The sequence below is a fragment of the Rhineura floridana genome, chromosome 1 (genome assembly GCF_030035675.1).
Source record: "Rhineura floridana isolate rRhiFlo1 chromosome 1, rRhiFlo1.hap2, whole genome shotgun sequence".
NCBI lineage: Eukaryota > Metazoa > Chordata > Lepidosauria > Squamata > Rhineuridae > Rhineura > Rhineura floridana.
This window is the reverse complement of record NC_084480.1, coordinates 261,700,236-262,276,951: the sequence shown is the minus strand read 5'-3', so window position 1 is coordinate 262,276,951 and position 576,716 is coordinate 261,700,236. Positions and strand designations below refer to the sequence as shown.

The 576,716-nt window shown below is 41.3% G+C and overlaps 2 protein-coding genes, 1 non-coding gene and 1 pseudogene across 21 annotated transcripts; 3 read left to right on the top strand and 1 right to left on the bottom strand.

Moving 5' to 3' along the window:
- Nucleotides 1–105,778: 105,778 nt before the first annotated feature.
- TOX (thymocyte selection associated high mobility group box) lies at nt 105,779–454,277 on the top strand. 18 transcript variants are annotated; one of them, XM_061599468.1, is made up of 13 exons: nt 106,826–106,909; nt 107,961–108,033; nt 109,027–109,163; nt 295,808–296,017; nt 300,568–300,633; nt 319,250–319,492; nt 381,727–381,765; nt 387,718–387,996; nt 399,469–399,699; nt 430,704–430,784; nt 440,019–440,405; nt 450,168–450,319; nt 451,447–454,277. In XM_061599468.1, the coding sequence occupies exons 4-13, from the start codon at nt 295,817–295,819 to the stop codon at nt 451,481–451,483; spliced, it is 1,716 nt and encodes a 571-aa protein (XP_061455452.1). In that variant the 5' UTR covers nt 106,826–106,909; nt 107,961–108,033; nt 109,027–109,163; nt 295,808–295,816; the 3' UTR covers nt 451,484–454,277. The 18 variants fall into 18 exon arrangements, 17 of the variants coding, with proteins under 17 accessions (XP_061455514.1, XP_061455505.1, XP_061455496.1 ...); XM_061599476.1 differs by lacking the exon at nt 106,826–106,909 and adding an exon at nt 107,403–107,422; XR_009759373.1 differs by lacking the exon at nt 106,826–106,909 and adding an exon at nt 107,470–107,773 and having other exon boundaries at nt 450,168–450,386.
- LOC133375811 (5S ribosomal RNA) lies at nt 407,777–407,895 on the top strand. Its single transcript, XR_009760323.1, has one exon. It is a non-coding gene; the product is annotated as a 5S ribosomal RNA (ribosomal RNA).
- A 50,620-nt stretch (nt 454,278–504,897) lies between the features above and the next one.
- NSMAF (neutral sphingomyelinase activation associated factor) lies at nt 504,898–570,592 on the top strand. 2 transcript variants are annotated; one of them, XM_061599437.1, is made up of 31 exons: nt 504,898–505,107; nt 527,870–527,959; nt 528,061–528,139; nt 528,230–528,297; nt 528,398–528,434; nt 530,008–530,058; nt 532,716–532,787; nt 534,056–534,103; nt 534,200–534,252; nt 534,902–535,031; nt 540,498–540,569; nt 541,355–541,463; nt 542,622–542,798; nt 546,030–546,109; nt 547,969–548,059; nt 548,147–548,210; nt 548,758–548,809; nt 550,095–550,215; nt 550,787–550,918; nt 551,259–551,301; nt 552,557–552,720; nt 553,492–553,600; nt 554,444–554,508; nt 555,760–555,827; nt 561,916–561,983; nt 562,269–562,392; nt 563,195–563,275; nt 565,353–565,503; nt 567,730–567,832; nt 569,033–569,142; nt 570,258–570,592. In XM_061599437.1, the coding sequence occupies exons 1-31, from the start codon at nt 505,052–505,054 to the stop codon at nt 570,350–570,352; spliced, it is 2,763 nt and encodes a 920-aa protein (XP_061455421.1). In that variant the 5' UTR covers nt 504,898–505,051; the 3' UTR covers nt 570,353–570,592. The 2 variants fall into 2 exon arrangements, with proteins under 2 accessions (XP_061455421.1, XP_061455413.1); XM_061599429.1 differs by lacking the exons at nt 567,730–567,832; nt 569,033–569,142; nt 570,258–570,592 and adding an exon at nt 567,133–567,158 and having other exon boundaries at nt 504,921–505,107.
- Nucleotides 546,775–547,323, bottom strand: LOC133372904 (mitochondrial inner membrane protease ATP23 homolog; annotated as a pseudogene).
- Nucleotides 570,593–576,716: the final 6,124 nt, after the last annotated feature.

The window sequence follows — 576,716 nt, the reverse complement described above, 5'->3', positions numbered from 1 at the left end:
CTCACTATATCAATGCTCTCCTCTAAGACCAAGCACTCCAGTTCTCCCATCTTGGTTCGGAGGCTCCTAGCATTAGCGTACAGGCACTTTTAAGCAGTGTCTCTCTTCAAGTGTCTTTGGCACTTGTGGTTAGGCCTGTGGTAATTTTGCTCTTCTGAATTTATATCCTATGCCACTGCTCTCACAATGCCTACTTCTAGGCCTACCCCTTTTAAAATTTCATCATTTCTTTGGTTTTTATCCCAGGGGGGAGGTTTATTCCGAACCGGACCTTTCTCAGCTCCTGTCGGGTTTCCCCCCTCAGTCAGTTTAAAAGCTGCTCTGCTACCTTTTTAATTTTAAGTGCCAGCAGTCTGGTTCCATTCTGGTTCAAGTGGAGCCCGTCCCTTTTGTACAGGCCCGGCTTGTCCCAAAATGTTCCCCAGTGCCTAACAAATCCAAACCCTTCCACCTGACACCATCGTCTCATCCACGCATTGAGACTGCAAAGCTGGGCCTGTCTGGCTGGTCCTGTGCATGGAACCGGTAGCATTTCAGAGAAAGCCACCTTGGAGGTCCTGGCTTTCAGCATCCTACCTAGCAACCTAAATTTTGCTTCCAGGACCTCACGGCTGCATTTCCGCATGTCGTTGGTGCCAACGTGCACCACGACCACTGACTCCTCCCCAGCACTGTCTACCAAACTATCTAAACGACGGGCGATATCTGCAACCTTCGCACCAGGCAGGCAAAACACCTTGCGGTCTACACGCCCATCACACACCCCACTGTCTATGTTCCTAATGATCGAATCACCCACTACAAGGATCCCTCCACCCCCTGGAGATATATCCTCGGCACGAGAGGATAGCTGCTCATCCCCCAAGGAATGGGTCCCTTCTAAGGGATCGTTTCCTCTTCCTCAGCTGGATGCTGTCCTTCCCCGAGACCATCGTTCTCCGTGATAGCAGGAGAGCTATCATCATTGGAGTGGGACACAGCTATAACGTCCCTGAAGGCCTCCTCCACACACCTCTCTGCCTCTCTCCACTTTTCCAGGTCCGCTACCTTGGCCTCAAGGAAATGAAGTCGTTCCCGGAGACCCAGGAGCTCATTGCACCGAGAACACACCCACGACTTCTGTCCAACAGGCAGATAGTCCTACATGCTGCAGGCGGTGCAAAACACTGGAAAGCCTCCACACCCCTGCTGGCTTCTTACCTGCATAGTTTTGTTTAAGGTTTATTACGTCAATGGGTTGGAGACTGCGGTTTAGTTGAGGTTAGGGAACAGACGGGCAGAGTGGGGGGTCCTGGCCTCCTCACCCTGCTGCCGAACTCACTCTGCTGCTTAACTCGCCTTGATGCTTTGTCAGCTGGGGCCTTGACGCTAGCTCGTGGAGCACACCCTCGACGTGGTTTTTGCTCCAGATGGAGGAAGGGGTGGTCTGGAGATAGGGGGTGGATGTCACCCCATTGTCATGGTCAGATCACTTCCTGGTGAAGTTTAGACTTATGGCTCCGATCCTTCCCTGTAGGGGAGGTGAACAGATTAAGATGGTCCATCCCTGGAGCCTAATGGAATCCACAGGATTCCTGAATGCCCTGGGGAAGTTCCCAGTAGATAGAGCAGGTGACCCTGTTGAAGCCCTTGTCATTGCTGTGAAACAGCGAGGCACATCAGGCTCTTGACACGGTTACCCCCAAGTGCCCTCTCCAGCATTGTGGAGCCTGGTTTGCACCTTGGTACACCAGTGAGCTAAGGGCAATGAAACAGGCTGGACGACAGCTAGAGTGCAAGTGGTGAAAGGTGCTGTGAGGCTGATTGGGCACAAGTAAAACATAACTGTGCCTACTCTGTGGTGGTGAGGGCAGTGAAAAAGGCCCACTTTTCTGCCTCCAGCGCATCCTCAAGTAGCTGTCCAGTGGAACTTTTCCGTATTGTGAGAGGTCTGTTGACATCAACTCCGGGAAATGGAGTCTTAGACACTTTGGAGGCCCGCTGTGAATTGTTTGCAAGGCACTTTGAGAGTAAAGCTGCTTGCCTCCATAGCAGTCTTGATGCCCCCTCCACATCTACTGTAGTCCCCAATGAGGTGTTCAGTGCATCGTCTGCTGCAACGTCTTGGGAACGGTTTCAGTTGATGTGGCCTGATGACGTAGACAAGGTGCTTGTGATGATGCGGCCAGCAATGTGTCTTCTCAACCCTTGCCCTTCTTGGTTTATTAAAGCTTGCTGAGGGGTTCTGACCGAGTGGATCCGGGGTGTGGTCAATGCATCATTGCAGGAGGGAGTGGTTCCAGCCGCCTTGAAAGAGGTGGTGATCCGACCACTCCTGAAAATCCCACCCTGGACCCATTGGTTTGTGACAACTACCAACCAGTTGTACACCGCCCTGAGAGCTTTCTGCTATAGGGCGGTCTAGAAATGTAATTAAATAAAATAAAAATAAAACCAGTTGCAAATACCCCATTTTGTGGGAAGGTGATTGAGAGAGTCATGGCACAGCAGTCGCAAGTACACCTGGATGAAACAAATTATCCTGACCCATCCCAGTCTGGGTTCAGGCCTGGTTATGGGACTGAATCGGCCTTGGTTGCCCTGATGGATGACTTTTATTGGAAGAAGGATAGGAGGATAGGAGGAGTGATTTCTCAGAGGCTTTTCAAAGAATTGACCATGGTATCCTTCTGGGCAGACTTGGTGAGATGGGTATTGGAGGCACTGTTTTACGGTGGTTCCAAGCCTATCTCCAGGGTCCTTCTCAGAGAATAGCATTGGGTGACTGTCTTTCGGCCCTCTGGCAGTTGTGCTGTGGGGTGCTGCAGGGTACCATCTTGTCCCCCATGCTGTTTAACATCTATATGAAGACCTTGGGAGCGGTCACCAGGACCTTTGGGGTGAGGTGTCAGCAGTATGCTGACGATACCCAGCTCTATTTCTCCATAACAGCTGAATTGGGAGAAGCCATGCAAGCCCTGGACCACTGCCTGGACTCAGTGGTGGGCTGGATGAGGGCCAATAAACTGAGTCTGAATCCTAGCAAGGCGGAGGCACTGTGGGTTGGTGGTTCCCGAGTTCAGATAATTGGTCAGTTGCCTGCTTTGGATGGGGTCATACTCCCTCTGAAAGAGCAGGTTCATAGTCTGGGGTGCTCCTGGATCCATCTTTGTCGCTAGAGGGCCAGGTGACCTCAGTGGCTAGGAGTGCCTTTTACCAACTTCGGCAGGTAAGACAGCTGCGGCTGTTTCTGGACTGGGATAGCCTGACCACTGTTGTCCATGCATTGGTAACCTCCAGGCTGGTTACTGTAATGTGCTCTGTGTGTGGCTGCCCTTGAGGTTGGTGTGGAAGCTGCAACTGGTGCAAAATGCTTCAGCGAGACTGCTCACTGGGGCAGGGTATCACCAACATGTCACCCCACTGCTGAAAGAAATGCACTGGCTGCCCATTTGCTATCGAGCCAAGTTTAAGGTTCTAGTTTTGGTGTACAAAGCCCTATACAGCTTGGGACCAGGATACCTGAAAGACCATCTTACCCTTTATATGCCCAGTCGATCTCTGCGCTCTGCAGGTGAGGGCCTCCTCTGCAGGTGAGGGCCTGTTCCGTCCAGAGTTGGAACCACGAAACTGAGACACGGGTGCAATTAAATCTCGTTTTATTAAAGTAACAGAAACATCAAAAGAAGTGCGCTTCATAGAAAACCCTACAGTAACTCACTAGAAATCCCTAACTATTCTCTAGTCATGCTCTGCGACGTAAAAGGAAAGTTGACTCAACACCCCCCACAAACGCAGCAGTCTTAAAAAGGGAAAGTCTTGGAGTGCAATCTCTCACTCCTTTGCACCTCTGCCCGGTACGCTTTTCCCGCCGTTGGGAGCACGGTGAGGGGGGGCGAGCCTCCACGGGCTCATCTGACGAAACAGGGTCCTTATCAACAGACAAGGAAGTAGAGGGCTGGGAAGCATCAGGCGTCTCTAAGTTACTGCGGGTGGAAGGGGTAGTTACTGCTAATTCACGGCTTGGTGAAGGAGGAGTTACTGCTCCCTCGGAATCCTCCCCAACGACTCCGTGGGGGTGCTTGAAGTCTGAGTGTTGTCCCCAAGGGGGGCTGGGCCATCCATGCGAATTGGCAGGGTGACTAAATCGCGCTCTTCCTCTAGGTCTGGAGTAGACACAACAACAGCTGGATCTTCCGTGCCTTTGGGCAGTTGAGGCGCCTGCAACTCATGCCTTCCCCCTCCCTGCCCTTCAAGGGAGAGCTGGGGCTCAACAGGGCCTCCTCCAGATACCATCTTATCAGGAGATCCATTGTGCATAACATAGGAAACGGACCTTTAGTGTGGTGGCACCTACCCTGTGGAATTCCCTCCCCTTAAATATTAGGCAGGCGCCATCTCTGTTATCTTTTTGGCGCCTTTTGAAGACTCTTTCAACAGGCCTTTTAAGTTGAGATCTATCCCAGTCTGTGTCTATGTTGGAATTTCTTTTCAATATTTTTTTTTAAAAAAACAATATGTTTATTAAACCCTTTTTAAAAAATGTTTTTAAAGTTGTTTTGTTTTGTTGTATTTTAAGGTCTGTTTTTATGATGTTTTGATGTGTTTTTAGTGCTTTTGTTTGCTGCCCTGGGCTCCTGCTGGTAGGAAAGGCAGGATATAAATCAAATAATAAATAAATAAATAAAGTCATCTCTATCCAAAAGGAGACGAAGCTGGCAAACCATCAGGAGCTGGAAAAGGCATATGCCCAAGCTGCAGACCTGTACCTTGACTTGACTTGGACATGAGAACTCTGGACACATAACACCTCTGTCTTTTCAGGATTCAGCCTCAGTTTATTGGCCCACATCCAGCCCATCACCACCTCCAAACACCAATTCAACTCCTCAACCACCTCTTCTGATTCAGATGGAATCAAGAGGTAGAGCTGGGTGTCACCTGCATATTGATGTTATCTCCAAATCTCCTGATGACAGCTCCCAGTGCTTTATATCAAAGTTGAATAGCACGGGTGACAAGATGGAACCCTGCAGAACACCACAGGACTGCACCACAGTTGCTGAACATTAGCCTCCCATAGCTATTTTTGGAAGCAGCTCTGGAGGTATGAGCAGAACCACTGAAGCACAGTGTCCCCAGCCCCCACCTCCTTGAGACACTCCAGAAGGATACTGTGGCCAACAGTATCAAAAGATGCTGAGAGCTCAAGGAGAACAAGCAGGGTCACATTTCCCCTATCTGTCTTCCTAGAGATGTCATCAACCAGAGCAACCAAGGTAGTTTCAATGCCATGGCCAAGCCTGAAGCCAGACTGGCACAGATCCAAGTAACAGGTTTCTTCCAAGTATGCTTGAAGCTGGACTGCCACCACCTTCTTGAGCACCTTGCCCAAAAGGGGGATGTTTGCTGCTGGGCAATCATTGTTTTTACACTTTTGCAAACTAACTTTTTCAGGAAGGGATTCGGAGGAACTGAGGCAGATAGTGATTATGAGAGACCAAGTTCAAGGCCTAAAAGACAAACTAAAAACTGACACATTGCTGAATCCAGATGACATCCACCCAAGAGTTCTTAAAGAACTCAAATGTGAGATTGCTTATCTTCTAACAAAAATATTTAACTTTCTCCTAAGATCAGGCTCCACACCTTAGGACTGGAAAGTGGCCAATGTAACACCAATTGTTAAACAGGGATCGAGGGGCAGGGATCCTGGAAATTACAGGCTGGATAGCTTAACATCTGTTCCAAGAAAACTGGCAGAAAGAATTGTGAAAGATAAAATAACCAAGCATATAGAAGAGTGAGCCTTGCTGAAGCAAAACCAGTGTGGCTTCTGCAAGGGTAAGTCCTGTCTCACTAACCTATTAGAGTTCTTTGAGAGCGTCAACAAGCATATAGATAAAGGTGACCCAGCTGACATAGTATACTTGGATTTTCAAAAAGCTTTCAACAAAGTACCTCACCAAACACTCCTGAAGAAATTTAGCAATCGAGAATTCCTCTTATGGATCAGGAACTGGCTAGAAAAAGAAGCAGAAATAAATGTACAAAGCTCTATACAGCTTGGGACCAGGATACCTAAAAGACTGTCTTACCCCTTATATACCCCTTATAGGCAGGCACCATCTCTCCTAACATAGGAAATGGACCATTAGTGTAGCGGCACCTACCCTGTGGAATTCTCTCCCCTTAAATATTAGGCAGGTGTCATCTCTGTTATCTTTTCGGCACCTTTTGAAGACTTTCCTCTTTCAACAAGCCTTTTAGGTTGAGACCTATCCCAGTCTGTATCTGTGTTAGAATTGCTTAATATGTTTTTTAATAATGTTTTAACCCTTTTAAAAAGTTTTTTAAAATGTTTTTAACGCTGTTTTGATTTAATGTATTTTAAGATCTGTTTTTATGATGTTTTAAAGTGTTTTTAGCACTTTGTTTGCCACCCTGGGCTGTCACCCTGGGAAGGGCGGGATACAAATTAAATAATGAATAAATAAATAAATAAATAAGATCACAGCCTAAAGGTGCAATCCAAAAAAGGATTATTTGGAAGTAAATTACCTATTGATACCTATTCATACAGATGGGATTTGTTTCCATGTTTATGTGCTCAGATTCAAAAATATTAGAATGCAAGACCTAAGAGAAAATACTGACTTAGAAATTCTTGGTCTGGAGTAGACTATAAGAGGAATCATTGAGTTGAAAGGTACTTCAAGGGTCATCTAGTCCAGCTTCCCTGCCAATGCAGGAAATCCACTGTTACAGGATCCCTGATTGGTAGCCATCCAGCTTAAAACTTCTAATAGCTGTGACCTCATGAAGACTTCTGTGTGACCTGAAACTCTACACTATCAGGGTTCCAATCATGGGCATGCACAGTTGTCCACACAAAGGCTTCCATACTGCAGAAATTTGCATTGTAGGCATGGACACCAAGAAGCAGGGCAAGCAAGCATGTTGTCCAGGGTGAGGCTAATTGACACAACCTTGTTCACTGGAGTAGCAGTGGTGTATCTCTGGTCCCAGTGTAATACGAATATGGGTTGCTCTGCCTGGGACTTTTCTTTTCACTCTGGGCTCCTCCAGACAACCTGTTTATTGATCTTTCATCCTGATTTGCTTGCACAATGTTTATGTGGCAGTGAGGCTATGCCTAGTCCTTATGGAGCATTTGTTCTGATTTGTTGGAAGTTACAAGACAATGAGCATTCATCCTGATTTGCTCAGGAGGTGTTTATATGCCTTCCCATTAATCATTCATGCATCCCACCCTTTATGGTGCAATTCTCTGTCACTGTCCTAGGAATGCACAAAGTCTGGTGGGTTTGGGGTTTTTTTGAAGTGCTTTTGTTGCGTCGGGGCAACACAGCACCTAAACCCACATTAATTGAGCAAACCTACATTTCCAGTATGCACTTGAATTCCTCCCTGCAAAATGTTGATAGTCTGGAGGTGACTTTTGTGCCCCCACAAATCTTTCTGATTGAGCTGGGCAGGCTGCAGTCAGATTTAATGGACTGCCCTAGTGCCCCTATTTAAAACCTCAGGATGGACAGGGAAAGAGGGACTGTAGGAAGAAAGCTGCAGCATAAGCTGCAGCAGGGACACTCAATAAAGCTCTCTCTTTCTGTTCATCTCTCTCTCTCTTTTAACTTGAATGTTTCCACTTCATTAATTTTGCACATTTAAAAGTTGTTCCTATAGTAATTAAGATAGCTGAGCAAAGGTTCTCGGTGCTTATTCCACTTAAAGGTTTCCATATGAATAAGCTTTTTTCTGATGACAATACTTACTAAGATTTCATTTGTTTTTACAAGGAGAAGAAATGGGTAATAACTATGTCCAGTTTCAGTGTACAACAACATAGCTCTGAGAACCTAAGTATTGACTACTGTAGCATACTATTCAGTATTTTGTAATTAGCCAATGCTCTTACACCATCAAGCCCAGTGGGAAAAAGCTTTATTCAGAGAAGGCTTACTAATTAAATTGTTCACCAACCACAAGCATCAGGAATGCAAGGGAGACAATTTCAGGTCTTCCTGTTAGAAAAGTTCATTTAAGGACCCTTCTTGATGCACACAGCTCTCTTCCATATCATGTGCAGAGGCCCCTGGTATGCAACCTGCACTGTAATAATGATGTTCTGGCCTCCGACTTCTTCCTTTCATAAAAGAATATGTTTTTAGATCATGATGTATTTCTGTGATCACTGTAGATTAAAAGGATCAGAATGTTATATATACACTTCAGAGCAAAAACTCCTTGATAGGATCAATTAGCTGTTTTGCAATGACTCGGGATTTTAAAAGGGTACCAAGATGTAAACAAGGTACCATCTTAAGTAGGTGCATTAAAATTTACCCGATGTTTAGGTATATACTATATCTCAGTGGCGGCACTTAAGAACCTTTGACAGCTCCTTGCAAGTTCAGACTAACACCCAGAGCAGATTCCACTGTCCCACTGACATGGACCCACCAGCCACCACAGCTATATCTTTCCCCCGCTGGATCGTCACCTTGCAGTGGTGAGTGGGCTTGTGTGTTCCAGTGAACCCTGTGAGCAATGCCGTCGGGAGTCATGTACTCCCAGCAGGGTTACCCATGGCGGTAAGATCAAAGGAGAGGAACCAGACAAAGAACGATCCAAGAAAGTCCTCAATGGCAGAACAGGCGGAGGATAACAATGTGTATGTTACAACGGCTGTGAAGGTGGACGAAGGCTGCAGCAGATAAAATACTTCCAATCATTATGGTATCTATGCCATTGGATCAAAGCCTTTTTCTGTCAAGATTGTGCACTGATCTCCACATAAAACAAATTCGTGCACAGGCGTCTTCCACCCAAACCAAACCAAAAATCCCATGGCGATCGGCGAATGGCAATGAGGGCAGGACTGTGAAATCCGGAAGCCCCTAGTCATGGACCCACACATGGGTGATGGATACAGACTCAGTTGTCCTGGCTCAAGGACCGAGGCAGTTGAGTAGTTTGACAGCTGTATCGCCAACTGAGCAGTCCTATTCAGGATCCACTCTGCTCACCCCATATGGGGAGGGGGCTAGAAAAGGTGCCCTAAACATAGTCTGCCTCATCTCTCTCCCTGACTGGATTACTGCATCCAGTGGGGTCACCACTTAGTGGTTGCAAAAGACAAATGAACTTTGGAACGTGGAATATATAGACATTGCTGGACAATACAGATAGTGAATGTCCTGAACGCAGGACTGCCATCATTGCAAGGGAGTTGAGACATTTTAATATTGACATAGCAGCACTCCAAGAAACTCGAAGAGCAGGAGAGGGACAATTGAAGAAAGAAAAAGGAGGTTACACCTTCTTCTGGAAAGGACTGCCTGAACAAGAATGGCGAATACATGGAGTAGGCTTTGCTATTAAAAATGATCTTGTGAAGCTCTTGTCAGAAGTTCCTATTGGCATTAATGAACAACTCTCAACTCTCCGGTTAAAACTCGCCAAAAACCAGCAGGGAACTATTCTAAGTACTTATGCACCAACATTAGATGCTGATGAAGACATCAAGGAAAAATTTTGTACCCAGCTGGACACCATCTTATCAGAGATACCTAAGGAGGATAAAATTATCCTCCTGGGTGATTTCAATGCAAGAGTTGGGCATGATTTTGATTTATGGCCAGAAACCATTGGGAAAGAAGGAGTTGGCAATAGCAACCTTAATGGAATTCTACTTCTGACTAAATGTGAAGAGTATAATCTTGTTATTACAAACAAACTCTTTCGCCAGAAAGATAAATTTAAATCATCATGGAAGCACCCTCGGTCAAAGCACTGGCATCTCCTGAATTACATAATTGTCTGTGCCAGAGATCGCCATGATGTACTTCTCACCAGGGCCATGACGAGTGCTGATGACTGCTGGACAGATCACTGATTAATTTGATCCACTATGGCCATTAATATTGTTCCTCAACATAGGCTCCAAGGAAGAAAACCAAGGCATAAAATGAACATCCACACCCTTCAAGATCCTATTAAGCGAGCTTGCTTTCAAACAGCTCTCAAGAAACATCTACCTATGGAACTCCCTGAAGACGTTGAGGAACACTGGATTAAACTGAAGAGTTCCATTATTGCAGCATATGAACAAACTATTGGATACCAAACTAAGAAACATCAGGACTGGTTTAATGAGAATGATAGTGAGATTGAACATATCATTGACAAGAAAAGGAAAGTCTTCCAGATATGGCAAAAGACATTAACTGTGCTGCTAAGAAAAAAATCCATGCCAGTGCAAAAGCTGAGGTCCAAACAAGAACTAGAGAACTTAAGAATGCCTGGTGGATAAAGAAAGCTCAAGAAATCCAGCATTTTGCAGATGCTCATGATGCACGGGGCTTATTTAATGCCACAAAGGCCATCTACGGACTAACAAATTATGGTACAAATCCCTTATGTTCAGTAGATGGTACCAAACTTCTAAAGGACAAAGAGTCTATTGCACTGCATTGGAAAGAGCATTACCACAACCTCCTTAATCGTTACTCTATTGTGGCCGATGAGGTCTTCTCACAAATCCCGCAACAACAAATTAGAGATGAGCTTGCAATATCCCCTAATTTGGATGAAGTCAGTAAAGCCATTAATCACATGAAGAATAACAAAGCTAGTGGACCTGATGGGATTTCTGCTGAAGTCTTTAAAGAAGATGCGCCTGAATTTACACAACAACTTCATAAGCTCATAGAAAAAATCTGGATGAGGGAGGAGATCCCAGAAGACTTTAGGGATACCATAATTATCACTCTTTTCAAGAAGGGTGATAGAACAGATTGTGGGAACTACCGAGACATCTCTCTTCTAGCTATTGCAGGTAAAATCCTTAAAAGGATCTTCACAAATCGCCTCCTACCTATCTCAGAGTACATCCTCCCTGAATCCCAAAATGGTTTCTGCCCTTCCAGGGGGACAGTGGACATGATCTTCACTGCACGACAACACCAAGAAAAATGCAGGGAGCAAAACCAACCTCTGTATATGGCATTTATTGATCTGACTAAGGCCTTTGATACCGTAAATTGAACTGCTCTCTGGACCATCCTTCTGAAATTTGGATGCCCTGATAAATTTGTGAATATTTTGCGACTCCTCCATGACAACATGACGGCAACAATTTTGGATAACAATGGCTCTCAAAGTGATCTATTCAAAGTGGGATCAGGCGTCAAACAGGGATGTGTCATTGCTCCGACCTCATTTGCTATTTTCATCACCATGATTCTACACCTTGTTGAGGGAAAACTTCTCACTGGCATGGAAATCACATATCGAACAGATGGGAAGCTTTTTAATCTCAGTAGGCTGAAAGCAAAAACTAAGCTAATTACAACCTCCGTCGTAGAACTTCAATATGCCAATGATAATGTAGTCTCCACACATTCAGAGGAAGATCTTCAAACTATCCTAAATGTCTTTGCAGAAGCATATGAATAGCTTGGCCTCTCACTTAACATCAAAAAACCCAAAGTGCTTCATCAGCAAGTGCTTACCAGTCCCTCTGTAGCACCATCAATCCAGCTTAATGGCACGACGCTGGAGAATGTAGATCACTTTTCTTATCTTGGCAGCCATCTCTCTGTAAAAGCTGACATCGACGCTGAAATTCAGCATCGTCTGAGCTCTGCAAGTGCCGCATTCTCCTGTATGAAGCGTAGAGTGTTCGAGGATCGGGATATTCGCAGGGAGACCAAAATGCTTATTTACAAAGCCATTGTACTACTGACCTTACTGTACGCCTGTGCAACATGGACCATCTATAAACGCCACTCCCAACTTCTTGAAAGATTCCACCAACGCTGCCTCCAGAAAATTCTGCAAATTACTTGGGAAGATAGGCAGACTCATGTTAGCGTATTGGAAGAAGCAAAGACCACCAGTGTTGAAACAATGATCCTCCAACATCAACTTCACTGGACCGGCCATGTTGTTCGAATGCCAAATCATCATCTTCCAAAGCAGCTACTTTACTCCCAACTTAAGGGTGGAAAATGGAATATCAGTGGACAGCAAAAGAGGTTTAAAGATGTTCTCAAAGCTAATCTAAAAAAATGTAACATGAGCATCGAGAACTGGGAAGCCTTGGCCCATGAGCGTCCCAATTGGAGGTCGGCCATTATCAAAGGTGCTATGGACTTTGAAGAAGCACGAGTACAGGGCGAAAGGGACAAACGAACTAAGCGGAAGGCACATCCAGCAAATCCTCATTGTGACCATCTTCCATCTGGAAACCTATGTCCTCACTGGGAGGCTGTGTGGATCCAGAATTGGCCTCCACAGTCACTTATGGACCCACTGTTAAAGACCTTACCCTGGAAGACAATCTTACTCGGCCACGAGTGATTGCCAATAAAAAAAATCCTCCCATAGCATTATAGTTCACTAGTAAACACAAGTTTTATTCTTGTAGCATGCATATGTTGTTGACTGTCACTGGAAATCCTAAGCATATGAAAATGGAGAAAGTACATTTCTCGATTTATTTCCATGCATGGCATGTCCCATTTTCCAACTAACATCTCTGCTTACCTATGTGAATCTCTCCCTATAATCTGAGGCTGCTTCAGTTGTGTGAAAAGGAAACTCCCATACCTTTACCTTTCAAATCCATTTCATGTTTGGCTTTGCTTGTTCTTTCTAGGGTGCTAGCCGGTATTATGAGCCTTCTTTTCTCATGTTTTGAGGAAGAGACACAAAAATGTCTCATTTTCAGATATTTCTAGTCTTGGGAGTACATACGTACCAAATCTGAATTGTCATTCTGTTTAAAAATATTCCAGTCTTGATGTTACCCCCATGAAACACAAATTATTTTTTTGATATCATGAATATGAAAACAGCCAGTTTTCAGCAAGCATGTGTACATTCTTTGCAGATTCTGGAAAGCCTACTTTCCCCAAAGCAAAGATGTTCAAGTGTGTTATGGAACAGCTACAACAATATCTATTTGCAGTCCCTTTTCAAACTGTTGTGCTGAAGTGGCATTGCTAACTAGATGCTTTTGAATTGACTTAGAACAGGTGTGGCGAACCTGTGTCCTCCAGACAATTCCTATCAGACCCTGGCCATTGGTTATGCTACCTGGGGCTGATGGGAGTTGGAATCCATCAACATTTGGAGGACAACAAGTTCCCCACCCCTGACAGATGAAAAGTGCAGTGAAACAGTTGTCTAATGGATATGTTGGGTCTATGCCACTGAGGAGATAAGAGGTCAAATCTATAGACCAATATACAGAAAGGAATGGACATTAATTCAACTATTAGGTGATGTCTCATCATTACTTCCATTTACAATATTCAGGCTATGTGCTGTTGCTTATGAAGCCAAAATAGCACCATCCATGAGCAAGAGAAATCTATCAGTAGGCTTGGAGGGAACTCCAAGGTTTACAGAAGTGTAAACATGTGTAGGAGAAGGAAAAAGGCAAAAGAGAGGTGGAAAACCCCAAAAACAGAACTGTACGTTTTCACTACCCCTCAATTGGAGGAAAACTGCAGAGAAAGGGAATGGAGAACCTGCAGTCCTGCCATTATCACTCCACACTGCAACATATTGCTGCTGCAGATCCTCCTTGTTATATCATCATCACCACCACCATCAGACTTGTTCGGTGGTTGTTATCCAAAGGTCTCCAAGCAACTTACAATTACAACAAACAAAACACATTCAAAATATAAATTTATTATACCATAAAAACAGAATAAAACAATCTCATCACAGCCACAGGAAGATTTGCCAGCACACTAATAACAAAACAACATCATCTCAGTCCATCAAATCTTTGGAAATGGAAAAAAGCAAGCAAATAAATCCAACCAAAATAAGATGTAATTAAACCTGGGCATGTATAACTCAAGCAGTTGCACATTCCTCCCTTGTTTGCTTGCCTCCCCTTCCTCTGTTTTTGAATTTTAGATTATAACCCTTTCAGGGCAGGGGCAGGACTTCTCCTCTTGGAGTGTATACAGTGCTATGCATGCTATATAAATAAATAAATAAATACAACACGAGCTGCAACACAGAAATCCTCCAGGCTCTCTTACTGTGTTTAATTCATAAACCAATTCAGACATGTTAGTGTGTGGTACTGGGTGGGAGCAGGCTGAGTTTGAAAGAGAGAACCCCATAACATGGATATGTAGTCAATATGAGAAAAAAGCATCAGCATCGATTGCAATAAGAGTTGTAGCATGTTCCACTTTTTCTGTATACAGTTTGAGCTACGTATAAGACCTAACAGGGATTGAAGCTTATTCCTTTTGACTTCTGAACAATAGGAGTTTTCTTCCATCAGGTCACTGTTACTTCTATCAGCAAAGTTAGACACCCACCCAAATTGTTTCAACAATGATTGGTGAAATATATGTTTCAATTGCTGTTTTAACTGGATCTGTCACTTGAATACACAGTATTCAGAGCACTGGTCCAGAAACTGGTGAAAAAAGATAGGCTTGCATTGTTAAAAAGAAATTTAAAACGAGCCTAAGGATTAGGTCACACAGCTGAGAGACAGTGTGGCATCTATTGAACTGAGCACTAAAGGTTCATATGGGAGAATAAAAATCCAGAACTGCCAAATGGTTCAAATATTATCTGTGAAAATTAAAAGATGTGCCACACACGAATCTGTCTGGGGGGGAAAAGGTCCTGATTAGACTATGTGCACCTAAAATTAGCACTTTTATCTACTATCCTGGTAGGAGTATGCATATTTATATAAATACATTGATATCAACATTTCAAAATGATTATTAATTCATTGTCCTGATTCCATTTCCAAGTGCTTTTCTCCTTATTGACAGACGGTTCATGACCACTGTACAATTTGACACATGTACCATGATCATATTGCCCAGTTTGTTAGATTTGTCTGTAATTTTCATGTGGTCTTGATTATGAATCAATGCAATGTTATGAATAGGGTTATTCAATTCATTGCTAATGCTTTCAACATGTAGCAAGTAAAAATTCTGTTATTTAAAACATGGTCATATCCACAGGCACTTCATTCTGGATGACCTCTCTTCTGTGACTATCCCAGCATATGTATTTTACATAAATCTATTGGTCAAGGAAATGATGCATTTTCATGGAATTTAAGTTTGCAAATTTGAATGTTCAGGCTAGAGAAGTGTAAACCTCATGGGATTGTTTATGACTGACACAATATTTTATCTGCATACAGAAACAACACACTTATCAAATGAAACAGAAGAAGAAAAATGACTGGCGATTTGATCTCCGTTACAGCTCTTAATAGTAAAATACGCGGTGTGATTAATGAACCTGCCAGCTCTAATGGGAAGAATATGTAACAACTAACTGTGCATCGCTTGTTTGTGATTTTTATCTTATATAAACTCAGCCAAGTGTAATATGATAAGATTAACTCTTTACACATTTAAGGTAACACTGAAATTATCTCTTTTTTTCCTGCATCCCTCTTCTTCCTTCTAGTTCTATTAACATTGAGACTTCAAGAACACATTTCCTTAAATCAGCCACTATTTAGCATATTTGAAGTCAGGCCTCCTTACTATATATTAAGGCATGAGAGAAGAAAAATGTGCTGCAATCTCTAATGTGTGCTGCAGCTAGTTTGTTCCTTGTGGTCTATTTTCTACTGCTCAATGCCTTTTTAAATAAGATATGGAGTACACCCTCACAAGGACTTTGCTGGGATAATGCTGCTTGTGAAAATGGGTGAAAAGGAATTGGTTCTTTGATTTCCTAGGTGAACTTCCTTTTTGAACCTCATCTCCAATTCCTCCCCATAGCCCCAATAAAGACTGGGCATTTGGAGCTTCTCTCTCTCTCTCTCTCTCACACACACACACACACACACACACAGAGAGAGACAGAGAGAGAGAGAGAGAGAGAGAGAGCTGGACCTCCTCTAGACCTAAGGAATATCATTAGAGCAACTCTGCATTGGCCCCTTCACCAGTGTGTGAGCCACTTCCATGTGGTGCAGTGAATCACACCTTGAGGAACTTGCATGCTTATAATGCAAGCATAAGGTCAATCACATGTGTCTTCCCCATATAATCAGCATTCCATTGGGAGGAAATGTACTAATGGAGTGAGATAAAACCATATATGATCAGCGTCATACATATACTTGTATTGTTTCAGTGTGCATATGTGCTGCATGGGACACACCACATGGAAGCCGCACCTATCCTACAGGGACACATGTGAAGGGGCCACCAAACCACCATATTGGACTGATTTTTAAAGTCACTCCTTTAGATGCTATTTTGCTAATGGTATGGCCACTCAGGCTGTGTGCAATATATATATTGCAAATGATAAAGGTTGCAAGACAGGAGTGCAGCCCAGATTAGGACTGCTGGACTGCTTTAAGTGGCCTAACTACCTCTATCTTCCTCCCCATCACAGTGCTGGGCTAGGAGGAGCAGTTCCCATCCTCTCAGCACAATCCTGTGATGGTGAGGAAATAATGAAGGACAGAGATAGTTATTGTCTCCCCCCCCCCATCACAGTGCTGAGCTTGGTGGAGAGGTTTAAACATCTCCACCAAGCCCAGCACTGTGATGGAGAAGAATGTGATATGTGCCCGCATGTGTGTGAGTGTGTATTGGTATTTGAAAGAGAGAGTGCATGTATGGTGTCTACCTGTATACATGTGTGAGTGACAAAGTGTGCTATAGGCCTGTCTGTGTTGTCTGCTGTATATGTGTATAGTCTCTATGCGTGTGTTGAACATGCCGTGAGTCTGGTGTGCTGTGTGTGAGAGTAAGTGGTCAGCAGCAACACTTTGGGCCATAACCACTCCTGGCATGCAGCCCTTGGAGAGCTGGCCAACCTTAAATGCTGCCCTTAGAGAGAAAAGGTTAGCCACCTTCATGTGAAGTTCGTGTTGCTCATGGCTACATGTGTTCATTTATACCCCTTTTGCTCTCTGGTCAAAAGTTTTCAAAAGTTTTTGTAGTGCTTCAAAAATCCTGCCAGGTCTGTTTTACCACAGACTTCAGGGGCACAGAAATATATGGATGTGGATACCCTAAGGCAATGATAGTTCTATCATACCTCTTTCAAATGTCTGAAAACGCATAGGTGGTACTATACAGACTACCTTAGTCTCTACAGTTTACTGCCATGAGTTGCTTCAGGAGCCATAGCTCATAACTTATAGCCTGTGCTGTAGTTATGACTCGCGCACAGTACACAGGCTCCTTCTCATAATGAAGCTGTCTGATCTGTACATAGCAACTGTCATTCATGCCTATCTAACCTTGAGACTAGACTCTTTCCTTGTGGGCCTGCCTTAGGGCAAAACTAGAGGTTACATGCAGTAATGGTCCTTTGGGGAAAAAAAGCTGCTTCTGGAGAGGAAATCAAGATAAGAGAACAGATTTGGTATAGTGTTTAACCATTTCTGCACTCACATGCAGTTTCTAGTACAAGTTTGCTCATATCCGGTGGTGAATTTTAGATGCTGGAATGAGTGAGATTATGACCCGCCTCCCTTGAGTTGTATTACTTCACTTCCTTCAAAATGTCTTAAGATAACCCTGCAACATTTGAGGGTCCCTTTTGCTCATTCTGCTGGACAGGGCCCTTGACTTTTGTTCTAAAATCCTGCCTTGGTAGCACCACTGCCCATGTTTGAAGCCCCACAGGAGGAAAAGCTGCAGGAGAAAACAATCTGAAGTGGAGAAATCACAAGCAGGCAGGAAAAAGTCTGGCCACCCCTTCTGCCCCCTTCTTCTATTTCTATTGCTTCTCACCCAGAGCATGAAATTCACTCCCACAAGATGCAGTGAAGACCACCTATAAAAGGATTTCACAAATTCATGGAGGATAAGGCTATCGATGGCTGCTAGCCATAATGGCTATGTTCTACCTCCACTGTCAGGTAGTATTGCCTCTAAATGCCAGGTTCTGAGAGATGCAAATGGGGAGAGTGCTACTGTACTCAGGTCCTGCTTGTGAGCAACCCATAAACATCTGAGTGGCCACTTTGAGAACAAGGAGCTGGACAAGATGGGCCTTTGGTGTGATCTAGCAGGGCCCTTCTTATGTTCTCTAAAGAGAGAGAGAACCACACAGATTGTATTGCAACAATGTTCCATCATCTGCAATGCAATGTCCTCTGAGCACAATTCATGGTGATGTTTTACCTAGGGAGACCTTAACAGCTCAGGCCTTGTGTGCCTTAGACACTTCTATGTCTTCATCAATAAAAAGGCAAAGATTAGAAGAACATAAACTGAGTCCTATGGCAGGGTAGGCTTGTGCAGATGTTTTTTAAGCTAAACACAGAGGCAGAGCTTGGAAGTAACTCGTTATTTTTAACGAGTTACTTGTAATTAGTTACAATTTTAAATAACGAGTGGGTAATTCCATTACATTTGGCAAGTAACAGAACAACTAGTAATTTCCCTACTTTTCAGCTGCAACTTTAACGTTTCCACGTTAGGTTGGACGTTACTTGGGGGTGGGAACAAGGGGAAGTCAGCTCCTGGCTGTGATTGGTTAACACAAGACATGTGCCTCACACTGATTGGACCTCTGCGCAGACTCTCTCTTCCCTCGTGATCTGTGTTAGGAGGCACGAGGGAAGAGGTGAATAGGCAGGGCCTGCTAGCGTCTGAGAGGAAAAAATGGACGCCGGAGGAAAAAGCCAGGGCAAGAACAACGGAGGAGAAGGCAGCAGCAGAATGGTGAAGAGCTGTGGAGGTGAGTTACGATGATTTGTGTGTGTGTGTGTGTGCCCCCCCGCTGCCCCTTCCGCCCCCCCTGTAGCATTTTTGCACCCCCCCGTGGCCCCTTCTGCCCCTCCCACTGCCTCTCCTTGCCTTGCTGCCGCCCCCCCATCAATCACAAGGCACTTCTGAAACTTCGGCCTACTCAGAGCTTGGAAAAGTTACTTTTTTGAACTACAACTCCCATCAGCCCTAGGCAACATGGCCACTGGATTAGGCTGATGGGAGCTGTAGTTCAAAAAAGTAACTTTTCCAAGCTCTGGCCCCTACTTCTCTTCCTTCCCCCCCTTTTTGAACTCTCCCCCTTGTTCCCATGCATACCTGTGTGCTGTATTTATCCAGACAGAGCACTCCTGCCTTTTAAAATGCCGGCTAGCTTTTTATTGTATATTTATTTGAACTCCATCTTTCTTTTTATTTGTATTTTTGTCCTGTTTAATCACAAGACTGAATTGTATGTGGGACAAAAACTGTCTCAGTAATAATAATAATAAAAATAAAAAATCATTAGGCGTATAATAAATGGCTTAAGGCTGATTTTTTTGTTCTTGGCAGAGATGAGGTGAGAAGTAGGGTCCTTGCAGCTCCTCCTCTCAGTCCCCCAGCTCTCAAAGTCATGTTCTGTGAGAAAGAGAGAGATTCCCAGTCCCAGAGAGAGATAGACTGTTGACAATCTCTGCTAATATCTATACAAATGTACATAACATGCATCACCTGAACTCACATGATCTAGAGTTACCTTAGATCTTGCAAGATTTGCAAATGAGAAGCAATAGGGTTTTATATTAGTTCTGATTGTCTATTGGGCTATCATAGGTTATATGTTTTTTTCATTTTCTATGGCAAAAACTCCAACTTCAGTGGAATTTATGTGATGTGTTCTAATCATTTGAATTTGGCTAATGAATGCTTTATTCTTTCATCAGAACTTTAGCAGTAGTACTAAAATATTAATAAAAAAAGAAAAGGGAAAGAAAAAATACTTTACATACATCATTCAGCTGTATTGCTAATTATAGATATAGATATAAAAGATAAACGGCATTTTGTCAAAAGTATTTTGGTCTACATTTTATACCTCATCCTTGGTTTTCCAAGCTTGGCATGGAATGCTTCTCATACAGAATTAATTTGAAATGCTGCATATTTATTATCATAATCATCATATTCAAAATAAAAAATATATGTACCGCCTTCAAGTTGATTCCAACTTATGGTGACCCTATGAATAGGGTTTTCATGAGGCTGAGAGGCAGTGACTGGCCCAAGGTCACCCAGTGAGCTTCATGGCTATGTGGGGATTTGAACCCTAGTCTCATTTGGTTCTCACAACAACCCTGTGAGATAGTAGGTTAGACTGGCCCAGGCAGGGTTATTCAGTGAGCAAAAATGATACAAATAGGATCTCTTTTAATTGTGCTATCGACCTGCTTACTTCCACTCTGACTGGGGCATCTTGCAGCATGGGGAAGAGATGGGGGCACATCACAGCTGAAGTTCACCCATATAGGAGCATTATCTCTTGTTTATTACAGAGACGCCTGTTGCAGGTTTTGCTGCTGAGAGCAGCAGTCAGTTAGTGCGGCCACGTGGGTCACAGCTTGTTGATCCTGAGGAGGCAAAACTAGAAAGTGAGGTTCAGAAAGGAGGCCCTGTGCACGAGGAGGAGGAGGGCATGAAGCAGTGCCAGTTGCCCACAGCCACATCTGCAGAACAGCAAGTAGCATGGTTTGGCTTTGAGAAAGCTTGTACATTTGTGAGCCAGAGTGGGAAAAATGTTGTTGTACGACGCAATTACTGCCTTCCAAGGATCAAAAATCTGAGATCAGCTGTTTCCTCCTCATCCAAGGTGAAGAAACATTTTGAGGTAAGCCTTTGTCATGCTGGTCCTCAAAGAGTGTCCTTTGTCTATTTATGTTTAAATTGTGAAGTTCCTCTTCCATTTTTTCTTGGATTCATGCTTTGTTCTTCTTCCTCAGAGGGCACACCCTGAGAAGCTGAGAGCAATTGAAGAAGCAATAAAGGCAAGGAGACGTGGCCTTCCTGAACCAATGCATGACACCCCTCCTCCCCAAATGCTGAAGCAGCATCAGACAACCCTTGAGAGGTGGGGATCTGGCAGGGAGCCTGTCACCCAGAGCAATCTCGACAGGAGAATCATTGATTTCATTGTAGAGGAGACATTACCACTTCAGACTGTGGACAAACCATCATTCATTAATCTGGTTCGCATTGGACTCCCCAAAGATCTCACCATCATATGTGCCAAGACTCTGAGAGACAGAATTGAGAAGAGAGCATGCCACATGAGAGAAACTCTTGCAAACCGAATGGGTGCTGTGGCATATATAGCAACCACTGCAGATTGTTGGACCAATGGCAAGAAGAGTTACTTTGGGGTAACAGCCCACTGGATCAACCTAACTACCCTGAAACGTGAGGTCGGGGCCTTGGCTTGTAAGCGTCTGAAGGGGCGCCATACATACGATGTCCTTTCCAAAGCACTGCATGATGTACATGTGCAGTACAGGATCCACAACAAAGTTATGTGCACTACTACAGACAATGGCTCCAACTTTGTGAAAGCGTTCAGAGTTTTCATGGCCAAAGAACCAGTGGAAGCTGCAGGCACCAGTGACGATGATGGTGATAACCAGGAGGAGGAGGAGGCGGAGGTGGAGTTTGTGCCTATCTGTGAGATCCTGGACACAGGACCTGAGGCAGAGGAAGAAGCTGCAGACTTAGGAGAGGATTTTGTTTTACCACCACAACAGAGATGTGCTAGCCACACCCTCAACCTTGTGGCAACACAAGACATAGAGGCCATGCTTTCTGGCTCCTCCAAAAGTAGTCTTCTTGGTCCTTTCAAGAAACAGTTTCGTTCCTTGATGGGAAAGTGCAGCAAGTTGTGGTCCAAGCAGAACCAGTCAGCCCAGATTGCTGAGTATATCTGTGCGCAATGTAGTGTGTATCTGAAGGTACCGAATAAGACCAGGTGGAATTCCACCTTTGATGTGTTGAAGCAACTACATGAGCTCCTGTCAACTGTGCCACTAAAAATGCATGCCATAATGGACCGCTGCTCCTTGTCCAGGATCACAGCTGCTGAGATTGAAGTGGTACAGGAATACACAGAGATTATGGAGCCACTAGCCCAGTCCCTAGATATCCTGCAACGGGAGAACGGCATGTTCATGGGGTATTTGCTACCAACGCTCTGCAATCTGGACCGCAAGTTAGAAGGACTGGAAAACAAACCTGAGAGGTACACATACTGTTTTCAGCTGCTGAGAGGTGTGCGCGAAGCCTTAAGAAAGCGGTTTGCAGCTATCTGGGAGGACAAGAGGCTTCTTCTGGCAGCCTGCCTACACCCTCGCTTCAAACTAGATTGGCTGGAATCGTGTCAGGCCGCCACCCATACCAACAAGTAAGAACATTAGGGAAGCCCTTTGGGTGGATTACTCCAAGGGAAATGTTGTCTCAAGGGAGGCATCAGAGGGCTTAAGGTGGTAGGCAGGGGCTGGTCCTTTTCTTCCTGGGGCTCCTCATCACAACCTTGGGTTGCTGCAGGTAATCCTTAAGGGTCTGCTGTGCTGCCCCATGAGTGTGGTGACTTGGTCACCTTCCTACCTTCCATGTCATCATCCACAGGCTCAGGCTGGACCCTAAACCAGGGGACATGACAAGCATCAGGAAATGAAGAGCAGATGATGGTTTCCTAACATATATGTGTTAACATATCCTCTCTCTTTCTTAGATACACAATGGAAGCCTTGTTGAAAGCTGAAATAAAGATGGGTGTACTTAATGAGGACAGTGATAAGTCTTCAGATAAAGACCAGGAAGGAGATGACTTAGAAGATGACTTCTTTAACTTTCTGCCCCAGGGCAAGAAGTCAGCAGTGGACACTGCTGAGGAGGAACTGGTGAGGTACCTGAGGTCTCCCAGCAGGGAAGTGTCATCACTCCATGGCTTTCCACGTGTGCTGCGGTGTTTTTTGCAGCACAACACAGGCATGCCTTCAAGCGCCGCAGTAGAACGCCTGTTCAGTACTGGTGGCAACGTAATGACTGTAAAAAGACATTCCTTGTCTGACATGCTCTTTGAGCATCTTGTTCTTTTGAGACATAACAGAAACATATTATAAAAGCATTTCAAGTGTAAAATTTGATTTCAAGAGTTGGGGTATCTTCATTGTTTGGGGGGATGTGAGATTCTGTTATGCCATTATGTTAATCTTATGGATAATTTTTTTTATTCTACTACCCCCTGTGTGTGTGTGTGTTTATTTTTAATATTGTTTTAGGCTTTTTAGATGTGCAGCAGCCAAGGCCAGCAGCTTGTAGGAGTTTTTTTTAAAAAGTAACTGAAATGTAATTGTAGTGATTACTTTTGAGAAAAAGTAAAGTAATCAGTTACTTTCAGAGCAATTGTAACGGTAATTACTACTTTTTTTGGTCAAGTAATTGTAACTGTAATTTATTACTTTTTAAAAGTAATCTTCCAAGCTCTGCACAGAGGACAATGTCTAATATGTAAAGAAGACACTGATTTCTACAATATAGCAGCTGCTGGCCTGTTATTCTAAATGCCCCTTCTCTCTTGACCATCAGACAGATATCATAAGGGACAATGCTTCTGCAGCAGATATCAAAGAATGGACAGGAATGCATGGGTAGGCTGGTCCCAAGTTGCTTAGGGCTTTTTGCCCAAACAGTCACACCATGATTTTAGACCAACCACAAGTGTTTTTGTGTTACCCATCTTCTTAGTTTGAACTGCAAGGAAATTCTCACTGGCGGCTCCATAGATGAGGAACTGTCTTTCCCAGAGGTGCATCAAAGTCCAGGCTTCAATATCTCCCACATATGGTTCAACTTTCATGTTTGAGCTGGTTGCCACCAAGAGGTCTTCTGTATCTTTAAAAGTTGTTCAGGGGTAAGGGAGAATTCCATCTTGTGGTTTTTCCCATTACAGTGTTGCAAGAAAACCTGCACTTGGCTGAATTTTCTCTTCTCTTAAAGATACAGAATCATTCTCAGGCCCTGAGCCTGGCAACCGTAGTTGGTAATTCTAATTTCAACACAACGAAACATATTTCAACATATATGTTGCACTCAAAATCACATGAGATAGTCCCAGGGTTTTCATGTAGGTAACTAAGTCCTGAGAAAGTCACTTTGAAAGCTCTATGATCAAGCTGTGCTAGGATTGTACCTCATTAAAGGATGAGAAGTTGACAACTGCTACCCAGTACTTTTCAATAGAGATAATTTTCATTCTCTGAGTTTATTTTTATTTATTTATTTATTATTTAATTTATATCCCCCTTCCTCCCAGCAGGAGCCCAGTTTACGTATGCTGCTTTTTATGAGTTATGACTTTGTTGTAAATTCAGTGGCACTGGGGTAGAAGCAATCCACTTAACGATTTTTGCTCAATGTTGTGCAAAAAAGAGGGTGGCCTGAGCAGATATGAAGAACATTTTCTGGATTGAAGATTTAGTTGCTACCTTCTAATTAAAATTTCTCCTTATTTTCTTCTTATCTGCCTCAGCTTAGCATAGCTAGCCAGTAGTGCATCATAGCAAAATGATTCATTAAAAATAGTTCAAAATCCACAGTGAGGAAATACCTTTATTAGGACTAACCACAAAGTTGCAAACAGTGAGCAAGCTTTTTGAGTTATCAGTGGATGTTAAACAAAGAAGGGGAGAACACATACCATACATTTAAAGTACGTGTCCTGGGAACTGTAGTTGTTAAGGGTGCTGGGAATTGTAGCTCTGTGAAGGGTACATTACAGTTCCCAGGATTCTTTGGGGGAAGCAATATGCTTTAAATGTATGGTGCATGGTGCTATGCAGGTTTCAGGTTGCATCTAGGACTGCTGGTACAAAGAAACACACAATGGTGGATCTCCTGTATTTGAAAATATCAAGTCCAGCTATTATCTAGATCTGTCTCCATCCTTAGACAAAATACACAGGCTCCTCAGGCTCCTTGGTAGATGGAAAGCAGAAGTAAAGAGAATTTAGACAGATTTTATATTAACAAAGCTGAAGATTAATTTTAGGTAGTGTTCTAAGTTTTTTTAAAAAGTCAGCACAAACCAAACTGGGTAGCTGTATCTAGTGGCTGTTGAAAATGTAGCTGTCAAAAGAAGTCTCATTTATTTAAACAATTTCTAGACTGCTTTTCAGTAGAAACTCATAACCAGAGTGGTGCCCTACAGCTGTTGTTGGGCTACAACTCCCATCAGCCCCAGACAACAAGACCGGCGGCCAGAGATTATGGGATTGGTAGTCCTCCATCTAAAGGGCATCATGTGGATACTAGCAGGAAGCAGAAGCAGAAATATAGTATATCTCACAGCATTTCCCTCACACACATATACACCCATCCCGTTTTTGTTCTCTTCCTCAAACTTGGCAGGTACACATCACAGTCTATTAAATACCTATTTTAAAAGGTGCAAAAATGAAGGAGGCAGGAAAATAATTTCACTGACTGATTTCACTTGTTTATGAAAGGCCATTGCCTCTGTCATGTCTCTGGTAAGTACAGTAGCTGCAATTAGAGTCAGCATTTTTTTTAAAAAAAACCATTCTAGAAAAATAATGTTTGCATTTATACTATGATTAAACTCAAATAGTCACAAGGTCTTTGCTTTTATGCATGTTTCAAAAAAACTAACAGATGATTAAGCACTTCAGAGAGAGAGAATAAGGCATGAACAAGGTTTGTCTTCAGCTTTGGCAGGAAATGCCTTCTCTGGCTTGTTTTCTTATTATTTCCACATGAGAAGTCAGTTAATATGTTGACACATTTGGCATGCCAAAAGAAAAATCCTTAAACCACGCCCACTGACATTAATGATAGACTTTGTAAAAATTGTTAATTATCTACATTCATATTTTACTGCCAGATGCCAAGAAAAGCACTCAGCTTCACACCATTAAGGAGGGAGAAATTCTTAGGAAGGATATTTTGGAGTAACTATTATCATTACATTTCATTTGCATTCATGTCAGACAATGAGAATTTAATATTTCACATTTTAATTCATTATTTACAAGGGTACTGTATGATAGAAGGGGCATTAAGCAGCCCACTGAGCTGGGGGCTCCGATGGTGGCTGGTGGCCATTGGAACTGGTAGGGTAGAAAACAGGAAGACCAACATCAGATGGAATCAGAGTCAATTATAGGCTGAGCCAACTAACTGTCCCTAGTTTTGGTCCCATCCTCCTCCTTGCTGAGTTCTGCAAGGGCAACACTGAGACTAAGGATGAGGAAGCTGATTAGCAGTGACAGTGACAGTCCCTGGATTGGTTGTAAGTAGAAAGGTGGGCTGGTGGGGGCTGTCTGAAGCTGGATCAGGATTGGTAGGGCAACCCTCCATATGCCCCGATGGAGCAACCTCTGCCAGGGGACTTCAAGGAGTGCAGCCTTCTTCCTCTCTTATCCCACATTCTTTTGGATGTCACAGTTACCAGCAAGTTTTGGGAGCAGGCCTACCTCTCTGGACTTGCTCTGCCTCTTGCTTTATTAGAGGAGGACGTTCAAACAAACCCCTCTACATGTTGAAAGAGCATGTGAAGGAAGTCATGGAGCCTTGTGGGCTAGCCCCACTCGCTGCTCTACCCCACCACCAAGCTCCCCTGACATCCTCACATTCAGCTGGCATAGGAAGAAATTCAACCTGCATTCAGATGTGCAGGCACAGAGCTCTTCTGTGGAAGGAAAGGACCTGGTCAGACGTGACTGTAAGGCAGCCAGGTCTCTGGTTTTCGCCTGGAGATTCCATTTTTGGGGGGTACTCATTGGGTTTCTCTGTGAATCTTCAGAATATTAGCTGTCTTTCTTTTTTAAAAAAAAATTAAGCTTCTAGTTGGTTTAGTTCAAGAGTTTATTTATTTCTTATTTATTTAATTAATTTGTATCCCGCCCTTCCTCCCATCAGGAGACCAGGGCGGCAAACAAAGCACTAAAACACTTTAAAACATCATAAAAACAGATCTTAAAATACATTAACAGCATTAAAAACATTTTTAAAAAAACAACTTTAAAAAAGGGTTAAAAACATTGTTAAAAAACATATTAAACAATTCTGACACGGATGCAGACTGGGATAGGTCTCAACTTAAAAGGCTTATGAAAAGAGGAAAGTCTTCAAAAGGCGCCAAAAAGATAACAGAGATGGCGCCCGCCTAATATTCAAAGGGAGGGAATTCCACGGGGTAGGTGCCACCACGCTAAAGGTCCATTTCCTATATTGTGCAGAACAAACCTCCTGTTAAGATGGTATCTGCAGGAGGCCCTCACCTGCAGAGCACAGTGATCAACTGGGTATATAAGGGGTAAGACGGTCTTTCAGGTATCCTGGTCCCAAGCTATATAGGGCTTTGTATGCCAAAACTAGAACATTGAATTTGGCCCAGTAGCAAATGGGCAGCCAGTGCAATTCTTTCAGCAGCAGGGTGACATGCTGGCGATACCCTGCTCCAGTGAGCAGTCTCGCCACCACATTTTGCACCAGCTGCAGCTTCCGGACCAACCTCAAGGGCAGCCCCACATAGAGCGCATTACGGTAATCCAGCCTAGAGGTTACCAGTGGTCAGGCTATCCCGGTCCAGAAACAGCCGCAGCTGTCTCACCGGCCAAAGCTCATGGGCATGCCCAGTAATCAATTTCAGTTATGATTATAATAAAAGTGTACATGCAGGGTTTTTTTAATTACTTGCAAAAATAACATATTATACATTTTATCTTTCAAATAATTTTTGAACAGGATTTTTAAAAAGTGTATATGCATCTTATGATGCCACTACAATATGTTATACTGTTCAAATTATAAGGAATCAAACAAGTTTAAATTTTCCTGGGCTGTTGAAGAGGGCAGTTTATTTGTCTAATTCATAGCCTGTTTTGAAAACCTTCCGAATATGAAGCTTTAATCCCATATTCAATTTTCTGGGAGTAAAACTGCAATGCCAATCCCATATACCTGGGAGTAAACCCCACCGAATTCAATAGGACTTACGTTTGAGTAGACATGTTTAGGATTGTGCTGTACAGTGAGACTTTGGAGTGAATATAGCAAAGGATTATGTTATAAATCTTTCCCCCTCCAATCTTATTTTTTTAAGCAATTAGGCAGGGCTTACTTAGGTGTCACTGCTTTTATTTGGTTTTATTTTAATCAACTATTAATGATTTTTTTAAAAAATGTTCTGCAATGACCAACTGGTTTTGACAATAAACTATTATATGGGGTGTGTGTATTTTTATTTCTCCAATATGTGTGTATATAAAGTCTTTCCAACAACCATATGAGGTAGGGTCACTGATTAGAAACCAAAGCAGAAAATCCAATAGCCACAAAAAAGTTGCAAAACAGCTTAAAGTGACTTGATTCAGAATTTTTGGTTGGGTGAGTGAAGTTCCTTATCACTTGAACTTGCACTCCTATGCACACTTCCCTGTTTGAGTAAGCCCCACTTAATACATTGGGACTTGCTTCTGAGCAAACATGCATAGGATTGCACTGTAAATATCTTTACAGGTTGTGTAAATAATAAGCATCTTTGACAGTCATGCTTATATAAATATTTCTTCATACTATGTCTCGATATGTAACTGATTTCACATTATGGTTGCACATTATTATTTCTTCTGCATTGAAGTTGTGTCCTTCTTTGGATTCATGGTCCCCCTCTGTTGTTTTCATCCTGAGGAGAAGATTAGGTTGAGAGGTGGTGAATAGCCAGCCCATGGTCACCCAGTAAACTTTGTACCAGATTTACATTTTTTAAAAATTAATTAAAATGATTCATATGCAGGCAAAGCTTATGAAGTAATGCAGATCCACACAATACATTTAAAGCACATCGAACTCGCATTTAAAGTATATGACTTCCTGCAAAGAATCCTGGGAAGTGTAGTTTCCCACTTACAGTTATAGTTCCCACCACCCTTAACAAACTACAGTTCCCATGATTCTGTGGTGGGATTCATGTCCTTCAAATGTGTGTTGAGTGTGCTTTAAATGCATGGTGTGGCTCTACCCTAAGCATGCTGTGCATTCATTAGTGAATTGAAAAGAACAATTTTAAAAGATACTTTTTTTAAACAGGCTGAGAGATGGTGTGCGGGCATGGTCTCCAAGTAAACTTTGTAGCTGATTTCCATTTAAAAAATTAATTAAAATGATTTATATGCAGACAAAGTTTACGAAGTAATGCAGATCCACATAATACATTTAAAGCACATCCATCACCCTTAACAAATTACAGGTTCCATGATTCTGTGGGATTCATGCACTTCAAGTGTATTTTGAATGTGCTTTAAATGCATGGTGTGGATCTGCCCTAGGTATGCTGTGCATTCAATAGTGAATTGAAAAGAACAATTTTAAAATATACTTTTTAAAATAGGGCATGCAAAGGTCCAAAATTCTACCTCTGGAAAAGACTATTGCCTTGAAGCGTGGAGAGCCAATGCTAGTCCATGTCATCAGCACTGAGCTAGATGGTATTAAATGGTCTGAGTCAGTATAAGGCAGATTCCTTTGTTCCTAAAAGAGGAAAGAGACCCAAGGGCCACAGTGACTCTAAAATTTATTTATGTATTTTACTTACAATATTTATATACCACTTTTACCATAAAGCAGTAAACTCAAAGCAGTTTACAGAAGGAATTAAAACAATAAAATTATTGGCAAAAACATTTAAAAACAGCTATTCAAAAACATTCAAAATAATAAAACCAACAATGTTAAAAACAGATGAAAAGCATAATAGCTTCTACATGCCTGGGTAGGCTTGCCTAAACAAAAAAATTACCTCTGACCTCAGTCCTTTACATCCATAGAAGCAACAAAAGTGTTTCCATGCCCCAGCTCAACCCCCTTAAACCCACTGATGATGCATCTTGCTGGTTGCATGACTCTTTGTTTCTTGCCCAATAGTGGTAAACAAGAATTCATATACTGGGAAGTACGGCTTCAATTGCTGTTGTTCCCAAGCTACTGCCTGTGAAGGTAGACCAAACCATGTGCGTTTTCTCTCCGTCAATTATTACTTACTGGAATTGGGTTGACTGTCAAAGTGAGTTTATAGCAGCCCACAGGGTAGGCAGGAAAGGGTGGAGAATCTTCTTACTCATTTCTCAAAACCCTTTCTGCAGAGAAGGTTCCAGTCTGTAAAGAAGTTTGGAGCAGCAACGTTAAAAAGCAGGGGCAGGGCATTCCAGGCAGGGGGTTGCCAACCCTGCTTTGATTTGGATATATTTGCAGAGGATTCCTAGTTAAGCCTTACCAACAGCACAATCCTTTTTTTTTACAATAATTTTTATTCAAATTTTCATAAAACATACAAAACAAAATCATAAAACATTCAAAGACAAAAAACAAAACAAAACAAAAATGATTAAACAAAAAAATAAAATGTTGACTTCCCATTTGTCGCAGATCAAATCAGTTATAGGTCTACAATATATAACAATCCTGTCTCTTAAATTATATTATAAAATCACTTTCCTCCAGTAGTTATCTTAATTAATCATCAAATCTCATAAACATTACTTTATTCTTTCCACAAAAAGTCAAAGAGAGGTTTCAATTCTTTAAGAAATATATCTATCAATTTTTCTCCAAATAAACATGTCGATTAATCCATCTCGTTAATAATAATAATAATCTTATTGTCATAACCATAGTCCAAATAAACATATCGATTAATCCATCTCATCAAAATCTGTTAGGTCCAATAATTTCAATAGCCATTATTCCATTATCCCTATTAATTCCATCTTCCATCTTCAATAGTCCTGTTAAGTCCAGTAATTTCAGTGTCCAATCTTCCATTATCAGTATTCCATAATAATCTTGCTGTCATAGCCATAGTCATATAATAAGAGTCTGATGGGAATTTCCTCTATCCCAAATATTTTCTTGCCATCAATTCTGAATAAGTTGCTGAAATATTGTTGTAAAGTCATATCTCTGTTCTTCTTTTTTACAAAATGCACTGGCTCATCTCTTGAGAGTTTTTCCATTGTCACATGGCTGCAGTTAATTCCATGGATTTTCTCTATATCAAGCTCCATCACGTCATTCCAGTCCAGAAGATTATCCAAGCCATTGATAACTTTATCTCTAATATCTTCATTAATTTCTTCAGAGATAACGTTAAATTCCAAACAGTAGATTTTATTTCTAATATCCATAAACTCCAGATCTTTTTCCAATTCCACATTTGTTCCAATCTCCAGGGCTTGTATCTTCCCTTTATTTTTTTTTCTCATCTCTGATCTCATTCTCCTCTCTCACTGGATCCCCTATTTCTTTAAGCTCCTGCGTCATTTTGCTCAGTTCAATTTTCAGCTCCTCACTGCCCTGTCGCAGGTTTTGTTTCGTTATCTCAATCTCATCCATTATTTTCTGAAACATAATTACTTCCAGATTCTCAGCCACTTTCTTGATTGCCATTTTTAAAACCACGAAAACAAAACAAAACAAAAATAAAGAAGAACCACTTCTTATTTCAGCAACAATTGGGTTAATATTCCAGGCTTAATGACATCACAGTATAAACAGAGCAGCCTGCCTTATCTCTCTATGTTCAAGAATACAAAACAAATTTAGTTCCCAGCATCAAAACAGTTAGTGGCGTCGTGAAGAAGCAGATTCGTCAAAATAAAATAGACCAAAAAGAGAATAGTCCCAGACAATATAATGTTCCTCGGAATAGAAATCCCTCTTCTGTTTATATCTTTAGAATGCACTTCCAGGACAGCTTTTTGCAATAGAAACAGAGATAAGCTGTTAATTTCGTGAATAACAGAGAAGAGTTATAGCTCACCCAGAAGTTCTTTAAAGCTGATTCATTTGACAAATCTCTTTTTGCTGCAACAATTTAAACCAAGTAAAAAAAAGAATAGAAAGAAGGGTGCTTGCCTGTTAGTCCGTTTTCTCTTTGAAGAAAAGATAAACGTATCGCATTAATCAGATAGAGCTTGTTCGGAAGTCCGTCCGGCATTGCTGGCTGGACCTTTTCTCATAAATTAATGAAATCCAGTCCTCCCAACAAAAACAGGCTTTTGAGGTTGATCTCTACGTTTCTCCCTGCCCGGGAGAAATTTCATCAGTCAAAAAAAAAAATGTTCTGACTGTTTTATATCTGAATAAGCTTCTTTTGAGGCGGGAGCCCATTTCAAAAGCAGGCACAAGCGAAGTCACCCTTCCCGGAAGTCACCAACAGCACAATCCTAATCATGTCAACTCAGAAGTAAGTCCTGTTGAGTTCTATGTGTCTTAGTTCCTTAGTAAGTGTGTTTAGAATTGCCGCCTTCAGGGGCATCCATCTTTATTCCTGAGTGCTCCTATGTAACACCTTCACAATACTAGGCTCCCTTCTTCCTACAAAGGCCTTCTGGTGACTAGCCTGGCCTGGCCTGAGGGCACTTAAACCTTTTTTGCCACAAGCAAGTAGGCTAGATTAAATATTCCCTACCTAGGGTCCCTAAGCAGGTGAGAAGAAATGATCCCATCACTTCAGGTGGACCTGGAAACGCCATCTTTTCTCTAAGATTCCTCTTAATTTCCAATCAGAGAATTTTGTTTTGTTTGAATGGGATTGTCCAAGCAACTCTGGTTGATGGTTAATGTGTTATGCTTAATGACATCACTAGGCCCCACCACTGTGACATCATTATGGCCGCCCCATGACATCACTAAGGCCCAGACCTGAAATCTCAGAGTTTGGGATGCTTCTGACCTGGCAAACCTAGCTGTATAAGGAAGTCAGCTGGTGGATGAGAAACAGAGAAAAAAGGAGGGAGGGATGAGAAAGGAGAGGGGGAATGACACCTGCTGGGATGCTACCAGTCAAGGATGGCCTACTGGACAAATAGTCTCTGTGTGTGAAGGGGAGGTTGGTCATGAGTGTTGCAAGTGGGGGGGGGGAGAGCAAAAGGGCTGGGTGGCCAATACAGAGATCAGTCTGATGGTCCTTAAAGCACACCTCTTGATTGACTCAGAGATGCTGAGTGTGGGGACACCTCCCCCCGAATTTCTTAGTGTGAAGTTATAGCCTGTATCCCAGGGTCCCATGGCACCACCACCCCCCGCATGGTAAGACATTCCACCTACAGTCCCTGTGTTCCTGCTGTCCTTGGATCTATGGCTGAGGGTGAAGGAAAGAAAAAATATGCCATGATGTTTTTGATTCCTGGCTGTTGCTGTGGCTGAGTGGTTAGGGAGCAGCCCTGCAGCATGGAATTGTCTTGGGAGCTCCTTCTGTTTTGGCCAGTTCTGCAAAAGGTGCCACCCTGGGTTCCTGCTGGGAGGAAGGGTGTGTCCCGTCCAGAGCTGGAACCACAAAACGGAGATGCGGGTGCAATTAAATCTTGCTTTATTAAAGTAATGGATACATCAAAGACATTGTGCTTCATATAGAAACCTGCCTTACTCACTAGAAATCCCTATCTGCACTCTAGACATGCTCTGCAGCGTGTAAAGGAAGTTGACTCAGCGACTACCCTCTGTGAGCTGCCAGCTTAAGTAGGGAACGTTTTCAATCGTAAATTCCGACTCCTTCGCAAGTCCTGACTCTGCCCTGTCCGTTTCTCGCGGCGGCGGGCACAAGGCAAAGGGGGCCGTGTTTCCAACGGCTCATCGGAAGACACCTGCTCTTGGGCTGCAGGCTCAAGGTCAGGAGGGGGCATCACGCTGGAAGCGTCCTGGGAACTGCTTGGCAAGGGAGGAGTTGGCAGGATCTCTGGGGTGTCCCTGACAGGTCCCCGGGAACAACTGGAAGCGGCGCACTCTTCTCTTCGGAGCTTGCGCCACCCGTGGGAACTGGCTGGAGTTCAGGCTCACTGCCCCTCCCCAAGGTGCCAAGCAGACAACAACTCCAGGGCCTTCCGCACCTTCTGGCAGCTGAGGCGCCTGAAACTCATGCCTCTCCCTTCCCTGCTCCTTCAGGGAGAGCCGAGGCTCAACAGGGTGGAATATAAATCAAATAATAAATAAATAAGAGATGAGTGGGACCCTGTTTCTCCCATCCCTCCTGGTGAGGCTCAGGCTCTTGCCTCCTACATCCCAGTCCGTCCTATCCAGAGAGCCCCAGGATGTTGCTGCTGTCACAGTGGGGCTGTGGCTGTCCCTTGTTGCATGTCCTCCCCTGCTTGACAAAAGAGCCTCTTCCTTCCCCCATGGCTCTCAGCTCGCTCTCCAGGAAGTTGCGAACATTCTCTGCGAGTGTTCTGCTGGAGAGCTGTGTGAATGTTGTGTTGTATGGTATTTTTCTCCTTTCTTTTCTTTGTTTTGCTCCAAACACACTTGGGAAGAGCATAAAGGGATTTGAATCCCTGCCTGGAGGCATGCCTGGAGGAATACCACAGTCCTTGTTCCTAGTGCTACTGGGACTAATGACCCAGAGGTGCTGTGGTGTTGTTTCGCACGTCAAGTGTGCCTTGATGCAGGGAGGTGTGCTGGGAGCGTGTCCTTGGTGAGCTCACTATGTGTGCGATGGTGGTGGCAGCACTGGTGCAGTTCCCAAATGGTGGGATTTGACAGTGTTTCCAGAGACACTGAGAACATATCTACTATTTTTACACCATTTTGGGATTTTCTGGGTAATAATTTGTACTCCTCCCACCCTCCAACCAACTGAATGGGTAGAAAATTCAGCAGTCATTCCACTGGTACATCAGCAGCCTCTCCCAAGTTCAGCCCAGTTTAATTGGGGTATAGGATGGCCCTGCACATTTAGAATCTATTGGAATATCACCCAGCCAACCTACACACGGAGCATTACTATTAACCATTTTTCCTTGATCTGCATTTCCCTAATTATCATCTACATTTATAGAATCATAGAATAGTAGAGTTGGAAGGGGCCTATAAGGCCATCAAGTCCAACCCCCTGCTCAATGCAGGAATCCAAATCAAAGCATTCCCGACAGATGGCTGTCCAGCTGCCTCTTCAATGTCTCCAGTGTTGGAGAGCCCACTACCTCTCTAGGTAATTGGTTCCATTGTCATATAGCTCTTAGGAAGTTTCTCCTGATGTTCAGTCAAAATCTGGCTTCCTGCAACTTGAGCCCGTTATTCCGTGTCCTGCACTGTGGGACGATCGAGAAGAGATCCCGGCCCTCCTCTGTGTGACAACCTTTCATGTACTTGAAGAGTGCTATCATATCTCCCCTCAGTCTTCTCTTCTCCAGGCTAAACATGCCCAGTTCTTTCAGTCTCTCCTCACAGGGCTTTGTTTCCAGTCCCCTGATCATCCTTGTTGTCCTCCCGTCAGAGGACTCCTCAGATGAGGACAACTCGGGAGTAACAGCAGCAGACCCAGGAGCAGCAGGAGACACGGAGGAGCCTCCTGAGAATCCAGCTCCTTCTGCCCCTCAGCTGCAGAGCACCCCAGGGACAGCAGAGGCCCTGCAGCCAGACACAGACAGTGAACAGGATACTCCCCTCTCACCTGCAGAACGTAGACAGCAGAAGGTCAGGCAGAAGAGAGGCAGGCCTGTCTCCTTAAGGCCCAAACGCTGAGGGCTCACACCTGCTGTCCATCCTGCTCTTTATAAGGCACACCTTGGCTGCAGCTTGTTGCTGACTGCAACGTCAGGCGTGGCTTTGTGTAGACCTAGTTTCCCTGCAGCATCTCTTTGACTGACCTCCTTGGCAATTGATCCCGGACCTCCACTGACCTCGCTTCTGGACTTCTGACTCGGCAAGTACGCTTCGGATAGGCCTGGCAGATTTACAACCCGACTGCTGGCTAAGGACTTTCCTTCCCTGCCAAAGACCCAGGAATTTCCAGCCCCCCCTGACACTGCTGATGCAGTGTAGAGCTGACACTTGTTGCCCTCCTCTGAACCTGTTCTAGTTTGTCTGCATCCTTCTTGAAGTGCGGAGACCAGAACTGGATGCAGTACTTAAGATGAGGCCTAACCAGTGCTGAATAGAGGGGAACTAATACTTCATGCGATTGGGAAACTATACTTCTGTTAATGCAGCCTAATATACCATTTGCCTTTTTTGCAGCCACATCACACTGTTGGCTCATATTCAGCTTGTGATCAACAAAAATTCCAAGATCCTTCTCACATGTCGTATTGCTGAGCCAAGTATCCTCCATCTTACAACTGTGCATTTGGTTTCTTTTTCCTAAGTGTAGAACTTTGCATTTATCCCTGTTGAATTTCATTCTGTTGTTTTGAGCCCAATGCTCCAGCCTATCAAGGTCCCTTTGAATTTTGTTTCTATCTTCCATGGTATTAGCTGTGCCCCCCAATTTTGTAGCATCTGCAAATTTGATAAGTATGCTCTGTACCTCCTCATCCAAGTCATTAATAAAAATGTTGAAGAGCACGGGGCCCAGGACCAAGCCCTGTGGTACCCCACTCGTTACTTCCACCCCGTTTGAGAAGGAACCATTGATAAGCACTCTTTGAGTATGATTCTGGAGCCAACTGTGGATCCACCTGATAGTTGCTCCATCCAGCCCACATTTAGTTAGCTTGCTAATCTGAATATCACGGGGCACTCCGTCAAAAGCTTTGCTGAAGTCGAGATATATATGTCCACAGCATTCCCACAGTCTAGAAGGGAGGTTACCATATCAAAAAACAAGATAAGATTAGTTTGGCAGGATTTGTTCTTCATAAATCCATGTTGGGTCCTAGTAATCACTGCATTACTTTCAAGGTGCTTACAGATTGACTGCTTTATAATCTGCTCCAGAGTTTTTCCAGGCTGACTGGTCTGTAGTTCCCCGGTTCCTCCTTTTTCCCTTTTTGAAGACAGGGACAACATTAGCTCTCCTCCAGTCATTCGGCACTTCACCAGTCCTCCATGATTTCACAAAGATAATAGACAGCAGTTCTGGGAGTTCTTCAGCCAATTCCTTCAATTCTCTAGGATGGAGTTTATCGGGTCCTGCCGATTTGAACTCATTCAAAGTGATTAGGTATTCCTTGACCGTTTGTCTATCAGTCTGAAGCTCCAATCCTGCCCCTTCTACTTCATGTTTCCCGGGAGGGTCATGGACCCTTTTTTGGGAGAAGACTGAGCCAAAATAGGAATTGAGCACTTCTGCCTTTTCTTTGTCATCTGTTATTATTTTGCCATCCTCATTGAGTAGCTGTGCCACCATTTCTTTTCTCTGTCTTTCACTATGGACGTACTTGAAGAAAGCTTTTTTGTTGCTTTTAGCAACAAATTTACTTCCAGTGACCTCTGAGTTTAATTACGTTGAAAGCTTTTGCTTTGATGGAATGTTTCTGTAAGGTATATATATATATATTACAAGCATGAATGGGCATTAGTCATCAAGACATCATGAATAATATGATGAATGCCTAGTCAAGACACTGAAAAGATTTTGTGGCTGTCATCATCCACTGGATAACTTTATCTGCCACAGAATATGTTATGTGTATCCTGTAATATGTTGTAAGGATTGCACAGTATGACTGGAGCATCTTAAATGCTTTCAGATTCACAGCCACTTGCAATGAGATTTTTGGATGACATTATAAGAGGAAAGGAAATGAAGGAAAAATAAAGATGGATTGGACATGCTGAGTCTTGGGATTGTCTGTATAACCAGATCTGGAGCTGGATAATAGTTCTGTGTTGTATTTTATCTGAAATTTTAATGTAATTCCACAAGGTTGACCCGTTTGGTGGCTTTCTTGCCCTGAACTATACAAACTTTTCAGGTTGTAAAAACAAACAAACCCACCTTGAATAAATCATCCCATCAGTGCCTTACTCTGCCCTTCAGCACAAATTTCAGCTTCCATTTACAGCACAAATGTAAATGCATAGCAGAAACACAGAATGAAAATGCCTTGTAATTTCATGTAGGGAACACTTAAGCCATGACAGAGTTTGGCTGGGCTCCTCATACGGGCATTACAGGCTTATCCATTGATCACTGCTAGCATTACATAAATTGCCTGCAGAGGACTGAGAAAAATTCCAAAAGGAGCCCTGACAAGATTTGAACTGGGGGCATGTAACCCTCGATTGCAGGCCCTAACAGGATTCATGTTCATGGGTGTCCTTGCACCTCGTTTAGTTACACCTCCCTTGGCTGAATTCCCAACAAATCTTCCCTGCCCAGTCCCGTTGCAGGGCTCTAGCACTCCGTCTGCCTTCACCAGGCTTGGGTCTGCCCAAATTAACCTCCATTATTCAGTGCTTGTTACAGATTAGATCCCATCACATGCCCTTGTTGCTGCCTGCCCTGTGGCAAAATTCCTCATCATATGAAACGGCCTCATCCCCTGCCTGGCTATGAGGCTTGTATACAGAGCTCATATGATTGCAGAGGTGCCAGACTCACTCAGGATAGGCTGCCTGCACCACTCCCATGAAGACCAGGTACCCTTGGGCCCAATTGTCAAAAGTCCTTTTGACATGTCTCCTATGTCCTCTCTTTGGCTTTGAGCCAGGCCAGCCCTTCTTCCCCTTGGATCTTAGGAGGCAGAACACATCCACATAGCAGCCATCTAAAAAATTTGGGGAGCCCTGCGGGATAGGTGCTGGCCTGGGGGGCCATCACTGTCCTTGATGTGGGGACACTGAACCCTCTGTGCTGGAGTGTCTAAGTTCCCCCCCCAAAAAAAAACAACAACCTGGGAGTCCAGGGATGGAGTCCTTGAAGAAGCAGTAAGTTAGCTCCAAATAAATAATAAGCATAATAAAACAATAAGAATCCCCCCCCCCAAACAGAAGCCAGGCATTCATGCCTATGGAATGTCCCCATAGCCTGAGCTGCTGGGGCCACGTGTCTTTCCTAAAAAAAGAAGGGGGGAAGGTTCTGAGCATGAAGCCCCTGGCATGCCACTAGTGAATGGGAAAGTCCCATCTCACCCCCAAAATACTACCTTGACTGGCAACAGCTCTTCCAGGTTCTATTGTAGGGTAGTGTTAGGGGTAGCAGTCGATAGTGAGGGAGGCCAACACACGGTTCTGTGCCAAAATGGAGACAAGGCCATCTGATACTCATTCTGTGACTGGAGAAGGGTAAGACAGGCCTAGGATGGAGCTACAACACAACAATATTTGTTTTTAATGTTTTTAATTGTTGTAAACCGCCCCGAGAGCTTCAGCTATGGGCCGGTACACAAATGCAATAAATAAATAAATAAATAGCAGCGTACAGTTGGCCTCAGCCTTGCTGCCATGAGGCCTGATTGTCCACCAGACTAGAAGAGGATGCTGCTTGGGCAGATCCTCCAACCGCATGCCCCACAAAGGTTAGCCGTGGAAGAAAAGGCCCTCCATGGGCAAGGGGCAGAGACAGCTTCACCATAGTGAGGCATCCCCAAGCTGGGGGAGGGGTATCAATTGGGGATAATGACTGCCTATGACCCAACCCCCCAAGATTCCTGCCATAAAAACAGGGGTTGGCACAATGGAAAGAAGTGTTCCCATGCTGGGAGCCAGGTGGGCCATGGGAGGCGAGCCCAAACCAATAGAGAAGCAATAGAGGAAAGGGCAGGTCCCAGCCTTCCAGGAGGGTGCCACTGAGCAGGTGATGGTGAACCGGGGCCTAATACTGACCTCTTTGTTGACCTCATGGTTCTACTGACAGGCTGCTCATGTCCTCCTTGGAAAGCCAGCAAGAAGAAAGAGGCCGACAATGGGAAGCCTGAGGCATCTTATAGGCCTGGGGCTGTGTCTGCCCCTCCTAGAGCTACAGTGCAAGCAGAAGGATGAATCCCCCCCTTGTTACCACATGGGGCTGCATACCACTCCACAACAGTGCCCTGTGTTCAGGTTGCTAGGCTAGATTTCTCTGAGAAAGAGGGACTGGTGCTCTCTGCTGAGGTGCATCTTGAGGCTCACGGTGGTGTAAGCTGATAGAAAAAGAGAAATGTTTCTTCTTCCTTCATAATGCTAGAACCAGTGGTCATCCAGTGAAGCTGAATGCTGAGAAATTCAAGCAAAATAAAAGGAAGTACTTTTTTACACAGCACATAGGTTGTGTACATATACCCATTTGTAGCACAAAAATGTAGTTTTTCTCAGTACAGAATTGTTCAAGCTCATCTTCAACATGCTGCTTTAAATCTAGATTGACTGTAGGTCCTGCCGTCCAGATGGGTGGATGTGGTTACTTAATATGTATTTGAAATCCTTCTGCTTTATTAGATTATGCCTTTGAAAACCCTCCCCTTTCGATCTTGTTATGTGCCCACCCACCAATCATTGGGCAGGTGTCAATACACCCCCTAATGCTGGGATTGCCCACATCTGTTTTCAAATGGACAGACTGTGGTGTAATGCAGAATCAATCTGCAATGACCTTTTATTTATGGAATGAAACCAGTTTGTCAAGAAGCACTTTTCAGGGGCAAAAAAAATGTAGTACGTAAGATTGTGTGTGGACTAGATAGAAAAAACAAGAACTCAGTCTCTATTGATTCTAAACTAAAATGTCATGTGTTCAGAGCCATAGTTCAGCTATGAGTTTAAGGCTATCAGTGAATACTAGTCATGATATTAGAAACAGTATTAGAAGCAGTATAATTCTAAAGACCACGTTCTGGGGATCACAAATGAAAGAATGCTATTGTGCTCATATCCTGCTTCTGGGCTTCTCATAGGTGTCTGGCCACTGTGAGATACTGGACTAGATAGAGACCTTTAGTCAGATCCAACCCAGTTCTTATTTTCTTATATTCTTACAGGAGACACATGATGTTAAAGCAGATCCCCAGGTCTCTGATGTTCCTGACCGTGAGTATGCTCTTCTTGTGGGGATTGTGGTCAGCCCAAGGAAAACATTCTTCCCCAGTAGAAAATATAGTTCCAGGCAACACTGGGTGTAATCATTATTAGAGATGTGTGATGTCTCATGAATACCAGCACCTTGCTCAACTCTTGAGGGTGAGATATCTAACAGACCAACTAACTGGGGACAAGATGATAAATTCTCTTATCAGTTTTTGGGTGTTCCTGATGCACTTTACATGACTAGCAGGTCACAGGGAATTTGCTAGAAAAAGATACTACCCAATAACTATCCATGGCTTTGGATAACTATATTCTACAAAATACTTACTAGCATTATGGAATCACTTTAATGAAGGGGAGGGGAAATGTCATTTTCTAAGCCATATTTGCATTTTGTGATCTGGGAAATGAGATGTCCAAGAAGCAGAACTGATTCCTTTGGGGAAGATATCTGTATAAACATAACAAATGACAAATTACTATGAAATCATTGTTTAAAAAAAACCTGAAATGACCCAACAAAAAGATTTTGCAAACCACAGTACATACATTGTTTATATTTGAATTTAATTTAATTTAATTTAATTTATTGCTTTTATATACCGCCCCATAGCCAAAGCTCTCTGGGCAGTTTACAACAATTAAAACATTAAAAACAAATATACAAATTTTAAAAAACACATTTTTAAAAGCAATTTAAAAACACATGCTAAAATGCCTGGGAGAAGAGGAAAGTCTTGACCTGGCACCGAAAGGATAACATTGTTGGCACCAGGCGCACCTTGTCAGGAAGATCATTCCATGATTTGGGGGCCACCACTGAGAAGGCCCTCTCCCTTGTTGCCAGACTCCCAGCTTCCCTGCCAGTAGGCACCTAGAGGAAGGCCTTGGATGTTGACCGTAGTGTACGAGTGGGTTTGTGTCAGGAGAGGCGTTCCATCAGGTATTGTGGTCCTAAGCCGTGTAAGGCTTTATAGGTTAAAACCAGCACCTTGAATCGAGCTCGGAAACATACAGGCAGCCAATGCAAGCAGGCCAGAATCGGTTTTATATATTCAAACTGTTTGGTCCCTGTTACCAACCTGGCCGCTGCATTTTGCACATTCTGCAGTTTCTGAACCATCTTCAAAGGCAGCCCCACATAGAGCACATTGCAGTAATCTAACTTGGAGGTTACCAGAGCATGGACAACTGAAGCCAGGTTATCCCTGTCCAGATAGGGGCATAGCTGGGCCACCAACCGGAGTTGGTAGAAGGCACTCCGTGCCACCAAGGCTACCTGGGCCTCAAGTGACAGAGATGGTTCTAGGAGAACCCCCAAGCTATTAACCTGCTCCTTCAAGGGGAGTGCAACCCCATCCAGGACAGGTTGGACATTGCCATCTGGTCAGAAGAACCACCCACTAACAGCATCTCAGTCTTGTCTGGATTGAGCCTCAGTTTATTAGCCCTCAAAATACTGGTAACTCCTTTGTGCAATTCAAGTTACATTATAAATGCACTGTGTAGTGTGTTTTTTTCTTTTGCATTACTCTGACGTGTGTCTGTATTCTTTGTGTAAGAATGTCTTGTTATGTAATTTCATAATGTTCTGGAGCAAAGTTATAATACCATTTCAAAAAGCACACACCAAGTGCATCTGTCTGCCTAATAGGACTATGTTAACTTTCCATACATCTTTGCAGCCATGACAATCCATTTCAACATTCAAAGATTTGCTCACAGCTGATAAAATGAATGTACTTATACCCTTGATGATGAGCAGCACTAGGAATGAAATTGGAAGATGAGTGAATGCTGCCTTATTTTAATTATTTTATTGCTTTCGTTGGACTAAGATTTGTGCCTGCCTGTTACTTTTAATCCTTCCTGCTTAAAAGGGGGGCAGGATTATGGTGCAAACACTATAGGTCACACATGACAACTTATGTGCATACAAGCTCTATGCCCAACTGTGCATAGGAGATGCTCATTTTGCTGAGGATATTAAGCAGCCCATTCACATGTTTCAAGGTTTACAAACTCAAAGCAGAATTGGAAGCTAAGAAGCAGAGGTCATATTGTTTGAGACAAGATCCATGAGCATCAAAAGAGTGAAAGAAATATTATCAGCTATGTAAAACCATTAAGTAGAAAACATTTTTCATACTCCATATGTATTGAAACACAAAAATGTTAACTTCCGGTAAGTTACCTATTTGTGATATTTTTAATGAAGTTTGTTTTCTTCTTGTGCATAAACTCTTATTCAGACATAGTGGATGGATAATATTTTATATTTTAATGCCACAGTATATAATAAACCACCAAATTGTTTCCAGTTCTTGAAGGGTAAGATTTTCTCAGTATGTGATTCACACTAACAGCATTAATGAAATACAAAGAATATGGTAAGATCTACACTGTTCATAATGTAGATGTTGTCTTTTGAAAGAAGGGCTGATTGTATTCTGAATAGGTCAGTCTGTGGGTCTGACATTTCTCTTCAGTTTTCCTATGACCTTTTAATAAGTGCCTTGTTCTTCCACTGAAGAAAATGGAACTGCCTGTTTTAAATCAGTAAATATGAGAAGCAGTATGAACACCAGATTTATTGTATTGCATTATTATAACTACATTAACCTAATAAAGAAAAACTTGCATATGGATACATTGAGCAATAAACAGTGTATCAGTATTAAGGAGATGTACAGAAGGATGATCGGAAATAATAAGCTAACAGTGCAATCCTTTACATTGTCCAATAGGACTTACTCGCAGGTAAACTATACAGCAATCCTGCAGGGTTGTGGGTGGGAGTGAAATGCAAAGGCAGTTCTACCACCATGTCCAACATCCCACCAGGTTCGAGCTACCAGGGCAGAAGTGGGATGGACCAACAATTTTGTGTTTCTCTGCCTGTTTTCCACTTTAATATTCTCTTTTTTTTCCTTCTACATTTTCCCTATGAGAGATTTAGTCATGTCCAGCTGTGTGACTAAATTTCTCCCCAGCCTGGGGTTATTTCGAGGACTAGAACAGCTTTGGACTTCAGCTGCTGCCCAGAATACATCCAGAGCCCCTGACACACACCCTTTTTGGTGACTAAAGTCAAAGCTCCAGTGTTGGTTGGGCTAGGGCTTTGGGGGGATCTGGCAGGTAGGGAGTTTCTGACATTGTACCCTCCCTCTCTAAAGTTGGAACTCTGTCTCTGACATCAGTGGAATAGATCCAATCTATCCTATGGCACCTGGGCTGCTCTTCCAAGGACCACACCATTGCACCCTAAATGCTATTAAGTCTAAACCAGGGGTGGGAACCTGTGGTCCTCCCAATGTTGTTGTACTCCAGCTCCTATCAATCCCAGTTACCATAGCCAATGGCCAGGGATGATGATAGCTGTAGTCCAACAACATCTGGAGGGCCACAAGTTCCTCATATTGTCTACGCTATTGTTCAACAGTACAGCCATTTCAGCTGTTGATCAATGTTGTACAGCTGTGTTTAATGCTGAAATTAATTATGTAAAGCAATGTATATCTTGGATATGAAATAGTAGTAAAATATTTTAAATATACCATTTATGTATTATTTTATCCCATACTTCAGGGATCAAACATTAAGGGGAAAAAAGTCAGCTCTGAAATATAGAAAGATCTCGAGAGTTTCACATGAAAAACATTTCACTTCGCTATGGATAAAATAGTGTACATCATAACATGTATCCCTAATTCCAATTGTCTATTTATCAGCAGATATTATCATATATTCTTATGCAGATGCCTTTGTGCTTGCACAGTAAAAATCAGTAATGCCTTTGTTTAATATATCTGTTTGTGGAATGGCCCTGTGAAGAATTAGCGATAAAAATGTTCCCTGGCTATGTAAGAGAATTTAAAAATTAGAAGCTTTGATCTAATTTCTGATCTTTCATAATGTTTCACAATAATGGATGATTACAATTATCTTTTATTAGATTTCTACTGAAAAGGAACATCAGTTGGATCTTAAGTGTAATAAGAAATAGCAATATTGGTTCCAGTGTGCTTTGTCAGAAGCCCCCAGATACCCAAATAATAGGAACTCACAACTACTTTGTAAAATAGAAGAAGAACATGCTGGCTTATGAGTTTTTCTTGTCATCAAAACCTAAAACGTAGCATAACATTTTGGTAAATTTAACTTAATATTTAAAAAATAGCAGAATTTGCTAATTTAAGATTGTAATCCACCTGTATTCAAATTTCCATGAGCACAAATCACAATAAATATGTATAAGGTTGTGGATTGCATTTAGGCTTTGCAGATAATGTCTTTATGCAATCAGCTATGCCAGCCTTCCCCAACATGTTGACCTCCAGATGTTTTGGACTACAACTGCCATCATCCCTGACTATTGGCCATTTTGGCTTAGGCTGACAGCTGATGGACATCTGGTACCATGCTGGGGAACACGGACTTATGCTATACAGAAGAGTGGTTTGTACATGAAAGACTTGATGTTATGTAAAAGTCACATGAAACAAAATAGGTCTAATATGGATGAGGGCTCCTTCGTAAAATACATAGATACATAATAGAAGGATTGTTTCTTTGTGCAAGTGGTTCACATGTTCATCTGCTCCCCAACTATTTTATGTGAAATGAAATCTGAACTGAACTATTTTATGAGCAGCAGACCTCCATAATCTGTCCTGAATTTCTTGTACAAGAATGGAGCTAGAAGTACCCCAAAGATAAAACCTCAAGTAACTAAAGAATCCATTCTATCACCAAAGCAAAATCAGTTCTAAAGAACAACAGCATGGCAATTTCAGTAGGAACAATTCACAGGAGCATATTCCCAAAATGAAACTGCTCAGCACGATCAAGCAGGTGAATTAATATCTGCTATTTATTTAGGTCTACAACAACAACAAAACGTGTGTTTTGTCTAAGGGCTCAACAAGTTGAGTAGGTCCCTGGTTCCCTGGCATCTCCAGGAAGAGCTGAGGAGACCCCAGTCTGAAACCCTGGAAAGCTGCTGCCAGTCACTGTAAATTATACTGAACTAGATGGACCAAAAGTCTGACTCATAATCAGGCACCAGAGCTCCTAGTCAAAAAAGCATCTGAACCTTATGGAAATTGATTACTGGGTACACAGTGTGACCAAGAGAACTTCAGAGCTCAGCCAAGCACCTCCGGGGAGCAAACTGGCCTGTATTCACAGCAAGTTGGTTGTGCCCTACTGTTCTTGCAATGCAAAGCTGAACTAATCAGATGTGAATCATTTGATGCATAGAAAGATTAACCAGCATCATGAGTCAGTAGATGGCACAGGAGGAAACCTGGCACTACAGACAAATAGACAGTTAATAGGAAATGTCAAAAACACTGGGATAATATGATTACAGTTCTCCTGAAGCTTGGCAGTGGGCCTTATTTGTGTGATAATAAATTATTATTCTTGTTGTGTTTCTTGTTCTTCCAGGTTTTCTCTTTACTTTAGCATCTGTTACCATTACAAATCCAGAGGAGACTATTTCAAGGATTTTGGGGAGAAAGAAAAGTGATTATCAGACAGGTCATATGTAAACAGCTGGCTATAATCCAAACACTCCTAAAATCATCTTTATCGGGATAATCCTCTGTGTAGAGAAAACTCAGCGCTGATGATTTATTAATTTTTTGACATAGTTGCACTGCAAAATTATACTAGGAGGTCTCAGTCTTCTTTTGGATGCCCTGGGGTTTGTGTGTATTGAAAATCTGCTGAACAAGTACAGGCAAAATCCACCCAATGGAGGCTAACAGTGAAATTAAATCAATGGGGTCTATTTAAGTAGAGCCAAATTCTGTGGTCCAGCAAATGGAAGTAAAGATTTGTGAGAGTTCTGCAGTAGGTGAGAGAGCAGGCAAAGGAGACTACGATGGGGGGGGGAATGGTTAGGAAGTTGAAGACAGGGCTTTTAAGTCACTACCACCCCCAAACAGAATTTTGTCATGACCCTGGGATAGAGATGGAAAGTCTTGTCAATTTCAGTTATCTCCGTTTCTCATTATTGCAACTTTAAATTCAGTTCTCCCCATTTCTGTAGCAACTTGTGGGTTTTTAAAAACAAATATCCTCATGAAAATCTCCAGCATTTTAGTGTGAATTTCTCTTAATAAACACAATTTTTGAGGCATTGATGGCTTGTAGACATTCGTGCAAGCCATTTCTTGGGATATAACACATTTTTGTATGTTATTTTCACTCATATATTCATGTTCATGCACACTTTCACCTCACATATGCATTTTTGTAAACATAGGTTGGTGAACTGCATTGCCAATTTTGAAGGATGGCTGTGTTTCAATTCTCATATTGTTTCAGACACTGCGGGTTTCATTAATTGGGCTTCAAGTACAAACCGTATTGAATGGTCAGAATTAAAAGTAGGTTTGGATTCTATGCAGCAGGGGTTCCTAAACTTTGGTCCACAGACCACAAGTGGTCCATGAACTTCATTCAGATGGTCCACAGCATGCCTGTGGATTCATGGGAGACATCACATCAACCACATCAAATATATTTATTTTTAATGCTATATAATGCTGTATGGTTTTAAATTGTATTTTTATTGCATCTTTTATTTCTTATGTTGTATTTTACTGCTTTACAATTTGAATTGCTTGTCTGCTGCAAGCTGACAAATCTTGCTGTTTGTCACCCTGAGAACCCTTCCTTTTTCTTCTTAATAAGCCCAGCTTCTAGATCATGGAAATAAAGTGGCAAAAGTAGCATCACTTAAAAGCTTAAGCTAGCCCATGTAACTTTGACCTGCCAAGCCAAACACAGAGCTCCAGCTGTTTATGGTGGCCTATTGGAGGGGGCAACATGGATGATCAGGAGACTGGAAACAAATCCCTATGAGGAGAGACTGAAATAACTGGATATGTTTAGCCTGGAGAAGAGAAGACTGATGGGAGATATTTATTTATTTATTTATTTATATCCCACCCTTCCTCCCAGTAGGAGCCCACGTCAGCAAGTGATATATGACAGTGCTCTTCAAGTACTTGAAAGGTTGTCACACAGACAACGTCTTCTCGATCATCCTAGAGTGCAGGAAACAGAATAATGGGCTCAAGTTACAGCAAAGGCAGATTTCAGCTGAACATGAGAAAAAAATTCCTAACTGTTAGAGCAATATAGCAATGGAACCAATGACTTAGGGAAGTGGTGGGCTCTCCAACACTGCAGGCATTAAAGAAGCAGATGGACAGCCACCTGCTGGGTATGCTTTAAGCAGGATTCCTGCATTGAGCAGGGGTTGGACTCAATGGCTTTATAGGCTCAACGATTCTATGATTCTATAATTCTATGGAATTAAAATTTTAATGCAATAAAATACAATATATAAGAAATGTAAGAAGCAATAAAATATAATTAAAAATCATACAGCATCTAGCACAGCACATTGTTACAATTGTTACAACACACAGGCAGAAAAATACTTAAGTGGTCTGCCAAGACCCTCAGCAATTTTCAGTGGTCTGTGGGGAAAAAACATTTGGGAACTTTAGCATTGATCTTTACCACAATGTTTTGTCTTTCATGGCTACCTATCTTTGGTTCATTTAGCACAGTTTGTAAGCATATGGATGAAGTCACTAAAAAACAAAATGTGTGTTTGTTTTCATCACAGCCTCTTTTATATGGTCCCAGCAAGGCTAGTTCTGGTCTTACCCAGCTTATCAGAGACATAGGCTTCCAAATGTTCTTTCAGTAGCCAATAAGACCTGCTCATCTTTATCATTCATTTTGTATCATGGAAAATCATCTGAATATTACAACTTTTTCTTCTCTGATATAATGATAATGATAATAATAATATTATAGAAACTGTATCTAAATTTGTGTTGAGAGCCAGGAAGACATGAGCTAAAATCTTATCCACATGAATGTAAGCACATTTCTCTACCATTCAAATAGTTTTTTAAAATCTTGTATCTTGTTTTGTATGTTGACAGATGTATATTAGTCTTGTTGTGAGTACTGTTGACTGGTTCAATAAACTAACAATACTAAAATAATCATTAGTAGCAGCGAGAGTTTCGGACTCTCCATTGTTTAACAACAACAACAAAGCTTTCTAGGGGAAAACTGGAAGTGAATTTTTGTGCGAAAGAACTGTGACTTCCCTGAGCCACTATTTTGTTCCTGGCTTTAAGTTGGTGAACCTTGTACTTCTAGGTGGCGTGAGGGGGGCAAAGTACATCCTGCAAGTCTGAAGTCATCCCACTCTTGATATTTGAATTTAGGTAGTGGTGATGATCCATTAACTCATCATCATAGGGACCAAAATACTCTACTCTAGGGATGAGAAACTGTGGCCCCCTATATGTTGTTGGACTTCAACACCCATTAGCAGAAGTGGCCAGCATGGTGAAGTCCCCTATCCCTTTGGCAGAATGAAATAGAACTTGTTCATGAAATTTCTATGTGGCAAATTGAAAAGATTTAAAAGAAGAGAGTGGCCATGACCAAAGTTAATTTTTCCTTCTAAATAAAGCAATGTTCCTCAAACAGTGGGCTGGAACACACCAGTGGGCCTTTGGGTCACTTTCAGGTGGGCCTCAGTCCCAGAGCCTGTCCAGTGCCTCCTCACTTGCCTAATTCACTCCTTAGCCATGCCATAACCTTTTGGTTGCACCAGTGCCAGCACCAATACCAGCCACTCTTTGCATGCAGAGTAAAGCTGAGTGGGAGATGTTCAGTGGGGGAGGTAGGAAAAAAGGTCATCCTCATCTGATGGGAAAGGGGCAGATAAGGTGTTGAAGTAAATTAGGAAGTGAAATAGGTTAATAGTTACTACTAATCAACGGGCAATAGAAAAAATGGGATAAAAGAGGAAAGCAGTTATAGGAGAAAAGCGAATATAAAAAATCACCTGCTATCTGATCCTTTAACTGGCAATGATTGGGATTGAATCTGGAGCCTTCTGCATGCAATGGACCACTCCCCCAGTAACAGTACATGGCATAGTTAAACGAGACTTTAATTTATAAGTGAGGACATTATTTAGAAATATTTAGGTAACTACTGTGTAGAAATGGAAGTATAATAATAGCCTGAGACTGTAACCCTATACACACTTACTTGGGTGTAAGGCCCACTGAACTTCATGGGACATGCTTCTGAGGAAACATGCATAGCATTGTGCTGTAATTCTGAAAGCCACCTTGCTGTGAACTTTTAGATCTTAGAAGCAGAGTGTCATTTCAGAAGTGACAAAGGTTTCAGGGAAAAATGGACATAGGGCATTTCAATGCTAGGACAATCAACAATGTAACATCATCATGAAAAAAAGAAAATAATAGATTCAGATGGGTGGGGAACCTATAGCAATCTGGATATTTTTGGACTCCCTCTCATCAGCCACATAGTCAGGGCTGATGGGAGTCACTATCAAAAATATCTGGAGGGCCACAGGTTCCCCACAACTTGCTTAAGAGATCAGTAAAGAAAGCAACATTATGGTTCTTTCAGCTAGGTGGCAGACATGGACTCACCCCTCAAAAAATTATTTTTTACCAGTGAAATATAAATATTGCAACACATTTAGAGATTTAACATGATCACATATGAAAGGGAAGCATACAAAAAAGAGTGACATGCTAGTATGTGATTGTTTAAAAAAATCTTCACCCCTGGGACACTTTGGAACTGTTGTACCATTGTATTATCATTGTTGTTCAATGAAACAAGCCTAAGCCGTTCATTGATTTACACACTCCCCCATTTTTCTTTTACTTGCATTCTGTCTTTCTCTCTGTCTCGCCTTGTTAATAGTTCCCCAGAAATTCTATCACTTTGCTGGAGGATTGATGTAAGTCTCCATCAATTAACATAATTACAAGCCTGATTATATTCTAATTGCATTATGAGTATTTGGTTATTCACTACACAAATTAGGGAAAATTAAAGAGGAGCAAAATCCTGTGGTGTGGGCGGCATGGTTTTGAAAACTGTTTATGAGCATTCAAATGCTACAAAATAACAAGACAGTGAAAATATGCACTGTATTTATTTCAATTCGATGTTGTTACTGACATTGTATAGTGTTGGATGGCACTCTGTTTTTCATATTTATAGCAAAGGTGCCAGGTGCTAACAGCATCATATTTGAGGTTAGTCTCTAATTTTTAACATAGGCTATAGAGAAGAGCTTTAGAAATACTAAAAGCACCTATAATTCTGGAATATGATTGCTGGATAGCATTCAAGATGGTAAATAACATGCAGCAGAAAATAAATGTGTGGATACGTATGTTGCCTCCAACAAGATTTTTTTTAAAAAAACGTTGTTTCTTATGGAATGGCACTTAAACAAGAAAGAGTGACAGGGAATTTTGGGATTCGTTGAACAGGGAGTCCTTAAGGAAATTGAAGACATAGGCTTGCAGCAAAGTTAGGCCTTTATTGGTGACGAGAATACGCACGGTCACTCTCCCTCTGAGTGAGCAGAGAGCTGCAATATGGCACTGTTTGCCTGGGTTTTTTATACATTCCAGGACAAAGACTTTAGTATACACCAATCAGGAGGTTACACATCAGCATTACATAGACATTACACAGAGGGTTTACTGCCTACATTATTTTCTTAGCTAATTTGATAATGTTCAGCACTTCACATACCGGTACATTTTCCTATGAGCTAAGTACTCCAGCTAATGAGCTAATGCATATCAGCTACTACAATCCTTCCTATGTCTTGGAGATACTGAGATGTTCAGTACTAGTCTTTTGTTCCTTTTATCTTATCTTAGGGAGTTGAAGCTGTGCCAAGCTTTTCATGCATTCCAGCTTAGTATACAGAAGAGACAGCACCAAGGAAAGGATTTGTAGCTGGTCTGCTACACTATTAGAAATACTATAACCTTATAATTCCCAAAGTATATAATTTGTTTATTGTTTGAATATAAGAATTCCCCATTAAGAACATCTGCATTTTCTTTTTCTTCCTGGAATCAGGTACTCAATTTGACAAGACACATGCAACTGCAGACAGGTTTACTGGTCTCTTACCAGTCTGCATGGTGTGCTTGTTAAGAACTGTTGCGGTATTGTGCAGAGTGCTGATGCTGGACTGGAAGACCTGGATTCAACAATGAACTCAGCATAAAGCTCACTGAATAATACCTTTAGGCTACTCAATATATTTCAGCCTTATCTACATCACAAGCCTGTTACAATGCTAACATGGAAGGAGGGGGTTCCATCATATAGTGAACCCATGACTTTCCAGATGTTGTGGTAATGCAGTTACCATCATCCCTGACTATTGGCCACACTGGCTGGGGATGATGAAAGTTGAAATCCAACAGCAAGGCTGGGAGTTTATCAGTTCTGGATGAGGTTGCACTTCCTCTGAAGGAACAGGTACGTAGTTTAAGGGTGCTCCTAGATTCATCTGTCATTGGAGGTCTAAGTACCTTCATGGCAAGGAGTTCCTATTATTAACTTAGGTTGGTACACCCTTTCTTGATCATAGAAAGCTTGGCCACTGTGATTCATGCATGGACTGCTGTAAAATGCTTCTCTTGAAACTGGTCCAGAAGCACTAGCTTGGTGCAGAATACTGTGGCCAGATTGTCGAGAGAATCATAGAATCATAGAATAGTAGAGATGGAAGGGACCTACAAGGCCATCAAGTCCAACCCCCTGCTCATTGCAGGAATCCAAATCAGAGCATTCCCAACAGATGGCTGTCCAGCTGCCTCTTGAACATCTGAACATGCACATATTACACCTGTGCTAAAGGAATTGTGCTGCTTGCTTGTTAGATACACATCATGCCAAAGGTCTTTTTACTAACATATAAAGCCCTGAACAAATCAGAACCAGGGGTTATACCCAAGTAAGTTCTACTCAGAGTAGTAAAATTAATGAACTGAAGTCGGTCATGTCCATTAACTGCAGTGGGTCTGCTTTGAGTAAGCCTACCACTGTGTGTTACCTGAAGCAACACAACACTATGTGTTGCCTACCCCCGTATAGACCTGTAAGATCACTTAGATCAGAAATGGGGAACCTTTTTCAGCCCAAGGGCTACATTTCCTCATGGTAAACCTTTGAGGAGGGGACATGCCAGTGGGGTGGGGCCAGAGCTAGCATGCAAAAGTCAGAGGTTTACACACATGCACAAATACTCCTTTCCATCTTTCATCTGTGAAGCAAGAGGCATTATCACAATTCAAGGGCATATTCCAGCCAAACAAAAGAAACTGAGGAGAGTGCAGAGTAGGGCCAGTGAGGGGCATGGTCTTGGGAGGGACATAACATAGGGAGAATCTCAAGACCCTGGTAGAGAGGCCTTAGAGAGCTGCATTCATTCCCTGGGCCTAAAGGTCCCCACCCCTTAGGGTTGCCAGGTTCATGGCCTGAGACTGATACTGTATCTTTAGGAGAAGAGAAAGTCAGCCAAATGCAGGTGATCTTGCAACATTGTAATGAGAAAAACCTCAAGGTGGAATTATCCCTTCCCCCTGCACACCTTTTAAAGATACAGAAGACCTCTTGGTTGCCAGGCACGGCCTCCAAGAGGTCTTCTGTATCTTTAAAAGGTGTGCAGGGGGAAGGGATAATTCCACCTTGAGGTTTTTCTCATTACAGTGTTGCAAGAACACCTGCACTTGGGTGACTTTCTCTTCTCCTAAAGATTCAGGATCAGTCTCAGGACATGAACCTGGCAACCTTGCCACCCCTTATCAGCTGAAGAAATAGGACCTGGTCCTGGAATATTATAAAGAGGTGCCCCAAAGAAAGGCATTTCCTGCTGTTTCCCCTACACTTTGAAATGCCCTTGCCTCTGCCATACATGGGGGGTGGGGAACACATAATCAATTATTGGCTTTGGACATTTTGTAAAGACATATCGCTTTTCACAGGCTTTCCCTGGTTTAGAAAAACTGAGCCTGTTCTACTGGAATTCCTTTTTTTATATCTGTTTTAGTGTTGTTGGTGATGTGTACTGTTTGTACACCACTTATTTTTTTAAGGAATCTGTTTAGAACTATTTTAAAATAAAATAAACAAATAACCATCTGGAGGCTCACATGCTGCTTACCCCTGCCTTAGAGGAAGAGCAGAACACAAATGCGATGGACAGATTAGACCCAAGGTGCAATGTTTGTATTGGTGCTGAAACCAAGTCTTGAATCTGTGACTTGGTGTTAAACCAAACAACCATCGGTGATGGAAGTTTAAGTGCAAACATGCCCTTAAAGTGAACAGTACTGAGATAAAGGACCAGCTTGCCCATTAGGCAAAGTGAGACACTGGCCTCAGGTGGCAAATCAGGAACAATGCAGGAGGATGGAGGAAGGAGCATTCACTCCCACCTTAGTTGCTGGCTACCCTACCTCCAATCGAAACTCAGCTGTTTGTTTTTCTCTTCCCTCCTCTGCCTGCTCTACCTCTGATGTGGATTTTGCTATGGTAGTTTTCTTTCCCATTCTTCTCCTCTAGCCAGTTCATGTTGCCTGTTTCAGAAAGCAGTATTGCCCAGAACGATGGCTTGGCTTCAAGGCATTTTTAAAATAATAATTGTGTGTCCAAATGGTCATACAATCCTAGTTTTTGGACACTCGGTGGACACAAATGGACACATAACATTTAATAAGTGAACCAAGAACACAAATTCAGATTGGAAGCCACTGAAACACTGACCAGAGGTATGAACTTTTTGTGAAATTGAATAGAAACAGTAGAACATAAGGGCACATTGCACAATAATTTTATGGTTTTTACAAATTACCTGTCTTTCTGAAAAATGTCTCAACAAAACCTCTCTTCACTCTACATGGTGATGTCTGGTTCCATGTATCTTCATTCTTTTTTATACATACTCTGCTACAGCAGGGAGTGGATTATAAGCAACAGTTTTTAATTTCAAGTTGCTTTTTAATTCATGAGTTTATTGATGAGTGGGCAGGCTAGTACAAATTTTGCTAGGCAAGCGACTTGTGTCAATGCATTTGAATGGCTGCATTCACTTCCTTTTTATTTTTATTTTTATTTTGAACCACTTTTGCCTCAGTCCAAATGTCAGGGCTTGCACATGGTAGAGAGAATTCCACATGCAAGCCATTTGAATGAAAAAATGGGCACCCAGTAACAATTTCTTTAAAAAATGCCTTGCTTTGCTTTGTCCCTCCCGTTCTAATGCAGCAGCAGCTTCTCCTCCTCATCATCACTGTCCACTTCCAAGAAGAATAGGATGAAGGAAAGGGGATGAATAAGCATGTTGCATGAAGGAGGAAGAGCAAAGGCTGATGGCGATATTTTAAAATGCATTTGAACATTGCCACTCCTCTCTTGCACTCCTTCCTTGCACTAGTTGCTTCCTTGTTTTTCACTCCTGATCCCTCCCCAAAGCCCAGGCCAGTAGGGGTTGTACTCTCATAAAAGCCTCTGCTCTCGGGCATCTGCCCTCGGGCATGCTCTTCAGAGCACACAGAAAGGCTCTAGCTAGATGCTGGACTGTTTGTAATAGCAGCTAGCTGCATATAAGACTGGTGCTTGCATCCTTTTTTCATTTGTTCAGGATGAGAGTAGGTAGGTTAATTACGTTGATAACGCTAGCCACTGGGACAAAGAGCGGAGAGGGCATTCCATGTAACTGTGGCTGCCCACTCTGACTAGTCTGTTTCTTCAGAAGTTCAGAGAGCAGCTAAGGACAGATTTCCACATGCACATAGACCTTGTATCACAATTAAAAATAAGTTTAAGTCAATACAATTATCTCTTGTCTCCTTACAAAGAGGTGCAAACTTCAGCAGAAAAAGAACTACACACCAAGTTGGGATGCATGACATTAGGAACCAGATAAAATGCTCACTTTCTCTGTAAAATAAGAAATAACCAATTATTACAAAAAAACTTATTGTACCTACTCCTGCACCTGGAGAACTGCAGCCTGTTGAGGAGGCAGGAGGTTGAGCCAGCTATCCCACCTTGCAGAGCAACTATACGAACTTTGTCACAGCAATAGCTGCTTCCAGGGAAAAGCTCATGGTGTGGACTATTGTTTGAAGATGGCAGCTGTGTTTGTGGTGAGCGCACAAATGCAAGTCATGAATGTATAAAGTGTGATCTATAGTGTGCCTGGGTTTTTGTTACTTCATTTGTTACTTTATTTATTGTATTAGACTTTTGAATCTGTATTTACTGAAATTTTATTCTGTATTATTCCATTCACTACTTTTGGGCCCTTGGCCAAAAAGGTGGTGATTTAAACTTTAGACTGCCATTTATCCAGTAGGATCCTAGGGCAGTGTGCAAATAGGATATTTGCTTCACAGAATGGAAGTGTGAAAATGGAAAATGTTGACTTGGACTCTCCATTTGACAAGAAGAAATCTGATGTTGAGAAATTAGCTTCTTTAAAAAGAAAATGGTGGTGGTTGGATGCTGAATTCTTCATTTGCTAGTCTCCCCCCTTTGGAAAGAAAGGAATTACTTTAGTTTTGTTCTGTGGTTTGTAACAACAGCTCTTATGTAAATCATTTATACATGACCTGTTTTTATATTCTTGCAATGGAATGATATGCCAACCAACTTTTGAAAGGTACTTCAGTCTCTGCAATGCTTCTGCACATCTACCCTGAGAGCTCAGAGGCACATGTTACCAAGCTACACAGGAAGTGGATTGGACTGTGAAAGACAAACCCAAATTGTGTTTGCATTTTGACAAATTTGTAGGGCAGTACAATATCTCAGAGAGGAGGTCAGGTCTCCTGCTCCCCTGGTGCATTCGCTATAGCTGCCCAATCTCCCTGTTTTTTAAAGTTTGATAGAAATATCTGTTGGCTATAGGTACGTTCTTAAACCACAAGGGTTTTTTTGCCTAGTAGTGAATTATATATAGATATAATATTGTTATCTGCTCTGATAAGCTTATAGCAAAATAAAATACATTACCCACTTAGGCTGCAATCCAGTACACACTTACCTGGGAGTAAGTCCCATTGAACCCAATGGAGCTAACTTCTGAGTAGACATGTATTGGATTGCAGCCTAACTCTTGAAAATCAAATACTTCTCCCTTCCAAGAGAGTGTAGGATTTGCCAAATAGATTATGGGAATTTTTTATGAAAGTGGTAGTGAAAGCAGGAAAAAACCCTGTAGCATTCTTTCATCCTTTAAGTCTAGGAGCCCCCATATGAATATAAGATTTTGAATGTTAGCTATTTTTAGATAAAATATATGTTTCAAGTGTATGTTGTAATCTAGAAAGTGAAGTGACGTGTTTTAAATAATTTAAATAATATATCCAACTGTGTTTTGAGTTATGCAGGTGCTGTGAAAAAAAGAGGTATCATTTGTGTGTGCATGTGAGAGAAGGTGTGTGACTGTGTGTGAGAGAAACTTGGGGGCAGCACCATTTCCTGCTCTGCCTCAGGACACAGTTGCATTATGCATTTAAAACACTATATCACTTTAACAGCCAAGCCTTCCCCCAAAGAATCCTGGGAACTTCAGTTTGTTAAGGGTGCTGAGAGACAGGGCAGGCTCTAAAGGGCAGTGAGGTTGGGCCCTGGCTGAGGGCCCCTCTTCAGGGTGGGGGAGTAGCGTTCCCCTTCCGTGATCCGTGGCAGAATCACTGCCACAGATAGCACCCCCCACCCATTCCCTTGCTCTGCCTACCTTTCCTGTGTTTTGCAGCTGCAAGCACAGCACTGCCCTTAACCAAGATGGCCACTGAGGTTTTCCTAAGAGGCTGAAACGTCTGCTGCCATCTTGGTTGATGGCAGCCCTGTGTGTCCATAGTACGCATGCATGCCATCAACCAAAATGGTGGTGGAGGCTTCAGCCCCTTAGGGAAACCTCAGCCACCATCTTGGTTAAGGGCAGCACTGCGCATGTAGCCACAAAACACAGGACAGAAAGATAGGTGGAGTGAAGAAACAGGTGGGTGGTGCGATCCATGGCAGTGTGCGCCGGGGCCTGGGGCAGGCTGGAGCCCAAGGGCCCCGGCATGCCTGGAGCCAGCCCTGCTGAGAGACTCCTATTTCCCTCACAAAGCTACAGTTCTCAGAGTGGTTTAACAATCAAGCCCTCTTCCCAGGGAACTCTGGGAATTGTAGCTCTGTGAAAGGAATAGAATAGGGTTGCCAGGTCAGAAGCATCCCAAAACCTGAGATTTTAGGGGAGGGCCCAAGTGATGTCATGGGGCGGGCCCAAGTGATGTCATTAAGTATGACACATTAAGCATTAATCACAGCTGCTTGGAGCGTACAATTAAAAAAATATCTGACTGGAGATTAAGCTAGACATCTTAGCTAAAAGATGGAGCCTGGGTAGGGAACATTTAATCTAGCCTACTTGCTTTCGGCAAGAAGGGTTTAAGTGCCTTCAGGCCAGGCCATTCACCAGAAGGCCACTGTAGGAAGAAAGGAACCTAGTGTTGTGGAGATGTTAGATGGGAGCATTCGGAAGTAAAGATGGATGCCCCTGAAGGCTGCAATTCTAAACACACATACTAAGGGACTAAGCCCCCATAGAACTCAACAGGACTTACTTCTGAGTAGTTTGGATTGTACTGTTGGTAAAGCTTGACTAGGCTAGGGATCCTCTGCAAAGACATCCATATCCAAGCAGGGTTGGCAACCCCCTGCCTGGAATGCCCTGCCCTTATCTTTTAATGTGGCTGCTCCAAACTTCTTTACAGATTTGACCCGTCACTTCAGAAAGAGGTCTCAGAAATGAGTAAGAGTAAAAAGATTCTCTGCCCTTTCTGTCTGCATAGATGCCCTCATCCTTCCCCTGCGCCCAGCAGAAGCTCTGGGCCAGGCGGGACGCAGTGGCATCTCATAGAGGACACCCTCCTCTTTCATGGGGTGTATGATTTGTCCTGGCCCAGAGCAGATTTGGGGGTGGGCACCCCCAATTACTTATTTTCCCTGTATGTCTTTTTCTGCTTTGATTTTGTATAGATGCTCCATTCTGTGCCCTGCGCCCAGCAGAAGCTCTGGGCCAGGTGGGACGCAGTGGCATCTCATAGAGGACACACTCCCCTTTCCTGGGGTATATGATTTGTGCTGTCCTAAAGCAGATTTTGGGGTGGGTACCCCCAGTTACTTATTTTTTCTATGTGTTTTTGTCCATTTTGATTTTGCATTGATGCACCCATGTGTGCCCGGTGCCCAGCATAAGCTCTGGGCCGGATGGGATACAATGGCATCTCGTAAAGGCCACCCTCCCCTTTCCCGGGGTATATGATTTGTCCTGTCCCAGAGCAGAGTTTGGGGTGGGCACCCCCAGTTACTTATTTTTTATGATTTTATGGTATCATTATGTATTTATGATAATATCAGATGCCTGATGATTTTGATTGCATAAATGTGTTGTTATTCTTGACGGGGAGAGTCCCCCGATCACAGTGATATATCATACAGGGTACCCCAACATATATTTTCGGGTTCAGAGACATGTTAAGTTTGGTTTGAAGTTGCTGTAGTTGTCCTCTTCTTTTTTAGTGTTTTGAACTTTCAAGCAAATAAGAAACTGGGAACTAGGAACCAACTTCAGTGTCGTATCAGTTAAATAGATTAAACAGTCGCTGGGGCGGGGACTGATGTTTTGGTGTATATCTTGGGAACCAGACCACGTAGAAACTTTTTTTTTTAATTGAAGCTGAGCATCCGGAGATTAAGGGGTGCTAGCCGGAGGGCCCCCAAAAACCAGAGACTGCGGCCGAAAACCAGAGACCTGGGAACTCTAGAACAGAAGTCTTCTAACAATTCTCATAATTTTGTTTTTTTTAAAAGTCCTCACAAAAAAAATTGTCAGCATTTTAGTGCATATTTCTTCTAATGTACTACCCTGGGATCCTCTTGAGAGGAAGGGCAGGATATAAATTTAAGAAATAAACAAACAATAATAAAAATATGCCACCTTGAGCTCTTTGGAGAAAGAGTGGGATATACATTCAATAAATAAATAAAATACACATTTTTGTAGGCATTTTTCCCTAACACATTTATGCAAGCAATTTCCTCTATTATGCATTTTGGTTGGTTAATTTTACTAAATTTATGTATTTTTATAAAACATTTTATTCTACTATATGCATTTTTGTACACATTTTTTGGTTGGAGAACTGTGTCATAAAACCTGAAGTGCAAATTTCAGATAGTAGTTGTATTTCAGTTCATGCATTATTTTGAGAAATGACAATTAGGTAGGTGCACATTAAAATGTGAACCAAATCAATATAACTTAAAATCGACTGCATTTGTTGTTGAACATACACTGAGTATGGCCTTCATTCAACCTGTTCTAAGAAAGATTAGTTAGGGAGCTGTAATAAAGACAACAGAAACCCACAATGTTTCATTGAGGAACTTGAAACTATCCTCTTGCATTTGGTCTTATAATTTCCTCCTCCTGAATTAGAAGTGAACAGCAAAATCCAAGTATTGTTTCACTTCTTATTACTTCTGTAACATGACGACGTTCTTAGTTAGCAGGAAAAATAATTTATTTCACTTTCACCTTATTTGTTCACCTGCTGCAAGGTAAATAAGAGTGGGTAGTCACTATTTGTTTAGCATCTGAGAGACACTCACAGTGACAAAATGAGCATAATCTATGAAGTACAGCAGGCCTGTTTTACAGACCACAGCAAATGTGTGAAATAATGCCTTGTATAGCACATATAATAAAGTTGTCCGGTAGACGTTAATAGTTTCACAATGTTTCAGTCTCTGATTTAGAAAATAATCTATCCAAGCTGTTCCTGCTTGTCTCCTTAAGTTCAAGATTTCTTTTGACAACAGGAGAAAAATTATAAAATGTTGTTGATTTCTCTGCTCTGAAATTAAAGTTTCAGGGCCTTTGCAGGATGAAATCACTGAATCAGCCAGGTAACTGCAAGGGAGAACAAGGAAGAAAAAGAAGAGAATGTTAAGGGAGCAATCCTAACTATGTGATTTAAGTTAAGCTGGTGTAAAACATACCAAATCCAAACCTGGCAGAGGAAAAACAAGCTTTTTTTTTTACACTACCCTTTTTGCCAGTGTAAGTTCCATCAGGTTTCTAGGTCACGTCACTGAGTTGAATGGAGTTAGGATCCAAAGTAAATTAGGGTCCTGCTGAGCTGGGATGAGGATTTACTCTGGCATATCTCCTGCTGAGCAAGGGTTGAGGACTTATGCTGGCATTGCCCCAGCTGAGTCAGAGATCCTAACTCGCTCATCCCAGCAGATCTCAGGTTAGGATTGTTCCCTTAGTGGGGAAAATGGTTTCCATACATATATTCCTAGAATCCGTCTAGCAGCTTAATCACTTGGGCATGTTCCTCCTTGACACAAAAGAGGGAGTTCACCACCACTTCCCTTCTCCATATGGTGGCACCAGTGTTGTGGAATGTCCTCCTTGCTGAAATATGGAAAGCCCATCAGCAGAGCTTGGAAGATTACTTTTAAAAAGTAATAAATTACAGTTACAGTTACATGGCCCAAAAAGTAGCAATTACTGTTACAATTACAATTGCTCTGAAAGTAACTGATTACTTTACTTTTTCTCAAAACTAATCACTACAATTACATTTCATTAAAAAAACCTCCTACAATGTACTGGCCTTGGCTGCTGCACATCTAGGTCTCTCTGCTGGTAAGGGAGGTAGGAAGGGAGGCAGAGGCCACTACTCAGATCTTTGTATGTCAAACCAAGTGCAACCCCCCCTACTTGGCCAGCAAGCATAATATCTCTCACTTAACCACCTTCCAGACCAACTAAGGGACACTCACCCAAGCAAACATTTTCCTCTGAGATGCAAAAAAATTAAAATACTGTAAATGCAGCACAGTAGCTAGATAGGGTGGTGGCTACTTTGTGTGCCAAGTGCAAACGCAGTATTCTCTCTCTCTCTCTCTCTCTCTCTCTCTCTCACACACACACACACACACACACACACACACACAGAGTCATCTTTCACCTTCACAGTTCTTTATCTCCATTCTACTGCTGCCTTCTTCTCCTCCTTTATCCATGTTCCTGCCCTCCGGCTCCTTTTTCCCTCCACTCCATTCTTCAACACCATCAATTTTTTTAAACAATTGTTTTCTCCACTCCATCCCGTCTCACTGTCCACCTCCTCTCTCGTCGCCTCCTACCCACCCACAGAGCATGAGGGAAGAGTGACGTTGCACAGAAGCCCAGATTGAGGCACTTGATTTTCATCCACAAATCAGAGGAGCAGAAGATTTCCCCTGGTGCCTCCCCCCCAAGTAATGCCCAAACGAAATCCTGGAAACACTACAATTACTCCACAAAAGTAATAAAATTACTCCTAGCTCTATTATAATCAAAATGTAAAGGAATTAGCCACTCGTTCCTCAAAAAAGTAATGAATTACAAGTAAATAAATAAATAAATCATTACTTGTAACTAATTACTTCCAAGCTCTGCCCATCAGTATTGACATTCTGCCGGCTCTTGAAGACAAACCTGTTGACTTGAACTTCCTGATCTAATTGTTTTAATTGCTTTTAACTGTTTTAATTTTATGCTTTTTTAACTGGCTTTTTTAATTTAAATATGGGTGTTTTATTGCATATTTTAATTATGTATGTATTTTAGAACCGATTTTATACTTGCAATTGGCTTAGAAGCCATTTGGGCATGTAAGCAGTATATAATTTAATTATTAAAGACGTTATTGTGCCAAAGCCCACCACCCCAACTGTACCCTTTGTGAAAAAGATGCTGCCCTCTACTCTCACAAGGGTTTTTCATAGGTTTTGGAGACCTACCTATATCCCACCCTTCCTCCCAAAAGGAGCCCAACTAAGTGTTTCTGGAGCTGGGCCGAGTTACAATCTCACCTGCATGCCAGCTAGCAGAAACATTTGAGCAGGGGGAGACCTCATTATGTTGAAGGCTCAAATGTGTACAGAGTTGTCTGAAGGGGGAGGGGCAAATCTCCTTTGCCTGCTTTTGAGCTATGTAAATGGATTGTGGCGGCTGAGAAGGATATTACCAGGAAGCAGGGATGGGCAACCTTTTTTCTTTCAACGGCCCAATTTCTTCAGAGGTAATCTGTCTGTGGGTGGGGCCAGAGCCAAATATGGGCAGAGCCACTCTCTTCTCTCACTCTCTCTTTCTTACTCACCAACCAACAGGCTGCCAGGGAGGGACAGATCACTCTTGCCAGACATTTGAACTCATCACTTGCAGAGAGTTTTTGAAATTAGTTCAAGGCAACATGAAGTTAGTCCAAGAGCCACATATGGTCCTGGGACCACAGGTTGCCCACCACTACCTTAAGGGATTGTAGATTCTATGTGCTTTCTCCATATATTACTCACATGGAAAAAAATCATATGCAGAAGTAAGAGGAGAGCTGCACCATTCTTCACATTCCTAACACCCACAGCATACTGGTAAAACAATTAAGACACACAACTTCCACCACCACCACCCAAAAAATCCTGGGAACTGTAGTTTAGCCTTCATAGAGCTACAGTGAGAACATAAGAAGAGCCTGCTAGATCAGGCCAGTGGCCCACCTAGTCCAGCATCTTGTTCTCACAGTGGCCAACCAGATGCCCATGGGAAGCCTGAAAGCAGGACCTGAGTGAAAGAGCCTCTCCCCTCCTGAAGCTACAATGGCCAGCACTCTTAATAAACTATGGTTCCTAGGGTTCTTTGGTGGGAAGCCGTGTGCTTTAAATGTATTTGGGGATGTGACCCATGTTGCCAGACTAGCTACACCCCTTTTTTTCATTGAGCAAGGACACCTGAAGAGGAAAGCCTGTGCATAGGTCAAAGAAAGCTTACAGCAGAATCCAAACTCAAGAACCGCCCAGGATAAGCTAGTCTGGAATAGGTGGATCCTGAGCTGTCCCAGTTCAGCAAAGGCTATGCCAGTGTAACTCCCTCAACTTGGCTGAGCCCAGGCTGTACTGTGGTAAGTCCCCGAAAAGGTGTGTGCTGATGATGGGAACAGGACAGGGTGAGGAGATATTTATTACACCTATTCCAAACTTCTTTCAGCTCAGTCGCATAACCTGGTAATCTAGCAGAACTTACACTGTCAAAAAGGCTGGTGTAAGTCAAACTTTAAAGGCTTGTTTTCCCTCTGCCAGGCTTGGGTCAGCTCAGCTGGCAGTAGCCCTGCTTGTAAACAGAGTTTGGAATAGGGGAAAATTACACCAGTGTAACTTCATGATTGCTCTGCCCATCTCTCATCAGAATCAATGAAGTGTCCCTGCTTCCTTTCTTGCCCTCTGGTGTATCCTAATAGACTGGTTGCTGCCATGGGACAGCTAAGGGAGGCAGGAGCCTAATGGAGCTGGTCTGTCATCAGAGCTGAGCTAATGCCTCACATCTCTCCCTGTACTGCAGCCTAAATATTTTTCAGATATATACCGTAGGGCCCCACTTCCTGGCGCTTCGCTTCCCGGCGTTCTGCTAATGCGGCGGCTTTCATTCCCCATTTTAAAGCAGATTTTGCTGCTTTTGCGGCATTTTCGCGCGACGTGCCCCATTATACTCAGTGGGGTTCCACTTTACAGCAATTTCTGCTTTACGGCGGGGCTCCGGAACAGAACCTGCCATATAAGCGGGGCCCGCCTGTATCCCCAAACAATGATAGTGCCGTCTACTATGCATTTTCTTCTTATGAGTACTGTTTTTGTCTTATTATATAGAAAAGATTCTATGGTTCGGCATAAAAACTCCTACAGGCATCATCGTGTTGACTGGACATTTCTTCTACAGTCTCAGTGCGGTGTGATGCTAACAACTGATGTAAAATGTCACATAAACTTTATTTTAAGACTCACAGTAACTGAATAGTTACAGGAACGGCATACTCTCTTCTGTAATTTTCCTGAGAAATGAAAGCTGTTGTGAATTATTGCTCAGAATGAGAGCGTAAAGTATGACTCAGGCAACAGCTTGCTTGCTTCTGCCTACTACACTTTGACCGTAAATAATTGCAGGGCAGAACTTACTGTGTAAAAAGAGTTGGTGGAGCAAGTGAAATGGGCTATCTCAATCAGCTGAGTAAAAAATCACCCAGTGATTGAAAGAGAAGTTTTGACTAATTAATTAAATTCTTCTTTATATAAAAAATGGTCTTTATTAATTTTCAAATTACATGCACCAACAATAGTATCATCAGGACCAACAAAATTTGTTCCCATGAGATTGTACAATAATGTGTTCATTTCTCACAAATTTCACAACTACAGAGAGAAGCTGGGTACACATAACCTTCCAGAAACATTGTCTAAGTCCTTGCAGAAGGCCTGCATATCAGGTGGCCTATAAGAGGGGAGCTCCTGTTCATAAAATTAAAAAAGGCAATAAAGTTACAATAAAGTCATCTTTTTGGTGACCCCCTCCCTCTTCTGCCAAGCAGCCTGCTGTGGTGTGTTAGTCAGATAAAGTTGTTAGTTGTTCAGATAAAGCCAGTTTCCAACCGCATTTAATCCACTCACTGATTGTAGTGCCTGATTGGGATTTCCAGTGTTGCATAATTGCCACTCTAACCATAACAGGAAAAAAATTCCTACTGTTGTGGATTTGCCCTTGCACATTGTCAGTATGTGACAAGAGAGTCAGCAACTTGTCTGTACAGTTATTATCTTCCTAGTTTTCAAAATTATCTGTGCACACGTAAGTATGCTCTTGGGCATGACTGAGATCATTTTTGATCCAATCAACCACTACAAGCAAAATTTCTGGCATGTTTTGAGATGATGATGATGACACACATACTATCAACACAGTGACATAGGTAGAGGTAAGAGCGGTAAACGATAAGGATGGATTAGCTACATAACCAGTAGACTCATGTATCTGTTGCTGGCAGTGGAGGCTGGTCCATTCGGGTAAATGGAGTACTGCCCCACCAAGATCAGTCTGCCTTAAAACCAGTCTAGGAGGTGGCATTGGCTGTCAGCTTCCTCGTCCTCCTTAGTCTCAGTGTTGCCTTTATGGAACTCAACAGGGAAGAGGTAGGGGACAAAAACGGAATTAGTTGGCTCCGCCAGCCATTTGGTCTTGCATGCACCTACTGTTGCCCTCCCTGCCTTCCACCCTAGCAGTCTTAATGAGCAGCAGCCTCCACTGGTAGCTGGACTGTACCATTTCAGACTGAGCCTAGGAGACTTAAATGTTTGAATGCTGTCTCATATAAAAACCTCCCAGCTGAATCTTTACTAGATTTTTATCGTGAAAATATTCAAGTTATTATTGGTTGCTGTGCCTACAGAATGCAGAAACCACACCTCATTTTAATTCAGGTTTCCCTATTTCTCCCTCCCCAATAGAATTATTAAATGGGTTCCTTTACCAGGTGTTATCAATATTTATTTATTTTAAATATTTCTGTATCCATTTCCACTCTAAATGGTGGCTTACATCAACAATAAATGAATAAAGAATATGCATACACTACTACAGCTGACAAAACTAGGATTGGCTGAAGTTTTCCCAGCAACAAGACATAGATTTTATCCTGGATCACCAAGTCCAGGCACATAACGTTGTTTCTGTCAGACATTTTGTAATGTGCAATGAAAAAATGTAATTTATTTTCATTTCTTGCTTCCAGTATTAAACCAGAAGACAGGTGGTTAAAACCATAAATGAAGCCCCTACTAGCTGCTATACTAGCACTTTGGTATTTTTTGTTTGCATTCCAACACAAGCTGGTGGATGGGGAAACTGCTTATTTGCATACTTTATATACTTTTCCCATTTTTATTCTGGAAAAGAAATCCCCTGAATATTTAGTGCATCTGTTATTGATAATTATGTAAGGAAGTGACTCAGTTCATATCATATCCTGAAATCTGTCATTCCTTAGTGCTCTGCTTCCTGTTTTATTGATGTGAAAGCTTGAAGCTCAATAAGCTGGTATGAACCTTCTAGTGATTGATCTGAACAGACGTTGCAACCAATTCTTTAACATGGACAGTATTTCCATTTATTTCTATCTTGTTTAAAGAACGATAATCAAACCAAGGCACAATATAAAATAAAACTCGTATTAAAACAATAAAATACATGCATAAAACTAACAATACTCATAATTCACAGTAAAAACAATATTACTAAGACCACCATAAAATAATTTAGAACAGCAGAATTTTAAAATCACACATAAGGCAGGGAGCTTGTCAGATGAATCTCAACAGAGATGGAATTCCATACTTGTGGAACCACAACGTGGAAGGCCCTTTCCCTGATACATATCGTTGAACATCTACTAGTTACAGGCCAGAGACTAGGACCTCAAAGCCAGTCTTAGCACATGGTTTAGGGTGAAGTGGATCCTTACAATACTGTAGTCCAAGACTATTTAGAACTTTAAAGGTTAATAGAAGCATAAACTGAGCCTGAAGATGAATCGGTAACCAATCTAGGTAAGACCACTGAAATTAATATGTTCAGAACTGTCCTTCCCTTTAGCAATTATTTATTTATTACATTTATACCCCACCTTTTTTTCATGATAGAACTCAAGGCGGCTTCCATATGGATACCAGAAGGTCTCCTATCCAGGCTCTGACCAGACCTTCAGACCATAGCCTGGGACCAGTGTCTTCATTTTGTACCAGTTATAGCAATGAACATCATGCAGTCCCCCAAGATTTTCCCACCTGCATGGCACATTCCAGTTCATAAATATCTCAATCCAGAGTGAGATCAGTGCATAGTACTCTGCTCATAATATGTGTGCATGACTGATTTAGCAAAAGGCTGAAAATTTCCATGTGTACCCGATAACAGCTGGTATAGCACAGTGGGGAGGAGAGCCTGGCTGGGAGTCCAGAGTCTATGAGTTCAAATCCCTGCTCGTGTCTCCTGGGTGTCAAGGGCCAGCTAAAGATCACCCCTACAGTGAGTGGCTCAGGGGTTACATGTCCTGCCATCTGTGCAGCTGTGGGCAAGCTGCATAGTCTCAAGGAGCCCAGTTGCCCCCCAGCTGGCAGTTGCGGACAAGGAAGGGGCTGGCTTGTACAGCTGTGGCAAGCTGAGCAGGCCCTAGTCAGCTGGGGAGGACTAGCCTCAGAGGGAGGCAATGGTAAACCCCCTCTGAATACCGCTTACCATGAAAACCCTATTCATAGGGTAACCATAAGTCGGGATCGACTTGAAGGCAATCCATTTCCATTTTCATTTTCACCACACACCCAGACAGTTGCTTCTGAAGACCACTCTGGAGCAAAAGGTGTGTCAGCAGCAGTGTGTCAACTTTTTTTTACTCATTCTGATTTCTAGTTCTCATTTCAATGTGTGATTAAAAATGAAGCGTTTGTTTTCTTTTAATGGCAGTTCCTTTCCTCCAAAGTAAATAACTTATTTAATTTCATCTTGATAGTGTGCTGTAGCACAGCAGATAATTATTTTCTGATTAATTTTTATTGATAGGTCTGTCACTTGTGCTGACAAATCGGGATGTATTGTCATGTTTAAGCCTAAATGATAGGTGTAAAGTTCTCACTGCTGCTGTTATTGTCCTTAGACAGCACTTCATAATATATACATTTGTCTTTGCAAGAAGACAATTGTGTGACTGGCTTTTGCTTTTGTTGTTGCTGTTGTTACTGTTATATTGCTGGGATTTCAGAAAATGACAGATGACAGTGGGTTAGATGATTGAAAAGAAAATGTAATGAATTCTTTGCTTCCAGAGAGAGTTTCTTTATTCCAGATGTGCATTACATGGCAAACAAAATTAATGCCCATGTAGGTGTCTTGATATATGACTGGACTAGGCAAAGTATTTGATCATAATGCTTGATGTTGAGTATCTTTTCCATTATTGGTTGACCAGTAACTTTGTCTACATATAGTTTAATTTCGGTATATATCCAGTCAAAGATCTCAATATGTTGTGCATTGTTTCCCCCCCTCACTACCCTCATTTTATGCTCACAACAACCCCATGAGGTAGATTAGACTGAGAGAGAGAGATTTATTATTCATATTTATAGGCTGCCCTATAAGAGAATTTCCAGGTCAGATTATTCATGGAATATAACAGATTATGGGTTGTGTTCTAAATAGCGCTAATGCAAACCTTTTGTCAATGCAAACATTTTTCCTTGTGCAAGGAAACACTCTTACCCTGCTGTCCCCCCCCCAGTTCTGGGGTTTCCCCCAACACTTCAGAGCAGATTTGGGAATGGTGCACGGCATATGCAGGGGGAGGGGAGCAAGACCCATTGCACTACCACTACTCCTTGACTAGGGCAGTTATTGTGTTGAATACCACCCTAAAATTCAAAAACAAAATCATAGGCAAATATTATAGATTTCACAGTGAGCTACATGGCTGAGTAGGGATTTGAATACAAGTCTCCTCAGTCTTTGTCCAGCAATTTAACCACTACACCACACCGGACACACACTATGAAATAGCTGCACAAGGTGGATCATTTTTAAAATATTATATTATTATCCCAAGATAAATTGTTTCTGTGCCTGATGTGTTTACTCAACTATGCATCTGTGGCCAGTACAATTCCTCATTTATCCACGTATATGCATTAGGTCCAGTTTATATCTGGATTAACTGGAGATGGCTAAGATCTTTCTCAAGGCATCCCCAAATCAAGGCTATTGTGTCTTCTTCAAAACAGATTGTATGTGTCATATTCTCTGGCCTCAATCTCTTCTCATGTGTGGACAAAGCCAAAAACAGGGAGGACATGCCTTTCAGGGAACCCTGATGTCCCAGGCCAGAAAATGTTGCTTTGCTGGCTTCTCTAAGACACACTAAGAACATAAGAAGAACCTGCTGGATCAGGCCAATAGCCCATCTAGTCCAGCATCCTGTTCTCACAGTAGCCAACCAGTTGCCCATGGGAAACCCACAAGCAGGCCCTGAGTGCAAAGAGCATTGTCTCTTCCTGTGGTTTCTAGCCACTGGTATTCGGAAGCATACTGCCTCTGCCTATAGAGGCAGAGCCTAGCCATCATGACTAGGAGCCATTGATAGCCTTTTTCTCCGTGAATTTCTCTAATCCTCTTTTAAATCTATCCAAGTTGGGTGAACTGAGATTGCCTCCCAGTGCAGCCTCCATCACCCCCATGTCAAAGGAGCTAACAGCTGCAGAACTAAGCAATGGCACTTTTAGAGTACAGACAGCTCCCCAGAGGAGGCAGGTCTAATAGCAGGATCAGACAGCCATACTCCCAGAAGGATCCTGCATCTGCTTAGGCAACATCATTCCTTGTATCAGGAAAATGCACTAGACAGCATCATCAAGTGTGCTCTTTCCAAGGTCCTGACAACCTTTGACTTACGTTATGTGACTGGATGTGACTCTGTCATGCTTAAAATGGCTATGCTATACCAGTAAATGTTTGTGTAGGAGTCAGCTACCCTTGTGAGCCTTGAGCCATGATGGAGTACCGCAGTATTGAGAAAAATGCATGTTTAGAGCCCTATTGCACAGAACACCCTGTGAGCAGTACCTGATTAAATTTCCATAATGAGTCAGGAACTGAGCAGGGCTTCCAGCATTCATGGCTGCTGAGCCCTGCAGAGGTCATCTTCTCTAACCATGGCATGCTGTCCCCAATTCCTCTCTACCATTCTAGAGTTTGTGAAGAGAATAATCCAAATTCTGTAATACCTGATTCTTAGGAGCAGAGTACATTATGCAAATAAGGATATAAATGCTGATTCAACTTGAAGAACATAGCTGGGAGCTAAATATGGATTCTCTTCACATATTATTTGGATTTTTTTAAAAAATGGCTCATCTGTGTCCCTCCACAGCTAGCTTATAAACATGACTATTAGTTATATAGAACCTCAATCTTCAGTTGCTGGGGACCAACAGTGCAGGAAAAAAGCATTTTTAATGTCTTCACATCTTTTAGGAGTTGGTCAAATTGAATGTCTTTTTTTTTATTGATAACATTCTACAACATTTTCACATCTCAGTCCATCTTTGAACTTTTGTTATCCTGGCTTTCGTGTTTCTAACAAGAACACATTTAGTCGTTTTAATCAAGTTTTAGATTACTAATGGCCATTTTATCTTCCCAATATTATCTCCATATTAACAGAATCTGACCTGACTCTTTCTCTCTCCTCAGGACAATGTGAATCACTAGTAATGTCACACTCATAATGCCCAAAAAATAAAATAAAATGTACAGGGTACATATGCTTGCTTCAGTGAAAAATTAGAATATTTCCTTTTGACTGAATAGCTCCGTCATTTTGTCTACATTAATTCATTACTTCTTCTCACACTAACAAAACCATCCCTATCAACTTTCATCAGAAGTTATCAACATGTATAACAGTCATTTTATCAACCTCCAAAATACCCACCTGCCTCTTTGATGTGACAAACTACGCTATTCTGACATTGTTGCTAAAATGTGATTCTCTGAGGAGCCACTCACAAGCAACCAATTATTGCTTCAGATGCTGAAAGAATTCATTGTTCATCAGAGAACTGCTTTTGATACATGCTCAGAACCAGCCTTTTTCTCCAGTTACTCTCTTTTCATGTGTCTACTTGTACGCAGTTTACCCAATTTACTACTTGATCCCATAAAATCACAGCGGCCCTCAGTGTTCCATTTGTTTGTTTTCATGCGAAGTTAGTTATCCATACCATGCCACATAAAATAAAAGTTTTATGCAAAACTAAAGTGCATAGAAGGGGAGGGAGGGATGAGGGAGGGATGCCCAAAAACCTTATAACAGAATTGAAATCAGCCCCAGTTATTTCATCTGTCTGCCACAAGGCAGAACCATCCACCATAACCATCCCCTGTGACCATGGAGATACACAGCCAAAGGATGTCTGAAAAGTAAGTACTTCCAGATGACTGAAACAAAGTCATATAGCAGAAGGGGGGGTGAAAACAAACATCAAACAAACCTTACTGGAAATATATTAGATAATACATCACCAAAATGAGTTCTCCAATGGGACATCTGAGGGACATCATCAAAGTGAGTCCTCCAATGGGAATATGTGAGGCAAGGAGGGTTATCCAAACTCCCGTTCATCTGATCTCAAAGACATTTTCAAACCCAACCCATATTCCAATGATTCCAATCTAAGCCATGTGGTTGGACTGAAGTTACCATGGCATCTTCCAGTTCATGGAAGTTAGGCAGGTTTGTCTTCTTATACGCAGTACTTTTCCTTTGTTGTTTTGTTACTGCCCACTTGTGGACTTTGCTTTTGTGGTGTGCTCTAGAACACTGTGCAGATGACTCACTCTGGATACCACACTGTAAGAAGGATGCAGACAAACTGGAACAGGTTCAGAGAAGGGCAACAAGGGGACTTGAAACAAAGCCATATAAGGAGAGAACTGGGCATGTTAAGCCTTAAGAAGAGAAAACTGGGAGGAGATATGATAGCACTCTTCAAGTACTTGAAAGGTTGCCACACAAAGGAGGTCCAGGATCTCTTGTCAATTATCCCAGAGTGCAGGACACGGAATAATGGGCTCAAGTTACAGGAAACCAGATTTCAGCTGAACATCAGGAAAAACTTCCTAACTGTTAGAGCGGTATGAAAATGAAACCAATGACCTAGGGAGGTTGTGGGCTCTCCAATAGTGGAGGCATTCTAGAGGCAGCTGGACAGCCACCTGTTGGGTACGCTTTATTTTGTACATTTTATTTTGTACGTTGCCCAGAGTGGCTGGATAACCAGCCAGATGGGCGACTAATAAATTTAATAATAATAATAATAATAATAATTCCTGCATTGAACATGGGGTTGGACTTTATAGGCCCTTTCCAACTCTACTATGCTACGATTCTGTGTATATTAAAATTGTCCTCATTCTCCAAATTCCCTCTACCATCTGAATTCAAGCAAGTGGTATCAGGGTAAAGTTTTTTTTCCCCTGTTGTGGCATCCCAGCTGCTTGTGAAACACCCTGCCCAGAGATGTTCACCTGACACCAACCCTACTGTTTTTTTGGCATCAGATGAAAAACTTTTCACTTGCTCCAGTCTTTTAGTGTCATTTTAAAGGTTTTTCCCCCTGGAGTTGTTTGTGTATTTACTTGATTTTGCTGATGCTTTCAAATATTTTCTGTATTATATTTTATATTTTATTTTTAGAACTCTTTTTAAATTATAGGCTAATGAGAAGCTTTGAATGAATAGAATGGTATATACCTAACTGAAATAAATTAAAGTCCATATGATTCTGAGAATTTGATTTCTTTCCTTCCCTTTGTTCCCCCCTCCTCCTCTCTAGATTAATTAAAGTGTAAAATATATGTCAAGGGTGGATTCCAATGTGAATGAGCAGATTTCTACCTGCACATCAGGACTTCATATTCCTCCTCTTCTCCTGCAGTTCCTACATGCACCGTCAAATGGTTTTGTAGGGTTTAGGGACCCCCAGAGCAGATTTGGGGGACATGTAGGGGGCTATGGGGGTGGAAGAAGTAAGGTGAAGTGCCATTGCATGAGCAGCAGCCCAACATGGACATTGTTGACCCCGACAAATAAGTAAGCCAAGCCAAGTTGTGAGAGAAGACCAAAAGAATCCTCAGTATTAATCTCATTGGTATGGATTTATTATATATTTATTTATTATTTGATTTATATCCCGCCCTTCCTCCCAGCAGGAGCCCAGGGCAGCAAACAGAAATGCTAAAAACACTTTAAAACATCATAAAAACACCTCAAAATACATTAAAACAAATCAACGCTAAAAACATTTTTAAAAAAGCTTTAAAAACATCTTTTTTTAAAAGGGGGTTAAAAACATATTATTAAAGAAAACATATTAAAAGCAATCCTAACACAGACGAAGTCCAGGACAGGTCTCAACTTAAAAGGCCTGTTGAAAGAGGAAAGTCTTCAAAAGGCACTGAAAAGATAACAGAGATGGCGCCTGCCTAATATTCAAAGGGAGGGAATTCCACAGGGTAGGTGCCGCCACACTAAAGGTCCGTTTCCTATATTGTGCTGAACGAACCTCCTGATAAGATGGTATCTGCAGGAGGCCCTCACCTGCAGAGCACAGTGATTGACTGGGTATATAAGGAGTAAGACGGTCTTTCAGGTATTCTGGGCCCGAGCTGTATAGGGCTTTGTACACCAAAACTAGAACCTTGAACTTGGCTCGGTAACAAATGGGCAGCCAGTGCAATTCTTTCAGCAGCGGGGTGACATGTTGGCGATACCCTGCCCCAGTGAGCAGTCTCGACGCTGCATTTTGCACCAGCTGCAGCTTCCAGACCAACCTCACGGGCAGCCCCACATAGAGCGCATTACAGTAATCCAGCCTGGAGGTTACCAGTGCATGGACAACAGTGGTCAGGCTATCCCGGTCCAGAAACGGCTGCAGCTGTCTTATCACCCAAAGCTGGTAAAAGGCACTCCTAGCCACAGAGGTCACCTGGGCCACTAGTGACAAAGATGGATCCAGGAGCATCCCCAAACTACAGACCTGCTCTTTCAGAGGGAGTAGAACCCCATCCAAAGCAGGCAACTGACTAATTATCCAAATTCGGGAACCACCAACACATAGCACCTTCGTCTTGCTAGGATTCAGACTCAGTTTATTGGGCCTCATCCAGCCAATAAATGGATAATTCTTTTTTGTATCAAGAGACAAATTATACTTATGTACTATGTGCTGTGCCATAGACTGTAAAAGAAATTTCTCAGAGGAAATTATACAGCCATGAGAGTGGCTGTATACTATAGCCAGTGTGAATTTTTCACATTCCGCAATGTTAAATTGAAAATACCCCCCATGCCATTCTGATGCTTCCCATAAGCTCATTTCAAAACAAAACCTTACAAACCTTATAGTTCTGAACTCAGAAAGGCTTGCTTAACAACCCTCTAAATTTTCATGGCGATACACAAAACAGAGTGAATAGAGAGTTCAAAGTCTAAAAGGAGAGGGGGGGGAAACCCAGAGCCCTTTTGGAGTTTTTTCTTTCAGAGTTCTCATAATCTGTGGAAATTAATTACGGTACCTGTAATCCTATTACTGACCTTGCCCCATACTCTGACGTTCATCTTCTGGAGTTTAAAAGTTTTTAAAAATGCCTGGCTGATTTTTAATTAATTTAAGAAATTTTGGCTTGAACTCAATGATAGTGTTAGGCATGCTCAGTAAGAACCAACTGTCAGTGTTCTAAAAGCCAGACTCACAGCTGCTGGGCCACACCCATACCACACTTTGTTTTCACATGAGACAGTCATGGCTTCCCCCAAAGAATCCTGGGAAGTGGAGTTTGTGAAGGGTGCTGAGAAGAGACTCCTATTCCACTGACAGAGCTCCAGTGGCCAGACTGGTTTAACAGTCAGCCACTCTGATTGAAGGTCTGTGAGGGGAACAGGGCGTCTTCTAGCAGCTCTAGCACCCTTTTCTAACTACACTTTCCAGGATTCTCTGGGAGAAGCCATGACTGTCCAAAGTGAAATAAAGGCCTGGTGTGGATGTGGCCAGGGACAGCTTTGGTTTAAATTTGGGTGGGAGGCTACGTGTGCCTGTTGTAGAATAAAAAGGTGGGGGAAATGCTGAAAAGCAATGATACTATTCACAATGTTTTCCTTTTGGAAAGGAAAGAGGCTTCCCCTCTGCCCAGTGCCCACCCACCCAATCTCCTCCCTGCCCCTCCTCCTCCCCACCCCACCCCTCCACCAGCTCAGCATTGGACTGGGAGACCAGGGTTCAAATCCCCACACAGCCATGAAGCTGACTGGGTGACCTTGGGCCAGTCACTGCCTCTCAGCCTCAGAGGAAGGCAATGGTAAAAACCACCTCTGAATACCATTTACCATGAAAACCCTATTCAAAGGGTCGCCATAAGTTGGGATCGACTTGAAGGCAGTCCATTTCCATTTTCAAACATGATTGCACATAAATAAATTCCATTGAACTAAAAAAGTATGCAAATGATCAAACCCACCCTCCCTTCTCCTCCCTCCTTCCCCCTCCCTATCCCCTTCCAATCCCCTCCTTCCCCTCCCCCCTCCTCCCCCTCCTCCCCCTCCCCTTACTCCTCCCCATGGTCAGTTTTACCTATCTTAAGCATGATTGCATGGGAGTAAATCCCATTGAACTCTATAAGCATGCAAATGATCAAACCTACCTTCCTCTCCCCCTTCATTTGGCCCCCTCCAATCCACTCCTTCTCCACCCTCCTTCCCCATGGTCAGTTTTACCTATCCTACCCATGATTGCATAGGAGTAAATCCCATTGAACTCAATAACCATGCAAATGATCAGACCTGGCTTTCCCCTCCCTCCCCTCTCCTCTCCCTTCCTTCTCCCCACTCCTCTTCCTTCTCCCCTGCCCACTCCAGCCCTCCCTCTCTCCCCGTCAGTTTTACCTATCCTAACCATGATTGCAGGAGAGTAAATCCCACTGAACTCAATAAGCATGCAAATGATCAATCCATTCTCAGCAAACTTGCACAGGATCCCATTTCTTACCTCCCAGATTAAAAAGCAGAGAAATTCACTAATAGGTAAAAAACCTTGCGGTTTAAGAACGTACCTATAGCTCACAGATATTTCTATCAAACGTTAAAAAGCAGGGAAATTGGGCAGCTATAATGAATGCACCAGGGGAGCAGGAGACCTGACCTCCTCTCTGAGATATTGTACTGCCCTACAAATCTGTAAAAATGCAAACACAATTTGGGTTGGTCTTTCACAGTCCAATCCACTTGCTGTGTAGCTTGGAAGAATTTGGTAGCATTCACTTATACCCCCTTACATGGGGAAACATGAAGAGATGTTTTGAGGAACACCAGCAAGTCTAGTGGCTTCACCTGCTCCTTATCGCTGGTGGCCATCAAGCTCATGCTTATCTTCATAGAACCACCCCTTCATTTGCATAAGCTCATTATAAGTTCTGTTTCGTCAGACTCAAGTGAATAGTGACAGAGAGTTTCAAATTATTTCGTATTGGGTATTATTATTTATTTGATACATTTAGATACTGCTTTTCCACCTTTGCACTCAAGAGTGTTCATGGTTTAAATTAATGGCTTACAGTTGTTTAGTCAGGCTTTCCCTGACTAACAGCACTATACCCTTCTGCCCTCTTACCTGTCAATTGGTTTCTCTGTTTCATATTGTCATAATACAAATATTTGCTGTTGTAAATCACTTTGAGATTTCTTTTAATGCAAGTGGTATAGAGATATTATTAAATAAAAATAAGATAAATAATATTGCATGCCAGAACTATGAGTAACTTTCCTGTCAGTCATTCCTATTTTTATCTATTTTGTACCTGTAACACGGCTCACTTTCCGTTTTGTAAAATCCAGATGTTTGGCCAAAAGAACTGTAATCCTAAAGAATTCTGGCATTTCTTTTTACCAACATTTCTTCTCCGGCAGAGTTGTCTTCCCCACAAGGGAATTTCTGCTTTTGCATGGGAGTCTGCAACAGTTGTACTCAATTTCAGGAGGCTGATGTATAAGCTGTTATTCCTAAATTGCTCATCCTTCCCCACAATCAAATAGACTACAAATTGGATAAAGTAACTGGTCTTGCCCAACTATGAGGAAGAATTTTCACGCTTACTGAGTTTTGCAACTTTTCAAGCCATTCAGCCATGAAGACTGGTATGGCTTTACTAAGCTGTATATTCTGAGCCACATGTTTTATACATTGTAAAATGGCATGCACACTATGTCTGGGGCAGCCACTCTTCCTTAAATGTACTAATTCAGTCATACTTAATAAAAAAACTAGGCCATATGCTTTCCTCTCAGGACTTCTAATTCAAAAATAATTATACGCAGCAAAAGCACAAAATCCCTAGATTTCAATACATGTAACATAACCATACATTGACATTGCCCATTTTGTTTCTTTTTGCTCTTTCTGTAAAAGTGTATCAATGCCACAAACCCCTTAGTGCTGCCATTGACAGAAGACATAAAATTTAGTATTTTGTGCAGTAGCAGCCCATGTGGTGAAGTGGAGCTGCCCTCCTGAAACTTGCAAAGCTGCAGTTTACTTTGATGGGGCTGGAGTGAGGCAGGGCAGTGATGAAGTCACGGCTGTGTCGATGCTCCAGTAGGAGTGCCAGAATGGCTCCACTGGTGCTTCCACACAGATTTGAACTCACCGCTGCTGCCCAGCACTGTTCAAATAAGCTGGAGCAACACCAGTGTCGGGAGGATGGCTCCGCTCCACCACATGGGATGCAACTTATTTTTATGTATTTCACACTACATGTCCCTTATGAAAACACACAACACACAAACCATAGAACAATAAATATCTGAGCTCCAGCCAACCATCTACTTACACCAATCACTTCTATCTTCACCAAAGACCTGCTGCACAATCCTGAACATCAGAATTCAATACGTTGCTTAGGATCACAGTACCAAATAAACAGGTTGTTCCTTATTCATTGTGGGAGAGATGCATGTTATATGCCTCTTGAAGCTGTCAAGAAGCAGTCTGTGTTCACAGATTGATCCTGATCTTGCTGAAAGATTGCAGGAGGGTGAGAGGCATGCGTGGGAAAAGATAGTGGGAAAAGAAGAGCAATTACCTTCCTATATGTTGTTGTTGTTATGTGCCTCCAAGTCAACTACGACTTATGGCGACCCTATGAATCAGTGACCTCCAAGAGCATCTGTCATGAACCACCCTGTTCAGATCTTGTAAGTTCAGGTCTGTGGCTTCCTTTATGGAATCAATCCATCTCTTGTTTGGCCTTCCTCTTTTTCTACTCCCTTCTGTTTTTCCCAGCATTATTATCTTTTCTAATGAATAATGTCTTCTCATGATGTGTCCAAAGTATGATAACCTCAGTTTCATCATTTTAGCTTCTAATGATAGTTCTGGTTTAATTTGTTCTAACACCCAATTATTGGTGTTTTTTGCAGTCCATGGTATGCGCAAAGCTCTCCTCCAACACCACATTTCAAATGAGTTGATTTTTCTCTTATCTGCTTTTTTCAATGTCCAACCTTCACTTCCATACATAGAGATAGGAAAAACCATGGTCTGAATGATCCCAACTTTAGTGTTCAGTGATACATCTTTGCATTTGAGGACCTTTTTCTAGTTCTCTCACAGCTGCCTTCCCCAGTCCCAGCCTTCTGATTTCTTGACTATTGTCTCCATTTTGGTTAATGACTGTGCCAAGGTATTGATAATCCTTAACAAGTTCAATGTCCTCATTGTCAACTTTAAAGTTACATAGTTTTTTGTTGTCATTACTTTAGTCCTTTTGATGTTCAGCTTTTGTGCTTTCCTCTTGACCTTTCATCAGCATTCATTTTAAATCATTACTGGTTTCTGCTAGTAGTATGGTATTGTCTACATATCTTAAATTATTGATATTTCTCCCTCCAATTTTCACACCTCCTTCATCTTGGTCCAATCCCACTTTCCGTATGATATGTTCTGCATATAGATTAAATAAATAGGGTGATAAAATACACCCCTGTCTCACACCCTTTCTGATGGGGAACCAATCGGTTTCTCCATATTCTGTCCTTACAGTAGCCTCTTGTCCACAGTATAGGTTGCACATCAGGACAATCAGATGCTGTGGCACCGCATTTCTTTTAAAGCATTCCATAGTTTTCATGATCTACACAGTCAAAGGCTTTGCTGTAATCTATAAAGCACAGGGTGATTTTCTTCTGAAATTCCTTGCTCCGTTCCATTATGCAACCTATGTTTGAGATACGATCTCTGGTGCCTCTTCCCTTTCTAAATCCAGCTTGGACGTCTGGCATTTCTCGCTCCATATATGGTAAGAGCCTTTGTTGTAGAATCTTGAGCATTACTTTACTTGCATGGGATCTTAAGGCAATAGTTTGCTAATTACTGCATTCCCTGGGATCCCCTTTCTTTGGAATTGGGATGTATATGGAACGCGTCCAGTCTGTGGGCCATTGTTTAGTTTTCCATATTTCTTGACATATTTTACTCAAAATTTGGACAGATTCAGTCTCAGTAGCTTGTAGCAACTCTATTGGTATGCCATCGATTCCTGGTGATTTGTTTCTTCCAAGTATTTTAAGAGCAGATTTCACCTCGCTTTCTAAAATTTCTGGTCCGTCATCATACGGTTCCTCCATGAATGAATCTGTCATCCTGGCATCTCTTTTATAGAGTTCTTCAGTGTATTGCTTCCATCTTCCTTTTATTTCATCTCGGTCAGTCAGTGTGTTCCCCTGTTGATTATTCAACATCCCTACTCTTGGTTTAAATTTCCCTTTCATTTCTCTAATCTTTTGGAACAGGGCTACTGTTCTACCCTTTTTGTTGTCCTCTTCTACTTCTATACAGTAACTATTGTAATAGTTCTCTTTGTCCCTACATGCTAGTCGTTGTATTGTTGCATTTAGGGTTTTGACTGTTTCTGTCTCCTTTTGCTTTTGCTTTCCTTCTCTCTTTAACCATTTTAAGAGTTTCTTCAGTCATCCATTGAGGTCTTTCGCTCTTTTTAACTAGAGGTATTGTCTTTTTGCATTCTTCCCTGGTAACGTCTCTGACTTCATTCCATAGTTCTTCTGGTTCTCTATCAACTAAGTTTAAAGCCTCAAACCTGTTCCTTATTTGTTCTTTATATGCTTCTGGGATGTTATTTAAATTGTATTTTGGCATTATGAGTGCTTTGTTGTTCTTATTTAGCTTTACTCTGATTTTTGATACGAGCAGTTCATGATCTGTACCACAGTCTGCTCCTGGTCTTGTTTTCGCAGAAAGTATGGAACTTCTCCATCTTCTTTTTCCAATTATATAATCAATTGGATTCCTATATTCACCATTTGGTGATGTCCACATGTACAGTCGTCTTTTCCGTTGCTCAAAAAACGTGTTTGCAAGAAACAAATTACTGGCTTCACAGAATTCAATAAGTCTTTCTCCTGCTTCATTTGTGTCTCCTAGGCCCCAATTCCCCACAATTCCTAATTCTTCTCTGTTCCCTAATTTGCATTCCAGTCTCCCATGATTATCAGAGTATCTTGTTTAGGTGTGTGATCAATTTCTTCCTGTACTTCTGCGTAAAATCTCTCCAAGTTCTCTTCTTCTGTGTTTGCCGTCGGAGCATAGACTTGGATGATGGTTATGTTGATAGGTTTACCATTTAATCTCATTGATGTCACTCGTTCAGACCTTGCATTGTAGCTCCTAATTGCTCTTGCTACATCACTTCTCACTATTAAAGCAACCCCATTTCTTCTTAATTTCTCATTTCCTGCATATAGTATTTTGTAGTTGCCTGATTGAAAATGTCCCATTCCCGTCCATTTTAGTTTGCTTACACCAAGTATTGTAATGTTGATGCACTCCATTTCTTGCTTGACAATTTCTAACTTTCCCTGGTTCATATAGGAAACCTTCCTATATGGCATCTTCCTATGAGTGACACTTGATTCTGCTGGGAAGATGAAGATTTTCCAATTCTAAGGATACAATGGCACACACTTCTATGTCCTATGGTTTATGATGTTGTGTGTTTTCATAAGAAGGGACTTGTGATTTTCAATATCTGGGCAGCATATCCTGTTGAAGCTGAACATTGATCTGACATGGAATTGGATTTGTGACCACAACATTCAGTCACAGTCGGAGAGGCAAAAACATGCCAATGAAGTATAAAATGATATTGCTGCACTTTCTTGTGATTAGCATCTGGTGAAAGTATAGCATGTGCTGAGAAAAGAGGGCATTCACATAGTGTCCTCTTTTTAAATAAAAATGATACCATGTAGGGCTGCTGCTAAGTAGGTAGTAGTCGTATGAATACAGAATTCAGAGGAGAAAGTAATCTGAGTATACAGAGGAATGAATATACAGAGGACAACAACAGATGTGTTCCTGTTCAAACTCTAGCTGGACTGTCTCCTCTGCCCTTCTGTTTAAATAGACTGCACAGGTGAAGGAAACGTTTTTTGCATTTTTTTGTCAGAAGGATAAGGAACCATTTGGTAACCATTACCAAAGGGGCTTGCTAATGTCATTGACTATGCTGGACAAATGTGATCTGCAACAAACGTTGCAGTGTATTCCCAAGCCTCTAAGAGGACCATTCCAATTCAGGGTTCCAGCTATCCTATAACAGGAGTTTTATGGTGCTCATGGGAGGAGGAGATGCAAAGTTTCAAGCCAAGCCTATCTCACAGAACATAGTTCTTTGTGTTTTTTACACTGCTTTTCAACTGAGGCTGCATACATACCATAATTTAAAGCACATTGAAAGCATGCCCTTTGGGAAGTGCAGTTTGGATAAGGGTGCTAGGAACTGTATCTCTATCAGGCGTAAACTACAGAACTTAGGATTCTTTGGGGTCGGTGGGTGGGGTGCAGAATGTGTTTTTGATGTGCATTAAATGTGTGCTGTGTATGCAGCCTGGAAGTCCTTAAGTCACTCACAACATATACTGTATAAACTCCAATGAATACATTGCAAACCATTAATTTCAAACAATACAAAATCCATCCCAGCTGGAACAGGGGCAGGTACATGATGTTATTTTCTGCCTTCTTCTCTTTCTTGGAAACCTTTCTTGGTGGGTGGCAGATGGCCCTGTGATAGCAGAGGAGATAGTCCAGCTAGAGTTTGAGCAGGAACAGGCAACTGTTGTCCTCACCTGCCTCCTTCTCCATCTTGTTTCTTCCCACAGACAGTGGGTCTTAGATGGCTGTATGCTTAGGCATCTGATATTAGCAAGTAAAATTTAATTTTGGTTACAGACTAGTACATACGCATCACAAATAAATATGATACTGTCTTTGCCTGCTTAGTCCCCACCCACTTCTCTCTGGGTTCCTTTCCACGTCCAGCTAGACAAGGTAGAAACATCCAGCTAGACAAGGAGGTGGCATCTAATGTCGTCTTTGCATGCCTTACTTAACTTTAAGTTCAGAATTGTGGTGAGGATATCCGATATAACCCTCACATATGTTTTCCTGAGCTCCATGAAGCATGGGTGGTATTCAAATTGATAGAGATGCATTTAAAATTGGGGATGTCACATTTTCTAACTCTGTTTTTAATATTTCCAAACATAAATGCAAAAGTTTGAAACAAAATAGTTTACAAAGAAACATGAACCACCAAGTTTTCCCTGGTCCTTCTCCCTGCCCTTCCCTTCCCCCCATTACAGTACAGCATCCCAGGGATTAAAACCTCACAAAACTAAGGCATACTTTTTAGGGTAAAAGAAAAAGAAATATGAAGCTGCTTGGTCCATGGTCAAGATGACCTGGAAAAAATCCAGCTCACTAACAGATGAGCGGAACAATTATGTTTAACCACTTTATGGAAAAACTAGTTTATAGAAAGGTATTTATGGTATTGCCACTGCCTCTCTAGATTCGCTCCTACATATAATTCTTTTTTCAGTCTTGCCATAAGAAAATCAATTATTTCATATTCTGTTTCAGTTCTGCTTTTCCTTGCCTCAGTTCTTCCACCCTCAAACTGTAAGCTCCCTCCCCCTTTTTTTCTTTCTTTCATATCATCTCACAGCTTTCGGGGTGAAAGCTGTCTTTCTGTATGCTATGTTCTTAGGCTTAAGCAATTTTCCATTTCACTTCTTCCTTGTTATACTCTTTTCCATTTAATATTTTGGGAGAAAATTTGTTCTTTTGAAGGTGAACAGGATACTGTCAAAATGATTCACGCCAGGAATGCTTAAGTAGAAAGTTTAGTTTATGCCCAGTTTCCTTTTAATTCCCTTTAACACTTTTTTTAGGTAGAAAGCTCCAGCAGAAGACATTCATACAACTTCGGGGCTTTTGCATGCACAGTATCTTGCCAGTGGCTTCTAAGAATGTCCACTTGCAACTCTGAAGTCAGTACCTGACTCACTTAGGATAGCTGAGGAGGTGAATGGAGTAGGTTTTTTCTGCCAGGAGGGTTGCCAAATAGCAGAACAGTCCACCTTCCAGCATCCCTGTTGCCTTAACGGTCATGCTTATTCCTTCAGACATTTCCATTTAGAAGGGCTTGATCTTCTAAGAAGCAGGATTTGAGTCAGAACAAAGAAGCTAGAAGCACAATCCATAGATTTTCTCTATCTCCATATTGGCTCATCTGGATTCTTACTTTGGGAGAAAGGTGAACAGGTGAGTACTTTGAAGGTGAGCAGGATAGTGTCAATATGATTCAAGACAAGAATGTTTAAGTAGAAAGTTTAGTTTAGGCCCAGTTTCCTTTTAATTCTCTTCAACACTTTTTTTTTAAAGTAGAAAGCTCCAACAGACCTTTCTGTGAGGACCTCCTGCTTTGCTTCAGTGCTCACCTTCACAGGGGCCTTGGCTTGGACCTTGATCTTGAAGCAATATTCAGAAAGCCAGAGTGTCAGTTCTCCCATTGACTTGCACTGGGAAAACAAAACAACCATAACTTCTTGGCAGAGGGGTTCCACATAAGTATATGAAACCTGCCAACATAGTAGCCCCCCCAAGAGGGGATTAACCCTGCCAAATTTCAAACAGGTAGATCCAGAGTTTTTTCTCCTCTCCCCCACAAAACAGTGATGGCTAGTAAAATATTATGGCCAAAATGGGGTGGGGAAGAGAAGAAAGTGTCACTGCCTATGAAACTAAGAACTGAAAACTAATAAGAAACTATTAAGACAAGAGACAACACACTATACATATATTGAAAAAAGGATTCTTTTGGATTGGGAAGGATGCAAAAGGATAGAAAAACAAACAGGTAAGCTAAAGAAGGATACAGATGTCAATAAAGTGCTTCCTCTTCCCAATCTGGCATTTCCTTTATATGTTGTTTACATTTCCCCCTTATTAGTTTGGAGACTGGCTGTCTGGCTGATATTGTGGTTTATTAAAACTCCGAATAGCTTGGGGGGTCCTATTTCCTTTGGATCACTTCAGAGAAGGAGCTTACCTTCAATCAGAATATGCCCACCTCACCTTAATATTTGGGATTTGGATGAAGCGCTTGCACAGCTCTAGTTCTTACAGTTCTAGTGTATCATTCAGGATGGAACAATTGTATGCTAATATGTCTACCTGCCACTGAGTCTTTCTTGAATAGATTGATAGGGAACTGTCTAGAAGGTTCACATATCCATTTTTTCCATTTAATTTCCACGTACATGGGGCCTCAATATGTGATGTTGCATGGTACACTTATGAAAAATAGTTGACTATTTCAATGGGTATCCAAATTTCTTTGACATAAACTTGAAATAGGTTTGTGACATATTGTGGTTTTCAATTACAGTTACAGTTTTTCTTGTCTCACACTTTCACTTGAAATGGTGGGAGATCTGTTCAGAGCAACTTGTGTGAATCTGAAGCTATGTGTACAGGACAAGACTTTCTATATTTTGCATTTGGACTCTGTAATCTGATTTGAACAAGATTTGGGAAAGTGGGTTAAAAACAAACAGGAGAGGGGCCTTTTTCATTATTAAAGCTGGACACTCTATAAATGGGATACCATTTTTTCAAAGAGGGTACTTGTAAAGTTCATAAACATACCAATCAAAATAGACCTATATTTAAGACCCATTTATTATCACCATTGTTAACTTGTAAAAACTTGCTAACCTGCATAACTGAATATTCAAGAGCTGGCAACCTCTAAGCCAGGGGATGGGGAACCTGTGGCCTTCCTAATGTTGCTGGACTATAGTTCCCATAATCTCTGATGCTAGCCATGCTGCCTGGGGCTGATGGGAGTTGGAGTCCAATAACATCTGGAAAGCCACAGTTTCCCTGTTATTGTGTAAGCCCAACAAGCCTCCTATAAAGAGGCCCTCATCTGCTATTTGGGAATCACTAAAATTTAAAAATGGCAGGATTCATCTCCACTTGGAGAGACTTGTCTCCAGTTATGTAAAGCAACAAAGGGAGATCATGGTAGGGAGGATTTGTTATTGTTATTTTATAATTTTTAATATGATAATTAAATCAACCATGTGATTCTACCACCTTAACTTTGATGTGGTTTCAGGAAGGTTGAAACCTTACTTAATCTCTTTATTTGCAGTTCTGTATAAAAATACTAAGCATAATATCAAGGTTTAACATTTTTCATAGAAACAGTAATGGAAAGATCATGCATCACTGACACATGACTATATGTCTTTGCCTAATACTTCATAGTGAAAATGTTCAAGTACAGTTCAATTCTGTTAAAATTTATTTCCTCATTGCTGTCAAGGTTGTTGAGATACTCCATAAATGCTGATTCAGGAAATCACAATTTTCAAGGTCATCCTTTACACACTTAAAAAATATAGACAAACCTCTCAGTTAAATTGTTCAAGCTTTGAACAGTTACCCAAACATTCTAGATAAGATTTATGACCGAGAATGCCACATTCCATTAGAGACAGATGCACCAAATAAAAGAGAAATGAAACTAATTCTTAAATGTAGTTGTGTAAGTTCTAAAAGACCCTGTGGGTAGTATCCAACTAAGTCATACTCAGAGCAGACTCACTGAAAGCAATGCTTCGTAGGTAGTCATGACTGATTCAAGTGCATTGCTTTCATGGGTCTATAACAGTCAGATACCACTCCAGCTCTGTAGCCAGCCTTCCTTGTTAGGTGGGGCAGCCACATTTCTAGGTGGGGCAGCCACATTTCCAGATGGGGCATTTGGGGGGGGGAGGTGCATAGTGCCAGCCAATTCCCTCCCTTCACAGGTGGAGAGGATAAGAGGGTCAGGCTAGGGGATGAGAAAGTCGGTGACCATCCCTGTCACTCCTCTTCCAACTAGAGAGTGTATTAACTTACATGAATGAAATTTAATCTGCTGATTTTTCTCACCCTTTTTTGAGAGGTTCCCAGGAATACCAGACTCAAAAGCTTGACTTTGCCTATAGCTAGAGTCTGCTTTCACCTTTGGTCTGTCCCTGTATTCTGATTCTTTATGAACTTAACTACTTTAGTAGGAAGGGCGGGATATAAATCAAATAATAAATAAAATAAATAAATAAAGACAGTGAACTCCTGAGCTTGGCTTTGATGCTGCATTAAGTATCTCAGTTTTAGATTCCATCTGAAAAGCAAACTTTATACTATAAAGTATAAAGGGAAGGGCAGAGAAAATAAATCTATAGAGCAGGATTGGGTGCTTGCCCTCTTCGAGAGTCCCTCCTTCTAATGTTGTTCCTGACCTTTAGATTTTCCTTCCTGTTGGACAGTCAAGGGGAAACTTTTTAAGTGGCTGCTATATGAAGGATGAACTAAACAATTAGAAACTAATTGTGGAATAATTAGAAGCAACTGGATTTTTTTTTACTGAGTCAAGTATCCCCATCTTTTTTTACTGATTGCTAGGTTGATTTTTCTGTCCAGAAACCCTGAAAAGGCCTCATGATGAGCTGCACATATTGGGAAAATCAGAAATTAGACCTGAGTTACTGCCTAGGTGGTCAGTCGGCCTGCCAGCTAGCCAACTGTAGCATACACAGCAATATTTCTATTCTTCTTGGGCTATATTCATCCTTTGCCATCAAGTAATCAAGAAAAAGAAGAGAAAAAAATAGCCACTATGATTGTGAGTATAGTGAGTGCTTTAAAAGAGTTAAGGGTGGTCATTTTTTCAGATCACTTTAAGTTATCTCTTTATCTCACCCTTTAGCAATAAGCACCAAATCCTGCTCTACTCATAATAATAACTACAGAATAAATAAGCTCTTACGTCTTATTACAGGCAAGCAAACATGTTTCTTTATTGCTGGCTGGGTAGAGAAACAACTGAAAATGAAAATGAAAAGCAGAGCAAAGGAAAGTCCAAAGGGTGGAGTCTAACTCTAGCCCATTATACAAAGCTAATATTTAACTCTTCAAGGGTCGTGTTATTATATAGGCTTTGTTTTTCAAGATAACTTAAATAATTATAGGGTGATTGCGATCATGAACAATCCACCCTCAATCAGGGAAAGTCCTGAGTAAGCAAACTTTTGGGGGCTCTTTCAGATGAGGCAATTGTGCACTCACCCTGCCTTAGCCACTTATTTTTTCAGAGGGTCCTATTCTTACATTGCTCTTAAAACAAGCTATCATTCTTTAAATGGAGGTTTCCATTTTCTGTGATGTCACAAATTAAAAAGACAATTTTCCCCAAAAAATCCTAGGGATGGCGAAGCAATGCTCGGGACTGGGAGGATTTGCCCTGCCTGGCTATAGACTTGTACCACCCTCAGTATTTTGTTAAAGATAGTAGAATTTATTTAGCACAAGAGATGGCCACATGAACATATGTTGGCAATTCACAATGCTGTTTATTCACAATGTTCTTTATTCTGTGTATGGAGAACACCAAACCACATTTTAAGCTGGGGTGGTGGTGGGGTGGTACAGTAAGCTGTTTTTTTGTACTCTCTTAAGATGGTGCTTGAATCAGTTTGTGCACATGCAGGATGGCTCAAATAGTTCCAAAGCTTGTTCTCATTTGACAATTTACACGAAAAAGGACCAGCATAGGCACCTGTACTCTTGAGTCAAAAACTAGTGGAGGAAGAGGGGGTGAAAGAGGCGTGAAGATTGTTGACTGGGCCTCGGCTACCTGGACCTGCTCATTAATGTAAATGTTCTGCCTTTGTTCAGTCACTTGTGTGTCTACTGTTTCCCGCTTGCCATCACCTTTCCTTCATCTGTCTGTGATGATTAGGAGGCAGAGGGCCAGGACTGAGCAATGACAAAGCTTAACACTTGGCGGCCCAAGGAGCTCTCCTTCTACACCCAAGAGTCACTTTAGCCTCAACTTTGTCACTTGTCTTCCCTGGCATCATTTTCATCGCAGGAATAGAATCAGCCTCCTGCCTTGTCCAAGTCTCTTTTTCATGGGACTCCTTTGAGATCTTGCTGTTTGTGGCTTGTTTTTAAAAAATTATTTGCCAGAATATACATTGTAAAATGATAATAAACAGTAGTTTATGATACAATGATTTACCAATGTCAACAATTTTTATTGTATTACACAGCATGACCACTAATGGTGTAAAAATAAATTATAATGATTCTAAATTTAAAAAATCGGCATACATGGGTTTATTAATCCACATGAGTAGATTTAGGTCAGTTGTTTGAAAAGGGGCTCCACCCTCCTTCCCTAATCATGTTGGGTTTGGGGAGGTTTTTAAAAAAAAAAATTGGAGCATTGTTTTGAGGATCATCTGTGTTATTTTGTGTGTGTGCAATGGACATATATATGCTAGTACATGTATGGGGAGAGGGATCTTCCCCTTTCCTCCACCTCTTTCTGTCACTCCATGTCCTTTTGTCCTTTATAGTCCACTGTTATTTATTTCATTTCACAAAATGTATAAATTGCTTCAATGGCCTTAGATGGCCTGAAGCCATCTAAGTGGTATACAAAAGTATAAAAATGAGATAAAATACTAAAAACTCTAAAAACAATAAAACAATGTCTACAAACTCTAAAAACAGTAAAACTATTTCTACAGATGTACAATTAATTTTCCATAAATGACTGGATCACACTTCAGGGAAAGCCTTCTTAAACAAACTTTAGGGAAAGCTTTCTTAAAACAAAATGTCTTCAGCAGGCACCTAAATCTTTATGACATCAAGTGCATGTCTAATTTCAGCTGGTAATTGATTCCAGAGGATGGCGATTGCAACACTAAAAGCACAGTTTCTAGAACAATCTAAATGCACCTCTCAGGCATGCAGTACTTTCGGCAGTGCCCCATCTGAGGAGTGTAGTTGCCAAGCATGGATTTATGGGGCAAGGCCTTTAGGAAACCTGATCCCAAGTTGTTGAGAGCTTTAAATGCTAAAAGCAAAAGCTTGATCTATGCCCAGTAGGGTAGAAGCAGCCAGTGCAGCTCCCTCAGCAGAGGTGTTGTATGGTGTTGAAGGGATATCCCAGTCAACAACTTAGATGCTGCATTCTGCACCAGCTGCAGCTTATGGGTTAATTCCAAGGGAAGCCCCATATAGAGTCCATTGCAGTAATCTAGTCTTGAGATTTCTAATGCCAAAAACAACTTGGTCTAGGAATGGCTATAGCTGTCTTACCAACCAAAGCTGATAAAGGGCACTTCTAGCCACTCCTAGCCATCTTACTCAACCCATGATGAAGGCAAGTCTTCTTTTGCTAGCTGTTGGCAGGCAACAGCTTTTCCTACTGGGAGGAAGAGTGGGATATAAATCTAATAAATAAAATAAATAATGTTCTTGGAGGCAAGGAATTGAACAGCTGGATTGCACTCAACCCATGATAGAGCCAAGTCTTCACTAACTGGCAGTGCCAGGCAGTTGGGATCAGAAAGCCACCGTGACAGATTTGTTGACAATGCTAAGTCAGCACAAACAAAATTTTGTCACCAAGAATCTATTTTTTAAAAATAGGTTGTCATTATCTTTTTAAATTTTTTAATTTACAGATAGAAATGATCTAATTAAAGTGATAACTTTTTGCCAATAAACCTCAGCCTGTACAGCCAGCATGAATACAGATGTGAACCTGCATTGCAGAAAGGGGTAGGGCAGGGTTACAAATGACTGTGGTTGCTCTCGGGTAAAATCAGTGAGTTTAGTTTGTGCTTAAGTTGGGGAGACAACAGTGAAAGTATTGACGATACCTATAAATATCAGTGGTGGCTGGTGCCCATTGGAACTAGTAGGGTGGAAGACAGGGAGACCAACATTAGGTAGAGCCAGAGCTAATGATGAAGCCAAATGATTCTAATTCTGCTCCCATCCTCCTTTCTGTTCAGTTCTATACTGGCAAAACAGACTAAGGAGGAGGAAACTAACAAGACAGTGCCAACCCATGGACTAAGGGTTGTAAGCAGAAAAGCAGGCAGGTGGGGGCTGCTGATAACAGACTGGTTGGTGGGGGCAGTGCCTCATTTGCCTGAATAGACCACCCTCAACTGATAAATACATGATTATATAATTGATAGGTAGGGTTGGTTGACTCTGTTGTGTCTCTGTATCTTGGATCTACTACTAGTTTTTATAGTCCCCATATGTTAGCTGTTTTAGTTTATATTGATGCTATGAGAGGGTATATTATCTGATTGTTGTGTGCTGCTTTAGAATGTGGATATTTAATTATATTTCTTGTATTTGTGATATTTTTTGTAAACTGCTCAGAGACTGCTTTGAAATATAGAGTGGCATATAAATTACCTAAAAAATAATGTTCATTCAGACCTATGGAACTAGTACCATGCAACGTTTATTATGGCTGAGGACATGCATACCCATCCAGATAATGAGTTAAGGGCATGCTCTCTCTCGTGTGTGTGTGTAGATTTCAGTACTCTCATGCTGTCAGACTCTTTGGGGTTTTTTTTGCTTCGGTTTAAAATGTGTTTACCCATGGTTAGACACATCTCCCTTCTCTGTTACTGACCTCAGATCTTTTAGGATCACCCACAGCAAAGCATTGGGCCAGTTAGTGTCTCTGCCCAATCTACAGCAAAGTGTTTTCATTGGACACACAACTGAGTGACAAGAAGTTGATCTACAAAAGTTTTGATTTCTGTGTGAAGCTGATTTGATGGAGAAACACACTGGAGCAGCATTTCCCCAGTTTCTGGAGTAAAAAGGGGCAGAGTTTGGCTAGTGTAATGTGTTTCCGATTTCAGAAACAGAGCTGGAGATGCATGGAAGCTGGCAAACCTACAAGTGTGTCTCCATCCTCACTTTCTCATTTTTCCATTCTTAAATTCAGTTCTCCACATTTCTGCAGCAATTTGCGATTTTTTTAAAAAAAATCCTCATGGAAATTCTCCAGCATTTTAGAGAAATTTCTCCTAATAAACACATTTTTATAAGCAGTTTTGACTAATGTACAGATTTTTGCAAGCCATTTCTTGCTGCCCTGGGCTCCTACTGGGAGGATGGGCGGGGTATAAATTAAACAATAAATAAATAATTTCTTGTCATATAATGCATTTCTGCATGTTATCTTCACTCATATATTTATTTTTATGTACACTTTCCCCTAATATATACATTTTTGTAAACATTGGCTGGCAAATTGCATTGCAAAATTTTAATAACCGGATTTCTAAAGATGACAGTGTTTCAGTTCTCATATTGTTTCAGAAAGTGCAAATTTGATAGATTTGGCATCAGATGTGACCTGAATCAAATTCTCACCCATTCCTAGTAATGTCAGCTATTTAGAGGAAAGAATCCTTCCTCTCCCACGTATGTTTTGTTTGCAACTTTTTGGTGTCTTCTACTTCTCTTTTTCATACAGCATAAGCCTGAATGAGAAAAGTTTGAATTTTCTTTCTTTGGAGGGACAGAAGGGTTAACTGAGAACAAATTCTCACAGGCCCTTGTGGGAGATTCAATGAATTAATATTGTATTTGAGCTGTTGCTGCTGCTGGATTAGAACATTTTGTAGTATTCTTCTGTATCTTTGCTATGTTGACAAGCTTTATTTTTAGCTGTTGATCTGTTGTTGGCTGTTTTTCCATTTTAAAGTTTTATTTTGTACTAAGGCTGCATACACACTAACCTGTTTGTAGCACAAACATATTTTTTTTCTCAGCTCAGAATAGTTTATGCTCATTCCTAATATGCTGCTTTCAATCTAGATTGATTCTAGATCAGGAGTTCCACACTGTGATCTGTGGACCACCAGTGGTTTGCTAGCTTTGTTCAGGTGTTCCCAGCATGTCCACATTAAATATTCATATTGATTTTTAACTGTAATTTTATTGCTTCTTTTATTGTATATTATTGTATTACAGTTTGAATCCTATGTAATGCTAGTTGTAATACAGCAAAATACAATGTAAGAAATAAAAGAAGCAATAAAAATACAATTAAAAATCATATAGCAACTAGGGCAGCACATTACAATTGCTACAACAGGCAGAAAAACAATAATTATGTGCTCTGCCAAGATCATCAGCAATTTTCGAGTGGTTCTTGGGGGGGGGAAGTTTGGGAACTACTGTTCTGGATCATGGTGTCCACAAGGGTGGATGTGGTTACTTGATGCGTGTTTGAAAACCCTCCTCTTGATTAGGTTATCTCTGCCTTTTCCTCTGCATGTGCTCCAGTTGAATGAAGAAGGAAGTGGTTGTTGTGATGTTTGTATATACCCACCTACAACGTCATTGGACAGATTTGGATACACCGTCTCATGTGATTGCCCACATCTGTTTCATCTGGTTTCAAATGGACACACTGTGGGGTAAACAGAATCAATCTGCAATGCACTTTTATTTTCAGAACAAAACCAGTTTCTCATCAAGTGCTCTTCAGGGGCAAAAAATATGCAGTGGATCTAGAGTGTGTGTGGACTACATAGGGAAAAATATTCAGGGCCTGTTGATTCTAGAATAAAATGTCATGTGTACGCAGCATAAGATCTGTGTATAAAGAGGGATATATAAGTTCAACAAAATAAATATTTTGGAGAAAAATGGGAGCAATCTGATGGGAAAGTAATTTTTGGAAAGGGAAATGATATGTGGAGTTCAATGTTTGGAGCTGGATACGTCAAAGGAAGACAATAGCTCAGTGGTAGACAGGGTTTCCACGTGTTCGATTTTCACCTGGAGACTCCAGATTTTTGGGTGCTGTCTGGGTGAGTCACCTTAATCTCTGGACTCTCAGCTTTCATTTTTTAAAAAATTAAATTTCTAGGTGGTTTGGTTCCTGATATATATACCAAAATGTCAGATCCTCCCTCAACTTCAGTTAAATGAGCTCGTAGCTGGCTGCTCTAATGCTGCCCTTTCAGGTTTATAGCCAATAAGTGAAGTCAGGGTTGTGATTGATAAGGCAGCAACTAGAGCCCTTTGCAAGTCAAAAAACTTGTTTTTTTCCTGCTTTTCTGAAAATCTCATCAATTGAGTATGTATATAGCGTTCAGTCTTTTTCTCTCTTGTGTGCAGAAAAGAAACAAGTTTAAATTTTCCTTGGCTGTTGAAGAGGGCACTGTTTTGAAAACCTTCCCAATATAAAGCTTTAATGCACTACTTGCTTTTCTGGGAGTAAAGCTGCAATGCTAATCCCACATACCCAGAGTAAACCCCATTGGATTCAATAGGACTTACTTTTGAGTAGACATGGTTAGGATTGTGCTGTAAATTGATGGGACTTTTGAGTGAACATAGCAAAGAATTGTGTTTGTGTTGTAAATCTTTCTCTCTCCCTGCAATCCTATTTTTAAAGCAATTAGGAAGGTCTTACATAGGTACCACTGCTTTTATTATGTAGGAAACTAATACTGATTTTATTTTTTTTTAAATGTTCTACAATGACCAGCTGGTTTTGATAATAAACTATTATATGGGGTGTATGTAGTTTTACATCTCCAGTGTGTATGTGTCTTCCCAACAAACCTGTGAGATAGGATTGCAGACTGGAAACCAAGGCAGCTCACAATAAGAAATAAATCCCTTTAAAATCCAATAACCATAAAAGCAAGTACAAACAGTTGCAAAACAGCTTAAAGTGGCATGATTCTGAATTTTGGGTTGAGTGAATTGTCCTCATTGCTTGAGGTTGCAGTTCTCTGCATGCTTCACTGTTTTTGTAAGCTCCACTGAATACATTGGGACTTGCTTCTGAGTAAACAAATGTAGGATTGCACTATAAATATCTTTACAGGTTGTGTAAATAATAAACATATTTGATAGTCATGCTTATATAAATATTTCTTCATACTATGTCCTGATAAGTATCTGATTTCACGCTATGGTTGTACAGTATTATTTCTTCTACATTTTCAGTGTGCTCTTCTTCCTTGGGGTGTTCATGGTTCCCCTCTGTTGTTTTTATCCTGAGGGGCAGATTAGGCTGAGAGATGGTGAATAGCCCATTCAGCAGAATAAGGCCACATTCACACCATACATTTATTCCACTTTAAACAGTCATGGCTTCCTCAAAGTATCCTGGGAACTGTAGTTTGTGAAGGGTACTGAGAGGCGTCTATTCCCCTCAGAGAGCTACAATTCCTTGAATGGTTTAACTATCAATCCCTTTTCCTAGAGAACTCTGGGAACTGCATGTCTGTGAGAGGAATTTATTAGGGTTTCTCCTAACAACTCTCAGCACCCTTCACAAACTGCACTTCCCAGGATTCTTTGGGGAAAGCAATGAGTGTTTAAAGTGGAATAATAGTGGAATAAATATACAGTGTGAATGCAGTACTATGTGGCACCCGTAACATGGAAAGCACACCTTGAACTTGGCCTGGTAGCAAATCAGCAACCAGTATAGATTTCAGAGCAGAGATATTATATGTTGATAGGGTCTCACTCATGTCAGCAATCATATCACAGCATTCTGCACTAACTGCAGCCCCTGGGTGAGGTTGTGCTGCATGTGGATTTCTGTGACCTTGGCTAACTAGCTGCCAGGATTTTTTTTAGTCTTTGTCATTTGGTTAGGAATCATGACTGGTTGTGGGATGCTGAGTTTTCTGCCTTATAGGAATCTTGCTGTGCTTCGTATGGTATTGCATTTAGGAAAGCATCACTGTCTTCTGTTTTTCTTTTTCTGTTTGCATTTCATTTATCTTTATCCTCACTCCCTTTCTTCCATAGAAGCAACATTAGTTCCATGTGCTCCACTCAACCCCCTTAAACCCACTGATGATACACCTTGTTGTTTGCATGACAGTTTGTTTCTTGCCCAATAGTGGTAATAGAAAATTCACATACTGGGCAGAGTGGCTGCAATTGTTGTTCCCAAGCTGCTGCTTATGATGGTAGACCAAACCATGTATGTTTTCTCTCTGTCAATTATTATTCACTGGAATTGGGTTGGCTGTCAAAGTGAGTTTATAGCAGCCCACAGGGGAGACAGAAAAGAGTAGCGTATCTTCTTACTCTTACTCATTTCTCAGACCTCTTTCTGAGGTAAAGGGTCAAATCTGTAAAGAGATTTGGAGCAGCCATGTTAAAATGTAGGAACAGGGCATTCCAGGCAGTGGGTTGCCAACCCTACTTGGATATGGATATCTTTGCAGAGGATCCCTGGTCAAGCTTTACCAACAACATAATCCAAACCATATCTACTGAGAAGTAAGTGAGTTCTACGGGGCTTAGTCCCTTAATAAGTGTGTTTAGAATTTCAGCCTTCTGGGGCATCATTGTTACTCCTGAGTGCTCCCATCTAACATCTCCACAAACTAGTCTCCTTTCATCCTGCAATGGCCTTCTGATGACTGGCCTGGTCTGGCCTGAGGGCACTTAAACCCTTTTTGCCAGAAGCAAGTTGGCTAGATTAAATGTTCCATACCTAGGCTCCATCTTTTAGCTAAGATTTCTATCTTAATTTCCAATCAGAGAAATGTTTTTGTTTGAATTGTATGCACCAAGCAACTGTGGTTGATGCTTAATGTATCATGCTTAATGACATCACTCAGGCCCACCCCATGACATCACTTGGGCTCTTCCCATGACATCACTCAGGTATACCCCTATGACATCACTAGGGCCCACCCCAAAACCTCAGGGTTTGGGATGCTTCTGACCTGGCAATTGTAGTGTTAAAACATCTGCCTTGCATGCAGAAAGTCCCAGGTTCAGTCCCTGGAATTTCCAGGTAGGGCTATCAGCGAACCCTGCCTGAAATCATGGAAGACCAATGTCCGTCATTGTAAATAATACTGAGCTAGATGGACCAATGGTCTGATTCAGTACAAGGCAGCTTCCTATGTTCCTGTTTGCCTCCAACTAGTCCAGTATTTTGTTTCCCTGTTGTTTGTCCCCAGAACTTGGCATTCACAGATAAACTGCTTCTGATGTGGAGCCTCTGTTTAGCTACCAATAGTGCTCCTTTTGGTGTAGTATGGGTGAGTGGGTAGGTGTAATGGCTTGGCAGGATGAGTGGGACTTGTAGAATCCTCACTGGTTGGAGCCACCAGCTGTCCCGATGTACATATCTCATTTGAGTTGATAGAATAGACAACTAGAATTGAAATGTTGAAGAAACAAATGACAGTGTCAATCTACTGTTAGTTAATTTCTTGTGTGTGTTAAAGCTGTGCTTTGCCCTCTGTGTGGCTCAATTTTGTTAACTGTTTTGCTGGTTATTGTTTTGAAGCTCTACAAACTTCCTGCTTAATTTCAATTCCCCTGCTTTTCTATGCTGCCGTTACTGGTGACAAACAGTAATCATCTTGGTAGGTTGTCAATAAGAAAACCTGCTAAGTTAATTTAGGGTTTCCAGATTTCCTTTTTCAATTTAACCACCTCTATCTGTTCTTGACAACTTGACCTTGAGCTTTCTATTTCAAGAGAGATAGCATGTGCAAAGAGCCAGTATGGAGCCAGACTTTGCCTCAAAGGTGATTCAAAATGGGTGGGTTGTTTGATTAAGAAGATATGATATGTGCATAATAGAGTTAAAGTTTCTGAAATGCCACAGCTTCTGCTGTTTTAAAGAAAGCATTTGGAGCAAAGCCAGCCTTAAGCCTAAGCACACTTACTTAGAAGTAAATTTAATTTCTATTTAAATCAATGAGACTTACTTTCATGTAAATATGTCTGAGGTCAGGAAGCCACCTTGACAGAGTCGTACACAATGCTAACAGTCAGTGCAAACGAAATTTAGTTATCAAGAGTGTTTCTTAAAAATAGGATTTCATTTTTTTTAGATAGAAATGGTTTCAATTAAAGCTGTTGCTTCTTTGCCAACATGCTCCCATCCTGATCAGAGACACCTAGCATGGAATTCTGTGTGTTCAAACGTAAATGCATATATGAATTTGTGTTTCCATACTCACTCAGACCAACTGAACTTGTAGGATGCCTCTTTTGTTATGAATGAGGATACACAATCCATCCCATCCAGAAACAGCCAGTTTTTGCACAAAGCTAGTTACATGCAACTAGTTCTGGCTTGTGGCCAAGATCCATAAGGGCCTTGTGAAATATTGAAAATACTGTCTCAAAACAGATTTATTAAAATGGATTCAATTCTTTTTTCCTGTTTGGAAAAACTGTCATGTTAAAGACCAAAATTAGTAACCTTTTGTTCTATAAATATTGCTGATTATATTTTGATAAAGCAGGGTCCCTGATTGTATGGGGCATTTTACTCACAATCAAGTGAACATGAGTACAAGCCCCCTACAGACCTTCCCTGCTCAACATGGGTAGAGTTGGGGACTGACGGGGAATGTTATGAGTAATTCACTACCTTTTTGTGAATAGTAAAATTACTAATGTTGTAGTAGTGCTAATCCAGAAACATTGGTTTGTAACATTGTGCTGGTGTACTATGCCCTTTGCCATTATTGGGGGGGGGGGAGGAGAATAGGCTTGGGTTATAAAACCCAAGGTGGGGGAATCAAATAAATGAGTTGGATCTAAGCCATGATTTGAGCAATGACCAACTTTGCCCATTGATTTCCATAGGGCCTAAATGTTACTAATTTATCTGGGTCGAACCCCTTGATTTTAAATGTATCTTTGTTTAGAAAGGAATACTGTTCTCCTAGGATTGTACAGTGTATTTATCCCAAGAGTCTTGCATTAAGAATAATTAAGATTTGTTCCAGGTTTCACATGCCAATATCTAATAAGTTCAGGGGTCATCTGGCATTGCCTATAGGACAGACCATCTAACATTCAGTCCTAAACATCTCGAGTTAGAAAGGTTTCGAAGAGAGTCAGTCCTGCCTAAGACTTTAGAGAGCTACTGCCAGTCAAGTGGCAACAATATTGGACAAAATCAGGATGTTAGATCTGTGGCCTTCTGGATGCTGATGAACTACAATGCCCATCCTTCCTGACCATTGACTTTGCTGGCTGGTGCTGATGGGAATTAGAGTCCAAAACATCTGGAGGGCCAGTTTCCACATTCCTGGGCAAGACAGACCAACAGTCTAACTCAGTGTAAGACAGCTTCATATGTACATAACTTTTAATGCTTTTTTCTATGCTTCTGCATTGGTTAGTCTTTATAGGCATAATCCTGTAAATGGCATGTGCCTGTAATATCGCTGCATTCTCCTCGTTTCCTTGAGTGCAGAACATTATCAATTAGTCCAGAACTTCTAAGAGCGGTGTCACTTTTCCAGAGCATCCTGTGTGTTGTATCCAACTAAATTATTGTGCACATGGAATGACTTTCCCTCCTTCTCCTCCCTCCACATGCCCCCAATCTGCTCTGGGTTTCCCCCCAGTCCTCTGAGAGTGATATAGGGGTGCGCAGGGAGAGGAGAGGGAGTGTGGAGGAAGTTGTTCCACATGCACAATGATTTGGTTGGACACAACTCCATATGTTCAAGCCCTAGCAATAAACTTTTCAAGTAATTTGCTAATGCATGCAAACAAAATAATATTAAATGTAGTATTTTCACTCATTCTATATATGAGCAGTTCAGAGATGAATAAATTGAAAATTATCATATAATACAGTCCTTCCTGGATTTACTACTTCAGATTGCTGGTGGAAGATTGAATTTTGAATGCTGTACCATGTCATTCATTCCTTGTCTGTAAGGCATCTTAGCACATTAGGAAAAAATCTAATTTTAGCCTTTTCTCTAGCCATGAAGCGCACTGGATGACCTTGGGCCAGTCACTGCCTCTCAACCTCAGAGGAAGGCAATGGTAAAACCACCTCTGAATACCACTTACCATGAAAACCCTATTCATAGGGTCGCCATAAGTCAGAATTGACTTGAAGGCAGTCCATTTCCATTTTAGGCATATTCAGGCATTTGCCTGTAGTATCGGTGGATGGCGGCAGCAGCATACACACAAGCCCATCCCCTACATCCCTGTGTTCGTCACTCTGTGTCCCCAGTCCCTGGGTTGAGTGGGGAACCTCTTCAGGGGTATCCTCCCATTTGCTTGACTGCAAGCAGAACCCTCCACACAGCTGGGCACCTTGATAAGGCGGGGTCTCTGATCGTATGGGGCATTTTACTCACAGTCAAGTGAACATGAGTATAAGCCCCCTACAGACATTCCCCACTCAACACAGGACTAGTTGAGGACTGAGGGGGGATGTGATGAGTACTAGATCATTGGGGGTGAGGATTTGTGGGTGTGCTACACTGTGAACATTCAAGCAAATACCTAAACATGCTTTCTCTTGGTCCAATTTTTGATATGTAGAGATTGGAGGTATGGGGAAGAACTCAAAACATGGATTTTCCTGACATCTAAGATGATAAGCCCAGGACTCTTCTATGTGACAGTTCTGCACATGCTGTACTTATTTTCCTATCTAGAGTACATTCAAAGTAAAACTTCAATTATCATTTTTAAAGGCAGTAATATATATATACACACACTAAAACAAACAAATTATGGATCAGTTAAGCAGGATAATGATCATCACATCCTATGACTTTATGCACATTCAGTTGTTGTTCTTTGTCTAACCTTTTAGGAATTTTGAGTAGACATGATATGAACCAGATACTTGTACTGAACTTTAAATCAAACAAACCTAACTTGGCAAATGTTCATTGCACAATGGTCTCAATAAATATGTAGGCTTGATGCTCTGTAGAATGGTTCCCACTTTTTTATTTGTGAATTCATAGTTTGCTATTAGATTCCTATTCCACAACCTGCAAAGTTTCTCAATCTGAAGCCTCACACACATTATCCAAATCAGAACCAAAATTTCAGCTCAGTAACAGAGTATGTTAATAGGGCAATAAAGAAAGCTACCCTAAATGTTAGTAATACAAGACAACTTGAGTGATTGTACAAGAACTTTTAAATAAATAAATAATATTCCTTTTCTGCACATCATGGATAGCATTAATTGGTTTTGTCTGGTCTATTTCATACAGGTTGTCATTATGTCATTCCTATTTCCACTTATTTTTCTTTTTAGTGTGATTAGATTATACTCCCCGTGGAAGGAGACTACAACTTTTGTACATTTTACAGGACAGAGGGTTATTTGGAATATAGTGTGTTTGGAGTCCTAAAGCTGTAACATAGTTCTATAGCTTTTCACTAGTGTCCTGCATGGGAAAAGTGCATTTTATTAGGGTTAGATCCAGTTGGTTTTATTATAAACCCATTCATTTCACTTGTTAGCATCTGCTTAAGAGCGTGTAGAAACTTAGCCTTTGAAACACATGTGGGTCATTTTCCCCTATAGTGCTTTCATACATAGTGCTTTGCAGTTTTACACTTTCCTGTCATAAAGTTTGTTCAGAGCTTGGAAGTAACAAATTACTTGTAACAAATTACTTGTGATCCATTACTTTTTTGAGGGAAGAGTGGGTAAATCTTTTACATTTTGATTGTAATAGAACTAGGAGTAATTTTATTACTTCTGTGGAGTAATTGTAATGTTTCCAGCATTACTTTTGGGCATTACTGGGGGGGTGAAGCAGGGGAAGTCTTCTGCTTCTCTGATTTGTTGCCTCAACCTGGGCTTCTGTGCAGCATCGCTCTTCCCTCATGCTCTGTGGGTGGGGAAGAGGCGATGAGGGAGAAGGTGGAGAGTGAGATGGAGTGGAGTGGAGAAAACAATTGTTTAAAAAAATGGATGGTGGTGATGAAGAATGGAGTGGAGGAAAAAAGGAGCCGGAGGGCAACAACATGGATAAAGGAGAAGGAGGCAGCAGCAGAATGGAGATAAAGAACTGTGGAGGTGAAAGATGCCAACGTGTGTGTGTTTGCACTTGGCACACAAAGTGGCCTCCACCACCCTCTCTGGCTACTGTGCTGCATTTGCAGTATTTTAACATATTTGCATCTCAGGGGAAAATGTTTGCTTGGGTGAGTGTCCCTTAGTTGGGGGCAGGGCAGGGTCTGGGAGGTGGCTATGTGAAAGAGACTACGCTTGCTGGCTGGGGGGGGCGTTGCACTTGGTTTGACATGTAAAGATCTGGGTAGTGGCCTCTGCCTCCCTTCCCACCTCCCTTACCAGCAGAGAGACCACCATTGCTATCTTATGGATAAAAAGAATTATTCTACTACCTCTGTATGTGAGTGTTTATTTCTAATGTTGTTTTAGGCTACTTAGATGTGCAGCAGCCAAGGCCAGCACCTTGTAGGCGTTTTTTTAAAAAAGCAACTGAAATGTAATAGTAGTGATTACTTTTGAGAAGAAGTAAATACTTTCAGTGCAATTGTAATTGTAACAGTAATTACTACTTTTTAAAAGTAATCTTCCAAGCTCTGTGTTTGTTAAAGCAGCAGCTGCAGTCCATGTCATGCGTACACACTGCTGGGTCAGTTTACCAACTAGAGCACATTAGTTTTCTCTACTCCCCTCAATTAGTGTTTCCATGCCCCCTGAGTGCTACCAGAAGTGACATAATGCCCTGCTGCAACTGCACACATCCAGTTCCACCAGACTTTTATTTTAATTTATTTTTTGCAGGTCTTTCAAATGACAGGATATCCAGAAAGAGGACTGGAAACTGGTATATTGATATACTGATATACAGTTTGTTCCTTGCTTGTCCATCTCTCAAACAATATGCTTGAATGTACCTTAATTGTGGTGGCTGCTTCTGAACTGCTCTTGAATCTTTCCTCCCTCTCCAAATGTCAAGAACATCAAGGATTCCTTGTGTTTCCTGTGAAATGCCTCTTCCTTTCCTATTTATAGATGCACCATTGCCCTCCATTGCAAAAGTAGCAGCCCTCAGCTGTACTGGAAGAGGAGGAGAAAAGGTAACTACCAGATGAATGGGCATGGAAATGAGGGGGAGCGGCACAGTCCTGTGACATCAGAAGGTCCGGCCCAATAGGAGGTCACCTTAGGGAGCATTCTCTGTGTACACATTCAAACAGCAAGCACTTGAGAGGTGCATTCTTGGGTCAAAATGGATTATAGCCATTCCAGGAAAAAGCCCTTTAGATCAATGAATAATGTAAGGCAGGGATGACATGGGAATGATGTCATGTGTACAGCACCCCAAAAGTGCACGGGCACCCTGCGCTGAATGCACATTAACACAGAGGGCACACGCAGCCTAAGTTTATGAAACTTTAAGGTATCTTTCTACTGTATCTTCCATACTTTGTCCTATAGAAATTAACTTGAACTCCTAGGTATTCAAAAGGCAACTCGCTACAATTTATTCCTAGTTTCCCATAAACCAAGCTGGCCAGACTACACCACACATTTAAGGCACATGGCTTCCCCCAAAGAATCCTGGAACTGTAGTTTATCCCTCACAGGGCTACAGTTCCCAGGATTCAGTGGAGAAATCATGTGCCTTAAATGTGTGGCAGATGGTGAGAGGAATGGTGACTAGTGAGGTAGGAGTAGCCTCAAGACATGGTAGGACTTGAATGATCATATTGCCCTCTTCTCCCTGACCAACCTAATTAAGCATTTCCTCCCAGCCTCCTGAAGTGCGAGAATGGGGGTGGTTCGTTCCACACCACCACCAACAGGTTGTTATAATCACTACATATACACAGATTTGACCCTTGAGATTGGGCCCCCTGGGCCCCCAGGCCCTATTCTGCCTACTGCATAGGGGAAGAAAAAGAACTGGCAGGCAGAAATGGTGTCTGCTCCTGCAAAGAACAGCCTCTGTATCTTCTTTTTCATTTTCCTGTCTGACCTCTATTTGGGTGGTATGGGGTTCACATTGGATACAGTGGGCAAAAGGGAGAATGAGTGAGCAGGCACAGGCAGCACCTAGTCGTACAAAGAGAAGCCATGCCATGATGCATGCACTCTCTCTCTCTAGAACAGAACGGCCAGGATTGGACTCAGGAGGCCCATCCTCATCCGCTGAGAAGGGATGACAGCAATCAAGAGGGGGAGGCTACTCCATGCCACTGTCTCTCATTTGTTTCTTCAGCAACGAAGAGCAGTCTCCTCTGCTCATCTGTCTTCTTCTCCCTCTGGGCAATGGAGCTGGACCCAATCACGACTGCGGCTGTCCCTGCGTAGATGGCAGGTGAGCCGCTGGAGTTGTCTTCTTCTTGTCTGCTTTGGCAGGCGGGAAAAAGACCTGTGTGATACCACCTGTCTGATGAGTCTGGGTAGAAGATGCAAGAGGAGGAACAGGAGACAACACATCAGGGAGCAGAGGGCCACCCACCAGGGGAGTTCGTCCCTCCCAGGGGGCTTTCTGCAAGGGGGTGGCTGCTGCTGCTGCTCTTCAGTGTCAGCTATTTCAGGTTGGATGGTGGGTGTAGAATCATACTGGTAGGCTATCCTGGTGAGGCACATCCAAGCGAGACTGGACTCCTGTGCCACATTGATGTTTCTGTGACACCCATACACAAATCTTGAATCCTGAGAGTTGCACCTTCCTGATATGCCATCAAAACTGGTCCTCATCCTCATCCTCTTCTTATTTATTTATTTATTTATTTATTAAATTTATATCCCACCTTTCTTCCCAGAAGGAGCCCAGGTCGGCAAACAAAAGCAGTAAAAGCACTCTAAAACATCTTAAAATCAGACTTTAAAATATATTAAAACAAAATATTTTTAAAAACATCTTTTTTCTAAAAAAGCTGTAAAAACATCCAAAAAAGCAATTCCAACACAGATGCAGACTAGGATAAGATCTCTGCTTAAAAAGCTTGTTGAAAAAGGAAGGTCTTCAGTAGGTACCGAAAAGACAATAGAGATGGTGCCTGTCTAAAATTTAAGGGGAGGAAATTCCAAAGGGTAGGTGCCACAACGCTAAAGGTCCACTTCCTATGTTGTGTGGAACAGACCTCTTGATAAGATGGTATCTGCAGGAGGCCCTCATCTGCAGAGTGCAGTGATCAACTTGGTATAAAAGGGATAAGATGATCTTTCAGGTCAGCTGTTGCTGCTGGCTTTAAGACATTCCATCCCTTTTAAAATATGTTTGTTCTTTCAGTTCTCTGGGGTATTCCTAGCCCCATGCTCACTACATTTATCTATTTATAAATATATTTTACACGGCTATTTCATTTTTAAAAACATCAAAGCAGTTTACAACAAAACAAAACAAAAGCTTTGCTTTACTTTCTTATGCCACTTTTCATTTTAATTGTCTTTAACAAGTACAACGATAAGGGTTTATCTGCAAGATGCATATGCCATCTATTTATTTGTTTATTAAATTTATATCCCACCCTTCCTCCCAGAAGGAGCCCAGGTCAACAAACAAAACACTAAAAACACTCTAAAACATCTTAAAAACAGACTTATAACATCTAAAACATTTTAAAAACAGACTTAAAATATATTAAAACAAATAATCTATATGGCACATTCTACAGTTGTGCCACCACCACTGCATCCGGGTGGCTAATAATAAATGGAGTCACTATTCCCATTTTATGTGCTGGGAAACTGAGGCCCAGGAAAGACATATGGGCTTTTCAAATGGCTGAGGGAAGAATAGATGCCATGTTCCCTAGGAGTTGGGAAGTTCTCAGTATGGTCTTACTGTTCTGTGCATGTTTAAAATTACTTTGTGGTGTGTAACAGCCCATTCTAGTGAAGCTCAGAAGTGCTTCTCTCACCCTCCATTTTGGCCATTGCTTAATTTCAAAATCACATGGCTTGGAGCAGCAGTTTTGCATTCTACCCATAGGAAGCTTCCTCATACAATGTCAGACCATTGGCCCACCTAGCCCATTTCTGTCTGTTGGCAATGGCTATTTGGGATCAGAGGCTACGTGCACATTACAGGCTTAAAATGCAGCAAGGCTGTGTTTCAATTTGATTCTGCAAATCCTGGCATCTCCAGGTGCCTGTACCTGGTTTCCCCACTCTTCCAGCCACCCCAACTCCTATTGGTGGAGTGTTCATTCATCCAACTCCACCCCCCTGGAAATCATCTTCTTGTTGTTTATCCTGGTGTTGGTACTTTGAATAATAAACATGAGTGATGGGATATAGATCCCCCCTTCTTGTTTAAGAAACTGATGGGCAGATATAGGCAAGGATCTCCCCCCCCTCTCCATTTTAAAACAAAGATGTCTTGCAATCCTAACCCACTTACCAGGGAGTAAACCCCCTACAATTCAGTATGACTTCCTTCTGAGTAGACATCAGTAGGTTGCAGTTGGTGGTTGGGAAATGGGATGTTTCTCTCTCTTGCTCTCACTCTCTTTCTTTCTGGGATTTGCCACTCAAAAACAGTTTTAAAGTTGGAGTGAAGCTGGTTTAGAGGATACCACATCAAAACGTAGTATTTCAGAAGAAGCAAGTGGATTGTGGGTAAGGTCATGTGTACCCAGATTCAAAAAACAGGGATGACTGTGCTTAAGCCAGAAATGTGTCCCTACTCAGATTTTTACAACATCTGCTACCTGATCTATTTAAAGTGGAAAGGCAAGGCACCTAACTTATAGCCTACTGCAAACAAAATGGTATCTTTGACTAAGCTGCATGTTGGCACTCTCCTGGTATTTCAACTTTGCACATGCTCAGAGGCCCTTCCCCATTTTTTATATTTCTTGAAATGGTCCAAGGGCTGAGCCAAGTAGCTGAGGGCAGGTAATGGGGGTTCAGCCTAGCTCAAACTATGCCCTATGCCTTCATTCTCTTCCCTTTTAATTCTCTCCTGCCTCCTCCCCCCCCTCCGCGCCTCCTTTCCCTTCCCTTCCTTATTCCTACAAAAGCGCTGTGATGAGATACCATAGTAACTAGCAGGGGGTAAGGGTGGAAGAGAAGAAGGAGGAGAGTGGAAAGGGAAGCCTGGCTGGCGGATGCCACAGCGCCCCCTGTCTGTGCTTCCCTCGCGCGCTCCTCGGAAAGCAGCAAATGGCTCTGGATTTGCGAGCTCCTTTGTGTGAAGCACACTCCGAGCAAAGTGGCAGAGGCGCACGCCGAGTCCCTCCTTTCCACCCTGCAGCCAGCGTCGTGGGGCAGCCGTTTCACAGCCGGATCCCTGCCTCACTTCTAACCCCAACATCTCGACGGTAGTTTTTATGGGGTTTTTTACCTCCCTTTTCTATACTCCTTAAGACATCAGAAAAAAAAAATCCACTAACAAGAAAGCAGAGCGAGCGAGAGAACAGGCTGGGAGGGAGGGAGCGAGAGAGGAAAAGAAGAGCCAACTCTCCAAAGACAGAGCGAGATCCACGTCCTGGGCTGTGGCAAGTAGTGGGTGTGGGGAAAACGGAACTCCTTGAAGTTACCTGCCCTGCTGTAAAGATTAAGGAGGGGGCTTTTGCCGTGCCTCTAGTAGCCAACTGCAGACAAGACCGGTGCTTTTTGAAAGAGTTTGTCTCCCAGCCAGCCCCCTTCTTCCCTTTTACAAGCCGCGAACGGATGCGAGGCAGAGAAGGTGGCTTTCTTTTTTTCTTTTTCTTCTTCTCCTCCTCCCCAACTAAGGCACCTCAATCTTCTGGGTTTTTTTTCCAGTGTTTTGTTTTGTTTGAACGTAAACACAAAGAGGGAAGGCGAGGAGTTTGCTTGATGTTTTAGTGCAATGGACGTAAGATTTTATTCGCCGCCGCCGCCGCCTCCTCCTCCACCACCATCCCAGACTGCAGCCGCTCCTGATACTCCTTGCCTGGGACCTTCGCCTTGCTTGGACCCCTACTACTGCAACAAGGTGATTTTGCATTTTGCTTCCTTCCCCCCCCCCATTTATTTTTCCTCGAAAGGGGCTGAATTGATTTGCAGATGGCTGTAGCTTGAATGAAAGACTTCAGGCTTGGCAGGTTGTAGCTTTAAAAAGGCATCCGCGCCGTGTGTGTGTTTAAAAGGGGGTGGAGAAAAGAGGTTGCTTTCCTTGTTGTTTAGTGTTATGTTGTGGGCGACCGAGGGGGGAATTGGCAACTGACAAGGCAAGTGACCGCTTTTGCAAGTCCCTCTCCGCATGTTGTATACGATAGTCTGGGTGCCATTAAAATAAAACCCAGGAATTGTCATGGGATGGAGAGGGTCGCGGGGGAGGGAACGTCTTCTCCCAGGCGCAATCCTTACTCTTGAGTAACCTCCATGAAATCACCCCCATAAGGAAATGCGCCTTAGGACCAAAGTAATGTCTAAGCTGAACGTCTCTTCTAAAGTACTGTGTCTGCACGCTTTGGATGCTTATGCGGGAGATTTAAACTCGCCCCTGGTAAGCTTTTGTTGGTGTTGCTTTCGGCGAGCGATATTCGAACGACAACCGCGGTGCCTTTACACGCCGGTTCGTTGCGTCAGCTCGCAGCGAAAGCCCACGCCTGGACGGTTTTGTGGTTCTGGGCGTGTGGGAGTTTCATCAAAAAGCACAAGTGCGATAACTTTTATATTGAAGAGCCGGAGGATGTAGGCCAGAATTAAACTACACTGATTCCCTTATAACTTGCTTCAGCAACGTACAAATGTAGTTAAGGGCCGCCAAAACAAGTTTTCTCCGTAAGCGCGAGACAAGAGGCCGATTGGGAAAATCACTGCCGGGACAGAAAGAGAGGGAGAGTAACGCTCAGAAGTAAGTCCCACAGAGTTGTAACGGGACTTTTTCCCAAGTGAGTGAGTGGATAGAATTGAAGCCCAGGCCGTGTGCTTCTGCCTGGTTTGGTGCATTAATCCTTAGCACTTAATACTTCAACCCAAACCTAAGAGCCACTTATTATTTATTTTCTGCATATATTCTTTTTCTTTGTGGTTTGACCCAGCACCTAAGGCTGCAGTCCAGTACGTGTCTACTCATAAGTAAGCTCCATTAGGTTCAATGGGACTTACTCCCAGGTAAGTGTGGTTTGGATTACAGCGTAACACTATGAATGATGTACAACTCCCTTCATCCCTGCCCTTGTAGAATGGGCAGTGCTGGCCATAGGAAATAATCAGGAAGTGCAAGCTTTCCAAAACACACCCCCAGGAGCAGAGAGGGAACAGAGCTGTGAGCAAGCATTGGTAGTAAGATTTGTTTAAACCTGGATGCCTGCTAAGCTTTTGTTTGAGAGGTTGGTCTGGAAGGGTGATGCTTTTACAGGCAGCACTAGATGTTTTTTGTGCCATATAAACTCCCCATCTACGTAATCAGCACTTGGCTATTTATTGCTTTCAAATGATTCTGTGCTTGGTTATTGCTTTGCAACAGAAAAGGAGCTATAGATGCCCTGTTACAGAATGGAAGTGGGTTTGCTTTATATTTGGAAGTGAAGGGAAAAACCCATAGTGTTTTGGTCTATTGTCAAGGGTGTGTTTGTGTTTAGGAGCTATGTCAAGTGCTCCTGAGCAAAATGCACCCAGATATAGTGTTCTAAGTAGTCTTCTGTTTTGCTCCTTATTCTAAGAACACAAACTGCTGCACTGTGATAAAGACCCCTTTGCTTTTCAGGAAATATTTCCAGCATGATTCATTATTTGAATGAGGACTATTCCTGATGAGGACAAGTGTGACAAGGGACTTATAGTGCCCTCCTAACTTCTTAAATGTGAAACTTGATGGCAGAAATCCATTATGTAGATTTGTGTACAGTGATCATCTGGATTGTAGCACTTGGCCCTTTAATGGTCACAATCAAGTAAAAACCTTCCTCTGGAAAAAAATCTTCTTTTATAAGGGGAGATAGGGAAAGACTGAAGTTTGGCTAGAAGGAATGGGTCCTTATGTGCTAGGCTGTTCAAGTGCTAAGGCTTTTTAAGTACTGAGGAATGAGTATTCTAGAACTACTTTCACTCTGTGACTAACCACTACAAATATAATCTTGATTATCTTTTATTGTGAATTGTAAGCCTGACACGCTGAAAAGTAAAGAAGCATTGGATAGAATTAATGACATAAGCACCAAAGTGCCTGAAGAACTATTTGGCAATGAAAACTGGACGAACGGTTATTAAATCTATCAGTGATTTAAAGCTTCAAAAAGAAGGTAATGACTTGAATACACATTTTGCTCATCATACTCAAGATGGTGGGCTAGATTTAATTTAAAAGTTAAATGCTTTGGAAAATTAGGAATTGCGTTAATATATTAAATCATTTTCCAATTAAGTGCTTTAAATCATTTTGGGTGGCTATCATTTCTGATTGAATAAATTAATTTAGAAGCCTCTCCATCACTCTCATTGCCCTCTGCTCCTAGTCAGTTTTTTTGTTTTGTTTTATAACTGATTAAGTCCAGCCATAAAGAAGAAAACTTTTACTCTATGTAAATGAAGTCCTTTATTTTACTTAGCCAGAGAACTGATAATGGATTTCAGAAATGCTCAGTTGTAAGACTTGCTCTTTTTCTTGTTTCTTTTTCTTTTTTTAAAGCTTAGGAATGACATACCAGGAATGTTTCTTGTAAGACAACATTCTTCAAGCAATGCATATCTCTGTCAAGCAGCTCTGCCAATGACCATTGATTATAGTAAATGGACTTAAGAGTAGCTGTGCTGGCTGGGCCCCTATGAGGCATGTGTTGACTGAACATCTTATTTTCCTCCATTCCCCCTGCTCCATCTATCCAGGCTGATTAACATGGTTATGAAGCCTTAACTTTATGTGTGCTTTTGTTCTTGGCTGCAAAGATACGCCTCACTAATTTTTATGAACTGCTCTAGGAGAACTTTTTTCTCAATGCTGCATCATCTTCAACACATTTGATGGTACAGATGCAATGGGCAGCCCTATATTCCAGAATGCTGATAACATGCCAGACAAAAATTATTCGCTTGAAATCAGTGGAAGTTTGGTAGAATAATAGCTTCTGTGTTCAGTTTCCTCTGAACTTTCAAGGAGATTAGAAATTGCAAGGCTAACTTTAGTCTGACTTATTTGCTTTGTATAGAAACAACTGTAAAATAAGCTGCATTTACTTCAGAGTGTTCCCATTTAAGTCAGGAGTGTGGATCATGGCCTTACACTTGTTCGAAATGATTGGCAATAAATTAATGTTTTATTAGTGATCCTAGGATGAATGTCTTCTGACATATGCCATAGTTCACATGTAGTATAAGAGTTGGCAGAATCCAGACTTGTGTCAGTGGTACCAGTTATAATGAATCACCCTAAATCATGTTTTAAATAATGTACAATAGCACAGATTTTTCTGCTCAGCTTCTTTTCCATTGACTGTCTTTATTTCAAAAGATGACTGAGGTCTTTTCTTGATAAACTTAAAATCATGTTCTGAAACATTTTAGTTGGCCATTGCCATGTTTTCCCTTGCTGTGTAGTGTGCTTTGTACGTATTGCGTCGGATCATGTTTCTTTCCCATCTAAACCTCAGAGGGAGAAAAGTGAAACAATGCAAACAATGTTGGTTATGGCAACTGTGTGAGGTATCTCTTATACAAACAGAGAGAATGGATGGTATGCTGCTGTATATAGGTCAGCCTTTGAAATAACATAGTGAAACTCATAGGCTGGACAGGCAGATTTAGATTTGAGGTAATATCATTTACCTCTAAAACTGATAGGAGAGCTGTTTAGGGGTGGCAACTTAGATCCATATAACTTCAATTTCCCTTGAAACAATTCTGTTGTATATGCAGAGTGTCAGCACAGTAGTAAAAGAATATCCCAGTCTTTTGCTGTTCGCAGCTGTTGTACCTTCCATTTAAAGATGCATCCCTAAAGATCAGTACACTTTACAGACGCTAAAGTACTGTGAGTAGATGATCACTTGTAATTTTTGTAAGTTGCCATTATTTTGAACACTGCTGAACTGTTAAGTACTTGCTTTAATATTATTTTGTTTTGACACTGGTAATAACAGAGATGCTGAGTTATGTCAAGAGCAGGAGGGGTGTAATGGCCTTTATGGCTCCCAGTAGCTAGCCTTACAAAATTATGTACAGACACCCCCCCCTCCGAGATTTGCTGGTAAATATATAGAAGCCTATGGCTCATGTGCTATTTACTTCTTTATACTTGTCAATGCAGTGGAAAAATACAAGCTGATTAGAGAGAGAGAAAACTAGACTAAACAAAATGGGGATGGGGAACAATGCAACAGAAGGAAGGAATACACAGTATTTTAAAACTTCTTTGTGACCTGTGTTAGAAAACCATAGTATTTGCAACAAAGATTCTTGTTAGTCTTTAATGAGCTAGAAGACTTTTTTATTTCCTTGCTGCAGTCTACAACAGACTACTAAACAACTTCCTTTTGGAAAGTATTTGTTATTTTAATATTGTCTCTCTATCACACCAAACCAAAACTTAGATTTAGCTCTTTACAAAATGTCCCAGAAGTATATCTCTTCCATAAGCATGCTTTGTTTCTGATGCCTGATAGGCACCCCTCCCCCCCAAGTTTTAGGAGACTCCCTCAAGAAAACTCTAAAGTGCTTATGTAGCTAATTTTTTGGAGAAATTTCAACTTTGTGTGGAATCTAATGAGTGCTGAATTAATTTTGTTCTTCATTGTTTTCCTGAAAGGATGGTACAGGGTGTTTATAATATATTTTTATTCCATATTTGTGGGTTCCTCTTCAAGAAAGAGAAACTTTACTTGTATTAATGAATTGTTATGTTGGTGTTTTTAATAAACCTTGATACCTTTTTATGATACTAGTTTGTACCCACTTCTTGTGGTCAAATTAGATCAAAGTAGCCAATATGGTACCCTCCAGAAGTTGTTGGACAACAACTCCCCATCAGCCTCAGCCAGTGTGGCTAGCAGTCCGGGACAATGGGAGTTGTACCACATAGGCTACTCCTGAGTTGCATCCACTAATTTGAATGCAATATTGAGTGGTTCAGACCATCAATTTATCTGCAAGTAGTGACTTTTGTCAGTCCTCTCCTGGAAAAAATTGCATGAAACATATTCTCATGAAAGGATTCAGCATGATTCCTTTTTACTACAAATCTTATGAAGCTGAAATATTTGCCTTGTTGACTGTGTTGATGTAGGGCAAGGATGGGGAGCTTGTGGCCCTTCAGATGTTGACGGACTCCAGCTCCAATTAGCCCCAGCCAGCATGGACAATGGTCAAGACTAATGGGAGTTTCAGCTTCTCCAACCCTGGTATGGGAAAATCACAAAGAATAACTTACCTGTGGATCTTTACTATCATGACTGTTAGAGCCCCTGAATGATGAGAAAATGATTGTGTAGCTTGACCTCAGATGGTGTGAGTTTTTCACCTCTCAGGGACTTGAAAGTCTTGTATCCTTAGATACCAAGCAGTCTTAAGTAGTTCTGTGCTATCTTTGCAGTTTTACTAGTTTTATCTTAAAAAGAGAGAAAACAGCATGGACATTTTGATAATATCCACTCCTTAATGTAATAAAATATATGTAGGCTCCTGACTGAGGATGCATACCTAGTAAATGAAATGCCGTCAGTTCCAATAGACTTTGTTCAGAGGCATGTCTGTTTAGGATTAGGGCCTGAATACTTGCATTTAAGTGAAAGATCAGAATTCCTGAAACTCTATATCTAAAGCTGACATAATAGTTCATGCTGAATAGTCCTAGAAAAAGCTTATCCATTTTGATCAGGGTTTCACCACTTTTAATAGAAAGTAGGCTTGCATTCTCTTCCATTGTTCCTGTCTCTGGCAGTTTCTGACACTGAAGATTGTGCTTGCCCTGTGTAGATGGTTTGCTCAAGGAGGAGTTTTTCATTAAGAAACCTGTTGTAAACTGATCAGTAAATGTGGTTCTTAATGCAACTGCCAACAGACAGTTAATTATAGGCAGCAAGACATGGAATTTGCTTAACCTGAATGAGATATTTCTGGTTGTAACATTTTTCCCTACAGCGTTAGGCTTGAAAATGGCAATCTTGTAATATACTCTGTAATGAAAACTACATTCCAGTTTGGCAGTAGATTAGAGAAAAAAAACCTGTTCAAATTTGTTGTCTAAGCTACTGTGTTCATTTATAAGAGTTATGTATTGTAAAGATGTGGGCCGGAAAAGAATCTTTCTACTTGGATTTTACACATCTGCTTGTTTTTAGCTTTTGCTGTTCTTTTGTAACAATTGTTTTGTGTTCATTTCTTCAACTTTGTTTTAGTATGTAAACAAAGTTGTCGTATAATTGCTTCACCCCAACCCCTTGTCCATCTGATTTTGTTAGGTCATCAATAGTCCATATTTGTTAATTAAACATGTTGGGCTACTTTTACACTAGAGACAAGCAGCCAATTTTGTTTAAATTAATAAATAGATAATATATTTGCTATCTATCAGCTGCATAGAATACATCTCACCAGTCTTCAGGCAACTGCATTGTCTTCTGGTCTGCTTCCAAGTATAGTTTGTTCTTGGCGTTAAACAAACAACTTGGGACCAGGGTACTGAAAGGTTACTTTTTCTTCATGGAATTGCCCAAATGTTTAAATCCTCCTTGGAGGTCCTTTGCTTACAGAACTGGCCCTGCCATTAGGCAGAATGACATTAAGCTGCCTGAGGCATGTCATGAAAGGGTAGCAAATGGTCAGTTGTTTAATTGATTACTATATCATTTTTACAACCAGGAAAGGGTGGAGGTACTTGCCAAAATAACTTGAGACTGCCCATGGGTATTTTGCACCTTGTTTTCGAGTGGTGCATGCCAATACCAGATGGAACGCCTCTCCCGATACGAACCCACCCGTATACAATGCTCAACATCTAAGGTTCTCCTCTGGGTGCCTACTCCGAGGGAAGCTGGGAGGGTGGCAACAAGGGAGAGGGCCTTCTCAGTGGTGGCCTGCAAATTATGGAATGATCTTCCTGACGAGGTGTGCCTGGCGCCATCACTGTTATCTTTTCGGCGCCAGGTCAAGATTTTCCTCTTCTCCCAGGCATTTTAGCATGTGTTTTTAAATTGTTTTAAATTTTTTAAATGGTGTTTTAAGTTGTTTTTAAAAGATGTGTTTTAAATTTGTATATTTGTTTTTAATGTTTTTAGTTACTGTAAACCACCCAGAGAGCTTCGGCTATGGGGCGGTATACAAATACAATAAATAAATAAATAATAAATAAAATAATTTCCTGCTCTGCTTCAGGCAGCAAAATATTTGGGACCAGTCCTGTTCTCTGAGCTCCCCAGCCTTTGAAGGTAAGGTGGATGGTCAGGACTTTTCTGTTGCAAGGCCTTCTCTGTGGTGGTGCCCCAGTGATGGAAGAGTCTCCCCAGGCAGCTTGCTTGCTGCTGCGATTAATGTTTTTGTTTTTAGCACTGGGTGAAGACAGTTTTATTTGTGCAAGCCTTGTGGATATGATGGTTATGTTAAGGTAGCTGTGGTGCTGCTGGCTGTTGTTCATTTTGTATTAATTTTATTGTGAGTTGTTTACCTAGTGTAAGCTGCTCTGGAAGCCTTTTGACTGAAGAGCAGGATAGGTAGTCTTTGGAATATATTTATTTATTTATCAGTCATTCCTGCCCCATCACTTCTGTGGCTGTGTGACTTGTCCCACAGTCCATAGTGTCTGTAATGACAACAGCAACTTGAAACTCTGTCAGGTTTTTACCAATGCTTGCCTCCTTGTCTCATCAATACAGTAATTCTTCAGTTAACAAATCCTCCAAGCAAGAAACTCCTTTTAACAAAGTCTTTTTTTGTTTTGGGGAGGGGCATGTGCACACTCTGACATAGTCAGAATGTGGCTTCTTGTCTACTGGATTGCAACTGCTGCAGGCAGCTCTCTCACACATGGCTGGAATGGTGCTCCTTACCAGTTGGTGCAGGCACTTCCACAGTAAATAATTCTTCGGTTGCCCTAAAAGCACTGTTTACTGCAGAGGCATCTACTCGAGTATAGTGGAGGATGGCAGAGAGAGAGAGACCAAGTACAAGGTGGTGGTGGCGGCTGCCCCTTTCCTGCCTGCTCAAGTGTATAGAGAGGACAACTGTGCTTAAAGATTTAGTTTGTTCTAGCAAGATGCTACATGATAAAAGAAAAAAGGCAAGGTGGGCATCCCTGGATGCATTTTGGAAGAAGCCTTCAAGTGGTCTGGATGCAAGGCTTACCTGACCTGGTTGTTTCATTTCAGACATGCATATTGTTAATTTTGAATAAAAAGTTTGCTGAAATATGTTGAACTGCTCTTCTTTTTTGTGGTGCGGGAACCTATCCCTACTCTTTCCGTGTTTTTCCTACCTCTGGTATGAAAGTTTCTGTTAAAGAAGTCATGTCTGGGTACACCTCTACTTCTTTAACTGAGGTATTACTGTACATAGACCTTCCTCAGGTCTTTACCTCTTTCACCCATCATACTTTGCTTGTCAGTTCATTGTGTTTCCCTTTGGGTTTTTTTCCTGCAATCTGACTCTAAACCTGCTTCCTAGCCCTCTGCCTTGCCATTGACTAGCACTTCTCTTTTTCCTTTCTACTATTTTTCCTGAAAACTGCATAAGCCAGGGAATGGGCAACCTGTGGCCCTCCACGTGCCATTGGACTCAATCTCCCATCAGCCCCAGGGAGGATGGCTAATGGTCATGGATGAAGGGAGTTGTTGTCCAACAGTATCTGGAGGCCCACAGGCTGCCTACCCTGGCATTAGCCTTTCCTGCCCCAAGCCTAGTGTGAATGTTTTAGTGGTGGGAGATAGAAAGTTTTCCATTGGAAATTTTCTGTTTCATAAGTTCATTAGTAACAATGAATGGATGCTAACTGTAAATACCCTATTAGGCAAGCTTGGCGATTTTACCTTTTTTAGTGTTAGTTGCTAAATACAAGTAAAATAAACATGCTAAGTTATATTACTCAGAAGGTTATAAGAAAAAAATATTATTCATACTGAACGCTTTCTTGATGCACTGGAAAAAATCAGAAATTCAAAGTTTTCCAAAAAACCGTGAAAAGAACTGGAAGATTTCTCCAGTTTCCTTTTCTTATCCTATCTGTAAGCTGTGTGTTTCCTCAACTAAGCTGACCTTTCCTTCCAAGAAATTGTATCCTTCCACTCACACGCCAAACATGTAATGATGTTGGTATGGTGTAGCTAGGGCTTAGCTGGTAAACAGGAGGAGTGATAGGTAAAACTAAAAACTGGCTGCTATTTGTATGCTCAATTTGCATTTATATACCACTTTTCCTCCATGAAGCTCAAATTGGGGTACATGGTTCTCCTCTCTCTGTTTTATCCTCACAACAACCCTGTGAGTTATATTGGGCTGAGAGACAGTGACTAGCCCAAGGTCACCCATGGCTGAGTGCGGATTTGAACCCTGGTCTCCCAGGTCATAGTCCAACACTCTAACCATTACACAGGGTTTTCAAAGCTATGTAAGGTAACTGGCAATATATTCAGGGATTTATATAATACATGTGTTCAGGTGGGTGAGAGCATATATCAGTTCATGTGGTGGACTTTACAACATTTGAAGGAAATGCCTTCATTGTGCTTGTGATGGGCAAATGGTGAACCAGGGCTGTGGAGTCGGTACGCCAAACCTTCGACTCCGACTCCTCTATTTTTGTGCTGTCTGACTCCGACTCCACCCAAAATTGCTTCCAACTCCAGTCCTGGAAAGGGCTGTAAATGTCTTTTTAAATTGGAAGCTCTCATAGGAGCATTTTTATCACTGCCTGAATATGCGCTGATCTTGGCATCACAGCATTTGTCTTCATCTGGGTCCTCTGTCATACACTGACACACAAAATGTTTTCCATCTTGAGTTATGGTGAAATGCTCAACTACAACTGACTTCATGGGAAGCTTCTTTCACATTTTGAATTTATATTTAAAAAAATTTGTCAATCAAAATTTATTTGGAAGCCGGAGTCGGAGTTGGTACATTTCTACCGATTCCAACTCCACCCAAAATTGCTTCCGATTCCACGACTCCAACTCCACAGCCCTGTGGTGAACTCCTTCATCTTTCCACTAATGAAGTTGCTACTATGAGAACAGGAGTGCACTATTTGTGTAGCACAGGATCACCAACCTTTTTGGACTGGGGAGCATTAGTCACAAAATGGTTGTCATGAGGGCATGGCATAAAACAAAATTAGAGAGTAGTGAAGTTTTCTCCATAATTGTATCTCCATACTAAAAAAGGCTTGAACTGTTGAATTTTTGCCTGCTATACAACTGTTGAAGGTACAAGAACCCTGTTTTTCCCCAATGCCAACCCTAAACCAAAGTCTAGGCTGTCATCCTGTACCCACTTACCCTTTTAAGCCCCGATAAGCGCCATTAAACACAGAGTCTTACTTCTGAGTAGGCATGTATAACACTGCACTGTAAGTTAATTATACAGTGAATTTTTAATGAGTCCCTAGTCTTTAGCTCCAGTAAAGCAGGAGATATGCCTAAGTCTCTTTGCACATTTTGCACTTCGCAGTTTTCACATTTGCATTTTGGAAGGGGATTCTTTAACATTCATCCATACTTTTTGGTAGCATTTGCAGAAAACAACTTCTAGTCACAACTGATCTCAGGCAAATCCAGAGCAGGAAAGATGCATCCTGGTTGTTAGGGGAAAAGGTGTGGCAAACTATGGAAATTCAAAGGACTAGAAAAAAAGACAGAAGCAGGAAAAGTACACTAAAAGGGACAGCAAAACAGCAGCTCTTCAGGATCCCAGGGATTCCTATTGTCTGGTGTCTAAACAACTCACTTATCGGGCTGGCTCATTTCATGGACATAACTTAGAGGGCACATTTTGCTCCATAACTTTCACCAGAGGCATATTTTTCATTCATTCATTCATCACCACCTCCCACCACCCACCACCCATCACCATCTCAGATTCTGGACTACCCGTTGGAGGCATGGTACCTGTAGGCAATGGGTTAGTGACCCCGTTGTACAAACAGCAGCAGTAGGGTGTATCCTGAATATGGTGGCTTTGCCTGTGCTAAGGATTGAGGGCTTTCTCTACACATTCTCATTCTGACTTCCTCCTAACAATGGTGAAAAGGCTTGTAGCGCCTTGAAATACTGCAGGGAGCTTTCTGTCTTGCACTAGTTGGAAGAAATATGTTTGGTGCTGTGCTCATCTTCTCATGGCTGCCCCCAATAAGTAGACATAGGACACTATCCATATCTAGCATATGCCCACTAAATTATTTGGGCTGGTAGGCTGCCTGCTGTGCCTCAAAGAAAGTTGTGGTGACGTCCCTGTCATTAGACAGAAGGGAATTACAGCTTAGACCACAGAAAAGGGATTCTTGTGAGGATAGGTGTGTGTTTTTTTTTCTGTTTGGAGCAGTGTAGAGATAATCAATTCATGGGTCATCCAGGGCAGGGATGATCAAAAAGATATATTGGGATCTACTGGCAGATCTCTGGATGATTTGCAATAGATCAGCAAGGATTTCTGACTCCTAATTTTTTAACAATAGCAACAACAAAATCCTCCTCCTTTAAATTAGGTTGCTCAAATGAAGAAAGTTTGGGATTACTAGGAATGGATATTATGTGGGAGTATGGTGAACACAGATCATTTCTGAGCACGGTGTGCTCAGCAGCTTCTCCAAGTGAGGAACCCTGTTCTTGGTTGTAACTTTGGAGCAGGTTATCTATCTCCTGCCCTCCACACAGTGGAGGACCACTTTGTCCTAATCCATAAAGAATTTGGTTTATATATTTAACTTTATTTTACCTTCCAGGGAGAACAACATACATAAACAGAGAAACGTACTATCCTTTTACATGTATTTATATTGTACATTGGGATAGTCTGGTTTATATATTTTGTGTGTTCTCATTCATCTGTTAGAATACCTTCTGATTTACCAGTATGTTTCACTTTGTAAGTTTCAAACGTGCATACTGAGGGTCTCTTAACTGTTAAGAGATAGTTAATCTATGTCGGGGTAGCCAAAATGATGTCCTACAGATATTGTTGGATTCCAGCTCCCATCAGCTCCAGCCAATATGGCCAATGATCAGAGGTGATAGGAGATCAGAGGTGATAGGAGTATTACAGCAGCATCTTGAGGGCATCATGTTGGCTACTCCTGATCTGTGTTGAGTTGATCCTGAAAAAGCACTCTGGGCTAAGAACATAAATAGTGCTTAACTAGCCCAATATGCTTTGAAAGAATTTCACCAACAGACGTTGTTGTTGTTGTTGTTTATTTCTACCCCACCTTTCGGCCAAAAGTCCCTCAAGGCGGCTTACAAGAAAACACAAATATAAAAATACATCAATAAAATATATCAATACATCAAAATACATAAATAAAACAATACAATTTACAATTTACAGTAGCCAATACATAAATAAATAAATGTGGGTGAGAAGAAAGATGAGCACAGGAGAAGTCCAAAGAAATGGATCTTGAGGGAAAGACCTGGAGGAGACATCCTTTCTCCATGGTGACTGAGATGATGGGTTAGCAACGCCATGCTACTCAGAGTGGATTTTAGTCCAGCCACCACCGACTGCCCCAACCCAGATTATCAAATGGCACCAGTCTCTTCACTCCGGGCTTGCTCCTCGGCGGCGGCGGCAGCATCGGCGTCTTCCCCAGCTCAATTGTGAGCTTCCCAGAAGCATCTAGTTTGTGTCATTCCTCCATCGGATGAGTCCTTAGACGAGGGCAAGGAGGAGTTGAGTGCCACAGCAGATCCAGGAGAGGGAACAAGCAGAATCTCCCAAGATGCACCTCCAGATCTTCCGCCACTGGAAAATGTTCAGGATACCACTGGAATCCCTGTCAGACTCAGAGAGTGAACAGGAGGCCCCTCTGCCGCCTGCAGAGTGAAGACGCCAGACATGCACTAGTATGCCTCCAGAAATTGGCATAGAGATCGGGAATACCATGGTCTGAATGATCCTGACTTTGGTGTTCAGTGATACGTCATTGCATTTGAGGACCTTTTCTAGTTGTCTCACAGCTACCCTCCCCAGTCCTAGCCTTCTTCTGATTTCTTGACTATTGTCTCCATTTTGGTTAATGACTGTGCCGAGGTATTGATGATCTTTGACAAGTTCAATGTCCTCATTGTCAACTGTAAAGTTACATAAATTTTATGTTGTCATTACTTTAGTCTTTTTGACGTTCAGCTGTAGTCCTGCTTTTGTGCTTTCCTCGTTAACTTTCATCAGCATTCGTTTCAAATCATTACTGGTTTCTGCTAAGAGTATGTTACCATCTGCATATCTTAAATTATTGATGTTTCTCCCTCCAATTTTCACACCTCCTTCATCTTGGTCCAATCCCGCTTTCCGTATGATATGTTCTGTGTACAGATTAAACAAATAGGGTGATAAAATACACCCCTGTCTCACACCATTTCTGATGGGGAACCAATTGGTTTCTCCATATTCTGTCCTTACAGTAGCCTCTTGTCCAGAGTATAGGTTGCACATCAGGACAATCAGATGCTGTGGCACCCCCATTTCTTTAAAGCATTCCATAGTTTATCATGCTCTACACAGTCAAAGGCTTTGCTGTAGTCTGTAAAGCACAGTAATTTTCTTATGAAATTCCTTGCTCCGTTCCATTATCCAATGTATGTTGGTGATATGATCTCTGGTGCCTCTTCCCTTTCTAAATCTAGCTTGGACATCTGGCATTTCTCATTCCATATATGGTAAGAGCCTTTGTTGTAGAATCTTGAGCATTACTTTACTTGCATGGGATATTAAGGCAATAGTTCGATTCTCTGGGATCCTCTTTCTTTGGAAGTGGGATATATATTGAACGCTTCCAGTCTGTGGGCCATTGTTTTATTTCCATATTTCTTGACAGATTTTTGTCAAAATTTGGACAGATTCAGTCTCAGTAGGTGGTAGCAACTCTATTGGTATGCCATCTATTCCTGGTGATTTGTTTCTTCAAAGAATTTTAAGAGCAGCTTTTACCTCACATTCTAAAATTTCTGGTTCTTCATCATATGGTTCCTCCATGAATGAATCTGTCGTCCTGTCATTTCTTTTGTAGAGTTCTTCATTGTATTGCTTCCATCTTCCTTTTATTTCATCTTGGTCAGTCAGTGTGTTCTCCTGTTGATTATTCAACATCCCTACTCGTGGCTTAAATTTCCCTTTCATTTCTCTAATCTTTTGGAATAGGGCTCTTGTTCTTCCCTTTTTGTTGTCCTTTTCTATTTCTATACAATAACTATTGTAATAGTTTTCTTTGTCCCTACGTACTAGTCGTTGTATAGTTACATTTAGGGTTCTGACCATGTTTCTGTCTCCTTTTGCTTTTGCTTTCCTTCTCTCTTTAACCATTTTAAGAGTTTCTTCAGTCATCCATTGAGGTCTTTCTCTCGTTTTAACTAGAGGTATTGTCTTTTTGCATTCTTCCCTGATAATGTCTCTGACTTCACTCCATAGTTCTTCTGGTTCTCTGTCAACTAAGTTTAAAACCTCAAATCTGTTCCTTATTTGATCTTTATATTCTTCTGGGATGTTATTTAAATTGTATTTTGGCATTATGAGTGCTTTGTTGTTCTTATTTAGCTTTACTCTGATTTTCTTTACAATCAGTTCATGATCTGTACTGCAGTCTGCTCCTGGTCTTGTTTTTGCAGAAAGTATGGAACTTCTCCATCTTCTGTTTCCAATTATATAGTCAATTTGATTCCTATATTGACCATCTGGTGATGTCCACGTGTACAGTCGTCTTTTTGGTTGCTCAAAAAATGTGTTTGCAAGAAACAAATTACTGGCTTCCCAGAATTCAATAAGTCTTTCTCTTGCTTCATTTCTGTCTCCTAAGCCCCATTTCCCCACAATTCCTAGTTCATCTCTGTTCCCTAATTTGCATTCCAGTCCCCCATGATTATCATCATATCATGTTTTGGTGTGTGATCAATTTCCTCCTGTACTTGTGTGTAAAATCTCTCAAATTCTTCTTCTGGTTTGACGTTGGAGCGTAGACTTGGATGATGGTTATGTTGATAGGTTTCCCATTTAATCTCATTGATACCACTTGCTCAGACCTTGCATTGTAGCTCCTAATTGCTTTTGCTACATCACTTCTCACTATTAAAGCAACCCCGTTTCTTCTTGATTTCTCATTTCCTGCATAAAATATTTTGTAGTTGCCCGATTGAAAATGTCCCATTTCAATCCATTTTAATTCACTCACGCTAAGTATTGTAATGTTGATATGCTCCATTTCTTGCTTGACAATTTCTAACTTTCCCTGGTTCATGCTTCTCACATTCCATGTTCCTATTGTGTGCGTTGTACAACTCCGGACTCTCCTTTTGCATCTGTGCAATCAAACCTTTTGAATGGGCTATAATTTGGGCAAGGTCATTTTTATAACTGACAATAGAATTTGAATGTGGTATATTTTGCCACATAAACATATTTATGTTGTAAATCTTGTCAATTTATTTTTGGATCAGTCCAGAAACCATTTGTGTTGTTTACAAGACTTGCTTTCCATGGAAAAGGCTTCCAATGTTAGAAAGTACCTTTGGAGAAGAATAAAATTCAGCTGATACACATTGTACATATCAGCCTCAAGTAGCAAGGATTAAAAAAAGGAAAGTAATTCAAAAATGTCAAGAAAAACTTTCAACCAAAGGTACATTTTACATTTGGTAAATGCAGTAATTAAAATTTGTCATAGAAACCTACAGATAGTAGACCCTAGCATCATAGTTAATGATTTATTTTATGTTAATGACTTTCTGCTGTGGCATAAAAGACTGCTCATAATGGACTCTCAATGCTCTATTCAGTTGCTTAGGATAATGGGATAATGTTTCCCAAAATTAAGCTTTTTTTGAAGTAAATTATGCTGTTATTTTTCAAGTTAACTCTTCAAAATTTATTGCAGCACTAATCTTTCAAGACCTACTTGTATCCTTAATGGAAATGTGTTTTAGAAACATCAGGTTCCTTGCTCGTTAACCAGGTCAGTTAATTATGTTGGAAATGTTTCATTTTATGTGTAGTTTTATTTTCTGGATATTAATATTCATGAAGTTGAGTTCTTAAATGCGGTGTTAGATTCTGTGCTGGAGCTGTAGATGTTCTAGCAGATTGCTTTAGTGAAGAGAGATGGGGGGGGGGGAGAACGGAACAGCAAGCTTTTTAGAAATTTCCTACTCATAACTAACTGACCAGTAGTAAAACCTTTTAATTTTGGACTGAGTTGTTTGCTTTTTTTAAAAAAAGTTGATAATTAGTTATAACCAACATTATATGTCAATAACAGATAATTTGCCTACTGAAGTTTGCATAATGTGCTAATCATGTCTAGTGGTTAATAAAGGCCTCCTCTCTCACTCCCCTGATGGCTATAAAAGGCTATTATGTTTGTGGCCACAGTTCAGGTACAGCTGCTGTGTGTTAATAATGCATCATTGTCCCACTAATAAACACAGCAAAGGTCATCACCCCGAGCACCTAAAATACCTATTTTCTGTCCAAAATATTTATTAACACCTTAAAAGCATATCTGTTCATTTTAGTTAACTGTATGTGAGTTAATGGCACTCATAGTTTCTTGTGTATCAAAGCTTTTTATTCCTCTGTTGTTCTGTGGACATATGTTAATGTCATAGATAATCTTTTATTGCTATGTCCCCCCCCCCCAAATTTTAGCAAGCTGTGCATTATGTGAAGATTGACCTGGTTATTGTACTACTAACTTGATATGCTGCTTAATGGGAATGCTTTAGGAGGGTTGTTGAAAATCATAGCACAAAAGTTGGTATGACAGACAAGGCCTTTTCTGTGGTTGCCCCACAGCTATGGAGCTCCCCCAAGATACACAATCAGCCCCCTCCTTGGTAGTATTTAGATGGGCTCTAAGAACATTTTTGTTCAGGATTGCTTTTAGTGAGGGGTTTAATACACAGTGGACCCTATTGTTTTTAGTCTTATACCGGTATGGGTGACTGTTGTCTGTTGAGAGAAATCAAATTATCTAGATTCTGAAGTGTTTTTTTTTCTGTTGCTGTTTTCATGATTATGCTTATAATTTATACAATTTTAAATGTTATAAGCTGTCAGGGGAAATACTGTGTGTTGAATGGCACCTAATAAAATTATTAAATAAATACAAATAAATTAATGCTCAGTTTTGAAGGCTGACTATTATAATGGCTAAATGTAGAGGCATTAATTTGTGTGACTGTGTGGTCATGCACACATTGGTAGCATGTTGGGAGTTGCTTGTACAGTAGGCGGCTTTCAGTTAGAGTAAGGCCCCACTCATATGGCACTTGTTCTGCTTTTACAGCGTTTTTCAGGCATTGGGCACCATTTTATTGACGGAGTTCCGCTTTTCGACGCGTTTCGCTTTTAGGCTGGGGTCTGGAACGTAACCCGTTGTATGAGTGGGGCCCTACTGTATTAGCTTGTGCACTACACTTATTTAGGTTTTAACTGAGTGTTCTGTGCTATATGCTAGTAACCTATTTATTACTCACATGTTCCCTTTTGGCAGGGACTGCTGTATTCATAAAGGCTTTATAAAATATATTTTCTCCAGACAAAGAGGATTCACATGGGATTTCCATTTTGCCAAGGAAACATGCAAATCAATAGGCCAGCACTTATCTGCATTGAAATTAGGTATACTGTAATTTATGGGCACAGCAATATTTTTCCTCCCCGTTCCATAGCCTAACAGTCTTTAAGGTAACCCTGGTTATGTCTCCTTGGAGAGAAACAACTAAACAAATCTCATTTTCATATCATGTGATACTGTCTCATGTTTTCTGTTACTCATTTTGATAACCTTGCATTTTCCCGTTTTGATTTGGAAACAAATGTTCACAGAGAGCACAGTGATTCAACTATGTTTCTATCATCAAGAGAAATGAGAAAAGCCTGACTAACTGAAGGAGTTTTATTTGTGCCATATATAGCACACAACAGTCCATTTGTCATGCTTTAAATATATAATACAGACAATAAAATATGTGCAGGCATAGTTGTGATATATGTAGTGTCTGGCCCCGTTGCTATTGTTTGTGGTCTCTACGGTTGTCACACATTGTTCTTTGCACATCATCCCCTTACAGCAGAATTTGACACAATTTCTAGCTTTCAGTGCTGCAGCATTTTCATTGCACAATATACATGAGTTTGACAGGGTGTGTTGAGGATAACTCTGGCAAGCAATTGATATTTTGAAGTGGCAAGCGTTTCAGCAGCTGCTTGCTTGTGAAAAAAGGAATGATAAGATATACTGTATTGTTAGTTTCAGGCAAAGCATTAAGGTTTAAGCTCTGTAAAACCGTACACATTATTCGTCAGTGTTGAAGCAAGCCTTTTATGTTTTTTAGAGCTTAGCTCCCTGGCTGATGTGAACTAGAATGACATTGGTTTAATGGTCAGTAAATGAATAGGAGTACTTTGAATTTGAACTGCTGCCAATTTTGCACCAACAAAGAAACTGACAAAAGAGAGATTTTATGTGCAATGCAGAGCACAAGAAATGTTTTGGAGGGAGAGGAGTAGCAAAACTCCAAAAGAAATATTCTGTAAGTCAGAGCATAATTTAAATGATATCAAAATGGTTACATTATATCCATTTCATATGGCTCAACAGTTTTGGATATAAACTGTTACATTTAATGTCTTACAGAACTTGTGTGTATGCCCAGTCTTTTAGAATTATATTTGTGTGGAATTTGCAGTGTGTTTTTCTAAGTACCGCACTGTGCCCTGAAGGCCTCTTGGAAGAACATTAGAGTTGTCCACTGCTGGGGTTCCCAGTATCTCTCGCTATCTGGCAGTGAGAAATTGTAGTTTAATCAGTTGTGGCATTTCCAGTGTGTAACATTCATTAGCAAGGCAATTTGTCAAGACTGTTAATAGTCAGAATGCATCTGTTCTCCTCCTCAGTCACTGAGCATGATAGGTATGAAGGCAAATATTTCCATTTCTGAAGTTAACTTCTGCAAAATTGTAATCCATGGTTAACTGCTTCAAGATGCATTGCACTAGCAGCAGATTAACAAGACAATGTTTCCTGGACTCTGCTTTTTATAGATTTATTTCCATAAAGAATATTAAAGGCATTAAAGTGTAAGCATTCTTTGATTAGCTGTTAAACAGGAACTGTAAGTTATGAGTGTAGTGTTATCTATATTCTGAACATAAAACTATTTAGAGAGCATCATAAATTAAAATGCACGCGTATCTATTTTTAAATAATAACAGCAATAACATAATCTACCTGTGTTTATTCATTTGAATTGGAGCACCCCACTGATTTTATATTCACTTACTATGTTAGAGCCAAAAACTTTATTTTTTAATTTTAAAAATTCTTCTAGAACATAACAATGTGATCAACAGCTAATTAGAAAAGGCTTTCTATCTGTTTAAATTTTATACTGTTTAAATTTTTTAATTGTGTTTTAAATTGTTTTTATAAGATCTGTTTTAAATTGTATTTGTTTTAATGTTTTTAGTTACTGTAAACTGCCCAGACAGCTTCGGCTATGGGGCGGTATACAAGTATAATAAGATAAATAAATAAATAAATAAATACCTTCCCCTACCGATGCAAACTCTCTTGTAATCATTGTTCTAAAAGTGAGATGTTAACTTATTTCTGTTACACTTTTTTTACCTATAGATAATACTTTTGTGCAACACACACGCTTTCTGACACATTCTTAATTTTTAATAAAAAGTCCCATATATTTGATACATTTTAAAAAGAATCTGAACACAATCTTGATAAAATCTCTTCCTGCTGATAACAAAACTGTTACTGTTTAAGTTCTCATTTGGCAGTTAGCTGGTATGCTTCAGTGAATGTTGTCAAAAAGGCTTTTCTCTTGAGTGACAGCCTTGTAGGAATGTGAATGGAGATTTTAATTGTATATCATGTGTGCATATCAGAGAGAGTGGATTCACTAACTCTGTTTAGCTCTATCTTTATGGGTTGCCATACCAAAAACACTTCCTTTAAAAAAAAACTAAAAAAGGAGATGTTTTGCTTTAAAATGTTCCTAGCCACCAAATTGCTTACAATATATTTTCAGCTCACATATTTTTGTGTTAAAACAGTCCAAATATATTAAGGACTGTTTTGATTATGTATCTTCTTTTTCATTGTAAAGTGGCCAGAGAATGCCAGAACTTAACTTTTTTTTGGTCTTTTCTCTGAAAAAATTATGGCCGCCACACTACTTACAAAATTAGCTGTATTTTTCTAAGCTAGTGAAAACTTTAATTTAGGCCACCTGCCCTTGTGATTTTTACAGTTTGATCCGCAAATCAGAAAATAGGAGGGCAGGTACTTGAATAGCATCTGACTTGTCTGACTCTAAGGTTGAAATCTTATGCACAGTAACCTGGGATCAAACAGTGTGAATGACTTTGAATAAAAATGCATGGAGCTCTAGAATGGATCCAGATATTAAATGCATCACACACAAGTAGTTCATGCTTCAAAATGTGCACATGTACCTCCAGCTGAGATGTCTCCAAGTGTGAAGATAGCACAAGCCTCTTGCATGGAAGGAAATGTGGAAGTTCTGCTTTGGATGTTGTAAATAAGCATGAGAAATGGTCACTCTCATTTTCTGTTTTCCCCTGAGGTTTGCAACAGCCAAAGTTACTCCTTCTGTGATGATTTAATGCCAGAAGGCTACTAAACATTATACTTCATGAAAAGTGACATTCTAACCAGAGGCCATGAAATCTGCAGGTCAGACTACAGATTACATGAGAGATTAGTAAATTGGTTTTCTGAAGATTATTTTAAAATTGAAATGGAGCAATGTGAAGTGTTGTGGGGGCTGCTTTTTTTAAAATGGTGGTGATAGAATTACCCTCCATCCCTCAATTGCTTTTACCAAAACTGCCCACCCCAAGCTGCTGTTTGCCCCATGAGGGGCATACCCCACAGGGCAAACAGTAGCTTGTAGTAGGTAGGTAGTATTTGAAAAGTGGCAGAGGAAAAAGGGAAACTTGCCTCCCGCTCAAAAAAAAATTGGCAGCCTCCAACAGCTGCAGCTCAGTTTGGGGAAAAAAGTCAGTTGCAATTTTTGTGTGTAATATGTAGTTTGGCCCAGAGTATACTAGACTGGATAGAAGTCAAAGGAATCTGTGACATCTCTTTAGCCTTTGGAGGCTTTACTCCACTTCTTATCCTAGCACTCTAGGAACTCACCAGATAAGCCAAGTAAAATTAGTTTCTTGATGGTGTCCTGGATTTGCTCCTGTGACTAGATCCTCCCTAAAATATCCAAGGATAGATGTCACCACCTCCTGAGAGCACTAAGTTCTTGCATATTATGAGATAGCAATCTACGTGGGATACTTAGTTACCTGTCCTCAAGCTTCATTCTAGCCACACTGTCTCTGAAACTTGGTCAGGAGGAATAGTATCAGTATGGGACTGAGAAAAGGCAATCCCAACAACACACCTGTTTACATGAACTGTAAAGGTAGCTTTAGTAAATGCACAGAACATTGAACTGTGGTCAGTAGATACATGGCGGCGATGATGTTTCTACTTGCCTTGGACGTTAAATCAGACAGGTAGGCCAACCATTTTTTTTGTTTCAGCACAAGGTTAAGACCTGCTCATTTTTCTCAGGTATGTAGGGACTTCCGCATAGTTTGAAGTTTTTAGTTACTCTAGTATTTTTAAGACTGTTGGCTTTATGGGCTTTATCTGTTCTGTTTTATTTTGACATTGTGTTTTATATGGAATTTTTATATTCACTTGAAGACTCTTAAACCAACACCTGATTGTATCTGTATAGGACCCTGCCTGAGAAATTGGTTCAAAAGCAAAACATGAAAACCCAATGCAGCATTCTGATAATTTCATTCAGGTCATTGTAGGCCTGCTAGCAATACATTTGGCAAGTTAATACTTATAAACTGTTTACACTTCAAGTGTATATAGTTGGATATACTGTTGTAAATGGGTAATGGAAACTACAGAATAGAAAAAAACACCTTCCAAAAGAAAGTATGTAGAAATATATTCCATGTGAAGCCTTTTGAGTCATGTTTTTCCGTTGCCACTCATACCTGCTGCAGCTTGAGGCAACAGCCCTTTTCTTTCTTTGGAGCAATTCAAAAATGTGATTTTAATGTGAGAATCAAATGTTCAACTAAATAAACATAATAGCCTTCTTTAAATGTTCCCTCCATGCATACACTAAATGGTCCTACTCATGATATTGCATGCCCCATTGGCCTTGTTCCCCCTTTGCAGTCATTCTGGTCAAACCATGACTAGTAGGATATATGATGCTGCAGGTGGGCTAACGTCCATAGTTTCACCTGTTCCAAGTGTTTAGTGTACATGTGGAGGAAACATCTGAAAAGAATTAACGCTGCACTTGAAAAGGCAAACAGTCCTTCTGAAGCAAAGTGGAGAGTGAGAGAAGCAAATGAACAAAATAATAGGATCACTTAGTTCAGTTAGCTAAGTACTGTCCTCTCTTTTTTTAATGCATCTGTATACACACCCTTTTGAAACTTTTTCTTATTTTTTATTTACTTCCCCCAGGGACAGATTCCATCCTTGCTGTGTGTAAGACTCAGAGGCATAGATTTATTTTGGGGCACACATACATATTTAGTGTGTGACTGTATATGTATAAATCTATTGAGTAAACACATGTTCATGACTTAAAAAAAATAGCACCATTGTTGATGGGGGGAAATATTTGAGTCGGAGGCAGCTGGTGCCTCCAAAAATGAGGGTGGTCCACATCCAACCACCCCACCAGGTTGCTCCCAACATATCTACCATTGACTCCATCCACCCAAAGCTTTTCCTAAGTACTCCATCTCAGCTCTGCCTATGAAAGCCTCTTCTATAATCCATGATAGCTGAATACCATCTTCTTGTTCAGAGACAGTTCCTTGTGTACTAATAGTGAACTCAATTCTTCAAGTATGTATCCTTTTGTACCAAACCATGGGCAAGAGGAAAGTATCAACAGACTTGTGGGAATTCCAACTTCTGTAGAAGTACAACCCCCTGCTTCTTTAAAAAAATCCTAAAGGGGGGAAACCCTAAACAGCTCAGTGAAAACTCAGCATGCTCAGTGGTCATGAAATGCTGGCTGACTGCTGGAAGAATGTGAAGGAAGACAAACTGGTGGGGAGAGGAATGAAATGAAGTGTCCTGGAAGAGGGCATGGCTGGCTGGAACACTGCATAAGAGCACTCTGCACTATAACATTTTGTTGCAGGCCCCACTTCTGAATATCAAATTCCAGAGGAAAAAACTCAGGAATGCTGTTGTTCTCTGTCCCCAGAGGCATTTCACGAGCCGGTGTTGGAAACAGCATGCTAGGATAGATTGAGATGTCCCTTGCCCAAAACATGGCAGATGGGTGTCTCACTCCTAACCCCCCAATCATTTTCTCCTTCCAAAAGCTGCAACTTATGTCTCAAAACGAGTGCCATTCCATGGTATGCTGTGATCTGTATTGCTTCTCCTCCTGCCTCTTGACTATTTCACCAACCAATCTTGAAAGCCTGATGTAATCGGGCCCTGTGCCAACATTTGTAGGGCAAAGCCACTGAATAAGAAGAGAGACATTCTTTATTGTGAGATGCCATACTGTGATCTTTCCAAGAATTCCAAGAGTAAATACCCATGAAATGGCTGCTGCAACAGCATGTAGATATCCCTCTGGGACAAAATCCTTTTAGTCATCCTAGTGTTATTGTGCCAGGAGAGGCATCCACAAATGGAGAAGGGGAAGTGATTTTTGTCAATTACCAGTCCCCCACTGCCCCGAAAATCTGTTCTGGAAGGTTCCCCAACCTACCAGAACAGATTTTCTCGGAGCGCTGGGTACCACAGGGGGAATAAGCAAAAATCCCCCCTTTCTCCACTGAATCAAAAGCCATTTCCCAACTATCTACAGCCCAACGTTTAAATTTATTATAAATCATAGATGGGGTATTGGTTTCAAAGTATATTTTTATTTCATCTACAGATTATATCATTTATGAAATAAGTCATGATGATTTTTTTAACCATGTATTTTTTAGAAGAAGCTGTGTTCATAGTAGCATGGCTAATTTTGTAGTAGTTTGTCTTGATTTCAAAAGATGAAGTCCACTTAAAAAACAATTACCTGACAAAACATATTTGCAAGTAATTATGGCCAACCTTGCTTACAATAGTTCAATAAACCCTATATTTTCTTAACATAGTATGCAATTAGATTATGATTATACCTTCACAATGCTTTATTGTAAGAATGGAAATATACTCCTGGAGCTCTTATTACATTTTAAACACTCTGCTTGCTTGGGACCACTGAAGGCTGTCAGTTGCTCTTTCTCAATACAATCTCATCTCTTAGTTTTTATCTTCATGAATTTTAAATTCAGTGCAGTGCCAATAAAATGCTTTCTTCTTTTTGTTTTTCAATTTTTAATGTTCCAGCTCTTATTTAGAGTTATTATGTCACAATATAAGCCACAATTTGGTATGTGTGTTTTTAGAATTGTTAGATCAATAAAGAAATGAAACTCATTTTTTCATGTCAAAAGGAAGGGGGAAGGAAGAGTTCAGTACAGTATGTACCCTTTTCATGTCTTTAATCTTCATCTCTGAATTAAGTATCACCACTTTAACATTTTTCTTACTGCACTGCTTTAAAATTGCTTTTCATATGAAGGGTAATGTTTGAATGAGTCATTCTAAGATGATGGTGGTGGTGATGACGGTGTTTGTTCCTCCCTCGTAATTGCATTTAGTGTAAAATTCTGTGTTTGGATTATGTCCACTTAGTTGCTTAGATCAGGAGTTCCCAAACTGTGGTCCATGGACCACCAGTGGTCCGTGAGCTTCACTCAGGGGCTCTGTGGTGTGTCTGAATTTGTAGTTGAAGATGGGAGATGGCACATCCATTGCACTGAATATTCATACTGATTTTAATAATATTTTTAGTGTTTGATTTATTTCTTATATTGTATTTTATTTATTGCAATTTGAATTCTATAGAATATCAATTGCTACAACAGGCAGAAAAATCCTTAAGTGGTCCACCAAGACCCTCAGCAATTTTCAAGTGGTGCATGGGGGGAAAAGTATGGGAATCACTGGTTTAGATGAAATAGTGTGTGTTACTGAGATGGACAGATTGCCATATTGAAACATGTTTAAATGCAACAACATTGTAGAGAATATATACTTCATTTTTTTTATAATAACCATTTCCTTGTTTTCATCATGTCCTTGGGATTTTAGAAAATGTACCACTAATAGTGTTTCTTCATATCCCAAGTTTCATCTTGCAGACCTTATTCATAAATGTCAAAGGAAATTATGTCTATAAGCTCATTTATTTGATCAGAATTTGATTTGAGTAATTTCATTTTGGAACAGACACAGTGTTTTACCATTCTGTGTCAGATTAAAGGTAACAAGTAAATCATGTAATAATCCTTTTGCGAAAAATTAAATCACAATATTTTAAAAATATAACTTGAGACTGTGACCAATGTGCTATTGGCAAAGAGATGTATTATTGGAACCAACAGAGAATTTGTAGCTCTCTCCTAGGGCAGCCTTTCCCAACTAGTGGGCCACCAGATGTTGTTGGACCACAATTCCCATCTTTCCTTACCATTGCCACTGCTGGCTGAGGCTGATGGGAGATGTGGTCCAGCAACACCTGGTGGCCCACTAGTTGGGAAAGGCTGTCCTAGGAGATGTATGGCCTGTTTTGTGTTTTTCTTTAAAATGTTGCAGAATTACCATGTCTGTAATGCAGATGTTGGTATTGTTGGGCACCTAGTTTGTCATGTAACTGTAAAATGAACTTAAACCACATGGGTTTAACCACAGTTTATTTTCCATAGTCAACTAGCACCAAGCCCATAAAGCCAGTAAAGCTTATTGATACTTGTCTGATGTTAAAAGCATGGAGAACAGGAGACAGAGTTATTGGTGACTACTGCTAATGCGAGATGGTGTAATTCTGATGGTCAGAAGCTGGTGATAGGCAATGTGTGATATACGACTAAGTCATACTTAGAGTAGAAATCAGTTGACTTGATCATGACTTATTTACGTCCATTGACTTTAGTGAATCTACTCTGGGCATTATTTAGTCAGATACCACCCATCATTTGTTTATCTACAACATCCACCTCAGTCTGGATTGTCATTGTTAGGTTGACATAATAGTCTTAGAAGATAGATGTATTTGTATAATCAACTAAACAATCTGAGTCTGACTTGTATTTGCAGCATACAATTGAAGGCCTTCTCATTAATTTATGGTTTCTTCATATCTCTTTGAAGGCATTAGGCATTCCTTGAAGTTGGCAGAAAAGCTTTAGAAAGGAACTTCTGCTTTGTGTAGTGGTTTTGATATCGAAGTACTGTGTGTGTATGTACAAGAAATGAATAATGTACCAAACCTTATATGCTGGGCTGGCTGGTGATCAACTAATCCCACTGTCGGGCCCAAGGCAGATTCCTCTAAAGACTTGTATTCATCAAAATATCTGTCCAGAACCATGAGAAAAGCGAAATGATGAGTCAATGATAATGGGATTTTAGATGGGAGTTCAGCAAGCCTTCAAAAGTCACTCATGATAAACTACAAACTCATGTTGTATTTGTTAAAGATGTGCATATTGCTCTAGAAAGATAAACTTTTTGTTTTAATGAGAATTAAATTAGAATTGACAAATTAACAAATTTGCAACCCTGGGCTCCTACTGGGAGAAAGGGTGGGATATAAATCTAATAAATAAGAATTAAAATAATATTAATTTTTAAAACTTAAAATTCTTATCATTTACATAAAAGATATATAAACAAGCAGATAAGGTCTTGTAAATTCCAGAAAATATCAGAAAAATTCTAAACATTAAAATAAACCTACCACAATTTTTCAACTTTCTTGATTATATCATAATTCTTTGACAATTAATAGAATAAAGAATTAATGCAGGGATGAGACTGTGCTGGGACCATCAAGGGGCAAGCATTTCCACCTGCCTTGCCCCACCCCTCTGCCTGGGCCTTATCAGAAGGAGCTGCAGGCTGAGTCGTGCTGCTGCAGGGATGAGACTGTGCTGGGACCATCAAGGGGCAAGCATTTCCACCTGCCTTGCCCCACCCCTCTGCCTGGGCCTTATCAGGAGGAGCTGCAGGCTGAGTCGTGCTGCTGCAGGGATGAGACTGTGCTGGGACCATCAAGGGGCAAGCATTTCCACCTGCCTTGCCCCCCACCCCTGCTCTTAGTGACATTTGTTTGGGGATTGTCCTTTACCAGGAAGATGAATGTTTTTGGTTTGCTGTTCCTGTTTTTTTAGCTTTTCCGTTATTGTTAGTTTTTATTGTTAGTCTCATAATGTTTTGATGTTTGCATGTTCTGCTTTGTACGTCGCTTAGAGTGGCTGACAATTCAGCCAGATAAGCGACTAATAAGTCAAATAAATAAATAAATAAATAAATAAATAAGAAGAGGAGAAGGAGGGGAAATAGCCAAATTCAATGTATTCTTTCTTTTTAACATAACTCACAGCTGTACTGTATCTTAGGGTAGCATACTGAAAGTATTCTAAAAATGGGCTTCAATTTGTAATAAAATTGTTTTGTCCTTGTCCCATATCCTTGGATCTTAAATTATATGTAAGTACTAGGGGGACAGAGCCCCCCTGCTCACTTTGCTCATCAACCCCTCACCCCCAAGCACACGCCCTAAGCACCCCCAAGCACACACAGACACACGCACTCCCCCTCGCCACTGTCCTCCTGTTCCGCACCGCCCACCCCCAGACACCAATACTCCTAAATTGCTTGCCTGGGCTATTAGGTCTCCCAGGCCTAGGCCGCTGCCTCCCACCTGCTGTAGCCTCTTCTGCTTTTGTTGCAACTGTAGCCAGCACCACCTATGACACCAGGGCCTGCGCTGCATAGCCTGCCCACTCACCGAGCTGTCTTTGTGGCTGTGCCATGCCCCTGCTGTCATGCCACATGACAGTGTGATGGTTTGCATTTTTATTATACAGGAGAGAGAGAGTGTGTGTGTACACAATTTCAAATAGATCAAAAGCCCAAGGCTTGCTTGCTTATTTATTTTATTAAACTTATATCCTGCCCTTCCTCTCAAAGAAGCCCAGGGTGACAAACACAAAAACAGTAAAACATCTACAAACAATTCCAGTACAGAGGCAGACTGGGAAAGATTTACACTTACAAGGCTTGTTGGAAGAGGAAGGTCTACAGGAGGTACTGAAAAGATAACAGAGATGCTGCCTGTTTAATATTTAATATTTAATGGGAGGGAATCCAAAGGATAAGTGCCACAACACTAAAGGCCCGATTCCTATATTGTGCGTTGCCCTCACCTGCAGAATGGAGTGATCCATTGACTATATAAAGGGTGAGGTGATCCTTCAGGTATTCTGGACCCAAGTTGTACAGTGCTTTATACAGTAAAATCAGCACCTGAATTCTACTTGGGACCTTTATGTCTGTATGAGCAACATTCTTATTTATTTTCTTATTTATTTATTTATAAAGGTATTTATATACTGGACTATTGCAAAGCATCAGAGCTGTGTACAGAAACAAAAACATTTATGGCTACTATCATAAGTGAAACTAATTCTGGATGTTCATTCCTTATCAGATGTGTAGATGATGATGATGGCTCAAGTGGTAATTTATATCACAATATATTAGATACTAAATTTAAAGTTTCTACCCAATATTTCAGTGCTATACAGCATTTCCACCACATATAATCTCCTGCACCTCCAACACATTTTTAGATAGTTGTTATTTATTCTGTTGATTAGCACTGGAGTTTAGGTACTATCTTGACATTTCCTTATGCTCATATATAATGAGAATTTAAGGGTATTATTCCAGACTTCTTCCCAGACTCCCATGGAGATGCTGCATCCAACATATTCCCCCATTTAACAATATATTGTTTCACTTGCTCAGGCTTGCCATCATATTAATGTGCTCTACGTAGGGCTGCCCTTGAAGACAGTTCGGAAGCTTCAGCTAGTGCAAAACGCAGCAGCCAGACTGCTGACGAGGACCAGCCGGTCAGCGCATATAACACCTGTTCTGGCCCGTTTGCACTGGCTACCCATTTGTTTCCGAGCTAGATTCAAGGTGCTGGTTTTGACCTATAAAGCCTTACACGGCGTGGGACCGCAATATCTTGTGGAACGCCTCTCCCGCTATGGACCGACCCGGTCACTTCGCTCAGCATCTAAGGCCCTCCTCCGGGTTCCAACTCATCGGGAAGCCCGGAGGACAGTTACTCGATCTAGGGCCTTTTCTGTAGTGGCCCCCGAACTGTGGAACAGCCTCCCTGAAGAAGTACGCCTGGCGCCGATGCTTCTATCTTTTCGGTGCCAGGTTAAGACCTGGCTATGCTCCCAGGCATTTTAAGCGTTTAATGTTATAACTTTAAATCTTTTATTTTTTTTGTTTGCTGCTTATGTTTACTGTTGGTAGGTTGATTTTATTGTGATATTCTGTATTTTAACCTTTTTGTACACCGCCCAGAGAGCTACTCGCTATGGGCGGTTTATAAATGAAACAAACAAATAAATAAATAAATAAATATTTCAGTAGCAATTTGTACGTCCTATATAGTCTGTGTTTTTTAGTGTTTGAAATCACTTTCTCAAATTCTTTTAATCCCCTTAATGAATGATTTGCACTCAGATACTCTCATACAATGGTTACCAAATTGTGGTCCATGGACCACCAGGGGTTCATAAAAATAATTTGGGTGATCTGTGGCATGTCTGTAAAAATAAAGTTACAAATCATACAGCACCTAGCACAGCACATTGCAATTGCTACAATAGGCAGAAAAAAATATTTATTACATTTATATCCTGCCCTTCCTCCCAGAAGTGGGCCTGCAAGACCCTCAACAATTTCAAGTGGTCAATGGGAAAAAAGGTTTGGGGACCTCTGCTTTGGTACTAATGCTCTTATCTGAAAGTACTCAAACAGTGGTAGTTCTCTACATTCATATGTCTTTTTATTTCTATATATGTATGTGTGTGTACATGTATATATAGAGAAGGAGAGAGATTGTATATCTAAATAGGTTGGTTGTTCTCCAGTGTTTACAAATTAGAGTTATAATTGTAAGAGATGACATTGCTTGAAAAAAACCCTTGTTTTGGAGATGGGTGGTACATGTTGATTGCACTTCATAATTTTTTTTAATGAAAAGGTTTCAATCTACAGTAAATTTGGACATCAATGTAAAATCTGAATTAGTTATAGGGACTGGAAGCAGCAAAAAGGACCTTGTTCTTCCTGTGTGATATTTATAGGGTGGCTACTTAACACATTTTTTTTAAAAAAAGGGAACATGCTCTGTAAAAAGAGAATAAAGGATGCCACAGAACTGCATAAAATTTTCATATGTTAATTTATATATATGCAGTAGATGCAAATTTAGAAATGATTACTGTGATTTAAATAGGAAAGCAGTACATCTCACCACGTTGGGTAAGACTGTGATCAGGTGATCTGTGTGCCTGTGTAGTTTGCTGTCCAGGTGCTAAGTCCTGATGAACAACTTTCAAGGCCTGTGCTATACCTTCTTATGACTCTTCAACTTTAAAATGGACTTGGACCAGTCACTCATTCAAATAGAGGACTATCCTCTTTAAAGTGTATCACACGGAATGTTAAATCTTTAAGATCTGAATCCCAAGCTCTTCTCTGGGTCCAGAGATTAGCCTGATGTTGACTGGGAAGAGGGCCTGCTTCAGTGGTGATGCCCCATTTATGGAAAAGGCTTAAACATTTTTGGAGACACCTACTTTAGCATCATTTCAGTGTTAAATCTTTTGTTTACTTGGGTTTTTTTAATGGCTAGCTGTGATATTTTGTGCTTATTTAAAAGAAGTTAATATCTTTGCTTTTATTGGATCATTAATATCTGCTGCTGTTCTTTATGTATTGATGACTGTTCCTATTGTTTATTAACTTCTGATTGAATTTTCTTGGTAGCTTGTGTTTTGTTATGGTTATTTTTTATTTTTGTCTATTTCTTGGCAGCTGCTGTATAGATTAAAAAGTGAAAAAGCAGTATATATAAATGTTAAATAAATAATCTTGTGGTAGGTTGGGGCCCCACTGCAAGTCCAAGATCTCAAAATGGCTGGTATTTTGTGGCTAATGAGATCTGAGCCACATAGGATCTGATTGTAAGTGGTTTTTAAATTTATTTTAAGGATATATTTTAAGTTGTTGTAACCTGCCTTGTGGTGAAGGGCAGGTAATAAATTAAAATAACATTTACATATGTTAATTTATATGTATACATATAATATGGAAGTAAGGGCAGGATATACATTTAATAATAAAATAATTAAATGCATTTATCTATGAAGAAATCTCTATAACTTCCAATTAACAGAGCCTTGTAGTACCTTAAAGACTAACAAAGTTATTATAGCATAAGCTTTGTGGACTGGAAAACATTTAATCTGATTCACCTCTGGCCTATGAAAGCTTATGTCATGCAAAATTGCAGGTCTTTAAAGCGCTATGGGACTCTCTGGCTGCTTCTAGATTGTTGCTATTTTAGGTTGGGATTCACATCACATTGGGCAAATTCAAGTTGTGCAATTATAGTTGATTGGGATGTCTTGCACAACAAACCGACTTACCCCCAAATATTGGACTTTTTGCAGTGAGGAAAATGATGGGAAAATGCACTGGAAAGTGGGATAACACTTGCTTTGACACAACATCATCTTCATAATCTCGTTGTAGACAAGTCAGGATAAATGGTGAATAAACAGGCTATCTAGAAGCATCTTCTGTTTAACACAGCGACACCTCTGCAAGTTTTTAGCATAACAGTCATATTTCACAATATTCATATTATTGTGTGCTCTATGTAGGCTAAGATTCATAAATTTCCTGGTTTTTCAGTCACTAACTATATTTTGGCCCAATAGTATAAGCCTATAAGGAGGCAATGGTAAACCCCCTCTGAATACCGCTTACCATGAAAACTCTATTCATAGGGTCGCCCATAAGTCGGAATTGACTTGAAGGCAGTCCATTTTTTATAGTAGTTCTGCTTGGTTCATTACCTATATCCATGCAGACAAGTTTTAGAGGAGGTGTGATGTGTTTCTCGCTGTATAAAATACATAAAAATGTTCACGTTGATCTCAGTTGACTGTAGATTAAATATAAATACTGACTCCTTTTTTTAAAGGAGAGCACAGTTGTTTAATAGTTTCCATACACTGGCAGTATCAATATTCAGTGCTGCATGAATTAATTACAGTTTTAATGTAAATATATGATATAGCTGTGCTATTTAATTTGGGGTTAATAAATGCTTGCCAGAAAAATGTGCAGTCATGTAGTTGGGCAAATGCACAGAAATGCCATTAACTTGTTTGTATCTCTAGGTAGTGATGTGTGTGACAATGACTCTGAATTGTCTTGCTTTGCATACCTCAGAAACTACCTCATTTGCCAAATTTGGGTGTGATCTTTTGTCTGTATTAATTGAGAATGGCATCCTTATTCATCATGGTACAGTTTTCTTTGTAACCATTAAAATACGTCCCAAAACTGACCGAACTGAGAAAAACCATAGAAATACGTGGCTCTCAGTGATCTGTTGTTGTAAGGTTTCAGTTTTATCCTGCTGAAAAGAATGAGACCACCAGAATGATGATATTTGAGTTGTGGTGCAATTACTACAGAGCAGAGATTTATTTTTTTGGAATATATCAGTAACAGTGTTTTGCTTAAAGCAATTTCATCAGCAATGCATTTTTGTTGCCTCTTTTGACCTTCTGGCAAAAACAAAAGCTCATGAAAAATATATTAAGATAATTTACATTACTTGTCAAAAACTGTGTTTGTTTCTTGGATAATAAAGGTTTCATTCCCTTGATTAAATTTATGTTTATATTTGACATTTTCCTGGGGTACATAAATCCACATGACGGTTAAAGTCTAAGGCACTCCCAGTACTGAGTGCCAGGTTGAGCTGAATTTGGACACATCACATAAATAAAAGTGGTTTTACATTTCACCTTCATCTGGTAGGTAAGCACTCCACCTTTTCTTGTGAAACATAATCACTTTTGACATGGCAAAATTAGATCCTGGCTATTTATTATCTGCTGAAATCAAAAACCATAACTAGAAAAGCATGTGGCAAGTCCATTGGAGCAGCTTGCATGCATTGAAGAAAAGAGAAGTCATTCCAATTTTTTTAGCTCAAGGTGATTTTCCTCTAACACCCAGAGCATTTTAATTAATTATCCTGAAAGATTGAGTAAATTATTATTTGAATACTTTATGGCATTACATGTTAACATTTCAAGGACAAAGTGCTTTACTTGCTTTTCAACAATGCTTCATCTGTCAGAATATATCTTCTGAATTTATGCAGTAGACCACATTGTAAAGAACAGTCAGGTCTTGACTGTTATGAATTATTATTAGGCATCAAATTTGATCTCCTGGAATATAAATGAATATTTATGGATCCTTCGTTTGGGCCTGAAAATTAACAGAAGTGCATATTTTTCTGACTTCTTGCAATTCACACTACCTTTATGTGGTCTGTTGTTGTTGCCCCTCCCTCATTATGTCAGTTCACCATGGAGATTTTATTGTATAGAGTTGTATACTGATGATGTGTAACATTTTCATAAACTTGGTGGAGTAGAATGATACCATTCTATGCCTCCCTCCAGTCTGCCAGACCTATTTTTATTTTAGAACATTTATATCAAACTTTCCTTCTATCATGGAACTCAAGGCAGTGTACCTGGGGTTCCCAAACAGTCTCCCATTGAGGCACTGTCTGAGACTCAAATCTGTTTAGCTTCACCAAGGCAGCTTCATTGCTTGACCTCCAATGATGCCCTGGAATGGTACCGGGGCCTCATGCCAGTTCTAGCCCATGCTGGCTGGGTTGGTTCTTTTCATTATATATTTCTGTTTAACACCATTTGTTGTTGGCTACTTAGGGTGCAATCCAGCTTGTATTTACAGTGGGCTAGGGGGAGTTGGATGTGGTAGACCCCTGGCTGAGCCAGCAGGCCCTTTGTCCCAGCAGAGCCTTGGCACTGCCAGGGAAGCCCAGCCTGGTGGATGGAGAGCTGGTGGAAGCCTGTGGAAGGCCCGAAAACAGGGCGTTTCAGGAGCATGATGGAGAAGGAACCGAGGGGGAGGACTCCCGTGGGTCCCAATCCAGGTAAGATTTCTGCCAGCCTATTGGCCGGCAGAGTAAAATTATTTCCATGTTGGTCAGTGGGAAGTACTTACTCCCCGGTAGGAGTATTTCAGGAGACGGTTTCTGCTTTTCCGATCCCTGTGCATGGCTCCTGACTGAGCCAGCATTTAGCCGGCTTGGAGCTCCCACACTCCTCCTGTGGTGCCCCCCCTTGCTGGCTTCCCATGATTTGGATTGTCTGCCTATGTAAGAGAGCAGGCTCCTACTCTAAGGAGCTCACAGTTTAAAACTTGACACAGAGGAAGGAAAGGGAAGACAGGGATAAAATAGGGAAGCAATATGTAGCTGTCTGAGTTTCAGGTGTTAAGCAAAACTACACATTATGCTAATTATGTCATTAACTTGTGACTGCAATATTTTTCTTGTGGAAATAGCCAGGACAAAGTCCCCAATCCAGATTGGGACCTTGGCATTGGGTTAAGGGGCTTTAGCGCTTTGCTGGGTTCCTTACCTGGTTTGTGCTGTCCTTGTACCTGGAATTGTGTAGGAGGAAAAGCTTCCATTAGGACTGGGATTGCTGTGGAGGGCTAATGCCTTCCACTACCCACATCAAGGCCCCAGTCTGGTTCATATCCCTGCACTGGCTATTTCTGCAAGAAAATTCCTACACTTAAAGGGCATGCTATGAAACTAATGAGAGGAAGGCAATGGTAAATCACCTCTGAATACCACTTCCCATGAAAAACCTATTCATAAGTCAGAATTGACTTGAAGGCAGATCATCATCATCACCATGAAACTAATGTAATGTGTAGTTTGGCCCTTAATTACATTATGGCATATAGCTCTTGCCTGGCTGTTGACAAGTTGCCACATCCTATGAGCTGAGAGAAGATGGAAGTGGGTAGATATACTTTTTTGTGCTGTGCCGTCTTGGTTCCACTAATCATAACAGCCAGAGCACTTGTTGCCAAAACTGGGGGACCAGTTTTCAGCAGGGTCGTTAAGGCTCTTCCTCTCCACATTGGGAATCCAAGATAAAGGTAAAGTATGTGCATTGGCAACTGGGTCTGTGCACTCTGTACACTACTAGTGGGGACAGAATTGTGACCTGTAATTGTAAAGTCATCGTTGCAAACTATCTTCAGTATTACATCTAGATTATGTATTTATTTACCAGGCTTTACAATGATTTTATGTTAAAATCCTTTTTACTGAACTCTGTTTTCTCCAGATTTTGTAATTTTTATGTAATGTGATTAGTAAAAGAAAACAGTTCCTAAGATATAAGGCTGATACTTGCCCAGTGAGCCTACTTAGAGGTAGAAAGCACAGAAAATGTCTTAAGCTGTTAACTGAACATTCTAAATGTTCTAAACATCCTAATCAATAATAACAAGCTGTACTCAACAGATATAATATGTCTTTTGCTGTAAAGGCACCACAACCTTCTTCTGACTTCAGCCACCGATCAGTAGATTAGATTAAATTCCCATTTGCTGCATTGTATTAATATTTTTAAACCAAGAAATAGATGTGTCAGTTTCTATGGCTACACTGTAATGGGCACAACCATAAGAGAGTGCCTTAAGGCCACATAAAATACTTAATGTACAGATTGAATAGGCGTGCATTATTTATTACTAACCTAGGAGCCTCCGAACCAAGATGGGAGAACTGGAGTGCTTGGTCTTAGAGGAGAGCATTGATATAGTGAGCATAACGGAGACCTGGTGGAATGGAGAAAACCAGTGGGATACGGTTATCCCTGGATATAAACTATATCGGAAGGACAGGGAAGGACGTATTGGTGGAGGAGTCGCTCTATACGTGAAAGAAGGCATTGAATCCAGCAAGCTCGAAACCCCAAAAGAGGCGGACTCCTCCACAGAATTGTTGTGGGTGGTGATACCATGCCCCAGGAGGGACTTAATACTGGGAACAATCTATTTTCCCCCTGATCAAAATGCTCAGGGAGACCTTGAGATGAGATATGAAATTGAGGAAGCATCCAAACTAGGAAATGTGGTAGTTATGGGTGACTTCAACTACCCGGACATAGACTGGCCACATATGTGTTCCAGTCATGACAAAGAAGCAAAGTTTCTAGATATTCTAAATGACTATTCCCTAGACCAGTTGGTCATGGAACCGACCAGAGGGACGGCAACCCTGGACTTAATCCTCAGTGGGGACCGGGACCTGGTGCGAGATGTAAGTGTTGTTGAACCAATTGGGAGCAGTGACCACAGTGCTATTAAATTAAACATACATGTAACTGGCCAATTGCCAAGAAAATCCAACACGGTCACATTTGACTTCAAAAGAGGAAACTTCACAAAAATGAGGGGATTGGTAAAAAGAAAGCTGAAAAACAAAGTCCAGGGGTGACATCACTTGAAAATGCTTGGAAGTTGTTTAAAAACACTCTATTAGAAGCTCAACTGGCGTGCATACCGCAGATCAGAAAAGGTACCGCCAGGGCCAAGAAGATGCCAGCATGGTTAACGAGCAAAGTCAAGGAAGCTCTTAGAGGCAAAAAGTCTTCCTTCAGAAAATGGAAATCTTGTCCGAATGAAGAAAATAAAAAAGAACACAAACTCTGGCAAAAGAAATGCAAGAAGACAATAAGGGATGCTAAAAAAGAATTTGAGGAGCACATTGCTAAGAACATAAAAACCAACAACAAAAAATTCTAGAAATACATTCAAAGCAGGAGACCATCTAGGGAGGCGATTGGACCCTTGGATGATAAGGGAGTCAAAGGTGTACTAAAGAACGATAAGGAGATTGCAGAGAAGCTAAATGAATTCTTTGCATCTGTCTTCACAGTGGAAGATATAGGGCAGATTCCTGAACCTGAACTAACATTTGCAGGAAGGGATTCTGAGGAACTGAGACAAATAGTGGTAACGAGAGAGGAAGTTCTAAGCTTAATGGACAATATAAAAACTGACAAATCACCGGGCCCGGATGGCATCCACCCGAGAGTTCTCAAAGAACTCAAATGTGAAATTGCTGATCTGCTAACTAAAATATGTAACTTGTCCCTTGGGTCCTCCTCCGTGCCTGAGGACTGGAAAGTGGCAAATGTAACGCCAATCTTCAAAAAGGGATCCAGAGGGGATCCCGGAAATTACAGGCCAGTTAGCTTAACTTCTGTCCCTGGAAAACTGGTAGAAAGTATTATTAAAGCTAGATTAACTAAGCACATAGAAGAACAAGCCTTGCTGAAAGTCCTGTCTCAGTAACCTATTAGAATTCTTTGAGAGTGTCAACAAGCATATAGATAGAGGTGATCCAGTGGACATAGTGTACTTAGACTTTCAAAAAGCTTTTGACAAGGTACCTCACCAAAGACTTCTGAGGAAGCTTAGCAGTCATGGCATAAGAGGAGAGGTCCTCTTGTGGATAAGGAATTGGTTGAGAAGCAGAAAGCAGAGAGTAGGAATAAACGGACAGTTCTCCCAATGGAGGGCTGTAGAAAGTGGAGTCCCTCAAGGATCGGTATTGGGACCTGTACTTTTCAACTTGTTCATTAATGACCTAGAATTAGGAGTGAGCAGTGAAGTGGCCAAGTTTGCTGACGACACTATATTGTTCAGGGTTGTTAAAACAAAGAAGGATTGCGAAGAGCTCCAAAAAGACCTCTCCAAACTGAGTGAATGGGCGGGAAAATGGCAAATGCAATTCAATATAAATAAGTGTAAAATTATGCATATTGGAGCAAAAAATCTGAATTTCACATATACGCTCATGGGGTCTGAACTGGCGGTGACCGACCAGGAGAGAGACCTCGGGGTTGTAGTGGACAGCACGATGAAAATGTCGACCCAGTGTGCAGCAGATGTGAAAAAGGCAAATTCCATGCTGGCAATAGTTAGGAAAGGTATTGAAAATAAAACAGCCGATATCATAATGCCGTTGTATAAATCTATGGTGCGGCCGCATTTGGAATACTGTGTACAGTTCTGGTCGCCTCATCTCAAAAAGTATATTCTAGAGTTGGAAAAGGTTCAGAAGAGGGCAACCAGAATGATCAAGGGGGTGGAGCGACTCCCTTACGAGGAAAGGTTGCAGCATTTGGGGCTTTTTAGTTTAGAGAAAAGGCGGGTCAGAAGAGACATGATAGAAGTGTATAAAATTATGCATGGCATTGAGAAAGTGGATAGAGAAAAGTTTTTCTCCCTCTCTCATAATACTAGAACTCGTGGACATTCAAAGAAGCTGAATGTTGGAAGATTCAGGACAGACAAAAGGAAGTACTTCTTTACTCAGCGTATAGTTAAACTATGGAATTTGCTCCCACAAGATGCAGTAATGGCCACCAGCTTGGATGGCTTTAAAAGAAGATTAGACAAATTCATGGAGGACAGGGCTATCAATGGCTACTAGCCGTGATGGCTGTGCTCTGCCACCCTAGTCAGAGGCAGCATGCTTCTGAAAACCAGTTGCCGGAAGCCTCAGGAGGGGAGAGTGTTCTTGCACTCGGGTCCTGCTTGCGGGCTTCCCCCAGGCACCTGGTTGGCCACTGTGAGAACAGGATGCTGGACTAGATGGGCCACTGGCCTGATCCAGCAGGCTCTTCTTATGTTCTTATGTTCTTATCAAGCCAAGAATTTAGTGATCTCTCTTTTTTTGTTCTTTGAACCAGGCTAATTTGTTTGGCTGAGGTTATTGACTATTTAAAGATACCATAGATTGTTTTTTAAGTTTTAATGTAAATTTGGTTTAGAGCCTTTTCCTGTTTTCTCTGTAGTATTTTAATAATAATAAAATGCAAAGGTCTTCTTGCAGCCTAAGTGAGTTGACAATAATACATGGTTTGTTCACTGGATGAGTTGTGAAGTTTAATTCTAAAGTTTGTTTTACAAAAAACTGTATAGCAACTTTTAGTAGCCTTCCTGTTGGGTCTGTTTCATATTACTTTATGTATCTGAAAGTATCCTTCCCATATGTTCCATGTATGAGTACTCCCCTTTTCCAAAAACCTGCTGTACATGCGAAGTTAGCATCCTGGCGAAGGTGAAGGTATGTATAGAAATTCAAGTGAAAACTTTCCTCCTCAAAATACTGGAAACGTTGATGGCACCTGTACATGTTTTAAGAATTTGGGGAAATAAAGGTATCTGAGAGGATGCTTATTAGCAGGAGAGAACCTGCTGGATAATTTTATAAATTTCACTGACCACCTTATTGGTTCTGCCGCCATCACGTGCATGTGTGCACGCACACATGAGTATTCCAATATTTGAAAAGAAAATATACCCCTAAATGGAGGTAATATCATGAACTACTAAAGTTCCAAAGCAATCTATATACAGCCTTCCTTGAAATCGGGGTTGCATGTTTGAGTGCTCACCTGTGTCAAATGTGCAGGGAAAGCTAGTACATGAGAGAAGAGGCTAAAAACTGCCCCCATTCCATATATTGTCTTTTCTCTTGATTGGGGAGGAATATTCAAACCTGTGTTCGTTACTTGCAGTCTGAAGTGGTACAGTCCCAGATGAAATGTACCCACTAGTTTTTTGTCTGTTTGCCAAATCAGTGTTTGGCAGGTAAAGGTAGTGTTGGTTACATCTTCTGTTACAAATATACATGCCAGTAGGTAGCACATCCTGTGCATATTAAGAGTGTAGGAAAACCTCATATTCTTGTTTATCTGACCTTTCAGATTTGAGTGTAACAATTTGAGAAGAGTGTTGCAGGGTAAATGTACAGTAGGGCCCCACTCATATGGCGGGTTACGTTCTGGACCCCCCGCTGTAAAGCAAAAACTGCTGTAAAGCAGAACTCATTTAATAGAATGGTTTGCAATGCCTGAAAACCACCATAAAAGCAGAACAAGCGCCGTATGAGTGGGGCTTTAGTCTAATTGCGTCTAATTGAGACCGCTGTATTAGCGAATTGCTGTAAAGTGGGGCCCTACTGTAATACGAACTGGAGTAGGCCATCCACTGTGCTCATGATAATAATATTCAAGTATATTACATGCAAGATGCTGCCACTCTCTGGAACTCCCTCCCGTTCGATCTCCGCCATGCCCCTTCCCTGGATACGTTTCGCCGAGCCTTAAAAACCTGGCTCTTTGGACAGGCCTTCGGGATCCCCGGGGTGGGCTAATTTTTCTATGATTGTTTTAAATTGTTTATTGATTGCCCTACATTGTTCTATACTGCTGCTATTTAAAATGGTTATGGTTGACTGCATTGTATTTTATTCTGTATTTATATTGTATTTTATCAATTTCAATGTGTACGTCGCCTAGAGTGGCTGCGGCCAGATAGGCGACACAAAAATTAAATTTTACTTACTTACTTACCTGCAGCCTTTTGGCTTACATTATATTTCTGATGAGGCTGATGATGTTGAACAACATACTGGCCTTTTGCTTTAGAGTTTGTAGATTTAAATGAAGGCTTTTAAACATGTGTAAGGGCCCCATCTGCACTATACTTTTAAAACATCATCATACCACTTTAAACAGTCATGGCTTTCCCCAAAGAATTCTGGGAACTGTACTTTGTTAAGGGCACAGAGTTATTAGGAGACCCCTATTCCTTTCACAATTCCCAGAGTTCCCTGGAAAGAGGAGCTCATTGTTAAACCAATCTGAGAATTGTAGCTCTGTGAGGGGAGTCTCCTAACAACTAACAGCACCCTTAGCAAACTATAGTTCCCAGGATTCTTTGGAGGAAGTCACGACTGCTTAAAGTGGTATACTTATTATTATTATTATTATTATTAATAATAATAATATTAGTCGCCCATCTGACTGGTTATCCAGCCACTCTGGGCGACATACAAAATAAAAGGTACAAATACATTAAACATTAAAAATCTGAAGTAATAATAGTAAAACCTAGCCCACCCCAAAAGCCTGCCTAAAGAGCCTCTTCAAGGCTCAGCGGAAACTCATTATAAAACGGGCATGCTGGAGATCATTTGGGAGGGCCAAATATTATAATTTTTGCTTTGACTGCCTGTTGAAAGGAGACTTCTGTAACACTTCCACTGCATATGGCTCTCTAAATATGTAAGACAGTGCTCTCTCTCTGTTCTTCATTCTGTCCAGCCTCCACTAAATAGGTTGGGAAGCCAGGGAAATTTTATATGATTTTTGGAGTGGGCAGTCAGAACCACCATCAGTACCTGATGTCCCAGAGGACTTGCTAAGGCTCCAGCAGGGCCCACCATTGATGCCTGCCCTGGGCTACCCTTTAAGGAAAAAATATCCTGTCTGGTACAGTGTTGTTCTGGGGCACTGACAAATTTAAATGGTGGCTAATAGACCCCACCAATTTGTGATGTTTGGGGTGCTGATGTCCATTGTCAGGGCACACCAATAGAGGACAGGACCCCATAAAGGGCACTTTCCTCAAGGCTCTCTCAAACATGTAGGAACGTTGATTAAAAAATGATAGAAACTGGTGTTTGTGTCCTCACAAACAAGTCCTCTAGATCAGTGTTCTTCAACCTTGAGTCCCCAGATGTTGTCAGACTACAACTTCCATCTTTCCCAGCCATCGTACCTAATGGTCAGGGATGATGGGAGTGCAGCAACATCTGGGGACCCAAGGTTGAAGAACACTGCTCTGGTTCATGGTCCATGTCTTATCACTTGTGCCTTTTTCATGAACAGATGGAAGTATGTGGAATGGATTGCAACAATTTTCAACAAATCTAAGTTGTAGCTTATCATAAAAATGTTAACAATTGGGAAGCAATTGTGATTGTATCCTGACTGCAGCCTGTGAATGTACTCTTTCTGAAAGATTTGATGACAGACAAAGCTGATCTTGTAAAATATTATTTTACACTTCCTACGTTGACTGTTACTACACTTGATCTTAGTCTACTAATATAACATTGGTAGGCTGCAGTGCTGCCAAGAACTGACATTTCCAGAATTTCACATGTCAATAAAACTGTTTAAAACATTGTAGGGAGTCTGAGTGAAGACAAGAGAGACTTAGCAGAACATATTATTGGTTTTAACAGAGGCCTCCCAATCTAGTTAAGTCTAAAAATTTATGTTGTGGAAAATCCAGTTTCTAGTAAGTCAAAATAACCTTTGTGACAACTTTTATAAACCTAAAATGCTAAAGAAAAGTGACAGTTATTTACAGAGTATAGCTCATGTAGAGTGTGAACATGAAGTTATAACCTATGAACTGGTTACAAACAGAATAATATGCCTGTGAAGTACTACAGACTTGGGGAAACAGAGTGTAATGTCTTTGCCACCTCATAAGTGACTAACGTTTATAGACCCTTTGTGGGCATTTGCCATTATCAACGCTACAGGAGTCTTTGCTTTTAAGTACTCTTGTGGATTAAATACATCTTGTTAAAACAACTGACTATTAGATTGCAGAGAAACCATAACTTACGCAGTTTTTCTGCTTCTGATGTAAATATGGAAGAAAATGAAACATCTGTAGAGTGTGCAGTTGACTTGGTTATGCTGTGTAAAGAAGTAGTTTCAAGGATAGTGATATTTTACGAAGTTATCAAATTACAATGAGGGAACTTTTTGGATGTTTTCACTTTTATCTGGATCACAGATGACCCTAATCTTTCTACTGACTGAGGTGAAAGGGATAAGCCATCACTTCTCAGCTGGCTTCTACACTAGTGCCTTGTGAGGAAAAATCTCTGTTCAGTAGTGCCAGGGGCATGCATTGCATATAGTCTACTTGGAATATATAATACCACCCTAGGTAAAATGCACTGGAAAGTGTGATATAGCAGTTGCTTGATGTAACATCATACAACATTCCCACAAACAAATTGGAATGATTGCTCAATAAACAGATCATCTGGAAATGACCCTAGACAGCCCTGTCCTGTTGTGAAGGTGTGTCTTTCAATTACAGTTGCAACAGACTGAATCTTGTGAAGCTAGAGAGAAAATAATTTAGACAGAAATCAACCAGTTTTAAGTCTGTAAATTACACCTCAAATTTGCTACTTCAGGGGGCATTTTGCCTTTGTGTTGAACGCACAAATGAGTTGTGGGAGATAAGAAATAGGCAGTTGCCGGTTGTTGACAGAAGCTTTGAATCAAGTGCCTGAATCAAATTTATATTATAGTATTTATTGCATTTATATCCTCCAACGAGCCCAGGGTGGCATACAAGCATGGTCCTCCCCCTCCCAATTTTATTCTCACAACAATCCTTTGAGGTAGGCTAGTCTGAGAGACCGTGACTGGCCCAAGGTCACCCAGTGAGCTTCATGGCCGTGGAGATTTAAACCCTGGTCTCCCAGGTCCTAATCTAATGCTTTAACGCAGGCTTTCCCAACCAGTGTGCTTCCAGATGTTGTTGGACTACAACTCACATCAGCCTCAGCCAGCATTGCCAATGGTCAGGAAAGATGGGAATTGTGGTCCAACAACACCTGGAAGCACACTGTTTGGGAAAGGCTGCTCTAACAACTACACCATGCTGGCTCTCGAATCAAATTTATTTTGTGTTTCCTTTTCTCACACTAAAAGCTGAAGGTTAGCATAGTGTAAGATACAAAGATGTGCCACTTTATTGAATCTCAGAACATTGGCATATATAGTTGAGTGTTTAATCTGACTGGCAGTAGCTCTATGAAGTTTCAGGTGGATGACATTTACCAACTATTTACCATCAGTTTTACTGGAAATTGTTTAAATGATAATGCCAAGCATTGAGCTTACAACATTGTTAAACTAGAATGCACCCATTTGCAAGCGACCAGCAGGATGAAACAAAGTCCTGTGATAATTGGTCAAAAAACTGGGTATGTTTAGCATGCAGAAAAGAAGGCTAAAAGAAGACGTGATAGTTGCTTCAAGTATCTGAAATGTGATATGCATAATTTATTACATTTATTTTATAACATTTTCATTCCACCTTTCCTCCAAGGAGCTCAAGGTTGGGTACATGGTTCTCTCCTCCTCATTTTATCCTCACAACAATCCTGTGAGGTAAGTTAGGCTGAGTGACAATGAGTGGCTCAAGGTCAGCCAGTGAGCTTCATGGCTGTGTGGGGATTCAAACCTTGGTCTCTCAGGTCATAGTCCAGCACCTTAAGCATTTTGCCATACTGTCAGAGGAGACTTCAAACAAGACAGAACAGCCTTGTTCTCTGTTGCTCCACAGGGCAGGACTGGAACCAATGGAATGGAAACTGCAAGTAAGCTGATTTCAGCCTAAAAATTAGGAGAATTTCCTAATGGTATCAGCTGTTTGATACTGGAACATATAGCCCTGGGAAGTGGTGGGCTCTCTTTCATTGGAGTATTAAAATGGAGGCTGGATGACTATCAGGGATGCTGTAGCTGCAATCTGGGTCTTGTGCTGATCTATGATCCTATGAAATAGGGCCCAGTTTGGTAGCTTGGATAGAATATTAGGTTTGGACATCAGACTATTAAATTCTGCACTTGTACACAGATCACAAAATAAGATACAAATATATCATCAAGCCCGGCCTATTTTACATGGTAAACACAATATTAATTATAATATCAATAATACTGTTACAATGATTAGTGATACTATTTATGCATTTTTAGTATTTGTGTCTGTCTTTTTTCTTTTTTGGTAATGGGTTTATCAGTCTGAAATATCTTTAATCAGAGATTATCACAGTTGGTGGTGTTACTACTAGATTAAAGTTAATTGCACATATGTGTCTGTTAGGTGCTCCATCACAGCATTTTCATTTGCTTTTAATGAAATCAGCTGGGATTACAGTACAAGAAGCTAAACTCATGTTTGGATTACATCCTGATGGTTGGGGGTGGAGTAGGAGACTAAGGCTGTGAATATACCAGTTGCCAGAGCAAAGCGTTTCCATTAGCCACACTTGGAGGGCAAACAGGTTGATCTGCCAATCAGTTGTGAAATCTCTTCGAAGCTGAATTTTTTTTAAAAAAAGCACTGAAGCTGCTCCCAGCAGGCTTTATAGTAAAAACGAGTTGGGTTTGACTAGCATCATGTGCCCCCATTTTTAGAAGAGAAAGGAACCGGCAGAACAGGGCTTTCCTAGACCAACTTTTCTTTTCTCTAGGAACATAAACATAAACTATAGGTGACACAGGATCCTGTCTTCTACTGCCTGTGGTCTCCCATCTTGGTTAGATGGGTTGGCGGGACATGTATGTATGTCACTGAGAGTGAATAGTGAGAGTTAAATTCTTGAAATCCACTTTTGAAAAAGAGTTACTAAGGCTTTAGAACAGCCTTTCCCAACCATCTGCCTCCAGATGTTGTTGGACCACAATTTCCATCTTTCCTGACCATTGGCAATGCTGGCTGAGGCTGATGGGAGTTGTGGTCCAACAGCATCTGGAGGCACACTGATTGGGAAAGGCTGCTTTAGAATCTGTGACTGAGAAGCTTTTTCCTGGCCAGCATTTAGAAAATTTACATAAAAGCACAGGCTGGAATCCAGATTTCTCACATGGGAACCATAAGGATGCAATCCTGTACACACTGAAACAGGGAGAAAGACCCATTGGCCTGCATGAGTTTTACTTCTAAGTAGACACACATAGGATTATGCTTTATATGTTATTGACTCAGAAACTATGCTTAGAGTTTGTTTGTTTAGTAGGTTTATATCCTACCCTTCCTCCCAGTAGGAGCCCTGCTGGGCTACCCAGTAGAGTTGTCCCTGCTGTTTCTGAGCAACATCCATAATGAATCAGTTCAGATAGTGCAAAAAGTTGATTGGCCCCAGAAGATTTCCTGTTTTATAATATTCAGTTAAAACAAGGAATTTATGGATCTATATTCTTTGGAAAATACTATTTGGACGGAAGCATTTATGTCTGTGCGACTTCACCTTCACTAGGGTAGATACCCTACAAAGTTTATACCCCATGATTATTTTAAAAATGCATATTTCAGAGCTATAGCAAGGTATTGATCATTCTTAGTTATTTCTGTTAGACTTGAACCTTGCTCATGTCTCTGCTCCTTCAGGGGTATGTTTTTATAAAAGTGCAACCTGATTTGAATGCAGTGATTCAGTCTGGCAAATGCTATTCAGTTGGCACCTAGATTAAAACAGAAGCCTGCAGTTGTACAAGTATTATGTTTTTGGCTTGTTATGGACATAAACAAAGAAATGGAAAATTTGTCTGTTTCATCCATATCTTTGCTAAATCCAGTTTAATCCCTTCGCTCCAAACTCAGTACAGTCTACAATATTAAATGTGGGTCAGCTCATTGGATATCTTGAACTGTACTATGGGAATGGATTTATAACATCTTGTATTAATGTCATTCACTGAAGGCAGGCAGACTACTTATTTTTACTTATTTGACTTTAGAATTTATTTCGTTGTGAAAACAATGCTTACTTCTTAAAGTTCATTTTATTGTTTCCAATGATTGAATACATTTGAAGAAATAATTTTTTTTTAAAAAAAAGGCATTAATAAATGTGAATAAATGGTACAAATAAAAATAAAGCAGTAACTGTGCAATCCTAACCAGGATCTACTCAGAAGTAAATCCTGTTGAATTCAATGGAATTTTCTCTAGGTAAGTGAGATTAGGATTGCAGCCTAAATGAGTAAAGCAGACACATTGATGATCTATATTGGTTCATTTTAGATTTCAGTTTGGTGATTAATAGGAAAGTTACTGTATTGAAAACAGGAAAAAAAGACATGTGGTTGTGTATTATCTTGAAATTATCATTCCATTCAATAGTTTATAAATAAAGATAATTTCTCATGGAACTTACTTTGCCTGTTAGGATCATGATGTATTCTCCACTGCTGGGTTAGCTTTTCCATTAAAGCCACATACCAATCCTGCTGATAGCACTGATCCATGAGATTTGTATCCATGTGTTTCTAGTGGCGATTGATGACAACTCAAGCTGCCACCAAAAAAGTTACAAGTAACTCTTTTGAGAGCAACTTTGAACTATCATCCTAGAAAACTGAAGAAGAGCCACAAGCGGATCTGAAATTATTTGTTGGTCTTTAATGACACTATTCTCATTAAACACTCTTTTCCAAAATAACTGAACTTTCTCACAAGCCCAGCACATGGGCTAGTAGGTTCCAGTGTCCCCACACCTTCACCAACACTGAGGTAAAGTGGTATGAGTGATTCCACTGAGAGTGTGTGAAGTCATGTACCATCTCTGAATGAGTTTGTAAGAGTTTTCCTTTACTTTCGCTGATGTAGATGGCAGGGGGTGTTTTTTTCAGATATTTTCCCATTTTGCAGGGGCAACTTCTTACCTATACCCATTCCCATAAATGCCTAAAACTATCAAAATTGACAGTAGTCACATTAAATAACAATTTATACAATTATGAAAATGATCCCTTATCTGTATAAGTAGCTTGCAGAAGAAGTTTTTCAAACTGAATCATTGGCTTTTACATGCACTACCACACACTGAATCAAGAGAAAATTGTGAACTTGATGAAGCTGAGTCCAACTACAAGGATGCAGTTGCAGTTTGTTTTAGATTTGCTTCAAAGTAGTGGGGAGGAATTCAAAAACAAGTCTTTTATGAGTATATGGCCCCTTAGATTTCCAGTTCTTAAAATCTATCAATTAATCTGTATAACAAAATAACGGGTGATAAAGAAAAGTCTCACGGGTGAGAGATTAAATGGTTTTTCCAGTTCCTCCAGACTCCTATATCTGCTAACAAAAAGGGGGTTATTTGGTAGGCATAGATCTTTTTACAATTCATTATAAAGGAAACAGCTCTGATTTTCAGATCCCAATATGAGGGATATTACATAGTAATCCATGAATGACCTAAATCATTATGTATTATTGGCAGCAGATTTTTTTTCAAATGAGCAGCATCATGATATACTTTCCACACCTTCCTGGGTCACATATTTTACTGTATGACAAAGTCTAGGCTTTTTACCATGATGAATAAATCTGAGGAGCAAAGTTTTCCATTTCCATTATTTCTCTGATGAAATTGCTGTTGGAATAGTTCTGAAAAAGAAAAAGCAACTTCAGCAGAATTGTCATTTTTATTCTCACCACTCATCCCAACCATGTCAAAGGCAAGTACCCCTTTTCTGAAGGGGAACCTGCCCTTTTTGATACTTTAATGCTATTCCTGTCTTGCAAAATTCCTTCATAGTTCTGTATAAAAAGTCCCACTCCACTTTATCAAAGGCTTTTTCTGCATCCAAAAAGGTCACTGATACTTGACTCTGCCTTCAACAACATCCCTCTACACTGTCAATCAATTTGTTGATATTGGTTGCATCTTTTTTGTTTTTCAGTTAAGTCCCTTCAATCCTGGTTAACGTGGGTCAATATTGTTAAGGCTGACAGCAATTATTGTTCATATTTTAAAATCCCGTGTGAATAACAATATTTAAAGGCAAATATGAAATATCAACTTGAAATTCAGTCAGAAGTTCCCATTCAACAAGCTCATGTGACAACGTAAAAATATAATAAATGTCAAAGTCCCTGATTTTTACCAGTTTGTCCCCAGCTTCCAAAGCACTGAAAGCCATGAAAGAAAAGTGTTGGTATTTCAAAGAATTCTGGAGCTATGGCAAGTCTCATGGAGAGAGAGTTTTTCTTTATATAATGAATTAGAAAAGCAAATGTGTTTTATCAAACCATTCACCATTTTAATGACAGTGATGGCCCTTTATATACTTAAAGCTAAGAGATGCCAGCATCTCCAGGTGTTCAAAAAGAACATGTGATGCTCAAACTGGGGAAGAAGAAAGTGTGTGCGTCCAAACATTCCACTCTAACCTTCCATTGTCCTGCAGGAAGGGCTGAAGGGAACTTCTACATGCATTTGACTGAACCTGCTTAGAAGGCTCCTTGTGCTCTGATAATGCAGAATCCCCGATTGCAGAGAGGCCTATAAGCATTCCTGTTTTGGGTAAAAAAAAAAATGAGGCGCCAGTATTCATAACTAGATAAAAGTACTGTGGGTGCAAACACAAAATAGTTTCCATAGGCAGCAAAAAAAGAGAGGTGACAGTACTCTACCAGTGAGTACCGTCACAAAAACCCAATATATATAAGTGAACACACCTAGAGACTTCCTTCAGACCTTCTTGCTCAGCACAAAAACATTGATTGTGGAGTGGCTTTGCTTAGTGTGCACAGGAGTTGGGGTAGACCCCATTCCCCTCCCTAGTTTGAGCCCTCATGCATTCTTTTTTAAAGCCTACAGTTTTCCTTACAGCAACACTGTTATTCATCTGTTATAACTTGTGAAATATTCAGGATAGCATTGAAATGAAATGGACTGCCTTCAAGTCGATCCCGACTTATGGCTACCCTATGAATAGGGTTTTCATGGTAAGCGGTATTCAGAGGGGGTTTACTATTGCCTCCCTCTGAGGCTAGTCCTCCCCAGCTGTCTAGGGCCTGCTCAGCTTGCCACAGCTGCACAAGCCAGACCCTTTGTTTTCCGAAACTGCCAGCTGGGGGGCAACTGGGCTGCTTGGGACTATGCAGCTTGCCCACGGCTGCACAGGTGGCAGGGCATGTAACCCCTGAGCCACTCACTGTGGGGGTGATCTTTAGCTGGCCCTGTGCACCCAGGAAACACGACCGGGGATTTGAACTCGCAGACTCTGGACTCCCCTCTCCTCCCCATTGTGCTATACCATTACAATGAGCAAATAAGACTTTCAAAGCAGCACGTCCCCTCTGTTCTAATAAATAATTTTCTATGCCTAGGTTAAGCACAGAGTTTTACTCTTTGAGTCATCTTTGTGCCTTTCGAAAGATGTTAGCAAAATATGGTTAAATAAGAAAATGTGAATGACATATTCTGCTGCTTTCTTACGAGTGAGCTATTGCTCCTTTCTGCTATAGTCATTAATAATGACAGATGTATGCAGTGCAGAGTTCATCCACATTATTGTCAGTACCAGTGAAAGAGAGAATATTTATTACATGAGGAGGGGAGAGGGAGAAAACATGAAGCTCAACTGGAAGAAAAGAGCAGAGTTGAATGTGTTCCATTCAGATGTTTAACAAAGTGCATTTGTAAGGGTTTGGCGCTCAACAGCCGTAAATATCAATATTTATATAGCATCCGCTCATTATCCAGTGCTGCAGGTGCTTTATAAAACACAACAAAGTGAGTGCAGTGCTTTCCTAAAATAATAATAATCATTTAAAACAGACCAGACATTTTTAAAATGGAAAGCTGGGGGAAAAGAGTTAAGCCAGCAGTAAGGAGGGCCATTTCAGATTTCAGTAGTTGTTGGTGGGGAAAGTGCGTAGAATCACAGCAACTTTCAAAGGCATGTGCTTAGATACATTGAAGATTAAATTGGAAAAAAAGAGAGAAGCTTGTAGGAACATTTGCAGTAGCTGCTTTGTGTACTTTGTAATAACATTGCTGTAGTTATCAGCACAAGCTAAACAGTCCCTCCACACCCATCAAAGGCATTTAGGCCTCTGACATGCGCAGCTAGTATAGAGGCCTATTAGATTCAGTTTTTAAGTGCATTCTAAATGCGAAAATGAAAACAAGGGTCAATATTTGGAAGGAACCAGTTCCATTCTGCAGGATCTACCACAGCAAAGGCATGAGCATCTACTGACTTAAGGTGTGATGGCAAGTGCCTTAAACAGTGGGTGCCTAAACACAGTTCTCCACAATGAGCTGGTCTTCCTATTGGTATGCCCCACTTTCCCCTTTAACTTGGTATGATGTAGTTCTGACATACCAAGATAGCTGTATCAATCAGGCATTCTTCTGGGGTAGATAGACAATTTATTTCCACGAGGGTTTAGAGATGCCTCAATAGTGCTGGATCTTGTATCTAAGGATTTTGGGAATATCCTGGACCTCAACAGAAGGTCAAGGGTAAAGACTCTTAGAACGCATAGAAAGAATAGCCATCTATAAGCAATGGCTACAGTAATTTTCTTGGTTGAGTTGTTGCTTGCTACAGTTGTTTGATTGTCACTGAAATAACAGCAAGATTTAAGAAATCAAATTGAGCAAATGCACACCAATTTTATGAGTAAATGAGAAAATACAGAGCAAGGAAGGGGATGGACAAAATATAAAGCAAATGAGCAGTACACAAATAGTAAGCAATGAAGAATGGTAATTTCAGCAAATTCCTCCTGTTCTGCAAATGTAAGGGCACCTTCTGTTTATTGAAGTGACAGATCTATTTATTAATTATCATTTAATGATTGATTAGATTTATATCCCACCCTTGCTCCCAGTAGATGCCCTCCCAGTAGATTCAATGGAGAATCCCTGCTGGAGGAAGGGGGGGGGCAAGGGTAATTGTAATCAATTTCCCCTTCCTTCTGCAACTCTCAAAGTCATCTCAGTCATGTTCAGGAGGAGCCCCCAATACTTCAGAGCAGGTTTTTGGAGGACATAGTGGGCTGCAGGTGGAAGGAGGAACCAGCTAAAAAAAATAACCTCCCTTCCCCCTTCAATTCTCAGGAGAGTCCAGTTAGTGGAGTTCAATTCCACACAACTCTAGATTCAACCCATAGAATGTCAAGGGGGTCAATTCACAGAAAAAGTTAAGACCAATCTAAGAAAGTTTATGTTCACTAATTGAAATAGAGGAGTGGAATAAGGAGCTCTTAATTTTTATCACACAAATTACCTGCATTATCTGGGTAATACATACATAAAGGCCCAGGTCTTACTGACATGAACATAGAGTTCCTTAGTGAAGTTCACAAAATCCTAATTTGCAGGGCTGGTTTGTAGGGTTTGTAGTTATAGAATTAAGGCTGGATATGCACCTATTCACATGAAGAGATTGTCTGTGATTTCAGGGGCAGTCAGAAGAAGCCTGATCATATGGATGAAGAGATGAGTTGAAAGATTGAAAACTGAGCCAGCGGCAAGAAGTGTCATGCTTCAGGAGTCTGGAAGCAAAAGTTAGAAGGAAAATCAGGCAGAAGGGGGAGAAAGGGTCAATTGGCTTTATATAATATATATTAGAATGCTTTGGTGGGGGACATTCAGGTCAGTATGGGCTTTTTATTTGTGGGGCTACTGTAAGAGGGAAGAAATCTCTCAAACTTGGGTGACAGCATCTTACATAAGTTAATTGAAAAGTTGCATCAGTGTTTGTTATTAGTATAAAGAAGGAGGTGAGGATACAATGCAACATATGATTGCAGGCCCCACTTGTAAATTTCAATGCTGTCAATGTAGCTTTTACCTTGGGTTATAGAAACATACTTTCTTGGTGGCACATGAAAGCACTGCAAGGCCACCAAAACTACTTCTGAAGAGTAAAGAAATATAGGGTTTAACTTTTTTCCAGAGTCAGCAAAAGATCAGTAATGGAAGTTGAGTCATTTAGTCTATGTTCTAACTCATATTTTGATCACAGGAGAGTTTTATGTGTGTAATTATTACAAAAATATTGCAAATCTAATTTGTCTTCTTCTTAATTTAAATATAAACAGAAACTACAAATATAACCTAATTTGTCGAAGCGTGTTGATCCCTTTTCATCTTGATAAAGGTTTAATTACCATTCCAGACACTCTGTTCTAATGTGAAATGTTTGAGCTGGAAAGATTTTTATAGTAGTAAATAACAATATGACTGTTTGATCTACATAGCTATTTGTTTTTAAATGGGTTATAGTACAAGATTGTTTATGTGTGCGCGTATGCATACACACATCTGTTCATATGCTGTCCCCATCTTCAAAAAAGTCAAAAAAGGGGAACCTATCTGTCTGACATCATTCCCTTGGAAAATTCTGGAGCAGATTATAAAGTGGTCAGTCTGTAAGCCCCTCAAAAACAATGCAGTGATTACTAGAAGCCAACATGGATTTGTCAAGAACAAATCCTGCCAGACTACTATTGTCTCATGTTTTGATTGGATAACCTCCCTGAGTAGATTGTGGGAATGCTGTGGACATAATATATCTGAACTTCAGCAAAGCTTTAGACAAAGTGATATTTGACAATATATTCTGATTAGCAAGCTAGCTAAATGTGGGCTGGTTGGAACAACTATCAGGTGGATCCACAGTTGGATACAGAATCGTACTCAGAGAATGCTCATCAATGATTCGTTCTCAAAATGGGCAGAGATAACAAGTGGGATACTGCAGAGCTCAGTCCTGGGCCCAGTGCTCTTCAACATTTTTATTAATGACTTATTTATTTATATCCCACCCCTCCTCCCAGAAGGAGCCCACTTGGATGAGGAGGTGCAGGGAATGCTTATCACATTTGCAGACGATACAAAACTGGGGGGGATAGCTAATACCCTGGAAGACAGAAACAAAAGTAAAAGTGATCTTGATAGACAGGTGTACTGGGCTGAAAACAACAGAATGAAATTTAACAGGAACAAGTGCAAAGTCCTGTACCTATGAAAAAGAAACCAAATGCACAGTTATAAGATGGGGGATACTTGGCTCAGCAATACTACATGCAAAAAGGGTCTTGGAATAATTGTTGATCTCAAGCTGAATATGAGCCAACAGTGCGATGTGACTGCAAAAAAGACAAATGCTTTTTAGGCCGCATTAACAGAAGTATAGTTTCCAAATCGTGTGAAGTACTAGTTCCCCTCTATTCAGCATTGGTTAGGCCTCCTCTTGAGTACTGTGTCCAGTACTGGACACCACACTATAAGAAGGATATAGACAAACTAGAACAGGTTCAGAGAGGGCAACAAGGATGCTCAAGGGACTACACACAAAGCCCTATGAGGAAAGACTGAAAGAACGGGACATGTTTAGCCTGGAGAAGAGAAGGCTCAAGGGAGATATGATAGCACTCTTCAAGTACTTGAAAGGTTGTCACACAGTAGAGGGTCAGGATCTCTTCTTGATCATCAGAGTGCAGGACACTGAATAATAGGCTCAAATTACAGGAAGCCAGATTTCAGCTGAACATCAGGAAAAACCTACTGTTGAAGAAGTATGACAATGGAACCATGACCTAGGGAGGTGGTGGGCTCTCCGATTCTGGAGGCGTTCAAGAGGCAATTGGACATCCATCTGTCTGGTATTTTTTAACATAGATTTCTGAATTGAGTTGGGAACAGGTTTTGTTGACCCATGTGGGGAAAGGGAAGGGCTTTGGTGACACTTGAGGAGAAAGCACAAACTTTGGTGACAGATGGTGGGGTTGGCAAGCGAAGTGACCAGGGGCAGTAGTCCCTAGTAAGTAGAAAATTTTCTTGTTATATCTGGTAATAATTTCCAAACGTTGATATAGTTTGTGTGTATGTTTGGTGTTAGAAACCTTTCTTCCTTTGATTTGAATGTCAGGTGGAGTACAACATACACATTTCCCCCAAATTCTGTAATGAGGACATCAGACAATTATGGATTAAAGCAGAGACAGCCAATATGGTGCTCTCCTGGGATAACTCCCATCTTGCCTGCCTTTTGGCCATGCTGGCTGTGGCTGCTGAGAGTTCTGAGAGTAATGACATCTGGAGAGCATCTGGCTACACTGGACTAAAGGATCACCACTCATATAGAAGGATCAGCAAGATAACTGTTTATTAACTCCTCCATTTGGGCATAACTAACCAGAGGAAAGCTTTGGGGAGATAGGACCCTAACTCCAGTCCCCTGGTCAGCTAAATAACTAATCTTTGCCTTTCATTTGTGACCTGCATATATGCAGGCCAAGGGGGCACCTGGCTCGTTGTCCCACAATTGCTGACCAGTGTTCAAAGGGAAGAAGCCTCTTGGGCCCAAGCGATGCTCCCATTCCATCTCTCTCAAGTCTGCTGGAAATAAAGGATAGGTTGGGAACTTGTCACCGCAGCCAGGAGGAGTCATCTGAGTGTTCACCAATGCCTGTAAAGTCCTTTTTCATGTCTGCGCTCCTGCCAGAAGAGGGAAACAGCTTAGAGAGAACTAGCTAAGCTTGGCCATCCTCACCGCACCTTTCTATTAAGTCTGAGAGGTCCTGCTGCAGATCCTTAAATAAATCATTCACGGAGATGTGAACCCCTGCCATTTGTCTGGAGATATGGCAAGGTGCCAAATCCTATTATGTGGTAGGTATGCCCCCCTCCCCAATTTGTTCTTGTTCCTTAGCTATAAGTCCAGGTTTGGATAATATGCTCAGCCAAACCTTAACTTGGATTAGCATGGCAGTAAAAAGGACCAGAGTGCTTATAAGCCATTGTTTAGCTTACCATGTAGTTCAAACCAGGTTCCTTTCTATGTGTAAGTGGAGCAGACTTCTATTTGCTCTGGAGTAGAATTGGGGTGTGTGGGAAGGACTGTAAGTGGAAGGGGAGGAATGTGAAGTCCCATTGCATGAGCAGAGGTTGGCTTAGGCAACTTTGGATTTCACCTTAAGAATTAAATTCTTCAACTTTGCATTAATTCATAAACATGTGGGGTTTTATTCAAAAAGTTACTTAAATTGAACCCATATTTTCCATAGCCCCTAAATTATGGCAAAGCATGGTGAACACTTTGAGACTTGTAAACTTGGATCTCGGGTGGCTTTCCCCCTTTTCCTAAAGAAGGGATACAGAACCTCTGACCCTCCAGATGTTAGACTACAGCTCCTTGTCATCACTGACCATTGGCCATGCTGTCTGGGTTTGGTGGGGATTGGAATCCCACAACACCTGGAGGGCCACAGGTTCCCCATTCCTGCCCTAAATCTTGTCTTTCCAATGAAAGTGGGGGGGCGAAATACAATAATGTTGATTATAATAGGAATAAGAGATTAGCGTGAAGCAGTAAAAAGACTATAGCCTTGTTAAGGCAAAGCAGGAAACAGTGGTTTTTTACAAGAATGAGTTTCAAACTATTAAGCTTTTTCTTTCATTCCTTCATGTGCAGGAGATAGTAAGCTTTCTCTTTCAATTTTAAGCTAACCATAGCCCCACTATCGCATCCGAACTGCAGAAACTGTGGTTTGTTCTTAGTTTCAAAAAGGCAACACAGCTTTAAACTGGCCCTGTGTGTCCTAAAACATTTTATGTACTTTTACCTAATGAATGAACCCAGGACTTTCTTTGGGCAAATTTATGTTTTTTATATAAAAAAATTAGAAAAGGTAATTATTAATTTGTTTGGAATAGATCAGAGAAACAGCTGTTGCATGAATTTGGGGGCTGTCTTTTATTTTCATAATAAATTGCCTTCTCTAAATACAATCTAAACCTGAACTATAATGCCAAAAACATTTGGGATTATTTTATTTATTTATTTCATTTTTAAACCGCCCATAGCGAATAGCTCTCTGGGCGGTGAACAAAACAAGATTAAAATACAATGTTACAATAAAATTACAATAAAATCAGCAACAAGTTAAACGAAAAAAAAAAATTTAAATGAAACACATTGAACATTAAAATGCCTGGGAGTATAGCCAGGTCTTAACCTGGCGCCTAAAAGAAAGTACCGAAGGCGCCAGGCGTATCTCCACAGGTAGGCTGTTCCACAGTTCGGGGGCCACTACAGAAAAGGCCCTAGATCTAATAACAATCCTCCGGGCATCCTGATGAGTGATTATCATAATCACCACACTATTTCTTTATATCGATAGATATTTTGCAGTTACGTTTTGAAAATAAGTGTAGAAACTTTAACTTCCTAAATTTTTACCTCCCTTTCTGAACAAAAAAAAGAGAGTTTATTTGCAAAGTAATGATAGAAATAGTACAGACAGGTGCTCTATTACTAAACAAATAAATGTGTATTAAAAAAAAGCCTGGTAAAAGTGGGCAGAGGTGTTATTTTTTCAAATGTTTTCCCACCCTCTTATATTTCCATACACTATTTGTATTCTTGGATATTAATACAGAACTGTATTGCCTTTGCAGTGGTGTTGCTGAAGCAAGTTAACAAATAATAGTCAAGAACTCGTGTTGGGTCCATGTTAGGTGTTTAGGAGGAGTCTTAGTACAGATGAACATGGATGATGCCACCCCAATTTCAGTGATCATGGGTAGAGGGAAATATAGCCATGGGGATGTGGTGAATTACCATAGAAGGCGAAGGCAAGGCTATCTGCGCCTTGTTCCTTGCTGCCACTCCTCTCATGGATGGGTTCCTCATTGCTCATCTGCTGTGCCCACTGGCCTGTGTGTGTTGTTGTTTAACGCCAGATTGGTACACAATAAGACCACTCTCATCCAGGATTTGATCATGGATGAAGGTGCCGATTTGGTGTGCATTACTGAGACCTGGGTGGGTGAGCTGGGAGGAGTTGATCTGACCCAGCTTTGCTCATCTGCATGTTCCTCATCTAGTGTTCTGGCTCGGGACTTTATCACCTCCATAACGACCATAGGGCTGTTTCAAGTAGTCACTGGCCCAACACATAGGGCAGGGCACACCCTCAACTTGGTTTTTGCTCCAGATGGAAGGGATGGTCTGGAGATGGGGGGCTGTATATCACCCCATTGTCATAGTCAGATCACTTCTTGGTGAAGTTTAGACTTAAGGCTCCGATCGTTCCCTGAAGGGGTGATGGACAGATTAAGAAGGTCCGCCCCCAGAGACTAATGGAATCCACTGGATTCCTGAATGCCCTGGAGGAGTTCCCAATAGATAGAGAAGGTGCCCTGTTGAAGCCCTTGTCACACTGTGGAACAGTGAGGTGCGTTGGGCTCTTGACACTGTTGCCCCCGAGTGCCCTCTCCAGCATTGTGGAGCCCCATTTGCACCTTGGTACACCAGTGAGCTAAGGGCAATGAAACAGGCTGGATGACGGCTAGAGCACAAGTGTTGTAAGATGTGCTGTTAGGTTGATCGGGCACAAGTAAGACATCATAACTGTGCCTACTGTGTGGCGGCAAGGGTGGCAAAGAAGGCCCACTTCTCTGCCTCCATCACATCCTCAAGTAGCCGTCCAGTGGAGCTTTTTTGTATTGTCAGGGGTCTGTTGACATCAACTCCAGGAAATGGAGTTTTAGACCCTTCGGAGGCCCACTGTGAATTGTTTGCTAGTTACTTTGAGGGTAAAGTTGCTTGCCTCCGTAGCAGTCTTGATGCCCCATCCACATCTACTGTGGTCTCCAATTAGGTGTCCAGTGCAACGTGTGCTGCAACGTCTTGGGAACTGTTTCAGTTGATGTGGCCTGATGACGTAGACAAGGTGCTTGCAACGATGCAGCCATCAACGTGTCCTCTTGACCCTTGCCCTTCTTGGCTTATTAAAGCTTGCCGAGGGAATTTGACTGAGTGGATCCGGGGTGTGGTCAATGCATCATTGTAGGAGAGAGTGATTCCAGGCACCTTGAAAGAGACGGTGATCCGACCACTCCTGAAAAAACCCACCCTGGACCCATTGGTTTGTGACAACTACCGACCAGTTGCAAATACCCCCTTTTTAGGGAAGGTGATTGAAAGGGTTGCAGTGCAGCAGTTGCAAGTACTCTTGGATGAAACAGATTATCTTGACCCATCCCAGTCTGAGTTCAGGCCTGGTTGTGGGACTGGATCGGCCTTGGTTGCCCTGATGGTTGACCTTTATCGGGAAAAAGAAAGGGGAGTGCGACCCTGTTATTCTTACTTGATCTCTCAGCGGCTTTTGATACTATTGACCATGGTATCCTTCTGGACCAACTTGGTGAGCTGGGTATTGGAGGCACTGTTTTACAGTGGTTCCGATCCTATCTCCTGGGTCGCTCTCAGAGAATAGCATTGGGTGACTGTCTTTTGGCCCCCTGGCAGTTCTGCTGTGGGGTGCTGCAGGGTACTCTCTTGTCCTCCATGCTGTTTAACATCTATGTGAAGCACTTGGGAGCGGTCATCAGGAGCTTTGGCTTGATGAGGGCCAATAAACTGAGTCTGAATCCTAGCAAGACGGAGGCACTGTGGGTTGGTGGTTCCCGAGTTCGGATAATTGGTCAGTTGCTTGCTTTGGATGGGGTTGTACTCCCTCTGAAAGAGCAGTTCCGTAGCCTGGGGGTGCTCCAGGATCCATCTTTGTCACTAGAGGCCCAGGTGACCTCCCTGGCTAGGAGTGCCTTTTACCAGCTTTGGGGAGATAAGACAGTTGCAGCCGTTTCTGGACTGGGATAGCCTGACCACTGTTGTCCACGCACTGGTAACCTTTAGTCTGGATTACTGTAATGCGCTCTATGTGGGGCTGCCCTTGAGGTTGGTCTGGAAGCTGCAACTGGTGCAAAATGCGGCGGCGAGACTGCTCACTGGGGCAGGGTATCTCCAACATGTCACTCTGCTACTGAAAGAATTGCACTGGCTGCCCATTTTTTACCGGGCCAAGTTCAAGGTTCTAGTTTTGGTTTACAAAGCCCTATACAGCTTGGGACCAGGATACCTGAAAGACCGTCTTACCCATTATATACCCAGTTGATCACTGTGTTCTGCAGGTGAGGGCCTCCTGCAGATACCATCTTATCAGGAGGTTTGTTCAGCACAATATAGGAAGCGGACCTTTAGTGTGGCGGCACCTACCCTGTGGAATCCCCTCCCCTTAAATATTAGGTAGGTGCCATCTTTTCAGGGCCTGTTGAAGACTTTCCTCTTTCAACAAGCCTTTTAAGTTGAGACCTATCCCAGTCTGCGTCTGTGCTGGAATTGCTTTTTAATGTGCTTTTTAAAAACAATTTTTTAAAAGATGTTTTAGAAGCTGTTTTAAAAACGTTTTAGCACTGTTTTGTTTTGGTGTATTTTAAGGTCTATTTTATGATGCTTTGATGTGTTTTTAGCGCTTCTGTTTGCCGCTCTGGTCTCCTGCTGGGAGGAAGGGCGGGATATAAATCAAATAATAAACAAACAAACAAACAAACTTGGTTTTCATTTTACTTTTTTTGGTACCTATTGAGATTGTTTACATTTAGTCAGTGTATCTGATGCCACAGAAAATATTATAAAGGCCAGCAGTCACTGGCAAGATTTGGGTGCCTGAAATTGCACCCCGTGAGCGTAGCTTCACAAGCTTTTACTTTGCATAAATTAGCTACCTATGCAGTGACTTTAATCACATCCATGCAATCAAAGTTGCTTTGTTACAAACAACATGGCCAACTGCTGACACACATAGGTCCCTGGCTATAGTCTGAAGGCACTTGAGGCCACCACCCTGCTGAACCTAAGCAGGGTCAGCTCTGGTCAGTGCCTGGATGGGAGATCACTTGGGAACCATATGTAAGCCGACTTGGGTTTCTATCATGAAAAGAAAGGTGGGATATAAATGTAATAAATAAATAAATAATTTATCACATGCTCCTACTGTCCCTGTTTACTGGGATTGGTCCTTATTTTCTAGTACTTGTCTTTGGCAAAATCATTGTTCTATTTTGTCCTTCTCTTTGCTGTTGAGGGCAATATCTTTGCTTATTAAAAATTGTGTTAGTATGAGCTGTTAGAGTTGTCTTTCTTCAGGTTTCATCCCCTGGGAGCCGGATGTACTTTGTTGATTTTTGTACACATATAAAAAGCACTTAATTTAGTACCTCCCTCCATACTAGGGGAAAAAAAACAATAGTCCACCATAGGTTATCAACAGTACTACATAAAGCTCATGCTACAGCCACTGAGGTTTTCTGAGGGTTGTACTGGTGATAAGCTGTGGTAGGACAATTATGTACCCCCCTCCCGGAATATATTTAAACATCAGAGCAAAAGCCTTCTTGTTTTGGAGTACAGGCTATTGTATACATTAAAGAAAATGCTGTAAAGGAATACAGCATTCAAGAGGTTAACTAGAGCAACAGTTCTCAAACTTTTTTTGAAAATGTGTGAAAATTGCTGGGGTGTTTTGGCCCCTTAGAAAACTCCCCTCCCCAGTATAATCCTCAAAATCAGCAGTGCATTTATGTAAATTGGAGACCGTAGGCCAGGCTTCTATGAAGGTCTACTGTTACTGACAAACTTTTAGGGAAGAATTAGTTGTCTTACTAGCATTGTATCCTGAAGTAATGGCCAGGACCTTGTTAACCTGTTATTAACCTGTTTGATAAATCTGGCCCTGGTTAAAGGCTGTGATCCCTATTGTTGGGCCTACAGTTGATTTACAGATATTCTCAGCTGTAGACCCACCTGAATGTTGCTCTTTGACCACCAGTGGTTTGAAAATTATTGGACTACAGCAATGTAGTGATTGATGGAGACCTTGGTATGAGAATAGGGGTATGCGAAGGTATTGTATTGGAGAAATGTTGCAGGGGCATCAGGTTTACTTATGTGGAGCTGGAGACATGGATTTATTTAAAGCAACCTTCAGTTCAAGAGGCTGCTTGTGTGAACAGGGTCTAAGAAGTACTACTATGGTTGCGAATTGCCTATCCTTACCTGTATTTCCCTGTGTTGTAGGTATGTAGTCATCATAGCTGCTTAGTAAAATCTTTTAGGTATATTTAAGGAGGTACAAAAGACAGACAAAACAGAAGAATATTGCACTATTACAATGATACATCTTGGCTCCATTGACATGCGACTCCCCTTCTCCCCATGCACATGAAAAGTTTATTGACTAGGGTTCTGTTGGCATAGAATACCAACATTTCTTACAACTTGAGTCATATTCTGTGTCCCTTTAAATAAGGGCAGGATGTATATATGACGAATGAGTTGCATTCTCAAGTTGCTGTGATTTTCTTTAGGGCACACCATTTTTTACTACTTTTATTAAAATGCTTCTGAAAATGCCATTTATTTCCCATCACAGTTTAAAACACAGTATTATTAAGAGTATGAAAGGGCTTACTATTCGCTCTTTAATTTCCTTACTAATATGTTGGCATGTTTGGTTTGAACCTGAGCTAGTGGAAGTTTATTCTTAACCAAAGCAGTTCCTTTTTCAAGGAAGTAGGTTAAATGTGAGTTGTAGAGCCCCAGGGCTCTTTTTTGTTGAACTTGAAAACTCCTTCAAGTGGGCCTCCTTTTAAAGACCTGGAATCATATGTTTGTGAAGTTGATCCAAATTAACATTAGAATAGATCCTTTCAATGTTTTATATATACAAAGAGTAGTAAAAAAAATTCCATACTAAACTAACAGGGTTTGAAATCCCTCTGAATAAAGATAGTTAATTTTCTTTTTGCTCAACTGGATTTTTAAATGCCTGGAAGAGTGTGTTAAGGTGCTGTAGAGTATAATAAAATGCTATTACTGTCAAAAAAAAAGGTACATAATGAAGGCGTCTGCACAAAAGGCTCGTATTAATGTCAATCACTTCCTTGTGGCTTATACTCTAAGTGCAATATTTGAAGCAGATAATGTTTAATGTTTGGACAACATTTCAGAACCTTCCATTTTCATCAAAATATCAATCTGTCTTTATCGCACCATGGCAGAATAGTTTTGTACATTAAGTGGCGTTATTTAGGAAACAAACCAATATTAAGTAAAAACATTTTTAGTCCACAAATATATATTTGTGTATGTACATGTACCCACAAGCACAAGCACACACATATACACACACATGTCTGCATGTATGTACATGTTGCAGCATATTCAGGTTTCTTGAAGGGAGTGAGTGTCTGTTTCCACAATTTATTCAGTTCCTTTGTTCTTTCTACCTACACTGTTGCCACAATGCACAGTGCAGGTTAACTGGGAAGCAAATATGTGGTCGAATCCTTCATAAGATATAGCTGTGTATTGGTAATGTGCAGTGATTTGACCGGCTCTGAAAATGTGAAAACTGAACATGTTAATTTTTTTCAGGAGCAATGTTCAAAAGAGCATCAAGTCTGATCTGTAATGGAGATATATTCTGAGCCTTTCCTGAAATGTATCTTACTTTAATTTTTTTTATTTAACCTTAAATTTTTAATACTTTGTATTATTTAGATACAGAATTAAAATTTATTGAGTGTATGTAATTTAAAATTAAAATTGATTTTAAAAATTGGTGTGTTCTAATGTGTGTGATCATCTAAAATTGCAGCTGACATCAATGAACTCAGCTTATAGTTTTGCTTTTATAGTACAAATAAACACAGTGTTACAAAACTGGAAAGTAGCATAACATCTATGTCTTCATAGCTTTAAACTTCATACTTGTTTTTATAGTCGGGTTTATTAAAATACATTTAGCTCAAATATATATTCTTTCAAAGAATTTATAAAGGACAAACCATAGACAAGAGCATAGAAAGTACCAGAGAGAACAGTAAGTTCCAAGGATGAAAAAAAGAAATCATATTTATTTTAGTTACAATAGTGCATGGGGACTTGCAGCTTATGCAGAAAGATTGACAATAAAGGTGGGTTTTGAGGAGTTTGAAGGAAGCAAAAGAGGTAGAATCACACAGGTGTGCTAGGAGGCAGTTCCAAGTAGAGGAGGCAGGCAGGAAGAAAGCATTGCTGACTTTTTTTTCACCTACTCTGTGTCAGGTGTCCTTAGCAGGGGGTTGCTATTAAGTAAGTTAATTGGGTATATTGGCAGGTAGGTGCAGGGTTATCGGGTAGTTAAGGTTTGGGAAGCACCCTTAGGCACCTTAAAGGGTGAAGAGTGTAACCCTGCCTTCAGTGCTGTGGGACCTGCTGGCAGTGTAAAGACTTGTGAAAATGATCTTGTTCCAGAGAGCCTTTGGGAGGGACTGAGGGTAGAGCCTGACACTGGCTTTATGCCTTTTATATTAATTTTTACCTCTGTAGTCCCTTCAGTACCACTCCCTATATAAATATGTGTGTGTGCGTGTATTGTATTTTATGTATTTTAATTGCATTTTAAATACATTTTATGTATTTTAATTTATTCTAATGTTTTTGTGATCTTTATTGTGCACAATTTTTATTATGTACATGTTCGATTTTATTGTAAGCCGCCCCGAGTGCCTTCTTATAGGGTAGAAGGGCAGGATAGAAATATTTTAAATAAATAATAAGTAAATAAAGAACACCTTTGAGGCCAGCCTGTGACACCATCTTAGAGTTGTGGGGTCCTGGGAGGGGGTAAAGCAGGAAGGTCTCCCTGCTCACCTGAAAGGGTGGGGCTTAAGGGGTATATGAAATGCTACCCTTGGCTTGCCTGGCTTGCTTTGTGTGGTTAGAATCCTCTACCTTGATTCTCCGCTGCAGATCTCTTGTGTTAAAATGTGGAACAGTTCACCCAACCTTTGTGTCTTGCCTCCTTATATCTCTATGTGATTGCAATGTAGTTTAACCATTTGAGGGAGAACGGAGCACAGAAGTTCCAAGACTTTGGTAAAATAGTGATTTGCATCCAGATTAGCCTATTATGGTGGTTGTGGTGTAAACAATGGATATGTAGGTGTAATAAGTAAATATTTGCAAACATGTGTATTACAGAGTACACTATACAAATTGGATGACAGGCCCAATCTTTCAATGCTTTTTAAAGGAATGATGCTACAGTCTGGGTCCTGATCGCAGAAGGCCTATCTCATGCTTTAAAGTGTTCAGGCACAATACGGTTCACAAGCAGAGCACTTTTTGAGATTCAGTCTTTATGGGGCAGGGCTAGAGAAGTTTTTGAAAGATAAATAAGATGTGGGATATCCTAGATATCCTCCATATTAACTTTTCAGCTGGGCTCTTGTGCGCCTTGCTTTCAGTTGAACGTTTTACAGCCGTGAATCTGAACACACTGACTTCACAAGTTATTCACTAATAGATATAAAACACTTGAGGTTTAAGAATGTACCTATAGCCAACAGATATTTCTATCAAACTTTGAAAAGCAGGGAAATTGGTCGGCTATGGTTAATGCACTGGGGAGCAGGAGACCTGACCTCCTCTTCTAAAAATGCAAACACAATTTGGGTTGGTTCTTCACAGTCCAATCCACTTCCTGTGCAGCTTGGAAGAATTTGGTAACTTGCCTCTGAGCATATGGTGAGTGGTGGCAATACCTGCAATCAGACCAAATAACAGAAACAAGACATGTGCTGTGCTGATCTTGTTTTAGCAGGGAGGAAGCAACAATATTAAGACAGTTGATATAGTTCAGATATTCACTTTAAATGTGTTTGATTTAATTTGCAATTTTAGTGAAGCTTCCTATGGAGGGGGAGGGGAGAAGAGGAGGAAGGGAGGGCAAGTTTGATCATTTGCATGCTTATTGACTTCAGTGGGATGTACTCCTGTGCAATCATGCTTAGGACAGATGAAATTGACATAGGGAGAGAGGGGAGGATTTGGGGGGGTGGGGGGGTGGGTGAGCACTGGGCTGAGGGGAAGCCCCTTTCCTTTCCAAAAGGAAAACATTGTTAACAGTAACATTATTTTTCAGATTTTCACCCACCTTTTTATTCTACAGCAGGTATATGTAGTCTCCCACCCAAATTTAAACCAAAGTTGTCCCAGGCCACATCCACACCAGACCTTTATTTCACTTTAGACACTAATGGATTCCTTCAAAGAATCCTGGGATGTGTAGTTTGTGAAGGGTGCTGAGAGTTGTTAGGAGGCATCCTGTTCCCCTCCCAGAGTTACACTCCCCAGAATTGTCTTGGAAGAGGGGTTGCCTGTTAAACCACTCTAGCCACTGGAGCTCTGTCAGGGGAATAGGAGTCTCCTAACAACTCTCACTACCCTTCGCAAACCACACTTCCCAGGATTCTTTGGGCGAACCCATGACTGTTTAAAGTGAAATCAATATCTGGTGTGGGTGTGGTCCCCAGATTAGCCAAGCCCAGCAGCTGACATTTTGAACATTAAAGTTGGTTCTTACTGGCATGCCTGCGCTATCATAGACTCCAATGTTAGTTTTCTTCAATTAATTAAAAATTTGCCATGCATTTTTATAACTTTTTAATTGCAGAAGATGAAGGTCAGAGTGTGGGGCAAGGTCAGTAATAGGATTACAAGTACTCTGTGAACATGGCTGATTTTTTATTAATTTCAACAAATTATGAGACCACTGACAGAAAAAAGTCCAACAGGCATCTGAATAATTTTACTTTCGTTTTAGACTTTGAACTCTCGATTCTCTCTGAGCCGTTTGCGTATCACAAGCATTTCTGAGTTCAGGACTATAGGTTTTGTAAGATTTTGTTTTGAACTGAATTTATGGGAAGCGGCAGAATGGAATGGGGGTATTTTTCATGGTGGAATGTGAAAAATCCATGCTGGCTATAGTATACAGCCACTCTTGTGGATGTATAAATCCATCCATGTATATGGTTATGTTCCTTTTTTTAATTAAACCCACAGATTGCTTCCTGTCCTCCATAACAAACAAGCAAATGAAATTCTTCTGTAAAGTATGTGATATGTGATTCTTAAAAGAAAATGATGTAACTTGCTTGGAGACCTTTTGTGTAACAAGCAACGAATAAGTTTAATAATAAACATGGTTCAGAACGGCTAATAGTTTTTGTTCTTCCTCAGCAGTGAAGACAGTCAGATTTCTTAGACAAACCTGGTCAGTCTGGAGGTAGAGCAGTGTGAAGCGTTTTTTAAGAATGTGTGCCAACCAATACCAAATGTTCCATTGATCCTTTATTAACTGTAAATTAACTGTAGTGAAAGAACATTTGCAAACACTGCCCTTATTAATGTAGCATATTGAGAAGTGACCAGATTACATTGTGTCAGTGTATGTATCTATAGAGCAGCCTTTCCCAACCAGTGTGCCTCCAGATGTTGGACCACAACTCCCATCAGCCTCAGCCAGCATTGTCAATGGTCAGGAAAGATGGGAATTGTGGTCCAACGACATCTGGAGGCACACCAGTTGGGAAAGGCTGCTGTAGAGGTTGATGTTAGCAACAGGTTTTAACAGTAAAGGCTACATTGTTTTCAAATCACATTCACACGCATTTGGAACTCATCTGATATATATATATTATGATATACATATATTATTTCTTCTTTTGCCTAGAGATTTGTTTGCCCATTATAGAGAAATATCTTGTTGTTTTTTGATGTGTAAGTGTCATGCTTGTATTTTCCAGTTATCTTGGCTGTGTTCCCAGCACAGACAATCTGATGTGACTATGATGTGCACTTTGGGGGGTTATAGGAAAAATACTGATATGAATTGTTGAAGAAACAAACATGATTGCACAGAAAAAGTGGAACATGACAAAAGAAGTGTGTAGGCTTTTTTCTTTTGGGAAACACACATATTTACTCATGTGTAAATATGATTAATTAGAAAAGAATACAGTAGGGCCCCACTCATATAGCGGACCCCCGCCGAAAAGCAAAAATCGCCAGAAAGTGGGACATAGCATGCTATCAGCTGTACAGTACAGCTGATCACTGTCAGCTGTAGCTCCCTGCTCTTCAGCTGATTGTGTGCTTCAGCTGGAGTGTGGGGAGCTCCAGCCGCCACGCTACAGCTGACAGCGCTTGGCCCCTGAAGCTCCCCGCGCTACAGCTGATAACCCCACTGGCGCAATATTAGCGGAATGCGGAAAAGTGGAGCCCTTCTGTATTTATTTAATGTATTACTATTCTACCTTTTTAAGGTAAAATTGTTCAGAAGGCAGCTTACCACAATAAATTTTAAAACGTTTGTTTTTTTTAAAACCTGGTAAAAACTGTCATACACATCTTCCAGGGTAGGGAATTTCAGAGATATAGGGCCATTACTCAAAAGGCCTTGTCCCTGTTACCTGCCAGTCTAATGGTTCTTAGTGAGGGGCCAGAGAGCAGTAGCATAGATCAGGGTCACCTGTTGCCATCTAGGTTTCATTTGGGTACTGGATTGTACTGAAGTTTTTTGTAAAATATGCAAAAGGGATGTTTGTTTTTCTTTGTTTTTCTTTTCTGATACAGGTAAAGGCTTGGATGAAATTGGCTTTGCAAGCACCACTGATAAGTGGTGCCTGAAAAGCCTCTTGTACAGCATTTTTTAGCACTGACTGTCAGCTGATAGTTGGCCCTTGGGAATCACTGTAAAAGGAGCTTTTCCCAGTCCTGGCAGTCAGCTGATTGTTGGCACTGGGGAAGTCCTCTGCACACTTGGTCATCTAACATAATTGTAGCATCAGGTGGGCTCATCCACTTGTCACCTTAGCTTGTGGGTCTGTGTGGAGACAAGGAACTGTCCCACAGGTCACATCCAGTTCTACACCCCTGCCCTAACTACAGCTGGAAATGATAAGGATTGAACCAGGGACCTTTTACATGCAAAGCATGTACCCTACCGCTGAGCTGTGGCCTTTCCCTTGAAAAAAAGCAACTTGGTGCTCAACAATAGCATGAGAGAAAACCACAGAAAGGATTGTGTGGTCCTCTTACTGGGAAAGAAAGTGGCAGAAAAAACAGTCCGCGAGCATTAGAGAAGTTGCCAGGATGATTAGTGTCATTATTAATTATGTTTAGGTTTTTGGTATAATTATTTTATGCCATGCCCCTTCCCTGGATACATTTCACCGAGCCTTAAAAACTTGGCTCTTTGGACAGGCCTTTGGGATTCCCGGGGTGGGCTAATTTCTCTGTGATTGTTTATTATTTCTGTGATAATTGTTTATTGATTGCCCTACATAGTTTTACGGCTGCATTAGCGTTGACTGCATTGTATTTTATTTTGTATTTATATTGTATTTTATTGAATTTTAATATGTACGTCGCCTAGAGTGGCTTCGGCCAGATAGGCGACACAAAAATTAAATTATTATTATTATTATTATTATTTTAAACTGTTTAACATATGTTTTAATTGTATATTGGATGTTTATCTGTTGTGAACCGCCCAGAGAGCTTCGGCTATGGGGTGGTATAGAAATTTAATTAATTAATTAATTATGACAGTCTCTGCTTTTGACCTGGCTGGCCAATCTTCAGTAAAAAATTATTTGAATAACAAAGCAACAAAAGTCAATAAGCTTTTCTTAACAGGGTTTAAGAAGAGATAATTTACAATTTAGGAAGTGCAACATTCAGTTATGTAATTGGCTTCAACTGTTTTGTTGCATTTATATCCTATTTCATAGATGCAGCTGAAAGTAAAGGAGCAAATTACGAAGGCTAATAAGGGAAATTTCGGTTCTTCTGATGCTTTGAATATGTTAGTCTGTTGTGGTCAAAACAATGAAACTGGGCACTAATGCAGTTTACATAAAATACTTGAAGATCAAGATAAGTCTTAAGCACTGTTTATTTACCACCTTTTAGATTGCAATTCTGTACCTACCACCTGGACATATTACTTTTTGAATAGCATTGTGCTGTTCGGGTATGTAATACTTCAGCTACAATACTGGAACCACCAAAAAAATATGTAGATAAATATAAATTGGTATTTTTCTTAAAAAACTTTCAATATTATCTTTCCTTGTATCTGGGAAGAGTTCAGAAGTAGTATGGGAAAGATCTGCAGAAAATATTATGAAGCTAAACTACATCTAGGAATTATTTGGTAACAGACTAAGAATATACTGGAAAAATGTGTGAGAAGGGTTATTTGTCACCTGCTTCTTGAAATGCAGTAGAATTTTTCCTAAACTGTTTCAGACTACTGTTGAAACACTACAGAAATTCTTGTTATCTAAACTAATTTGTAGATTATGGAATCTGATACCCAAGTGAGTTCTCTTCTATTGTGCTGTTACTTCCAGTTAATTTTTGAATTGCCTGGCTCTAAATCTGCTTTTGCTTGGCTATCTTACTCAGGTAAGTTTTTTTCCCCCTTACTCAAAGGACATACCTATAGATGCCTTTATATTTCTTGGAAACCTAAGTATTATCTAGTATGCATTACAAATGCAAAATACTTTTTAAAGCATTTATCTGAAATAGTTTACAGATTTTAGTAAATATGCTGGATTTCCTTCCCCCCATCTTACTTGGGAAATAAATTAGCATTTTTAGACTTTAACAAGGTACTATCACTTATCAGCTGCTTAATTACCATTGATTCTCCATGTGAGTACATAATCTCATGGCACAACTAGAGTAACAGTTGTTAAGAATGATTTAACAGCATACTGTGTGTGTGTGTGTGTAAAATAGAACATCATTTATATTTTCTCCCTACTGGAAGGAAGGGCGGGATATAAATTTAATAAATTATCATAATCATTTTTTACTTCCCTTGTTGGGTGACATGTTCTCTAGACAGCTGGGATTTTTTTTAATAACGTCTATTTTTGGAAAATAGGTGTATTTGCTTCCTTCCTTACAAACATTTATGAAAATCCTCTTAAGAACATAAATGCCCTGAAATTGTGCTTAGGTATCTATGATACATCAAAGTAAAAGGAAGTTTTTGTGTGTAAATTTATAGAGATATATAGATATAGCTATTAAATATAGATAGCATTTTAGTGTTTGGATTTGTTTATGAAACTATGCTAAAAACTGATACCTTAACAATGGCATTTTCATTACATTTATGTCAACAATTCACTTTTTTTGTTCCAGTCTTGCCACAATGTACTTTATGGTGAGATGCGTGGTTATCAACTCAGGGCATTTTCTTGCCAAATCTTTCCTCTTATATTCTAATGTTGACGCCATAGGGTAATGTGTATTTGGGCACAGGCATCTCTGTCAGGCAGGAAAGACCACTTGAATAGCCTCTTGGGACTGCCATTGACTCCTGAGAAACAGGAGATTAAGACTGAAGGTCATTAGAACCTTCAGCTCAAGCTCTTGCTATCAAACAAAGACATATGCAGTTTCAATAGTTTACCCTTGGGTCTGCCACAGTTCATCAGTTTTTCTAACTTTGAAGTCAGTATCTGTTTCAAGGATTTAAGGTATGGAACCTGGGAAATTTTAGGCATCTCTTTTGTGTTAAGGTAAAGTCTGACAAGCTAATATTGATTCCGTATGCATGTATGTACAGGCTCTATCTAGAAACCTAGCTAATGATGAGAGATCATGCTACTCCCAGAAGTACCAGAATTACACAAGGATGTCTGGGGGGCTTTAAAGCACTAGGAGAACAGCACAGGCTGATGGTTGGAATCAGAGATACTGTGGTATGGCTAGGGGAGAGGAGTTGTCTTGCAAAGGAATTTAGTTTGCTGACTTTTCAAAAAACAGGAGTAAGAGGCTTCTTCTGTTCATGATGGCCCTGAACTATGGGTCTGTTTACTAGACAGAGCAATCCATACTCCCATCTGGGAGCAGTTGAGCATAACAGACTGGTAGTTCTACCACAGCATCCCAAGCTCTGCTGCTCACACTGGCCAGTGTGGAAGATGTGGGATTCACACATTTTTTGTTGTTCCAGCTCCAGGCTGGCCCCAGCCATCATCCTCATGGGGTTAGGAATGCACCCTAACAGTGTGGACCATATTGTACTGTTTCTAGTAGAAACATTGCAAAGACAGCAAAATGTATCTTTATTTGCATAGTTTTTTAATAGTAACATATGCTTTGTGGGGGGAAAAAAGAAATGCCAGTACTTTTAAGTTAAATAAATGTTTTTCATTTTTTAAAGCTGACCATTTTAGCTCCTCAACATGATGATTTGACATTGCTATGTTATGAAATGGAGCTCAATATTTTGAAATAGAATTGGCATTCAGGAATCACTCATTTCTTCTTAGAGTATGCATAAGTTTAAGGCAGCTGGTAATTCTGATCCCTCTCATTCACCAGTATTATTTTCTAATATTTTAATGTGCTGTAGAGTTCAAATCCCCGGTCGTGTCTCCTGGGTGTCAAGGGCCAACTAAAGATCACCGCCACAGTGAGTGGCTCAGGGATTACATGCTCTGCCACCTGTGTAGCCATGGGCAAGCTGCATAGTCTCAAGGAGCCCAGTTGCCCCCCGGCTGGCAGTTGCAGACAAGGAAGGGGCTGGCTTGTGCAGCTGTGGCAAGCTGAGCAGGCTCTAGCCAGCTGGGGAGGACTAGCCTCAGAGGGAGGCAATGGTGAACCCCCTCTGAATACCGCTTACCATGAAAACCCTATTCATAGGGCAGCCATAAGTCGGGATCGACTTGAAGGCATTCCATCTCCATTTCAGATGAGCATTTGCAGGTCAGAAAGATCTCTTCTATAGTCTTTACTAGAACGAGTGTTATTCATTTCCATTTATAGCAGACAGCAACAGTAATTTAGTCAGTAATTTAGAGTGAAAACAACCCTCAAAGCTGTAGTAGTATAGTAGTAGTAACAGCAGCAGCAGCAGCAACAATAACAATTCAATAACTTTAAAAGGCCAAGTGCTCTGTCAGAATAGTCCTGCAATAGAAATTGGATAAGGAATTACTTTGGTCTACCTAAGTACTCCACCAACTGCAGTGAGATTTGGCCTTTAAATCCAACACTGCCCACTACACTGGAGCACTATCCATTGCACCAATGGCATTATGAATCTAAATCATAACAATGTGTTTACAGTGTAAATACAGGGAAAATACTTCAAGTGTTCGCCAGTGTGACATGTTTGGCTGAAATGGGATATCACTTATTTCAGTGTGCTTAGAAAAGACCCACCTGCTAAGTTCAATAATTCTTCCTCACCTATATCTGGCTTCTTTGGGTGTCTGCAGGAATTTTCAGGGTGGGGGCAAATTAATACAAAACATGCATAGGTTGCATCAGAGAGCAGCTTTACCATTTCTGGTAGATTTGGTGACTGAACAGTGGTGAGGCCTGGGTAGATCTGCCTCTGAGAACTATGTATTCCAGGTTAGCCCCTCCATTGTTTTTCTGTCTGTCTAGACCTGCTGTCTACTTATGGGTAGATCTTGCAATCTAGACAGTGTCTTTCCCTTTACTGAAACTCTCAGTACTTTCCCTTGCTCCCTTCATGCCCTCCAGCCCTCAATTAATTATACTGCTATTACAATCAACTTCACAGTCCCCCTGCATTTCCCTAAAAAACCCAAACAATATTAAAAAGCCCTGACACACCAGGGTAACACCACTGGATTACACTTCAGGGTTGCCATACACTTTTCTAACTCTTCTCAGCAAAATGGGTATAATGACATTGGGTTACTTTCCAGGGCTCTCAGCCAGAGCTGCAACATTGGTATAATAATGATGGGCTTTACCTTCATTAACAGAGAAATTGTTTAAATGTTTACAAATTCAGGGTGCAAAAGGATATTTTTGGTGTGATATCAATACCTGTGTTAGAAAGATCATGAATTGTTGTTGTAGTGTATTGGCCCTCCAGGGGCTTGCCATACCAGGAACTGCTGAGTCAGCCCCAGGCTGTGGCAGTTTCAGTTCCAGGCCTGCCTTACAAGCAACACCCAAGCAGCACCCTGCTGTGGGCCTTGTTCTCTGTATATAATTAGTTATAGTAAGTTCTTGTTATTGTGAGATCCTCTGTGTGGCCTCTTCCTTCATGATACTTTTCACTGGCGACGAGGATGGGATACTGAGGCACACAGAGTGTTTTCTTCATACATTAGAGGCTTAAAGGTAGAGAACATTGCTCCTTAGACTGGATTAGGACATCCGCTTGGGCCTTGTGGAAACCACTGCGAAGCATTCCAGGTCAGAGTGTATATTGTGGAATATGGCCACCCAAGGGCATCTTGAAGAATTTAATCCTGCAGGTCCCAGCAAGTGGGAATGTTATGCAGCCAGGGTGGAGTTTTATTTGGCAGCAAATGGCATTACAGAGTCAGAAGAAGCGTGCTGTGTTACTCAGTGTCTGTGGGCCAGACACCTTTGACCTAGCCCAGGCCCTCGTAGCAGCAGCAAAACTTGCTAATACATCTTATGAGGATATCCTGAATGCTTTACAAGGACATTTCTCTCCAAACTGTCTGAAATAGCACAACATAATTCTTTCTACAAACAAAATCAGGGCCCAACAGAGAGTATGTCACTGTATGTTGCTGAACTTAGACACATGGCGAAACACTGCAATTTCCTAAACCTTGAGGAGACGCTGCATGATCGCCTGGTCTGTGGGTTGCATGATGAGGGCCTGCAAAAGTGTCTGTTTTTAAAAGGACAGCTCACGTTCAAGACTGCATTAGAGGAAGCTCTGGCTACAGAAGCAGCAGCAGCAAGCGCCCGAGAAGTGCACTTGGCAATAAACTTGCCCTGTTCAGAAACCCAGCTGGCTAAAGATCCAGATCAACAACTTCTAGAGATCCACAGGATGCAGTGCAAATGCTCATCAACCAGAGTAGGTGCTGCAGGACCTCCAAGATCCAGACAAGTTTCTCCAGTGAAATGTAAGAGCTGTGGCGGATCCCATGATGCCATGTGGCCTGCCATTTCAAAGGTGCACAGTGTTGGTATTGTCAAAAAGTTGGGCATATTGAGCAAGTATGCCAAGCCAAAGCGGTAGCAGCCGCCCCCAGAAGTGCAGTGGAAAGGAAAACATCATCAAGGACACAAAGCAGTACCACACACACTGTACAGAAGTTTTCCACATATGACAACACAACACAGAGGAGGTGATTAACCACATCAAGCCAGGGTTGCAGTACTCCGCCAATGTGAGGAAGGTGAAGGTGACAGTCACCATCCAGGGCACCATCCAGGAAGTTGATTCGGCCTCAGGTTATACTATCACCTCACTGGAAACCTACCAGCAAATATTTCCTTGTGGGGCCCACAAATTGTCCCTTTCCACTCCAAACTTACTGATTACCAGGAAAATCAGGTTCCAATAAAGGATGTCTGTGAAGTTGAGGTGCATTACCAAACTTTCCATGGAACTTCACAGTTATTGGTTGCTCAAGGGCATCGCACCAGTCTCCTTGGCTTAGACTGGTTTGAGCCATTGGGCATTGTTCTTACGGGGGTCCACCAGATTGGTGAATCATTATGGGATAGCATCCTAAATGATTTCAAAGCTGTTTTTGATAAAGGTCTTGGTAAATATAAGGGGCCTCCTATTTCGTTGTTCTTGGATCCTACTGTGGCTCCCATCCGTATGAAACCCCATCGTGTTCTGTTTGCACTTAGAGCAAAGATTGATGCTGAACTTGATCTCCTCATAGAGCAAGGCATCTTGGAGCCAGTGACACACCCTGCATGGGAGACACCCATTGTCACTCCATTGAAGGCCAGTGGTGACATCCGCATTTGTGGTAACTACAGGTGCACTGTCAATAAAGCCCTGCATTAGCATCCATATCCAATCCCAGTGGTGAGTCATCTTTTGGCATCACTTTCACAAGGAAAAGTTTTTGCAAAGTTTGATCTGGCCCAGGCCTATCAGCAGCTGTCTGTGGATGCTGCTGCCGCCGATGCTCAGACTATCACCACTCATCGTGGAGCATTCAGAGTAAAACGCCTCCAGTTTGGTGTTTCAGTGGCCCCTGGAATTTTTCAGAGCTTACTGGAGGACATTCTCAAAGGAGTAGCAGGTGCCATACCGTATTTTGATGATGTCTTGGTTGCTGGCAACTCTATTGCTGAACTTGCCCCATGGGTGTAGGATGTACTGCACCATTTTGCTGTTGCTGGTCTCCGGGTCAAGCATGAGAAATGTGTATTTGATGTTTCCCAAATTGAATTCCTTGGCTACAGTATTGATGCCTCTGGCATTCCGCCTACCCCAGAGAATTTAAAGCAATTCATGAAGCTCCGGTGCCCTGTAATAAACAGGAACTCCAAGCCTTCTTGGGACTCTTGAATTTCTATCACACCTTCTTGAAACATAAGGCTACAGTGGCAGAACCATTGCATCACCTTCTTGACAAGCATGCTGCATGACAGTGGACAGCCCGGAATGATAAGGCTTTCCGTGATGTAAAACACCTGTTATCGTCTGATAGTGTCTTGGTGCACTATGATGAACGGAAGCCCTTGATTCTCACATGTGACGCATCTCTATATGGTATTGGAGCTGTCCTGAGCCACCAACTTGAGGACTCTCGTGAGGTGCCTCTCGCTTTCTACTCCAGAACAATGTCTTCAACAGAACGGAATTATGCCCAAATTGATAAGGAAGCCCTGGCTATTGTGGCTAGTGTAAAAAAAAATTCCATGACTATGTCTGTGGTCGACCATTCACTATTGCCACTGACCACAAGCCGTTATTGGAATTGTTTGCCCCTAACCAGCAGATGCCTCAAATATCTCCACACATGTTGCAGTGGGCGATTTTCCTGAATGCGTACAATTACACATTGCAACATCGGCCTGGCAGGAGCATTGCCCATGCTGCCTTCTTCTCTCTCCTGCTGGGGTTGATGAAACCCCTCTGCTGGATGTGCTGTTGTTAGAGTCATTACCGGAACCACCCCTCCATGCTGGGAATATTGCCACTGCGTCGTACAAGTGTTTTTATATTGTTTTAAATGTTTAATTTGTGTTTAAATTGTTTTTAAAAGATGTGTTCTAAATTTGTATATGTGTTTTTAGGTATTGTAAACCGCCCAGAGAGATACAATAAATAAATAAATAAAGGACCCAGTTCTTGCCCATGTTCTCAACTGGGTGTGGAGGGGATGGCCATTAGGGAAGCTTGAGGAGAAATTCAGACCATTTGTATCCAAACAACATGAACTATCAGTGCACAAGGGATGCTTCCTGTGGGGAAATAGAGCTGTCATTCCTACTGTGTTGAGACATCAGGTGTTGGAGGCCCTACATGTCGGACATCCTGGTATAGTGCGAATGAAGGCTCTGGGGCGCAGTTATGTATGGTGGCCCAAGATGGACAGAGAGATTAAAGAATGAGTCAAGAGATGTGAGGTGTCAGGTTTCAAGACCAGCTCCACCACATGCCCCAGTGCACCCATGGGAATTGACAAAAACGCCATGGTCACAGCTTCATATTGACTTTGCAGTCCCTTCCAGGGACAAACTTTCTTGATTGTTGTTGATTCATACTCTAAATGGTTAGAAGTGGTTCCGGTATCATCAGTGACATCTCGTATTGTTATCAAGACCTTACGCAGGCTTTTCACAACACATGGGTTGCCAAACACCATTGTCTCAGACAATGGGGCCCAGTTCACATCTGTGGATTTCCGCACATTCCTGGATAATGGACTGATTCGACATGTCGCTTCAGCCCCTTTTCATCCAGCAACCAATGGCCAGGCCAAGAGGATGGTCAGGACAACAAAGGATGCATTGAAACGGATTGTAGAAGGTGACTGAAGTTTTCTCCTGACACAACACATCATACCTTGTGCCACAACTGGAAGGAGCCCAGCTGAGCTATTAATGAACAGATGACTAATGACTCTGCTTGATCGGTTGCATTCTGACTTGACCAAGGACTGACCAAGGGAGTCCGTTGCAGTTCAAGAACCTGCATGGGTGTTCACCCCAGGTGACCTGGTGTATGTCAGGAACTACGGTGCTGGTGAAATGTGATTCCTGCCAATGTGACCCAAGCCACGGGCCCATTGTCCTACAGGGCTCAAACATCAGATGGCCATGTGTTACGTCGACATGTGGACCAGATGAGAGGACAAAGCCCAGTTCCATCAGTTCTCTCTGAGGGTGCTAGAAATACACAAGTAGAAAGAGAAAATAAGCCAGTGGCTGCTCCTGAAGCCGGACAAGAGCAGTTGCGCCTGGACCCTGAAGTGGACCAGCATGAACCAGAGCCAAATGGGGAACTAGGCGATGCTCCATCAGCTTCAATGCAAAATTGTTGTCGATCGACCCACACCAGTGCTTGTCCCAAGTATCTTCAGGACTATGAGAGCCAGGGGGGAAGGGTGTAGTGTATTGGTCCTCCAGGCTTGCCATACGAGGAACTGCTGAGTCAGTTCCAGGCTGTGGCAGTTTCAGTTCTAGGCCTGCCTTACAAGCAGCACCATGCTGTGGGCCTTGTTCTCTGTATATAATTATAGTAAAGTTCTTGTTATTGTTAGATCCTTTGTGTAGCCTCTTCCTTCATGATACTTTTCAGTTGTCTCTGCTACTACCTTTTATTTTTGGGTTGTTACACTTTCCTCTAATCATAGCTACACTCAAATCCTGGATACCTGAATTGTTTTCTATAGGGCAGCAATCACTTCACCAGGGAAGAACAGCATAAAAGGCTGAAAAACAAAACAAGAAGTTGGTTTGCTAGAGGCTAGACAATGGGTGTTTCACTCTTGTCTTCTCTTTGTCTGATTGGCTAGATCTGCTTTCTTCAGTGTTTGCCATTGTGTGACTTCAGTCAGTGGCTAAATCACTGAAAGGCTAGATAGAGCAGGACAATAATTTCTCACAAGACAAATGAGGAGTATGGTGCTTGCACATTTTACCTTGTATCTTGGATTGCGGCCTATTGCTGAAATAAAACACAAGCACCATTCATTGGGTTAAATCATGGGCCACTTTATTAAACGGAATCAATTATAATAATGAACCTGCAGAGGGGAAATCAAGTGTGGGAGCATTCTGATGATCCAGGCAAAGCCTGCTTGCAGCCATAGGGCAACCAAACCCTTGCCTGAGCCCGGGGCTGCCCTGTGCCAGACTCCAGCTGAGGCCACGCCCTGTAGGGGGTCCAACCCGCATCACCGCCCCCCGAAGCCCTGAAACTCTGAGCGGATGAGGCACGTTGGCCCCAAAGGCAGCCCGTGTTCTGCCCCCGGGCCGTATAGCCCTGAGCTGCAGGCCCCCGGACCGCCAATCACCCCCAAAGGTGCCTAAAGGTGTCACCTAGCTGCCCTTTCCCTTTTAACCTTTCCCCTGCACTTCCTTGCCACAAAAGGGGGACAAGCCTCTGCTTAGTCTCCCTTTACCCCACACCCGATAAGAATCTTGTGCAGACCCCACTGCAGGTCCGTCAAGAAGATGCCATCGTTGCCTCACAAACTGCATGTCCTCACGTGCCTGCCACTGAGGGCCTTGCCCTCCAGCAGATGACCAGAGGCTATCGTAGCCCCAACTGCATGTCCTCACATGCCTGCCACTGAGGGCCTTGCCCTCCATGTCTGACCACGGCAGACAACCAGAGGCTATCATGGCCTCAACCGCATGTCCTCACATGCCTGCCACTGAGGGCCTTGCCCCTGAGTAACCAAGGTCATTCCCACCCAGGGGAATGACCACCACCTGCGGGACCTTCCGCACTCAACCCTGCTGGAACAACATGGGTAGGGACCATCCCAGTGCATACTCTGTTGACCCAGCCACCAATCCATGGCCCACCATCAAAGGCCCAGCTGTGAACCAATGTGCATTTGCGGCCCCAAGGCCAGCCTATAAGATCATGCCATGGCTGCAGAGTAGGCTGCACATCTGCTCCATCCCCATCCAGCAACCTGCCAAAAACAGAAACAATCGTGAACAGTTGGGTCCTGGACCTTCAGACTCGGCCCAGGGGTGAATGCACTCCAGGTGCCCCATAATTCCACCTTCCGACGGCCTACACCTGCATATACCACACCAATTGCCCAGGTAGGCAATTCCCCTGCCGGGTATGCAGCCCCAATTCCATAGGAGCATATCCCCCAAAACCCCATGTGTCTGCTCCCAGGCTCTGCGACGCTAGGCCAAAACTTTATGAGGGAAGATCCCTCCCCCTGAGTATCAGGCAACCGGGCCTGTAGCTACAGGCCAAAAAACACTGTGATGCCCTCACGGGATAAGTTTCCAGTCTCGGGGCAGGATAAAATAATGGTGTGCCTCTTGTGCCCCTGGTCTGCCCGGAAACAAACTTCGGACAACAGGATAGCTCGTAGGGAAGTCTGACCTGGACCCAAACACTCCCGCCCTCCATTCGGAAGGCTCCAAAATTAAGTGTGAGGGCCGCTGCCCGCAACTGCTGTTCACAGGGCACCTCCCTGAACAACAATCCCTGGCGGGTCAGGTGAACACGGAGGATGAGGATAAGGGGTACGGTGGTGTGCATGGGCCAGCACATGAAATATCCCAAGCCATCTGAATGGTCCCAAAGCCCCCCTGCCAGCCTACCTTGCAACACACTGACGGACAGGCGTTACTCCTACCATCTATGATGAATTCCTGCGCGTGATTCATAGGAATAGGCCACACTTTGCATAGCCCCTGCCGGCCCCTAACTCCTGCCCTCTGATAGCTGATGAGCATGCTGGGGCAACAGATAGGCATATGGCCATCTCCCAGTGTGTGGTATGGGACTAGCAGTTCTTCCCCCCAGAGTTGTTCCCTCTTCTAACTAAAAACACCATTGACACACTGTCGGAAAGGGGGGGGCACGCCTCAGGTTGGCGCATAAGGCAGCCAAAAAACAAAAACAAAACAAACCCTGAAGCTGTGGTAAGGCTGTGACATCCCTGTTATAGCACCATAAACCCCACCGTCGAAGGCCCCCAACACCTGAAGGGCAGAAAGCAAACACTTTCCCAGCCCCTGAAAACTCCAGGATCTTGATCTGCAACGGTTCAAGCCCTTTTCTCAGGCAGCCTGCAGCCCTGGGTCCAAGAGACAATCTTAATACCCTGGAAGGTGAACCCTAGGGCAGGATCCTCCATTTTCCCAGCTGCCAAAGGAACCCCCCAGTTCATAGCCACGCCATAAACTTTGCCATCAGGTGCTAACATGCACCCAAAGTCTGCCCTACCCGTGAACTGTAAATCATGAAAGTAGTGCCCCACTGCTTCTGAGCCCTCTCGTCTCCTGACTGTCCCTTCCAAGAAGGAGCTGAAGTGCTCCATACAAGAATACAGCAGCCCATAGGTAATGCTCTGCTGCATAGTCGACCTAAAAGGCAAAACTCAACATCCGGCAATGCAGGCAGATTAGCTGCCACCCTTGCCCATAAGGCACCTCTGCTACAGGCGCGCACCATATTGAATGCAGTGTAGTGCACTGTGCATAGTCTATCTGGTATGAAGCCATTACTGACTGACCGCACTTGTATGACGGATGATGAATCAGGTAGACTCCGCCCACTGCCACATTGGGCACTATGGAGGGGCATTGTGAGAGCAGACGTAGGGGATGATGGGAAGGGGCCAATAACTCTGCCCAACTGTATGTCTTTATCAATCATCCCCTGGACCAGTGCGTCTGTACCTAAGACTGATTTAAGATTGCCGGCCATAAGGGCAAGCTGGGAGCCACTGTATAGGATCCAGAAAAAAAAAGCCTAATAAAGAAAACCACATCATAAATGAGTCTCCCCATAAACTGGGCAGTCTGCCAGCAAGGTCCGTAGCACCTCGAGCTTAGCTGGAAAGGGACACTTTCCTTGAGCAGCCTCTGCTATCCTTCTGGCTTGTTGTTGTGACTTTAATTGCGGGTTCATATTCAGCAGTTATTAGATGGCATGGAGTTGAGCAATGTCATCTTCTATGTCTGCAGATCAAATGACTCTTAAAAGCACAGGACTAGTGGCCTGTAAAAAGGTAGCCATCTTATCTACAGCCAGTTTGCAAACTAGCTAAAGAGAAGATGCAAGCAAATGTGCAGCCTGTACATGATCACTGAAAAGAATTCCATTATGTTTAAATAATTTACTCAGAGAAAAAAGAGTTGGACCAGTTCTATGCATACTTACTTATGAGAAAATCCCACCGAGTGTATTGTTACTTCTTCCCCACGGAAGGGTGCACATGATTGCACCCATACAGCAGAATCCTAAGTATGTTTACTCAGAATATCACAGGTTAAATGGGTCTCTGGACTGAGGTTTATAGGTCTTAACTAATGGAAAGGTTTGTATATTTTTACCTGGGTTTTGAAGAAAGTATTTGGGGAGGGGAAGCTTGACAGTGAAAAGAGGAGGTGAGGTTGCAGCACTAACTGGGATCCCTACTGGCCCCTGCAGCCTCCTTTCTGTCTCCAGCTGCCACCTGCCCTCCCCAAAAAGCCTCTGCTCTTCGTAATCACATTGCATTGTTCCAATCCAAATGGCCTCCAACTGATGGCCACCATATGTCTCTCCCCAAATGCTCTGGGACGAAACAACACCCCCATTATCTTTTAGAATATATCTCAGAATATTGCCACGTTGTAACAGAGCATCTTTCTAAGGTACAGGCAAATTTTGCCCCTCTCATCCTAAGTTCTCCCTAATTGACTAACCCCCTCCAAACTTTCCTGGTTTGCAAAGACAGTGTGGAAGTGGAATGGCCTTTTCAGTACATCCCTTAATAAAAGCATCCCCACACATGGCTGTCCAGCTGCCTCTCTAGGTAATTGGTAAATGAAAAGGAACATTCGGTTTAAACTAAAAATACACTTCAGTATCAAGAAAAGGAGTCTATTCCTATTTCACTTTCTGTAGTGGGCGAGGGGGCCCCCATAGAAGTATCTCCTGGCCCTAACTGGAGGTGCTGAGGGCTGAACCTGAGGACCCTCAGCATGCAAAGCAAGTGTTCTGTTACTGAGCTACAATCCTTCATCTCCAGGGTTCGAGATCCCTGTAAATGGTAGAATAATCCTAGCAATAAAACACATGAAGTGCATTGGCTATGTTTTCCACAGCTGGGGGTGGGCGTCTACCCTCCACCCTGGGGGCCCTTCCCTTCCCTTTCGGCCCACTTCGCCCTTTTTGGGTGGCATCCTGAGATTGAGCGTGTAGCTGGGTCTATTCCCTTCTGCTAATCCCCCCCCAGCCTATGCCCCATTGCAGAAGCAAGGGGCGTGCGTCCTTCAGAAAGGAAAGGTGGTAAGTGTGAGGAAGCACTAAAGGGGGGCCCAGCACCTTCACAGCCCAGCCAGACTGTGCCCTCTCATCATCCTGCACACCCCAGTCACCGACCCACTGGCTCCCTTGTCCAGCCCCAGACAATCCAGGCCTCCTGGGCCACCAAGTGACCAAATAGGGGGTGTGATGGAGCTGGTGCCCAGCACCCAATTCCCCTACTATGTGGTGAGGTGAGGGGCTGATGATTTTTCCCACCCACCCCCACGGGGATCCCCTTGAGGAACCCTCGAGGAAAGAAAGCAGCCAAAGGCTGCCTCGCCTGTGCTCTTGAGCCGCCCGTAATGCCTTGGATCTGCCGCCGCCTCTAGGCCTTGCCACCGCCGTGGGGAGTTGCCGCTGCCACCAGGCCCCACTGGGCCAAGAACCACGAGCCTCGATACCTCCAGAAGGCCTCCCCGGCCAGGAGCCCCACTGCCGCCGCTGCTTCCACTATGGGAGGGCCTCGCCGCCGCCACCAGAAGGCCTCGCCGCCAGAAGGCCTCGCCGCCGCCGCCGCTGTAGGGCCTTCCCAGGCCAAGGGCTCACCGCCTCAACACCGCCCAAGACAAGGCAAGCGAAGCCACGTGCGCCGGAGAGCTCCACGTGCGCTGAATGCGCCACACACGCCCTTAGAAGGCCTCGCTGCCGCCGCCACTGCCATTAGCCCTCCCGTGGCCAGAAGCCCCGCCGCCGTTGTAAGGCCTCTCTCGGCCGAAGCCTCGCCATTGCAGGGCTGCCGAGCTGGAAGCATCGCCGCTGTTGCCGACGCTGCAAGGCCTCACCGCGCCACAGGCCTTGCCGCGCCAAAAGCCTCGCCGCCAAAATTCAAAGGAGGGCGGGAGGCTGGCGGAGCGGCCTTAAATGGCCAGCAGCCCCGCCTCCCATTGCGTGCCACGCAGGTGCGCTAGCGCGCTGCGTGCACACACACATCTTCCACGATGGCGGCCTGGGCTTCGGCTGCGGCCGCAAACTCGCCCCTTTGCCCGGCATGTACCGGGTGCGGAACGGGATTCTACAAGTGCTAGAGACTTACTTTAAAAAAAAGAGTGGCAGAAACCTGAGAATTATGGCTTATATTGGAGAGGAACTGCCCCCCCATTGCTTCCTTCATGAATGCCCATGTCTCAATTGGCTCATAATCAGAAATCATTTGGCAATAACGGGTGGAATCTAATTATGCCCTTCTAGTGCTTGGAAGGGGTTTTGATCCAGCAAATGCCTTCAGTAATGGCAGGGATTTTCTCCAATTTCCCCTTCATCTTAGAAGCCTCCTGTGCCCCCAAAAATCTGTTCCAAAGGGTTGAGGGAGCCTGTAGGAACAGTGTGGAATGTAGAACAGGGGGAACATCATGTGGAAGTTGTCTCCCCTCCTATTTCATTAGTAGAGTTGTTCATGGAACCAGTATCTCTTCCTATGAATGGAAGGACATAATTAGATTCCAACTAACTCTGCAAATATGGCTTACAGTGGCCTACACTGTGAATCTGTAGGGGAATAATATGTAAAAGTGAATATCTAGGGGGATAATATGCAGATTGAGTTCTGGCTTTTGGGAAGTGTTTGAACTACATTCCCTTTTGCTAATGGTTCCATGATGTGAATTTCAATGGGTGTTTCTTGCTGTGTCCTCCTCCATACAAATAAAGAAAGGCAGAATCATTTCAGGGGAGGAGGTGAAGTAAGTTGCAATTATTTGAAACTATTAAAAAAAGAGAAGTTCAGTAATTCTGATCCTAAAATTATTGCTGAGATATTCTTTTAGATATCGCCTTTTAATAATGATTTTTTAAAATTAAAGTTCTAAAATATAGTTACGGAACTAAGGTAAAATAACATATCTTTTTGGAAATGTCTAGCTGTTAAGACATGCAAGATGGTTTCCATCATGTATGTTTCACAGTAAATGACAATAAATGCTACACAAAATGCACTTACAGATTTGGCGAGTCAAAAAACACAGTAAGGCAACCCCTGAATAAAAAGAAACAAAAAGAATTTTCAACAAATAGAATGTATTTCCACATTAACAAAAGAGCTTCCCAAAGGTCATCAGTAGGTCAGCTACCCAGAGACAATAAAGAACAGCATTTTGATAATTATCTCTTTGATCTGCCTCTCACATTTATTATATATTTTAAACAAATTAGTTTTATAATCCAACCTTGAATCTTAATCATTTGTAACAATTTCCCATTTTATTTCACTGGGAATTATCCTTCCCCTCCCCCACATCTCATTCTCATACATTTATGATAAATAGGTTAGCAGCCTGATCCTATAGATTATTTTGTGTTACCTGACGTTGCCCAGTTCGGAATCATTCCTCTTTAAAATGGAGAACTACTGTTAGCTACATAATGAAATAGCTGTGTATGACAATGTTTTCTGTTCCTCACAAAATGCTTAAGGTACATAGGAAGTCCTACATATCTGTTCATTCAAATGGCAGAAGACCATATGAGATATTGTTTTCCTAATGCATGTGTGTGTGGAGGGTATGAATATTAGAAACATTTTTCTGTTGTCTAAGTATCAAGAGTTGCATGGATTGTTGAAACTGACAGGTTTTTGTGAAGGAGAATGTTGTAGATACCAAACAGAAGCTAGACTTCTTGGCTGCCAAATGTGATTGGCATAAACTGCTTATTTCAAAATGTGTTAATTATTCAGTTTCAGCAGAATTGTTTTCTTTCACACATGATTGGTGGCTGTGATGACCATTTTGATGAGCTACTTATAACATTATTAGGATATTTTTGTTATTTGTTTTGGTTTCTGAAGCCTTGCGGGTGGGACAGCTTTCCCATCACAACCAAAGCATTTTTTTGTATATGACAGCTGAAAAATGAAATAAATAACTTACCAGGTCTACCTCCTTCCACTAGATGCTCATAAATATAAGTTATGCAAGCTCATGCATAATGATAGGTTAAGAATGCTCTTTAGGACATTAAAAGTTAGCTACTATGGTCCAGCAAAAAATATTACACAAAAAAAGATTAGTTGGGTAGAAGGGATGTAAGGATAAGAGCATGATATTGTGTTATACCCTGCATGAATCATTTCTGTAGTGGTATATATTTTATGTGTTTTTGATTAAACAAAGGTGAATAACAGTTGTTCCATAACTGCTATTTTTTGTTTGTGCTTAGTCCAACTCTATGTGTTGCTTGCGTATGTACTTTTGCAAATGGTGTAGTGGTAAATTCTGAAGTGCAGACAGACACTATTGATGACACACACACCCAGCCAGCTCCCCCTAGCCACATCATTTCTAAGACTATACAACAAAAAAAAGCATTTGTGACCAGTGCAGACATAATGGCTTTAATAACAAGCCAGCTTTTTTTCTCACCCGCCCCTTTTGTTCATCATCCAGCCTGATGAAGAGCTCTGTTGGGCTCAGTATTCTATGACATTTTGGTTGGTCACAATAAAGAGAGCTTGGACTTTTCCAAAATAAATGTGATTGTTTAACCCTTAGCCTTGCTTGCTAATGTAACCTACCTCTTCCTCTGCTTAGTCTATTTGATTGGCTTCTGATAAAAGCTTATTTATTTGGCATGCTGAGGATTGGCAGAGAGCACTCCCAAGAGATGACATCATCAACCCTGCTGTGAAATAAGTAGTGATGCTTCATTCTTGCCCATCCATACTCCATTATAGTAATGACTTCTGCAATTGTGTTCATTTAGCTAGTATATCAGCTTCAGAAGTTGTACTGGACCTCTTAATTCCAAACAAGCTATTATCTTTTTATGTAGAATATGTTCTGTTGCCATTCATTATTCTGGCAAGATACACGTTTGTGCTTTGGGAGGGGGGGGGATGGCATTGTTCTGGTGATGGGCTCCTACCCGGCTGATCAATCTATTATTGTTACTGTTATTTATTTGTCACTTTCCTTTCGAATGCCACCCAAAATGACTTACAACAATAATAAAACACTGAAACCAATTGTAAGAATTAAATTTAAAAAACCTAAAAACACAACCATACAGATAAAAGACAGGCCTTAAAAAACCTGCCACACTAAAAAAGGCCACCGATATCTGAAGTCCTTCAAATTAAGGTAATATTTTTCTTGCACACCCCAGTATCTCTTTCCATCTGGAGGGCTGTTTGCTGAGAGGGAAGTGGTGGTAGAAGTTACCAGAAGGCAAAAAACACAACTGATCTACTCTTTAGGGCAGAGTAGGAACAGTTGGTCAAGGAAGGGTATAAGCCAGCTCTCCTGAGGCTCTCGCTTCCATCACGTGTCTATGAAATTTACTGATTTCATAGACAATTTGTGTTCAAATAATGCTTGCTACATGTCAGTATTATGATAGGTACTGCACAAGTTCATTACTTTGGATCACCCAGTGCATTCATATATCTATGGGCTGGAGCATTATGGGTAACTTAAAATGGTGACTGGCCACCACAAACACAAGCTGAGCTTGACTTTCATTCAAAATTGGCACTGCCACCTGCACCTGAAAAAATCTAAAAAGCATCCAAAGGCCTGGCGGGAAGGGTGGTGAATGGTGGCACAACTGGGTTGGGCTAGTTAGTGGCCCTTCCAAGTTCCTGGGGCCCTTGACCAGTGCCCAAACTGGTTGATTGTTGGCACAAGGCTAGGCTTGAATTATCAGAAACTGAGGATTCTGTAGTTTTGTGTCAGTACAAACAGAATGGTGGCAGCTTCCTCATCTTTAAGATACATAAAATGGAGGATTTTGCTGGGTTAAGGTTTTTTAAAGGAATTATTTTGATGAATTATTTATTCAAGGCATCTTTCCATTTTTGTTGCAATTTGTCTCTAAATGTTAGAGGCCAATACGTAAGAGTCACAGCTGGTGAGTTCACATGTTATATTATTCACATAAGTGCAGTTCATTTGATAGACTGAACTTGTGCTTCTCCTACCATCAGTTATTTCCCAATCCAGAGGGTATCTGTTGTGCATTTACATACTGTTTGACTTAAATTGACTGAAATTATCCTCTTTGGACCATTTTACATTAGCAAGATTGTTGGAATATATCCTTTACCAGGTGTGCCATCTGCTGCCCATAGCCATACATCCCTCCAGTGGAAAGCTGAGAAACCTAGACATCCCTGCAGCCACATTATTCTTTTATCTGTTTGAAAGATTATGCTCCAGGAACTTGGATAAGGCATGGCAAAAAAAGTTTTTTCCTTTTTTCTTGTTAAACCATTCTACATTCTTTTCTAAAGGCATTTTTCCCCAAAATGTTTTTGTTTCTGCAGCATCACATTAATAGCCTGAGTGCACATTTCAACAAGGTAGGAGAATTTCTACCATGAACTAGATCCATAATTTTATTACTGTATAAATATATATATTTAAGATGGAATTTTCTATGATCTTTTAAATACTTTTCTAAAGAAGATAGTAGAGTTTCCAATCTGTATGCTTTATTCAAGGTGCTTCGTTCTCAGTTTTTCTCCTTTCAGGATGAAGGCAGGGCCTGCTATCTTCGGTTTCATGGATTTTAACTATAGGTTACCTAGGAACACTACACTGATTCTAAACACTAGAATGGTGAACTTTGACCTTCTTCATAGCAGATGGAACATTTAGTGAGCAACTGGTAATGTGTAATGTTAACTTGTTTGCCTTTCTTAGCAACTAACAAAGGGGCAACATATGTCCTGTTCTTCAGCTTTACACAGACTGGAAATAGATGTTATTAAAATCACATTCTCCAAGCACCATGCAGTTGTAACATGAAATATTACGTTCATTAGAATGTGGTAAAATTTCCATGTATTGCCTTTGCAGCAACTGCACAGCATGTTTTAAAAATGAACATTAACAGACATTACACATAGCCACAGTTGTCAGTGTTTAATTAAGGAGGGTGTCTGCAATGTAGAATGTCACTGTTTGTAAATGTGTTATAAAAGGTTCAAATTAAAATGCTGTACAATTAGTTTGCATGACAAAATGACTTTTCAAGACCCCTACAATAGACAATTTAGAGAAATAACTATTCTGTGTTTAAAATACTAAAGGAGCAACAATTTAAGCAGATGGCAGTGGCTTTCCTCTTGATTATAACTTTGAGGCATGCTTTACTAAATGGAATCAGCGGGGTTCATTAAGGTCCCGTTTGATGTATCAGTATTATAAAAATACCATTTTAATTATCCTCAAACGTTGCAAGTTACCTCCATTTTCCTGCAATCAGAAGATGAGAGAAACCCTGTGAAGCAAATTAGTCCTAATTGAAAGAAGACTGATTAATATTTAAATAAGGCATTGTGTGAGGGATTCTGCCATGAGAAAAATAGGCTGAACATCTGAATTAATTGCATAGCAGGTTAAATTAAATTTCATATAACAGGCTAGAAGATGAGTTGGCACTGTGCTTTAGCAAGGAACACAATGGCTGAAATGCCAGGCTTTTCTTTCAGTCTTGGCTGGATTCCACCAAGGTCCTTGTAGCCCTTACCTCTTTGTTGTCTCTCTTTCAGTGCAAAGGTACTAACAGAAAATTGCAACTACATTTAAAAAAAATGTTAATCCCCCCCATTTTTGGAGGGGGAATTGGAGGGAGGGGAGATAACACCTGTCTACATTTTCTCAATTTCTTTTCCATGTTGGCTGCAAAACTAGGAAACATCAGTATCTTTTTTTTCACCCCTCTCTTCCACATTTAAAGAGGATTGATGACATAAAATACTAATGCCTGGAATTCAGTTAGAATTGTGCTATTAGTGGGTTATCGCTGTCTGACATTTTCATGTACAGGAGCATACATGTAGAGCCTGTTTAAAGTGATTGGGTTACTTAAGGGTCCCTGTTAGGGATACTTAATCCAACATAAATTACTTATGCACTTTGTTAGTGTTCAAAGAGAGAGTGTCACGTTGTACATGTTGGCAGTTTTCCAGTCAAGAGCTGTTAATTACTGTACAGCTCATGAATACATTTTGTGGTGATAGAAGGTGGGAAGGGGGCAGAGGAGGAGAAAAACTCTGTATCCATATTCTTAAAATGAATAGGTGAGAGGGCAGGTGGAGAAAATTATTCTGAAGTCATTTTCAATTTAGGAGTTACAATGTGGTTTGTTTTCATGTTAAAAATAAAAACAAATGACAGTACAGTTCCCTTAGGGGGAAAGTGCTTTAGCTTTAAAGAATCCCTGCCAAAAACAAACCATTATCTATTTGTTTAGTGATAAGAAAAAAGGATCTTCTCTAAAGGTTTCTTTCAGAGCCTCATGTCTTTGTGAAGTTCAAGGTTTGCTATGATACTGTTTGCTTATCAAATTGCATACAAGTGATAACTTGGGAAACTGCATAGAATGTATCTATAATTTCATTCAAGCATATGAGTCTATACGTATAGCCCTCTAAGATTGTTGTACTTACATAAGTAAATTAATTTTCTTCCCACAGTACAAGGAGTGGGGGGAATAAGCAAATGTTGGTTGATATCGTTACATGGCTTAACCTTGGCAGTTAACCCTAAGAAATACCGTTGACCAACTAAATATATTTAACGTGCAGTCACGTAGATCATGTTACTCCATTAGTAAGATAAAATAAATTATATTTTTTTAGCAAGCTGTCTGAATACTGTACAGATAAAGAGCCTTTTCTGCCCTTCATTTTTTGTGAAATGAAAATTAGGAGCAGCTAACATTGGTCCTAAAGTAGTATCTTTCTTTCACATAGTTATATAACATTTCTATTACTTACGGAGCTATCAATAGAAATTCCTTGTCAAGAACACATTTCATTTGCTATCTGTATTTTGAAAATAGCTTTGGGCACAAAAATATGCATCATTATGTTTATGCAAAGAAGCTGTTCTTTGCATGTGTCATTTATAAAGCTCAAGAGGGTGAGGGTCAAGGCTTTTTACAGACATCTAGCCCAGGTAAATGCAGATTGTGGGCTGTAGAAAATTTAACAGGCTGTTTAATAAGTTAACATACTCTTGTTATGGGTCATCTTAGCTGTGAAAAGTTATTTTTTCCTTTACTGGAATTTACCAGAATCAGTTTGAAGCCGTCCAAGAAAGTTCAGGTAATGCCTTTTCTCCAGTTGAGAATGACCTTTTTTGTAATCTATTGAAAATGTGAGGAGTAAGAGTGCAAAGCTCCAATAATCCAATATCTATTGGCACCTAAAAACATTGGACCTGGCAACTGAGGAAGAACTGTTTGTTTTTTCATTCCAATGTATGCTGTTTGTTGGATCTGTTATCACCATCATCTTACATTTCATTGAATGTGATCCCCCCTTCTGTTGCTGCACTTTATCTATCCCAATTACTATTTTATTTTTGAGATAATGGCCTGGCTTGTCTGACGTAAGGACCATGTGAATGTGTGGCTCCTGGTGAGGAGCTCCCAGCCACTTTGCTCCTTCCCATTATTTTTAGCACTGTGCTGCTTTGCACTGCGCCAAGCGGAGGTTTGAACTTGGGCTCATGGTTAAGGCCTCTCCTCCCTAACCGCAAACTGTAGCCAAGAACAAACCCTGGCTACAGCTCATGGTTGGTTAGATTGAAATACTGCATTCTCTTTAGATTCTTTTCTGCCTTGGGTTTGTAAGGAGTCTGCATTTTGGCTACAGTGTGTGATCCATGTCTTTCATCTCTCCCACAATGGGGAATAGAGTGAGGGAATAGAGTTTTGTTGATAAAGATGTCCTAAAGCAAAGCTGCTGGGAATGGCCGCTGGTTGTTTTGTTTCAACTGTAAAAAGAGTGTGTAAGAGCATGGGGGTTCCCATGCTTTCTTTCTATCATTGGTCAAAAATACATTGTCAATTTTTTAAAAAAAACAAACATTAAATGTATTAGAACAATAAAAATACTTTTACTAATTATAAAAACAAATGAGCTTACCATTGTGAAACAATCAAATTAAATTGTAGGAGATGGGGCCAAACAGCTCTCTCTCCTGCCCTTATAATGAAATGACCCCATAGAGAAATAATAATAATAAAAAGATAAACTGCCATCAACACAGTTGTATTCTTGGCTTCACATGGATGGTTTACTGGTATTCTTATTATTGGGTTTTATTCTCATTGTAAGTCGCTTCAGGATGATTTATTGTGGCAAGCAATACATAAATTCCATAAACTTTCCTAACGAGAAGGTATAAAGTTGACTGACTGGCTGTGGGCAAATAATAGGCAGCCATTGACTGGCAGTCCAAACCTACTTACTTCACTTCAATCTGTTGGTTGAGGCACTTTTTCTCAGACAGAAAGAAAAGAACCTGGGTCAAGGGACTGAGGGAGATGTAAAGTCCGGGAGCAAGGCAAGAGGCTTCAATCATCCTCACCCAATGTTCATTTTACCAAAGATGTACACTTTGTTTCATATGTGAATGGGACTAACATGTGAATGATGGCCTTCATGTCTAGTCTGGCCCTTGGGCACTAGACCGATTCTACACATATTGATCACTGCGCTCTGCCAGGTGAGGACCTCCTGCAGATACCATCTTATGAGGAGGTTCGTTCTGCACAATATAGGAAACGGACCTTTAGTGTGGGCACCTACCCTGTGGAATTGCCTCCCCTTAAATATTAGGCAGGTGCCATCTCTGCTATCTTTTCAGCACCTTTTGAAGACTTTCCTCTTTCAACAAGCCTTTTAAGTTGAGACCTATCCCAATCTGTGTCTGTGTTAGAATTGCTTGTTAATATGTTTTTAATAATGTTTTTAACCCTTTTTTAAAAGATGTTTTTAAAGCTTTTTAAAAAAAATGTTTTTAATGTTTTGTTTTAATGTATTTTAAGGTCTGTTTTTATGACGTTTTAAGTGTTTTTAGCTCTTCTGTTTGCTGCCCTGGGCTCCTGCTGGGAGGAAGGGTGGGATATAAATCAAATAATAAATAAAATAAATAAAGTCCTATTGCTTTGTCTAAATTGGTTTGGGATCCCTTAAATTTGTAGAACAGAATAAAATCCTGTCCTTTTGCCTTGTCCTAACAGAGTCTGTCCTGTCCTCACTACTGTGTCTTAAACAAACATGTTGGCCTAACATGTATTAAGCTGCTGCCTCCTAGGCCTATAAAGCACAAGTAATATAGCATACATATCCACAGGCTTTAAGTATCTGTGGGATAAGGTATAACAGAAAATACCCAATATTTTTATGCAGGCAAAAAAATAGCAACACAGAAACTCAAAACCACTTTAAAATTCAAAAATACCGACAAGAAACTCCAAAGCAGCAAACCCCCATACTGACAGGCACTCCAACACAATTCACTAAAAGGACCTTTAAAAGGGTCAGTGGTTACAACTTAAGATTCAAGCGCTACTGTGCCTGAATTGGCCTGTGGTTTTTCAGTTGAAAGCCATGGGGGTTAATTATAGTATTACATAATCATATTATAAATAATTAATTTGGGTTTTTTACTAATTATTATTTAGATTTCAACTTACTGATTATTAAGGTTATATCATTTTAGCTATAATATAATAATATGCAGACCAGTGCCTGGGTGCAGTGGTGGGATGGAGGCAAGAAAATAAGCTGAGCTTGAATCCTGGCAAGATGGAGACACTGTGGGTGAGTGTTTCCTATGTCCAAGAAATCGGTCAGTTGCCTGCCCTGGATGTGGTTTCACCTCCCTGAAGGAGCAGATACGCAGTCTGGGGTGCTTCTGGATCCAGCCCTGTCATTGGAGGCCCCAGTAGTCTCAGCTTGATAGACAAATGGTCAAAGAATGCCTCATCACTTTGTACGAGTTCAAATCACCAGGGCTCGATGAACTGCATCCTAAAGTCATGAAGGAATTGGCTGAAGAGCTCTTGGAACTACTGTCAATTACCTTTGCAATATCATGGAGGATGGGTGAAGTGGCGGATGATTGGAGGAGGGCTAAAGTTGTCCCTTTCTTCAGAAAGGGCAAAAAAAGAGGAACCTAGGAACTACAGACCAATCGGCTTGACATCAATCCCTGGGAAATTTTTTGGAGCAGATTATAAAGTGGTCAGTCTGTAAACACGTTGAAAACAATGCAGTGATTACTAGAAACCAATATAGATTTTTCAAGAACAAATCTCTATTATCCCAGAGTAGAGGACATGGAATAATGGGCTCAAATATTAGAGTGGTATGGCAATGGATCCAATTACCCAGGGAGGTGGTGAGTTCTCCAACACTGAAGGTATTCAAGAGGCAGCTGGACAGCTATCTGTTGGGTATGCTTTAAGGTGGATTTCTGCATTGAACTGGGAGTTGGACTCGATGGCCTTATAGGCCCTTTCGAACCCTTATTATTCCATGATTCTATGAATAATTTGGAGCTAGGGTAAAACGCAACTTGAAAAGAAAAGGTAAACTTGTTGATGACTGCAAGCTGAATTACATTTATAGGTGAATTATCATTTAATGTAAGAGTTGATCTGTACAGGCCTATACAGATCTGGACTACTCCAACTCTTGATGATGCGCAGCTGAAAATGGAAGTGGTCTTCCATTAAAAAATATTGTATTTAAAGTAATGTCAGTTCATAAGAAATTTGCCTGTGGCGTTTGATCTCTGGTGGCTGTTTACACATGCAAGCTTTAATTTGATGTTGTACCAACCAAGTAATTAACATGCATATAGAAATCCCCCTAAGAATATGAACTGCAAAGGCACCACTGAGAGTCACTGTGTGAATACTTAAGAAGGGAAAACGGTACAGTCTATCCAGGATTGTACCACCTCATAATGTACATGGGGTGAACATGTAGGAGTGTTCCTTCATGTTAAAATGGTCCCGCCACTTAAAGCTAGAATATCAGCAACAAGGCTGTAGCCTGCCAACACATTTGAATGAATGATTGAGAGTTTTCTCTAACTAAGCATTTCATAGCAGAGTGACTGCCAAAATATGTGCGATTGTCTTTACCTTGTATTTGTCTAATAAGATAGAAGAAATTGAATAAAATAAACATCACAGTGTTCAATGTCTCTATTGAAGGACGGAGATTCACTGTTCTAAACTATGGTTATGAACAGCTGACTGACCGTGAGAAACAATTTTTTCTGTTTTCTTTGTAATGTCTGATTATTTCCTTTTCTCTACATTTGTTGAAAGACATAATTAGAACATTTATATCACTAATGACTTTTAATGCACAATCAATAGTGTCTGTAATTATCCTGAAATGAAACTCTTAATACAAAGAGCTTATTCTTCAAATTAGGGAGTACAGATGCAAAGATGTATAGTTTATTCCAGCCTTTTGTGTGTGTGCTGGAAGGTCTTAATCCATAGGAAATTGTATAATTTGCTAGATTTCTAGTCCTATATGATTTGCCTGAGCAAGAGCTGTTCACAAACCCAGATCCTCTTTTAAAGTTATATATGATAATTTGATCATAGGAATGATCAAGCCCTGATTAGTGAAATTTCTGGAAAACACCATCACAGTGTTTTTAAACCAGTTTAGGTGGCAGCCCCTTTTCCACTTGAATCATAGGAAGCTATGAGAAACCATTCAAATTAATATGTTTATTGTTAACTTCAGGAAATAAAATTGCAACCTGTGACTACAGGTTACCCCTCCCCCCCAACACAGAGACACAAGTGATTTGTTTGGTGGTTTGTTCTTTTATTCACTAATAGGCAAAAAACCTTGCGGTTTAAGAACGTACCTATAGCCCACAGATATTTCTATCAAACTTTAAAAAGCAGGGAAATTGGGCAGCTATAGTAAATGCACCAGGGGAGCAGGAGACCTGACCTCCTGTCTGAGATATTGGACTGCCCTACAAATTTGTCAGAATGCAAACACAACACAATTTGGGTTGGTCTTTCACAGTCCAATCCACTTGCTGTGTAGCTTGGAAGAATTTGGTAACATGTGCCTCTGAGCATATGGTGAGTGGTGGCAACACCTGCAATCAGCCCAAATAATCGAAAGAAGACATGTGCTGTGCTGATCTTGTTTTAGCAGGAAGGAAGCAACATTATTAAGACAGTTGATATAGTTCAGATGGTCAGTTTAAATATTTCTGATTTACTTTGCAATTTTAATGAAGTTTCCTATAGGAAATCATTTTCTTTTGTTTCTATTTCTGTGATTGGCCCAAGGTCACCCAGTGAGCTTCATGGCTGCGTGGGGATTCAAACCCTGGTCTCCCAGGTCGTAGTCCAACACTGACCTGGGGGAGGGGCAGGGAGGGGAGGGGGAGGAGATTGGGTGGGTGGGTACTGGGCAGAAGGGAAGCCCCTTTCATTTATTTATTTATTTATTTATTTATTTAATTTATATCCCTCCCTTTCTCCCAGCAGTAGCCCAGGGCAGTAAACAGAAATGCTAAAAACACTTTAAAACATCAAAAAACATTAAAAGCTTTAAAAACATCTTTTTTTAAAAAAAAACGGTTTAAAAACGTATTATTAAGGAAAACATATTAAAAGCAATTCTAACACAGACACAGACTGGGATAGGTCTCAACTTAAAAGGCTTGTTGAAAGAGGAAAAGTCTTCAAAAGATGCCGAAAAGATAGCAGAGATAGCAAAAGGAAAACATTGTGAACAGTGTCATTGCTTTTCAGCATTTCCCCCCACCCTTTTATTCTACAGCAGGCATATGTAGCCTGTCACCCAAATTTAAACCAAAGCTGTCCCTGGCCACATCCACACCAGGCCTTTATTTCACTTTGGACAGTCATGACTTCTCTCAAAGAATCCTGGGAAGTGTAGTTAGTGAAGGGTGCTGAGAGTTGCTAGGAGATGTCCTGTTCCCCTCACAGACCTTCAATCAGAGTAGCTGACTGTTAAACTAGTCTGGCCACTGGAGCTCTGTCAGGAGTCTCCTCTCAACACCCTTCACAAACTCCACTTCCCAGGATTCTTTGAGGGAAGCCATAACTGTCTCAAGTGAAATCAAAGTCTGGTGTGGGTGTGGCCCCAATTAGCCAAGCCCAGCAGCTGTGAGGCTTTCACTGTGAGCAGTGAAGTGGCCAAGTTTGCTGACGACACTAAATTGTTCAGGGTTGTTAAAACAAAAAGGGGTTGCGAAGAGCTCCAAAAAGACCTCTCCAAACTGAGTGAATGGGCGGAAAAATGGCAAATGCAATTCAATATAAACAAGTGTAAAATTATGCATATTGGAGCAAAAAATCTGAATTACACATATACGCTCATGGGGTCTGAACTGGCGGTGACCGACCAGGAGAGAGACCTCGGGGTTGTAGTGGACAGCACGATGAAAATGTCGACCCAGTGTGCGGCAGCTGTGAAAAAGGCAAATTCCATGCTAGCAATAATTAGGAAAGGTATTGAAAATAAAACAGCCGATATCATAATGCCGTTGTATAAATCTATGGTGCGGCCGCATTTGGAATACTGTGTACAGTTCTGGTCGCCTCATCTCAAAAAGGATATTATAGAGTTGGAAAAGGTTCAGAAGAGGGCAACCAGAATGATCAAGGGGATGGAGCGACTCCCTTACGAGGAAAGGTTGCAGCATTTGGGGCTTTTTAGTTTAGAGAAAAGGCGGGTCAGAGGAGACATGATAGAAGTGTATAAAATTATGCATGGCATTGAGAAAGTGGATAGAGAAAAGTTCTTCTCCCTCTCTCATAATACTAGAACTCGTGGACATTCAAAGAAGCTGAATGTTGGAAGATTCAGGACAGACAAAAGGAAGTACTTCTTTACTCAGCGCATAGTTAAACTATGGAATTTGCTCCCACAAGATGCAGTAATGGCCACCAGCTTGGATGGCTTTAAAAGAAGATTAGACAAATTCATGGAGGACAGGGCTATCAATGGCTACTAGCCATGATGGCTGTGCTCTGCCACCCTAGTCAGAGGCAGCATGCTTCTGAAAACCAGTTGCCGGAAGCCTCAGGAGGGGAGAGTGTTCTTGCACTCGGGTCCTGCTTGCGGGCTTCCCCCAGGCACCTGGTTGGCCACTGTGAGAACAGGATGCTGGACTAGATGGGCCACTGGCCTGATCCAGCAGGCTCTTCTTATGTTCTTATGTTCTTAGAACACTGACAGTTGGTTCTTACTGAGAATGCCCCGCGTTATCATAGGCTTCCAGCCAAAATTTCTTAAATTAATTAAAAATCAGCCAGGTATTTTTTTAACTTTTAAATTGCAGAAGATGATGGTCAGAGTATGGGGCAAGGTCAGTATTAGGATTACAGGTACTCTGTGAACATGGCTGATTTTTAATGAATTTCCACAGATTATGAGAACTCTGAGAGAAAAAAGTCCAAAAGGGCTCTGGGTTTTTTCCCTCTCTTTTTAGACTTTGAACTCTCTATTCTCTCTGAGTGTTTTGTGTATCGCCATGAAAATTGAGAGTGTTGTTAAGCAAGCGTTTCTGAGTTCAGGACTATAAGTTTTGTAAGGTTTTGTTTTGAAATGAGCTTATGGGAAGCATCAGAATGGCATGGGGGTATTTTCAATTAAACATTGCGGAATGTGAAAAATCCATGCTGGCTATAGTATACAGCCACTGTTGTGGCTGTGTAATATAGCAACATGATTTCTGTAATTTATTCCATTCTGACTTTCAGTTTAGATTATTGCAGGGCATTTCAGCTGAAACTATTTTGGAAGATTGCTTGGAAAAGTATATATGGTAAAACAAAATCTCTAATCTTGTTAGGAAACATTAACCATAGGGAACAGTTTATGCCAGTTCTTCAAAAACTTTCCTGACATTGTTACTTCCAGGTCAAATTCATATTATTTGGACTGATCTGTAAAGACACATGTTGGGTATTACCTGTGGGGCCATTTCTTAAGCTTGTTTCCTAAACTCCAAGAAAGGCAGTGTACTCAAACACCCTTTCAGTATTTTTTAAATCCTTGCTTTCAATTGGAAATGAAACTTAACCTGTAAATAAGGGTGTATGGAAAGAATGTGTCAGATTTTGCTCTCAGCTTTAAGATAAACTCTGTTTCTTTACAAAGAAGAAAAAAGGCCTTTTAGGTACCTGAATGTGGACTTTTACAGCTTGTTCGTTGGGTTTGAAAAGAATCAGCAGAGTTAACGATAACAAAGTCTCTATGACAAAGGTATACAAGTTACTTACTATTTTGCAAAAAGCTAGGAGGAAACTAGTATTTATTTATTTAACAAAATTTATATACTACTTACTCGACAGATGTCCTCTAAGCAGTTTACAAAGAGCAATCTAAACTGTTCATTAAAAATACTGGTAAAAATGAATATTTAAAAACAAGTTAACGTTTTTTAAAAAAGAAATATAACCAGTAATTTAAAAATAATTATAAATAATAAATTGTATGTTAGCATTACATATTAAAATTGCATGCCTGGGTAGGCTTGCTGAAACAAATAGGTTTTTAGCAAGTACCAAAAACAATACAGGTAGGTACCTGCCTAATATTAATTGGCAGGGAGTTCTAAAGAGAGGGTGCTGCCACACTGAAGAATCAGTTCTGTGCATTTAGTGGTTAGAGCAGAGATAGGGAACTTGTGGCCTTCCAGATGTTGCAGGACTCCAGCTCCCATCAGCATGAGCCAACATGGCCAAAGGTCAGGAATGTTGGGAGATGTAGTCCAGCAGGATCTGGAGGTCCACAGGTTCTCCATCCCTGAGTTAGCATATTGAACTGGGCCCTAGAAGATCCAAGTCCAAATCCCTATTCAGCCGTGGGTCACTCTCTGCCTAATTTAACTTACAAAAACCAAGATTGTTGTGAGAGGAAAAACAATATGTCACTTGACCATCTTGAAGAAAAGGCATGATGATGATGATGATGATGATGATGATATTAGTTGTTGATTTAATTAGTTGTTTTATTATAGGAATAACTTATAAATACAATCCCAAGAATGAAAATAATTTTGGAAGAACTGGTGGCATGTATTGGGTTTAATTGAAGATATGAAATTCATTTTGAACAGTTTAGCAATACAGTAAGAAATTATGAGGGCAAACAGCTCCAAATAATAAGTAATTATATTGATTAAACATTATTGTTGGGTAATTGGTTAGAAATGGATGAATATTCTTAGTTTACTTTTCACAATGTTGATTTTCAACAGTGAGCAGTGGAGGCTGGTCCATTAGGGCAAATGAGGCAATGCCCCATTAACCTCAGTCTGCCCTCAGCCAGTGCCCATCTGCCTGCCTTCTTACTTACAACCAGTCTAAGAGGTGGCACTGTCTGTCAGCGTCCTCTTCCTTGGTCTCAGTGTTGCTCTTGTAGAACTCAGAAGAGAGAGGGGGATGGGGAGAAAACTAGAATTAGCTGTCTCTGCCTGTCTTTGGCTCTGGCTTCACGTACGTTTGGTCTCCTAGCCTTCCAATGAGCGACAGCCACCACTGAGGGTGAGTCGTATGTTGCTTTGCGGTATTAAGTCACTTCTGTAATGTTTGGTTCCATGTTATACAAGCAGCATATACAATCGAGGACCATGTGCATCAGACAACAAATACGGTTATTCTCTGTCATCACCTCCCACATATCAGATGATGAGTAACATATAAATTGAACCATAGAATGAATATTTTGAGCGGTTAACACCATGGATTTTTAATTCAACACATCTGCTGAAATATCTGGCATTTGGGGAGAAAGTTTACTCTTTTGAATGGACCTTTGACCTTGGTCTGTTGTTGCAGTTGTTGTGTGACCTATCGTGTGTCAGATGCCAGGAGTGGTATTATAAAAGAAGGTCTGATTGCCCTGAAAGCCATGTTAAACTATTGAAATAGCACTCTGTAGATTTTTCTTTTAGTGTGTAGATTGGTTATTCCACATATTTCAAAAATAAACCCAAACATGAAGTTACTCTAACACTATGAGTTTATAGCAACAAACGTAGTAGTATTGTGGGCTTCTCTCTTCAAGGTATCCTTGAAGTTGGCATAGTGGTGTTTGTTTACATTGGGATTTAGATTTGAGTGCTTAGGATCATACCAGTTTGGGTGGATCCCAACACAGTAAAGCATGGGGCGAAAATTATCTTGTAGTGTATGTTGAGAGAGTGTCGTTTTAAAAAGAACTGTATGGATACAGAAGATGTTGGTAAAACCTGCTGCTGCTACGTCCAAACCAGTTGTGATGAGCAGCCTTTGCAGCCATGTAGGGAATGGTTGACTGGGTCTTTGGTTTCAGCGGGTAGATGCACTTGGTATGTGAAGCTATTTAAGCCTGCCCTGCCTTTCCATCAGCCTCTTCAATATTCTCTTCAATACCCACCCTCCCTTTTTATTCGGTACAGGCATTGCTGGTTGCTCTTTGCATCTGAGTAGGATTTTGTTTGCTCTTCAGCTGATTGGTCTTCTTGGTGGATTTGTTTGTTTGTTTGTTTTGGTCTACTCTGTACTGATTTGGTACTGATTTCACTAGCAGGGAGCAGTTGTTAAATAGGTTAATTGGCCACCTTGGCAGGTAGGTGTGGAAAATCAGATAAAGTTCTGTGAGCACACTTAGGGACCTTTATTATTTATTTATTTAGTTAATTAATTTATAGCCCACCCTTCCTCCCAAAGCCCAGGCAGCAACCACAAAAACAACAATAATCCATTTGAAAACAACTCTGATGATAGACTCATCTTGGGAAAGAAGATGTGAAGATGTAGAATTCCCTCCCCTTAAATATTAGCCAGGCGCCATCTCTGTTATCTTTTCGGTGCTTATTGAAGACTTTCCTCTTTCAGCAAGCCTTTTGAGACCTATCCCGGTCTGCGTCTGTGTTGGAATTGCTTTTTAATATGTTTAAAAAAAAAAAAAACTTTCCCCCCTAAACAATGTTTTTTTAAACCCTTTTTATTTAAGATGTTTTTAAAGCTTTTTTAAAAAAATGTTTTTAAAGTTATTTTGTTTTAATGTATTTTAAGGTCCGTTTTTATGATTTGAAGTGTTTTTAGTGTTTTTCTTTGCTGCCCTGGGCTCCTGCTGGGAGGAAGGGCGGGATATAAATCAAATAATAAATAAATAAATAAGATACAATCTTGAGACTTATTGGCAGAGCAGGGAGCATCTTTGGGGCCAACCTGTAACACCCAGCAGGGACGGCTCCAGGAATGCTGGGGCCCTTGGGCATTAGCCTGCCCCGGGCCCCTCTGTTTCCTTTCCGCAATCCCGTGGATCACAAGACGAGCTTCCAAACCGCCCGCCATCCCCAGCGCTTCACCTACCTTTCTCTGCTGTTCGCGCAGGGTTGCCATCAATAAAGATGGCGGCCGAGGTTTCCATAAGGGACTGAAGCCTTTGCCACCATCTTGGTTGATGGCATGTAGTGCGCGCATTGCGATGGCGGGTGGCTTGGAAGCTCGGCTTGCGATCCACGGGATCGCGGAAGGGGAGCGGAGGGCCCCTCAGGGGCCCCCAGAGCTGCGGGGCCCTCGGGCCAGTGCCCAACCTGGCCGTCCTTTGGAACCGGCCCTGACACCCAGCCAGAGTTGTGAAACCCCAGGAAGGATGAAGCAGGAAGGCCTCTCTACTCACCTGTAAGTGTGGGGCTTAAGGGAAGGGGTAGATGAAACACTATCCCTCACCCTTTGGAGGGTTGGCTTGCCCACAGTTTGTTTGGAGCAGTTAGTATCCGGCACCTGGTTCCTTTCTGCAGATTTATTGTGTTAAAATAAATAAATGTGGCCCACTTCACCCACACTTGTTTCTTGCACCCTATTTCCATGAGTGGTCACAAGAATGGAACTAAAATTCTCTTATAGAGAATGTTGAGAGAGTGTATGGTTAAAAACTGTAATGGCTGGTGAGGCAGCACAGGCGGGGCTGCCAGTTACCAAAAGGGGGAGGAGTAAGGCAGCAGGCAGCTCAGTGTGGCACAGGCGCAGGAGCGCAGTAAATCCAATGCTGCTGCACCTACTCCATGCAGAACTCTCTGCTGCCTTTCTCTCCCCACCTCTCAATATCCAGCCCCGCGGTATGCAGCATTGGGAAGCCAGGTTAGCAGTGCAGCCTCACCCATTTTTCCCTGCCGGCTGCTGCTTGTTAAGAAGAGAACTCTGTGGATTCTTGGCTTGACAGAAGATGTCTAAACGTTGTTGCATTTGTAGATGGATGTTTTCAATGTTGTTTTGTGCTTCTTGGGTAGAAGCTGCAGTTGGAGATGCTACCTAGCTTTGTGTGATAAATAAGTAGGTAACGTGTTATAAGTTGCTTTGCAAGGAAATAAAAATGTTGTTGTTGTTGTTGTTATAGGTATTACTGCTTAACCTGCATCTGCATTTTTTTGAGATATTGGTGGATGATACAAGCATGTCATATTAGGGGAGGAGTGTAACTGTATTCTTATCCTTCAGATATCATTATAATAAGCGTGTGTATGTGTGGTAAACATTTCTTCACATTGTGATGATCTTCTGTTGAGGTTTGTATTTATTTATGGTAGATTTGTTTTTGGATGTCAGTGTTTTAGATTCATGGCAGTGCTTCTCAGATGCTAAGAACATAAGAAGAGCCCGTTGGATCAGGCCAGTGGCCCATCTAGTCCAGCATCCTGTTCTCACAGTGGCCAACCAGGTGCCTGGGGGAAGCCCGCAAGCAGGATCCGAGTGCAAGAACACTTTTCCCTCCTGAGGCTTCCGGCAACTGGTTTTCAGAAGCATACTGCCTCTGACTAGGGTGGCAGAGCACAGCCATCATGGCCAGTAGCCATTGATAGCCCTGTCCTCCATAATTTTGTCTAATCTTCTTTTAAAGCCATCCAAGCTGGTGGCCATTACTGCGTCTTGTGGGAGCAAATTCCATAGTTTAACTATGCGCTGAGTAAAGAAGTACTTCCTTTTGTCTGTCCTGAATCTTCCAACATTCAGCTTCTTTGAATGTCCATGAGTTCTAGTATTATGAGAGAGGGAGAAAAACTTTTCTCTATCCACTTTCTCAATGCCATGCATAATTTTATACACTTCTATCATGTCTCCTCTGACCCGCCTTTTCTCTAAACTAAAAAGCCCCAAATGCTGCAACCTTTCCTCATAAGGGAGTCGCTCCATCCCCTTGATCATTCTGGTTGCCCTCTTCTGAACCTTTTCCAACTCTATAATATCCTTTTTGAGATGAGGCGACCAGAACTGTACACAGTATTCCAAATGCGGCCGCACCATAGATTTATACAACGGCATTATGATATCAGCTGTTTTATTTTCAATACCTTTCCTAATTATCGCTAGCATGGAATTTGCCTTTTTCACAGCTGCCACACACTGGGTCAACATTTTCATCATGCTGTCCACTACAACCCCGAGGTCTCTCTCCTGGTCGGTCACCGCCAGTTCAGACCCCATGAGCGTATATGTGAAATTCAGATTTTTTGCTCCAATATGCATAATTTTACACTTGTTTATATTGAATTGGATTTGCCATTTTTCCGCCCATTCACTCAGTTTGGAGAGGTCTTTTTGGAGTTCTTCGCAATCCCTTTTTGTTTTAACAACCCTGAACAATTTAGTATCGTCAGCAAACTTGGCCACTTCACTGCTCACTCCTAATTCTAGGTCATTAATGAACAAATTGAAAAGTACAGGTCCCAATACCGATCCTTGAGGGACTCCACTTTCTACAGCCCTCCCATGGGAGAACTGTCCGTTTATTCCTACTCTCTGCTTTCTGCTTCTTAACCAGTTCCTTATCCACAAGAGGACCTCTCCACTTACTCCGTTACTGCTAAGCTTCCTCAGAAGTCTTTGGTGAGGTACCTTGTCAAACGCTTTTTGAAAGTCTAAGTACACTATGTCCACTGGATCGCCTCTATCTATATGCTTGTTGACACTCTCAAAGAATTCTAATAGGTTACTGAGACAGGACTTTCCCTTGCAGAAGCCATGCTGGCTGTGCTTCAGCAAGGCTTGTTCTTCTATGTGCTTAGTTAATCTAGCTTTAATAATACTTTCTACCAGTTTTCCAGGGACAGAAGTTAAGCTAACTGGCCTGTAATTTCCAGAATCCCACCTGGATCCCTTTTTGAAGATTGGCATTACATTTGCCACTTTCCAGTCCTCAGGCACGGAGGAGGACCCGAGGGACAAGTTACATATTTTAGTTAGCAGATCAGCAATTTCACCTTTGAGTTCTTTGAGAACTCTCGGGTGGATGCCATCTGGGCCTGGTGATTTGTCAGTTTTTATATTGTCTCTTAAGCCTAGAACATCCTCTCTCGTTACCACTATTTGTCTCAGTTCCTCAGAATCCCTTCCTGCAAATGTTAGTTCAGGTTCAGGAATCTGCGCTATATCTTCCACTGTGAAGACAGATGCAAAAAAATCATTTAGCTTCTCCGCAATCTGCTTATTGTTCTTTAGTACACCTTTGACTTCCTTATCATCCAAGGGTCCAATCGCCTCCCTAGATGGTCTTCTGCTTTGAATGTATTGATAGAATTTTTTGTTGTTGGTTTTTATGTTCTTAGCAATGTGCTCCTCAAATTCTTTTTTAGCATCCCTTATTGTCTTCTTGCATTTCTTTTGCCAGAGTTTGTGTTCTTTTTTATTTTCTTCATTTGGACAAGACTTCCATTTTTTGAAGGAAGACTTTTTGCCTCTAAGAGCTTCCTTGACTTTGCTCGTTAACCATGCTGGCATTTTCTTGGCCCTGGCGGTACCTTTTCTGATCTGCGGTATGCGCTCCAGTTGAGCTTCTAATATAGTGTTTTTAAACAACTTCCAAGCATTTTCGAGTGACGTGACCCTGGACTTTGTTTTTCAGCTTTCTTTTTACAAATCCCCTCATTTTTGTGAAGTTTCCTCTTTTGAAGCCAGATGTGACCGTGTTGGATTTTCTTGGCAATTGGCCATTTACATGTATGTTTAATTTAATAGCACTATTGTCATTGCTCCCAATCAGTTCGACAACACTTACATCTCGCACCAGGTCCCGATCCCCACTGAGGATTAAGTCCAGGGTTGCTGTCCCTTTGGTCGGTTCCATGATCAACTGGTCTAGGGCATAGTCATTTAGACTATCTAGAAATTTTGCTTCTTTGTCATGACTGGAACACATATGCAGCCAGTCTATGTCCGGGTAGTTGAAGTCACCCATTACTACCACATTTCCTAGTTTGGATGCTTCCTCAATTTCATATCTCATCTCCAGGTCTCCCTGAGCATTTTGATCAGGGGGACGATAGATCGTTCCCAGTATTAAGTCCCTCCTGGGGCATGGTATCACCACCCACAATGATTCTCTCCTCTAAGACCAAGCACTCCAGTTGTCCCATCTTGTTTCGGAGGCTTCTAGCATTAGCGTACAAGCACTTGTAAGCAGTGTCTCTCTTCAAGTGTCTTTGGCACTTTTGGTTTGGCCTGTGGTAATTTTTCCCTTCTGAATTGGTATCCTGTGCCCCTGCTCTCACAATGCCTTTTAAAATTTCATCATTTCTTTGGTCTTTATCCCAGGGGGGAGGTTTATTCCGAACCAGACCTGTCGGGTTTTCCCCCTCAGTCAGTTTAAAGGCTGCTCTGACACCTTTTTAATTGTAAGTGCCAGCAGTCTGGTTTCATTCTGGTTCAAGTGGCACCCGCCCCTTTTGTACAGGCCCGGCTTGTCCCAAAATGTTCCCCAGTGCCTAACAAATCCAAACCCTTCCTCCCGACACCATCATCTCATGCACACATTGAGACTACAAAGCTGTGCCTGTCTGGCTGGTCCTGCGCGTGGAACCAGTAGCATTTCAGAGAAAGCTACCTTGGAGGTCCTGGCTTTCAGCATCCTACCTAGCAACCTAAATTTTGCTTCCAGGACCTCACGGCTGCATTTCCCCATGTTGTTGGTGCCAACGTGCACCATGACCACTGACTCCTCCCCAGTACTGTCTACCAAACTATCTAAACGACGGGCGATATCTGCAGCCTTCGCACCAGGCAGGCAAATCACCTTGCAGTCTACACACCCATCACACACCCCACTGTCTGTGTTCCTAATGATCGAATCGCTAAAAGGGGCAACTTCAAAATGTAAAATTTAAACATGAAGAAAAATGTTAAGTATTTGAATATAGGGCTAAAGTGACTTGATCTTTCTTTATATGTGTGTTATGATGACAGCACATCTGAGATCTGGACCCAGAGAAGAAGATGCTGCATTGCTTTACACTTCTGTTTATGGACCTATGCTGACATGTACATCACTTCAAAATATGTGGGTTTAATTGAGGTGCAGTCATGTATTCTTGATAGGGAGATAATGGGCTGAACCCCACTAATAACAACAATGGATTGTCTTGGCTAGTGGTGCCTCGTGCACATTAGTGCTAGCAGGGTAAAAGGCAGGGAGACCAGCCCTTCCAGCAGGAGCCCAGAGTGGCAAACAAAAACACGAAAAACACTTTAAAACATCATAAAAGCAGACTTTAAAACATGTTAAAATAAAACATCTTTAAAAACATCTTTTTTAAAAAAGCTTTAAAAACATCTTACAAAGTAATTTCATCACAGATACAGACTGAGATAAAGTCTTTACTCAAAAGGCTTGTTGACAGAGGAAAGTCTTCAGCAGGTGCCAAAAAGATAACAGAGATGGCTGGCGCCTGTCTAATATTTAAGGGGAGGGAATTCCAAAGGGTGGATGTCACTACACTAAAGGTCTACTTCCTATATTCTGCGGAATGGACCTTCTATAAGATGGTATCTGCAGGCAGAGCCGCCCCTAGGCACCAGGAAGCGGGGCAGTTGTCCTGGGCCCTGTGCTTTGCCCCCCCCGCGTTTGGCGATGAGAAGCTGGGCTGCGGCGGGGGGGTTTTCTCTTCAGCCCTGCAGTCTCGCCAGCCGCTTCCTGCTCTTGGGGAATCTCCCGCTCTTCGACTGCATGCCTGAGTTGTTTCTCCCCTCTCCACTCATCAGCTGTGAAGAGGGTGCGTGCAGCGCTTAGCTAGCTAATTTTAGGCGGGAGGTTTGAATCCCCTGCCTGAGTGGCTTTCTTGTGCTGCCTGCTGCCCACTCATCAGCTGTGCAGCGCGTTTACAGGCAGCGCTTGCCGGCTTATTCTGGACAGGAGGTTTGAAAGAGAGAAAGAATGTGTGGGGGGCAACTATGCTTTTGCCCTGGGCCCCGCACATGCTAAGGACAGGCCTGTCTGCAGGAGCCCATCACCTGCAGAGCACTGTGATCAACTGGGTATATAAGGGGTAAGATGATATTTCAGGTATCCTGGTCCCAAGTTGTATAGGGCTTTGTACACAAAAAACAGAACCTTGAACTTAGCTTGGTAGCTAATGGGCAGCCGGTGCAATTCTTTCTCCAGCAGGGAGACATGCTGGTGATACCCTGCCCCGGTGAGCAGTCTCGCTGCCGCATTTTGCACCAGCTGCACCTTCTGAACCAGCCTCAAGGGTAGCCTCACATAACAGTATTACCATAGATGCAGCCAGAGCCTATGACAAATAGAGCCAACCCCTTATTTGTGGGGTCTGGTTGATGGCAGACTGAAGTTGGTAAGGTAGTACCCCATTTGCGTCAATGGACCAGCCTCCATTGGTCTTGGCAACTGGGCAGTTTAGCCTAGATTGTTAGGGGTCCTAAATTTAAACTTCCCTGTAGATGATTTATGTAGATTTATAGAGCACTCCTTCTCAAAGACTTAGGCAGGCAATGAGCAGGGTATATAACAACAGTTTATAATATTGTTGTGAGTTTGGGGGTTGGAATGGATGATTCTTGTGGTTCCCCTTAGAGCCTCTCATTTGGAACCCTGTGCCTTGGGGCTGGCTCTGCTGGCCAGATGAGTTTCTTTTGTTAAGCTAATAGCGTGGCCAGGTTGTTAATGGGTCTGTTAGGTGCCCAGCAACTGGTGAATGGGCCAGGATCCTTTTGTCATTGAAACTATTTAGGAGAGCCTTCCCCCCTCCCCGCAGCTAGCAGAGGTTTGTGCTTTGAGCGTTTTTAGAGTGTCTAGAGAGAAAGGCTGGGAACTGGAGGCAGGCAGAGAGGCTGTCTCTCTGCACCATATGCCTCCTGTAACACCGATGGGAAAGCTGGATATTGGACTGCTGATGCCTTGAACCCCTCCATCCTAAGCTCAGGTTGGAATGTATGCAAATAAATAAACCATATTTCATAAAGACACCACAGTCTCCATTGACCCTCTTCCCAAAGGAAACCAACCCTGGATGAGTGCAGGGACCCCTGAAATCTCACCGCTTGGAGATTGGGGAGGCGTGCAACAATATGTTGTGGGATCTCTCAGGGTAGTTTATACAGACTGATGGTGTGGACAACGTGCTTGCAGCTATCAGATCTATTGGAGAGTTTTGAAGGAAAAAACTGTGAGAGAAGGCAAGGGAGCTTCCTGCTGTAAGCCTCGCATACAGCAGGAGATGATTGTCTCTTCCTGCTGTAAACCTCCATACAGTAAGGCTTTCTCCAGGAAACTCTTGGAAAAGTTTGGAAAACAGCAAGGGAAAGGCTCAGGGCTTATTTGATTTATCTCCTTCCCCTCTTAGCAACATGATCAGATGCTTGGACACTTTAAGCTGAAGTTAATGTCAGTTGGAGAAAGCTGTTGTTGTTGTTGTTATGTGCCTTCAAGTCGATTATGACTTATGGTGACCCTATGAATCAGCAACCTCAAAGACCATCTGTCATGTAAGTTCTTGTAAGAATCTTGTAAGTTCAGGTCTGTGGCTTCCTTTATGGAAATCCATCTCTTGTTTGGCCTTGCTCTTTTTCTACTCCTTTCTGTTTTTCCTAGCATTATTGTCTTTTCTAGTGAATCTGGTCTTCTCATGATCGGCCCAAAGTATGATAACCTCAGTTTCATCATTTTAGTTTCTAGTGACAGTTCTGGTTTAATTTATTCTAAGACCCAGTTATTTGTCTTTTTCACAGTCCATGGTATGCACAAAGCTCTCCTCCAAAACCACATTTCGAATGAGTTGATTTTTCTCTTATCCGCTTTTTTCACTGTCCAACTTTCACATCCATATATAGAGATTGGGAATACCATGGTCTGAATGATCCTGACTTTAGTGTTCAGTGATACATCTTTGCATTTGAGGACCTTTTCTAGTTCTCTCATAGCTGCCCTCCCCAGTCCTAGCCGCCTTCTGATTTCTTGACTATTGTCTCCATTTTGGTTAATGACTGTGCTAAGATATTGATAATCCTTGACAAGTTCAATGTCCTCATTGCCAACTTTAAAATTACATTAATCTTCTGTTGTCATTACTTTAGTCTTTTTGACTTTCAGCTGTAGTCCTGCTTTTATGCTTTCCTCCTTAACTTTCATCAGCATTCATTTCAAATCATTACTGGTTTCTGCTAGTAGTATGGTATCGTCTGCATATCTTAAATTATTGATATTTCTCCTTCCAATTTTCACACCTCCTTCATCTTGGTCCAGTCCTGCTTTTCATATATGTTCTGCGTATAGATTAACAAATACACCCCTGTGAGTGATTGAGAGAAGAAAAAATACACTCTGAATATTTTCTGTCAAACTCTGACCAGTTTTGTGGATGACAAGCAGTGGAATAGCAATGAATACGATGCCTGGAAACAGTGTTAATGTATGGATCCTAATATGCCAATCACATACACAGATAATCAGATCAGGCCTACCTATTGCAAGATAGCACCTCCTTCTGGATTCAGAGATATTCTCTGGTTAAATAGATTCTGTGATCTGAAGCGCTGTTAATTCTAAAATTGTTCAGGTGCAGTTTGTATGTCGGTTCACATTAAAGTGTAGCATGGTTGCCTCTTAAAGTTCCAAACTTTATGGGCAGCATGCCACGGAAAACTGTTTGAAGGTTTCTGTTAATTCAAATTGTATCAGGGAATGTCCTGAAAATGGGGTGGTAGATTAATACATGGTTAAAAGGTGCCAAAATTATTTAAATGTCATTTCTTGTGCATGGCTGAACACACATTTATTTGTTTATTTATTAATAGCATTTGTTAGTCGCTTTTTTCCAAAAATAGGACTCAAACGATGTATAAAAAGGAAAACAAAAACACACTGCATATGAAATAGCTTACAGCAAGTCAAACAATGGCAAAAACAATTTCAAGTGAAATAATGCAACAATAATAGAGAAAAAACAAATGGCAAATATAACAGCAACACAAAAACCATACCAACACTATACATATAACATAACACATTGTAACAATCCTATTACACAAGTAGTCAATATGGCAAAAATAGAGGAGAAGCAACACAATTTCAGCTTTAACTTAGCTTCTAGAACTACCCCACCCATGATGTTATTCACAGTCTCATTCTTCTAGTAACTAAAAGTCCTTTTAAACTCCACCAGTCTCTGCCAACCACCCGCCGTAGCTCTTCCCTGGCAGCCCAATCTCAAGCCGCAGCATCAAGTGACCAACAGCAACTGTCTTGTCCTGCTAATGCATGAACTCCACACAGTACTTCTTTAATGTAATGTAATGTATAACATTCTTGTCTCTTGATCGTAATGATTTTGTAATTTGCAACTTTAGTGTATATAAACCAAGGGTGATTATCCAGTGTTAAGTCATCACACTTAGAGTAGACCTATTGAAATAATGGACGTAAGTAACCCTGAGTATGACTTATTAAGATATTACCCTAATACTATATGTTTTTGAACATTTTTTCTCTTCTCATGAAGTTGCATACATATCATAGATTTAGCAAAATGAAAGAGAGCTCAATAATTTTAGCTAAGCAATCATTTAAAAATGTTAATAGTTTCGACAGTTGCTTTTATGCACAAAGTAAAAGGTAGGATGAATGGCCTACTTCTGTCTGTTTTCATTATTGCATTCTTTCTCTGTGCTGCTCCATCTTTTTTACTCTGTATGCTTAGTGGGATATTAAAGTTTCTGTAATCATTTCAATAAGATCAGAGGTTATAGATTTTTTGTTTCATTTACTTGTTTCCTAATAAAACCTGGTTCTATGCTGAAAGCCTGCAAAGATTTTTTTCCAAAAACTATTACTTTTTAGTGAGATGAATTAGAGCAGCCTTTCCCAACCAGTGTGCCTCCAGGTGTTGTTGGACCACAATTCCGATCTTTCCTGACCATTTGCAATGCTGGCTGAGGCTGATGGGAGTTGTAGTCCAACAACATCTGGAGGCACACTGGTTGGGAAAGGCTGAATTAGAGAATATATTTAAAGGCAGGATGTTATCATGTGTATGTTTCTTATCCTTTTCATATAATAGTCTCATTTGTTCCAAAACCTGGTAACTTGACTGTGATTTTAATGTTTAGAATGATGACTATTAAGGTATTATGTGACAAATTTGAAAATAATTTAACAACCCTTTAAAATGAATAATTTTGGGTCATTTTAATGTTTTTTTTTAAAAGACATGAACCAGCATTAGGTTGGGGTAGCATTAGAAGTTAAATGCAACTCACTGTTGTTTTTTTTACTTTAATAACAAAGCACTTTTATTAACATATTCCCTTAATGTTTACACTGAAGATGGACTAGGACTGGAATGGGCAGCATATGGCCTTCAAAACTACTTTATGCACTCATTTAATACATTTATTTTGGCACTAGCCAGTGGCACCCACGGCTTCTGCAGAAATTGGATCTCTCTTTGCTTTGATGGCAGATTTTGCTTAGCATATATAGATGTCATTGCACTTGCCATGTTATGATAGTGGCTGACTGGAGAACCCTCAAGTAAATTCCGTCTGTCTGCTTAGTCTTGCTCTCCCAGAGATTCATGTACATGATTATATTTGACGAAGTCCTGAAGGTATAAATGATGAGACAACATATACACACTGGATAGCCATGCCCAAACAAAAGTCGACTACAACACATAGATATCAGTCATCTTAATTTAGGCTTTGTAGTCCATCTGTAAACTACAACCTTACAGTAGCAAATGGTGTGGCGGGGTGGTGGCACTGACTTGACCTTTGGTTGACAGCATCACTGCTGCTTACTGGAAGGTAGGAGGTGAGATGGCAGTGTGGTTGTCACAGTGGAAACACATCAGTGAGACTTCCAGATTGTCTCCATTGATAAGTTTATACTATACTGACCTCACTGTCGCCTCACCTTTCCCTCTTTACCTCCCAGTCAGCAGCAGTAAGGTGGCTGACTGCCCCTGCTCCACTATGTCTTCTGTAATTGCAACTTTCACTGTGGAACCTTTACAGTCATAGAGGACATGCACTGTAAAATAACTAAATAAATCCCTGTTACTGCTTCATGGCAGTTGGTAGATCTTCTATCTGAGAATATTTTAAATGCACAGATTGGGGATTGATTTGGGGGGCATGTAGTATATGTGTTAAACTACTGAGCTATCCTGTCCCTCTTCTATTGTCCCATGGCAATTCAAAGCGACTCTTACAACATAGGTTCTACTTTGGATTTGGAGTGCATGATGTTTAAAGATTTTTATCACCTCAGATTTACATTATTTTGGGCAGTACTTGGGCACTGTAATAGATGAATATAATTCACTTTGACATTTACAAAGCATAGTTTATATAGATCCTGCTAAACAATACTGTAGCTTTGCTATTTTTCTTGGAAGCAAACTGATGCCTGGATAAAAAAGCCAAATTACTTTTTGATCAAGGCTTAAATGTTTACATTTTGGGTGTTTTAAATAACGTACCCAGACATAGTTTTAAGACTAACTGTGGAATTGTGCTACCTCTGATTGGAGTGCAAAAGCAGTTGAGCTTGAAAACTGAGTAAAGCTACAGAAGCTAATTTCACTCTTTGTCTCTATTTTTTGATAGGCATTGAAAGCCTACTTAGTTTTCAGAAGAGATTTAAAACAATATCTCAAAATCTTCGAGATGACATGGGAAGCAAGCCTGTCCCTCTCCACATTGTTTATATATAGGCCACAGAAAATGGTCCCCTCCAGATGTTGTTGGACTTCAACTCCCATCAGCCCCTCCCAGCATTCCCCAAGGTCAGGGGTGATGGGAGTCATAGTTCAGCAACATCTAAAGCGTGGTCACCAAACTTTTTTTCCAGCAGACTACTTGAAAACTGATAAGGGTCTTTGTGGACCACTTAATGCTTTTTCTGCCTGTTGTAGCAATTGCGGTGTGCTGTGCTAGATGCTGTATGGTTTTAATTGTATTTTTATTGCTTATTTTATTATGTTTTGTTCCACTCTTTTCAAGTCACCTCCTCTTTCTTCCTATCACTCTTCTTTTGCACTGCTAATGTTCTCCACTCCTCCCCAGATACTACAAGATAAATTTCAATCACAATGGAACAAGATGATTATTAACAAAGTGATGCATCTGGGTTTTTTAATCTCTGAAGTTCTAAACATGGGATATATAAAAGCTAAGGAGAATCTCCAACTAAGGATTAAAGATATAGATCTCCAACATCATTGGATGCTCGTTAAGAAACACATCTACAATATCAATTCCCAGATAGCCATGCCATATCTAACTAATCTATTTTTACCAAAACATCGCAAGGCATTTACCATGGCAAGATTTAACTGCCTACCATCTGCCATCCTGGAAGGCAGATTCAATAAAACACCCTATTCTACCAGAAAGTGCCCTTGTGGTAATAATATGTTAGAGACACTTAACCACTTTTTTTCCATTGTCCATACTATTGTGAACCCAGACAACAATTAATTAAACCTTTAATCTCGCAATTTCCTGGAAGAAGCGAAACCTTTTATATAAACTACCTATTTGCTGATCAGTTTTCAGATATAACTGAAAAGGTCGCCAAATATTGTGCCACTGCTATAAATTTAAGAAAATTACGAATTTTAGATAATTATATTGTCTGATAAACTTTTAAAAAATTATATCTTTTGTATATATTGATGTATTTTATATATCTATTTTTTGGTCGATGACCGTAATAAAGACTGACTGACTGAATGTTCTCCAGTCCTTTCAAGTGCCTCCTTCACTCATCACTTCTGCTCCATCTCATTCACCTTCTAGCAGACCAGACCACCAGGGTCTAAGAATGATGGAGCAGCCACTGCACCTGCCATTTACAGCTGCTGCTCCAGCCATTCTTTACAGATATGCTGCAGCCCACCACTGGAATCAATTTGTAGACCAATGGTGGTCTGTGGACCACAGTTTGAGAACCCCTGCTCTAGGGGGTACCATGTTGGTTACCCTTAATCTAGACTCTTGTTTTGCTTGAATGGATCTGTTGGATAACTACTTTCTTACTTTTAAAGTTCTTTGCAACCTTGCCTCCCATCCTTCTGTCTTTATATACTAATATAGTCCTGCTATATCCTTGCTTCTACAACTCTATCAACCTCAGCAACCCAAAGGTCTCTTTCATTAAAAAGCTCTTATTTGTTCTCCTCAGGGATTGTTATACCAAGCAGCAAGTTAGGGATGGGTTGTGGTTAATATCTGATCATGTGTTGGACTTTGAAGCACTTGGAAACAGTGAGATTTGTCAGTGCTTCGTAGTAGCCCCCAAACCCAGCTTTGCTTCAGGGATGAAACTTTGTCCTTGTCCAAGGGCAAGGAAGATGTCTTCCTGCAATTTCTTAATTTTTTATTTTTAAAATGTTATACCCCCATCTTATTTACAAAAGGATATGAAGGCATTTAACAAATCAATAAAAGATTTTAAAAAGCCATTGTAAAACCAATGTTATGGGACTGAGGGTTGAGATGGATGATTTCTATGAATCCCCTTTCTAGTTTCTGATTTGGGATCTGCAGGGGATGAAACCTGCTCCACTGATCAGACTAGTTTCCTTTATTAAGCTAGCCTGTGAACTAATGGATTTGTCAAGCGGCTACCAAGAACATAGCACAGAGAGATTATTTTGCTATTCAAACTCTTTCTGGAGAAAGGCCCTCCTCTCTGCCCTCATCCTGGAACTAAAGAGAGGCTTATGTTTTTAGTCTGGTCTGAGAGGAGCTGGGAATTAGGAAGACACACAGAAAGGCCTGCTCTCTGCACCAAGACCTTGGGGTGCCTCCCTACAAACCTGATGGAAAAGCAAAATCTATTGAACTGTAAATGCTGAGGACCACTCCATCTTATGCTCATGTGAATATATGTAAATAAAAAACCTTATATCCTATAGTAGTAGTATAGTATATCCTATAAGACACCACACCCTGGGTGAGCGCAGGAACCCCTGGAAATCTCACACTATTGGAGTGGCATGCAACAATAACCATAATAACCATAACCATAATAGTACAATATGATTGACAATGAACAATACCTAGGGATAGAGAACAAATTTTAAAAAACCTTTAAAATTAAACGGGAAAACATTCAGGCAAAGGACTCTTTGAAGTTTTTACAGGCCACCTAAAACACTAAAGAGACAAGGCCTAGAGAGCATCAACTGGCAGAGCATTCCATATGGTAGGCACCACTACATGCTTTGCCTCTGGAAGCTGCCAACCTCTAAGAATCTCAGGTAAAGTCTTTGATGATGAAGGGAGCATGGAGAGGGAAATTTATGAAAGAAGGTGTCCTTAAGGACTCAGGTTCCAAGTTATACTTCAGGGCTCTTAAATGTTAACACCAACAACTTGAATTGAACCCAGAAACAAGCTGGCAACCAGTGCAGATCAAATGAGACAGGACTTCAGGTACTGTTCCAAATCAGCAACCTCTGAAGACCTTCAAAGCTTGTTGCAGGGACAAGTCTCTGCTTCACTCTAGCCTGGAGAAAGACCTGCTGCTTCTAAGTGCCTTCAACACCTAGTGTGTGATCTCCTTGCCCTTGCTCTGAAACTATAAGAAGGGGGGCAAGATTGTTCCTCCAGTTGCACTGAACTTCAGAGGCACCAGGAAACGTCTCCAAAGTATAGCTCAACTGGAAAGTGCTGTTGCACTCAGAATTCTGCTTGTGGGCTTCCCCTGGGCATCTGGTTGGCCATAGTGAGAACAGAGTGGTGGATTAGACGGGCATTTGGCCTGATTCAGCAAGGCTTATTTTCTTAACTGCAGGAAGAGCCTCAGGAGTGTGACATCAGTGATGGAGAAATCGAGAGGGAGAAGGGGTTGGCATTGACTATATTTTAGCTGGCATCAAGGTATTTTCTGGATTTGCTAGTTGAACTTCTCATCCCCAGCTGAAAGTACACACTTCTTCTTTTACCCGTTGTTGCTCTTGTCTCTTCCCTCCTATCCATCTGTTGTCACAGGAGCTTTGCCAGGAAAAAGAAGCTGGAAACCTTAGCAGTCTGTAATTGTTAAGTGGAATAAAGAATACAGAGCAGTAAGATTGTGCACTTAACAGTAACAGTAATTTGAGGTGAAAATAGGTTGCTTTGTACTATTCAGCTATTGAAGTTTTCTGCAAAATTGTGAGGGCTGGAGTGTGCATTGTTATGGGACAAAATTCAAATTGGGTGAATGTGTCAATTTAAACTAGGTGTGGATGCTGCCTCTCTTTAGGCAAAGCTCTAATCAAAAGAGCAAGCATTTTAGCAAAATAAAACAGATAGGTCAAAACACCAGTACAGTATATACCTGTGAATCCTTTAGTACAAGGGTGTGCATGTGGACAGAAAAAAAATGTGACTTGAGGTAAAAAACAGGTTTAATTAGAAATGTTAGTAACATGGCACCTAAAGTATGAAAACAAAACATCTTTTTCTGTTTGCTTCTTCATTTTTTGGTGGTCATAATGAAAATAAAAATAAAATAAAGTTATCAAGCTGAGGTGGAAGGAAACCAAATGTTTTTCCATTCACCTTATTCTTGAGCTGTGGTTGCATGAACTTCCTTTTTCTGTTATCAAATCTTCTCAGCTAAATGTCAGTTAAATATGCTAAATAACCAAACTGCTACAGAGGAAAAGAAATGACTTAAAAGTATCAGTGTTTGACTGATTATGGAAGGCCAAAATTATACATGTAAAGTGTTGTGGCTGGTGCACTTTACATTGCCCTGTTAGGTAATAAAATAGATGTAACTTCTGTTTAAAACAATATTTAAAAAAGCCTGTTTTTTTTAAAAAAAGTGCACTATTAGGTAAAACTGAATTACTATGTTGCATTATTATAAAAGTATCATGGGAAAGTACAGTCCAGGAGATTAAAGTTGTAATCCTGTACCAACTGGCCTGGGAGTAAGTGCCTTTGAACTGAATTGCTTTTGCACTGACATGTATAGTATTTCAGGCATGTCAATTCAGAAGAGGCTTAGATATTTTATTACAATCACTCAGTATATAAATTTTGTTAATATAGCCACACAAACTGTATGGGTGATAGCCAACGTTAGTCATAGTTAGAGCAAATCCACTGAAATCATTGAATCCACTGATTTCAGTGGGTCTGTTTTGAGTATGACCAAATATATCACTCTATAATTACAAGAAAGTAGGAGCAAGCATTACTGCATGATTACAGTAATGCCTCAGATAGAGAAGGAAGACAAGTGCCACAGGCTGGATGAACTTTGCCACTCAAGAAGTGTGATAATTCCCCTGAAATAATTGCCTTAAGGTGCATTGCTGCAGTGACAGAAAAAATCTTCATAATCAGAAAAAGGAATTTGGTGGGAAATGGAGACATTGATCTGATATAACAAATAGACAATCAGAAATTCTGACTTCTACACTTCTAAAGCCACTTCAGAATGTCAGATTGCATTTAATTTGGCTGACTTGGCAGAAATCCTGCTCCAGAACACTGTGTTATTAATAGGCTTCAAATGATTATATTTTTGCTGGTTAAGATCAGTGTGATACCACGACCACCACCACCATCACTGAACTAGTCTAAAATGAGGAACATAAGACTTTAATGGGATTAATCACAACATTTAATTTATCAAACCATATTTTCTTTTTCTAAAATTAGTGCAATATTGTGTCTTTTCGTTAGGGTATTGTAGAAGGTATTATTATTTAGTCAACAAGATGGTACTGCGTTTAGTTGTATCTGGGCAAGTCAGGTGTTTCCTGTTGCTGTTTTGTTCTTGTTGGCAAGAGACAATAAAGTTGTTGTCTGGCTTCCTGACTGCTGTGTCTAAGCCTTCCATGACAGGAACTGTCTTTGTGATAGTCATGAGGTTTTCCCCCCCAAAATGTTATAATTTTTATTTTATTTTATAAAATCTGTCCATGGAGGCTGCTGCTTGCAACGGGAGCCCACTGGTGGTTTTTATGCTGAAAATAACCTATCCGAATAAGCTTTTTTCCCTCTGGAATAATAGACAGTAGTACTAATTTGGGATATGATTTTTTTCTGGGAAAATCTGATGAAGAGGATAGGATTAAGGCCCCTATGTGGCTACACTGGGCACACTGTTTCCTCTTGGCATAGATTTTATATTAGGATGACCAAGACAGTCTTTATACCCATAAAAATAGCCTGAAACTTAACTGAGCATCATATGTAATGCCTTTAATTGCTATAATTATTTTGTTTTGGTTAGAATGAAAGGAGATGGGAAGAAGGTAGTCTTATATTTGGCCTTTGACACCTGAGAGGTATATTTTTAGAACCCACCCTATTTTTGTGATTGTAAGTTGTTTTAAATTGTGGTTGTAACCTGCCCTGGGACCACAGAATGAAGGGTGGTATGGTCCTACTCTGAATATGGAATCGTTACTATATTTTAAAGTGTGATATTTTTATTACTATATTTTAAAGGGTGATATTAAAGCATCTAACTTTACTATTTAGTATTCTATATTCCTTCATGGGAATAAGTAAAAAGATCCATTGGAAAGTATTTGGCAGACAGGATGGGAAATGTCACATTAGGGTAAGGAAGGAGTTTTGTTGCACCTTAAAAAATGAAATGGACTGCCTTCAAGTCAATTCCAACTTATGGGCGACCCTATGAATAGAGTTTTCATGGTAAGCGGTATTCAGAGGGGGTTTACCGTTGCCTTCCTCTGAGGCTAGTCCTCCCTAGCTGGTTAGGGCCTGCTCAGCTTGCCACAGCTGCACAAGCCAGCCCCTTCCTTGTCCGCAACTGCCAGCTGGGGGGCAACTGGGCTCCTTGGGACTATGCCGCTTGCCCACGGCTGTACAGGTGGCAGGGCATGTAACCCCTGAGCCACTCCCTGTGGGGGTGATCTTTAGTTGGCCCTTTACACCCTGGTGACACAAGCAGGAATTTGAACTCATAGACTCTAGACGCCCGGCGAGGCTTTCCTCCACACTGTGCTATACACAAATACATATATTGTGCCATGCGCTTTCATAAACACAAATCCGTTTCATCAGACAATTGGTCAGTGCGGGCAATCTATCTATAGGGCACTAGCACAGCAGTACTAAACCCTGCACACCGCATTGTTGTGACCCACCCTGTGGCCTTATTATGAAAGGCAGGTAATAAATCTTAGAATAACAACAACAATAATATAGTTTCACTTCACAAATGTGGATGCTACTGGGGCCTTTGCTTTCACAGTGTGCCATCAAATGCCACTTTCTTTTCTTGGGAACTTGCAGCATCCTTGGATATTGAGCAGAAGTATTAAGAAGCATTGGGTTGCTATTATCAGTAGCCCAGTAAGTAGCATATTGTATGTAGACTGCTTATAGCCGGTGAAAATGGCTATCCCCCTTGGACAATTTTTCAGCATTAAAAGTGCTTGCAGCACGGCTGCACGCTTTCACAACCACTCTTTTCCTTTGCACACAAGTCTAACCTCCCATGCCTTATACCTTTTGGTGATGGTAGCAGTGGTCCGGACAGTAAAATGTGGAGAGCAGCCCTCATTTTCAGGATTGTGAACAAACATTGCCATGTACATTGAATGGAGTAGATTACCCCCTTTGTTGTTTTTCCCCACCCCATACAAAGACTAACATGGATACTCTTCTAGAATATATTTTAGTGGAGCTCTTCAATTTTATTTATGATTAAAAAAGAAAATCTTGGAGAGCAAAATAAAAACTGTTTATAAGTTTGTTGTAGCCTTTTCTTCCTTTTTAAAAATCAAATAATTTGTTTTATAATGATAAAATTGTAAATGAAGTCTGGTCTAGAAAGATTAATTTAGTCCTGCTCACAGCTGTGAAGACCATGGAAATAAATATCCCCTGCAATAATGTGTTCTTGACAAAGGGCATAACAAAAGAATGATTTCTATTCAGAGATAGGGGGAATATTTATTTTGCATGCTGGGGGAGGGGCAGTGGTCTGTTGCTGCGACCCTGACCTAGTTTTGTAGCTGCTTATTATTCAGCTATATGTTTCAGTTATTTCTGTAATTTAATTTGGCAACTTCTTCTGCATGTCTGCTCTGAGCTAATACCAAGAGTACCTACTGCTATGCTCCATCTAAAATCATGTTTGTATTTTGTTTTTTAAAAACCTAATACATTCATAACTCAAAAAGAAACCCTTTAATCATTACCAGAGAACTGCCTGATTACAGACTGAATGTCTCGTCCAGGCCCTGCCATAATTAGTAACCACTGTTGACATTTATATTTAAATTGAATTTTCTTCTAATTAAACCCAGAGGGGGTTGATCCTCTCAGATGTACAGGTTAATAAAATTAGGCAGAAACTGTTAAACAGTAAACTGAAATCTCTGAGAGTGCTGTGCAATGTATTGTTAGAAAATCTGTAATTAATAATAAAAGGATTCATTATATTGTAGAGTTGCCTTTTTGTTTTGGGTTGCATGTGATTTTGTTGCATATTTCTTTAATTGGCTGTATTTCCTTTTGATAACTATAGCAATACTAATTTTTATAATACTTCTGAATATGTAATCAGAAGCACTATAGTGCTATTCATCTATGCCTTGCAATATAATGTTTAATAACAGAATTTTCCCCCCCAGACATGCAATGAATGGTAATGAAATACTTATAAAGATAAGACTAGAATGGCTTAAAATTTAAGCAACATTATTCCTATCATCAAACCATGCAGGGCAGGTAATGGCTTCATTCCAATGATGTTTTACAATTTTCGCTCAATTAATAATTTGAACCAAGTCTAATAAGTCTAATATTTATTTCTAATTTCTTTGTCCAAATATTGTCAATTGAGTTGTGATTTATTTTATTTTTTGCCTGGCTGGCAATCTGTTGTTCTGCTTTCTAATCCTACTTAGAGGAAGAAAAACAATTAGGAATGTGATAATAATGGGAAAGCTTAGATGCCAAGATAATACGAAAACAACGTTTATGCAGGTTTGGAACATGATATTTACTACGATAGCCTAAGTAAAACAACAACAATGGGGAAACCTATTTTTTTTATCCAAGATCCAGACATTAACATATTTCTCAGTTATTATCTGCTATTACAAATGTTTCATTACATGGAAAATGAAAGTGGGGCTACTGATAAGTTTTTGCTTCATTTTTAAATTGGACTTCTATCAAAGACAAAAGACTTGCTGAGCAATCCTAACTTGGTTGGGGAGGAGTGATGATGTGAGAGATGGTGGTAGATCCCAAGCGGTGCTGACTCAGCAGCCAGGGCAGAAGATGGGGGGCATTTTTTTCTTTTTGTTATACCAAGTCAGGACTGGCATAGCTGAGGGGCCCAAGTATCAGGTCCCTTGAGGGATGCAGAGGATCCAATGCTGCTGTTGTGTCACCCCAAAATGCCCCATTTCAGGGCTTAATCTTTGCTATTGCTGGTGGGAAAACTGCTGGTGATAGCTTTCAGTCTTCTGGGGTGCAGTTTGGTTATTTACTGCGATGTAATTGTTAAAAAATAATTTTCATGCTTCTTTTTGGATACGAGAGACTGGAGTGTTAGTCCCGTCTCTACTATGGACTTTCAATGTACCCTTGTTTCTTACCTTCAGTTCTCCATCTGCGAAATGGTAATAATCTGCCCACTTTATGATAAAGTGTGAAATGTGCATTACCATTACCATGAAATGATAATAATCTGACCACTTTCCTCTGTTGCAATAACAAACAGAATCAAGAAACCTACGTTGTAATCCTTTGTGTTCTTAACTGATCTCAGTGGTACTTACTTCCAAGTAAATATTCACAGAACTGGAGTTTTGGTACTTTTAATTTGAAATATAAATAATTTATAACAATGCTTAGCTTTCAAAATACCCCCTCCCCAAAAAAATATCCAGTCTTATAGTTAAAATTATATATTATGATGTCTAATGGATAACATCTTGCAATTTGTAAGCCACCTTGTAAGAAGCTATCCTTAAAAGCATAGTAGTGGCTAGTAGTAGTAAGTATGCTCCTAGACCAAAAAACATGTTCTTATGACCACCTGGATAGATTACTATAACATGCTGTACATGGGGCTACCTTTGAAGACAGTGCAGAAGCTGCAGTTGATGCAGAATGTTTCAGTTCAATTGCCTTGGGGAGCAACAAGGAGAGATCACACCATTCCAATTCTTAAAGCACTGCCTATGAGGTACTCAGCCCCATTCAAGGAATTGGAAAGTGGAAGAACAACAGCATGTGGTAGCAGAGGAGGAGACTGCTTTGGAGAGGAACAACAAAGTCGAGGAAACTCAGTGGGAAAGGGTGACAGGAGCAGAAGAGCTAGGAGACACCCTTCACCAGTGGAATTATGGAACTGCTTTCATCCACTCGAGGATGAGACTGGAGAACAGCCTGTGGTGGAAGAATTACAGGAGACCCTGTGCAACAACGAGCAAGAGGCTGAAGCTCAATCAAGCAGGGGCAATGAAACCATGCCCCACAACAAGAAGAGTACTAGTAGTGGGAGACATCCTACTGCTTGGGATCGAAACCTAAGTATGCAGAGAAGATCCGTGGACTCGCCAGGTATGCTGTCTACCAGGAGGATGGATTAGAGATGTGACGGAAGGGTTGCCATCACTCATCAAGCCCACCGACAGATATCCCTTTCTCCTCATCCATGTGGGAACAAATGATACAGCCAAACGGAGCTATGAAGAAATCACATCAGACTTTGAAGCTCCGGGAAGGAAACTCAATTACTTTAGGGCCCAGATAGTTTTTTCATCATCCTTCCAGTACTTAGAAGAGGAGTAGAAAGGGAAAGAAAAATACTCTGTGTGAATGAATGTCTACAAAGGTGGTGCAGACGTGAGAGATTTGGCTTCTGGGACCACAGGCTACACTTCCTGGAAGATGGACTGCTGGCAAGTGATGGGTTGCATCTCACAGGGACTGGGAAGAACGTTTTTGGCCACAGCATGGAAAAGTTCATCAGGAGGGCTGTAAACTGAATCCTAAGGGGGAGGGAGACATAAACTTGGTGGTAACGACTGATGAAGGCTTGTGCACAGTAATGGCCACAGAGAGATCGGCTGTAATAGGGACCAGTAACAGTCCTCAGAAAAATGTAGTAAGGAAGCCAAGCTATAAATCACATGGTCTTCAATTCTGTATACTAATGCACAGAGCATAAGAAACAAGCAGGATGAACTTGAACTCTTAATACAGGAGGGCAATTACGACTTGATAGGTATAACTGAAATTTGATGGGTTGACTCCCATGACTAGAATACAGCAATTGAAGGATATAACTTGTTCAAAAAGAACAGAAGGAATAAAAAGGGAGTTGGAGTCATGCTCTATGTTAAAAATATATATCCCTGCGCAGAAATACAGGAAGATGAGCTTGGTAGCTCCACCGAGAGTATCTGGATTAAAATTAATGGGGAAAGTAATAAAAGGAATATGGTGTTTGGAGTCTACTACCAACCACCCAATCAAGGAGAAGAGAATTATTATTTATTATTATTTATTATTTTATTCAATTTCTATACCGCCCACAGCCAACGGCTCTCTGGGCGGTGTACAACATAAATATAAAAATACAGTAATATAATAAAATCACATAGTAAATATAAACATACCACAAAAATTCCCCAGAGCTAAAAACATATTACACAATTTAAATTTAGAATACCAGAATGTGCTAAATATGCTAAAATATGCTAAAATATGTTAAAATGCCTGGGAAAAGAGGAAGGTTTTAACCTGGCGCCGAAAGGATAACAAAGTTGGCGCCAGGCGCACCTCGTCGGAGAGACTATTCCATAGTTCGGGGGCCACCACTGAGAAGGCCCTAGTTCTTGTTGTCATCCTCCAGGCCTCTTTATGAGTCGGTACCCGGAGGAGGGCCTTCGATGTTGCACGTAGTGTACAGGTAGATTCATATCGGGAGAGGCGTTCCACCAGGTATTGCGGACCCGCACCATGTAAGGCTTTATAGGTCAAAACCAACACTTTGAATCTTGCCCGGAAACGTATAGGCAACCAGTGCAAACAGGCCAGAACAGGTGTTATATGTTCTGATCGTTTGGTCCTTGTCAACAGTCGAGCCGCTGCATTTTGCACTAGTTGCAGTTTCTGAACAGTCTTCAAAGGCAGCCCCACGTAAAGCGCATTGCAGTAGTCCAATCTTGAGATTACCAGAGCATGGATAACTGAGGCGAGGTTGTCACTGCCCAGATAGGGACGTAGCTGGGCTACCAACCGAAGTTGGTAGAACGCACTTCGTACCACCGAGGCTACCTGGGCCTCAAGTGACAACGAAGGATCTAAAAGAACTCCCAGACTACGAACCTGCTCCTTCAGGGGGAGTGTAACCCCGTCCAGAACAGGTTGAGTATCCACCATCTGATCAGAGAAGCCACTCACTAACAGCATCTCAGTCTTGTCAGGATTGAGTCTCAGTTTATTAGCTCTCATCCAGTCCATTATCGCGGCCAGGCAACGGTTTAGTACATTGACAGCCTCACCTGAAGAAGATGAAAAGGAGAAGTAGAGCTGCGTGTCATCAGCATACTGATGACTACGCGCTCCAAAACTCCTGATGACCGCCCCCAGCGGCTTCATGTAGATGTTAAAATTCATGGGGGACAGAACTGACCCCTGCAGGACCCCATACTGGAGAACCCATGGAATCGAGCAATGCTCCCCAAGCACTACCTTCTGGAGCCGACCCACCAAGTAGGAGCGAAGCCACTGCCAAGCGGTACCTCCAACTCCCAACTCCATAAGTCTCTCCAGAAGGATACCATGGTCAATGGTATCAAAAGCCGCTGAGAGATCAAGGAGAATCAACAGAGTTACACTCCCCCCGTCCCTCTCCCGACATAGGTCATCATACAGGGCGACCAAGGCTGTCTCTGTACCAAAACCGGGCCTGAAACCAGATTGAAATGGATCTAGATAATCGGTTTCATCCAAGAGTGTTTGGAGCTGGCTAGCAACCACTCGCTCTAAGACCTTGCCCAGGAATGGAACATTCGCTACCGGCCTATAGTTATTCAAGTTGTCTGGGTCCAAGGAAGACTTCTTCAGAAGTGGTCTCACCGCCGCCTCTTTTAGGCAGCTGGGGACCACTCCCTCTCATAAAGAGGCATTTATCACTTCCCTGGCCCAGCCGGCTGTTCCATTCCTGCTAGCTTTTACCAGCCAAGAGGGGCAAGGATCCAGTACAGAAGTGGTCGCACACACCAGTCCAAGCACCTTGTCAACTTCCTCAAGCTGTACCAACTGAAACTCATCCAATAAATGAGGACAGGACTGTGCTCTGGATGCCTCATTAGGTTCATCTGCTACAAGTCCAAGTCCTGGCGGATGCATAAAATCTTGTCCTGGAAGTACCTAGCAAACTCATTACAGCGGATTTCCGATGGCTCTATAGTGTCCCGAGGACCAGGATGTAATAGCCCTCGGACAACTTTTAAAAGCTCTGCCGGACGGCAGAGGGATGACTTGATAGTAGCAGCAAAATAATGCTTCTTAGCTGCTCTCACTGCTTCTGAGTACCGCTTAGTAAAGGCAGTTACCAGTGCATGATTGCATCTGTCAGGAGTTCGCCTCCATCTGCACTCAAGCCGCCTCCTCTCTTGTTTCATCACTCTTAGCTCCGGGGTATACCACGGAGCTGTATGAGCTCTACATAGGAGGGGGCGTGCAGGGGCGATCGTGTCAGCAGCCCGGGTCATTTCTGTGTTCCACAGGTCGATCAGGGCTTCGACAGGAGCACCAGTCTTATCAGCCAGAAAACCCCCCAGAGCCCTTTGAAAACCCTCAGGATTCATCAGTCTCCGGGGGCGGACCAACTTAATGGGTCCCCCACCCTTGCAGAGGGGAAAGGCCGCTGTGAGTCTAAACTTCAGCAAGCGGTGATCTGTCCATGACAAAGGAATAGATGAAAAATTCCCCACCTCCAGATCACCATCCCCATGTCCAGTGGCAAAAATCAGATCAAGAGTATGTCCCAACACATGTGTTGGGCCAATAGCAAATTGGGACAGCCCCATGGTTGTCATGGAGGCCATGAAGTCCTGAGCCGCCCCTGATAAAGCAGCCTCGGCATGGATATTGACATCCCCCAGTACCAATAGTCTGGGGGATTTCAACAATACCTCTGAGACCAGTTCTGTCAGCTCAGTTAGGGAAGCTGTTGGGCAGCAGGGTGGGCGGTACACCAACAAGATTCCCAGTCTGTCCCTCTGGCCCAAGACAAGGTACAGGCATTCCAGACCAGTAGTCACATGGACAGGGTGCTTGACGAGAGAGAAAGAGCTCTTATAGACCACAGCAACCCCACCTCCCCGACCCTCGGATCTACCATAGTGCTGAACCATATACCCAGGTGGGCAGAGCTATGTACCTTTGAAAAGCAAATTGCCAATGTTTCAAGGAGGCATGATGTAGTAGTAATGGGGGACTTCAGTTATCCCAATATCTATTGGGAGACAAATTCTGCCAAACACGGCCCCTCCAAGAAATTTCTCACTTGTGTTGCAGATAACTTCCTCCTACAGAAAGTGGAGGAAGCAACCAGAGGATCAGGTATCCTGGACTTGATCCTAACCAATAGAGATGATTTGGTGGATGAAGTGGCAGTTACGGGAACTCTGGGGAAAGTGACCACACCATACTTGAATTCTTGATTTTAACAGAAGCAAAAGCTGAGAGTAGCCATATGCGCACCCTGGACTTCAGGAAAGCTGATTTTAATAAACTCAGAACACTTGTAAGTATGGTTCCATGGCAAGTGACGCTAATGAGAAAAGGAGTCCAAGATGGGTGGGAGTTACTAAAAAAGGAAATTCTAAAAGAGCAATGGCAAGCAATTCCAACAAGGAAAAAAGGAGGAAAACAGCAGAAGAAGCCAGTGTGACTTCACAAAAAGCTTAGAGATGACCTGAAAACAAAAAAGGATACATACAGGAAGTGGAAAGAAGGAAGGCTACAAAGGAAGAGTACTGGCAGGTATCATAGACTTGCAGGGATGGCGTCAGGAAGGCTAAAGCTGAGAATGAGCTGAGGTTAGCGAGAGATGCTAAAAGCAACAAAAAAGCATTCTTCAGGTACGTCCATAGTAAAAGATGGAGAAAAGAAATGGTGCCACAGCTACTCCATGAGGATGGCAAAATGATAACAGATGACAAAAGTCAGAAGTCCTCAATTCCTACTTTGGCTCAGTCTTCTCCCCAAAAACGGTCTGTGACCTTCCCGGGAAACATGAAGTGGAAGGGGCAGGATTGGAGTTTGAGATTGAAAGACAAACGGACAAGGAATACCTAATCACTTTGAACAAGTTCAGATCGGCAGGGCCTGATAAACTGCATCCTAGAGTATTGAAGGAACTGGCTGAAGAACTCTTTGTGAAATCATGGAGGACTGGTGAAGTGCCGGATGACTGGAGGAGAGCTAATGTTGTCCCTGTCTTCAAAAAGGGAAAAAGGAGGAAGCGGGGAACTACAGACCAGTCAGCATTAGGCGTATCCATGAATCCCTGGAAAAACTCTGGAGCAGATTATAAAGCAGTCAGTCTGTAAGCACCTTGAAAACAATGCAGTGATTACTAGAAGCCAATATGGATTTATGAAGAACAAATCCTGCCAAACTAATCTTATCTCATTTTTTGATTGGGTAATCTGCCTTGTAGACTGTGGGAATGCTGTGGACATAATATCAACTTGAGGAAAACCTTTGACAAAGTGCCCCATGATATTCTGATTAGCAAGCTAGCTAAATGTGGGCTGGATGGAACATCTATCAGGTGGGTCTACAGTTGGCTCCAGAATCGTACTCAAAGAGTGCTTATCAATGGTTCCTTCTCAAACTGGGTGGAAGTAACGAGTGGGGTACCACAGGGCTCAGTCCTGGGCCCCGTGCTCTTCAATATTTTTATTAATGACTTGATGAGGAGGTACAGAACATGCTTATCAAATTTTCAAATGATACAAAATTGGTGGGGTACAGCTAATACCGTGGAAGACAGAAACAAAATTCAAAGGGACCTTGATAGGCTGGAACATTGGGCTGACAACAACAGAATGAAATTCAACAGGGATAAATGCAAAGTCCTACACCTAGGAAAAAGAAAACAAATGCACAGTTATAAGGTGGGGTGGGTATATTGGCTCAGCAATACGACATGTAAGCAGGATCTTGGAATTGTTGCTGATCACAAGCTGAATATGAGCCAACAGTGTGATGCGGCTGCAAAAAAGGCAAATGCTATATTAGGCTGCATTACAAGAAGTATAGTTTCTAAATCGCGTGAAGTATTAGTTTCCCTCTATTCAGCACTGGGTAGGCCTCATCTTGAGTACCACGTCCAATTCTGCTCTCCACACTTCAAGAAGGATATAGACAAACTGGTACAGGTTCAGAGGAGGGCAGCAAGGATAAACAGGGTACTGGAAACAAAGCCCTGTGAGGAGAGACTGAAAGAACTGGGCATGTTTAGCCTGGAGAAGAGAAGACTGAGGGGAGATATGACAGCACTCTTCAAGTACCTGAAGGTTGTCACACAGAGGAGGGCCAGGATCTATTCTCTATCGTCCCAGAGTGCAGGACACGGAATAATGGGCTCAAGTTGCAGGAAGCCAGTTTTCGATTGAATATCAGGAAAAACTTCCTAATGTTAGAGCCATACGACAATGGAATCAATTACCTAGAGTGGTAGTGGGCTCTCCAACACTGGAGGCATTCAAGAGGCAGCTGGACAGCCATCTGTTGGGAATGCTCTGACTTGGATTCCTGCATTGAGCAGAGGGTTGGACTCAATGGCCTTATAGACCCCTTTCAGCTCTACTATTTTATGATTCTATGACTTACTTACCTGAAGGAGTGCCTTCCCCATTACGCCAGTATTTCCAGTCTGTATATTGCGATAGGCAGGAGAGACCCTGCTCACAATCCTGTTAGCTTGAGTGGTAAGTAGGATAATGACATGGTACAGGGCTTTCTCAGTGGTAATGCCCTGCTTATGGAACTCCCTCCAAGGGGATATTCATTTAATTCCCAAAATAGAATTCTTTAGTCACGATTTAAATGCTCTTTTATTGTTCAGTCTTTTGGGTCTGAAGAATGCATTTTTAGAATTGTGCTGCCGATAGTCACTCTTGTTTATGTAGTTTATTGTAATTTTGTGGTTTTAACTGATGTGGTTTTATTTTGTATTGTAAATTTTTTTAATGCAGTTTTATCTTATTAGTTACCTGGGCCCATTGTGGAGGAAGGGTAAATTCTAATCTTAAAGCATGGATCAAACTGAAGAGGGCCAAGCTGGCAGAAGGGGCAGGGGAAGAAACAAATAAGTCACTAAGAAAAATGTACAACCAGTACATAAATTAAATAATGAACCTGGTAATTAAATTGTAGAGTTTAATGCCAACAACTTCCCGAGCCAGGAGCTCCCCCCACGGCAGCCGCCGCCACAGACAAAAGATCTAGGAACCAGCCTCGCAAAAATGGCGCTTCCCCTTTCCAGAGAGTTAGAAAGAACTACAGGCTCCGGGCCATACTGGCCCCCAGCCCGTACATCATCGCCGCCCACCACTAACACCATTACCGATTCTAACTCTGTCGTCGCCGGGCAAGAGTAAGGAGGCTCTGGACAAGGACAGAATTAGGTTCTATTTTATTGTTTAGATTTTAATGTCCTGATGTGTTTGTATGTTCTGTTATGTACGTCGCCCAGAGTGGCTGGACAACCAGCCAGATGGGCGACTAATAAATCTAATAAATAAATAAATAAATAAATAATATGGCAATTTTAAATGGTAACTGCAGTTGCAGGTACAGAGATTTTCTTTCAAGGTGAATGGGACTTTCCTTTAAATGTCTTTGGTTCTTCCTTCTTGCTTGCTCTGCACTCAAATATGTCTGTAAACGAAACTAGTTAAACAAAAACAACCTGGGGAAACTGACTGCTGTGAAGTAATATTTAAATACAATCAATTTAAAATAGGATAATTAAACTTAAAATGTACTGATGAAGTATACTCAGGCTCTTAAACTTCATACATTTGCAGTGTTAAAGCAAAGTCTGCTGCTGAACCACAACTGGAGGTCAGTCCACTGACACATTTTGGCTGTTCTTTATTTATGGAAATTATAGCTAAAGAGAAAATTACTAAATTGCAAGTGTGAACAGCAAGGTCCCATTAACATTTTAAAAAGCTCACATACCTAATATATTCCATAATGAATTTTTAGTTTAAATGCATTCTAATTGCTTATGTTCTGAAATGCTATCTAAGTATTATGCTACAGTTCATCATTTTAAGGATATTCTTGTTCAACCCAGTGCATTCGTACAGTTTGGTTCACATCACCCCTGTTGCCTCTGTTCAGTTCACCATTCTTATATTTTTGACCTAAATAGGCTATTTTCCTATGGGAAATTTAAATAAACATTGGGTTCATGCTATTTGCTTAAAATCAGTAATTACCACAAAGTAAACAAACAGACCAGAAAGCTATTGCCTGAAGTCTTCACAAAATGTGAAATGGTTAAAAAGCAAAGCTGAGTTGGCCTCTTTATGCACATCTTCATGTAGACTATTAAGTGAAAGATTGCTTTTGCTCAGGTTGTTTATATTCAGTCTGTAACAACTATTTGTAGATAACTTGTGCATTTTTATTACAAGTGACCTTTATGGTATTAAGTATTATCTGTACAGTAGCATCAATAAGAGTCGGGGATGCATTCTAGTTTCTGGGGAATTAGTGAGTCAGCCATGTTGTGGAAAAAACTAAACGTCTAGGTGAATAGAAAAACCTTTGTTGCTTGCATGCTGTCACTTGCTAACTGTAAAGAGCGCAAGTGGGCACTGAGGAGATAACTATGTGAGAAGATGGAATTTAAGGGGAAAGTTTTCAGTTCAGTTTCCTTACAATCTTTAAAACAAATTAAGGAAACTCCTCATGTAATAGCTTTCAAGGTATTTCTGTTAAACTAAGATTTATCAGTACAGTATTCTTGTTGAAACCAGAGCTTGGAAAAGTTACTTTTTTAAACTACAACTCCCATCAGCCCCAGCCAGCATGGCCACTGGATTGGGCTGATGGGAGCTGTAGTTCAAAAAAGTAACTTTTCCAAGCTCTGGTTGAAACCATATAAAGTATGTCTGCATATGGGTTTTGTAGTAACTTATATATTCAGACCTAATGGAGTTGATCATGTACTAAGGTTTCACGAAAGTGGCTTGAAGGTTAAGTTCCAGCGTTGGCCCCATGCATTAAGAGCTTCCATGCTGCCATCTACAGACTGCACACAATAGTACCTATTTATTTGCATATTTTGTTCCTTGAAGCATTTAACAATGCTAGTAGACTGAGACAGCCCAAAGTGTATCATCCTGTGCTAACAGCGGGATTTATCTTGCCCTGAATACTCCAGACAACATATCTGGGTATGCACTGCCGCTCATACTGCACAGTTTTATGGGCGTATTTCCAGCACTGCTGTTGAAGTGAATAATCAATGAATATGTTTCTGTCAGTTCACATCTGTGGTTGCCTGACATGTAAATATTCTGTATGGCAGTGTTTGGATGACTTCCTTGTTCTTGTATAGAAGTTATGTACTCTTGTGATGTGATTAAGCAAAGGAGCGGTGTTTATGTTTAGAAAAAGCACTTGCTGTGGTGTGCTAGAGAACCTATGGCTAGAACGGGAAAGGTTGCTGTTTCATGTCCACCCCCCTCGAAGCCTGACTGAAGTGAATGGAATACCCACAAGTATCTTACAAAATGTGGGCCTTATGCATATGCTTCTGTTCTCTACATTTCGATCATCTGCATAGTTAATCACTAAAGCAAACATGAGCATTACAAATTATACAGCCATGAGAGTGGCTATATACTATAGTCAGCATGGATTTTTTGCATTCCGCAATGTTAAATTAAAAATAGCCTCCATGCCAATCTGATGCTTCCCATAAACTCATTTCAAAACAAAACCTATAGCCCTGAACTCAGAAACGCTTGCTTAACAACCCTCTAAATTTCCGTGGGAATACACAAAACTGTCATAACAACATAAGAACATAAGAAGAGCCTGCTGGATCAGGCCAGTGGCCCATCTAGTCCAGCATCCTGTTCTCACAGTGGCCAACCAGGTGCCTGGGGCAAGCCTGCAAGCAGGACCCGAGTGCAAGAACACTCTCCCCTCCTGAGGCTTCCGGCAACTGGTTTTCAGAAGCATGCTGCCTCTGACTAGGGTGGCAGAGCACAGCCATCATGGCTAGTAGCCATTGATAGCCCTGTCCTCCATGAATTTGTCTAATCTTCTTTTAAAGCCATCCAAGCTGGTGGCCATTACTGCATCCTGTGGGAGCAAATTCCATAGTTTAACTATGCGCTGAGTAAAGAAGTACTTCCTTTTGTCTGTCCTGAATCTTCCAACATTCAGCTTCTTTGAATGTCCACGAGTTCTAGTATTATGAGAGAGGGAGAAGAACTTTTCTCTATCCACTTTCTCAATGCCATGCATAATTTTATACACTTCTATCATGTCTCCTCTGACCTGCCTTTTCTCTAAACTAAAAAGCCCCAAATGCTGCAACCTTTCCTCGTAAGGGAGTCGCTCCATCCCCTTGATCATTCTGGTTGCCCTCTTCTGAACCTTTTCCAACTCTAGAATATCCTTTTTGAGATGAGGCGACCAGAACTGTACACAGTATTCCAAATGCGGCCGCACCATAGATTTATACAACGGCATTATGATATTGGCTGTTTTATTTTCAATACCTTTCCTAATTATCGCTAGCATGGAATTTGCCTTTTTCACAGCTGCCGCACACTGGGTCGACATTTTCATCGTGCTGTCCACTACAACCCCGAGGTCTCTCTCCTGGTCGGTCACCGCCAGTTCAGACCCCATGAGCGTATATGTGAAATTAAGATTTTTTGCTCCAATATGCATAATTTTACACTTGTTTATATTGAATTGCATTTGCCATTTTTCCGCCCATTCACTCAGTTTGGAGAGGTCTTTTTGGAGCTCTTCGCAATCCCTTTTTGTTGTAACAACCCTGAACAATTTAGTGTCATCAGCAAACTTGGCTACTTCACTGCTCACTCCTAATTCTAGGTCATTAATGAACAAGTTGAAAAGTACAGGTCCCAATACCGATCCTTGAGGGACTCCACTTTCTACAGCCCTCCCTTGGGAGAACTGTCCGTTTATTCCTACTCTCTGCTTTCTGCTTCTTAACCAATTTCTTATCCACAAGAGGACCTCTCCTCTTATGCCATGACTGCTAAGCTTCCTCAGAAGCCTTTGGTGAGGTACCTTGTCAAACGCTTTTTGAAAGTCTAAGTACACTATGTCCACTGGATCACCTCTATCTATATGCTTGTTGACACTCTCAAAGAATTCTAATAGGTTACTGAGACAGGACTTTCCCTTGCAGAAGCCATGCTGGCTCTGCTTCAGCAAGGCTTGTTCTTCTATGTGCTTAGTTAATCTAGCTTTAATAATACTTTCTACCAGTTTTCCAGGGACAGAAGTTAAGCTAACTGGCCTGTAATTTCCGGGATCCCCTCTGGATCCCTTTTTGAAGATTGGCGTTACATTTGCCACTTTCCAGTCCCCAGGCACGGAGGAGGACCCGAGGGACAAGTTACATATTTTAGTTAGCAGATCAGCAATTTCACCTTTGAGTTCTTTGAGAACTCTCGGGTGGATGCCATCCGGGCCCGGTGATTTGTCAGTTTTTATATTGTCCATTAAGCTTAGAACTTCCTCTCTCGTTACCACTATTTGTCTCAGTTCCTCAGAATCCCTTCCTGCAAATGTTAGTTCAGGTTCAGGGATCTGCCCTATATCTTCCACTGTGAAGACAGATGCAAAGAATTCATTTAGCTTCTCTGCAATCTCCTTATCGTTCTTTAGTACACCTTTGACTCCCTTATCATCCAAGGGTCCAATTGTCTCCCTAGATGGTCTCCTGCTTTGAATGTATTTCTAGAATTTTTTGTTGTTGGTTTTTATGTTCTTAGCAATGTGCTCCTCAAATTCTTTTTTAGCATTCCTTATTGTCTTCTTGCATTTCTTTTGCCAGAGTTTGTGTTCTTTTTTATTTTCTTCATTTGGACAAGACTTCCATTTTTTGAAGGAAGACGTTTTGCCTCTAAGAGCTTCCTTGACTTTGCTCGTTAACCATGCTGGCATCTTCTTGGCCCTGGCGGTACCTTTTCTGATCTGCGGTATGCACTCCATTGAGCTTCTAATATAGTGTTTTTAAACAACTTCCAAGCATTTTCGAGTGATGTGACCCTCTGGACTTTGTTTTTCAGCTTTCTTTTTACCAATCCCCTCATTTTTGTGAAGTTTCCTCTTTTGAAGTCAAATGTGACCGTGTTGGATTTTCTTGGCAATTGGCCAGTTACATGTATGTTTAATTTAATAGCACTGTGGTCACTGCTCCCAATCGGTTCAACAACACTTACATCTCGCACCAGGTCCCGGTCCCCACTGAGGATTAAGTCCAGGGTTGCCGTCCCTCTGGTCGGTTCCATGATCAACTGGTCTAGGGAATAGTCATTTAGAATATCTAGAAACTTTGCTTCTTTGTCATGACTGGAACACATATGCAGCCAGTCTATGTCCGGGTAGTTGAAGTCACCCATTACTACCACATTTCCTAGTTTGGATGCTTCCTCAATTTCATATCTCATCTCAAGGTCTCCCTGAGCATTTTGATCAGGGGGATGATAGATCGTTCCCAGTATTAAGTCCCTCCTGGGGCATGGTATCACCACCCACAACGATTCTGTGGAGGAGTCTGCCTCTTTTGGGGTTTCGAGCTTGCTGGATTCAATGCCTTCTTTCACGTATAGAGCGACTCCTCCACCAATACGTCCTTCCCTGTCCTTCCGATATAGTTTATATCCAGGGATAACCGTATCCCACTGGTTGAATCCAGAGTTCAAAGTCTAAAACAAAAGTAAAATTATTCAGATCCCTGTTGGACTTTTCTGTCAGTGGTCTCACAATTTGTTGAAATTAATTAAAAATCAGTCATATTCACAGAGTACCTGTAATCCTATTACTGACCTTGCCCCATACTCTGACCTTCATCTTCTGCTTTAAAAGTTTAAAAGTTAAAAATATCTGGCTGATTTTTAATTAATTTAAGAAATGTAGCATTAAAGTCAATAAGGGCTGGCATGCACAGCAATAACCAACTCTCAGTGTTCTAAAAGCCAGACTCACAGCTGCTTGGCTTGCCTAATGGGGCCACACCCATGCCAGACCTTTATTTCACTCCAGACAACTATGGCTTTCCCCAAAGAATCCTGAGATGTTTAGTTTGTGAAGGGTGCTGAGAGGATACTCTTATTCCCCAGACAGAGCTCCTGTGTCCAGAGTGGTTTAATACAGGCATACCCTGCTTAACGTTGCTTCACTTAATGTTGCCTCGCTATAACGTACATGCTCCATACGTCCCCATACCCCGCTTAATGTTTGCGCGCTTCGCAATAACGTACATTTTGTTGGCATGACGCCGCTGCTATCTAGTGGTGTTTGCATGCAGTACAAGTGAAGACTATTGCTTCACTTAAAGTAGATTTTCACTTAAAGTATACTCTCCAGTCCCATTGCGAACGTTAAAGCGGGGCATGCCTGTACTTAGCTGCTCTGATTGAAGCTCTGGGAGGGGAACAGGGCGTCTCCTAGTAACTCTCAGCACCCTTCACTAACTATACTTCCCGGGATTCTTTGGGAGAAGCCATGACTGTCTAAAGTGAAAAAAGGCCTGGTGTGGATGTGGCCAGGGACAGCTTTGGTTTAAATTTGGGTGGGAGGCTACATGTGCCTGCTGTAGAATAAAAAGGTGGGGGAAACCCTGAAAAAAATGATACTGTTCACAGTGTTTTCCTTTTGGAACTTAAAGGGGCTTCCCCTTTGGCCAGTGCCCATCCATCCAATCTCCTCCTCTCTCTTGCCCTTCCTCCTCCTCCCCTCCCTGTCTCTTTCCCGGTCAGTTTCTCCTATCCTAAGCATGATTGCAGAGGAGTAAATCCCACTGAACTCAAAAGGCATGCACATGATCAAACCTGCCCTCCCCTCCTCCTCCCTCCTATCCTCTCCGTCTTGCCTCTTCCCTCCTATCCCCTCCGTCTTGCCTTTTCCCTCCACCATCCCCTTCCAATCCCCTCCTCTCCCTCCCCCATGGTCAGTTTTACCTATCCTAAGTATGATTACATGGGAGTAAATCCCATTGAACTTAAGCATGCAAATGATCAAACCTGCCCTCCCCTCCTCCCTCCCATCATCTCCCTTTTGCCCCTTTCCTCCCCCTTCCAATCCCCTCCTTCCCCTTCCCCCTCCTTTCCCCCTCCCTCTACTCTCCCCTCCACCTCCTCCTCCTCCCCCATGGTCAGTTTTACCTAACCTAGCCATGATTGCACGGGAGTAAATCCCACTGAACCCAATAAGCATGCAAATTATTATATCTGCCTTTCCCCTCCTTCCCCTCTCCTCTCCCTTCCTCCTTCTTCCCCCCTTTCTCTTTTCCTTTTTCCTCCTCCAGGCCTCCCTCCCCATGGTCAGTTTTAGCTATCTGAAGCATGATTGCATGGAGTAAAACCCACTGAACTAAAAAAATATGCAAATGATCAAACCTGCCCTCTTCTTTCCCCTCTCCCTCCTGCCTGCTCCCCTCCCCCCCTCCTTCCCCTCTCCTCTCCCTTCCTCCTTCTTCCCCCCTTTCTCTTTTCCTTTTTCCTCCTCCAGGCCTCCCTCCCCATGGTCAGTTTTAGCTATCTGAAGCATGATTGCATGGAGTAAAACCCACTGAACTAAAAAAATATGCAAATGATCAAACCTGCCCTCTTCTTTCCCCTCTCCCTCCTGCCTGCTCCCCTCCCCTCCCCATCCCCTGTGATCAGTTTCACCTATCCTAAGCATGATTGCAGGGGAGTAAATCCCACTGAACTAAATAAGCATGTAAATGATCGATCCATATGCTCAGAGACACATGTTACCAAATTCTTCCAAGCTACACAGGAAGTGGATTGGACTGTGAAAGACCAACCCAAATTGTGTTTGCATTTTGACAATTTTGCACGGCAGTACAATATCTCAGATAGGAGGTCAGGTCTCCTGCTCCCCTATAACTATAGCTGCCCAATTTCCCTGGTTTTTAAATTTGATAAAAAATATCTGTTGGCTATAGGTACATTCTTAAACTGCAAGGTTTTTTGCCTATTAGTGAATAAGATTCTTTAACACAGGAGTCTTCCTGTGTATTTACAAATGCAGTTTGGAGTTTAAGATGCTATCAGTACCGTAAACTGATTTGTGTAATAGTGATCTATTTTCTATTTTACATAATCAATTCTTAGTAAATTTTTAAATGTTTTTTTTTTGTCAGCTAAGTAAAGTTTAGTTTATGTGTTCCTCCTCACATGTTGCAATCTCCTTCTTCCATTCTGGTTTTTAGCAAACCATAGCTTGCCATTACATTTGAAGCAGCAGTCTATATTAACCAGGTTTGGTAAAGCAGTTTTTGATGCTCTACCAACTAGTGTTTCAAAGCCAGTGGAAGCCATTGTTTGCCACTTCAGTTCTACAATAAACCATGGTTTGCTACAAACAAAGAAGGAAATCAGAGCATACGAGGGGGAAGGGAGTGCATTAAATCAGACTTATTTATGAAGAGTGAGCCCATAATTTGTCTGTGTCTGAACCAAGCCATGGCACACTAATTATGGCCAGTTAAGTTTAACAAAAATGCTTGAAGTCTTTATTTCCTTTATTTATTCATTATAGATATTTCTATACCATCCTTTATTAAAAGTTGCCAAGAGAGGGAAAGCATCAAGACTTAAAATCCAGATAAAAACCACTATAGGGGTACAATTAAGTTTAAAAACCTGGGAAATAGAAAGGACAGTTGCTGAAGGGATAAAAGAGTAGATACCAGGTAGATGTCTTTGGAGAGAGAATTCCATAATTGGTTTTCCGCCACTGAAAAGGCCTTATATCTAGTAAATACTTGCTTCCAACCGTGGGAACATTAGTAGTATGCCTTCCACTGATTATCTTAATTTACAGGTGAGCACTTATGGAGGAAGGCAGTCCTTTAAGTATCCTGGTTACAAGCTATCAAGACCTATAAAAGTCTGATTAGGCCTTTAAATGGACTGGGAGCCAGTTGAACTGATGTAGTTTCAGTGTGATATGATCATAATGGCAGTCCCAGGCAGTAATGTAGCTGCATTCTGAACTAATTGCAGTTTTTGCACCATCTTGAAAGGCAGCCCCATGGAGAGTGTATCACAATACTGTATTATTCTGGAGTTTACCAGGGCATAGATCACTAAGGCCAGACTATCTCTGTGCAAGTACAATTGCAACTGGTAGTAAAGCTTTAAAACGGATTATGTTGGCTCTTGTTGAGTCTATATCAGGTGTTTAGGAGAAATCTTAGTAAGCAGGGACATGGGTGATGTCACCCCAATTTCAGTGATCATGGGTAGAGGGAGGTATAGCCATGGGAAGGTGGCGAGCTACTATAGAAGTCAAAGGCAAGGCTATATATGCATTGTTCCTTGCTCCCACTCCTCTTATGAATGGAAGGAGAAGGAGAAGAAGAGAAGAAAAGCAGCAGCAGCAGCAGCAGTAGTAGTAGTAGTAGTTCACTTGACAGCAACTCCTACCATCAGGGACAAAAAGAGGTGTTGTGGATTGTGACGTCCTTCCCCAGCACCACCAGTGAAGCTCTCACTTGTGGCTGCCAGCAGACAGGAACGTCAGGTTTTCTTCTTACCCTTTACAGCTCTAGCACAGATTTCAACAAATCCCCCTGCTAGGCCTTACTACCCCACACTCTGTATCCCTTTTAGCCAATAGACTGTGCCTTAGTCTCTGCCAGGCTATCTCGATACCTTGTGTCTATGGGTATAGGTAATTCACACACACACCCCTGCAGCCTCTTGTCTCTGAAGCATACAGCCCTGGGTTTCTCTGTGGGACTAGATACACTTTCCTCCGATCCGCTGCTGCCACCATTCGATACAACTGTTCAGCCTTGGTTACTTTGCTATTCCCCCTGGTATGTGTTCCCAGCTGAAGGAATCAGGCTTATGTTTAACCAAGAAAGTATTTATTTAATATTAGAAATAACAAGATCACTGAAGGAATGTTTCACAAGCGTATGGTTTCATCTATATTCTGTTAGGTACTTGACTTCTTACTAATTGCCTCAGAACCGCGACTCACTCTCAACAACAACACCGACTACCATCCACCTCCTCAATTCACCACTTCCAAACACCTTCTAAACACCACCACCTCCTCAACCTCCTAGATTCAACTGTCATTCTTCCATTTATACTCCCAGCCATTCAAACGCTCAGCCAATCATCCAGCATTCTACTGCTCATGTACTCCCCCCTCCTCTTTCACTCCACTTACCATATGTCTTCTATATAAACATTACTTACCATATTTACAATATAAGCAGGAACATCACATGGAGCTCTCCCAACTCTTAACCTGATCTTTCAGGGGAGTTCATAGTTCTCCATGGTAGACTAGGCAAGCCACCCACGCACCATACTTCTGTCTTTAGAATGAGCTTACATGTATTGACCATTAGCGGTGCCAGACACCTATATTTTTTCCTTGCTGTGATAAAAATTAAACTGAGGAATGAACAAAAAAAAGACTTTCCTTTAAATGAAAGCAATACTACTAGCTCCTGTACTGCTTGCTTGTGTGAACATTTCAGCAGGAAAATTATAATTTTTTTTAAAGAACTTTATTGGCTCTTTTAAAGTTCAGAAACTGCACAAACAAAATGACAAGTAATAGGTTTAATTTTGGCATACAAAAGGAAGGAGGAATTAAAACAAACCTATTATGTATTGTTTTTATGAAAAATCTTAAATGCTACTAGAAGGGAAAAAAGTGGAGACTTCTTTTAAAGGCCACAACAGAGAAAATGGCTTCTTCAATTGAAGAAAGCAGGGTCAAAAGGCCTGAAATAATCACATCAGTAAATATTATCTATCTTGGGGTGAAGACTATATTTTGTGCTTCTATATCTCACATTTATGTGAACAGTATGGAAGGAAGCAATGCCACCCTGAATAACCCACACAGAAGTGCCCAATATGGTTTACTCTTTTTTATTCTCTTTGTCATTTGGTCATTTATTTTTAGTGTTTATCCTTATGTGGGTGGGATGTTCATGTTGTTGGGCTATTTCTGTATACGAGAGGTGGAAAACCTTTTTCAGCCCAAGGGACACATTCCATTCTGGGCAACGTTCTGAGGGCCACATCCAGTGGTGGGTGGGGCCAGAGGCAGAAGTGGGCAGAACAATAAATGTTACCTCTGTACAGTAGGCTAGTTTCTACACACACTCACACACCCCTCTCTATCTTCCATCCAGACAAGCAAGAGGCAATATCAGAAATACTCTGGCCTGTAAGGGGTGTGGTTTGGGGAGAATCCCGAGAGGCCTGGAGGCCTGCATTTGGCCTCTGGGCCTGAGGTTCCCCACCCCTGCTGTAGATGAATGTTTTTAGTATATTGGTTTAATTTTAATGGATTGTTATTCTATATTTTGTATATTGTCCCTGTGAAGCACTTTGGGGCTCTTTTTGGTAGTGTGAAGAGTTGAATAAAAGTTGAACAAATTGAAGTGAGTTGAAATTGCATATGTTTATATGGATGCTGCCCAGGAGATGCTGCTTTTTGGGGTTTCCCCCCCCCAAAGTTAGTACATAAATGTTTGTTGAGAAGTGAGGCATCTTCCCTCCCTTCAAAGTGAAGTTTTAAAAAACATCCTGTGGTTTGAATTCTACTGGTCCATTAAGATTTATAAATGACCCTCGTAATAACACCTATTTTTTTTCCCAGCCTATTGTTAAAAAAGTTTTGGATTCAGATCTTTAGATCCTTCCAGGAAGCGGCTGCACTTGAAAGGGTGTGTTTTGGAATGCTGGTAATGTTAGTGCTGTTAAAGGGGGGGGGGAGAGAGAGAGAGAGAGAGAGATAACACACACTGGAGAAAATTGCTGTTGACTGGAATCAAACTACACTTGTTGCTTACAATTGATTGTATGTTCTTCAACCAAACTGATAAATTAGAACACAGAAATACTGCAATAGAAAAGTGGTCTAGATGTCAGCAACAGTATGACTATTTTTATCTTTCTGTTGTAAACCATAGCTTACAGTGACTGAAATGGCATTGAACTGTTTTTCTCTTTTGATGATTTACAGCTTGTAGAGTGCATTGAAAGGAACAGATGTCATGTTTTATGAATTTGAAAGTATCAACAAACTGATGAGTTATGTTTGAAGATTTTGAGCTTGAGTCAATATAATGTAGTGATTTCAGTTTCTTAGAGACACCCCCGCCTCCAAAAGCACACACAATAAAACACACAGGGAATTCTATCACTATAATAAACTTTCATTCTTCACCCCCGTTTTATTAATAACAATCAAACGTACAAAACTAGATTTTTATTTTGTGATATATATTCTTCTCCATGCTAGGAATCAAGGATGAAATCTCATTTTTGCTTTTGCTTAATATTAGGAACATTAATTAAATATACCTTTACAGAGGTGAGTGATAAAATGAGAAACAAATTGAGCAAAGCAATATATTAAAGATATGTTAAAAGTAGAAAGTGCAAGCCTAAACATGTTTACTCAAAAGTAAGGTCCTTTGATTTTAATGAGACTTACTCCCATGGAAAGCTGGTATAGCACAGTGGGGAAGTAAGTGTGTATAGGATTGCAAGCTAAGGCTAAATACTAAAAACACTTATCATGGTGTAAGCCCCATTGAACACAGTGGGACTTGTGTTCAAGTATAAACATGCATAGGATTGCACTTTAAATAATGTACACAGAATTATTTCTTCTGGTTCCCTCCCCTCTTTCAAGTTACTGACAATACCTTTAAAAACACATGACCACACATACGAGCGAGCGTGCATGCACAAACACACACACACACCAAATTTGCATTTAAATGGAAATTGCTTTGAGCCTGAAACTGGTGAGGGAGGGAGGGAGGGAGGGAGAGAGAGAGAGAGAGAGAGAGAGAGAGAGAGAGAGATTAGGGGGCCATAAGGAGCATAGGCTCATACCACCTATGCATGTATTTTGAAAATAATTTCCTAACACTACTTCCACACATATAACTGTACTTACTACTATTGAAGGAATTGTAGATGAACAGTGACCACAACTGAATTCCTACTGAAGCCATATATATATATTTGAATTACTGGAACAGATGCAATAGGTAACAGTGATTTCCCTTTAGTGGGGGCATTGACTTACATGCTATGCTATGCAGACTGCTACTGGGTTAGGCTAAGGGGGCAGCCATAGCCTGTTTCAAAAGGTGCTGACGGTAACTTGTCTTTCTCATTTCCTCTCCTTCACTGGATCTCTGTGGATACTTGAAAGAAAACCACTGATCACGTACAAATTACTTTTAATTTCTAGCTTATGATTTAGTTATGGACTGTAATCTTAAGCATGCTTATTTGAAAGTTAACCCTGTCAAACAGAAAATATGCTTTAGATAGAAGCATTAAAGAGAAAAATGTCATTATTTCTCTTTCAGAAATCTAACATGTGGGACCCAATTTATCTTCCAGGAAATTCACTTTTATCCTTTGTACTCTCCTCAACATTTTTCTCTGGTGCCAACATAACTTGTTTCCATTGTGTGGAAGAAAAGCAGGTCTTTGGTGCTCCTTCTGAATCATCAAACAATTGCTATCTCCAGCTGAAGTTTTTAATAGTTAATGGGTGCAAACCAGATGAAGTTAGTTATTCCAGTAATATTTTCCTCAGGCTTCAGATGGTGTACCAAATGTGTCCATTTCTGATATTGTTAGACATGACCACAGTCTTGCATGCATTGGTTACATCATAACTGAATTATTGTAACATGTTCTATGTAGGGCTGTCGTTAGAAACCACTCAGAAACATTAATTGCTATACAATGCTTCCACTAAAATCTTGATTGTAAAGTGCTGGGATCATGTGACTCTTATTGTATTTCCATGGGAAATACCAGTTGCTGGGAATCAGAGTTGAGAGAGCGCTGTTGCACTCAGGTTCTGGTTGACCACTGTGAGAACAGGATGCTGGATTAGATGGACTTTGGGCCTGATCTAACAAGCTCTTCTTAAGAACAGATGCATTGATAGCCCATTCATTTCCAAGTGAAATTCAAAGTGCTGACAGGATAGGACCTGGCTACTTAAAGGACTGTCTCCTCTTATGTGAGTCAGCCTTCCTTTAACATCAGCTATTGCAGCCCTCTTGGATATTCCAGTGCCTTCTGAGGCTTTCTGTGTGGCAGGTTATATTTTTTTGTAATCGTATTTTGCTGACAACTGTTGGTACAGCTTGAGGATGTTGACAAGGTGCTTGGACAGGTTCATGCAACTACTTCTGTGCTGGATCTTGCCCTTCTTGGCTAATAAAGGCTAGGAGGGACGGAACAGCCGGCTGGGCCAGGGAAGTGATTAATGCGTCTCTGCAAGAGGGAGTGGTCCCTGGCCTCCTGAAAGAGGTAGTAGTGATACCACTCCTGAAGATCCTCCTTGGACCCAGGCAATTTTAATAACTATAGGCCAGTGGCAAATGGTTCATTCCTGGGCAAGATCCTTGAACAACTGGTTGCAGGCCAGCTCCAAACCCTCTTGGATGAGACCAGTTATCTGGATCCATTTCAGTTGGGTTTCATGCCTGGTTTTGTCACAGAAACAGCTTTGGTCGCCCTGTATGATGACCTTTGTCGGGAGAGAGACAGGGGGAGTGTGACTCTGTTGATTCTCCTTGATCTCTCAGCGGCTTTCGATACCATCGACCATGGTATCCTTCTGGGAAGACTGGCTGAGTTGGGAGTGGGAGGGACTGCATGGCTGTGGTTCCGCTCCTACTTGGCGGGTCAGTTCCAGAAGTGCTTGTGGAACATTGCTTGGCATCCTGGTTTTCCAGTATGGGGTTCCACAGGGATCAGTTCTGTCTCCCATGCTGTTCAACATCTACATGAAACCATTGGGTTCGGTCATCTGGAGCTTTGGAGTGTGTTGCCATCAGTATGCTGATGACACACAGCTCTATTTCTCCTTTTCATCTTCTTCAGGTGAGGCTGTCAATGTGCTGAACCGGTGCCTGGCTGCGACAATGGACTGGATGAGGGCTAATAAACTGAGGCTCAATCCAGACAAGACTGGAATGCTGCTAGTGGGTGGTTCTTCTGACCAGATGGCGGATGTCCAACTTGTCCTGGATGGGTTGCACTCCCCCTGAAGAAGCAGGTTCATAGCTTGGGGGTTCTCCTAGAACCATCTCTGTCACTTGAGGCTCAGGTAGCCTCCGTGGCATGGAGTACCTTCTACCAACTTTGGTTGGTGGCCCAGCTACACCTCTAACTGGACAGGGATAACCTGGCTTCAGTTGTCCATGCTCTGGTAACCTCCAAGTTAGATTACTGCAAATTGTTCTACATGGGGCTGCCTTTGAAGACAGTTCAGAAATTGTAGCTTGTGCAAAATGCAGCGGCCAGATTGGTAACAGGAACCAGACGGTTCAAACATATAAAGCTGATTCTGGCCTGCTTGCATTGGCTGCCTGTATGTTTCTGAGCTCAAAGAAGGTCCCAGGTAAGGGGAACGCGGTACAGGCACCTAATGACTGTGCCTTGTTCTGGTCCTCCCCACACCCGCAGGTTTGTTGGTTGCCCTATCAGCCAGCTCTCAGGCCTCCGGATGCTGCTGCTAAATGCCAGATCGGTGCATAATAAGATCTTCCTCATTCACAATTTAATAGTGGATGAGGCAGCCGATCTGGCATGTATAACCGAGACCTGGGTAGGTGAGCAGGGTGGAGTCAGCCTCTTCCAGCTATGCCCGCCAGGGTACATGGTTCAGCATCAGGGTAGAACTGAGGGCCTAGCTGAGCTGACGAAGGTGGTTTCGGGTGTACTGTTGAGATCCCCCACACCGTTGGTTCTGGGGGATGTCAACATCCATGCCGAGGCCACCTTATCCGGGGCGGCTCAGGATTTCATGGTCTCCATGACAACCATGGGACTGTCCCAATATGCCATTGGCCCAACACATGTAGCAGGGCATACTCTAGATTTGGTTTTTGCAACGGGGCATGGAGTAGGGATCTGAATGTGGGGGGCCTTACATCAGTCCCTCTGTCATGGACACATCACTGCTTGCTGAAGTTTAGACTTACAGCAGCTTTTCCCCTCTGCAAGGGTGGGGGACCTATTAAGTTGGTTCGTGCCCAGAGACTAATGGATCCGGATGGTTTCCAAAGGGCTCTGGGGAGTTTTCCGGCTGATAGGACTGGCACTCCTGTCGAAACCCTGGTTGAACTGTGGAATACAAAAATGACCCGGGCAGTTGACATGATTGCTCCTGAGCACCCTCTCCTGTGTAGAGCTTGTACGGCTCCATGGTATACCCCAGAGCTGAGAGCAATGAAACAATATAGGAGACGGCTTGAGTGTATATGGAGATGAACTCCTAGTGGATGCAATTATACACTGGTAAGTGCCTATGGTAAGCTGTATTTAGGGGCAGTGAGGGCAGCAAAAAACCAGTATTTTGCTGCCACTATCAAATCGTCAATCTTCCGCCCAGCAGAGCTCTTCAGAATTGTCCGGGGGTTATTACACTCTGGCCCCAGGGACATGGTAGAACCATCTGTGGCCCGTTGTAATGAATTTGCTAGGCACTTCCAGGACAAAATTTTTAGCATCCACCAGGACTTAGACCCCAGTGTTATAGCAGGTGAATCAAGCGAGGTATCCAGAGCACAGCCTTGTCCCGATTTCTTGGATGAGTTTCAGTTGGTACAGCCTGAGGACGTTGACAAGGTGCTTGGACAGGTTCGTGCATCCACTTCTGTGCTGGAACCTTGCTCTTCTTGGCTAATAAAAGCTAGCAGGGATGAAACAGCCGGCTGGGCCAGGGAAGTGATTAATGCCTCTCTGCGACAAGGGGTGGTCCCTGGCTGCTTGAAAGAGGCAATAGTGAGACCATTCCTGAAGAGACCCTCCTTGGACCCAGAAAATCTTAATAACTATCGGCCGGTAGCAAATGTTCCATTCCTGGGCAAGGTCCTTGAACAAGTGGTTGCGGGCCAGCAACAATGAACTGGATGAGGGCTAATAAACTGAGGCTCAATCCAGACAAGACTGAGATGCTGCTAGTGGGTGGTTCTTCTGACCAGATGGCGGATGTCCAACCTGTCCTGGATGGGGTTGCACTCCCCCTGAAGTAGCAGGTTTGTAGCTTGGGGGTTCTCCTAGAACCATCTCTGTCACGTGAGGCTCAGGTAGCCTCGGTGGCACGGAGTGCCTTCTACCAACTTCGGTTGGTGGCCCAGCTATGCCTCTATCTGGACAGGGATAACCTGGCTTCAGTTGTCCATGCTCTGGTAACCTCCAAGTTAGATTACTGCAATGCACTCTATGTGGGGCTGCCTTTGAAGACGGTTTGGAAACTGCAACTTGTGCAAAATGCAGCAGCCAGATTGGTAACAGGGACCAGACGGTCCAAACATATAAAACCGATTCTGGCCTGCTTGCATTGGCTACCTGTATGGTTCCGAGCTTGATTCAAGGTGCTAGGTTTAACCTATAAAGCCTTACACGGCTTGGGACCACAATACCTGATGGAACACCTCTCCCCATACAAACCCACCGGTACACTACACTCAACATTTAAGGCCCTCCTCCGGGTGCCTACTCCAAGGAAAGCTCAGAGGGTGGCAGCAAGGGATAGGGCCTTCTCAGTGGTGGCCCCCAAATTATGGAACGATCTTTCCGACTAGGTACACCTGGCGCCATCGCTGTTATCTTTTCGGTACCAGGTCAAGACTTTCCTCTTCTCCCAGGCATTTTAACATTTTTTTTAATTGTTTTAAATTTTTAAAGTGTGTTTTAGATTGTTTTTAAAAGATGTGTTTTAAACTTGTATATTTATTTTTAATGTTTTTAAACCGTCCAGAGAGCTTCGGCTATGGGGCGGTGTACAAATACAATAAATAAATAAATAAATTCAAGGTGCTGGTTTTAACCTATAAAGCTTACACGGCTTGGGACCACAATAACTGATGGAATGTCTCTCCCGACATGAACCTACCCATACAACCTCCAAGGCCCTCCTCTGGGTGCCTACTCCAAAGAAAGCAGGGAGGGTAGCAACACGGGAGAAGGCCTTCTCAGTGGTGGCCCTCAAATTATGGAATGATCTCCGTGATGAGATGCTCCTGGCGCCAACACTGTTATCTTTTCAGCACCAGGTCAAGACTTTTCTCCTTTTTAGCATGTGTTTTTAAATTTTTTAAAATGTGTTTTTTAAAAATTTGTATATTGTTTTTAATGTTTTTATTGTTGTAAACCACCCATAGAGGTTTGGCTATGGGGTGGTATATAAATTAAATAAATAAATAAAATAAACTGAAGAATATTTTTTTTAAAAAAAGCCTTGGATTCTGTTCTTGCTTAATTTGACTTAAATGTTCCTTTTTGTTCTTTTGGGGTTTTTTATGCTGCTTTTAGTTTTGTGATTTTAATGATGGTTTATTGTTTTTGTTTGTGTTTTTATTTTGTTGGCTGCCTTGAGTGATCGCTGGGGGAAAGCAGTATTTTTTTGTATGAACAATATTTTGTATAAATATGAATTGAAATTAGTTGAGCACAGCATTAAGCACACAATGATATGCCCAATTTCAATGGATGCAAGTGTGACTAACATTCTCTAGGTTTTATATTTGATGCAAAATACTCTCATAAGTCATGGCATTTCATCATGGGAATGTTTAATGATTTGCTGTTGCTGTGTCCAAGCAATACATTTTAAGACTTCACATCTGTCAGCAGGTATGCTGTTGAAAGTATTTTAGCCCTGTAGAACTGGTATAAAGCGAGAATAATAAAGGCTGGCCTCCAGAAGGCTCCCATAATTTTCACCAACCTTTGTATACATTTCTCAGTAACCTCTATTACTTTGGACTCAATCCTTTTGTTCTGCCCAGTTTAAGGCTATAACAAATGCCAAGAGGGGCCTTCATAAAACAGTATCCTATGTGCATAGTCAGAACTGCTGGATTCGCCCGATTTCCAGTGGAGAGCCCACATCATGTTTCAGAAACAGGCAAGCGCTTTCCAGAGCTACTCACGCCAAAGAATTAGATGAATACAAAGAACAGAACAAGCTTCTTCCTATGCTGCTTTTCTTCTCTTATTTTAAATGTCTTACAGACATATAAGGGTTTTCCCTGTGTGTACATCTCAGATGTGCCCATGTCTCAGGATATAGAAACTTCAATTTTGTGTGTGTGTGGGGGGGAGGAATGAGGAATGACCAGTGTACAACTTGCTGTGTCCCCGTGCATCTGTTCTCCAAATGTAAAAATGTTCCCCATCCATAGAAGAACAAGAGCTCTAGACCATGCAAACATGGATTCCATTGCCAGCTAGGAAAATGTGCCCTTCCCTGGGATTACATGAATAGTAGTGATTTATATATGGGGAAGGAACATAGTTTAGCAGTAGAACACCTGCTTTGCGTGCAGAAAGCCCCAGATTCAATCTCTGGCAGCTCTAGTTAAAGATAATGTGAAAGATGCCTGCCAGAGACTCTTGAGAGCAGCTACCAGTCAGAGTAGGGTATGCTGGGCAAGATGTACAAACAATCTGACCTGGAAGGAGGGTTCTTATGGAATGTATATTATTGACAAAGCATTGTGGGTGTACAGCCTGAAATGAGGCCATAAGCAAAACCAGTCTTACCAATTCACACCAGTTTTTCTCCTAGTTATGGTCCAGAATTGATTGACTAATTCTGGTTATGAGTAAGCAGTAATAGAATATTGCTGTTCTTCTGGGAGTCTGACGTTTTAAAAGGCTGATGTACTAAAATTGGATAGACCTATTTTTTCTCTTAAGTCTAGTCATTTTAGAAACAAGCTACATTGCTTGCCATTATCGCATCCCCATCATCTTGTTTAATAGATAAGGTCTCTTGAAGGCAGCACATTTATTTCTGAAGAGCTAAAAATAGTTCTCTTGGATTTTGTGTGGTTAGCCCAACTTTTGTCACTGAATGTGTTTGATCTAGGAGGTTTTCTTCTGCATTGCCACCCAAACCTGTGAAGAGAGTTAGCTCTGCTATCAACCACATGATCTTGTAACAGGTTTCCCTTCTCCTGACTGCTCTGGATAACTGTCAGAGGCTTTATCCATTTGAAGGGAAGGTACTACCTCCTTTCATCCCGTTCTGTATTAAGATGTTTTCAGACGTATTTTGTTACAATAACCCAATAAAAATAATAACCTGCTACTATTCCAGGTATTACTTTAGCAATGTTGACAGTGCTGTGCAGTAAGAGTAAGTTATGTTCCAGATGTGGCAGGATTTCAACCAGGTTATAAACAAACATTAAAATAAAATGGAATAGAAAAAGAATATAAGTAGAAGAGGGTTGTATTTACTGAGCCCTGCACTCGAAATGTCAAGATGGGCAGGGCTGTATATTCTTGGGAAACTATCATTCACAGACGTATATCTATCTCCACTGATGTATTTTGCAAGGTTTACACATAGCAATCCTCCAGGGCACACCTGTCCTGTCCTTGCATGGTTTGGGGGGCGAGGTGGAGTCAATGTAGTATTTGGATGGGTTGCAAAAAGGTGAAGAAAAAGTTCACGGTGACTGAGCCTTAAAATTGCATTAGGTATTTCTGTTGTAGCAGCTAGCTTGAACACAAGGGAGACCATTCATTTACTTCTCTGCAAAAGTTAAGTTGGAGTACTAAAATCCAAGATATGCTAGTTGTGGCTAGGGCTGCATGCTTGAGTTCCTATCTTTTAAAACATTGAAAGTACTTCTGAGGAAAAAAGTAACATTTGTTTTCAAATCAAGTCAGTGTGTAGTGGTTTCATTTTTTTCAGCAGCTGTGGTAACTTTATCGTTGTAAATAAATAATGGATGTTTACACATTCTTGTCAGGTTTACCGTTTTCAGTTGCAGTGAGCTTTTCTGGTTAATTTATATACTGCAGATCAAAAAGATGTGGAGAAACTTTGATCAAACCATTAATGGCTTCCAATTTAGTGATGAAAATTGACAGTCGGGCAAATGAATGTGCATGTTTGTCATAAAGGGAAATTGAAAATCATCTGTATTTGTATGGGAATATTCAATTCTATTACTATTTACAATTCAAACCCATAGTTAAATCATCTATTCTTCACTCTTGTCTTTTCTCCTTCAATCTTTATTTTCCAAACTTCTTCAGAATCATCTATCGACGCACAAGCACAAAACATGAGTGTTAATTACTAGTTAATTGTTCTTGTAATAGTCAATACTATCACATTTGAGATATCAAATGAGTTAATATACAGGTTTCTATGTGGTATAGTGGTTAAGGTGTTGGACTACGATCTGGGAGACCAGGGTTCGAATCCCCACATAGCCATGAAGCTCACTGGGTGGCCTTGGGCCAGTCACTGCCTCTCAGCCTCATGGAAACCCTCTTCATAGGGTCGCCATAAGTCGGAATCGACTTGAAGGCAGTACATTTACATTTTTTTTTAAGGGAGCAATCCAGCTCACCTTTCTGCCTGGCTGGGATGAGTTGGATGCCTCAGAGCACTGGCTGCGCCAGGAGTCTGCCACCACCGCTGCCAGGCTACCAGGGATGGCCAGCCCGGCAGACAGAAGGCCAGCTGCAGCCCCAAAAGTGTAGTGTTCTGGAGGCACGTTGTGGTGGAGCTGTGGGGGGAACTTTTGAGAGACCCTTCTTGTATTCAGACCCTTCCCCTGAGTTCTGATCCCCTTTGAAACTCCCCTTAAAAAAATTAAAATTCCCATTCAGGCCTACAGGGAGTGCTTACTCCCTGGGAGGCCTATTTGCTGGAACTGGTGCTTCCTGTCTGGCTCGTGTGCGCACCTCCTAATGGAGCCCATGTTGAGCTGGACCCAAAGCTCCTGAACAGAAGGAAGATCCTATGGAGCGTTCCGCCGGCTCCTCCTACTCTGTCTTCCCAGTAGTTGGATTGCTCTGTAATTTTCATCATTCTCCTGTATTGTAGATTTAGAGGTTTCTGACCTCTGGCAGAGATTATTTAATTATATATATTTTTCAACATGAGAATTACCTTTCCAGACACCTACATATTATGTTACTGCATGAAAACTTGAAAGTCAGTCTGACCTGATCTAGATTCATAGTGTAGCTGCTGTAAAAATAATAAGGTGGGAAATTTCATTCTAATGGTTAGCATGCAGCGAAAACTAGTTTTAAATTAAACTTGAGTGAAACTTGCTTATAAATCACATTGGTACAATTTTGATCTGACCCTAATCTCTACTGGAGCTTAACTCAACAGGTAGAGACTAGTTGAGCAAATTAAAAGCAGCAGATTTGGGTGGCTTAATTGTTTTACATTTACAATAGCTTGTGCAAGTTACATTTTTTTTTTTTTGGTCTTCTGAAATAAAATTCTATGGAAGCTTTTGTTGCTTTGGTTTTATTAGCATTCTTCTTTGTTTTTACAAATGCTTCCAGAAATCCCTTTTCCATACTGCTTTATGCATTGCGTAAAATAGAGCTTATGCCTCTCTTTTTCACTAGAAGGTGCCGTTGTGGTAAGTTCACTGACCAATGGAAGAGACCTCTTTAGAATGCTTTCCTGTCTATAAATAATGGAGTGGGAGGTGGCCCTATTATCTTTCTGAGAAATCAGTTCTTTAAGGATGTACTGTTATCAGGAATGAGGAAGCTTTGCAGGACTTGTCAGTTTTAATTCAGGAGCTGCTTTTCTTTCTGTCAAGAAAGTAGATCATTTGCTCCAAGCCAGTCATAACTATTGTGGGGATATTTAAGTGTTGAGCTAAACAATTAAAAGCCATTGCAAGGCTTTTTTTGACAGTTGACCATTATGCCTTAATCATTTGTAGCGTGATCACTTGTTGCCACAGAATATGACTGACACAAAAGTGGTAAATTTCTAGGTGCTGATTTATTACCCCTGAATTTAATTGACTAATAGGTGAAATTGACCGTGAGAAATGAAGAGGAAAAATAGATTGGACTGTAGATCTCTTACTCAGCTGAAGCAGATAGTAGACCACTGAAATACTAATAACCTATAACTACTGAAAGACAAAAACATGGGCATCAATGTAGAGAAGAATAAACCTGTTGGCTCAGATTATGAGCTGTTGCCCCATTTTTTAACTTTGTTTTGCTAAATATGTTTTGCTTACTAAGTTTTTGTTTAAAATTTTGTAAAAAAAATAACTTGATAACTTTGTTTTTATTCACTTAGGGTGAGAATATGGGAATGTATTATATCCTATATTTTACTGTCCCATTTCCTACATATTTTTATATTTATAGTGCCCCTGAAGAAGGATTTGCTCTGAAACACAGTGGACTTTGAGTAAGTCTTATTTCAAGCATCTGGAGTTTCTTCCTCTCTTTTTACCTTCAGATAACCTTCAGATAAATAGGTTTTCAGAGATGCTATGAGCATGTATCAACTGACATTACTTGTTCCTATTGGTGTTTGGAAAACAAACTATGAGTCTGAGTTTGGACAACTTGACAAGCCAAGGTTTATGGTGTGTTGCTGCTGACATGACATGGCCAGGAGCAGAAAATGAATGAAGCAGGGACTTTTGAACAGCGTGCACAAGCATGTTGCTTGTTTGCATTAAACCATTGCTAAATATTAACTATATTTTATCCATAGTTAATGATTAGCTATGGTTTCACATGACACCTGTGAACACAACCAGAGAATATTTCCTTAACATTTTTGGACATCTAGCAATATATTTGTGAAACAAAACAGCACTGGAACGTTGCTAGAATGCTGTGGTAGTAATACATTAGATTGTTCAGAGTTTATACACTGAATGAAATTAAATTATGGCTTTCCTAGATTTATTAAACTTCCTTCATGTTTGAGGCTATAATTCTGTACACTTTTACCTGGGAATAAGTTCTACTGAATTTAATTAGACTTCTGAGGAGACATACCTGTGATTGTGCAGTTCCAATGTTATACCTTCACAATAACCCTATAAAGTAGATTAGGTTGAGAGATAATAGTTTTTGAAGCTCATTCACTGTGCTTCATAACCAAGTGAAAGTTTTGAACCTAGGTGTGTCATATCCAACAACAGTCTAGCTTTTGTACTACTTACCACATGAAAGAGAAAACAATGAATGTGCCTTTTCTTGTACAAGGTCAGCGCAACGTATTTATTTATTGCATTTATATGTCAGCTTTTCTCCAAGGAGCTCAAGTTGGCATATGTGGTTCTTCCCCTCCTCATTTAATCCCCACAACAAGCTTGTGAGGTAAATTAGGTTGAGAGGCAGTGTCTGGTCCAAGGACATGAGTGAGCTTCATGATTGAGTGGGGATTCATACCTTGCCTCCCAGGTCCTAGTCCAATACACTAATCACAATACCATATTGACTTCTGCTCTAAAATGCTATGATGATATATAATACATACTTTTCTTTAAAGATTTTGTGAGATCATTGTGATTTAGAGATGGGCATGAGAAATTTAAACTTATTAGTGGCTTTATACACTGCACATCACAAGATCCCTCTACTGTGGATGTTAAGAATTGGGATACTACTTTGCCATCATTGTTCTTTTCCTTCTTCATATAATGGATTTAGAAAGTGGTTGTTTGGGTGATAGTTTATTCTATGAAGGACCACTTTTTGTCATTATTATTTAATGTGTACATGAAGGTCCTGGGAGAGATTTTCTGCTTGAAATTTGGATGGGCTTAGGCCCTCTCCAGGAACAGATGGCATACCAATAGAGTTGCTACAAGCTACTGAGACTGAATCTGTACAGATTTTGACAAAAAATGTCAACAAATATGGAAAACTAAACAATGGCCCACAAACTGGAAGTGTTCAATATACATCCCAGTTCCAAAGAAAGGGGATCCCAGAGATTACAGTAATTATCAAACTGTTGCCCTAATATCCCATGTAAGTAAAATAATGCTCAAGTTTCTATGACAAAGTATCTTACCATATATGGAGTGAGAAATACCAGATGTCCAAGCTGGATTTAGAAAGGGAAGAGGTACCAGACATAATATCGCAAACGTATTTTGGATAATGGAACGGACCAAGGAATTTCAGAAGGAAATCACCCTGTGCTTTATAGAGTACAACAAAGCCTTTGACTGTGTAGATCATGAAAAACTATGGAATGCTTTAAAAGAAATGGGGGTGCCACAGCATCTGATTGTCCTGATGCGCAACCTATACTCTGGACGAGAGGCTACTGTAAGGTCAGAATATGGAGAAACCGATTGCTTCCCATTAGGAAAGGGTGTGAGACAGGGGTGTATTTTATCACCCTACTTGTTTAATCTATACACAGAAGATATCATACAGAAAGCGGGATTGAACCAAGATGAAGGAGGTGTGAAAATTGGAGGAAGAAATATCAATATTTTAAGATAGGCAGACGATACCATACTACTAGCAGAAACCAGTAATGATCTGAAATGAATGCTGATGAAAGTTAAGGAGGAAAGCACAAAAGCAGGACTACAGCTGAATGTCAAGAAGACTAAAGTAATGACAACAGAAGATTTATGTAACTTTAAAGTTGACAATGAGGACATTGAACTTGTCAAGGTTTATCAATACCTTGGCACAGTCATTAACCAAAATGGAGACAATAGTCAAGAAATCAGAAGGCCAGGACTGGGGAGGGCAGCTATGAGAGAACTAGAAAAGATCCTCAAATGCAAAGATGTATCACTGAACACTAAAGTCAGGATCATTCAGACCATGGTATTCCCGATCCCTATGTATGGATGTGAAAGTTAGACAGCAAAAAAAGTGGATAAGAGAAAAATCAACTCGTTTGAAATGTGATGTTGGAGGAGAGCTTTGCACATACCACGGACTGCGAAAAAGACAAATAATTGAGTGTTAGAACAAATTAAACCAGAACTATCACTAGAAGCTAAAATGATGAAACTGAGGTTATCATACTTTGGACACATAATGAGAAGACATGATTTACTAGAAAAGAAAATAATGCTGGGAAAAACAGAAGAGAGTAGAAAAAGAGGAAGACCAACAAGAGATGGACTGATTTCATAAAGGAAGCCACAGACCTGATCTTACAAGATCTGAACAGGGTGGTTCGTGACAGATGCTATTGGAGGTCGCTGATTCATAGGGTCGCCATAACTCGTAATTGAGTTGAAGGCACATAACAGCAACAAAGGCTCTCAGTCAGTAAAGCATGTGTGTCAAAACAAATAAAGGCAAATGTTGTGGCAAGGAAAACCAGATACAATAATGCAGGTACAATTAAATCTTATTGTTGGTATGTTCAGACTAGCACAATTTAGCAATGATGATCTTATCTCTCAGAACTTACTGTCTGGAACAGCCTTTCCCAACTAGTGGGCCACCATTGCCAATGGTCAGGAAAGATGGAAATTGTGGTCCAACAACATCTAGTGGCCCACTAGTTGGGAAACGCTGGTCTAGAAGCTTTCTTACGATAAAATGTATCTCCTTTTTTTTACCAGCCTTCCATGGCAATTTATTCAAGACTTCACTTACTGGAGCACGAGCAAGTTGTGTCCTACTGCTTGGAGAAGGCTATTTGATACTGCAAACACTTCCATGAGAGGAAAATGTGTGTGTGGGGGGGAGTAATTTTCAGTGATTTCCCCTTCCTTCTGCATTCCCCTGAACCCTTCCACAATTTGCTCCAGAGGACTGGAGGACCCTTTGGAATAGCATGAGAGGTGATGGAGGGGCACAGGATAAAATGGAAACTTGTGGGAAAACCTCTCCCTCCTTCTCTTCGTGGAAGCCTCTGCTGGATTGAAGAGCTTTCTGTCAGTGAAGTGATTCAACCTAGCTACAACCCAATAAGTTTTAATACCATTTCTGTACTAGTGACTTATAGTAATTTATGCTGCAAGAAACAGATGTGAACAGCACCGGCTCCAGGTTTCTGGGGGCCCTTGGGCACAGAGTATCAGTGAGTGCTAGTCTTCTCCCTTTCCTTCTCAAACCACATTCCTCCTCCTTTGTGGCCCCACCCCTTCCAAAGAAAACACATAGTTTTCAATATTGCATCCCCCTCATATAAAATAAAAATACAAAATTTTGATTTATTTTAATTTGTTGGGGTAAATTTACCTATTTTGTAGACCTCGGCTCCTAAGAATTTATTCAGGTTTACCATGTTAATTATAGGCAGATTATATGAATAGTATCAGAGCCTGGGATCTTCCACAGTGTACTGAGAAATAATTATATTTTTTCACTGTTTCTGTTGGCTTCTCTACTTTAGTGTTTTCACAGGCAAAAAAAGTGTATGTGTGTGTGGGGGTTGAATCAACCCTTTCCTGTCATTTGCAAAGATCTTTGAAAAAAGCACTTCAAATAAACATTTCAATTCTCCACCAGGATTTTCTACTCATATAGGAAGCTGCCTTATACTGAGTCAGATCATTGGTCCATCTATCCCAGTACTGTCTACACTGACTGGCAGCAGCTCTCAAGAGTTTCAGGCAGGAATCTCTCCCAGAAGGTCTCTCAGGTTCATTCCCTGATGGTATCTCTCCTAGCTGGAGAAGCCATTAGGGACTGAACCTAAGGGACTTTCTGCATGTAAGGCAGATGCTGCAATGGCCCTTTCCCTGCACTCACAACTTACTCAGCTATACTGAGATATTAGGCATTCTAGAATTAATCTTAAAACCCATTATTGCGATATGGCACTGTTATATCAGAGCATCAGGGCAAGCCAAGGACAGAACAGTAGATTAAAGGCTGTCCTTTTAAGCAAATACTTTTTTTCCACTGAAAAACTCCATTTTTCAGAAAAAGGCATCTTGCTGGGAGGAAGGGCGGAAAATAAATAAATAAATAAATAAATAATTCAGCTACAATTCACCTGTATGTTAAGAGGTGTGTATACGGTACAAAAATGACACCAAAAGCTACCTCCACATCACAGGGCTTACATGAAGAGAAACCTTCAGATACCGTAGACAAATATAAACTCAGATGCAACACAATACCTCTAGCATGCCTCAGTCCATCAGAAACCTTCATAAAAATGTCTAATAAGAGGAATCACCTTTGATATCTAGTGCATAAACACACAGCACTGGTGGAGATTTAATGCTCTTAGTACTACTAATATAGCACTTTGTATGAAAGATTGAATAAAGGGCCTTTCTAGAAACAAACTATTAGTCTCTGAACGTGCTGTGTACCACCAGGCACCATAAATGTACAAGTTTTCAAGTTGACGAGACACATGATAACTAGGACCTCTTGCCAGACCTGGTTGCAATCCCTACTCAGCCATGAAGGTCACTTGGTGACCTTCGGCCAGTAACTGTCTCTCAATCTAACTTGCCTCACAGGGGTGTTGAGAGGATAATATGGGGAGGGGAAAAAACCATCTCTGAGCTTCTTATAGAAAAAGCAAGATATAAATGAAAGTAATACTAGGAATTTCCCAGCTACAATGGGTCGGGGGGAGAGGAGGGGGAGGGGAGAGAATTCATATACAAACACCCAAGTACAATGAACAGTCCTGAACAATGGAAGCTTCCCTGTAAAAGAAGAGGGAAGCTCTTAACACACACACACTATCAGATCAGTGGGGCAAAGGAAACAAGGGGGTGGGGAGGTAATAATCATTATGTAATTAAGGCTGCAATCCAATGGGAGTAAGCTCCATTGAATCCAGTGGAGCTTACATCTGAGTAGACATTATTGGATTGCAACCTAAGTAAACCAGGAAAGCCTTCTTACCTTCCTTCCAAGCTCTACATTCCATTCTTAGGCTGCTATTCTAACTACATTTACCTGGGAGGAACCCCTTCTGACTTGAAAGGGCTTACTTCTGAGTAGACATTAGAATAGCCATAGGTAGGCTCTTTTTCAGCTCCTTCCTGCCCTTAGCATTGCCTCGCTTCTGCTGCTACAGGCCAGTACACTCTGCCCTTCATCCCATGACTGAAACTCAGGACAGATCGGGCAGCTCCTTAGCAACTGGTCTGCTGCTTCTCTTCCCCAGCAGCAGTGCAGCTGAGCAGGACAGACTCTGTTGCTGTCGAGGTGGCTGGGGCTTGCCTGTGCCGCCACCTGCTGATTCCCTCCTCAACTGCTGGCCTACACTTATCCCGGGAGGGCCCCCTGGGGACCTGTGTGTGATCCTGGGCCCTCAGGCCAGTGCCCCACCTGGCCATGTGCTAGCGCTGGGCCTGGATGTGAAGTATATTTGCTGCTTTTCATGTGGAAGATGATCATGTTCTAAATATCATGTGATCTCAGTTTTGTAAAAAAATAAAATAAAAAATACATGGCTTATGATTATGATATGGAATGCAGCCTGGCATTTTTTTATTATTGTGAAATGGTAGTTCATATTACTATTATGCGTGATGCCTCAATTAGATGCCATAAAAATTACAATATATGAGAAATATACTTCACATCTGTTTCTTATAAAGTGAGTCGCTTTAACTGAAATGGTATTAAAAACCCGTTGACAACTATATTCAAACTTATTGTGGCAACATCAATATGCAACTTTAGTACTGAGAATTCTGATGGGAATTGTACTGTCCTGTCTTAAATGTTATAGTCCTTTGGATCCACCTTTTTCAGAAGTTTACACTGTAAAAATTAGCTGTAATTTATGGTTTACAGATGTAATACTAGATTCGTAGGGTATACATTTTAACCATTTTTGATGATGATGTTCTTATAAACTTTAATTTCATCAGCGTTGACTTCTATTTCCAGAAGTTTTTTCCATGTTTCCAATAACAATTTTTATTTTAACTTCTTCCACTTTTGTGCCTGTCATATTTCAGCCTTTTATGTTCTATCTGAAAACAGCTCTTTCTAAATAAGCTACAAGTCAGTTTTTGAGCAGTCCAGACAGATAGCTTGAGGTTGTCCTGAGAGTTTTCATTTTATCATTGTTCAGACACAGGAAGGCCTGCCAGGTACAACTAGTGTAACAAGCTCTCCGGCACCTCCATCATGCAGTAAGCTGCTTCCAGCAAAGCACTCCTATACAGTGAAACCCTGGTTAAATTTGGTGAAGAGCATAGATTCTGCAAATCATGTTCCATTCATTGATTACAATCTCAAAGTGCATTAACCCTCCTTAAGGCTCCAGGGCATCACTTTAGTAAATGCTAATGATGTGTACAGCTACACAGATTTTTGAAAATGTAATTGTTGATGAAAGATAAACACACATTCAGAAATGCACAGATACACATACCTGACTACAGGATGCAAATATGTATCAGATGTATTGATTACTTTCCCATGTGTGTATTTACATCTAGTAAAAAGAAAAGAAAATTGTTTTAATTTACATATACAGTAGGGGAATTTTAAATCAGCTTTCAAACATTCCATATTAAAATAACAAACCCATGTCTCTGTATAGAGTAGAGCAGCATTTCCCAAGTTGGTGCCCTCCAGTTGTTTTAGACTACAACTCCCATCCTAGCCAGCATGGTCAATGGTCAAGAATGATGAGAGCTGTAGGCCAAAACATCTGGAGGATACTAGGTTGCAGAAAGCTGGAATATGGAAAGAAGAGCAGGTTATGTAGAAGTTTCAAATAAAACACACCACATATCATGCAATTAAGTAATCGGGTTTTTTTCAGCAATGTGAAGTGCAATTTAGCATTCAAGCTTTCCATAGGTTAGATTATTTTTGTTTTGTTTTGTTTTTAAGTGCATTTCCTGTTTTCACTTTTTTACTTCCCTGCCAGTATTTGAAGGCATTAAAATTTATGTGAGTTATTCAGAAAAAATAGACTTCCTTTCTGCTTGAGGAACTAAGTGATTTACTCTGTTTTTGAGCTTTAGGGCCAATGCTTAATTTTCTTTTTATCACATTCTTAGTTCTGTATGAAGCATTTACTTTAGCTTCACTGCACAGAAATGCTTTGCGTTTATGCTATTTACATTCTGCATTGGTTTTAGCATAGAATTTGGGTTCTGTTATAGTGGACCCAATTTTACTTAATTATATAGAGAAAATGATAGTGAAATGAAGAGTTTAGAAACTGCAAACCCCCAAGTTATTTATTTATTTGAATATTTCCACCTTTACAACTCACAATGAGCTGTTCCAGGTGGCTACTGACAACATAATTTAAGAACAATTGGATAATAAACAGCAAAACAGGCAATTGACAGCATAATATTTAGCAGCAAGATTTAAGAGCCAGCCAATCCATAAACTTATCAGAATAAAAAAAATTGGACTGGCATCTAAAGACTATGTAGAAAAGGTCCAAATCTGATATCTCAGGGTCAGGAATATCACTCCCAAGGCACTACAACACAGAACTGTACCTCTACGGAATATGGAGGAAAGCATTCTTCAAAGATCTGAATGCACAGCAGCAGCATGCACAGTACAAGCTTCAGCAAACAAATCAATTCCATCATTCTAGAAAAATGAGAGATTTGTGTTTTCACAAAATTCTATCCCATCTTTATGAATGGAAGGAAAAGGAAAAGTTAAGTGAACAAAAAGTAGTATGGGAGATTTAGGAGCCTAGGTTTTCTAGAAAAAGTTTAAGGATTTGTCTTTGTCTTATATAGAGAGTCTTACTGGTAGGACTCTCTATATAAAACAAAGACAAATCCTTAAACTTTTGCTAGGAAACCTAGGGTCCTAAATCTCCCATACTACTTTTTGTTCACTTAACTTTTTCTTTTCCTTCCATTCATAAAGATGGGATAGAATTTTGTGAAAACACAAATCTCTCTTGTTTTAGGAGTGAGCTGGTATAGCACAGTGGGGAGGAGAGCCTGGCTGGGAGTCCAGAGTCTGAGTTCAAATCCCCACTTTGTCTCCTGGGTGTCAAGGGCCAGCTAAAAGATCACCCCTCACACACAGTGAGTGGCTCAGTGGTTATGTGCCCTGCCACCTGTGCAGCCGTGGGCAAGCTGCATAGTCCCAAGGAGCCCAGTTGCCCCTCAGCTGGCAGTTGTGGACAAGGAAGGGGCTGGCTTGTGCAGCTGTGGCAAGCTGAGCAGGCCCTAGCCAGCTGGGGAGGACTAGCCTCAGAGGGAGGCAATGGTAAACCCCCTCTGAATACCGCTTACCATGAAAACTCTATTCATAGGGTAACCTTAAGTCGGGATCGACTTGAAGGCAGTCCATTTTCATTTCCACTGGTAGGAACCCACTAGAAAATGTTGCAGTTTTCCCAGTTTGAATGCTGTAGAACTAAAGGGCGTATGTTTGGGGTTCACTGCACAATGTAGTATTATATTTCAATGGTGCTATAGCATGATAATATTCTTGTTGCTGTTTCTTCCCACAGAGTTTTGAAGAGGAGCACTGTAGCTATAGTATTCAGATTCAGAGCTGGCAGCAAATCTGACCTCTGCCGTATTCCTGTACAGGGTTCATTAGAGAAAACTGTCACTTTTCCTCCCCTTGCTCACCATCATGGGTAATGCCCAGGGACTATGGAAGTTGTAGTCCAACAATATCTGAAGGACCAGAAGTTCTCCACTGCTGTTCAGTTAGTTTCAGGGGACCAGGGTGTGAGAGTATGTGTGCTCTCAAGAAATTACAGGCCTGTCAGTTTAGCATCTCTTCCAGGTAAATTGATGGGAAATGTTTTTGAAGTAAATATTGTCAAACATGTAGAAGGACAAGTCATCATGAATAAGAATCAATGTGGCTTCTGCAAACATAAGCCCTGCCTCAGTAATCATTTAGAAAATTTTGTGAAAGTCAGCAAGCATGTGTATATGGGTAATCCAGTAGAACTGTGTACTTGGACTATCAAAAGTTTTTGACAGAGTTGCTCACCAAAGGCTCCTGAACAAATTTAGCAATCATGGGGTAAGAGAACAAATCCTCTTATGCACTGGTAATGGGTTAAATAGCAGGAAGCAGAGAGTTTGAATTAAATGGACAGTTGTTACAATGGAGGAATGTAAAAAGTGGGTACCCTCAAGATTCTGTATTGGGACTTGTGCCTTTTAACTTGTTCATAAATGATCTAGAGCAGGTGTGGCTAACCTTTGGCCACATCAACTTCCATCAGTCCTAGTTCATGATCATGCTGGCTGGGACTGATGGAGTTTCCTCTCAGATTTCCATGGTTTCAGAATCTGATTCCCATTTTACAAATTGCAATGTAACTGTAGAAACTACCTCTATATCTTTTTGAAACACTGTACATCTAATCAATTTGATATAAACCAGTGGTTCCCAACCTTTATTAGGGGACCCCCTTTGTAAGCTCAAAATTTTTTGTGACCCCCCCCACCATGCTAATTGTAATGTTAGTCTCTATTAATTGAAAAAATGGTGCGTGGCAAAATCATATCTTCAAATATAACTTTCCATTAAAAGCTCCCTGCAGACAGGGAGGTGTTGCTTTCTTTTCTTAATGCAAAGGTCCAGTCAAATTGGTATCCCCTTCCCCCCTGTCTAAAGATGTACAGTCCTGTCTCCCAACACCAGTGGGTTACAGTGTTGGACTAAGAACCAGGTTCAGATCCCCACCCATCCATGAAGCCCACTGGGTGACCTTGGACCAAACACAGTCTCTCAGCCTGACCTATCCCACAGGGTTGGCGTAAGGATAAAATGGAAAGGGGGGAACCATGTGCACCACCTTGAGCAACTTGGAGGAAAGGTGGGATATAAATGCAATAATAATTGGATAAATAAATACATTTATGCTGCAATATCAGGATCCTAGCCTCATCCAACCTGCTGAGCTTTTCTTTCTTTTTTAAATAATAATCAAGAAATAGCAATGTGTTGGTGATGGGGATGCTAGACTGTGTATTGCAGACAACAAGGTGCACAGATTGAGGAGAGGGGTTAGTACTTTTAGGCCTTGGGACTATCATCAGAACTGATGACTTGGTTAGCATGCACTTGGAGAATAAGAGCAGAGCAGAAGACAGATCAGCGTATGCATACACATGCAAACACACCTGCCCCTCCTGCAAGCATCTGGATGCATGTATGTATTCGGGCACATGGAAGGGGGGAAGCCCTCAACTGCTGCAGCACCTTGGAGAGAGAGATTGGGGGGCTGAGTGTGAGTGAAAGAAAGGAGGGACGCTGGCATACACACTTAGCCTCAGAAATGGAGGTGAGTAAGTCCTGTACTTCTTCGCTGCTTCTTGGCTCTGTCTGGGCTGAAGGCAAGATCTGGGCGGCCTCACAAATAATAATTTTTAAAAGGAGGTGGCAGTGAAGCAAGAGCCAAGAAAGGCAGGCAGGCTGGCTGCCAGGAAGGAAGGGGGAAAACAGCCTTTCCTTGTGGCCTTGCTTCTTTTTGCTTCATGAAAAGCCCTCTCCTCTTGTTCTGAGCAAGGGCATTGTCAGCAGTGGCAGTGTGAGGAGTTGGGAGTAGGTGATAGTGATCCTCTCTTCTTCCTGGTAGCTCCACCCTTTGGCTTCTGTCAGCATCTGCCATGTGTTTTATAGGCAGACACCTGTCCTCGGCATACCTGAAAGACACTCTGTGCTTCAGCAAAAGTCCTCCCATCTGGTTTGGAGCAAGGGGGTGGTGTCTGCAGTGGCAGTGGGGAGCAGACAGCATCCAGGGAGGGAAGACTTTTTTTAAAAAAGAAATAATTCATTTCTTTACTGTTTGCACCCCCCGTGGCCCCCCTGGGAGTCACAGCCCCCAGGTTGGGAACCACTGATCTAAACTGTAACCTGCTGTGGTGAGGTTGCATGGTTGTGACTGTGTGCTTGTGAAAGTTTTACTACCTGTAAGTTTTGTGTGTAATTGTATAGTTGTGTGTGCAATTCTATTGTATAGTTGTGTGTGTGATTCTGCGGTTGTGGTGTGTGTGGTAGCCATGACAGTTTCTGGAGTTTCTAAAAAATATAGTGACCCTCCTTATCTCATCACTGAACCATACTGTTACATTGCATAGTTAAATAGGCTTTACATATGGCATCCACTAGGTGGCTTCCTCTGCAAATATTGTCATTCTGGCAAAATCGTAGCTTCAGAAATCACCTATGCAGGCCCTGTCTACCTTTTTTTTGCAAACCGTTGCTTCCACAGACTTTTAATGGGGCAGGAAAACCTTAATAACTTTTGAACATCTGCTCAGATCTTCACCAAACCAATGAAGAATTGCCTTACTTGACAAGAAAGAAAATACATCAGTAATTTTAACTAAAATTCAAAATAAATATTATATATTCCCTTTGGAGTAAAAGGGATCAATGACAATTTTAAGCAATATTTAACTTGTTCTAGCTGTATTAATTTTTACTGAATAGGTTTGAAATTTTGCACATTTATGGTCCCCATCAGGCAGATTATGTCTGTAAAGTTTTAAGGTAGCTCAACAGGTGCTATTTAAGAACTATAGAATTTTGAAGCATATATTGGCACGTCTTTGTTTCTTGTTTTGTGTCAGTCTCTGCCAGCTGCACCAAGGTACTGTAAAACAATTAGCCAGCAGCTGCCTAAGCAGGGGCTTGGTTGTAAAGCAAATAAGCAAGGGAGAGGGTCAAGGGGTCTTAATGCACGGACCAGGTCATCTTCCAAAAGGCAAAAGCAGTTAACAAAGCAAAATTCAATGTTCTCACAAGGTAATCCAGGCTTCAAGGCATGGCTGGTGAGGGTCTGATGCTGGCGTCTTGACGTTGCTTCGGGCAAAGGGCATCTCAGTGCCTTTTAAGCTCCCCTCCCTTTTCTGGTGCTAGCAATCAGCCCTTTGACTCCCAGGAGCTTGTAGACTTAAATGGCCAGGACGCCTGCGTTGCTCTGTTACTCGCAGGCGTCTTCGCTCTGCAGGGACTGGAGGGGCCCCCTGTTCACTCCCTGAGTGTGACTGAGGGGCTCCAGATGTGTCCTGAACATCTTCCAGCCGTGGGAGGTCTGGAGCTGCTTCTGGGGTGGGTCTGCTTGTTTTCTCTCCTGGGTCTGCTGTGCCAATCCCCTGCTCCTCATCCGCCTCTGAGGACTCATCCCCCTCTGAGGACTCATCTGATGGAGGCCTGACATTTTGCTACTCATGCTTAGTACTGTGCCCCTTTAATGTTCAACAAGTCTTAAAATGTCCTGTTCCCCCCAGGGTCCTGACAGGGCAATACACTTCCCAGCAATAACACAAATGAGGGCACACCAAGACAGTATACAGGGCCAGTCCAAAGAAACTTAGAAACCAAGCAGAGTCCACAACAGCCTAGCACTGTGGTTTTGAGCTGGTGCTGTTGGAACCACACACCAAACCTCAGCTGACCCCTATCAACCACCTTCAGCCATACCTTTACTCCTGAGGAGTCTTGGTCCGCATTCGGGCACTCCTTCAGATGGGCTGGGTCTCCAACTGGACTTTTGAGGCAATTCCTATCCCTTGGACTTGGGACCCATCCAGCTTCTTGTCAGAGGTCAAACTCAGATAGCCTTTCCAAAGCCTCATTGCAGGACCCTGGTTCCTCACTCCCAAATGGAGCTTGATCCAGGTCTGGGCCCAAGACTGTAGGCTCCTGATATTCTTCTGATGAGGAGTCTCCTAATGAGGACTCCTCCAGCTGAGACCTGACATAAAGAGTGTATTATTCCTACTATTAGTGAGGGAATTCCCACTGTTCCCCATTATTAGTGAGGGAATGGCTTAAGCGAATCTGAAACTAGGTAACATTCTCTTTTCTTTTTTTGAATGTCTGACACTGACTTTGGATTTCAGTAATACTAAGCTGATAAGAATTTTCCCTGTAAATTTGAAACAAATACTTTTATTCTATTTTTAAAAAACTGTACTAGTCATTTATCTGCTCATATTGTCCTTCTGGATTGCTAATAACTAAGTTTTGTAAAGACCGGCTTCAGTCAAAAGAAAAGAATATGGGAATAAAAGCTGTTAGTCATCCCTGCCCCCCCACGTCTGTAACTGAATATTTTACTATATAATAAAAGTTAAGACTTATGCCGTCACACTGTCATGACATCAAACAGTGTGATGTTGGGGGCAGGATATGTTTGTGTGTGTGTTTGGGAGCCCCAGGATATGTATATGTGTGTTGGTGGGAGACCCTGGCTCTGTGTGTGTGTGTTTGGGAGTCTGTGTATGTGCATGTTTGGGTGTCTGTGAGTGTGTGTGTGCTTGTCAGTCTGTGTGTATGCACGTGTTTGGGAGTCCCTGGTTATGTGGGGTTGGTGTGCAAAGCATGCAGGGGCGAAGCCCCTAGTAACCCTATAGCTTTAACTCCGCTTGTTTAAACTTCTGGGTGAAAGTAGGGAACATATATACATATATGCACCCATCATCCACGTATAAATTTTGTGCAGGGAGTAAAATGCTATCATTCTTGACACTACAATCAAATGCGATCTGGGGCTCCCACTCAGGTAGGATGACACCACACTGAAGAGTCCTCTTGCAAGGATATTGAATCTCAGTTTGTCAGGTGTTTGCTAGGAGTCTGGGATTTTTCATCATGCTCCCAAATGTCCTAAGAGAATGGGAAGTTTCCTCCTAATTGACTCTCACCTAACTGACTGGCAAACTAGTTCTACAGTTGTCTCAAGGAAAACATCTTCATGGCTGCCTCTCTGATGATGAGACTCTTTCTTGTGGACTTCCTTCTGTCTTTGCTTATGTCTCTTCATATTCAGAGCTCTGTGTGAACCATTTATTGGTTAATAAGTTGTCTGACAAGATAGCCACTTTGTACCTAATTGCTCAGTTTATTTATGTATTATTGATGAGCTCAGTCTTGAACTCCATTTTCCTTGGAGGCTGCTTGATAAATCTGTCAGCTAATCCTTTGTAAAACACAGAATTTCTTGCTGTAGCATAATACATGGCATTGCTTTTACTTTGTATTCCTAAAAGAAACCTGGTTGTGCATTTTCAGTGGGCTGTGTCTGGCAGCATGAAATATAATCAGATACATAATTCACACTGCTTTCTACATTACCAAGAGTTCCACTGTGATGCCCTGTAATGTGCTGGATATCTGTTTAGCTTTTAAATCAGTGTTCCAACTGTTCTGGCTTGTAAATGGTCACCCCACTGAAAGCTATTTGAAAAGTCTGGAGCACATCATATGAATGAGGTGTTTTTAGCTTGGGGAAAAAAGAAGGCAGTTTTCAGTATCTAGAGAGCTCTTATGGAAAAAGGTGACAGTTTATCAGAGTACCTGAGGTAATGAAGATTAGAGGGTTCAATGTGTAACAAAACAAGTTTAGGTTACCTATCAAAATATGAATAATGGCTGTTAGAATAGAAGAAGTTGTCAAAAAAGTAGGAGAGGCTTAAATAGGGAACCCATCTTGCTGTGGTGGATTGTGAAAAGACTGCTGGTTTATTTATTTATTGCATTTGTATACCACCCCATAGCCGAAGCTCTCTAGGTGGTTTACAACAATTAAAATCATTAAAAACAAATATACAAATTAAAAACACATTTTAAAAAGCAATTTAAAATTTAAAAAGTTTATTTTTTATTTATTTATTTATTAAATTTATATCCTGCCCTTCCTCCCAGTAGGAGCCACTCTAAAACATTATAAAACAGACTTTAAAATATATTTAAACAAAACATCTTTAAAAACATCTTTTTAAAAAAGAACTTTAAAAAAATCTTAAAAAGCAATTCCAACACAGACACAGACTGTGATAAGGTCTCCACTTAAAAGGCTTGTTGGAAGAGCAAGATCTTGAGTAGGCACTGAAAAGACAACAGAGGTGGAGCCTGTGTAATGTTTAAGGGAAGGGAATTCCAAAGGTGCCGCAACAGTCTGCTTCCTATGTTGTGCGGAATGTGCTTCCTGATAAGATGGTATCTGCAGGAGGCCTTCCTCTGCAGAGCGTAGTGATCGACTGGGTATATAAGGGCTAAGACGATCTTTCAGGTATCCTGGTCCCAAGCTGTATAGGGCTTTGTAGACCAAAACCAGAACCTTGAACTTCTGGTTTGGTAGCTAATTGGCAGCCAGTGCAGTTCTTTCAGCAGCAGGGTGACATGTTGCCCTAGTGAGCAGTTGTGCCACCTCATTTTGCACCATCTGCAGCTTCTGGGCCAACCTCAAGGGAGTCCCACATAGAGTGCATTACAGTAATCCAACCTGGAGGTTACCAGTACAAGAACAACAAAATTATATATCTTTTCCCAGTTTTATTATGACTAGAAACTGAAGACACATTGCCAAATGTGAGTCCCATTTAATTAATTGGAAACAGAATTAGCACATAATGGGTTTTGTCCTTGGTTATCTGTAAAAAAAAATTCCCTCTCACCTTGATGGGTGTGATAATGGAAACTACACCTTACTGGAAATATATAGCTGCTGCTGGTAACCACAGCCTCTTGTCTTCTCCAGTAACGTAGTAAAAAAGAGTGTGTGACATATTGTCTGCTAATGAAGTGTAATGGAAAGGGGGACTTGAAGTACCATGATCAGAGGTGTATTCTTCCAGAGATTTGGGAGATCTTAGGCTCCTTACTTTTTGGGGAGCCAGATTCCAGCAGGGTCTCTGTCTCCAGCATCCTATGAGCTAATCAGCCTGAAAGGGGAGTGTGTTAGCCACTGAGAAGAGTCCCACTGCGTGTCAATTGCAAGCAAGCCTTTATTAGTTCCTACTTCAAAAAGCCAAGACAAGTTGTGGAGAGTGAGAATTCTGTAACTGCAGCAGAGGAGACAGCATCCCATCTACATCATCATGCAGTTTGGTAGCAGTAGGAGATAAACATGTAGACCCTGAATTCAGTAATTCTCTGATAGTAAGAAAGAACAGTGACAAGAGAAGCAGAAAGCAGTATTCATCAACCCAAGCCAGATTATTCTATAATATTAGATTGCATAATTTTAGAAGGGGACATGGCTGTGACTATCATGAAGATACCTTACACTTCTAAATTTGCCACTATACTACTGACCATGATGTTACATCATGTCTTCTCTTCATAACTGGAAAAGAAAGAGATCCTTTGAAATCTTCAGAAGAGACTCTGCTTGAGATTCCCTTATAGAACACTGTAAGATTTATGAAGGTATATACTAGAGCTTTTTTGGTGATGGGTCTGATGTTGTACATCTGTCTTCTACAGAAAATTCACCCCTAAGCCTATGGATGGTTAGTGAAGCCTACGGATATTTAGTAAATGTGGAACCATTTTTGTTGACTCAGACCTTTAGTGATATTTAAGTTAAGACATATTTCATTGAGATTTGCTGGTGCTGTTAACACTATAATTTTATTTTTATAGCTTTTAAACTTGTTAAAATGCTGTGTTTTCTTGATGTTTATGAGTACATCAGAGACCAATTTAATGACTTTTTAAAAGAAAATATCTTTTTATATAGCTTTTTTTAAGAAAAAAAACCAGATACTACAAACAAAGTTAGATACGTTTTTGAAAATGTAATCACTCTTGTAAGAAACATAAAGAAATGGAGTTGATGCCTAACTAGCTTTTTTTACTAAGTCAAGTGCTAATCTGAGAATCTCTTCTAAGAGAGCAAAATTCTGACAATAAAATAGATCAGAGGTTTCCAGATGGGTAATTTTCATGGCCATGTTTTTAGGTGGTCTACTAGCACTGCCCCTCTATACACCCCCAACAATTCTCCTGAACTCTCTAGGAGGAAGGGCAGGATATAAATAAATAAATAATAAACTAAGTTAATGTTTAAATATTCAGCAAAGTTGTGGCTGTTTTTGTAAGAATCAAATTCAATTTAAATGATAAAAGTAGATGAGTTGCCTCTGACATTAGATGCGGAGAAGATCAGATATCACATACCAAGTACCTTAATCAGGGCTTCCACTCAAATTCCACTTATGCCTGCCTCTTCTTCCTAACATCATTTAGGCTACACTCTTGCATTTTAAAAACATTGAGACAAAAAAGGAACAGGGAAACTGAACTGTCACATATTTGTCATGCGAACAATCTTTGCAAAGCTGTGTCCATGTGAATGTTAGTCTATTGTTTTCTTTTTAGAACAATGCAGTTCTATAGTTTTAATTGCTTATTTTTTCTACTGAGTGCATTGTTTTCAGAAATATATTTACCTCTTTTTCCCTGCCAGGAAAGTTATACTGAATTAAGTCACAGGACAATGCCAGAGAACAGTCTTATTTTTCCAGAGCAGAAATAGTTCTCTCTCTGGGAAAATAGTGATAGGGACTTGGCATCACTCTCAGTTTAAGACTAAGGACTGGAAACACTCTCCCAAGAGAAGAAGCAAAAATATGAACTTTTATTGATATGGCTAGCTGTGCTGTTAGCCTAAGTATGGCCCAGTCTGCAAGAAATCTTCATTGTGGCTAACTCAAGTGTCAGGAAAAGGAAAACCCAAAGTTAGGAAACTAGATATATGTATGCGAGTACATTTTAATTAATGAGATGGATTCTGTGTTATCAACTATCAATATAGATAACAGGTAAAGCAGCTCATATGAACAGTATCCTTCCTCGTCCTTTTCTCACATCTCATCCTCTAGCAAAAACAAACTGCCCTGCACAGTGGGTCAATTAAAGATATTACAGGAAAACCAAATGAAAAATTTTACAAGGAAACTAGCAGAGTGCCCTCTTCAGCAATGTCAAGCGGATTTTACCTGTGTCCTAGCCTCACACTGTTGTGTATTTCCCTGCCCCTATCCATGTTGGCTGCTGCTAGTGGGAATGGTTACATTTATTTTGTTGGTTAGGCTGCAATCCAATACACACTTTCCTGGGAGTGAGTTCCATTGAACACAGTGGAGCTTACTTCTGAGTAGACATGTATTGGATTGCAGCCTTAGTTATTAAACTTCTGTCGGGCTCTTCCTCCCAGAAGGAGCCCAGGGTGGCAAACAAAGGGCAAAACACTAAAACAAAACTTAAAACATCTCAAAAACAAAACTTCCCAATTTTTTTAAAAAATAAAACATCTTAAAAACATGTAAAAATAAAACATCTTAAAACATTAGAAAAACAGATTTTAAAATATATTAAAACAAAACATCTTTTCAAAAAAAAAAAGCTTTAAAAACATTTTAAAAAGCAATTCTAACACAGATGCAGACTTGGATAAGGTCTCTACCTAAAAGGCTTGTTGAAAGAGGAAGGTCTTCAGTCAGCACTGAAAAGATAACAGACTGCGCCTGTCTAATATTTAAGGGGTGGAAATTCCAAAGGGAGGAAAGTTGCAATAAACATGAAGGGGAGAATTAGGCTAAAGTCTTGTGCCCGCTTACCTGGAAGCTAGCCCTGTTGAACACACGGAGATCTGCATCTGAGTAAAAATCCATAGGGTTGTATTGATACATGGCTGCCAGTTAATACATCGGCTACATTTAATATTGTAGTGACTGTTTTTGGCTTGAACCAGAAAAAGCTTGCTCATGGTGGAATAAAAACTAGGTGCCTCTACATTGCAATGATTTCTGTATCATGTCATTGTTTCAGGAAGGTTATCTACAACAAATGGTGCCCTTTCTTCAGGACGGAAAAATTGTGAGGGCTTCAGTATTTTATCCTGGCATAATTTTCATTTCTAGTTGATTCTGTTTGTTTAATCAGAGTTGCTTAGAAAAGTTGCATCCATGGGGCTACAGCCTTGGGGTGGAATACCTTTGTCCCACTGCCTCTCACCTTTTCTAGTCAATTGGAAAGCAATCAAGATTGACTTCAGATTTTTGAGGACCATGTGCAAAAGATTCCCAGGGGCCTCCTTTAAAACCACTGCCTGTTGTTGACATCTGCCTCTGCTCTATTATCTAGATGCTGCATGCCAGCAAATCTTGCTCTTTGGTTAACCTATTCAGACATGTCTGGATAACTTCTATAGCAGTGCTGATCACACCTTGCGGTTGTCAAATCTACTTTGCTTTTGTTACTATAACTCCAAGATCTGCAAAACACATATAGTCAGAATTAAAGAAGAGGGTGCCTCTGCACATTCTGAGTGTAGGGATCTGTTTTATTTATTTATTTATTGCACTTGTATACTGCCCCATAGCTGAAGCTCTCTGGGCGGTTTACAGCAACCAAAAACATTAAAACAAATCTAAAATTTAAAACACATATTTTAAAAACAATTTAAAACACAATTTTAAAATTTAAAACAGAATAAAAACAATTTAAAACACATGCTAAAATGCCTGGGAGAAGATTGAAGTCTTGTCCTGGCGCTGAAAAGATAACAGTGTTGGTGCCAGGTGCACCTCGTCAATAAGTTCATTCCATAATTTGGGGGCCACCACTGAGAAGGCCCTCTCCCTTGTTGCCACCCTCCGAGCTTCCCTTGGAGTAGGCACCCGGAGGAGGACCTTTCATCTTGAACGTAGTGTATGGGTGGGTTTGTATGGGGAGAGGCATTCCATCAGGTATTGTGGTCCCAAGCCGTGTAAGGCTTTATAGGTCAAAACCAGCACATTGAATCGAGCTGGGAAACATACAGGCAGCCAATGCAAGCGGGCCAGAATCAGTTTTATATGTTCGGACCGTCTGGTCCCTGTTACCAGTTTCTGAACCGTCTTCAAAGGCAGCCCCATGTAGAGTGCATTTCAGTAATCTAATTTGGAGGTTACCAGAGCATGGACAACTGAAGCCAGGTTATCCCTGTCCAAATAGGGACGTAGTTGGGCCACCAACCGAAGTTGGTAGAAGGCACTCCATGCCACCAAGGCTACCTGAGCCTCAAGTGACAGAGATGGTTCTAGGAGAACCCCCAAGCTGCAAACCTGCTCCTCCAAGGGGAGTGCAACCCCATCCAGGACAGGTTGGACATCCGCCATCTGGTCAGAAGAACCACCCACTAGCATCATCTCAGTCTTGTCTGGATTGAGCCTCAGTTTATTAGCCCTCATCCAGTCCATTGTCGCAGCCAGGCACCGGTTCAGCACATTGACAGCCTCACCTGAAGAAGATGAAAAGGAGAAATAGAGCTGTGTGTCATCAGCATACTGATGGCAGTGCACTCCAAAGCTCCGGATGACCGCACCCAACGGTTTCATGTAGATGTTGAACAGCATGGGGTACAGAACTGACCCCTGTGGAACTCCATACTGGAGAGTCCAGGGTGCTGAGTAATGTTCCCCAAGAACCACCTTCTGGAGCCGACCTGCCAAGTACGAGTGGAACCACCGCAATGCAGTACCTCCCACTCCCAACTCAGCTAGTCTCCCCAGAAGGATACCATGGTCGATGGTATCAAAAGCCGGTGAGGTATCAAGGAGAATCAACAGAGTCACACTCTCCCAGTCTCTCTCCCGACAAAGGTCATCATGCAGGGCGACCAAGGCTGTTTCCGTGCCAAAACCCAGGCCTGAAACTCGACTGAAATGGATCCAGATAATCGGTCTCATCCAAGAGAACATAAGAACATAAGAACATAAGAAGAGCCTGCTGGATCAGGCCAGTGGCCCATCTAGTCCAGCATCCTGTTCTCACAGTGGCCAACCAGGTGCCTGGGGGAAGCCCGCAAGCAGGACCCTAGTGCAAGAACACTCTCCCCTGCTGAGGCTTCCGGCAACTGGTTTTCAGAAGCATGTTGCCTCTGACTAGGGTGGCACAGCACAGCCATCATGGCTAGTAGCCATTGATAGCCCTGTCCTCCATGAATTTGTCTAATCTTCTTTTAAAGCCATCCAAGCTGGTGGCCATTACTGCATCTTGTGGGAGCAAATTCCATAGTTAAACTATGCGCTGAGTAAAGAAGTACTTCCTTTTGTCTGTCCTGAATCTTCCAACATTCAGCTTCTTTGAATGTCCACGAGTTCTAGTATTATGAGAGAGGGAGAAGAACTTTTCTCTATCCACTTTCTCAATGCCATGCATAATTTTATACACTTCTATCATGTCTCCTCTGACCCGCCTTTTCTCTAAACTAAAAAGCCCCAAATGCTGCAACCTTTCCTCGTAAGGGAGTCGCTCCATCCCCTTGATCATTCTGGTTGCCCTCTTCTGAACCTTTTCCAACTCTAGAATATCCTTTTTGAGATGAGGCGACCAGAACTGTACACAGTATTCCAAATGCGGCCGCACCATAGATTTATACAACGGCATTATGATATCGGCTGTTTTATTTTCAATACCTTTCCTAATTATTGCTAGCATGGAATTTGCCTTTTTCACAGCTGCCGCACACTGGGTCGACATTTTCATCGTGCTGTCCACTACAACCCCGAGGTCTCTCTCCTGGTCGGTCACCACCAGTTCAGACCCCATGAGCGTATATGTGAAATTAAGATTTTTTGCTCCAATATGCATAATTTTACACTTGTTTATATTGAATTGCATTTGCCATTTTTCCGCCCATTCACTCAGTTTGGAGAGGTCTTTTTGGAGCTCTTCACAATCCCTTTTTGTTTTAACAACCCTGAACAATTTAGTGTCGTCAGCAAACTTGGCCACTTCACTGCTCACTCCTAATTCTAGGTCATTAATGAACAAGTTGAAAAGTACAGGTCCCAATACCGATCCTTGAGGGACTCTACTTTCTACAGCCCTCCATTGGGAGAACTGTCCATTTATTCCTACTCTCTGCTTTCTGCTTCTTAACCAATTCCTTATCCACAAGAGGACCTCTCCTCTTATTCCATGACTGCTAAGCTTCCTCAGAAGCCTTTGGTGAGGTACCTTGTCAAACGCTTTTTGAAAGTCTAAGTACACTATGTCCACTGGATCACCTCTATCTATATGCTTGTTGACACTCTCAAAGAATTCTAATAGGTTACTGAGACAGGACTTTCCCTTGCAGAAGCCATGCTGGCTCTGTTTCAGCAAGGCTTGTTCTTCTATGTGCTTAGTTAATCTAGCTTTAATAATACTTTCTACCAGTTTTCCAGGGACAGAAGTTAAGCTAACTGGCCTGTAATTTCTGGGATCCCCTCTGGATCCCTTTTTGAAGATTGGCGTTACATTTGCCACTTTCCAGTCCTCAGGCATGGAGGAGGACCCGAGGGACAAGTTACATATTTTAGTTAGCAGATCAGCAATTTCACCTTTGAGTTCTTTGAGAACTCTCGGGTGGATGCCATCCGGGCCCGGTGATTTGTCAGTTTTTATATTGTCCATTAAGCTTAGAACTTCCTCTCTCGTTACCACTATTTGTCTCAGTTCCTCAGAATCCCTTCCTGCAAATGTTAGTTCAGGTTCAGGGATCTGCCCTATATCTTCCACTGTGAAGACAGATGCAAAGAATTTATTTAGCTTCTCTGCAATCTCCTTATCGTTCTTTAGTACACCTTTGACTCCCTTATCATCCAAGGGTCCAATTGTCTCCCTAGATGGTCTCCTGCTTTGAATGTATTTCTAGAATTTTTTGTTGTTGGTTTTTATGTTCTTAGCAATGTGCTCCTCAAATTCTTTTTTAGCATCCCTTATTGTCTTCTTGCATTTCTTTTGCCAGAGTTTGTGTTCTTTTTTATTTTCTTCATTCGGACAAGACTTCCATTTTCTGAAGGAAGACTTTTTTTGCCTCTAAGAGCTTCCTTGACTTTGCTCATTAACCATGCTGGCATCTTCTTGGCCCTGGCGGTACCTTTTCTGATCTGCGGTATGCACTCCAGTTGAGCTTCTAATAGAGTGTTTTTAAACAACTTCCAAGCATTTTCGAGTGATGTGACCCTCTGGTGTCTGGAGTGTGTGGAGCTGGCCCGCAACCACTCGTTCAAGGACCTTGCCCAGCAATGGAACATTTGCTACCAGCCGATAGTTATTAAGATTTTCTGGGTCCAGGGAGGGCCACTTCAGGAGTGGTCTCACTACTGCCTCTTTCAGGCAGCCTGGGACCACCCCCTCTTGCAAAGAGGCATTAATCACTTCCCTGGCCCAGTCAGCTGTTCCATCCCTGCTAGCTTTTATTAGCCAAGAAGGGCAAGGATCCAGTGCAGAAGTGGTTGCACGAACCTGTCCAAGCACCTTGTCAACGTCCTCAAGCTGTACCATCTGAAACTCATCCAAGAAATCGGGACAAGGCTGTGCTCTGGATACCTCGCTTGATTCACCTGCTATAAGACTGGAGTCTAAGTCGTGGCAGATGCTAAAGATTTTATCCTGGAAGTGCCTAGCAAATTCATTACAGCGGGCCTCAGATGGTTGTACCATGTCCCTGGGGCCAGAGTGTAATAGCCCCTGGACAATTCTGAAGAGCTCTGCTAGGCGGAAGATTGATGATTTGATAGTGGCAGCAAAATATTGTTTTTTTGCTGCCCTCATTGCCCCTAAATACAGCTTACCATAGGCACCAGTGTATAATTGCATCCAGTAGGAGTTCGTCTCCATCTGCACTCAAGCCGTCTCCTATATTGTTTCGTTGCTCTCAGCTCTGGGGTATACCATGGAGCCATACGAGCTCTACACAGGAGAGGGCGCTCAGGAGCAATCATGTCAACCGCCCGGGTCATTTCTGTATTCCACAGTTCAACTAGGGTTTTGACAGGAGCGCCAGCCCTATCAGCTGGAAAACTCCCCAGAGCCCTTTGGAAACCATCCAGATCCATTAGTCTCTGGGGGCGGACCGACTTAATAGGTCCCCTACCCTTGCAGAGGGGAAAAGCTGCTGTAAGTCTAAACTTCAGCAAGCAGTGATCTGTCCATGACAGAGGGACTGATGTAAGGCCCCCCACATTCAGATCATCAACTCCATGTCCAGTTGCAAAAAAACAAATCTAGAGTATGCCCTGCTACATGTGTTGGGCCAATGGCATATTGGGACAGTCCCATGGTTGTCATGGAGACCATGAAATCCTGAGCCGCCCCGGATAAGGTGGCTTCGGCATGGATGTTGACATCCCCCAGAACCAACAGTCTGGGGGATCTCAACAGTACACCTGAGACCACCTCTGTCAGCTCAGCTAGGGAGTCTGTTGGGCAGCGGGGTGGTCGGTACACCAACAGAATCCCCAGTCTGTCCCGCTGACCCAACATAAGGTGCAAACACTCCAGACCAGTAGTCACATGGACAGGGTGCTTGCAGAGGGAGATGGAGCTCCTATAGACCACAGCAAACCCCCCTCCCCAACCCTCAGGTCTACCCTGATGCTGGACCAGGTACCCTGGTGGGCATAGTTGGGAGAGACTGACTCCCCCCTGCTCACCCACCCAGGTCTCGGTTATACATGCCAGATCGGCTGCCTCATCCACTATTAAATCATGAATGAGGGAGATCTTATTATGCACCGATCTGGCATTTAGCAGCAGCATCCGGAGGCCTGAGAGCTGGCTGATAGGGCAACCAACAAACCTGCGGGTGTGGGGAGGACCGGAACAAGGCACAGCCATTAACTTCCTGGGCCATATTCCCCTTACCTGGCAAGTCCTCCTCACAAGGCCATATCTCCCTCTACCCGTCACTACACTAATTGGGGCCCCCTCAGTTCTCCCCACTTGGCTCTGAGTCCTCTCTCCCAGGCACATAACTGAAGACCCAGGAAAAGGCAGACAAAGCAGGAGCCACCTCAGCCAGCCGGCTTATGTATCTCCTCCAGAGAAGGGACAGGTGGAAAAAATCAGCCACAGCTGGCTGAGTACCTGGGGCCTGGTCCTGCAAAGTGTGACCCCCGCAGAGCAGAAGTCCAACCAGGAAAGGGTGGTGGTGGTGGTAGCCGAGCAGCCGCAGCAAGCAGGCAGGCAGGCAGGCAGGCAGCAGCAAACGGCTCTCTTTCCCTGGAAGGGATGGTGGTGTTCCTCTTCCATTACAGAAGCACCACTGGCTGGTATCCTTGCTTGCAAGCTAGTGCAGTGGGAAAGCTGATGGCTGCTTCCCCTGTAATGCTAATTGGCTTGCAAGGAGGCTTTCTTAGCAATGATGCTTATAATGGTTCTCTGCTATCAGATAAGCCTGCTAGGGGAGGGAGGCTGGTGGCTGCCACGCTCTCTTCCTATAATGCTTGCAAACAAACTTGCTTCCTTGGTGGCAATGACCCACTACAGAGCTACAGCTGGGTGTGCTATCTGTCTCCTTTTGTGTGCTTGTATGCAAGGAAACTTACACAGCAGCAGTGCTGTAATGGGTCACCACTGTCAAGTAAGTCAGTGGCAAACAAGAGGGAGATGTTGGCCACCAGAGCCCAAGTGGTGGAGGGCACTGGGGATGGGGCCACAGAAGGTGTCAACCCTTTGGGTCCTGCTGCTGGGGTCGGTGGGCCCCAGCAAATGCACCATAGGCTGGGAGCTGACACCAGCCTTGACTTAACTGCTTGTCTATGACAGCCTGATGAGGACCCTCCATTTCCCTACACCCTGCTTTTTTTGTCTGACGTTGCTACAGTGCAACAGAAACAGAACATGGAGAACTTGCTGTTGTACACCCTTGAAAAAGTATCTGTAATCTATATTATCCAAGAACTTCTTTGGATATAACATTAAAGCTCTTTACCTTATTTTCACCACATTTGTGTTTGTGTTTATAACTGTTTTTCCCCCTGCTTTATTTCCCCAAGGAAATATCTCTCTACTCTTCCCCCACCCCTGCACAAAATCAGAGAGAGATGATTTTCCTGATGGCATAAAGACTAGTCTATAAAAACAAGAAAGGATAGCAATTGGCCAAAAAGTAGAAAGTGACATTTGCTCTAAAAAGGAAACAGCTAAATAATTCCTCTTTCCTTTTGCTGAGCAGTTAAACACCCCCCACCTACACCCCCACTGTCTTCCATAAGACCCACAATCCTCAAATGTGACAAGTACCCACATTTTACTTTTCAGTCAGGTGATTGGCCCCATCAAAGTGGTTGAAATAAAATAATAGCAGTTGGCCGTGGTAACACATTATGTACATAATTTAATTAATTGCTGGCTCTCTTTATATTATTTCTGATTTTAAACACGCAGCCCCTTTTCTCATGATGTGTTCAAAATGGCTCAGAACAATAAGGAAAAAAATTAAAACTAGAATCACCATCAATTTTAAAAAGCAAGATAAACCAAATAACTAAAGCATGAGCCTATCAAAACCATGCCTCGAAAAGAAAATCAGAAATGCCTGATGGGATGGGCAGAGCTTTCATAGCCCTTCCAGAATGCAAACAAAGAAAAACGGTTGCTCAATTCCAAGAAGAGTTTGTTCCACAGTGAAAAAGGTCCTGCCTCTAGCAGCAGATGGTCATAGGAACATAGGAAGCTGCCTTATACTGAGTCAGACCATTGGCCCATCTGCACTGTCTGGCAGTGGCTCTGCAGGGTTTCAGGCAGGAGTCTCTCCCAGCTCTACCTGGAGAGGTCAGGGAATGAACCTGGGAGCTTCTGTGTGCAAGGCAGATGCTCTGCCACTGAGCTATGGCTGCCACTCATTACAGACATGGATGGTACCACTGAAGCAGGGCCTAGTTTTACAAGCAAAGATGGAGGAACAGACAATTTATTTTTCATAACATTTTCAGTCATCTTAACATTTGTTTTCAGAATTTACTGGCATTGAAGAGTTGTGTGCTTAAAATGCAGTAGGTTCTCCTCCCATGAATTCTGTTTTTAAATGAACAATGATAATTATTGCTGTTAGTTGTTCACAACCAGGTGCTTAGGGATTCAACAAAGCTGTTTTATTCTTGAAAGATTGAGCACATCTGCCAAGATTGGGAGGTAGCTTCAATGTTGCCTGTCCTCTTCAAACGTGCGTGTCTGATAGCTTTTGTCTCTATAATCAATAAACAGCTTATCCAGTGTTTCAGGATTCCAGTGATCTTTTAAAAAATGCATTTAACCCTCAAGGTCAAAGGAAGATGAAATCCCGTGGAGAGAGTGCATAGTTCACCTCTGCATGGCCACAGCCTCACACTAAACAATACATATATTCACTGTGTTTCTGTCTGGACTCTCCTTGTCCTCCACTTAGTCTGATTCTACTTTTGCTAGCCTGCTGTGCTTAGTGCTGCATCTTCATTCAGCCAGTACACTGCACAAAGAGATAATAATAATTTTGAGACTCAGCCAGGCACTGACACATGGAGCTCAAGACAGAAAGCTAAACAGACTTACAGCCTCACTTAAAGTGTTGCATTAACTTCTATCAGAGATACAAGCAGTGAATGAAATGCAGTGCAGTCGTGGAGGCTTGACCTCTGTTGTATGGCTTCAAATTTCATTCCACTTGCATTACACATTTGACCAAACATTCAGCTCCTCTGGATTTCCATAGATTGAATAAGAACCAATTAATTTGAGAAGCAAACACCTGAAGGAAGGCCACTAAATTTTAATATCTATCTTAAGGATTGTTTTCATCACCAGTGTTCCAATGTGAACTCTGTGGTTGACTAAAAGCACCTTCAAAGGTGTTCTCCATGTGATTGGTACCAATGGTAAAATATCAAGGTTACCACTTTCCTTCCATGGAATTATCCTTTTTTTCTTTTTGTGCTATGTATAAAAATGTGATTAAATCACAAGGCAAAAAGGAATGTTGATGTGATTATAATACTGAATCAAGATTCCTTTTTCTGGTTGTTTTTAATAAATGTACACATGAGATTGTGCATAGTAATAATCTGTACAGAAAAAGATGTAAATTTTATTATTGGAATATGGCCCTGCATATGCTCAGAAGTCTAGATCTTTGTTTTTTTGTTTTGTTTTTAAAAACCCAATGATAATAAAAATGGAAGTATAGTGGATCAATAGTCATCAGGTCATTCAGAACTGGAGAATTTTATAAGCATCACTACAATTTACTTACTGATGGGTGTGTGTGTTAGCTAATTTAAAATTATTAAATCTAAAAATTTAATTTTAAATTTTAAAATAATGTAAAATAATAAATCCACTTTAAAATAATTCTCTTGCTTGCTCACTTACACACTCACTCTCACACACATCTACATACTCTTCCTATTAGGGCTGCCAGGTCAGAAGCATCCCAAACCCTGAGATTTCAGGGGTGGTTTCTAGTGATGTCACAGGGGTGGGCCCTAGTGATGTCATTAACCATGATACATTAAGCATCAACCACAGTTGCTTGAAGCATACAATTCAAACAAAAAACATTTATCTGATTGGAGATTAAGATAGAAATCTTAGCTAAAAGATGACACCTGGTTAGGGAACATTTAATCTAGCCTACTTGCTTCTAGCAAGAAGGGGTTAAGTGCTGTCAGGCCAGGCCAGTCACCAGAAGGCCATTGTAGGGATTTATTTCTTGTTGTCAGCTGCCTTGGTTTCCAATTGGCAATCCTATTTCACAGGGTTGTTGTGAAGACTCCATATACACATACACACTGGAGATGTAAAACTACATACGCCCCATATAATAGTTTACTGTCAAAACCAGTTGGCCATTGCAGAACATTTTTTAAAGAATCAAATCAGTATTAGTTTCCTACATAATATAAACAGTGATACCCATGTAAGCCCTGCCTAATTGCTTTAAAAAATAAGATTGGAGGGGGAAAGATTTACAACTCAAGCACAATCCTTTGCTATGTTCACTCAAAAGTTCCATTAATTTGCAGCACAATCCTAACCATGTCTACATAAAAGTAAGTCCTATTGAATTCAATGTGGTTTACTCCAGGTATGTGGGATTAGCATTGCAGCTTTACTCCCAGAAAAGTGAGTATTGGATTAAAGTTTCATATCGGGAACATTTTCAAAACATTGCCGTCTTCAAAAGCCCAGGAAAATTTAATCTTGTTTGACTCCTGCACACAAGAGAAAAAAAGAATTTTGGGACTGCTGAAAGCTATATACTTACTCAATTTATGAGATTTTCAGATAAACAGGAAAAAACAACAGTTTTCTACCTTTGTAGTGGGGTCCAGATACTGCCTGGAAGCCCAGAAATCCCTTGTCAATCACAACCCTGACTTTACTTATTGGCTACAAACCTGAAAGGGCAAGCTTAGAGCAGCCAGCTAAGAAATAATTCCTCTGAATTGCGGGGAGGGGTTGCTGACATTTTAGTGTATATCTCATGAACCAGACCACTTAGAAACTTAATTTTTAAAAAAATGAAAGCTGAGAGTCCAGAGATTAAATGGATTCACCTGGAGATCCAAAGATTACCCCAAAAAGCCAGGGTCTCCAAGTGAAAACTGGACACCTAACAACCCTATTTTCTATATACCCTGAGTTAGCCAGGGTAGGATGACTCAGAAATCAAACCTATATCACCATTATCCTAGTCCCTGAGTGTCAGTAGTGAGTTGTGGGAGGTGAGAGAGGCAGTGAAGAGAACACATAGCATATGCTTCACATGCAGATCTTCAACATTTTCAGTTGTTGAAGACTGAGAATGATTTTTGTCTGAGGCCTTAGAAAACTGTTGCCAGTTGAGTAGGCTATACTTTATTGATCATTCTTACATAAGATAGTGTTTCACCCACTGTGGTGAAGAATGGTTCTGCCACTCTGGTGCAGGTGCAGAGCTGACATCTAGTGCCTCCGCAAGATTATACAGATGCCTGCACCTTACTGTATTCTCTGCTCTATATTCTGCTTCTATGGAACAGCAGAACATGATATTAAGTTATTAATTTGTGAATTATTTTTACAAATATGCTACTGTCAGAGGACACTACTTATTCTTGAGTCATTCTGAACTTTTTATTGTTAAATGCCAAAAGGAAAAATCTTGATCCACATATCTCAATCATAAGAAATGGGAATAATAATAGTCCTGATTTATTTATTACACTTCTATCCCACCTTTCCTTTTAAGGAGCTCAAGGTAGTATAGAGGATTCTGCCCTCCTCATTTTATCCTCATAACAACTCTGTAAGGTAAGGGTATATGGGTGAAGAGCTTTCTACAAGTAGAAGAGGAGTTGGGTCTGCACTCCTGGCCTTGCCCATGGCATGTGGCCTCCCCAAACCTATCCCTATGCCCACATATTGGACATGGACATCTGAACCCTGAATGATCACTGTTCCTTATTGTGTAAAAAGACTATACACATAGAATTATATACATGTAGGTTTTTCTTCTGCTGACCAAGCTCAATGTGTAGACATTGGGAGTGACCTAAGGGAGTAACTGTCTACAATGAAGGTGCTTCCCCTTCTCTCCTTGGAGCTCTCTTCATTCATAAAAAAAATATAAAATCTATTATCTTGTCCTTTTTGTGATTATTCTGACACAGCGACATTCCTGTTTCATACAATGGCACTTCTACTTTAATATGAAACCTGGAATTTTTAAAAAAGAGGTATTACCAGAAACAAGGGCTTATGTGCAGCCTTTCTTTTTTCAACCTTTACTTGGAAATGTCATACTACTGTGTAAATCATATGCAGTTTTGCCAAGTTAGAAGAAGATACTGTTTCAGTTTTATAATGACATATCATTTACAGAGCTGTTCTGTTTTTAGCTATAATGGTTTCTACAACAAGATCAATTTTTCCCCTTTAGCCTAATCAGTAGATGATTTACTTGTGCAATCTATCTTTGCTTTATCCATTTTTTCCATTTCTGACTTGCAGACCCTAGAAATGGCTCATTCTGAATCTGTTTGTGTTTGTTTTTAAAATGATTGCACTCTGAAAGCTTTTTCAGGATTAGTGTTTTACCGATAATATAGGCTAAACACATTAGCAACCCCCCAACACATTAAAATACAGAAAAATCAAGTGATTATGGTTTGTTGTTTTCTCTCGTTCATTTTAAATTTTGTAATGTACTCCATCATAAACTGCACTATAGAGCAAAAGCTTTCTTGTTGTTTAGTCCCCCATTTTTTAAAGATATGTGCAGCTGATAAATTATTGATTTAAATCAATTGTAAATTTGGATGAAATTTACATCATATTGAAAGGATTTTTATTTTGTAGAACTTCATTTTTTATAAGACTTTCCATTTTGTGACCATCATTTGAGGACACAAAATTATACAAAGACTAGGAGCTCTGCCCCTGCTTGCTTCGCTTGCCAACCCCACATGGGTCTCTGGGTTGCCCCTTCCCCACCCCCACCCCTGTGCTCATTGCTGAAGGTTACCCCTTCCCCACACCTACCCCCACACAGGTCACTGAAGCTCCCTTCTCTCCCCATGGGCCAAACATGCCGGCCTGCAGGCCTGGTCTGTTGCTGCTGCATAACTCACTGGCTTGCCCTCTCCCACCATCATGCTGTGACATCATGATGGTGTGAGAGCATATATATATATGAGAGAGAGAGAGAGAGGTTTTAGAGCACTCATGGGGTTTTTGGTTTATGAAAAAAATCACAATGCACATTTACTTTCTGCAGAACCTTTAATTTTAATAACTTAAAACCTTGAAGCCTTTTGAAGAAGAATATTCTGTAAAGAATATAATAAAGGGCAAAGAGAATTGTTCCAGGGAAAAAAAATTATCCGATGTGCTGTACATGTACAGGATTAGCAACTTGGTAGAATGGAAGTTGGTTGCTTTATCCTGGGAAGAAAATGTGATCTTTTAGGAGAAGGTTGTGCACTTGTGGCTATATATCACAAGAACATTAATCACTTGGCTGTGTAGGTGTGATGGAGAGTCAGATCCAACTCTTCTGTTTCTTTAAGGTATTCTCAACTCTGCACAAAGACTCCTTCATGATAGCAAAGCAACTTAAACTCATAGATGTTGAGCTTTGCCTGAATACCCAAGGATATTTTCTTGTTAGTTTGAAAGAGCCTTTCAAAATCTTCCTAAATCTTTCCTACTTCCTGTGAATAGAAAGTGCTCAGCAGCCATCCCTTCATTGTTCAGTCTACAGGCAGGTACCCACACATCCTTTGCTACATTTTGATTTAATGGTTGCTCCCACATCACCTCTTCTGGAATACAACATAAGTTCCATCAGGGTAAGACCCATAGTCTTACTCAGTAGAAGGAGCGGGAGGGCCCCCTCCCAAAAGAAGCAGGTCTGCCTTACCACATTTTGAAGTAAGTGAAGAAATATATATTATCATCTTAATATGAGCCTCTCTATTAAGGTCAAAGTCTAAAATTACCTAATTTTACTATTACAAAATTACGACTACCTTTCTCTCAGAAGTAGTGCCAGCCAAACGAGATGTTCACAGTGAAAATGCATCTAATAAATTACCAGTTTTCTCTTATGGCGATTCCTTCTTGTGGCCCACTTGGATTCCATTTGTTCACTATGTTAGATAGAAGTCCCACTTACATGCCATTCCAGTCTTGTGAGGGTCTGACATTCTTATCTCAGCCCAGATGAATCTCATTAGCACATTCCCATCCTCCTCCTCCTGCTTATATTTTCCATGTCTATACTTCTCATTTTGTCATAGGAAGGATTTAGCTTAGCTTGGCCCCCTTTCTCCCCCCCCCAAAAAATCCATAATCCTTGCCATTAGCATTTGATTCCAATGACTGTGTTATAACACCCTTCCTTAGACAAGTGAAAACCATCACAATTGGTGTTGAATAAAGCTATGTCTAGCAAGGCCAGTTCCAAGGGGCGGCCAGGTGGGGCACTGGCCTGAGAGCCCCTGAGGCTACAGGAGCCCCTGAGGGGCCCCTCTGCTCCCTTTCCACAATTCTCGGCAGGATCACTGCTGCTGATCGCACGGCAAGAGCTTCAGGGCTCCGCTATTCCCTTGCTTAACTTACCTTTGTTTGCGGTTGCTCACGCAGTGGTGCCCTTAATAAAGATGGTGACTGAGGTTTTCCTAAGGGGCTGAAGCCTCTGCCGCCATCTTGGCTGATGGCACACATGCGTGATGCGGGCTGCACGCTCGCATCCCTGCCATGAGGAGCTGTCCAAGATACTTCAGATACCATAAAATGGCCAAAAGCAATAAAAGCATACATAGTACTAAAAGTGTTTATCCATCATCAATCAGTAATAAGGAAATACCACTCCCCACCCAACTGAAAGATCAATAAGGCCAATGTATATACACGTAATAGTGATTAACAAAACAGAGGTTTTTAGTGTAATACCAAAACATTTTGGCTTCCGCCTTCATCAGCTGCTAACATACAAATGCTGTTACCAAGGTGGCAGTTATAGAGCTTTGAGGATGGAATGCTCAGCGGGGCTTCATTTGCAGAAGCTAAGTAGTGGTGGTACTGTCCTCCAGGTTCAGGCCATGTGGTGCCAATGTGTCCAGAGAGTATATCCAAAAGTTCTCCCTTTAAGTCAATGCTTAAGTCAATGGCATCTCTGTAGCTGTTACAGAAAAGTCCAACAGGCTGTGACCCTCAGTGTTGAAATGTTTTGCAACTGGTTGCTCCACTTTTTTTGTTAAGATTGCCGATTTGTGGTTTCTGAAGCATGTGCATAGGTCAGTTGTGGTTTTTCCTACATATTGGATATGACATCCTGGTTTTTTGCATTCGATGACATAAATTATATTGCAAGACCTGCAGGTGGTGTTCTGTTTGATGTAATATGTCCTGCCTGTCCTAGTGCTCGTAAAAGTAGCTGTCTCCCTGAGGTACACACAGGTGATACAGCGTTTTAGTGACAAGGATGAGACCCAGGATTGGTGATAGGTGGCTTAAGCACAGCTCTCACTAACAGTCTGTGCAAATTAGGAGGCTGGCGAAATGCTACAACAGGAGGCCTGCTGATGGCTCTAGCAAGATGTTCAGAGTTTGCCAGCAATGGGTAAGCTCTCCCCGATTGCTCGTGATAGTTAGGAGATGCTGGATGGAAATCTTCCACAAATGGAATCCATTGCTCTCTGCTCTTTGACACCTCAGTATGATGGAAAAGGTTTTCTCTGGACAGAATAGAGGCTCGGTGGATGTTGAAGTTGATAATATGTGGAGGATATCTTCTCAGAAGAAGGTGTTCTTTAAGTTCACTGATCCTTCTCTGGTATTTATCTTCAGTGTTGCAAATAAGTTTAATTCTCAGAGCTAAGTTATACATAATATTTTTCTTTATATGCTTAGGATGGCAGGATTTCCAGTTTAGATAGGTGTACAGCAAACCCACTGATGCTCACACCTATGAAATTGGGAATCCTAAAAATTGCCTGAACTCAGTGAGATATACTTCTAAGCAGACATGTATAGGATTACCTTGTTAATGCATGTTTACTCAGAAGTATATTTCACAGTATTTTACGGCTATTCTACATGCCACATTAATCATGTTGTTTACCTTTGAGTGTATAAAATTATGCATGGCATTGAGAAAGTGGATAGAGAAAAGTTCTTCTCCCTCTCTCATAATACTAGAACTCGTGGACATTCAAAGAAGCTGAATGTTGGAAGATTCAGGACAGACAAAAGGAAGTACTTCTTTACTCAGCGCATAGTTAAACTATGGAATTTGCTCCCACAAGATGCAGTAATGGCCACCAGCTTGGATGGCTTTAAAAGAAGATTAGACAAATTCATGGAGGACAGGGCTATCAATGGCTACTAGCTGTGATGGCTGTGCTCTGCCACCCTAGTCAGAGGCAGCATGCTTCTGAAAACCAGTTGCCGGAAGCCTCAGGAGGGGAGAGTGTTCTTGCACTCGGGTCCTGCTTGTGGGCTTCCCCCAGGCACCTGGTTGGCCACTGTGAGAACAGGATGCTGGACTAGGTGGGCCACTGGCCTGATCCAGCAGGCTCTTCTTATGTTCTTATGTTCTTATGCTGCGGTCCTGATCTGGATTGGGGAAGGGGCTCTATACCCCTACAATTTGGATTGGAAAATACCATTGGAATGAATGGAAGCTTCCCCCCCCCCAATGCCAATTGTAGGCATTAAAGAGGAGCAATCAAAGGAATTATTCAGATTACCAGTAGTGGTGAATGTGGTCAGATAACAACACCTAGGGATATGCTAGAATTCCGCCCAATTTGGATTTGGTACCAAATTTTCCATTAATTGGCTTATTGTCTATTTCTGGAGATTGGATTTTTATGTAGCGATTTTCTGTGGCTATTTTTGAAAATAGATTTTTTTTAAAAAAAAAAACAATTTGCTTCTAAAATATCAATATTAAGAATGATAATTTTATCAATATTTCCTTTTATTTATTTATTTATTTTATATCCCACTTTTTCTCCTAGAAGGAGCCCGTTAATTACATTTCCTTTAAAAATATTGATTTTCATTTAAAAAGACCAACATTAATATCAATATATTTGGGGAGGGAAAAAATTGGATTGCTAAAAGCAGAGAATAGCAGACAAAGAATGATCTCCAATTGATACCATCCTGTTAGGTCTATAGAATGTTTTCGAAGCTGCACCAGCCAATGGATCCCATCCCTACAACCTCCTTCTCAACGCAAGTAGGGCTGGGCAGGACAGGAAAGCAGCTAGATCAGGATCGTGTTGATGTAATGATGAGAATCCCATATTGGCAGCAGTGGTCCTATCTGTGCACTTGGATAGCTGCATCGTCACCACCACCCTGCCCTAGGCTCATCCAGGTAAGCAGAAGCAATACTGCTGTCAGGGAAGCAGCTCTGTGGCTCCATCTCCCACGTGCTGCTACAATAAATAATTCATGCTAGCAATTTATGAACGAAAAGTTTGCACTCAAGGGCAAACTACATGATAAACATCACGTGCATATTGTTCTTTACTCCCAGGTTAGTGTGCATAGGTTCCAGGCTATGGTCTGAAGGCGCATGAGGCCAACACCCTGCTGAAGCTAAGCAGGGTTAGGTCTGGTCAGTGCCTGGATGGGAGACCACCTGAGAACCTTATGTAAGCTGCCTTGGGTTTCTATGATGAAAAGAAAGGCGGGGTATAAATGTAACAAATAAATTAATAATAATAAATAGGATTTCAACCAAAGTTGCAGGTAAAACCACTTACAGCAATTTTAGGGTACAGGGTTGACCTCATACTACTTTTTTTCATTTACAAAGTATATAGAATCCTTGATTTGGTTCAAGTTATACTAGAAATCATGTTTGTTTGTTTATTTATTAAATTTATATCCCATCCCTCCTCCTAGTAGGAGCTCGGGGCAGCATATGTAGAATCCTGTTTCTCCCCCCCCCCGCTTCTTGTTGGTTTCACCCAACTGCACATGAAGTACCAATTTAATGTGAAAAGAAACTTTGTCAGAAGGAATTTATCAAGTATGAAGTATATAAATTTTCATACAAGTCTTCAGAATATCCAACTATAATTAGCATGGCGCTTGGAAGCCCGGATACAAGCTCAGACAAAGTGTCATCGAGCTATAGAAAATATAGTTACCCTATGTAAAATACAAAGTAGTTAGCAAGAGGACTTGGAACATAAGAATTCTTGGATTGGCATCAGTATATCAGATGGGTCAGTTCTATTAAATTAGCAGCACAGCCCTATATTCAACTGCTCAGAACTAGGTCCCATGAAATGATACGGGAATTACTCTTAGGTAAGTAGATACAGAATTACACCCTAGTGGCTTTTGATTGTCACCCACTAGAAATATCTCTGTAGGCAGACTGCTGGCTTGACTGATCTAGTCTGAGGTGGTTTTGTTCACTAGAACACCAAGATCTACCAGCTAGAGCCAGGTGCAAAAGTTGGAAGTAAAGAACTGGGTGCCTTTGAGGACATTCTGTGCCTAGGAGTTGTTCTTATTTTGACCTCACGCTACTTTCATACAAAAGCTCATTCCTGGCTACCCTAAGGTTTCTTCATTTCAACAGTCTAATTTAGATGGGGAAAAGTCATTTTGTTGTTGCTATTGTTGTAAACAGTTGGGAATCAGAAATCCTTGCTGGCCTACTGCAAATCACCCACAAATCCACCAGTGGATCCCAATCCACCTTTTGCCCACCCCTGCTCTGTGGTACTTGCATCTCTGTAGATTCAAATAAATTATCGGCCCAGAGTCAATGGACTTTTTCTGGGCTATGCAGGGCTGTGTTTTGCAGTAGGCGATATGTTATCTGCAGATATAACAGTTTAAAAGGATTTTTCTTTCTCCTATAGCACATAGGGGGGGAAGAAGGGCCTGAAAGCCTGGGAAAGAGCCTAATTTTAACTCCTGACATTTTAATTATTGCCGTTGTTGCTAATGGGGCAAACCTATATATGCCGACTTAGAAGTACGTCCCATTGAGTTCAGTGGGTCTTCCCACGTCAGTGGGCATAAGATTGCAGCCTAAAAAGGCCAGCTTTGCACAAGTCAAATACTGGGTAAAACAAACCAGAGAAGCTTACAAAAAGATAGTTTAATTAAAACTGTAATCCTATCCACATTTACCTGGCATTATGCCCCCTTGAACTCAATGGGGCTTACTGCTAAGTAGACTGCATAGGATTGCACTGTTTAGTATATCTAAAATAACATAATACAGAAAAGTGGCATGGATACAGTTCACAAAAAATGGTTCACCTTCATCAGATTCATCGCAACCAAAGAGCATGATTGGAAACCTCCATCAACACATGCTTTGTTATATGGAGAGACGTACTAGACAGAACATTCAACAACTCACAATATCACAGAACTCAGTCAGCGACTGATTGAACCTGGCCAGAAATGCACACCAACACATAATACATGCCATAACAAACACAACAAACTTACCAGGCAAACTTAGACAAACCCAGTAGAAATGCTCCCTCCTCCTCCACCTCCCCTCTGTCTTTCCTCCTCCCCCCTCCCCATGTGGTCCGTTTCACCTATCCTAAGCATGACTGCGGGGGAGTACATCCCACTGAACTCAATAAGCATGCAAATGATCGATCCATTCACAGCAAACTTGAACAGGATCCATATCTTACCTCCCAGATTAAAAGCAGAGAAACAGGCAAAATAAGCCTTGTGGTTTAAGAAAATATCTGTAGTCAACAGATATTTCTATCAAACTTTAAAAAGCAATTTAACACCACAGTCTCATTTTTATATGAATGGGGTCAAACATGTCAATAAACCAATGCGGCTGCCTCTACCCACCCTCAGTGCCCATCACATTTACTTCACTCTCAGGTCCTGACCCTTGGGTCAGAAGCAAGAATTATGTTTAATGTATAGTCCTGCCGCTACACCTCTGGATTTTCTTTAATTAGAGGTGTGTGCGAGAGGGGTTGTTATCTGGACCTCAGGGAGGGAAGGTTTGTTGCTTTCCTCCCAGCTATGATAGGGACAAAAATTGCTGAATGGCTTAGCGGTTTAGGGTGCAATACAACTGACCTTTCTGCCGGGCTCGAGGGAGTTTATGCCGTGGACCCCTGGCTGCACTGGCAGTCTCCCAGCACTGGTGGCCTCCACTGCCAGCAGCCCTCTGCTGTGGGTGAGCTGCGGCACTGCCGGGAGCCTGCTGGCGCCGTTGAAGACCCGCCAGCCAGGTGGACGAAGGCCAGCAGAAGCCCTGAAAAAGGGGGCATTCCTGGGGTATGGTGGGGCGGAGCCACGGGGGGGACTTTTAGCAAGATCCTTTTGTTTGGAGCCCTCCCTCCTGATCTGCCTGGAAACTATTCCCACCAAAAGGCTGGTGCAGTACAAGCATGTCTATTGTGGCTTACAGGGTCCCCAGGAGGCCTGTTTGTGGGATCCAGCACTTTCTAGCTTGCTTGTACATGCAGCTCCTCATGGAGCTGGTGTTCAGTCAGGCTGGCAGCTCCCAAGCGGGCACCCCTTCTGCCGACTCCCCATCATCTGGATTGCTCTGTTAATTAAAAAAAGGTTTTATTTTTCTTTTTTTTCTTATGTGCACCTGTGCCATGGGGAGCAATTTTTGTTCTTCTTGCAGCTCAGGGCTGTGCTGTGGTGCAGATAATGCTTCAGAGTGTGTGAGATCCTTTAATTAATTAATTAAAGAAACTCTGGAGGTGTAGCTGCATGCTGTGCATTAAGTGTAACATGTAGTTTGGCCCTCAGAAGGCCTAGCAGAATAAAATTCATATTCTGTTGTTTTAAACTGTATATGGAAGGCTGTTATTATTATTAATAGCAGCAGCACAAGTTTAGAAAAAGAGGAGCTGTTTTAGCAGAGCCCTGGAGGAACCCAGGTTACCTCTGAGAGTCCGATGAATATCTTCAGGGGTCCTGATTGCCCTGACCATTATTTAGCAGGAAGGAGCAGATAGCCTTTTCCCTCTATTGTGTGGGTGGAACTGAATGCTAACCTTGAATCTTCTACTAATTCCTAAGCTGTTACTTAGAAAATCCCAGGTGGAGACTGGCTTCATGATATTGTTTGTGATACTAGATAGGCAGAGAAACAAACTCTTGAATTACATTCTGTCTGGAATTTAAATTGCTAATTGCCTTCACACCATTTAATTTTAGTCACAAATCTGTATTTAAGAAAAGGAAAAAAAAGTATAAATTATCAGTTTTGTTGGGATGGCAATTTCAGTTATGGTAACAGAGAATAATTTATTTTTTGAGCTGATGTGATTTTAGGTTGTCTTAATTGTTTTAATGATGTATTTTTAAATGATTGCAACCAGCCCTGAGACCTCTGGGTGAAGGTGGTATTGTTGTTGTTGTTGTTTGTTTCACTCTATTAAATCAATTGTTGTTTGAGCATGTCTTTGTGTACATGTGGTACATAATTTGCCTCAGATTTCTATTTTGTCCTTTATTTTCTGAATAAGTATTTAAGGTGAGATTTAATTTGTTTTTAAATGGTTATTTATCAGGACTGAAGCTTCTATAAAGAGAGTTATTTAATTTTTCCATTATGCCCCTTTTCTTATCAAAAATATTTACTACTTCACTACCACTAATATGTATACATGGCGCACAAAACAGACTGTAGATGAAAGGAAACCATTCATTGCCTGCTGCAATTACTAGACCACTAATTACTCCTAATCACTGACATCCAGGGTCAACAAGGATGGCAACAGGAACATCAAAGACAAGATGTACACTAGCCGTTGCACATCTTTTAACCAAGCTATATATTTTTTTAATGGTGACTATTTGTTACTTGATGCCGGAAGCATTCAGAGTTGCTGATTTTAATATACAGTTATATATATATATTTATATGTATATTTCTTTCTTTTTCATTTGCAGTTTGACGGTGAGAACATGTATATGAGTATGTCAGAGCCGAGCCAGGAGTATGTGCCAGCCAGCCAGGTGGGTTAATTAATCTTCTCTGCCTTGTTTCAAATTGTAATTAAACAAATTCAAAGAGTTGCATTGCAAATGAGTGGCACTATCAGTAACTGCTGCAATCAGAAATAATCATAATTTATAAACAAAGCATTTAAGCCTTGTTTCCAGCTAATGAGATAGCACTGATAAAACACCAGAGTTGGCAGTTGTTGAAGAAACCACCTTGTTTGCTCTCCAGGATGCAAGCAGCTGTTTTGCCAGCATGATCATTCCCAAGCAGTTGTTTTACCTTTAGGAAATACTCTTTACAGGTGCATGCTATTTGTTTATCTGACTACAGACAACTTAATAATTATAAGCCACAGGTGACACAAATTGCTTTACTCATGTTCAGATCTGTTTGGTGTATTCAATGGGGGGGAACGTATTTTTTTAAGTTAATTACGCTCTAACCCACCACATGGCCGGCTTAGGCCTTCAGAGTTACACATAAGAATAAACAAATAAAACAAAATAAAAGCAAACAAAGGGTCTTGCTGGGTCAGGTCTGTTTAGTCCAGGTGCTGTTTTCAGATGTTGACCAGCCAGATGTGGACATTATACCAAAGGAGATGAAGGCAATAGTCCTCTTCCACTCTTGTCCATTAGCAGAACTTGGAAAAGTTACTTTTTTAAACTACAACTCTCATCAGCCCCAGCCAGCATGGCCACTGGATTGGGCTGATGGGAGTTGTAGTTCAAAAAAAGTAACTTTTCCAAGCTCTGTCCATTAGCATCTAGTATTCTGTAGTTTAATGCTTCTGAAAATGGTGAGTCCACTTAGCTGCCATGGCCAATAAACACTGAGAGACCTATTCTCTATGACTTTTCTTATTCCCCTTTAAAATCATCTAAGCCCATAACTGTCGTCGTTATTGTGTGAAGATGTGCTTACTTTGTTTGTCATGATCTTATGGCAAGTCCATTTCTTTGGTTGACCTTAAGTTCTAATATCATTTTCTGGAAGGGGGGGTATTTGTCCATTTTATCCCCACACCATTCATTATTTATTTATTAATATTATTACAAATTCTTCCAAGGTGACTTGCAAGTAACATTAAATTACACTTTTAAAAGCCACAGTTAACAATTAGAAAATATAAAAAGTTATCAGGTCCCACAGGGTGGTTGGTGGTAGAGCCCCTAGTTGCGGGGGGGGGCAGGGAATAATCCAGCTTCAGCAGGTCCTGAGGCCTGTTTTTCTCTCTTATGTTTCATATAGGACAGTTGATGGTCTGTGTGTAGGAGTCCTACTAGACTTTATAACCCCCCATCATGGGATTTTCCAGTTCTGTCAATTTTTTTCAGCCACCATGAGAGTGTAAAAGAGCTAGCTTCAAGCTGAAATGTAGTCCATTAATATGGGTGTGTCCATAAACTGTAGCAATGTTTCCATGATCAAACTGAAGACCAAACTGACTGAATACTCATGCTGCTCTTAAATGTCCTGGTAATTGTCGGTCTACGTAATTTTATTTTACTATTATAGTTTTCATTGGGTCAGATCCCAATTTAATTGTAAATGTTGTTGGGTTTTTTTTACAGTTGCTTTATTGGGTGGGACTCAAGTCATGATTAATGTCCCATTGATTTCATTAGGAAATAAGTTCAGCTAATTTAGGCTGCCATCCTAACCGCACTTACCTGGGAGCAAGCCCCACTGAATTCATTGAGTAGACATGGTTAGGATTGTACTGTTAGTCTGGATCCAACTGGTTGCGTGATAGCCAATATTAGACATGCTTAGAGTAGACCCGTTGAAATCTATATTCTTAAATAACTTGAAGTCAATGGTTCAACCCTGAGGTTGAATAACATTGGTTGTCACCCAATATTTGTTTGTAAGGTGTCTTGATTATATTTTATAAAGGTAGGATAAAGTGTAAATAAGCAGCGTGTCAGGCCACTGGAAATCCAGTAATGGTATTTTTTTTTACCATGCATCTGCAATTAAAAGTATTGTTCTCAAAAAAAAAAAAAACCCTGCAGTGATTATGACTATTTTTGTTTTAATTATCTGTCACACAGGAATGAGCATCCTTGGAAAATGACATTATACTAAGATAGAATATTAATTAAATCATAGCATTTTGCAACTGTCATATAAACTCATATTTGAATTTATAACTTCATTCTGTTTTTTAAAGTTTGTTAACTTTAACATGACTGGCCCATGGTGTTAAAATATTTTTAAAAAACTATGTTTAAAAAGAGAGCGTTCCCAGCAAATTACTTCCCAGTCTGTTGCAGAATTTTTTTAAAAGTGCCGTTTGGAAGAATGAACTTGTATGGTTGAACTTGCTTAGCTAAGAATCCTCTTAAGTTCTGCAGGTAGTTTTGAATAGAACTGTTTGATTAAAAGTTGAGGGTGGGATATTCTTTTTTAACCTTTACATCCAAAAAACTGTCTTGACAAGTTTAGCAGTACTGTTAGATTAAAGTAATGAGGCATCATCTTGTTCATGCCTTAAGGGCTTTGTAGCACAAGGGCTAATTGAATTTGTTTGAAACTGTAGAAGTACAAACCCTCTGAATGATTGCTGTTACAAAGCAGCTGCTACCTTTCAGAGAATCATTATGCCTGTCTTCAATAGTTTTGAACAAAGAATGCATCTCCACATTTTCCAACAGAGCCATTTTCCTTCTGCTGATATGCTCTATACTGTGCATATTTAAACACCAAGTATCACGTCCATGGGATTTTTCAAGGTACAAGAAAAATATGGTTACACATTTTATTTCACAGGACTATCTCAAGGGTTCCCAAAAGGATGTTAAAATGCCTTTTTTTAAAATTGGAGGATCACTCTATATTTTGTAGACATAGAGTTGTATGTATGCTACACTCAGAGTAGACCCATTGAATTTAATGGATTTAGATTAGTTATGTGCATTATTTTCAGTGGGTACACTCTGATTAGGATACTATTACATTGCAAATGCATTATTCAGAATAAATATATTTTAGTAATATTTGTAGCCCCTGCTTCTACTACTCTGTACAATCTAATATGACAATAAATAAAAATTCTGCTGATGAAAAATGTGCATGCTGCTTCTCTTAAATTTATAGTTCAGCATAAGAAATTAGACAAATGTACTAAAAAAGCTGAACTTCAAATTCTTTATGTTCACTAGAATAAGTTGGTGTTCACTGAGGCATCTTTGGGCCTAATTTTAAGGCTGTTAAAATTAATTCATCACATTTATTTATTTATTTATTTATCTATCACATAAATAAAAACTCATCTGTCAGTCAAGAAAAAGTGTAACATCACAAATCTCCATACCTTGGTAATTCAAGACAACTTGCCTCATAGCATTAATTGACAATTATAATTTCTGTTCAGTTTTCAAATCAGTATATGCTTTGGGACTTATGTACTAAGTTGCTAAATAGCAACATATGGCTCACTACAGTTCCTGCGATGTTGCTGCAAGCAAACAGCATAATTCTAGACTTGAAATGATTTACACAAAAAGCCATTCCTGAAAATGAGCCAGAAGTATAACTATACCATAAAAATTAATGATATTCTTTTAGCTTGTCCCCAAAGACTGTTTGATGCTGCTAAGCTTGTGTATATTTTATACATGTAAATATTGTATTCTTGGTGACAAATATCTAATGTAATGTTACGCATCCCAGGCAGCTTTTAAATATTATCACCACTCATATATTCATGATCACACAGTAAAATATGGACTTTTGATTAATAATTTAATTTCAGTGTGATGACATTTAAAATAGCATGGAACTTATCACCCATCAGAGACTCTTCTTACCTTTGCCCCATGGCAGTCTTCCATGGTCATCCATGTGCAGCTCCTGATAGTATCCTCCATATGACAAGTCATATATTTAAGATTGGGAATTAATTTTCACCAGTGCTTCTAAAACAGTAAAGCATGTCTGAAGGGCACCATAGTTACTTGGTAAGATAGAAGTGAATACCTTTTTCATTCTTCCAAATGCACGCAATATAACCATTCTGTACAGGGCAATGTGGTCTTTGTATTTTACTTTCTAATGATTTTGTTTATGAATTGGTCTTGTAGTCCAGAGGTTGCACCCCTTTATTTTTCATCCTTTTTTTTGTGTTGCCTCTTTCCTATAATCTAGTTCAAACAGCTTTTATACTGTATGTCTGGCTTTTTCCATTTATAGTTCAAACTAAGTCTGGATTACAGTTATTTATTATTATTTGTAGAAGGCTATATACCTCATTAAAATGTGTTAATCTAAACACTTATGCTATCTATAAAGTGTTATACAACCCTTATCAGCTGCAGTAGCTAGCTTCTCTTATTAATCAATAAAACAAAAAAACAAAAGCTATTTTATCTTGTGGAAGGCAAACAGAAAATCAATCATCCAATGATACATTCTCAGGAAAGTGCTGGGGTTATTGCTTCCCAGCTCTTAATGCCTACTTTTATTTTCTGCATGAGATAACATACCCTTGGGTGGTTCAGACCCAGTATAAAATGTCCCTTTAAATATATAATTAATGTTCTTTTTTACTCCTTTCTAGGAAACTTTCTCGGGCAATAGCATGGAGATAAATAACCATGGGGAATATTGAATGAACTGCATACATATGATGACCATCTAGGTCTATCGGAGGGCATTAAAGTATTTTTGAACTACTTATTAGGCAAACAACTATGAACCTGTTCCTTGTTGCAAAGTTTCCCTCTGTAAACTCAGCTTTACCTATTGACCCTTGACCCAGTGAAACAATAATGATGGGAGGCTTCAGATTAATCTAGTTAGTCTCACAATGTCTGGCATCTCAACAAGCCCAAACTAGTTACTCAAACCTGTCTTCAGCATAGCATGCAAATGATTACTCTGTGCAATCCCAGAGGTATTCATTACAGACAAAATTGCTCTTGCTGCCTTGCATACAAGCTGAGTTTTCAATGGGAAATGAAAGGCTGCCTGGAAAAATAGGACACCTAATTAAGTTAAACTACTCTAGCATTTGGCTTGACATCTTCATTACTCAAAATTAAAAAGACACTTCACTTGAGCACACAAGTTACTTATTGTTTATGTTGTTGCCTTAAATTGGCGGTTCACACAGCAGTCTGTTTTTCAGAATTATATCTTTTAATAGCTCACATATTTCTTGCAGTTTATAAAAATGTCTGAAGAGATACCAGAGGTACTCATAATAGTCTATATACTATAAGTACAAATGATTGTATATCAGTTCTAAATCTTGGCTGTTTAGATGCCATACTGGGCTGTCACACAAGGCTTACCTGTCGTGCAACTATGTATTTGTTTATTATTATTTTTTAGACTTGGGACAATTTTACAGATTAAATGAAATGTTTCTTCTTCTGATGACTATCCCCAAGCCCAAATTGCATCTCCTTCAAGAGATGCTTAGGGCTGCCCAGCCTCCAAGGGTGTGTTTTTTTAAGTAGCCTTTTCAGCTCCCTTTGATTGGAAGAATTATACAAATTTGTATGAAACACTCAAAATCAGAAAATCGAAGGTTTTTGACAGTAGCAAAACTGAAACTTTTTGATTGCTCACTTTTACTTGTAACACATCTTATGGTTGGATCCAAGATGATCAGAGATCATAGGATTGTAGAGTTGGAAGGGCCGATAAGGACATCAAGTCCAACCGCCTGGTCAATGCAGGAATCCAAATTAACGCAAACCTGACAAGTGGCTGTCCAGCTGCCTCTTGAATGTCTCCAGTGTTGGAGAGCCCGCCATCAGATTACCTTTCCCTAACTGCACCCTCCCCCACAAAAATCTGCTGTAGAAGGTTTCCTGATGCTCAGAAATAGCATAAGAGGTGACATGGGGGATTATGGGGAGAGGAGCCAGAACTGGTGACAATTGCCTTTCCATTTAAAGGCCCTTCTTGCCACAGGAGGACTCCTTCTATGGATGGGGAAGGTCACCTTTGGATTCAACATATGATTTAAAAAATAAAATAAAATTTCTGTCATATTAGAGTGTTGAGCCCCAGTTACTCCAAACACCTCAGAGCGAGTGGGCAAAGGAGGACGAGACTTCTGAGAGCCTTGAGGGAGGGGGGAGTGTTAGCAACCCTTCAACCTCTCTGGACACTCCCCTGGGCGGCCTAGAGCCTGTTCCACCTGATAGCGTCTTGCCACCTGCAAGCTCGTTGCCAGATCTCACGCACGCGCCAACTCCAACCCCCCAGGATGCTCGGCTTGGACTGTCAAAAGTTTCCCTGCCAACTCGCTCCCCACCCGCTGAAGTCGAGCCGGCACCTAGTGAGCCTGTACTGTCCGATGAGCAGGCAGAGGCTCGCCCCACTTCACCCCGCACGAGACGATATGAGACGATGCAAGAAGCGGTTTGGTCAGAGGGAGGGTCTTCGAAGGAGTCAGAGATTATGAGCGAAGACCTTTCCTACTTAAGGTGGTGCCCCTTTGATTGGGGTGCTGAGTCAACTTACTCCATATGCTGCAGAGCATGCATAGTTAGCACCAGTAGTGAGTTAGTCTAGCCAGGCCTATGAGACGCACTGCTTTTGATGTAACGGTGATTCAAATAAAGCAAGAATTATTGCCAGACTCTCCTCCGACTCCTATGTGAAACTCTGGGCAGGACATAGAGGTTGACATAACAGGGAAAGGATGATAAAAACATTTGGCTGTGTTAAAATGTGGTTGTATTGGCCATATCTGGGAGTCACCTGTTCACATATTGGGGATGTGATGGAATTTTCCCCAAATCAGATTAATTCAGCTGGGAAATAACAAGGTCTGTGAAGAGTTGGTATGGGTATTATATTGGATTTGCCTCTAGGAAATCTAAGTTTCCTGGCTTTCTCTGTAAGACAGCTTGTCATGTTTGCACATACATGAAGGGGGACTTGTTTTGTAGTAGGTGAGCTTAGGATTATAGCCATCATAGAAATGAGAACATATGAAAAGCATAGCGTCTTCATTGCCAGTTTAGAGTCAAATATGCTAATGAAGCATCTGACAGGTTAAATGTGGTATATAATATACTCTGTTGTATAGTAGTAATATTAATATTGGGACTTTTTATGCTGCTTTTTATGTTTAGTTGCTCTATTGTTTTTAATAGTGTGGCATTGATTAATGCTGTTTCTTTTCAGTATAACTCTGACATCCTGGTCTTTAAAACAGTACTTGCAAGCAAGTAGCAATGATTCCAATGAAACTTACTTCGAAATACTTATGTTCAGAATGGAGGGATGAAAATTATTATTTCAACATTTATTTTAATATTAAAGCTCTAACATGTAAAAGTAACAAGTGGCAAATCATATAGGTGATCTAAAGAAATAAGAACAGGAGGATCTTAAGGGAAGAATTTAAAATGGTTTTCTTTAATCTTGTTTAGTGTATATAAAACACATTGAGCTTTTTTTTGAAAATAAACATATTTTCCAGCATCTTGGCGTTCCCCCCTTTTTTTCTTAGTCTAGATAAGCCACTTGATAGCTGAAAGGTACAGTTTTCAAAGCAATGGGGAAAAAGGGAACACTCAGAGATTGCAAAAAAAAAAACCCAAACCCTTCAGAATAGAGTGGAACACCACACGTTCCAACAGGCAGCAGTTTGATCTGTTTTAAATCTAGAATAAAAGACTTTTAAAAAATACACAGTCAAGAAGAAGAAGCAAAGAAAAAAGCATGTGTCATATGACAGGACTCAACCATTATTCTTGGATAGCTTTCTAGAGAAACAATCCCTGGTACTATTGTATAATAATAATAACAATAATAATAACAAACCCTGTCCAGGAGCGGCTGGCGGGAAGGGACAATGCCACAGATCTAGCCTTTTGACAGCAGTGTTGCTGCCACATAATGAGCCAGTGAGTGGGCAGGGCAGAGGGGCATTGAGGTCAAACTACCCCAATCTCAATGGCACACTGACCATCCCGGGGTGTGGCAGTGACCCTCCATGCTGCCATGAGGCAGGTCTGCAGCCCCACTGCTCCCCAATGGCCACTCCTACCTTTATCTGCTTAGGCAATACTGTTGCACAACAACACCCACAACATCATTCACCTCTTAATCTTCCATTGTGATATATGCCATCATCTGTCAGCAGTGTCCTTCTCTGCACAAAAGAGTATTCACTAATAGGCACAAAACCTTGCGGTTTAAGAACGTACCTATAGCTCACAGATATTTCTATCAAACTTTAAAAAGCAGGGAAATTGGGCAGCTATAGTGAATGCACCAGGGGAGCAGGAGACCTGACCTCCTCTCTGAGATATTGTACTGCCCTACAAATATGTCAAAATGCAAACACCATTTGGGTTGGTCTTTTACAGTCCAATCTACTTCCTGTGTAGCTTGGAAAAATTTGGTAACGTGCCTATGAGCATATGGTGTGTGGTGGCATCTGTTATAAACCACCCTGTTCAGATCTTGTAAGTTCACATGCGTGCCTTCCTTTATGGAATCAATCCATCTCTTGTTTGGCCTTCCTCTTTTTCTACTCCCTTCTGTTTTTCCCAGCATTATTGTCTTTTCTAGTTAATCATGTCTTCTCATTATGTGTCCAAAGTATGATAACCTCAGTTTCATCATTTCAATGAATTTGCAATGAATCTAGTTGTTAGAAAAAATAAAACTTGGCCTGCCCAAGATGCATGTTTTCAGCCTGCTATGCTTAAAACACTCCACTTAAGGAAAGGTGGGCATGGTCAATTAAAAACATAGAGCACACCTAGAAATTTGCTAGAATATATTTCACCTCCCACTGTTTTATCTTGTGCAAACTGAGATAATCCTCCTGCCCATTGGAAACTATTCTGCAGAACAGTCAGTGCCGTTATTCCCCTATTGTTTTTGGAGTTTTTTTTGTGTTGCAAAGTGGTGTTGTACTTCACACATTCACAGAAACAGAAGCAAAAGAAAATGGTTTACTGTAGGTCTCCTGCTCCCCTGCTGCTTTCACTATAGCTGCCTAATTTCCCTGCTTTTAAAGTTGGATAGAAATATCTGTTGGCTATAGGTATGTTCTTAAACTGCAAGGTTTTTTGCCTATTAGTGAATTTCTCTGCTTTTTAATCCAGTAGGTAAGAAATGGGATCCTGTGCAAGTTTGCTGAGAATGGATTCATCATTTGTATGCTTATTGAGTTCAGTGGTATATAGTCTCATGCAATCATGGTTAGAATAGATAAAACTGACCATGGGGAGGAGGAGGGACGGGGAGAGTAAAGGGAAGGAGAAAGGGGGGAGAGGGGGAAGGAGGGGATTGGATGGGGAGGGGAGAGGGGTGAAGGAAGGAGTAGGGAAGGAGCAAAAGTGAGGTGTTGGGAGTGAGGAGGAGGGTAAGGTAGGTTTGATCATTTGCATGCTTATTGAGTTCAATGGGATTTACTTCTGTGAAATCATGCTTAAGATAGATAAAACTGACCATGGAGGAGGGAGAGGAAGGGGAAGGGGAAGGGGAAGGGGAAGAAGGGGATTGGAAAGGGATGTGGGATGGGGAGGGAGGGGCAAAGGAAGGAGGAGGGAAGGTGCAAGAGGGAGGGGATAGGAGGGAGAAGTAGGGGAGGGCAGGCTTGATCATTTGCATGCTTTTTGAGTTCAGTGGAATTTACTCCTGTGCAATCATGCTTAGGATAAGTGAACTGATCTAGTGCGGGGAGAGGAGGAGAGGAGATTGGGTGGGTGGGAACTGGGCAAAGGGGAAGCCCCTTTTCTTTCCAAAAGGAAAACATTGTGAACAGTATCATTGTTTTTCACCATTTCCCCCACCTTTTTATTCTACAGCAGGTACGTGTAGTGTCCCACCCAAATATCACACTCTGTCAGGGGAATAGGAGTCTCCTCTCATGTCAGCTGCCTCCTCACAACTTCTGTTAAATGAGCTCGTAGCTGCCTGCTCTAACCTCGCCCTTTCAGGTTTGTAGCCAATAAGTGAAGTCAGGGTTGTGATTGACAATGGATTTGTTGACCTCCAGGCAACAGGTAGAGTTCATTGCAATGCCAGAAAACTGTAGTCTTTTCCTGTTTGTCTGAAAATCTCATAAATTGAGTAAGTTTGTAGCTTTCAGCAGTAGTAAAAATCCTTTTCTCTCTGTATGCAGGAGATGTAGGACAAAAAAAATCACAGCAGCATCTTGTTAGGCAATTGTTTACTGTGAATAATTTCAGTTATGATTATAATAAGTGTACATGCAAGGTTTTTTTAAATTACTTGCAAAAATAACATATACATTTTATCTTTCAAATAATTTTTAACAGAAATTTAAAAGAAGTTTGCATGCAGCTTATGATGTCATTACAATGTGTTATACTTTTCTACTTATGAGGAGTCAAACAAATTTAAATTTTCCTAGGCTGTTGGAGAGGGCAGTTTATTTGTCTAATTCAAAGCCTGTTTTGAAAAACTTCCCAATATGAAGCTTCAATGCTGTACTCGCTTTTCTGGGATTCCACACGCTGGGAGTAAACCCCATTGAATTCAGTAGGACTAATTTTTGAGTAGGCATGGTTAGGATTGTGCTATAAATCAATGGGGCTTTTGAGTGAACATGGCAAAGGATTGTGGTTGTGCTGTAAATCTTTCTCTCCTCCTCCAATTCTATTTTTAAAAGCAATTAGGCAGGGCTTACTTAGGTGTCATTGCTATTATTTTTCAGGAAACACTGATCTTTTTTTAAAAAAAGTTCTGCAGTGACCAACTGGTTTTAACAATAAGCTGTTATTTAGGGTGTATGTATTTTTACATGTCCAGTATATGTGTATATGGAATCTTTCCAACAGCCCTGTGAGGTAAGATTGCCGATTGTAAACCAAGACAGCTCAATTAAAGTCCAGTAACCATAAAAGAAGTATTAAAACAATTGCAAGTCATCTTAAAGTGGCATGATTCTGAATTTTGGATTGGTGAGTGAAGTTCCTGATCACTTGAGGTTGCAGTCCTGTGCACAGTTCCGTGTTTGATTAAGCCCCTTTGAATACATTGGGACTTGATTCTGAGTAAACATGCATAGAATTGCACTAATAAATATCTTTACAGGTTATGTAAATAATAAACATCTTTGACATTCATGCTTATATAAATATTTATTCATACTATGTCCCAGTAAGTATCTGATTTCACACTACGTTGTACATGGTTATTTCCTTTATATTTTAAGTGTTCCCTTCTTCCTTGGGGTGGTCATGGTCCCCCTCTATTGTTTTCACCCTGGGGGCAGATTAGGCTGAGAGATGGTGAGTAGCCCATGGTCATCCAGTAAACCTTGTAGCTGATTTCATATTTAAAAAAAATTAATATGATTTATATCTGGCAAAGTTTATTAAGTAAATCCACACAATACATTTAAAGCACACCCAGCTCGTATTTAAAGCTCATGATGTCCCCCCAAAGAATCCTGGGAAGTGTAGCTTTCCCTTCACAGTTATAGTCCCCACCTCCCTTAACAAACTGCAGTTCCCATAATCCTGTGGTGGGATTCATGTCCTTCAAATGTGTATTGAATGTGCTTTAAATGAATGGTGTGGATCTGCCCTAAGTATACTGTGCATTCATTACTGAATTGAAAAGAATTTAAAAGATACTTTTTTAAACAGGGCAAGACCTGTAGCTCAGTGGCAAGGCACATGCTTTGCATGCAAAGGTCCAAAATCTAATTTCTAGTAAAGACTATTGCCTGGACTGCTGGAGAGCCAATGCTAGTCCATGTGATCAGTACTGAGCTATGGTACCAAATGGCCTGAGTCAGTATAAGGCTGATTCCTTTGTGCATAAAAGAGGAAAGAGACGCAAGGGTCACAGTGACTCCAAAATTTATTTATGTATTTTATTTACAACATTTATGCACCACATAAAAAAAACTCAAAGCGGTTTGCAGAAGGAATTAAAACAATAAATTTTTTTGCAAAAACAGTTAAAAACAGGTATTTAAAAATGTTCAAAATAATAAAACCAACAATGAATTAAAAACAGATAAAAAACATAATAGCTTCTATATGCATGGGTAGGCTTGTCTACTAAACCAAAATGTTTTTAGCAGGTGCCAAAAAGAGTACAATGGAAGCACCTGCCTTACGTCAATAGGCAAGGAATTCCAAAGTGTAGGTACTTCCACAATAAAGGATTGATTTCTCACAAGAGCAGAACAAATACTTTGTGGCACCTGTGACATGGAAACATGAACATGGCCTGGTAGCAAATCGACAACCAATGCAGATTTCAGAGCAGAGGTATTATGTGTTTATAAGGTTTCACTCATGCCAGCAATCATGCTGCAGCATTCTGTACCAAATGCAACTCCCGATGAGGTTGTGCTGCATGGGGATTTCTGTGATGTTAGGTGAATGGCTGCCAGGATTGGTTTAGGTTTGGTTAGGAACCCTGGTTGTGGAATGCTGAGTTTTCTGCCTTACCCATAGGAATCTTGTTGTGGTTGATATGGTATTGCATTTAAGGAATCATCACTTTTGTTTTTGTTTTTCTATATGCATTTTGTTTACCTCTGACCTCACTCCCTTACATCCATAGAAGCAACAACAGTGGTTCTGTGTGCTCAGTTCAACCCCTTCAACCCACTCGTGATGCACCTTGTTGTTGGCATGATGGTTTGTTTCTTGCCCAATAGTGGTAAAATAGAATTCACATACGGGCAAATATGGCTTCAATTGCTGTTGTTCCGAAGGTACTGCCTGTGAAGGTAGACCAAGCCATGTGTGTTTTCTCTCTGTCAATTATTACTCACAGGGTAGGCAGGAAAGAGTAGATAATCTTAACTCTTACTCATTTCTTAAAAACTCTCTTTGCAGTGAAAGATCAAGTCTGTAAAAATGTTTGGAGCAGCCACATTAAAAGGCAGGCAGGGGGTTGCCAAGCCTGCTTTGATACGGATATCTTTGCAGAGGATCCCTAGAGAAGCCTTACCAACAGCACAATCCTAACCATATCTATTCAGAAGTAGTCATGTTGAGTTCTATGGGGCTTAGTCCCTTAGTAAGTGTGTTTAGAATTGCAGCATTCAGCGGGATCCATCTTTATTTCTGAGTGTTCCCATCTAACATCTCCACAACACTAGGTTCCCTTCATCCTACAATGGCCTTCTGGTGACTGGTCTGGCCTGAGGGCACTTAAACCCTTCTTGCCAGAAGCAAGTAGGCTAGATTCAGCATTCCCTACCCAGGCTCCCTAAGCAGATGAGAAAGAATGATCCCGTCATTTCAGCTGGACCTAGGAACACCTTCATTAGCTAACATCTTAATTTCCAATCAGAGAATTTTTTTTGTTTGAGTGGTATGCTCCAAGCAACTGTGGTTGATGCTTAATGTATCATGCTTAATGACATCACTAGGGCCTACACCCATGACATCACTAGGGCCTGTTGCCCCTGACATCACTAGGGCCTGCCCCTGAAATCTCAGGGTTGGGATGCTTCTGACCTGGCAACCCTGGTGGCAATTGAAGTGCCAATGGGATTCTACCTGTTGGAATGTATGAGAAATTAGCTGCAATCCTATACACACTTGGGAGTAAGCTCTATTTTTTTATTTGTAATCATTTATTACCCTCCCTTCACCCAAAGGTTCCAGGGCAGGTTACAACAATTTTGAAATGCGGCATTAAAAACAATTTTAAAAACAACCTAAAATCCCCAAATAGGGTAGGTGCTAAAAATACATGTCTCAAATGTCAAAGGCCAGGGTACATTGAACTGAATGGGACTTACTTCTAGTTAGGCATGTATAGGAGTACAGTGGACATATTTGAGATTGTTACACCACTGTCTGGAAAAAATGCGAGAAGCTATTCAAATGGCATGTTTAATTTTGAAACACCAATTTTCTTTTAGGGGACTTTGAATTTGCTTCTTTAAAATCAGTTATGCAGCAGTCAACATTCTCTTGGTCTTGTAGTGGAAAATTAATGTTATGCTTGAAGCACTGTCCTGTATCTAATGTGAATTAAAGAATCTGATGAACACTTCAGAGGGAAAATGTACCTTGTACAGCAATATGCTCTTGATGGCTTCTGCTTGATAAATTAATATATTGTGTGTATTTTTAAATGATTATGATTTATTGTTTCTCCAATAAAGAAATACTGAAAAATTCTTTACAGGATCATTGACTTGGACATATCAGTGGCGCTGGACAGTTCTTGCTAAACTCGTTAAGATGATTTATAAAGCAGATTGAAGTAATGTATTCTAGCGGGGATGGTGAAGGTGTGACCTTCCAGATGTTGCTGGACTACAACTCCCATCATCCCTGGCCATTGGCCATGCTGGCTGGGGTTGATAGGAGTTGGAGTCCAACAACATCTGCAGAGCCAGAAGATCTCCATTCCTGTATTATAGTTTCAAACTGTCTTCTTTACATATAGCTGAAAAAACGTTGAATGCCACATTGATATGAAGACTTAAAATTAAGATCTTCCTAATTGACTCTGGTCTTCATTATTCCTAACCTTTAGAAAAATACAAGATGGGGCTTTTTCACCTTTTAACAAATTATGGGTACAGTAGTCTGTTCTAAGAATACTTATTTCCAGTGAAATCATTATGATGTATGCATGTGGACTTGGGTATAGGAATCAAGGCTTGACCCACTGAAGATACTAAATAGTTGGCTAATGATTATAAGGGGTTTGGAGTTTATTTTGTTACCATGCTGAGATAATCATTCTTTCAGTAATATATGTTCAATAATATTAGTATCTTAATCAATTCGGAAAAAAGAGTAGAATCAGATAACTATCCACAGAACTTGCACGGAGTCAAATTGTAATGAGTGAATTCAAGCTTGAATGAGTCATTGAACAAACATCAGGAAACAAAGTCATTTCCATGTAACTTAAAGGAGAAAGGTGGCATATATTTATACTTAATCACTATATTTTCATTTTCAAATACTTTGATGATAGTCACAATGCCAGTATAATTTTTATATATTAGCTTATTAAAATGTGCTCCATGCTTCAGCCACAAAGTATAAGGGCATATTTCATAGCCCAGTTAAAAGACAATAGTTAATATTGTCATTCCTCTGATTTAGCTGGTATAATGTCAGGCAATTCACTCACATTGTTGTCACGATACATACTGGAATCTGATAATTTGTTAGAAAGCGAGTGACTGAATCCTTTAGGATACAGGGTACTGTTGTGTCATAAAACTTTATAATGTAAGCACATATACTGACACATATCATATGTGATTGAGATGAGTTTTTTTTCTTTTTTCTTTAAAGAATTAATTGATACAGCCAGAAAATTAGAAAATAATTTGTTTGGCAATTTCCACATATCAGTACATTTCTTTCCCATTATGATGAGAGGGAAGTATTTATGACACAGTTTCACGATGTCTAGAGAATAATCTATTTTATTAATAATGTCCTGTTGACATACACTGAATAGGGAAATCTGAACATAATTTGTGTATATTGTGGTAAGTGAAGCTGATAGGTGGTGATGATGATAATCAGTGCATCCTGATTATCATAAAAGTATTTGAAAATGAAATGATAGTAATTATAAATATGTGTCCAGTTAGCCAAAGACTAAATAAAATGATAGCTCTGGGTTGGATCCCAAAATACCTTGTGTGAGTGGAAAGGACTTCCATTAATGCAAGGTGCCCCCTCCAAATTCCACCACTTTCCTCTCTTGCATGCACACACACACACATCATCCTGTGCCATCCCTCAAGGGAGATTTCCAAGGGCTTAAGTGTCTGCATTGGAGATGAAGCAACAGAAAAGTCTATTGCATGAATAGAATTCTGCATAGGTTTTTCAGGATCCAGTCCTGTGTTATAAGTTATAAGGCGCAAAGAGAAGGTGGTCTAACAGAGAAGGTGGGTAGTCACAAAGACAGTTTGCTGAGGAGCATTAAAATTGTTGTTTTGTTTCAGCCAGCTCTATAAAGGACAGCAACCTAAAGTTACTATCTTGCCCTTTCTCCTTTGACATATGGTACAAGCTATTAAGCATTTGTGGTGTTTTCTGCTACTATTTTTTTGTAAGAAGGGAAGTGATGAGATGTTGCCATCTTGCCTAGGAGTGTTTTGGTGTGAATCGCCAAGCCATCCAATCATCCAACACACTGATAACAGATTTGCAGTCAAATCCCCTAGTAGTTCCACTCCAAACTTACTAGCAAGTGTCTGAGGCAAACCTGACAGCCATGTTTTAGAATGAAGGCTAGGGGAACTGATAGGGTGCCTCTGAAACGTCTCTTCTTGAACTATAAAAGAACAATTCCCTTGCCCAGAGTGCAGGGACCCTGCAGTTTCCCAAAGTTTTTTCAGTCTTTCATGGACAGCCTAGTCTTGACTAGAAGATCTTCTTCCTAAAAAGTTCTCCTTTTATCCCCAGAATATGGCACACCTATATTTTCCTTATCCCACTGCACTCTGGGTAGAATTCCAAAGGGCTGCCTACACTCTTACAAAGAATGCTTGGGTCTCCTGAATACTAGATGTTCTCTTTTGTTAGAAGGAAAATGTGATGTTCTATCCTCACATTTCTTATATGAATTTAAATGGATTGAATCTTTAAACAACTCAGTTCCCTTTGGACTGCCTGAGCACACACACCCTCCAGTGTGTAAAACTCTTATTGCTTACAAGTTGCTGGAGGGTGGTTCAGTAGTGTGTTTTTTTCCAGTGCACCTGACTATTCTTTTCCTCGTAAGTTAGTAAAGGACAGTGATCACAGTAACAATACCTTTGGGGATTTACTGATGTCTCTGGGTTCACTGTCCAGTACAGTTTTCCCTTGGCCACAATCTAGCTGGGATGGAAGCAAAATAGGCACATTGAAAGCAAGAGATTAAGGCCCTGTCTGCACTATAGTTTTAAAGCAGTATCATACCACTTTAAACAGTCATGGCTTCTACCAAAGAATCCTGGGAATTGTAATTTAGGCATGCTGAGAGTTGTTAGGAGAGCCCTATTTCCCTCATAGAGCTACAGTTCTCAGAGTGGATTGACAATCAGTCCCTTTTCCCAGGGAACTCTATGAGGGGAATAGGGGTTTCCTAATAACTTTCAGCACCCTTAACAAACTACAGTTCCTATGATTCTTTGGAGGAAGCCATGACTGTTTAAAGTGATATAATACTGCTTTAAATGTATGGTGCAGATTGGACCTAAAAGAAGACAGAATTCAGGAGAATGCAAATTGTATATCTGCATATTCTTCAAGTCATTCAGGAGTTTTGAGCACTGGAAGGCACACCGCTGTGGCTTTTAGCAGTGCTTCAGTAAACATGCACCTAAAGGCAGAATACGTTCAGGTGTTGTAATGCTGTTAAAACCATTTCAAAGGCTATTCTCTTTCCCAACACACACAGACACACCATTATCCCCTTTCACAATGTTGTTCAGGTGTAAGAATACACTTACAGAACTTTGTGGAGATGATGAAAACCAACACGGTACAGTTCTGAAAACTTGAAGGAAAAAACCATGATCAATTTTCTCTAGAAATTTTCACAATGTGTCTTGCTGATATCCAGCATAATTCACTTGGTTCACTGTTGTTTAGACAATTGTTACTCTCGTTCTGTTAGATATTTATCATCTGCCTAATTAACACCACCACCCAGCATTTTTTTTTAAAAAAAACCCTGACCAATCAATATAGGTGAATGACTTTACATTAATGTGTATGTAACAATAGTAATAATTGTAATTCAGAATGTGTTTGGAAATACACAACTTGAACCGGCTGGGTAATGCATGCGTGGAAGAAGTCCTCTATTTGCTTTTGGATTCTGAAACATACATGTAAGTGGGTGATGGTTCCAGAATCATGCATCTGTCGTTGGACTGGAAATCACATGAGTTACTGCTCCAAAAAGATGGCAGGTGCTGTCAGCACCATTCACTTTCTCTCTCAGATCAGATCATAGGTGCTGGGTGGCTAAGTTGATATCACTAACAGTCTTGATTGGTTCACAGACATATACAGTTGACATTTGCATTTGCAAATATGTGTAGAACTGCATCTACTTGTAGATACATAGAGCTGAATCAGAAACCCATTGTATTTTCATGCAGTGCATTTTATTTCTAGGTTAATTTGCTTTTTCTAGTGTAGCAGAATGAACGCATTATTCTTCTGTACATAGAGCAACATTCAAGCACAAGATTTCTTTTTTACCTTTTTTTTGTTTTGCTCTTGAGTGGCAGAAAATCTTATGAGGTCTTTTTGATCCAATGTTAATTTTATAAATTGCATTTCTCTTCCCCCATTCCCATGAAAAAGGTATTCAACTTGATGAAGACTCTTAAAAATGGGCGCCTTGAATTCAGCTGTTTGTGAGGGGTTTTTCTGTCTAATGGAAGCTGTGAAAATATCAAAGGTTTTATGCCTTTGAGGCAATTTTCATTTCATACATCGTACTGCAACTTCTTTAATACAATGTATGAGTGTTTAAAATGGTTTCTTGTCCAAAGTAGCGATGACTGCTTAATACTCTCTATAGAATTGGACAAGGGGTATGGGCATTTTGTTTAAGGCTTGTAGTGCTTTTATTTGTTTGTATTTTTTTATCCTACCCTATCTTAAAGCTTAGGTTCAGAACATTCTAATTGAAACTCTACCTTTCGTCTTTCCACAGTCTTTTCCCGGCCCAAGTCTTGAAAGTGAAGATTTTAACATTCCTCCTATCACTCCACCTTCATTACCTGACCATTCACTGGTACATTTGAATGACACAGAATCTGGTTATCCTTCACTGTGCCATCCAATCAACCATAACGGCCTGCTTCCATTCCATCCACAAAACATGGACCTGCCTGAAATCACGGTCTCCAATATGCTCAGCCAAGATGGAACACTGCTTTCAAATTCATTGTCGGTGGTAAGCCTTTTACATACATACATACATATATATCTATATATATCAAGGCATGTTTCAAGTGCCCTTATATCCTTCTGTAACTGAATTGTGGTACCTAGTACTGCTTATGTAGCCTTCTCAATAAATTATTTCTGCCGTGCACTGGTTTAGGTTATCGATTGATGAACTCCTCTTGACTTAACTAGGAATTAGACTCAGTGAACAAAACTGTTTTCCCCAAAACTAGAAAATAATTTGTTTTTGTTAATGAGTCCAGGAATAATTGAGACTTTGTAGCTCTCCTGATGATGTTGTCATGAGCATAATGGGACACAAATACCTGACCTTCCACCCATTCCCTCACATTTACTGGTATGTGTTAGTAGAGATGGGAAGTGTGTGTTGCAGCCAGTCCGACTGCATTTCGTTCTATTTCCACTCTACCTTTTACTGTCCTATTTTTTTCCTCCTGACGAAATACTGATATTTCAGTTGATATTTCTGAAAAAGGAAAGGAAAGTGGCTTTCTCTGTGGTGGCCAATGCCACCCACCCAATCCCCCCTTTGCTGCTGCCTCTTCCTCCTCCTATCTTAATCCTTTCCCAGCCATGGAAAACAAGATATTTGCTGTGCCTCAACTCCCACCTCTTTGCACACAGGCTAGGGAAGGGATACCTTTCCTCATTTTTAGAGCATTGAATCTCAACGGCCTTGCAGCCTCACACGGTGACATTTTCTCTCCCTCGGGGAAGGAAGGAGGCGTGGAGTGGACTTGGCGGCAACAGCAAAGTGAAGTGTCTCCTGTCCTATCAAATCACCAGGGCTGCCACTGCTGCATGCTTGCAACGCAGAACTGGCAGGCAAACTAGTGTCCACCCTTTTGAGCATGGCCAGCTGTCTGTGCAGGCTCCTCCATCCCTTAGCTGAGGGCCTTGGAGGAAGGGGCACAGAGAGAGAGGGCTGCCTCCACCTCATTCTCTTTTTCTCCTCCAAGGACAGCCAGAGCAGTGCACAAATGAATATGTAGGCTTGCAAACAGAGGCAAAATGGGGTGTGCCTTACCTCCACCTGCGCCACTGCCACCACAAGCTCCCCTCCCACTCCTCTAGGCAAACGACTTCTTGCACTGGAAACAATGGGGCTGCCAATATGTTTGCACCTCACATCAAGGTTTGGGAGGGAGGGGAAGGAAGAGGAGTAAAAAGTGCCTTTTATTCAAGCACACAATGAGGCTTAGTTCCCTGGCAAGCTTGTTTAGGGTTTCAGCCTCAGTTTCCCTTTTTTCCCCTCAATTTCGCCTTAGCAAGGAAAAGTAGGCTGATCAGTTTCATTCACACACATCTTCCTCCTTTCTCCTGGTCGATTTCACATCAGCAAGCAAATACTGGTTGGTTATTCGGTGCTGTTTTAAATTCCAGTTTTAAATCTCCAGAAAAGTCACAGGTAACAAGCTCAGCTTATAAAGCTGGCAAACATGTAGACTGAAATAAAGTCTGGTATCAAGTTTGAAATTTGAGAAATTCTCAGCCATCCCTACATAGTAGAGCTTGGTACCTGGAACTCCAGGGAGGCAGGCAGAAACCCTCATTCAGGTTTCAATCTAACCTAGTGCAGAACCTTTGATGGAAAATTTGTTTGATTCATAATAAAGCCAAACACTATATACTGGAAGTATTTGTAGCCTCCAAACCAGACTAGTACAAATTTTGGGGGCATAACTACATTCAGACACAAGTAGAATTCTTTCAGTTCAATGGGATATGGTTCAAAGAGGCTATCTTTTTCCAAATTTTCTTAGTAGAAACCTGTAGCTCACATTTCTGTCTGTGGGAAAGGATCCGCAGCTAGCACAACTTTTTCTTGCTTATTATTTTTCACATGTGCTGTTCATGTCAGTGTTAGGAAATATTTGAGGATCAGAGAGAGTCCACTGAATTTTTTATTCTTGGAGGTCAGAGCTTGACCATACTCATTTTACTCTTCTGGGTTGAAGTGTTATTTTTAGTAATTCTGGGAACTACTCTAAGTTGCTTCAGTTTCAGCTTATGGATAAAATACATATCCTAGCTTTACATAAAGAAAAGTTATCTGAATCTGGAAGGTCTTAACAATAACAGTAAAAGTACTTGGAGAAGGTAAGGGTAGCATTTGGCACTTCATCAGTGCTTCATTGACTTGACCTCTTCTGTACTTAAATTCAAGTTTGGAAGCTGATTGTTCTCTTAAGTGCTGAAGTTTCATGTCTGCTTCTTACAAGAAGAAATAGGAGCAATAAAACTTTGAGAGCTTGTAGATTATCACACTGAGCAACTGGAGCAAGGGAAAGTAGACGGAGGCCAAGTGAAGTAACTAGTCAACCTTCTTGTGATGTCTTAGAGTAGAATAGGCAGAGAGAAACTCAAAACTCAAGGGGAGAAAAAAATTACTGTGGGCATGTTACTGACTGAATGGGGTCCAACTAGATTTCCCCCTTTTTAAATTACGTATGATTATCTTTTTTCCCATCACTGTGTTTTTTTCAGTTGTAATTTATTTATTTATTTTAGGACATTTCTGAAACCACATATTAAAACAATCTCCAAGCAGTGTACAATAAATAAAATATAAACCAGCACAAAATACAATAAAATATAGTACAACCGATTACATATTAGTGGCATTTGTTGCTGATATTAACAATCAAGGAATGCCTAGGTAAACAGAAAAGTTTTAAGAAAGCACAAAAAACGCAATGTAGTAGACATGACTCGAATGTCTAGACTCTAGGACAAGAGCATTCCATAAAGAGGGAGCTATAGCACTGAAGGCTGTACCCTGTGACCACAAGGAGGGCTTCAGCTGGTGACCTCAGGTGATCAAATGGAACTATGGGGAGAAGACAATATTTTAGGTATCCTGGTCCTACATTGTTTAAAGCTTTGTAAACTAATAACAGAAGTTTAAACTTGTCCCAATAGCTTATTGGCAGCCAGTGCAGCTCTCCTAATAGGGGTGTTATATGCGGGGGAAACTAGCTCTGCCTAGCAATCAAGCTGCTCTGTTCTACACAACTGCAGCTCCTAAACCAGCTTAAGGGCAGCTCCACATAGAAGGCATTGCAACAATTCATTCTTGAGATTGCCACTGTCCAAGTAGGCAAGGTATCTTTGTCCAGAAATAGCTAGTGTACCAGCTACATTTAGAAAGGGTGAGTTTTGCTATCATTTTTATGCTAGTAATCCTTCTGCACATGAATATTCTTTACCTAGAAGCATGTGATCTTGAAAGGTTTTGAATAAAGTTTTAACTTTAGCTGAAACACATCAGCTGGTATTGTTGTCTACAACCTGTTCTTACTGGACTGTGTTCTTTTTTCATTGTTAGAAATATAATTCCTATCTTTCTCTCACAGAAGGATAATACATGGTTGCTTGCAGCCAAAGATTTGGCTAATATATGCCTTGGGCAGTTGTAGTTGTGGGTGAATTATGAAGTACTACTACTAAAATTGGAGAGCTCCTGCTCCTTCTTGGATAGGCTAGGATGTAAGCACTGCACCTGATTGTCAGGCTCCAGAAGGTCCCGAACACAATTTGCTCTTTCTGCTGACCTATCATCACTACCCTCTCTCTCATTTCTTCCTATATGGGCAGAGGCAAATGGAGGAGCAATAACCAGAAGACCTGCAAGAAGAAAGTAACAAGCTACAAGTATTCCCCACCCCAACCCCCCTACGTGTTGTAACATGGCCTTTTCCCCCCCTGACATAAGAAATGTTTATGATGAGGATTCACTGCAACAATACCATCTAGATAAATGAAAACTGAAAATTATATCCTACTCACTTGGAGTAAGTGGAAACAGGTTATGCCATGCCAAGCATGTTGTGTTCACAAAAAGATACTCTATATTCATGAGAACATCATGCTTCATTCTTTGGGGTGTACTGCTCTAAAGATGTAATATGAATTGAATATGAATTTTTCCAGTGTGAGTATGATCTTTATTATAATTAATTAAATAGAGACATTATTCACTAATAGGCAAAAAACCTTGCAGATTAAGAACATACCTATAGCCCACAGATATTTCTATCAAACTTTAAAAAGCGGGGAAATTGGGCAGCTATAGTGAATGCACCAGGGGAGCAGGAGACCTGACCTCCTCTCTGAGATAATGTACTGCCTTACAAATTTGTCAAATGCAAACACAATTTAGGTTGGTCTTTCACAGTCCAATCCACTTGCTGTGTAGCTTGCAAGAATTTGGTAACGTGCCTCTGAGCATATGGTGAGTGATGGCAACACCTGCCATCTCCAAAGATAGAGAACTATATTTTTGTATGTTTCTTGGTGTTCTTCTTACTTAGCTTCTTTCCTGTGTTACTAATGTTTCTACAGAGAATCTAAACTAGAAAATTTTATTTCCCTCATTATTCATCAAACAAATCTGTGTCAAATTTATTTTTATTAATTCCAAAGCCTTTTTATTGGTCAATGTCATATGATGGTGAAGACAGCCTTTTGTGTTTTAAATTGGAGGTTATGTTCTATTTCTATTTTGCGTACATTAACAGTTGAATCTGAAACTGCAGTTTGATGTAAAATCGACTGATTACAATATGTTGCTCTTCAGCAATGACTCTTAGCTGTTGGAAAAAAGAGGATGCATGTTTTGAGCCTCCTATGTTTAAACCACTTTATTTAAGGAAAGGTGGGCATGGTCAATTAAAAACATAGAGCACACCTAGAATTTTGCTAGAATATATTTCGCCTCCCACTTTTTTATCTTTCTTTCTTTCTTCCTTTATTTATTTATTTATTTATTGTATTTATATACCTCCCCATAGCCGAAGCTCTCTGGGCAGTTTACAGTAACTAAAAACATTAACAACAAATATACAAGTTTAAAACACATCTTTTAAAAACAATTTAAAACACAATTTAAAAAATTTAAAACAATTTAAAAAACACATGCTAAAATGCCTGGGAGAAGAGGAAAGTCTTGACCTGGCACCAAAAAGGTAACAGTAATGGCGCCAGGCGCACCTCGTCAAGACCATCATTCCATAATTTGGGGGCCACCACTGAGAAGGCCCTCTCCCTTGTTGCCACCCTCCCAGCTTCCCTCGGAGTAGGCACCCGGAGGAGGGCCTTAGATGTTGAGCGTAGCGTACGGGTGGGTTTGTATCAGGAGAAGCGTTCCATCAGGTATTGTGGTCCCAAGCTGTGTAAGGCTTTATAGGTTAAAACCAGCACCTTGAATCAAGCTCGGAAACATACAGGCAACCAATGCAAGTGGGCCACAATTGGTTTTATATGTTCGGACCGTTTGGTCCCTGTTACCAATCTGGCCGCTGCATTTTGCACAAGTGCAGTTTCTGAACCATCTTCAAAGGCAGCCTCACGTAGAGCACATTGCAGTAATCTAACTTGGAGGTTACCAGAGCATGGACAACTGAAGCCAGGTTATCCCTGTCCAGATAGGGGCGCAGCTGGGCCACCAACCGAAGTTGGTAGAAGGCACTCCGTGCCACTGAAGCTACCTGAGCCTCAAGTGACAGAGATGGTTCTAGGAGAACCCCCAAGCTATGAACCTGCTCCTTCAGGGGGAGTGCAACCCCATCCAGGACTAGTTGGACATCCACCATCTGGTCAGAAGAACCACCCACTAGCAGCATCTCAGTCTTGTCTGGATTGAGCCTCAGTTTGTTAGCCCTCATCCAGTCCATTGTCAGAGCCAGGCACCAGTTCAGCACATTGACAGCCTCACCTGAAGAAGATGAAAAGGAGAAATAGAGCTGTGTGTCATCAGCATACTGATGGCAACACACTCCAAAGCTCCAGATGACCGAACCCAATGGTTTCATGTAGATGTTGAACAGCATGGGGGACAGAACTGACCCCTGTGGAACCCCATATTGGACAATCCAGAGTGCCGAGCAATGTTCCCCAAGCACCACCTTCTGGAGGCGACCTGCCAAGTAGGTGCGGAACCACCACCATGCAGTCCCTCCCACTCCCAGCTCAGCCAGTCTTCCCAGAAGGATACCATGGTCGATGGTATCGAAAGCCTCTGAGAGATCAAGGAGAATCAACAGAGTCACACTCCCCCTGTCTCTCTCCCGACAGAGGTCATCATACAGGGCGACCAAGGCTGTTTCTGTGCCAAAACCAGGCCTGAAACCCGACTAAAATGGATCCAGATAATTGGTCTCATCCAAGAGTGTCTGGAGCTGGCCCGCAACCACTCGTTCAAGGACCTTGCCCAGCAATGGAACATTTGCTACCGGCCTATAGTTATTAAGATTTTCTGGGTCCAAGGAGGATCTCTTCAGGAGTGGTCTCAATACTGCCTTTTTCAGGCAGCCAGTGACCACCCCCTCTTGCAGAGAGGCATTAATCACTTCCCTGGCCCAGTCAGCTGTTCCATCCCTGCTAGCTTTTATTAGCCAAGAAGGGGAAGGATCCAGTGCAGAAGTGGTTGCACGAACCTGTCCAAACACCTTGTCAACGTCCTCAAGCTGTACCAACTGAAACTCATCCAAGAAATCGGGACAAGGCTGTGCTCTGGATACCTCGCTTGATTCACCTGCTATAAGACTGGAGTCTAAGTCCTGGCAGATGCTAAAGATTTTATCCTGGAAGTGCCTAGCAAATTCATTACAGCGGGCCTCAGATGGTTGTACCATGTCCCTGGGGCCAGAGTGTAATAGCCCCTGGACAATTCTGAAGAGCTCTGCTGGGCGGCATGTGGCAGCAAAATATTGTTTTTTTGCTGCCCTCATTGCCCCTAAATACAGCTTACCATAGGCACCAGTGTATAATTGCATCCAGTAGGAGTTCGTCTCCATCTGCACTCAAGCCGTCTCCTATATTGTTTCATTGCTCTCAGCTCTGGGGTATACCATGGAGCCATACGAGCTCTACACAGGAGAGGGCACTCAGGAGCAATCATGTCAACCACCCGGGTCATTTCTGTATTCCACAGTTCAACCAGGGTTTTTACAGGAGCGCCAGCCCTATCAGCTGGAAAACTCCCCAGAGCCCTTTGGAAACCATCCAGATCCATTAGTCTCTGGGGGCGGACCGACTTAATAGGTCCCCCACCCTTGCAGAGGGGAAAAGCCGCTGTAAGTCTAAACTTCAGCAAGCAGTGATCTGTCCATGACAGAGGGACTGATGTAAGGCCCCCCACATTCAGATCACCAACTCCATGTCCAGTTGCAAAAGCCAAATCTAGAGTATGCCCTGCTACATGTGTTGGGCCAATGGCGTATTGGGACAGTCCCATGGTTCTCATGGAGACCATGAAATCCTGAGCCGCCCCGGATAAGGTGGCCTCGGCATGGATGTTGACATCCCCCAGAACCAACAGTCTGGGGGATCTCAACAGTACACCCGAAACCACCTCCGTCAACTTAGCTAGGGAGTCTGTTGGGCAGCGGGGTGGGCGGTACACCAACAGAATCCCCAGTCTGTCCCGCTGACCCAACATAAGGTGCAAACACTCCAGACCAGTAGTCACATGAACAGGGTGCTTGCAGAGGGTGATGGAGCTCCTATAGACCACAGCAAACCCCCCTCCCCGGCCCTCACGTCTACCCTGATGCTGAACCAGGTACCCTGGCGGGCATAGCTGGGAGAGGCTGACTCCCCCCTGCTCACCCACCCAGGTCTCGGTTATACATGCCAGATCGGCTGCCTCATCCACTATTAAATTGTGAATGAGGAAGATCTTATTATGCACCGATCTGGCATTTAGCAGCAGCATCCGGAGGCCTGAGAGCTGTCTGATAGGGCAACCAACAAACCTGCAGGTGTGGGGAGGACCGGAACAAGGCACAGTTGTTAAGTGCTTGGGCCGTGTTCCCCTTACCTGGCAAGTCCTCCTTACAACGCCATATATCCCTTGACCCATCACTACACTAATTGCGGCCCCCTCAGTTCTCCCCACTTGGCTCTGAGTCCTCTCTCCCAGGCACATGACTCAAGACCCACTAAAAGGCAGATAAAGCAGGAGGCACCTCAGCCAGCCAGTTTATGTATCCCCTCCAAAGAAGGGACAGGTGGAAGAAAACAGCAACAGCTGGCTGAGTACCTGGGGCCTGGTCCTGCAAGGCGTGACACCTGCCGGGCAGAAGTCCAACAGAGACAGGGTGGTGGTGGTGGTGGTGGTGGTAGCCGAGCAGCAGCAGCAGCAAGCCAGCAGGCTGGCAGGCTGGCCGACAGCAGCAGCAAACGGCTCTCCTTCCCTGGATAGCGATGGTCCCTTTCCTCCTTCAGGCACTGGGTCTTGTGCAAATTGAGACACTCCTGAGGTCCACTGGAGACTATTCTGCAGAGGTCAGTGCCGTTATTCCACAATTATGTTTGGAGGTTTTTTAGTGTAAATTTTGCAGTGTTGCTGTACTTTACATACTCACAGAAACAGAAACAAAAGAAAATTATTTCGTATAGGAAACTTTACTAAAATTGCAAAGTAAATCAGACATATTTAGAGTGACCATCTGAACTATATCAACTGGCTTAATAATGTTGCTTCCTCCCTGCTAAAACAAGACCAGCAAAGCACATGTCATTTGGGCTGATTGCAGGTGTTGCCACCACTCACCATATGCTCAGAGGCACATGTTACCAAATTCTCAATCCCGACTTACGTTGACCCTACGAATAGGTTTTTCATGGTATTCATGAAACAGTATTCAGAGGTGGTTTTACCATTGCCTTCCTCTGAGGCTGAGAGGCAGTGACTGGCCCAGGGTCACCCAGGGAGCTTCATGGCTGTGTGGGGATTCGAACCCTGGTCTCCCAGGTCATAGTCCAGCACTGACCTGGGGGAGGGGAGGGGGAGGAGATTGGGTGGGTGGGCACTGGGCAGAAGGGAACCCCTTTCCAAAAGGAAAACGTGAAAAGTATCATTGTTTTTCAGCGTTTCCCCCACCTTTTTATTCTACAGCAGGCACATGTAGCCTCCCACCCAAATTTAAACCAAAGCTGTCCCTGGCCACATCCACACCAGGCCTTTATTTCTCTTTGAACAGTCATGGCTTCTCTCAAAAAATCCTGGGAAGTGTAGTTAGTGAAGGGTGCTGAGAGTTGCTAGGAGATGCCCTGTTCCCCTCACAGACCTTCAGTCAGAGTAGCTGACTGTTAAACCAGTCTGGCCACTGAAGCACTCTCAGTGGAACAGGAGTCTCCTCTCAACACCCTTCACAAACTCCACTTCCCAGGATTCTCTGAGGGAAGCCATGACTGTCTCACATGAAATCAAAGTCTGGTGTGAGTGGGGGCCCCTGATTAGGCAAGCCAGGCAGCTGTGAGGCTTTTAGAACACTGACAGTTGGTTCTTACTGAGCATGCCCCACGTTATCATAGGCTTCCAGCCAAAATTTCTTAAATTAATTAAAGATCAGCAAGTCATTTTTTTAACTTTTAAATTGCAGAAGATGATGGTCAGAGTATGGGGCAAGGTCAGTATTAGGATTACAGGTACTCTGTGAACATGGCTGATTTTTAATGAATTTCCACAGATTATGAGAACTCTGAGAGAAAAAAGTCCAAAAGGGCTCTGGGTTTTTTCCCTCTATTTTTAGACTTTGAACTCTTGATTCTCTCTGACAGTTTTGTGTATCGCCATAAAAATTGAGAGTGTTGTTAAGCAAGCATTTCTGAGTTCAGGATTATAAGTTATGTAAGGTTTTGTTTTGAAATGAGTTTATGGGACGCATCAGAATGGCATGGGGGTATTTTCAATTTAACATTGCGGAATGTGAAAAATCCACGCTGGCTATGGTATCGTGGCTGTATAATTTCTCTGTGTCCATCAGAGCCACACATACAATTATTTTGCCCTGCCTTGCACTTCTCAGATCAAACCTTACCCTTAATCAGTGGATGTCAGCTAGAACATCATCTAGGCTAGAATCAAGCAGTAGAGAAACTGATGGGGATTAACCCCCCCCCCGAATTTGTGTCTTGTGTGGCTTCACTCCTTATATGGCAGCTACAGTGTAGTGGTTAGAGTGTTGGACTAGGACTTGGGAGACGGGTTCAAATCACCACTCAGTCATGAAGCTCCCTGGGTAACCTTGGGCCAGTCACTGCCTCTCAGCCTAACCTACCTCACAGGGTTGTTGTGGGGATTAAATGAGATGGGGGAGAACCATGTACACCAGCTTGAACTCCTTGGAGAAAAGGTGAGATATAAATGCAATAAATAAATAATAATTTTTCTCCTGTGGCTTTATAGTTGGTTCCACTAGTACTACTATAGGAAAGGGCATTGACATCCTAAGCAACTTTTCCATTATAACACACAAAATAACACATGTGGAGTTAGCTATAAGGGTGTAGGATCAGCTGGAGCTAGCTGGAGAGCAGGGATACCAAGATCAAGGGAGGTTACCAGCTGTAGGCTACCAAGTCAGTGTAGATATTATAGCCTCAATTCTGCCACTACTCTTTTTCTCATATCTGGCCAAACTTGCAGTGGACCTTTTTCTCTCTCTCCTGCATTTTCATCCCAGCCCCTTATGACCTGTCTCACCTATTCAGCAAATGCTCCTCCTGTACATCTTTAAATTTTGTACTCCTGCCTAACACTAAGCCTCAATGTCCCAGCTTAGGCCCTGAATCCATCACCCCTTTCTTTTTAGCTTGTTCTTGGTAGCTCATCAGTCCAAAGCAATTCAATATACCACTTACTAGATTGTCTTGAGATATGACCTCATTCACTGACAATGGCAAAGCTGGTTTTTTTAAAAAAAGAAAAGAAACCAGGGTTAAAAATTTTGTACAAAAGAACAGCTATATCCTTTAAAGGTCTATTATCTGCATGGCAGTTAAAACAGAGCACATCGTCTTGAAACGTTTTGGCATATTTTGGAAACTATAGAAGGAAAAGATAAGATGGATTTCACTTTCTCTGAATGGTTTAAATTTTTAAATTGTGAAGTTTAAAGTGAAAAAAGATAGTAAAAGGCAGTAAAAGTGATGGATTTATTTCCCAAATGCTCTTTTTTGTACTAGTAACAATAGCAGGGATAATGTAGGTTTATTATCTAGCTTAGCATATATTCAAAGCACCTTTTACATTCTAAAGGCTACTGTGTGAGTGTTTTGACAATGATTACATCAATAGGTAGAATGCAGGACACATGAAACTAAAGTAGAAATATTTCTGTAAGTCGGTAGGAAATGCTGCACATCAATATGTTCAAATGCTTTCACAGTAGCATTTCTAATTTGCTGCTCTTAAAGGAAGAACTACTGGCTCTTTGAATAATGCCATCTTCAAAGCTTAGCAGAAAATATTACTATATAGACCATTGTTGCTGCTATTTCTGCACTATTTTTAAATGTTTGAATTATTTTATTATATATAATATATTCAATATATCAGAATGTTCTTTAAGAAAAAGATCCATAGGACACCAAAGATTAGATAATGCTACCAAATGTAGAATAACAAAAGCATTCATTAAAAATAAAACAAATATTGTAGGAATTCCATTTCCTTATTTTTAAAAAAACCTAAAATATCACATAATTAGCCTTCTGTCATACTGGCCAAAATAAAGGCTATAAATAATTACTTAACATTTATTCACCAATAAACCAAACCAATTTTTATTTTTATAGGAAAGCTTTAAAAAGTATCTTAACAAAACACTGGAGGGAATGGAATGCTTCAACTTTATTTTTCTGTATCATTTTACATAAAACTGTTTCTTGTTTGTAACTGGTAGTTGCTGGTAAATCTTACTTAAGAAATAGCTGTTGTATGCAACTATAACAGCATTTTTGATTGTTTGATGCAAGCTCAACTTACCATGTAGACTGTCATTGCATATACGCATTTAAATGCAGTGTGCATTACTTACTTTCAGCAACCTAAAATGGTTGTGGGTGGAAGGGGTAAGTGGTACATTTTCAACATAAGACAATATTGTGTGTACAAACCAAAATGTAAAGAGCTCTGGTGACTTCAGTAAAAAAAAACCAAATAACACATGTATCTAACAAGTGTTCCCTTCTTGTTGAATTTTGAGTAACGTTGGAGTATTTTTTTCACTATACTTTCATGATGATGAAGATGGGTGTATTATGTAATGTAATGTGCCAAAGTAGTACTTGAGGTTTCTTTCCCCTGTCCATTCACAGGGAAAGAGGCAAAAAAAAAAAAAATCATCCTCTGATCATCTCATTACATTAACATAAGTGCCATGACAAATCCTGACTCCTCTGCAGTTTTTTCAGAAATTCCCCCATTCTTTTCCCCATCACAAAAGATAAAAACAGTATCTCTTTCACAGGACACAAAGAGATCATGAAAATGGTAGATGAGGCTCAGCGCTATTCCATATGTCTCATGAGAGAAACCATGCAGTCCATTATTGTCACCACGTTGGACTAGAGTTCATTCTTTTTCAATTCATTCTACTCTGCTCCAACTCCCAAATTTTAGCAAAACAACTATTGACATCAGAAACTTCAAAACTCAAAAGAGTTTTGAAAAAACAACAACCCCTAACCTTAATAAAATATTAATCCTGAATTGTAGTATGTTTATAGTAGTCTATATGAACATGACTACATTACAAATCCAACAGTTTTCAGTATCTGGCAAAAAACTAGCAGATATGTCAATTCATCTTCTTCAATGAAGCTATGGTGGTTTTACAGTAGATAAGGATATGGCACGGTATTTAGTTTTTCAGTCATGTTTTCATATCTACTTCGGTGATATCAGAGAGACACTCTTTAACACATGAACAAAAAAATGAGGTTTAAGAGTTGATGTGATCACGGTCCTGTAATAAATACTTACATGAGCAGTTTTATGAGGCTGCCTTTTACAGAGGCAGACGAATGGTCCATCAACTGGCAGTGCCACTTCAAAGTCTCTGGCTTTCTCCAGCCCTGCTACTACTTGGATCCTTTTTAACTGGAGATGCAGAGGACTGAATAATTTACATACACTGCATGTGCTCTGCCACGGATATATGACCCTTCCCAGTTGTCTGAATCTTTATTACGAAGATGTAACAACATACAACAAGAAACTGTAGCTCTATGAGGGAAACGGGTCTTCTAACAACTCTCAGCATCTTTCACAAACTACACTTCCCATGATTATTTGAGGAAAGCCGTGACTGTTTACAGTGGAATAATAGTGGCGTAAATGTACGGTGTGCAATTGGCCCTACTGTTACCTAATTACATCTGATTGCAATGTCATGCTGAAAACCAAGGCTCACAGAACTTAGTGTGACCCACTGGCATTCTTCCAGAACTACAACATTACTGACTAGCACACAGAAAATCTAAATTTTAACAAAGGGATACACAATAGATGAAAGGAAAAAAAGTTGCACAAGGTTGTTGTTATGTGCCTTCAAGTTGACTACGACTTATGGCGACCCTATGAATCGGCGATCTCCAACAGCATCTGTCATGAAACACCCTGTTCAGATCTTGTAAGTTCAGGTCTGTGGCTTCCTTTATGGAATCAATCCATCTCTTGTTTGGCCTTCCTCTTTTTCTATTCCCTTCCATTTTTCCCAGCATTATTGTCTTTTCTAGTGAATTATGTCTTCTTATTATGTGTCTAAAGTATAACCTCAGTTTCATCATTTTAGCTTCTAATGGTAGTGCTGGTTTAATTTGTTCTAACACCCAATTATTTGTCTTTTTCGTGGTCCATGGTATGCGCAAAGCTCTCCTCCAACACCACATTTCAAATGAGTCGATCTTTCTCTTACCTGCTTTTTTAACTGCCCAACTTTCACATTCCTGTTGTGTGTGTCGTACAGCTCTGGACTCTCCTTTCACATCTGTGCACATCAGCCTCTAGGCTTCCTTTCAGCTTTGACCCAGGTGCGTCATTAATCACAGCACTACTCATACTTGTCCTTTGTTCTTCCCCAGTAGCTTGGTGAGTGCCTTCTGACCTGGGGGTCTCATCTTCCAGCACTATCTCGTATTGCATTTTGGATACTCTGTTCATAGGGTTGTCGTGGTAAGAGGTATTCAGAGGTGGTTTACCATTGCTTTCCTCTGACTTTGGATGCATCTTAGTCTGGTGTTTCAGCTTTGACCATTCCGCCTTGGGTTCCCCTGCTAGGAGTCTAGCCTCTTGGTTTAGACTCCTGACAGCATTGCTCTCAGCTTCTTCAACACTCTCAAACCCCCTCACTACGTTAAGGTGTGCATCCTAGAGAGGGAGCACAAGGTTACTGGAATGAATTAATGTGAGAATTCAGTTGCATGTACTTAGGCTTAATTTCTGTCTAAGGGCACAGTCGTATGCATATCTATTGAGAAGTTAGCCCCACTGCTTTCAGTGTCCCAAGTAAGCATGTATAGGATTGCAGTCTAAAAATACTACCAAACCCACCAAATGATACAAAAGGCAGTTTCTACATGTGATGCATATTCTAAATGTAACTGCCTAAGTCACTCCAGATGCTTTGATTCTGAAATTTTTTCTCTTTTTTGAGATAACACTATACGGTAGGAAAAAGAAAAATACCCATCTCTCTCTCCATGAAAAAGTCCACACACACACAAAACTAAAAACTCTCCAAATATACATGCATGTGCTATGTTAAATTAAATGTACTATTTAAATGAAATTTGCTATTAAATCTGTTTTGCTGAAGAGCAATAGGAATAATGCATACATATATACACACACAGTTTGTCATTGTACTGAAGTGCAACTGAATAGTATTGACTTTTTTCAAGCATCAATATTAAGAGGGATATGTAGATGCAAAATTTCTTCTGTTTGAAAAGGGGAAAATAAATTATTTTCCCGAAAGCTTGCAGTGAAATAAATTAAATAATCTTAAGAAATGCCTGATATTAATAAAATATGGTGCTTTGTTCCCTTCTTAACAGAGATTTCATAGACTTTGGAGGAAAGGAGAAGCCAAACATTTATAAAATTGTTGCTGTAGATATAATTAGATCCATTTTAGGACCAAAAGTTTTATGTAGCAAACTGACAGAAGGATACACAATAATTATAGTTCGTTGACAAGCTGAAGAGGGTTCCCTTTTTATCTTACAGCTTTAGAAACTAAACTGTAAATAAATATGCTGTTTGACAGTTGTAATTGCCATCAGTAGGGCATCTTTTCATTTAATCAGATGGTGTTATTAAAAAGGGGGTTACAATTAAGCATTTTATAATATGACGTAGAACTCCATTAAAATTCTCCAGCAAACAGTAATTTGCATTTGATGCTTCTGCAGCCCCTTTCTATTTGCAGAAATGTTATTGGCTGTGACCTTCCACTGGATGGGTCTCTCTTTGCTGCTCTTTTCATTCTTTGATAAATGATATTGAGCATCCTCGCTCTCCACCTCTCTCTCTACTCACAATGCACTTGAAAATATAGCATGTCTACATTAGATCCTTTTGACCCTTACACTGGAATACAGAAAACAAACAAAATGGAATGTTGAATTCTCTTGATACAGAATTAATGTTCTGGATTTATTTTGCAAATAGCAGGCTCTATCCAATTTGCTATTAAATCTGTTTCGCTGAAGAGCAATAGGAATTTTTAAAGGAAAAATAGCATTTAGAGCTCAACTGGGGAAACAATTTAATATCACTTAGTGAAGGACATGTGGAGAATACACATTCATACATTCATACTATATATATATAGAGAGAGAGAGAGTTCACATTTTAGAAATTTTAAGAGCTTAATTCTCAAACACATTTTTCTTCAAGGCAGTGTCTCTTGAGGGTTTTGATTTTTTTCCTTTTCACTTATATGACTGTTCTTTACTGATGTTCTTGATAGGAAAGGAGCTGATTAAGCTGTAGCTCAGTATTCCTCTTTCTGAGTATATACAAATCTATTTCTCTGTGGGTTTGCACTGTAGACACTAGACAGTGGAGTACTTGATACAAAGTACTGACACAGACATCTTATTTTTGGATCACCACAAACAGACATTTCTTAAAGAAAAGTTGATATATGGGGGAGAAAGAGAGAGCAGGACCAGCCCAATATATTTTGCTGCCTAAGTGAAGGACAAGATGGTGCACCCTCATTCCACATGCAGAAGCCAGCTGGATTGATAGTTTAATCTTAATTCAAAACTGATGCCAGGGCTCTGTCCTCCACTACACCTAAGGATAGTAGGTTGGCTTAGGGGTACAGGTCATGCTGGATGGCACACACAGATCCATCCTCAAACATGTTGGCATGCTCTGCCACCCGAGGCACCATCTGAGGCAGCTTCCTCACTCTGCCTAATAGCTGGGCTGGCCTAGAAAGAGAAGTGTTTTATCATTTCCCATGAGAAATAAAAACAAATGGATTATAGTAGCAAACTCGTTTTGCTGACTTTTGTCCAAGGTGCATTCTTGCAAAATATCCAACAAATCAAAGAAAAATGAGAGAAAATTGAACAAGTTAGCTCTAACGTTCACAGGCTAGCTACTTATACCAGAATAGGCTGAATGGATTCAGTGTAATTGCTCTTACTCCAGTTTAGCCAATGTCATTGTGCTGTATATTGTAGGATATGATTTATTTATTTTTATTTATTTATTTATTAAATTTTTATACCGCCCCATAGCCGAAGCTCTCTGGGCGGTTCACAACATCAAAATATCAACATACAATTTAAAACCACACATTAATCAATTTAAAACATAACTCATTAAATTTCCAAATAAACCTGTACTAAACTAAAATACTAAAATACTAAAAATACTACAATGCTACAATGCTAGAATGCCTGGGAGAAGAAGTAGGTCTTAACCTGGCGCCGAAAAGACAACAATGTTGGCGCCAGGCATACCTCATCAGGGAGATTGTTCCATAATTCGGGGGCCACCATTGAGAAAGCCCTTTTTCTTGTTACCATCCTCTGGGCTTCCCTCTGCGTAGGCACCCGGAGAAGGGCCTTTGATGTTGAGCGCAGTGTATGGGTAGGTTCCTATCGGGAGAGGCGTTCCATCAAGTATCGTGGTCCCAAGCCGTGTAAGGCTTTATAGGTTAAAACCAGCACCTTGAATCGAGCCCAGAAACATATAGGCAGCCAATGCAAGCGGGCCAGAACCGGTGTTATATGTTCGGACCGCCTGGTCCGTGCTAACAATCTGGCCGCTGCATTTTGCACAAGCTGCAGTTTCCGAACCGTCTTCAAAGGCAGCCCCACGTAGAGCGCATTGCAGTAATCTAGTCTAGAGATTACCAGAGCGTGGACAACTGAAGCAAGGTCATCCCTGTCCAGATAGGGGCGTAGGTGGGCCACCAACCGAAGTTGGTAGAAAGCACTCCGTGCCACCGAGGTGATTTCATTCACTGCGACAAAACATATTTGTGTATACACATTTGTTTAAAGGCAATATTCTCTCAAACAACTTTCATGCATCACTCTGCATTCTTAGCCTCTTTTCTAGCTTCACCCTTCCTTGTCTGTCTGTTTTTCTCTATGCTCATTAACTGCTGTCTATGAAACACCAACACTAAGCAGTCTGCCTTTTAATACCAGTTGCTGGGGAGCAGAAGTAGGGAGAGTGCTCTTGCACTCATGCCGTGCTTGTCGTCTTCCCATAGACATTAGATTGACTTCTTCGAGAACAGGATGCTGCGCTAAATGGCCCTTTGGTCAGATCAAGCAGGACTCTTCTTATGATGTTGGTAGTTATTAGATTTCTTACCCACTCTTCACCATGAGGTCCCAGTGTTAATTACAACAACTTAAAAAACACAATATTAAAAACAGTTAAAACAGATTACAACCAAGATAATAGTTCATTCTTCAACTTGCAGAAGTAGTTGCTCAGTTCTTTGAATCCTGGTCATTGATACTATTTCATCCATTTCAAGCAAGCAGATCCCCATTTGAGCAGACAGAGTGGAGGCTGAGAACAAGCATGCTAGTCAACCCATTCTGCAAGAGTAATGACTGCAAGGCTTATTTAAATGATCTATGGTGCAGCCATAATATGTGGCAAGATTAGCCTCTTAAAGTTTTTGCTTTTAACTTATACAGTGCCTTGCAAAAGTAATCAGACCCCTGACCAATGCTCTCATGTTACTGAATTGCAAATGGTACATTGTAATTTCGTTCTGTATGATATTTTATTTTGAAACACTGAAACTCAAAATCAATTATTGTAAGGTGACATTGGTTTTACATTGGGAAATGTTTGTAAGAATAATAAAAAATTGAAAAATATTGCTTGCATAAGTATTGGACCCCCACACATTAATATTTGGTAGGGCCACCTTTTGCTGCAATAACAGCTTTAAGTCTTTTTGGGGTAGGTATGTACCAGCTTTGCACATAGTGTCGGAGGGATTTTAGCCCATTCTTCTTGGCAGATTCGCTGCAGGTCATTCAGGTTGGTTGGATGTGGCTTGTGGACCACAATTTTCAGAGAGTGCCACAGATTCTCAGTGGGATTGAGATCAGTACTTTGACTGGGACACTGTAGGGCATTCACCTTTTTGTTCTTGAGCCACTCCAATGTTACTTTGGCTTTGTGGTTGGGATCATTGTCCTGCTGAAAAGTGAATGTCCTCCCAAGCTTCCATTTTTAAATGGACTGAAGCAGGTTCTCTTGCAGTATTTCCCTGGATTTTGCTCCATCCATTCTTCCTTCCATTTTAACACGATACCCAGACCCTGCTGATGAGAAGCATCCCCACAGCATGATGCTGCCACCACCATACCTCACTGTAGAGATGGTGTGTCTTGAGGCATGGGCAGTGTTAGGTTTGTGCCACACATAGTGCTTTGAGTTTTGCCCAAAAACTCCATCTTGGTCTCATCTGACCACAAAACCTTTTCCCACATCGCAGCTGGGGCACTCTCATGCTTTCTGGCAAACTCCAGATGTGCCTTTAGATGGCACTTTTTGTGTAATGGCTTCTTTCTTGCCACCCTCTCATACAGGCCAGTGTTATGCAGAGCTCTTGATATGATTGACGGGTGCACCATTACTCCACTCCCAGCCACTGAACTCTGTAGCTCCTTCAAAGTGATTGTTGGCCTCTCTGTGGCTTCTCTCACAAGTCTCCTTCTTGTTCGAGTGCTGAGATTTGAAGAACAACCTTTTCTTGGCAGTGCCTAGGTGGTATGATGCAGCTTCCACTTCCTGATTATTGATCCAACTGTGCTCACTGGGATATCCAAACACTTGGATATTATTTTGTACCCTTTTCCTAATCTATGCATTTGTATTACATTATCTCTCACTCTTTGCTCTTCATTTTACTTCAGATCCATAGCCCAGCACAGGGCTTGAAAACTTACGCAAGCAACATGTTTCAGTTTTTTATGTTTTTTACAAACATTTACCAACATAAAACCAATGTCACCTTACAATAATTGATTTTGAGTGTCAGTGTTTCAAACTAAAATATAATACAGAATGAAATTACAATGTACCATTTGTAATTCAGTAATATGAGAGCATTCATCAGGGATCTGATTACTTTTGCAAGGCACTGTATATAAGGCATTAAAATGAATGCAGTTATTTAATTTGTGTCTTGTTTTCTCTGGCTTTACTTTCACTATGGGTCATGTAATAACAGCTGCAATGGTGAGGCATAAAATAGCTTGTGAAAGGGTAAGTAATTACTAGTCCTTGGTGAAAAAGAGATCTGAAGTGAAATGTTGCAGTTCCACATTGATTCACTGAAGTGTTCCAGTTACCAGGAAGACTATAGCTCATTTTAGGTGAGCTTTCGTCACAGCTGAGCCATACACAGCTTTCAAAGTTGAGTCAGGAGCAGGAGTTGAACTAGGGATTCAAGATAAAAGGGCACAAGCTATGTGTCAAATTCAAGATTGCATAGAAACAGTTTGGCAATGGGAAGACTTTGCTGCTCCAAAAAGATCCCAACCCAAACAGGGAGTCTTTTACAGTCCTCTAGTCCAGGACAGTCCAGTTGCCAGCTTAGATGAGCAGAGTCAGTCCAGAGCCTAACAGAATAATCAGAAAACCCCTCCAAACTAGGTGGGGAGGTGGATTAGGTGGAGGAGTCATTTTGCCCAGCTCTCCCCACTTAGCTGGCCTTCTGCCAAAGAGGCAGTGGGCCCATTGGCAGGTTCTGTGTCAGCAGGATCAAGTGGAAAACCCTGAAATGGGATGTTCTGACAGGGACTAAGCCAGCCCAGGATCCACTGCATCCCAAGGTGGTCTTGCTGCCGCCACATAACAATATCAGGGATAATTCTGTCCTCTGCTTTCTGCCACAGCTACTATGAATGACAGATGTGCAGATGGTGGTGCTGGCTCTGCCACTCCACAAACCCCTGGTGGCGGGGGGAGGGGGTTGTATTGTGCCCATAGGCTACTTCACTTCTAGGAAGACATTGCAGGCTGTAGTTCTGATATACAAACACAAACACAAATCAAAGGCTTCCAGCTGCAGCCCTGACAGCTCCTAGCAGCTTATTGACTTGATGTGAATTACTGTTGGCCAAGCCCATTGGAATCAAACTCAGACTTGGTGGTATATTTTTCTCCTTATGTTTATTGTGGAACTTCAGTCTAGAGCATTTCATGGATCAGCTTACAGGTTGCACAGAATTCTGTATCTCTCTGTACAGCGTAACTAGGTATGACTACTCAAAGCTAAGATGTTGTTGCAGCAATTAGACACCCCCCCAACACGCTTAAATAGGTTCAGGGTGGGCTCTTTCTACTTGCATGAGGAAGGTATCATAGAACAAAAATGCATGAGCAAAGGAGTGTTCCTCCTAGTTGGAAAAGTGCTGGTCAGCTGAATCTGCTGGCATAGCTGTCTGCATGTCTGGGATGATGGTGGTGATGGAACCTTATCAAGATCCTCCTCCTCTAGATGAGGTGTGCATAGAGGCAGTGGCTTGGGTGGAGGGGAGGGAGGGAGAAGGGGCTGGATCCTGGTCAGCCAGCATCCCCTCTGTTTAACTGGAGCTATGAGGGAGGAACTGTCACTATCAAAAGTGCTGAAGCCTTCTGCTTCAGCACCTCCTTGTTGCAAGCCAATGGGACCCTCTCCAGGGTCGTCGTCTTATCCTCCTCCTGGAACTCTCCCCAGGGCTCATGACAGTTACCAGTTCCTCAACCAAGCCTAGAGATGAGGGAGAAATTTGTTTTAGTTCACATTTTGAGCAGAAACTATCAAATTTGCACTTTCCAAAACAATATGAGAACCAAAATACAGCTATCCTTCAGAATTCACACTGCTCTGAATGTTGCAGTGCTGTTCTCTAGCCATGTAATGTGTAAAACTATGTGTATATTAGGGGAAAGTGTGCATAACAATGAATGTATGTGTGAAAATAACATACACAAATACATTATATGATGAAAAGTTGCCTGAAAAATGTGTACATAACTGCCTACAAAAATGTATTCATTAGGAGAAGTTCACACTAAAATACTATTTTCTTTAGGATTTTTAGAAAAGAAATATTCACAAATTGCTACAGAAATGTGGAGAACTGAATTTAAGATTGGAAAAATGAGAATCTGAGAGAACCAAAAGTGACAGATCTTTCCATCCCTACTCAAGACCCCCAAATTGGAGCACAGAGCAATAATGAAAAGGGCCGTGGATCAGTGATATGTATATCCGTTGCAAGCAGAAGATTCCAGGTTCAGTCCCTGGCATTTCCAGGTTAGCCAGGGAAAAAACCCTTTCTGAAATCGGGAGAGATGCTTCCAGTCTGAGCTAATGAACCAATGATGTGGTGTAAGCTTCATGTGTATACAGTAGAAATATTTTTCCCATTCACTTTCAGTTATGATCCATTATCCAGTTAAAGAATATAATAAATAAATAATCCAAGAATATTTAGCCAGGATCTACAAAGCTACTTGAGGCTTGTAAAAGGCACTGAGTTCATCCAGTGGGATTCTTTGTCTTTCTTCCCCCCTCTTTAAATAGCTGTTACCCCATTCCCAATGCTGTATTACATGCTGTTTCCCATGTACTTGTGTATAGAGAACTAGATGAACAAATCTTTGGGTCCTGGCTTTGAATTTGACAGATTCTCATGGGTCTAAGTAGGCACTGATATGGCTGATCTTACCGTATCATTTACTAGTCTGAGAAACACTAGACCTAGACAGGAAAGAGTGAGACACAGGAAGACAGAGAAACAGACAAAACAGCCAAGTAGAATAGTTTTGTGTTTGCATGTTACATTTCATACTTTCTTGCATCCTTGAAATAAATTCTAAGCCTCTTTAATTGTTTTCAGTTTATTCTATATGAACCTTACTGAAAATCTGATCTACTCTTCCTTCCCCCACCTTTGTGGAGGCTTATTTACTACCTTTAGTAGTAGAAAAGTCCTATTTCAATCATGTTTGAAATAACTCATTTTAGACAAGTACGTGCTGCTCTGCTTACAAAACATATATGAGTGGAATATGCAATTACCACAACTCAGTTGCCTGCCACAGAAACATTTCAGCATTATAGCATTACAAAAATAGAATGACATGCATAATGAAAGATTTCAAGATTCACCCAAGGCATTTATTCTCTTCACCTTAATGTTCTCTGCAGAAGCAGAGTATCCATTAAAAGGTACTATGAATTATGGTTGCCTAGCAACAGGAAAGAGCTTGTAACAGCACCACAGAATGAAATGGCTGGTTGATAAAATGAATTTTCTCTGAGCATTAGCCTGTTGAAACTGCCTTTTCTTGTGGAACATAAAGTGCATTTATTTGTCTCATGCATTTTTTATTAGAAAATTATTTGAGTTCCAGAGACTTGAATCGTTTTGCTACAGGAGATATTTGATTTTAATGTGTTGTACTAAAATAAGTGATAAAAGACATTTTCTTCAAAGTAAAGACACCCCATAATTCTAGGTAGCTTCTTTGAAGTAAGAAAGAAATTCTTGTATCAGGCATGCCATTACTTATTTCTAATTAAGAGTGACATCAGGTAGCAACAAAGGTAAACTTTTAGATTCTTGTTTGAGGAACAAAGTTTAACAGTAGCCAGTATGCGGTGAATACGTCAGAGTTGTTATAGGCTAGACATGAGAAAAATCTGATTTTGCTTTCAGTTATATGGTACATCAGTCTCTAGGGAAGCCTGAAATACAGAAGCAACCAAACCTATTATTTGTTGTCTACAATTTACTTTAACACTGATTTTGATCTTAAGTTTCCATAATCATTGGAAAGGTATGTGTGTACTGACATCTGGTAGATAGCCTTTGTTTTAGCTGCATCTGGTAAATCATAGCATATAAAATACTGACTTATGGACAGCTTTCTTTCAAGCATTATACTAGGTTACAGGAAGCCAGTATAGTGGCATCTAGATGATGTTGGTGTACAATTTCAGCCCATACCACAATCACCAGTGGGTAGGGATGAGGGGATTGTAGTGGAGGGCACCACATTAGCTACTCCTCTACTAGGATATGTGTACATAGTAGTGTAGAGGCACATCCAGAAGTGCAGGGTCCCTTCATGATAATCAAGCCATGCACCTTCACAACCATGCCCCCTCATTTGCATGCTTGCTCTCTGTCATCATCTCCACACTCCTCAGTCCTTTCTGCATGTGCATGTGACTGAACACCAAAGTCAGGATCATTCAGACCATGGTATTCCCAATGTCTATGTATGGATGTGAAAGTTGGACAGTGAAAAAAGTGGATAAAACAAAAAACTCATTTGAAATGCGGTGTTGGAGGAGAGTTTTGCAGATACCATGGCCACGAAAAAAACCACCCTGTTCAGATCTTCTAAGTTCAGGTCTGTGGCTTTCTTTAGGGAATCAATCCATCTCTTGTTTGGTCTTCCTCTTTTTCTACTCCCTTCTGTTTTTCCCAGTATTATTGTCTTTTCTAGTAAATCATGTCTTCTCATTATGTGTCTAAATTATGATAACCTCAGTTTCATTATTTTAGCTTCTAGTGATAGTTCTGGTTTAATTTGTTCTAAACCTCAATTATTTGTCTTTTTTGCAAAAGATTTCAAATATCGTATACTATATTTGGCTAAGATTGTCATCACACACAGTGTTGTCCTAAAATAAAGGAGAAATATTCTTCATGTGGGCCCTAGCTGGGACTAATTTCATGCCAATATTAGGAGTCTGAGTCCACTCTGGCAGTACTTTGGAGGTGAGATAGCATGTGGCAATAGTCTCATCAGCTCCCCCGGCCCATTTCTTTCCTTGATGGGGTTCACCCTCTTTAGATACAATATCACTGTAGATACAAGGGCTAGAACTTGTACTGCAACCTAGTAATCATGTATGGAGAATACAGACATTCCATTAAACATTGCACTGTTTTCCATAGTTTGGAAACTGTTCATAGTACATAACCATTTAAAAGTAAAATACGGTTGTTTGCAATTAAAGGTGAAATAATTTCTGCAAGTAAAGTACGGCTTATGCCAACCACTGATAAGGTAGACTATTACTAAGGCAAAAATTGTTATTTTAGGCTACGATACAAACTCCCTTTGCACCTTACCTGAGGAGATTGGATTAGATGGAGGTGTTGCTTTGCCCAACCCTGCCAGCCTCTGCCCACAAAGTGACACTAGCATCACTCCACTGGTGCAGAGCTCCCCATTCCACCCACCAAATGGGCACATGGGCTAGATCCCAAGTGGGCCCCACTGCCATCATTTCATGGCATTGGACCTGATCACTGCACTAGCTCCAGGCTAGGGCAGTGATTTGCCTGCCCCAGCCTTCCACCCTGGCTGGCATGAGCAAAGGGGCTGCAGATGCAGCAGTGGCTTCACCATTCTATCGCCAGTGGCTTCACCATTCTATCGCGCTGTGCCATTGTCCTGCCAGGGTTTGGAATGTCCTGGTAGACAATTTGATTAACAATATTCAGTTTAACAGATACTTGTACCACCTTTTAACTCAAATACATGCTTCGCTATGTGTTCCTGTCCTTATATATTCAGAAGTAAGTTCCACTGAGTTCAGTGGGGTCTGCTACCAGGGAAGTAGGATTGCAATCTTTATCTTGATATTGCTTAATCTTATGTCACTGAAAAGGACATGTAGATTATTTGTGTGTGATTCCTTTTAAACTATTTTAAATGCTACTGCCCTTCATTAATGCTGAGCTGTTGTAATTTAGTACCAAACCCTTTATTAACTTTGTGGATCAATGCAATAGATTAATACTGATTGCAAACAAAATATTCAATTTAAACATAATTTATTATGTTATTAGTATTTAAGGTGTTGCAAGAATATTATTCTGTCAGCTTTAGTTTATTAATAATACTGCTTCTAGATGAAGTTATTTCACACTAATTTGCTGTTTCATTTTCTTTTCCCTTACAGAAGACAGATGTTTATAATACTTCTTCTGAAGATTCCAATGCTTTGCTAACCATATCATTATTTATTACTTGCTGTATTTCACTGCATTCTTGGAATCTTTTTCAGAAAGGTATAGTGTTTTGTATAGGAAAACCTGCACATCAGAAACTGTTTGAATTAAGAGTACTGTACCTCATTGCTGTCCTTAACTATTTGACAATGCATATGCATATATAATATAGTGGATGTGTTTCTGTTTTGATGAGTAGCTATTAAAGGTATTCTGGGTTGCATAAGTTCTTGATTCATATATTTGGTCTAGAGACCTGGGTTCCTTTGAATTCTACATGATCTTGAAATTGCTACTACAATATTAGAAATTGTTGGAAATTTTTGTCCATGTGGTTATTTATTGTTGGTATTCACAGACTAACTGATCAAACTGTTTGGACGCTTCCATTTCAGCCAAACATTTTATACTTTTTGCTTCATTTATTCTATTTATCAAAGCCAAGTCTTTTGAAGAATTGGCTAGAAAGACCATTCTGGAGTGCACAGTCAGAATGAGACATATGGTAGATAAAAATGTGTAAAGAAATTGCTAAATGTGGCTGTAAGCATTTCTGAAACATTTGTCCTAATAGATGGAATCAAAGATACATAAACACTATCCACAGCCAAATTTAAACAATGTGTCTGCCAAAACAGATAATATAGTAACAACATGACAGTATGCAGCATGCTGTTGAACAAATCTTTATTTGTCTCTTGTGCTGTTAATTATCCTGTGGTGTAAATAAAGGAGTTGCAATAGAATCTATGCTATTCAGATATGATGGAAGGACATGAGAGTTGTGCACCAAATAAGGCAGATTAGAGTACATCAGGAAATAAACTGTATACGTAATGCTGAAAAAAATGCTTATTATGTAGTGAGAATTTAAGGGAGCATAAATCTGGTTGGCATAATTTTTGACACTACATCACCAAGGGAAAGGGGGGGGCAGAATATTCAAGGGCACAGACCCTACTGTTTTTCACCCCTTAAGACTAGAGGAATTCATAAGCGGATGCAGGACTGAAGTCTGAGCCTTAGAACCCAAAGAAGTAAATTTCACAAAAACCAGTGGACTTTATTTCCAGATCAATGTGCTGTATTAAAAACAAAAAGCACAGTCCTCTATCTGTCTCCTCTAGACACTGAGCCATGGTGGATTATCTGTTCAAAGCAACAAAGGATCCCTCTTTTGGAGGAGGGATCATACCTCAGTGGTAGAATATGCACTTTGCATACAGGATGTTGTGATCCAGGTTGGGAGGGAAGGCATTGGAGAGGGTGACACTGACTTTGAGGACTGGGGCGATGTGCTGGGGAAGGAGTCTAGCAGCGAGGAGAGCTCACAGCACACCCAGACCCCTGGCACTGTCAGTTCAACTCCCCCTGATTCTGCCCCCCACTGGTTCGCAACCTGAACTGTCAGAGACTGCTCCATTATACATGCCCCCTCGCCCATGCCAGAGGTGGTGCCTTGTCAACTTGACGTTCCCCAGCTGAGCACCCTGCAGCTTTCCACGCCTGAGCAGACTGATAGCCCCCACCAGTCAGAGGGGGAAACTGAAACCCAGCCCCTATCGCCCCATGCTTGGAGGCTTCAGAGGCAGGAAGGCAGTTGAGGAGGAGCCATTGTTTATGTGCAAAAGCCAAGCCTACTTAAATTGACTCAGGGGAGGGGCCAGTTGCTGAGTCATCGTCTGTGAGCCGCAAAGACATGCTTCGTCAGTGTTAGTTCAGGGCAAACATTCTTAGAAAGCATAGAGAGGTTAATGAGCCATAAAGCTTTTGATGTATCTATAACTTTAACAAAAAGAGAGCAAATCACAGACGTCAAGTCTCCGTTGGGAACGCCCACCCGCTACAGTGGGAAAGTGGAGCAATACGCCACGTTCTTAGCCCAGTGTGAGCTTTACATACAAGTGCGGCAGTCGGAATTCCCTAATGATGCTGGGAAGGTGGGATTCATCATCAGCCTCTTGGAAGGGGAGGCTGCCCTGTGGGCCATCCCTCTGTTACTTCACAATGGCCCAGTTTTGACCCTGTATACCTCTTTCATGGACGCCATGGCTGAGATCTTTTGGGACCCCCAGAGGAGAGAGACTGTGTCCCGCCAACTTGGAAACCTATGACAGGGAAAGAACTCTGTGGGTACATACACTAATACCTTTCATATCCTGGCCCAGGAAACGGACTTTAACGACTTTGGGTTAATGTTCTTGTATCACAATGGGCTCAGTTCATAAGTGCTGGATGAGTTGACGTGCACCCATCAGCCGAGTACTTTCCCAGAGTTGGTCCAGTTCTGCTTACAGATAGACAGCCGGCCAGAGGCATGGCACCAGGAGCGCAAAGTGGAGATGGCATGCTGTTTACCTCCTTTACCACTGCCTCACATCTACAAAACTCCTGGCATGGGAACCTCGGCACAGTCAGGTGGAGCCCATGCAGATGGGGGGTGCACCCATGTCTGACGGAGGCAGAGAAGGAGAAGCATCAAAAAGAGGGTCTGTGCCTATATTGCAGGAAGGCTGGACATCTGGCCAAGGCGTGTAAGTTGAAAAAGGCTTCGGTGCAGGAAAACTTCAAATCTGAGCCCTTGTAGAGGTACACAAGCTGGGATCAACTGTAAGCCAGCAACCTCTAGATAAGCCTCTCCTGCCAAAGTCCACTTTACACTTGCCAGTCCGCCTAGGCTTGCCTATAGGGCAAGAAGTCCAGTTATTTGTGATGGTGGATTCTGGGGCATCTAGCAACTTAATGGACCTGGACTTTGCCAAAAGACACAATATGCCAGTCATTGAGCTTGAGTCGCCGTTGTCCATGGAGACCATAGAGGAACAGCCACTGAAGTCAGGAGTTGTTGGCAGGGTCACTATCCTGTTGAGGGTGGAGATACCAGGCCACATGGAAGGATGTCCTGCTATCTAGCCGCCTTGCCCCTTTTCCCTATGGTGCTGGGCATGACCTGGCTGGTGCAGCATGATCCGGTCATCTCTTGAAAGGAGGCTACCGCGACATTTCAATCAGACTACTGCAAGCAGCACTGCTAGCCCCCTGAGAAATTCATCCCTTTAACTCTGGCAGCTACGTCCCTGCCCGAGGAGTCGAGTCTTCTTGTAAAGGACAAAGACTTTAAAGATGTGTTTGACAAAAAAGAAGCTGACCAGCTGCCCCCCCAATCATCCATATAACTGCTCCATAGACTTAATGCTGGGAGCTGGGATTTAATGCACCCTTTGGTGTGCATCTATTCCCTGACAAAGCCAGAGCTGGTGGTGCTGCGGGAGTTCCTGGACACAAACTTACAGAGAGGGTCCATACGGCCATCCAAATCCCCTGCTGGAGCCCTGTTGCTGTTTGGTAAGAAGAAAAATGGGGAGTTACGTCCTTGTCATGATTACAGGGAGCTAAACCAGGTTGCCATCCCCAACAGTTACACCCTACACCTCATCAATGAGATGTTAGAGCGCCTCAGTTCAGCTAAAATTTACACCAAGCTTGATTTACACGAAGCTTACAATTTAGTCAGAATTGGAGGGGGATGAGTGGAAAACTGCCTTCAAGACCTGCTATGGACACTTGGAATATCTGGTCGTGCCATTCGTGTTGTTGAATGCCCCAGCTGTCTTCCAAAATTTCATGAATGATATTTTCTGGGACTACCTAGACCGCTTCAGGATTGTCTATTTGGATGATATCCTTATTTATGCTGACTCTCCCAAACACCATGAAGCACATGTGAAGGCGGTGTTGCAGAGACTGAGAGAGCACCACTTGTCAAAAAAAGCTGGAAAAATGTGGGTTTGACTTTACCACTCTGTATTTCTTGGGTTACTACATCTCTCCCACAGGAGTCGACATGGACCCAGAGAAGATGCACTGTGTGTTCTCATGGCACCCACCACAAAACTAAAAAGCCCCTACAGTGTTTTTTGGGATTTGCTAACTATTAGCAGCGCTTCATCGCAGTCTTCTCAAACCTGACAGTCCCCTTTACTGACTGTCTGAAAGGCTCTGGACTCTTTCATTGGTCCAAAGCCTTCTGTTGTGGAAAGTGATGCATCAGACATAGCCAGCAGAGCGGTGTTATTACAGCCAGCCATAGAGGGAGGGGGCTTATGACCCTGCACTTACTTCTCCAGAAAGCTCTCAAGTGCCGAGAGCAACTACAAGGTTTGAGGGAAAGAACTACCGGCCATTCGTGATGCATTTGAGACCTGGCGTCATGTGTTGGAAGGGGAGCAGCATGAAGTGGAAGTTCATACTGACCAGCGAAACCTAGAGGGCCTAAAGACGGCCTGAAAGCTGTTCTTTGCCAGATTCCACTTCTGCATTAATTACATTCCCCAGGCACAGAACCGCCGAACTGATGCTTTGTCACACAAGTCAGAGTACAAGGACACCCAGCCAACAACACAGCTATGTCACATCATCCCTTTAGAAAAAATGGTCACTGCCAGCTGCCCCAATCCTTGGTTCGACAATTTATGCAGAGCCCAAGAGCAAGACCCATTTGCTCAGGAGTGGGTGCGAGAATTGGAGCAACCATCACATGTTTGTGCAACCAGATTCTCTCAAAGAGGAGGGATGCTCTATCACTATGAGACCCTGTAAGTGCCTCCAGGAGAATTGTGAGCCAAGGTCCTCCACCAATGTCATGATACCCCCACTGCAGGACATTTTGGGTTTTTTAAAACTTTGCAGGCGGTCACGCAGGACTTTTGGTGGCCACAGATTAAGTATGATGTAGAAAAATTTGTTCAGTCCTGCCCTACGTGCATGAGGGCAAAACATGCCCCCGGACCGACCAGCCAGTTTGCTGGTGCCTCTTCCCATGCCCGAAGGTCCCTGTCGAATGGTGACACTGGACTTCATCACACACTTACCCGCTTCCCAGGAGAAAATGACTGTTTTGGTGGTCATGGATGCTTTCAGTAAGGTGGCTCACTTCATTCCCTGTGCAGGACTGTCCACTGCCCAAGAGACCACCCAACAGTTGTGGAATACATTTTTCAGTTGCACAAACTACACACTAGTTTGGTCTCAGATCAGGGAATGCAGTTCACTGCTTGATTATGGCACGCATTATGGCAGCTGCTGCAAAGCGAGTTAAGGCTGTCGTCTTCACACCACTCCCAGATGGATGAGCAGACAGAAAAAGTGAATGCTACTTTGGAGCAGTATCTCCACTGTAATGTAAACTACCAGCAGGACAACTGGGTGTTCTTACTGCCTTGGCTGAGTTTTCCTATAATAATTTTGTGCACACCTCTACTCAGCAGATGTCATTCTTTGCCAACTTTGGATACCACCCGTGTGCTTTTGCCACCCCTGGCTCTAAGCCGGCCGTCCCAGTGGTGAATTGCTGCAAAAGCAACTTTCATGGGTAAAAGATGACTACAAATGGGTGGCAGACCAACATCGCCAGCCTGGCCCAGATATACAGGTCAGTGACAAAGTGTGGCTTTCCACACATTATTTGCCCACATGAGTTCCCAGCTGTAAACTAGAAGCTCAGAGGCTGGGACCCTCTGAAGTGGAAGCTCAAATCAACCCAGTAGCATTTTGTCTACACCTCCCCACTTTCTTTAAATGCGCACGCCCAAGCAGACAAATAGCCCCCATCAGTCAGATGGGGAAGCTGAGGCTTCAGAGGCAGGAAGTTCAACGGATGGAGTTGAGGAGGAGCCATCATTTATGTGTAAAAGCCAAGAGCCATCATTTATGTGTAAAAGCCAAGCCTACTTAAGTTGACTCAGGGGAGGGGCTAGTTGCTGAGCCAATGTCTGGGAGCCGCAAAGACATTCTTAGTCAGTGTTAGTCCAGACAAAAGTTCTTAGAAAGCATAGAGAGGTTAATGAGCCACAAAGCTTTTGATGTATCTATAACTTTAATAAAAAGAGAAAATCACAGATGCGACTACAACTGAGTTTTTCTACTTCAGGCAGGACACAGAAGGGCCCAGATTCAGTGATCAGGTAGTAGATGATCCTGAAGAGCCATTACAAGTCCAAGTAGATAGTACTGGGTTACAGTCTAACACAATGATCTTCAGCCTTGGGTCCCCAGATGTTGGATTACATCCTCACCAGCAGCTTGGGTAATAGTCAAAGATGTTCAGCCAGTGGCTTTGCTATTTTAAAAGGATCAGAGCCCAGCACCATGACACAAATTTGCATTCAATTTGCAGAATGCTAATTTATATGTAATAGACACAAAGTTAGGCCTCCGAGAAGATGGTGGGTGGGTGGGATCTCGCTGGCACTGCACTTTGCAGCAATGCCTAGCAAGCAAAGGGTTTTTTAAAAAATTAAACGGGGGGGAAGTAGCAGTAGATCTGGGACCCAGCCAAAAAAGGACCCATTGCTCAGGCATTTCTGGGCCAGCCCCTAACAATGCCACTGCGTACAACAGAGTAACATCCACACTAAAATGCATAGTCCAGACAGTTTACAAGTGTGTGGATACTGCTCAAAATACTGCTGTCCTAATCCTACTTATGACAAATTAGGTGTCATTGAGGTCAATGACACTTAGTTCCAAGTAAACATCTTTAGGATTATTTATTTATTTATCACATCCTTCCTCCCAAAGGAGCCCATGTTGGTAAATACACAAGGGGTAAAATAGTGAAAAAAATCTAATAACATTTTTTTAAAAAAGGGGGATTAGGCTGTAAACTACAGTGAAAGCTCATTATAAAGCATAGGTTGGGGGACAAAGGCTGCACCCACATTATAGGGCTTCTACATTACAATGAAAACTGCCCCAAAAGGCATTTAGAGTTATTTTTTAAAAAATGAACAAAAGGATCAGGGCAGAACCAGAAAAAGCAACCAAAACTAATAAAAACAGTAACCGGGAGCAGACTGAGGAAAACGGGAACAGTTTTGGTTGCAAATACAATCACAGGAGAGCAACACTTGATCTCTACTATTGAACAATTTGCTTAGCCAATGATCATGAAAGTGGTGTACAGATGATTCAGGGAGGTATTATAAGGCAAGAAAAAAAAAGAGGAATGTGAAAACCACACAGGTGCAGGATTAATAATTGTTGATAAAAGCATAAAATGTCTAAACCAGCCTTCCCCAATAGGTACCATCCAGGTGTTTTGAACTACAACTTCCACAGCCAGCATGGCCATTGGAAGTGATAGTCCAAAACACCTGAAGGGGGACCAGGTTGGGAAAGCTAGCATAGACAAGTAGGAATGAGATTTTTAAAAAATAAAAGTAGTAAGGCCTCTTAACTCATTTAGAGGTACCTCTTCTTCAGAGGATGAACTAAAAAAGAAAAGGTAGCCCGTTTAAAACCTAGGCATTTGCTTAAGAACTTATAGGTCCTTGAGAGGAAAAGTTATATTCTGTCTTATTTTATACTTTAAAGGGGGGGAATTTAGGCAGTCCCCTGAAGATGAACTACCCCTGAAATGATGTTTTTTAAAAAAAAGATATCAGTCAGTCCTTTATGCTTAGACATGCTATGCTTTGCACCAGGGATAAGAAACCTTTGGTCCTCCAAATGTTGCTAGACTCCATAATACTTGACCATTTCCCCTGCTAATTGGTGCTGATGAGCAGGTATCCAACACATGGAGGACCACAGGTTCTCCCTTATATAAATAAATACTAATTGTATACCCATGTGGTTTTCAATATCTCTGTCAGCTCTACAATGCATCAGCAGTGTCAGGGGGGGCTGGAAATTCCTGGATCTTTGTCAGGGAAGCAAAGTCCTTAGCCGGCAGTCTGGCCATAAATCTGCCAGGTCTTAGGAGGAGGGAATCTGATAAGGAGGCTTGTCGGAACCGTACTTGCCGAGTCAGGAGTCCAGAAGCGAGGTCAGTAGAGGTCCGGGATCAACTGCCAAGGGGTCAGTCCGAAAGAGGGTGCCAGGAAACTAGGAACACACAAGCCACGCCTGACGTTGCAGTCAGCAACAAGCTGCAGCCAAGGTGTGCCTTATAAAGAGCAGGATGGACAGCAGGTGTGAGCCCTCAGCGTTTGGGCCTTAAGGAGACAGGCCTGCCTCTCTTCTGCCTGACCTTCTGCTGTCTACGTTCTGCAGGTGAGGGGGGAGTATCCTGTTCACTGTCTGTGTCTGGCTGCAGGGCCTCTGCTGTCCCTGCGGTGCTCTGTAGCTGAGGGGCAGAAGGAGCTGGATTCTCAGGAGGCTCCTCCGTGTCTCCTGCTGCTCCTGGGTCTGCTGCTGTTATTCCTGAGTCGTCCTCATCTGAGGAGTCCTCTGACGGGGCCATGACAATCTCTCCCCCATGGTTGGTGGTGCAGCTGACTCCTCCTCCCTCTCCCCCCTCCTCTCCTTCTATGGCGGGGTGGCCACTCCATGGCTCTCCAGATGCTGCTGGACTACAGCTCCCATCATCCCTGACCATCAGCTGTGTTGGCTGAGACTGATGGGAGCTGTAGTCCAGCAGCATCTGGGAGAGCCATGGAGTGGCCCACCCCTGTTCTGTGGAATTGTAAAGCTGTCATTGTTCAAGGTACAGGTGCGCTCTCTCTCTCTCTCTCTCTCTCTCTCTCTCTCTCTCTCTCTCTCTCTCTCTCTCTCTCTCTCTCTCTCTCTCTCTCTTCTCTCTCTCTCTCTCTCTCTCTCTCTCTCTCTCTCTCTCTCATCTCTCTCTCTCTCTCTCTCTCCTCTCTCTCTCTCTCTCTCTCTCTCTCTCTCTCTCTCTCTCTCTCTCTCTCTCTGTTGTGTGTGTGTGTGTGTGTGTGTGTGTGTGTGTGTGTCCCATCTTGAACTCAGTTCATACTGGTTTCATAGGGCATTTTTAAGCACTTCATGCTTTTCAGAAAGCAGGGGAAAACATTAAGCCTCGCTTCTTGAAGTGTAACCTGCTTTGCTGTAATAGGATGATTCATTGGTGGTGGTGTTGTTATTCAGCTATGAGAGTAGCTGTATACTATAGCCAGCATGGATTTTCACATTCTGCATTGTTAAATTGGAAATACCCCCCATGCCATTCTGATGCTTCCCATAAGCTCATTTGAAAACAAAACCTTACAAAACTTATCGTCCTGAACTCAGAAACACTTGCTTAACAACCCTCTACGTTTTCACAGTCAAATCTACTTCCTGTGTAACTTGGAAGACCAACCCAAATTGTGTTTGCATTTTTTACACATTTGTAGAGCAGTACAATATCTCAGAGAGGAGGTCAGGTCTCCTGTTCCCCTGGTGCATTCACTGTAGCTGCCCAATTTCCCTGCTTTTTAAAGTATGATAGAAATATCGGTTGGCTATAGGTACATTCTTAAACTGCAAGGTTTTTTGCATATTAGTGAATTATTATTTAGTCTTTCCTTGAAAAGTAACCCAAAGCAACTTACAACAATAAAAGTAAAACTAATTATAACAAACCCATTAAAACAACAAACACGACCTAAAAACAGATTAGTACAAATAAAGATAGGTCTTTGAAGACCTGCCACATTAAAAGAGACTATTGATACCTAAAGCCTTTCGAATTAAGGGCCAAAATCCTAGGTAAAAAAGGGAGTTTTTTGCCTAGTGCCAGAAATTAATTGATTGATTGATTGATTGATTGATTGATTGATTGATTGATTGATTGATTGATTGATTGCACTTGTATAGCACCCCATAGCCAAAGCTCTCTGGGCAGTTTACAGCAATCAAAAACATTAAACCAAATACACAATTTAAAAAACATATTTTAAGAACAATTTAAAACACAATTTTAAAATTCAAAACAATATAAAAACAATTTAAAAACACATGCTAAAATGCCTGGGAGAAGAGGAAAGTCTTGACCTGGTGCGGAAAAGATAACAGTGTTGGCGCCAGGCGCACCTCATCAGAAGTATCTTTCCATAATTTGGGGGCCACCACTGAGAAGGCCCTCTCCCTTGTTGCCAGACTCCCAGCTTCCCTCGGAGTAGGCACCCGGAGGAGGGCCTTAGATGTTGAGCGCAGTGTATGGGTGGGTTCGTATCGGGAGAAGGATTCCATCAGGTATTGTGGTCCCAAGCCATGTAAGGCTTTATAGGTTAAAACCAGCACCTTGAATCAAGCTCGGAAACATACAGGCAGCCAATGCAAGTGGGCCAGAATCGGTTCTGTTACCAATCTGGCCGCTGCATTTTGCACAAGCTGCAGTTTCCGAACCGTCTTCAAAGGCAGCCCCATGTAGAGTGCATTGCAGTAATCTAATATGGAGGTTACCAGAGCATGGACAACTGAAGCCAGGTTATCCCTGTCCAGATAGGGATGTAGTTGGGCCACCAACCGAAGTTGGTAGAAGGCACTCCGTGCCACCAAGGCTACCTGAGCCTCAAGTGACAGAGATGGCTCTAGCAGAACCCCCAAGCTACGAACCTGCTCCTTCAGGAGGAGTGCAACCCCATCCAGAACAGGTTGGACATCCACCATCTGGTCAGAAGAACCACCCACTAGCAGCATCTCAGTCTTGTCTGGATTGAGCCTCAGTTTGTTAGCCCTCATCCAGTCCATTGTTGCAGCCAGGCACCGGTTCAGCACACTGAAATTGATATTGATTATGCCTGGTGCAGGGGTGTAGTCATTCGGGGTCTCGCGGGATCTTAGATCCCTTACTTATGGGGGAGCAGAGTACCTGTCTCATAAGAACATAAGAAGAGCCTGCTGGATCAGGCCAGTGGCCCATCTAGTCCAGCATCCTGTTCTCACAGTGGCCAACCAGGTGCCTGGGGGAAGCCCGCAAGCAGGACCCGAGTGCAAGAACACTCTCCCCTCCTGAGGCTTCCGGCAACTGGTTTTCAGACGCATGCTGCCTCTGACTAGGGTGGCAGAGCACAGCCATCATGGCTAGTAGCCATTGATAGCCCTGTCCTCCATGAATTTGTCTAATCTTCTTTTAAAGCCATCCAAGCTGGTGGCCATTACTGCATCTTGTGGGAGCAAATTCCATAGTTTAACTATGCGCTGAGTAAAGAAGTACTTCCTTTTGTCTGTCCTGAATCTTCCAACATTCAGCTTCTTTGAATGTCCACGAGTTCTAGTATTATGAGAGAGGGAGAAGAACTTTTCTCTATCCACTTTCTCAATGCCATGCATAATTTTATACACTTCTATCATGTCTCCTCTGACCCGCCTTTTCTCTAAACTAAAAAGCCCCAAATGCTGCAACCTTTCCTCGTAAGGGAGTCGCTCCATCCCCTTGATCATTCTGGTTGCCCTCTTCTGAACCTTTTCCAACTCTATCATATCCTTTTTGAGATGAGGCGACCAGAACTGTACACAGTATTCCAAATGCGGCCGCACCATAGATTTATACAATGGCATTATGATATCGGCTGTTTTATTTTCAATACATTTCCTAATTATCGCTAGCATGGAATTTGCCTTTTTCACAGCTGCCGCACACTGGGTCGACACTTTCATCGTGCTGTCCACTACAACCCCGAGGTCTCTCTCCTGGTCGGTCACCGCCAGTTCAGACCCCATGAGCGTATATGTGAAATTCAGATTTTTTGCTCCAATATGCATAATTTTACACTTGTTTATATTGAATTGCATTTGCCATTTTTCCGCCCATTCACTCAGTTTGGAGAGGTCTTTTGGAGCTCTTCGCAATCCCTTTTTGTTTTAACAACCCTGAACAATTTAGTGTCATCAGCAAACTTGGCCACTTCACTGCTCACTCCTAATTCTAGGTCATTAATGAACAAGTTGAAAAGTACAGGTCCCAATACCGATCCTTGAGGGACTCTACTTTCTACAGCCCTCCATTGGGAGAACTGTCCATTTATTCCTACTCTCTGCTTTCTGCTTCTTAACCAATTTCTTATCCACAAGAGGACCTCTCCTCTTATTCCATGACTGCTAAGCTTCCTCAGAAGCCTTTGGTGAGGTACCTTGTCAAACTCTTTTTGAAAGTCTAAGTACACTATGTCCACTGGATCACCTCTATCTATATGCTTGTTGACACTCTGAAAGAATTCTAATAGGTTACTGAGACAGGACTTTCCCTTGCAGAAGCCATGCTGGCTCTGCTTCAGCAAGGCTTGTTCTTCTATGTGCTTAGTTAATCTAGCTTTAATAATACTTTCTACCAGTTTTCCAGGGACAGAAGTTAAGCTAACTGGCCTGTAATTTCCGGGATCCCCTCTGGATCCCTTTTTGAAGATTGGCATTACATTTGCCACTTTCCAGTCCTCAGGCACGGAGGAGGACCCGAGGGACAAGTTACATATTTTAGTTAGCAGATCAGCAATTTCACCTTTGAGTTCTTTGAGAACTCTCGGGTGGATGCCATCCGGGCCCGGTGATTTGTCAGTTTTTATATTGTCCATTAAGCTTAGAACTTCCTCTCTCGTTACCACTATTTGTCTCAGTTCCTCAGAATCCCTTCCTGCAAATGTTAGTTCAGGTTCAGGGATCTGCCCTATATCTTCCACTGTGAAGACAGATGCAAAGAATTCATTTAGCTTCTCTGCAATCTCCTTATCGTTCTTTAGTACACCTTTGACTCCCTTATCATCCAAGGGTCCAGTCGTCTCCCTAGATGGTCTCCTGCTTTGAATGTATTTCTAGAATTTTTTGTTGTTGGTTTTTATGTTCTTAGCAATGTGCTCCTCAAATTCTTTTTTAGCATCCCTTATTGTCTTCTTGCATTTCTTTTGCCAGAGTTTGTGTTCTTTTTTATTTTCTTCATTTGGACAAGACTTCCATTTTTTGTAGGAAGACTTTTTGCCTCTAAGAGCTTCCTTGACTTTGCTCGTTAACCATGTCTCCAGCATCCTATGAGCCAATCAGCATGAAAAGGGAGTGTGTTAGCCACTGATAAGAGTTTTCTAACATGCTTCATTGTCCTTTCCACCTGACTGGAGCTAAACAGAGTGAAAGGAGGTGAGTCAGCCTCTGAGAAGACTCTTCTCAGTAGCTAACACTCTACCCTTTCATGGTTTAAAAAAAAGGATGGGAAGAGCATGGCTTAGACTATCATGAAGAGCCCCTGCACTTCTCAATTTGCCACAACACTACTGGCTAGGTATACCTCCCTGGGGAGAGCGTTCCACAAGCAGAGAGCTACACTGAAAAGGTCAGTTCCCATGTTACCACCCTCCTCACCTTCCTCGGAGGCGGCAGGCTCTGGATTGGTTCATATGGGGGAGAGGTGGCCCTTTTATTATTAAGATAATGATGGAAAATGTTTGTGAAAAGTATATTTTTATGCATCCATGCATTAATTGTCAGGCTGCCTCTGTTCAGAAGTTTTAATTAGTGTGTGAGGATGTGTATGTATGTATTTTGGTTTCTTTTTCATGTCAAACTGATAGACCGGAATTTGCTTCCAACCCTGGTTTGCTCAGTTTCACCATTCCAATGGCATCCATGAGGCTAGAAGAAGCAACTACGATTAGAAACTGGAAAAACTGAACTAAAAAGCTTTCCCACCTGCAGCAAAGTTCCCCCATTATGCCTGTACAGTTATGAAGCTACCAGTGGTTTATTTATTACTGCTGTAATAAACTTCACAGACATCAACAGATTAGTATCCACTGTGACAAAAAGCCATTGTCAAATCCTGTTGGACTGCCTGATCAGTTAGTTTTGTTATGAATGACTCTGGCCAGGTTTCTCGATCTATGAGCAATACGGTTAGATGACAGAGGTCTTCCATTTGGGCAGAAGGTGTGAGAGAGAAAAGAATCAATGCAGACATAAAATAAAAAAAGAAACAACACATCACTGCCTCTATTCAATCTGCTATCTCTCATCCGGCGGAGCTTTTTTGAACTGTAAAGGGGCTTTTACACTCTGGCCCTAAGGACGTGATTGAACCGTTGAAAGCACGCTGTGACGAATTTGCCAACCACTTTCAGAATAAAATCTCTTGTATCCGTCAGGACTTAGACTCCAATGTTATAGCAGTTGAGTCAAACGAGGTCTCCGGAGCACAGTCTGGTCATGTTTTGTTGGATGAGTTTCAATTGGTGCAGCTTGAGGACGTGGACAAGGTGCTTGGACAGGTGCGTGCAACCACCTCTGTGTTAGATCCTTGCCCTTCTTGGATAATAAAAGCTAGTAGGGATGGCACTGCCGGCTGGGCCAGGGAAGCGATTAACGCTTCACTATGTGAGGGAGTGGTTCCGAACCGCCTTAAGGCGGCGGTGGTGAGACCACTTTTGAAAAAATCCTCCCTGGACCCAGAAAATTTGAATAACTACAGGCCGGTAGCAAATGTACCATTCCTGGGCAAGGTTCTGGAAAGGGTGGTTGCATCCCGGCTCCAGGCTCTCTTGGATGAGACCGATTATCTAGATCCATTTCAATCGGGTTTCAGGCCCGGTTTTGGCATGGAAACGGCCTTGGTCACCCTGTATGATGACCTTTGTCGGGAGAAAGACAGAGGGAGTGTAACCCTGTTGATTCTCCTTGATCTCTCAGCGGCTTTTGACACCATCGACCATGGTATCCTTCTGTGGAGGCTTGCGGATTTGGGAGTTGGAGGTACTGCTTGCAGTGGTTCCGCTCCTATCTGACAGGTCGTCTCCAGAAAGTAGTGCTTGGGGAGCACTACTCGATGCCCTGGGCGCTCCAATATGGAGTTCCGCAGGGATCAGTCTTGTCCCCAATGCTCTTTAACATCTATATGAAGCCGCTGGGTGCCGTCATCAGGAGTTTTGGAGTGCGTTCTCATCAGTACACTGATGATATGCAGCTCTACATCTCCTTTTCATCTTCAGGTGAGGCCGTCAAGGTGCTAAACTGATGCTTGGCCGCGATAATGGACTGATGAGAGCAAACAAATTGAAGCTCAATCCAGACAAGACTGAGATGCCGTTAGTGAATGGATCCCCTGACCAGACAATGGATGTTAGACCTGTTCTGGATGAGGTTACACTCCCCCTGAAGGAGCAAGTGCGCAGCTTGGGAGTCCTTTTGGACCCATCCTTGTCACTTGAGGCGCAGGTGGCCTCAGTGGCACAGAGTGCTTTTTACCAACTTAGACTGGTGGCCCAGCTACGCCCATATCTGGACAGGGAACATTTTGCTTCAGTTGTTCATGCTCTGGTAACCTCAAAATTGGACTACTGCAATGCACTATACGTGGGGCTGCCCCTGAAGACAGTTCGGAAATTGCAGCTCGTGCAGAATGCAGTGGCCAGATTAATAACTGGGACCAAGAGGTCAGAACATATAACACCGATCCTGGCCCGCTTGCACTGGCTGCCTATATGTTTCCGGGCCCGATTCAAGGTGCTGGTTTTAACCTATAAAGCCTTACACGGCACGGGCCCGCAATACCTGATGAAACGTCTCTCCCGATATGAACCTACCCATACACTGCGCTCAATATCGAAGGCCCTCCTCTGGGTGCCTACTCAGAGAGACACCCGGAAGGCGACTACAAGAAAGAGGGCCTTCTCGGTGGTGGCCCCCGAATTATGGAACACCCTTCCTGATGAGGTTTGCCTGGCGCCTACATTACTTTCCTTTCGGCGCCAGGTGAAAACCTTCCTCTTTGTCCAGGCATTTTAATATTTTAATATTTTTTGTACTCGTTCATAGTTTGTATTTGTATCTAATGTTTTAACAGACAGTCATACGACACACCTTTTATCATTGGATGATTAGCTGGTTTTTAGCTGCTTTTTTAAATTGTTTGTAAGTGTTTATTTTTATGTACACCGCCCAGAGAGCATTGCTATGGGCGGTATAAAAGTTCAATCAAATAAATAAATAAATAAATAAAAGCATTCAGTTTCCTAGCATTTCATTTCCTAACAATGCTATTGCTGATCATAAGGATAGATAATTACAAACAGTAGTCATTAGAGTAGTTACATCTAGTGTGTGAAATCTGTAGTAATTTCTACTATAATAATGTAAACAGACTCCAAAAGTTTTTTGTTAAGTTTACCTGCGGGCTGTGCCAGGGTGGATAAAGAACAGTGATTTTTTTTAGAAATAAATTTTATTTTTTTTTATGAAATCAGGTTTTTAAATTTTAGATTGGATTTTTTTAAAAAAATCATTAATAAAATAGTAAAGTTGTCTCTTATTCAATTCAATCTTATTACAAACATGCTACAAATTTACAATCTCATTAATGTGAATTGATAGCTCTGTCACACTCACACACATTGAGTTATATACCAATCAAACATGGACATTCATTTCAGTTTTTCATCTTATGAAAATTGCTCTGCCAAGTCTAATTATAAACCCTTGCTTCTTGGAAGTTCTGAACTTTCAGTTTCTGTTTCTGTGACTAAAGTTACATGTGCAAAGCAGGGCTGTGGAGTTGGAGTCGGAAGCAATTTTGGGTGGAGTCAGAGTCGGAAGCAATTTTGGGTGGAGTCGGAGTCGGTAGAAATGTAATGACTCCGACTTCAAATAAAATTAATATTTCAATATTAACATTAATTTATTAATATTAATAAATTAATATACATTTACCATTTATGAAGGAGTCGGACAGTAGAAAAATAGAGGAGTCGAAGTTGAAGTTTGACATGCCGACTCCCAGCCCTGGTGCAAAGGCACTGGTTGGATGGGAATGGGATTGTTGTTCTGAGTTTATGTAATGGTGTAGCTGGGCCATACAAGGCAAAGGAATTAGGTCAGAGACAATATAGAAAAGGACACCTGGAGGCAGAGTAGAAAAGAATAGTGGAGAGCACTGGAAAGAAAGGAAAGACAATATCGTATAGGCACAGCTTCCAGTTCCTATATTCCCCCACACTTTTGCCACAGAAGAACAGTCATGGCTCTGGGGCGTAACAGAGGACCCTCTCTGGGAATATATGCAAGAAATTCCTTCCCTGGGCAAAAAAAGGAAAATGTGCAAAGTGTAAACAGTGCAGAAAAGGAGATGCAGGGCCTAGTTGCAAGAATGAGGAAACATAATGAAACCTGCTTATTGGAAGAAAATTATGGAGATGGAGATGTGGATATGTCTGAAGAATAATGTGGATCAACTGGTCAGTACATTGAATAATTCACTTTGTAATGCATTATGGGAATGCATCATTTGTCAAGACTCTGCCTTTTAGTATTAGTGTTATTCAACAAGCTGTTGGCTATGTTGGATGTTAATTGAAAAAAAGCATAGCTCCTTATGACTTATTTAATCAGTTAACTGAGTGTAGAATCTAAAGCCCAGGCTTATGGTACAGAAAGAGGCAGTTAAGCATTGTCTCTGGGTGACATTTTCTTACTTTATATTCGATAACATGCTCCTTATTTTAGAACATCATGGCAGAGCATAATTGTAATGCCATAATTTTATTCCCTGCTTTTTCGGCATAACTCAGGTTCCCTAGGGAACTCAATTCTATATTTATTTTCCCAAAAAGGCAAGCATCTGCAGCTTGACAATAGCCAATATGTTATGTACTATTTCCTAAATTAATAAAAATCTAGTTATCTAAACAACTGCCCAAAGTGTACCCTCTTTGTAAAATGCTATATTGAGTTGTAAATTAACATGTTTTAGTAATCAGATTTGCACCATTGTTTAAGCAACATGTGAAGAACTATAAGGGACAAACTTGATTTAAATCAAGTCTCTTAGTGATTTAAATCATGATTTAAATCAATACAGCCTGGACTGTGTGTGTTTTTCTAACTGTTGGATTAGATTGATTGTTAAATGTTCCTTTCAAATGTCCTTTGTTAATATTCAGACTACATTTAGCTGCTGCTGCTCCTTTCCTTTGGAATGTCACAAATAAGCCTCAGTGACTAGACTAAAATAGTTATTACCATGTTGCTTGTTTTCCAATGTTCCAAAATGTCATACATCTGACCTGTGTAGCTTTTAAACATGACCTCATTGCTGCTTTCCATTCATTAAGCTATCCCCTTTTGCTCTCTTGTCATAAAAGATAAATGAAGATTCACACAATCTTTGTGTGAGTGAAGATTTATTGTTTACATTAATGTAGATTAAGTAGAAGCAAACCAATTATAAATCATGCCAATCTTGCCATCTTAAGACTCCATCAGTTTTCTTATTCCCATGATTACCGTTTCTGGCCCTTTATAGCACTTCAAAGATGAACAGCTCAAACTACTTTCCAAGTTATCGTTAGCAATTAGAGTTTTTGTCAGTAAGTTCCAAGATTTAATTATGCAAAATTCATGTTTTCCCAAAAAACAAATCAATAAATCAATAAATAACACTTGGCTTTTATATAGTTGATAATAAAATGTTCTTAGTTCTGGATAAGCAAATAAAAACATTAGTTCTGCCTCTGAGACTTACAAAATAGCCTACATCTTGGGAGGGGATGGAATTCAGTTAGTCAGTGTTTGAGTGGTTTTTGTTTCCCTTAAGGAAACAGATTGGTAATCGATTAAAGATCAAAATACTGTCCTTGGAATAACATTCTACGATTTTGGTGTATGCTAAGTTTGATTCTTTATAGGAAGATGGCTGCTGGCAGGCAGGTCCACTAGCAAGCTCTGGAGCTCATACCCACCTCGCCTCTTTTTTCGCTATCTTTAGAGATATTCTTTGGAAATTTTTATTCTGGAACCTAACAGCATCAACAACACCTATTTTTTGAAGGCTATGGAACCATTTTATCAGCAAGAAAACAGACTCTTTATCAGCCGGTGAGTCACAACTCTGCTTCGCACTACTAACTCAAGGAATATAATTTACCATAACAAAATCTAAGGATTCCTAAGATAAAACTACTTAGCCTTGGAGTCAACAATTTATAATTATACCTCCGTTCATCTTAGAGTTTAAAAGGCAAACCGTATAGTTTTTAAAATGGTCCAAACAAGGAAAAGATGTTATGAACATGACCATAAATCAGACCAGGTTTTGGAAGAATCTGGGAATGGGGATCAACAGTTTAAAATTACAAACTTCTTTTTACCAACCAAAGCGGATAAGACAAAGAGAAATGCGTCACGATCTATTGAGAAAACCCCTTCCCAAATCGAAACAGAACAATTCTGTACCTGCTTGAGTGAGGAATTCCAGGCAAGGGATGACCCAGAAATTATACAAAGCCTGGTGTATGGAACATCCACAGATCCCCTTTTTGGGCAGACGCATACACCTAGTCTGATCAACTCTCTGCTGCAGGTACCTGAGAGCAAGGAGACGCCATCTTCCTCTCTGTACAAGGACAGTGACTTACATTCCCCCTTAGACATTCTGTCTACTGTGCATGCTACAGACATCGACAGCCTGACTCCCGTTTTTACTCAATCACAGCCATCTTCTGCCTGCTCTACAGAAGTTACTGAAACCACGGAACTGGCACAAATTGGCCAAAAACTACTTCTAACTGGCCAAAAATGTGTGCAGTTACAATTAGCCATCGTGGCAAAAGAGACTGAAAACATCAAAGCTTTTTTGGAAGAAACAGACAACCTTCTAAAATCATTTATGGAAGAACTATCCAAACTATATTTGAGTTTAAACTACACTCTTCCCCCCCACAAAACAACAACAACACTGAAGTGTGCAAACATAAAGAAACCTCGTATTGCACCTAAGGAGAAAAAATCCAAAAACATAAAAAATTACAAACCGCCAAGGAGTAAGAAGATGAACTTACAGAAACTTTTTAAAGTACTTAAAGCTCAACAGCAAACAGCTTCGCAAACAAAGAATTTATCTGCTTCATCTACAGCGAGAACACCCCCTAGATCTTATTGCAAAGCCTTACCAGAAAGAAAAAAAAGTCCAAATCTCCCAGAGCTACTTACTCACCCCAACCCGAGGTCCTATAGCGGAAAATGCTCTACCAATAACAAGATTTCACGACGAGAGAATACAAATGGGAATTGGCTTCTCAAATATAATTCAAACAAATTTGCACTGCTGAATCTTCCTCTTCTTAACATCAAAGAAAAAGTAAACATCAGGAAGCAAAGAGTGTGTTACGCCCTCCAGTCGTTAGGTGTAATGGATTTACGGCCTGACGATATCTCGTATGTGGAATTCCTTTACAACCCCTCAACAAAAACGTCTGCTTTATTTACCTTTAAATCGGCTGAGACAACAGCACGGATAATTGCAAATAAATCCCTTCTCAGCTACCATGGAATATCCGTTCAGAGACATTTCACAAACCTGGCTAGTCCAATTTCCCTGTTCACAAAGAGAACTCCAACAACAAACCTTATCTCTTCACAAGAGAGGAGGAAGTCTTCCTCGAACAGCAGCAAAAATACATCAAACTCTGGAAACTTGGATCCATTCCTGGAACAGCTTCCTCTTAAAAGCACATTAAACATGCTCTTCTCTATCATTAGGATCAACTATGCTGGAAAAGAATTTATCCCCTTTGACTCCCCCAGCACAAGAAACGTTAAACTTTGAAACACTTAACTCCATAAACTCTGATCTTATTATTTTGGATGAAGTAAGCTCCTCCCCACCACCAGCTCCTATTTTCGTTCCGTTACAGTCACCTTTTTCTCTGGTAAACAGTAAGGAAAATCAAGATCTTGCATTTGACTTTGCTTGTGAGGGAGAGGAGGAACTATTAAATAGTTTCCATACATTCACTGAGAATGAACAAAGTGAGGTCATAAACAAAATGCAGAACCTGTTAAACAATCTAAGGGCAAAAAGGACATGTTCCAGATACTTGGAGGACTATGAACTGAACTCACCATCCAGCATTCAAGTTTCTCCTCTGAAAGTTCCCTTAAAGGTACTGCCACATAGTTACTCAAATGTTTGTAGACCTAGCACAATATGTGATGTGATAGTACATGAGGTTCCTGAACTGACTTGACAACCCTTATTAAATTCTAAAAACCCGATTCTAACCTGTGAATCTCCTGAAAAAATGGTAAACCCTCATTTCAGGACATCACAGCACTCTGCAAATCTTATACAGCAAAGGAAATTTCTAATCCTACGAATTCAACTATTAATGCATGCCAGGTTTCTGTTCTCTCACCTAATTTTACATTCCACCTTCTCTCCTGGAACATTGCAGGGTGGAATGCCAAACAAAAAATTCCTGACTTTATTACTTTTCTGAACAAATTTGACCTAATTTTCTTACAGGAGACGTGGTGTACCCTTAAATTAATAGTGGATGGTTTCTCTTGTTCATGTTTACCAGCGACCTATTCCCAACCCAGTTCCAAAGGCAGACCCAAAGGAGGCCTAGCCATACTCATTTCTACTTCTGTAACAGCTCGCTCTATAAGTTTAACCCCTTGTAAAAACATTGCACAGGCTGTTTTATTATCTTTTAGCACATTTTCTCTTCTGTTAGTAAATGTTTATATTCCCCCTCATGCCTCTCGGGCTCAAATTGACTGTGACTGGGACGTTCTTACCAATTATCTAACATCACTCGAGGCTAAATTCCCCAAAGCGCCTCTCATTGTTATGGGTGATTTCAACGCCAGGTCTGGCCCCCACAATGATGCGCTATTTGCTTCAAACCTCTGGGGGGGCGAGGACACCGCCCCATACCTCCCAGGCTATGCTAGGACTTCCAAGGACCCCAAGATAAATTATGGTGGAATATGTTTATACCGATTCCTTGCTAGACACAGCCTAATAATGTTGAACGGTCATAAGCAGATAGATTCATGTGCGGAATTTACCTACATTTCTGGCCTCAGGTGCAGTGTCATCGATTACGCCTTGATCTCGCATTCCCTGTTCAGGTTTATTTTGGACTTTTCTGTCGGCTCCAGACAGGATAGTGATCACCTTCCCCTTACCTTTTCCTTTTATCTACCAGAACGCGGTCGCTTGCTCCTTACCCATAAACCAATGGCAAATCTAATCCACCCCACCCATAAAAGGACATTTTGGACTCCCACAGTAGCCTCTAATGTGGCCTTATTTCTCACTTCCCCCTCTGCCCTGTCCTTACAGAGGGAGATCATGCATGCTTCTGATTCATATTTAGCGTCAATAGTGTATAACTCCTTAATTACAAAACTTAAAGCCTCTATTATCCCACCATCTTCTTCCTTCAGGGCTCCTCCTACCACTGGTTTTCCCAGATGGTTTGATAAGGACTGTCTTGATGCTAAGAAACAGCTGAGACGGCTATACCATCAATATCGACACCAAAATTTAACCACCCTCCCCCCTGAGTATTTTATTATCAAAAAATACTACAAGCATATGATAGTCATCAAAAAAAGGCAGGTGATGCACGAAGATTGGGAAGCCTTAATTCAAGCTTCCAGATCAAATAATTCGAAGTGTTTTTGGGAGCTGGTTTCTGGTTCTATGAGCCCACTAAATCTGGCCCCTTGCCACATTTCCCCATACCTCTGGGAGAAATATTTTTCTGCAAACAACGAGACTGTAAATGCTGTTTCCTTTATTGATAATTTAACAAATCTTCCCACTTGGCCACCTGTAACCCAAAAAGAAATTATTGATTTGATTGCTAGCTTGAAATCCGGCAAAGCTCCTGGACCTGATAATATACTTTCTGAAATGTTGAAGGCGCACCAAGCTTGGTGGGCCCCTCTTCTAGGAAATTTCTTTACTCTGATCAATAATTCTGGATGCTTCCCTGAGTCTTGGCTTGAATCCATAGTTATCCCTATATTTAAAAAAGGGAACAAAGAGGACCCAGCAAATTACCGCCCAATTAGCCTCCTTTCCATTATTGGCAAACTATATGCCTGCTACTTAAAAGAGAGACTCTCATCTTGGTTGGAGGAGGATAATATCCTTGGGAGGGAGCAGGCAGCTTTCCGGAAAGGTAGGTCTGGGATAGAACACTGTGTGATTTTAAATCACTTAGCTGAAAAATACAAGAACCGCTGGGGTAACGGCCTGTTTGTTGCCTTTGTCGACTTGAAATCGGCTTTTGATTCCATCCCTAGGGAGATACTATGGGCGAAACTCGCAAAATCTACGATCGACAAGAGACTCCTCTTCTTAATTAGCCGTCTGCACCACCACACATCCTTTCGTGTTAGATGTAGTCGTGAAGGTCATCTCACAAACCCCATTACTACAACAAAAGGAGTTAGACAAGGCTGCATACTAGCCCCACTTTTATTTAATTTTTTCATGAATGATCTGTCCCTTTATTGTCAATCCCCGGACTTCCACCCCCCTAAGTTAGCAAACCTGCATTGTCCCTTGTTATTGTATGCAGATGACGCTGTTCTCCTTTCTGTTTCTAAAGTAGGACTCAAATGCCTAACTAAAGCTTTTATGAGTTTCTGTCATGATAACAAACTATCTATAAACTTTTCCAAAACTAAGATCTTAGCTTTTGCCAAGCACTCTCCTGCTCACGCATGGACAATTAATACCCATAAAATAGAACAGGTTTCTCATTTCAAATACCTTGGTATACTTTTTCATTCCTCTCTGTCCTGGACTCCCCATATCCGTGGGGCTATTTCTACTGCTCGCAACTCAGCCAGTGGTATTCGAAGGTTCTTCTTCATTAAAGGAGGACAATACATTCCGGCAGCCCTAAAGGTTTTTAGATCCAAAACTATTTCTCAACTTCTCTACGGGGTACCTTTATGGATTGGCGCCTTCAACCCTTCTGCGGAGGCAGTTCTCTCCTTGTTTCTCAGACAAATTTTTGGCGTTCCCAGGTGCGTTCCTGCGGCGGTCCTTAGGTGGTCCTTAGGTTAGAATCTGGTCTAGTCTCACTTGAGTCTCAAGCGTGGTTGGCCGCCCTAAATTTCTGGTTTAAAATGTCTTATGAAAAATCTACTGGCTATCTCCCTTTACTCTGGGAAGACTCTTTTACCTCGAAATGGGCCCGTACGTTTACAAATTACCTTGCAAGTATTGGCCTCTCAATTGAACATCTGATGTCCCTCGCTCCAGAGACAGTTAAACATTCTATCCGGACTCGTATTAACGATATGGACTTCCAACGCTCCATAACTGCAGCCACCTCGACCTGTTCTCCTATTCACTTTGGTCTGAGCTTTGTGCCTATGCTCAGTGCCCCTTATCTGGAAACTCTTACGATCCCCAAATATCGTCTAGCCTTTACAAAGGCTAGATTTAACTGTCTTATCTCTGCCTTACTTGAAGGGAGATTTAAACGTATCCCGTATGCAAACCGATTATGCCTTTGTGGTGTCAGCGCCATAGAAACTCTCTTTCATGTCATCTTTGAGTGTGCCCTATATGACGATATTCGCTCCAAATTCATAACCCCCATCATAAATAAATACCCCTACAAACCGCTTAACTGTTTACTTTTACATCTCTTGTCAGCAGCTAATAAGGATACTATCTTGTCAGTTGCTAAATATATTTTCGCGGCTCAATCAATTCGGAAGGCATCTATCCCTTCAGAAGCTTCCGCCACCCAACTGTAACTGTTTTCCTTGTTGTTTTATTGTTTTACTGTTTTAACATGACTGCAACTTTGTAACCTTTTATTATAAATGTATGTAGTTTTATTTATAAATGTCTTTTGGTCTATGACTGTATCAATAAAGATTGATTGATTGATTGATTGATACTTTATAGCAAAATATCTGGTTTTAATTACTTTTTTTTTAATAATTTTTATTCAAATTTTTCAAAAGACAAACAAAACAAAGTCAAAAAACATAACAATACAACAACAACAAAAAATAGTTGACTTCCGATTTGTTGCAGATCAGATACATTATAAGTATATAATATACATCAAACCTGTCCCTTAATGTATACATACAGGATCACTTTTCTCCATAGGCTGTCTTAGTTAATCGTCAAATCCCAATATCATCATTTTATTTTGATCTTTCAACAAAAAGTCTAAGAGAGGCATCTGGTTTTAATTACTTGAAGCCAATCAGAACTAGATATGTGGTGGGAGTACAAACTATTTACAATGGATCTGATTGCAGTATGTTTATTGCTGCATGTGTCCACTTGTATCAAATGTTTTTGTGGATGTGGCTGTGCTTATATAACTGCATGGATCAGCATTCTGCATTATTATTTTTGTTTGTTTATATAGTGCCATTCATTATATAGTTCTCTCTCTTTCTCTCTTTTTCCTAATACCAAATAAGCTGTTGGGATTCTGAACCAGTGCCTGGAAGTGGTAAGAAGCTGGATGAGGGTTTTAGCAAACTGAGGTTCAATCCAGACAAAACAGATGTGCTCCTGGTCCAGAGGAAAACAGAGTCTCAAATAGAAACTGTTTTGGATGTAGTTCTACTCTCCATGAAAATTCAGGTTTGTCAGTTTGGGAGTCCTTCTGGATTCACCTTTACATCTGGATGACCAGGTGGCGGCAGTGGCCAGGATTGCCTTTGCCCCTTTTAGACTGGCACACCAGAAGTACTCATTTCTCCCTTATCAATTTTGGATTACTGCAATGCACTCAATATGGTCCTGCCTTTGAAGAATTTTTGGAAGTTGCAGTTAGTCCAGAATTCAGCAACAACGATGTTAGAGGGCAAACACTTACAGAATCACGGTACAGTGTCTGCACTGGCTGCCAATTTGCTTACAGGCACAATTGAATTGTTTAATACCTATAAAGCCCTACATGGTTTGGGCCCAGGATACCTGAGGGATCACCTGCTCCCAAACTATCCTGTCTCCTTTCTGAAACCTTCTCTGTGTCCCACCTATGGTGGAGACATCGTGATGGTAACAAGAGAAAGGGCCTTCTCAGTGACAGCACCAATATTGTGGATGTCCTCCTCCAGCTGTCTTTCGCTGATTGGTAAATACGTGTTTGTTCTAAGTGGCTTTTATTTGGTATGTATCTACTGCAAAGGTCATGTTTTATCTGTGGTCTCTGGCTCTGTATTTTTAATGTATTTTTATATATTCTAAATTACTGTTATTGCATATTATGATTTTAAATTGTTTTAAGCTGCCCCAAGTGGTGTACGGGCACTAGAAGGGTGAGAAATCTTTTTAGATATGTATCAATTAATAAATCTCCAGGCACATGCAATGGCAAGGTAAAAAAGGCAAAATCATTTCAAGGTATGGGAGAGGATTTCAGTTCACTGCACAGTTTTGGAGCAAACATCCCCATTCTGTACCTCCTGGATCATGCTTAGATCAGCACATAGACAAGCAGATTGGATTGTACATTTACAAACTTTTGCAGAGCGTGGTTCTCTCCAGCTTACATTTTTACAAGGTGGTTTTAGTGTTTCTGTTGTTCATTTGTTCTTTCATAAATCTGTTTCTAGCTGATATCTTGCAGCAATTAGAAAGTGCTTTCAATGAGTGCAGCAAGTCAGAAATAATTTTAAAAGAAAAAAAGAACCAGAGAAGCCTTTCTTCAAAAGATTTTTAGACCTGTTAAAAGCATGAACATTTATTGGGATTTTATCTAAATATATCTATCTACACAGACTTTGGATGGAATGGGTTTGCCTACTTACTCATGCGCAAGGGACATGAAGACTGTTCTCTCCATCCTTGGCAGGAGACATTTGTCGTTCCCAGCACTATTCTTAACACACTTGAAAGCAATAAAAAGCCAGATGCTGAGCACAGTGGCATTATGTCTGTTTAAAGCTTTAAAATGTTGGGAGAGGATTGAAAGACCACCTAACCACCTTGTCAAAATGTAAGCATATCCACCCACCTGAAAGTGCTGCGATTTGCTCTGGCACAATCCAGAGTTCACAAAAAGTTCTCCCTGTACCTTCATTATGAAGTCCGGTGAAGGTGGAAAATGGATTCACGCACAGCCCTAGTATTTTTGTCATGTTGTAAAGGGAGAACATGCATAGTGTGAAGAAAGTGAATAGAATGCAGTTTTTTGCCTTCTCTCCGAAGAGTCTTCTGTCATAATAGAAGGGTGTTTGTTTGTGTTTGCCTTCTCTCATAGTACTAAAACCCAGGGTAACATCCAATCAACTTGAATCTTGGGAGATTCGAGACAGATAAAATAAAATCCTTGTTTGTTTGTTTATTATTTTATTTATATCCCTCCCTTTCTCCCAGCAGGAGCCCAGGACGGCAAACAAAAGCACTAAAACACTTTAAAACATCATAAAAACAGACTTTAAAATACATTAAAACAAAACATCTTTAAAAACATTTTTTTTTAAAAGAGCTTTGAAGACATCTTTAAAAAAAGTTTAAAAACATATTGGTTTTAAAAAAAAGTTTAAAAACATATTAAAAAGCGATTCCAACACAGACACAGACTGGGATAAAGTCTCAACTTAAAAGGCTTGTTGAAAGAGGAAGGTCTTCAATAGGCGCTGAAAAGATAATAGAGGTGGTGCCTGCCTAATATTTAAGGGGAGGGAATTCCACAGGGTAGGTGCCGCCACACTAAAGGTCCGTTTCCTATGTTGTGCTGCCACACTTGTTTCATAGAGTCCATAGGAAAACTTAGCTACCATAAGATGTAGTAAATGGCTTTAAAAAGGGTTAGAGAAATTCATGGAAGATAGGCCTAGCCATGTCTACTAGTACTGCCTCCAGCTTCAGAAACAGTGTGTCAGCAAGCACCATTTGCTGGGGAACATGAGTGGGAAGTGCTGTTGTGCTCATGTCCTGCTTGGAGGCTTCCCACAGGCATCTGGTTGGCCATGGTGAGAACTGAATGCTGGACTAGATGGGTTTTTGGTCAAGTCTAGCAGTGCTCTTCTTATGTGAACATGCAAGCATTATTTTGACACAGTGGCATACAGAAAGCCATTCCATGTGGAGTTCAGCAGTCCTGTGGCTATCTTAGTGCGTGGTAGCTGCAGGTGCACACAGCAGCTATAGCATTAAGATGCTTATTACTTAAACTTATTTTTGCAGAAAAGGGAAAAGGAGGCAGAAGGATTGTCTTTTGTAGACTGCTCCATAGACAACCCTGTAGACAGGGTGAGGCAAATGGTGCACTGCCCCCCCGAGCTGTACTCCCCCCCACTAGGATTTTAATTTGTTTTGGAAAATGTAGCTTTTTAATTTGTGACATGACAGACAATGAATCATTTAAAGAATCATAGGTTGTTTTAAGAACAGGATCAATTTAAGAATAGGATCCTCTGAAAAATTCAGTGAATAAGACAGGGTTACTGCATTACAAAAACCTCATCTGGAAGAGCTCTGAAAGTCTGCTCACCTGAGACTTTCCCTGACTGAGGGTGGATTTTTCATGATTACAATCAACCTATAATTATTTAACTGATCCTGAAGAAAAACGCCTATATAGTAATATAACCCTTGAAGAGTTAAATATTAGAACTTTGTATTATGGGCTAGAGTTATACTTCACTGCTTGAACTTTCCTTTGCTCTTCTTTTCAGTTTCTGTTGTGTTCTCTACCTAGCCAGAAATAAAGAAGCATGTTTACCTGCAATAAGAAGTAAGAGTTTGTTTATTCTGCAGTTATTATGATGAGTAGAGCAGGATTGGGTGCTTATTGCTGAAGGCTGAAATAAAGAGATAACTTAAAGTGATCTGAAAAAATATCTACCCTAAGTTGCCCTTTGCTCTTTCACAGAACTCACTATACTCACAATCAACGTAGCATTTTTCTTCTTTTTCTTGAGTACTTGATGGCAAAGGATGGAAATAGCCCTAGAGGAATAAAAACATTGTTGTGTATACCATGGTTAGCTGGCTGGCTGGCCCCCTAGGCTGTGACTCAGGCCTAATATCTGATGTTCCCCATATGTGCAGCTCAGCATGAAGCTTTTTCACAGTTTCTGGGCAGAAAAATCAACCCAGCAACCAGTAACAGAAAAAACCAATTGCTTAGTTAGTCCTATATATAGCAACCAGTAAAAAGTTTTCCCTTGAGTGTCCAACCAGAAGGAAAATCAAAAGGTCATTTTCTCTCTCTCTGAAAAAGTATATTGTGAACCTATAATTCAAAAAGTTTTCTTGCCTGTTCATCATGTGCACTTTTATACATTTACAAAAGGAAGTCTGTTATGCAGACTTTTGCAAAGTGAAGGGCTCATTCTTGTTGACTTCAACAAGAAAATTATGCATATTGTTCTCAGCACCACTGTCCTTAAATGCATGACTATGGTAGCACTATAATGTGCTCTTGCTCTGTTTCTAAATCTGGGGGGCGGGGTGGGGTTTATTAAAATTGATATTTTGGGGGGGGAAGAAGCTTCACACTAGTTTTTAACTTACAGTATAAACTATTTTGTTTGTTTTACACCATTTGATATCCTCTTGTTCACTGTATCCTTAACATCCTTTTTTCTTCAGAAACAAAAAATATGCCAGTCATTTAATTCCTGGTGTTCATACTAAATTTTCAGTTAACTTGACTTTTACATAGTCCATTATCAAAGTTAACACACTCCCTGCATGAAGGAGGAGCAAGGGAGAAAGTCACTGCCTTTCTCTTCCCATGGCCTGGCCCTCATGTCCTCTCCACCAAAGAGTGAGGGGTAGGGATTGGCTGGAGCTATGCACCTCCCCCCATTATGTATATCAGACCTATTGTGTCTTCATAATAACGTGTGGATTACTCTTCTGCAGCTCCGACCTTTTGAGATAAGTGAAATTAAATATTACTTTTTTGTTATATCTGTTTCACAACTACAAAAGCTTTACTTATACTATCTTACCATCCATTATTTGAAGGAAATAGCAGAATGATACAACTTCAAAAAGGATTGAAAGTTGGGAAATAGAAAAGAAAAATAATTTGGCTTCTTAATCAGTATGCAGTTCAATGAAGTTCAGTGAAATTAGACTTTTGATTTATAACATGAAGAGCAAGATCAGATTTGGCAAGTGTTTGCAAGTTAATTAGCCTGTGCTACAATTTCACAGATGTTGTGGGGGAAAGCAACCTGCAGTTATATAATATGTACACAAAATGCTGCAAAATGTTTGTGGCAGGCTAGAGTAATTTTGAAGCTAATTCATTGTTGCAGGGTGAAGTGGCAAATTGAGCATCAGACTGAAAGATTCCTAGAACATGTAAAGCTATCTTTTAGTGAGTCAGGTACTGATCTATCTAGCACAGCATTGATGGTCAGTACCTTTCCAAGTCTTCAGCAGATGTCTTTCCCATTAGTGCTACCATCTTGAAATTCTATAACTGTCAGAGACTGACAGTTATATATTCTGTGACCCTTCTTCAGGAAAATGAAAACTTCCTAATTTTACCAAGCAATTGTGGAGATTTTAATAACAATTGTCAACTTGCTATCCCCAAAGTCACTATTAAAATCTGTAGAGATTTATAATGTAGATGTGTTACTCCTGTTTGATCTCTCAGCGGCTTTTGATACCATTGACCATGGTATCCTTCTGGGCCAACTTGGTGAGATGGGTATTGGAGGCACTGTTTTACAGTGGTTCCGATCCTGTCTCCAAGGTTGTCTTTCAGCCCCCTGGAAGTTGTGTTGTGGGGTGCCACAGGGTACCATCTTGTCCCCCATGCTGTTTAACATCGATAGGAAGCCCTTGGGAGTGGTCATCAGGAGATTTGGAGCAAGATGTCAGCAGTACGCTGACAATACCCATCTCTATTTCTCTGTAACATCTGAATCAGGAGAGGCTGTGCAAGCCCTGGACCACTGCCTGGCCTCGGTGGTGGGCTGGATGAGGGCCAACAAACTGAGTCTGAATCCTAGCAAGACGAAGGCACTGTGGGTTGGTGGTTCCCAAGTTCAGATAATTGGTCAGTTGCCTGCTTTGGATGGGGTTGTACTCCCTCTGAAAGAACAGGTCTATAGTCTGGGGGTGCTCCTGGATCCATCTTTATCGCTAGAGGCCCACGTGACCTCAGTGGCCAGGAGTGCCTTTTACCAGCTTTGGCTGGTAAGACAGCTGTGGTCGTTTCTGGACCGGGATAGCCTGACCACTGTTGTGCATGCACCAGTAACCTCCAGGCTGGATTACTGTAATGCACTGTATGTGGGGCTGCCCTTGAGGTTGGTCCAGAAGCTGCAGCTGATGCAAAATGCTTCGGCAAGACTGCTCACTGGGGCAGGGTATCGCTGACATGCCACCCTGCTGCTGAAAGAATTGCACTGGGTGCCTATTTGCTACTGGGCCAAGTTCAAGGTTCTAGACTTGCTGTACAAAGCCCTATACAGCTTGGTACCAGGATACCTGAAAGACTTTCTTATCCCTTATATACCCAGTCGGTCACTGCTCTCTGCAGGTGAGGGCCTACTCCAGATATCATCTTATCAGGAGGTCTGTTCCACACAACATAGGAAACGGATCTTTAGTGAGGCGGCACCTGCCTTTTGGAATTCCCTCCCCTTAAATATTAGACAGGCTGTTATCTTTTCGGCTCTTTTTGAAGACCTTCCTCTTTCAACAAGCCTTTTCAGTTGAGACCTTATCCTAGTCTGCGTCTGTGTTGGAATTGCTTTTTAATATGTTTTTAAACTTTTTTTAAAAAAAAAAACCAATATGTTTTTAAACTTTTTATGTCTTGGAAACTTTAAAGAAATGTTTTTAAATATGTTTTGTTTTAATATATTTTAAAGTCTGTTTTTATGATGTTTTAAAGTGTTTTTAGTGCTTTTGTTTGTCATCCTCAGCTCCAGTTGGGAGGAAGGGCGGGATAGAAATCAAATAATAAAATAAAAATAAATAAATGTGATAGCTTCTTGCTGAACTAACAACTTTTTTTTAATGACATAGAATTGCAGAGTTCAGGAGGGTTCAAGGGTCCAGCATCTGAGTTAAGGTCAAGTTTCCTGCCTTACTTTTGTTGCACTGAAAAAAACAGATTTATTCTTTCTTGTGGCTGTTAGGAACAGAAGGTAAAACTGAGGATGTAGGAAAATACCAGCCACTGAAGGTACCCATTCTTCCTGTAACCAGTCCTTTTCCCCCTGTGACCAATCCTTTTCCTTCTAAAGAACTGCCAGGAATTCTCAAGATCCACATTACAAAACTAGCTCAATTTGTTATGGAAAGCTCATAGAGCTCCAACTGCAATGAGAATCCTGAGGAGGTCTATGTCAGCCTTTCCCAACTTAGCACTCCTGACTGGTCTGCTGATCTGCCAAAATTTGAATGGATTGTGATCCACAAGCAGATCCCATCCCTAATGCAGAGTGACCAAGTTATATTAAATTCACTAATTGGCAAAAAAAAAAATAGGAACAGTAGTAACACAGGAAAGAAGCAAAGTCAGAAGAACACCAACAAATATACAAAATATTCTCCCATCTCTGTAGATGGCAGGTGTTGCCACCACTCACCATATGCTCAGAGGCACATGTTACCAAATTGATCCAAGCTACACAGGAAGTGAATTGGACTATAAAAGACCAATCCAAATTGTGTTTGTATTTTTACAAATTTGTAGGGCAGTCCAGTATCTCAGAGAAGAGGTCAGGTCTTTTGCTCCCCTGGTGCATTCACTATAGCTGCCCAATTTCCCTACTTTTTAAAGTTTGATAAAAATATCTGTTGGCTACAGGTACATTCTTAAACTGCAAGGGTTTTTTTTGCCTATTAGTGAATTTCTCTGCTTTGTAATCCAGGAGATAAGAAATGGGATCCTGTGCAAGTTTGCTGAGAATGGATCGATCATTTTCATGCTTACTGAATTCAGTGGAATTTACTCCCCTGCAATCATGCTTTGGATAGGTGAAACTGACCACATGGGGGGGGAGGAAGGGTGAAGAGAGGAAGAAGGGCGGGGGGGAGGAGAAGGGAGCAGAGCGAGGGGAGGGGAGGGCAGGTTTGATCGTTTGCATACTTATTGAGTTCAGTGGGATTTACCCCTGTTCAATCATGCTTAGGATAGGTGAAACTGATTATGGAGGAGGAGGGGAAAGGAGGGGGAGAGGATTAGAAGAAAATGGGAATGGGGAGGGAGGGGTGAGGGAAGGGGAGGGGAGGGAGGGGATAGGAAGGAGGAGGAGGGAAGGGTAGGTTTGATCATTTGCATGCTTTTTGAGTTCAGTGGGATTTACTCCTGTACAATCATGCGCTCTCTGTCGTGGCTGTATAATTTATACCAAACAAAAGTACCTTTATTTCCTTGTCAGGGTCTATCAATGAGAATTTGTGGAGAATATTGGTATATCTTGTTGATAGTTCAGACCTACATGGGGTGGTGGAGTTAGCTAGACATTGCTAGCTGTGAACAAATTGTTCTGGCAATGCCATTTGCTCATTAGTGATTATGAGTCTTGAAAGGGATTTTTCTCTCCCTTGTATCCAAAACTGGCTCAAAGAGTCACTGATTTATTGATTTATTTATTTATTTCATATTTATTGAGGTATGAGTCTGCATTGGAAGCTTAATCCAAAGCTTTAGTCTCACATAATGAATAAGTAATTTGTGTTTGGCATTGTGTATTGATTTTTGTCTATTATGTAACTAATAGCTGTTTTTTATTTTAATAATGCAGATCTTTCAGTGGTTCATTCTGAAATCAATCCTTTTCACATTGGCCTACTCTCCTGCTCCAAACTACTTGCCTTTTATTCTCTCTTTGTTTTGTTCCCGTGACTGAAGCTTGGAATCATTTTACTCTGTAACCTCTTCCTTTTCCAGCCCTTCTGTCACTGACAGTAACCTAATATCACTTTAAAATTAAAGGAATTACATATTTTACCAAATTGATGTGGGTAGAATATTTCTGCTATATTTTTGTTAAGATTTCTCTAGTTGTCATTCACGGGCCTATGCAGTACATATAAAGAGAAGTGGTTAATTTTACAGTGGTTGATTTTACTGTGTAGGGTGCAAGAGAATGTAGAAAGAGCTATAAAACTGGTTTCAAAATGATACTTACTTGATCTTTCTGAGATATTCTGTCATTTCTGAAATGTCAGCCAGATTATGACAATGATTATGATTAATAATACTAATCTCTGTTTGCCTTATAATGTTTTAAAAATATTTGGAAAAAGCAAATGAGTATGAAATAGCCTCATATCTTTATATCCTCTTGTTTAATGAGATGTGCAATGATTCCCCTCTGTACTTTGAAGACTTTGTGTCCATTTCTTTTCCAAATACTGCAAAATCAAATCATTACGTTCCCCCGTTTTTAAATATACAGTGCTTGAGGTGGCATGCTGCAGTCACATAATTATCCTGCAGATGTTAAGAAGACAAAGTTGTAAATAATACAATAGAGGAGAAAGAGAGACTTATTAGCATATCATTAAGCCACTTTAGTCCCCAGAGCAAAACCCATTTTTCATCACTTACTAGAAGTGTCTTGCCTTATAATTTTACATATATGAAATTGACAAAGGCACAACATTTGAATGTGAAGCTGGGTGTTTTGTTCATTTTGCCATGAAGACATAGCCAGAATATTTATATTGCTCCTATTCTTCTCAGTAACAGCACAATCCTATGCATATCTATACAGAAGTAACTCCCACTGAGTTTAGTGGGAGTTACTACTAGGTAAGCAGGTATAGGATTGCAGATTAAGACATTTATAGATTTGTTATGTCTCATAATTATTTGGCTATTGTTTTCCATTAATAATTCAGGGAAGAGATTGAATGGAATCAGTATGTTTTTCATCCAAAAGTGTGGTAGGGTTTAAATTTTGTGGGGTTTTAGGTTACATGTGGCAATAATTGTAATTAACTGGAATTAGATATAGGCCCCTCAGTGAAAGGTGACAATTTGAGGAGTCTTACAGTGCTAATAATTTCCCATGACCTGACTGGACAGTGGAATTTTGATGAATGAAATCAGCAGTGCCCCTAAACTGGCTCATTTCAAAACCAAGCTTCAGTTGTTAGGCTATTCAGCTTTAAATCATTTGATCACTTGCCTAAAAGGAAAGAAAATTGGTGAGGCATAGGTTTTCCTGTACTTAAGTATTTAATGAAATGCATCTGAGATACCCTTCATACTATATAGCAGGAGCTTCAGAGCTACTCTTTATGACTTTAATCCATACTCTTGTGATAACATTTAAAGGGCTGGCACTATGTGGGCAGGATCAAGGTCCTTCCCATCTCATCATCATCTTGATCCTTAGGGTATGATGTGTCGAGTGGGTCTGCAAGGTTGGTTCCTCTAACACAGTCCCAGGTCTGAAATGAAGGCATGGACAATTATCTCCCCCACTGCAGTTCTAACATATAAAGGCCACTTGATTTGGTGGCATAATCCATTTCAATTTGCTGCTGGCTCAGAATTTCCATGAAATTGATTTTAAATAGATGAAATAAGTATTTTTTCACCTGTGTAAGTTATAATTAATTTTGTAAAGTGTTGATGAAGACAAGTATGCTACTATGTAGGCTCACATACTGTATTCACATCCCTGCTTTCATGTTAACTTAAACCTGCCATTAGGTGCACTGAAAAAGGGTGGGTTATTTTGTAAAAAAGATTCACCATTATTTTTCCAAAATGATTTGTAATTAAGCATTTTATTGTTTTCTGAGAGGGTCCAAATGAGTAGACCCTGTAAGGTCAAACTAAAATAAAAGCATTTGTCCAAATTAAAATGGAAACATGCATGAAGTATATCCTAAGTGAACATGTATGCTCTTTTAATAACACTTTTGTTATCTTCAGCGTGCAGGCCAGACTTTTAATTATGATCTTTTTTTATATCAAAGAAAACCATGTATTTGGGATTAAAAACCTATTTCTTTAACTAGTCAAGTTAAAAGCTGTGGCTTGATACATTCCAGACTACAACTTTTATAAAAACCAGAAAACCTTTCTAATAACACTTTTCTAATTTAATGGTTCAGTGCACAGTCAGTAAAGATTTAAATAATTCAGAAAGAAAGCCTATTCTCTTCCTTTATTGGAAGTTTGAGTCAGGCAAATTCTTTGACATTTAATAGGTTTTAACCCTTTTAATAACTTCTTATAATGAATTTTATTGGAGGTTGTTTTAAATAAAGGGTTATTATATGAGAGTGAATAGCAGTCAGTGAGTTTTTTATGATTAGTTTTGAGACTTTGGACCTGTGTGACTCAAAAGGTTATTAACACATCAAGTAAAGGAGAATGTTAATATTCACAAAATTAAGTGTGTAGCAAGAAATATTACGCTAGTACATTTGTGTCATTACATGATCATGCTTTTAAAATCTGCTGTTAACATTTGAGTGTTTAATTATTTTAAAGAAGCTTAAGGTCACTTACAAGAGCTGATATGGTGGAAGACAACTTAAGTTAGTGTCCTTCATGAGGGCATTACCCAATGTTAATAGCTGAAACCAATAATTGCATTTTATTTTTTCTTGTTTTTTATTACTCTGAAATTGATTTTAAGTCTTATGATTTTCGTTACTTAACAATAAGATTAGCTACTCTTCGAATGAGAAATTAGAATTTTACTTTGATTCTAATCTCAAAATGACAAGGAGAATATTTAAATTACATATGTTGTAAAACAAAATGTACATTTATTACTTAAACATTTTTCTTTGTAGGAGACACAAAATCTTTTAACATGCAAACATTTTTTAAAATGTAAATGTATGACCTTTCCTATATTTGATTGTATTTTGCATCTGTCATGTACTTTTCTGCTATCTTTCTTTTGAATTTGTCTGTTGCAGTCCCTCCACAAATTCCATGGCCAAATTGCTAAATACAGTCCCAGATTCCAGTCATTCCAACTATAATGCACAGGAAGGTTTGTGATTATCCTTCAAAACAATATGAGATTGATAAAGGAGAACTGTTGATCTAGAAAAAAGTTCAAACTTTGGGTGAAAGCATGATATTCCTAGACCTGTGCAAGTTCCTGTGTTGAATTCAGCCCAAACGTACATATTCCTCTGGGTCAAGCTCTGAGGGGGAAAGCTCCTGGTTCTGCATATTTCAGTACTGAAAAGCTAGCTCCCCTGTGTTGTTACTAAGAACTTCCCGACTACATCCTGCCATTAGGAACACAGATTTACACTTTTAAAATTTTTCTTCTATAAAAAAACTTAATAAAGAATGAACAAATGGATAATTGAAGGAATGTCCATGTAGCAATTACAATTTTTAAAAGATGAATAGCCCACTAGAAGCACATAGGGAGGGCGAGACTAAGGACTGAGACAGTGTTTGATTTACTGATATGCATGTCTTTCAATTTCAGCTGCGAAACTGGACTAACATGGCAGCTGAAGAATTTGCTGTGAGCTCTGTTTTTATATTACATCTGCCTTTTCCCTTGCTCATAGTATTGCGGTTAATTTTAATATTTCTTAAGATAGTATGTAAAATGGGGTGAGCAACCTGTGGCCCTAAGCCTTATTTTCAATTCAACAGCCCTCTGCAAGTGGTTGGCTCAGACCTCTGGCAAGAGCCATTTGTCCCTCTCCTGACAGCCACTGGGTGGAGACAAAGAGTTAGAATGAAAATGGGGATATCAGAAAAAGAGAGAGAACCCTCTAGTCACATTACCTCTGTTCTGCTGTGGTGCCTCCTCATTTCCCGCCCTGCTTCGATCTCTGTTAATTTAGGTTGTGCATTTGTTTTGCTTGATCTGCATTGTGTGATTTTCTTAATAAAGATTTTAAATTAGAGAGAGAGAGAGAGAGATGTGGCTCTGCCCACTTTTAGCTCTGGTCCCACCCACAGCTGGTTTTGGCCCCACCCACAATCCTGATGGCATTGCTCTCAGCTTCTTTAACACTCTCAATCCCCCTCACCACAATAAGGTGTGCTTCCTAGAGGGGTTTTTTATAATAAGATGTGTGTGATGACAATCTTAGCCAAATATAGTATACGATATTTGAAATCTTTTGCAAAAAAGACAAATAATTGAGGTTTAGAACAAATTAAACCAGAACTATCACTAGAAGCTAAAATAATGAAACTGAGGTTATCATAATTTAGACACATAATGAGAAGACATGATTTACTAGAAAAGACAATAATACTGGGAAAAACAGAAGGGAGTAGAAAAAGAGGAAGACCAAACAAGAGATGGATTGATTCCCTAAAGAAAGCCACAGACCTGAACTTAGAAGATCTAAACAGGGTGGGGTTTTTTGTGGCCATGGTATCTGCAAAACTCTCCTCCAACACTGCATTTCAAATGAGTTTTTTGTTTTATCCACTTTTTTCACTGTCCAACTTTCACATCCATACATAGACATTTGGAATACCATGGTCTGAATGATCCTGACTTTGGTGTTCAGTGACACATCTTTGCATTTTAGGATCTTTTCTTGTTCTCTCATAGCTGCCCTCCCCAGTCCTAGCCTTCTTCTGATATCTTGACTATTGTCTCCATTTTGGTTAATGACTGCGCCAAAGTATTGATAATCCTTGACAATCCTTGACAAGTTCAATGTCCTCATTATCAACTTTGAAGTTACATAAATCTTCTGTTGTCATTACTTTAGTCTTCTTGACATTCAGCTGTAGTCCTGCTTTTGTGCTTTCCTCTTTAACTTTCAACAGCATTCATTTCAGATCGTTATTGTTTTCTACTAGTAGTACAGTATTGTCTGCATATCTTTATTGATATTTCTCCCTCCAGTTTTTACACCACCTTCATCTTGGTCCAATCCCGCTTTCCATATGATATGATAAAATACACCCTGTCTCACATCCTTTCCCATGGGGAACCAGTCGGTTTCTCCATATTCTGTCCTTATAGTAGCCTCTTGTCCAGAGTATAGGTTGCTCATCAGGACAATCAGATGCTGTGGCACCCCCATTTCTTTTAAAGCATTCTGTAGTTTTTCATGATCTACACAGTCAAAGGCTTTGCTGTAATCTATAAAGCACAAGGTGATTTTCTTCTGAAATTCCTTGCTCTGTTCCATTATCCAATGTATGTTTGCAATATGATCTCTGGTGCCTCTTCCCTTTCTAAATCCAGCTTGGATGTCTGGCATTTTTCGTTCCATATGCAATAAGAGCCTTTGTTGTAGAATCTTGGAGCATTACTTTACTTGCATGGGATATTAAGGCAATAGTTCAATAATTACTGCATTCCCTGGGATCCCCTTCCTTTGGAATTGGGATGTATATTGAGCGCTTCCAGTCTGTGGGCCATTGTTTAGTTTTCCATATTTGTTGAGAAATTTTTTGTCAAAATTTGGACAGATTCTGGCTCAGTAACTTGTAGCAACTCTATTGGTATGCCATCTATTCCTGCTTATTTGTTTCTTCCAAGTATTTTAAGTGCAGGTTTTACCTCACATTCTAAAATTTCTGGTTCTTCTTCATACAGTTCTTCCATGAATGAATCTAGCATCCTTGTGTCTCTTTTATGTAATTCTTCAGTGTATTGCTTCCATCTTCCTTTTATTTTATCTCGGTCATTCAGTGTGTTCCCCTGTTGATTATTCATCATCCCTATTCATAGTGTAAATGTCTCTGATTTCTCTAATCTTTTGGGAAAGGGCTCTTGTTCTACCTTTTTATTATCCTCCTCTATTTCTGTACAATAATTATTGTAGTAGTTCTCTTTATCCCTACGTACTAGTCGCTGTATTTTTGCATTTAGGGTTCTAAGGCTGCTTTAATAGCTAATGCCCTTAAAGCTATAGTTATCCATAATTAATTCTTATTTGAAAGGTACCCTCATGTAGCTCCATGCTTTCCTACTTATTCAGTCAGTTTATCCAACTGGAACAACTGGTTGGACAACTCAGTGGTAGACTGCACGCTTTGCAGTAAAAGGTCCCAGGTTCAATTTCTGGCATCTCCAGGTAGGACTTGAAGCCTGGAGAGCTGCTGCCAGTCAGTGTAGACAATACTGAACTAGATAATCCAACTCAGGGTAAGATAATTTCCTGCACTACTGTAAATTAAGGCCCTCTGACTGCAGCCCCAAAATTCTGCCATAGAAAATTACTGTTTATGTGTATTTCTTTCCCAGCTTGATCACATCTCAGCAGTAGTAGGATAAAACCTTTCAGCAAACCGCCTCAACAGCTGCCTCACTTATATTTTACCCACTTACACCATATGGTCTTCCTCTATACTCCTTGCATATGCACATTAACTCTTCCTTCTAGTTAACTGTGGGGTAGTGTTTTATCTGCACGGATACCAACCATGGTCATTTTTTTAACTGGGGTTTGTAAACAAGCTTCTAGCTCTAGAAATGTCAGGTAACAACACTTTTGGAGGGGTATATATATGCACAATCTAGTTCAGGCTGAAAGAGGTTCCCACCGTGGAAGGCCACATTCCCTTCTAGGCAATCCTCTAGACTTGTTTCTACACACACACATCTGTCTCTATCCTTCATTCCGGCAAGCAAAAAGCATTGTCAAGGGCACATTCAAGCACTAAACGAGGGTGCAAAACAGAGCCAATGAGAAGTGTTGCCTGAGAGGAAGAGGTGTGGCTGGGGAGGGGGCCAGATAAAGATGCCAGGTAAAGACACACTTAGTCACGGGCCTGAGGTTCCACATCCATTCGCTACCTATACTGTTTTGCAATTGCAAGAAATAGGGTATGGGGGTATTAAGATATAGATTATTATTTCAGTTTTAACAAAATGCAGCTCTAGTTTTGCCTCATTTTAATACAAAAAAAATGCTATGATATGTGTCACTGGCCTGTGTTGGAAAGGCCCTGTAGGTAGGTACTAGGAAAAATATTTTGTTGAGTAATTGTACAGTACAAGCTCTAGTCACACTTTATCTCCAGCGATATATTTCAGCAGCCTTGAGGAAAACCCTCTCCAGTGTTCAGGGTCAAATGATAGCAGGCAGGGCTAAATGGAAGGGCTTCAGAGATGCCTCACTTCTCCTTGTTCTTGCTGCATCTGGCACACTTCCAGGCCTTTCCTGCTAACACACCACAGAAAGCAGCAGCTGCTGACTAACATTAGCAAATAAGGCCTCAGGGCTGCCCATATTCAAGTTCTTCATTCACCAACTGCTATTCAGCAAAACAGCTGGATCAGAAGCAATACAGCCAAGAAGTAGTTAGAATGTTATGTGTACAACTGTTCAGATATAGATTGTCTGCTAGAGGCAGAGATAATGATAGCTTTCAAGGCTAAAACGTTTGACTAGGATGGAGCTGGTGTTTTAAAGAAGAGAGTAAAGAGCCGGTAACAATCACAAAATGTTTTTCAAGATTCAAATGTAAGCCATCAGTTGACAGCGTGCATTGATTTTCACCCTCCTCTTTCCTATTCCACTTTCCCCTCCCCAAGTATTAATTTTATGTATGCCAGAAATTTTATTACACAAATCTGTGCAAAGCCTGTCAAAAATAAAAAATACATGTTGCAAGATTTTGCATTAAAATGTTTGGGTGAAAAATAAATCAAATTATACAATAGTGCATATTCCAGGACTTCTAGATACAGCTACTAGCATAAATGTGTCTCAATCCATGTACATGCCACAAAAAATAAATCAAAACAAAACCTAATCCCCATAGAATAACCTGTAGTCAAATCCTGTCTTCTGGACTGAAATGGTAATAAAAGATCTGTTTTATCCTACCTGTAGACAATCGTTATATAATGATGTCTGTGGGTTGTGTGCTCTGTAAGAGATGCAAGCATGCCAGTCTCTAGCCTAGTTCAGACATAATTAGAAGCCATATTTCCTGCTATGATACTGAGCTACTGCAAGCCTCAGACTCACTTACTCCCTCTTCCCCTCTTCTCCTTTTTGTTCATTTTGAAAATTGAAAGCTTTTGATTTTAAACTATCCACAATTCTCCATGATATCCAATTTTGGGGAACTGTGATTTGCTGAAACTATGAAACAAGGCAAGCCAAGGTCAAACTATGTTTTTTTTTATTCTGGCTTGTTCTGAAATCATAGTTTAAACAAACCACACTTTCCCAGATTTTCATATCATAGAGAACTATGGTTAGTGAAAAAGGAAAGGAAAAGGGAATAAATGAGCCCAAAGCTTGTCATGACTTATTCTCATGCAGGAAACATGGTTTACCCTTACAGCTAAACTAGGTCCCTGTATTCATAACTAAAGATGTAAATTTCATAGAAATCTTAATACTGTGAAGAGAATAGAAATTTTGGGAGGAAATCGAAATATTTGCAACAAATCTTTTCTAATTAAATTGGCTTTACTACTTTTTGAATATGTTGGCCATATACTATATTTTGGACATATGCCCAGACTGTGTCCCTTTACTAAATATCTGAAGCTGTTCTGTATTCTGCAACACCTGAAAATACAGTCCTCTTTCCCTGTTAGTAAAACAGTCAAACACAGAAGCAATGTTATCATTGCTTCCAGTACCACATATGATTCTTGGATTTAGGACATTTGGATTGTATCCAGTGCTGTGCCAAAGGGGTTCTACTGGTGCAATGGGACTTCTGATTCCTCTCCTCCCCCTACACATCCCCAAAAGGTCCTCCAGATGGTCTCCCTACCCTTAGCAGCTGCTTTTGAGGTAGTCCGAGGTGGGTGGACGGGAAAGGAGAGGAAGAGGACGCTCTATTGCATGCATGGAAGTCATGTGTGCCGACGGAGCTGCAGCATTGGATATTCAAAAAGTAGGGCATTGTCGGGTATCCATGTAAAAGTGTATTTGCCTTCTGGAGAAGTAAAGGATTTCGTCATCCAGTGATTACTTCTAATCTTAGCAAAGTTTGGATTTACTGCTTGAATTAAAAAACAAAATCAGGAGTTATTAAGGTTAAAAGCAGTGACCCAAATAATACAATGCAGTAATTTATTGGGATCAGAAAGCCCTTTACAAAACGTAATATGGTTATTTCAGTAAATGAAATATGTGGTCATGTAATCAGTCCATCGATAGGTCACTGCTTTCTTCATACAGAACATTACAGAAGTTCCTTAGGCAGTTCTAGGTATATAAGAACTACAATGCCATCTACTGAATAATTCCATAGGCCTTATTTTCAAACCACATTGATTTAGGAAATGTTAAAATGTAGATATAATTATATAATCTGCGCTTGGAGTATGATAAGTGAAGGGGTGTTCTTCACTGAAGTCATCAGGATTTCCTTAAGCACTGAGCTATTAAACACTTCTCTAAAAAGCTGCAATGTTGTTTAAAAGGTTAACAAAACATTTGCAAATTCCTAATGAGACATGTTCAATAGTGATAGAATAATGGCACACACTCACTTTCTCAAATTCTCCTCTCTCTTTTTTTAGATGCAAGAATTACGGAATACAGAAGGAGCTCAATATAGTTCTCACCCCCAAATAGCAGCCATGAGACCACGGGTTCAGCCTGGAGATATGAGGCAGCCGGGAATGATGCAACATGGTCAGCTGACTACCATTAACCAGTCACAATTAAGTGCTCAGCTTGGTTTGAACATGAGTGGAAACAATGTTCCACATAACTCTCCATCTCCTCCTGGAAGCAAATCTGCAACTCCTTCACCATCTAGTTCAGTTCATGAAGATGAAGGGGATGATACTTCAAAGGTACAACCAAAACTATACCATATTTCACAGCAGAATAATGTAGTGTAAACAATTCTGTCGTAAATGGCATATGTCTGGAAGGCATCAGCAGTTACAAAAACATGATGGGTAGTGGAGTCCTAACAAGAAATCTGAGATTCTAGATTCTTTCGGTCACCTTGGGCCAGTCACTATCTCTTAGCCTAACCTACCTCACAGGATTGTTGTGAGGATAACATAGGGAGTACTATGTATGCCACCTTGAGCTACTTGGAAGAAAGGCAGAATATAAATGTGGTGATGATGATGCACACAGAATGTAATTTCTGTAGAAATCACTTTTTCTTACATATTTTATACCTTTGACATTTTTGATATTCGCATTTAAATTTGCAAATTAAATGCACAAACAGAAACCACTTTAATACTTTCTTTGTAGCTGCTCTTAATTGTCAAAGTGTTTGCATATTGGGCCAGATTCTGTACGGTGCTGAGCTCTTCTCCTTTTGTTCAAAAAATTATTAAAGCTACTCAATAAGCAGTAAATGAAGCATCATCACATTTTGCCTTTCATTAAGACTTATTTTTTATACTATGATAATAATAATTTATTTTCCTCTAATCTAGTAGGTCTGATTCACTGGTTCAAGCATTTCTCACATAACACGCACACATGTATATGTGTGTGTCTGTATACACACACACTTTTATCTTCAATAAACTAAAACGCATATTACAGCAAATAATTAAACAAAACAACTGCAAACCAATAAAACATGAAATTGCAAACCAATAAAACAAAATCAAAACAAAATCAAAACAGAAAATTCATATAAATAGAATAGAAGCAAAAGAAAACAGCAGTAATCAATAAAAGGATGGATAACAGCAGAAAAACACTAAATATATTTTGACCAGTTTCAAAGCCCTTTTTGACAGTTGATGTTCTAGCTTTATGCTGAAGGCAAACAGTATTGAGGCCAGGTGGACCTTCCTAGACAGGACATTCAATAAAGTTGATGCGACTACTGAGAAGGCCCTGCTCTTAGTAGATAGTCATTGTACTCCAGTCAATGAGGAGCAAGGGGGACACACAGCAGGACCCAAGGATATTGAATGCTGTGCACAGGAAGCAATACATGAAAGAAGCCATCTTGATACCAAATGTCTAGTAATCATGCTGGCTGCCTAGTTAATACCCTTGTGCAAAAGATTTCACATCCACTATCATTATCACTGCATCATGTGTATGTTGCCTTTCTTAAAAATAATAAAATGATCAAAGCAGCTTCCAATTATGAGAACAATATATCACAAAATCAACAGCTACAAGATAATTTCATAATAACAGCAGTAAAACAGCAACATATAGTAAATGTAGTAGCATACAAAAAAATTAAATTTTATAAATGTAGCAACATTATACCTTCTAGGAGTAGGAAAACAAGGGAGTGTGAACAGTTTCACTAGTCCTATATGTTCTAGCCACTGCTAGTATGCCTGCTACAAATTAGCTAAGGATCCAGTTAGTCAGATCAAATGTTGAGTTTGTCAGATTAAATGGTATTATCAAATGCCTCATTTTGGTTGCAGTGGGCCATAAGGGAAAAAAGCCCTTCTCAATAGTGGCACCAATCTGTTAGAATGACCTTCCCAGGGAGGCCTGCCTGTCCCCATCACAAAGTGACTTCAGGCAAAAAAAAAAAAAAGGGATAAAGTGGAATAAAGTAGAACCTAAGTTGCTCATGAATTTATAGAAAAAAATATACTCTTTAATCATGCTAAGAAGAAAACATAGAACCAGATGCTGGAGCAGTGGAATAACGAGAAAGTCTCTGGATCAAAATCTGAAACAAAGAGTTTTAACTTTTTCACTGATTAGAATTGGTAAGAGCATTCTTGACTGCTCATACAACTGATTACAGGCACAACATTGATTCCTGCAGCACACATACCCAGACTCAAATATGGATAATTATGGAAGGCTGCATACCAGCCCAATTTTGCCTTTTATTTCAGACTTTCCCAAGGAACATAGCCAGCTTAATTTTTTGGTTGCTACTGTTATTCCACTCAAGATATTTTCTCTTCAAACTTTCTTCTCTCACTGCTACTTAACACCCTAAGAGACCAGAGAAGGAGCGAGCAGACACATATTTCAATGCTAGTTGAAACCGTCCCTGCTACCAGCCTCCTGGCCCTCAGCCTTCCACCTTTCCAGCCACTGCAGAGAAGGAAGATAATGCCTCTGGTGCTCACTGCCAATATTAGTTCTTCCCATCCATTTTACCCTAAGCCCAGGAAAAGTAGAGCAGGGTTCTGCTAAGAGGCTAGTAAAGAGTGTTTCCTGAGCAGAGAAGACACTGTGTGACAGTCCTTCAGCCAGTTTAAATCAAAGCTGATGTATTCTGTGCAACTTTTAGAGGTGAACATGTTCTTGGTCATATCTTTGGCTGAAAAAGAATGGGGAATTGGACTTACTAATGTTCTGTTCAAGAACAGCCAAACTGCCATATATGTCCTGTGATACATACTGATTTATGTATTTACTTATTTATTTAGTATATTGGTATGCCGCTTTTCATCACCAGGTGACCTCAAAGTGGCTTCCATAGCAAGAACAAAACAATATCTTAAAAACAATTCAGAACATGATAATAATAATAAAAAAACTACAACAGTATCAATAAATAGGTGGTTCATGGCAGATGCTCTTGGAGGTCACTGATTCATAGGGTCACCATAAGTCGTAGTCGACTTGGAGGCACATAACAACAACAATTAATAAATAACACCACAAAATATCAATACTGATATTGAGGAGGAGGGGTTCCACATTTGTTTAAAACTTCCACTGTTGGTACATGTTCATCAGAGACTCCAAGGGCTTCTTCCTATCCTGATTCACCCACTTTTTCAATTTTTTAGCCTTTTTTGTCCTAATGGTGGTTACTTCCTCAGTTGAAGCTGAGTCACGCAACTAAGAGGGTTTTTCTTTCCAGAAAAAAAACCAAGTTTTCTAGCATTGGCTACTGTCAAACAAGTAATTAACCCTTTCCTGCTTACTCTCCTGTTTGATGAATGGCAGGGCACCTCAAAATAAGTCCAACTTCCCAGTCTTCAGGAAGAGATCAGGAAAGGATATAAATTCATTATTTGTCATGTTTAAGCCAAGTGACAGGAGCTGAAAAAATTAATGATAACCAAATATGTCTGACAATAGAGGATTAACTGGTCATTTGACAACCTTTGCCAAAAGGGGAGATTTGGAAAAGGGAATTTGGATCACAAGAGCATTTGATGCTGTGCATCAGCGCATGGGTTGATTCCAGATGGTGATGATGGTGTTATTGTTATTGTTATTTGTATTCTTTTTCAAAAACCATCCAAAGCAACTTTGTTTTTAAATGTTTTTTAAGATGTTTTTAAGATGTTTTGTTGTCAAGAATTTGTAAAAAGATGTTTTGTTTTTAAGATGTTTTAAAGATGTTTTCAGTGTTTTATCATTTCTTGGCTGCCTTGGGCTTCTTCTGGAAGAAAATATGGGATATTAATTTGATTAATTAATTAATTAACTGAATAAACTTCCAAAAATATAAAATAAACAGAATTTAAAACCAAACAATACAAGAGCAATGAATTCATATAATACTAAATGCATGCACCCTAAAAATTAACAGATCAAAACTAGCAAAATATACAGTTAACCAATTCAAATACACATTAATGATCAGTAAAAATAGCCCTTCACATGCCATTAAATGCCTGAGAGTAAAGATTTCACCTGAAACTGGAAAAGACAGTGGTGCCAGGCAAGCTTCACTGGGGAGAGCATTCCATAGCGTTTAGCACTGCATGGCTATTTATACTCCTGATCCTAAGACACTAGGATACAAGTCCTGAAGACACCTTAAATCACATACTTCAGAATATTACTTGATTATAACGAGACTTAAATCCTTGGAAGTAAGACTTGCTTAAGAATACTGCATTAGTTTTTGTTACATGACAGATCAAGCTTTAGGACTTAGCAACTAGTAAAACTTTGCAATTGCCACTTCTGTGTACCTTTATTTAATATAAGTTTTCCCTTTGTCTTCACATTTTGACTGCTTCAGTGTTCTGAATGAGTGCATTCTGAATGAGTATTGCCTTTCATTTAAATGTAACAATTCATTCTGTTAGTTCATTAAACAAGTATATTTCTGGTATTGCTATTTATAATTGTGGCACATTAGATGCTTTGTATATTCACAAATCTATATTCCTAAATAGACAAATTACCAATTGTTTGAATTTCACTTATGAAAGAATTTCATGGAATTTAGAGAACAGAGAGTAGTGAGAGGACTCTAAATAGCAAATGTTAACTAACTTGAAACTTGATCACTAAAGCAGTACTGCAGCCTATTCTGTTTATGTAGCCGAGGCTTTACCATTTTTACTTTATATGGTAAGTTATAAGTAGAATTTTATGTTGTTTGTTCAGTCTATTATGCAGATGGTACTTGATTAAAATCTATTTTAAACTATGGTGATTACTGCGAGATAGTGTGAACGAAACAGCTCTCTTACTGCCATTAAAGGCCTTGGAACTATTGCAGTTTATTTTAAATATGCTTATAGGCGTTTCTTAACTTCTCAAGGGACATTTAGATATCAACAATGTGCCTTACTTGATAGTCTTAAATCCTCTACTATATATCCTTGCGATCTCTTGTTTGTGCAACATGGTTAATACACACATTTTTAAAATGAGAGACTATTGCTTTTTTGTGATAAATAAGTTAAATACATCACTATAATTAAGCAATAAGGCTTGACAGGAGGTGGATTACCATGAGCTAACTACACCTCTAGGGATTTTGAAGCACAAGTCTATGCTTAGCAGAATAAGTATGAGGATTTTTTTTAATTATTTCCCATCTGTCTCTGTTTTGGTGGTTAACAGAAAAGTCTGTGTAACTGCTAGATGGTTGTAAGCATAAGGTAGAACATCATCCCCATTATTTTCAAGGTTATTAGTTGTGGAATACTTTTTAATTTCTGCATTGTAAAAAAAAATGAACAAAATTTCCCTGAGGAATGATCACTCTGTAGCATGGTGGAGGAACAACTCAGAGCCAATGCATCATTTAGGCTCCTTCAGAGATGTTCAGTTTACCAGATAACAGTTTCCCTACTTAACCTTTTGTGAATGTTAAAAGTTACTCACAAGGCTAAAGGGTTATCATCATAGAATCATAGAATAGTAGAGTTAGAAGGGGCCTATAAGGCCATCAAGTCCAACCCCCTGCTCAATGCAGGAATCCATATCAAAGCATTCCCAACAGATGGCTGTCCAGCTGCCTCTTAAATGCCTCCAATGTTGGAGAGCCCACTACCTCTCTAGGTAATTGGTTCCATTGTCATATGGCTCTAACAGTTAGGACATTTTTCCTGATGTCCAGTCGAAATCTGGCTTTCTGCAACTTGAATCCATTTTTCCATGTCGTGCACTCTGGGACGATCGAGAAGAGATCCTGGCCCTCCTCTGTGTGACATCCTTTCATGTACTTGAAGAGTGCTATCATATCTCCCCTCAGTCTTCTCTTCTCCAGGCTAAACATGCCCAGTTCTTTCAGTCTCTCTTCATAGGACTTTGTTTCCAGTCCCCTGATCATTTTTGTTGCCCTCCTCTGAACCCGTTCCAGTTTGTCTGCATCCTTCTTGAAGTGCGGAGTCCAGAACTGGACGCAGTATTCAAGATGAGGCCTAACCAGTGCTGAATAGAGGGGAACTAGTACTTCACGCGATTTGGAAACTATACTTCTGTTAATGCAGCCTAATACAGCATTTGCCTTTTTTGCAGCCACATGACACTGTTGGCTCATATTTAGCTTGTGATCAATGACAATTCCAAGATCCTTCTCACATGTCGTACTGCTGAGCCAAGTATCCCCCATCTTATAACTGTGCATTTGGTTTCTTTTTCCTAAGTGTAGAACTTTGCATTTATTCCTGTTGAATTTCATTCTGTTGTTTTCAGCCCAATGCTCCAGCCTGTCAAGGTCCCTTTGAATTTTGTTTCTGTCTTCCATGGTATTAGCTATGCCCCCCAATTTTGTATCATCTGCAAATTTGTTAGGCATGCTCCTCATCCAAGTCGTTAATAAAAATATTGAAGAGCACTAGGCCCAGGACCGAGCCCTGTGGTACCCCACTTGTTACTTCTGCCCAGTTTGAGAAGGAACCATTGATAAGCACTCTTTGAGTACAATCATTGTAGCCCAAATATGTAAGGCCTTATCCAGAATCGTTTTTTTTTTTTAAAAACTGGACATTTCCCGTTAGTGCTATATTTATACTGCCATCATCCTGGGCATTTCCACAATATCCTTTTCTGTGTGAGCAGGGCTGGTCCACCAGGGGGAAAGTCCCAAGAGCTGAATATTCTAGTGCTTAACCAAGAAGAAATAGATACTTAACAAATAACAATGTAAGGGTTTCCCAAAATGTGGGAAGATAGTTGTCAAGAACTGTAAGTCACTTGGAGACCTTCAGGTAACCAGAGCTTGGAAAAGTTACTTTTTTTGAACTACAACTCGCATCAGCCCCAGCCAGTCATGGCTTCCTCCAAAGAATCCTGCAAACTGAGCCTGTGGCTCCAATGTCAGTGGGCAGTGACTCTGTTCCAGGCTTTGGTCCCAACTTTCAAAGAGCTGTCAAAGGTTCTCAGCACCTTGACTTCTTGAAACTTCAAACTAAAACCCGGAGCAGATTTCCTGCCCCACTGACATCAGAGCAACCAGTCTCCACTAGTGCTGAGAGCCGTTAGGAGACCTCTGAATGTTGGAAGATTCAGGACAGACAAAAGGAAGTACTTCTTTACTCAGCGCATAGTTAAACTATGGAATTTGCTCCCACAAGATGCAGTAATGGCCACCAGCTTGGATGGCTTTAAAAGAAGATTAGACAAATTCATGGAGGACAGGGCTATCAATGGCTACTAGCCATGATGGCTGTGCTCTGCCACCCTAGTCAGAGGCAGCATGCTTCTGAAAACCAGTTGCCGGAAGCCTCAGGAGGGGAGAGTGTTCTTGCACTCGGGTCCTGCTTGCGGGCTTCCCCCAGGCACCTGGTTGGCCACTGTGAGAACAGGATGCTGGACTAGATGGGCCACTGGCCTGATCCAGCAGGCTCTTCTTATGTTCTTATGTTCTCTATTCCCCTCACAGAGCAACAATTTCCAGAGTGATTTGTTCATTTGTTCATTTGCTTAATTTATATACCGCTTCGTATTTCAACAGAAACCTCCAAGCAGTTTACAAATCCCAATGAAAAGGAATTAATGCAAGAATCAATATAAGAAATAGAATACAAATCCTTCTTTCAAAACCAAACAATGCTAGTACTACTACTAGCAATAATAAAAGTCCACATTTTAAGTAACGAAATGAAATAAATACATTTTAAACAAAAAGTACATACAAAAAATGAATCTCTCTTAACAATGAATCTCTCTTCTCAGGAAATTCTTGTAGCTTTTTAGTTGCATGTAACGGGACATGATAAGAGATATATAAAATTATGCATGGTGTGAAGAAAGTGGATGCAGAGTAGTTTTTCTTCCTCTCTCATAATACTAGAACCTGAGATAACCCAACGAAGCTGAATGTTGGAGGATTTAGGACAGACAAAATAGAGTACTTCTTCACACAGGAGGTACTTAAACAATTGAATTTACTCCCCACAAGATGTAGTATTGGTCACTAACTTGGATGGCTGTAAAAGAGGATGAGACAAATTCACGGAGGATAAGGCAGGCGATGGCAACTAGGTATGACTGTCAGTGGCAGTATACCTCTGAATATCAATTGCTGAGGAGCAGAAGTGCAGACAGTGCTGTTGTGCTCATGTCCTGCTTGTGCAACTTCCCACAGTCATCTCTTTGGCTACAATGAGAACAGGATGCTGGGCTAGATGGGACTTTGGCCTGATACAGCAGGGCTCTTCTTATGCATGTAGTTCAATCCTGAGGACTGTGCCGCTTGAGAGTAGAGTTGGATGGGAAACTCCATGTTTTGGGTACTTGCCCAAGTCAAAATCTTCCAGCAGATGGAAAGCTTCCACATCAGGGAGATTACTAGGTTAGCACATTTTCCATTTTAGTGCGGTGATAGACCAGAAACAGCTATGAAGTACCGGTAAGTAATCAATTTGTGCCCTAAGATAGAAGATTTAAACCACAGAATTTAATTTTAATGAGCTTTGCTCTTTTTTTCTGAGGTTTCTTCCACTCTGTGTCCACATTTACATGTAATTGTAAACAAAGAAGCTTGGTTTAATAAACCATATTGTGCACAAGCTGTGTGCTAGCTTGATCACTCCCATTTCATTCCTTCCTCTGGCACAAAGAGGTAAACGACCAGGGAGGGGATTGCTTAATCCAAACCCAAGATCATGGCTTGTTTCTGACTAACAAGCCATGATTGCCAGCCAGACTTAAATCAGATTTGCTGACAGCTTATGAATAGTAGCTTGTTAGAGAGCAACACACTACAGTCCTGGCTTCAGATGTAATGCTGCCTTCCTGGTTTGTTTACTTGCTCATGCCAGGGGAGGAGTGCAGTGGAAACAATGGAACTATGTGCACCAGCACACACTTTATACATGGTATAGTGTATTAGCCTAAGCTTTTTGTCTCACAGTTACATATAACGCTGGCTACAGTCACAACCTTCTAAAGAGTGAGACCAATGCAGACTTGATACTTATAACACTAAGCCCACTTTTTTCTTCTATCCCTCCCCTCCACTACCCCTTGCTTTGCTTATCATCCCAGTATGATGACTAGTTCATGAAAACTCAAAAGCTTGATCACTATTTTACAACTTTTCAGTTGGCCCTAATAAACGTATTGCCCTACCTTGGATTTTTATTGGCCAACCAACTACCTTTGCTCTTTAAAGATCTGAAAAAGAATTATATGAAAGATTTTGCTTGTCTGTCAGCAGCACCATCTTTATGTCTGCCCTGGGGCCTCCCTCTGAGCTCCAATGTGGGTGGAATCTTCTAGAGCCAAGTTAGCCAGCACATTGCCCTCCAGAAGTTTTGGACTACAAGTTCAAGGATCCCTGGCCATTGGCCATGATGACTGGGGCTGATAGGAGTTGTAGTCAAAAATATCTGGAGGATACCACATTGGCAAGCCCTGAACTAGAGCATGGATAACAATGTGCATCTTGCTTAATTGTTGGAAGAAACATATTTGTAGTTATCTTACCATGGCACAAATACCAGGGAGTTTTAATAAACCTGTTTTCTGTTCTTTTGTCCAAAAACTAACCTCTAGGAAAAACCACAAAATAAATTTTACCTTGGAAAGGCAAAGTGACCAGGATAGCCTGACCACAGTTTCCATGCCCTGGTAACCTCCAAGCTGGATTATTGTAATGCACTCTGTGTGGGGCTACCCTAGAGGTTGATCTGGAAGCTGCAGCTGGTGCACAGTGTGGCAGCGCAACTGTTCACTGGGGCAGTGTATCACCAACATGTCACCCCACTGCTGAAAGAATTGCACTGGCTGCCCATTAGATACCATGCTAAGTTCAAGGTTCTGGTTTTGGTGTACAAAGCCCTATACAGCTTGGGACCTGGATACCTGAAAGATTGCCTTACCACTTATATACCCAGTTGATCACTGTGCTCTGCAGGTAAGGGCCTCCTGCAGATACCATCTTATCAGGAGGTCCATTCCGCACAACATAGGAAGCAGGTCTTTAGTGTAGTGGCAGCTATCCATTGGAATTCCCTCCCCTTAAAAAATTAGACAGGTGCCATCTCTGTTATCTTTTCGGCACATACTGAAGACCTTCCTCTTTCAACAAACCTTTTAATTTAATTTTATTTATTTTATTCAGCTTATATCCCGCCTGACTAGCAAACAGCTCTCTGGGCGGCAAACATAGAAACATATACAATAATAAAATTACAAGATCAATATAACAAATATAAAAGTACATCATCTAAAATACCAATTACAACATTTACATAAATAACTTAGATTAAAATGCCTCAGAGAAGAGAAAGGTTTTAACCTGGCGCTGAAAAGATAATAGTGTCGGCGCCAGGCATACCTCCTCGGGGAGACTATTCCACAATTCGGGGGCCACCACTGAGAAGGCCCTAGATCTTGTTACTACCCTCCGGGCCTCCCTATGGATCGGGACCCGGAGGAGGGCCTTCGTAGTAGACCGTACTGTACAAGCCGGTTCATAACGGGAGAGGCGTTCCTGCAGGTATCGTGGTCCCGCGCCGTATAAGGCTTTATAGGTTAATACCAACACTTTGAATCTGGCCCAGTAGCATATTGGAAGCCAGTGCAGGCGAGCCAGAACAGGTGTTATATGCTCAGACCGCTTAGTTAGCAGTCTGGCCGCCGTATTTTGCACTAGCTGTAGCTTCCGAACCGTCTTCAGAGGTAGCCCTACGTAGAGCGCGTTGCAGTAGTCCAAACGTGAGGTTACCAGAGCATGAACCACTGATGTAAGATCCTCCTTACTCAGATAGGGACGTAGCTGGGCTACCAACCGAAGTTGGTAAAACGCATTAAAGTAGAGACCTTATTCCAGTTTGCATCTGTGTTGGAATTGCTTGTTAAGATGTTTTTAAACCTTTTTTAAACAATATGTTTTTAAAGATGTTTTGTTTTAATATATTTTAAAGTCTGTTTTATGATTTAGAGCAGCCTTTCCCGACCAGTGTGCCTCCAGATGTTGTCCGGCCACAACTCCCATCAGCCTCAGCCAGCATTGCCAATGGTCAGGAAAGATGGGAATTGTGGTCCAACAACATCTGGTGGCCCACTAGTTGGGAAAGGCTGATTTAGAGAGTTATTAGTGGGTTTTTTTGCCACCCTGGGCTGCTACTGGGAGGAAGGGCGAGATTTAAATTTATAATAATAATAACATCCCAGGAATAGTCCAATCCTATCCACAGTAAGTCAGGAGTAATACACACTGATTTCAAAAGAGTTTTTTTTAAAGTATGCATACAATTGCTGCCAGTACTGAAGGGAGAGGAAGGAAATATCCATAAAACATAAAAAATACTTTCCATTTAGTGCACTTGGATTGCCCCAGTGATTGAGCTACAGACCAGTGCATATGGTGTTATGAAATACTTTGCAATGATATCATACAATTAGCAGTAAGACTTGAAAAGATGAAAAGCTAAGCCATAACTTAGATGCAGCAATGGCATGAAAGCAAACTGTAAATGTATAATAAAATTAGGAAAGTAAGATTATATAACCTAAAATATCTAAAATGCATTTTATAGATGAAATCATGGAAGATGCCAAGAATTTGGATTATGAAAAGCACTGTAATTAAAATATGATTTTATGTTGTGAAATCTCAAATGCATGTGGACTGAGAATGAGAATTTAGTTTGCTGTACAATTATGATGGTTTATTTTGTTTTGTAATATAGTCTTTGGTTTCTTTGCAGGTCAATGGGGGAGAAAAAAGACCTGCCTCTGATATGGGGAAGAAACCCAAAACTCCCAAGAAGAAGAAGAAGAAGGACCCTAATGAACCACAGAAACCTGTTTCTGCCTATGCATTATTTTTCCGAGACACTCAAGCTGCCATCAAGGGCCAAAACCCAAATGCTACTTTCGGCGAAGTTTCTAAAATTGTAGCTTCCATGTGGGATGGCTTGGGAGAAGAACAAAAACAGGTACAATGATACATATGTACATATTTGAAATTGATTTAACTTTGCATTGGAAATGGGGTTACTGGGTACTATTTTTAGAAACATTATTTTACTACAAAGCCTATCAATGTGCCACATCAGAACATGGGTCACAGGAATGAAACTTGCTATATAATACCTGGGAATGTGGCATTAAATTTAGTGTCCTTGCCTATTACTTCATACCATAGTTATGATTCCACAAGCCCTGGGCCCAAAATCAAGTATTATGTGGTGGTATACTAGGAAACCCCCTCTAGGATGCACACCTTAACATGGTGAGGGGGTTTGAGAGTGTTGAAGAAGCTGAGAGCAATGCCGTCAGGAGTCTAGACCAAGAGGCTAGACTCCTAGCAGGGGAACCCAAGGCATGGTCAAAGCTGAGACACCAGACTAAGCTGCATCCAAAGTCAAAGGAAGGCAATGGTAAACCACCTCTGAATATCTCTTACCACGAAAACCCTATGAACAGAGTATCCAAAATGCAACATGAGATAGTGCTGGAAGATGAGACCCCCAGGTCAGAAGGCACTCACCAAGCTACTGGGGAAGAACAACGGACAAGTACGAGTAGTGCTGTGACTAAAATGATGCAGCTGGGTCAAAGCCAAAAGGAAGGCCAGAGGCTGATGCACACAGATGCGAAAGGAGAGTCCGGAGTTGTACAATGCACACAGTAGGAACATAGAATGTGAGAAGCATGAACCAAGGAAGGTTAGAAATTGTCAAGCAAGAAATGGAATGTGTCAACATTACAATACTTGGTGTGAGTGAATTAAAATGGACAGGAATGGGACATTTTCAGTCAGGCAACTACAAAATATTTTATGCAGGAAATGAGAAATTAAGAAGAAATGGGGTTGCTTTAATACTGAGAAGTGATATAGCAAAAGCAATTAGGAGCTTCAATGCAAGGTCTGAGCGAGTGATATCAATGAGATTAAACAGGGAACAGCAAACACGGAAGTAGAGGAATTAGAGAGATTTTACACAGAAGTACAGGAAGAAATCGATCACACACCAAAACAAGATGTGCTGATAATCATGGGGGACTGGAATGCAAAAGTAGGGAACAGAGAAGAACTAGGAATTGTGGGGAAATGGGGCTTAGGAGACAGAAATGAAGCAGGAGAAAGACTTATTGAATTCTGTGAAGCCAATAACTTGTTTCTTGTGAACACATTTTTTGAGCAACGGAAAAGACGACTGTACATGTGGACATCACCAGATGGTCGATATAGGAATCAAATTGATTATGTAATTGGTAGCAGAAGATGGAGAAGTTCCATACTTTCTGCAAAAACAAGACCAGGAGCAGATTGCGGTACATATCATGAACTGGTTGTATCGAAAATCAGAGTAAAGCTAAAGAAGAACAAAGCACTCTTAAATGCCAAAATACAATTTAAATGACATCCCAGAAGAATATAAAGATCAAATAAGGAACAAGTTTGAGGCTTTAAACTTAGTTGACAGAGAACCAGAAGAACTATAGATTAAAGTCAGAGGCATTATCAGGGAAGAATGCAAAAAGACAATACCTCTCATTAAAAAGAGAAGGACCTCAATGGATGACTGAAGAAACTCTTAAAATGGTTAAAGAGAGAAGGAAAGCAAAAGTAAAAGGAGACAGAAAAACAGTCAGAACCCTAAATGCAACAATACAGCGACTAGTACATAGGGACAAAGAGAACTATTACAATAGTTATTGCATAGAAATAGAATAGGACAACAAAAAGGGAAGAACAAGAGCCCTATTCCAAAAAAATTAGAGAAATGAAAGGGAAATTTAAACCAACAGTAGGGATGTTGAATAATCAACAGGGAAACACACTGAATGACCGAGATGAAATAAGAGGAAGATGGAAGCAATACACTGAAGAACTCTATAAAAGAGATGGCAGAATGACAGATTCATTCATGGAGGAACCGTATGATGAAGAACCAGAAATTTTAGAATGTGAGGTGAAAGCTGCCCTTAAAATACTTGGAAGAAACAAATCACCAGGAACAGATGGCATACCAATAGAGTTGCTACAAGCTACTGAGATTGAATCTGTCCAAATTTTGACAAAAATCTGTCAAGAAATATGGAAAACTAAACAATGGCCCACAGACTGGAAGCATTCCATATACATCCCAATTCCAAAAAAAGTGGAACCCAGGGAATGCAGTAATAATCGAATTATTGCCTTAATATCCCATCCAAGTAAAGTAATGCTCAAGATTCTACAACAAAGGCTCTTACCATATATGGAGCAAGAAATTCCAGACGTCCAAGCTGGATTTAGAAAGGGAAGAGGCACCAGAAATCATATCGTGGACATATGTTGGATAATGGAACAGACCAAGGAATTTCAGAAGAAAATCACCCTGTGCTTTATAGACTACAGCAAAGCCTTTGACTGTGTAGATCATGAAAAACTATGGAATGCTTAAAAAGAAATGGGGGTGCCACAGCATGTGATTGTCCTGATGCGCTACTCTGCACAAGAGGCTACTGTAAGGACAGAATATGGAGAAACCGATTGGTTCCCCATTGGAAAGGGTGTGAGACAGGGGTGTATTTTACCACCCTATTTATTTAATCTATACGCAGAACATATGGAAAGTGGGATTGGATCAAGATGGAGGTATGAAAATTGGAGGAGGAAATATCAATAATTTAAGATGTGCAGATGATACCATACTACTAGCAGAAACTAGTAATGATCTGAAACGAATGCTGATGAAAGTTAAAGAGAAAAGCACAAAAGCAGGACTACAGCTGAACGTCAAAAAGGCTAAAGTAATGACAACAGAACATTTATGCAACTTTAAAGTTGACAATGAGGACATTGAACTTGTCAAGGATTATCAATACCTTGGCACAGTCATTAACCAAAATGGAGACAACAGTCAAGAAATCAGAAGAAGGGTAGGACTGGGGAGGGCAGCTATAATGGTGTTGGAGGAGAGCTTTGCCATACCATGGACTGTGAAAAAGACAAATAATTGAGTGGTAGAACAAATTAAACCAGAACTACCATTAGAAGCTAAAATGATGAAACTGAGGTTATCATACTTTGGAAACATAATGAGAAGACATGATTCACTAGAAAAAACAATAATGCTGGGAAAAACAGAAGGGAGTAGAAAAAGAGGAAGGCCAAACAAGAGATGGATGGATTGCATAAAGGAAGGGGGTCACATCCAGAGGGTCACATCACTTGAAGATGCTTGGAAGTTGTTTAAAAACACTATATTAGAAGCTCAACTGGAGTGCATACCGCAGATCAGAAAAGGTACCGCCAGGGCCAAGAAGATGCCAGCATGGTTAACGAGCAAAGTCAAGGAAGCTCTTAGAGGCAAAAAGTCTTCCTTCAGAAAATGGAAGTCTTGTCCGAATGAAGAAAATAAAAAAGAACACAAACTCTGGCAAAAGAAATGCAAGAAGACAATAAGGGATGCTAAAAAAGAATTTGAGGAACATATTGCTAAGAACATAAAAACCAACAACAAAAAATTCTATAAATACATTCAAAGCAGGAGACCATCTAGGGAGACAATTGGACCCTTGGATGATAAGGGAGTCAAAGGAATACTAAAGAACGATAAGGAGATTGCAGAGAAGCTAAATGAATTCTTTGCATCTGTCTTCACTGTGGGAGATATAGGGCAGATCCCTGAACCTGAACTAACATTTGCAGGAAGGGATTCTGAGGAACTGAGACAAATAGTGGTAACAAGAGAGGAAGTTCTAGGCTTAATGGACAATATAAAAACTGACAAATCACCGGGCCCAGATGGCATCCACCCGAGAGTTCTCAAAGAACTCAAAGGTGAAATTGCTGATCTGCTAACTAAAATATGTAACTTGTCCCTCGGGTCCTCCTCCGTGCCTGAGGACTGGAAAGTGGCAAATGTAACGCCAATCTTCAAAAAGGGATCCAGAGGGGATCCCGGAAATTACAGGCCAGTTAGCTTAACTTCTGTCCCTGGAAAACTGGTAGAAAGTATTATTAAAGCTAGATTAACTAAACACATAGAAGAACAAGCCTTGCTGAAGCAGAGCCAGCATGGCTTCTGCAAGGGAAAGTCCTGTTTCAGTAACCTATTAGAATTCTTTCAGAGTGTCAACAAGCATATAGATAGAGGTGATCCAGTGGACATAGTGTAAGACTTTCAAAAAGTGTTTGACAAGGTACCTCACCAAAGGCTTCTGAGGAAGCTTAGCAGTCATGGAATAAGAGGAGAGGTCCTCTTGTGGATAAGGAATTGGTTAAGAAGCAGAAAGCAGAGAGTAGGAATAAACGGACAGTTCTCCCAATGGAGGGCTGTAGAAAGTGGAGTCCCTCAAGGATCGGTATTGGGACCTGTACTTTTCAACTTGTTCATTAATGACCTAGAATTAGGAGTGAGCAGTGAAGTGGCCAAGTTTGCTGACGACACTAAATTGTTCAGGGTTGTTAAAACAAAGAAGGATTGCGAAGAGCTCCAAAAAGACCTCTCCAAACTGAGTGAATGGGCAGGAAAATGGCAAATGCAATTCAATATAAATAAGTGTAAAATTATGCATATTGGAGCAAAAAATCTGAATTTCACATATACGCTCATGGGGTCTGAACTGGCGGTGACCGACCAGGAGAGAGACCTCGGGGTTGTAGTGGACAGCACGATGAAAATGTCGACCCAGTGTGCGGCAGCTGTGAAAAAGGCAAATTCCATGCTAGGGATAATTAGGAAAGGTATTGAAAATAAAACAGCCGATATCATAATGCCGTTGTATAAATCTATGGTGCGGCCGCATTTGGAATACTGTGTACAGTTCTGGTCGCCTCATCTCAAAAAGGATATTATAGAGTTGGAAAAGGTTCAGAAGAGGGCAACCAGAATGATCAAGGGGATGGAGCGACTCCCTTACGAGAAAAGGTTGCAGCATTTGGGGCTTTTTAGTTTAGAGAAAAGGCGGGTCAGAGGAGACATGATAGAAGTGTATAAAATTATGCATGGCATTGAGGAAGTGGATAGAGAAAAGTTCTTCTCCCTCTCTTATAATGCTAGAACTCGTGGACATTCAAAGAAGCTGAATGTTGGAAGATTCAGGACAGACAAAAGGAAGTACTTCTTTACTCAGCGCATAGTTAAACTATGGAATTTGCTCCCACAAGATGCAGTAATGGCCACCAGCTTGGATGGCTTTAAAAGAAGATTAGACAAATTCATGGAGGACAGGGCTATCAATGGCTACTAGCCATGATGGCTGTGCTCTGCCACCCTAGTCAGAGGCAGCATGCTTCTGAAAACCAGTTGCCGGAAGCCTCAGGAGGGGAGAGTGTTCTTGCACTCGGGTCCTGCTTGCGGGCTTCCCCCAGGCACCTGGTTGGCCACTGTGAGAACAGGATGCTGGACTAGATGGGCCACTGGCCTGATCCAGCAGGCTCTTCTTATGTTTTTATGTTCTTATGAAGCCACAGACCTGAACTTACAAGATGTGAAGAGGGTGGTTCATAGCAGATGCTGTTGGAGATTGCTGATTTATAGGGTCACCATAAGTCGTAGTCGGCTTGAAGGCACATAACAACAAGAATACTAGGAAAGTTTTGGCATAAATATGAACAAACAATTGTCGTTTTCATGCCAATCCCAGTTTGCACTCCACCTTAGATGTTGATTTTGATCAATTTTTTTAAAGGCTTTACCTCTTCTGGCCTATCCTCTCCTTGCTGGTTTGAAAATTTGCATAAGATCACACCAGAGGAGTGCCTTTAACTGGCCTTGCACATCGTTCTTTAATAGAATAGTCTAGTTTCCCTTCTAGTCAGTACCAGTGGTCCATCAAAGAATGGACTTTCCAGTAATATCTAGTATTCCTCTGGCTCTGTACTACATTGATGTTCAAAATGGTCTTCCATTTTTAACACATTCATACATTGTGACCTTGTCAGTAGAAGAGTAGTAATAAGCAGCCTTGATTCTCCGGCAGTCCCCTCTAGATAGCATTTGGAATTGTTATTTGAGAAAATTGCATTTTCCAAATGACAACGTGTCGCTGTTTAAATGGTAGGAAAGTGTGGTTTCCTCATCACAAAAGAAACCTTTAAGAAAAGACATTGGGAGTCTTTGCAACAACTGTGAAATTGTTGCATAATAAAAAGATGTCTAAAAGGGCCTAAGCCATGTCTTAGGCTTTAAAGAATTAGCAGCTACCTTTGTAATGTGGCCCTTCTGTGGAAAATGTATTTTTCTTTTGTTTATGGAATATACTGTTTCTATATTTTTTAAAAAATTAGATATTAGGAGTCTAGGAAATCTTGTATTCTTTATCTTTTGATTTCACGGATCTCATTTATAGTCTTACTTCACCACTCATTTGAAGAAAACCCCACAGTGATTGTAAGAGACAATCAGATGGAATGTAAAGAAGTTCTGAGTGTTCCTTTTTGTATTCATGTTAAAATAACAATCCCACACATACACAGGTTTTTGCTTCTCTTTTTCCTCTTTGCATTTCCATTATTGCCTCTCTCATTCTGAAATTATATACAATCTGATTTTAATATGTTCTTAGCTTCTGTAATTGATGTAAGCTTACTTCAGCAATATATGATTAAAACACCATTTTACTTACACAGTGTATAGTTTTTTTTTACCAGATGCAAATGCTTGAGTATGACAGTGAGGAGGTAGTGTGAAAACTGGGTTGGCAGACAGAATCACATTTGAAACTGAAAATTCAGTTTTGTGTGTATTTAAACTCAACTGTGATACTTAATAAAACAGAACAACAAAGTGTGGAAAAGTCACAGGGCCACTATTCACCTTCTGGTCACAGCCACTATGTGTGGGGTGGCAAGTGTTGACACTGCATGCATACAAAATGGCAACGATGTAGGGATGGGGGAATCTGTAACCTTCCACTGAGGCATCGATGGTAGTTCCATCAACCTGTGAAGTTCATGGGGTGATGGTGTGTGACAGGGCCCTCTCTGTGGTGACCCTTAGTTTATGAAATGCCCTCCCCTCTGAGGTGTATGTGGTGCCATCATTGTAAGCGTTTCATTGACAGACAAAGGTAAACCTTTTAGTCCAGGCCTTTGGGGATGGAGGATAAGTTCATAGTATCACTCCCTCTGCAGAGTTGCTGCTGGTTTTGTTATGTTCTGTGATGCAGCATAATGTATTCTTTAGTGTTTCTGTGTGGCTTACTTGTTTTAAACTGTATGTAACGTGACTTGAGAGCTCCTGGTGAAGTGCAGGCTGTAAATTAATATGAATAAATAAATGTTGTTGGACTCCAACTTCTATCAGCAAAGGCCAGCATGGCCAGTGCTTAGGGATGATGGGAGTTGAAATTCAGCAACATCCAGAGAGTGACAGGTTCTCCATAACTTCCTAATGCAAGAAGAGAATGTCCTCTATGTCTCTCCTAACATGCACAGAAAGTATGCATTCCCACTCCGAAAATATACCTCCCTATCCTCAGGCCATTGCTATCTCCCATCTTGCTGCAAGTTCTGCTAGGGAGAAAAAGCTGAGATCATGCTGGTGAGAGCCCAAGAACTCCTAAGAATGTACTCCTCCCTCTCCCCCCCCATCCAAAAACAGCTCCTGTCCCCTTCTAGTGAGTTCACAATAAACAAGCAGTCAGCAGAGATCAACAAATTTGTCCCTTGTTCTTGGAATTTACACAGCAATTGTTGTAGGCAATTCTTTTCTTTCAAGTATTTGCCAGACATGTTACACTAATTGACAGAAACATCCAGGGGTTTCTCATTTTCCAGCTGTGTTTATTTGACTAGCATATGGGAGCATGGAAATTATTAAAGAAAAACTGTGTTAATCACTTGACTTTGGCAGCTTCTCTTTGTAAAACAGAATCCAATGTGTATTCCATTAAAGAACACATAGGAAAGTACAGCAATCTGAAAGGTTCCTACCTATTGTCATGTAAGTCTTAAACCTTCATGCCGAATTCAAGCCAGTGACCACCTTGGCATTAGTTTCAACAAGCCAAGGTCTGGCTTTGGGGAACTGCCAAGAAAGGTTATTCTGTTTAGCCATCCTTATTATTTATGTGGCCTATGGCCATACTACCCTGAACACGCCCGATCTCATCTGATCTCGGAAGCTAAGCAGGGTCAGGCCTGGTTAGTACTTGGATGGGAGACCATCTGGGAATACTGGGTGCTGTAGGCTTAGAGGAAGGCAGTGGTAAACCACCTTTGAACACCTCTTATCATGAAAACCCTATGAATATATCCAAAAGTCATAGGGTCGCCATAAGTCGTAATCGACTTGGAGGCATATAACAACAATTATTTATGTGTGACTTACAAGTAAAACTAAATTGGCTAGTGGGCCAAACACTGGGGCAATGAATTGCTTGGCCAGATGTATCAAATAAGGATTTCCCCACTTCCATGCTGTAATGTATACAGCAATGTCTATTGCTTGAAGTAACATGCTGGGTTGAAAGGATTACTTGTCCATTTCAGTACAGGAATTCTTCTATAAGATGTGAATATATTTCAGTATCATGGGAGTAGCTGCTTGCTTCAGACGTCTAAAGTACATGTTGTGTTCAGACTAACGCTCAGTAACAAAAGAAATTGTGGCTTCCTTAACCCATTCCCATCCTCCTCCTTTCCCTAAGGCCTGCATTAAAATTATAGAATCAATTAACTTCAAGAAGCCACAAAAACCTTCCCAGTAAACTGTGTTCCTTTGGTGGTTACACTGAAGGCACAGAGACAATCTGTAAGGACTTAGATGTGAGTGGTCCTTTGGATGTAGGACCTGGGACAAACCTTATATCATATAAACATCAGAATTCTTCAAGGCTGATCAGCACTATGGTTACTGGGCCAGTCTAGGGCTGAAAAATGGAGTACTGCAGGTCCCTCAGATGGGTTTTCAATTGCGCAAGAATTACTTGTGATCTTATCACAGTGATCCATATTCTCATGTCCAGGCTTGACTACTGCAATGTGCTCTTCTTGGGGCTGTCTTTGAAGATGGTTCCAAAAACTAGCTGGTGCAGAACTGTACACCTTTATTATATCAGCTGCATTGCTTAGTAGTTCATTTCTGGGCCAGTTCAAAGTGCTGGTTTTGACCTTGAAAGCCCTAAATGGTTTGGCCCAAGCTATTTATTGGACTGCTGCACTCATACTATCTTTCCCGCACCATATAAATCTTTTGATTTGTTTCTAAGCTGCTTTGGACAGATGTTTGCACAGAAAAGCAGGCTAAAAATGTTTTAAAGAAAATACAATAAATACTCCTTGCAATTTTTGTAGGGTCAGCATCTTCCATTTACTTTTTTGAGCAAGATAGACTGCCATAGGTCATTTTGCCCCCACCTTATCCCTATACTTCTTTTAAACTGTGTCCTCAAATATTCATAGCATAGATATTAAGCTCTGCCACCAAATTGTTTAGTTATTTGTGTTTTTTGTTTGGATTGCTGCCCTCTGTTCCTCTTCCCCACAGTTTGGCATGCCCTTTTACATTGATTTCTTTGTTGATAAACTTCTGTTGATCATTTTTCTTTGCACTTGCAAAGCATACATGGTAATTAAGAGTTAAATGACTTTCAATAGGTGGAGCCTTCTTTGGTTTTCAGCCAGAAGTCTGGGTTAAAAGGCAGCGTAGGTAATTTTTCTGCCCTGTTCTGGGATTGTTAAAAAGAAAATCTTAAATCAGAACCAGATGTAAATGTACTAAATGAACCTTAAGTTCCTAATTGGAGACCCAGTGAAACTATAATAGAATGAACAAATTACAAACAAAATGTTCTTGTTTACATTAGTATAACGGACTGTATGGCTTCAGCCAAAGAGCTCAGGAAAACATCTTATTATGTTAAAAATGGAACGGCATGCCCACTCAAAAATGTAGTGCACAGAGTTCACTTCTTATTTGTAACACCGCTGTTGTCAGTTGAGTCAAAGCAGGAATGACCTGATCCCAATATGTGAATTTGAACCCATATCTTTACTTAAACCTTGTACTAGGTTCTTGTAGGAGGAAAACTGGTCTATGTTTCTAGAGACCAACTGCTTAATGATCAGATAAGACATGCCAGGGAACTGTTGGAGAGTTCTAACATATGCTTTCTTACAGGCTGCATAATTTGTTCTCGGTAATATTAGCTGCAACAGTTCAGCTCAATAGCAACACCTCATTATTTTATCCCTCAGTATTTATTCTTATGTTTGACGCCTCATGAAATTACTGTTAATGTGTTTATATAAGGGCAGATCTGACACAAGTGGGAAGGATTTAATTTCCCACTCAGTCTTTCCTGCTGATGTGTCCTCTTTCCCCCTGGTAGAAGTGGCAAGTGTAAATAGTTAATTTGCTTCAATTATGAGCCTGTCCTGCTAAATTAGAAGCAGCAGGGATATGAAGAGCTAGAATTATACTTCTGAGGCAGCTGACAAATCCTCTGAGCCCACAAAATCAAATCATTTACTCCTCGCTGGTGCTCAAACACACACTAGACAAATGTTGCAGCTTAATATGTATCATCGAATGAAACTCAGATTTTTATCTTGCCAATACTTAAGAAAACCAAAGCTTTTTGATTATACTGTCAACATTTGTGTTGCTGTTCGCTTTTCCTTAACAACTAACAGCTTTCAAGGGTTTATAACGTGGCCTTTAAGTACATCTCATATTGTGTATACAGATGCAACCTGTTCCCAAGCCCCATGAACCTCAAATCATTCTCATAATTTTGGTGGGTAATTAAAAGAGTACCAGTGCCCCATTAGCTAAGACCAGTAGCAAAAAAGTTCTACCATAATAAGCCTCAGCATTTTGTATAGCTTATAAAAATGACATCCTGTTGAGCTAACAGGTTGTCATTTTTATAATGACATATAAAATAAATGCCATATGCTTTACTTGATGAGGTCTATGAATGTGCCAAATTTTAAACCAGTCTAATAAAAATTGCCACATGCACAGCAAGTTAGAGGTGCTGAAAATTGATACTTTGACCCCCTTTTTTCCATTTTTGAAAGCATATATTTATTACCCATTTCAGTGGACGTTACTGATGTATTCAGGCTTATCAAGAAAAGACATGCTCTCATTGGTTTTAAGATGTTCTGAGCCCCATTAAATCATGTAGCACCAACTACTGGCAAAATAATATGGTGTGGAAGAATGTTGAAGTGATTTCTGTCAGTAGTTCATTGTTTCCACAGCGAGCCATCTAGTGGATGCTATGCTCAATGCCTATTCCTTCAGTTATGGAATAACTGTGGTGCATAGGTTAGACAAGGGATCACTTACATTTTGGGACCATAGGCACAAACATCCTGTATCCTTGCCCCAACTGCAACACATCCCTAACACTTACTTGTTTCCCACCACACATGCACACGTACAGAAACAACACATTTAACAGAACTTGGTATATTAATATATTTCCTTTTTAAAAACCATGGAAATTCAATTATTAAAAAACTTGCTCGTTTAAAACCAGAGCTAAGATTCTGTCTTGCCTCAAGCTCTCCAAAGCCAGCTACTGATGTAAATAGTAAACAGGCATGAGTCAGGCTCAGAAGGCGAATAGGACCAGGACCACTGTTCGGTGCATCTTTGCTGGTCCTACATACTTCATCCTCCCCATCTGGATTTGGGCGTGAAATACCAAGGAAAGGTGTTGGTGCATGAAGACTAAGTTGTAAGCAAAACCATTTAGAATATCCATTTCATAGCACCAGAAACCTAACAATCAGTGCAAAACTAAATAAAATATAATAACAGTAAATACTCAGTCAGATACTGACATAAGAGTCCTAGTTTTAGCTGTGACTATTCAGTCCATAGAATGAAAGCATTAGATTTTCTAAGACACATGGGAAATAAGAATGAGTTGCATAATCTGAGCTGAAGTCAGCTTGTGCAATATGGTTTTCTCACTCACTCCCAGTCCAGCACACTTGCTGCCCCTGCCTCCTGAAAAGCCTTGCATTCTCATATCCACACATTGAGGAAGGGCCTGAGATGTGACACAAGAGGCAGCAGGGGGAAGAGGCAATCAGAGAAAACTGAGCAGAGAAAGCTCTATTATTTGCTTCCATTTCATTTCAAGAAGCACAATTTTTGTGATAAAATTCTTTAATAAAACCACTTTTTTTTAAAAAAAGTCATTCTATTCAACATAAAAACGGCAATTCTAGCTTGCTTTAGACATTTGCTTCCTTCATTGCTTTCTACTCTTTTGAATGCAACTGTGCTTAATGAAGTGCAACACAAATAGGTTGATAAAATGTCGATTGATAGTGAGATGCTAGCATGTTTACCTAAATTATCACCACTGAATGGTCCAAAGTGATGTTCCCAAAAGTACACTGTGATTTTTCCAACAGTTTTCTTTCGAGTCAGATTTCTGTCTGAGGATTCATAGACAGAAAAGTATCTGCAGTTTTGCAGAATAGATAACATATGTTTTCATATTGCTTTCAAATGTTTCTGTCAAAATACATTTTTCATCTGACCTATAGGAAGTTTCCATTATAGATGGCACACTGAACTCCTTAACACCTTTGTTAAAAGTGTAGAGAGATTCACAGATCTCCTCATCAGAATTTCATGAAAAGCAGTTTAACGATTTTCATTCCACTGTCCTTATTGATGCAAAAGCCTGCTATCAACATACTACTTGTTGATTAAGACTTGCTTTGAAGTAATGTGTTTATGTCAAAGAACGTTCATCTCCATTTAAAATGATGTATCTGCTACTTAATATTGTACCTTTCTTTCTTCAATCTATGATTTTTTTTAACAAAAATACTATCCTTCCAGAAAGGGTAATATTTAGTCTACCTATAGATAGAATCCAGCTTATTTTTTATAGTGCTGTATCCAACATGAGAACATATTATTTCTCTACTTAAGTCTCAAAGCAGGTTTTCAGGCCTGGGCCTGACCATTGCTTAGATGGAACACTGCCTAGAAACACTGGCTTGGATCTTAACTTCAATTCCATACAGCGCTTAACTTCAACTTTATATGAAATGGAACAGACCTTTCCCACCCACACTTCCCCCTTCCCTCTGCAGTCCCATGAAAATCCGCTCTTGACAGTTGAAGGACCTCCCATAATGCCATGACATGAGGGGCTGCAAATAGAAGGGGAGACTAATGAACCTTGGGGATCCACTTGCTTTCACCCACAGCTATGAACATTGGAGTGTAGGTCTTCCAAACAGCCTCAGACTGGGCGATTTGCAGCAGCCACAGGAACCTTTTGGACCAAAGCCCCTATGTACACCACCTTGACTTCCATGAATGAAGAAAGAAAGAGAGCTCCTGGCTCTCCGGGAACGACTTCATTTCCTTGAGGCCAAGGTGGCGGACCTGGAAAAGCTGAGAGAGGCAGAGAGGTGTGTGGAGGAGGCCTTCAGGGACGTTATAGCTGTGTCCCACTCCAACGATGATAGCTCTCCTGCTATCATGGAGAACGATGGTCTCGGGGAAGGAGAGCATCCAGCTGAGGAAGAGGGAAACGATCCCTTAGAAGGGACCCATTCCTTGGGGGATGAGCAGCTATCCTCTCATGCCGAGGATATATCTCCAGGGGGTGGAGGGATCCTTGTAGTGGGTGATTCGATCATTAGGAACATAGACAGTGGGGTGTGTGATGGGCGTGTAGACCGCAAGGTGTTTTGCCTGCCTGGTGCGAAGGTTGCGGATATCGCCCGTCATTTAGATAGTTTGGTAGACAGTGCTGGGAAGGAGTCAGTGGTCGTGGTGCACGTTGGCACCAACGACATGGGGAAATGCAGCCGTGAGGTCCTGGAAGCAAAATTTAGGTTGCTAGGTAGGATGCTGAAAGCCAGGACCTCCAAGGTGGCTTTCTCTGAAATGCTACCAGTTCCACGCGCAGGACCAGCCAGACAGGCCCAGCTTCGCAGTCTCAATGCGTGGATGAGACGATGGTGTCGGGTGGAAGGGTTCGGATTTGTTAGGCACTGGGGAACATTTTGGGACAAGCCAGGCCTGTACAAAAGGGACGGGCTCCACTTGAACCAGAATGGAACCAGACTGCTGGCACTTAAAATTAAAAAGGTAGCAGAGCAGCTTTTAAACTGACTGAGGGGGGAAACCCGACAGGAGCTGAGAAAGGTCCGGTTCGGAATAAACCTCCCCCCTGGGATAAAAACCAAAGAAATGATGAAATTTTAAAAGGGGTAGGCCTAGAAGTAGGCATTGTGAGAGCAGGGGCACAGGATATAAATTCAGAAGAGCAAAATTACCACAGGCCTAACCACAAGTGCCAAAGACACTTGAAGAGAGACACTGCTTACAAGTGCCTGTACGCTAATGCTAGGAGCCTCCGAACCAAGATGGGAGAACTGGAGTGCTTGGTCTTAGAGAAGAGCGTTGATATAGTGAGCATAACCGAGACCTGGTGGAATGGAGAAAACCAGTGGGATACGGTTATCCCTGGATATAAACTATATCGGAAGGACAGGGAAGGACGTATTGGTGGCGGAGTCGCTCTATACGTGAAAGAAGGCATTGAATCCAGCAAGCTCGAAACACCAAAAGAGGCAGACTCCTCCACAGAATCGTTGTGGGTGGTGATACCGTGCCCCAGGAGGGACTTAATACTGGGAACGATCTATCGTCCCCCTGATCAAAATGCTCAGGGAGACCTTGAGATGAGATATGAAATTGAGGAAGCATCCAAACTAGGAAATGTGGTAGTAATGGGTGACTTCAACTACCCGGACATAGACTGGCTGCATATGTGTTCCAGTCATGACAAAGAAGCAAAGTTTCTAGATATTCTAAATGACTATTCCCTAGATCAGTTGGTCATGGAACCGACCAGAGGGACGGCAACCCTGGACTTAATCCTCAGTGGGGACCGGGACCTGGTGCGAGATGTAAGTGTTGTTGAACCGATTGGGAGCAGTGACCACAGTGCTATTAAATTAAACATACATGTAACTGGCCAATTGCCAAGAAAATCCAACACGGTCACATTTGACTTCAAAAGAGGAAACTTCACAAAAATGAGGGGATTGGTAAAAAGAAAGCTGAAAAACAAAGTCCAGAGGGTCACATCACTCGAAAATGCTTGGAAGTTGTTTAAAAGCACTCTATTAGAAGCTCAACTGGAGTGCATACCGCAGATCAGAAAAGGTACCGCCAGGGCCAAGAAGATGCCAGCATGGTTAACGAGCAAAGTCAAGGAAGCTCTTAGAGGCAAAAAGTCTTCCTTCAGAAAATGGAAGTCTTGTCCGAATGAAGAAAATAAAAAAGAACACAAACTCTGGCAAAAGAAATGCAAGAAGACAATAAGGGATGCTAAAAAAGAATTTGAGGAGCACATTGCTAAGAACATAAAAACCAACAACAAAAAAATCTATAAATACATTCAAAGCAGGAGACCATCTAGGGAGACAATTGGACCCTTGGATGATAAGGGAGTCAAAGGTGTACTAAAGAACGATAAGGAGATTGCAGAGAAGCTAAATGAATTCTTTGCATCTGTCTTCACAGTGAAAGATATAGGGCAGATCCCTGAACCTGAACTAACATTTGCAGGAAGGGATTCTGAGGAACTAAGACAAATAGTGGTAACGAGAGAGGAAGTTCTAAGCTTAATGGACAATATAAAAACTGACAAATCACCGGGCCCGGATGGCATCCACCCGAGAGTTCTCAAAGAACTCAAAGGTGAAATTGCTGATCTGCTAACTAAAATATGTAACTTGTCCCTCGGGTCCTCCTCCGTGCCTGAGGACTGGAAAGTGGCAAATGTAACGCCAATCTTCAAAAAGGGATCCAGAGGGGATCCCGGAAATTACAGGCCAGTTAGCTTAACTTCTGTCCCTGGAAAACTGGTAGAAAGTATTATTAAAGCTAGATTAACTTAGCACATAGAAGAACAAGCCTTGCTGAAGCAGAGCCAGCATGGCTTCTGCAAGGGAAAGTCCTGTCTCAGTAACCTATTAGAATTCTTTCAGAGTGTCAACAAGCATATAGATAGAGGTGATCCAGTGGACATAGTGTACTTAGACTTTCAAAAAGCGTTTGACAAGGTACCTCACCAAAGGCTTCTGAGGAAGCTTAGCAGTCATGGAATAAGAGGAGAGGTCCTCTTGTGGATAAGGAATTGGTTAAGAAGCAGAAAGCAGAGAGTAGGAATAAACGGACAGTTCTCCCAATGGAGGGCTGTAGAAAGTGGAGTCCCTCAAGGATTGGTATTGGGACCTGTACTTTTCAACTTGTTCATTAATGACCTAGAATTAGGAGTGAGCAGTGAAGTGGCCAAGTTTGCTGACGACACTAAATTGTTCAGGGTTGTTAAAACAAAAAGGGATTGCGAAGAGCTCCAAAAAGACCTCTCCAAACTGAGTGAATGGGCGGAAAAATGGCAAATGCAATTCAATATAAACAAGTGTAAAATTATGCATATTGGAGCAAAAAATCTGAATTTCACATATACGCTCATGGGGTCTGAACTGGCGGTGACCGACCAGGAGAGAGACCTCGGGGTTGTAGTGGACAGCACGATGAAAATGTCGACCCAGTGTGCGGCAGCTGTGAAAAAGGCAAATTCCATGCTAGCGATAATTAGGAAAGGTATTGAAAATAAAACAGCCGATATCATAATGCCGTTGTATAAATCTATGGTGCGGCTGCATTTGGAATACTGTGTACAGTTCTGGTCTCCTCATCTCAAAAAGGATATTATAGAGTTGGAAAAGGTTCAGAAGAGGGCAACCAGAATGATCAAGGGGATGGAGCGACTCCCTTACGAGGAAAGGTTGCAGCATTTGGGGCTTTTTAGTTTAGAGAAAAGGCGGGTCAGAGGAGACATGATAGAAGTGTATAAAATTATGCATGGCATTGAGAAAGTGGATAGAGAAAAGTTCTTCTCCCTCTCTCATAATACTAGAACTCGTGGACATTCAAAGAAGCTGAATGTTGGAAGATTCAGGACAGACAAAAGGAAGTACTTCTTTACTCAGCGCATAGTTAAACTATGGAATTTGCTCCCACAAGATGCAGTAATGGCCACCAGCTTGGATGGCTTTAAAAGAAGATTAGACAAATTCATGGAGGACAGGGCTATCAATGGCTACTAGCCATGATGGCTGTGCTCTGCCACCCTAGTCAGAGGCAGCATGCTTCTGAAAACCAGTTGCCGGAAGCCTCAGGAGGGGAGAGTGTTCTTGCACTCGGGTCCTGCTTGCGGGCTTCCCCCAGGCACCTGGTTGGCCACTGTGAGAACAGGATGCTGGACTAGATGGGCCACTGGCCTGATCCAGCAGGCTCTTCTTATGTTCTTATGTTCTTATAGAACATAAGTATAGTTAATATATTGAAATTGTTTTTCCATAAAAACAGCTTTTTCACAAGATGCTTATGGTTTCTCTATGATATCTTTGTTGAGAATTTGGCACTAAAGTCTTTGTTGTCAAACATAATGAACATCAACATACTAGCTTTCAGTTCATATTGTATGGCAATAGTGATACAGTGGCGGAAAGCTAGTTTTAAATCAGTTCTACAATCCACAAGATTAACTGTGGTCCATGGTGGATTGTGACTTGATACAGCCAAGATAGTAATGACAGTTTACATTGCACCTTTTCTGTTTGCATGAATGAGTAAAGAACTTTGCATAAAATGACATCTCTCTCATAATAGTTGCATCATAAAGGTGACGATCTGCCATAAGAGTGCAATTATTCTAGAAGCACTAGTGTAATGTCTCATTACATTACTGTAATGCTTCTAAAGCTTGGTGTTGAATGCTTGAACCTTGTATGCTTGGAGTTGTTTTTGATTTGGAACTTTGATATGCTAACAAAGCAGTTTTTCTGCCTCTAGGCTCTAATACGTCACCATATGTTTTATACCCTGTGGTCCAGGAATGTTTTGAGCCACAAAACTAACCCTGGATTTCTATTAAAAGTACTATATCTAGAGATAGCATGATAGCATGTTTCAATATCCAGTACCATGTAATGTGCATGGTTTCTGTTTTTGTGGGGGTTTTATGGTGCAAAGCACATCTACTCTAGAATGAAAACATAGAAATTGTTATCTGTCTTAGAGAGCTTGCCAAACTCTCTTAATCTGAATGTAGAATTAGAGGTTACAAGTAAAATATTGTTTTCTTTGATGACTTAAGCACAGTTTCTGTATTTAGGAAACCCACAAGTCATGCTGTTGCCTGAGTAGGGACCAAATTGGCCTATTGAATTTCTGTGTTGAGTAGATCTGTGGAAAATTCAGCTCTTTGTTGAGATTTTTATGCAATTCCAAATCAAACATTATCAGGTTTATTACTCAACCCATATGTAAGGCACCACCACTGATTCCACTTTTAGCTGCTTCACCAACTGCAGTAAATGTGGGTTTATTACACAAATGAAATATTATTTCTCCTGACATATTTACCCTGAACATCTGTTCACTTTTTTTGAAAGTTTGTGGCAGCTTTATTTTCCATGAGAGTCCTAGTGATGTCACATTGAGAAGAGCCCTGCCTTTGTATTCCATTTTCTCCAGGCCCTGATTCTTGGGTGCACCATAATTAGAGTAAAATTTTCAGTCCTGATTGTGGTGTGTGAGGGGGTGAAATGTTTTCAGCAGAGGGTTGCAACTGGAGAGGTCATGGTTAATCCTTCCTTTCACAAATGCACCCCCAATAATGCCTCCTCTCTCCTTGAAAAAGCCTTCCATTAGCTCCAGTAAAGCTATTGCTGCAGGCGGTGCTCTTCCTAGAGATTACATCTGAGGAAGCACTTTCTTTCACATCAAATTGGTGGTGGGTGGGAGCGCCATGTGTGTGTGAGAGAGAGAGAGAGGGGGAAAGAGAGAGTGATTGTGGTGTTATGGTTGCAGTGCATGTGGCTATGGTGTGTGTGACCATTTATCAAATATGCAATCAGGCCCCAAAGGTTACCAACCCCTGTTCTAAGATAGCAAGGTTTAGCCAAGACATAGAATATAGATGTGAGGTCCCAATTACTAAGGATAGGGATGAGAAACCTGTGGCCCTCTTAACAGGCAAGCATTCTTCTTTCTATCCTTATCATTTGGCTTAAATTGTTGCAGTAAAAGAGATTTGTTAAAAGAATCAGCAGTAAAGAATCCCTGGGTGAGTTATAACTTTTCTCTTTTATACACGGAATTAAGGAGGAAGGAAATCGAAATAGCTTATCTTTGTTTTTATTGCAAAAAGCTGGCCTGGAATTGAGAATTATAAAGATACAAACAGATGAGAGATATCTAATCTGAGGAGAAAAATTTTGATTTATATGAACTTTTGAGTATTATATGTCTGGGACTATTTTTTCTGGTCTACTTCATTTTGACGAATCTGCTTGTTCTTTATGCCACTAACTATTTGGATGCTGTGAACTAAATTTGTTTTGCATTCTTGGACACATAAGAGATAAGGCAGTTTGTGCTGTCTACATTATGATGTCATCAGGTTTGGAATATTAACTCCTTTGTTGCTGAAAAAAGAAATAAATTTCTCTTTGCTTGGGAATAGTGCTATATTGGAAATTGAAGGGGTTTTTTTTCTTGTTGGTTTTAAAAATGACAATTAAGAAAGTGGCTGAGACCCTGGAAGTAAATATGTTTCAGAAAATAATGGATGAGATTGAGATAACGAAACAAGAACTTAGACATGGCAAACAAGAGATGAAAATTGAATTTGGCAAAATGAAGCAGGAGCTGAAAGAAATAGGGGATTTTATGAGAGAGGAGGTTGATGAGATCAAACATATAACTAGACAAGCAATAGAAGAAGAAAGAAAAATTAAAGGGAAGATGCAAGTCCTGGAGATTGGAACAGATATATCAAATGTGGAACTGGAAAAAGATTTGGAGTTTATGGACCTTAGAGATAAAGATTACTGTTTGGAAGTCAGCGTTGTCCCTGAAGAAATTGATGAAGATATCAGAGATAAAGCTATCAATGTTTCAAAAAAAATTCTGGACTGGAATGATGTGATGGAGCTTGAAATAGAGAAAATTTATAGAATTAATTACAGATATGTGACAATGGAAAAACTCTCAAGAGATGTGCTAGTGCATTTCGTAAAAAAGAGGAACAGAGATATGACTTTACAACAACATTTCAGTAACACATTCAGAATTGATGGCAAGGAAATATTTGTGAGGAAGGAAATTCCCATCAGACTCTTACTATATGACTATGACTATGACAGCAAGATTATTATGGATGCAAGGATGGAAGATGGAAGATGGAATTAACTGATAATGGAAGAATGGCTATTGAAATTACTGGACCTAGCAGACTTGATGAGATGGATTAATCGACATGTTTATTTGGAGAAAAATCGATGGATATATTTCTCAAGGACTGGAAACCTCTCTTTGACTTTTTGCGGAAAGAATAAAGTGATGTTAATGAGATTTGATGATTAATTAAGATAACTACTGGAGGAAAGTGATTTTGTAATATATTAAGAGACAGGTTGGTTATATATTATAGACCTATAACTGATCTGCGACAAATCAGAAGTCAACATTTTATTTTATTGTATTAGTTATTAATTTTGTTTTGTTTTGTTTTGTTTTTTGAAACTTTGAATAAAAAAATTAATGAAAAAAAAAAAAGAAACCTGTGGCCCTCCAGGTATTGCTGGTCTACCACTCCCATCATCCCTGACCATTGACCATATTGGCTTGGGCTGATGGGGGTTAAGAATCCACCAAAAGCTAGAGAGACACAGGTTCTACCTCCCTGATATACAGTATTGGCCCAAAGTGACATAATGATATTCCAGCCATCCAGGCAGTGGGACAAAAATTACTCAGGGGACCTTTTAGGCCTTCCAAAAAGCTTGAATAGTTGTAGTAAAGAGCTGTAGTCTTCTTGGAAAGACAACATATTTTCCTTCATGTTCCGAAAGGATTTCACACACACACACGTGCCCACACACACACATGCGCGTGCACACACACACACAAAGAGTGGCTGGTAACCTTGGATTTGCCCCCTACTACTACTTATACCATGCGGAATGGCTAGGAGCTACTTTTTATGTCAGCTAAAAGCAGAACATCTACCTAACACCCAAAAAGAAGCAGCACAAATGACTTACACATTCTCTTTCTTGCTTCTGGTAATATGATAAGCAAATACAGGATAATATTTGAGCTCCATGTGTGGATAAAACTCCCAATGGGGAAGACAGAAGAGGCCCCCACTTGCACAGTAAAAAAGCAAAGAGGGAAGCACCCAAAAACAGTCCAGCCAAGAAGAAGACCCTCAAGATGCCAAACCAGCAAACAACAGAGTAGAATTCTTAAAACAATAATTCCGTTTGTTATACTGATGAGAAACCAGCTTGTTATTTGCATAAGATTGCCCTTGACAAAGGGTTGTACCAACACCTGAAACGTGTTGGGCTGCAATAAAAATTTGTCATATTCTCTACTCTCTGCTTTTTGCTGGTTTGGCACCTTGAGGGTCTTCCTCTTCTTGGCTGGACTCCCATTTGCACAGTACCATGCAAGAATGACAAAAGAATGCTCAGGTCAACTGGAACATTGTTCAATCTCTGCCACTCGATAAAGTAAAAATCCACCCTTAGTTGCTTATGCTATTGGTATTTGCTTTACTAAGTTATTCATTGCCCTAACATCAGCATGAAATATCTTTCTCACATGATCTGTTCAGCTTTGAAACACCATAATCTGGATGATATGCCCTATTCTGTTTAAATGTGGAGGAACCAGGTTTAGCACAAGTTTTTCCAACATATACCCCCCCTCCAAAGGGGGAAGGATAGTATGGCAGACTGTAGGAGACTGTAGCTGCCTGGTCCCCTTTCAGCACTATGAAACTGGCAGAGAAGTGCAGCTGAGACATAAAAAGGGAGCCGAGCTGGAAAACAGGAGGACTGCATAGGTTAGAGTAGGCTCAGAACTTCAGGTGGTGGCAATAAGATGTGAGTAGCAATAAGTGTTTGGGCATCCCTTAACTAGTTGTTCCTTCCAATCCCCAAGTTTTATGACACTAGTGGGGCATGGTAGTATTTTGTGACTCTAAAAGTGGAAGTAGGCATGCTCACATTGATTAATTATAGCTGAGAATGTATCTCTAACCTGAAGTTCTCTAAACTTTTTTCTACAATTTATGCCTAAAGCGCTGTAATATTTGGCATCTGCAGAAAGAATATCAGTGGAACACACTGTATCTCATAAGTATTTTATGTGCCGCCAAACATGCAGTTGCCACCCATCTCGTCTCCGTAGCTGCCTGCAGTCCATGGGGCATGTTAAGGCTGGTGCAAAAGATGACGATTCTGACTTTGGCTGTTAATACACTGCATTCTCACTCAGAGAAGGACCTTGCATTCCAGTCAATATTGGTTGTACCTACCTACCATTTGATGGGCCTATAAAATCAACCAGGTCCCACTCACAGCTCAGACATTACGCCATAAACACTTTGGCTCATCTTTCATGACTCATTCCACAATATTACAGTTCTTACCCCACTGTAGCAAATGGCCCCAGAAGGCCTAAACACAGTTGATTGCACTGCTGTATAAATGGATAACCACAGGAAGAACTGTGCTGCAGAAGGGGAGGTGTTTGGGGAAGAATATAGAGTAAATTGATTTAAATTGGGGCTATGTGAATAATGATTTAAACCACCAAAAAAAATTTATTTTAGATCAGTGATTTAAACTTTCTGATTCATGTATTTCCTCAGCAAGTAACAGCTAACTGATTGTTACACCAGTTAAAACATAGTTTGTATCTGAATAGAGCCTATTCAGAACATAACTCATGTTATGAATATGCAGAGTAACTCAGCATTCTGAGCTGCGTGTGCCAGTGTGTGTATTTACCTAAGAAGCAGGCTTTTACCCTGCATTTAAATCACTGAGACTTAAGACTTAGTAAAATAAGAAAAAGCTACTTTATTTATAGAAATACATAATAGATAGGAAAGGCATACCTAGTTGTAACTAGCTAAGTTGGAGGCACAACACCCAGACTTGGGTATTGCCCTCATGGCTCAGGAGAAAGAGCAAAGACAAAGATGTCTCCTCTCTTCTCGGAGAGTGGAAAAAGAAGACAAAGGAAGGAAGGGCAGATAACTTTCCCTGAGCATATCAGTTTACAACGGAAGGAAGTCAGGTAGAGAACAGTACAGGTAAAGGTAGGCAAGCCTAGCCAGCTGGAGGACCCTAACTCTATCTTCTTTCTGGAATAGAAACAAAAGAACCCAAAGAGCAGTTGCACTTCAACAACCCAAAACTTCAACAACCCAAAACTTCTAAGCACCCATTTCTAATTTCTAACATGCATTTTTCTCTACAGATACTGGGTTTGATCCAGGCTAACTTAGTTGAAATCAGTGAGACAAGTCTTAATTCCCATTTTAACTGGATCTAAGTTCAACTAACTTAGCATGGATCCTATTTGCTTAAAGACAGGAGCTCAGTTATGAAATTAAGGGTTTGCTTGGCTTGCACAGACTGTACACATGCAAGGACACTAAAGATCTAACTAATGCAACACTGAGAAACGACAGACTGTATATCTGTGACAGTGGACAGCTCATAGTTAATTTGCTTCCAGAAGATGAGGTAATAGCCACCAACTTAAATGCCTCTAAAAGGGGGTTAGGCAAATTCATGGACGATAATGCTATCAATAGCTAATAGGCATGACTCCAGCATTAGAGGTGGTATGCCTCTGAACATCAGTTTCTGGGGAACAGCAGTGGCAGAGTGATATTGAACTCATGTCCTGCTGCTGGGCTTCGCATAGACATCTGGTTGGCCATTGTGGGAAACCGGATGCTGGACTAGATAAGCCTTTGGTCTGATCCAGCACGGCTCTTCTCATGTCTTTTGTGTTTCATTAATGGTTACAATACACGGGTGAAACAAAGTGGAGATAGTTTGTGGAATCTTAATTTCTAATATAGGGTTTGAAAAGACTCCTGACACCTAATTATTTTTCTTCTTCTTCAACTCAAAACCACCTGGAAGTGCATCCAAAACTGAAAACCGCATAATTAATAGCTCCTTATTGTAAATGCTGCATCTGCAGCAACAAAAATAAACCACGGTGCAGTAAAGTGTGAGTTTTCACATAATATTTGAGTCTTGGGGCTCGAGCCTACAGTGTGTCTGCAAGATTGTTCTGCTTTAGTCATATTTCCCTGTCATAGGATCAGTTGCTGTATTTAACCTGTAAGACTAATGCTAGTTTCTTTGCACCACAATCTTAAAAGAAAAATAGAAGATGCTTAGAAATGTTTAGTACCTAAGACTGTTTATAACTGGATGGGGAGAAAAGGTGTGATGTCTGTATGATCATGCTTGCACACAATCATGCTTGCACACAAAGCGCTATAGAAATACCATGAAAGGAGGAATGCCAGGAATAAATCTCTGTGATCTTTTATTCTTAATGGGCTGTATTTTTGTTTTGAAAATGAAATAACAAAATTATGCAGATGTATTCAAACAGAGAGTGCAATTTGCATTCTTGCCTGTTCTTTCAGGTCAGGCAAATTTAATTTTAGCTGTTGGGGAGGGGAAAAACCTGTCAGCTAAAGGGTGTTTCATTTCCTTGAAACAAACAATACGCTTTAGCAATAACCACAAACAATCAACTGAGAAGTACAACTTGTTATAAATCCTTTCGAGAAAAAAATGAGCTCAGCTTTGTATCAGAAGAAATTGCAAAAGAATGCACGCATGCCATTGCACAGCTAGAGCCAATCTATTATTTTTATTCCTCTCTCGATATTTACAGCTTTAGTATCCTAGGATGCCTGTTTCTCCATTATAATCTTATGTTTCCCTGGGATGCAAAATCTTTAATCCTTTTAAGCAACCTCTGGGTTTTCCCAGCAGAGATCAGAGGGACCTGCATGCTCTTGAAAGCACAGCTTTGGTGGAATAAAATAAAGCACATTTCCTAAGAATAATGTGGCACAACTTGACAGAATGTTTACAGTTTGGAAATCAGCTTGCGAGTGTGTTTGTGCATTTATGTGCATGCCAGATTAAAAGAATACGGAATAAAGATATCAAATGAGATCACTTTAAACTTTCAGGAAGTGTGCCTTACTCTAAAACATGAGTGGGGAACACTATAGTTTATTATTTATTTTATTGTATTTAAAATATTTCTATCCTGCCCTTCTATCCTACAGTAGGGCACTCAGGGCAGCTCACAATAAAATCATACACAATAAAACCACAAAATAAATTAGATAAAAATACATAGGGGTGGTGATATTACAAGGGGCTAAAGAATTAAAACTAAAAAGGGGGAAATAAAATCAGTTATTCCCAAAGGCTCTTTGGAAGAAAATGGTTTTCAGAAGTCTCGGAAAACTATCAGGGAGAGAGCAGAGCAGGCGCCTTGGGGTAGGATATTCCAAAGCTTGAGGACCATGACTGAAAAAGCTCTCTCCTGCGTATAGTCTTTGTGGAGACAGTAGCTACAGTGATAGTGGAACTTGTGTCTGTGTGTGTGAGAGAGAGAGAGCTTTTCTTCCAGATCACTTGTTCGGACACTAAAAATGTACTCTCCAAAAAGCCACCTATCTGAGCCATTATGAAGTTCCCAGACTTGTAAATCCATGTAGTGCTGGCCGTGAGCCTGCCTTACACATACTACATCATGGTCCTTGGGCAGTGGTGCTACAGGTAGAATCAAAGACACCTAACCTTTATGCAGTTGGAGTCTATGTGCTTTGCTGGGGTGTTATTTGTTATTTTAAAAATTAACAAATTGACTCTTCCTACAAAATTCAGTTACTGGCAATAACTATTTAGAGAATATTGAGGTGTGTAGGAAGCATGGCTGGAATCAAAATCTTGCAAAGTATTAATAGGTAGGTTTTTATATCTGCCCCATACTGTGTAGAAATACCTGAATGGCTTTATTTCCAGTAACAGTTAGAAATAAGCAGAATAACCTCTCTTCCTTCAAATCTTTTGTCAAAGTCCATCTTTCCCACATTGTCCTGGCCTGTTCCTTTCTCATTCTCAGCTGAAGTAAAGTACATGTAACTGCATTTGCCCATGCCCTTCCCTCTCTATGCCTTGGTCTTGTACCATCTTTCTGTTGTTTACACCATTATCTATCTTAGAGTGTAAGCTTCTTCGGGGTAGGGAGCTATTTTTTCTCTATGTAACTCTGTTCACTGGAGGTAATGTATAAATTGTAATATTAATAGAAGTATTTAATAATAATAATAATAATAATAATATGCTCTATATCTGATGTTCAAAATGGCACCATCCACACAAGAGGGAAATGTCAGGAAGCTCAGGGAACCACCATCATATACAGAAATACAAAATAAAAATCTACTGTGGGATAAGTCTGGGCTAGGCAAGAACAGCCAATAAGGACTGAACATGATGTTTGGCCATGGAATGGTAACTGTCTATTGGGTGAGAAAAACAGGAAATGGATGGCAGGAGGAATTGAATTGAGTATGGTGGAGGAGGACATGGCTGGCTGAATGAATGATCAGGAGCACTGCACACTGCAACATTTTGTTGTAGGTCCCACTTGTTAATGAATAATGCCAATATGAAAATCAACCAGGGAATAGCCATGACTAAGTTCCAGCATAAATTGGCATAGATAACTTCAGTATTGTGATTTGCAAGCTTGTAATTAAATTGCAGATGTTACTGATCCCAACATTAGCTGCTTCTATAGCTACCTTTACGATAGCTATACAATAGGTGGCTTATGATGCCAAATAACTATCATAGATCAACTGACATAGCTTCCTTATTACACAAATGCAATACCCGCTCTGTGGAGGCAAGCACCTCAGGTGATAATCTTTCCACTTTCTAATCAGCATCTCAAACTGACCGTGCAAATTGTTCCTTAGGGCAGCTAGTTCTGTTCTGACTTGATCTTTTTGACAGTTGAATTAAGAAGGTACAAAGACATGCTGAACTTTATTCCCTTGTTGCTTGTGCAAGTCACTGGCTTGCATTCAGACCAAGCTCACCACATGTTTGTCACACTGAAATCAAAAGACTTCAGTAATAAATCTGTCCCAGGGATTTCAGTGGGACTAACATGTAGCTAAATGTGGTCTGGATCTTACTCATTAATTAAGGTCAGCCCAACAGAGGTTCTTATGATATGGCCACTTCATAGAAATTGCTGGAAATGCTTCACTCTGGCAGGTCATATGTGAAAGTCTTGCCCCAACTGCATGGAGCCTTCCTATACCAGTGCCAGCCGCTGCAAGGAATTTGTGGCATGAGAACAGGCACACTCCATGTGATCAAAGTGAACCGCAAGTCAGTCTACATGGCCCTTGATTGTTGCAGCCACTACATAGAGCCACTGCCATGCACAAAACATTTCTAGGAACTTCTGCATGATGGTGATCATAACATAACAACTGAGCTTGAGCGGAAGAACGAATCATTCTAATCATGCTTCTAATGTAATTCACTAATAGGCAAAAAAAAAACACCTTGCAGTTTAAGAACGTACGTATAGCCAACAGATATTTCTAGCAAACATTTAAAAGCAGGGAAATTGAGCAACTATAGGGGAGTAGGAGACTTGACCACCTCTCTGAGATATTGTACTGCCCTATGAATTTGTCAAAATGCAAACACAATTTGGGTTGGTCTTTCATAGTCCAATCCACTTCCTGTGTAGCTTGGAAGAATATGGTAACATATGCCTCTGAGCATATGGTGAGTGGCGGCAACACTTGCAGTCAGAAATGCATCTGCAAAGGTAATTACCTTTTTTGTATGTCTGTTAGTGTTCTTCTTACTTTGCTTCTTTCCTGTGTTACTACTGTTTATACAGCGAGTCTAACCTAGAAAATCATATTTCTCTCATTATTCATCCTAGAAAACGTGTGTCAAATTTATTTTTCTTAATTTCAGAGGCCTTTTATTGGTCAATGTCATATGATGGTGAAGACAGTCATTTCTGTTTCAATTTGGAGGTTATGTTCTATTTCTATTTTGGGTGCATTAACAGTTGAATCTGAAACTGCAGTTTGATGTAAAATCAGACTGATTACAGTATGGTGCTACTTAGGCCAAGAATCTAGCTTTTTGAAAAAACCAAGTTGGCCTGCCCAATATGCATTAAACATTAAGCATTAAACATGCTTAAACTACTCCACTTAAAGGGTGGGCATGATCAACTAAAAACATAGAGAACACCTGGAAATTTGCTAGAATATATTTCACCTTCCACTGTTTTGTCTTGTGCAAACTGAGACACTCCTTATGTCCATTAGATACTATTTTGCAGAATAGTCAGTGCCATTATTCCACAATTATTTCTGGAGGCTTTTTGTGCATGTAAATTATGTGAAGTGTTGCTGTACTTCACATACTCACAGAAACTGAAGCAAAAGAAAATGATGTATTATAGGAAACTTCACTAAAATTGCAAAGTAAATCAAACATATTTAAAGTGACTATATGAACTATGTGAACTATCTTAATATTATTGCTTCCTCCCTGCTAAAACAAGATCAGCACAGCACATGTCTTGTTTCTGTTATTTGGGCTGATTAGAGGTGTTGCCACCACTCACCATATGGTCAGAGGCATATGTTACCAAATTTTTCCAAGCTATACAGGAAATGGATTGGACTGTGAAAGACCAACCCAAATTGTGTTTGTGTTTTGACATATTTGTAGGACAGTACAACATCTCAGAGAGGTCAGTTCTCCTGATCCCCTGATGCATTCACCCCTGATGCATTCCCACTGTCCCTGCTTTTTAAAGTTTTAAACATAGAAATATCTGTTGGCTATAGGTATGTTCTTAAACTGCAAAGTTTTTTTTAGCCGATTAGTGAACTTCTCTGATTTTTAATCTGGAAGGTAAACTGTGAAAGTTTGCTGAGAATGGATTGCTTATTGTTCAATGGGATTTATTCCCCTGCAATCATGCTTAGTATAGGTGAAAGTGACCATGGGGGAGGGGAAGAGGAGAAAGGGCAGGGATAGGGTAGGAGGAGGGAGGGGAGGAGAAAGGTCCAAGGGAAGGAGGGAGAAGGGAGCAGGCAAGAGGGGGAGGGAAGGAGGAGGGCAGGTTTGATCATTTGCATGATTATTGAGTTCAGTGGGATTTACTCCTGTGCAGTCATGCTTAGAACTGACCATAGGGAAGGAGAAGGAGAAAAGGGAGGGAGGGGTGGAGTGGGCAGGGGAGGGAGGAGGAGGGGCAGGGGAGAAAGAAGGAAGGAGAGGAGGAGAGGGGAAAGGGGAAAGGGAAGGAGGGAGAAACGGGGAAAGAGAAGGGAAGGGGAGTGTAAAGGCAGGGCTGATAATTTGCATGCTTATTGATTTGCTCGAATGCAGTCATGCTGAGGGTGGGTAAAACTATGGAGGCGTAGGGGGAGGGGAGAGGAGAGGAAAGGAGAGGGATAGGATTGTAAAGGAGGGGAAAGGGCAAGAGGGGTAAAGGAAGGGGGAGGGAAGAGGGAAGGGAAAGGAGGAGGTGAGGGCAGGTATGATCATTTGCATGCTTTTTGAGTTCAATGGGATTTGCTCCTGTGCAATCATGCTTAGGATGGGTGAAATTGACCTGGGGGAAGGGTAGGAAGGGGAGATAGGGGAGAGGGGAAGAGATTAGGTGGGTGGGCACGGGGCAAAGCCGTTACCTTTCTAAAAGGAAAACATTGTGAACAATGTCATTGTCTTTTCAGGGTTTCCCTCACCTTTTTATTCTACAGCAGGCACATGTAGTCTCCCACCCAAATTTAAACCAAAGCTGTCATTAGCCACATCCACACCAGACTTTATTCCACTTTAAACAGTCATTTTATTTATTTATTAGATTTATATCCCACCCTTCCTTCCAGTAGGAGCCCATGGTGGCATGGCTTCCCCCAAAGAATCCTGGGACGTCTAGTTTGTGTAGGGTTCTGAGAGTTGCTAGGAGATGCCCTTACTGAGCTACAATCCCCAGAAGAGGGGCTGACTGTTAATCCACTCTGGACACTGGAGCTCTGTCAGGGGAATAGAAGTCTGCTAACAACTCTGTGCACCTTTCACAAACTATACTTCCCTGGATTCTTTGTGGGGAGCCATGACTGTTTAAAGTGGAATAAATATCTGGTGTGGGTGTGGCCACCTGATTAGCCAAGCCAAACAGCGGTGAGTCTGGCTTTTAGAACACTGATGTTGGTTCTTACTGAGCACGCCTGCACGATCATAGACTCCAGTGTTAAATTTCTTAAATTAATTAAAAATCAGCAAGGCATTTTTTTTAACCTTTAAACTGCAGAAGTTTAAGGTCAGAGTATGGGGCAAGGTCAGTAATAGGATTACAGGTACTCTGTTAACATGGCTGATTGTTAATTAATTTGAATTAAGAGAACACTGACGGAAAAAAGTTCAACAAGGTTCTGGATTTTTTTCTCTTGTTTTACACTTTGAACTCTCGATTCTCTCTGAATGTTTTGTGTATCGCCATGAAAACTTAAAAGGTTGTTAAGCTAGCGTTTCTGAGTTCAGGACTATAAGTTATGCAAGGTTTTGTTTTTAAATGAGTTTGTGGAAATTAGCAGAATGGCATGGGGGTATTTTCCATTTAACATTGCGGAATGCGAAAAATCCATGCTGGCTGTGGTATACAGCCACTCTCATGGCTGTATAATAAAGATTCTAAATATAGTAGCTTTGATCAAATACACTTTTAAAAAAAGTAATCCAGTAATTAATTTTTTAGTTGGATCACTGTGTTTTTGTCATGTACATAGCATTAAGCTTTACTCTGTGAAGCATTACTTGCACATTTCGCCTGCTATTTTGTTCACTTACTTAACGAAAAAAGGTTATAAAGTAAGAAATATGAAGAGGATAGGGAAGAAAAATGTAAGTTTGCTGCTGCTGTGTAAAGTATTGCAGAGTTTTATATTTTACTTTAAAAGCAAAACAGGCCTAGTTGCTGATTTGCCACTCTGCCTTGTTTTTCAGGTATATAAAAAGAAAACTGAAGCTGCTAAGAAGGAATATCTGAAGCAGTTAGCTGCATACAGAGCAAGCCTTGTATCCAAGGTAACATGTTTTAATTTTTTTTTTAGTCACCCTGATAACTTACTTTTAAGGGCTGTGTGTAAACCTAAATAAATAAATAGACCTTGGATGGATTGTAGCTGTTCCAGCCAATTCTCTTGTTTGTTTGTTTGTTTGTTTGTTTGTTTGTTTGTTTGTTTGTTTGTTTGGCTCTGTACTATGTATCACCATTATTCCTACTTCTCTTAAGTTTTTAAGTTAATTCTGTGGGTTGCTGCTTAATACAAGCAGCTGATTGTTATGCTAGATGGTAAGTCCTATCCCTTTTCATCCTGGCATTTCCACAGGTTGGCAGCATGAGCAGTACCACAAACGAAAGACTAAATAGTCACTATTAAGAAATCTATGTCTACCAATGGAAAGATGCACCATTATCACTAACTGGCTGTTCTGATTCTCAGTAGTTTGCATTATCTGTACAACATGTTCATCACTGTGATTGATTGATTGATTGATTGCATTTATATACCGCCCCATAGCCAAAGCTCTCTGGGTGGTTTACAACAATTAAAAACATTGAAAACAAATACACAAATTTAAAAAAAACACATTTTTAAAAAGCAAATTAAAAACACATGCTAAAATGCCTGGGAGAAGAGGAAAGTCTTGACCTGGCGCCGAAAAGATAACAGTGTTGGCGCCAGATTGTCAGGGAGATCATTCCATAATTTGGGGGTCACCACTGAGAAGGCACTCTCCCTTGTTGCCAGACTCCGAACTTCCCTTGGAGTAGGCACCCGGAGGAGGGCCTTTGATGTTGAGCATAGTGTACAGGTGTGTTCGTGTCGGGAGAGGCGTTGCATCAGGTATTGTGGTCCCAAGCCGTGTAAGGCATTATAGGTTAAAACCAGCACCTTGAATTGAGCTCAGAAACATTCAGGCAGCCAATGCAAGCTGGCCAGAATTGGTTTTATATGTTCGGACTGTCTGGTCCCAATTACCAATCTGGCCGCTGCATTTTGTACAAGCGGCAGTTTCCGAACCAACTTCAAAGGCAGCACCACATAGAACACATTGCAGTAATCTAACTTGGAGGTTACCAGAGCATGGACAACTGAAGCCAGGTTATCTCGATAGGGGCATAGGTGGGCCACCAACCAAAGTTGATAGAAGGCACTCTGTGCCACCGAGGCTACCTGAGCCTCAAGCGACAGAGATGGTTCTAGGAGAACCCCCAAGCTATGAATCTGCTTCTTCAGGGGAAGTGGAACCCCATCCAGGACAAGTTGGACATCCGCCATCCTGTCAGAAGAACCACCTACTAACCGAATCTCAGTCTTGTCTGGATTGAGCCTCAGTTTATAGCCGTCATCCAGTCCATTGTCGCAGCCAGGCACCGGTTCAGCACATTGACAGCCTCACCTGAAGAAGATGAAAAGGAGAAACAGAGCTGTGTGTCATCAGCATACTGATGGCAACGCACTCCAAAACTCTGGATGACCGCACCCAACGGTTTCATGTAGATGTTGAACAGCATGGGGGACAGAACTGACCCTTGCGGAACCCCATATTGGAGAATCTAGGGTGTCAAGCAATGTTCCCCAAGCACCACCTTCTGGAGCCAACCTGCCAAGTAGGAGTGGAACCACCGCCATGCAGTCCCTCCCACTCCCAACTCAGCCAGTCTTCCCAGAAGGATACCATGGTTGATGGTATCAAAAGTGGCTGAGAGATCAGGGAGAATCAACAGAGTCACACTCTCCCTGCCTCTCTCCTGACAGAGGTCATCATACAGGGCGACCAAAACCAGGCCTGAAACCCGACTGAAATGGATCCAGATAATCAGTCTCATCCAAGAGTGTCTGGAACTGGCCTGCAACCAGCTATTGCAGCTGTTATGTTTTGATGTATGCTCTTGTAGGAGACAAATTGGGTAGTTAGACCGAATGCAATCTCTATAGCCAACTAGAACTCTGAATATTGATTAACTAATGATCTCATTGGTCTCACATTGGGTGAAACCTAATTGTATGAATGATCTCATTAATAATGGTGTGTTCTTTGCATGAGTGTGTAAAGCAGAATGCTATAGGTTTGGATGCTGAGTGCCTTGTGCTAATGGAAAGCTACTTTTGCTCAAGTAAGTTTTCTTCCCCTCCTCCCAATTTTCACCAATTTCATTGCAGCCCTCTGTGCCATATCCAACACTGTTCCAGAAGGTCCACCAACCTTCAGGAGTAGGTTTTCAGGGGTATAGTAGGCTGCATATTGAAGGAGGTGTGGGAAATTCCTGTTGTACAAGAGGGGTTCTGCTTCTACTTCTTTTGCAAACATTATGTATGTATGTTGTCCTTTATCCAGGTTTACATCTTCCTGCAATATTGGGATAATGTGTACTTGTGATGTAACATTTGTGTAGCTGTCACTGCAGCCCATCATAAGCACCCATCTGCTGGTCTAGCAATTCTTAACAGCATGTTTGAAAATCGTATGTATTCAGGTACAGTGGCTTGGAATGAGCACTGAAAGAGTATAAAAATTGATATTTCCATACTCTAGATTTAATTTTTTGTTAAGATTACTGATAGCCAAAAGGTGACCACTGTTCACTTGGAACTGATGATACAAATGTACATTAGTCTCCATTAAATATATTATAATGTTTACCAGAGTTTTTCTCAAAGCCTATTCCCCACTCCTGTCTTAAATTATTGAAATTAATGGGCTGCAGTCAAGCTGTTTGATGTGTAGGGAAATAAATATATAAAGTAAAAATCACATTACAAAGCATTTATATAATGTTATTCAGATTATGATATATTTATAATACTGACTAAGCTTTTGCATTGCCCTTAGTTGCAACTTTCACTACTTTTGTACGTTGTTTGTATAGCAAATTGTATAGCATTATTTCAAATGGTGTGAATTGCAATTTTGTCATTGAAAAAACAAGCACTTTTATTGCTTAGCATGGCATTTTTTGTTTTGTTGGGCCTGACAACAGATATGCTACTTTACCTGTTGAGTAGATATTTTATGTAGGCAACAGCTTGGGGCGTAAAACTAATCTCAGGTTATTTCAAAGGCATAATGTCCTGTTTAGAGTAAACTGTGCCTTCTTCAACATGCAGTCAAAGATGAAATCAAAGACATAGCATTTAATTCATGAACAATTTAGGCATTATCTTTCAATTTGTGGAGAGCAGCTACATTTGTTAAGGAGTTACTTTGAGAGTGAGATGCAGGATGGTGGGTCAATATTTCAAACCCCATTTTCAAAAAAATTAAAAATTGTTTATTTAAATATTTGCATAATATATATCATTATTATGTATTTAAAAATAGATATATGAGATGATCAGATATATAAATATGTATAAATATCAATCAACAAGTATTTATAAAAGTGTATAGATAGTTGTTTATAACACACTATTGTTATCCCAGTCTACAAAAATATAAAAGTCCTGTTGAAATCCGAAGATATCACTGAACTAATATTTAGACTGCTAAAATATAAATAAATATTGCTATATGTCCCATAATAAAAATATGAATTAATTAGGACTTATTTTATTTATTTATTTATTATTTGATTTATATGCCGCCCTTCCTCCTAGCAGGAGCCCAGGGCGGCAAACAGAAATGCTAAAAACACTTTAAAACATCATAAAAAGACTTTAAAATACATTAAAACAAAACAATGTTAGAAATACTTTTTTAAAAAGCTTTAAAGACATCTTTTTTAAAAAACAGAAAGGGTTACAAACATTAAAGAAAACATATTAAAAGCAATTCTAACACAGACTTGCACTTTGTTATTCCAGTTGTCCCTTTGCCAGAGCTACCCACTTGTCCATGTATTCAATTCTCATATCCCAGGATTGGCACAGATATTTTAAACAATTTAGAAATACTAAACTATATTTGAAAAAGAGAACAATTAAACTGGACGGTTATTTTTTCCAAATTTAGTAACAAGTCTGAAATGTCTCACATTTTGAACCAATAAAGACTTTTTCTTTAAGCTAGTAAAACCTAATTCTGCTTTCAAACAAACATCCTCACTAACTCTGCACTTCCATTGCCTGAGTCGGGTCTTCCTTAGTCTTTCACTTCCCAGCCCCCGGAACTGCCCACTCCCTGCTTTTTATCCAGCTCTGCACTGCTGCTGATGGCCTCCAGCTCTTGAGGAAATCAATAGACCTATTCAGACATCACTTGCTGGGAATGCATTGCAACTCAGAGACACGGATTTGCACACATTTCCTCCTCATGGCAGGGAAGAAGGAACATCCAAGCAGATGAGTATTTTTTTGAAACAATGGGAGATTTTGAGCTCGATGCTGCAGTGGTGGGGAACCTTAGTCCTAGGAGATGGGGCTGAATGTGGCCCTCCAGATCTCTATACTCACCCCTTGGCACTCTGTCTAGGCTACACCTGCCCCAAGCCACAACCTTCATTGAACCTGCTCTGCTCCTTCCTCTAGTGGTTTGTACCTGGCTGGAATGTGTCCTTGAACTGTGATAATGCCTCTTTGCCTGGTTGGAGAGTGATGTTTATCTGACCACACTCAGGTTTCCCACACCGCCAGTGGCATGTGCTCCCAGAAGGTTACCTATGATGAAATGTGGCCCTTGATCTGAAAAATGTTCACCACCCCTGGGGTCCAGCTTGGATGAGATGTTGATTTCTCTCCAAGAATGTGAGCTTGGTGTACCTGAGACTCATTTCTCTCCAGTTTGTAACATCTAGGTTGACTATGTCACTTTGTGAAACATTGCTGTTATTAGCCAACCCCCACTCCTTCAGCTGAGAGCTTTAGAGAATATTAAAACCCTGTTCTCCCTGAAAGTGAGAAAGACAATCATTCCCCCTCAGTAAGTTCCGCTTTTCTTGTGTCTCACTATAATAATGATGCTGCAACATTTTAAATCTTTGCCTTGTTGCCGTTTCAAGTGTGTTGGTTTTCTGTGTGCGAGTGCAATACTACTATATCACATTGTGTGTGGGTGGAATGCATATTCTTACCTATGCACCAAGAATTGAATTCCCTTTATCATTTCCATTTAATTTTGCTCAGTTTACTGGAGAAAATACGTTTTTGTTGCCATCATTACTACAGCTTGACTCGGGCAAATGAAGTCATCATCTTTTTCATTGTATATCATTGCACATAATGAACCAATTTCTGTAATGTGCATATTGACTGATTGGTGGTGATGGTGCATACATCAAAAGGAATACAAATGGTTCTTCACAGGCTCCAGTGACCCCAGAGTGCCTGGAGTAACATTAAACTTATTTTGACTTGTAAACGGAGAAAATGTGACATGGAGGTTATGGAATCAGGGCATATATGCATCTTCCAAGCCTTGTTTTGATATAGTATGGCCTTTTTTCAAAGGAACATTTTATCTTTTCCTGGCATGTTTCACCTTCTACTGGTTATTCATTCAGCTTTTCCCTAAGAGATGAATTATTATTCATATCCATTGGCAAGCCCTTGGGAATTAATTTCTTACTCTTTGTGAGCACATCTAGTTTATAAGCCAGCTCTGATGAAATGACTGTGAGAAAACTGATGTAAATAAACTTTAAAAAAAAAAGTTATATGGAAGTTATTATTGAAAATAGTTCCACTGATTATTCCAAAAAGTCTTTTGAAAATCTTCCTGATTTACTTTGTATTCTAGTCTTAAATTTCTATTGGGTTGATGCCCTGGAATTCGTTGAGTTGATAAGCCTGCTTCCAGGAACGTCTGAGACCTTGCATAGACCTATCTGTAGGACAGGAATGGAAAACCTGTGGCCCTTCAGATGTTGCTAGACTGCAGCTCCTACAGTCCTTGACTATTGGCCATGCTGGCTGGGGTTCATGGGAGTTGGAGTCCAATAACATCTGGAGGGCCACAGGTTCCACATTCCTGTTGTAGGACACAGCTAATCAGTCACCAGCCCCATCATGATCTGGGAAGAGAGCTCTGTAGTAGTCACTCTTTGAATTTCCGCAACAAGTAAACAGTCACAATTAATCTACAGTGGCCAGTGCTTACTAGACAACAAGCAAAAGTGAGCGCTAGACATACTGAAGTATTGAAGAGATTCTTTTTCAGGGCCACAGTTGGATGAGACAGTGATCTGGCAACTGGCTTCTGGATTCAGATTAGGAATGAACAGATCAGCCTATTTCTTTTCCATATCAGTTTTACATGCATTCAATCATGAGTTTGTTATATTCTGTTTTCTCTGGGGAGGTTTTAAAGGCACAGAATCGTATTTAAATTCTATTCATGTTTATATGAACTTTTTTCCCTAAAATATACATTTTGTGTGCATTTCCCCTAAACTATGCATTCTTGTACACATTTTTGGACCAAAACGGCATTACAAAATCAGATTGTTAATTGCATTCTGATCCATGTATAACGTGCAGGAACTGCAAATTAGGTTGTTTCGCTTTATAATGTGGACTGAACAAAAAATCTCTTCCTACATAATTCACTCGTTGCTGTACCTTTAAGGGGCACAGAAAAGGGCTTCCAAGATTATCAGGATCTTGGAGTATTTTCCCTACAAGGAAAAGCTAAAGTGTTTGGATGATTGAAGAGGAACATGGTAGAGGTATATAAGTTCATGCATCCAAAATCTTCTCTTTCTAGAATAGAAAAGAAAAAGATAAATTTTTTGAAAATGATGGGCAGTAGATTCAAGTCACACAAAAAGGGAATATTTCTTCACAAAGTACGTTGTTGTGGATTTTGCTGCTGCAAGATGTAGTCATGGCTTTAAAGGGGGATAAGACCAATTTGCAGAGCATAGGCCTATCAATTGACATTAATATGTCATTAATGACATTAATGGAGCCTCCAAGTGCAAAGGTTGCTTTGAGAGGGCAAAAGGTGGTGCACACCTATTGCTTTCATGCCCTGCTTGTGGGCTTCCCAAAACCATCTGACTTCTATTGGAAAAGTAACCATACATTACAGATGGACATTTTGGTCTGGGTGCAGCAGACTCTTAATATTATTTGACAACTGCCTACTGAAGGATGCGACATTTTGAGGGCTGACTTGTTTTCTACTGGGCCTCATTTGAAATATGGTATTTTTTAAAAACAATTAAATACATTTTTAATGACTATGGATATTTTGAAGTTGAGAGTTGATAGCTTAGAGAACAGCCCCACCCCAGTGAACCTCTAGCAAATGAGCTGCAGGAGCAGGACAGCTTTGTGCATTTATAGATTCCCTGTTGGGGAAAAGGAGTAATTATGCCTGAGTGGAAAAGACAGTGAAAGGCTTGGGTGAAATTGCCTGTGGGGTTTCGTTTTCTTTGTTTAACTTTCTGAACCTTGAACCCAAAGAAGGAACATGGCTATAATTCAGCCTTTGCCAATATGGTGCCCTCTAGATGTTTTAGACTATAACTCTTATCAGCCCCAGCCAGCACAGCCATGCTAGCTGGGGCTGATGGGAGTTGTAGTCCAAAAAACCCCCAGAGGGCACCAGGTTGGTAAAAGTTGCTATAGTTTGATGGAAATGGATTGCCTTCAGTCGATCCTGACTTATGGCGACCCTATGAATAGGGTTTTCATGGTAAGCAGTATTCAGAGGTGGTTTACCGTTGCCTTCCTCTGAGGCTGAGAGGCAGTGACTGGCCCAAGGTCACCCAGTGAGCTTCATGGCTGTGTGGGGATTCGAACCATGGTTTCCCAGGTCGTAGTCCAACACTCTAACCACTACACTAAAAGCCTGTATAGACATTACAGCTCCCTTGAATAAGACCTACACGAAGAGCTTATGTGTGACTGGCTACAGAAAAGCCCTCTAAACACAAGTCTCAGTTCATATTATTTATGAATTTAACAACATTTATATGGGTGTTATTCAGCTAAATCTTTGTGCTAGCGGAATGACTTAAACTAGTACAATGAGATTTCACCCCTTTTCTCTCACCACACATGCCCTGCACCATTCCCAAGTCTGTTCCAAAGGGTTGAGAGAACCCCTAAAACACATGTTAGGATGGTGAGGGGGAGGGGAGGCAGAAAATGTTCCACTGCACAAGGAAAAACTCTTCCGCTGATGAACATTCAACTTAGCGCTAAGTTGAATGCAGCCCATATACAGTACCACTTGATTGTAAATAGAACCTCTAAGCAGTTTACAAATAGTAAACCAGATTGGTTTACGGTATTTTTGGTCAATATTGCATCATCATTCATAATGATGTGATATTTACTGAAAAACAATATTTGTTCCCTTGCTTTTTGTAATAATAACAAACCATGTGCCCCCTCTTTGTGCCCTTGTCCATATTTTGGAGGAGATGCTGATCCAGACACTTCATTTGGTCTTGTCCCACCCCTTGCTCCTATTTGTATCCACCACTTGATACTTCTAAAGGAGCCAGCAGCCATTCTCTCCCCCCGCCCCCAAAGTCTGAAGTAAACAAGGAATCAAATGTAAGGCAACTGTAGAGCTGCACTTTGTTTCTGAGTCAAAACAACAATAAGACTTGTAGGGATTAGGGAAAGTGAATGATGCAAAGGCAAGAGATAACAGGAGGAAGGCTGGTGTAAGGAGTGGGAATGGAGAGAGAGAGAATATCAGGGATGTATTTGTATGTTTTCCACAAGGTAGTAACTACCTCATGCAAGTAAGTGCTACATTGTATCACTGGATATATTCATGACAAGCACATGACTAATGACTGGCTCTGCTTTCAAGGTCATGTGCAGTTGTTTGTTTTGACTTTCCTTTTATGTTCAGGCATAAAGGAAACTGATTTTCTTGGTCTTTTTTTAAAAAAAAGTTTTTTTATTGGAAGGTTTCATAGATTGTGCTATTGTTTGGTTTTTTACACCATCTTGAACTAGATAATGCATCTTAAAATCTGAAATAAATAAATGTTGCCCTAGATTTAGAGAAAGATCAAAGTAAATACAGATAACCATTATAAAATATCTTTTGTTCTGCAGTGTTGATGTCAAAACATTAGAGGCTTCCACTGTTGTGTATTTTATTCTTTTGGAATTGCTGGAGTAGAAGAAGCTAAGAGTCTGTTGCATTCACGTTCCGTTTGCAGACTTCCCATAGGCATCTCTTTAGCTACTGTGAGAACAAAATGGTGGATGAGATGGGCCTTTGGTCTGATCCAGCAGGCTGTTCTTAGGATCTTAGTCAGTGCATGCATTCATTCAGTCTGTCAAACTAACGCACATATCAGCCCTTAAGTATTGTCTGGTGTTTTTGTTTTGTTTTTCTGAACAGAGCTACAATGAACCTGTGGATGTTAAGGTATCCCAGCAACCTCAAATGATGAACGCAAAGCAGTCAGTGTTCCATGGATCTACACAGCCTCATTCGGCATTGTATCTAAGTTCCCATTACCACCAACAAGGAGGAATGAATCCTCACATAACAGCCATACATCCCAATATTCCTAGGAATATAGCACCTAAGCCTAACAACCAAATGCCAGTGACTGTTTCCATAACCAACATGGCTGTCTCACCACCCCCATCCCTTCAGATGAGTCCTCCTCTTCATCCACATCTCAGTATACAACAACACCAGCCACTTACAATGCAGCAGTCCATTGGGAACCAGCTACCGATGCAGGTCCAGTCTGCTTTACATTCACCTACAATGCAACAAGTAAGTCCCATCTAAGTTTTTAATCTCTTAGAATCCTGATAGAATGTTATACTTCATTACTGTTTGTTATGCTTCCTTTTTCTTCATTAGTTCTGAGTTCCACATTTCATACTGTTGTTGCGAATTATGATCCCCCAAAATTAGCTTCTCCCCATGGAGAAAGACCAGATGATTCCTTTGCTTCCTAGCCACATCAAAAGTTCCACTGTGTATACAACCTGGGGGCCAACATGAGCAAGACAGAATGCCAACTGGTTGTTTGTTTGTTTGTTTGCTTATTTCATGTCCTGTCCTTCCTCCCAGAAGGAGCCCGTGGAAGCAAACAAAACACTAAAAACACTCTAAAACATCTTAAAAACAGATTTTAAAATACATTAAAACCAAACATCTTTTAAAAACATATTTTAAGAAAAGTCTTTAAGAAAAGAAACATTAAAAACATCTTTAAAAGCAGTTCCAAAGCAGACCAGGATAAGTTCTCTACTTAAAAGGCTTGTTGAAAGAAAGGTCTTCAGTAGGCACTGAAAAGATAACACAGATCATGCCTGTTTAATATTTAAGGAGAGGGAATTCCAAAGAGTAGATGCTAAACGTCTGCTTCCTATGTTGTGTGGAACAAACCTCCTTATAAGATGGTATCTGCACAGCGCAGTGATCGACTGGGTATATAAGGGGTAAGACAATCTTTCACGTATCTTGGTCCCAAGCTGTATAGGGCTTTGTACATCAAAACCAGAACCTTGAACTTGGCCCGGTAGCTAATGGGCAGCCAGTGCAATTCTTTGAGCAGCAGGGTGACTGCTGGTGATACCCTGTCCCAGTGGACAGTTGAACAGTCATGCCACCACAGTGTGCACCAGCTGCAGCTTCCAGACCAGCCTCAAGGGCAGCCCCACATAGAGTAATCCAGCCTGGAGGTTACCAGTGTATGAACAACAGTGGTCAGGCTATCCTGGTCCAGAAACAGCCGAAGCTGGTAAAAGGCACTCTTAGCCACTGAGGTCACCTGTTCCTCTAGTGACAATGATGTATCAAGGAGCACCCCCAGACTGCAAACCTGCTCTTTCAGAAGGAGTATGACCCCATCCAAAGCAGGCAAGTGACTAATCAGGAGCCACCAAACTACAATGTCTCCATCTTGCTAAGATTCAGACTCAGTTTATTGGCCCTCATCCAACCCACCACAGAGCCAGGTCACCAGTCCAGGACTTGCACAGCCTCTCCCAATTCAGATGTTACAGAGAAATAGAGCGGGGTATCATCAGCGTGCTGCTGACACCTCACCCCAAATCTCCTGGTGACTGCTCCCAAGGGCTTTATATAGATGTTGAACAGCATTGGGGACAAGATGGTACTCTGCGGCACCCCACAGCACAACTGCCAAACAGTGCATCCAATACCCATCTCACCAAGTCAGCTCAGAAGGATACCATAGTCAATAGTATGAAAAGCCACTGAGAGATCAAGTAAGAATAACAGGGTCACACTCCCCCTATCCTTCTCCTGATAAAAGTCATTGATCAGGGTGACCAAGGCCATTTCAGTCCCATAACCAGGCCTGGACCCAGATTGGAATGGGTCAAGAGAATCTGTTTCATCCAAGAGTACTTGCAGTTGCTGTGCCACGACCATCTCCATCATCTTCCCTAAAAAGGGGGTATTTGCAAACAGGTGGTAGTTGTCACAAATCAATGGGTCCAGGATTGGCTTTTTAAGGAGCAGTTGGATCACTGCCTCTTTCAGGGCAGCTGGAAAAACTCACTCCTACAATGACACATTGACTACACTCTGGATCACTCGGTCAAACCCCCTCGGCAAGCTTTAATAAGCCAAGAAGGGCAAGGGTCAAGAGGACACGTTGATGGCTGCATCGTTGCAAGTACCTTGTCCACATCATCAGGCAGTATCAACTGAAACCAATCCCAAGAAGTTGTAGCAGACATTGCACTGGACACCTCACTGGGGACTACAATAGATGTGGAAAGGGCATGACAATTGTTATGGAAGTGAGCAACTTTACCCTCCAAGTGCCTTGCAAACAATTCACAGTGAGCCAAGAGTCTAAAATTCCATTTCCTGGAATTGATGTCAACAGATCCCTGACAATACAAAAAAGCTCCACTGGATGGCTACTTGAGGATGCGATGGTGGCAGAGAAGTGGGCCTTCTTCACCACCCTCACTGTCACACAGTAGGCACAATTATTATGTTTTACTCATGCCCAATCAACCTCACAGCACATCTTTCACCACTTGCGCTCTAGCTGTCGTCCATATACTGTATGATCTTGCTCTGTTCCAGGTTTGTGGCCACTTCATGGTCTTGTTGAACATGTGAAGCTTCCCTATCCAGAGTCAAACCATTTGTCCATCTACCCACATATTGTTCAGTGTAACTGGTGGTAGCTCTCCCGACCCTCAGGTGGAGATGTATGTCATTCAACTGCAGGTTCCTGGGACTTTCTGCATCCTGTGTGTGTACCATAATCCAAATGCTCCATATGTACTTCCTTTGTGATAGCAACAAACTGATCTAGTCCACTGCATAGAAGTGGAGAGATTCCAGAGGGTCCTGGGCTGCTGCTTTTCCCCATTTCTATTTTAGGTATGCTGTTAGAATGTATACAAACAGCAGAGGAAAAAGTTGTGGAATTTAGAGTCATAATTCGTATCATTAATCATTCTGAAATGTGGTATTCTATTTTTGTGTGTGTGTGTTAAAACATAAAAGCAGCCTTCCCCACCTTGATGCCCTCCATATGTCATTAAGCTACAGCTCCCATCATCTCTGATTTTTGGGCTATGCTGGCTGGGGCTGATGAGAGTTGAAGTCCAAAAGTTCTCGAGGATACTAAGTTGGGGAAGACTGCATAATAATCAGGTGGACCTTACTTTATTGGGTATTGTTTTAACAAGCACATCAAAGAACTTACTTTTCAGTCCCAAAATTAAAGAACCCCATTTTTTTCATTTGATACTCTCCAGGTATTTTCTTTCTGAGATTTTTTTTATATTAAAAAACAGAACACAAGAGACATACCATCAATTTATATTGCAGCATGAAAACAGTATTTTCATCTGAGGTATATCTTTTTTGTGGATTTTTGTGATCCCACCCCCACTGCATTATTCAGATGTTTTTCATTTAGTGTACATGAAGTGATGAAAGCTTTTCCCTAAGTGGTGACAGTTAATTTAGATTCTCAATATTTGTAAGTTTCACCAATTATTTTTCCCCAATGTGCTTTAACTTATGTGTGTTATAATGAATCCATGATGTTGCTCATTCACCTAGACTCATTGCTTCTCTCTGAAGCTTCTCATAGGTCACATGTCCGATATTACCTGCTTTATCATGAGCTTCATTAGGAAAAGGCAACCTAAAAGAAGTGTAGCTAAATTAGCCACATTTCTTGCGATGTTAATAGGCTAACAGACATTTATGCAGGAACTTTGTGATCACTGAAAGCAAATAGAACCATAAAGTCATTTTTTAAAAAAAGCAAGTGTATTTGCCCATATCTTTCTGGTAACATAGATACTCCTAAAATGAGTCAACATTCCCAGTGAAATTCCAATTCTCTTGTAATTAGAACGAAACAGAAGTCATGCATAGGGAACCCCAAGACTACCCACTACTGACATGTTACAACGTAATGTCTCAGAACAACTGCTGTGTGTTTGAAAAGAGTTTTGAGTGCTTTTGGCATGGCTTTCAGCTAAATCCATCAGCCCTCTGACTTATTTCATGGATCTGACTATGAGCTAAACTCACTTGTTACCCTTTTAAGTAAGACATAACTGCCTGCCTGTCTTGTTAAAAACTTGATTCATCCAATTTCTGTAATGTATTACATGAGAGGTAGCTATCACATATACACATTAATATCTCCATATTGCTAGTGTGCTGTTCACTCTCTTACTCCATCACACCAGCCTTCCCAAAGCTGGTACCCTCCAAATGCTTTGGAATACAACCAGCTTGGTCAATGATTAGGGATGAGGGAAGTTGTAGTCCAAAACATCTAGTGGTGGTCACTAGCTTGGGTGAAGGCTGTGCTACACTAGTGATAACATACTGATCTAAGCTCTTGCTTTACTGTGTTGTGGATGACAGTAGGCCTGTGTTTCAACCTTGGTGGTGACTGTCCTTGCCCTCCACATTTGATTCTCACGGGAGAAGGATATAAAGGATACAGACAAATTTTGTTTTAAAATGCATTGATTAGTTCTGATTTACAATACAATTATTTATTTTATTTTATTTTTTCTATAGCAGTACAATCACTCAGGTGGCCTTTTAAGACACTGCAGCTTCGCTTCTTCTGATGTATCTTTTATTTAGTCAATTACTGGGCATGATATCATTTTGCCACTCTTTCTTTTCCCCACTGTCCCATTTTCTTCATTCACCATGTTTCTGAATGTGGTTAAGAGGAAGGGGGAAATCATTAATATATGTCAACTGTCCTTATAAACTTAAGCGAAAATCTTTATATGATATCACATGGACAGATTTTCAATTTCCTTGTGTAATAAACAGATGCTTTAGGATTTGGATGTAATTTAAAGGTTTAAAAAACATCACATTGAGATTGATGAATAAATCAGTTGTGAAGACAAAAACATTGATGCCTGTTGAAAATACCTCTCCAGACAGGCAGGAAATGAAATTAGTTCCTGGTAAAGTGTAGAGATGAGGATCACAGTTTAGGTTCTGCTGCAGGCTTTTTAGTATTTGCTACAGTCACACACAAAACCCCAGCCAGGGATACAGAAATCTAATTAAAGAGCAAATGTCCCATCTGACATCAAATTAATCTTTATCAAGTCGCCTATTTTTATTTCAGTCTGGCACAAGAAAATGAAACTTAAAATTCGAGGCATGTTGCAAAACAGTTGTTGATTTTATCTTGAGCATTAGAAAGCAAAAAATTTGGCATTGTCTCATTACCCCACAGAGCATCTGAATTTCTGAATTTTTTTAATTGCATCATTGTTTGCAAAACCCTTACATAAAATTATATTTAAGTCATTCTACGTCAGAGTGGCCCAAGTATTCAGTGAATTCTATAAACTGCTTGGGGAAAAAAATTGGCCTCTTGTTGCTTTGCAATTCTGAAATTCTTCAATTGTATTTTGTTAGCTTTGGCATAAAATTTTTCAGTAAATATTATTTTAACAACATGATTTCCTGATGAAATCTGTGGGTTGTGAGAACCCACATCTGTTCCCTTGGCTTGTAATTACAGGAGCCTTCATTCATAAGGAATCCTGATTACCCACGTTGCAAATAACTATTAATATATTTTAGTATATCTTGTTGTTTCTTGCTTTCAATCTGTATCCATAACTATGACTGCTTTTGTACACAGAAAAACAAACAAAAGTAAAAACCACTAGTAGAAATTCAAGTAAAGCCACTAATCAGAGTTGACAGTTCCAATATAAGCATCAAATTAGACAGTTCCAAAGCACTTCCAATATAAACGTCAAATCACTCACTTGACAGTTGAAGGCGCTATAGTGTACAGAATATAGACTCCATTTCCATATATGCGTTGACTCTAGAGTAGCAAAATCACAATTCAATGAGACAGTTGCCACTTCTCTGAGGGATACAGCTTATGGATAAGGATGTAGAGAAACTTGTAGACTAGTCAACAAAGTAGTCACATCATAGTATGCTGATTTAGGCTGCAATCTTCTGAATATTTAAGCCCTTTTTTAACTCAGAGATTTATTTCAAAATAAAGAATCACAGGACCAGGTTAATAGTCCCTCTGGGGCAGTATTCAACTAACTCATCCTGTGGGCATATGAATTACTACTAGTGCAAAGGGACTTCCTCCCTATCCTCCCCCATGCAGGCCCTGCGTCCTCCCCAAATGTGCTCCGGAAAATTGGGAGAACCCCTAGAATAGATGTAGAGGGCAAGTGGAAGAGGGGGAAGAAGTCCTACAGCACAAGCAGAAATCCTTGCACTCATGGAACTACTTACTTAGTGCTACATTGAATACAACCCTTTGACTTCATTTGCAACTTTAGACAAACCTATACCATAAACTTGGTTATTTAAAAATGCATAATTTTTTTAGAGTTGTTAATTGATCCATAATGTTGGCTACACCTTTATCATGGTGCCTTTTCTCTGAAAACGTTTATTTTATTTTTCCAAGTCCCGGGCACTAATCACATTTTAGACAAAGCTAGCAAAAGGTGATTTTTAAGGCTTTATGGGCTGTGGTCAATCATAAGGAACCCCTGGAGCCTTTGGGAAAAGACAGATGTTACACATTTCTCCAGTCAAATTATCTGAGGCCCTTCTCCAGGTGCCTTCTCTGAGGGAGGCTTGGAGGGTTGTGACAAGGGAAAGTACCGTCTCACTTTTGGCTCCTCATCTGTGGCATAGTCTCCCAGCATGGTCTGCATGGCGCCTTTATTGACATCTTTTCATCTCCAGGTAAAGACATCTTTATTCCTAGGCTTTTGACAGACTGAGATGATGTTGTTTTGTTAGTAGCGTGCTACCCAAACTTCCTGTGCCTGTTACGGAGATTATTTTGTTTTGCTTTAATGGTATAATATATTTATGTTTATGTTTTTAAATGCAAGTTGCTTGGAGACCTTCATGTAACAAGTGGCTAACAAGTCTAATGCATCATCTTCATTATCTATGCAAAGGCCTCTGGTTGGCTACTGTGGGAAACAGGATTCTGAACCAGCAACTCTCTTATACTTTTGGCCTCACCATAAGCTAAGAAGATCAAGAAAATAAAGACTAGATAGAAGGCATATATACAAGGTCTCAGATTAAGCTATAGGTTGTGTTCTTCGTTCAGGCCACAGTTTCCCTCATAATCTTAGAAATCACCCTTTGGGGATGTTGCTTAGCTCTGTCTGGGCTGCAATTAGTGCCCACAGTTTAGACTTAAAATGAAAGCATTTTCTGTGTATGTGCAGAATCTCATTTTACAGCTCTCATTTGAGCTATAGAAGAACTCAGAAAAATTACAATCAATTCGTAATACATTAGAGCATTATGAGATAGTAAAATGTGTATTCTGACTCACACCTTTGAAGCTGGAAACATTGCTGCCTGCAACCCACTTCAAATTGCAATTTCATATCCTAGTCAAATGGAAAATCTGGTCAACAGCTATGACCATTCCTGGAAATAGATAGCCTAGTCACAGTGACTCATGCACCATCTGGATTACTCTAATGAGCTTTACATGGGGTTGCCCTTAAAAAATTACCTGGAACCTTCAATTAGTGCAGAATGCATCTGCCCAAGTGCTGTCTCAGACAACTGCAAGGGATCTTTTACATAACACCAATACTGAAAGATCTTCATTGGCTGCCTATTCATTTCTGGATTAAATTTAAGGTGCTGATACTTACATTTAAAGCCATAAATGACTAGGGACACAAGTATCTGAAGGAATACCTCTCTCTGTATCAGCCTCCCTTCTCATAGTCCCACCCTTAGGGGAAACCCATTATATAGTGACATGAGATAGGGCCTTCTCTGTGGTGGTGCCCTGATTGTGGCATGTCCTTCTCCTGGAATCACAATTGGTGCCAATTTTGCTAGCATTCTGGTGCCAAGTAAAAATATAACTGTTTGCCCAAGCCTTTCAGGTATTGTAGTTTGCTAGTCAATGAGAAGGGTCATATCTCAGTGGTAGAGCATTTGCTTTGCATGCAGAAGGTCCCTGGTTCAATCCTTGGATCTCTAGGTAGGGCTGAGAAAGATTCCATGTCCAAAACCCTGGATAGCTGCTGCAACTCAGTGCAGACCATACAGAGCTAGATGGACCAATGGTCTGATTCAGTGTAAGGCAGCTTCCTTATTTTGTAATGAGAACTGTTGGAGGTTCTTCAGGGTTTTCTGTTATGCTGGTTTTATGGTTGCTTTTATCTGCTCCTTTGATTGTTTTATTGATTGTGGTTGTAATGGAAGTATCCTGAGATCCTTGGATGAGGAATAAATAAATAAATGGCTGTGATTTTACTTAAAGTTTGGTGCAAGTAAACAATTTAAGAGAGAATTTGCTCAAGACAATAGAGGAGCTGTGGAAATGGGAGTGCTAGTACCCAAGAATGATTCTATACTGAGAGCCACAATTACACCTGCACAAATCCTATATTATGAGTAGTTATGTTAGATCCTACAGTAAAAAAGTGGATAGAAGTTAGTTTATAACTCATTTCTATTTATTTATTTATTTTATTTATTTATTGTTACATTCATATCCACCTTTCCTACAAGGAGCTCAAGGTGGCCTGCATGGTTCTTTTCCTTTCTATTTTATCCTCACAACAACCCTTTATTTATTTATTTATTTATTATTAATTAAACTTATATACCGCCCGACTAGCAATAGCTCTCTGGGCGGTGAACATCAAAAAAAATACAATAAAATTACACAATCTAATAGAACAAAGTATATAAAAACTGTACACTCTAAAATCAGATACAACAGTTTAAAATTAAGTCGACTTAAATTAAAATGCCTCAGAGAAGAGGAAGGTTTTAACTTGGCGCCGAAAAGATGATAATGTCGGCGCCAAGCGCACCTCCTCAGGTAGACTAGACTGAGACACAGTGCGTGGCCCAAGGTCGCCCAGTGAGCTTCATGGTTGGGTGGGGATTTGGACCCTGGTCTCCCAGGTCCTAATCTAACACTCTAACCACTGCACACCGCTGGCTTAAATAGTGAGATATAAAAACAGAAGCAAATGAGTTCAGTTTTGTTTTTTTAAATTTTACGAGTAACAGTAGCAATAGTGTTTATATGTTAACATCTTGGTTTGAACTAGTCATTTATAATATTTGCCAGACACATGGCAACATTTATATTTGCCAGAAAATGTGCCATCAAATAGGTTCTACATAGACAAATGAAACCTTTACTTTAACTAGCACATTTCCTTCTGATGTCTTTGGGAAGTTCATCTCTCTAGACTAATCTAGGCTGTTCTCTTCGAACAAGCATTAGCTGGTTTATTATAGTGCGTTTGCACTATAAACACTCCTAACCTTTCAGCAGCATTCTTTGTTTATTTTAAGCTAAGTACTGTATGGAAAATCAATGCATACCATTCTTGAAAATCTGATCGACTCTGCTGATTTTGGCAAACAACATTTAGGCATTCTCACTCTTGGCTGAAAACAACAGCAAGTTGAGTTTTTATGCTGCTTTTGCTACATTAGTCCAACAACTGTTAAAAAGACTTAGTTGGATTTTTGTGTAGTTGAAAAAGAAGTGCAAATAAAAGACGGAGCAGATGGTCCTTTTGTGACTGAACCAAATAAAAGGGGGTTGAGAACAATAATTGTGAATAGGTGTAGTCTAATAAAACACTCAGCCACCTGCTGCCTGCATCGTTCAAAAAGATTCTGTTGCATATTCTTGGAATTAACTAATAGTGTATCCTTGCGTTGAATCGAAATACGAGCTGTAAGAAACACACAGACCTTTCTTTTATTTTCCCATGTTGAATGAGTTGTTTTTCATGGCTTTAAAATGCCTCTGTTCTTTGTCTCAGAATTCTATTGCAGTGTGTTATCTAGCATTTTTTCTAAATCAATTAAATGTATTTATTTATTTATTTATTTAAAAGCGCAAGCATCCTTCTATTTTCCTTTCTTCAAGTTTGAAAAAGTGGAGGTACAACTTGGTACTTTGTCAGGACTTTCACTTAAGAGGTTAACTTGGATGAGTAAACGTTATTTTGAATTCATTTCCTTTTTTAGGGTTTTACTCTCCAGCCTGATTACCAGAATATTATCAACCCAACATCTACAGCTGCGCAAGTTGTTACCCAAGCGATGGAGTACGTTCGTTCAGGGTGCAGAAATCCCCCAGCACAGAGTGTGGACTGGAATAATGATTACTGCAGTAATGGGTGAGCAGCTAGTGAATGCCACCTTCTGTTGAGTAATATTTATGACAACAGCCGGGCAACAATTATGGTATCAATTTTTGATATTTATTGTCTAGATAAGATTATAGGTTTTTGGTGCCTTTGTTTACTAAGAGATGTCTAGTGAAAACATGAATAAACATGTAGTGGCTTGCTTTACATCAAACCAATATATTTTACTAGTTAGGAAACTTTTGTTTAAGAAAACCAGGGCTATGCAATCCTGCACTTTTTGAACTGCAAATAAGGCTCACCCTCCACTGAAATCAAAGAGACACATGGAAAAATGTATCCAACCAAAAGAAGATAACATTAACTTGACAGCCATAGTGTACAAACTCACCTAATAAATGAGGATCTGCACATGTTCGGTAGGGCTTATGACCCTTTTCTTCTTCCAGCAACTGTCCCTGCCTCTACACCCCATCACTACACACTTTATGATATGGTGTTGTAACTGTAATGGGCTGTCTTGGGTTTGTGTTTTGTTTTGTTTTAAGTAAGAAAACACTTAATGCACTTACTACAGGGAGAAGCAAAAGTCCATAGAAATTTAAGTTTCTATAGCTGGGATATATCGATTGGTCATCTTGCTTCACTAAGGAAGAATGTTCCATATGTCTAATAGAGGGATGGGAAACCCATGGCCCTCTAAATGTAGTTGGACTCCCATCAGCCCCAGCCAGCATAGCCATTAGTCAGGGGTGATAGGAGTCATACTCCAACAACATATGGAGGGCAACGGGTTCCCCAGCACTGGTAAGAGCCCACATTTTTCTACTTTCATGTGCACAGCCAAGAAAATATGCTTTAGTTGAAATAGTGAGTTATCACAAGCATTTATGTTCAAAGACCGATTTGGGTAAGATGTGGCAGTCACATGGACTGGTATATAAAGGGATTTTGGCTGACTGCTGTTGGGGTAGAGTGCTTTCTTGAGCCCTGGCTTGAATTGTGCACCCTCCTTGAATTGAAGCTAGGAACTTTGCCAACACTTCTCATGGGCTTGAGATATCAAAACACTGATTTCAAGGTTTAGCATTTGATTTTGAATGTCAATACTAAGTGTTATCCTCTTGTTTTCCTGCCCCCAATCTCTTTCTCAACAGGGCCATGCAGAGGGACAAAGCATTGTACCTTACCTGAAAACATTTTGGGAAAGCATCTCTTCTTTCCACTGAGGAATGCAGGGAAGTCTTTTCGTCATGGATTGCTTTATGCAGTCAAGGCAGTTCTGCATTTATTTAGAAAATATAAGTTGCTAAGCACTTAGGACTATTTGAGCTGGTGGGTCATTCACTGGGGAAAAAATTAGTCTTGTTCCTTCCTCCACCCCCTTCTTTCTTTCTCTTTCTCCTTCGACATTGTTTAAATGGACATTGCTTTTCTTCTTTCCTTAAGGAAGGAGGCTTGGACCATTCAGATTTTATGTTGGTTTTTAATTTTGCTGTGAAGTGCTACGCTAGTAACTGCCTTAGCAACTGTAGATGTCTTGGATAAAAGTCCTGGATTTTCCATTGGTTTTCATAATGGGTGTTTATATGAAACTGCTAAAGACTTTTTAAATGGCTTGATGTAGCAGTCATAGCAAGTTTGTAAATAGCATCTATGTTACACTCTCCTAGAGTATAAAATGTGAATGTTTTTGTAGCTGATTGTAATTTGAAACTGGCTCATTCCAGTTTATTGATTTCACAAAGGGGGTTAAATTGGCAAACATTCATATTTTTACTTCATTTTTAAGCAACTGACTAATAGTTCTATATTTTCAAAGTCTTTGAAAGATAAAAAAGGAAAATTATTCCCAAATGAATTTAATTAAACAGAAATTGGCTTTTCTGTCATTAGTTATTAAAAAAAAGTTTAGTGTTGGGAAAAGAGCAAACACATTTATTTTGTATTGCCTAAAACTGCTTTTTTATCACTTTATGTGTAATGGTTAGTAAACGTCATTTATGTCCTCTTATGTATAAAACTGCCAAATGCTTTCTTGATATTTTATTAGATGCCGAAACAGATTGGAAACTGCTAAATTATAACCTTTACATACGCCTATGTATTATTGTTTCTTCATACTGTGTCTGTATTTAATCTTTTTTTTATGGAAGCTGTTGCGCCTATTTATGAAATAATAAATATAGGTGTTTGTAAGTAAATTTGTTAGCATCTTAAAGAAGATTTTTTTAAAACTACTTTTGTTGGCATCAATGTATTTGCTGCTGGTGTGAATACTATTAGTTTTTACAGTGATATGAATAACACCCAACCAGCTTTTTCTGGCAGAAAATGAAGGTAATCGACATTTAATTTGTACTTCTTATGTTGATCTGCGACCAAAAGAAAAAAGTATATAGAGAGGGGAGCTAAATCCTTAAGAAACTTCCCTGTTCCTCTGATCATGTAAGAGAAGGGTATACAAGTCATATGTAACTTAGACTACATTAGTGAAGATTAAACAAGAGATATAGCGTACAACAAAAGTCTGATGTGCACAGGGACTTCCCCATTCTCTTCTATGAAGGAAAGCTTTCTGCATATATGTAGGGATTGTGGACAGGTCATTCTCCTGCTCATAGATGACAACAGAGAAGCCCCTGTATGTGTGCAGCTCCATATAATGTACTGGAGTTGCTAGACCATACCAAAATTTAAAGTTACCAAAAATGCTTCAGTTATGAAGATAAAAAGGGCTATGTCAGGATCATTATGAGTAGGAAGTAGCAGGAACAGGACCAAATCATTGTTTCTTTTGCAACCTCTGAATGGCCTAAGAATAGAATAGTAATTAAGAGAGGTCAAAACAGTATTTGTATGATTTAGATTAGGAGTAGCCAACATTGTGTCCTCCAGATGTTGGGACTATAGCTATCATAAACCCTGACTATTAGTCATGCTAGGGATTATGGTAGTTGTAGTCCAACAATATCTGGAGGAACCACGTTGGCTGTCCCTGGTTTAGAACATGGATAGTTGTGAATAACCCATTGTGAGATGAGTCCATCCGTGGGGCTCCAAATGGGAGCGGACCTACCTAGGAAAGGATGAATAATGAGATTGGGTACGGATGTTGTAGGTGTGTCAAACTCCTCCAGTTCTCCCATTTGCATATTTAGGCCAGTGACAGAGTTAACCTATCAGTCCCCAGTTAACATTGATTGGCAGCACTCTTTTTTTTTTTTTGGAACATGTATTTGTTTCCTCAAGAGTTCTGCCTCCCCCCATTTCAAATGAGCATCAGATCATGTTTTGGGCAAGCTGGACTAATTCCTGTTTCCTTTTGTCAACTTGCCCTTAGCTATGAAGTCTGCAAGTCATCTCTCCTGTTTGGGTAAATTTACTATAGTTTTCTCATCTTAAGGGGTGCTCAGGGTGGCAAAGTTTTAGAACCCTTGTACTGATCAAATTGCTAATCAGTTGGCTTCTATTTCATATATGAAATAGAGATATTGTATTAATCCAATAAAAAAATGTAAAATGCCTAAAAAGTACAATGTGTTTGCTTTGAAATGAAATTAGGCAATGTACAACCTTGAATCACTTGAGCATGTAATTAATAAATAATGCAGATCAGATGTGATTATTCAAATGGCTATAGCTGAGTTCTAATTTTGTTGTCTTGAATCCATATAGGAAGTCATGATTACATTCACAGTTTTATTGTCTTTATGTTGAGTACTTTAGAAATATACCAGCACTAACTATTAGCTAATGTTTTCTATTAATTTTGTTATGGTGAAACTTCAGTTCCCGCTCAAAATAATTCTATAAAAAGAGCAGCAATTAGTTGTTATGGGAATCAGCTTTGACAGGATTGGATGGGAGAGTGTTGTATTATCAACATTTTTCTAGAGAAGCTGTGCTGTCACAGCATACCATTTCTTAATTTCAGTAGCCAACCAAGGTTCAAACTAGAAGCAAATATTAATGTCAATAAAACGTATGTCAGAATTAAACTTGTGTGTTGTGCTGCTGCTGTTTGAGTATATGCTAGAGTTTAAAGGCTCACTCCTACACATTCTTTGGAGATATTTTAGCCATGTTTCCACAGTGCAAATAGGAATTACATAAGTGCATGAGCAGTGTCCCATAAAACACTTTATGTGGAAATTTGACCAGAATTGTGGTATGTCCTCCTTCACAGTATTACTGCACAGGAAGATGTCCAGCCTAGAGACCAAAATGGTAGCTTACAAAATGAGGGGCTATCTATTTGACTAGAGGGATCATTTGCACATATAAATACATCCTAAATACTTACCTAAATGTCATAGTAAGTGAATCTTTGCACACCAACTACTTTTACATTTTTATTTTGTTTTATTTAACAAAATTTATATATTGCTTGATTGTGAAAAACCTGTCAGTGGTTACAAGAAACATTAAAATTATCAATAAAAACAAATTATTAAAAACAATTAAGTAAATATGATATCTTTACAGTGCAATCTTATACATATCTACTCATAAATTCCACTGAGTTTACATACATAAAAGTGAGTATAAGACTGCAGCCTTAAGCATGTTATCAAGCCTAGGGTATCCTTTATGGGAAACACCATGCTTTTAAAGCAGTTTGCATGTTAAATATTGTATCACTAGTAAAATATTTTGAATGAAAGGTGGAGGGCTAAAACATACACTTTTGAACTGCAAAATGCACCCATGAGAATAATTCAGTTGATAACAGGCTAGCAACCCTTTAGAATTTCCCCTCTCTGAAGTAATTTTCATTTTGAGGGCCTTTTAGATACGCTGCTAAGCTATACGTTATACAGTAGCTATGTTAGCTATATTAAATTGAACATATTAGTTATTATAATAAATAGGCAATGTAACAGGGAAAGATGATAATCATCTCTCTAGTTGATATCAGTGGCAACAGGTAAGGTTTAATGCAGGGACGGCTCTCCAGATGTTTTTGGATTCCAACCCATTTCATCAGCTTAAGCCAGCATGGCCAATCATCAGGAATGATGGAAGTTGTAATCCAGCAGCATTTGGAGGGGGTACAAGTAAGCTATCCCTGGTTTAATGAGTTTGAGCATCACTTCCCCAAATCCATCTTTCCAGAGAGAAAGAAAATACAGGATTGTATTCAACTAAGTCCTACTCAGATTAAATCCATTGAAATGAATCAAATGTCATATCTTTTAACTTCAATGGGTCTAGTCTTAGTAGGACTAGCACTGAATACCACCCATAGTGTCTGAAGGCACATAAGGTCAGCTCCCTGCTGAAGCTAAGCAGGGTCAGGTGTGGTCAGTGCCTGGATGGGAGACCTCCTGGGAACCATATGTAAAGCCGCCTTGGATTTCTATCATGGAAAGAAAGGCAAGGTATAAATGTAATAATATATATATATATAATATTTTCAAAGCAAAATGTCCTTGGTCACCTACAGTACTATCCGTGTGAGACTACATGTTGCTGTTCCAGTGAATCTCCCAATCTGCCTTGCTTTCTCACTGATAGCCTATTTTGCTACATGTAGGGAGGTATAAGTGTTTGCCTCCAGGTGGGAACATCCAAATATGAAGTCGACCTAGCAGTCTGTAATGACAAGGCCATGAAAAACAGCAATTAAAAACAGGAGTCATCAGATTTATCTTTAAAGAGCTAGGAAAAATATAGTTACCACCTCCAGAAATAGGATACTTAGGCTGCAGTCCTATGCACACTTGTGTGTAAGCCTTATGGAACACAATGGGGCTTACTTCTAAGTAAAGACACAAAAGATTGTGCTGTAATGTTCCCCACTTTTCTTCCATGTCTGTTTTATCCAAAGAGGAAAAATGTGCTAGCACTGCCATTTATGTGTAAAATTATGGAGCAAGTAATATGTGATGGTTCTCTTCCTTTGATGTACATTCTACTGAAATGTAGCATACTGAATTTATATAGCCTTTCCAAATCAATGACACTTGAGAGAAAACATTTGTAAAGCAGCTAGCAAGGGAAAGTTTAAAAGCTTGTCATTAAAACTGACAACAAGGGACTCTGAGGGTGTTCATGCAAAATAGTCTGCCAGATGTGAAGCAGCACATGTGGTTAATTTCACCAATGATGAAAATGGGCAGGAATGCACATAAACCAGCAAAATATGATGCAGTGCTGCTGGCAACGCATTTCATCAAGGTTCATCACTTATCTTAGAGCACTGGTGTAACATTACAGGACTTCTGGCAAAAAAGATGTAATCCTCTTATCGCTGCATGTGACACAATGCATCCTCCTTGGCAGAGCTATTTTTCTACTTTCAAGCACGCTAAATCATATGAAATGTAGTCATTCTATAGAAGTAGAAAATTCCCAAAACAGTTACTGCTGGCATTTTGGAATTCTGTCAATATTGTTGCTGAACTAAAAGAATCTCATTACTTTATGTACATCGGCACAAATGTGTATAAATGGCAATCACATTGTGATAAGGTAAGGACTCCATACTTGAACAGCAATTTGTTCACGATATGCTACATTTTAAAAGGAGTCTAGAAAATACAAGTTGAACCAGCAAAGGTGAGACGGCATGGCTGAAGCGCCAGTCTATTGTAGAACAAAGGGGTTGTCATTTGACATAGGCTTACCCTAAGCCCAGGCATAATTGCCCTGGTGGACTGTCAAAGCAAAGATTAATTTGCAAAGATTAGTATTGACTTGCTGTTTGTTAAGGCTCTTAAGCAGCTGTATCTGGCAACATTCCTGTAAGTGTCTGTTATATCAGCAGACCTGGTTGCTTGCCAGCTGTTACTTAAAGCAGCCTTACGCTATTTTGTGTATACTTTTTCTCCATGCTAAACAGCAAAGTATTCTTTTGTTCTCCATGTAAAGTTAAACTTACAGGTCATGGCTGAGCTGATAACAAGTACCGGAAGCCAGAAGACGGTTAGGAAGGTACATGAAATGCAAGGTTCCTGTGCAGAATGTGGTTGTGCTGTTTCTTTCCTTAAAAAGTCAGAAAACCACAGTTCGTAACTGTTGCATGCAAGGGATCTTTTAAAAGCATATAGTCTGGGATTCAAAGAGGTGCTTAGATTCATGCAAGGGGCTTGAGCTAGGCCAGTGGAATTTTTAACATTCTTTAAAACGTTGGCACATACACTCTCACAGTTTATTCAGGTTGCCATCCTATGCATCCTTATCTGGAATTAAGCCCCATTGAATATTGTGGGACTTCTGAATCAATGTGTCTAGGATCACACTGCTCTCTGAGTTTCTAAAGCAGATTGCCAACAAACAAGAAAAAAAACAAGCCTAAAGCCCCCCCCCCTTGGGTTCATGAAACTAGTTTCATGGTAGTTTGGATCCTGGTCATATACACCTTTTCCTTTCTTAGAACGTGGCCATCTACTGTACACACCATTGGTAAAGTTAAACACAGGTAGGTAATGTTATATAAGCACACAGTGTATAAAAGCCAAATACAGATCTTTCTTAAACATATGCATGATATGTCCTTGGTCAGTGAAACTAACATTAAGACATATAAGCTGTTTAAGTTATGCAACATAAAGCACTGTTTAGCACCAAGTATAAACAATCACAGAGATTCCAGAGACAAACATTAGCAATTAAAAGAATAATGCTCCACTGTGGCTAAATGTCAATGTAAATAGCAATGCGCTACAATTAAAGTTGATTTGGCCTTTCCAATAGAAGTCTGGTTTTCTGGGATTAATCCTGACCTTTTCAAGTTGCACCAGGCTGAAATAAGTTGTCAGAACAGATGTGAATTTTATTTGAAAGAACAATTGTAATGTTGTAACCCTTAGAGGGCCAACGTTCTCCAGATTGCCTGGCAGATGAATGACTAGGACATGGATGTTTTGATAATTGTAGTCAGAGAGCAAAATCCTTCCATGTCAGATTATGATAATGATTTTAATTTTCACAAAAGAAAGATGTACAGTAGGTGTGTTTAGCTTGAGTGACTGCTGCTTACAGCACCAAGGCATTTTCCATAAATCAGTGTGGTCAAGATTTGTACCCTTGCATATCTTTATAATATGGCTGAAAGCTAAAATGCCCCAAGCATTGTCACCTCTCCATGAAGATATTTTGGGGGGGCAGGTCCCCTGGTCCCCTTACCACATCCTTTAAATTCTGGTTTTAGAAGGCTAGGGTACATAATCTGACTCAAATTCAAGCACTACTGCCATGTGCAACAGTTCACTAAGGAAGAATTCCTGTTTCTTAATCTACATAGGCAGAAAGGCCTAAATTATATCCCAGGATTCAGAAATTTATAAAAGGGGAAGAGAAATGCTGGTTTTTCACAAAACGATAACCCATCTCCAGTTTCCAGATGCTCACCCCATTTTGTTACAGAACTGAGGCTGCAATCCTATGTCCACTTACCTTGGAGAAAAACTCTGAACATAATGGGAGTTTCTTCTGAATAAAGCATGAATAGGATTGTGTTATAAGGATGCTATTCTAGGCAGACATAATTGTGAATAAATCCATTGAACTCAGTGGAACTTATAAACAAGCATCTGATCGGGCTACAATTGTAAGCATACCACTAAAATCAAACGGACTTCTCCTCAATGGGACTTAGTCCTATGAAAGTGAGTATAAGATTGCAGCCTTCGATAGGAATATTAAGCTTATCAAGCTTGAATCTTAAGCAATAGCAGCCAGTATAATGGGGCAGAGACACCGTTCTGACATCAGTGTCACTGCAGCTTATCTGCGAGGCTAGGATGAGCAGGTCTATGCAAACTCATCAGTGGTGCCAATCCAGCACTTCCACCAGCGTATCTGCACAGCCTCAACCTCACCACTACCATACCCCACCCTAGCTCCATTCAGGTAAACTGCAATGTTGCGACTCCACCATACCACACTGGCTGCTACTGGCCCTGAAGTAAGGATTTGCCATACAGTTGTATGGACAAAAGCTACCTTCCTGCAGAAATTCATGCTGTACACATGGACAACAGAGGGTGGGGCTAGTTGCTGTACATGATGTCAGATGTGAGGCTAGTCTGCCCAGCCTGCTTCCCTCTCCACATTCATTCTATGTTTGAGAGGTGCTTCCAAACATGCTTTTGATGTGACATTTGTCACATAGTTTGGCCCTGAGTAGTTGTTTCTTCTTTAACCAATAGCTGCCATGGGGGCTACTCTGAGTCAAGCCTATAAAGTGGGGGCAAGGGGCTTTAACCCTTGGCCCTTGCCATAGTCCCAACTGAAATCAACCCTCCCCCCTTTCCTATACATATTGTTTGCAATAGAAGTGTTCCTTCCATGGTAAATAGCAAATGGGTAGGAGTGGAATCTGATGACAATCAGGCCATGATGGGCGTAAAGGGTAAAAGCTCCCCAGCACACCACAGTCCCAATCCAGCTTGCTGACCCTCACCCCCTGTCAACTATTGGTTAAATAAAAAATAGACACAGAACCAAACTACATGACAAAAATCACATCTTTGGTCTTCAGTTGCATCAACTATGAAATTATATTCAATATTTGTATCCAAAGTAAACATACCATAACCCAAAGAATTGTAGTTGCTGATCATTTCTTGAAAACTTCGCAGTTGCTTAGATTTTTTAGCTTTAGAGTTCTCAGTTTGCATTTTACATTTTTTAAAAAGCAAAAGTGGATGTTGCTGTGAGTGGAATTCCCTGTGAAGGCTTATCTAAAAGGAAATAACCTTTCTCAAACATATCCTCCCAGCCAAGCACATAACTCTGATTCTTGAAATGAATTTGTTTATTATTTTGTCTTTCTGGGACTTTAACCTCCATGCACAGAGAACTCTGGAAACTAAGAGTATCTTTGTTGACAAAGACAAGGTAATTGGTCTGAATTGGCTCTCTGGTGAGCTAGACCTCAGATAGATGAAGGAAAGACAGAACATTCTTTTTCTTTTGTGTATACGTGACTCCACATTCTAATGTTTTTGCACCAATATGGATTTTAAAAACATTTTGCTTGACGCTCCATGTTAACATTTTCATAGATGTTGCAGGGGGACATTGCTAGTGTCTACTATGTTAATCATCATACCTATCATATAATAAGCTTCTGTAACAAACAAGGGCTCTAAAAGGGAATTTATGCTTTTTAAAGGTGCATTAAAATGACTGTACATTTCAATCTATGTGTCTTTCACACACAAAATAAAACCCTTTACATGTTTGCAATCTTCCATCAGTATTGTTATGATCATTTTTGCTTCAGAATAAGTTAATATCTAATCTGTCAACTATAATGAGGCAAGTTCTTGCTTTTTTTAATCTTGATGTCATTACTAGGAAGGATCTGAAAGTGAATGAAAGCTGGGGAAAGGACTGTTTGGGGGAAGACTAATTACTCCTAAGGGAACTTTCAACATCTCTGAGTTCTTTCTTGACAAGGTAGCCTGTTGGGTAGCTGCTGTGCAAAGCAAAAGTAAGAATGGCTTTTATGGATATTTAACAATGCTCAGCAGGAACTAAAAAAAACCACAAAGGCCAGAGGATTTACCGCATGGGACCAACTTTCCCATTCTTACTGATATTTCAGAGAGTTACTGTAGCTCTTGGACTAAATGCCTTTGCACACGTACATGCACATACATACACATGTACACACACACACACCAGAGCTGAATTCATAATTAATGATGTGATTATAGGTGCAATTAAATACTTTAAAATCAGATAGATTGTAATGGGCAATTGAACATGCATACAACTGCTTTCCAATGAAAGTATTTAGGCAAGTACCTGATATGTCATGTTCCTCTTCCATCAGAGATACCTTTGGATTAAAGTGGAACTTGATCACCAGATCTAAAGGGCAACTGCCATAGGCACTTGTCTGCATACAGAGTGACAGTAACTGCTAATGTAACCTAGAGCAATGGAAAGAGCACTGCCAAGTATGTAGCTGCTCAAACCCAGCCAGAAAGTTGAAAGCAGAGGCAAGCATCACATTTACCAGTTTTCTACTCTGGTCCCAGTAACAACTTGTGTTTGCATAATGATTGCGGTTGACTTTGGAAAACATGCAGATTGTATTTATTCAATTTCTAGGCTGAACTACTCTTTGGACTTGGGGTAGGTTACAGTTTTAAAAGAACGCTGTACATCTTTCCCCTGAAAACCAGACGTAGAATCAAACTAATTGTGCCCTGTGCAGAGTCCCCAACAAAAATCACCTTGGTCATTGGTATTTCCTGCAGAAGAGAAGATGCTCTTGGTACTCACAATTTCTTCTTTCCCAGGGAAAATAGCAGCTTCTTCCCATGGTCCAAAACCTAGTTCTGTCTCCCCAACTACCATTTTTAAAAAGAGACAAATATGATCACACATTTAATAAAATGGAGCATAGAATCTCTTGTCACTGAAACTCAAAACCATGAATAAAATTGTATTACGTTGTAAAAACGGAGTGCAGGAGCCTAGACTATTTGGAATGCTGATACTGGAAGTTTGGAGTCGTACTTGGGTTTTGTCAGCAGGTTTAGAATAGGAGCTTCTGAGTAGAAAACACAGAACTCTCCATGCTGGAAAAGATTCCCCACCACTACCCACCATCAGCATTTTTGTTTAACGGTATTGCTTTCTCAAAAGGGAAAAATACTAAGTTTCACTTCAGTTCGGTGCCCATCTTATGCTGCTGTTTTATTTGCTGTGATCATAAATGAGGCTGCCATTAGTTAATTTCAAAGTTCATCAGTAATCCATCACTGTGGAAAGCAAAGTAGAAAGCTAGGGTGGCTGTAGAATTATCACTAATAGGCAAAAAACCTTGCGGTTTAAGAACATACCTATAGCCCACAGATATTTCTACCAAACTTTAAAAAGCAGGGAAATTGCGCAGCTATAGTGAATGCACCAGGGGAGCAGGAGACCTGAACTCCTCTATGAGATATTGTACTGCCCTACGAAGTTGTCAAAATGCAAACACAATTTGGGTTGGTCTTTCACAGTCCAATCCACTTGCTGTGTAGCTTGGAAGAATTTGGTAATGTGCCTCTGAGCATATGGGGAGTGGTGGCAACACCTGCCATCTCCAAAGATGGAAAATTATATTTTTGTATGTTTGTTGGCATTCTTACTTTGCTTCTTTCCTGTGTTACTGTTGCTACAGAAAATCTAAACTAGAAAATTTTATTTCCCTCATTATTCATCCTAGAAATCCAAGAAATTTATTTTTTATTAATTTCAAAGCCTTTTTATTGGTCAATGTCATATGATGGTGAAGGCAGCCTTTTGTGTTTCAAATTGGAGGTTATGTTCTATTTCTATTTTTGGTGCATTAACAGTTGAATCTGAAACTGCAGTTTGATGTAAAATCAGACTGATTACAATATGTTGCTACTTCAGCAATGACTATAGCTGTTGGAAAAAAGAGGATGCATGTTTCAGCCTGCTGTGTTTGAACCACTTTATTTAAGGCAAGGTGGGCACGGTCAATTAAAACCATAGAGCACACCTAGAATTTTGCTTGAATATATTTCATCTCCCATCATTTTATCTTGTGCAAATTGAGACACTCCTGAGGTCCACTGGAGACTATTCTGCACAAGTCAGTGCCATTATTCCACAATTATGTTTGGAGTTTTTTTAGTATAAATTTTGCAAAGTGTTGTTGTACTTCACATATTCATAGAAATAAAAGTAAAATGATTTCCTATAGGAAACTTCACTAAAATTGCAAAGTAAATCAGACATATTTAAAGTGACCATCTAAACTATATCAACTGTCTTAATAATGTTGCTTCCTCCCTGCTAAAACAAGATCAGCACAGCACATGTCTTGTTTCTGTTATTTGGGCTGATTGCAGGTGATACCACTCACCATATGCTCAGAGGCACATTACCAAATTCTTGCAAACTACACAGCAAGTGGATTGGACTGTGAAAGACCAACCCAAATTGTGTTTGCATTTTGAACTTATTCCTGGACATTTTTATGAAGAAAATGCTATAGAGGCCATTTAAAAGTAAACTCATTAAGGCTAAAGGATGATCAAAGTGACCAAAACAGTAAATGTCAAAGAATTGCAGCAGCTGAAGTCAGACACAACCCAAGGTATTTTGGTGCTTGTCACTGGAATCCCATACACATTTACTGGGGAGTAAGTCCCACTGAATGCAGTGCAGCTTACCTCTGAATAGATATGCATTAGATTGCAGTGGGAGAGTCAGTAAATCAAAATAGCATGTCCATGTACGTGCATGGTATCGCACAACTGATACTTGCTGCCCTGTATTTGTACCCCAATTTAATGCCAGGAAGCAAATCATTACACCATGCCTAATGGTATTCCCCGATATCTATGTATGGATGTGAAAAAAGCAGATAAGAGAAAAATCAACTCATTTGAAATGTGGTGCTGGAGGAGAGCTTTGCACATACCATGGACTGCAAAAAAGACAAATAATTGGGTGTTAGAACAAATTAAACCAGAACTATCACTAGAAGCTAAAATGAGGAAACTGTGATTATCATATTTTGGACACGTAATGAGAAGACATGATTCACTAGAAAAGATAATAATGCTGGGACAAATAGAAGGGAGTAGAAAAAGAGGAAGGCCAAACAAGAGATGGATTGATTCCATAAAGGAAGCCACAGACCTGAACTTACGAGATCTGAACTGGAAGGTCGTTGATTTATAGGATCGCCATAAGTCGTCATCGTCTTGAAGGGTTATAACAACAACAAAATGGCGCTCCAGCCTGATAATAGCTCTTCAGTTATGCAGGTGTATGAAGACTCTTTCTTTGATGGAACTGACACTAGACAAATAGTACAAAACTTAGCTGGAATAAAGTAAAGCATCTGGTGGGGAAAAGATAATAGATCTGCACCAAGGCAGTTTCCTGCTACTGTACATTATTATTACAATCAATATCACTTACGCTCAGCCATGTGGATTGTCTTCCTATTAGTTATGCTTCATTTTGTATTATGAAAAAGGATATATCTAAAAACTGATCAACATAAATTATGCAGCTCCTAAGTAATTTCTAATTTGCACTGTGTTTCATGTGGTGAATTATTAGTCTAGAGATACCTTGATTTGAATTTAGAAATGCAGGGGTGTTACATTTATTCTGTTAAGTGTAAATGTGTTGGGTGAAGCAAGTTAGGGGGTCCACTCTGCCAGTGACCTGGCTAAAAGGGCAGAACCCACCCCCCACAGTTGTATATGAGGGGTCACTCCAGAGGCATAATCCTGTCAAGACCAATGGATATTTGAATTCAGAAGTTTGCATTCCTAGGAAAACTCAGGCATTTGATCTCAGTAAGGAGCAAATCAAGTCTCTGCCTTGGAAAACAACCATAAGAAACATGAAATAGGGCTTCAAACGTTGTGCAGGGGGAAGGGAGAATTCCACCTTGTGGTTTTCCCATTACAGTGTTGCAAGAACAGCTGCACTTGGCTGACTTTCTCTTCTCCTAAAGACACAGGATCAGTCTCAGGCCCTGAGCCTAGCAACCCTAACCCAGAAGTAGTTCTGGCCTTAACAATCATTCCTTGACTGTTAATTGTAAGAACAAAAAGAAGCATCATGCCCATCTTTCTGTTTGCAGGGGGGAGGAATCAGTTAAATAGAATAAGGCTGCAATCCAATACATGTCTACTCAAAAGTAAGCTTAATTGGGTTCAATGGGACTTACTCCCAGGTAAGTGTGTATTGGATTGCTGCCTAAGCAAGCAGCTCACAAAAGGCACACATTAAGAAGAAAAGATACCCATATGGGATGCTGTCAAGGTAGGTTGGTTTTTCTCTCAATATAATGATAAACTCACCATTGATAAAATCTTCAAGCCAGCCTGTGTTTGGTACGGAAAACCATTTGTGCAAGGGAAGCATCTGTTCATTATCATTCATGGGTTTCATTCTGTTTCTTGTAACCTAGAGATGTTTATATACCAACCACATGCATTTCCGTTTGTCCAACATCCAAGAGAGAACTGTCTCAAGAGAGTTTTTTGTCTCACAAAAAAGGTAGCTTCAAATAAGGAACAATAGCCAAAGAATTAAAGCTTCTGAAAGCTTGAGGGATTGTGTACACAACACCAAAAAACTATGGGTGGTGTAAAGGAACAGACAAATCAGACTATTCTGGTCCATATCAATTTCACATCTGTTTCTTCATAAGTCCATTTCTTTTTCCATCTCAATTTTTTAAAATTTGAATAAAAATTTATGTTTAAATTTGTATTTAATACATACTTAAATACATATTTCCACAATATGATAAATACATATTTTATCATAATGTGACATTCTCTTAATGTGGACATTTTAAAAAACCATTTTATCCTGACAAATACAAACTTTTAAAATATATTGAGTCAAGAACAGTATTCAAAGAAGTGTGAAATCTGAAGGTTGATTATGTTTTAATCTGTATGTCAATCATGAAGGTGAGAATTAGTTCGAAGGGGAGTTCACTTTACAATGTGGACCAAATAAAATTCTCCATCCCTAGGGGTGTCTGTCTAAGTTGTGGGAAACTGCCAGCCAACAGGCCAAATTAGTCCTGCCAGACCTCTAAGGTTGGCCAGCCAGGTTGTCTGGGTAAACCATGCCCACCTTTCCCACACCTGTCATTATATGACATCAGGTATGGGAAAGTTCAAATAGAAAAAGTTCAAAAAAGGAATTTAAGCCGCAGTTGCAGAAGATGAACTCTAAGCATGCTCCTGATTCTTCCTTTACATGTGACAGAAGATGCCAAATTCAGAATCTTCCTTTGCAGCTGTGGCTTGAGGTTTCAATCAGCTGACATCATATGATGTCAGCTGATTGTCAGGTGGGTGTCCCTACCCACCTGTCAAAGTGATCCACAGAAGGTTGGCCACTTATGGATCTGGCCTTATAGGGCAAACAAATTGAAACTAAATCCAGACAAGACAGAGGTGCTCCTGGTCAGTCGAAGGGCAGATCAGGGAATAGGGATTCAGCCTGTTCTGGATGGGATTACACCCCCCCCCCGAAGACACAGGTTCGCAGTATGGGTGTGCTCCTGGACTCAGCTCTGAACTTGGAGGCCCAGGTCTCGGCCGTGGCCAGGAGTGCCTTTGCCCAGTTAAGACTAGTGCGCCAGCTGCACCCGTTCCTGGAAATGCCTGATTTGACTATGGTGATGCATGCCTTAGTTACATCCCGTTTAGACTACTGTAACGCACTCTACGTGGGGCTGCCCTTGAAGACTGTTCAGAAACTTACACTGGTACAAAGAGCTGCAGCCAGAGTATTAACAGGGGCTGGTTACAGGGACCATACAACTCCCTTGTTACAACAGCTCCACTGGCTGCCAGTTTGTTTCCGGTCACAATTCAAAGTGCTGGTTTTGACCTATAAAGCCCTATACAGCCCAGGTCCAGGCTATTTGTCAGACCGTATCTCCCTATATGAGCTGTCCCGGGCCCTGAGATCTTCAGGAGAGGCCCTTCTCTCAGTCCCAACACCCTCATAAGTGCAATTGGTGGGGACGCGAGATAGGGCCTTCTCGGTGGCTGCTCCTAGGTTCTGGAACTCCCTTCCTAGGGAGGCACAAATGGCCCCCTCCTTGCCATCCTTCCGTCGGCAAGTAAAGAATTTTTTATTCCGACAGGCTTTTGGGATAGAAGGTGTTTAGGATTGGGCTTTACAAGGCTTGTTTTATTGTTTTATATTATTATTTGTCTTATTTTAAATTGTTTTTAGATTTTTAAGTGCCTTTCATGGTTTTAAGGTTGTGCATAGTTGAATTGTATTTTAATTGTATGTTTTTCTATGTTTTTAACTACATGTAGTTCTATTTGTAAGCCGCCCTGAGTTCCAGTTTGGAAAAAGGGCAGGGTAAAAATAAAGTTTCAATTCAGTTTCAATTCAATTCAAAACTACATGTGACATTTTCCATGTAGTTCGCACTCAAATGCAAGCTTTTTCTTTCACAAATTACCAGTCCAGGAGCACCCATTTTGGTGAGAGGGTAGCAGGGCTACCTACAGCTCTTGTGGTGTTTATCTGGATAGTGGGAGCCCATTGGAAATTTGCAAGGGGACCTTTTTCCCCAATGCAAATTGCAGGTGGGGGAATGTTCCAGATTGGGTCTACAGAGGGAGGGGGGACAGGCTGGAGTCCCCATACCACCACCACCCATGCCATGGTCCTGACCCAGCTCCTCCTCCCATACTGGCAATTTTAGAAAGAAAAATGTTGAACTCAAGAGCAAACTACACGATAAATTTAAGGTGTAGTTTGGCATTCACAAGAGTTGTTGTTCATGGTACAGCCCCATTTCCTGGTCTGTAGCACTCTAGGGCTTCAGCACTTTCCTGGGAGTAAGTCCCATGAACTGAATGGGGCTTACTTTTGAGTGGACATGTAAAGGATTTCATTTGAATCTCCGGTAAAAGGGGTCGAGGTCCGCTCAGCCTTCCATCCACCCGTGGTCGGTAAAATGAGTACCCGGCATATGCTGGGGGGTAAAGAAAGGCCGGGGAAGGAACTGGCAATCCCACCCCATATATATGGTCTGCCTTGTAAACGTCGCAAGACGTCACCCTAAGAGTCGGAAACGACTCCCACTATAAGTGCAGGGACACCTTTACCTTTATTCTGAGGAGAATTTAGATGGATACAAGCAACCCTAAGTGTGTATGTGCATGTCTTGACTTCTAGTGCAAATGTAGGTAATTGAATGTGCATCAATATGTAAGCACCATGTAGTCCACAGCCTGCCATTTCACACTGTGGATACTAAGGTATATTTCTGAAGAATATTTCCTACTTTTTTTTTAACCCAAAGAACAAACACTTACTCAGATGTTAAATCACTGAAGGACAGGTTGGACAGGCTATCTCAGAGTAAATGAGTATAGCACACAGCTGCAGAACCTTCAGCAATATTCATATATGGGTGCCTTGGGCAGTGAATCTTGGTAAGAGAATAGGTATAATACTAGAGTGTGCCTATTTTCATCTGTGAAATGTTGGACAGAATGCATATCGAACAGATCGGTCTCCCAGACTAGTGGTGTATTTTCTCAGATTGAATCCGGTAATGTCAAACTACTCAGATCTTTGCAGTCATAGGACAGGCTCATCATACATTTGACTTATGTTAGCCAGTGGTGACTTATTTTAATTTAAATTGCACGTTTTTATATTTAAAATATAAAATACACTGTTAGTGCTCAGGGCAAGATGGATGAAAATAAGCAAAACCAGGGGAATCATTTTAAATTTCCATCACCCCCTTTCCTTTTTTTAAAGGGAAGGATACAAAAAAGAAATAAAATAAATGAACACCTCACAAGTACAGGCCAACTACTCATGTGTTATTTTGTAGATGTAGGGAAAGGGCCATGGATATGCCCACCCCTCTGCTATGCATACTGGATCCTCATCTATGTGAACAACAAGAATTGGACATAAGTAATAATATCATTGATATACTTTGGTTCAATTGCTACCAATATTAGAAATGCAGAAAAGTGAGGTGATCCAGGGTGCAATTCAAAAAGATGACATCAGGATTTACTGTAAATGGATACATATTCTAACAATAAGACTCACAACGATAGCATTGTCATCTATTTGAATAAAAACGCATTAAATATATTAGCAGCAGCAATTAATGAATGTAAATGTGGTGCTAATCAGGAGAAAAAGACTGAGGAGTTACAGTACATAAATCCCCCAAGTCCTCAACCTAATTAGTGAAGATAAACTGGTTGACAGATTGCACAGCTCGAAAAACATAAAGCAAAGAAGGTTATAATATTTATTATTGCGTTATAAAGCAATACGTATAATGTTCTGATTAGACACTACCCCTCCCCACCAATGTATAGATTTAATCACTAGTTTCCACAAAGGATAACAACTTGCTCTGTCTGCGTGGTTCGATAAATTAATCCAGATCTAGTCTAAATAAAGGAATTTGCATTCTTTAGAGATTATTGAACTTCATGCTAGTAGAGAAGCATCACCACCCAATGTGTTAATTGTATTGCTGCTAACGAGCATCAGTACAGCAGCATCTCATAACACGGGGCAACTTCTCAGATTATCATTTCTCTTAATACACACAGATTTATATGTAAGGAAATGTGTAAATCCAATAATGTTGGGAAGCTATACAAGGTTAGGGTCCCTGGTATGATGTGTACATATAAGCGCCCAGACTTCCAACCAGGCAGCTACACATTTTTCATGGAGGGGGTCTGCACTTCCTGCAACACAGGCATTCACACTGAAGGAAACTGTAATGTCTGAAGTAACCACAATATGGTTAATCTGGGAGTAGCAGTCCAAACACTTTTCAAACCAGAGATAGATGAGTTTGCCCCCACTTGCCTAGGATTCTGAAAATATCTGAAGCTTGGAAACCCTCCACGCCAGCCCTCCTTGATCCCCAAAGGATCCTCTTTGCCAGCCTCACCCTTTTTCTCTCAACTCTGTCATCCCTTCCCCATAAGGCTTTGCTTTGAAGGTAGTGATGGCAAGTGAGGGAAGAGGAGTGGTTTACTTCTTCCGTGCCCCACTGATTAAAAAAACGGATGGATATGCCTGGGCCTGGTGATCGAAATGAGCTCTCGCTTGAAGCAGGTTTTTAAAAGCCCCAAATGTTCATGTCAAAGCCTGGCTTAGAAGAACTTTACCAGCATCCCTAATCAACAACAGTTATGTGAGCATTTATTCAATGTTTGTCCCTGTCGTAGCACTTGATAAACAAGCGGTAACAGTTCAGAAAAGGGCAATCAAAATGCTCAAGCAGATGGAGCAACTTCCCTATGAGGAAAGTTTACAGCATCTGGGGCTTTTTTAGTTTAGAGAAAAGGAGAGTAAGAGTAGACATGGCAGAGCTGTATAACATTATGCATGATGTAGAGAAAGTAGATCAAGAAACATTTTTCTCTTACTCTGATAATACTAGAACTCTGGGCCATGCAATGAAGCTGAATGTTGGAAGATTCAGGACAGGCAAAAGAAAGTATGCCTTCACACAGCACATAGTTAAACTATGGAATTCGCTCCCACAAGAGGCAGGGATGGCCATCAACTTGGATGGCTTTGAAAGGGGATTAGACAAATTCATGGAAGATAGGGCTATCAGTGGCTACTAGCCAGGGTGGCTATTCTCTCTCTCCATAATATGCTTCCAAATACCAGTTACCGGAAAATACAGGAAGGAAGAGTGCTCTTGTGCTCAGGTCCTGCTTGTGGGTTTCCCACAGGCCTCTGGTTGGCCATTGGAGAACAGGATGCAGTCCAGGACATTGGCCTGATCCAGTGGGCTCTTCTTATGTTCTTATGTTCATGCAAAACCTCATTGGGCATGTCTCTACTCAAGCTCAAGAAGTGTGTATGGCAGTGCCAGAGACTTCCACAGCAAATGTGGGGCTGGCATTGCATGCATTTGGGCAGTCAAGTCATAAGAAATCTTTAGACATTACTCCTTCTACACAAGGCATTACCATAGCAAATAATTTTTCACTGGCACTTACATAGGGGAGTCATGTATGAACTGGCCTCCAGAGCAATGAAGTTCTAATAACTGGCACAGTATTTTATGCAATACAATCATTTGTTTTCATTATGAATGCTCAGGAATACGTTGAAATGAAGGGACATTACTGCCACCACACCCATCATTCAGAAAACTGCAATAACACAACATTGTCAACAGCTAGGAGACTGTTGCCAATATAATTCTTAAGTGAAGCAGGGTGTGGTAAGAGATGAAAGATAAAACGGATGACAACCAGAGTTATTATAGAAATGGTCAAAAAAAAGAGACCACCCGAGAAGCATAGGAGCTAGTTCTTTTATGTAGCAGCCAATTATGTGGTCTGTTGCAGCTGGTGCAATCACCAAGACCCCAGTTCTGGAGGTGGAGAATTTCCAAGGAGCGCCTGAAGGTTAGGAGGAAGCAAAAACACCTTGTGACCTTGTTGCTGCACCTGAGATGCTCCAATATCTCAGCTTCTAGTTTAAATATTAATTAATTTATTATTTGATTTATATCCCTCCCTTCCTCCAGCAGGAGCTCAGGACGGCAAACAAAAGCACTAAAAACAGTTTAAAACATCATAAAAACAGATTTTAAAATACATTAAAACAAAACATCATTAAAAACTTTTTTTTAAAAAAAGCTTTCAAGACATCTTTAAAAAAAGGTTAAAAATATATTGTTAAAAAAAGTTTAAAAACATATTAAAAAGCAATTCCAACACAGATGCAGACTGGGATAAGGTCTCAACTTAAAAGGCTTGTTGAAAGAGGAAGGTCTTCAATAGGCACCGAAAAGATAATAGAGATGGCGCCTGTCTAATATTTAAGGGGAGGGAATTCCACAGGGTAGGTGCCACCATGCTAAAAATGCCTCAAGCACTGCTAAATATAGAATATTTTAAGGTATAAAATATGTTTGAACCAAAACCATAGCCATTAATAGCAGCTAAAGGTGGAATCTAGCAATCGTTTAAGGACTAAAAGAGCTGCCAACTTCTTTCAGTGAAAAGCTTGCCTCCATATTACTCTATATAGAAAATATGACTTCATAGTAATATAGGGCAACATGAGGAAGTCATGCTCACCACAGACAAAAGAAAGAGGTCTGCTTATTACATCTCTCTTAATGGGAGGCCTGTGCAGTAGGTACTGGAGCTAGAAAAGCCATTCTCATCTGAATAAAAGGGTGTAATTGGATATACAAGGTCCAGATGCAAGCCAGACCCAGATAGGGTCCCTGTTGGCCTCCACAGTAAAGTCCCCTGTGTGGTATTGCTCCTGATGCCCACTGGCAGCACTACCTGGCTACTGAGGCCACACATTGGCCCTCTCTCTCCATGGCATTATCCTATCATCATGCTTTCCTTTCGGAGCTGGAATTGCATCTTGGGAAAATAAAGTGGCAGCTTCCCAGTGTCAGTTGGAGACAAGTAGCTACTTAGCTCCAGTAGGTAGCATGAGACACCACTGGCTCTGGCAGGGGAGGGAGTGGGCCTGTTCAGTGGCGGCCACTGCTGAATTGACAACAGTGGAGCCGAAGTGGCAGCAGTAAAGCTGGAGGAGGCCTGCAGTGGCCTCCGTGGCATGGTGTGGGGGTGGCAGGCAGGGAATAGGAATCAGTCCTGGTTGGCCTTGCCAAGGTGATTCTTCCTGGCAGCTTCCTGAGCATGTTGGGTAATGATGCTGTCAGATGAGCACTATGATGTCAATGCAAATTGGCTGCACATGAGTACGGCCTGATTCACAAGTCACACTAAACCAAACTATGGCTTAGGATCAATGTGGTCTCCAGAGAAGAACTCACTGCACTTCATTCCTTGATGGTCATTTTGCTGCTGCTGCTACTACTGTTACACCATGTTGAACAAAGGCACAGCACGACATAGTTTGTCATCTGAACCTGGGTTCATAGTTTAGCTCTCCTGGAGGTAAACTGTAAGATAGACCTTGTTTACAGCTCATGGTTAATCTGGAGAGTGCTAAAGCATGATCCCAGGTGCAGATCACATGCTAAGTCAGAGGTGTTATGTGTCCAGAGTTCTCATGTCCAGGGAGGGGGAAGATGGCCTGTTCTGGATAAGGTTGCTCTCCCCTGGAAGGAACACGTTTGCAGCTTGCGGGTACTCCTGGATCCAACATTGACACTGGAGGCTTCGGTGGCCTCAGTGACTGTGTGTGCCTTTTTCCAGCTCTGGTTTTGGTCCCTTTTAGACCGAGATGACTTGGCCACAGTAGTCCATCCTGATAACTTCCAGATTGGATTTTTGCAACATGCCCTACGCGGGGCTGCCCTTGAAGATGACTCTGAAACTTCAACTGGTCCAAAATGCAGCAACAAGATTACTGGGTGGGGTTCCCTTTAGAACTCATTTAACCCATTTCAAAACATCTGATTTGGTTGCCAGTTCATTTCCAGGCCCAATTCAAGGTGCTCACATTAGTGTTTAAAGCCCTAAATGACATAGGTCCCAAATATCTGAAAGACTGCCCTACAGACCCGCCTGGGTGTTGAGATCAGCAGAGGGGGCTCTCTTGGTAGGTTCCATTACCCTCAGAAGCTCTGAGGGTGGTGGCCTAGAAGAGAGCACTCTCTGTGGCAGCCCCTAAGCTGTGGAATTCTCTCCCCACTGAGGTGTGCCTGGCAACTTCACTGAACAGTTTTCAATGAATGCTGAAGACTCACCTCTTTACCCTGGCCATTGGCACCTGGGATGTATATTTTTAGGAGCTACCCTATTTTTTATGATATGATTTTAGGTTGCTTTTAATGGTTTTTAATGATGTATTTTAAACTGTTGTGACCTGCCCTGGGATCTTTGGGTGAAAGGTTGGGTAATAAATTCAAATAATAAATAATAATAATTTAAATAATATGCAAACTATGGCTTAGCTCATAGCACAGCAGCAAAATGACTGGAAAGGAAAGTGGCTGTGATTTCGTCTCCAGGAGCCTGCATACTCACACATTTGTAAGACTTTCCCAACTTTTGGGTCCCCAGATATTGCTGGACTACAACTCCCTTCAGCCCCAGCCGGCATGGTCAATGGTCAGGAATTATGGGAACCATAGTCCAGTGACATTTGGGGACCCAAAGGTTGGGAAAGGCTGTGCTGAGCCATGGTTTGACTTAGCATGATGTGTGAACCAGGCCTAAGTCATATTAGCATGTAGACTCCCTTTGCTGTATTAGGGCTAAATTCTCCATGACTGGTGTTGAAGTAAAGTACCCCATTCTGAATAAACCCTGTAGCAGGATCTAATGGTGACTTGGGTATTGTTGTTGCATTAATATATATGGCTGGGACATATATACTATAGTATAGAGGTCATTAATTAAAAAAAAACTTTAATTGCTACTTCATGCAGATGACAGAGTACTCAATATTGCTAGAGCTTCGATAAGTTGTGAGCTATGTTTGGAACTATATGACAAGGATTAAGCTTGCTACATGGTTGCATTCTTAGAATGCAGAATGTGCAGTAAGAGAACATCTAAAAGAAGCCGTCAATCAAGAGATTGGTCATTAGAGATTAGTGTGCCTTTCAAGGAGTCTCCATCCAGCTTGAACCCTCTCACAGAAATCTAGGCTAAGGACCTGTTGCACTAGACCCCCAAATAAATATTAGGTTTTAAATGAGCCAGATGATGATATGTAACCGGTTCTAAGATTTATACTGGCATCAAGACGAGAAGGAATGCAATTCATTTCTTCTTGGCATACAACGATTGCTCCTCAAATAATTTTGAGGGTTTTAATTTTGTTCACTCTTGTTTTTAGAAAGATGCCACAATGTAATTGGTCAGTTTTATGGCTTGGCTTTTGTATTGTATTTTACATTTTTGTCTTTCCTAGAAACAATCAAGAAATTATCATTGCTGAAGGCAAAATGCTAGAACTGGATGGACCGAGAAGATGCAGCCATACTCTCCTGAAAGCTGCACTATATTTCAATAATGATAACTGATTTTAAATTATAAAGCTCCAACATGCAGAGCCTATTTATGAAAACTGAATCTCAATATTTATAGAATAGTCCATACTTCCAAAACTGCCATGATGGGAATTATTCTTGGAAAGATGCCTGCAGTTTAATCTGCAAACTGACCTTCTGGTCTCCTTTTGCTCCCCAAAACCATCTGTTTCACTGATAGACGGCCTGATCCTAGAAACCAGATGTATTCCCCCCTCCAAAAAAAATATGTTGTTGGGCCAACAGATAAAGTCAAATGAAGTCAAATGTTACATCTGTATGAAATAGAATATATTATATAAAACTATCCTTAGAATATATTTAGTATTACTCAGTCTTAAATATTAATTTGACCTCATTTTATGGCAACATTTTCCACCTCTCTTGGGTCAACTACATGTTCTTAAGTATGACTACTCATCAAGGAAATTGATTGTTGTTGGAGAAAAATAGCACAGATAGTTTCTTATGTAGAGGAATGGCTCTGCCATACATTAAGGTGAAACAACCTGCTTCAAGCAGCAGCACCATAAGTGAGATGGGGGTAGTGAAGAGACAAAGGCAGAAATTGGTGCCTGAATGGGGCAGCACACTTTTTAAAGTGTTGGCCCTACCTGGAGGCGGGGAAAGGAGAAGAGGGTAACCAGATGCCTATGGGAAGCCCACAAGCATTATCAGAGTACAACAGCACTTTCCTGAATTGTGATTCCAGGCAACTGCCTCTGACAGTAGAGGTAGAACACAACCATCATGGCGAGAAGCATTAATTTGTCTAATTCTCCATTAATTTGTCCTCTTTTAAAGCCACCCAAGTTGATGGCCATTACTTCCTCTTGTGGGAGTGAGTTCCATACTTGCCTATGTGCTGGGTGAATAAGTACTTTCTTTTGTCACTGAAGCGTACCTGGAAGGGGCTGGGATGGTGTGTGATAGGGTGGCATTGATGCTGGAGGTGTGTAGGCACACCAGCAGAGTCAATCCAGCCCTACTGCCAGTATGCCTATGCAGCTCTGAACTCATTGCCACCCTTCCCCACTCAAGTCTCATCCAGGTGAGCCATAGCAATGTTGATGTCAAGAGGGTGGCTCCACCCCACTACACAGGCCATTACTGCCTTACAGTGTTCCACTTACAGCTTTAGACCAGGAAGCTGCCTTATACTGTCTCAGTTTGCACGTAGCACTGAGCCAAACTTATGGCTAACCATGAAGAAGCAACCCTAGCCAAGTATAAACTGGTGGGAGACAAACTATGACCCCAGGCTCAGAAGTAGCACTAAGCCAAACCATGGCTTAGCTCCAGAGAGCGTTTCAGCATGGCCGGGTGAAGAGCAAAGCACCTGCAGTTTTTGTTGTGAGTACTCGCATACTTGCTCTGTCGTGCTTAGCTTGCCTGGGATGTCTTGCATGGAAAGCAGCACTCACTGATAGCATATACTGTATTGTAACTTGAATCAAAATTGTAATATTCCAGCTCCTCACAATTCCAGTTACTTCGCCATTGTCCTATTAAGTAAAAGAAGATAATGCATGCTGTTTTCATATAGCTGCTATTCCTCTTCATCTTCAACCTTTCACATCATATTGGGTTCTTCCCCTCCCCCCTTCCAATTCAGACCATGCTTCTGCAGAGAAATTATCAGAGGATTGGCCCTTGCTTCATCTTGCTCAGCATCTATTAATAGAACTTTTTGATCATTAAGAAAAAGAGTGTTTTATGTCCTTTTTATTGCCTCATAATATTGATGAATTCAACTCACATTTCTGCTATTGTGATTCATCGCTTCAATTAGTTTGATGTACTAGAAGACATTCTTGACAGCCCTGTTGGCTAGAAGTTGCCTTGATTTTTCTTAACGATATAGTTCCCTTGGTTTTTAGAAAACTTTCCTAGGGGCAGCCTCTGGTTGAGAAAGATAAGAAGTAGCTTATCCCAAATAATTGTCTCTTTTATATTAGGTACCTTTATTTCCACCTTAATTTCCAGACAGGCTCTTTTTTCACAGCCTGGTGTAACTCTCCCAAGCTTTTCTTTCTTTCTTTCTTTCTTTCTTTCTTTCTTTCTTTCTTTCTTTCTTTCTTTCTTCCTTTCTTCCTTCCTTCCTTCCTTCCTTCCTTCCTTCCTTCCTTCCTTCCTTCCTTCCTTCCTTCCTTCCTTCCTTTCTTTCTTTCTTTCTTTCTTTCTTTCTTTCTTTCTTTCTTTCTTTCTTTCTTTCTTTCTTTCTTCCTTTCTTCCTTTCTTTCTTCCTTTCTTCCTTTCTTCCTTTCTTCCTTTCTTCCTTTCTTCCTTCCTTCCTTCCTTCCTTCCTTCCTTCCTTCCTTCCTTCCTTCCTTCCTTCCTTCCTTCCTGCTTTTATCATCAGTATCCTTTCTCAATAACATCAAGACTACTGGTAGCTGCACAGATCACACCACCTTTATTGGTTAATTTACAAATGTACATCACTCTGGTCTATAGGATCGGGACAGGTCACTGAAGAGAGTTGCTTTTTTTGCAGCAGATTTCATTGGAGATATAAAATAATGTGAAAGAGAGTAGTGTTTCTCTTAAACAAAATAAACTCATTTTATTAAGAAAAAACACATGGATAGGAAAGCCTAATCATCTACATCAGCTGAATTCAAAATTGTGGGAAGAAAAAGGAGGAACTAGAAATGATGATAGCCCTGAGAATATCAGTCTAATCTAACCAATCAGAGGCATGCTTAAACCTGAGGAAAGTAACAAGAGAATTCAAACAGGGGTCCTTTCAACTGACTATATCTAGTGCCTCTAATGTTCGATAGATTCAGAGCACAGTGAGACAATACATAGATTGCAATGAAACTTCCAACAGTCACACCACATTATTTTTTTTAAAAAAAAGACTAAAAGCTCATAACATTCAAATATGTCTATAATCTAAGGAACAAGCTCTCCAATAATACCTAAATCTTGACTATTAAAAGGTTTCCTAAACAGGAGCAGCTTAACAGTGTTTCTGGAATGTGCTCAGGTTTGGGCTAATTTGCCACCTGAGGGGCACATTCCAAAAGGGTAGCCATGTTTGGTCTCCTGAAGAAAAAAAGTGCTCTTGAATGCCTGAAATATTAGGAAATGTATTGTGATGTGAGCTTTCCTACACAAGGCAGATGAACTGCCACAATTAGGAGTAGCTGTTCAACTACAATTCTATTTTTTATTGAAGAAGCCAGCAGGTATGAAGGATTGCAGGTAAGCTCAGGTAGTTTGAGGCATATCTACACATTACATGGAAATGTGCTTAACAAAATCCCAGTGGCCTCCCCCCATCCCCTCCCTTTTAAAAGATCAAGCCATTTTGAAGTGGGCGATGTAGAAATGGGGAGCCGTGCTTTGCCCTTTTGCTATCCCCTGCTTTCCCACTTCAAATTATTGCTCCCAAACACTTGTGAACCTTGCAAACACTCGTTTGGGAGACTGCTGAGGACAGTCAGTTTTGGGGAGCCAGTTTGGAGCAGAGGAGCAGTGGCAACTCTGGTCCCATTGCTTTCCTAGTCAAAATTTCCCCTTCCAATACAAGTTATCCTTTAAAAAAATCAAAAGGCCATTGCAATTCTATTACACACATTTGTAAGAGCTGCAGCTCTTATTTAAAAACCAGTCTATCTGACTAACTAGCTCTGCTTTTAGTGACAGTAACTTCCTCATTTAAAGGAGCTTACTCTCCTTTAGCAGTCAGCTCTGAAAGACCAGGGAAGATTGTGGTTCCACTAGGGCTTCTGAGCTGGAGTCCTTAGAATCATAGGAGGGCAAGCAGATCTCCTCAGACTGAAAAGGAACTGGAAAAACTGGTTCATCTTGCGCTAGTGCTTTTGAATAAGCAGGGACATCTCAGGCTGGCCTTGAAGGCAATTCCTTCTCCTACTCCAAAGTCCTGGGGTCATCTCCTCAAGATGGGAAATCCAACCCCAGGGTCATGATCATCGGTTGTTGGAGGGAACTGCAAACTGAGAAAACCAAAGAGGGAGAGAAAAACACATCTGACCTAGAAACTCATGGAGGCAGTGGTGGAGATGGGATACTTCAGTCAGCACCACAAAAGTTCATGGCTTCAGACTATCTAACAACAGTTATCTGATATCAGTGGGTGCTGCTGGCCAACAAGGAACCACATGCTTGCATTGTGCTGACTACAGCCACCTGCCTCCATTGTCACTTCCCTATAGTTTCTAGCTAGGAAGGGCTTTCACTAATCCCCCTCAGTTGCTCTGCAATTTCTGGAAATCAACCATGTCATCGGCAGCTGGTAGCGTTAGGCAAACCAATACCTCTCTGTGTCAGTCCCCAATCTGCAACATTAGATATAACACCACTGACTTACGCTACACCTTGTGTTCCTTCCTGTTTCCTGAGCACTAAGACATAACAATGTAAGAGGAGCCTGCTGCATCAGGCCAGTGACCTATCTAGTCCAGCATCGTGTTCTCACAGTGCCCAACCAGATGCCTGTGGAAAGCCCACAAGCAGGACCTGAGTGTAACAGCATTCTTTCCCCACCCACCCCGGGCAGTTTCCTGCACTGGGTATTCAGAAACATACTGTCTCCAACTGTAGACCTTCTCTAGATAGAAAAAAGGTTATTTTGAAATGTAAGTTTGGAGTCCTCCCCACTGCATTATAGCACCACAGAGGAAGACACCTCAGCAGAATAACCGAGGGGTCTTTTAGAAAGCCAAATTAATTGTCTTGCGGAGGCACAAAAAACTATTGGGGGGCTCATTCTGGGCTGCAGGCTAGCCACCCTGCATTACAGGGTTGTTGAATGCACAACAGTATAACTTATCTTAATCACTATAACAACAATGCTGCTATGTAAAGGTTATTGATACTGTCCTACTAAGTACTGGAGGGATGGAAATCCTCTTTGCAGTTATGAATTTTAGCTGGAAATTTGTGTTTTCTAGTTCTCTTTTCTGCATACTATTATTTACTACATTTATAACCTACCTTTCCTCTAAGGAGCTCAAGGCAGCATGCATAGATTCTCTCATCCCTCCCCCCATGTTATCCCCTCGCACAGTAGTCTTTACTAATATATTCTATATGGTTATGCTCCTTGTCTGTAATATTACAGCAAGTGTTTGTGTTAGGCATGTGCCATAGCTTTCTCTGTAAAATGTATTGAAACTTGCTTGCTAGTGGACAGTAATGCTGTAGCCTTTCTGGGTGACAGGCTTGATCCTAGTGGGGTTTGCTACTAAGTAGAACATCCATAGGATAGGACTGTTAGGATTTTTTTCTGCATGGCTCTTGGAAACTTCAAGTGATGATTACCTTTGCAGTGGCACTCACCTTTGCAAGGCTTGCTTTGCAGAAGTGCACATCATTTGGTCAGAGAAGATTCCACAAATGTCCTTGGCACTCATCACTTTCTAGATGATGCCCACCTCCCCAAACCTGAAAGTGGCTTCATTAAGAAACCTTTATTCTCTTGCCCTTCCTGTTTCTAGGTTATCTAGTTTAGAAGGCATTGCAAAGGAAAAAATGCAGCAGTGTCCTCAGAGATCAATTATACAATGCTTCAGATTTCTGCAATTCAGTTGCTCCGTCTTCAGATATACTAATGATTAGGAGAAGAGGGAGTAAAAATAATGCGTAAAACATTTTATCAGTATTGTACCATTAATGTACCAGCGTTGTGTTTAGAGGGAAGGACACTTTGCTATCAGCCGGAGGCATAAGAATCACTGGAAGGTTGCACCATCCTGCCTACTAAGAAAAGCGTAACAACAAAGAAAAGGCCAACCCTGTCCCAGCCACCATACAGAGGAAAAACAGCCACAGAGAGCTTCCTTCACCCCATCCAGCCAGAAAAAACTGTTGCTCCATATGCCAGTTGCCCTAGGAATCCAGAACTGCAGAATCAATGTGAAGGTCACTCTGGCCTCTTCCAATGGCCAGAGGAACAAGGGCTCTTGCAACTTTTTATTATTATTATTGATGTAGCTCGTCTTCCACCTTGGAGATGATCTGATCAAAATGTGGGTATGTATTTATAAAACAAACACAAGATAATGCATGTACCCCACTCTTCTCGATCACACCAGGGCCTCTTTCCTACTAATGGCAGCACAGAGGGGAGGGGAATTATTTTCATGGAGACTGCAGCTGGGGAGGAAAGGGTTAAACCTTCCCTCTCCTTGTACTGTGATCTTGATAAAAATGGCCTCCCCCACATCTACTATTTTCCAAGGGGTACTCATGTTAGTCTGTTGCAGAAAAACAACAACAAACTCTAGTGGCGCCTTAAAGACTAACCAATATTATTATGACTTTCATGGAAGAGAGTCCACCACTTCAACAATAAACAGAAGCCTCTGATATAATGCTCAGAGACACACTTGGCATCATGTGAACTTGGGCTCTAACAACGCCACAATTAATACACTAATAAAATTTGTTCCAAAGCTATTTGAAAGGTTGTTTGGGGGACTGGGGGGATATCAGTTATTTTGAACCAGGGCTCAGCTCTGGATATTGTATAGGAAGCCATAGACAAGAGTGGGCCTTTGAGCATCCAACACTGTGTCGTAGCTTCACCACTGAGTAACTACTGAGTAACAGGGACAGTTTTGTGCCCTGGCAACTCTCTTTATAAGTTAAACACTGCAGACATGTAAACATTCCACACCACTCTTGCCAGACTCTGTTTCTTGACAGAGATCCAAGTTGTAAGCTAGCGGCATTTCTCTAAAAGGAAAACACATAGACCTCTCTAATGTTTTGTTTCTTGCTAAGCTATCTCAACTAAAGCCTGTCAGCAGAGTCAACCCAGCTTGGGTTCTATTTCAGTCACTTTGCCAAACCCCACTGCTGCTGAGTTGTGGATTATCCTTTTCTTAAAAACTTGAACCTCTTTTGTGTCAAGGTGAAATGTAATTTAGTTGTAGTAGGAAGCTGTTAATATTACCATATCATGAAGATTAAACATTATAGCAAATTATCCAAAGAATGTCAAATAGTGCATATGTTAGGAGTATGTTGAGCAGTTAATGTGCATAACAACTGGCCATTGTGCACATTCATGAGACCTCACAGAGAATGTTCACATAATGTGACCATGAAGAGGGAACTGTGTATATTTGCCAGTCAATATACATAATCTCCAACAGGCCTTGGGGAAAGTACATATCTCAACTGAATATTGTATATTCTCTGCCCAGTTTGCATAATCTCCAGGGAATGTCCATATCCTAACTACATTTTGTATATTCTCCAGCTATTATGCATAATTCCCACTAGGCTTTGGGGAATGTGACTGTCTTGAATGAATTTTACACATTCTCTGGACAATAGGCCTAATCTCGAACAGGACTTTCAGAATATGCATATCTTGATGAATTTTGTATCTTCTCCAGCCATTCTGTATAATTGCCAACAGGCCTTTGGGGAACGTGCATATCTCAACTCCAAGATATTGTGTACATTCTTGAGCCATATACACATTTTCTGGTCAGTATCCATAGTCTCCAAGAAACATGTCCTTGTTTTCTGTCTCTAGCTCAGAAGTCTGCAGTCTCCACCCCATGGACTGCTTCTATGCTACTGACTAATTGTATGTGGCCCACAACATACTATCCTGCTGAACCGCAGGAAGAATGGGTGGGGCTTCAGTAGGCCTGAAGCAGTCTAGTTTATTAGACTGAGAACAAATGCTATGTGCTCAGTCCCCTCTCCTCTTCCCCTCAAGCACCCAGCTTCAACTCTTCTATCATGCTTAATTAAACCACAGTTTCCCATTTCATTTTAACTGGAAAACTTTAATCTCTAGTTACAAATCAGAAAATGAAATTAGGAACTGATCCAAACAATAAACTGCATGTATGGAATCATTATATGACTTAGTAGCTAGGTGGTATGGGACTTAGTTGTATCTGGGTGAAGTCAGGAGTTTCCTGTTGCTGTTCTGTTTTGTTGGAGAGAATCAGTAAAGGTCTTGTCCCGTAATCCTTTCATAACACCACAGTTTTGAGGTTTGGGTGTAACAATTAACTGTGGTTTAAGCTAACCACAACAGAAGTAGCAAAGTGTTGCGCCCGAAGTGCAAGAGGAGCTAGTTCAGGGAGAGGAGTCAGATGAGGACGAGGTCCCTGGGAGCGTTGAAGGAAGGGGAGCGCTGTCAGCCTGCAGACTTCCCTGGCCAGCCCCCCATCAAGGTGATTCCCACATCGCCTGCGAGTTCCTCACCTGAGCTGTTGGGAAGTGACCCCTCACGCACACCAACCCTACCCTCACAGGAATCCCCGCCTGGCACTTCAAATGCTTCCCCACCAACCAGCTTCCCACTCCCTGAAGTTGAGCCATCACCTAGTGAAGCCCTGCTGTCAGATGGGCCGTCGGAGGCTCGCCTCCTCTCAGCCCTACATGAGATGGTGCAAGAAGAGGGACCTGAGAGGGTGGAACTTCATAACTTCGTTTGCAAGCAAAGACCTTCCCTTCTTAAGCAGGTGCCCACCCAGGCTCTAGTGCTGAGTCAACTCTACCCACATGCTGCAGAGACTGCTTAGGTAGCTTAGCTAGGGAAAGTAGTGAGGTAGAGTAGGCAGGTTTATGAAGCGCACTGCTTTGGATGTAACCATCACACTAATAAAACAAGAATTGAACCAAGCCTCACCTCTGTCTCGTGCCTCGGGCTCTGGGCAGGACACAAAGCCAGCATGCTCTGAGAAGAGCAAAAGGGTCTCTGAACTTGGTCTGAACATGGAACACAAGATGCTCCCTTGAGTCTTTTGTTACAAGACTGTATATTTAAATATACAAAGTAAATTAATTTTCTAGTCTCTTTCATTGTTAAAGTATGACATTTCATTCTTCTGGTTTGTTTGTCTTGATGTTTTTGACCACATGTGACTTTAAGCTTTAGAAAAGATTCTGAAAGAAAGAAGAGAAACTACAAGATAATTGCTTGCTCTCCCAAGGGGAAAATATATATTGCTTAGTGTATGAAAATACTTTTAAGAATTTAGTTTTGATTCTAGCCAAGCTTGGACAACGTTCTCATCTGTAATGTGTTTGTATAAAATTTGTTTCACAAAAAGAGAAGTAATACTTAAAATATGAATATACTTTTACAGAGCAAGTCTGTAAAACCTTACTTGGAAATAAGTCCAACTGTGTTCAATGGTATTTATTCACAGGTACATGGACAAATGACTGTAATTGTAGAATAGACGTTTGTATTTAGGCCTGTAAGAAAAGTCACAGTCCAAAGAAGAGACACGTGTACAACAGCAGTTCCTATTATTAAAGAGGCAAGCCTCTTGCTAAGGGAATAGCAGCTTGATGCTACTGCAATGAGAACAGCTGGAACCAATATGGCAAGCAACACTCCAGTTTTGTCTTGCCCTCTTTATTTCTCTTTTCATGTCTATTTTGATTGTCATTATATATATGAAAATGCTGTATTTAATAACATGCTCCATATGCCAATTACTTTTACTTTGCCTCAGTAATATGTTCTTGCTTCACTAATTTGGAACTATGACAATCCTGCAAAGGGTAGCATATTAATGTAAATTCCACAGTTAAGTGTTTTGCAATGTGCCATAATCCACACCTTTTCATCTGATGAAGTTCCATCTGCTTTTTAAGCGATGAGAAACAGAAGAGAACTAAAAAGGAGACGCTAGAGCCAATGAATTCTCAGTGATGGAAAGAAGACAGTACAAACAGGAACACCACCATGTAATATGGGCCATATTAAAATCCCAAAAGTATCCTGTATCTAATCATTCTGGAAAAACCAGAATGAAGCCGCTGGGTGAGGTCATCAGGAGTTTTGGAGTGCGTGTCCAGCAATATGCTGATGATACGCAGCTCTACAACTCCTTTTCATCTTCGTCAGGTGAGGCTGTTGAAGTACTAGACCGCTGCCTGGCCGCGATAATGGGCTGGATGAGAGCTAATAAACTGAAACTCAATCCTAACAAGACTGAGATGCTGTTGGTGGGAGGGCCCTCTGCCCAGATGGTTGACGTTCGACCTGCCCTAGATGGGGTTACACTCCCCCTAAAGGAGCAGGTACGTAGTTTGGGGGTCTTATTAGATCCGCTCCTGTCACTTGAGGCTCAGGTAGCCTCGGTGGCACGGAATGCATTCTACCAGCTTCGGCTGGTAGCCCAACTACGACCCTATCTGGACAGGGAGAATCTCGCCTCAGTTATCCATGCTATGGTAACCTCTAGATTGGACTACTGTAATGCACTCTACGTGGGGCTACCTGTGAAGACGGTTCGGAAACTTCAGCTAGTGCAAAATGCTGCGGCCAGAGTTCTCACTGGGACAAAGAAATTTGACCATATAACACCTGTCCTGGCGCAGCTGCACTGGCTACCGATATGTTTCCGGGCCAGATTCAAAGTGTTGGTTCTTACCTATAAAGCCCTAAACGGCATCGGACCGCAATACCTGGTGGAACGCCTCTCTCGCTATGTACCTACCCGTTCACTACGCTCGACGTCGAAGGCCCTTCTCCGGGTCCCAACTCATAAAGAGGCCCGGAGATCAACAACTAGATCTAGGGCCTTCTCGGTGGTGGCCCCCGAACTATGGAATGCCCTCCCAGTCGAGATACGCCTGGCGCCTTCTTTGTTATCTTTTCGGCGCCAGGTAAAAACCTACCTTTTCGCCCAGGCTTTTTAAACATTTTAAATTTAATTTTAAACCTAATATGGATTTTAATTTATAAACTCATGGCAATTCTATTTCGGATTTTTATCATGTTATATTTTTCACACTTGCTCATATTTTAATTGTGATTTTATTTGTTGTACACCGCCCTGAGAGCTTTCTGCTATAGGGCGGTCTAGAAATGTAATTAAATAAATAAATAAATAAATAAATAAAAACCTATTTTGAGTGCTCAGTTGATCTCTTGGTGTCGTAGTTCAAGAAGTATGTTGACAAGATGAGAAGGATTCCGAAGGATATGGACTAAGCAGGTCAGTCCACTGTTACTATGGATTGTGTACACTGAACAAATTAGGTTATGGGAAGGGGGGACCACATGTGGCCATTGGCCTAATTTGTTGCAGATGTAAAGGTTGAGGAGTGGCAGAAAAATATAAAAGGGGTACCCCTCACTTTTGGCTTTGGGCCTGCCAACCATTAATGTGGCCTGTGACAGATAAAAGGCACATCACTCCCAATGAAATGCCCTCCTCAACATAAAAAGGATTGCCAACCCCTAAGTTAGGGGCAGGGACAGGTTTTAGTCTGAACAAGTTCAGACTAAAACCTGGAGTAGATTGCACTGCCCCACTGACATGGAGCCGCTGCTTAGGGGTGAAATAGATCAACAGCCCAATCCAGTACATGTTTATTCAGAGGTAAGTTCAGTTGTGATCAGTGGATCTTAGTCTCTGTTGAGAGTAAATGTATGCCCACTTGCTTGACCCAAACTTTATTGAATTGTTGTTACGTGCTTTCAAATTGATTACAACTTATGGCGACGCTATGAATCAGTGACCTCCAATAGCATCTGTTATAAACCACCCTGTTCAGATCTTGTAAGTTCAGGTCTGTAGCTTCATTTATTGAATCAATCCATCTCTTGTTGTGTACCTCCCCAATCTCTGAGCGGTGAGATTTCAGGGGTACCTGCGCTCCTCCAGGGATTGGTTTCCTTTGGGAAGAAGGTCAGCGGAGACTGGGGTGTCTTTATGAAATATGGTTTATTTATTTACACACATTCCAACCTGAGCTTAGGATGGAGGGGTTCAAGGCATCAGCAGTCCAATATCCAGCTTTTCCATCTGGGTTGCAGGATGCATCCTAAAGCCATGGTGCAGAGGGATAGCCTCTCTGCCTGCCTCCAGTCACCAGCCTTTCTCCAGACCATTCTAAAAACACTCAAAGCATAAACCTCTGCTAGCTGCCAGGAGGAGGGGGAGGCTCTCCTGAAGAGTTTCAATGACAAAAGGATCTTCCTGGCCCATTTCACCAGTTGCTGGGCAACTGATAGACCCATTATCCTACCTGGCCACTCTATTCGTTTAACAAAAGAAATTCATCTGGCCAGCAGAGCCAGCCCCAAGGCACAGGATTCCAAATCAGAGGCTGGAAAGGGGACCCACAGGAATCATCCATTCCAACCCCCACGCTCATAACAATATGTTCTGCATGTAGATTAAACAAATAGGGTGATAAAATACACCCGTCTCACACCTTTTCCAACTGGGAACCAATCAGTTTCTCCATATTCTGTCCTTACAGTAGCCTCCTGTCCAGAGTATAGGTTGCGCATCAGGACAATCAGATGGTGTGGCAACCCCATTTCTTTTATTCTACTGAATATAGAGAGTTATTTCTGAGTAAACGTGCATTAGACCACATATTGCAAACTGGGTGCATGGGGAAGAAATCAAACAACAGCTTGCTATGTGCTAAACTTGGCACATATCCATTCACTGCACATTGTCAACATGCCAATATGGTAAAAAAAAATTTTTAGAAGAATGTTACAAGACTGACCTAATTGAGAAGACTCCATATACCTGACATGTCAGGAACCTTCATACTGGAAATTGTTACATCGGTTTTCGCCATTGAACAAGGAAAAACAATGGTTTGTTATTGCTATCCAAGTTATTAAAATTGCAGTAAAGTAGATTTTTATAGGAGCAGTTCAGCAACAAAAGAACAAGAAATTACAAGAAAATCTCTCTCTGCTTAGAGATGTTTTCAACAGGCATGTATCAGGCAAATTTATTTAGAACAGCTTTCAAAGTCACAAAAAAAACCCCAAGAAAAAGTCTTGTGGCACTTTAAAGACTAGCCAATTAATTGTAGCATAAGCTTTTTGAGTCCACTTCATACATCTGATGAAGTTAAACATTTTACGAATGCCAGAGCTGCAGCTTTTGATGGGAGTGGAGCCGTCTCTTTCATCACACCCAGTTCCACCTTGAAATTCCCACAACTTATTTAACAAGATTTATATACTGCTTCATTTATTTTAAAATTAAACTTTAAATTAAACTTCTAAGTGGTTTCCATAAAATAATGTATGATACTCATAAAAACAACGATAAAATCAATAGACTTTAAAACTTGTAGACCTAATAAAATTATCAAATATAGATAGAACAATCAGTTTTGAAAACAAATATGCATAATAATACTATTAAAATAATTTAAAATGTAGCTTGCATTTTAAAACAACAAATCTTAGTTCTCTCCTCTTTGTAATGTTAAAATGTGCACAAATTATGTTTGGGAAGGTTATATGTACCTTGAAAGTCTCCTACCTAGTATGAAAGATTAAGCAAACAAACATTATCAATGTGTTATCAATATGTACAAACTTTGTGCTCAAATTAGTGCAGACCCTTCCAACCAGACTGACTAATACTGGAAAAACATGTCAATTTTTTCCACAAAATTGTTGGAGAGCTGAAACAGAAAGTTATGGGCTAATAAAAAACAGCATTCTTATCCCAGCTGCTAGTCCAGTCTTTTTGAAGGAAAACTACCCATGCGGTTAGAAGGTAGTTTAATATTCAGTTGGTGGAACTCATATTTCCAGGTTCTTCCAAATAAATACTTCTAACTTCTGAATAAGGGAGCTTTATATTTAATGTTGTAGATGCAGGAATGGTAATTCTAACCTAAAGGTTCTGTCACAAGATGTTTATTAGATAGTTTTAAACACTTCCTAGCAAACTGGTAGTAAGGAAAAGTAGTGGGATGGTTTCATGTCAAATTAGGCCAGACTCAATTTAGCCTGTGATCCATCCACCATCCTTATAGCTGCATAAACTCTGAGATAATTACAGTCAGTTATCAATCATTACTTTTCAAAGAAAAGAGCTACCATACATGAAGTTAAGTGTACGAAAGAGTGTGACTTAATATTAGGCATGACATGCCTTCAAAAACATTTCTAGATATTCGCATTGTGTAACTGAGTTGTCCAATTCTACCAAGTTAAAAAAGACATTAATGATTGCTGATGGCTCCATAAAGCATTGTGAAGCACAGTTTCTCTGCTGTGCAGTTTTCCTGGAGAAAGAGAAATGGTAGTGGTGGTGAGCTAAAATGTTCCCCAAACACTGCCTGTTTTCTTCCTTTCTTTCTCAGCTATCTTATGGAATCCACTCACACTTGTAAGGCAGTATAGGAAATGGAATAAACACCATGTGGGATATTATTATAGAAAATTACAACAGTATAAAGAGGGGAGAGACCTTGCTTTGAGCAAAGAGAGCCTTGCTCATCATCTATTGGGATTCTGAAAACAATAATACTGTAAGACCTTTCTTTTCTGTTGCATGAAATGTTTCCCTCCCCCTTCTGAAATTTTGCCATGAGTCTTTTCATATCAAATAATAAAGCTATAAACTCAAGTTTTGCATCCCCCCCAATTTCATTAACATGTTGACTTCTCAAGAGTCTGATATTGAATTAACATCATTTCCACAGAATCTGGGAGGGGAGAGTGATTTTTAAACCACAGCTGTCCAAGAGTCTTGCTGAAGAAGCATCAAATGAAATAATAAAGGGGTTGTATTATTCAATGTTGGACTAAGCTGCTGGTTCCATCCGTGCCAGGATTTCTCCCCTGCATGCCCTCTAAATCTGGTCTGGAGATTCCCGCAACCCTCCAGTGTAGATTTGGGGACAGTGCGGGGTACACGCAGGGGAGGGGAGGAGAGGGATAAGTGCTGTTGTGCTAGCTTTACTTGAATCCTACCCAAATAATTCCAGATCATCATAATCATCTCCTCTATTGGGCTGGATCCAGCCATACTTAGTGAAGACTGACTGAAATCAATGGGATTAAGTTATTAATTACTAACTTAAGTCCTGTAAATTTCAGTGCATCAGCTCTAAGCATGGCTAAGCTTGGATCCAACCCATTATCTTTTGATATGGTGGCATGGGTAAAACACCTAAGAGAGACTTAAAACATGGCTCTAGAATAAGGTGCTGTAGGTTCATAGCTTATGTGCTTATGTTTAGATGTACACCATAAAAACAATGTTAAAGGCTCAAATCTAGAATTGACTTTTGAATCGGCTCTTGCAGCTGTCTATTTTTAAGCAGTTTGATCCACAGCAATTTAGCATGGGATGTCACTGAGCTCCATGCCATGGAAATTTCTCTGCCTGGTTTCTGCATATCAAGCCTCTGCTAAAGGGACAAGAATAGCTCAGGCTCATTTTTCTGGCCAGTTGGAAACCTTACCTGATTGATCTCAAGTTAGTTGCAGCTAATGCTCCAAAACTTGGAAATAAGCCCCATTTAAATATAGTGTGTGTTAACATGCACATAATGGTACTGCATGTCCCATTGAAGCAAATTGGATTCAACTTGTTCCATAGGTTTACATGGGTTTTATTCACAATTATTATTGTTGTAGCGGTAATGGCTGCTGATAGCTCTGTAAAACATTGAAAGTTAAGTAACTTAACTTAATGCACATAAGGCAGAATTGCTGCTGGGCAGAGAGTTCTCAGAGTTAGAGAAGAACATTTTTTGCTTAGAGACTTATTGGAAAATATTTTAGACAAGGGAGTTAAAAAGAAACAAGGGTGGGAACAGTTACATACCTATCCAAATGAGGATTCAGTAGATTAACTATACAGTACAAAAACCAAATAAATAGGCTTATAAAATAGGTCAGAATCAAGGATTGTTAGAGGTTCTGAGATGTGTTCATTTGTTTCAGATTAGGACTTGCCTGCTTTTAAATATATTTTTTCTTGCCAAAAGCTAGCCTCAGACGGCTAGAAGTGCAAACATCAACTGTATCAGTTCATATTATGGCATAGTACCTTTCAGTATGTTGGATTAAGATGTATACCATGTTGGTCTGGTGCCATCAAGTGATCAAAAATGAGAAAAGGCACTGAATGCTTCTTTTAAAACATAATGTCTGTGGAGACACCGCACTCTCTGCCCCGCTCCCCAAGCTGCTGCATGCTTATTCTCATTCCCTGGAGAATTCCTGGTCCTGCTGCAATCGTAGCTTTTCCTCAGCTACCTCCCCAGCTAATATCAGTAAGTATGTATGTACGTATGTATGTGTAAATAAATGCATTTCCCCCGGGGGTTTAAAACCAGTACCCCTGGAAACATGTGTGCATTTGTTCTTGTGCCTCCAGAACTATACTAACCATGGGGCAAGGCTGTAGCTCAGTGGTACTGCAACTGTTTTGCATGCACAAAGTCCCGAGTTCAATCCTCAGCATCTCCAGTTAGGGCTGGGAGACAATCAGGCCTAAAAGCCTGGAGAGTTGCTGCCAGTCACTTCAGGCAATACTGAGCTAAATGGCCCAATGGTCTGGCTCAGTATAAAGCAGCTTCTATGTTCCTATTCCCATTTCAATTATTGATGGCTACTGGGAAAGGAAAAACAATCTGTGCAGATTCAAACCTGCAATCTTTTGCTCTGCAGTCTGCATCGCAGAGTGCCTTGGCTTGTTGCTGCTGCCTGGCTGAATGTCTTTCTTCCATTGGAGGGCAGGTGAAGCACTTTTTCTATGGGCAGACTCAAACAAGCAGTCTTCTTCTTGAATGTTCCAATTTCTTGGATGAGTTTCAGTTGGTACACCTTGAGGATGTTGACAAGGTGCTTGGACAGGTTCGTGCAACCACTTCTGTGCTGGATCCTTGCCCTTCTTGGCTAATAAAAGCTAGCAGGGATGGAACAGCCGGCTGGGCCAGGAAAGTGATTAATGCCTCTGTGAGAGAGAGGGGGTGGTCCCTGACCGCCTGAAAGAGGCGGTAGTGAGACCACTCCTGAAGAAACCCTCCCTGGACCCAGAAAATTTTAATAACTATAGGCCGGTAGCAAATGTTCCATTCCTGGGCAAGGTCCTTGAATGAGTGGTTGTGGGCCAGCTCCAGACACTCTTGGATGAGACTGATTATCTGGATCCATTTCAGTCAGGTTTCAGGCCTGGTTTTGGCACAGAAACAGCCTTGGTTGCCCTGTATGATGACCTCTGTCAGGAGAGAGACAGGGGGAGTGTGACTCTGTTGATTCTTCTTGATCTCTCAGCGGCTTTCGATGCCATCGACCATGGTATCCTTCTGGGAAGACTGGCTGAGTTGGGAGGGACTGCATGGCAGAGGTTCTGCTTCTTCTTGGCAGGTAGGCTCCAGAAGGTGGTGCTTGGGGAACATTGCTTGGCACCCTGGTCTCTCCAGTATGGGGTTCCACAGGGGTCAGTTCTGTCCCCCATGCTGTTCAACATCTACATGAAACCATTGGGTGTGGTCATCCAGAGCTTTGGAGTGCGTTGTCATCGGTATGCTGATGACATGCACCTCTATTTCTCCTTTTCCTCTTCTTCAGGTGAGGCTGTCAATGTGCTGAACCAGTGCCTGGCTGACACAATGGACTGGATGAGGGCTAATAAACCGAGGCTGAATCCAGACAAGACTGAAATGCTGCTAGTAGGTGGTTCTTCTGACCAGATGGCAGATGTCCAACCTGTCCTGGATGGGGTTGCACTCCCCCTGAAGGAGCAGGTTCATAGCTTGGGGGTTCTCCTAGAACCATCTCTGTCACTTGAGGCTCAGGTAGCCTCCGTGGCACGGAGTACCTTCTACCAACTTCGGTTGGTGGCCCAGCTACGCCCCTATCTGGACAGGGATAACCTGGCTTCAGTTGTCCATGCTCTGGTAGCCTCCAAGTTAGATTACTGCAATTTGCTCTACATGGGGCTGCCATTGAAGATGGTTCGGAAGCTGCAGGTTGTGCAAAATGCAGCGGCCAGATTGGTAACAGGGACCAGACGGCTGGAACATATAAAACCGATTCTGGCCCGCTTGCATTGGCTGCCTGTCTGTTTCTGAGCTGGATTCAAGGTGCTGGGTTTAACCTATAAAGCCTTACATGGCTTAGGACCACAATACCTGATGGAACGCCTCTCCCGACACATACCCACCCGTACACTACACTCAGCATTAAAGGCCCTCCTCCAGGTGCCTACTCTGAGGGAAGTTGGGAGTCTGGCAACAAGGGAGCGGGCCTTCTCAGTGGTGGCCCCCAAATTATGGAATGATGTTCCTGACAAGGTGTGCCTGGCACCAACACTGTTATCTTTTCGGTGCCAGGTCAAGATTTTCCTCTTCTCCCAGGCATTTTAGCATGTCTTTTTAAATTGCTTTTAAATTTGTATTTTTGTTTTTAATATTTTTAATTGTTGTAAACCACCCAGAGAGCTTCGGCTATGGGGCGGTATACAAATGTAAAAAATTAATAAATAAAGTGTGTGTTGCTACTTGAACACAGTGCCGCAGGGCTCTCTTGCCTGTGCCCATTATCTGGTTCATTCTCTGTATTTCTTGCATGTCAGGGTGGGAAAACATGAGAGAAATGCTCCTGGCTTGGCCCGCATGGTTTGGCCCCCTCCATGTGTATGTGGTATGTGGATGTTGTCAGCAGCACAATCCTCACTGGTGAACTGCAGCAGAGTTTCCAGGGACGATGTGCTGAGTGTGACTGCCATTTTTACGTAGTTGTATGTTTTCCTCCTCACCTTCTAGGCTAACCGCACATTGGATGTGGCAGTTGTTCTTCTGGCATAGTGGTGGTGGTATATCTCTGGTCCTGGTCATAATGTTAATAAAAGATTGCTCTGCCCATTTTGTTAAAATAAATCCGCAGACCAAAAGTCTTATTTGAAAGACATCTAGCAGACATAAGGTGAAGCCTTTAGTTCCAGTAAATGTCCCCGTTCTTGGATTGGCCAAATAATGTTAGGGCATTCGTATTTAATTTACTGAATAGGCTCAACACACAAGAGGAAACTAAAGCAGCAGCACCTAGATTTTAAGAAATCTCCTGGTTTTCTCACATTATGATTTATGGGCTCTGAATGAACATATATTGAACAGTGCCGTTCATTTAAATATTTAGGGCTTCATTTCTCTCAAAATACCTTATGGCATATCCATTCTGAGGCAATTACATTTCAGCTGTGTGTTCAATGAGGCTTATAAAGAAGCTTTACTATACTGAGGGCCATCATGTTCTAGAACCAATATTAAAAGTATTTGTTGCCAAGTTTGCGTCCTGTCTTTTATATGGTGCAGCAATTTGGGGCACCATTGCAGAGATGAACTCGATGCAATTCAAAGTAAGTTTCTGTGCAGGCTTTTGCTGTATCACATGGTACACCTGGCATATTACTAAGGACTGGTCTCCCTTCTCTAAAAGCATGTATTCACAAATACATTATATTGTATTGGGAAAAGCTATCATCAATGTCACATCAACACTTAGCAAAATTATGCTTTTTCAATTTAAGGGCAGAAAAGGCTGGGTACAATTTTGTACATGTCTGATGCCGAGTTATTTGATTCCCTTAGCAATGACATCACAGAATGTATCTGATTGTAAGTTCCAGGATATACAGTAGTTTTTGCCAAAGATGCCGAAAGAGATTTTGAATACATGAAGAACTGCAACTCTGCCATATGGTATACCAAAATTAAATCAGACCATAAACAGGGCAATTTATTTGTGGGAACTAACCTTTTTAGGCATACTTTCACCTAGCTTAGATTTCAAACGATGCCCACTGAATATCTGGCTGGCAGATTTTCTAATAGGACAGTAAAAGTATGTTCTTGTGTATCGGGATTAGGCCACATTGAAAATGTTGGCTAGGTTTCTTCTCCTTCTTCAGACCTCCTTAAAAGGTCAATGAGATGATTTTAAGATTAGATGGTTGCTGGCTGATGTAGATAAATTTGTCAGTTATAGCGTAGCTTTATCTACTTTCGCTACAATAAAGATAAGATGAGCCTTTTTGAATCATACTAGCATCAAATGTTAAGAAGAGCTTTTAAATTAATGGAATTGTTTTAAATTTTGTTTATTTGTATTGTCAGGGTCTTATTCCTGTTTTATTGGATTGTCTCTTTGTTTTTATATAAATGTATAAACATAATGTCTTGTGTTTATATTGTAATAGCCATTGGCTATATACAATAAAACTCAAACAGAACATATTATGATTTGAATGTTTATATGTTACAGTGCTCCATGTTGTACATGTGCAAAAACATTGAAGCACGTGCATGTCTTTTTCTGACAATTATGTACAGTTAAATAAATGTTCAGGCAGATCTGATGAAGCCCATGTGCATCTTCTCAGTGTATGCAAAGTTATTCAAGCACTTCAAATGCTATGATTTCATTGGTTGCAGCCAGTCACAATGCAATTCATAAAGGTGTGCTCATTTGAGTGCCTTAAGCATATACTACTTCATAACATACTTATTTTTTGTCCTCTACGCTGAAATAGCAAATAGTGAACATCTTTACAGATAGCATATATAGCTATAAAAATCAGCCACCATTGGTTTGTTCTAGTGCACTATTTCTCAGCCTTTAAACCTATGCCCCCTTTTAGCTAACATAAATATCCCACACACCCCTTCAAACCTGGCTCCTCTAATTATTTTATTTGAATTTTCAAAAGGATTGAAATAGTGTGACTTTTAACTATAAATGAAAATTTGGGATTAACAATAAAAACAAAAAAAAGTATTTATAATTTTTTTAAAAAAAGAGTCAGTTTTAATTGTTAATGTAAGCATTGATGCTGCATGCTTACCACAAGCTTTTGGATTCTGCGCACTGTGCAAGATAGAGTACATCTTAGGTCACGTTCAACATCCAGTCTGTTGTGCTGCTTTATTTTAAAAGCCATAAGAACAGAACAGCTTCGCAAAACTATGTGGATGAAATAGAATAATGATGTGCAGAGCCTGCTCTGCTCTTTTGGGGTATGCAGGGAGATATTTCCATCAAAACCTTTCCAAGGTGAATTGCTCGAACTCTTTGGCAGTTAAATCAAACTGTTCTATTTTGATACTGTTAATTTTTTACTTATATTTTACATATTTTTGAAACATACACCATGAGATCTTCATACAGTTGAGAAATACTGTTCTAACGTGATGCGTAGTTGCAATCCTAAGCATACTGTATTGCAGAGAGAGAGAGAGAGAGAGAGAGAGAGAGAGAGAGCACTGTCAATATAGTGAAGCAAACAAAAAAAATCATCTTATTAAGGGTACAGATTTGACTGAGGGTATTATTCCAATGAAATGTTTGGTTTTCACCAGTATCTTTTGAAAGTGCTTCCACACATAGAAATCTTCTACAGACATTGGTCATTCACATTAAGTCTTGTCTGTGCCATTTAAAGACTATTAAATTTTATTATGGCATTTTCTTACATTTATAGGATTGTTTAAAATATGATTCTACTCACACCAAAGGTTAAACAGGGAACTGAACTGAAGCCAATAGCAAACCATGATCTCATAGTAACGGATCATGATTCTAAAGACAAAGAAGTAATCTGTTTGCAAGAAAGTATTTGTCTTCAATTAACCACTAAGCTAACCAATTTTAATTGTTTAAGAGAACTCTGGTCCACGGCAGTCAGTCCTTAATAAAGTAGTTTTAATGAACTAAGTTCCTAATTAACTATGATGAAGTACCTGACCCATGTTTAATTTAAGGATGGTATGAGTTATAACCATATATGACCACACGGTGGCGCTCTAAATCCAGACTTTTAAAATGTTTGCTTATTCAAAGCAAACCTTGTACCTAATGGTGAGGGAAAAATAGCAGGGGGACTATTAAAAAAATTGAAAGATAAAATGCATAAAAAATTTAAGACGGTACTAACAGCTGATTATCTTATCATCCAAGCAAACCTTGACTGTGGTTTCAACATGACAACAACATGTTGGGTAACAGCTGCAGCACTAGGGGACTGAAGAAGACCTGCCCTGGGAGTAAGTATCTGGCATCTGGGTGCTGGCTACTAGCTCCTTTGGGTTGCTGTTTGTTCAGACAGCTGAAGCCCCTGGTAAGTGCTGCAAGGACTGGGAGCTCCTGCCTGGCCCCTGCTCCAGAGAGAGGCTGCAGTTAATCTCGCAGCCTCTTGCAACAGCTGCTGGCTGGGCCAGGAGGCATAAAAGCCCAGCTGCCCTTGGGATGCCCCTTAGGGAGTCCCGAGGGTGAGGCCGCTACCCCCTTTCTATTATTTTTTCTTGTGTTTTTAATGTGTTCTCTGTTAAACCAGTCTAGAGGAGACTGGTGGTGGGGAGGGCGTGTGGTGCATGTGTAGTTCCTGCACAGGGTGGGAGCCTGTGCAGTGACCTGAATGATAGGAGAAAGTCGCCAGATGCCTTCAGAGTGAGAGTCTGTAACTGGCAGAAGGCTGGCCCTCCCTGGGTGTGAGACAGAGGGAGTAGTAGATGGGCCCTGTGTGAAAAGGTTTGAATGGGTGTGACTGTTCCCAATCCTCGCAGAGGCCTACTGGGATAATTTGCTCCAGCAGGCTTTGTTGGTGGGCTCATGTTGGGCCCATATTAGGTGTTTAGGAGGATTCTTAGTACGGAGGAACATGGGTGATGCCACCCCAATTTCAGTGATTACGGGCAGAGGGAAGTATAGCCATGGGGATGTGGTGAATTACCATAGAAGGCGAAGGCAAGGCTATCTGCGCCTTGTTCCTTGCTGCCACTCCTCTCATGGATGGGTACTTCATTGCTCATCTGCTGTGCCCACTGGCCTGTGTGTGTTATTGTTTAATGCCAGATCGGTACATAATACCACTCTCATCCATGACTTGATTGTGGATGAAGATGCCGATTTGGTGTGCGTTACCGAGACCTGAGTGGGTGAGCTTGGAGGAGTTGATCTGACCCAACTTTGCCCACCTGGATACTTGGTGCAGCACCGGCACAGGCTACAGGGACGGGGGGGGGAGGAGTTGCTGTGGTCTACAGAACTTCCATCTTGGTCACCAGGAAACCACTCTGTCTTGGAGCTGGCTGTGAGGGCCTGCACCTGGTGTTGGGCCGAGGAGACAGTAAACTAGGGTTGCTGCTGGTGTACCGTCCACCCTGCTGCCCGGCAGCTTCTCTGACCAAGCTGGTGGAGGTCATCTCAGCTGTGGCACTGGAGGAGCCCAGAATGATAGTGCTGGGTGATTTCAATGTCCATGCTGAAGCTGCCTCTAGTGTTCTGGCTAGGGACTTCATGGCCTCCATGACGACCATGGGGTTGTCTCAAGTTGTTATTGGCCCAACACATAGGGCAGGGCACACCCTCAACTTGGTTTTTGCTCCAGATGGAGGAAGGGGTGGTCTGGAGATAGGGGGGTGGATGTCATCCCATTGTCATGGTCAGATCACTTCCTGGTGAAGTTTAGACTTATGGCTCCAATCCTTCCCTGCAGGGGTGGTGGACATATTAAGATGGTCCGCCGCCAGAGCCTAATGGAATCCACTGGATTCCTGAATGCCCTGGGGGAGTTCCCAGTAGATAGAGCAGGTGACCCTGTTGAAGCCCTTGTCATGCTGTGGAACAGTGAGGCACATCGGGCTCTTCACAGGGTTGCCCCCAGGCGCCCTCTCCGGCACTCTGGAGCCCGGCTTGCACCTTGGTACACCAGTGAGCCAAGGGCAATGAAACAGGCTGGAAGACGGCTAGAGCGCAAGTGATGAAAGATGTGGTGTGAGGCTGATCAGGCACGACTAAAACATCATAACTGTGCTACTGTGTTGCGGTGAGGGCAGCGAAGAAGGCCCACTTCTCTGCCTCCATCGCATCCTGAAGTAGCCGTCCATTGGAGCTTTTCTGTATTGTCAGGGGTCTGTTGACATCAACTCCAGACAGCGGAGTCTTAGACCCTTCGGAGGCCCACTGTGAATCATTTCCAAGGCAAGCTGCTCGCCTCTGTAGCAGACTTGATGCCCCATCCACATCTACTGTAGTCCCCAATGAGGTGTCCAGTGCAACATCTGCTGCAACTTCTTGGGAACGGTTTCAGTTGATGTGGCCTGATGACGTGGACAAGGTGCTTGTGATGATGCGGCCAGCAACGTGTCCTCTCGACCCTTGCCCTTCTTGGCTTATTAAAGCTTGCTGAGGGGGTCTGACCGAGTGGATCCAGGGTGTGGTCAAGGCATCATTGCGGGAGGGAATGGTTTTAGCCGCCTTGAAAGAGGTGGTGATCTGAGCACTCCTGAAAAAGCCCACCCTGGACCCATTGGTTTGTGACAACTACCGACTGGTTGCAAATACCCCTCCCCCCTTAGGGAAGGTGATTGAGAGGGTTGTGGCACAGCAACTGCAAGTATTCTTGGATGAAACAAATTATCTTGACCCATCCCACTCTGAGTTCAGGCCAGGTTATGGGATTGAATCGGCCTTGGTCACCCTGATGGATGACCTTTATTGGGAGGACAGAGGGAGTGCAACCCTGTTATTCTTACTTGATCTCTCGGTGGCTATTGATAACATTGACCATGGTATCCTTCTGGGCTGACTTGGTGAGATGGGTATTGGAGGCACTGTTTTACAGTGGTTCCGATCCTATCTCCAAGGTCACTCTCAGAGAATAGCATTGGGTGGCTGTCTTTCGGCCCCCTGGCAGCTGTGCTGTGGGGTACCGCAGGGTACCATCTTGTCCCCCATGCTGTTTAACATCTGTATGAAGCCCTTGGGAGCAGTCATCAGGAGCTTTGGGGCGAGGTGTGAGCAGTATGCTGATGATACCCAGCTCTATTTCTCCGTAACATCTGCATTGGGAGAGGCTGTGCAAGCCCTGGACCGCTGCCTGGACTTGGTGGTGGGCTGGATGAGGGCCAATAAACTGAGTCTGAATCCTAGCAAGATGGAGGCACTGTGGGTTGGTGGTTCCCGAGTTTGGATTATTGGTCAGTTGCCTGCTTTGGATGGGGTTGTACTCCCTCTGAAAAAACAGGTCTGTAGTCTGGGGGTGCTCCTGGATCCATCTTTGTTGCTAGAGGCCCAGGTGACCTCAGTGGCTAGGAGTGCCTTTTACCAGCCTTGGCTAGTGAGACAGCTGTGGCTGTTTCTGGACCGGGATAGCCTGTTCACTGTTGTCCACACACTGGTAACCTCCAGGCTGGATTACTGTAATGTGCTCTATATGGGACTGCCCATGAGGTTGGTCCACAAGCTGCAGTTGGCATAAATTGAGGGGGGGGGTGACTGCTCATTGGAGCAGGGTATTACCAACATGTCACCCCACTGCTAAAAGAATTGCACTGGCTGACCATTAGCTACAGGGCCAAGTTCAAGATTCTAGTTTTGGTGTACAAAGCCCTACGCAGTTTGGGACCAAGGTATGTGAAAGATCGTCTTACCCCTTATATACCCAGTCGATCACTAAGCTCTGCAGGTGAGGGCCTTCTGCAGATACCATATTGTTATGAGCATGGGGGGGGGGCTGGAATGGATGATTTCTGTGGGTCACCTTTCCAGCCTCTGATTTGGAATCCTATGCCCGGGAGGCTGGCTCTGCTAGCCAGATGAATCTCCTTTGTTAATCAAATAGAGTGGCCAGGTAGTTAATGGGCCTGTTAATTGCCCCGGCAACTGGTGAAAGGGGCTGGGAAGATCCTTTTGTCATTTTAAACTCTACTGGAGGAGAGTCTCCCCCCCACTCCTGGGCGGGGAGAAGTGTGTTTGGAGTTGGCAGTGTGTGTTCTAGGGAACTAGGGCTGCAGGCGATAGGATGCCCCTGCACCTAGATGGAAAAGCTGGATATTAGACTGCTGATGCCTTGAACCCCTCCATCCTAAGCTCAGGTTGGAATGTGTGTACATAAATAAACCATATTTCATAAAGACACTGCAGTCTCCGCTGGCCTTCTTCCCAAAGCAAACCGAACCCTGGATGGGCGCAGGGACCCCAAAATCTCACCGCTCGGAGATTGGGAGCGGCGCGCAACAATATTATCAGGAGGTCCGTTCAGCACACCATAGTAAGTAGAACAGCCCCACACAGAGCACATTACAGTAATCCAGCCTGGAGATTACCAATGCTTGTATAGCAGTGGTAAGGCTATCTTGGTCCAGAAAAGGCTGCAGATATCTTACCAGACAAAGCTGGTAAAAGGCACTCCTTGCCACTGAGGTCACCTGGGCCTCTAGCAACAAAGGTGGATCCAGGAGCACCCCCAGATTATGAACCTGCTCTTTCAGAGGGAGTATAACCCCATTCAAAGCAGGCAATTGATGCAGAAAGGAACTATGAAGAACCCAAGGTCAGGTTGTCCTCTCTTTATGTCAGATACCATCCACTTGACTGAAATTGAAATCTGGAAGGATAAAAGCAAGAGACTTCACATCCTCTCTTAAAACATCAGCAACTGATATCTTTCTGGAGACTAATTGGTGGTTAGGCTGCTGCTGTCACCTGTTTTTACTCCTGTTAAGATGTATAATTAAAACTTTTTTTAAAAAATGTAAACTATTTGGCAAATTATAAGAATTATAAACAACTAACTTTTCCAGTATTTGTTGAGAATTATGAAATTTGTCAATGTCAGTACTTAGAATCAGATGCTATGGTTGTGTACAGTTCTGTGAGTTCCACATCTCAAAAAGGATTGTAGAGCTAGAATATGTTCAGAAAAGGGCAGCCAAAACCATCATGGGGCTGGAACCACTCCCCTAGGAGGGACGGTTACAACATTTGGAGCTTTTCAGTTTCATTGGAAGTAGCCTTATACTGAGTCAGACCATACAGCCATCCAGCTCAGTATTGTCTGCACTGATTGGCCGCGGTTCTCCAGGGTTTCAGGCAGGCTTCTCCCCCAGCCCTACCTGGAGATGCTGAGGATTGAACCTGGGACCTTCTGCATGCAAGGCAGATCCTCACCCACTGGGCTATGGCCCTTCCCCTGGAAAGTTTAGAAGAAACAATGGGAGGATGAGATGCTGTACTTTTAAGTTCTGACTGCTGGGACTCAAAGGACAGTGCTGGGCTGTTTGAAAGCAGCTTCGCACCTTGCTCAAGGAGGTTTCCATTCTCCCTCCCCACATGCAGCAGCTTCCAAAGGGTTTTGCAAGCTGCCCTGCATGGCTCCTTTAAACGTCTGATTTCTCAGGTTTAAAGGCGCTGGGCAAAGCAGCTTGAAAAGCTCTTTGCAAGCAACCCTGCACACCTCCTTTAACCTCTGAAATCAGAGGTTTAAGGAGCAGCACAGGAAGGGAGAAGGGCCAAGCGTACTCCTTCCTGGGAGTGTGCCTTGCTCTAGCAAAGGAACAATCGTGAGCCCACTTTAAGCCCCACCCTTACCCGCTCCACACCTGATGTCATGTCTGATGTTGGGCAGGTGGGTGTGGCTTCCCCAAAATGGCCTGGCAGGCAAAGTTTGGCCTGTGAGCCAGAGGTCCCCACCCTGGTATAGACTGACTGAAAGAGAACAGGTTCCACAAAAATATCTTACCTCTCCAAGACCAGGGTAAAGAAATAGGTCTTCTGTGTAGGACAGAAACTGCACAATGAAGCTGCTTGGCACACCGCTTATTGCTCGCTCTCCAGAGCAAGCACACTATTATGGATCTGTGCTAAATTTCCCAAATCAAGCAGGGTTATCAGAGCCAATGCAGTTCTATCTGTGTGCATGCCACTCTCTCCAATACAGACTGCAAGAGTAGTATTGCTAGTTCCCCAAATCAGCATTTTTAGTGAATACATGTGTAACATAAATGTTCTCACAAATGTGTGCATTAGCACCTCTGGTAATATTGGGCATGCCCATCTTGGATGTCAGTTGCTCCAGGGCATGGCAAACCAATTATGGGTCTTCTCCCAGCGTGCACTTACTACAGGTTGAAATGAAACATTGACAAAGATTTGCCCACAGATCTTTTTAGGCTTCAAGTCTATACTTTTTCCACACATTTTTGTACAAATGTTCTAACCCACAGATGAGGAACTAGTTTCCCTCCAGATGTTGTTGGACTCCTCCAAGTCCCATCAGCCTGCCATACACCAGCAAAGCAAATAGCCAAGGATGATGGGAGTTGTAGTCCAACATCTCGAGGGAAGCAATCCCCATTGTTGCCCTTACCACCAGGTGCAAACCTCTGTTTGAGGTGTAACATACACCGTCCCTGGCCTTTCCTATTCATGATCAGAAAACTCTGTTGAGAAAATGTGTGTGTATCAGAACATGTCCACCAGAGCTAGGATAGAAACTCCAGTTCCCATCAGCCCTAGCCAGCATGGTCAATGATCAGGCATGGCAGGTGTTGGAGTCCAACAACATCTGGAAGACCAAAGGTTGCTCATCCCTGCACTAGACATATTTACAGATGGATGTAAAGCTTTTCAGAATTCTGGTCCTGAGCTAGTCTCAACAGGTATTTATAAAAATAACATACACTGTTTTTGACCTCCAAGGCAGTTTGGAAAATTAAAACAATAATAAAAACCAGACAGCATTCAAATAAGTCAACAATAAAAAGAGATCCGTATCTATCGACAGACAACATATATCATCAAATGTTGTAATTAATTGGTGTTCCCTGCAAATGTGTTCTTGTACACGATGTATCAGGTTCAGAATGATATGAATCCGACAAAAGAAATAAATACTGTAAGGAAGATATTGTCCACTGGAGACACCAGGCACTCTGTTATCCCATTACCAACTGATTTATGCAACGACTACAACATTGAAAGGCGGAATCCAAGGCTGTGCGATGCAGCAACAAAGAAACAATGGTGCAGAGTTCCTTTCTTTCAACATTTAACTATAAACCATCACCTCAAGGCCAGCACTGTTGGACAGCTACAGGGACCTCAGCAACTCTGGAACGCCCATCAGTGCTACCCACCCCTAACCATGGAGGAGCAGCAGTCCCAGTGCTGGTGGAGGAACGTCTGGGGCCTTTGAGCCAATCCTTTGTGGCATGCTGCTGCATGAGAAGGGCCATAGCTCAGGGGTACAGCGTCTGCTTTGCATGCTGAAGGTACCAGGTTCAGTCCTTGGCATCCCAAGGTAGGGCTGGGAGAGAACCCTGTCTGAAATCTAAATGGACCTTATACTGACTCTGTATAAGGCTACTTCCAATGTACCTCCTGCCCCCTCCCAGATGGCAGGCACCAAAGCAGGCAAGGTGGTTGCAAGGAGCAGCTGCCTCTGCTCAATCAACTACCCTCTTCCCTTTAGATAGACCTGGCAATGCCACCAGAGGAAGCGGGTAAGGAACACCGGCAGGAAGCAGCTGTACTTCTCCTGGTTTGTGCACTTGTCTGCTCTTCCCCTGGTCAGCCCGGCTTTGGGCCCCTTTACTGTACCACCCAGGTCAAGAGAAGGCAACAGAGAAGGGGCCACTCTTGCAAGGAGCATCTGCCTCTCTGTCCAGTTGTAGAAAGATGCCTTATATGGATGCATCTAGCTCAATTCTGTGAACACTGACTGGCAGCAGCTGTTCAGGATTTCAGGCAGGGGTACCTCCTAACCTTACCTGGAGATGCTGGAGACTGAGCCTGGGACCTTTTGCATTCAAAGCAGGGTCTCTACACTGAACTATGGCTCTTCCCCAAAGTGGGAAGATGGGATTCTTCACCCACTTGCTCTCCTCCCTGGGTTAATGGACTGCAGGGAGGAGGAACCTGTGCACTCCCATCCCCCTTTGGTTGCTGGACTGCAACTGCCATCATCCCTGACCATTGGCTACTATGCTGATGGGGAACTGGTGTCCATCTACAACTGGAAGGCCACAGCTTTCTTTATGGCTGCTCTGCTGTACCCTGTTCCAACCACCCGACTGACAGCATAGGCAGGCAATGAACCAAGCAAGCGGAGTTGACTTTATTTTTTTCATTTATATCCCACCTTTTCTCCAAGGAGCTCCAGGTGCTGTATATGACTCTCTTCCCTCTTCAATTTATCCCCACAACAACCCTGTGAGGTAGGTGAGGCAGAGAGAGGGTGACTGGCCCAAGGGTGCCCAGCAAGCTTCATGGCTGAGTAGAGATTCGAACCCTGGTCTCCCAGGTCTTGTCTGACACTCTCGCCACTACACCACACTGGATGATCCCCTGCCTGCTTGTTCATTGTCTCCCTCTGGAAACCACAGTGCTTGGGCCTAAACCGCCCAGAGAAAGAGAAGGCAGGCGGCGAGGGAGCCTTGGCCTTGCATGACCTGAGATCTCCCCGTTTTCATGAGCTTCCAGGACATTATGACTGTCAGGCGGAATGTCAGACACGAAACCCTGGCGAGGCCCAGGAGGAGGCAAAGAGGCCCACAGCCGGGAGAGGGCGGGCGCCGTGTGGTAAAGTCGCAGCCAGCAGACCGATTGGGACAGCGGCAGCCTCTGCGGTATAAAGGCCGGCTATGGCGGCAGCGGCGGCTGCTGCTGCTGGGGGCCCCTGGCGGTGAGCGAGGTTCCTGCTCGCTACGAAGGAGACGCGCTGCGGAAGAGTCGCCGGGTCGGCTCCATGGCCTTCATTCGGAAGAAGCGGGAGGCGCAGCAACACCTCTACTCCAAGGAAAGGTGGGTGAAGCGACCCGGCGGTGGAAGCTTGCTCCACCGGCTCGGGTGGGCGTGAGTGAATTGGGACGCCTGGAATGGCGCTCTGCTCAGCCGGCGGGGGAAGCGGCGGACTCTGCTGAAATGCGCCCCGGCCGAGGGAAGACTGCTCAGAAGCCTCTTGAAATCCCAACAAGCCTCACGCGGCGTTGGCTTGGGGAGGGTGGACCCCCGTCGCTCCGGGAACGAAGAGCCACCTCGCTCTCTTAGGCCTCGCTCTAGCCGCCACTCGGGGGAGGGGGGAGACGACGACACGGGGGAGGGGGATGTGAGAAGGGGAGCCTCCCTTTGAGTGAGTGCGCAAAGTAGCCGGCATGGTTTGCTCGGAAAGTGTGAGGTGACCATTGCGCCCCTTTTCCTTTGCACCGTCGCGAAGGCAATCCGTGCTGCCGCAAGACGGAAGTCGAGCGGGGTTTGTTTTCGTGGGTACTGCAGTACGTCACGGTGTGGCCTCGGCTCCTAACGCTGCAAAGGATGCGTAAAAGACTCCTACAAATCAGTGGGACGTTTTCAAGTAAACGTACATAGGATGCGCTGGGCGTTTATTCATGCGCCTCCACTCTGGCACGCACATCCCGGCCGTATAACGTGTGCCCTACCCCTCCTCACATATTGTCCTGGAAAAAGAATAAACTTCCCACTTTCTACTCTGTGTCGTTTAGTAGAAAGTGACATGGGAACAAACTTTTGGTTGTATATATTGGTTTAGTTAGTATTTGTGATGTATTTGGTCACTGGGTTTAATTTGTGCCAAATCTGACTTTAATAACGGGGGCTCTCATGTATAGAATATGTGAAGTAGAGTGCATTTGAACATGTGTAGCGTGCATTTTCCCCTGCTGTTGAGCAGCTGCAAAAAGATCTATTACGTATTTAGGATTAAAGCTTCCAGGCAGGAATTTTGTAGTGAAGGGCACAAACTGCGTCTCTGTTAGGATTGCTTGTTAATGTTTTTTAAATAACGTTTTTAAAGCTTTTAAAAATGTTTTTAACGTTGTTTTGTTTTAATGTATTTTAAGGTCTGTTTTTATGATGTTTTAAAGTGTTTTTACCGCTTCTGTTTGCCTCCCTGGGCTCCTGCTGGGAGGAAGGGCAGGATATAAATCAAATAATAAATAAACTAAAGTGTAGCTAGCCTAATATTTTAAAGGTCATTTAAATGTAAATGTACTGCCTTCAAGTCGATTCCAACTTACGGAGACCCTGTGAATAGGGTTTTAATGAGGCTGAGAGGCAGTGACTGGCCCAAGGTCACCCAGTGAGCTTCACGGCTATGGGGATTCGAACCCTGGTCTCCCAGGTCGTAGTCCAACACCTTAACCACTACACCACGCTGGCTGTAGCTGTATTAAATATTAACACTTTTATAAAAGTGTGAAAACGTGCTTAGTGCTTGTCAGTTGTTCCAATAATTCATTGCACTTATTGGCCATTGGCATCATACCCTCCCAACACTTCACAGATGTAAAGACAAAACCCTCCGTCTCATCTCTGAGAACTTGAGTGGGATTTTGATACGGTCTGGTAAAGGCGGCAGGGAAGGGCTTCATGGTTTAGCCTAGTGGAGAAGGGGAGTTGAAACTGAACCCATGCTGGGCACAAACAGGCACCAAAAATGCTCAAGAAACTGACTAAGCCACATGTTACAGATCAAGTAATACATAAATATAGTAGGGACTGTAGAAAACATTTGCCCTACATAACAAATGGGAAATATTGAGGACTAGCCCATGGTTTCATGACTATGAATTCTGAAACATTAGCCACCATATCTGTGTTGAAGCAAAAACACCATGCCTCATTCTTCACTGCTTAATTATTTTAGTGTTTGGCAGCGCCAAGGCTAAGAGATTACTTGTCCAATTTATTCAGTCCGGTGGCAAAGTTCTTAAGCAGATCTATCGTTGGTTGGTTGGTTTCCATAGGCAGGGGCTTTGGGTAATGATGAGTGTTAGACTAGGACCAGGAAGGTCATGGGTTCAAATTCCCACTTAGCAATGAAGTGAAGAATGGCACCCCCAAAAAGCCCAATGAGGACTGAATGTGTTCAGTAGCCATGGAATGCATAGAAGTACCGTCTCTTGGATTTAAACAATGTTTTAGAATGATTTTATGCTTCTTGTGTTAGTATTTATACGGATATATTTTATTTAAATTTGTATGTTCATGTTTGAACTACCCAGGTTATATGGCTAATGGGTGGTCAATAAATGTCTAAATAAATGCTGGCTGACTTGTTGCTAGTGGTGTTGGCAGGGGTATCCTGGAAGAGAGCATGGAACTCTGAACAGGAGCAGTTCACCCTGAAACTTTTTGTTGCAGGTCCCACTTGCATAACTAATAGCTTATGTTATTCCCACTATGACTGGAGATTTCAGCATAACCTTTCCCATGAAGAGAGTTCAGTGGGACTGTGTGTGCAGTTGCAGTCTTAATTGCCTGTAGAGTAGCTTTGTCCTTCACTACTAAGCAGCATCAGCTTGCTCCCAGACAGCAGGTGTGCAATCCTGCCTGCAAATACAGTGCCTTGCAAATGTAATCAGACCCCTGACCAATGCTGTCATGTTACTGAATTACAAATGGTGCATTGTACTTTCGTTCTGTATGATATTTTATTTTGAAACACTGAAACTCAAAATCAATTCTTGTAACATGACATTGGTTTTATGTTTGTAAGAAACATAAAAAACTGAAATGTGTTGCTTGCATAAGTATTCAACCCCCCCACATTAATATTTGGTAGGGCCACCTTTTGCTGCACTAACAGCTTTAAGTCTTTTGGGTAGGTATGTACCAACTTTGCACACAGTGTCAGAGGGATTTTGGCCCATTCTTCTTGGCAGATTCACTCCAGGTTGTTCCGGTTGGCTCGACGTCGCTTGTGAACTACAGTTTTCAAAGAGCGCCACAGATTCTCAATGGGATTGAGATCAGGACTTTGACTAGGCCACTGTAGGACATTCACCTTTTTGTTCTTGAGCCACTCCAATGTTGCTTTGGCCTTGTGCTTGGGATCATTGTCCTGCTGAAAAGTGAATTTCCTCCCAAGCGTCATTTTTTAGTGGACTGAAGTAGGTTCTCTTGCAGTATTTCCCTGTATTTTGCTCCACCCATTCTTGCTTCAGTTTTAACAAGATGCTCAGTCCCTGCTGATGAGAAGCAGCCCCACAGCATGATGCTGCCACCACCATACTTCACTGTAGGGATGGTGTGTCTTGAGGCATGAGCAGTGTTAGGTTTGCACCACACAGAGCGCTTTGAGTTTTGGCCAAAAAACTCTATCTTGGACTCATCTGACTACATCTTTTTAAAATAGAAAATTTAACACATTTTAGGCTTCTGCACATAGTAAAAAGCATATATCTTAGCTCTGTCTTAATTTACAGTGAAATATGTCCACATTTTGTATCTTGTCTTGGGGACCTTGTGGCCTTCCAGATGTCACTGAAGTCCAATTCCCTTCGGGCCCAACAAGTATGGCCAGTGATTTGAGATGTTGGTTGTTATAGTCTAGCAACATCTGAAGAGCTCCTGGCTCCCATATCCCTGTGTTAACATCTGACCCCATACACACCTTTCACATTGTTTAGCACCTTCTGTCTGTACACTGACACAAAGTAATTTGATTGTTTCATATACTATTTTTTTTAAAAAATTAATCGAACATTTCCAGGTCGTTCTTCTCTCATTTTTCCTGTTTTGAGGTCTTATGTCCTGAGATCTTGCCTTGGAGAGTGTGGTTTCTTTTACTCTTCTTTTTTAAGGCATGCCTTTTCCTCCTTTGCTTCTACAGATGCTGACTCAAACCTTAGCAGCAGTTTTGTAAGCCAACTGCTACTGTACGGTACTGTTCCAGCTCCTGACCAAGGAGGGAGGAAGCTGGCAGAAGACTTGTGCTAGGGGCTCTCCCTGCCTCTGGTGCCATGGTGGAACCCTTTTAACTTGTAGTTTTAGTTTTTTTCAAAAAATGAAGCTATGTGGAGAAGCAAATTTGTCACCTTTTATCCCCAAACCTTCCGCTTCACTCTTCTTTGGCTGCTAAGTGGGAAAGTCTCTATGGTTCTAAAATCCTACACCGGATGGTAAGATTGTATTAGGGTGTCATATAAGATCCATCTGGTCCCTATGGGATGTTAGAACAATGGTGTCTTCTACTCCAAGAACCTTAAAGAAGAGAGGAGTTTTAATGCACAAAGGAGATGCAGTGGTCTATCTAGGATGGGTTTAGAAAACCCTGGCTGCTTTCACACTGCACTGTATTCCATTATTCTGACGATTTCTTACCTGATAATTTGTGCATTAAATTTGACTTTTCATGTAATGTAAAAGCTAGTTCTGGAAATCTAGTGGAATATAGTGAAAGTTCAGTGCAAATTGTTGTGATAAATAATACCAGAAATAATCCGTTTGCAAACTTGGGAACCTGGAAAATCACAGAACCTTTGTGTTAGCTGCGGCTGCTCATGTGACAGGCATCCCAGCATGCAATGCATTCCTACCCTTTAGGTATGCACCAATTATTATTTTTTGCCTGATGAAAATTGTACTGGTATTCCGGCGTAGGTGCAGGTAGCAGCATTCCCTTCCTTCTTTTCCCACACCCTTCTGTGTCCAGACACTAACTCATGCTGTGAAATATATATGTGAGTGTATATAACGGGAAAGGGTTGAAAACAAGAGGCTGTTTGTCGCAGCAGTGTGAGAGAGTTGCACAAAATGGCAGTATATTGGCTGAAAAAGCCATGGTTCCTTAACGCAACAGGTACTGCATTGTGAAAGGAATTTTAGAAATCGGGACAGAAGTGCTACCATTTTAATCTGTTAAATTAATGCAATGAGCCCCATATCTGAATGCAGCCTCAGTCTGTCCTGGGGGTAATTGGAACCACTGGAATGGAAATCTAGAGAAGGGCCACACTTCTGTGATAAAGCACGCGCTTTGCACGCAAAAGATTCCTGCTTCAATCCCTAGCACTTCTAGGTAGGGCTGAGAGACTCTTGTCTGAAACTTGGAATAGCTGTTGCCAGCGACTGAACTCGTTGGACCAATGCTCTGACTCTGCATAAATCACTTTCCTGTCTTCCTAGCATCACATTTACTTCTTATTGGCTAGTTGAGTAGACTGCTGCCTAAATTCTGTTCCTTGTATCTATGGAAGGAAAAGGGAAAATCTGTCATCTAAGGTTGGCATTTGATTGTGTGTGTGTGTGGGGGGGGGGGGTGATCCCATAGTTATGCCAAATAGCAAATAGCAGCTTGTAGCTTGGTCCTTAGTGTTGGGACTAATGTGAGGGTGGTTCCTATACACACATACACAGAATGCCTTTGTGGAAAGACTCCAGTACTATTCCATTTGTCATGCACTACCCTGTATTTTCCTTTCGTTTTGAGCAATCATGCTTGCAGAGGAGGAGGATGCAATGGTCACATGTGAATATTTCAGAGATGACGTTTCTGATGCAAAAGCATCTCTGCATTCTTAGAGGTAACCCAGAGGTCACCGACTGCTTACCGTTAGAAGTATCACATGGGGATGAGATAGTGGAAATTGCTGAAGAACAATATGGATAAGGGTAGCTCAGCTGAAACTTGGAACATTATTAAAAGTAAGTAAGCCATTTGTTTTGGGGGCAGATTACCCTTTGATATCTAATACTTTTTGTGCTTAATTTTCTGTACTCCTCTGCAAAAGGAAGAACCTTTCCAGGAAAAAGAAAACCTGAAGGGAGAATGCTGATGTTATTGGCAGATTTGGGTTCTTGAAATAAAAGGTATTAGGAATGAACCCATTTCTTCCTTTTCCTGGAAATCTTGCAGATTGTAGGGTTGGTTAGAGTTTGGAAAGGGAAATACTCTGAGCAGTTTTTTTAGGATGTAATTAAAATTAATAGCATTTTCTATAATGTGGTTCAAGTGTTCACATACATAATCATAAGAATGTCTGTATTATTATTTTACAGGAATGGGGGGGTTGCCTGTGGTCGCCAAGTGAGTTCATAGTTGAAGTGAGCATAGGTTCTGGAGACAGAAGCCTTGGTTTAACTCGAATTAAACCCTGCTTCTTTGATAGGCCTTCATCTAGACAAGGGGTAGCCAATGAGGTGCCCTCCAGATGTTGGGACATTTGACCCAGACCAGCTTAAATTTTGGGGCAATCTCCATCCCTTCCGACCTAACATTAATAGCAAAATATTCAAAATATATTCAGAAAATTCTTTAATTCTCATCAGGTGGTTGTGGGTGATTTTAACCATTTTCACTCCAGAATTAACTGCTGGTGAGTTGCCTAGCTGTATGCAGCAGACTTACTGTCCCATCGTGGCCATCCTGCAACTTCATGCATTCTTGGTGTCCAAGAACTGATAGACCAGGTTCAGTAGCAGTGCCTGAGATATGAAATAAGTATTGGCACTGTCCTGCCAGCTGTAAATCTTTAGCCAGTAATACAAGCGGGACCAGCAACAACATGTAGCTTGGCTGGCCAGCCAGCCATGCACATTTCCAGAATACTCCATTCCATTCTGCCTTCCCCCACAATTTCTTAGTCCTCATTGGGCTATCCCTCAGTAGTTTTTATAAAAAATATAAAAATGTAAAATATATATATATATATTTGGACTTCTGCAAACCTAGGGGTTCCCCAAGCCTGCATATCCCCCGCTCTTGTGTGGGTGGTAATCCTTTGGCTACATAAGGATCTGTACTCTGAAAATTGGTCACCTCTTAGTATATCCTTCACCTATAATATCTAATAAAGAACTTGTAAACATCAAATAAAGGGCATGGGGGGCATGCAGTCTCCAAAAACACAGCTCTGACACTTTAGGGAGATCTCTGTAAGAACCTTGCCCTTGGAATGAATAGAGTCAGTATAGCCACCAGTGCCTGCTAGATTATCCTTTTAACTGCCACCTGGCAGGCTGAGGGGAAGGGAAACTGTCTGCAGTGTCCAAGATTCAGACTCTTTACATGGGTTGTTATTTTATTTATTTATTTATTTATTTGGATAATTTCTTTAGCGCTTCCTACTTCAAAGAAGTTTCTAAGCGGCTTGCAACATTATAAAAACATTACAAATAAATATGAAAAATGCAACAGCAACAACAAATCCAAATTTTAAAGCAACATAGAACAATCAGAGGAGATCCCCTTAAGCATCACTATAAGCTAAAAAAACTAACACTTGGGGACCAGAATACAGAAATAAAGCATATACAACCAGCTCCACTGAGCCGCTGTCTCCCCAACTTAAGTTCACACAAAAAGGTGGGACAAAGTTACACACTCCCCACCCCCCTCACTCTCACCCCACAAGGGAACATTCACAGTTATTCTTTCTCCTCACAATACCCACAAAAGCAGCAACAGCAAATGGGGGTGGTGCCTTTGTCCTCTGTGTAACCCAAAAGAGTTGACTTCATAGATGCAACTGGAAGGTAAATAACACCTAGACATTAGCATACAGTTTTCTAGAGGGCATGTGTATGACTGCCCATGTGTCTTAGGGCATGGATTCTAGCCATGAAAGCTTATGCTATGATAAATCTATTAGCTTAGAAGACTTCTTTGGGTGTTTTTTTTTTTTTTTTTTTTGTATTTTCTATTTGTTGTGGAAGCTTTTTTGGTAACAGCCTACCACAGCTTCCCTCGAAAGCTCTCTGAATGTTTCTTCTCTGAATCTATTATGCTATCGTTAATGGTAGATTATCTCTGCCAGATGCTGTAGTTTGTGTTCTGTTTCCTGACAGATTAATCATAATATTTCAAGATCTGGCAGCTGGCAGAAGAAAGTTTTTTATATTTGAGCAGAATGGAAATTTGGCAGTGGGATGCTGCTTTTAAAACATCCAATGTTCAGCGCAATATGGCCAGTTGCTGATACAGCATAAATCCCCTGATCTACCTGCTTCCTTAATTCTTCATGTGCCTCTGTGCAGTTTTTAGTGGAGGACTTGGCCATTGCTGTGTCAGTGCAACACTGCAATATTTAGAAGCTGTATGTGGATTTGTCTATGAACCTCTTCCTTAATTATATATGAAAGTTGTGCTCCAGTCTAACAGGCAGAGTTGCTTCTGGCTGTTTGCTCCTTTCATGCAATAAATGATAGAGTATTTTCTTCTTGAAGACTCAAGTACTGATGAAGGTAGCCTTACCTCTGGCTGCCTTAAAGGCTTTTCTGCTTGGAAAGATCAGTGACTTAACTGGAAAAACCTTTAACATCTTTTTATTCTCTAAAGGCAGTTAGTGGTATATATCATGAAAAAAATATTTACTTTTAAAGCTTATTAAATTCATTATATGCAGTACTCTGTTTTTGTATCATAATGTAACTGATAATGAAACTATTTTTTTCTCCAGTCATTGTTCCCCTTATGCTTATAGTTTGAATGAATAACTAATAAACTGTGCTCAGGCAGGGTGAAGCTGTTCTACTGGTGTCATGTACCAAAGTTTGCATTGTTAAAACATCTGCATGTTTATTTGTTTATTTATTTATTATTTTATTTATATCCTGCCCTTCCTCCCAGCAGGAGCCCAGGGCGGCAAACAGAAGCGCTGAAAACACTTTAAAACATCACAAAAACAGACCTTAAAATACATTAAAACAAAACGTTAAAAACATTTTTTTAAAAAAGCTTTAAAAACATCTTTTCAAAAAGGGTTAAAAACATTATTAAAAAAACATATTAACAAGCAATTCTAACACAGACACAGACTGGGATAGGTTTCAACTTAAAAGGCTTGCTATTGTGTTTACTGTTCAGAAAGCTCAGCTGCTTATTTCACATTTTCTTTGGAAGAGAGTGACTTGTGCTCAGGCTTTGCTGAAGTATTTTGAGCACTGCAGTTGTAATACTCCTTGCCTCCTTCAAAGAGATACATGTGAGTGTGTGTGCACACACCAGCCTTAGCTAGGGTCACATCCATACCATATACTTAAATTGCATGTAAAGCATATGGCTTCCCCAAAGAATCCTGGGAAACATAATTTATCCCTCGCAGAGTTACAATTCCCAGCACCTTTAACAAACTACAGTTCCCAGGATTCTTGTGGGGGAAACCATGTGCTTTACATGTATGGTGTGGATATGACCTGCCTTGCTGGGGTCTAGCAGATGAGAGCTGGAGAGCTCTATTCCTCCTCCATAAGCCTGCTACAACTCTCTGCTGTGTGCAGAGAACGGACGGAGTGTTTTGTCCGTCCTATGCCTCCCTGTCCGCTTGGCCTGTATGGGATTCCTTATTGCCTATCGCTGTCAGGCATGTGATTAAATACAAGGCTGGTGTGCAGACACACTTCATTATCTATATTGAGCGCCATGAACGGAAGTTCAGAAATATATTGTCAAGACATTTGTCAAAAATTGGTATTATAGAAACTTACCCTGATGTGGATGTTCCAAGAATTGCCATTGCAATCTGTTCTTTAATAAATAGTGTGGCTGTCCATTCATTCTAAACCTAGGGAGTATCTGTTCATCAGATTTGTTTGACTTTTCTGATGTATTCATATCTCCAGTAGTGTGTTCACCTGGTTCTGTAACTCCTATCTTTAAGATGGGAGAACTGGAATGCAATTTTGGGAATGGCCCTAAGTGTAGGTATATATTACATATTGGCCCATACTGAACAGCTTTTTAATAAAGAGTGAGAACTACATATGTCCAATTTTTCCAGATCTGAAATTATGCTAAATTATGCCTTGGAAGGAAGGAGGCTTTATGGGCAAAGTGGATTTCCTAAATTCACTTGAAGCTTTAGAAGTCTGCACATTGATTAAACTGCTAAATTAAGACCAAGAACCCAATCTATAGCCTAGTTTTTATTGAAGTTCTCTTTTTTTTTAAGTTTGCCTGGAGGCTAAGCAACACACTTAGTTGGAAATGGGTTCTGCAAAAATCCATGCATGTTTTCTGTGGGTTCATTGACAGCAACAAGAAATTGAGCCCTTCATGTCATTGGTCCAGTTCTGTGGCATGTTCTGCGAATAGAGATTCAGCAGCCATCTTCTGTTTTAACCTTTAAAGTCTGCTGAATTTTTTCTGTGCCACCAGGCTTTTGCAGAGAATTGCGAAGATATCTACACACACACACAATCATGATTGTTGTAAACCGCTTTGATTTTTTTTATGAATAGTGGTATACAAATATTTTTATAAATTTCTACAACTCTAGTATAAATATTCATCCAGGTGTGGAATATTTTTTCTAGTTTCAGATAAATGGATGGATGGCTATGAAATTACTCAAATTAAAGAGTAAGAGTGAGTTATAGAGAAAAACTATAGTTAAAAAACACAACTTGGTTAGAAAAATAGCAGAGTTTCATCGCTGTTTTGCAAAACTTTTAATATGAGCTATACAATACTACATCTCAAATTGTTTAACATTTATTTAATAGTGTGGTAGGTACTGTTCTAAACTATTGTCAAAGGTGTTCTCTCAATTATTGTCAATTGTTAATCTCGTTGCAATATCTGATGTAAATTCCTTTTTCTGAATTCCTAGTTTCTCCAATAACAACTTGTTTTTGCAGTTAGATGTTGGTATGTGCATTGGCTCAGTAAAGCATACTTGTTGTACCAGGTCACTTGGGTAGAACGAGAACTTTGTGTAAAGAAACCTGAACTTCCTCCCCAGCTATATTTGCAAAGTCTGGGAGAATGATGTCTGAATCTTAACAGTAATTAAAGCCATTTATGTCTACGTTTACCTTGAGGGTTGGAGGCTTTGATCAATATTTGACATTTTAGTTTCCTTGTTTGTATGATGGCTTTTTAAAAGATGTAGGTGCTCTGACACGTTTTTTTAAAATATTGGATTGTTCTTATTTGTTGTAAGTTGTCTGGAATGTCTGGGATGAAAGGCAGGATGTAAAATAAAGGGTGGCGGCACAATAGAACAATCAGGCAGGGTCTCTGGGTGTCTTCAGACTCTCAGTATTCTGCTAGAGCAGTGGTTCTTAATCTTTTCCATTGCCAGCACCCCTTGGATTTCCAAAATATGCTCTCGCACCCACTGAAAAAATACCATTCATTTTGTTAAAATTTTATTTTATTTTATTTTAATATGTGCTTTAGCCAAACTTAGCTAAGATAAATGAATTTTTAAAATCTCTTGAACAATGCCTCGCACCCCTAGAAAAAGTGTCTCGCACCACCAGGGGTGAGTGCACCCCAGGTTAAGAGCCACTGTATTCAGCCGCATATCAGAACTTGATATGTAAAATTTGGGGAGGGGGAATGTGTTTTTTCAAAGACTTTTCTGTTCCCCCCCCTGAAATTCAGAACAAATTAAACATTTTTGGATTATGATGAATAAAATGTTTTTAAAAAGGTGTTCATATATTTTCTATTCCTCAATGATTTCACAAACCAAGTAACAGGAAGACTTTAAAGGAAGACTGTGTATGGTATCAGATCATTACAGTACCCTGTACCCTGAGGCCAAGCAGGTTCTGAGTTGTACACTGTGAGTACAGTAGGGCCCTGCTTTACGGTGCTTCACTTTACGGCGCTTCACTAATGCGGCGGTCTCAATTAGACGCAATTAGACTAAAGCCCCACTCATACGGCGCTTGTTCCGCTTTTACAGTAGTTTTCAGGCATCGTGCACCATTCTATTCAATGAGTTTCGCTTTTCAGCGGGGGTCCGGAACGTAACCCGCTGTATGAGTGGGGCCCTACTGTACCTCTCTCAAATGCAAAAGCATGATGCATGTCTGCCTCTAGGCGGCGCTGCCATTGACCCAAGAGAAGGAAGAAGGATTCAGTGCCTTCTGTGCTTGTGGGCTTCCTTTTCTCGGCATAGTTGGTGAATTAGGCCCCAAAGGCTGGGAGTGGAAGAAAGTATAGAACAATACAAAGAAGCAGAAACTAACAATAACTCTGAAAATGAGACTGATTCTATTTTATACAGTATTCATTGAGACTCCCCCCCCTCTTTTTCTCAGCTTTGTTTATGGAAATAAGTGCTTTATGTCTGCTTGACACTGGAGGACTGGAGGAGATATAATTTTCAGAATGGATAATTTCTTTGTTTTACTTTTGAAAAGATGGATTTTAGATGTTTTATTGCTTGTGTTTGCCACATTGTGTTGACCATTGAACCACACTGTCACTGAGTGTTTTTTCCATCAAGTCTGAAAGTGTGGAAATCTGTAGCTAAGAGAAGTTATGTCTTTGCCCAGTCTGGGAACGGATAGCCAAGGCCGTTGTCATGGCAGCATCAAGATAGACTGGGATTGTTCTAGCAGTTATCTGTGTTGAGCTGTGTCTTCTGTGTAATGTCTTTGAACTGGGAACTTCTCTCCTAGAAGGGGGGATCTTAAAGCCTTAAGCCATAATGTCTTAATAAAAGACTCTTAACCTGATCTAATGCATCTGAGAAGTTTCTTGAGCAACTTAACTCCAACGTAACGTATGCTGTTTCACGCAACAACGCACATTCATCAACAGGGGTTATGGGCCCAGATCCACAGCGCATTACATGGGAGTAAGTTGCTGGTCTGAACGGCAGACGGAGTTCCAGAGGGCAGCTTGATTGATTGTACCAGACAGAGGTGAGCAACATGGCTGTAAACCTGTCTGGGGGAGGCTTGCCAATGGAAAGATTGACGGAAAAGAATTATGGCAGCTGGAAGCCGAGGATGCGGGCTTTGCTGATAAAAGAGGATTTATGGGACATTATAGATGGACCACCTCCGGCGGTACTGACCGCGGCCTGGACGCGTAGAGATCAGAAGGCGCAGGCTTTTATACTTCTGGCTCTATCTGACTCTCAACTTCTACATGTGAGAGATGTTACAAACGCCAAACAGATGTGGGACGTGTTGGAAGGCATTCATGTGCAACAGACTGCGGGATCTAGATTGTGTTTGGCACGGAAGCTTTACCAGATGCGCTTCACGGGTGAGTGCGAAATGAGTGAGCATCTCACGGAATTCAGACGTTTGTTTGCTGAGCTGACGGACGAGGCGTCGAACACTCTGAACTTCAGAAGACCTATTTGATCCTGGCTTCACTCGATGGGACTTGGAATAATATGGTCATGGCTTTCGAAGCCATGCCTGATGGAGGTCTGAACGTTGCGTTTATTGAGGAAAAGCTGACCCAGGAATGGCAGCGGAGACAAGAGGCGAAAAGTGCTGAGGAAAAGCAAAGAGCCAAGCTGAAAGAAGAAAGCAGCTGCAGACAGGAAAACAAGCAGGAACAGCAGCGGCTGAAGGCTTGTTATGCCTGTGGGGCTCGTGGGCATCTCCAGAAAGACTGTGCAGTCAAGCGGAACACCAGGGACGGAGGCTTGAAGCAGGGAAGTGTGAACTTTGTTTGTAAACAGAAGTCTCAAGATTTAGCACCTGTTAACTGGATTGTTGACAGCGGGGCAAGCCATATATTAATTAAAGACAGGAGTTTGTTTTACACGTCTACAAATGAGCAGGACTTTGTTTTACTTGCGGATGGATCGCAGAAGAGCGTGGAAGCCCGAGGACTGGTGAGATTTGATAAAGAGCTGGGAATACTTTCAGAATGTTTGTTTGTTCCAGAATTAGCTCATAACATTTTGTCAGTCAGAAAACTGGTGAATTCTGGGTATTGTGTAACATTTGATAGAGGAAAATGTTTTGTGCAGAGAAGAGGCAAAGTTGTCTGCCAGGGATTCATGACACAGGGGCAGTTTAGAATGACCATGGGTGTGAAATGTGCTGATGCTTTGAGTTTAATGGGGCGGAAAGGGAATGACCGCCAGAGCTGTAAAAAGACAGCTGTAAAAGGCACACAGTCAGTATTTACTGCTCACATGGAATCTTCATGTAATGCAATCCGGTTAATGCCTAAGAGTGCAAAGCAGCCGGGTACACATTGCACAGAGAAAAAGAAGAGGCAAGCTTGCACCCAGAGAACAACAAGAATTAGTTTGGTTGTCAGAAACACAGCAGTTAATTCTAAGCAGAAGCATTAAAGTCTCAGAAAAACCTTGGGATCAAAGGCAAACAGTCATTCTTACAGGGTCAGATGACACACAATCACAAACATTTAAGCAAAATCCAGACATAAAGGTGGAGGGCACACATATTCCTCTCAGAGATGCGTTAAATGAGCTCATTTGTGGGAAACATAGATCGAAGAAACGCAAGGCTGAGGAAATGGAATCTCCTGCGCAGGCTGTGCCAAGTTCAAGCACAAATGGGGGGGGGCAGAAAGATTCACTGTGGGATTAGTGACCAGTCCTGGAATGCACAAACTGGTTGAAATGGATCCTGACACGTTATATATGACATGTGTTCAGCCAAAGTTTGATTGAATAAAGTGTTAGCTAAATGTACAGAGATGTTCTGAACTGTACTGCAATGTAAGCTGTATTGCAAGATGTATTGTAGAAATGTATTATTGTAATTGTTGTAATGAATTACAGACATGATGGGAAAAAGGGGGGATTGTTGACCATTGAACCACACTGTCACTGAGTGTTTTTTCCATCAAGTCTGAAAGTGTGGAAATCTGTAGCTAAGAGAAGTTATGTCTTTGCCCAGTCTGGGAACGGATAGCCAAGGCCGTTGTCATGGCAGCATCAAGATAGACTGGGAGAGTTCTAGCAGTTATCTGTGTTGAGCTGTGTCTTCTGTGTAATGTCTTTGAACTGAGAACTTCTCTCCTAGAAGGGGGGATCTTAAAGCCTTAAGCCATAATGTCTTAATAAAAGACTCTTAACCTGATCTAATGCATCTGAGAAGTTTCTTGAGCAACTTAACTCCAACGTAACATATGCTCTTTCACGCAACAACGCACATTCGTCAACATTATGTACATTTAATAAATACGTAAATATATTGATGGTTTCTTCTGGCTTTTTGTTTTTTTTAAATGTCAAAACGAAACATATGCCAGGTCCCTTACAATTCAGCAGCTCGTAGTTCAATTTGTAACAACAACAAAAAGTTAAATTCAATTTGTATTTGTCTGAATAAACTTTTAATATATCAAACATTATCATTTTATGGGCAAACCAAGTTATTCATAATATATTTTATGTCCCTAAAGTAACAAAGTAACTTTTGAACTGTAAAGTGTGCTAAAAACATATATTTGCATATTTTTCTATTTCCCCCAAAATCCTTTTTTCCTCCTGGGGATGGAAAGCTCATTTCTATCATGCCATTCCTCCCGAAGGAGTGTGGGATGGCAGACAACAAAGTAACAAAGCACTACTATTAAAAATAGAGAAGAATACCCTGGGCTCCTTTGGGGAAAAGGGTGGGGTATAAATTTAATGAATAGATAAATAGGACATCTAGAAACGCACTCCTTCACAACTGATAATTTCCAGATTAAAAGGAACATGCCATTGTGCCTTGCTGAACATGAATGTTTTACAATTCCTCCTGAATGTTAATAATGAGGAAGACAGATGTACTTCACCAGGGAGGGCATTCCACAAACAGGGAAACTACTACTGAGAAGGCCTTACTGTGGGTCAGAACTGGTGACACCACCAATAGGACCTCCCTTATGCATCATAGGGCTCAAGATGGTTGATATTGGGAGAGGTGCTCTTGGATCCTCCCAAGCTATTTAGGGCTTTCTGTGCAAATACCAATAACCTTGAACTGGACCTGGTAGCTCACTGGTAGCCAGTGCAGCTCTTTCAGGACCAGTGGCACATGGCCCACGCACCAGCCAAGCAGCTGCATTCTGCACTAGGTCCAGCCACTGTCTTCAAGGGCAGCCCCATGTATAGCATATTAAATTATTCCAAGTGGAAGGTTACCAGAGCATGGACAACTGATGCTAGATAATCCTGGTCCAATAACAACCATAGCTGGCAAACTAGCCTAAGCTGGGCATAGGTACTCCTGGCCACTTGGGACTCTAGAGCAGAGCTTGGAAAAGCTACTTTTTTGAACTACAGCTCCCATCAGCCCAATCCAATGGCCATGCTGGCTGGGGCTGATGGGAGTTGAAGTTCAAAAAAGTAACTTTTCCAAGCTCTGCTCTAGAGGCAGGTTAGAATCTGTGAGTACTCCCAGAACACAAGTCTGTTCCTTCAGGGGGAATGCAACGTCTCCTAGAAATTTGTACATCTTAATTCCTGGATATGGGTCCCAGGCTATGGTCTGAAGGCAGATAAGGCCAGCACCCTGCGGAAGCTAAGCAGGGTCAGGTCTGGTCAATGCCTGGATGGGAGACTGCCCAGGAACCATATGTAAGCCGTCTTGAGTTTCTATCATAAAAAGAAATGTGGGGTATAAATGTAATAAATAAATAAATAAATAATATGGAACAACCTGCTTATAGTATTTACATCTTATCAGGATTAAACCTCCGTTTATTGGCCCCCAACTAACCTATCACTGCTTCCAGACAGTGGTCCAGCACCTGCACAGCCTCTTGTGATACAGGTGGATACAAAGAGAATGCTGCCTGTCATCAGCATTCTGATGACACCATGCTCCAAATCCCCAGATGACAGCTCCCGACAGTGTCATATAGATGTTGAATAGCATAAGAGATAGAATGGACCCTTGCAGGACCCTACAGCTCAAAAGCCACAGGCCTGAGCAGCAGTCTCTTAGAATTACTTTCTGAACTCTGTTCAATGCACTACCAGGTACATGGAAGTATTCCAAAATTGTGGTGTTACTAAACCTTTCAAGAATCCTTTATTTTTAGAATCATGTAGACCAATTTCTCTTTTAAACTCGGACTATACCATTTTTTCATCTATTTTATTGAAGTGAATTCATTTAATTATCACTAAATTAATTCATTCAGATCAATCAGGTTTTGTCCTAGCAAGACAAATAGCAGATTCCATTTGTTGCATTCTTAATACAGTCAGGCTTTGTAAAATTCATAAATCCCATTTTCCTTTTTATTGCTAGACATCTTCAAGGTCTTTGATTGCATTGACTGGAACTTTTAAAAGGAAATTACTCGTAAAATGAATTTGGGCCCAAAATTCTTATTGATTTTAGATAACATATGACACTTCCTATGCCTCAATCCGAGTAAATTGTATAGACTCACCAACAATTTCCATTCAACGAGGGACTAAACAAGGGTATCTTTCTCCTCTCCTGTTTTTCCTTGCAGTAGAACCAATAGCATGATGACTTAGGAATAATGCAGCCATTTCTGAGGTCAATATTGATGGTGAATCTCAATGAGTCTGTATGCAGATGATATGGTGCTAATGATTACTAAACCACTAGGAGCTGCCTCTCATATCAAATGAGAATTGGGGTGGTTGAAAGTGTACTTGGCCTAAGGGTTAATTTTCAGAAATTAGAGGCTCTGGGCTTCCACACCACTCCCTGAAACAAAAAACTATTCTCCGCAGTGCTAGGCATTACACTATGCCATAGACAGTTGCACTATTTGGGGGCACAAATACACAAAAATTTCAACAAATTAATTATAGTAAACTTGAGACTACTTTGAGCTTCCATTAAAAAGGGCATGAAACCCTGGGGAAAACCTCATTTATATATTTCTTCCAAAATTGCAGTGCCTAAAATGAATGCAGTGCCTAAAATGAATGCACTTCCTAAATTTACTTACCTTTTCCATATGCTGCTGGTATGGATCTTGGAGAAGCAGTTTAGGATTTGGCAGAAGGAGTTGGAATGTTTCATATTCTAAAAAATAGTCTAAAAAGCCAAGGATGCATAAGACTTTACTGTACAGGCACACAAAACGGGTGGGTGGGGAGTTCCCAATTTATGAGGCAAACCAATGATATAACTTATTTTTTATTTTAGATAGCACTAAAAAGAGATAGTTTAATTTGAAAGCATGGTTTTGGATGGCATACCTCTCAGCACAATGTTTTTTAGACAAACGAGTAGGGTAATATTGCAGCAATCAATAGAGAATCCATTTAATGCAGTCCTTATAAAATGTTGGAAAAATATAGACAGGTTCTGACTAAAATACACTCGCCTTTAACTCCTCTCCATTTCCGTCCTGACTTTTGCAATAAGAACAGACAAATAGTCTGGCAAGAATGGAGGTCAAGAGGATTTTTCAGAATTGGTGTTTTTTGTTGGTGGTGGCGGCGGCTGCTTAGTAGCAGAACAGGACTTTCACTTGGCATTAGGAAATGCACAGCTTACTTGGATACAATTGTGTCAAATACATGGTTTTCTTTCAAGGATACACGTCAAGGCACAGGCTCTTCAATGTCCTACTACTTTCGAACAACTTATTTTGGTGTGTAGGAATGGAGGAAGAGGCATAGTCTCCCAATTGTATTTGATGTTACTAACATTGGAAAGTGCAGAACTTTCTGGCCTTAAAAAGCAATGGGAAAGGGATTGGGACACCATGATTGATGATGGTGAATTGCGGGCATTCTGGCAGTGACCACTAATTACTTCTGTTGCTAATCACCTTCATGAGTTAATGTTGAAATCGGCCCACAGGTGGCATGTTACTCCAGTGACACTTTCACAGAAAAATCCGGACTTGTTGGATGCTACTGGAGGGGATACGTAGATCTCAGGACATATCACTGTATCTGGTGACCATGTCAGTGGGTCCAGGCATTTGGGAATTCAATCTTCGATGAGATCCAATTGATCGTGTCTGGGCCTGTGGACAGGACTCCACTGGTGGCACTTTTGAATTTTCTAACCGGCACAACTTTGGATAGCAAGGTCAAGCCACTAGTGGGGCACTTACTTATGGCAGCACACCTTACCATAGCAAGGAGTTCAAAAGATCTGCATGGCACTACAATACAATATTTATTTGTTTACTTATTATTTGATTTATATCTCACCCTTCCTCCCAGCAGGAGCCCAGGGTGGCAAACAAAAGCACTAAAAACACTTTAAAACATCATAAAAACAGACTTTAAAATACATTAAAACAAAACATCTTTAAAAACATTTTTTTAAAAGCTCCCAAGACATCTTTTAAAAAAAAAAGGTTAACAACATATTGTTTTTTTAAAAAAAGGTTTAACAACATATTAAAAAGCAGTTCCAACACAGACTGGGATAAGGTCTCTACTTAAAAGGCTTGTTGAAAGAGGAAGGTCTTCAATAGGTGCCAAAAAGATAACAGAGATGGTGCCTGTCTAATATTTAAGGGGAGGGAATTCCACAGGGGAGGTGCCACCACACATTTTGCACCAGCTACAACTTCTGGACCAACCTCCAGGGCAGCCCAACATAGAGCACATTACAGTAATCCAGCCTAGAGGTTGGTTACCAGTGTGTGGATAATAGTGGTCAGGCTATCCCGGTCCAGAATGGCTGCAGCTGTCTTACCAGCCAAAGCTGGTAAAAGGCACTCTTAGCCACTGAGGTCACCTGGACCTCTAGCGACAAAGATGGATCCAGGAGCATCCCCAGACTACGGACCTGCTCTTTCATATTGGTTTCATAAGGTTTGCTTTATTGCCTTCATAGAGAAACTGACATATAAACTGAGAGCAATGTGTGGTGCTCTCAAGACAGACAAATTTGCCTCGGTATGGTTCCCATTTATAGCATATGCTTATACTTTACTTACTTTACTTTATTGTTTATGGTCAATGACCAGTCATACAAATATAAGTATTTAAATGCAGAAAGGCAGAAGAATAACGTATAAACAAATAAACAGAAATAAAATAAAATCTAGGATACTAAGACACAAAATGTTGCCACTTTAAAAGTTATTTCATTTCTCAAATCTGAGAGAAGAAAGGAAGTATAAAATGTCAGCTCTACCTGGTAAATTTTTTTAAATTGGAGCAATATAAAAGCAGTGAATATCCTTATAATATGTACAATGTAACAGGGCGTGAGTGATTGATTCACCCTCGCCCGATTGACATGGCGGATGCTTTGGGAATAAGGAATATGCAAGTATCCCCCCCCCCCAAAAAAAACAAGGCTGATGGTAAAGAATTAAAACAAGCCAATGTACTTGGTAATCTCTAGGTCATAAAGATAGGAGTCAGGTGCAAAATTCTTATTGTAATTCACTGGAAACAGGTAATGTGAGGCCTGGGCTCTTTCTTCTTGTAAGGCAACATCCCTAATCCGGTTTTTAATAGTTTCTTTGGCCTTTGTAGGTCTCAGCTGAACCAGAGCTGAGGGAGAAAATCCATAAAGATGTAACTTTTTCTCAACCATACTTGCCCAACCAGAGGTCATATTGCCTGTTAAAATCAGAGGGGCTAGTCCTTGAGATCTAAAATGTAGCTTGAGCCAAAAGCTTAATACGTTTAACCATGCTTCTGCTTCAAAAGAAACCAGCCCAGATTCCAATCTGAGTAGGGAGTTGGGAATGCCACGTGGGGCACCAAAAACGGAACATAGAAACTTGGACTGTATTGCCTCCAGGGAGCGAAAATCTTTATAAATGCATATCTGAGAACCATAGAGTAATTGGGCCAACACCTTGCCCTGGAAAACTTTGATGAGAGAGGAAATATGGGAACTCCTCTAAGAATAGCAGAAATAGTTCTTTGGGCATTCTCGGAAAGATGTGCAGTTTGGGCTCTCCACAGGCAGTTGTTTGAAAAACGGTGCCCAGTTATTTGTACACCTTGACCTGTTCGATATCATGCCCATTGACCCTCCACCTACGCTTAGTATATCTTTTGGGAAAGACCAATATTTTGGTCTTTTGATAGTTTATTGTAAGCCCCTCCTCTGTACAGTATGCCATAAAGGCACAAAGAGCTCTCCTGAGTCCCACTTCTGAGTAAGATAAAATAACAGTGTCATCTACATACAGTAAGGCAGGAATGGGTCGATTCACTAATTTGGGCAGGTGAAAGTCTGGATTTGTTAAGGTTGAAACTAGAGAATTGATGTAAAAAATTAAATAGTAGGGGGGCCAGAATGCAGCCCTGTCTCACTCCTCTGTTTAGTGGAACCAAGGGGGACAGATGACCCTACGGGTTGCACCTTACTCTAAGAGAATTATTTGCATGCAAGGTGTGAATTAATAATAATCTGCAATCAAGACAGGAGGCCTCCAGTTTTGCCCACAGCCTGTTCCGGGAGAAACTATCAAATGCAGATTTAAAATTGACAAAAGCTGAAAAAAGAGCTCCATTGGGCCTACAGCTATATTTCCTAATCAGATGATGTAAGATCAGACATTGATAGGTGGTGGAGTGGCCGGACCTAAAGCCAGCTTGCTCCTCAACTAATATGTTTGCCTGATCAAGCCAGCCCCAAAGTTTCCACAACAGGTGCCTGGCATAGAGCTTGCTTACTGTACTAAGCAGACTAATTGGGCAGCAAATGGAGGGGTAATACTTTTGACACTTTGTATATATTGGGATGATAATGGCCAGGCCCCAGTCTGTTGGTATTTGTGCTGACTGATCTGTAAATGTAAAAAGTGAGTCCAGGACTGAGCTCACCAGTCTATATTGTTTTTTATTAGCTCAGATATAATACCGTCAATCCTAGGAGCCTTCCCAGGTTTGAGTAGAATAACTATTTTTTTTATTTTTAATATCAAGATTGGCTGCCGTGAAGGAGTGTCTGCCAGGTTGATAATTGGAGTTACTGCAGAGTCTGGCCCTGCTGAGTAGAGGGCACTAAAATGGGTTTCCCATGTCTTGGCAGACACCAAACAGGTCATCCTAGGGGGATCGAGTTGAAGCCCACTCCCTACAATACTCTAGAAGAGAGAAGAATCATTGCTTCTAGCTGCCTGGATCAACTGGGCCCAGGCTTTGCTTAGTGTCTCCCTCTTTTTCTTTTTTATAAGCTCCTTGCACCATTTTTCTTGAAGGTATAATGCTGGGGGAATTGAGGTAGCTTTACTTAGTCTGTAATATTGATAATGAGCTATCAGCTGTTCCTTTGCTGCCGCACACTCTGGGTCAAATCAGGGCTTCAAATCGTGTTTATAAAGTGGAAACTAGCAGGACAAGAGTTTTTTGTTAGGACCTGTTGCAGCTCAATAGCTAAATTTTGATATGTGCAGATGCCTGTTTGAGGTGAATCTGTTGTGGTAATCTCATTGCGAAATTCAAAGGCCTTGTCAGATCTAAGAAATTTATATCAAATTAATCTATATAGTCTTTAAAAAGGGGATCTGAATATGTTTATAGGAAACAAAACAACCCAAACCCTCCACCCCATTACACTAGTATTTAGAATGAGTGACACTATATGTATGTTCAGCATCTTTATAGACTGTCCTGACATACATTATAGGTCCCAGCAGCTGTGAATGATAAAAGCAATACGTTTTCTAAGTTAAATCACCTTGGGGGATAGGGGAGGGTAGTTGAGGGAAGGGGGGTGAGAGGGCAGTTTAGATTTTCTCTTAGATACACTGAATTGGTAAAAGAGATATCTATGTGATTTGTAATGTCTGCTGATCCTTTCTGAGATAAACATGTATTTTATTTTGAAACCCAATAAAACTTTTTATATATAAAAAAGAATTACTTCCTGGTGGTGACCCTGGAGATAGGAATGGAACCATCATAATGCTGTGCCTCCAACTCCCACTCTCGTGTTGCAAAGCAAATATTTTTGTAAATAGTCCATAAAATATTTTCTGAGGCCCTGGGGTAGAGAACCTGTGCTGAATGGCCAATTATGAGGGATTATGGGAGTTATAGGCTAACATCAACTGGAAGGTCACAGATTCCCCACTCCTCTAGTAAAGAATAAAGTATTGTCATAGTTAAAAAAATATGTGACTGAATTCCTTTCCCTTGTGCAGAAAGTTAATTTTTGCTTTTTTTGTTCGTAGGTTTTCCTTGCTACTCCTTAATTTGGAGGAATACTACTTTGAACAGCATACAGCTAATTATATTTTTAACAAAGATGGCAAAGAAAGAAGGTAGAACACAACTTGCATAAGACTGAGGGCACAAGATATTATGGTGATACATCTGCTTAGAATTCTACAGTAACCTTTAAATGTCTTTTTTGAACACTTAGGAAAATCAGGGGATCATTAAAAATCTGCTCAAAATCAGTAATATTTGAACCTGATGAAATACGCCACCCCATTATTAAGGTAAGCAGGTTAGTGACTGATGTCAAGATTGTAGCCTGCTTCAATTTTAAAACAAAACAATTTAATTTGTATTTCTATAAATTCATATAGATTCCATTGAGAGACTGCATTAAAATAGAAGCACTAGAGGACAATGAAACAAATAATTCCTTCGCAAGGTATGTGGTTGTGAAAGTGTTTATGAAGTGTTATAAGCTTTTTTTTTTAATTGATGCTTTTAATTAGTGTTGATGATTGGTTTTCACATCTGTGTTTTAGGGCTATCCCTGGACAGATTTCTATTTTATCCAATCAGGTAAGTGGTGCATACTCCATAATTTAGTAAAGCAGTCGGCTCAATAGAATGAGCAAAATAACACTCTTAAGAATCCTAAACTCATTTACTTGAAAGTAAGTAAAATCAAATCAATGGGGCTTGTTTATGAGGAACAGGACTAAAGTGACTTTTTTGGATCACGCCGCACTCTGGCCCAGCAAAGATATACACAGGGAAAAATACATGGTTTTAATGATGTGGTGTTCGGTAACATTGACATGCAAGTGAGACTAAATGTTATCAGTTTTCTTCTGAATATACCTAACTAGAGATTGTCAGATAAGTTGTGATGGTAACTGATAAAAAGGCACACAACAGAACTGCAGGAAAGATGTCACATTCAGGAAATCCAATTAACATAACCATTAAAAATCTTCTAATTCATGATACCTACAAAACAAAATGGTAGTTGGGGAGAGATTGACATTTAATTTGTAGAGCAGGAGCAAATAACTTGCTATGGGGTGAGGGCCACAGGTACCATGATTAACTTGCTGGGGGCCACATATAAAAGTGGGTGCACCCTATTTTAATTTGTTTTAAAAGGACACATTTGGGGGGAGGGGTTTCTCAAAAACCTCTTGGCATCACAGTGTCGCAGCATTCCATTTTAAAAAGAAAAAGTGGCCACTTTGGTTTTTGAAATTTGGAGAAGGTGAGTTTGGGCAAGAAACTGGCATTACCTACCCCCCAACCTGTATCTGGAGCTCATTCAGTTTTGTGCCCCATAGCTTCTTTTTCTTTTAGCAATGCCGCTGGAAATGGTAGTCTCTGTCTTAGAGTGACTTTGTCATTCCTACAGGCTTTTCTTCACACTCTCTTCTGTGTACTCAGTTTTTGGGGTTTAAGTATTTTAAAGAAAGAAAGAAAAAGAAATGGTAAAAGTCTGTTTCTACTCAGGTTCACTGTCTTTTTTAAGTAAACAAGTGGTGGTAAAATTAGAGCTGCCTTATACAGGGTCATCCCATTAGCCCATCTAGCTCACAGGTGTCTATGCTGACTGGAAGCTGTTCTCCAGGGTTTCAGATAAGAGTCTTTCCAGCCCTACTTGGAGATGCTACAGATTGAACCTGAAACCTTCTGCATGCAGATTAGCTGCTCTGCCACTGAGTTACGGCCTTTCAAGACAAGCCAACAGCTGGCTAAGAGCTATTGTGAAGTACCCTTAACAAGGAAAAATATGATGAAATATTATTTTAAACAAATCTTTTTATTTTTAATTTCTTAATTAGATGGTTCTAAGAAATTCCTTTAAGAAAATAGGGACAAGAAGTGCATTGCAAGCAACAGGAGGAGAAAAACTGGAGGTGGAAGACACACTGGGGTTTGGTAAGGGGAGAAAAATGAGAAGTCGAAGGAGGAATATAGATTGAAAGAGAGAGGGGAGGAAGTAAGGAGTAGCTCAAACTGGAGAAGGTAGAATTTTTGGGAGCCAATGAAGAGACAAATACAAAAATTAGATGAGCTGCGATGTCCTATGAATCTAGTAAAAAAAAGAAAGTGCGGAAAACTATGCCAAAAGGCACTCTGAAGAAATTGTTCTCTTTCTTAGGCTTTTCTCACTAAAGAGCAAAACATCATTGCACCCTTTAAAATTGAAAGAGTGAGTATATATTTCCCCCGTCCCTTGCATGCAAATATCTTTATTTGTGTAGCTGTTGCTTTGTTCCTGCAAGAACAATAGTGGTTAATTTGGGGGGGAACTACACTACATTAAAAGAAAGGAGAGACTTTGTGATGGGAAGAGCGATCAAGTGCCTGCAAGCTGGTGGAGGGGGCCCCAACAGAAAGCACCGCAGGATTCTCCTCCCACTCAGGAACTGCCAGCCCAGCTGAACACAGGCTCTGTCAAGAGCAGCACGCATGATCCGGCTGGGAAGCACCAGCTCCAACAGGCCTCCTGGGGAGTAAACGCTCTCTGTAGGTCACAATGGGAATTTAAAAGTGTTTTTTACTGTGCCGGACTTTTGGCTGATGGAGTTTGTAGGGGGATCAGGACCCGGGGATAGAAGAGGATCTCGTGCAAGTCCCACCTGTGGCTCCTCCCTGTCACGCCTCTGGAATGCCCCGCTTTCAGGGCTTCCGCTGGCCCTCCATCCTGTGGGCTGGTGTTCCCAGTGGTGCTGGCAGGCTCCTGGTGGAGCCACATCTCTGCCGCAGTGTAGGGCTGCTGCCAGCTTCATGACATCCAACTCACCCCAGTGTAGAACAAAGGTGAGTTAGATTGCAACCTGATTGTGAGAGAACACTAATTGGCAATGGAGAATACCTTTGTGAGTGTTTAATATCTTTATTACAATATGAAATGTAAACAGATGTTGATGCCTATTTTTAAAAAAAACATTCTCAGAAAGATAGATGAACGAACCTTGCGAAGCATTGGTTTGATTTGTTTGGTTTGCCAAATACTGCAAACATGAAAAAGATTTTGTGTCAGGACCCCTCCTGTGGTCTCCACTCTGTCTCAATCCCACCTCAGGGTCCTGCTCTTAAAACGGTTATCTCACAGGCCCAAGCACAAATCTGTCAAGATCCCACTGCTGGGCACCACCACCTGACCCTCTCTGTAAACAATATTGCCTTGAGATGGTGCCTTAGCCTTCTCCTGGCCTATTGCTACATTGTGTCTGGGTGCACTTGCAGGCCACAACCCCCCTGTATCTTTGTGCCTATAAAGATTACAGCCCTGGGTTGTTTTGGATACCTGATGATGTTACACTATCTCTTCACTGCTGCGACCACTGATACAGTCTCCCAACCTTGGTATATGCCCTGCCCATCCTTCTGGTCTGTGAAACTCAGCCAAGGATCAGGTGTTTTGGTAAACCAAGAACTATTTATTTATTTACATAGGGAATAACAAGATTACTTAAAGGTTCAGTCAACATGCGTGTGGTTTCATAAGATGTGTTATTCTTTACATTTCTTAGTCATAAATAACCTGCCTCACTACCCACCTAAATCCAGCCCAACACTCCAAAACCCAGCACCAACCAACAACCCTCTCCTACAGCTCACCCACCAACCCAGAACTGTCATCCTCTCATTTATACTTTCAGACACCCAGACGCTCAGCCAATCATCACACAACATTCTTCAACATTCCAACCCATGTACTCTCCCCTCTCACCCAGTCTACTTACCACATATACTCTAATAAACCTGCACTTACCATATTTACAGTATTATATTTACAAGGGCATCATAAACACTAATAGGCAATGGAGAATACCTTTGTGAGTGTTCAATATCTTTATTACAATATGAAATGTAAACAGATGTTGATGCCTATTTTAAAAAAAAAACATTCTCAGAAAGATAGATGAACGATGCTTGTGAAGCATTGGTTTGATTTGTTTGGTTTGCTAAATACTGCAAACATGAAAAAGATTTTGAAGAAACTAGGGTGCCAATAAAACAGCTGCTGGAGGGATATTGTAGAAGGTCAGTGCACATGTTATGTGTGTGCCTGCTTTATAATAAGGTGTGTGGGAAGGAACCAGATGTAAGGGCACCTCATGTTTTCCACAAGGTAATATGTTTATCTTCTCCCATTTGGCCATTGCGTGAAATGCAAAAAAAGTTGATATGCAAATCACTTGTACATCCCTTCATTTGAAACATCCATTCTCTGGTATCTGAATGCTGTAAGACACATCACACTAGCAATGCAAGACTACCCACAGAGTTATATTTGTTCATATAACATCATACACAATCCTGCAAAAAAACTCTATTTGCAATTCATAACCTAATATAAAGAGTTTAAAAATCCCCAGAATAGCAGCCCATGAGTCGCACACAGTGCTTAAAATTGATATCATCCATTTGTCTATCCTGCTTGTGCACATATACATAGCATGTGTAATAATGGTGCAGAATCTGCAGAACTGGACTATCTAGTACAGTACTGTCTACTCAGGGATATCCAAACTGGTGCCCTCTAGCTGTTGTGGACTCGAACTCCCATCTGCCCCACAGCATGGCCATTGGTCAGGGTGATGGGAGTTGTAACCCAATGACCTCTGAAGTGCACTATGTTGGTTACCTCTGGTCTACCTGGATTGGCAACATTTCTCCATTGTTTCAGGCAGGAGTCTTTGGACATCCCAGGGAGTGAACCTGGGACCTTTTCCCTGAAATGTATGTGCTGTACCACTGAGCTATGGTCCTTCCCAATTTTAACGTTTGTTTTTGTTTAAAAGTGGGTGTCATTCCTGGAGATCAGTATAATTTTACATGATTTCTTTCTCTTGTTAGGGTAAAACTGAATACATATTTCAACTGGATGTTGCTGGGAAAGTTGAAGATGTTGTACATGCCCTTCACCAGGTGAGAATACAGTCTGACATGATTGCAGATGGCAATAGTGCATTATTTTGGCCTCTACAAAGGCGCATAAAATAAAATTTTGCAGCCAAATATTTTAAGCAAATAGCTAGAGCGGCTTTAGAATGCAAATAGTTCTCCTTCAGCAAACGGCTTCAGTTCATCCTTGTGCATAAAAGCTCTATGTTTAAAAGCTGCTAGTCAAACACTGGGCACGGTCCTTTAGGGCTGTTTCCTGCGCAAGCCCTATCACAATGCAATGAGAGAAATGAATGCCCACTATTATACTAGTTGGAAGGAGTCATGGGGTTGTCGTTAACACAACGCTAAGCAGATTGTTCTATTGTAAAAGGAGAAATCCTTGAGCTGATGGAACAATCCCCCCATCTCCTTCCCTTGCATGCCCCTGCCATCTGTTTTGGGGATTCCCCCAACCCTCCAGAGCAGATTTGGAGACATCATGGGACCACTCAGGGAGAGGAGGTGGTTCAACAATCAGTCCTTCTTTCCAGGGAACTCTGGGAATTGTAGCTCTGTGAGGGGAATAGGGGTCCCCTAACAACTCTCAGCACCCTTCTATGGGAGTCACCATGACCATTTAAAGTGGTATAATACTGCTTTAAATGTATAGCGCAGATGGGGCCTGAGGTAGTGCAATTACTATTACTTAAGCCCTACTGGTTCATGCTAGCCGGGACAGAAGGTGGATGGAAGTTTGTTCTCTCTCTCTCTCTCTCTCTCTCTCTCTCTCTCTCTCTCTCTCTCTCTCTCGCTCTCTCTCTCGCTCTCGCTCTCGCTCTCGCTCTCGCTCTCTCTCTCTCGCTCTCTCTCTCTCTCTCTCTCTCTCTCTCTCTCTCTCTCTCTCTCTCTCTCTCTCTCTCTCTCTCTCTCTCTCTCCATCCACCCACCTCCCTGGTTTGGTCTTATAATTCTTTCCCCTTCCATTGACCCTCCCCACCTTTCCAGAGGCCCACGGCCCACAGCGGACATGCTCCTAGAAAATCTTGTTTCTGGCCCTATCACTTTTGTAACATTGTCATCAATAGAGCAGCGGTGGATCCACCACACTGGGGAGGGCTCTAGCCATGGAGAGGAAGCTTCACAGCCTCCTAAAGCTGCCCTCCCTTGGCCATCTTTCACACAGGGCAGTGACATGTTGCACTTGTGGTTGTGTAGGCATTCCATGGTGATGAGAGCCTGGAGGTGGAAATGGATCTGGTGCAGGGTGTGCTTCTTCAGATTTTAATCTGTTTGCTTTTATTTTTAAACAGCTGTATAGGGCATCTCACCTGGACAAACTGGGGGACCAGGCTGCTATGGTAAAATATATGCTATGGCTATCATATTAGCGGGAACGAATGTCTTAAGTTAGTGCTGAAAATCTAAAGCAGTGCTCTGTTTATTTTTCAAATTAGATAACTGCTATATTGCAATCACGTTTGGCCAGGACACCATTTGATAAGAACAGGTACGTGTCTAGTATAAATAGCCCTAAAAAAATATATATTTCTCTTAAATTTTGTTTCCTGTAATTAGAAATAGTCTGCATAAAAGGATGTAAGTCAAAAATGTATTAGTAATGGGAGACTATACACTCTGTCTACTTCCTGTAATACTCCCCTCACCAGTTACACCCCAGTATTCTCCCTTCTCTCTATCAAGATTTTTCAAATTCTGTGAATTTCTAGATTACTCGCTGATGAATGCTGGAGTAAAATTACTCCAGCTATTGAGAACAGAAAGAATGTCCAAAGATTCCAAAACATGAAAAATGTGGGCCATCCTTGTTGCTTTGCCTTATCCTGAAATGGGGGTAGGGGACTTCCTTGCCTTCCAATTAGCATTTATGGATTGCTCTAACTTGGTTTGAGTCTTTTTTGTAAAGTTCACAGAGATAGCTGGACCACACATTACAATGTCCAGAGCTGCAGTGTGTTTAGGTTCTTGCAGATTAATAAAGAACAATGTAAAGAAAAAAATATTTGATAATAGAAAAATGAAAGGATGAGGTGCATTTTATCTTTCAGAATATGTATATCTAGATGTGAGGGGTGCTAGCTAATTTTAAGCAGAAGCCTGTATTGAACAAAATAATTGTATGTTTTTTACTCTTCTAGATTTCAAAATGTTTCTGAAATGTTGCATATGGAATGTAAAGCTGAAATGGTCACTCCATTGGTGACAAATCCAGGACATGTATGCATCACTGATGCAAACCTGTATTTCCAGCCTCTTAATGGCTACCCTGTAAGTAACCTGCACTAAAAATTTCCACCCTGCTGTTCTTTGAATCATGAGCAAATTACTATATAAAATGTACCAAAGTGCTTATATGAGGTTTTCCTTTGGAACACATGAGTGAGCATCAGGGGGCTGTCAGCTCTTCACTGAGACAGCAGTGTCTGTGGGGGTGCAGGCAGGGCTGGAGATTCCTTGGTAAGTGCCAGGCCATAAGTCCTCAGCCGGCAGCTTGGCTATAAATCTGCCAGGCTAGCAAGGAGGAAGCAAGATAAGGGCAGAGGCCGTTCAAAGCTTACGTGCCAAGCCAGAAATCCAGAAAAGACGTCAGAGAAGGTCCGGGTCTAGTTTGCCGAGAGATCAGTCCAAGTCAAGGTTCAGGGAATAGGAAGACACACAGTGGCCACGCCTGACGTTGTAGTCAGCAACAAGCTGAAGCCAATGTTTGACTTTTAAGGAGCAGGTTTGTCAGCAGGTGTGAGCCATCAGCGTTTTGGCCTTAAGTGGACAGGCCTGCCCCTCTTCTGCCTGACCTTCTGTTGTCTACATTCTGCAGGTGAGGGGGGAGTATCCTGTTCACTGTCTGCGTCTGGCTGAAGGGCTTCAGCTGTGTCTGGGGTGCTCTGAAGCTGAGGGGGAGAAGGAGCTGGGTTCTCAGGAGTTTCCTCCATTTCTCCTTCTGGGTCTGCTGCTGTTACTCCCGAGTCATCCTCGTCTGATGAGTCCTCTGACGGGGCCATGACAGGGGCAACCTCTGTGGATCCCTAGTTTAATTTCCATGAAAATTTGACACGTTCTCAGTTCTGATTTTTTTTGTGGGGTGTTTTGTTTTTGTTTTTTGTAAGAACTCTGTGTAATTCAAAATTCATGTGTCAGTGCCATGTTTCTCCCATAAAAGATGTCACTGTGGTAATTTTTAATTTCCAGTTGAGGTGGGGAACATACCATGCATGATCGGGGGGGGGGAACCTTTGACCTTCCAGTTCTTGTTGGACTGCACCTCTCATCTATGAGAGGTGCTGACTGGGACTGATGGGGAGTCTTAACAACGTCTGTAGAATCAAAGGTTTTCCACCATGGAAGCAAATGGCACTCTTGTCACGGGTGGCTTCTGGAAATTCTGTTCTTCCTCTTCTCTCCCTCCCCCCCCCAATGAATGTTTTTGTGGTGTGAGAAGGGGAGGTCCTATGCCTATGACTTTTATTGGAGGTGTGATTTGAGTTACTGCCTGTTGAAGTTATGAGGTAGATTTCAGGTTTTACCTTCAAATGTCCAATTTTTGGATGTCCCAGTAATGAGAGTGCCTTCAGCTTTCTGTTTGTCTGTTGTTGATGTTCACTGATTCAGCTGGAATATTAGGGAAGTTGAGAGACTGTTAGTAAACTGTGAAACACCATAAATCCTCATAAATAAGGTATACTGTGGTATCTTGTTTTCAAATTAATATGTGTGGTGAGCTGCTTACTTGTGCCTTTACTAGGTAATTTCTTTTTTTGGTGGGAGATGTTTAGTCTATTAGAGTCAGATTTAGAACATAATCCTTAGTCGCAAATTGGATTTCCCCAGCCAACAAACAGATTATTTATTCAACGATTTCAGATTGGCCTTTCTTGGAATGCACATAGGTGACCTAAGTTTGTTGTTGTGTGCCTTCAAGTCGATTACGACTTATGGCGACCCTATGAATCAGTGACCTCCAATAGCATCTGTCATGAACCACCCTGTTCAGATATAGTAAGTTCAGGTCTGTGGCTTCCTCAGCAATTAGTTACAAATACAACTCCTGTGGAACTAACATGCTCTGTTTAAAAAAAAATGTGTGTAGTTGAGACCGAACAACAGTGGAATCCTAGAAGGAAATTAGAGATCCTTTAAATTGGGGTGGATAATGTCCCTCCTCTAGGATACACACCTTAATGTGGTGAGGGGCTTTGAGAGTGTTGAAGAAGGCGAGAGCAATGCTGTCAGGAGTCTAGACCAAGAGGATAGGCTCCTAGCAGGGACACTCAAGGCAGAATGGTTGAAGCTAAGACACCAGACTAAGATGCATCCAAACTCGGAGGAAGGCAATGGTAAACCACTTCTGAATGCCTCTTACCACAAAAACCCTATGAACAGAGTATCCAAAATGCAACATGAGATAGTGCTGGAAGATGAGACCCCCAGGTCAGAAGGCACTCACCAAGCTACTGGGGAAGAACAACGGATAAGTACAAGTAGCGCTGTGACTAATGACGCAGCTGGGTCAAAGCCAAAAGGAAGCCCAGAGGCCGATGCACACAGATACGAAAGGAGAGTCCGGAGTTGTACGACGCACACAATAGGAACATGGAACGTGAGAAGCATGAACCAGGGAAAGTTAGAAATTATCAAGCAAGAACTGGAACGTATCAACATTACAATACTTGGCGTGAGTGAATTAAAATGGACAGGAATGGGACCATTTTCAATCAGGCAACTACAAAATATTTTATGCAGAAAATGAGAAATTAAGAAGAAATGCGGTTGCTTTAATAGTGAGAAGTGAAGTAGCAAAAGCAATTAGGAGCTATAACACAAGGTCTGAGGGAGTGACGTCAATGAGATGAAACGGCAAACCTATTAACATAACCATCATCCAAGTCTATGCTCCAACAGCAAACACAGAAGAAGAGGAATTGGAGAGATTTTATGCAGAAGTACAGGAAGATATTGATCACACAACAAGACAAGATGTGCTGATAATCATGGGGGACTGGAATGTAAAAGTAGGGAACAGAGAAGAACTAGGAATTGTGGGGAAATGGGGCTTAGGAGACAGAAATGAAGTAGAAGAAAGACATATTGAATTCTGTGAAGCCAATAATTTGTTTCTTGCAAACACATTTTTTGAGCAACCGAAAAGACGACTGTACATGTAGACATCACCAAATGGTCAATATAGAAATCAAATTGATTATATAATTGGTAGCAGAAGATAGAGAAGTTCCATACTTGCTGTGAAAACATGACCAGGAGCAGACTGCGGTACAGATCATGAACTGGTCGTATCGAAAATCAGAGTAAAGCTAAAGAAGAACAAAGCAATCATAATGCCAACATACAATTTAAATAATATCCCAGAAGAATATAAAGATCAAATAAGGAACAGGTTTGAGGCTTTAAACTTAGTTGACAGAGAACCAGAAGAACTATGGAGTGAAGTCAGAGACATTATCAGGGAAGAATGCAAAAAGGCAATACCTCTAGCTAAAAAGAGAGAAAGACCTCAATGGATGACTGGTTAAAGAGAGAAGGAAAGCAAAACCAAAAGGAGATAGAAACAGTCAGAACCCTAAATGCAACAATACAGCAACTAGTACGTAGGGACAAAGAACTATTACAATAGTTACTGTATAGAAATAGAAGAGGACAACAAAAAGGGAAGAACAAGAGCCTTATTCCAAAAGATTAGAGAAATGAAAGGGAAATTTAAGCCAAGAGTAGGGATGTTGAATAATCAACAGGGGAACAAACTGACTGACCGAGATGATATAAAAGGAAGATGGAAGCAATACACTGAAGAACTCTTTAAAAGAGATGCAAAGATGACAGATTCATTCATGGAGGAACCGTATGATGAAGAACCAGAAATTTTAGAATGTGAAGTGAAAGCTGCTCTTAAAATACTTGGAAGAAACAAATCACCAGGAATAGATGGCATACCAATAGAGTTGCTACAAGCTACTGAGACTGAATCTGCCCAAATTTTGACAAATTTGTCAAGAAATATGGAAAACTAAACCATGGCCCACAGACTGGAAGCGTTCAATATACATCCCAATTCCAAAGAAAAGGGATCCTAAGGGATGCAGTAATTATCGAACTATTGCCTTAATATCCCATGCAAGGAAAGTAATGCTCAAGATGCTACAGCAAAGGCTCTTACCATATGTGGAGCAAGAAATGCCGGGTGTCCAAGCGGGATTTAGAAAGGGAAGAGGCACCAGAGATCATATCGCAAACATACGTTGGATAATGGAACTGAGCAAGAAGCAAATCACCCTGTGCTTTATTGATTACAGCAAAGCCTTTGACTGTGTAGATCATGAAACACTATGGAATGCTTTAAAAGAAATGGGGGTGCCACACCATCTGATTGTCCTGATGCTCAACCTATATGCTGGACAAGAGGCTACTGTAAGGACAGAATATGGAGAAACCGATTGGTTCCCCATCGGAAAGGGTGTGAGACAGGGGTGTATTTTATCACCCTATTTGTTTAATCTATATGCAGAACATATCATGCAGATTGGATCAAGATAAAGGAGGTGTGGAAATTGGAGGGAGAAATATCAATCATTTAAGATATGCAGACGATACCATACTACTAGCAGAAACCAGTAATGATTTGAAACGAATGCTAATGAAAGTTAAAGAGGAAAGCACAAAAGCAGGACTGCAGCTGAACGTCAAAAAGACTAAAGCAATGACAACAGAAGATTTATGTAACTTTAAAGTTGACAATGAGGACACTGAACTTGTCAAGGATTATCAATACCTCAGTACAGTTATTAACCAAAATGGAGACAATAGTCAAGAAATCAGAAGGCAGCTAGGACTGGGGAGGGCAGCTGTGAGAGAACTAGAAAAGGTCCTCAAATGCAAAGATGTATCACTGAACGCTAAAGTCAGGATCATTCAGACCATGGCATTCCTGATCTCTATGTATGGATGTGAAAGCTGAACAGTGAAAAAGGCGGATAAGAGAAAAATCAACTCATTTGAAATGTGGAGTTGGAGGAGAGCTTTGCGGATACCATGGACTGCGAAAAGGACAAATAATTGGTTGTTAGAACAAATTAAACCAGAACTATCACTAGAAGTTAAAATGATGAAGCTGAGGTTAACATATTTTGGACAAGTAATGAGAAGATATTGTCCAGAAAAGGCAATAATGCTGGGGAAAACAGAAGGGAGTAGAAAAAGAGGAAGCCCAAACAAGAGATGGACTGATTCCATAAAGGAAGCTACAGACCTGAACTTACAAGATCAGAACAGGGTGGTTCACAACAGATGCTACTGGAGGTCGCTGATTCATAGGGTCGCCATAAGTTGTAATCGACTGGACGGCACAAAACAACATCAGGCCTGTGGGCCAAATGCAACTCTCCAGGCCTCTCTGTTTGCCCCTTGAGACTCTCTCCAGGTCATCCCCCTCTCCCCAGACCACACCCCTTACCAGACCTGCTTTGCACCCTAATGTTTTTCTGCCTGGCAAGAGTGAGTCGTTTAAGTATGATATTATTTGCTTGGTTTGATGGAGGATATAGACGGGTGTACAGGTGTGTGTAAGAAGTGGCCTATGGTACAAAGGTAAAATTCAAATTGGCTGCCCTGCCCACCACCAGCATGTAGTCCCAGAATGTTGCCTAGGAGGGAATGCAGCCCTGCTGTGAACAATGTGTGGAGGAAATCTGTTGTATTTTTTTTCCTTTTTGGTGTATTTTTCTACAGAAGCCTGTGGTTCAAGTGATGCTACTTAGTGTCAGGCGCATCTATAAAAGAAGGCATGGCTTATTGCCCTTGGTAAGATTAAACTTTACTTTTGTCTCTTGGTGTCAGAAACATTTCATTATTTTAACCTTAGAAGTTGAAATTACAAAAGGAACCCCATTTGCCTCATCCCTCAAACTATGGCTCCAATTCAACAACATTTATGTTGGCTTATCTGTGTTAACTATATGAATGGTGAATTATTATCATTATTGTTATTAATTATTATTATTGTTATTAAATATTGATATATTACCATTCCTCCAACAAACTAAGGGTGGTGTCCATGATCTCCTCGCCGTTTTCTCCTCACAACAACCTTGTGAGATAGGTTAGACAGTGACTAATCCAAGGTCAGCCAGTGAACTTCATGGCTGAGTGGAGATTCGAACCCTGGTCTCTCAGGTCGTAGTCCAACATTCTAACTATTACACCTCACTGGTTCTGGTAGCTGGGTACAATGGCTCTGCCTAGTACTTGGTGGCATAGTAAGCTCTATCATAAGTTAGTTTTATAAAGTATGTGTATTGTATATTTCTATACAATGTATGATCACTGTTGTTTTTTGGGGCCGTGAACAAATTTTGAATGGCAGAGAAAATTTGACACAGAAAAAATTGAAGGCAATAACAGATGGCTTCCTAGTAAAATCATAATGCTATACCTTTCATTGCTGTATAGAAAACAGCTAGTACTCCTCTGCCAATAATGAAACAACAAAATCAGATGCTTGTGCTAGAACTCTGTTGTGGTGCTATCCTGAATTATAGAGCTCTCTGACGAACTTCTACATTTCCATCTCTCTTTAATTTCCAAAGGGTCTCGAAATATTTTGCACTGAAAATGATCTGTGTTCGGACATCTATTTGAAGTTCTACAACACTCAGGACAGAGACAATGTCTATTTCTACGTGGCAACATATTTAGGTTTAAATAACTGTTCTTTCTGGCAAACTGGGATGTGTGAAAAATAGTTTGTCTCCTGGGTTTTTTGTATGGATTTAACCTTGAGGTCAAGTGTATTTTGGAATGAATACCAAGACACAATGAAGTTCACCATAGCGATTTGAAATAGTTATTGGGTTTTTGGTTTTGCTTTGCTTTGTGGAAATCTGTAGAAGGAAACACTCAGCACCACCTTAAAGCCATAATGGTATAGGATAAGGAGGAGAAAGCAGTTGGAAACTTAGAGCTGTTTGAATGCAGAATATCACCTTAGGTTGCAGTGTAAACATCAGTGGTGTGGGTTTTCCGGAAGATTTTTCCAATGCAAATTAAGATAATATGCATCAGAAAATTTTCCAGTGTGAACTGAAAAATGTCCAGTCATATTGCTCTAGAGAATGATCTTATTTAGCATGTTTTTTTTTACTTATGGTTAGTAAACAAAACTAAAAACTTTGAAACTGTCAAGCTTGCCTATTTTATTATTCTTTTTTGCATTTGGCATCCATTCATTGTTAATGAACTTAAGAAATGGGGGGGCATTCTATCTCACATCACTGTCCAACATTTCCCACTCATAGAGCTCCTAACTTGTACAGTATTGTCCTGTGCGAGTGCTGCCAAGGGCTTCTGTTCTTGACTGTTTCCCTTTATTCCTCTCTTCCCTCCTAAGCATTGCCATTTCAGCCTATCTGTATCTACCTTCTCTAGTTGACATTAAAGACTCCTTGAAGCAGTTATAAAAAATAAAGGGGGATCAGCGTCTAACAATATAATGTTCCTGCTGTCATGGGTTTTTTGAGGGGGCGGTATTATCCTTCCTTTTCCATCACTGGATGTGCACTGGGCGCCCTATATACAGGGCAAGAAAGTCTTGCTAGTGAATTTGAGGGGAATAGTTTCATCCACTCCTCTTCTTTGTGGCTAGGGAGCAATTTGTGTCAGTCTACTTTGTCTAATGTGTGATGCCTGAGAACCCTAGATGCCTTGGAAGATGGGATTAAGTGCAGAGAACACTAATAGTGCACCAGTTGTGCCTGTTAGGTATAGAGTAGCATATGAATGAATGCTTTTAGAAGAGTCTAATTGCAAATTGCATTTATTTCTGTGGTCTCTGTTGTATTTCCTGTCTCCTGCTAGAGAATCATGTTACGGAGCACACAGCAGAGAGTTACATGTTACAGTGGCAACGAGGGCATATTTCAAACTACCAGTACCTTCTTCATCTCAACAATCTGGCTGATCGAAGCTGCAATGACCTCTCCCAGTATCCTGTGTTTCCATGGATCATAGCAGATTATTCTAGTTCAGAACTGGGTAAGAATCTTTGTAGAAAAACAAGAGCAATGGATTGAAGAACCTCCAGCTTCTTACTCAAGTGTGAATGCAATGAGATAATACAGATCAGGCTACCTGTGCATTCCGATTCTTGCAATGCCAGAAGCTGCTTATTCTATCCCCTTCATTCATACATTCAGGGTGGAACTAGTGCACAGCAGCTTGATTAAGTAGTAGCTCAGCATTGAGTGGTTTACTGGCATTCACATAAGAAACACATAAGCATGTGTAATGAAATTTGGCAAATGAATCAATAAAAAGGTAGAGGGTCAAATACTAATCACAGAATCATAGAACCATAGTGTTGGAAGGGTCCTATAAAGCTATCCAGACCAACCCCCTGCTCAGTGCAGGAATCCAAATTAAAGCAACCCGACAGGTGGCTGTCCAGCTGCCTCTTGAATGCCTCCAGTATTGGAAAGCCCACCACCTCCCTAGGTCATTGGTTCCATGGTTGTACCACTATATCATCTGAAAATTTAATAAGTGTTCCCTGCACCTCCTCGTCCAAGTCATTAATAAAAATGTTGAAGAGCATTGGGACCAGGACCGAGCCCTGTGGGACCCTGCTTGTTATCTTTTCCCTAGTTTGAGTAGGAACTATTGATAAGCACTCTTTTAGTACGATACTGTACCCATCTGTGGATTGACCTGATAGTTGTTCCATGCAGCCCACATTTAGCTATCTTGTTAATCAGAATATCATGGGGCACTTTGTCAAAAGCTTTGCTGAAGTCAAGATAGATTATGTCCACAGCATTCCCACAGTCTACCAGGGAGATTACCCAATCAAAAACTGAGATAAGATTAGACTGGCAGGATTTGTTCTTGATAAATCCATGTTGGCTTCTAGTAACCACTGCATTGTTTTCAAGGTGCTTACAGATTGACTGCTTTGTAGTCTGTTCCAGAATTTTCCCAGGGATTGATGTCAAGCTGACTTGCCTGTAGTTTCCTGGTTCCTCCTTTTTGCCCTTTTTGAAGATAGGGACAACATTAGCCCTCCTTCAGTCATCTAGCACTTCACCTATCCTCCACGATTTTGCAGAGATAATAGACAGTGGTTCTGAGAGTTCTCCTGCCAGTTCCTTCAATACTCTAGGATGCAGTTCATCGGGCCTTGGAGATTTGAACTCATTCAAAGTGATTAGGCATTCCTTCACCTTTTGTCTATCAATCTCAAGTGGCAATCCTGCCCCTTCTACTTCATGTTTGCCAGGAGAGTCATAGACCCTCGTTAGAGAGAAGACTGAGCCAAAGTAGGAATTGAGCACTTCTGCCTTTTCTTTGTCATCTGTTATCATTGTGCCATCCTCATTGAGTAGCTGTGCCACCATTTATTTTCTCTGTCTTTTACTATGGATATACCTGAAGAAAGTTTTTTTTGTTGCTTTTGGCATCTCTTGCTATCCTCGGCTCATTCTCAGATTTAGCCTTCCTGAAGCCATCCCTGCAATTCCATGCTACCTGTCTGTACTCCTCCTTTGTGGCCTGGCCTTCCCTCCACTTTCTGTATGTGTCCTTTTTTGTTTTCAGGTAATCTCTAAGCTTTCTGTGGAGCCACATTGTCTTCTTCTGCTGTCTTCCCCCTTTTTTCCTTGACGGAATTGTTTTCCATTTTGCCTTTAGAATTTCCTCTTTCAGAAACCCCCACCCATCTTGGGTTCCTTTTCTCATTCGGGTCACTTGCCACGGAACCTTATCATTGTTCTGAGTTTAGTAAAATCAGCTTTCCTGAAGTCCAAGGTTCATGTATGGCAACTCTCAGCTTTTGCTTCCTTTAAAATCAAGAACTCAAGTATAGCATGATCACTCTCCCCCAGAATTCCTGTAACTGCCACTTCATCCACCAAGTCATCTCTGTTGGTTAGAATCAAGTCAAGGATAGCGGATCCTCTGGTTGCTTCCTCCACTTTCTGTAGAAGTTACCTCCAACACCAGCCAGGAATTTCTTGGAAGGGCCATGTTTGGCAGAATTTGTCTCCCAACAGATATCAGGGTAATTTAAGTCCCCCATTACTACTACATCATGCCTCTTTGAAACATTGGCAATTTGCTTTTCAAAAGTTTCATCTTCATCTTCTCCTTGCTTTAGTGGTCAGTAGTAGACTCCAACCACCATGTTCCTTTTATTCCTTGCCCCATTTGTTTTAATCCAGATTATGGAACATAGAAATAAGCAGAATTTGAGTAATCCAATAAGCATTGCTGCATAACTTCTGTTTATTCAGTGAGGCTTGCAGAAAATCCTGTGGAGTTTGCATACTTTTCACCAGTTGGGGCATATCTGCTTATAGAACTCTTAAAGCATGCTTCTTAAGCTAGCTCTACCTCCACCTCAACTTGCGTATCCCAGGAAAAGTAACACTATGGCTGTGAAACCTATTTTGGAGCATTTTAACTTGATTAAGCATGCTACCTTGTACTTGATTAAATAAGTCTGCATATTACCCAATCCTTAATATAAATGCTTTTTTGATAAATTGAAGGAAGCATAAATGAATTTACAATTTAGCAAATAATTCTACTATTTAGAACTAAAACAGCTCAAAAAGTAACATGTGTGTCTTAACTCACTGCCTTACTGATTTTGTAAATTAAGGGCCCAAACTAGATGTTCACGTGTTTGCTAAACCTGCACTCGCTGCTTTGGCTATAAAATGGGGGCATGGAGGGTTCTGCTTTGATCATTAAATGGAGCATGCAGGGGAGGAAAGTGATATCCACCCTCTTTCTCCTCATTCCCCCTTTCTGCAGCTACTCTGCTGTTTCAGTTCTTTTTCTCCCTAGACTGGCTCTGATGCCAGAAGTGAGTCAACTGGGTTTGGGGTGGAGAGTCTTCAAAAGGAAAGTGCAGGAAGCTGAAGTGGGGGAGATGGATGGGTTTCACTCCCATCTGACCGTATTCCTTTTAGTGATAAAAATAGACCCCCGTCCCACTTTATAGCCAAACCAATGAGCCACTGCTTAGCAAACACATACATGTCTTGTTTAGCCCTAATTCCTGACAGGCAACATTTGCAGTCATTTGGTTTAAAAAGATTTAAGGGTCAATATGAGAAATTTGGCAATTGGTTAAGATTTGTCATGGTAGTACTTGCCCACGTGCACTGGAAAGGGAAAAAGTATTCTTGTACTATTGTTGTGCAGCAGGCATTGCTAATTATATGTTGTAATATGCAAATTAATTATTTCAAACTCTTTTTGTAGACTTGACAAAGCCTGAAACTTTTCGAGACCTCAGTAAGCCAGTAGGTGCACTAAACAAAGAGAGGCTGGAAAGACTATTGGTATGCCAAACATAACCTCTTGCAAGTTTTTTTTCTGTGTGAATTTATATTTTTTTAGGTTTATCCCAATCCTGTGGAGTTGTCATCTAGTATACTTCTAAATATGGGCAGTTACAATGTAAGTGATTAGGAATGTTTTATGATTCAGAGTGGTTCACTATAATTCCTGTTGAACTTCAACTTAGTATATAGAATAATTTGACTTCTTGTTTCCTTCTATCATCTCCCCAAAGTAATTAACCACCTGTTCTATCAAACTGCAAAATCTGGAACAGTGTTAACACTAGTTAAGCTTAACAAGTATTGATATTTACCCACAAAGATTGATTCTTATTTCGGATTGGGTTTTTATACTATGAATGTATTTGGTTACATTAATATTCACTGTATGTATTTTATTTATTTATTTATACCCCGCCTTATGGCCAAAAGTCCCTCAAGGCGGCTTACAAGAAAAACACATCAATAAAACAATACAGTTTACAAAATTAAATAACAATAACATTATTGTTAAAAAAACAGAGATTATCACACATACACAACAGGGTGTAGAAACAGGGTAAAATAGATGGTTCTGCTCTTCTCCAGAGATGTTCTAGGCATGAACATTGAACAATGCAATTCCCTGCAGACAAAAAAACTTAAGGCTTGGGATCCTGATGCTGCTATTTCAATCCAAATTTAAGCCGGGTCATTTCAGCTAAGAGAGAGCAATCTCCACTAAGATTAGCAGCTTGAATCTCTGAACAAGCTAAATGCTTGACATTATTGAACCAGTCCACATGTGCACGGCAGTGATCAGAGGCGTGTATAAGTTCATGTGTAACCATTCAGTTCATATGAGGCTGATTATGAATATTGTTTTGGCATAGAACAATCTGTGATGTTGAAGAATCAAATCCTCCACTGACACACCCATCACACTCTTCACACGAGAAGTGCCGATCTTTGAAAACGGTGCAACCAGAATTCTTCATAGCATCAAGTAGCAGTGTAGCATATGGACTGGTGTCTAGGGCGATCTTCAGCATCACCTGGCACTTATGGTTGAAGGTGAAAAGACTGTTATACAACAAGGACTTCGATTTTTTCCCTTCTCCTCTATGTCAGTCTGGAAACAGGCCGTACTTGAAATCATCCTTGTCTCCGCCGGAGCTGCAACTCCCTGGCTCCTGTGGCTGTTCTGGAGACATCGGGGCATCTCTTTCACTCATGTAGTGAACAGGTTTTTCCCCATTTGCTTAAATAAAGATACAGAGTTGCAGAAATTGCCAAACAGCATCACCTTTAAAGGCCATTGTCCTGAGTTCCTTAGTCTAGGGTGGGATGGGAGACTGATGACAATGGGTGATGACATGCTGATGACAAGCAAATGCAACAATAGGGGCTTCAATTTTGTTTTGGATCAGAAGAAAATAGAATGTTGTTGGCTGATCTGTGAGAAGGATAGCATCTCATCCTATTTTAGCAAGCAACAAGCTACAGGAGCAGCAGAGTTTTATGATGTATCAGTTGCTGGACCGTGTCACTTGGACTGCATGTAACAGATTGGATATTGTGGAATTTGTATTGTAAAAAACCCTCCTCCTTTCTTCTAAATGTGTTTAGGATCAGGCCACAAATCTACCAAACAAAAAGAACAGTTCTTTCAGCTAATCTCAAAGTATGTGCCTCTATATTCAGATGCAATATATTGCTGCAGTAGAGTTGATTTTTGAACTGTAAGCTGTGATCGTTCTTTCACTGAGCTAGGAGAAATGTGGGACAACATAAACTGAAATAAAATACTGGCTATCTCTATATTAGGTACAGAAGGATATTGTCACTGAGCAGTCTGTCTCTTTCCCTTGCATTGACAGGCACGTTATCGGGAAATGCCAGAACCAAAGTTCATGTATGGCAGTCACTATTCTTCACCGGGTTATGTTCTGTTTTATCTTGTCAGAGTTGGTAAGATACCTGTACATGTTCTCCTGAAGTTGTGGCAGTGGAGTTTGATTAAGCTGGTGTGATAGCTGAGCTCTCTTGCTTCCACAGCACCAGAATACATGCTTTGCTTGCAAAATGGAAAATTTGATCATCCCGACAGAATGTTCAACAGGTTTGTCTTGAATCTTGCTACTCGTTCTATTGTATTTTAGCATCTTTTAATAAGTGTCTATGTTACTATGTATTAGGGAGGTTTTATAGCTCAGTGGTAGAGCACCCACTTTACATGCAGAAGGTCCCTGGTCCAGTCCCTGGCAACTTCAGATCAGGATGGGAAAGGCTCCTGTCTGAATATGCTGGAAAGTCATAGCCAGTCTGTGTAAACAGTACTGAACTAGTTTGACCCAAGGGAGCTTTTTATGTCCTATGTTCCTAAGCATTATTTTAAAGTCAGCATTATTTTAATTTCTACTCTAATTTACCCTAATGGGTTTATTGTAATCCTTTTAATCTATTGTTGGTTTTTGTGCTGATATTTGATCTAATTTTATTGTGTTTGATTTGCGTTTTGATTTTCTGGACTAAATTATTGTATGTTGCATAAAAGATGAGATTATTAGTTTACTAATAAGATAAATAAATGGCATATTCTGTTGATACAAAAATCTTGATCGGAAAACTTCTAATTTTTGTTTTATTATCTCACTATTCTTACCTAGTATTGCAGAAACCTGGAAGAACTGTTTAGATGGGGCAACAGACTTCAAAGAGGTAAAGAGTCTGCTTGCACTTCAGCCAATATTAACTGGCTGCTGTTCTGCTGCCTACTGAGGGTTTGCAGAATTCCATTTTGATACAGAGTCCAAAAGCCGATTTACGTCAAGCAAGTCCAGGGACTTAGGGGAACCTTATTGGAACCATTGGGAAGGGGCCACAGCTCAGTGGTAGACCGCATGCTTTGCATATAGAATGTCCCAGATTCAATTCTCAGCATCTCTAGTTAGACGGATCAGATAATATGGGACTTCTTCATGTAAAGCCAGAGATCTGCAATCAGCCAGACAACAATACTGGACTACATAGACAAATAGTCTGACCTGGTAGAAAGAAGGCAGATGCTTATATTCTAAATCTGACAGAGTGCCTTCATGATCCGGGTGGTTTCTTTTGACTTTGTGTATGTATACTGCAGTTTATGATAAGCCCTGTGGACTACTTGAATCTGTTAAATTCTGCTGGTTCACTAACCAACCAAGCAGGTAATATAGAATCCCTTTTAAGGTTCTGAACACACTTCCAGAATCTAGGTTAGGAGTCTGTGTATGTCCAGCTACATCTAGAGCACAACTCGGCAGTAACCGACGTCTTGCATAAAATAGTATCTCCATGTCAAATTTTCTTCAGTAATGTGTAGCAGTACTTATCCATACTGCGACATCTCATTGCACTATCCCCACCAGCCAATGAAGTATAGTAGGAACCCTGCACAATGTGTCATCGATAAGTGTTCCTAAATGTTGCAGAGGATAAGGGATGAAGTTGCCAGGGATGCTATCTTTGGCAGTGTTGTCAGTTTGCCCACAACTTGCAGTTCCCATCTATGATTACAGTGAGAATAAGGCAACCTTTCTGTAGAATGAGACTTGTATAGGTTTTGGATAATGGCCAACACTAATCTTGGTTTGCACTGTGGTATCTTAAGTGAGCTGACCTATCCAGTTCTGCTAAATGCATTCACCTGAAAATATGTTCCATTTATTTCAGCTGAACAAACTTCCAGATATTTGTGTACTTAGCCAAAAGTGCAATCCTATCTTCCATTGACAGCTGTAGGTAAATGTTAGAACAAGTCAAGCATTGAGATACCTTTTGTAACACTGAAGTCTATGGTGTGATCATATCTAATATGAATCCTTGATAATACTTCCCCCCCCCGCTGTGCTAGGTTTGGAAGCATTGGTAATTATTTTATATTTTATATTGCAACACTTACAAAACTATAAACACAGTCCTGTTTCCATACTCACACAATTCTCTACACACTTATTTGTTCCAGTTGATTCCTGAATTCTATGAAAATGATTCCAGTTTCCTACTGAATAGTCTGAAATTGGACTTGGGGAAGACCCAAGGAGGAAAGATGGTGGACAATGTAGAACTTCCCCCTTGGGCATCAGGTAAATAAAATTCTGGATGCATTTTATCATCTTGCTTCTGCATTAGAGATTTGCTTTCATTTTTCTTGGAATCTTGGGGAATAGCCAGTGTCTTTTTCCTGTTTGTTCCCCCATGCCTCCAATAGTTCTTTTCACTGCTCTTTTCCTAATTTAAATAAATGAGTGGAATAGAGTTGGTCCCCTTTTGCTCAGATGGTGCCTTTTTGGCTTTGATCCAGCGGATGACTCTACTAACAGAAGAGAGGCAATCTTTGAGGGCAGGTGGGAATATGGGAAAAGTTGCCTCCCCTTCTCATCCAAGAGCCAAGGTGTCCACTGGCTCAAAAGCTGTTCCATAAGTGCAAGGCTACCAGTGTGATTCTACCTTGTACTTTTAGCAGGAATAAACTTCAGTAAGTGTTGTTGTATCCTAAAAAAATGACTTTTTAAATGCTTCTGAAGTGCTGGCTAGTATTTTCCAAAACTCTGACTGGGTTCCTTCTCCAGTGACTTAAAAAAAAAGCAGAGGGGGAGAAGGGAGCGGAGGTTTTGTTTTCGCTTAACAAGCAAACACTGGCACCATCTCCTTCAGATGCTGATGATTTCCTCCAGAAGAGCCAAGATGCTTTAGAAAGCCCGTACGTGTCGGAACATCTCCATGAATGGATTGACTTAGTGTTTGGCTACAAGCAGAGGGGAAATGAAGCTATTGCAGCTCAGAATGGTGAATTCTAAACTTCTTTTTTAAAAAAGCTAATGGATGCTTCTAAATAAATGTTGAATTCTTTGGTGATAATTTCGGTTTTCTTTCAAAAATAAACACCAGTTTTGAGTGTAGCACATCTCATATAGTAATTCTTCCATTTACATTATAAATTATAGGCATAACAAAGCCATATGTGTGTGTTCAAAAATGTTCAGTCTAGTTTAAATTTACTACATATGAGATGACTCAACATGTTGTGAGAGAATTGCACAGTGCTGTAGTATTATTTTGTTGATCCAGAGTCCTGCAGTAATCTAAAACTTCTTCACCATGTGTCCCCCCCCACACTTTTTTTTAGTATTTCATCCGTTAACCTATGAAGGAGGAGTAGATTTGAACAGGTAACTAAGTATCAGTAAAGGAGGGGTGGGCAACTTACTGCTATCTTTAGTTAAGAGTATGGTGTTCCTTTGCTTCCAGAATAAAATGTTTTTATGCCAGTTTTTTGTTGTAAGCTTTTATGCATGTATTGAGAGAATGGGACTGTTTGATGTCATTCATGTATGCTACTAGCAAACTCCTGACAGTGGCTCCTTAAATATAGCCAAAACATCACAATCCATGTATAAAAGGGAGAAATAAGCAGGCTTGAGCAAACCTCAAGGTTTGCAGAAGTTAAAAACAATAACCATCACCACCAGCAGCCTGGGGAAAAACCTTCCTCCCCCCACAACAGCCCAGTAACGACTGAGCACACCCAGTCGCCACAGACTGCTGAATGACTCTGAGTGTAAAACCTGAGAGGAGAGTGAATGGAATAGAGTATCATGGAAGAAGGCATGGCTAGCTAGTTTGAATTGCAAACAGAGGCACTCCACGCTGCAACATTTTGTTGCAGATCCCATTTGTAATTCCTGTTTGTAGTTGCAAGCACTTGGTGAGATGCCCGATACCATGGACCTGGTAACATCTAAGTTTTGCCTGTATTGCAGATGTGAGAATCTGGTTTCTCAGAGCTCACAAAGAGAAGTTGGAAAGCTGTAAGTTTCTTGCTTTTATAGTTAGAAATGCACTGAGTAAGTTTGGGTATAGTTCTGGTTTATGGCGCCAGAAATGAGCACTGGACCCACACACTCCTCCATTACCCTCCTCATATCCACTTCAGCATGGAGATCTTGATTGGTTTCAACCAAAGCTCCCTGTTAATCTCCAGAATAGGAACCTCTGCTTTGAATAGCCAGGATCTCCACACCAAATCTGGTACTGTGGAAATGTTTATGAAACTGGGAATGTCGTATCCAACAAATCCATTACAAGTATAATTTATTTCTCTTGCTAAGGCCTTACAGTGTATTTATCATGAAGTAGCGTGGCTGGCTACTTTGAACAATTTATACTGTGGTTTAAGGTCCATAAATTTGATAAGCACTGCAAGCAGAAGGGTATTTATTGCATGCATGTATATGTATGCAGGCATAACATAACTGAGGACTTAAAACTTGTTTGTGTGCACAAGCCAGGGAAATGAGCAGTTTATGCTTGTAACTGCAGCAACATCTAAACTGGAGGTAAAAATACTGTAAGTGCCTGTCCTAGATGGTTGATTTGATATAACACAAGTTCATATTCATGTTTCTCTTGCCTTTTCTCCTAAAGTATTATGGACCCAAATGAACGAGTAGCTCTGCTGACACAAATCTTAGAATTTGGGCAGACTCCAAAACAGTTGTTTACAATCCCTCATCCTCGGAGGATTATCCCGAAGTTCAAAAGTTTGTCTCGAACATCTAGTCACAGCCTTTCTATGACCGAGTCTCCAGGTAAATTTAGTAGAGTCATAGATATTGGTGGTAGTGCCATGTATTTCATATTTCAGCTGATTTTACTCTAATGGTGTTGCTGTGTCCAGCAAGGTCAATATAAAGCTTTAAATGTCTTAGGCCAGCATGACATAAAGCATAGTACACAATTTTCTGGAAAATAGTGGTTTATCAGTTTACAAAAATTCCCCCGTCAGAGTGGGGAGGGGAGATGTTGCATGCTGTTATCTCCTAGGAAGTTTCAGTTCTGGAAAAAATACGTAGTGCTAGCAATTGGCTGTTCCTTGTTGGGAAACAGACCAATTTTCTAATTTGATATCTCACATTTTCAGCTTCCCGTTAGCTTTGGTGGTGTTTTAGCATTATATCTTGGTGTGGCCTAACACTGTCTCAATCATGGCTGCATACACACCATACATTTAAAGCACATGACTTCCCTTAAAGAATCCTGGGAACTGTAGCTTGTCAATTGTAGCTGGGAATTGTAGGTCTAGAATGGATAAACTACAGTTCCCAGGATTCTTTGGGGGAAGTCATGTGCTTTAAATGTATGGTGTGTACATAGCCCACATCTCACACCCCATACTTCACATTGTTTGGACTGGTAAGATGTCATCAAATGCTCTTCAAGGAACAACATAAGGATAGAAGGGAACATGAGAGGCTGAATTTTCAGTTTCATAAACTGTAGTTAGCTTGCCATATGAACTGTATAATGTCTCTTTTTTGGCAGGAGGATATTTTTAGTTCACATATTTTCTTGTTTGTCAGTCTCTCCAGGTGAAGAATCTTTTGAAGATCTAACAGAAGAAAGTATCATGCTTGCTTGGAACCACATGACCAAATTAAAGCCAGATGGGCAACACAAGATTCACAGAGGGTAAACATCGCAGCATACAGGAGGACAGGTGTACACAATGGGACAGTAAAATGCTTTAGAACTAGTAGTAACAGTGCAGCCTAGTTATGAGAAGAAAAAGGAATGTTTTGGGTGAGGGGGGAATTTGTAGGAACTGGAGTCAAATGTGTATACCCATGGAAAGATCAGGCTAAATAATAATATGCATATTGCTGTTAGTAGGGGTTGGTTGTTGCATTTTTTAAAAATTCCTGCCTTTCTACAGACTAGTCAGAACAGCAAACAAATATACAAAAATTAAAGCAGTTCATATTCAAAAACAAACTATATTCTATTAGAAGATTATTATTTTTTTAATACAAAAGCAGCAACAGCCAAAAGATCTGTTTCAAAAGGTGATGCCTGAAAACTCCTGCTGGGAAAGAGAAGTCTTGTGGGTATCTTAAAATACTCAAGTCACAAGCAGTTTAGGGCTTTAAAAGCCCAAACCAAGACTTTTGAAGTGAGCCTGGAAACAGATGGGTCACCAGCATAGCTGATTAACATAATTGTTGCAGTAGCAGCACTAGCTAGCCACCATCAGGAAGACAACTACCAGGAAGATAACATAGTCGCACAGATGACTACTACCAATTTGACAGCAGAATATCCTACTTGCCTCTATGGGGGTGTCTTGAGCAACAGAGGGCCCTAAAACTACTGCTGGAATTTTGTGATGTTTGCCAATTTGGATTTTTGTAAATATACATTGAGGACTTTTAGGTAAGTTAGCACACGTACCTGAAAGTAAGATTTACTTCTTAGTAGACTTGATTAGGATCATACTGCTGGATAATAATTGGTTCCTCGCTGTGTTTTGAACAGGGCAGTCACTGGAATAGCTGTGCCTTACAGTTCCAACTGGTCTTCTATTTTTACTACATCTCAAGGTGGGTAGTGTTGTATGTTTGCCTGCCTTCAAGCCTCAGTAATATGAATATGACAACACCACCCTCTCCAATGCTTAGCGTAGAATGCCTTTTTAAATGGGCTCAACATAGGCCTGTGATATGTAACCCTAACCCTAGGAGCTTGAGTCAGGGTTGTGCCTTGTGCACAGCAATTCTGTGGGAATGGAGAAAAAACACAGAGCATGGCAAAGGTTCAGAAGCTGGCTTTTTAAAAGATCTTGGAATTCACTCAAAAAACACCCTTAAAGTTTCTATGCCTGATGATAGTGTGGGCAGTGTATACACATTGTCTACTGATATTTCAGAAGCTAGCTTGGTTGGGGTGAGACTTGAGTATCCTGCATTGTTTATCCCCCCTTTCATGACAGGAAAAAACAGAATAATTACAGATTAAATTATGCAAAACAAGATAAATTATGCAAATTTGCATGAGCATATACTAGTAGCTGAACTTAGTCTCTGAGTGCTGAAATTTATGTAGCTAAAAACAGCAACTCCTTTCTGTGCTGCTTAGGAGGATGGCTGGCCAGGAAAGGACGCTGATGCCAACCAATCCCTTCCTGAGTAGTGTCTCCTTGCTCTGGGCAGCCTCCTCACCTGCCAAGGAGAAGCTTTGAAAGTACAGATGGCTGACCTGATTTGCAACGTAGGGAGTCAAGTCAAGAGAGCTAGCAGGGGAGAATCCAGAGGACAGAATTGCCTCCCCCCCCCCCCAACAAGCCATTTGTGGATGGGAGGGGTTTTTACATATTTATACTCTGGCTGGGCAGAATATCCACCCCCTCCTCTTTGCAGGCTCACCCACTCCCACAAAAGTGGAGAATGGCAATTATCTGGGTGGAGGTGGGGAAATGCAATACCTTTTAGATGGCTACCTTATCTTTAAAGACAAGTCGATCTGCTAAGGTTTGTTTTTATGGGTTTATCTAACAGAAGGAAAAGCTGCTTCAAGTGGCTATTTGGCTCCCTGTAGCAGCCCTCTGGTGTTCTTTTTGTAAGTGCGTCCCAGGGGAATGATGCTACATTCCTTGTGCAAAGGAAAAGAAAAGCCTAATACAAAGATTTTGTCCTGCACATGCAAGCACTTCTGCATGCTGCAATGTCTATGTTTTTGTTGCCCAGCACATGACTCGGGTTTTGAATCCTGTTGGTTTGACCAAACAAACTGGAGACTATTGACTTCTTTAACTGCAGTGCTGCTTTTCATTCTTTTCTCAAAATCGGCATTAGATTCAACCTTGAAGATGTTTTCTGCGGAATCAAAAATGCTGCAGAGGAGTGTGTCCTTTTCAAACATGGTGAGTGTTTCCAAGCCTCTATAATGGTAATTTCACAGATGAACTTGTAGATTGTCTCTGTAATGCAATACTTCATATTTTCCCCTGGATTAATTACTAGATTAATTCCAGTGTTTGTGACTGCTTTTTGCTTCTTACATGTCTAGAGGGCACTTTCAACTCTTAGCAGACAATGTGCAGTAATCCTGTAACTCACAGGTGGGCATCCAGTTGCCTCCTTGCCACTGAAATAACCACAACTGCAGTCAATCTTGCTGCTGCCACCACGCAGCCATTAGTGTTTTCCCTACCCATTTGCTGTTCTTTTCAGTGCTCTGGCAGCAGCTTTCCAAGGGCCAACCGGGAAATGCATGTGGTAGAGTACATACAGCAGGGACATGGACCCGGTGGCCCTCCAGATGTTGTTGGACTCCCAACTCTTATCAGCCCCAGTCAGCGTAGCCAGAGGTCCAAGAAGATGGGAGTCCAAAAATATTTGTTGGCCCACGGGCTCTCCATCTTTGGTCTGCTGGGCAATTTGTATTGCATGCTCTGTTGTTGGGCACTACAACTGATGCACTGAGTCCTTGAATGCAATCCAGACCATTGCTGATGCTCTGCCATTTGATCTGGAAGCAGGGGACAATGATAATGGCAGGATGCAGCATTGGGGGAGGGGGAATGAGTGGCAAGTATTTAACTTGGATATACCAGCTGGAGCTGTTGCAGTAAAATCTCTGTTGAATGCAGAGACTGTTTTTCTTTTCTTTTTGGCCATTATGTGTCCAGGGAAAGCAGGTGCCTCCTTCTTCTCATACCTCCACTGGATGAAACAGTGGCTGGGCAATCTCTGTTAATGCACATTCTCTTTCTAACTTGGGAGCACAGAAAAGCATCACTCAGGAGTCATATGTGGCAGAGTGGGGCAGAGGCTTGTGTGTGAGAGAAAGGTGCATGTGTTTGTGTGGAGCCCCTGACCCAGTGCCCACCACCATGCACAGAGTGTAAAAGGTTGCCCACCCCTGTTGTAACCTAATTGCTACTTTACAGGCCTGCTAAATGGGACTCAAGCAATAGGACTGTAGCCGTTGGCTGAGATGGCTGTTCTTAAGCTGCTGGAACAGTTGATATAAAATCCCCAAGAGCTTGTTATAATGCCATCATTAAGGCAAAGTACACATTTCACTTAAGGCTCCAGGCTTCTCAGCATAAACCCAGCACTGTCTGTCAACCAACTAATTAAGCTTCCTCCTTGACTCAGGAAGATCATATTATCTAGATAACCTGTCATTACTTTAGGTTAGCTTTTCATTGTCTTGGTAGTCTTAGAGCTTTACCCATGGACACAAAACAAATCAGAGTACAGAGTAAAACACATACTTTTCTACTGTTATAAGCTTCTGATAAGGAGTGAGTATCTGAGCATCTGGGTGCTTGCTGCTTGCTCCTTTGGGCTGCTGTGTTTTGAGACAGCTGAAGTCCCTGGTAAGTGCTGCAAGGAGTGGGACCCCCTGCCTGACCCTGGCTCCAGAGAGAGGCTGAAGTTAATTGCGCAGCCTCTTGCAGCAGCTCCTACCTGGGTCAGGAGGCATAAAAGCCCAGCTGCCCTTGGGCGGCATGTTTGCTGCCGGCAGAGTTGCCACAAGAGGGGTGACACCAAAGAGGATTGTCCCTTGGGGAGCCCCTTAGGGAGTCCCAAGGGCAAGGGTACGGGCACTACCCTCTTCTATTTCTTCCTTTTGTTTTGCTAACCAATCTGGAGGAGACTGGGTAGTGGCGAGGGCGTGTGGCTCATGAGTAGTTCCTGCGCAGGGTGAGAGCCTGTGCAGTGAACTGAATGATAGGAGAAAGTCGCCAGATGCCTTCAGAGTGAGAGTCTGTAATAGGCAGAAGGCTGGTCCTCCCTGAGTGTGAGACAGAGGGAGTAGATGTGCCCTGTGTGAAAAATATTGAGTGAGCCTTACTGTTCTTAATTCTCTCAGAGGCCTACTGGGATAATTGGCTCAGATAGGTTTTGTTGGTGGGCTCTTGTTAGGTCCATATCAGGTGTTTAGGAGGAGTCTTAAGGAGGGACATGAGTGATGCCACCCCAATTTCGGTGATCATGGGTAGAAGGAAGTATAACCATGGGGAGGTGGTGAATTAATATGGAAGACGAGGGCAAGGCTATCTATGCCTTGTTTCTTGCTGCCACTCCTCTCATGGATGGGTTCCTTGTTGCTCATCTGCTGTGCCCACTGGCCTGTGTGTGTTGTTGTTTAACACCAGATTGGTACATGATAAGACCACACTCATCCATGATTTGGTCATGGATGAAGGTGCCGATTTGGTGTGTATTACCGAGACCTGGATGGGTGAGCTGGGAGGAGTTGATCTGACCCAACTTTGTCCACCTGGATACTCGGTGCAGCACCAGCAAAGGCTGCAGGGGGGGGGAGGAGTTGCTGTGGTCTACAGAGCTTCCATCTCTGTCACCAGGAAACCACTCTGTCTTGGAGCTGGCTGTGAGGGCCTGCACCTGGTGTTGGGCCGAGGAGACAGCAAACTAGGGTTGCAGCTGGTGTACCATCCACCCTGCTGCCCAGCAGCTTCTCTGACTGAGCTGGCGGAGGCCATCTCAGCTGTGGTTTTGAAGAGCCCAGAAGTATAATGCTGGGTGATTTCAATGTCACGCTGAGGCTTCCTCAGGACTTCATGGTCTCCATGACGACCATGGGGCTGTCTCAAGTTGTCACTGGCCCAACGCAAAGGGCAGGGCACACCCTTGACTTGGTTTTTTCTTCAGATGGAGGAGGGGGTGGTCTGGAGATGGGGGGTGGATATCAACCCATTGTCATGATCACACCACTTCCTAGTGAAGTTTAGACTTATGGCTCCGATCGTTCCCTGTAGAGGTGGTGGACAGATCAAGATGGTCTGCCCGCAGAGACGAATGGAAACCACTGGATTCCTGAATGCCCTAGGGGAGTTCCCAGTAGATAGAGCAGGTGATCCTGTTCAAGCCCTTCCTATGGAACAGCAAGGCGCGTCAGGCTCTTCACACGGTTGCCCCCGAGCGCCCTCTCCAGCATTGTGAAGCCTAGTTTGCTGGACACAGTCCTAGGCTGGACAACAGCTAGAGCACAAGTGGTGAAAGACGTGCTGTGAGGCTGATCAGGCATGAGTTAAACATCATAACCGTGCCTTCTGTGTGACAGTGAGGGCAGCGAAGGAGGCCCACTTCTCTGCTTTCATCGCAATCTCAAGAAACCTCCCAGTGGAGCTTTTCCATATTGTCAGGGGTCTGTTGACATCAGCTCCAGGAAATTGAGTTTTAGACCCTTCGGAGGCCCACTGTGAATTGTTTGCATGGCACTTTGTTGCTCGCCTCCATAGCAGTCTTGATGCCCCATCCACATCTACTGTAGTCTCCAATGAGGTGTCCAGTGCAACGTCTGCTGCAACTTCTTGGGAACGGTTTCAGTTGATGCAGCCTGATGACATGGACAATGAAATGATGCAGCCAGCAACATGTCCTCTTGACCCTTGCACTTCTTGGCTTATTAAAGCTTGCCGAGGGGGTTGACCGAGTGGATCCAGGGTGTGGTCAAGGTATCATTGCGGGAGGGAGTGGTTCCAGACACCCTGAAAGAGGCGGTGATCCGACTGCTCCTGAAAAAGCCCACCCTAGACCCACTGGTCTGTGACAGTTACTGACAGGTTGCAAATACCCCCTTTTTAGGGAAGGTGATTGAGAAGGTTGTGGCACAGCAATTGCAAGTACACGTGGATGAAACAGATTATCTTGACTCATTCCAGTCTGGGTTCAGGCCTGGTTACGGGACTGAATCGGCCTTGGTTGCCCTGATGAATGACTTTTATTGGGAGAAGGACAGGGGGAGTGCAACCCTGTTACTATTACTTGATCTTTCAGTGGCTTTTGATACCATTCACCATGGTATCCTTCTGGGCTGACTTGGTGAGATGGCTATTGGAGGCACTGTTTTATAGTGGTTCCGATCCTATCTCCAGGGTCATTTTCAGTTGGTGCAACGAGCTGCAGCCAGAATGTTAACTGGGGCTGGTTACAGGGACCATACCACTCCCCTGCTGCAACAGCTCCACTGGCTGCCAGTCTGTTTCCGGACACAATTCAAAGTGCTTGTTATGACCTATAAAGCCCTATACGGCTTAGGTCCAGGCTATTTGTCAGACCGTATCTCCCTATATGAACCTGCCCAGGCCCTGAGATCTTCAGGAGAGACCCTTCTCACAATCCCAACACCTTCACAAGTGCGACTGGTGGGAACACGAGATAGGGCCTTTTCGGTGGCTGCCCCTAGGCTCTGGAACTCCCTCCCTAGGGAGGCAAGAATGGCTTCCTCTGTGCAGTCTTTCCGCCGACAGCTAAAGACTTTTTTCTTCCGGCAGGCCTTTGGAACTGAAGGTTTTAAGGGTAGTGACTGAAGAGGATGCTGTATGTTGTTTTACTTGTATGCTCCTAAACTGGGTTGCAGTATGTTAAGAGTAATTGGTTTTAACATCTTAATAGTTTAATCCTGTTTTAATGCTGATTTTATATGTTTATACGTTTTATATTTTTATAGGTTCTTAATGATATGTACTTATTTTTATCTGGAAGCCGCCTTGAGTTCCAGTTTGGAAAAAGGGCGGGGTATAAATAAAGATGATGATGATGATGATGATGATAATAATAATATCATTGGATGATTGTATTTTGGCCCCCTGGCAATTGTGCTGTGGGGTGCCACAGGGTACCATCTTGTCCCCCATGCTAACATCTATATGAAGCCCTTGGGAGCAGTCATCAGGAGATTTGGAGCGAGGTGTCAGCAGTATGCTGATGATACCCAGCTCTATTTCTCTGTAACATCTGAATCGGGACGGCCGTGCAAGCCCTTCACCGCTGCCTGGACTTGGAGGTGGGCTGGATGAGGGCCAATAAACTGAGTCTGAATCCTAGCAAGACGGAGGCACTGTGGGTTGGTGGTTCCCGAGTTCAGATAATTGATCAGATAATTGCCTGCTTTGGATGGGGCTGTACTCCCACTGAAAGAGCAGGTCCGTAGTCTGGGGGTGCTCCTGGATCCATCTTTGTCGCTAGAGGCCCAGGTGACCTCAGGTAAGATAGTTGCAGCCATTTCTGAACAGGGATAGCCTGACTACTGTTGTCCATGCACTGGTAACCTCTAGGCTGGATTACTGTAATGTGCTCTATGTTGGGCTGCCCTTGAGGTTGGTCCAGAAGCTGCAGCTGGTGCAAAATGCTCACTGGGGCAGGGTATCGCCAGCATGTCATCCCACTGCTGAAAGAATTGCACTGGCTGCCCATTTTTTACTGGGCCAAGTTCAATGTTCTAGTCTTGGTGTACAAAGCCCTATACAGCTTGGGACCAGGATACCTGAAAGACTGTCTTACCCTTGTATACCCAGTCAATCACTGTGCTCTGCAGGTGAGGGCCTCCTGCAGATACCATCTTATCAGGAAGTTCGTTCTGCACAACATAGGAAACAGACCTTTAGTGTAGTGGCACCTACCCTGTGGAATTCCCTCCCCTTGAATATTAGACAGGCACCATCTCTATTACCTTTTTGGCGCCTATTGAAGACCTTCCTCTTTCATACAAGCCTTTTAAGTTGAGACCTTATCCCAGTCTGCATCTTTGTTGGAATTGCTTTTTAATATGTTTTTAAATCTTTTTTTAAACAGTATGTTTTTAACCTTTTTTTTAAGATGTCTTGAAAGAGTTTTAAAAAATATTTTAAATATGTTTTGTTTTAATGTATTGTAAAGTCATTTTTATGATGTTTTAAAGTGTTTTTAGTGCTTTTGTTTGCCACCCTGGGCTCCTGCTGGGAGGAAGGGCGGGATATAAATCAAATAATGGGGATCATTTTTTTTTCAGTACATACAATTTTATTTTGCTCAACCTGTGTTTCTTTTCTTTCTTTTTTTGCAGTAGCAAAATCAGTTTGATTTTATAGCTACCCAATTAAATCATGAGCTCCTAGGATGCAAGTATTGCTTGCAATGAGGCTGGCTCAGAATGTACTAATGTGTTCTTCCAAGTCTGTAATGAAACTGAATATTGCCATCTTTTTGTCATAGGCTTTGTCATCTTGTTTAATCCTACCGGGTGATACTACTGCTGTATGTTCTTCCTGGGACAACAATATGTATGTGATTTTTACGCGTGTCTGATTGTTTGTTACCATTTAGTAACTGCTTTATATTTCTATATTAAGAAGATACAAATGAATATATTTCCTCTGTTATCTGCCTTACTTGGGAGGAGACTTCCATTATTGGGAGCCTACAACCAAAAAGGCTTTTTTATACTGGACTCATTAAAATAATAATTAAATAAACTGAACTTAAACTAATAAAATATGCTGTCTGAAACATGACTACTGTCTAGCATATTTACATCATTATATATCATTTTTTATCGTTCCTATTAGCTATTTCTATTCAATAGCCTTTGGAAGGCGGCAGGATACCTTAATGGGCCATGATGATGCTGTCAGCAAGATCTGTTGGCACAATGATCGCTTATATTCTGCGTCTTGGGATTCAACTGTAAAAGTATGTAGCATTCTCCACTTGGTATGAATTTTTTGTGATGAAAGCAATGGAGCAAGTAAATTATAGTGGTTTTTATAGCTTTTAATATTTTATATATTTTTAAGCAAGAATATTACCAGTGTATCTGAAATTTTCAGAAATGACTCTGGTTATGTATGTAAGCCATTGTTTGCAGTGACAAAACTGACTACCCATCTATTTGAAAGCAAAGAGAAAAATGCCCTGCGTCTCTCATTACTTTGCTTGCAGATATAATACTGCAAATCTGTACTATGTTGTCTTGAGTGGGTTGAGTAAGGGCCATTTTACACCATAGACTGCTTCATGGAAACCATTTTAAAATCCCTATATGGTGGCTCCTTCCTGTAGTGTCTGTTGGGTAGTTGGTCACATGAATTGCCTCCATTTTTCCATGCCACTCCCAAACATTCCTGGAGAGTAGCATGGTAATGTTCCATATGCTGGGGGATGAATTCATGTGTTAATTAATGTTTTCTGATTGTGATGGAGTGCAAAAAGCTTCAACTGCCCATGTATGATTTATGTACTGGTACTGAATATGTACTGAGTCTTTGAAACAGGGTGGGGAATCTGTGGCCTTCCAGAGGTGGTTGTTGAACATTATTCCTGACATGCTGTTTGGCACTGATGGAAGTTGGGAGTGCAACAACATCTGGACGGCCGCAAATTCTCCATGCCAATCACTGCTAAGTAGGTTTTACTTCTACATTATCTAAACTGACATGAGTGGCCAATCTCATCTCAGTATGTGTTTAGATCAACCCAAATATTTGTGTTCTAGGTGTGGCAGTGCATTCCTGCAGAATTGTTGGGCACTAAGAAGCATTTTGAATTGCTCGCTGAATTGGAACATGATGTTAGTGTGAGTATGAAGATACATGTGCGCATGCACCTATATTTTGTTTCAATTCAAAATTGAAGATTTATTTTAGGCATATTATGTATAACATAAAACACAAAACAAAATTGTTGGAACCAATAATAAAGGATGTGTGTATAAGTTACAATTTATAACTGCAAAACACTCAAACTGTTCATAAGTACAAAAAAAGCAAAACACTGATAAATGTGAAACAAACAATGTGTAAATACAAAACAGATAAATAAAAAGTGAAACAGGACTCTGAAGTATATCGGTAACAAGCTCTCTAAGATTGCCAGCTTGCTTTGCACTTTTCTTTGGGTTTTTTGGTTGTATCATTGGGAACCTCTCCTTTATTTCTTGTGTAAAGGTTATGCATAGTCATAACTTGGAAGGTCATATAACTGGTAACATCAGTATGCAAACATAACAAGTGATGTTTTCTTCATAACCCAGTGATTCTTTAGTTGTAAGTTTGAGAAACCATTGAAAGTAGAAAGGAGCAAACCCTTTCTCTTGTCTTAAAGTAAAACGTTGATCAGAGTTTTCCACTTGTAATGAATGATCTGTCTGGTTTTTTAATATAGTGCCACCTATATACATGTGCATTACAGAGAAGGAGCCCCAAGGGGCTTACAGTCTCTAGAAATAAGTAACAGTAAAAGCATTATTTGGCATGGTTATGTTGGCTGTGCTTGCATATTTATACTAGTTTGATAGATAAAACATGCTTATCAAGATTAGTTTTTTCCATGAAGATACACTGCTGTGTTATTTTAATATAAAAGCTTTAAAATCTTTTTACATGTTGAAGGACTAAACTTTGCAAATGCGTTATTTGTGTCTTGCCTTAACAAATTATGGCTGGATTACTGAAATATAGATGTGTAATCCTAAAGGGGGGATTATACTCCCCTTAATCATTGCCAGAAAGGACTGTGTAGAAGACTTTGTTTGCTTGTTTTTGATTTATTAGCAGCTCACTACAAGAGTCTTTAAGTAACTTATAAAACTTAAGAGCCAAAGACATAGCATAAAGCAAACAAAAATACATTATAATAATACAGTGACCCATAAACAGGCCCTGCAAAACTCCAGTAGCAGAAATCTGTCAAATGCCTTGGAGAGATTTTTTTTACATAATACCAAAAGAATGTTAACAGTGGTGCCAGGTGGTCCTCACTGGGGAGAGCATTCCACAAGTGGGGAGCCACATATGAAAAAGGCCTTTTCTTTCTCCTCTCTGAATCTCCCTCAGAGGATGCACACAGAGACAGGTGTTAGATGAAGACCAACGGGTCTGGGTAGGTCCATAGCAGCAGCCAAACATTTTGCTAGTTTGTAGAAAGCAATGAAATAACTGCAGGAATAATTTGGCTATTTAGGCACATGTCACTAGTGTGATATTCAATACAAGGTGAAAGAAATGGGCCTATCCTGCTACTCCTGAATTCTACTACTTAGGCTGCTGGAGCAGTTTGTTTTGCTATATTAAACACTTTTGTATAGGTTAGCATGGCTAATCTAAGTCAGGAAAGTGAAAATTCTGCTTTATTAGACAGAATCAGTATTTGGACTGTCTTAAAATGTCTTTCTGCTAACAGCTTTGGCTTGGATCCTGAGTTGCCCTTCTAATCACAGAAAGGCTCCTTTTGTTCACAGAAGGAATTCCAATCTAACAGAGGTCCCCACTAACAGAAGGGGGGAGGTGACCTCCTTTATTCTTCTGCAACTTCCAGTGCCGCTTCGCTATACTCTTCCAGAGGGTCTCCCAAACCTCCAAAGCAGATTTTCAGCGGGGGATGAGAAATTGCAACAAGAAGGGGGTCAGCAGAAAAATGCCTTCAAGCACACCCCTTTCACCAACAGGAGCATCTAATGAGGGGTGGTCTGCTGTGGGATCTTGGAATCCAAGCCGTTATACATATTGCCTTGAATGTTTAAGTCCTCTAAGTAGAAGTATAAAAAAGGAATTTTCATGCAGAAATCACTGGCTCTCTCTTATATTTATTTAATCTTAGATGCTTGCTTGCTCCATGGTGCTTGTAAAGTAATAAGATATGCTTTAATTATTTAGGTAAATACAATCAACTTGAATGCCACACATACCCTGCTAGCATCAGGAACAAAAGAAGGAATCATTAGTATCTGGGATGTTACTACTGCCTCTGTCTTGCATCAACTTGCATGTCATTCGGGCATGGTCTCTGATGCTGCTTTTAGTCCTGGTATGTTATGTGTTAAAGCTCCCTTCTAAGATATAGGTATTGTGATGGAAAATAGTTCAGTCTGCCACTGGGTAATTCAAAGCCACCATCTGAATCTTAATCTGGGATCTGAAATCATACAGCCCCAGTGCAATCCTATGCATGCTTATTCAGAACTAAGTTCCATTGTGTTTGGTTGGGCTCACTCCTGGTCAGGGTTGATAAAAATCTATGATTTTTTTTTTAAATAGGATTTTTAATATTTAAATTGGATTTTTAAAATTTAAATCAGATTTCAACATTTTCTTAAAACAATTAGTAAACAAAGAGCCTAGGTCAGAGATATCATGAATACTAATTATATAACCTCTAATTATATTCTGTGAATATGTAAACAGCAATTTATGGAGATAACCTGATCAGTCCTATTCTGCAGGTGGTGTACATGAAGTATGTGCGCTCTCCTCCTCTCTCTCTCTCTCTCAAAGCCTTGCCTCTCTCTAAGTGCAAAGATAGAGAAGGTCAATGAATAGAGAATTTGGGGAGATGGGAGTAGATCTGAACAAGGAGGGGACCACTGAAGTCGTAATCCAGCTCTGAACAGCAGTAGCCTCTTCTGCAGGTGTACAGATAATTTTTTCTTCCTTTAGACTAATTAATCCTAAATTGAAAAATAGGCCTACAATCCAATGCATACTTACCTGGGAGTAAGTCCCATTGAACCCAATGGAGCTTACATCTGAGTCAACATGTACTGGATTGCAACCTTAGTTGGGAACTGAAAAAGCAGGAGAGTTTGTCTTGTCCGTTGTCTGGAAAAGAAAAAGGTGAAGAAAACGAAGACTGAGTTAACCGTACCACCCGATATTTTAAGTTTCTTTTGTTGACGTGGTTGAAATTGCCTAAATTTTATTTTTAAAGAGCTTTACATTTATCTAAAACTGAAATAGTTAACCATTCAAAAATCCATGTGCATATTTTGTTAATGTTGGATGTTGGAAAAGAAAATTAACTAGAAGAATAAACAATCATTAGTACAATTTTAAAGCCTGTTTGGTGGTGATGATTCTGCCACATCGTGACAAAAATATCATGATTAATTGAACAGTTGGAGCTGGTTCATCTACTAAATGACTTCACAAGTTCATTCTGCTTTAGTACTAAAGTGACCAAATTATCATCCCATTTTGTAATGAAAATCTGAAAACAATTCAGAATAATTGCTGAGTGTGTGCCTACCTTCTAATGAAACCTATATCTCTGAATATGGATTAAGGTTATATTAAACAATAATGTACTTCTACTAAAAATGATTAAATAGAATCTTCCTCACTAGTGATTTAAACTGTGATTTAAAACATTAAAATTGAGTTCTTCCAAGAAGCGATTTAAATCAAATCAACCCTAACCCTAGTAAGATGGTATGACTGCAACCATTTTATTCCTCTCTGATCAGGGCTTTGTAATCCTAGTGCATATCCGCTCTCACTTAATGTGGTCTTACAATGATTCAAAAACTAACCCATGAAAATCAATACTAGATTGCTTACTGGCACATCTCATTTGTAGCATATTGGTGCCCCAAAACAAAAAGGGGTCCAGCCTATTTTGTTTAAGTTTACAAAACCTTTTCTACTAAATCTGCTACAGGTGTTTGGTGAAGGAAGATACCTACTAAGCCAGGTTGCCTACGGTAAGGGTTTTTAAAAAAACGATCACTCAGCTAGTTCCTGTTTTTTAAAGAGGAATCATGCTCTGATGCTGATTCATTCTTTACTGAAATAGGAACATGATATTTTATGGACAACACATATGGGGTGTTCCCATGTTACATTCAACAAGCATACAATCTGTAACTATAAACAATAGTTGAGCTGTACACTCCTAGTTACATGTGACAATCGTAGAGTCTGTTTTATCTGTGTATTCAAAAGTTGAGCTATACAAATCAACGGGTACATTCAAACACACAAACACTTGTACATGTGTAGCAACAGCACCTACCTGTGTTCCATGTAACGTGAACAAACCACCTGTTGCATCCATGTGAATGAGTTTGGCATTGGTGCCTTGGGTGTAATCCAATAGGATTTACTCACTAGTAAGTATCCATAGAACTTAATGGGGCCTGTTTTAAAAATGCACAGGACTGGGCTGCATATGTTTTGTGAGACAGACAAAAATAAATTAGTTCGATGGAACAATGTGGTTGAATTAAATATCCAGGGCAGTTGTCTTGTTTTATAGATAGCCGGCACCTGCTAAGCACAGGAGAAGATGGCTACTTTAAAGTGACAGATGTACAAACTGGAATGATTATCTCTTCCATCGCCTCAGAGCAGCCCCAAAGGTAATGCTATTGTGTGGAAAGTTTTGAAATGTATTGCTGTTTTATATAGGGGTAGAATTATGTGAGATCAGGGATTGCTAGCATGGTGCCCTCCAGATGTTTGACTTCAACTCCCATGAGACCCAGCCAGCCTGGCCAATCATAAAGGATGGTATGAGTTGTAGTCCAGCAACATCTGGAGGGCACTATGTTGGCTACTCCTGAGTTAAACCACTACTGATCTGAGTGGTTTGGAATCACTTGATAGATTTAGATGGGAGGAAAACATTAAAAACATTTCAGAAAAGGTGTGTGTGTGCATATGCAGGTGCATGCATGAATGTGTTTATGTAAGAATGTACTTTGTGCATAAGACTTCTTGTTAAACACTTGCTCAAAGTGTTTCATGTATATTTTGTTAGCAGTCTTTGCAACAAACGTGTAGTATGGGCCAATAGTAGCAATTCTTTAAAACCATACTGGCTGATAGTGTCTGAGATGAATGCAAGTATTCTTGTTTGGAATCTTTGAATGCTCAAAATCTGACTGGCATTCTTAAATTTAAGTGCAATATATATGGGTTTAATCTCTATAAATGGGCACCTAAAGCTTTATAACTAGGACAGGTTACAAAAATATCACAGTTAAAATAAGTACAATGTACACTGAAATTACACACAAAAACGGCAATAGAGTAATAAAGAAGCAAGAGAACTGCAGTGCACAGCAATGCAGGAAGAGGGAAGACATCCACATAGCCAAACACCTGGGTTAATGAGGTATGTCTTGGCCAACTGTCAAAAAGCATACAGTGATGGTGGAAGCTGTGTATCAAAAGGGAGGACATTGCACAATTTGTGAGCCAAACACAGAGAAGGACTTCTTGTGTGCTACAGTCCCTCAACCCCCCTCCCTCTCTTACCAGCAAGGGTAACCAAAGCAGTTTTGGTGCCATATCCAGGCTTGAACCCAAATTTGAAACAGATCCCAAGGTACATGATTTTGGAAAACATATTTTCATTTTGATTCCAGGTTGCAGCAAAACACTTAGAAATGAAAGTGACAGTGAAGGTTTTGGTTTATATTTATACATGGTACAGAATTTAATTAATCAGTATCTTAAAAATGTTGCCTTACTTGGACACTCACCAAGTGTCTCATGAGGGTTGGTGCCTAACTAGCATGTTACTCAGATACGATCTACTAACTTATGTTTTGCAGATGTTTCAAGTGGGATGGGAACACTGTCTTATCAGGAAGTCAATCAGGAGAATTGTTGGTTTGGGATATTGTTGGAGGAAAAATAGTAGAAAGAATTGCAGGACATACAGGTATTTGTGAAGTTCTCAAACTTTTTAAAAGCAAAACTTCCCGGAGACGCTTTGAAATCTTTCAATGTTGTAGTACTGATATGCTGATCCTAATGCTTACTGAGGCAGAAATAAGTGGTTAGAATATCATGCATTTGTGTGATTAATTCCTGTATTTTGTTTCATAGAACGTATTGGGAAGTATTAAGAACTGAATATGCTGATATTGCTAGTCTGTCAGACTAAAAGCCAGAACTCTTAAAAATACAGGTTTTGTAGCAGTAGACTTAAGAATCTGTGAAAGTTGATTATTGCAGCTAAAGTCTGTTTTTTAAAAAAATAAACCATTTACTACAAAAATGTCTCAAAGCATCTCAATATTATAAAAACATACATAATGCAGAACTTAGAATCATAAAAATGTTTTGACTGAAAGTGCTCATCCTATAGTACGTAAAAAAGACAAATCCTACCCCACCCTACTAAAAGATTAACATCAATACAGACTCTAGTATCATGATACCTTATGACCCTAGCTATGAGCCAAATGCCTGCATGAACAGGAATTGCCCAAAGTTGAAAATGATGGCACTAGCTGCATCTCTCTAAAGAGAGCATTCCACATGTACAGAGCCACTATTGAAAAGGCCCGTTCATGTTACCAAGTAGGTTCATGGGGGGTCCTGAGTCACAGGGTTCATAGGTCAAAACCTGCATTTTGAATTTAGCCTGGAAACTTCAACAGCCAATGTAGTCAGGCCAGGCTCAATGTTAGATGATCAGACCTCCTACTCCCCAAATTGTGCACTTGCTCCTTCAGAGGGAGTGCAACCCCATCCACATATCCAGTTTTGGGAACACTTTAACAGTGCCTCAGTCATATCTGGATTTAGCTTCAATTTACTGGTTCTCATTCAGTCTTTTATCAAGGCCAGACACTAGCTAGTACCTCCACTGCCACACCTGCTGTTAGAGCTGTGTGTCATAGTTGCAACTATATGTGGCTTAACCATCTCTGGTTCAGGGTCTATGGATATACATCTAGTAACTGCAGGAGGGTGTTGAGTGTAGTTATTGATTATGGGTAAGTATAGCAGATATTAAGTGTGTTTGACATACATCTGTCTCTCTCTTAGGTGCTGTGACATGTATGTGGATGAATGAACAATGCAGCAGCATAATCACTGGAGGGGAGGACAGACAAATCATGTTCTGGAAACAGCAGTATTAAGTGCCTTCTTACTCATACATATGGCTATTTTAAACCAAACTTTTAAAAGGACCTTCCACATGTAATCATGCCTGCTGCAGTTCCAAGAGCTTTGATTGCTTCTAGCTTGTTATGTAGCTGAAAGCTCTTAACTATTACAATGTTGAACTACAGTATGCACTTGTATTGAATGTTCTTGCAGCTTTAAATGCTTATCAAAATACTAAGCTGAAAATAAAGACTTATTTTTCTGTAACCAAAGATGTTCTAACTTGCAATCACATTAATCAACTGAGTAGCGTTTGTGTATATTTTCCACATGGTGAACCTCAGGCCTTAGCCATAATACTGTCTTTAAAATGGACCATTGGTCTCACCTGAAGGGTGATTTTCATATAAGTACGGCCATCACTGCGGGTTATAGCTCCACCTATCGTGCGAAGGCAAGAATGTTTTTTGAAGTCAAGACTAGGGACGTCAGGCCCCTCCCACTCTCCAGTTCATTCGCAGCGAGTCTAAAGAGAAATATCTAAAAGTACAAGAAAAAGGCCAACAGGCCCGCCAGCAGGAAAATAACACAATAATAACAGTCATAATAACGTGACTCCAACATAGCGAGATAACAGAACTAGCAGTCTTGACTTCACTAGAAAATTTAAATATAATAGCGTAACAGTAATATATAACACATTATAAAACAATCTAGTCATCCTCCAACTGGGAGGGTCGTGATGGCTGTACTCATATGAAAATCACCCTTCAGGTGAGACCAATGGTCCATTTTCCATATGAGTCCGGCCATCACTGCGGGATGTACCAAAGCAGCCCATACAGGGAGGGACCACCCACATGCTAATCCTCATTAAGAACCTGTTGCAACACTCGTCTGCCAAAAGAGGCGTCAGCAGAGGCATAGCGATCTATTTTATAATGCCTTATAAACGAGTGTGGGGTAGACCAAACGGCAGCCCTGCAAATATCAGCAACGGGAGCGTTGGTAGCAAAAGCAGCCGTAGTAGCCGCTGACCTGGTTGAATGAGCAGTTATGCTAGCTGGCACTGGAAGCTTAAGAGATTCGTAAGCTAAGGCAATACATGCCCGCAACCAGCGGGATAAGGTGGAATTAGCTACTTTATGCCCCATAGAACGTGGATTAAAGGATACAAATAGAGACTCAGTTCGTCGTATATCCTGGGTCCGAGACAGGTAGGTCTTGAGAGCCCTCCGAACATCCAACGAATGCCAAGCCTTCTCGAGAGGATGGGAAGGATTCGGACAAAATGAAGGAAGAACAATGTCCTGGTTGCAGTGGAAAACTGAATCGACCTTGGGACAGAAGGAAGGATCAGTCTTCAGTACAACAGAGTCCTTGTGGAAGACACAGAGATGGCGAGCAGAAGACAATGCGCCCAGTTCCGAAACTCTTCTCGCAGAGGTGATTGCGATCAGGAACAGGACCTTGAAGGACAGCAGACGTAAAGGCACAGTCCTGATAGGTTCAAACGGATGACATTGCAAAGCCTGCAGAACCTTTGACAAACTCCATGAGGGAAACCGATGGACAACAGCCGGGGATCGTAGAGCAACACCCCTCAGAAAGCGTTTGATGAACGGATGTGAGGCAATAGTCGCACCAGAAGAAGACACTGAAAGAATAGACGACAAAGTCGAGGCATGTCGACGTAAGGTGTTAGGTCTAAGTCCCATCATAAAGCCACTATGGAGATATTGCACCTGTTGCATGGTGGCCTGGGAAGGATCGTGGTGGTGGGACTGGCACCACTTAGAGAAAGCTACCCAAGTATGTTGATAAATATGAGTGGTAGATGGTCTTCTCGAGGCCAAGATAATATCAATAACAGCGTCAGACAGGCCAGCCGACCTCAAATGTCCCCGTTCAAAAGCCACGCTGTTAGATTGAGCCAAGTGGGGTCCTGATGCCATATTGGACCCTGGGATAGGTCTGGCCTGACTGGTAGTGGCCAAGGATCCATCACTGACATTGCAAGAAGATCCGAGAACCACAGTTGGCGTGGCCAATATGGTGCTATCAGAACCAGCCGTGCCCTCTCGCTCTGCACCTTCCTCAAGGTTTTGGCTAACAGTGGTATTGGAGGGAAGGCGTATAAAAGACCGTCTGGCCACGGTATTGACAGAGCATCCGCTGCTTCCGCTGTTGTGTCCAGGTATCGGGCAAAGTACCTGGGAAGCTGGCAATTGCGACTGGAAGCAAACAGGTCGATTGAGAAGGCGCCGAACCGACACTGAAGACGATGGAAAACGGTTGGATGAAGCTTCCATTCTCCCGGAAAAACCTGTTGTCTGCTGAGCCAGTCTGCTGTCACATTCCAAATCCCTCTGAGATGTTCTGCTTTCAGGGATTGTAGATGTTGTTCTGCCCAGACGAAGATGAGGAAGGCTAGGTCCTGCAGAGGGCGGGACCTGGTGCCCCCGTCTGTTCAAATGTGATTTTACACACGTGTTGTCCGTTCGAATGAGAACATGGTCCAAAGGGAACAGAAACTGAAAATGAAGTAGAGCTAAGTGGACAGCCTTTAGCTCCAGCCAATTGATGCTCTGAGTCTGCTGTGCGGTGGACCAAACCCCCTGAATATACTGGGAGTTGCAGTGGGCTCCCCAGCCGATGAGACTGGCATCTGTGGTGACAACAGTTCTGCGGGGTTCTCTGAACGGAGTGCCCTTGGAAAGATGTTGGACCCTCGTCCACCAGCGGAATGAAAGGCGCAGTGCGGAGCTCAAGGGAACTTTGCGATGATTGGAGCTGGCAATGTCCTGTTGAAAAGGCAACAAAGCCCACTGAAGGTGACGAGTGTGGGCTCGAGCCCATGGCACAATATGGATGGTAGAGATGAACATTCCGAGTGCCCTGGCTAGAAGCATGACATCTGTGAATGTTTGTTGCATCAAGGACCTTGCGATGTTTGTGATGGCAGTGATGCGATCTGGAGACAGGAACACCATTGACTGCAGGGTGTCCAATGTTGCCCCTAGATGTAGTAGGCATTGGGTTGGGTGAAGATGGCTTTTGTCGAAGTTGACAAGCCAGCCGTAGGCCTGCAAGACATTGAGGGTGAGCGTTATATGACGATGAGCCAGCTCCTCAGAACTTGCCCGTATTAACAGATCGTCCAGATATGGGTAGAGATGGACCCCCTGGATCCGGAGATAAGCCACTAAGATGAGTAGCACTTTGGTAAATACTCTCGGGGCAGAGGAGAGGCCGAACGTCATCGCTCTATATTGGAAGTGCTGGAGGCCAAAAGCAAACCGAAGGAATTTTCTGTGGGCTATGCAAATGGGCACATGGAGATACGCTTCCTTTAGGTTGATAGAAGCCAGGAAGTCTCCTTCATGCAGGCTTTCCGTAATGGAGTGGAGGGATTCCATTTTGAACCTGCGATATGTTACAAAACAGTTGACGAACTTGAGGTCCAATACCGCCCTCCATGACAAATCTTGTTTTGGCACAGCAAATAGGAGGGAGTACACCCCTTCCGACCTCTCTGTTGTAGGGACTGGCTCTATCGCTGCTATGTCCAAGAGGTGATGTATAGCTGTCTGCATGATGCCGTGCCTGTCTGGCGCCCTGGGACAGGGAGAGGGATGGAACTTGCCTGGTGGGGTCGCCCAAAACTCTATTGCATAGCCGTAACAACAAAGGTCCCTGATCCAGGCGACCTTAGTCAGACGCAGCCAATGGTCTCCAAACATAAGCAGTCTGCCCCCAACCGGTAGTACATTAGAACTGTTTGTTCTGGCGAGACCCTCCCTTATATGAGGATGATGAGGTACCTCTGCGCCCTTGGTACTGACCTCTGCCCTGGAAACGTCTGTTCCAGGCTCCCCGGAAGGGACGGGCGTTATAGGATCGGAAGTCGCGGTCTCGTCCTCCTGGCCGCGTTCCTCGAAAGGGCTGGTTCGTGCAGAAAGAGGGGAAGCGCCTGAAAGGCCAGTGCTCAACATTTTTGACAGTGGCCAAAACCGGTTTTCGAGCGTCCTTCGGATCGACAAGCACTGCCTTTAGGGCATCGTCGCCGAAGAGTAAAAATCCAGAGTAAGGTGCCCTGGAGAGATTGACTCTGGCTGTGGAATCAGCTTGCCAGTGATGAAGCCAAAGGGTTTGCCGAGCGACTATCTGAGCCGTCATGGCTCGTGCTCCCAGTTGATTGGCGTCCAAGGTGACATCAGCTACAAACGCCGCTGTCTTGCGCAACTTTATTAGTGACCTTCTCATCGATGCAGGATCAGGATTAGGATCCTCTAGAAGATCATCCAGCCACATCTTTGCTGCCCTGGAGAAAATAGAAGCCGATGCGGAGGCACGCATGGAGAAAGCGGTGGTCTCATGATTCTTGCGTAGAGCGAAGTCTAACCTCCGCTCAGTAGCATCCTTTAGTTGGGATTCCCCTTCCCGTGGCAAAAGAGAGCGAGAAACAAGACTAGCAATAGACTTGTCTATGCTGGGAACGGCCAGTTTGTTGGTAAAGTCAGGAGCCAGAGAGTAAAGCTTGTCCGCAAGGTTCTTGAAGCGGCGAGCTTGCAAGGGATGAGCCCATTCGTCGGCGGCCAGTTTTGCAATGGGATCTGGCACCGGGAGGTAATGTTCTACTGGTGCAGGTGATTTCAGAACCCTGGCCCCTTTAATAGCTGGAGTGGTAGCTGCAGGTGGAATAGCTTGGAGACCAAGGGTGCTAACTACCCTGCGAACAAGAGGCTGATAGTCGGAGGCATTGAACAAGCGGTACGAGGTATCCTCCTCATGTTCCGAATAATCGCTCCATTCGTCACCTTCGGCTTGTTCAACGAAGGGTGACTCCGCCCCACACGAGAAGTCATCAATACCTCTGCCTCTGGCAGTATCATAAGGATTTGGGGAGCAAGATGAATTTGCCTCATTATATACATATTGGTTCGTACTGTGCTGAGGTATGGCAGGGACCTGTGGTGACTGCGTTTGTAAAAATGACAACATGCCTTGTAACTGTGAAAGGAACTCATGAGACAGCTGCAGCCCCGGTGCCGCAGATGGAGGCGCTTGAGTAGGTGGCGCAGTGGACTGTGACATCGGATAAGCCCTGGGCGGCAACATTGGAGGAGGCTGGCTAGTTGTTGGCTGTGCAGGAAAACCCGCAAATTCCTCTTCGTCAGAGGAAGCAGCAGGAGAATGAAATACGTCTGTTAACTGTTCCTGGACTGCTCTAGTGTGGGTCGGAGCAGAGGCATAGTGTGGGCGTTTGGGTTTGCTGTGGCTGGAAGGTTGTTTAGTCTTGGCTGCAGTTTTGACATGCTTAGTCTTAGTTGTCTTAGATGGTTGTAGCTTGGCTGTCTGAGGCATCTCTGGCTGTTCCGCCATCTTATATTCTCTATGGGTTTCAGTACACGGCCACAGAGGGGGCAGAATGTAAAGACCCGAACAGGCTCAGTACACCACCACAGCGGGGGTAGAATGCACTGGCAGATGGCTGAGTACACGGCCACAGAGGGGGCAGAATGTACCGGAGGGCAGAACGTACAATATTAACAGCCTTGCAGTATTAGCAGCTTGGTACAAGGCCACAGAGGGGGCAGAATGTACTGTTTATACAGTCCTGGTACACGGCCACAGAGGGGGCAGAATGTACTGTTTATACAGTCCTGGTACACGGCCACAGAGGGGGCAGAATGTACAGATCAAAGAACTCATGCACAATCTCAGCAGTCTTGGTGCATGGGCGGATGAATGTATAAATCAAAAAGTCTATTGCCCAGCCACAGCCTTGATGATCCGGACGCAAACGTGCAGCATCCGAGAGAAACAGGAGCAGTAGTTGCGGAGACTAGCGCATGTAGAACTGTGGATTCTTATCTGCAGCACACATACAGGGCTAGACTCACTTTTATTATTAGTACTGAGGTGAACAGAAAGAGCGGGAAAAAGTTGGTTAAAATGGCGCCCGCAATGAGCGGGTAAACAATGCAATCAAAAATGGCGGCTACAACGAAGGAGCAATGGCGGCTCTGAGGGTCTGAAAAGCGTGCTGCAGCCGCCAGGAAAAAAGTCGCGGCTGGAAAAGGCAGACAGGCGAGACTTGGTCAGGGGAGCAGAGCGGCCGGGGAAGGACCGTAGCGGCTGAGGGGGTAATAGGGAATAAGCTACAGCTGCTGACTGAAAACCCGTAGCGGCAAGGCTTTAAAGCCGCGGAGCGAGGCAGGGAGGTCGAGTAGCCCAGAGGGGGGGGGAGCCGCAGCTGCAGGCTCCCGGCCGAAAAGGGGCAGAGAAGGGAAAAAAATGCTGCCGATCGAGGCGGGCAGCAACGCAGCCGGTTTGGGACTAAAAGATAGCCACTAAGCAGGCTCCTGAAAGACGGGCAGGGAGCTGCCGCCG

Bases quoted from the DNA above. Each gene is read 5' to 3' on its own strand.
- TOX (XM_061599460.1), top strand. From the start codon at position 295,817: ATGTTTTCGAAGCTGCACCAGCCAATGGATCCCATCCCTACAACCTCC. The intron at 300,634-319,249 runs GTGGGTTAATTA...GTCTTTCCACAG, and splicing joins AGTATGTGCCAGCCAGCCAG to TCTTTTCCCGGCCCAAGTCT. The intron at 387,997-399,468 runs GTACAACCAAAA...GTTTCTTTGCAG, and splicing joins AAGGGGATGATACTTCAAAG to GTCAATGGGGGAGAAAAAAG.
- NSMAF (XM_061599437.1), top strand. From the start codon at position 505,052: ATGGCCTTCATTCGGAAGAAGCGGGAGGCGCAGCAACACCTCTACTCC. The intron at 548,211-548,757 runs GTTTGTCTTGAA...ATTCTTACCTAG, and splicing joins CCCGACAGAATGTTCAACAG to TATTGCAGAAACCTGGAAGA. The intron at 553,601-554,443 runs GTAAACATCGCA...TGTTTTGAACAG, and splicing joins CAACACAAGATTCACAGAGG to GGCAGTCACTGGAATAGCTG.